Raw genomic sequence first — 576,716 nt, 5'->3', positions numbered from 1 at the left:
TAACATTATTTTTCTTATTGCAAACATGCCTTTGATTATAAAGGTGACTTCTTAGTTGCCATAAATGCCAAATGGCTCATCAATGTCTAGAATGAACTAATCCATACACGGACATGTGTGAATCAAATACACAATTTAGGATTATTTTGAAGGAGGATCATTAAAAATTCTAGATACCTTAGATGTTATAACATGGATTTTCTCCTTTTTTGAATGAGCAGGTGTTGGGAATTGATACACAATGGAAGGGGAGGCTTAGGAAGCCTCCATTACTAGCTCCACTTGATTAGCTTTGGAATCATTTGTCTAAAAACATTGCTCCAACATTCTAGAGTTTTTTCTATGTTGTGTAATAATTTACTACTATGTACCTCAAGATAGATTGAAACCAACTGGATGTGTAGTACATGTGGGATAGCATCATCACCCTATTGATAAATGCAACATCCACTCTAAAGAAATTTAAGTGAGCTAGACTAAATGCAAACACAACATGCAAAAAGATTGAATTTTCTTCACTTAATACACTAAGTGAATATGAGTTAAGTGATATTAATGTTATTGACTTTAAATTAGCTAAGAACATATTTGGATGTAAGCAAATATATAATTTTGTTTTCAATATGATGAAACTTTTTCATTTTAGTTAATATGATCCTTTGCAGTGTAGTGGTATTATTGTAACAATGATACAATCCCATATTTTCAGATGGCACTTGGGGTTTTTTTGGTTTCCATAACCACATATCAATGAGCTGATATTATTGTATGACTTCCAAGTTTAAAGCATTTTTAGGATAAAATTCCTTAAAGGTGGGGAAACATATTAACTTTTGAGGAAACAACTGAAATTTTAAGGGATAACATATTGTTATTACAAAAACATGGGATTTGTTAGTCTTTCATTAGTTTAGCTCACTCGCTTTTTCTGCCCATTAGTTTCTCTTGCTATCTTTTTGTTAATCCTTTGTGGCCTTGACCTTTGAGATATGTTACATTTTGTATTAATGTTTCTTGGCGGGCCAAGATGTATAGTACTACATTATCCACTCTCTTTCTATTTGGTCTGCCAACTTTACACATGATAGTGTCCAAGAGTGGTTTGATTTTTACCTTCATAGCATGGACATTGATGTCCCTTTTTCCTAGCTTGTTTTTCACCCAATGTGACCTTAATGTAGTGAAGAAACAAGCTCCCTTGTTTGGAATTTCAAGTGCCCCAATCGATGGGCCACCAACAAAGTTTACTAGCTGGTGTTGGGATTGGATTCATATTTTTCTTTAGTACTATCTTTTGGTTCATCCTTGTTGAGATTTATTTCTTGAGTTGCTCTTTATGCTAATGAATTCCTTCTCCATTAGGACCTCATTTGTTGGGTTTGCTTCTTGTTTGCTTGATATGAGTAATTTTGTCTTCACTAGAGGTTTTGTCTTCACTAGAGGTTATTTTAAACGTGTACAATTATACCAATTTCTCATTGAAAGACTTGGAGATATCGATCAAAGTATTTCTTGAGATCTCACTTAGTGGAATTGGTGATGTCAAATAAAAGAGGGTTGCTAGAAACCTATGTTTATCATATAGAACCCACGTATCAGGTTGCAAATGCCTATGTGGAGTTATGCTTGTCTTTGCATCCATTAGTCTTGGTTGCTCGAATAGCTTAGATCTGAATGAGTCTGACTTAAAGTGCTAGATACCAATGTACTAGGGAATCTCAATGAAAGGTTCATAAGATAGTAAAGGGCCAAATTTAAGTCAGGTAAAGTTACTGACATTGCACATTGACAACCAAGTCAAAAAGTTAAAGTTAGGAAAATAGAAAGTGTGCTGCTTGGGGGTACACATTTTCCTATTCACATGAGGAGAAGAAGAATCATAGTGGAGGGTAAAGTTACTCACATTGCACATTGACAACCAAGTCAAAAAGTTAAAGGTAGGAAAACAAAAAGTGTGCTAATTAGGGGTACACCTTTTCCTATTCACATGAGGAGGAGAAGAAATCGTAGTGGAGCTATTAATTATGTCTAATGATGTTCCAAAAGACTTATTTGATGAACCACCCTCAAAGTAGAAGAGCTAGCACATTTGATGAATAAAGGAACAAAAGGTCAATGAATAAAGAACTGACATAGTTGCCAAATAAAGGAGCGAATAAGGCTTGGATAAGGATTGCACCAACAACAAATTTCTTCCTTCCATAAATCATGACCTACAAATGTAGTGAGCTTAAATAGCAGGGAGTTTAGGTTAGCCTTCCATAAATTGCCTACTCACTATTAGCTCACTGCCTATTAAAATCATGATGTCTTCTTCATCATGGGATTCCCTCCATGGGATCATGGGATTTTCATGAGTCCAACTTTTAAAGAACCTTGACCAATTGTTGCCTTCTATTTCCATGATCACATCGATTCATGCTCTTAATGTTGATTTGACATTAAAGTGCTAGTTGCCAATTGTGTTCATTCAATTGATTATCATGGTTCAGATGTTGTCAAGTCCTGTCAGCACAAAATCCTCTACAAGATAGTGTACTTCCTACAATCTCTTGTAATTCTCATGTGACCTTGGTTGGTACTACCAAATGCAAAGGTGAAAGTGGTCAAGAAACCAAAGTATGCTTCCATACCATTTGTTATCCACAATAAGTATTTGCAAAAGGATCATTTCATTGTCTTCCTCAAGGTCTATTGATTCATTATTCAAACCGAAAGAACCACCCATGACAAAAAGTAAAATCATATTTTTGCAAGACTACTAGCCATTTTTGCTAGTTCTTTGGAAAAAGGGAGCTTTTCCTTGGAAACTTCATTCGATTCTTTCCATTAATCCATTTTAGAAGTTTTAAATGACTACAACTGACATGCTTTAGGGCATTCTCGATGTTTGCATGTCGTTAAGTATGGTGGAAGAAGGAAGTTCAAAATCTAAATCTAGCTACTTCTTATAGCATATTGCATTGTAATTCTGCCCCCATGAAATTTTTTGCTTCCTGCCTCTTGGTTTTCAAAAGGATACAATACATGTATTACAAGCCTAAATGACTATACATTTTTTCCTCCTGCCTCTTGGTTTTCAATACAATACATGTGGTACAAGCCTAAATGACCATACAAACATAGGATTGGCAAGATGTCAAAAGTTGCCTTAGTTCCTTAAGTTCAATTAGAAGAGATAAAATTTAGCAAGATGTGTTTATTGCATGGAAGTTAAAGAGCACCCATTACAATTATCATAGAGGGCATGCTTTACAATGATGGATCCATTAAAAACTTGAATTTTTACAACTTGGTAAACACAACTAGTGCAATAATTGGGTTGTGATTATGAGATGACTCTTCTTTGAAAGAGGTGGCCAAATTTTCATAAAGATGAGGGGTACAACATTGGACTGGTGATGAAAAAGCCCATTATGACAAGGCATTGGATTTGAACGTACACAAAAATATAGAGAGAAATACTAATGAAACACTAGAAGAAGAAGACACAACCAGGAAAGGTTGCTTTTGCTATCATGAAATTGAGAGGTACCTTATGACTTCGATTGTATGAAGTACCAAACATTACTACTAAAACAAAATGTTATACCTCCTCCAAAATTCCAAAAAAATACCAAATCGAGACAGGCTCATTATGTTAGTGTATCCAATTTCAAATGGAAGGATAAAATTTAAAACAAGATAATAATTCAAATGACATTCTCAAGAAAAACACATAAGGGCGGGCCCATTTTGTCAGATTATAATTCTTTGGGTAAGGAAGCATACCAAGAGCATATCACCTTCTTCACCACACTATTTATGGTTATAATAATTGTGTTACATATTATTATAGAAATATATTGAATTGCTTTTTCTAAAGAAATGTGTGAAACTTTGTCCTAAACTCTTACAACATTGACTTTTGTGTCTTGAGGTGCTTCTACAATACACTTTAACAAGCATACCTTTTACTGCCTTGCTCTCCAACTTGCTATTACTACTATCATTGACACTTCATAACTAGTATTTTGCTAGGTATTTTACCTTTTCCTCCAACTTTCTTCTTAACAATAGAAATTTAAAAACTAAAAGAAAGGACCATTCACTCAAATTACATTTGTTATGAAGCATATACCAACTATGCTATTTTATTTTTACCCTCAATTTATATTGCCTGATTCTAAAACTAGAAAACAATTACTCTCTCGTGTTGTGATAGATTGAGATACTACATTTATGTTTCATACGAGCTACCTACCCAGTCTAGCTAGTCCTACCTCAACTACTCTTCCTCATTCAAGTAAGCCCAGAGTGGGTTCTACCACCTTGTTTCAACATGATAGCAAAACCACTATGGTGGTTTTGATTTAATGAAAGGAAGAGTAGTTGAGGTAGTACTAAAGAAATAATCAAAACCTAGAGAAAGAATCGAATCCTATATACAAATAGCAATCAAGTGCCGATGATATGAGGTCTAGCAATAAAAAACTACTGCTATAGGCCTCATATCACGCTCCATCCCCCTCCTTGTCTCCTCATCCCCTTCCTTTCTTCTGCTCCCCGTCATGCCTTCCCTTTCTCACAATCCCTCTTCCATTGCCCCCTCCCTCGCACTCCCTCCTTGGATTTCTTTGGCTCCTCCCTTTGTCTCTCTCCCTCTCCTACTGCTTCTCTTCTCCCCCCCTTAGATTGTCAGAAACCTGGCCCCAAGATCTTTGCCTCTGTCATCGAAGTAGGCAGGCTCACCATTAGCCAGGAAGGTGAATCGATTATCCTTTTTGAGCTTCATTTTGCAAATGCAGGCTTTGCATCCTCAATGACTCTCTTGCATGAATGGCAATGACACACCCAATGGACTAGATATGAGCATGATATGAGGTCTATAGTAGTAGTTTTTTTATGTGCTATAGACCTCAGTGGTTTTGATTTTGCCATGGTGCACCAAGAATCAAAACCTATATACAAATAGCAATCAAGTGTCGATGATAGACATAGGATTTACGAGGCTTGATGAAGTAATGTAGGATGCCAATAGTCAACTAGTGACTTTACAAGGTAGCATGTGAGTGCAAAGGTGCAACTATCATGAATCGATAAACCAAAGTGCCAAGTGACTCAACAAAAGTGAATCTACCCTTTGTCAAAGAATAGAGCAAGTCTCAATATGTGTGATATGAATACCAATGATAGGTTTCACAAGGACTGGGAACTAATCAAGAATTTTTGGGCATGGCTTTAGTTGGATTATTTTGGAGCTCTCTCCTCTATGGTAGCTAGTCCTATAACTAGTTTACACATCGATCGATATAAAGAAAGCGACAATATAGATTTTATTCTAATTTGGTTTGTGCTGGGTTCAAAGAGGATGCAGTCTGATCAGGAGGGGTGCCGATGAAGAGGTTTTTGCAAATACTACAAAGGAGAAATACCAAATGTGAAATTTGATGTGACAAGTGCAAGCCGATGAGCTATTTTTCCTTTTGGAGCATCACCAAATTCCACCTCTATAAAAGGATATGACCTGCAAAAAATTTTGACTTCAAGAGTGCCCAAAAGTGCATTGCTGTTGAGGTGGCACTACCATGTGTTAGGTGAGGTGGCTGACTAGACTTGATGATGTGGCAAGGTTTAGTCAAATTTAACCATAGTTAGTTAAATCATGGTTAAAGGAATTCATGGTCAAAGGTAACCAAGGTGATGTTAAACTAACCATGGTTGGGTGACTAATGGTGACACAGAAGATAACTGGATCGAGTTGCCACATGTGGCCAAAAATTGACCACTCCTCAAATCAAAGTGAGCTGGACCTTAGCTTATCTGCCATGTGGCAAAGACATAAGGTAGAGAGAGATTCTAGAGAGGGAATAGAGATTCTAGAAGTGTCAGTGATACATCAAAATTCTTTTCCTGCAGAGTTAGATAGTATGTAGTCCACACTGACCACTCATAGTAAAGGCAAAGAGAAGGTAGATGTTCATGCAGATAAGAAGCCCATAGGATGCAAATGGGTCTACAGAGTCAAAATCAACTCAAATGGAGAGGTTGATAGGATACAAGTCTAGGTTGGTAGCCAATGGCTATGCCTAAGAGCATGGTATAGATTATGAGGAGACATTTGCATCAGTTGCAAATATGACTACCGTCAGAGAGCCATAGCTCTTGCAGCTCACCTTCATTGTCCCATCCAGTAGAGATGGACATGAAGAATGCCTTGCTCAATATTTTTCTACATGAGAAATTCTACATGGTATAGCCTCCAGGATATGCTATTAGGGGGATGTAACAAAGGGTTTGCAAGTTGCAAAAATCACTTTATGGTTTGACACAGGATCCTTGTGCATGGAATGCAAGGATTCATCGTCACTTTCTGACATCTAGTTTTCAGCCATCGAATTCAGATCCATTTCTTTACATAAAAAAGACTATAGAATACATCCTTCTTGTATTGCAAGGATTCATCGTCACTTTTTGACATCTAGTTTTTGGCCATCGAATTCAATTCCATTTCTTTACATAAAAAAGGCTACATAATACATCCTTCTTGTATTGCTTTATGTTCATGACTTGATCATCACCGGCTCCAATGGACATCTCATCTCAGAAACAAAGAGTCAGCTCACCTCAGAGTTTGACATAAGGGATATGGGAGAACTCCATGAATTTCTTCCTATAGAAATATGGAGAGATGACACAGAGATCACACTTTCTTAGGGAAAGTACACTCAAAAAGTATTTAAGCCATTTTACCTAAATGGCTACAAGCCACTCCCTACTTCTATATGCAATATCAAGTTGTCACTACTTGACACTTCTCTAGCTTCAGATCTTCTACAATACAAATAGCTCATTGGCAGCTTGAACGGTCAACTGGGGGTCGGTCTCGAAATAGGCACCGACCATATTATGATAGAACCGGTGTGCAAAATAGAGCAACAAACCTATGGTTACCGTTCGGCCCAGTGCCATCCGGGATCATCTGAGGCTCCAAACGGGCCCTGCAACCCGAGAGTGGGCTACCCCAGGAAATGCTCCATCTACCCTCGATGCGGTCATTCAAGGGATGCCTTCCTACACTTGCATGTAGCCTAGTTGGTGGTGTGCCAACTCTATCTGAAGCCGTCCAGCCATCAGGCCACACATGGCCCCCATCTGGTGTCCAAACTAGGACCTACCGGATAACCGAGCTACTCAAATGCCTTCTCCTCATATGGGGGGCTTACAAGTAGAGTTAGCTGGTTCCTGCATAGTTACACGAGAGTGGAGCATTAATATCTAACATCCCCCCTCAATGTCCACTTGCAAGTGAACTTACTTTTTCGGCCCAATGCCAAGTCGATGAAGATGCCTCTCTAGCAAGTCTCTTCCAAGAGCCTTCGTGAAGATGTCTGCAGCATTCTCTGTAGTCAGACAGTACACCAAGTTGACCTCTCCATCCATGATGAACTCGCATACAAAGTGATATTGAATCTCAATGTGTTTTGTGCGAGCGTGGAACACCGGGTTCTTTGCAATCACCATGCAACTTTGATTGTCACATGATAATTGCGTAGGCTTGTTTTGCACTGCACCCATGTCCCCCAAAGTCCTCCTCAACCACATTGCCTCGCAAGAAGCAAAGCATGCAGATTTGTACTCGGCCTCGGTAGAAGAAAGAGCAATTGTGGGTTGCTTCTTGTTGACCCATGACACAACTCCAGATCCAAGTGAGAAATAGTATCCTGTCACTGATCTCCTGCTGTCCACGTCTCCTACCCAATCGAAGTCACAGAATCCGGTCAAGATGTTGCCCTTGGTATAGGTGATGCCATAATCAAGTGTGCCTTTGATGTATTTCAACACCCACATCCCTACCTTCTAATGGTACTCTCGGGGCTTATTGGAAAACCTGCTTAGTACACCAGTCGCAAAACTGATGTTCGGCCGTGTGTTGCACAAGTAAATCAAGATGCTCACAAGCCTTATGTACTTTGCTTCGTCCACCAGTGGTGATGAATCCTCATTTGAGAGCTTTATGTCAACCTCCATAGGGTACCAACTGTCTTGCACTCAGCCATGCCAAATGCCTTCAGTATCTCTCTAGCATACTTCAGCTGTGAAATGAAGATCTGTTTCAGCTCCTGCCAAACTTCAATCCCCAAACAAAAATGCATCAGTCCTGTCATTTCAAACTCTCTTCCTAGCAAATGCTTCGTCTGTGAGATCTTCTCTTCATGGTTCCCTGTTATGACAAGGTCATCCACATAAAAGACCACGATCATACACCTGCCTCCTTCTCTGAAGATATACAAATTTTCATCAGATGGGCTCCTCCCAAACCCGTTTTGTAGAAAGTAGGCATCAATTCATTGGTACCACACTCGTGGGGCCTATTTCAGCCCTAAAGTGCCTTCTTCAGTTTGTAGACTTTACCTTCTGAACTAGGGATCTTAAAACCTGGTGATTGTTTCATGTATACCTCCTCCTTGAGATCTCCATTTAGAAAGGCGGATTTCACATCCATCTGAAACACGAGCCAACTTCCCTGGGTGGCTAAAGCCAAAACACTATGAATTGTGGTTAGTCGAGCTATGGGAGCAAAAGTATCTTGATAATCAAAATTCTCAGTTTGTTGTTCGCCGTTGTGATCCAAGTTTCTCCTCAAGGTAAACATACTTTTGAAGATAGGGATGTGGATATTAAGATGTGGCCCATGGATCTAGGTGATCCCGATGGATCTAGGGAAGAAGATGAAGGTCACGATATTGGCCAAGAAAAAAGTGCATATGATGAAATCATAATGGAGGAAGGTGGAGATCATGACATTGGAAAAGAAGATGGGGATCATGACATTGGAAAAGAATATGGGTATCATGTATCACTTGATCATATTATTGAAGAAGATGAATTAGTGGATTAAGTCTTAGGTAGAGGTACAATAGACGATGATGATATAGGTGATCAATTGACTATACATCCCCTATACATTTAGAGGTTGACTTATTTGGCGTGCTAGACTTGGATAAAGATGAAGCCATTGATGAAGATTCCCTTTTACCATATCGAGATGGACTTTTATCTTTGCCCCTTTCACTCTTATAGTGGCATTATGTATGTTTGTTTATTGAATTCACCATGAATACATTAGTATTTTGATCACAAACTTGGTGTACGTACTCTTATATTTTTTATCTTTCAAATGATTATACTTGTACCAAAAAATTGTTTCAAGTCTTATTGTAAACAGCGGTCTATAATTCTGTGTTGGTATGGAAAATTTGTACTAGTGTTGATCTATACCAACATTGTTAAAACTTCCTCTAAAAGTTTTGGTATATACCAACACAAGTTAGTGCCGGTATATGTTAGTGGAAATGAAAGAGGGAGAGATAGGAGTGCACACAATATTACTACCAATACTCTAAGTTGTATTCCATGAAAACTCAGAATATATGGATGGACACCTTAGGATTAGGGATAGGGTTTGTCCCATAATCCTTATGGTGCAATATATGCACCATTCTCAACAACCCCTCTTAAATTGTATTGCATAAGAGGAGGGTGCTTTACCAAACACAATTCTTGGATTTTATGAATGTTGCATAATGGCAACAGAAATAAAGATAAGAAAAGATGCACAAGAGTGCAAAAAGAGCACAATGGAGAAAGTATGTATAAAGGTGTACAACTTAGCCTTCAGTTCCCCCTCTTAAGTTGCAATTGGCAAAGACCAAGCTGATGTCAAAAGTGTGCGTAGCAAGGGAAAGTGGCTTGGTGAAGATATATGCAACCTATTCTTGTGTCAAAAAATGTACTAAGTCAATGTCCTCACTAAAAACTTTCTCATGGATGAAGTGATAATGCACTTCAATGTGTTTTGTTCTGGCATGAAACATTGGGATCTTTGCTAGTTGAATGCTACTCATATTATCTAAATAGAGCACAATAGGGTCTCCAAAAAGTATCTCAATCTCTAAAAGAATCCTTCTGAACCAAATTGTTTCACATGAAAAAGCTATCGAGCCAAGACTAAAGTAGTATCCACTAGTGGATCTTCTATCATTTACACTTCTTGCCCAATCAGCATGCCCAATCAGCATCTATGTATCCACAGAAGTGTAAATTGGATGACCTGGCATATTGTAGTCCATGGTCCCATGGACCAAGAAGGTATCTTAGTAGTCTCTTCGCTACAAGTAGCTGAGTCTTCTTGGGATTCTACATCAACTGACTGAGCATACCAACTGCATATGAGATGTCTGGTCTAGTGATAGTCAAGTAGATCAAGCTGCCAATGAGCTGTTTGTATTGTAGAAGATCTAAAGCTGGAGAAGTGTCAAGTAGTGACAACTTGATATTGCATTCTATAGGAGTAGGGAGTGGCTTGCAATCATCTAGGTAAAATGGCTTAAATACTTTTTAAGTGTACTTTCCCTGAGAAAGTGTAATCTCTGTGTCATCTCTCCATATTTCTATATGAAGAAATTCATGGAGTTCTCCCATATCCCTTATGTCAAACTTTGAGGTGAGCTAACTCTTTGTTTCTGAGATGAGATGTTCGTTGGAGATGGTGATGATAAAGTTATGAACATAAAGTAATACAAGAAGGATGTATTCTATAGTCTTTTTTATGTAAAGAGATGGATCTGAATTCGATGGTTGAAAAGTAGATGTCAGAAAGTGACAATGAATCCTTGCATTCCATGCATGAGGAGCTTGTGTCAAACCATGAAGTGATTTTTGCAACTTGCAAGCCCTTTGTTACATTCCCTTAATAGCATATCTTGGAGGCTATATGATGTAGATTTCCTCATGTAGAAAACCATTGAACAAGGCATTCTTTGTGTCCATCTGCTGTTGGATGGGCCAATCAAGGTGAGCTGCAAGAGCTATGGCTCTCTAATAGTAGTCATATTTGCAACTGGTGCAAAGGTCCCCTCATAATCTATACCATGCTCTTAGGCATATCCATTTGCTAGCAACCTGGACTTGTATTTATCAACCTCTCCATTTGAGTTGATTTTGACTCTATAAACCCATTTGCATCCTATGGGCTTCTTATCTGTAGGAAGATCTGTCAAGGTCCAAGTCTGGTTTTTGAGAAGAGCATTGTACTCTTCATCCATTGCATGCTGCTAGTGAGGGACTTACACTACATCTTTGAAGGAGGTGGGCTCATCAAATTCCATCACTTTGGCCATGAATGCATACTTTCTCTTGTAGGTCCACCTCTTAGGTGTCTTTCGATCATGAGCAGATTATTTGAGACTGGAAGTTGAACTTTCAAGAATCTCAATGATGACCGTGGTAGTTGTTGTATCCAATATTTCAAGGACCTTCTCTTTGCCTTTACTCTGACTAGTTAGTGTGGACTACATACTATTTGACTCTGCACTGAAAGAAATTTGATGTATCACTAGCACTTCTAGAATCTCTAATCCCTTTCTAGAATCTCTCTCTACCTTATGTCTTTGCCACATGGCACTAAGGTCTGGCTCACTTTGAGTTTGAGGAGTGGTCAATTTTTGGCCACGTGGCAACCTAATCCAGTTATCTTCCATGTCACCACTGGTCACCCAACCATGGTTAGTCTCACATCACCCTGGTTACCTTTGACCATGAATGCCTTTAAAGGGCCTTTAACCATGATTTAATTAATTATAATTAAATTTTACTAAACCATGCCACATCCTTAGGTCTAGTCAACCACCTCACCTGGCACCATGGTAGTGCCACCTCAACATCAGTGCTTCATACGCACACTGTGCTTCAGTGCATGCACACACTGTCCAGATCATCAGTGCACTTTAGGGCACTCATCAAGTCAAATTCTTCTATAGGTCATATCTTTTTATCCAAGTGGAATTTGGCAATTCTCCAAAAGGAAAAATTGCTCACCGACTTGCACTTGTCACATCAAATTTCACATTTGGTATTTCTCCTTTGTAGTATTTGTAGAAACCTCTTCACTGGCATCCCTCTTGATCAAACTGCATCCTCTTCGAACCCAGCATAAAACCAAATCAGAATAAAATCTATTTTGTTGATTTCTTTTTATCAATCAATGTGTAAACTAGTTATAGGACTATTCTTTGAAAAAAAAAACTAGTCATAGGACTAGCTACCATAAAGGAGAGAACTCCAAAATAATTCAACTAAAGCCATGCCCAAAATTTCCTGATTAGTTCTAAGTCCTTGTGGAACCTATCATTGGTATTCATATCACACATATTGACACCTGCACCATTCTTTAACAAAGGGCAAATTCACTTTTGTTGAGTCACTTGGCACTTTGGTTTACTGATTCAGGACAGTTGCACCTTTGCACTCACATACCTTGTAAAGTCACTAGTTGACTATTTGGCATCCTGCACTATGCCTTGTAAAGCCTTTGGCTACCATCGGCACTTGATTGCTATTTGTATATAGGTTTTGATTCTTGGTGCACCATGGCAAAATCACATGATGATGTCATATTTCTTAATTAGAGTAGCAAGCTCGATGATAATAACCATGGCAATCAGAAGTTCAAAATGCTGAACATTTTTCAGCTAAAGAACTTGTGGGACATTGTCACGAAAGATGAAAAGAGACACGATCCTACGTCGACAACTCTTACCATCGCAAATCAACAACTAGAGCTCACAAAGTAATAGAAAGAGTGGGATACCAAGGATCAACTTGCCTTGAATATCACCAACTTCAATGTGAAATATATGATGATCCATCTTCTTTGTGGGCAAACCTCAGTTGTACTTGCTTGTTGGAAGACTCTGGAAAGAAGGTATAATGCCAACAACATGTCACATATTCTCTTGTTGGAGAATCAGCTGATGAACAAGAATCCAATGCTTCCAAATGAATCAGGTCCTAACTTCTTATTCAGATTGAAGGACCTTGGTGATCAGTTCACATCACTTGGACACAAGATCAAACAAGAGAGACTAGTTCAACTGGCTATCAATGGACTTGGGCACAGTTTGTGATTGCATTAGATGCACCACCAACATTTCAACAAATGTCAGACATGCTCATGCAGGAGCAATTGAGACATGGTCTCAAAACAATTTCGAAGAATCATGACACTACCTTCAATAAGAGGAGGTGCAAGAGGGTCATTCAGAGGAATAAGCTAGAATTTTGGACGCTCTAGAAATCAAGGTAGAGGTCAGTACCAGGGCAGAAAGTCTCAATCTTCATCAACTAAGAGTCATGGTCCTCTCGCTCAAAGGGGGACATGGAATCCCAAAGGTAGAGGTATCTCTACTGGAAGAAGAGAAAATCAGAGAAGTACTCCTAGATGCGAGGGAAATCAGAAGTACTCCTAGATGCCAGGTAAATAGCAACTATTGTGGCATCCCAGGCCATTGGGAACCAGAATGCAAAAAGAAATAAAAGGATTTAGGAAATGCAGGCTAGTCAAAGAGGTCTACAAACCCTCATCAAGGCACCATCATTAACGGCAATCTTCCCACTATGCTTATGATGAAGACAACTCTCAGGACTATCAACAAAAAGCTTTCATATCATAGTCTACATCTCAGACATAGAAGGATGAGGACACATGGTCATTTAACTCTGGTGCAAGCAACCACATGACATCTAATAAAGAATGGCTCTCTGATCTAACCCAAGAGAGAACATCGTGATGAGGGATGACAGACCCCACAAAATCGAAGGGATCAGTAGCATACCCTTGCATAGTAATGCAGGCCCCGCAAGGAGCATTGGAGATGTGTTATATGTCCTCACAATGGCATAGAACCTTCTCTCTATTGGACAGATGATGATGACTGAGAGTGATATGGAAGTCATCTTCAACAAGTATGGATGCATTATGAGAGAGCTCAAGAGTCTTGAATCCATCATTGCTCAAGGTGTCAAGATTGGAAGAATGTTCAAGCTTTCTTATGCAATTCTGATACAAAGAGCCCTAGCAGCTCATCTCATCAGCGCTTATTTGAGTACATTGTGGCACAAGAGGTATGGCCACCTCAACTTGAGAAGCCTTGTATCCCTCAAAAAGACAAACATGGTACAAGGGCTTCCACAGTTGAGGACCAATAGTTGAGGACCAATCGGCAATCTGAGTCCCAGAGCACTCCCTCAGGATCAATCAGGATGTCGCCTGATGTACTTGTAGATGAATTACAACCCAAGGAGGAAATTAGTACTTAGTAGAACTCTCAAGAGCCAATAGTAGTGGCTACTACCCTGCCTTCTTGATCATCTAAGAAGCGCATGCCAACTCCAGCACATGGAGAATACAAAGTCATCAGGACACTGGCACACTCTCTGCTTGGCAAATCCTGGCTCTAGCAACTTTCAAAAAGATGTATGTGAGGATTACACAGACAACCCTTTTCAACATCTTCGACTCAAAGTATTGACATCCTTTAGATCATGCATTTAGATCTATGGCATCCAACTACTATACCATCTCTTGGCAAGGCTTTGTACTTCATGACCTTCATCAATGATTACTCATGGAAGAGATACATAATCATGTATAAAAAGCATATATCTAACAACATGATCAGTACATTATCATATATAAAATGAAGATACTATGATGGGGGTTAGCATGAAGCCACATGTTGGGCGATGCATGATAGTCAGCTTGAAGCTGCATGTTGGGCCATGCATGAGGGTTGTAACCACGTTGACATCATAAGCAATTGCATGATGAATAAAGAGAGAAAACCACGACTCAAGGTCATCTGGGATTCTAAGCATTTCACATCCAAATTGGTGGAGACAGCGGCATAATGTCATTCCCCCCTTCTCTTGATCAATCTCGCGCTTACCAATAGCTACCCGAACAACACGTGGCCGAAATGTTTACGCACTCATGGCTCAGCTATCGCACACAAACCATACGCTCATGTCACTCTTCATTTCTTATCATGCTTTGTCTTCCACGGCCAACAGATGGATAACAAAGTCCGACCAAAGGCCTTTAATGGTTTGCCAATGAAAGACGTAATGGTTTGGATTGATCATTATGAGAACATTGCTGACTATCATTCCAAGTTAGACAAGGAATGAGAACATTGCTAACTATCATTCCTAGTCAGATGAGTGGGAAGCTTTGGAACTTCAGACAGTGATGGAGGGAATCGCTGCTACATGGTTTGTGCAATAGGATGAATCCATTAAGCAACATTGGCCCAGTTTTTGTAGGCTCACCTCCTACCTCTCTCTCTCTCTCTCTATACTCTCTCTCTTCTCTCTGTACTCTCTCTCTCTTTGCTCTCTCTCTCTCTCTCTCTCACTCTCTCTCTCACCTCTCAGTCTCTGTCCTCTCACTCTCTCTCTCTCTCTCTCTCTCTCTCTCTCTCTCTCTCTCTCTCTTTATCTATCTATCTATCTATCTCTCTGCTCCCTCTCTCGTGCTTCTCTCTCCCCCCCTCTCTCTCTCTCTCTCTCTCTCTCTCTCTCTCTCTCTCTCTCTCCCCCCTTGCTTATCTCTTGCTCTCATTGTCTGTCTCTTCTCTCTCTCCCTCTCTCCCCTCCTTGCTTATGTCTCTCTTGTTAGAGTTAGCTCAAATGTCCACCTCTCATGTAACCCACCAATATTCTGTGTACCCAATGTTGTAAGGCCCCCATATGAGGAGAAGCCATGATGGGTATCAGATATTGGGAGGGATCCCCAGTTTAGACACTGGAAGGGGTCTTAGAGTAGACCAGATGGTTATGAGACGGCTTAGGAGCCAAGAGTAGATACCCGTCTGCACAAAGGGGGGGTTCGGGGGGGCGATAGCCCCCCCGATAGCAGGGGGTCCGGGGGGCGCAGGCCCCCGGTGGGGGTCTGGGGGCAAAGCCCCCAGCGGCAGGGTCCGGGGGCTGCCGGTAGCCCCAGGCCCGACGGTATGACCTATGCGCGATCCTTCATCTGCCCGACGGCATGTTTTCTGAAGGGTCGGTTGGTCTTCCAGGCCGACTGTCTATTAGGCCGACTGCCTATTACAGGGCCGACCACCAACCACTTACACTATATAAGTGGCCACCCCCTATCATCAGATCACCAGTTCTTCACGCTCATAGTCCTCCGTCCAGCATCTGTCTAGATCACCATCGAAGCTCTGTCTGTAGAGCGCACGGGTGGACAGCCAACCATCAGTTGTATCAGCAGTTTGGTATATCAGAATTTTTGTATTCTCTCCAGCTTTCCATCGTGTACTTGCGTTTTGTTGTTATCTTCCGCTGCGTACTATTTTCTTACATGGTATCAGAGCTCAGGCTATCTGAGTAACGACTTTATTGCAAGTTCAACGAGCTTTGTTAGCAAAGGCTACTAGGAGTGATGGCTGCACCAACCCCGTTGCGAATTCGTCCACCTGCCTTCAATGAAGGCAAGCTCGATGGGACGAATTATACTTTGTGGAAATTCAAGATCAGCGCGATCTTGGATTCATATGAGCTTCTGGATACTGTTCTGGGATTGGATCCAGAACCGGTTGGATCACCGAATCCAAACAACCCCAACGTCATAACACCACCGAATGCAGATCTTCTTCGGGCATGGAAATGAAGGAACGCAGATGCACTCTGCGCTCTTGTTACCAGTTCAAGTGATTCTGTTTTGACTCTGATTCAGCACACAGACAAGGCAAGTGAGGCTTGGAACATACTGAAAGGTCAGTATGAAACGCGGAATCAGACCAGAATTCAAAATCTGGAGAATATGCTTGCTGCAGAGAGGTGCTCTGATGGAGAATCAGCTGAGACATTCATCACACGGATCAAGAATCTACGTGATCAGATGGCGGCGGTTGGGATTACAAAGACCAGCGAAGAGTTGGCCAGAAGGTGCATTCGGATCCTTCCACAAAAATACGATGCGTTGGTCACGACACTCAACACGCAGGTAAGAAATCCACCCCTCACTTTTGAAGAGTTCAGCGCGATGCTTCTAGAGGAGGAGATGCGAATGAAGACCCGCGATGGCGGAAGTGATGCAGCATTCTCAACCACATCCAAAGGGAAGGGTGGAGAGAAGAAGAATGGTAAGAAGAAGAAGTTTTTAGGTAAGTGCCACTACTGCAACAAAAGCGGTCACATGATCAAGGATTGCAGAAAGAAGCAGCAGGACGAAAAGAATGGCACTACACAGTCTTCTTCGAAAGGCAAGGAATCTGCCAACACAGTTGAAACTGAGTTGGAGCTATGGGTTGCAATTGAAGAAATATGCTCCTCAACAGAAGTTTCAACAACGAATGATTCGTGGCTCCTTGATAGTGGAGCGTCCCGTCACATGACCAGAAAGAAGGACTGGTATAGCTCTTTCAAGCCTCTACAAGAGCCCATGAACGTGACGGTTGGTAATAATGCAAAATGCCCTGTGGAAGGTACAGGTACTATCTCTCTTTCCATTCAAGAGGGTGAAACTAAAGAGCTTTCTGATGTATTACTAGTTCCTCAGCTAAAGAAGAACTTGCTTTCGGTTGCTGCGATAACTGATCGCAACTTGGAGGTGCGTTTCAAGAGGACCGGAGCAGAAATCCTTAATGCAGCGGGCAAGGTGGTCGGCAAGGCAGTAAGGAAGAACAATCTCTATGAGCTGACGGCACTAACAGTCTCTTCAGGAGTGGGCATCAGTAAGGTATGGCATGAAAGATTTGGTCATCTTAGTTATCCTATTCTTTTGGAAATGCAGAAAATAGGGATGGTTGCACACTTGCCTGCACTCTCAAAGGTGCAGGAACCTTGTGAAACTTGTATGATGGGCAAGCAACAAAGGAAGGCTTTTCCACATGAGAGCGGCTATCGGGCAAAGGCTCCTCTAGAATTGGTTCATGCTGATCTCAGTGGGAAAGCTCCGACTCAAGCTTTGGGGGGATGTAACTACTATATGCTTATCGTCGATGACTACAGTAGATACATGTGGGTGTATTTTTTACGAGATAAGGCTGAAGCTCTTGGAAAATTCAAACAGTGGCAAAAGATGGTGGAAAACGAAAGCGGGCTGAAGGTAAAGAAGCTTCGCACGGATCGAGGAGGAGAGTTCCTATCAAAAGAGTTCGACACATACTTGCACGAGAATGGCATTAAGCGCCAACTCACGACTGCACATACTCCGCAACAAAATGGTGTTGTAGAGCGTCGCAATCGTACTGCCATGGAGATGGCACGATGCATGGCACTAGGTAAAGGATTGCCTAAGTCTTTTTGGGCTGAGGCAGTCAATACAGCAGTCAACATCCTCAATCGAAGCTTCACAAAGGCCTTGACGGGCAAAACACCTTTGGAGGCTTACTCAGGTAAAAAGCCTTCCGCTTCTCATTTCAGAACATTTGGATGTGAGTGTTTTGTTCATGTTCCAGATAGCACCAGAAAGAAATTAGATCCAAAGAGCAGAAAGTGTATCTTCATGGGCTATAGCCAGGAGTCAAAGGCGTACCGGCTATATGATCCAGAGGCAAAGAAGATCATGGTCAGTCGTGATGTGGTGTTTTGGGAACAGCCACATACAGTGGAGGAGGAGGTATGCCCTTCCACTTTATCATCAGCCGTAAAAGTAACTCACCTTGTGCCCGTATCTAAAGCAGAGTTGCAGAATGAGGAGGAGTACTTCGAGGAACAGACTCCACCAACACCACAACATGCCTTGGCTCCACAAGGTAAGCCACTTCCAAAGTGGGCAAGGCAGCTCTTTGATGAGAAGAATCCGGTTCCAGACTTGGCGGAGTCATCTGCAGATGGACTTCGACGATCAAAGAGGATAGAGGAGCAGAAAAGGGCTTCTGAACACATAGTCAATATGGCCTTGATGGCTGAGATTATGAAAGTTCAAGAGCCTACGAATTTGGATGAGGCAATGGCGGATCCAAATTGGAAAGCTGCCATGCAAGAGGAGTATGACAGCATCATGAAGAATCAGACTTGGGACTTGGTTGATCGTCCAGAAAAAAGGAAGATCATTGGTACCAAATGGGTATGGAAGGCCAAGTACAAATCTGATGGATCTTTGGAAAAGTACAAGGCTAGGCTTGTTGCACAAGGATACTCTCAAGTTGAAGGCTTTGATTTTGAGGATTCCTTTGCTCCTACAGCAAGGATGACAACTATTCGGGTGGTACTTGCCTTGGCTGCTCATAAGCAGTGGCCGGTGTTTCAAATGGACGTGAAATCTGCGTTCTTGAATGGACATCTCAAGGAGGAGGTATATGTGTTCCAGCCACCAGGATTTGAGGTGCCCAATTCAGAGAACAAGGTTTGCAAACTAAAGAAGGCATTGTACGGGCTGAAACAGGCCCCAAGGGCATGGTACCAACGGATTGATAGCTTTCTCATATCTATTGGTTTCTCAAAAAGTGCTTCTGATGCTAACCTGTATGTTTGTAAGCAGGATGGCAAGTATGTGGTAATAGTCCTTTACGTGGATGACTTGATCATCACAGGAGATCATGAGAAGATGCTGCAAAAGTTGAGGGAGTCGTTGAGTTCCGAGTTTGAGATGACAGATTTGGGGCTCATGCACTTTTGCCTCGGCATTGAGGTTTGGCAAAAACCTGGCAGGATTTTCATCTCTCAGCAGAGATATGCTCGTGAGATCTTGAAGGCATTCGATATGACCGAGTGTAAGGACGTGGTCTCTCCCATGGAGGTGAATGGTAAGCTCTCAGTGGAGGATGCATCACCACTTGTCGACATCAAGGAGTATAGGAAACTTGTGGGGAGTCTCATTTTTCTGTGCAACACTAGACCTGATATCAGCTTTGCAGTTGGTGTACTTAGTAGGTTCTCAAATCAACCTCGAGAGAACCATTGGAAAGCAGGGATGTGTGTGCTAAAGTACGTGAAAGGTACACTGGAGTATGGCATTACCTACAGAGCAGGGAAGACCTTGGCGGGTTACTGTGACTCAGATTGGGCGAGAGATTGTGATTCTAGAAAGTCAGTTTCTGGATATTGTTTCTCACTTGGTTCAGGAGTGTTCTCTTGGATTAGCAAGAAGCAACCAACAGTGGCACTATCTTCGACGGAAGCTGAGTACAAGGCAGCATGCATTGCTGCTTGTGAAGCAGTTTGGCTAAGGAGGATCCTGCAAGACATAGGAGTTCCAATCGAAGATGCGACGGTTCTGAAATGCGACAATCAGAGTTGCATGGCCATTGCAAAGAATCCTGTGTTCCATGCTCGTACAAAGCACATAGAGATCCAGTATCACTACGTACGAGAGCTCATCGAGGATGGAGTCATAGAGCTGGAGTATTGTCCCACAGAGGATAATTGCGCAGACATCTTCACGAAGGCTCTTGGGAGTGATTTATTGTTGCGGCATCTACATCGACTCGGCATTGGTCCGATCACATAGTTCATCTTCGGGTGAACATTGAGGGGGGGTGTTAGAGTTAGCTCAAATGTCCACCTCTCATGTAACCCACCAATATTCTGTGTACCCAATGTTGTAAGGCCCCCATATGAGGAGAAGCCATGATGGGTATCAGATATTGGGAGGGATCCCCAGTTTAGACACTGGAAGGGGTCTTAGAGTAGACCAGATGGTTATGAGACAGCTTAGGAGCCAAGAGTAGATACCCGTCTGCACAAAGGGGGGGTTCGAGGGGGCGATAGCCCCCCCGATAGCAGGGGGTCCGGGGGGCGCAGGCCCCCGGTGGGGGTCTGGGGGCAAAGCCCCCAGCGGCAGGGTCCGGGGGCTGCCGGTAGCCCCAGGCCCGACGGTATGACCTATGCGCGATCCTTCATCTGCCCGACGGCATGTTTTCTGAAGGGTCGGTTGGTCTTCCAGGCCGACTGTCTATTAGGCCGACTGCCTATTACAGGGCCGACCACCAACCACTTACACTATATAAGTGGCCACCCCCTATCATCAGATCACCAGTTCTTCACGCTCATAGTCCTCCGTCCAGCATCTGTCTAGATCACCATCGAAGCTCTGTCTGTAGAGCGCACGGGTGGACAGCCAACCATCAGTTGTATCAGCAGTTTGGTATATCAGAATTTTTGTATTCTCTCCAGCTTTCCATCGTGTACTTGCGTTTTGTTGTTATCTTCCGCTGCGTACTATTTTCTTACATCTCTCTCTCCCCTCTCTCTCTCCCTCTCTCTCTTCTCTCTTCTCTCTCTCTCTCTCTCTCTCTCTCTCTCTCTTTTGCTCTATCTCTTGCTCTCTTCCTCTACCATCTCTCTCTCTCTCTTCTCTCTCTCTCTTTCTCTCTTCTCCCTCTCTCTCTCTCTCGTATCTCCCCCTCTCTTTCTTATCTAGCTTTGTCTTCCTCCTCTCTCTTTAGTGGGACAATTGTCTTATAAATAAAATATATATATATATATATATATATATATATATGATTAGATATGGATAAGATAATATATATAATACATTACTTATATTATATAAAATATAAAATAAATCATATATTTATAACATATAATATATGATAATATATATATATATTCCCTCTTAGTGTCTGTCTCCCGCAGACCCACGGGCCATGCGCTCCACCATTTGTTTGGACTCTGCTCCTCTCTGTGCCACATGACACATTCTACCTCGTGTCACATGCTGCGTGGCTACTCTCCGTATTTAGTGCAGTCTGGCCATAGGATCTACTTCCTGAAAAGAAGTCTAATGCATTCAACACTTTTAAATACTTCAAAGCCTTGGTAGAAAAGCAAACTGGCAAAGTATGTAAAGATCCTCCATTGTGACGATGGAGGTGAATACAAGTCCATAGAGTTCAATGCCTTTTGCTAACATCATGGCTTCACACGTCAATTCACATGTGGATATACCCCTCAGAAAAACTATTTGGTGAACTAAAGAACATGGTGATTGTAGAGTCATCTAGATGCATTCTCGATGAGAAGAATATTCCAAGACACTATTGGGCCAAGGCATGTGACACAACTGTGTACTTGATGAATAGGAGTCCCACTGCTTCATTGCCAAACATGACACCGAAAGAGGCATTCACAGGAACTAAGCTCTCTATTGGTCACTTGAGACTATTTGTCTCTCTTTCTTATGCTCATGTTCTCGATGCACTTAGGACTAATCTTGATGTCAAATCAATCAAGTGTGCTTTTCTTATATAGGTTGTTGAGTCAAAGGGACTCTATGATCTAGTCAAGAAGAAGTTGATTCTATCTAGGGATTTATCATTGATGAGGATTCATCAAACTTTGATAGTCCAACTATAGTTTCTACTCTGCCTTAGCTAGTAGTAGTGCCATTGATACATCAGATTTCTTTGCCTGTAGAGTTAGATAGTGACCACTTAGAGTAAAGGCAAAGAGAATGTCCTTGCAATCCATAGTGACCACTTAGAGTAAAGGCAAAGAGAATGTCCTTGCAGTTCTTTGCTTTGTGGCCAAGCGTAGGAGGTTGGCTGGTTGACATTGTAGGAGCCTTGGTTGCTTTTGAGTCATGGTTTTCAATAGATGAAGTTGATGCTCTATGAAGAAGAACCTTACCAAAGGATCAACCTTACAAAGTTATGAAATCTCTATCATTAGAGAATCTCAGCACCTTTCAAGATTGATAACATGAAGTGAGAGAACAAAGTAAACATAGTAAATGTTTCTCATAGGACACTCAAGCAAGAACCTCATTATAAAAATGAACATATCTAAAGTTCCGAATGTCAGAATCAGATGCTTTCTACCTTAAAACAAAAATGAAGATGAGCTCTACATGGAGAGATGAAGAAATGAAGAAGGTGCCTCACAATTAGGGCTTATGCCTTGGCAGAAATAGGTCTTGGACTCGCTCTCAATGGAAATTCTCTCTTAAAGATGAACCTCACGAATCTCGCTCGGATGCCTCACAAAAGGAGGGCTTGGTTCCTTGACAAGATGCAAGGGCTTGGGAGCACCTAGAGCTCTGATACCATGTTAGTAGAAATGAAAGAGGGAGGGAGAGGAGTGCACACAAGGCTACTAACTATACACTAGGTTCCATGAAAAGTGAGAATATATGCATGGACCCCTCAGGGTTAGGGTTAGGGTTTGTTCCATAACCCTTATGGTGCAATTTACACACCATTCTCAATTGTATATATCGATACCGTCTATTACTATCAATACATATCATCACTCTTTACTGTCGGTATATACCAACACCAATACCAATAGAAAACCCACTCGCATACCATACCAATAGTTTTCATGCCCACAGGTGCTAAACGTCGAGAGGTAAGCATCAAAATAGAATGAAGGTGTAGTAGTGATGATTGCAACTACTGAGGGTGCAACAACAAAGTTGATGTATGGTGATTCAAAAATTATTAAGGCTTTGGTATCCACCGATGCAACTTGAAAAGGGACAGGGTGGACATACATGATGAAAACATTAAATACGATCTTTTAGAGGACAAAAATACAAAAGTGATTTCTTGAAATCTGTGTTTGTGCAATGTGTAGTCAATACACTTGTGTTTCTCCAAACAAGAAGGATGTATGTAGAAAGAGGATCAGATTATGCAAATATGAAAAGCATGCCCTGCATTTGTTGAAGGTGGCTGAGTTATGTTGTTTTTTGTTCTTTTCTTGAGTGCATTACTATGCATTGTACATAGTGTTTATGCAATATTATTTTAAACAATACTAATATATACATAATATGCATTGTACATATTGTTTACTCAGTAGTACTATTACTCTACAAAGAACTGTATACATAGTTTGATTTTTTAGATTTAATGGTTAAGTAAGTACATACTATGTGCTTAGTGCTAATAGTGCTCTGAACTGTACTATATATATAGCTAGATTGGACAAGTCCATCCTGTGCATACCACCACATACTAAAAACTTGGTATCAATAGTAATACCTACTTTAGTATATATCCATTTAGGTTTGCTAAATACATACTATGTATTTACTACTAGTAATAGTATAAACAATACTATATACATAGATTGATTTGGTACAATTAATAGTTACATAAGTATATGCTATATATTATGTACTAATAGTACTCTAGATAGTATTATTAGTAGGGACCCTTATGATTTTTCAATAAAGAAACAACTCAAAAGACGCTATGGTTGCTGAAGTACATTCTAAAGAGAAATTTTGAACATTCCAAAGACCTTATTGTTGCTAGAGTACCAATAAAATAGTATCAGAGAATAGATATGTACAAAAAAAAGGATGCATGGCTTTGTTTATGTTTAAATTGTAAGCCAATTATCAAATACCCAATCAATTTAAGGAATGTAAAGGAATGTTTATATTTAAATTGCAAGCCAATAATCCAATACCTAAAATTAATAAACTAGATTAATAAAATTATAGACAAAGTAATGAAACAATTCATGCAGAATGTCACTGATATAAAGAACCCCAAACATTAGCCAATAAAAGGTAGAGAAAATATGAAGCCAAAATAACTAGCTTATCTTAAAAACTCGACATGAAGGACAAACAACATTAGCCAACAAAAACTAGTTTATTTTTAAAGGTCTAAATGAAGGGTAAAGGAAAGCATTGCAAATCGAAAGGGAATATCCTCATTGGTAGATACACAACCAGTAAATCTAACTATAGAATCAATAACTCAAGGAATATGAGATCTAAAAGAAAGAGAGCAATGAAAGGTCATAGATTTTCAACGTCATGTATGGGCCATTAGGTGAAGTAAGATCTCGATTGTCATCCATTAGGCAATAAAACTTAACCAAAGGTAAAGTGAGGTCAAGATAATTTTTCATTAGACAACAACACTGGAAAAACTCGAATAAGTGAGAGAGGTTTATATATATGTATATATATATAAGTACCAACAAGCAAGGTAAGAAGTTACGACTGGAACCCATAGAGGGCGAAGGTGGCAGAAGCACAATAACCAAAAGGAGGCAAGAGACCTAGTACATGAGCTCAGTGAGTCAAGGTAGCCACTTCATAGAATGAGTAGTCACTAGTTAAATGAAATGTGAGCTCAGTGAAAGGGTAGTCCCGTACTTCTCTCATTTTTCAATGCATGCATGGTGGTCACTAGTGGAAGTAGAAAAAACCATTAACGGTTGAAAATAGAGACAAGCTTCAACTACTGTGGCAAACATTGAACCATAGCTAAGATGAGGTTGCCAATCGAACATGTAGCAAGGAGAGAAGGAGCCATGCTAATAGAAGGATACAACTCCATAGAAGACTGTGTGAAAAGGGAAAGAGGTGGCGGCTCAACTGCCCATAAGCAAGGGCTCGAGTGTTGAAGCAGCTATGAGACAATACCACAAAGCAGTCAATGGCAAAAAAATCCACGATGAGTAGAAGTAAGGTGCTAAGAAGATAGGTTGAGAGAGAGGTATATCCTACACCAGAGAGCATGACAAAGGAGAAGCAAGGGACCAAAGACTTTCTCTACATAAACAACCACCATTCAGATACATAACTGAATGTGAGGAGAGAAGAACAATGTAATGAATGGAGATAAAACTTGACGCATCAAGAGAAAATAGAAAGATTGGAGGGGTGGCTAGGAGCACTCACAAACTGAGGAAAGTGAGCAGTGATCATCAAAGGAGACACTCATTGAGGAATGCAACACGGAAAGTGAAGGCAAGAGGCATCACAACACATCATCTACTTCAGTATCTAGAGTGTGCAAAGGTTGGAGGGAGTAAAGGTTTCCAAGGTCATTGTGCTTGAGTAGGACTCAAAGATAGTAGAGTAAGGAGGGTTCAGAATTAAGATAAACCAAAGAAGGCATGCCCAAGAAAAGTTAGGGAGGTTGGCAGCAAGGTGGTGACCAAAGAAGAAGAAATGTTACATGCCAAAAGTTTGTAGGTAGTAGGCAAAAAGGGAAATAGATACAATGTGATGAAGCACACCTGAGAGTTCATCGTAACATAGCAAGCTTGCTAGGGAGCTGAGGGTAATGAGGAGCAAGACGAGAAATCACGACCTAGCAAGAACGAAAGAGGTAAGGAGGCGAAATGCAAGCCTGCTATATAAATGGTTTGTAAACATTATAAAGAACAAGAAAGCCATACAAGGGAGGGCGTTAGGAGGTGGTTGTGTGGTGGAAATACTTTACAATGGCAGTGGGAAAAAATAAGGGAGGAAGGAATGTGCTTGGGGGTGTTGAGGGCTCATTAAATGTGAGTTAATAAAGGGGTTAGAGCCCAAGAAGAGGCAGGGGAGGGGGTTTAGTTAAAGAAAAGGCAAGGGGAGGGGTTTGTTTTAATGGGGACCAAGAGGTGGCAAAGCAACAAGAAACATTAGGACAAGCACAACATGAAGAAGGGCAAGAACCTGAGCTTGAGGATGGGCAAAAAGCCATGCATTAAGAACATGGGCTGTGGCACTAGAGGGAGCTTTAGGGTTCACAAAGGAAGGTGTTAGGGTTCACTTAGGAAGGTTGTAATGCATTTAGGGGGCTTGTTTGAAAGAGCTTAGGAGGGCTTTTGATGACACAAATAAAAAGTAAGTGTAAGGTTGTTAAGTGAAATTAAATTAATTTAAAAGAACAATTGCCATTTATTTACTGATTAAAAAATAACTTAAATGGCCACCATTAAAAGAAAAAAGCCAACCAATTAAGAGAAATTTTAATATTAAAAAGCAAATCCAATCATTAAGGAGGTTACAAAAGTAAAAATATATATCATTCTTCAAAAATTAAACAATATCATTACAAAAATTGAATGGTAGTCCCATATCTAGGGGGATAGTTGGGTTGTACAAATTATTAACGAAAATGAAAAAAAGGGGCCAAGACGAGGAGGGGGACTATTGAAAGAAGGAAAAAAGGACTTGTAAACAAATTAAAGGACTTGTAAATTACAATCTCAACATTAATTAAAGTTATAAAAGAAATGCCATTATGTTAGAAAATTCAACGTGTTTCTATAACTATGTTCATACTAGTCTTATACAAAGTGGAAGCATGTTTGTGTGTGTGTGTGTGTGTTTAAAAAATAAAACATTTTAACAACATGGCATATGAAGCTCAAATAAGGGTGGATAAAACATTGTATTAATATAGGGTGTACATAAAATAAAAGTTGCTACAAAAGTGTTGAATCTGTTAGGTAGTCTAGGCTTCGAGGTTAGGGTCCACTTGCCTATCACCATCCACAAAAAACCATTTGTTGGAACAAATTTGGCATCATGTGGGAAGACAGGTAATGCTTGTGTTCCCCCAACTTGTTATCGCTTATACCAAAGAGACTTAGAACTAAAGACAAATTCTCAATGTATACCAAAACAGGACCCACATGCCATAAGTAATATATCATTTCTTGCATTTTGCTTTTCGAGAAAAGAATGTTCTAGTTCTATTCTCTTGTCCATTTATTTCCATTTCCCTACATAAATCCTCCATATTTTGAAAAATAATGGCCATTTTGGTAGGGTTTGTGATTGTAGTAGACATCCTAGCAATCCTATGGAACTTGCATGAGTTTATCACCAAAATTTCATATCAAATTCAATTAGCAAGAAAATCAGATATGGTTTAATGACGAGAGGTTGCATAACTAGATTTCATTCAAAAGAGGGGGGTAGTCCACACCCTTGTGAGAAAAATGCTACAATTAGAAAAATTCCCCTTGAGCCTAGGTGAAGGAGTCGAAGTGAAGCCAACATCTTGGGGGGGTATTCCGCACCGTTGTATGAATAGTTAACATGAAACAAACATAGAGGGGTAGTCCACACCCTTGTTTGAGATTTTTTTTGGAAATGGGGGGTATTCCACACCCAAGCTTTTTGACAAAGAATTTAACTCATATCAATGAGCAAAGAAAAAAGCTTGCTCATTAATATAGGAAAAAACAAAAGATTACATTTGACCATAAAGCTTACTTGTTGAAAAATGTAAAACCAATTTTTAGAGAGGAAAGTATTGATTTTTTTGAAACTCAAGCTACCATGAACTATTGATCCATAGCTAGTAAAAGAATTCATGACAAGCAAATTATTTTTAGAAAAAAGAGATCTATTTTATGAAAAAGAAAAGTTTAACGAGACTAACATAATGTTATAAGTTTTGGATATGTTTATTAGCATACAGCATGGGGGTACACCATGTTGAGTGGGGTACCAAAACATATAGATGAAAATTAATAAAAAGATAAGGGGAGAAAGGGGGGAATATAAACATAGAACAAAGAGGCAAGACTAGATTACACTGCCCTTTTTAAGTTTGAATCATTCATTATTGCCTACTCATATTATGCATAACTGCTTCTCCTTCAAAGTCAAACAAGCTTCATTAATGAAATAGTGGGATTAGCATGTGAGAAAAAAGACTAATAAATTAGCCCTCAATCAAAAAATTTAGAAGAATTATATACCTACATATATAAGTATATATAACTACAAAATGAAATAAATTGAATTAAAAAGAGAAATTAAAACATTTGAAGAATTTATACCATAATATTGGCAAACAACTATGAGTAAGAATATATATGTATATACAAAGTGTAAACACATGTAGATATCAACAAATAAATAGATAATAAGAAGTATATAAGCAAATAACTAAGAGTATATATGAGAAATAAATTAAAGAGATGTATGAGAAAAGTACTAGAAAAACCAAATTAAATGGAGGAAAAAAGCTATAATTTAATTAAAAAAATAAGGGCCTAAAAAAAAACCCAAGGTCTAAGAAATTAAAAGGGGTTGCTTATTCACACACACACACACACACACACACACACACTTTTTTTTAAAGGTGAAACCACTGTATTTATATTAAAAAGCTTTTTACAATGAGAATAGTCTACAAAATAGACTATTCAAAAAAATCAAAGGCTATGGGAAAACACCTCTAAACAAGGTACATCCAAGTCCTCCATGGCCATAATCATCCTCCATACACTCCATATTAGTAAATGTACTATACATCACTTTGGAACATAGCGTAATAGGTATGACATGCCACCGCCTATTATTATCCACCATTGTTTGATAGACAACCTAATTCAAACACAAATACAATTATGTTATTTTCCTTGCATCGAAGGTATCAAATATTTAAAAGTGAGTATTTTTATGTGTGTGTACAAAACCTGTTCACATTGTTGCGGTAGTCCTAGTGTGTCTTTCTTACTTTGCCAAAACTTTGTGGAGTCAATAATTACAAAGCCACTTGCATGGCATTTGATTGTTGCATTAGGGCCTCTTTCCACCACCTCCTTAAACCACTTTACATCCAAAACATACACAAAGAAGCGTCAAAAGTCAAGCTTAATAATATCTTAAATTATGCCAAAATAATCATCCATGGCTCCATTGGCTCCCTCAAAGCTAGCAATGATACCACAATCTTGTGTGTTTCTCTTATCATCAATCCATTGTGTTAAAAAATGCTTGCCCTCACACCATATAGCATTGAACATAGTACACTACACCAAGACAAAATCAATTAAATAAGCAATCTAAATTGTTGAAAGCTCCTAACTTATGCATAACATTCTATATACCGACCTTGCTCATCCATCCCTTAGCATACTCCCATTCTTCCATTGTGATATGGATCCCCTCGTCTCTCTCAGCTCTCTCCATTTAGTCAAGTAGCCAATTCACATGAATATCGTTTGGAAGTGCTCTTAGATGCTAAGGGTATGGCACACGAGATCTGTGGTGTGTACAAAAGAGGGCCCTTTCTCCTTGTCTTCTTGCCTTTGCATCCTCATATCTTGTCACCCATCTTTTCATCACATCACTATTAAGCATGCAATAAAGGTTGATATTATTAAGCAACTCCGTGTCAGATATTAATTTGCTTCGTCCTTTCCCTTGATGCACAATAGAGGTCATCCTTAGGTCTTCATCATCTCTCCATAGTTGTGGGAGAGAGTTATCCACATCAATAAGAAACTCAAAAATATATACAAGTGACTCTTGTACCGACCAATCCTCGGCCATGCTACATTTGGGTCTTGCATTTTGTCTCACGAAACCCTTCAAGGTCTTCATGAAGCACTTAAGGAAACCATCATGCATGTACAGTACCACATATAGCAATCTCATCTACCAAATGCACTATGAGATGTAGTTGGCTTGTGAGAATAGAACGTGGAAATATCTCCTCCACTAAACAAACCACCTCCATTGACGTAACTCGAGCATTCTGAAGCATGGTGGGATCTATTTCCTTTGAGCTCACATACGAAGAAAGGAAAAAGTATGCCATATTAGCAATATGAACACCTTGCATGGAGCATTGATACCCTTCACATTTTATATCCTATAAAGTACCTCACAAGCTCACCCATCTTGTAAATATAATCCTTCACATCCTTCAATGCACTACAAGAGGTGCTAGTAGGTAGTATGAATTGAACACACAAGGAATAGTTGATTAGTTGCTTCTAATTCACTCACAAATTTGGAAGGAAAAAGATATTATGCACATAAAATACTTACTTGGAGCATCTTGTGCCAATCATGAGATTTTAAGCCATATTTAATTGCTCTACATCTCTTTTCTTGCTCTTTGTGAAGGCCCCCTTCAAACACCTCATGCATCCAGTGGGAGTACAAATTGTACTGATAGCTTGCTTCACCGCCACCATCTCTAACTTTGATAACCTCCACGGTGCACAAGGTAAAAAGACATGCCCATTTGGCCTCTTTTGTGGCCAAGCTTCACGCATCCTCCCTGTGGTGCGTAGATCCTCCCTTATGCCTACGGAATCTCTTGTCCCATTCAAATGTTCCCAAATGGTAGATGCCACATTCTTGAAAATATGCATGAGATCAAGCAGGTGATTGATCTTGTATGGTAAACGATAAAAGATGGAGTATTTAAACAAAAGTTGGTGTTAGCGGGCAATCTTTATTTCCATTCAATATAGCACATAATAGTTACAAACCCTTTCCAGCTCAGGCCATATCTAGGATCATTAGGTGGAAGAAATCGATGGTGATTCTCATAGATAACCTTATTCAATGCGTTTGCCCGTGAGGCAGCTAGTAGCGAAGGACCACAAATAGGACATGCATCGTAACCCAATGTAGTGAGACCAGAACAATAGATGCAATTAAGAGTTGAAGGTTGGTTTAGGGTGTCACATCGATTGTCTACTCATAATTAAAAGTTCAATGCTTACTTGAACACTCGCCATAGACTGGGAAGTCATGCATCGTCCACATCAAGACTGCTTTACAGTTGATGTCTCATGACGAGGGAGGACTACTCACATCATGCACCTCGATACCTCTCCAAAGTATCTCTAGCTCATTAATCAAAGGCTCCAAATAAACATCAGGATTTTTTACTTTAAGTTTCCTTGGAATTAGAAGGGATAACATAACATGTCCTTTCTTAATCTCGCCATAGAGGGTGGAAGATTATAATTCACCAATATCACTGGTCATACACTGTAAGAGGTGCTTTTGAGACCAAATGGGTTCACACCATCCATACCCAATCCAAGTCCCAAGCTCCTAGGTTCTTCCTTGAATCTTGGCCATGTGTCTTCAATATGCTTCCACGCGGGAGTGTCTGCTGGAGTTCTCCACTTGCCATCAGTTGATTGATGGGAGGAATGCCATGACATGAGCTCTGCAATGGATTTGCACTTGAACATATGTTGGATGCGAGGGATTATGGAAAAATGTCGCAGAACCTTATGAGGCACATCCAAAGTTTTGAGATCTGCTCTATATCTTGCCTCTCCACAAGTAGGACACTCTCTTGCATCCTTATGTGGTCCACAACACAGAACGCAATCATTAACGCATGCATGGATGCGCTTGTAATCTAATCCTCCAAGAGAGGTCACATGTTGCCTTGCCATATCTCTTGAGGTCGGTAATTTATTCTCCCTTGGAAGCATTTTACACAATAGCTTGCACATGAAGACCAATGAGAAAAAGCATTCGAGCAATTGACCCACTAGCATAATTCACCATGTTTGCAAAATAGACATTAAAGCTTACTTGAGCAATGCATTCAAACTTGCATTGCTCCATCCATAGATGGTCTACAAGTTTAGTAATTCAAGGGAGGCATGTAGAACAGAGAATATGCACCCCTCAAATAGTGGAGTCGATGCTGCGATAAAAAGATCATCCTGCTCCATGCTATCATCCCTACCTAAGGATTGATGGACATATAAATCCTGCACCATATCATCAAACACCTCCTCCTCCATGGCCTCATGAGGTAATGCTGAGGGCTACTATCACCATCACTCCATGCATCCATAATGGTCCCTCCCAAAGATCCCATCTCATATTGCCGACGCTTCGCCTCCTCACGATGAGCATAGGGCAACATATGCGGGTGTGGCATTGCATCTTGTATCAAATTAAAACGGGATCATAACTCAAACACATGAACACCCATAGGTATCTCAATGAACCTCAACTCTTTAACACTTACCATGTTTACGGTTGCATCCCATTATCCATACTGAGACTTGATTGAGTGTAATTCTGTGTGCATGATACATGTTTCCTCGACATCGATCACACATACATTTGATTTTTTGCTCCAACCATATTTCGCGATGGTAGATATGGAGGGATTCATCCTCACTAGAGCTACTTGTTGAAGATGAAGATATCCTATAGATAAACAACCAAGAAAATGTGTTCTTGCATGAGTTGTAAATGTCAAAACTCTGTGGATCGTCTAAAAGCGCGTCTAACACCGCGTCTATACTATGAAATGCATCTATAGGTGCATCTAAGACGCACTGATAGACACGCATTTAGATGCACTTATAGACGCTCTTTTAGACGTGCAGACTGTGAGCTAATTTTTAAACCTACTTTTAGCACGCTTGCTTTCCTTCACATACTTTTAGCATCACGTGGCTTGCTTTCCTATTAATAGACACAGCTCCGGGCATCCACACTTATCTCCAAGCACCCACACTCATCTCCAGGCTTACACAATCATCCCCAATCACACAAGAGAAGAGGGTGAAGAAGGAGAAGTAGCTTTGAAGAAGGACAAGAAGCTTCCATACCTCTATCCAAGGTAAGTCTCTTGGCGGTTGACCTTCTTTGGAAGTTGCTCTCTTTGGATTCGTTCTTTGTCGTATGCCTTCGTATGCCTGGAAGGCATGTTTTTGGTACTAGTGTTGTTCTTTTTGGGGTCGAGCACATGTCCTTTTCAGTTTCTTTCAAAAAGGAGTATGTCGGAGTGCGTCTATAGATGCATCTAATAGCACATCTGACTTTTGGAAAAACAGATAGCCGTGCCTATAGACGCGCTATTAGACGCATCTATAGATGCGCTACGATAGTTTTTCTTGTGTGTTCTTCCCTTTTTCCTTCCCCTTTCCCTTCATTTTCCTTCTCTTTTCCTTCCCCTTCCCCTTCCCCTTCCAAGAAATGGATTGCATGAATGATGGAAAGGGATTGCATGAATGAAGAAAAGGATTGCATTCGTGAGGAAATAAGGGATTGCATTCTCTTTTTCTCTACTTTCTCCTCTCTTTTCTTCTCTTTTCTCCTCTCTTTTTCTCTCTTATCTCCTTTCTTTTTTCTCCTCTCTTTTCCTCTCCTCATCTCTTTCCTTCTCTTGTTTTCTCTCTTTTTCTCCTCTCTTTCCTTCTCTCTTTTTTTGTCTTTTATCCTCACTTTTTCTCTCTTTTTCCTTCTCTCTTTTATCCTCTCTTTTCGTCTCTTTTCGTCTCTCTTTTTGTCTCTTATCTCCTCTTTTTTTCTCTCTTTTTTCTCCTCTCTTTTCCTCTATTTTCCTCCCTTTTCTCCTCTCTTTCCTTCTCGCTTTTTCTCTCTTTTATCCTCACTTTTTCTCTCTTTTTCCTTCTCTCTTTTATCCTCTCTTTCCTTCTCTCTTTTCATCTCTTTTCCTCTCTTTTTCTCTCTTATCTCCTCTCTTTTCCTCTCTTTTTCCTCCTCTCTTTTCTCCTCTCTTTCCTTCTCTCTTTTTCTCTCTTTTATCCTCACTTTTTCCTTCTCTCTTTTATCCTCTCTTTTCGTCTCTTTTCCTCTCTTTTCTGCTCTTTGTTTCTCTTTTATCTCCTCTCTTTTTCTCTCTTTTTTCTCCTCTCTTTTCTCCTCTTTCCTTCTCTCTTTTTCTCTCTTTTATCCTCACTTTTTCTCTCTTTTTCCTTCTCTCTTTTATCCTCTCTTTTCATCTCTCTTTTTCTCTCTTATCTCCTCTCTTTTTCTCTCATTTTTCTCCTCTCTTTTCGTCTATTTTCCTCTCTTTTCTCCCCTCTTTCCTTCTCTCTTTTTCTCTCTTTTATCCCCACTTTTTCACTTTTCACTCTCTCTTTTTCTCTTTTATCTCCTCTCTTTTTCTCTCTTATCTCCTCTCTTTTTCTCTAAGTTTTCTCCTCTCTTTTCTCCTTTTTCTCCTCTCTTTTCCTCTCTTTTTCTCCTCTCTTTTCCTCTCTTTTCTCCTCTCTTTCCTTCTCTCTTTTTCCCCATGTGAAGCTTCAATATCCTGACATTGAGCAAGTAGATACAGACTTCTGTCACTCTAATTCAAAGAATGCATGAGTCTATAAATGCTTGCTCAATGTCAGGCTGTCACTTTATTTTTTCTTTTGCATCTCATGATGAGGGCATGCTCGATGTAATCTTCTTCTTTTCTTTTCTTCAATTCATCATGTGGCCAAGAAGCTCTTCAGCCTCACTTGATCTTCAGGATGCCATCTTTTAGGAGTTATATAACATTTTGGGGCACCCTCCCACTCCTGGGGAGTTATACACATACATGACGGGTACTCCAAACCCCCCCCAAGAGTCGAGAGTATAGACTCCAAACCACCCCAATCCCACACCAGTTGAGATTACCCCAATGGAGTCGAGACAGCCTAGCCGGCTATAGAGCTGAGCTCCTTCTCCCCCCCTGCGGGTTAGGACGCCCTTCTATCTTGCAGAGCTATCGGTGTACTCCCATGCAGTTGAGAGTCACTTCTCCAACTACAATCGGCGAGCATACTCCTGTGCAGTCGAGAGTCACTTCTCTAGCTATGAGTGGCTAGCGTACTAGCTTGACATGATAGGGGAGTAGGCATAGTAGTAGGGAGAGCGATGGGGGATGCATGGCATAGTGCTTTGGGGGGGTAATGGTGGGGGCGAGCATGATTTAGATGATGCAGACGTGCTAGAGGGTGATGGTACGATCTTTTATGACATCACTCAAACAGGAGGCATCTTGATAGATGCACAGGGGAAGGACATCATGGCCTTCATGCACTCTATAATTGCTAACAACTATAGAGATTGCTTTATTCACTACAAAGACCATCCAAAAAAGTTGGTTGATGAGACCCTCGCTATTATTCTCTCTAGGTATCCCAATCCCCCTAATGTTCAGTTCATAGATAAATGGACCAAGTCAAAGATTGTTAGGATACTTGGCAATAAAAGATCTTCGCTTAAGAGGCAGGTACTAACCAAGATTACTAGGAGAGAGGGAGGTCAACCACCAAGGGGCAGTCCCACACCACTCACAAGCATGAGTGGAAGAAAGCAATGAAGGTAGTGAAGGTAGACCCCAGTCTGCAGCACGTGGTGGCACGAAGGATCCAATGGAGATTGTTTATGTGGTTTATTAGGAGGTTGTTTCTTTGTACTAACCCCTCCGCAAATTGTGTCATCTTGTAGCTTGATATCGTGGGCAAGTACCCTACTCCTGTCGAGATAGCCTACCACCACTGGTCACCATCGTAGAGGAGATGCATGGAGGCACTTTCTATGATGACGGGTTGATTACTAAGGAGTAGTATATCTGGGCTACTAGAGTGCCCCCTAGGTATTTAAAAGTAATTAAATAATGTCAATATTGTAAATAAAGATTTGATTTTTTATACATCGATACATGTTGTCCCTCATTTATAGGCCAAGAGGAAGAAGATGAGAAAGAAGGGAGCAAAGAAGGGAGCGACGCGGAGAACTTAGATTAGTTAGTGAAGTAGTGCTAGCTACTCTTTTTTGTACTTGAAGCCATTGGCTTGGCTTCTTGTGCCTCTCTTGTATATACACTCGACTTTTTTTTTGTACTTGAAGCCACAGGACGTGGCTTGGCTTTATGCTATATGTACATACAAGCACTTTTTGAGCTATGAATTAATATACACTCCTTTTATTTTTTTGTCTTTCAATTTCCTTGGGCAACGTCCTATCAATGAATGCCTTGTGAACTAAACATTTTGGAGTTGTAATGTTTTATTCAGAATTGTAATCATCAACTATAGATGTGCTGGCAATCGTGCTAATTAAAATGCGGTTGGCTATAAGAATTGAATTGCACAATGTGGAAATGGGATTCTTGTAACTACATAGCATTGTGAACATGAAGTTGGGGGTAATAAACTTCACGCACCTCTTCACTTCCTGCTACTTTTGAACTGACTGACAAAGATATTTATCATTGAGAATGGGACATTAGAAAGAAGCTTCTATGCCAAGATACCACACCATACTTTCCTCCCTCAGATGAGAATGAAGATGGTAAAATCCCAAGTGATGTTGTAATCAAGCATATGGAGAAGGAAAGGATCAGCAGAGGCCATAATCTCAGCGAGCCGGTCTACGCCAAAGAGAAGAGCAATACGTTGTTGAAAGAAGATCTTGTGGCTCAACATGACATGAACTGATATATATCAAGGAGTTTGAAGGGGCTGATTAGGTCGGATGGGTAGATTCTGAGGAAGCATTGCACCTCCTTCATAGACACCTTTATACTTAGCTCAAAACACTCTACAAACTGTCATTAGACATAGAGGCCTATAACTTTCAATAGAGACAAATGGCTTCTATTCCATAGACTAGTTGGAATGGTGTAAACCCAATAGCTAGCTTGTGTGTGGTTCTGTAAGCCCATAAAACTTCTGCCAAGTGCCTATCCCAATGCCTTTTCTTGGTTTCAACAAGCTTTCCCATTGAATTGCACAACAATCCATTTGTTTTCTCAACCAAGCCATTACATTAGGGATAGTATGGCGTGGACATGCTATGATTTATCTTTAGCTTATGCACCACATCTTCAATTAGTCCATTTCTAAAAGAGGTTCCTCCATCAGTGAGAATTTCCAAAAGACAACCAAAGCATGAACAAATTTGATCAAAGAGAAATTTTGCAACTGTGCTTGCCTTGCTATTGACTGTGGCCTTGGCCTCTGCCCACTGAGTCGCATAATCTATGGCCACCAATAAATAATGCTTACCTTGAGATGAGCGAGGGAGTGGTCCCACAAAGTCCAACCCCCACCTCTCAAATGGTCCATATGCTGGAATAGGCTTTAAGGGCCCAGGAATCAACTGTCGCCTTCCAAAATTTTGGCATACTTTACAACTTCGACACCATTCATATACATCCTTATGGAGGTGTGGCCAAAAGTATCCTGCATTAAGAATTCTCCTACCTGTGCTTGCTGAAGCAAAATGACCAGAGCATTCATGACACATTTCTAGGATTCTGGGATGGACCACTCGATGGAGCACCTTATCTTTTCCCAATTTATAAAGAATGTCATCAACAATAGTATAGGGACAAGCCTTCCTTACCAATCTTTGCTTCTGTTGTGGAGTTAACCCTCAAGGAAACATGCCTTCTTCCACATATTGCTGAACATCTTGCATTTTTGGCCATCCAGTGTCTACCAAAGAAACCACCCCCCGGTCTTGTACTACAATGGCTTGAGTAGGTAACTCATCTGCCCTTTGATTTTCTTTTCTGTTTATATGAACAAACTTGCAAAAATCAAACTGACTACATAGTGCCATAGCCTTTTGATTAAATTCCTTTAAATGAGGACTTCTTGCCTTGTAATGCCCTTGCATTTGCTTTACAATAAGCTGAGAATCTCCTCTTACTTCCAATTCTTTAACTTGACTTTGAAGACAATCCTCCAAAATTATACTCAGCTACATTGTTAGTTGTGATAGCTGGAAACTCTTGTCCTCTTGCCCATACCTCTTGACCTTCAGATTCATCAAGACTACCCCCCGGCTCCTTGTTGGCATGAAGGACTAAAAGCCCCATCAAAATACAAAACAAAAGCTGTTGGTAGTGTATCCCTTTCATCTTTAATGTTCTCCTTACATTTCTTTTCTTCTCCTAGATCCTCCCGCCCTGTGAGCAAATCTGCCATAGTGGACCTAGTGGTATTTTCAGTGACAAAAGAGAAAGAGAACTCTTGAAGCTCTGACAACCATTTTGCAAATCTCCCCCCAGGATTAGGCTTGCGAACTAGATATGCTAATACAGACTGAGAGGTAAGGAAGAAAAATGGTCAAGGTAATCAATAGGAGCGAAACTTTCTGACGAAAAACACCAAAGAGAGAGCTTACTGCTCCATTTCTTCATACCTTGTTTCCACATCTGTAAGCTATCGGCTGGCATAATAGATGGGTTGCATTCTACCTGCCTCTCCTTTTTGTAGCAATATAGCACCAATTGAATGCAAAGATACACTTGGATTTACATAAAAGTCTTGAGACCAATCAGGGGGCTTCAATATTGGGCCCTTACTCATGGCCTCCTTAAGTTGCTGGAAAGACTCTTGTTGCTCCACACCCCATTGGAAAGAAACTCCTTTTCTTATCAACAAGTTCATGGGATGCACTATCTCTGTGAAATCATCACAAAAGCGTTGATAATACTTGCTCTTTCCTAGAATTCTGTGAATACTAGTGACACTCTCAGGACTTGGCAATGCCATGATTGCTTGAACCTTGTTAGGATCCATTTGCAGGCCTTCTTCAAACACAATATGCCCCAACAAGACTACTTTCATTTGAGCCAAATGACACTTGCTAGGATTTAGACACCCTTTTGCTTCATTAATCCTAGCTAAGGCCATCTTTAACTTCTCCATGTGATCTATGCACCGAGAATAAATGCAAAAATCATCCAAAAACACCCTTATAAACTTTCCCAAGTAAGGCTCCAAGACTTGACTCATGAACCTTTGAAATGTAGCTGGTGCATTGGTCAACCCAAAAGGCATCACTCTATAAGCAAAAACTCCCCAAGGTGTGACAAATGATGTTTTCTTTTGATCTTCCTCCCAAATACGAATTTGAAAGTACCCAGAATACCCATCACATACAGAATACATCTCATGCCCTGCTACTTGGTCTAGTATTTCATCTTGGAATGACAAAGGAAAATGATCCCTCTTAGTGCATGCATTCAAAGGATGAAAGTCCACACAAACTCACCGATTATTTCCTTTCTTTGGTGTGACAACTATAGGAGATATCCATTCTGAATCATCAACAGGAAAGATGAATCCCACCTCAAGTCGTTGCTTTAGTGCCTCAGCTTGGATCACCCCCAATCGCCTTAAGCGTTACACAACTGGCTTGCTTTCTGGCTTTAACTCAATCTTGTACTCCACAAGAGAGACTGGTCGAACCTGTGAATAGCTTGTTGCAAAGAGACATGGAAAATCATCTAGCATATCCAAGTACTGGAGCTTCTTACTACCTAATAGAGAATCACCAAGAAGCTCTTCATTGCATTAGCATCGTTTAGTGTGCTCCACATCCTCCACATGAAGTGTCTCTACAGGATCTTCTTGCACCACCACCTTGTTCCTTCCTGACTCATCCCGCGATCAGCACCAAGACAAAGACCAAAGGCCACTCCTTCCACCTCACCCTCTGAGTTGGATTCCTTGGAGCTACACGCTGTCTCTTCTTCTTCATCGGTTATGAACTCTTTGATGTTGAAGACTCCTCCTTGACAACTTCCTTTTTGCAGCTTCTGATGTTGTAGCGCACCTTCTTATCATTTCCCTGCAAAATCAATTCTCTAGTATCCCACTTTTGAATAGCCTTCACCTTGCGTAGCCAAGGCCTTCCCAAAATTAATGGATAGGCACATGCATTTGGCTTGGTAGGGATCACCTGAAAAGTAGTCGGCATAGAAATTCCACATACATCCACTTCTAGATTCTTCACAACTCCCAAGGTCTTAACCCTAGTGTTGTCAGCCAATTTGATGCAATAAGGAGAGGTAGTACTAGAGTATTTTAAATCAGTATCTATCATGGTCTTCTCACTCATGACATAAATCGATGCACCTCCATCAATGTACACATTAGAAATCACTTGACCATCAATGATCACATCAACCACAGGTACATCATCACCAACATCTATATCTACCTTTTGAACAACAAGAATGGCACTTTTCTTTTTTTTCTTCTTTGACACTCTTATGCTTGCTAGTTTTCCCCATTCCTTCCGTAGTTTTGGAGACAAAGCAAGTAATTGACCAAAGGTGATATGAGCTTCCTTTTCTTTAAGATCGGACAACAAGTCATAGCTTCCAATTCCTTGTCCTGAAGGAAAGTCTGATTGGCTAATTCTCCTTCTAGATGCCTTCTTTTTCTTACTAGGGTGTTCCTCTTCCTGATGTTTCTCATCTACTTCTTCCTTGCTTTCTTCTTCTTCTTTTGCTTTACCACGCCCCTGTTTAGCCATCATTACCTCTCTTTCCTCATCCCCTGAAGAAGCTTCTAACAAGGATACTTGTTTTTCTTCTTTCTTTCTCAATCTAGGACACTCGGGGTGATAGTGACCTTTTTCATTACATTCATAGCAAGTGACCCCACTCCTATCTTGAGGCCTATCTTCACTCTTTGGTGCTCTAGGTTGTCGTGCATTAACCAAATGCAATTTCAAATCAGCAAACTCTGCCATCAATTGGGAGATATTATGATCTAACTCAGAGGACTTTGGTACCTGAGGAGTGCCCATTACCTCCACCTTACAAGTTGAAGCTGTTGAAGACACAAAAGAGAATTCGATCTTTAGAGAAGCTTCTTTCTTGGTCACAAAGTGAAGCGCCTCCACATATGTTGTTGGATCTTTACTCATTACTTTTGAGCGAAGATGAGGCTCCAAAGCCATAACAAATTTGCTCATCTTTAAGTGCTCCATCCCTGAGAGACTTTGAGGGGCCGATGATGCCGATGCCACAGCTTGCAAAGTTGCCCTTTCATACTTTGTCCATAAAGTTTCATATCGGATTGCCAACGCAGAGACCAACTCACCCTCTCCTTGATACAACCGGTCCAACTGCAACATCAAAGCATTTGGCGACTCCACTACCCCAAATCTCTGCTTCATTGCTACCACCACTTGGTTCCAGTCCTCCTTGGTAGAGTCCAGCAAGGTCTCATGCCATCTCAAGGCTATACCTTCAAGAAAATCAGACAAAGTCTCTACCCGATCCTTCATGGACCATCTAGAAAGCCGGCATCCTCAAACAAAATCCCGAAGATAAGACTCTGGGTCTTCCCCTTGGGTCCCTCGAAATACTGGAATCTTCACCATGATGAAACACAAAAAGGAAACACCAAGATCCAAATAATATCCCAAACAAGATCTGAACAAGATCCCACAGAGCTTTAGTATACCAAGACCAACTTATTATGCATAACCACTTGTTGAAAACCCTCCACAATGTGATCCTTAACAAAATCTTCAAAAATAAGTGACCAACCAGCACCATGAAAACATTGTGTATACATGCATTCTAGAATCACCCTTCTCACAATAGGAAGTGCACATAAAAGCTTCAAGATATTGTACTCTTCATCATTTGCATAGCAAAAGAAGTTGAAAGCATTAAGAATCACCACTCCACTGCTATAGTCGAAAACTACCCAAAGACTCAACTCTTCTTCACACCAAGTAGCCAGTGCATGGAACAATCCCCAATCTATCATTGTGCCTATTGCCGGTGTTGTCGATTCACCAACATATTCAACAGTGAAAACATAAAGGATATGATCATGGTGACTATGCGAATAGCTTGAGCATCACCTTCACAATCTTCAAGTTCTCTTAAACAGGCTACAATCTCTTCTAATGGAGTTCTTCCAGGCATTTTCTTTATCTCATCAGAAACACATGCTTTTCTAGGCATAACATGCAATCAAGTACACCCGAGACCGTTTAGTAAGGTGGGATGAATCCAATACCAAACGTACCCGGCGTCTCCACCAAAAGATGTGAACATGAAGTTGGGGGTAATAAACTTCACGCACCTCTTCACTTCCTGCTACTTTCGAACTGACCGACAAAGATATTTATCATTGAGAATGGGACATTAGAAAGAAGATTTTATGCCAAGATACCACAGGTCCATACTTTCCTCCCTCAGATGAGAATGAAGATGGTAACATCCCAAGTGATGTTGTAATCAAGCATAGGGAGAAGGAAAGGATCAGCAGAGGCCATAATCTTAGTGAGCCGGTCTGTGCCAAAGAGAAGAGTGATACATTATTGAAAAAAGATCTTGTGGCTCAACATGAGATGAACTAATATATATCGAGGAGTTTGAAGGGGCTGATTAGGTCGGATGGGTAGATTCCGAGGAAACATTGCACCTCTTTCATAGACACCTTTATACTTAGCTCAAAACACTCTACAAACTGTCATTAGACACAGAGGCCTATAACTTTTAGTAGAGACATGATATTAGAGATTCAATCACAAAGAGATGCGCCTTGAAATGGGCTTCATGTTGATATAAGTTTCATTGAAAACACACAGACGGTTGAAGAGATATGGATAGTTTACTGGAAGGGGGTAAAAACTATCATGAAAACAAACTGTCAGACACAAAGAATCATAACTTTTTGCAGCAGTATCTGATTCAAGATCTAAGCACCTACAGACATGCGCCTTAAAGAGAGCTTCATGCTGATATATGTTTCATAAGAAACAGAGAAGCGACCAAAAAGTTATGGATAGTTTACTAGACGGGGGTAAAAACTATCATGAAAACTGACTATCAGACATAGAGAATCATAACTTTTTGCAGCAGTATCTGATTCAAGATCTAATCACATACAACATGCGTCTTAAAGAGAGCTTTGTGCTGATATAAATTTCATTACAATCAGACTATCGAGCAGAAAGTTATGAGCAAAACACTAACAGGGGGTCAAACTGTCATGAAAACTGCCCTCCACCTAGGTTAATTTCGCCTGAGCAGGATGCTCCCTTAAGGCTCTACCTTCGTCAACAATCTACCCCTCATGGATTTTGCCTAGAAGAGGGTAAGAAACTTGCATGGTGGCTCGGGAAACAGATGGACCATGTGTGCATAGTGAGCAACCGAATAGAAAGAACTTTTAAGGCTTTGAAAGAAAGAAAAGGGAAGAGACACTCAAGAGAGAGAGAGAAACTGAAGTGACCTTCGTTACAAATAGAGTGAGAATCCACTCCAACACTACAAACACAAGGGAGAAGAAGAGGTTTCATACATACAAGAGGGAGCGAGAGCTCCAAGACTACTCATAGAGAGATAATAAACTAGAGAGAGATGGACTCAAGAGTCTACATAAGAGAATATTTACAAGAGGGAGAGAAGGCTCATGAAAGAGGCTTGGGGAGACTAGAGCTACAGCAATGTGAGGCCTAATGGTGGAAGAGATTGATGAACAAGGGAGAGGACGGCTCCTTTTATAGAGATTTTGTTACCCTCCTTCACCCATTTACAATTGTTGCATGTAGATTCTTTTCCCCATCAATCACATAAGCATGTATGTCACCATCCATGTCCTTTTTGGCTACTCTTGCCATGTGTCCCATCACAAGATGCTCAAGACTCTTAAAATATTGGAGAAATATTGAGAAAGTCAAGAGTCTCCTCACATGGAGCCCATAGGGACCCTCTCTTTTCCACAGGTCCACATCCTCCTTATTCCACATAGGAGTTTTAGACGTATTCTTCTTGACTTCACACCCCTCCACATGCCTTCCACATGCTTGGCATGTGGCCTCTCTTATATTATTAGAACACATGGACATGAGCCCACCTCTTTATATGACTCACTCTTCCTATTTTCTAAAAAACTCCATAATATCCCATACACAAATAACTCTCACCCCATACTAAAGTATTTATAATTCATACCTATGGTATTTACAATGAGCCATTCCACTCATCCTCTCCATCCCATACAATATCATAGAAAGTAGAAATAAGTGAGAGCTGCTAGGCTATCACTTGATACTCAAACTCTTATCAAACATAGAGAAAAACAATATCAATGCCAAATTAAAAATATTAATTTTTGGCATCACAGCATACATAACATACATAGCATTCTGTTCAACTACACAAAATTTTACTTTTATTAAAAAAAAAGTTTTTGTAGAATGTCTATAAACGTGTCTATGCACATGTCTTTCTACAGTGTCTAAAAGCGCATCTATAGGCGCATCTTTCTATTATATAGACGTGCCTATAGACTCGAGTTTATAGACGCACAAATAGGCGCACCCGTAAGTCTTTTTTTAAGTTAAGGAACGCGTTTGTGTGCATGTCTGTGGGTGCTTTGACTTGTTGTGTATGGGACAAACCCTAACGCTGATCCTAAGGGGTCCATGCATATATTCTCAATTTTCATGGAATACAACTTAGAGTACTGCTAGTAATATTGTGTGCACTCCTCTCTCTCCCTTTTTCATTTCCTCTTTCATTTTATCAGATTATAATTCTTTGGGTAAGGAAGCATACCGAGAGCATATCACCTTCTTTGCCACACTATTTATGGTAATTATAATAATTGTGTTACGTATTATTATAGAAATATATTTAATTGCTTGTTCTCAAGAAATGTGTGAAACTTTGTCCTAAACTCTTACAACATTGACTTTTGTGTCTTGAGGTGCTTCTACAATACAATTTAACAAGCATACTTTTTACTATTTCTTTCTCTCCAACTTGCTATTACTACTATCATTGACACTTCAACATGATGGCAAAACCATTATCGTGGCTTTGCTTTAATGAAAGAAAGAGTAGTTTAGGTAGTACTAAAGAAAGGTTATCTTTAATGCCCATAACAACTAACACAAAGTTAAATGTAACCTAATTTCTAACACGATAAGATTGACCAAAACAAAGTAAAATCGGACCATTGATCGAGAATAGCGAAAAACTCCAAGGCTTTCCATAGGTACATTAGTAGGGCCAACAAGGTGGCAAAACCACGATGGCTCTGCTTTAATGAAAGCAAGAGTAGCTCTTGAGGTAGTACTAAAGAAAGGAAACCTTTACGCCGATTGACCACTAACACAAAACTAAACACTAACCTGATTTCTAACACAGTAAAGCGTGATAAAGAACGAAGGAAATTCAAAAACCTAAGGAAATGGGACATTTGATCCACATTGGAAAAAAAAACCCGAGACCCTTGAGTAGAAATGGTGCCTCTCATGAAAATCAAGAAGGCTTACAACTTTAAGAAGGCATTTTTAAATATGGCAAATTTAATAAGGGAATAAAAAATAAGTAAAACGGGAAGAATCGCATCCACACGACATGATTGAATGTCAATTCTCAATATGTGCTGTCGTATGACAGCAACAAATCAAAGTAATCGATCTATAAGCCGAGCAGACCCGAGCAGACACTTTCATGTTATCGATCCTCACCGAGGAAGTCTGAACATTGACGTTAACGCTGTAAGTCTCTTAGCTGTTTCGGGCCGATTCGGCCTATACGATTTGATTGGCCAGCTTTCCATAAAAGTCATTAGCAAGCAGCTTGTTAGCGGCTTGTGTCGGATGGAACTCATCCCAAAAGACATAGTCTTGTCTATCGGGACATGGCTTGACAACTGGTAGGCACAGTAGCTGCCCGTTGAATCTTCCAGCACCGCAGCAAGCGTTTGCACCAAACTTGAAACCTGTTCAGTCAGCCAGAACAACTTCGGCGTTCAGATCAATAGGTGGAGGGGGAAAGGGAGAAGGGAGGGGACGCGAGGAGAGATGGCTTACCGTATTGTGCTGGGTTGCTACGGTATGCAAAAACAGGGGTGAAACTATCCACGTATACGTATTTAGATCCTGGCAGCTGTGCAGCCAACTGTGGTAGGAGAGCTTGCAGGCCCTCGTTGAAATTCGAAGCTAAATCGTTGACAAAGGCAGAGCACTCTCCATTGACACTCCGCTTGGCGAGTTGCGAAGGAATGCAGCCTATAGGACCAATGCCGGTCACTGCAATTTGTCTGGCTCCCAATTTGTACAATTGCTGGCAGAACAGAAAAGAGCATATTAAGAGGAAATTAGGGAACCAAAGCTTCACCAGAAAACTTTTTAAAAAAAGGGTTGCACTGGAATCAGGAGATGCTCTATCGGTCGTACAACACTTACTGTTAGCTGAGAAGAAAACTTGTCTAGCAGAAGTTGTTGGTACTGCTCTGTTGTGTACTGCGCCGACACCGGAGAGCCCTTCAACAGGTAATTGTTGACATAATCGTTGGCCCCTATCGTAGTGGTCACGAGCGACTTCGCAATAAGGTTTTGCGCAGCTGATGCGCCCAATAGCTGCTGCAGCTCTTGGATATTGTTAGCGAACCAGGTGAGCTGCGTGTCTAGATCAACTCGCCCGATCTGCGAAACCGCAATTCAATACATATAACTCTAGAGAGATAAAAGTTAAAATGGGAAGCGCGCGTCGTACATTTCCGAGTGGCATTAAGGAATGTGGCCAATGAGAGGGCAATACTCACAAAGTTGTATCCTGTGCTTCGAATTATTCCGCCCGCTGCCGATGCATAGTTCACTCCTTGCAACAGAGCTTTTCCTCTGGTCGTCGGGGCGAGATACGGTGGTGGGAAAGGAAGATTAATGATTTCACCTGGATTCATCGCATCCTACATTGTTAGAGCAGCCCGGAGGATGGGTACATTGCAAACAGCGATGGCAGTTTCCAGGCTTGCTGGTGCAATAGATAGAAAAGCTGACGGGATGCTGCTGGGAGAGAGGATTACAGAGAAAATCGGTGACGACCTTGCCGTTGCAGAATCTACCGGTAGGGCCGGTGGGGAAGTCGATGCCGAAGGGAAGGCTATTAGCGCGGGCGATGGTGGTGATGTAGTTATTGTTGCCGACATCTACGAGGGAGTCACCGAAGATGAAGAAGGCAGGGAAGGGTTGGGAGGAGGAGGAGGAGGAGGGGGAGGACTGCTGGGAGAGCGAGAGGGTGGGGAGGAGAAGAAATGCTATGAGGGTGAGAAGGGAGGCTGGGAACGCCATAGCTTGCAAGGTTGAGATTGAAGCGAAGGAGATGAAAGGAGCATGCAAGAGAGAGAGACACGTAGGTTTAAAATCAATCAAATATAACACAACTTTGAGGCGTGCATGGGAGCCCTTTGCTTGCTTATCGCATGTATATATCTCATGGCAGCTTGGACTGTGCCAAGTGTCATAAAGAAGGAGCTTTGGATGGTTTGGAGGAAACAGAGAGGCATTTACGGGCAAGGAAGAGATAGAAGGTCAATGCAATGGCGGAGATGGAAGGTCAGCTTTGAAAGGTTAATGGAATGAAAAGGAAGGTATAGCATGGGTTAATACTTACCCAAAATTTAAGAATGACAGATTTAGCCAAAATTTAAGAATCAAAGATACACCTTCATATGTGCAAAATATAGGGATTCAGTACTCTATATATATATATATTATCCAGATCTCGATCTCTCTCGCCATCAATCTTCAATCAGCTCCTCCTTAAAAAAAGAGCCTTGGGGCCGGAGGAGAGAGTTAGAGCTCGTCTCCAAAGCATCTTGGGGGAGATGTCTTCTGTTTGACATTTTTGTAGGGATCTGTTTTTTTCTGAAGTAATATATAAGCTTACCTGGGGAGATGTCTTTTGCTTTGTAAGATCTGTTTTTCTGAAGTAATATATACGCTTACCTCTTACTTAGGAATTGTCATTCGTTGCGCCCCTCCATCTACGTCGTCTTCTCAACAACCAGCTCCTCCTCAAAAAAAAAAACCTTAGGAATTGTCATTCGTTGCGCCCCTCCCTCTACGTCGTCTTCTCACCAACCACAGGAACCGACAGGCTAACGTACACGATCGAGGCTTACGATTGCATGCATATTTGTCTCGCTCTTTCTCTCGCACACGCGAGTTCCTGAATCCTCCGATTCCTCCCTCCCTCACATGCGCCCACAGACACGGGGCTCAATCCATCCGCTATAATGGCTAATCCTTTACCACCAACGAAGGTGTGGGAGTGCAGCAGAGACGGACAAATGGGTTTAAGTTGTTCCATGGCGACGAGAGTTGTGTGAAGAGTGAGTGAATCAGAGAGAGAGAGCGCACTGTCAATGCTCTCAGAGCACGTCAGGCTAATCCTTCTCAGAGCACATCACGCACGCACTCATTGTCAGTCCACCATTCAGCAGTTCAATCTTTTATAGAGAAAAGCATGGGAATAGCGCTCGTGCTTGCTCTCTCGAACTCAATTCCTAGAGAGAGCGCTTTTAATTACTACACATCATAATCCAAATTAGAGGATTCTTCTTACCGCCTAGACTGGAGGCCTTTCTAAGCTTACGACTTGACATTCCATTTATCAGCTGGCTGCTGGTAAACTGCAGAAGGACTTTCTTGTGGGTCCTCACCTGCTCCTCTGTAGAGAGCAGCAGGACACTCCTCACCTGCTTCTTCCCCTCTACTTCGCTCTTTCTCTCTCTCAAAGTCTTTAATTGTCTGACAAGCGCTACTCGTCTCAGTCCTTCCACATATCCACATGCGAACCTTTTCCAGCTGTTTTTAGCCCCATTTTTCCATCTGTACACCCCCTCGTCGGTTCATTTCGTGGTCGTGCGACCGTGCAACGTAGGCTCCTCCAGGAAGTCCACGTAGCGGCAAATCGCTCGCCGCCAGGACAAGCTAACACGTTCATTGGGGACGAAAAGCTGGAGCGATTACCTGTACTCTTTAACAGGGTGCTCATTTGGACTACCAGGAGTGAAGGCATAAGACATACGATGTTGTCTGCTCTTTTGTCTTACTTTGGCTTGCTGTTAGAGGCAATTCATGAAGTCCATGAACTTTGCAGCGCTCGCATGAAGAGGATGGCACGCCCTTGTGTGCAAAATCGCATCCCGCATGTACCGGGCATGCCGAACTTTTATTACCAGGCACAAAACTGGGTGTCCCTCGGGTTGGTCACTATGTAAGAAAGTGTAGAACAAGTTCAAGCAAGCGCACATTTGAAATACTCATATAGTTAAAATTTTACTTTTTTTGTTTTTTGTGTTCACTTACGTACATTTAATTGAATTTCTAGCATGTACATACCATATATAAAGTAGTTTTCTAGCCTCCTGCCCCATAAGTCCCCCAAATTTAAAATTCCCTTCATGAAAGAGCCTAGTACCTTACATGTTTAGAAGGTGACTTGTTGCCCAGGGAACAACTCCCAGAGTGCCAGTTCAGAGAGCTACAAGCACAGAGGGTAGGTCTAGAATAAGTGCATTCGGTGACAATGCAAGACCACATCGATGGCAAATTAAGAAAAACGTGCACGCCTTCTACTCCTCCGTCTAGTTCCTATTGTGCAAACCATCTACATAAAAATGATCTCATGTGCACAACCCCTTAATACTAGGATAGATGTCACCAAAAAAGCGACTTATATCAAGTACAATGCATGAAAACTATTCTAGTAGATTCCCCAAATTCCTTCTAATCAATAAGAGATGAAAAGGAGGTACTTAAATCCCTAAGGGTGGTGATCTATAACTATCCCCCCATGCAAGCTAGGGAGGGTAAGGCCCCAACCCTCTAGAATGAAGGATTAAGCTAAACTAAGAGCGGCAGAAAAAGTTGGAGAATGAATCTAGTCGCCCCCCCAAACACACACACACTAACCCCCTCCACGCCCCTCCCCTCATTCTTTCCACAATAACCCTATTAAGGAGAAACCTCAAATAATGGTTCTCAAATTTAGCATAATAACAGACTAGATATCCTTGCTGCGGGAACATGGAGTCTCAATTCGAGCTCAATTCTAAAGGTAACCTAGGCAATCATAACCACTCTCATCCCTTCACATTGAACACTACTCTAGTAAGCTCCCTTTCAATTTCATTCATGCCATATTTGCACACGTGATCGATAGTAAGTGCACTTCTCGTGCACTTCATATCATTAGTTAGTTGAGCTTACCATAAAATGCAAGGAGAATAAATCTTAAAAAATAGGGCAAAAAAGCAAGGTAATATATTATATACCTTGTAGTAAAAATCCCATTGCTCATTGTTGAATAGTCATTTCCTAAACAACTTGCACAAAGATCAACTGCCAGGCACAAACAATTGACATAACACATCCACATCAACATTAAGACTCCCAATTACTATAAATTTTGGAAATTGAGGCTACTAACTTATTGGCTATTTACTCTTTTGAATATTTTATTTTTCCTATTTGATTGGATTGGCAAAAGGAAGATCTTTTATTTAAACCATGATAGAAAAGTCTAAATTCAATTTAAGTCCAAATATTTTGCTATCTTCCTAGGGATCGCCTCCATGGTACATTCATGTGCAACTACTGAGTGAAGTTGCATGAACCAAAGGAAGATATTTTATGTAAAACATGATAGAATAGTCTAAGTGAAAATTATCAAGTCCAAATATTATGCTATTTTACTAGGGATCACCTCCTTGTACATAAATTTGCACCTACTGAGTGAACTTCACAAACCATAGGCTAGGTTATCCTACTAGTTGGCGTATCAACATTCATACGCATGAGAAATTAAACTAATATAGCTAATACTCATTGTGCTGAATGAATAAGTAACCAATGTGTCAAAAACGAAAGCTTAAATTATTTGATTGTATACTACATATATTAATAGCATACATGTATTCCACATGCATGACATGATCTCTAATGGTGAGATTACAGTCTACAATGATTTGCACACTCTTTGCACATTGCATCATTCAATATGAGAATTATAATTACATTATGTGTAATGAATTTTACACATGATTTATTAGTGTATGTGTATATCTCTATTGAAGGTGCTAGCCTTCTCACCTCTCATAACCATGAAAAAGGAACAAACAAGACATGGGATATTAATAATTTAAACATGTTTCATTGAGAATTTTAAGTCCCTTTATAATAATGGCGTTCTTGGAATGGTTTTCAATAAGTATTCTATAGTTGTATATTTGAAAAGACATTATCTATTTCGAATAATGAGAATTAGGTTTATGTTATCTTGTACATGCTAAGGGGGATTTCTCAAAAAGGGATTTTTTTTGGCTCAGATAGGCTAGAATTTAATATCTATTATAATGCAAATTCTTAGGAGTTTCACATTTTTTCATTTGCTAAATATCTAATTTGTTAGACTTGTTTAAAATATGATATTATCTAGTCACAAGTATAAGGTATTCTCTCTTAAGAAAAGTTCATGAATTTTACTTCTTCAAACCAAGTTCATCACCTCCAATGTCCATTGCCACTTTTTGCATAGGGAAATCATTAATTCACATTCATGAGAAGCAAACTTTGTACTAGGAAACATCATTGAAGAATTGTAAGCAGCTCAAGTTTTTAATTACCTCTTGAGCAACATGGTGGTTTTGGGTATTTTTATATAGCAACATATCCATTATCTTATAAGGACATGTAGCATATTCTTGGTTTTATTATATGATTGTCTTTTTCCACATGTACATGCATATACATGAAAGCATTGAATTTTGTCAACACATCATTGCCACTAACAAGGACTTGTTGTATTCTTGACCATGTAATATGTAGTCAATCTATGATGATGTACAAGTTGGTAGTTGTACTCATCTTCCCTATAAAACATTGATAGGGCCACAGAGTAATTGGCACCCATGTGCCAATACGTTAGAAATTTGTATAGGTGCTATATGTCATAAAAGTGGGAAGATGGGAAGGGATACAAGAGTATTATGTGTCTACCATAGGCGAGATATGTCATCAATGGGGAAGATACAGGGTGGGTGGATGTGAAGGTGGACCACTTTTTTAATTTGAGTAGCATAGTACAGTAATAGCTCACATTATTGACCATGAATATTAACCTTCAATTGTCAATTTGCAAAAATAAAATATAAATGTTGGACTGATTAAATATGTTATTCCTAAAAATCATAGTCATTTGTGCCAACTTGTGTTGTAGCTATAGTGGTATGTTTGGGACACCACCGTCAACACCAAATCATACACATCCACCTTCGCCCTTGGGGGGTAGAGAAGTACCCTCATAGAATGCCTATGTGTGTAACATTTTAGTGCACTATGGAATGCGGGCCAAGCCCTTTGCCAAATTTGATTCTTCTTTATTAAATTTATTACATATTATCATTTCATATAGCAACAAGTTTTCATATTTATATGTTTCATTTATCTCATAAATTAATGATTTGTGTTATGTATTATCTTCATTATAGATAAATATACTAGGTTCCCCCACTTGGGAAAAAAATTTATTTCCATTATCTCTCTCTCTCTCTCTCTCTCTCTCTCTCTCTCTCTCTCAAATGCTTCCAATCCCATTTGCCAAACTAGCTTCTCCTCTAATGGGTATATTATATGTTATCATCTTATAACACACCAAGTATAAGTTTTTCATACTTCTATATGTACTTTGTACTCTCATCTTTCCACCAACCAGGCAAATGATATCCTCCTATTAGCTCAAGGGGGACCTCCAAAAATCATGGACCTCAAAAAGTTTGGAGAGTGCCGCTAAAACATACAATATTTTTGGCAACTCCACATTTCCTGATTCCAAAGCCATTCCACATTGTAGAGGGCTGCTAAAACATACAATATTTTTGGCAACTCCACATTGCCTGATTCTAAAGCAAGTTACTCGAAAAATCACTACACATTGCCTTTTATTCTTCTTTCAAAAAATTATAACAAACAGTTAAGACAACTATACTTTGCCAAGTTATAATGTATTTAGAGGAAACTCTACATTTCCTAGATTGTATTATTCTAAATTTCTTGATTCCTTTTTGCTCCTCCATAGGAGCTTGTTAGAAATATTTATATTTCCTAAGGCAGTGGCCAATGTTACATAATAAGGGGCTAGGGGCACTTTTTCCCTTTATTAAGGTTTTTTGCCCCCTAACCTCAGTTAGAGGTTGAGTTTGTGGGTGAGTTAGTCACCACATATCTTTTAACCATAGTTAGGGTTCATTCAAGGGTTTCATCTGTATGACTACACTCGCTCTGTAGTTCATTGTTGTTGCTACAATTTCATTCCAACTTGCTTCAGCTCCATTCTCTCGCTTCCATTCTCTTGCTTCCATTTCCAACATTTGGTATTAGAGCAAGTTCCCCTTCACTCCCACACCTCTCCTCGCACCTCCCACGCCTCTAGCTTCGATTCTCTCTCAAAAAACTTCACTTTTGTTGCAAAGAACTTGGCCAAAACAGTTCATTTTTGCTGGCAGCCACCTCCTATATGGTCCTCTTGCTTGGGCCACTTTTGGAGAGGTTCTAGCACTATTCCGGATCTGGGTGACTACTTTTTGAAGGTCTTTTGGCGGATTTCGAGCTGGTTTAAGGGCATGATTGTCCGATTTCTTTTTCCCACTTGTAAGAAGTCCCTTCTCACCTTATTGCTACTTCTTGCTCACTTCTTGTGCCTAGGACTTTCTTTTTCCCTCTTGTAAGAAGCTACTTCTCACCTAATTGCTACTTCTTGTGCCTTTTATAGGATTTCTTGGGCTAAATTTGTTGAGACTTTATGTACCTTAATTAGAGCACCATCACCTGAATCCATCCTAGGGTGCTATTCTCACCACTTTTCAAGATTTCCTTTCTCTTGCTTCCCTTGTCATCAATGGCTTCCTTGTCATGAGCTTTCATTTCTACCTTTTTACCACAATATTCCTTTTTATGCATTTAGTTTGTTCTAATCTCATCATCAAACACTCAATCCAAAGTGTCCTCACCTTTCTTGCCATCATTCTTGCCACCCTCCATTGATACTTTTATGTTTGTCTGAATTTCACCATGGGACCCCATCCCTGGCGATTAGTCCTATAATGGTGTATTAGTTTTACATAAGGCATTTGACTTCTCATCCGGCCTTATAGGAGTTTGGTAGATTTTTGTAAATTCACCGTGAGTGCCAATGTTAACTAAGGTTGTATGCACAGTTAGGAGCTGACCATGGGAATAGAGGCATGGGATTAAGCACATAGGAGTGGTGTCTTGATATTTATGAAAGGCAAGTGAACATTGAGGTATACATTGGAGATTCTCCACCTATATCATCTATGGGCTTTCTCCCTTCCAGGTCCTTACACATGCCCCCTTTTGGACAATCCTTATGCATGGTCTTTCGGAGTCTCTCTCTCTCTCTCTCTCTCTCTCTCTCTCTCTCATTGAATTGTACTATATGTAGTTTTAGAAGCACTCTATTGGGGGTATGCTTAGCCCCCAACACTTTGTTAATGTGAGTATTTTTTCATTAACAATGGTTGGCATCTGTAGTGCGATCTTTGCCATACCAACATTGAAAATATTCTTGCTAGGGCATATGCATAGTAAGGTGGACTAAAAAAGTGTGTCTGGGACATTGCTTTTGGGGGCTTTGAAAGTGACTCTCCTATTTGTATTTTAAGAAACATTCTTGAGTCCACGTGCATAGTTTGGTGCCTTGCAATATTTTAGTCCAAAAAGTACATGGCGTGTGCACATGCTAGAGTGCATATGTCAAGACTTTTATTCCATTTTTTGGTTTTTGTCGTATGTACAGAAGCTGGCATGTTGGATTTCATGTTTCTCCTTATGTTAACCCCCACTTTTTTGTTTTGAATTCTCAAATGGCGATCTTGAAACTATGCACCAAGACTAATACAGATAACACTTAGCCGACATATGCAACCAACTGCAATGCATTTACAACAACCATAGGCAATGATGCTCTATAGTAGCTTTAAAAACTAAGAATAGAGAGTTGGAACAAGCGACATAGGCCAAGCTCAAAAAAGAGAGCGATTCAATGCTAGAGCAAGCAATAAGAATTCAAGAGCACATGACATGCATGACATTGTGATGACAAACTACAGAGCTAACTTGTTTCTTCAAAAGTGAATATGTTGCTTCTTTCAAAGATTGAAATTAAAAAGAGTCTTACAGGCCTCTTGTGTATACCTTTTTTAAATTTTGTGAATCTTCAAGAGTGTGGTTTTTCATGGATTTAAACTAATAACTCAAGGGATTTTTTAATTTAAGAATATGATTCTTAAAAATAAGAAATACAAAATTAAGCTTTAATAGTAGTTTGTGCATTATTAGTGCAACATTGTAGAGAGATGTTCTAAAATGTATTATGTGGAAATGATAGTGCTAGAAAGTAAACTTTTGATTCTCGAATGACATTTTCATAAAGTAAACTTTTCATTTGGGAAGTATTTTAAGGATTAGTCCAAATGTAGACATATGAGTCTAAAATTAATGAAATAAGTGTTTCAAGAAGAAAACTTCACAACCTTGCATAATTGAAAGTAGGAAGTGGAGGGTGCAAGCATCGAGTATAAGTAACAAGGTAAAATTGCTTAAAGCGTTTGCTATTTGCAATGTGGCTGTGATAAATCTTCATATGTTCACTCTTATTTATGGATCCGGCTTATAGGAAAGTTTTGGAGCCCCAAAAGGAAAATGTTGATCCAAACACTCTTCCCATAAGACAAAGGAAAGGTATTTTTCCAACGACTATTGCGAAAGGGATGATTGAGGAAAAGAAGTTTGAAACCATCAAACACAATGTTGTGCAATTGTTTGTGAAAGAAATAAAGTTGATGCAAACTTAATTCAAGAGGCTCTTTCATGAGAGTGGAGTTAGTAGGAAAGGTTATTCTTCCATTTTCAAAGCAGTGTCATCAACTTTTTAAGATCGAAGGATCAAACATGTGCTTCTTTCAAATCCTGTGAAAGTTTGGAATTTAAGAGCTTCGCTCAATGAACAAATAGATTATTTTATTGGTCAGTGGTTGCATATTAAGGATGTATTTGAAGGTAGTAAGGGGACCATTGTGTATAATCCTTGGAATAATATTTTTTTTTATCTTGAACAAATTACAAAAAAGAATGGTTAAATTCTATGGAATCACATTTGAAGTCAGGGACGACTTATATTTGTCATAAAGTTGGATGAATGTCAAATTGTTAAAGAGAAAAAGATTGAAAGAGTGACCATCACACTTATGAACAGGGCACTTGATACATCAATCACAAAGGAAAACTCAAAGCATTTCAATGTACAATCACAGAAGCACATTTGGTGGTTGGGAGCATTTGAGGTAAGCGTGAACTTTCTTTTCAAATATATTGCTGTTTGATTTCGTTTATTTGATTTAGATGCTTCAATAGAGTTTCTTCTTAATGGCAGGTAAAGACAGAGGACTGCCAAACCTTATTTTGGGTGTTTTACCATACAAAAATACCAAAAGTCATCAAAAACCAGGTTCAAGGAGGGCAACTTCATGTTGAAGGCAACGGTAATTTCCAAGTTGATTGGCATATGGAAGGGGACCTCAAAACCCTCAAATGCATGTTCAGCATAAGCAAAGGAGGTAATTCAAAATCTCCATGCCTTTACTACAAGGAGACAGCCCATGTCATGGATCCTAAGTGGTGGAGAAGAGCTCCTAATAGGGACAAGATTGATCCTGAATTCAAAGCAGTTCTTGATATTCCTTTGTCCAATGTACATATATGCACATTACATGTTTTATATAGAATTTGTAAGAAAACAATACAACGTTTGTGCTCAAGAGATAATAGGATCTCATATGTAAGAGAGAAAAGCAGATAGTATGGAGAATCAAAAATTTGATTACTGTAAAACTGATACAATGGATGGCGCTGGCCTCCCAGCCATGTGCTCCTATGTGAGAAGCTTTGATGGCATGCTAGAAACAATAGAGGACAGAGGCTAGATGCTAAGGAATTAGGGTTGCTGTAGCCAGTGATGATTATGGGCTTCACGGGCTTGGTCTTATATAGCCACCAGCCATATTCAGTTAGACTCAATTGGGAGACCGATCCAGTTGGCCCAAAATGGCCGACGGGAGGTTGGTCCTGAAATAGGCCACCGACCACATGTTAGAACCATCCGGGATCATCTGGGGCTCCAAACGGGCCCCGCAACTTGAGAGTGGGCTACCCCAGGAAATGCTCCATCTACCCTCTGTGCAGTCAGTCATGGGATGCCTTCCTGCACTTGCATGTAGCCTAGCTGGTAGTGTGCCAACTCTATCTGAAGCCATCCAGCCATTAGGCCACACATGGCCCCCATCTGGTGTACAAACCAAGACCTACCGGATAACCGAGCTACTCAAATGCCTTCTCCTCATATGGGGGGGCTTATAAGTAGAGTTAGCTGGTTCCTGCGTAGTTACATGAGAGTGAAGCATTGATATCTAATAGAATCATCAAAAAGTTGGTCTTTTTATATATTAGATTTGCTTCGAAGGTTTGATCAGAAAAGCATAGGAAAAAAGAAATTGTTGTATTAGAAAAAGTATTATCGAACATGGCTCTCCATGGAGTAGATGTTCATATCATAACAGACATTAAGAAGTCCTCAAATGGAAAGGATGTTCCTACCAAACCATCAATTGGTGGAGTCAAAGCAAGAAGATTTTTATCAGAACCACAAAGAGAAGGGAAGCTTGGTAAACGATCAAGATATGTTTCTAGGGTGAGATACAGGGCCTTTGGAAGCATGTGTATAATGCAATTAAAGATGATATTATGGTAGATGGAGTGTGTACAAAAGAAAGCGATATGGAGGGTTGGAAATTTTCCAACATACCATATTGCTTTCTTTTGTACAATCTCTCCATCTCCCTCTCTTTCACCTCTCTCTCTCTCTCTCTCTCTCTCTCTCTCTCTCTCTCTCTCTCTCTAGGTGTGTGGGTGTGTGTGTAAACAATAGAGCGTGTATAAAGGAAAGTGATATGGAGGGTTGGAAAATTCCCAACCCTCCATATCGCTTTCTTTGTACAATCTAAATCTTTGTCTCTCCCTCTCCCTCTCCTTCACCTCTCTCTCCCTCTCTCTTTCTCTCTCTCTCTCTTTCTCTCTCTCTCTATCTCTCTCCCTCTCTCAAGCTCAGTCACCCCTCTCTCTCTGTCTCCCTCTCTCCAGCTCGATGCCCCCCTCTCTCTCCAGCTTGATCCCCCCGCCCACCCCCCCCCCCTCTCTCTCTCTCTCTCTGTCTTGGAAAACTACTTGTCCTTAATAAAAGTAGTTAGTTTTGATGTAACAAAGGCTCTAGTGCAGAGTGTATCACCTCCATCATCAGAACAAGGCGAGAACAAGGCTTGTCCTTAAATTATTGAAGCATACACCTCTGTGTGTGTGTGTGTGTGTCCCTCTCCCCCCTGCTCTCTCTCTCTCTCTCTCTCTCTCTCTCTCTATCTATCTATCTATCTCTCTTTGTCCATCTCCTTTTCCCACCCTCTCTCTCTCTCTCTCTCTCTATGTGTGTGTGTGTGAAAAGAAAGTGATATGGAGGGCTGGGAATTTCCAAACCCTCTATATTGCATTCTTTTGTACACTCTCTCCCTCTCCCTTTGCCTCACCCTATCCCTCCCCCTCCCCGTCTCCCTCTCCCTTTCCTTCATGACTATCTTAGATTGTAAGAAACTTGTACACAAGAATGTGAGAGAGAGAGAGAGTAGCATGACACACACACACACATAGATAACTTTCTGTTCCATTGTGGCACTAGCGTGGAAACTTGTGAAGTTCATGAAGGGCTCGACAATGGCACTGGCATGACAGCCGTGATGGTCTCAGAAAAGCAAACAAGAAAGATGAGGACCGTTGGGAGGAGAGAGTAATATGACTACCTTTGGCACTACTTTCGAGACGTATTTATATCACACGTGCGATTATTAATCAAAATCTAATTCATGCAAAAACTAAGGAGAAGTTACTTTTTATATCGAACAACTCCCTGATTAGCATAAACACTACAAGGCATAATTTTTTGACGAAAATACTGACGCTTTTTACATTAAATTTTTTTCCTTCATGGGTGCAAACGTCGCTATAAAAGTCGCTAAAAGCGTCAGAAAAGAACCGTCGCTATAAAGTGTCGCTATATAGCGACACTGTTAATCGTCGCTATATAGCGACACTGGTAAACGTTGCTATATAGCGATGATTAACATAACTAAAAAATTAAAGGATTAGTGGGGCTAAACAGGGCTTGCTATGGCCCAATTTAGCCCCACTAATCCTTTTTTTTTTGGGTAATTACAAAACAAAGTGTTTTTATTACAAAATTTCCCTTGCGGTAAGGGTGATACAAAATCGCTCAAAATGAAATGATCGAGCAACAAAAGCATATACATGTCGAACATATACAACATTGTTTGTTACAAAATTACCCTTTTGAAAGGGCGATACAAAATTTCTCAAACGAGCGGATATACAAAATGACATATAGGGCGAAGAAAATTCTACTACCACTACTACTACTACTACTCATCCGAATCCGAATCGTCCTCTTCTTGTTGGCCTGTTTCTTGGTCCTCGTGAGCTGCGTCTTCTCCCTGATCCTCGTCACATGCGTCTGATCCTTGGCCCTGTTGATTGCTTGCCCCTGATGATGGGACGCTTGAGCGTTGACCTTAAGAGTGAACCATATAAATAAAAAATTAGATTGGAACTTAAAGAATAAAACAATTTAAAAAGTGAGATTACAAGTAGGAGTAAACTTATACCGTGCGAGCAGCCACCTCAGCCCAATCGACCATCGCTCCCATTGCTTCTTGCTCAATAAACCACGGCTTTGTTCCTATCCAAAATGCGTGTCGCGTCTCTGCATCTGTAGGAAGACGACCCATCGCAGCTTGCTATGGATCCAATTTACGAGAGTTAGAGTTAGCTAAAGTGCATGTAATATGTAGTAAAACAAATAGAACAATACATTAAATGAGAAGAAGTAGACTTACCATGGTTGCCTCGAACGCCAACCATCTACCTGCACCAAAGTGCGAAGTACGTACAACGTCCAGCCGTCTCTTCGCAGCCCTCCTCTGACCCTCGAACAATTCAGGATGGTCCCTATTTTGCTTCTTGAAGAACTTCCAATCAGCTTTGTCTGCCCAGCTAGGTTTAGCCAACCTCTTTGTTATGGAAGTATGCAAGGTTGATCTACGATGCTTCAAGACCAAACCCATGCGCTCTCGCATATAATCCTCATTAAACTCCCAATTTGGCGGGTTAGGGTATTTTTGTTTTAACTCATCGATGACCGCCTACTTCTTTTGGCCATCTTGATACCGCCAATCGGTAGTAATGCCGCTCTTGAATTGATGGCTCATCAACCGCCTCATGGTGGCCATCACTGCTTTGCCCTTTTTATCTTCTATTATCTCTCCGGCAGTTGTGATTTGATAGGAGAGATCCCCTGATGAGTAAGGAGGATTGATGGTAGCAGAGTTAGAAGGAGTGGAAGCTGCACGAGCGCTTTCGGAGCAAGGAGTAGCAGTGGGAGTAGGAGAGGGAAAGGGACCTGACTGATACTGTGTCTCTGGACCAAGTGGAGACCTGTAGGAATGTGAGTGTGCTGACTCGTCTACATCTCCTGAGTCAACACAACATAAGCTGCCCTTCCTACTCTTCCTTCTTTTACGAGAGGCATGTGCAGGTGATGACCCCTTGGTCGAAGGGGCACGAGGGGATGGCTAGGCAGTACATCCAACCATTAGTGTAGGGGAGGGAATTGCTGAGGTCCTCTGAGATAGCAGAGAGAAGAATCTCGCTGCCTCCTCACCACTCATCTATGCTACAAACTCGTCGGGACTCCCGATAAAGCCATGCGTGGCTAGCAAAGGAGTTTCCCGAAGGGTAGTCGCAATGCTACGTGGAAGAGGAGTCGGACCAGGGGTAGTCATAGTGCTAGGTCCGAGAGGAGTCGAACCAGCGGTAGTCCTTGGGGTAGTCGCCTGAGAGGAATCAAAGTCCTCTGGAGCATAGAGATTGTGAGCTCTCCTCCTGCGAGGCTGTCCATACTTGTCGGATGAGCGACGTGATCCCATGTCTAACATAGACACAAACACGAAAACAAAAAACAAAAAAACAAACATAAGCATAGGCATAGGCATAGGCATAGGCAAAGAGGGAGAGAAGAGGAAGAAGAGGAAGAGGAAGAGGAAGAAGAGGAAGAGGAATCTGAAGAAGAGGGAGAGAAGAGGGAAAAGAGGAGGGGGAGGAGAAGAGGAAGAAGAGGGAAAGGAAAGAGGGAAAGAAGAGGAGAGAAGAGGGAAAGGAAGAGGAAGAAGAGGAAGAAGAGGAAGACGAGGGAGAGAAGAGGAAGAAGAGAGAAAGAAGAGAGAAAGAAGAGGGAAAGGAGAGGGGAAGAGAGGAGAAGAGAGAAGAAGAGGAAGAAGAGAGAAAGAAGAGAGAATAAGAGAAGGGGGAAAGAGAGAATAAGAGAAGGGGGAAAAAAGAGACATATGCTCATGCGAATGCATGAGCATATGTCTACTTCTCTTATGCTCATGCATAAGCATAAGCATTCTTATGGGCAAAGAGGGAGAGAAGAGGAAGAAGAGGAAGAGGAAGAGGAAGAAGAGGAAGAGGAATCTGAAGAAGAGGGAGAGAAGAGGGAAAAGAGAAGGGGGAGGAGAAGAGGAAGAAGAGGGAAAGGAAAGAGGGAAAGAAGAGGAGAGAAGAGGGAAAGGAACAGGAAGAAGAGGAAGAAGAGGGAGAGAAGAGGAATAAGAGAGAAAGAAGAGAGAAAGAAGAGGGAAAGGAGAGGGGAAGAGAGGAGAAGAGAGAAGAAGAGGAAGAAGAGAGAAAGAAGAGAGAATAAGAGAAGGGGGAAAAAAGAGACATATACTCATGCGAATGCATGAGCATATGTCTACTTCTCTTATGCTCATGCATAAGCATAAGCATTCTTATGCTCATGCTTATGTTTATGCATGAGCATAAGAGAAGGGGGAAAGAGAGAAGAAGAGGAAGAGAAGAGGGAAATGAGAGGGAAGAGAAGAAGAGGAATTTGAAGAAGAGGGAAGAGAAGAGGGAAATGAGAGAAGAGCATAAGAGAAGAGGAATCTCTTATGCTCATGCATAAGCATAAGCATTCTTATGCTCATGCTTATGTTTATGTATGAGCATAAGAGAAGGGGGAAAGAGAGAAGAAGAGGGAAAGGAAAGAGGGAAAAAGAGGGAAAGAAAGAGAGAAGAAGAGGGAAAGGAATGAGAGATTGGAAAAGAGGAAAGATAGAGTCAAATACTTCGAGCTTTGTCAAACCCATTGGAAGGTGCATTTCAGTGATTGTGTCACCGTAGAATCACCACACTTTATTGAAGAAGATGATCAAATACTTTTAGGTGAACGTACGATGCTAGAGTACGATGATAATATAGGAGATCAACTCGGTATAGAGTTGGAGATAGACTTGTTTGGCACCTTAGACTTGGCTCAAGATGAAACAGTTGATGTAAATGCTCTTAGTTGATTTTTCTCATCTCAAACTTGGACATGAATATATGAGCTTCAAAGGCTTGATGTACATGCTCTCATTTTTTCATTCTCTATGAGATCAAACATGTATGAAAATTTAAAAGAATTTGTCATTAGAAAAAACTAACTTTTAAGGCCTATATGGAAAAAAAAACCTCTCTGGAAAATGTCGATATAAAATAGTATATCAGTGTCGCTATATAGCGACACTTAAAAGTCGCTATATAGCGACTTTTATAAAGGTCACTATATAGCGACTTTTAGAAAGAGTCGCTATATAGCGACGCTTTATGAAACCCGCTTTTCATACCAACGATTAACGCTAAGCGAGCGCTAAACGTCGATACGTAAACGTCGCAATAGGATCCGTGTGTAGTAGTGAAACAACTATATAATTCACAAAATCTGCCTCCCAATATTCGTTCACACAAGGATCTCCATCTGTCATGATATCTGTTCACCGCCTACGCCGCTCCCATCCATCATTCATGATTTTTGTTTGCTTTCGTTCTCTCTCTCTCTCTCTCTCTCCCTCTATCTCTATCTCTCTCTCTCCATCTCCTTTTGCCATCCTCTCTCTCTCTCTCATGTGTATGTGTGTGTACACAATAAAGAGATATGAAGGGCTAGGAATTTCCCAACCCTCCATATCGCTTTCTTCTATACACTCTCTCCCTCTCTCTCTCTCTCCCTCACTGTATCCCTCCCCTCTCCCTCTCTCCCTCTCCCTCTCTGTCTCTCTCTGTCTCTCTCTCTTCTTGTGGATTTTTTGTGCACAAAAGAAAGTGATTTGAGGGTTTAAGAGTTTCCCAAACCTCCAAATCGCATTGTTATGGGTAGGTATGCAATGAGAGATAGAGGGAGAAGGAGAGGGGGAGGGGTAGGGGGAGAGAGAGCAACTACTTGTAAAATTTTATCCCTAATTAGCATAAACAGCTACATAACTCACAAAATCTGCCTTTCGATATCCGTTCAATGCAAGGAGTTCCATCTATCACGATATTCTTTTTGTGCCTACATCGCTCCTGTCCATCATTCATGATTTTCATTTTCTTCTACTCTCTCTCTCTCTCTCTCTCTCTCTTCCACCCTATGTCATGCTACTCTCTCTCTCTCTCTCTCTCTCTCTCTCTTTCTCTCTCTCTCTCTCTCTCTCTTCTGCCCTATGTCATGCTACTCTCTCTCTCTCTCTCTCTCTCTCTCTCTCTCTTTCTCTCCTTGTGGATGCACAAAAGAAAGCGATTTGGGGGTTGGGGAGTTTCCCAAACCTCTAAATCACGTTCTTTTGGGTAGGTATGCAATGAGAGATAGAGAGAGGAGGAGAGGGGGAAGGGTAGGGGGACCGAGAGCAACTCCCCAACCCCCAAATCATGCTCTTTTGTGTAGGTATGCAATGAGAGATAGAGAGAGAAGGAGAGGGGGAAGGGTAGGGGGACCGAAAGTAGCTTACTTGTAAAGTTTTATCGTGAATCCTAGAGCCTTGCAAGATTGTGATCATCTTGAGAGACAGAGAGAGAGGTAGAGAGATAGGATATAGATACAGAGACAGAGATAGAGACAGAAAGACAAAAAGAGAGACAAAGAGAGAATGAGAGAGTGAGAGAGAGTGACATTTGTACAAAAGAAAGAGATTAGGAGGGATGGGAAATTCCCAACCCTCCATATCACTTTCTTTTGTACACTCTATAAGGTGTGGAGAGAGAGAGAGAGAGAGAGAGAGAGAGAGAGAGAGAGAGAGAGAGAGAGAGAGAGAGAGAGAGAGAGGACTTGAGACTTATTTTTTATGATCTCAATGTGCAATTTAGCATTAGTTACACTCAGACCTACTGTAAGGATAAGTTTTGCAGATGCGGAGTTAATAAGAGAGTTCACCCTAACCGAAGATTGTCTCAAATCAATAAAAAATCGAGCCAGACAAGTTACTGACACAATTATCCTTGCACGACTCAAGTAGGTTTTTATTTTTATATATCTATTTAAACAACCACTTATTTTGAACACTATTCTGAATTCCTCTGTTGATTTGCAGCTTACTTACAAAAAAGTTACGTGAGGAGATTCAAGGTATGGTACATATCGTGGACCCAGGTATCTCCTTCAAAATGAGGGATCCCAGGGAGTCGGTGGACCAGCTTGCGAAGTGGTTCACATATTGCAATTTGGAATCTATGTCCCTAATTGTCATCCCTTACCATTTAGAGTAAGTGATTAGTAAGTAAATTGCATAAGGAGCTAAATTATTGTTTTAATTCCACAAATTCTAATCTTTACAACAATTGTCAAATGAAGATGACATTGGAGTTTAGCTATAATACATCTGCCATCACAAGTGCTTCTGCTTCAATTCACTTACGCAAACTCATTGAGAGATCGATCTATAAGTGAACTTGCATTGCCTTAAATAAGTATCGCAATTTTTTGAAATAACAATTGATTTATTTTGTAGAAAGCTACACACACTCATATATGCAACTCATAGTGGTCTGAAAAGACTATCTTTTACAATCAATTTCTGTGAAAAATCCCATCTAAGTTGGGTGCAATTGAACCGCTACACTTGGATGTAAGACATAAAATACTTTGGCCTCTCAATACTTTTTAAAAATTAATTAAAATATTTTTAGGCTTACAAGCGACTGGATGGTTCATAGACACCACAACAATGCGATGCCTTCTTGTTGATGGAGGGTCCTTATAAACACCAAGTACATTTTCAAGGCTTATTTGTTAGAGGATACATCAAGTCTCGTAAGTACCATTATTGATACATTTGAAATTTATACATAACATTAATCTTAACATTGAACTTGAAACTAAAGTTTTGTTTGTGTTTCTATAGAAAACAGAAGAAAGCTATGATGATCAATATGTGTTAAACTTTAGAGCTAGGATGATCGTAGATCTCTTCAATATGCCTCCTAGTTACCACAAGAGAAAAGCAAGGAGGAGGAAAGCTCTAAGAAATTAGATCGGGGACAAAGCTCAAAATTGATGGAGGACCTCACTCAAGAGCAGGATGAGGACTCTTTCACAAGACTTAAGGACCCTGAGGCCCAACCTGAGATGCCTCCACCATATGTGGAAACATGATGAAGAGAGTGCTCATGACATGTATCTCAAGTCAATTAGGTTCCAAGATAGATTAGCTTGGACTCATGAAGAGAATCTTGAGATAGTGCAAAGTGCTTGATTGATATTACTTCAAATGAACCTCTTTTTTATAGGTGAGGGTACTTACATGTGGGATATCTCCTCCATGCCATGTGGCAGCTTTCCCTTTACTCATACCTTTGCTCTACATGTGCTTATGGCACCACAACTCTCAACACCTCTCCTTGGTGCCATGATCCTTTGGCTATCGCAAGGTGGTCAGATGTGAGTTACAAGATCAAATCCTCCCCTGGGTGCCTACATGGCTACTCTCAGGTGGTCAGGCTTGATTTACAAAATATAGGCAAGGTTGGCAAAGTTTTTGCTTGTCGATGGTGTTCGCTTCTTCTCTTGATGTAGCTTGATGCATGATGCTTTGTTCTTCCATGTGCCTTGATGCTTTATGTGTGGATGCCATGCTTCATGCTATGGTCATCTCATGCACTCGTGCTTTTGGCATACTTATGTGCATACATGCTTTGCTTTTCCATTTGTTGCAAAGGTCTTACCAATTGATTTCATTCAATATTGGCAGTGTCTAATTGCATACAATGATTCTCTTGATAGGTGCATAGAGCTCGAAAAGACAATCACTTTTCCTTTTTGAAGCATGTGCAAATTCTTCTTGGATTGCAAGTTAAGCCTTGTTGAAGGTTTTGTGAGGAGAGGGCCTTTGATGATGCATATTTTGCTAAAAATTATGGATGCCCTACAATATGATCCACACAAATAATGGGAAAGTCTCATTACACAACAAGAAATGCTTTTTTTCAATAGATACAGCATTTTGGAGGAGCACATAAGGCAAATAGTCTCAAAGAAGTATTTCAATGGTATTTTAGAGGCAGACCTCAAAGGTTGAAAATCCAAAAAAAAGTTTCATTGTCAAAAGTTAAACTTGCCTTTAATATGGCACAAAAGAAAAGATGAAGGCAAATTTCTTGGGGCGCCAACTCAATATGTAATATGTTACTACCATCGTCCAAAATCTAGGGTATGGAGGGACAAGGTCCATATATAATATTCATGGATTTCCCTAACAAATTATAAATATGCAAGGGAAAAATATGAAAATTTCATGTCCCCCCACCCTCAAAGTATAAGGTATATACCTTGAAAAATATGCAAGATTTTGAGATTTGTACATATTTTTCATAATTTGTGAGGCCCAAGGGGGGGTAAAACAAAAAATACACTAAAATATGAAAGCCCATCTCCTTTCAAATTAATGTGGCTTTTTCATGTAATACACAAATTTCAAGGTGTAAAGATATATTTGAAGCTCTTTTAGTGTAGAACACAATCATGTTAATTTGGATAATTTCTCCTCATGGCATATTGTTAAATTTATCTCATACTCAAGATTTTGATGGGTTTTCTTACTAAAGGGAGTTGGCACCCCAAGGTAGATCCTTGATAATTCAATAGCTACAAAAAAACACATAGAGTGGAGGCAGTCAAAGGTCTTTGTGAATCACAAGTGGATTAATAGAGTTGGAAACCTTATGGAGATTTATAAAAATGAAGCAAAGACTTTGTAATATTTTCCAAAAAAATTCAGTACAATTCTGAGTTGACTATCTTTTCTTGTAGGACTTTGTATCATTTGTAACTTTTAACAATACAATATACTTGAGTTTACTCTTGTACTTCTTTCACATTGAGCTACTCTCCTTTGATCTGTTTAGCCTCAGAATCTAGTAGAAGCAGCTCTCTAAACCCTCTCTAAACCTAATCAAATGATGATTTCCATAACCATCTAATTGGCTAGGATCTTTGATTCCAAGTGCTAAAGCGTAAGCAGTGTATGTCAAAAAGTACCTTGCCCTTGAGCACTGTTTGCCTGGGCCATACCCAAAAATATCAAAAGCAGATAATTTCTCAATTAATATAACTTTGTCATTCTGCCAATTACCTGGTACGCACCAAGAAACTTTGACAAACACTTAAAAAAGTAGGCAACTATCTCTCCATCTCGTTACTTAATTATATGTGGTATATCAGAATCTTGGCAGACGACATCTTGTTCATGTATTATGCAAGGGAAGACAACTATCCAAGTCCCCTTCCTTGGCCATAGGACCTTCTCAAAAAATTGTCATCTTCAATATAGAGCTATAGTATCAAAAAAGAAATAATGAGAAATATATACAAGTCATGATAAAAAAGATATAGCAGAGAAAATAGTAAGATAGTATAAAAAAAGAAGCAATGAGAAATATATACGAGTCATGATAAAAAATATCTAGCAGATAAAATAGTGAGATGGCATACCCTCATATTCTCATCATCCTCCAAAAATATTAGTGCTTCTTTTCATGCTACTTTGTGTTTTCCTTTGCTCCTTCACCTTTGGCTAAATATTCTTTTGCTCCTCCAACTTTTGCGTTTTGATCTTGTTAAAGGTCTCATCATCCATATCCTCCTCATCCACAGTTTTCTTAAAGCACATTGAGAGTGCCTCCTTGGGATCAAATGTATCTTCTAGTACCATTAATTCATCATATTCAATTCCAACGTCCTTATCTATGCTATATATTTGAGAAATTAAGGCCAAAGCATAATCTTCTCTGAGGTCAAGGATGATGCGTATATGTGAGAGCATATAATACTCTCGACCTTGAATAGTGAAGGAAGGAAGGATAGATATATGAGCAATTAAGGCCAAGGCATAATCTTCTTTGAGGTCAAAGATGATGCATATATCTTAGAGCACATAATACTCTCGACCTTGAATAGTGAAGGAAGGAAGGATACGTATATCTAGACTACATGTCTCAAAATCTAGTCCTTCAGTAGACATAGCTCCATTTACTATTTGTGACTTTATGGCTGCAGCCTCCTTGCTCTCTTCCTCAGGATTAATATCCTCCTCATCTAGTTCTTGTGCCTCTTTATATTTTTGTCTTTGTCTTCAATATCAGGTTCTTCCCTAGGATCTTCCATGACCTCTTTTGGCATGTCTTTTGTACCTTCATGACAAAGATTTAAAAACACAGCAAAAGCAAGGCTTACCTCCAATAGCCTGCATCCTTCACTATGAATATTACAAACCGCTTTGTATTTTTTTGGAAAGCTATCAAACCTCCTATTGATGGGAATCTAAAGCTTTTTGTCTGTAATCAAATCCTTGGCATGGACATACGACTTCCTAGATATGGTCACTTTTTGTTTCTCTAAAATTCTACTAGCTCATCTCCTAAAAAATCTTTGTGGCTCTCCAAAATTGCAGCATAATCAAGCTCTTTATTCACATCTAATTAAACAAATGGTAATCTTGTTGAGCATCACACTTCTCAAGGATATCAAAAAGTAACAAATCTGCATGCTTTTAGATGCTTTTGTGCTTCTTTTAATGTCTTCCCCTTCAACGGGAATGTTGTTTTTACAAAAGACATCCCTGGAACACATGATACTCGATTTTATCATTTCTCTCCTTCTTGCTTGAACTTCCCCCTCCCTGAAAGGGAAAGATTGTCCCTACAACCTCCTTTTCATCAACATAATTGGCGATTGTTCCGGGAGCCCTTGTAATTTCAATAAGTTATACAAAATCAAGTTATAAAAAGCAATTTATTGTCTCTCTCCCCAATCTAAATGAAGCACCGTTCAATAAAGTTATACAATCCAAGTTATAAAAAGCAATTTATTGTCTCTCTCCACAATCTAAATGAAGAACCTTTCAATAAAGTTATACAATCCAAGTTATAAAAAGCAATTTACTATCTCTCTCCACAATCTAAATGAAGCACCAACAATAAAATTATGATTTCCATATCCACGAGAAGAAAAGCTAAGTTCAACGCATATCACACAAAATATAATGATGCATAGTCCATTAAAATATTTACCACATTGTTGGAAGTTAATTTTATGAAAAGCATAAAGAAGTATTACTGGCTACATGCTTGTAGATGTCAATTATTTATGGTAAACAGTGGCCTTTGTCTTAAGCCATTTGAGTCTCAAAACCCAAATGTGGTGAGGTTGATGTTGAGCCATTTATGGCTCAAAACTGATATGGCTTGTAACTGTGCTCCATGCCTGTGTGGTTGTTATTACCACTGGGTAGTAATTACCACAAAAGTAAATCATGAAGCCTAATCACTCTAATCACTCATTACCCTACATTCTAGTACTCTACTAAGCATGCAAGCTATGGTTGTGGCTGTTAACATGTCCCCCTTCCTGTTGTTGAGCTGCCCTCGGATCAGCCGCGCTAGAGGAGGTGGGTGGAGAGGACCATCTGTAGGATTGCGTAGCAGTCTAATTGGCAAGGGGTAATCCAGGTGAAGTACGATTGAAATCCAAAAGTGGGTGGCATGCATGTCCTTGAAGGTGTGAATGTGATGGCCATGGAGGTTGCAGACTCAAAGTTAGAGGCGGAGGTCCTGGAACTAAGAGGGGCCGATGTCGAGGTTGAAGACTGTGTTGCCTACATCACTTATCATCCTATGAGTTATGTCATTACTGGCATCCTCAATGCTATCCTCCATGAGATCCGGAGTCCGCCGAATATGGGTGGGGAGATCATGGAGGAGCAAGAGGATGAGGCAGTTGAAGTGGGCCATTGCCATGACCATGGGGTCGAGAATAGAGCCATAGGTGTTGCTGAATGATTGGAGGCAGAAATTACACTTCGAGATGTTGTACAGAATATTGGGGTCCTTTTGTTGGAGTCATCATCACGAAAGTGGGCCCAGGTCCAGCTGCATTCCATGGGCATGTAAAGGGGGTGGATCCATTGATCGACATGTGCACTACGATAGTAGCACCAAAATTGCTCCTTCTTCAAAAAGGGAATGTGCGAATGAGGTTAAAGGCCAGTGTCGGAGTTGGTGAGGGGGATAGGCACATCAAGAGCAAGGTGGTACCCTCCCCGTGTGCACTTCACATGGGTCCATTGCTAGTCGTTGAAGGATCGGGTAATAAACTGGGTAAGGGGGCAAACTTTCATAATTTTGTAGAGGTGGAGGCAAGAGCCTTCGAGCTGCGTCTTCTAGTCATGTATTGGGGTGCTGTCGAGCAAATCTTAGAAGGACTATAGATCAGGTCGCCATTGGACATCTTCCAACAGGGAGGAGGGGGGTGCTGGAGGGATCGTCGTCATCCATAGGCATGGGTTCCTCTTTAGTAGTCCCTACGGGCGATAGATTGATGGGCATACATCAAAAATTTGCCAGCTTGAGGAGCGTGTTGAGTGCCTCCTTTGGAAGGTCAATAGGAGCATTGGAGGAGATGGACTTGGAGGTCGCATGTTGTGCAAAGCTTGTGTTGGAGGCATTGGAGGAGTACTCAGGGAGGTTTGTACCAGGGGGTGGGTGTGGGACGGGATTGGTGGGTTATTGGGGGGGTTGGGCGGGATCAGTAGGAGACGGTTGTGGGATTTTGGTGTGGGGGCGATGGAGTTGAAGATTGCTATGGCTTCCTTCCCGTCCTTCTTAGTGAATGCTACATGAACTATTTCAAAATTGCTAACCAAGGACTTGAGAGAGTCTTGGAGAGCTTGTAGCACCTGGCTATATAGAATTATTATGCCGAGGGGATGGTAGGCAGTGGAGGGAGGTAGCAAGCTAAGGGTGTCCACTTCCGGACCACTTTCGGGTGAGTGTGACACCCGCTCGAGTGAAAATACAAATGTTTTGCTTCGGTCTCCAATACCTCGATCGAGGTATAAGCTCCAATGAAAATCACACACGAGCACAACCGAGCGTAGCCAATACCTCGATCGAGGTACGTAGCTTTTTCACCGGACCGAGCCTCTACCTCGATCGAGGCTTGCTGGCAAGCCAGCTATACATGCCACATCTACCTCGTTCGAGGTATTGTGGCAATCCAGCTCAACCTCGATCGAGGTCAGGTGGCATGTTCAGCATACCTCGATCGAGGTATGTGCCATCCGACAGGGCAGCCAACAGGGCGGATGACATACCTCGATCGAGGTATGCTGGACACATGACTTGGCATCCGGCTTCTGCCAACACACCACGATCGAGGTATCGTGGCATGTCAAAACCTCCATCGACGTGGATGTACCGAGATGTATGGGCATGTCACAATACCTCGATCGAGGTATCGTGGCATGCCAATACCTCGATCGAGGTATATGTGCCGAGATGTATGGTCATGTCAAGAATACCTCGATCGAGGTAACGTGGCATGCCAATGAGATGTATGGTCATGTCAAGAATACCTCGATCGAGGTATGGTGGCATGCCAACGAGATGTATGGTTATGTCAAGAATACCTCGATCGAGGTATCGTGGCATGCCAATACCTCGATCGAGGTATATGTGCCGAGATGTATGGGCATGGAAAGAATACCTCGATCGAGGTAGTTAAACCCTAATTTTTCTTATAAAAGGAGAGCGACCGCCTTCATTCCGCATACCTCGATCGAGCTCTGCCTCATCCACCGATTTTGGAATTGTCGGACTTCGACGGAAAAGCGCGAGCGACGGAGAGCCACGAACGGACATCGACGGAGATGGACGGAGCAGGAGCGGGAGAGTCCAGGTAGGGTTTTTTTTTATGTAGCATTTTCTTTTATGTAGCATTTTCTTTTATGTAGAATTTGATTAAATTTTAGTTTAAAAGAAAAATTATAAAATGCATTTTAATGTTTTTCTGAAATTTATGAATTACGGGATTTTTTATTTAAAATGTGAAAATTAAAAATTTTTTTAAATAGAGCTTTTTTTAGTAAATAAAAAAAAGTTCATATTATTAATTATAAAATATTTATAAATTTGAAATGTATTTGTAAATTTTTTTTTAATTTTTAAATTACGACATTTATAATTTAAAATGTGAAAATTTTAATTTAAAAAAACGTAATTTAAAATTTTAGTTTATAAGAAAAATTATAAAATGCATTTTAATGTTTTTCTTAAATTTATGAATTACGAGATTTTTTATTTAAAATGTGAAATTTGAAATGCATTTGTAAATTTTTTTTTTAATTTTTAAATTACGACATTTATAATTTAAAATGTAAAAATTTTAAATTTGAAAAACGTTTAATGAGGCATTTTTTATTAAAAATGTGAAAATGTTAAATATTTCTGTTTTTTTTATGTAGCATTTTCTTTTTGGTAGAATTTAAAAGAGAAATAATAAAAAATTTTAGGTTAAAAGAGAAATAATAAAAATTTTCTAAATTTGAAATGCAATATAATGTTTTTTTGAAATTTATGAATTATGACATTTTTTATTTAAAATGTGAAAATGAAATTTTATTTTCAAAATAGAGCTTTTTTAGTAAATAAAAAAACGTTCATATTAATAATTATAAAATATTTATAAATTTGAAATGCATTTGTAAATTTTTTTAAAATTTTTGAATTAGGACATTTATAATTTAAAATGTGAAATTTTTAAATTTAAAAAACGTTTAATGAGGCATTTTTTATTCTAAATGTGAAGATGTTCTATATTTCTGTTTTTTTTATGTAGCATTTTCTTTTTGGTAGAATTTAATTAAATTTTAGTTTATAAGGAAAATTATAAAAAATTTCTAAATTTATAATGCATTTTAATGTTTTTTTAAAATTTATAAATTACGACATTTTTTATTTAAAATGTGAAAATGAGATTTTTTTTGTTAAATAGAGCTAATTTTATTAAATAAAAAAACGTTCATAGGAATAATTATAAAGTATTTATAAATTTGAAATGCATTTGTAAATTTTTTTTTTATTTTTGAATTACGATATTTAAAATTTAAAATGTGAAAATTTTAAATTTAAAAAACGTTTAATGAGGCACAAGACTCGCTTGACTTATCAAATTAATAAGACATTTTGTATAAGACTCGCTCGACTTATCGAATTAATACACAAACATAAACCTACTAGTCAACTATTGAAGTTGGACATTAAAGATTGACTAGTGACATGGTTGGTGACCAAAGCTTGAAGTTGACTAGACACTTTGGGACAAGCAAGTTCTTTAGAAGGAAACTAGGTTTAAGCTTGGGTAATCATCCCTAATATATTGGGAAATTACTAATGATAAATCATCCTTTAACTATTTGGCAATTAGTAAGGATCGATTCTACTAGGAAATATGTTGAAGGCATATGTCCCCTATTAGTCAATAGATTGATTAGACTAAGCATGCATGATAAGGCTATAGCTTGGAAATGCCTAGATAGTGGCTTAGTCCAAATCTTCAATATCCCTTAAGAAGACATGAAATAGTGGCTTAGACCTTAAGAAGACATGGAATAGTTTGCAAATGTCTAATTCTTCTAAGTTATGCATAGACTCTAGCATAACTGAAAAAAGAATATTACAAGATTGAGAATATTTGGATGGGTCTTCAAGAACTCGAATATTATGGTCTGTGCCTATAAACTGTTTGAGATTCTTATGCTATCACTATGGCATGCTTTAGATCTAGCACTTTGATCATGTTTGTTGTCTAGTTCCATTATTCATCTACTTCTCTTATATGTATAAGAAGAAAGAAATACGCCATAGAGAAACTGAAAGTTTAACTAGAATACCTAACATTCATTGCACATGGGACTCTAGTGGATCTATATTCATTCCACATTCATGCTAATATATGCAAGTGTTTTGATCAACTATAGACCTAAGTTCAAATAGAGCCTGTTAATGACTGAATCTCTCCTAATCATCCCTTAATGATCATAGATAAGAGACTTAAGAGAGAGAGAACTCCATAACCTTCAAGAGTCGACATTTGAAGCATCCCATTCCATGTTGTTTGCTACATGGCAGCTCGCCATGTGGCACACATACATCCCTTTTTGCACCGTAGGGAAACCTATGACTAATGTCAATAACATTTATCTTGTCTTTTACAAATGACTAAGATGTTTTCCCAAAAAGACTTTGTATCAATAATCACGTGAACCACCTCATAACCAAAATAGTGCGGATGCTACATATCTCCTTTCCCTCGTTGAAACTATGTCACACATGGAATGTCAACCACATGCTCAAGGAATTATATGCTAGTTTCATTGTAAGCAAGGGTGGTCTCTTTCTTGCTAGTCCAACCATAGGCAACGGTGACGCTTATTACTTGAGCTCAACCAAAATTAACATTAGTTATCGTATGCAACCCTTCCCATTGCATAGGGACATCCAAGGATTTAATTTTCAAAGTTTTTGAATCCTCTTCTAGGGATCTTGTGCCCTTTGTTGTTGCTACGTATGTAGTGTGAACCCACTCTCTTTTTTAATGTGTAGTCCGAGAAATACTAGATGCGCCTTGCTTGTGTATCGTTCAAAGTAATGTATTAGGTATCCTTCTATCTCCTCCATATCTATTGCAAACCCAAGGCAGTAAAGCATTCAAAGAAGGTCTTATTAACCAAACCTCTCCACTATCTGTCCTTAGTATAGGGGCCATTAGTGGACAATGTGGTCCTTACACCACATGTGGAAAAGTTTCATATTGGATAAAAAGTGAAAAAAGGGAAACATATAAGGAGAAAATATTTGAGACATCTAAGTTTTAAAATGCAACGACTAGAGTGAAAAAATTCTAATCAAAATTAAGAATTATTAATAATATTGATTAATATTAAGCCACACATTTGGCCCATCTACCGGTAGGTGCATAGGATCTACCTCATCAAGGAGTACGTACAAATAGTTTTCATTACGTAAATAGATTATAAGTCATATTGAATAGAATATTATTTTCATTACCCAAATAGAATATTAATTTCCATGTGTTTTTTTTGTGCATGCGCCAGCCAGCGCACAGGTTCTAGCACCACTATTCGTATGCAGATAGAGATGCTGAGAGCTGAGATGAGGGCACTGCAGGATGCTAGGGCACCCCCTCACTTGGTTGCGAGCCTGGATTCAGTTATTGAGGCTCTGAGTCGATTGGAGACAGTTGAGGACGTTGTGGATAGCTTTCAGGCACAGGCCGAGGCGGAGATCACTGGTGGTGGCTTGGATTGGAGAGCGATTCGACAGTTGTTTGAGCGGGAGTCACATCACAGGGAGGCCTTGGACGACATGTTTTGGGATGGTCACACCGAGGGCCAGCGACCACGATCAGGGCTCCCCTTGCATATTTTACGGTGTAGGCACCCCATCATAGCAGCACACATTTATCCGAGATATCTTGCTGCGAATGGTGGTCGGTTGCCTCACAACTGCCAGATAGCCAGATCGTTTGCCATGCAGCTTTATGCTGAGTTTGTCCTTGGTCATCGGGTGGACTACCTCAGTACCCGTCCAGGATCAGGAGCGGGACGTGGTAGGATGGGGCGTCAGGAGCGTCAGATCGGCGTCGACGCGAGGGACCAGAGTTGCACACCATCCCTGCACCGGCATTGCGAGTGGTGGGAGGACAGATTAGGGGGATGTTCATTCAGTGGCATCATCCTTGCAGCACATGGTCTCGGCCCTATCGAGATCTATTGCGATTCCACCTCCCCCACCTCGATCATCGATGGAGCATCCCACATCTACACCACCTCCCACATCTACGGCGCCTCAGCACGAGTTGGAGGCTCGAGACAGACGGATTGCAGAGTTGGAGGCTGTGTTGGCCGAGTCTAGGGACGAGGTTAGTTATTTTGATTATGTTAGTTTATTTTTTTGTAGCATGTTTTGAACTGAAGTTTTTTGGTTAATTCTCACCATGTACGCGACATGTTTGCATTGTAGGCACATCTATTGCGTCAGGAGATGGAGTCTCGCGTATGACTGTTGCAGACAGATTTGCAGGAGCAGAGGATTCGGACACGCATAGCATACCATCGCGCAGAGCACTATATTTTGCAGTTGAGGCATATTAGTCGTGATCTGTCGCGCCATAGGATTGACCCTAGTGTGGCCCTATACCCTGCTCCTCCTGTAGATGTGCCGACTAGGACACCGATAGATGCAGCAGTCGTAGCGAGGCTTCCTACTGCCACTTGTGTCCTCTGCCACGAGGACTTTGACACCGTAGGGTGGTTTGGACTAGGGTGCGGCCACATCGCACATCTCCACTGCATGACCCGCCACATGGTGGCACGTTCAGTGTGCCCTGTATGCTTTGCCGACATTGATGTGGCGACATACAGAGGATTGGGCATGGATGATCTATATCTTGGTCATCGTCAGGCTGTTGATCCATTCGCCTGTGGTCTTGACAGAGCACTACAGGGAGGAGGCACAGAGAGCATTGCTGATGCAGGAGGGTGCGGATACATCGGTGGTTGCATCATGCGTTCCACGACGCTTTTCGTACGGTGATTTCATGCCAGGTGACGAGGCACGAGCGAAGGAGGCACGCCGGATTGAGCGAGAGGCAGAGCTGTAGACATCATTGCAGCAGTGGGTGGAGCAGCAGCTAGGGCGGGGCCGAGACCAGCGTATTTCACATGTAGAGACGATTACTCGCGCTGGATTTGAGGCACGAGTATTCGCAGATGCACGGCTATGGGAGCTGAGATGCGCGTACATAGAGGAGGCGAGGGAGGCAGAGATGGCAGCAGTGGCGCGTGCAGCATGCCCTCCTCTTCATCAGGATGAGGCTGGCCCATCTCATGCAGGTGATGAGGCTGGCCCATTTGAGCCGGCATTGCCTGAGGGCACACAGCGGACGGTTGGGCAGCGAGTCATACAGGAGCCACGTCAGCGTTCCACTAGAGGATCATATGTAGAGTTATCAGATTCAGATTCAGATTGATTGTTTAGGCTTCACACGTTTCTTGTATAGGGATGCACTTTTGCAGCATGATGATGATGATGTATAGATTCATTTTGGTACTTTCATGATATTGTTCCCACTTTTATGATGTATGAGCATTTTCGTACTTTCATGATGTTCTTCACACTTTGTTTATCTCAGTTTATCTCAGTTTATAGTTTGTTTAATACATAAGTTATTTAAAAAAGAATGCCATGTGAAGTAATTGTAAACATAAAACATTAATTGCAAACATTAAACATTAAACATATCAAAATTCATCTTTTTTTGGATGAAAATTTAATTTTGCTGATAAAAGTTTTTCATTTTTTAAACAAAAATTTTATTCTATTCATGTTTGTCAATAAAGTGTGTTTCAAAATCCAAATTTTCATCCATTTTTCAAAAAGACAACTATTGTCATATTCATGCTTCCAAATCTAGCCTTCCGATCTTAATATCAAAATATGTTGAAATTCAACCATTTGATAAACTAATTTGTATAAAAAGAAAATTACTTTTTTTAGACAATGCCATAGCCCAATGTAAAATTGTTTCATCAAATGAAATTAGATATTAAAGTAACATCAATTTTACCAACTTTCAATTTATGCTATTTACAAAAAGTATTCTAGAAATGTATATTGGTACAAAACTTATCCATGACTCCGAGGGCAATGTTGTTACCTATGTGTAAATCAATTGATAAAAAATTCTTTCAACACCAATGAACTTGAGGGAATGTGTGATCTAGAGATACTTAAAGAACATGACAAAAGGAAAAAATTCGAGAAATCACCAATGTGTGGACATGCTTAGTTTGTAGGGTGTAGAAATTCTTTTATATGGATTTGATATGGGCACTTGCATAGAAAACGATTGGTATTTCAAAGAAAAAGCTCTAGCAACTCTCTTAGTTGAATGAAGCAGTTTCTTCTCCTTTGCAATTTGTCATGTTTTTTAAATTAAACCCTACAATTTTTAAAAAATATAAATTTTTTGGGGAGTTTTTTCAAAAATGGAGTTAGACTTGTCCTTTGCATGATTTTGCTATTATTTATTATGACTCAGTGTTTAATTTGTCTCTTATTGTTAACAATACTTGTGCTAATTAGTGATCAAAGAAAACAAGACCTAATTATTTGTCATATTCGAACCACAATCACATGTGCCTTCCAAATCACAATCGCATATGCCTTCCAAGTTTCTAAGGACTATTTCAATTTCCTTAATATGACATTTGCCAATGCACCAATCTAATTATTATGCATGTATAAAAGATAATGAACATAAAGAAGAGAAATCAACACAATTGGCAATTAATGCATGTATACGGGAATACAAGGAAGGTGTAGCATGCTAGCCCACCATTTTGTTTCACTATTTTCTTTTGCATTTAGTGGTTTATGTACAAGAGAAATGATTGGCGGTTGGTATAAGGAAAAGTGTTGGTATTTGGTTTATGTAAAAAGAAAGGGTTGTTGTGGCTATGCACCAAAAAAATATACACATATTAACAATCCCACTTCGCCCTTTTAAACTCCACTCATGTATGGGAGTACAAGGAAGGTGTGACATGTTAGGCCACAATTTAATTTTACTATTTTCTTTTGACTTTGGTGGTACGCTAACATTTAGTCGTGCTAGTAGGGATTGCTTCTACGTCGCGCAAACCAAATCAGTTGGAGACCAAATCTTGCGTGGATGTACGTCTAGGGTAGCCTAAGAGGCATGTGAAGTTTGGTCCCCAACAGGGTTTAGGATTTAGGGTCCAGGGTTTAGGGTTTAGGGTTTAGGGTTTAGCCGTGCTAGTAGGGATTGCTTCTACGTGGCGCAAACCAAATCAGTTGGAGACCAAATCTTGCGTGGATGTATGTCTAGGGTAGCCTAAGAGGCGTGTGAAGTTTGGTCCCCAACAGGGTTTAGGATTTAGGGTCCAGGGTTTAGGGTTTAGGGTTTAGGGTTTAGCCGTGCTAGTAGGGATTGCTTCTACGTGGTGCAAACCAAATCAGTTGGAGACCAAATCTTGCGTGGATGTACGTCTAGGGTAGCCTAAGAGGCGTGTGAAGTTTCATCCCCAACAGGGTTTAGGATTTAGGGTCCAGGGTTTAGGGTTTAGGGTTTAGGGTTTAGCCGTGCTAGTAGGGATTGCTTCTACGTGGCGCAAACCAAATTAGTTGGAGACCAAATCTTGCCTGGATGTACATCAAGGGTAGCCTAAGAGGCGTGTGAAGTTTCGTCCCCAACAGGGTTTAGGATTTAGGGTCCAGGGTTTGGGGTTTAGGGTTTAGGGTTTAGCCGTGCTAGTAGGGATTGCTTCTACATGGTGCAAACAAAATCAGTTGGAGACCAAATCTTGCGTGGATGTACGTCTAGGGTAGCCTAAGAGGCGTGTGAAGTTTCGTGCCCAACAGGGTTTAGGATTTAGGGTCCAGGGTTTAGGGTTTAGGGTTTAGTCGTGCTAGTAGAAATTGTAAAAATGTATGCATTTGTCCTTCCACGTGGCGCATACCAAATCAGTTGGAGACCAAATCTTGCGTGGATGTACGTCTAGGGTAGCCTAAGAGGCGTGTGAAGTTTCGTGCCCAACAGGGTTTAGGATTTAGGGTCCAGGGTTTAGGGTTTAGGGTTTAGTCGTGCTAGTAGAAATTGTAAAAATGTATGCATATGTCCTTCCACGTGGCGCATACCAAATCAGTTGGAGACCAAATCTTGCGTGGATGTACGTCTAGGGTAGCTTAAGAGGCGTGTGAAGTTTCGTCCCCAACAGATAAGTCCACGTGCGTATTTCATTAGTACGTGCGCCATTTTTCATACGTAGTCACGAGTGCTAGTAGGGATTGTAAAAATGTACGCAACTGTCCTTCCATGTGGCGCATACCAAATCAGTTGGGCACCAAATCTTGCATGGATGTACGTCTACGGTAGCCTAAGAGTCGTGCGAAGTTTCATTTCCAACAGATAAGTCCACACGCGTATTTCGTTAGTACATGCGCCATAGCTCATACGTAGTCGTGCTAGTAGGGATTGCAAAAATGTATGCATTGTACCTTCCACGTGGCGCATACCAAATCAGTTGGGCACCAAATCTTACGTGGATGTACGTCTACGGTAACCTAAGAGCCGTGCAAAGTTTAATCTCCAACAGATAAGTCCACATGCATATTTGGTTAGTACGTGCGCCATTTCTCACACGTAGTCGTGCTAGTAGGGATTGTAAAAATGTACGCATTATACCTTCCATGTGGCGCATACCAAATAAGTTGGAGACCAAATCTTGCATGGATGTATGTCTAGGGTGGCCTAAGAGTCGTGCGAAGTTTCATTCCCAATAGATAAGTCCACACGCGCATTTCGTTAGTACATGCGCCATAGCTCATACGTAGTCACGAGTGCTAGTAGGGATTGTAAAAATGTACACATTGTACCTTCCACGTGGCGCACACCAAATCAATTCAGACCAAATCTTGCGTGGATGTATGTCTAGGGTGGCCTAAGAGTCGTGCGAAGTTTCATCCCCAACAAGCAAGTCCACACGCGTATTTCGTTAGTACGTGCGCGAATTTTCTTAGTCACGTTTTTAAAATGTCCTAATGCACAAAACAAATTACAACATTACTACTAATAAACAATTTTTTGTATTACAAACACAACAAATCCCATTGAGAAGACATCGGACATCATGTTAAAAATAGAATCTAATACAATGATGTGTATGAACGTGTATACAGCCATCATAGTGAAATACAAAATATGTGTCCATGAAAATTACAATGGTACGGTCACACAGTGAGCCTATACATATCGAATACAAAAAAGTGTAATCAACTAGTGATACCCAATAAAAATCAATCTGATCAACTGATGATCCCAAAAAATATGATATGTAATGTGCTACTCCTCAGGATCAGCTCTCATGCCAATAGTTGCAAGTATGCTCTCGTGATCCGCCACTGCAAGGCGCCATCGTGGAGTGGACGTCGCCTTGCGAGTGCGAACACGACTCAAAGTAATCTTGATCCCAACAACAAGATGAGAATACATGTATGCCTCCCGATCCGCCATGTACTCCCGGAACTCAATATAGCGACCACGCCTCTATATCTGCTGAAAATAGTGGCCACCGACGATCATGCTATGAGCATTGAAGTGCATCCCATGCCCATCCACTGTATCCTCATTCAGCACACTCTTCAGCATAGAGCATCGCAACAAGTAATAATCCACACCCTCCTCATTGCCCTCCGAAGCAATAACCGCGAAGATATCACCAATACGCAAAATATCTGTAAGCTGGTCATAATCTCTAGAGGAACTGAATCCCGCATCCTGATCATCATGTATCTCCTCCCAAGGCTGGAAGGGAGAAAGCACTCGCCGTACCCATGGATCGGCCCATGGTATCATGGAGCACCCTCCCTAATCATCATCAATGCATGCAGAGCAAAAACATGCAAACCGTCGAGAAAAGATCGCGGGGTGAGACTCACCTACGCTCCTGATGGAATGGAAATCAAGAGTGCCAGGCACAGAATGACAATCAAAAGGCCTCGACCGATCAAGACTCCCAATGTCCACGCACCAAAAATACCGGCTCACCACCCTATCGTCACGCGACTGAAACGAGGACGTAGCACTAGTGGATAAGTGCTGGCTGCACCACCGCACCACATCATGTGCATCCTTGAAGCGATCGGCACTGTGACGCAACTGGTATCGACGCAAAGCACGCTTCACGCAAGCACCTGCACCATCGTGCTCTCCCTTACCGTGCCCTGTCTCGAAGTAGCTCCATGTGATCGGAATGCCTGTCTCACGGTGCCATCTGCAGAACCAATAAAACTGTCTAGCGGATTTGAACTGACCACCGCAACCGTCTGACCAGAATCCAGCGCCGCTGCCATGTGACACCATGATCCCTCAAGAAACTATCATGCAAAGTGAAGCAATGCTGCACAAAATGGGCATCATGCGATCGATCATCACTAATGTAGAAGTGATACTCTCGCACAATGATGCGTGAGTCCATAGTGCTATCAATGCCATCCACATGAGCCTGTGCATGACGATAGCTAATGTGCACAAATATAGCAACCTGCAATATGGCATTGAAAAAAAAATATGACTATTGAAATAATTCAATATAATGAGGCGGGGAAAAAATCAATACTCAATCACACGTCACCTGTTCGGAGAAATAATACTCTGATTGGATCTCATGCTGTGGTGCAAAGGTGTAATTCTCCGCAAAGTCCACCACTGAGACAACCACCCCTATAGGAAATGTCCTCAAACATGCACGAAACTGACGATCCTCCCATTTCGCAGTGTGCGAGTGGCGTATGTAGCGGTACAGCTTCCCTCGAAAACAGTCAATGAATACAACACGTGGTGTCTCCTTCCCCACAAGCTGCAACCTCCACGACTGTGCACCACCATCTAATGTCAAGGTACAGTACTCATACTGCTGCCAACGAACCATCTGCACATCACAAGTATCTAGTGCAACTCGTGGCACTCTGGCAAAGTCACCACACAAAGTACACGTGCCTTCCACACAATCAAGGGAGTGGAATAAAGCATCACCATCTCGTGTACACAATATGGAATGAATGAAGTCGCGAGGGCTAGTAGGAACCACTCCCCTATGACCATCAAGGGAACGGAATACGTCATACATCAATCCAAAATACACATGGTAGCGACAACAGCATGTGTCACGCTCCTGAGAGCATCGCACAAACCATGGCCTGCATCACTCAAATGACCTCTGCCCAATCTTGAACTCCGGGTGCGCCTCTACAAACTGAGTGTACAACTCAGTCTGGGTACACTCCAAAAGACATGCACCATGCTCAATGTACACACCGCGTGACACCCTCTTCCGCAATGCCTTCTTGAACACCGGGGATGCTCTGCAATGCTCCTCCCAAAACTGTTGTATGAAGGACCTAGTGGAATCATCCAACAATCGATCGCTGCGAGGTGCACGACCACTCGAAGCCCAAAGAGCATCAGTCTCACTATGCTCTAGACTCTGCCTCCTAATGATGCCTGCTCGCAATGCCTGCTCGCAATGTGCGCGGTGCAATCTGAAGAAGACGTGAAGCGGTATGCACATGGCCTATCATATGAGGTCTCCTAATGGCAGCCACAATAGCACGACGTGCTGCCAAGGCATCACTGGAGTTCCTATGCTTAATAGAAGCATAGGAACGTCGAACACTGCTAAGGACCTCGCTAGATACAACCCTATCTCTACGTGCACCAAGACCAGCAAGCCTCCTACACTCTACCAAGTCAGGGTGATCAATCAGGGACGTAAGAAGAGAAGACTGCGAAGCTGGCGTGAGGTCACAAAAAAAAGACTGCACAATCTTGCTAGTACGACGACGGATAGTGGACTTTGGCAAGTCACGTCGTGAAGCAACACTGCTGCTGCAAGGTGGGGCAACGGGATCAATGGGAGATGGTAGGGTGGACGGGGGAAGGGAGGCGCCAAGCGGAGCGGGGGGAGGGGGAGGGGGAGGGGGAGGGGGGAGGGTGGAGGGGGAAGAGGTAGAGGTGGAGGCCAAAATGTAGGTGGCTAGGGGAAGGGCGGAGGCTAGAGGTAGGGGAGCGGATGAGCATGGGGGGACAATGGAGGTGGGGGTGGGGGTGGAGGTGGGATGTAGAGGTAGAGCTGGAGGTGGATCAGTGGTGGCAGCACGACCTCGAGCTCTAGAGGCTCTCTTGCGCTCACGAGCCTTTCGCTTGCGCTCCTCGTCAATGAGATTTGGGGGGGGGTTCCTACATCTTTCACGTCTACTAGCTCTACGGCTTTGAGAACCCATTCTCAATGAAAGTAGGATGGAAGGTGTGACAAAGTGATGAGGAGGCAAGAATGGCTAAGAATGGGTGAAATGAACCAAAACGTGGTGTCTTATAGAGAGCCTCAACTCATCCACTAGATTGCTTTTAGATTGCTCTTCATTATTATTGGTGGAGAGGTGCTAAGATTGATACTAATTGGCTTAGTTTTGGTGGAGAGGTCTGCTATGCCCAGAGCCGCGATCAGACCTTATACCTCGATCGAGGTATTTAGTGCATTGCACATGCATGTATGTATGAACCTCGATCGAGGTATCTCTATGTGTCCTCGGTCACATACCTCGAACGAGGTAATGTATGCCTCACCCATCATATGTACCTCGATCGAGGTATTGTATGCATCGCACATCGTCATGTGTATACATCTGGCTGATGTGGCACCATGCATGGTCATGATGTGGTAATATAGTCTCTTCCTGCATGGTCATGATGTGGTACTGGGCATGATGTGGCATGATGAGTTGGCATTCATGAGGTGGTAGATGACATGGCAAATTGAGGAGGAGGGATTGGTGACGTGGCCAGGAGAGGAGGTATGCCAAGGTGGCATTGTGTGATCACATGGTTGATGATGTGGAATGATGAGGTGGCACATGTGGCAGCACGTGTGGCAGCACGTGTGGCAATGTAAGGTGACATGGCAAGGAGTGATGTCACATCTGCTTGATGAGATGGCACCACGTGGTCTAACAACGTGGCATGGTTTTGATGACTCAGCCTTCCACATGGGCAGCATGCAGACTCCAAAGGCTTGCCACTAGGATCGGTGATGCTCCTAGCCTACCTCACCAAGCCTAATACCAAGCCTACCTTGTCTTGGTATTAGGCTTGGGTGGCCCTTTTTCACCCACAAAAGGGAGATTTCACTCTTGGAGGCCATATCGTATGTTTCCCTTGCTCAAATTTAACCAAAATTTTTTCCTCTTATTCATCATGCAGAGGACTAAAAATATTGACATTTTTGAAATGTTTGGTTATGTTTGAGAATTACTAGATTTATTTTTAATATTCTTTGTTGATCCTCTAAGGAGTAAAAGTAAAAATTAAACTTCAATCTTCCTAAATCTAACCGTTGGATTTGGGATTTGATGATTCAACCACACACCCTTATGTGCCTACTAACCTTCCACCGAATTGGATTTGCTTAATTATTCAAAATACTAAAAAAATGTGGTGTGCTACTAAAATGCATGTATTTTATGACTTTATTTATTATAAATAATTATTTATAATTAGATAAATCATTCAAAAAATTACCAATAAATCAAGTTAAGCTCTACATAATGCAAAGAGACCACTTACAAAGTTTCAATAACATTTAATCTAAAATGAGTGAGAAATTTAGAATTTTATATGACACTCTTTGTTCGTGACAAACGTGTGACCACCCTGGAACCACCATGCCGTGTGACACAAAGAAATTTTTTGTGTGTGCATCGAATTTTCGATCAGACTATACGATTGTGTGCACAATAGTAAGTGTGATGTTGTGTCAGAAGACTTCAAAGACTAGATCCATAGGGAAGTAGGTGAGATTTGCATTTTTGTGTGCTAAAAAGCTTGTTTTTCCACCTCCTTAGGATTGGGGAGTGAACAAAAAGTGGACACCCTTAGCTTGCTACCACCCTGGAGCGGTACACAACTAGTTGCCCTTGCGTTTGGACAACTGAATACTACTATGGCTTCCTACCCTTCCTGCTCAGTGACCTCTTTGGGGTATGCTACGTGGATTATTTCAAAATTGTTAACCAAGGACTTGAGAGAGTCTTGGAGAGCTTGTAGCACCTGGTTATATAGAATGATTATGTCGAGGGGATGGTAGGCAATGGAGTAGTATGCAACTAGTTTCCCTTGCATTTGGACAACTAAAGCCTGGCGCTAGGTCTGCATCTAGTTGATATCATCTTGGAGGCCATAGGGAGTGCAGACCCATGGGCTAAGCTCATCGGGCTTAGCTAGTTGCATTAACATCATCGTCTTGTGGATAATTGGACTCTGTGTGGGTCGCGAGTGTATGTGGTGAGTTGTGCGGAGACCTCTCAGTACATCTGGAACTCATGTTGCTCCCTATCATCCAATGCGGATTCCTCTAGGCAGCCAGGAGTACGCAGGTGCTCATTTTCTATTTGCATGGTTATAGTGAGGGCACACTCCTTGCCAAGAGATCCTGGAGGGTTTGGATCTACCTATCGGATCCCTCCTTGAATGTGGCTTACTACTCCTTAACTTGTGCCCTACGTTCTTCTATGGTGCGAAGGCTGGATTTTGCCTCATCCAACTAGTCCATGAGGGTTTGCATACTGGTAGAAAGCTCATCCTTGAGCTTGGTGACAAAGACTTCCAGCTCTTTAGCCTTGGTTTGATACTCCTTCACTCTATCGAGGGTGGTTTGCCCTATAGCTTGGGTGGCGACCATTAGCATATGCCTGTCATGCACACTGCGTTTTGTCTAGAGGAGAGTGGAGGAGAGCTGGGAGGCATGCTCTTGCCTCCTTTGCAAAATCGTCTGCACCACCTGCGGGAGCTAGGCCATCGCATCCAGAGTTGGAGCTCCATCTGATCGGTGTGGGAGAGCTGCTCGACTGACATGGTGTTGTAGCTACCCTTGGTCTGATACTGGGGTGTGCTACAAAATTGAAGGGCTTCTATGAGTCTTGCCCACAAGGATGAGGAGGAGCTGGTGATGAAGGAGGAGGTCTCCTAAGGGTGGGTGGAAGTTGAGGCTGAGACTTGGGGCACAAAGGGGGTGGCTTGAGTGCCTTGGGCTCCGAGGTGGAGGCCAATGTGAATAGTGTCGTCCCCAAGAAGTTCATCGATGTTGATGGGGTCCTGGTTTGCGGCCTTGCCCTTGGAGCGTGGTTTGGAGTGCTCAATTCGATGCTGCCTGCATAAGAATTCCTACACCTATCTATCAATATTCATATTGGGTGCATAGCTGGTTGTCAAGGGGTAGCTGAGTGGGGCGACTGGCAGGGGTGGCACTTGGTTTGTCCTTTGTCGCTTTGGTACAGCCACTGTCTCTTTCTCATCAGCTGGCATGGATCTTGTGGCTACTTTGTCAGCCAACCCATATCCGATTGGTAGTTGCTGCTGCAGCATATGGTAGAGTACTGGCATGTAAAGCATGGGGTTACTGAGAACTTTGTCATGCATCTTAAGTTCCACCCACATCTGGGTGCAGAAGTAGTCCACCCAATTGGTAACCTATGGGGCTACCAATCTTTCCAAGATGTTGTGGGCATGATGGATTGGTGGTGATCCGTATGGTTGACTTGAGCCAGCGACCATTGTGGAGTGTGCATGCCAATCTCTCCAACTCTAACTTGGTGATCTCAGAGAAGTGGATGCGACCCTTGCTCTTCTTCCAGTCATATTTTCAAACCTAGCCGAGCCCCTCATGCATCTTTTTCTTTTGGGAGTACTTGTCTGCAATGATGGGAAGGCTGAAGGCAGCATGCACCACATCCACATTGAGGTGGTAGAAGTGAGGGATGCCTGTTGCATTGCATAGGATGCCGATGTTGGTGTTGGAGTTGTAGGCCTAGAGGAATTCTCATAGTAGCTTCATGTGCACGGATGAATTTTTTCCTATTAGTTTTGTTAAGAAGAGAAACTTTTATATTGGTGTCGAAAGTTTGCATGCCTTGATAAAAATAAAGGTTTGACAAATTTGCCTAGATTTGAAACTTTTATGAGAAAAATTTTTAAGTTTTGCCAGGATTTACAACTTTTTCTTTAAAATTCAAAAGAAAATATCTAAAAGTTTAATATGTTATACAAATATTGTGAAACTAAAAAAACTAGCTCAATAGACTTTCGCCAATATTTTATATTAATATATAAGTATAGCTTCGATAAAAACATCCCTGTTCATGTCTAGGTGGAAGGGGAGGCGATCCACCATGGATCCAAGACCTGTCAGTACTAGGGAGTCTTGAACCTATGGCTTCTTGAGGACTTCATGCACGGCCGTGTTGTTTAGTGGTGGAGGGTTTAGTCATGTCCAGTCATGTCCCTCGTAGGCATATTAGGAGTGGATGGTGCATCCATTGAGTTCTTGGGGGGGTCACTATGTATAAACCCTCTATATCACGTGCGTTCAAGGCCTATTTCTAAAATAACTTATCTGTAAAGTTTTCATTAATAAAATGTACCCCTTTTCTATACAAATCTGTAAATTTTTTTCAGAACTATTTTAAATAGTCCCTTATGTATATTTATTTCTGTAAATTTTAGAAATAAAAAATATCCTTCTGTTGAACTCACGTGATATAGTTACATATGATGAGTGATCCCCCCGAGATTGAGTTGCTTCCAAGCAGCAAGTGCATCCAGGATCGCACAATCTTATACTCCCCTTGCGTTGGGGTGGGAGTGCACTTTTTGGATGTCTTAGAGGGAGTAGTTATAGCTGTTGTTTGCGGTTGGTGGATCTTGAGTGGCCTACTGCATTGAGATCTCTTCCTCCATTCATAGGTCCTCTGTTGTGCTGAATGGAATATCAGAGGGCAATCGGAATGTCTCTACGGGTGTACTTTGGGATTCGCAAGGTTTGGTGTGGGCTATGGATTTGGGGGTGGAGGCCGAGCTTTGGCTTGAATTTGAAGAATTCATTCTCAGGGTCCATGGGAAAAAGGAGGGTAGTTGCATGAGAAGAGAGTTGGTGGAGAAGGAGGAGGTTGAGGACATTCAATGGGGACTCGAATGCAGGCTGAAAGAGGGCAGAGGGTTGGCGAAGGGTTGGCATAAATTTGGCTGAGTTTTGCTACTTTTTCTAAGGCGATGACCCGAGGGGATAGGGCGTCTTTTATAGTGGATACCCTATCCCTATGGCCGGTGGGATAGCATAAGGCGATGGGTCATGCAAATTGTGCCTGGATGTGTAAGCTCGGACCCTGGAAATTGTAATTGGACATTCAAGATGGATCTCCCATTAGTTCATCAAGCAGTCCTGTATGTTCGAGTGTTGCCTTAAGCAAGGCCATTTGCTTATGTTGTTTGATCTTGGCATTACATGCCTTGGCTTCTTTGATGGCCTGATGTTTTATTTGGGCCACCTCGGCCTTAAGTTCCTTTTCCCTATGGATTGCTTGGAGGGTCTTTAGGGTGAGAAGGCCATAGTATCTTTTCAATTTACTCCCATTGAGGTAGCCATCCATTTCTACTCCATCCAGGTAGCTATTTGGCATGCCCCTTAACGTGGTAATTTCCACCATGTGATAGGGACCCATGCCTCTATATTTGATCTTAAGTTTTGTGTTGTAGACACTATAGAGGAGTGCGAGATCTCCTTCCTCAAGGTCCTTATTTTTTATGTTGCGATCGAACCATTTTTTGCACCGTCCCTTCTCCACCCGAAGGCAATAGGCTACACACAATCTTGTCTCATCTAGCCATTAGAAATTGATTAAGCGCTCCGCCAAGGCATTTTTGGTGAGCCTTTCCTTGACTATAATGCAATGGCTGGGCATTACATATTCCATTGGCATAATTTCTTCCACCCCAAAGGCTAGGCAGAAGGGGGTGCAATTTGTGGCCACTTTATAAGATGTTTGGTAGGCCCATAAGGTTGCGATGAGCTTGTGCTCCCAGTCGGTACAACTGGCTTCAACAGTGCAAGTTATAATCTTGCAGCACGTTTTGTTCGAGCTCTCAACCAAACCGTTTGCCCTGGGGTAGTATGGCATCAGCTTTCTATGTATGATCATGAATTCACTATTCAGGATCGCTATAGTTTCATTGAGAAAATGAGTTCCTCAGTCACTGACCAATTCTAATGGACACCCAAACCATGCGATGACTTGCTCATATAAAAACTTAGCTATGGATCGTGCATCAGCTTTTCTTGTGACTCTCCCTTCCACCCATTTGGTGAAATAATTTGTTGGCCATTATAATGTATCTGGCCCCTCTTCCTTTAGCTGTTGGGCTTATCTGTCCAATGAATTCTATGCCCCATTTCTCCAAGGGCTGATCAGTTTATATTCCCATTAGGGGCATCATATCCGCTTTATGTGGGATTTGCACTCTTTGGCAAGGGTTGCATCACTTGATAAACTCAACTGCATCTCCAAAGAGGTTCGACCACCAAAGGCCAGCCTCTAGCACTCTACATGTCGTAACATCAGTGGGTGGCAAAGTGACCACCTACTATCCTGGAATGTGCTTCTTTGAGCACATTGATGTATTCATGCTTGCACATGCATCTGCACATGATGACATCCTTGCCCATGCGGTATAGTTGGCCTGTGATTAGTTGATATGGTGCTACATCCTTGATGAGCTTGTGGGCTCTGTTCTTGTTGAGGGCTTTATCTGAAGGCAACCCATTTGCCAAGTAGTGGCCTATTTTGGCTACCCATTCAAGAATTATGTCAATGAGGAATAGGGGAGCATTTGGGAGATCATACTCGACTGCCGTCAGAGCTTCCCCAGAGGTGGTCAGCTAGGACATGGGTCTTTCCCTCACACATTACGACTATGAAGTCAAACTCCAGAAGGATTAGCATCCACCTTATGATGCATCCCATCATGTAGGGGGCTTGTTAACCATACCATGTGAAAGATACAATAAATGACTGCCACTAAGCATAGTGCAACAATGATAAGTGTACAAGCTAAGGGGAATAAAACCACACAAGAAACTCCATAAGAGAGATAGGCACACTCAACTCAATGTATTCCAAATGCCCTTTTCAATAATACAAGAGAGGATTCTTATATAGAGAGAGCCTTTAGAATACTCAACCCATATGGTATCCTCTGATCCACATCTCTCCTAGTGGTAGCCCTTGCTCTACATCATCTTCTCATGTAGTCTAGATTCTTGGGTGGCTACTTTAATTCACACAATAGAGGAAAAGAGAGGAGAAAAAAGAGAAAAATAGAGAGGAGATAAGAGAGAAAAAGAGAGACGAAAAGAGACGAAAAGAGAGGATAAAAGAGAGAAGGAAAAAGAGAGAAAAAGTGAGGATAAAAGAGAGAAAAAGAGAGAAGGAAAGAGTTGAGAAAAGAGAGGAGAAAAAGAGAGAAAAAGAGAGAAGGAAAGAGATGAGAAAAGAGAGGAATAGCATGGTGGTTGGTTGCACACTGATATGAACTACCACTAGCGTGGTGGTTTTCTTCTATTATTACTAGTACTATTCTACTAGCACATTATCTTTGCGTATCTTTGCTAGAGTTCCAACACACTGACACTCGACAGAGAATACTACCCACCTTAGTCGAATGATGAGAGGTGGACATGCCAAGTTGTATGAAAGGAGAACAAGAAGGCAGGGCTCAATGAACTCTCTCCCTATTTAAGTGTAGTGCAAACACAATTGAGATCTTATTGTGGAATCGTTCATTGCTTGCTTGGGTGTAGCCATTTTTGGTGACGTTCAGGGACTTTTTTGTATATAGGTATCTTGCATGACCCATAACTTATGCATTGCCCAATGGATTTCAGAAAACTTTGTCTTTAAGTTGTAGTACACATTCCAAACTTGAACATGAGAGAGGAGAAAAAAGAAAGGAGATAAGCGAGAAAAAGAGAGGAGAAAGGAGAGAAAAAGAGAATGCAATCCCTTATTTCCTCACGAATGCAATCCCTTTCTTCATTCATGCAATCCCTTTCCATCATTCATGCAATCCCTTTCTTTATTCATGCAATCCACTCAAGGTATCAGACTCTTCCATTTTCAACTTATAAAACTTTCCAAACATGTTTCGATTCAAAAATTTCCCCAGGCGCCTGTTTTACAAAAAATTATATGCCTACTATATAAGTGCACATTCTTGGGACCTAAAATGCATGATTTCATGCACTAATGGCACCTAGAACAGGCTCTACATAGAGTCTACGCTAGATCAAATGTAGCTTGGATAGATTTATGTGGAAGGATGCCATATGCCCAATATGCACGAGAGTTTGCGGGCTGAGTGGCACATTGATGTTGCCTTGTCGAATCAGCACCATGCCTATGTGGGCCTACCATTTGAGGTCATTAGAACTATTTTGCATCGTGTAGCACTTTAGTGAGTTATGATGATCTCTTCATGAGAATTGCAAAGGATGAAGGTGTAGAAGTAGCTGAGAGTAAGCAAGGGCCATCGGGTAAATGTACTTAAAATACAGACAAGCCTTTGATATATTTTTTCCCTAATACAAGGACATATACTTTGTTCACATAAATGGGCCATCGGCTAAATGTACTTAATATATTGATGGGCTCATAACACATGTATTAATACTTACATTGTTAGATCTTTTCTATTGCTTTCGTAGGAAGAGCAGGGTTCTCTCAGTATGCAGGGTTCTGAGGCTTTTTGTCATCTATAGATATATAGGGGTTGTCATTTGTAGTATACATGTAGCTTAGGACCTCGAGTTGTGTTCCGGGCATTTTTAAAAAAACTTTGGAGTTGGTGATTTTGTTATCAAATATATTCTCGAGGCATGCCCAAATCTCCTTAGCCTTGGACTTGAAGTCAAGATGATGAATAAATGAATCATCTAGGCAAAGCCCGATGATTGCAATGGCCCTCAAGTTGTGTTGCTTCCAAATCTTGCATGTTTGAGGCTCCGTTGATGCCTCAAGTCCTTCATCGTCTTCGATGGCATCCCAAACATTCTCTTTCATGAGAAGGAGTTGCACTTTTGTTTGCCATGTGGGGAATCCATCCCCCTTCAATTTGTCCACAAGTAGAGAGTTTATGGAAATCAAACTCATAGTGAATGAATTTGATAGAGCTAGCAGCTAGGAGAGATAGCGGGATAAGGAGACTGATGGAAGGAATGGAGCAGCTGTAGATGGCGGGCACAATGGATGGCAATAGTAGAGGAAGAGTAGCTATAGATGGCGGGTAGAGAATAGTGGCAGGCAGAGAACAATGGCAGGAAGAACTGTAGACAGGCTACGGGCAAAACTGTAGGCGAAAAAAACTGATTGAGCTAAATGTCGAGTAGATCCCAAGGAGTTGAATCCTATGAATTGAAGCATGCGCTGAAGCCACAAGTAAATGCTTGATGATCCACAAAAAAGATGAACTTGTTGGCTAACAAGTAATGACTGAACTTCTTAACTGTGTAGACCATGGCTAGATCTTCCCTGTCTATTGTCGTGTTATTAACCTCGGCATTGTTTAATTTTGCAGCTAGCTAAGTACATCGAGTAGTTCAAGTTATACTCCCCTAGTTGGGCTAACACACACCCGATAGCAAAATTGGAGGCATCTATATACGTGGAATATTAGATTCATCTTCATGGTCCGTAATACCGATGCTATGGCTAGAGGTAGCTTGAGGATTTCAAAGGAGTTTTGACATTCCTTGGTCCACTCAATGACTACTAATAGCCTGTACAAGCTATGTCTATGTAAAATAGAATGAGCCTTCAATGGAAGCCTATATGGCCTATAAACCACTGCACGCCCTTGGCATTTGTGGGGGGAGGTAATTCTAGAATGAGCTGCATCCTGTTGTACATAATCCGTGGAGATACCATTCTTGGACACTCTATGGCCAAGAATCAAGCCGTGTTTGATCCAAAATTGGCACTAGAGGGGATTCAGGGATATACAATACAACCTGCACCTCTCTACGACAAGTTTCAGGTATCTCAGGTGATCATCCCATGTCGAGTTCATACACACATCCAAGAAGACTTCCACGAAGTCCCTTAGGCACTCCTTAAAGACAGTGATCATCAACCGTTGGAATGTGGTGGGTGCATTGGTAAGCCCAAATATCATTACTTTGGTTGCATACACACCCCACTCGGTTGCGAAGGTAGTTTTATGTTGATCCTATGGGGCGAAGGACACCTGATTGTATCCCAAGAATCCATCTAGGAAGCTATATGCTTCCTTTCTAGCTACTCTATTCTAGAACATGTTTTGTGAAAGGAAAGGGATATTGGCTGTTCCTAGTGGCAGCATTGACTTTTTTTAGATCCATGCATACTCGAATCTTTCCATTCTTCTTTAGGGCTATCGTGATGGGTGATACCTAGTCTATATGCTCTATATCTCATAGATGAATCCCGCATCTTTGAGTTTTTGGATCTCCTCTCTCACTGTGAATGCATATTTGGGATTCATTGGATAGGGACACTGACGCACTGGACTGACATCATTTAGCATTGGGTATCATGTGCTGCATGACTTTAGAAGACATACCCTTCATATCTATGTATTTCCAAGCCATGCATTCCTTATAGTCTCAAAGGAGGGCACTTAAATCATTCTCCTCGTTGGGGGTGAGGTCATCTGAGGCAATGGATACTAGTTGGGGGTCCTCCCCTTCCTGCACCAGGTTTATCTCCTTAACCTTAGCTGGGTTATCGTATCCTTGGAAGCACCCTTCTTCCTGAGTTCTCTTGGCCTACTCATATAAGGATTTGCATTCCTCAATCGTGTAGGCCTTGTAATGGGCAGGTACCTATCATAGATCCTCCTTCTCTTCGTCTTCCTCCTCTACTGTAACAAAGAGTCCTGAGGTGCCAACTCCCTTTAGTAAGAAAAGCCATCAAAATCTTGAGTGTGACATGAATTTAACAATATGCCATGAGTAGAAAGTATTCAAATTAACATCGTTGGGTTCCACACTAAAAGAGCTTCAAATGTGTCTTTACACCTTAAAATTTGGGTAATACATGAAACCGTTACATTAATTTGAAAGGGAAATGGGTTTCATATTTTCACCTTGTATAGCTCCAGTCAATCAAGTGTTGGTGGAGGAACTACCCAATGATTGGGAGGAGCCAAAACAAGACCACGGTCTTCTTGACTATTACCCTTGTGAGAAGGAAAGTGGCATCATAAGTCACTACCTCCTACATGAGGATCAACATGTCCTAGTGTTCCAGACAGCTCTTGCGGCTGCAAGGGCAAGAGACATGAACTCTGTAACACAAAGGCCCCCGATCCAATGTTATACTTGCCAAGATCCACACAAGGCAAGTGAATGCTTGTATAAGGGCTTAGGGAACCCTCCAGTGTCATGTTTTAAATGCCAAGGGCCACATTTTTTAATGGACTGCCCCTATAGGGAGCTTACCCCAATGGTTACACCCACAACATGCCCTGTGCATGTATTGACTATAGAGTAGAGCATTTATTCAAGGATTTCCCCCTAAGGAGACCAACAACCCCAGCCACCCCGCCCAAGACTACTAAAATCAATTTGTTAAGTATTGAATAGGTTCATGTAGTGGCAGTAGCCTTGAACATCATCCAAGGATGCAGGCCCAAGCTATAAGCAAGGCAATGAAGAAGAGGCAAGGAAGGACAAACCACCTGTATCGCAAAACCCCGAGGTGCCCCAACCCCCACAAACTAGGTCCAAGAAGGCCACCCAGGTGGTGAAGTATGAACCAAGTGCTCATCCAAGATGGTTTAGATGAGGAGAAAACCACCCTTGCCACCTCCTCTACCTGGACAAGCCTCTCCCAAGATGACCCGAGTATGCCTCCATACTAAGATGTAGACAAGCCAGTGCAGGCCCAAGGCCTCACATCCCCACCTCCATATAAGGGAACCTATCCAGATCTAGCCTTGGAAAAACAACACTTAATGGATGCTCAGAACTTGGTACAGGAATGCCAGGAGAAATTTGAGCACAGGCTCAAGGCTAGCAAAGGGTCGGATACCATCCACCTGGACCACCTAACCACTCGTAGAGGGGCAAAGACACTTAGGGTGCCAGAGAGGGTGAAAGAAGAGGAACAATTCAACTCTGGTAAATCAGAGGCTCCAAACACAACACAAAGAACCTATAGACGCGCTTGGTAGACACGCAGAATAGCGGGCGCATCTATAGGCATTGCTTTAGTAGAGGAATTATGGGCGCATCTAAAAGCACATCTAAAAGCTCGTCTATTTGCCCGTAAATTGACGCGTCTACTTGCGCGTCTAAATTGAGAAAATACGGGCCCGTCTAACATCGCATTTATCAGCACGTCTATATGCACGTGTATTAGCGTGTTTATTTGCGCGTTTACACTGAGAATCAGATGTGCATTTAGACACGTAGATAGATGCAAACCAGAGAATATAGAAAGTGAGATTTTGGTGTACATCATTGCTTTCCAAACATTGCCCATGATTACCAAAGCACATAATTTTTTGCAAGCCCACATATACAAGAATTTAGTGAGATGAGGAGAATGAGATAATATGTAAAACAGTTTTGCCAATATCAATTATGGGGCTATGGTTCAATCTCATCCTCAATGAGATCAACCCTTGCCACACTATCTACTTCAAAATCCAAACAAGTGTTTAGATCTACAAATACATTCAACCCACTACTACTTGTGCCACTCATGTGCTCATCGAAATCAACATCTCGAATGGTAGGCTTGTCCTCATGGGTAATGGACTCAATATCTGTATCTCCTATCTCATGATCATCCTCCTCTCTCATATCACGGTCATCATCATGTCCATGGCCATGATCATCCTCCATACGCTCCATATTAGTAAATGTACTATACATCACTTTGGAACGTGGCATAATAGGTATGACATGCCACCATCTATTATTATCCACCATTGGTTGATAGACAACCTAATTCAAACACAAATACAATCATGTTATTTTTCTTGCATCAAATATTTAAAAGCGAGTATTTTTATATGTGTGCATAGTAACTGTTCACATTGTTGCAATAGTACTAGTGTGTCCTTCCTACTTTGCCAAAACTTTGTGGAGTCAATAGTTACAAAGCCACTTGCATGGCATTTGATTGTTGCATTAGGGCCTCTTTCCACCACGTCCTTAAACCACTTTACATCCAAAACATACACAAAGAAGCGTCGAAAGTCAAGCATAATAATATCTTGGATTATGCCACAATAATCATCCATGGCTCCATTGGCTCCCTCAAAGCTAGCAATGACGCCGCAATCTTGTGTGTTTCTCTTATCATCAATCCGTTGTGTTCGAAAATGCTTGCGCTCACACCATATAGCATTGAACATAGTGTACTACACCAAGAAAAAATCAATTAAATAAGCAATCTAAATTATTGAAAGCTCCTAACTTATGCATAACATTCTATATACCGACCTTCCTCATGCATCCCCTAGCATACTCCCATTCTTCCATTGTGATATGCATCCCCTCGTCTTTCTCTGCTTTCTCCATTTCATCAAGTAGCCAATCCACATGAATATCCTTTGGAAGTGCTCTTAGATTCTGAGGGTATGGCACATGAGATCTGTGGTGTGTACAAAAGAGGGCCCTTTCTTCTTGTCTTCTTGCCTTTGCATCCTCGTATCTTGTCACCCATCTTTTCATCACATCACTATTAAGCATGCAAAAGAGGTTGATACTATTATGCAACTCCGTGTCTATTACTTTGTTGCGTCCTTTCCCTTGAGGCACAATAGAGGTCATCCTTAGATCTTCATCATCTCTCCATAGTCGTGGGAGAGAGCTATCCACATCAACAAGAAACTCAGAAATATATACAAGTGACTCTTGTACCAACCAACCCTCGGCCATGCTACCTTCGGGTCTTGCATTTTGTCTCACGAAGCCCTTCAAGGTCTTCATGAAGTGCTCCAGGAAGAACAACCATCGTGCATGTATAGTACCGCATATAGCAATCTCATCCACCAAATGCACTATGAGATGTAGTTGGCTTGTGAGAATAGAACGTGGAAATGTCTCCTCCACTAAACAAACCGCCTCCACTGACATAAGTCGAGCATTCTCAAGCGTGGTGGGATCTATTTCCTTTGAGCTCACATACCTAGAAATAAAAAAGTAGAGCATATTAGCAATATGCATTCAAACTTGCACGAAGCATTGATACGCATCATATTTTGTATCATGTAAAGTACCTCACATGCTTGCCCATCTTGTAAATACAATCTTTCACGTCCTTCAATGCACTACGTGAAATGCTAGTAGGTAGTATGAACTGAATCCACGAGGAGGTGGTTGATTCGTTGCTTATAACTATTCACTCACAAATTTGAAAGGAAAAAGATATTATGCACATAAAATACTTACTTGGAGCATCTTGTGCCAATCATGAGATTTCAAGCCATATAATTTCTCTACACCTCTTTTCTTGCTCTTTGTAAAGGCTCCCTTCAAACACCTCATGCATCCAGTGGGAGTACGAATTGTAGTAATAGCGCGCTTCACCGTCGCCATCTCTAGCTTTGATAACATCCACAGTGCACGAGGTAAAAAAACACGCCCATTTGGTCTCTCTTGAGGCCAAGCTTCATGCATCCTCCCTGTGGTACGTAGATCCTTCCTTATGCCTGCCGAATCTCGTGTCCCATTCAAATGCTCCCAAATGGTAGATGCCACATTCTTGAAGATATGCATGGGATCAAGCAGGTGATTGATCTTAAGGTGGGACCAATATGGTAAACGATAAAAGATGGAGTATCTAAACAAAATAAAGTGTTAGCGGGCAATCTTTACTTTCATCCAATATAGCCAATCTTTACTTCCAGCCAATAGTTACAAACCCTTACCGGCTCATGCCAAGTGGTGGAGGAGTCGTGGAACCATCCCAAATTCTCATCCAATGTCCCACAGTGAGTGATTGTGGGAGGACTTCATTCCAAGGGGCAACATATCTAGGATGATTAGGTGGGAGAAATCGATGGTGATTCTCATAGATGACCTTATTCAATGCGTCTACCCGTGAGGCAACTAGCGAAGGACCACAAACAGGACATGCATGGTAACTCGATTTAGTGAGACCTGAACAATAGACGCAATTAAAAGTGGAAGGTGGGTTTAGAGTGCCACATCCTTTGCCTATTCATAATTAGAAATGCAATGCTTACCTAAACACTCGCCATAGCCTGGGAAGTCATGCCTCTCCACAAGTCCAAGGTTTTGAGATTTGCTCTATATCTTGCCTCTCCACAAGTAGGACACTCTCTTGCATCCTTATGTAGTCCACGAAACAAAACGCAATCGTTGACACATGCATGGATGCGCTTGTAATCTAATCCTCCAAGAGAGGTCACATGTTGCCTTGCCATATCTCTTGAGGTCGGTAGTTTATTCTCCCTTGGAAGCATTTTACACAATAGCCTGCACGTGAAGACCATAAATGAGGAAAAGCATTCGAGTAATTGACCCACTAACATAATTCACCATGTTTGCAAAATAGACTTTAAAGCTTACTTGAGTAATGCATTCAAACTTGCATTGCTCCATCCATAGATGGTTTGCAAGTTTAGTAACTCAAGGGAGGCACGTAGAATAGAGAATTGCACCCCTCAAACAGTGGAGTCGATGTTGTAGTAAAAAGATAATCCTGCTCCATGCTATCATCCCTCCCTTGATGGACATATAAATCATGCACCATATCATCAAACACCTCCTCCTCCATGGCTTCATGAGGTAATGGCAGAGGGCTACTATCACCATCACTCCATGCATCCGTAACGGTCCCTCCTGAAGATCCCACCTCATATCGCCGATGCTTCGCCTCCTCACGGCGAGCATAGGGCAACATATGCAGGTGTGGCACTGCATCCTGTATCAAATTAAAACGGGATCATAACTCAAACATATGAACACCCATAGGTATCTCAATCAACCTTAACTTACAAACTCTTACCCTGTTTACGGTCACATTCCATTCTCCATACTTTGAGATATGATTGAGTGTAATCCTGCGTGCACGATACATGTTTCCTCGACATCGATCACACAAACATTTGACTTTTTGCTCTAACCACATTTTGCGATGGTGGATATGGAGGGTTTCATCCTGACTGGAGCTACTTGTTGAAGATGAAGACATCCTACAAACAAACAACCCACCAAATTTTCTTTCTCCAAATGTTTAATTTAAACTCTGTGGCACGTCTAAAGGCGCGTCTAAAAGCACGTCTACAATTGCATCTAAAGGCGCGTCTAAAGGCGCGTCTACTCTATGTATTTAGACGCACCTATAGATGTGCCATTAGATGCGATTATAGATGCGGCTTTTAAACCTGCTTTTAGCGTGCTCGCTTTGCTTTTCTTCACATTACTTATACTTCGCGCGACTTGTGTCCTTCCTTATTAGCAGATCCACAGTTTTGATGCTTAAGAGGAAGGCTCCCATACTTACTTCCAAGCTTACACTTAAGAGGAAGGCACCCACACTTACTTCTAAGCTTAAAGGAGAGGAGGACGAACAAGGAGGAGAAGCAACTTTGAAAAAGAAGAAGAACCTTCCATACCTCTATCCAAGTAAGTCCTTTTGCAGTTGATCTTGTTTAGAAGTTTGCTCTCTTTAGATTTGTACTTTCTCGTATCCAAGAAGCGCATGATCTGGATATCAGTGTCACGTTTGTGTGTCGGGCGCAATGTCCTTTTCTACTTTTTAGAAATCTCGTTTGTCAGAGTGCGTGTATAGGTGCGTCTCAAAGCGCGTCTAAAAGCGCGTCTATACGCGTGTCTAAATGTGCATCTAGCCTGTTTGCAGACATAGACAGACGCTCTGTTAGATGCTCTAACACTTTGTTAGATGCTCTGTTAGATGCGTCTATAGACGCGCTAGTCAAACGCATCTATAGACGCGATCCGACAATAAGCCTTTTTTCCCTTCCCCTTTCTTCTCAGCTCATCAGTAATAGATTTTTTTCCTTTTTTCTAGTTCAACATGTGGCTAGGAAGTGCTTCCAGCTCACCTGATCCCCAGGAATCTATTTGGAAGGACTTATATAACCTTTTAGGGCACTCTCCTAGTCCTGTGGAGTTATACGGGTATATGACGGGTACTCTAAATACTCCCCAAGAGTCGGCACTACAGACTCCAAACCACCCCACACCGCCTGAGATCACCCTAGCAGAGTCAGCACAGCCGTCATGCCCCTTCTTATGCCCCTTCCCCCATACCGTCTTATATTGCCCCTTCCCCCATGCCGTCTTATGTCCCTTCTGCCATCTCGTCTTATGCCCCTTCCCCCATGCCGTCAGGAGGTCCTTCTGTCTCGTAGAGCCGTTGACATACTCCTGTGCTGTCGAGACTCGGTTCTCTAGCTACGAGTGGTCAGCGTAGTCCCGTGCAGTCTCCAGCTACGAGTGGCCAACATAGGAGCTCGACACGACACGGTAGTAGGCGTAGTAGCAGGGAGAGCGGTGGGGGATGCATGGCACAGTGCTTTGGGAGGGGTGGCGGTGGGGACGATGATGATTCAGATGATTTAGACATGCCTCTGGGTGATGGTACGATTTATTATGACATCACTCAGACAGGAGGCATCTTGATGGATGCACGGGGGAAGGACATCATGGCCTTCATGTGCTCTGTAATTGCTAATAATTACAGAGATTGCTTTATCCACTACAAAGACCAGCCAAAGAGGTTGGCTGATGAGATCCTCGCTGTTGTTCACTCTAGGTATCCTAACCCCCCCAATCGCCAGTGCACAGATAAATGGGCCAAGTCAAAGATTGTTACGATACTTGGCAATAAAATATCTTCGCTTAAGAGGCAGGCACTAGCGGAGCTTGCCAAGTTTGAAGGAGGTCAACCACCAAGGGGCCCGCCCCACACTGCTCACAAGTGTGAGTGGAAGAAAGCAATGAAGTCAGCGAGGGAGGACCCCAGTCTGCAGCACATGGAGGCATGGAGGATCCAGATGGAGGAATATGGAAGCGCGCATTTTGGAGCAGGGGGTGTTGAATCATGGGAGGCCCGATTTGTAAGTATCGATCTCAAATTATATTGCTTATGTAGTTTATTAGGAGGTTGTTTCTTTGTACTAATCCCTCCGCAAAGTGTGTTGTCATGCAGCTTGAGACTGTGGGCAGATACCCTACTCCTGTGGAGATAGCCTACCACCGCCACCATCGCAGAGGAGATACATGGAGGCACTTCTATGATGACGGGTTGATTACTGAGGAGCAGTATACCCGGGCTACTGGAGCGGCCCCCGAGGTATTTGAAAGTAATTAAATAATGCCAAAATGATAAGTAAAGATTTGATTTTTCATACATTGATATATGTTGTCCCTTGTTTACAGCCCCGTGCACAAGACGATGAGGAAGACGAGGAAGGAGGTGCAGAAGGGAGTGCATAAGGAAGCGTGGAAGGGAGCGAGGACATGGAGAACATAGATTAGTCGTAGAAGTAGTGCTAGCTACTTCTTTTTGTACTTAAAGCCACTGGCTTGGCTTCATGCCTCTTGTATATACACTCCTCTTGTTTTTTGTACTTGAAGCCACATGACATGGCTTAGCTTCCTTAATTTTTGTACTTGAAGCCACATGACGTGGCTTAGCTTCATGCTATATGTATATACAAGCACTTTTTGAGCTTTCAATTTTATTGTGTTTTGGAGTTGTAATGTTTTATTTGGAATTGTAATTAAAATGCGGTTGGCTGTAAGAATTGAATTGAACAATGTGGATATGGGATTCTTATAACTATATAGCATACACAACATACACAGCATTCTATAAATTAAAAAAATAAATAAATAAAGCGCGTCTATCAGTGCGTTTATAAATGCATCTATATACGCGTCTGTCTATTCGACAAGCGTCTATATTTGCATCTATAAATGCGTTGATAAGCACGTCTATTTAAGCATCTAAGTGCGCGTCTATACGTGCGTGTGTCTGATATATAGACGCGTTGATAGACGCAGGTCTCCAGACGCAAAAATAGACGCGCCCGTAAGTTTTTTTTTTAGTTTAGTAAACGCGTCTGTGTGCATGTCTATGGGTGCTTTGTCTTGATGCAGCGAATATTCCAAGAGGACCCAGTACTACAGAACCTATGAGAGGAAGAAGATATTTTCGGTCTTGAGGATCTGCTATCAGTAGGTAGGGAGACCTCACGAGAACCATGCGATAGCATCAGGTTAGCAACCTTCCTCTCCACAATGCCAATCACATCCTTGTTAAGAGGGAATCCTACCCTCTGGCAAGACCTCTCAAACTGGATGAACGGGCAATTCTTGCCTTCAAAACCTACCAGCCCCGAAGTTGACCGATCATAGGAGGAAAGCCAGAACCTACCCAAGGTCCCCACCAATAAGGCCAATACTTTGAAAGCGATGATACTAATGCAGCTATCCCCATAACCTACTAAAACCAAAAGGTTGACACCATCCTCGAGTGTGAGTATCTGCACCAAGGAATGCTGGGAGAGGTGGGAAAAACCTTCTCTTGAGCAAACCCACCTGGTACTGAAACTAGTTGACGGTGAAACTGTTGAACTGTGGGAGTCCTCATGGGTATTAACATTAAGGTATTTGGCTCCATGTACCCCGTTAGATTTGTAGTCATGGACTTTACCCAGTAGCCGGGATATGAAGCCATCCTAGGAAGGCCCTTCTTGCGAATGTTTGGACTTGTTCATGATTGGCACACCGATAACATCTATTTACGGCATGAGGAGCAAATTGTGTGAGTAGACTTGCATACATATAAGGCCCACCCACTAGTAAGACAATTGTTTGCCATGGAATCTGACACAACCGACAGGACCGCATTCCTAAACCTGTTCCAAACCTATGTGGGAAAGAAGAGGACGGAGGCCGATGAATTTTGGTATGCCCCTCTCCCCGAGCCAGAGTTCTCTCATAATTGGATGCACATATTGGCAAACATTAACGTCCCAAAGAGAATAGGGTTCTAATTAACAACCCCCAAGCATGAAGGGTTGAGCATGGAGTAGTGCCCCTTAGAATGTTAAACATGCTCAAACCCCACAAGGTGAGTTAGGGGACAGCCAGGCTCAAATCCGACCTCCACTGGCTAACATATGAGGGTGCCACTACCACTCACCATGAGTTCTTGGCGTCTTGCCCTAATGCCATCCTAGCCACAATGGTTTGCCTCATCGATGCCATTTATGCCCTCAAGAACCAACAAAATCTATTGAACACCTAGTCCATCCTATTAGAAAATTGTGACTCGTTGTCTCCATTCAATTATTACCACCTAAGTCTTCGAATAGTGTAAAGAGCCATCTGGAGTGAGGCCTAAATCGGCCTCAAAAGTGGTACTCCCTAGGGTCTGCAATATGCTTGCTCACAAGGTGTAGTACGTTGACTTCATCCAAGCATACGTCTTCAATTTTCCCTTCCTCTTGAAATCAAGCAGGTGATAGACTAGCATGAAGTAAACAAAGTCAACATCGCAGGGTCCTCTTTTGCCTTCGACAACTACCTGCTCAATGCTGTAGAAAGAGCCTTAGTTGCGGGCTTTGCCACCATGCTAGATAAGAAACAAATATTACAGAAGGCGCGATGGGCTTTTTTGTCCTTAAAGGATTGGCACCTGCATCTATAGTAACAACCACGATTGGCTATGATCTCTTTACATTGGCTCTTTAAATTTGAACTTGGGCTTGGTGTGGATTTCAATTTCCACCAACAAGATTGATCTCATTGTCTTTGCATTGTTTAGCTTGTTCTTGACAATATTTAATTTCAAGTCATGTGACAATAGGAAAACTATGTAGATTCGAACAACAACATATTAGGTGGCAATCACAAGAAATCCCCTATTGTTGAAAGGTGTTGTTGTGATGGACTTAGGGTGTGGAACATGCATATTAAGGTGTGAAATGTTTGGCCCTTTCATCATGTTCCCTTGGTACTCTGAACAAGTGAAGATTGGGAGAGTTGGCCCTAAGCTACTTCCTCACCTTGATGGTTCTAGCTTGTTTGCAGTAAAAGCTAGAGCAAAGAAAGCAGGTAATATGCTAGCATCTTGTCCATTCGCGAGACTTATTCTCGATGCTAATATTCTTGATATTTATCTTTGCAGCATTATCTCGGTACCCACGGAAGGGTCCGTTCCCTCGAATTATAACTCTTTGGGAAAGGAAGTGTGCCGCCTCCCTGTCCACACACTGTGTGGTTAAAATAATTATATATTATATATTATCATACAAATATTTTTCAATTGCTTGTTTTTAACCTAAATTCTTACAACATTCCTCTCTTTTAATGCATGTTATCGATGTGAGCGAGTAAGGTTATCCAAGCTGGATGCAACATCAAAATATATCGACACCTTTATTCATATGATTGTTGTCCATGTGATAATATTGTATCCACTTCAAGGAGGATCACTTATTGAATTACCTTATTCATATATTTGTTGGAGTTCACCTTCCAAAATATGGACATCGAGTCAAAGTTCATGTTTGTATTTCTCTTATTGGCTTTGATCTCATCGTCACAAAGTAGTTTTATGAGACGTCTTTTGAGAATGTTGAGGCCAGTTTGGTATCCATCTTCCATGGATCATTAAGCTGAGGCAATATGGAGTGCGCCAAAACCTTAACTTGCTGGTTTTCGTTGCTAATTAACAACATGCACCCCTACTAGTGTGAAATTATGTGCTAGAGATGTTGGACTTTGTTACTGTCTCTGGTATTCACAAGGCCAAATCGGCAAGCACTTGATAAAATTGATTAGCAAGCTGTCTGTTAGCGGCTTCCGTTGGATGGAACGCATCCCAGAACACATAGTCCTCTCGATCGGGACAAGGACTCACAATGGGCAGGCAAAGTACCTGGCCTTTGAACCTTCCAGCACCGCAGCAAGCCTCAGCACCAAATTTGAAACCTGCTTCATTACGCACACCGACTGTCATCGGCATTCAGAGTAGTGTTCAGCAAGCTAGCATAAAGAGAGACACAGCAAGGGACCAGAGAAGGACCGTAGCTTGGGGGGTCGTTTCTGTAGGCCAGCACGGGAGAGAACGTGTCGACGTAAATAAATTTAGCTCCTGGTAGCCGGTTATTTAGCCGCTGCAACAACGCTGCCAGACCCTGGTTGAAGTTCGAAGCCAAACTGTTCACGAAGCTCGAGCATTCCCCGTTAAGGCTCCGTTGGGCAAGCTGCGAAGGTATGCATCCGATGGGACCAATGTTGGATACGACGACATTTCTACCTCCCAATCTGTACAATTGCTGGCAAAACAAGAGCTTGGTTGTGAGCGAATGAAAACGTGGACAAAAGAATTCGAGATGCAAAACATACGAATATCATCAAATCGTCGCGTCGCTCGCGTTGGCACCGTTAGCTGAGAGGAGAATTTGTCCAGGAGGACTCGCTGGTATTCCTGCGGAGTGTACTTGAGCGAGACTGGAGAGAGAGGCAGCAAAAGATTGTTGATGTAATCGTTGGCCCCTATGATCGTAGAATAGAGAGAATTTGCAAGGAGGTGTTGCGTAGCTGAAACACCCAGAAGCTGTTGGAGTTCTTGGATGTTGTTGGCAAACCACGTTAGCTGGGTGTCTGTACCGACTCGCCCGATCTGCAGTAATTGTAAGGCCAAACATCAGATTAGTGTCCTGTCCTTCCTTCAAATCATATGGACTGGCAATGTTGTCGTTCCAGTGACATTAACATTTCGCACTCGGTGTTTTCGCCGAGTGTCATCGTTGCATATGCGTTCAAAGTGCGAACTCACAGAATTGTATCCTGTGCTCCGCAATATACCAGCTGCGGCCGACGCATAATTTACTCCTTGCAAGAGAGCGTTGCCTCTGGTGGTAGGGGCGAGATAAGGCGGTGGGAAAGGAAGAGAAATTAGTTCACCTGAAGAGATGGATGCGTCACAGTTAGCGGGACGAAATCCCTACGACAATGACAGAAAGGCGCGAATAAAATAAGTTTGGGGGGTAGAATTACAGAGAAAATCGGGGACAATTTTGCCGTTGCAGAATCTACCAGTAGGACCAGAGGGGAAGTCGATGCCGAAAGGCAAATTGTTAGCGCGGGCGAGGGTGAAAATGAAGTTATTGTTGCCGACATCGACGAGGGAGTCACCGAAGATGAAGAAGGCGGGGAAGGGCGGGGGGGAGGGGGGCGAGGGAGGTACGTGAGAGGAGGACGAGGAGCAGAAGAAGCAGCAAAGCGTTTCCGAGGGAGGTGCATGAGAAGCAAGCCATCAATAAGGACGAGAGTTGCGTGCACACTACAAAGACTGTGCTCCAATATGCATGGAGATTAATTATACAGAACAGAGCTTCAATATCTAGCCTATTTGTTTGCAAGGTGATCTTCGTGATCCTCACCACCGCCATACAACGTGATCTCACGCGTCCACCGCTCTCTATTATTCACCGTCTCCACTGTTCACACACAACCCCGATCCTATATACAATCAACCTCCACCTCACGGACAACCACTAAACTATATACAATGACCCTCCAACATTTTCATTTTCAAGCAAGTCTCTCCTCATTGCCACAAAAACCTCCAACATTTTCACTTTCACCATTACTATGGCACCCTAATCTAATCCATGGTGGAAATGATCTTAATAGAGTCTAATTTAAATTCAAAGCTATCTTGATCATCATGTAGTAGTAGGGAGCTAACGTTTATTTTTTAAATTTTCGGAAAACTTGTGGAACATATAAAACTATGAGAGCTAAGGCTTAGTAAGGTGAGGGCTACTACTAAGACAAGTTGTTCATCTAGAAGATGTTAAATCAGACCTTGACAACCAAATTTGTGTATCTTATTACCTATTCGTTGTACCAAAAGATGACAGATCACACTTACTCCTTATTGGTGGGTTGTTGACATTTTATAAGGACTTGTCTTTTTATGGTGCCTTTATCCTAAAAAGACCTCATATCCATGCATGAGTTCGCATGGAAATTCATCTACCGAGTTTCCACGCATAGGTTGGCATGGCAATTCATCAGTATAAGTTGGCATGCCATTTCATGCACCACCACTCCACGTATGCATCATTCATCCAATGTTTTTAGCCCTCTAGCTCTTGCCCTCTTTCTTTACACACGAAGGGAATACCAGTCGAGTGAGATCAACCATGGGTGCAATCTCCATGGGCTTAGGTGTGTGGTGAACTTCGAATCCATTCTCCACTTCAACATTAATGTGGATGGGAGCCTCCAATTTCTCTCGCTTGTGAGTTTGCAAAGAAGGGATCCTTTTTATCATATCAATCTATGATGAAATTTCAAGTGCAAAAGAGAGGTAGTAAAGATACCAACCACGACACATGTTGAAACCAAAGGAAAATGCTCTCTTATCTGTGAATATGTAGCATCTACCCTCCATGTGATCTAAAGGAAACTTGAGTCAAAGAAGCACTTTGCCTTTAGATGCCCCATGTATTATGAGATATGAGGCCATGTGAATAAAGCCAACGTGAGTGATTTCAAAACATTCATGCCTTATGGTTTATAGATAAGGGTTTTGATAATACCACTTGAATGCATGTGATATATAGGGTTTCAAAGTAGTGATCCCTCACTATTTAGGCTATATCGTTACTTTTTATTCTTTGCAATTTTATTTTATGTCTTTTTCTCATTCATGGCTACCTATATTTAGATTTGACATGCCCTTACTTTGCCTTCTTATTTCTATTGGGCTTCTATTTTAGCTAAACAACCAAATCATTAATTTTGAAACAATATTTATTACATTTTTCATAACCCATTTTCTTTTGTATTTGTGACATTATGGGTGGTATACAATTGAATAATCAACTTGGACGCTATGACATCTCTTTCTATGGGTTATGATAATTTTTGGTTTCCCTATTTGTGTTTTATCATAGAGGGAAACAAGGGTTTAGGATTGCTTGAATGATGGGAACTAGTACGTCTTGATATGGAGCATATTCTTCAAATGAGAGAGGAAGTCACTCCAAGATATTGGCTAGCTTTTGATGCATATTTTTATGACAAATTAATAAAATTGTTGGTAAGGCCATCGGTATCAACATTAGGTCTCGACGGCATTTGACAGTATTTCACATCATTGGTATGGTTGTCAAGCCTTGATGTTATTTTTTTCAAAAAAGGTGTGGAGAAGAATGGGGCTTGTTTTAGTCCCATTCTGGACCACTATATTTCTTTTATTACAAGGACCTAATACCAAAGTGAATACATGCCATCTGAGCTACAGAATTGCAAAACTACTTGAAACTCTCACATCATGTATTATTACAAAAGTTCCCTCCCAAATATGGTAGTACAAAAATGAATGAGAGGTACAAAATGGCAAAATGTTGAAGTGTTGGCTAAATGTAACCTATACTACTGAGTATCCTCCTCATCCTTGTCCGTCAAATCTCTAGTATCACCTCCTCCCTTGCCTACAAAACCTCTAGTCTTGTCTCCTCCTTCTATGTCCTTGCCTACTTCCTTAAGTCAATCGTGCCCTAACAATGGTGCATGAAACAATTTAGAAATAACATAAACAAAGCGTGATTGTAATAATGATAAGGTCAAGCATGTTTGAGACCAAGGAGGATGAAAGACTTACATGGCAACTTGCCACTACCATCTGATCGATGAGTACTCCCTCATGCTCTAACTTCTTGAAGAGAGCTCAATAACCATGCTCATATGCATATCTATACTCCTCCTTTGTATATATATGCAAACTTGTGGCCAGTCCTAGAATACTTACGAACCCTAATCAAAAATATTACATGAAGTGCTATGAGCAAAACAATGTATTCAAAAATATTAGATGAAGTGCTATGAGTGAAACAATGTATTCAAACCAAACTAAGAACTACAAAAGAAGTAAGTGGCACACATATATATACTTACCACCCATGCCTCGATTCTTTTTGTGCCACCACTCTTGAGATGTGAAGCACCTCTGATCCACATATGTAGTCATGATGCCTTCCATTGGCTATCCCACTTCTCTAGCTCTACCTTGTCCTTCTTCCAATCTAATCTATTCATGCGAGGAGGCCTCTACATACTTTCCCTCACTACATCATGGATCTCTAATCGATAATGTTTCAGTAAATTTCCCATGCATCTGAGCATGTACACTACTACACATGGATCCTATTGCAATGTTTAAGTATCGATGTTTAGCGTGTGTGGGATGCTAATCATTTGTATTGGAAGCACGTCTCGAAAAGCGTCGCTATATAGCGACTTTAGACAAATGTCGCTATATAGCGACCATTTCTAAAGTCACTATATAGCGACGTTTATCAGAATTAAAGTGTTGCTATATAGCAACACTGAGATACTATTTTATAGCAACGTTTTATAGAGAGCTTTTTTTCTCATATAGACCTTAAAAGTTAGTTTTTTCCAATGACAATTTTTTTAAATTTTTCATACATGTTTGATCTTTTGAGAGAATAAAAGTATGAGAGCATGTACATCAAGCCTTTGAAGCTCATATATTCATGTCCAAGTTTGAGATGAAAAAAATTTAATGAAGAGCATTTACATCAACAGTTTCAACTTGAGCCAAGTTTAACGCACCAAACAAGTCTATCTCTGACTCTATACCGAGTTGATCTCCCATATCATCATCGTACTCTAGCATCGTATGTTCACCTAAAAGTACTTGATCATCTTCTTCAATAAAGTGTGGTGATTCTTGATGATCGTTGTCTTTTTCCTCAATATCGTGATCTCCATCTTCCTTCCATGCGATGTCATTATGCGCATCTTCCTCTTGGCTCATATTGTGATCTTCATCTTCTTCGCTAGATTCATCGGGATCAATTAGATCTGGCATTGGTAGTGGCATCTCCATATCCACATCTCTATCTTCATAAATTTGCTTACTTCGTGGTGCAACTTGGATCATGTATCACCATCTTGGATCAGAACCATCCGGATGAAAAACCACCTATATTGAAGATGGGTGCCAAATGTCGTCAATTATATATATGAAATTATGCTTAAGTACATGTATCAATGGATCTTAAAAAATGAAAGCTTTAATTAATTAAATCATTAGTATGCACCTCCTCACAGTGCTCGAGAAGAACAAAAGTATCACTTTCATCGGTCCAATGTTTGGTGGAGTCTATTGCAAAGAAACCGCTACTATCTTTTCTCACTGTCACATGGGGACCGTTGTGAATAGTTCTAAACCATTTTACATTAAGAATGAAAATACTAAATCGTCTGAAATTAACTTCATAGATTTCGCATATGGTTCCACAATAATCCAACTATGAGGAGACAAGATTGGTATCCGAAGCACTTGCTTGGCTATCTTGTGTGAAGTTAGCCATGACTCCATAATCATACGTGACTCTCTTTGTATCGATGCATTCCACGTGAAAATGCCGTCCATATGACCATAATGCACTATACTTTTTGTACTATAAAAGAGCATCATTAAAACAATGAAGATGCATCTATTTTATAGTGTATATTGCCACAAATAATTACTTAATTACATCAAGAGGTAAGAAACTTACATGCATCATACATCCAGATGATAACTCTCGCTCGCGCTCGTTTATTGTCTCTCCATTGCATTCGGCTTTACGTAGAGCTAGTTGTAGCCAATCAAGTGACATGTGAGTGGGGAGAAGAGCCAGATCCCGTGGATATAGTTGCGATCGCCTGCACATTACTCTGAATCTCGTCCTTGCATTTATTCTTTTCGCTTTGGCTACTTCATATCTCTCAATCCACTTCTGCATCTCAGGGCTATTAAGGATACAAAACTTATTGAATTTCTCCATTTGCTCTTCGCTCATCTTTCTTTCAATTCCTTTTCCTTGGGGAACCTTGCCAACGATGTGATCATCATCCTTGTTATGCCAAGCTTGCAGCATATCGAGATCCATGGATGCAAGAAACTCCGTGATATATACTAATTACTCTTGCACAAGCCATCCCTCTACCATGCTTGCTTCTGGTCTTGCTCTTTGTCTTACAAATCCCTTCAAAGTTTTCATAAACCGCTCGAGAAAAAACATCCACCGATTATGAACGGTACCTGCAATAGCCACCTCGTCAACTATGTGCACAAGCAAGTGGACTTGAGTTATCATAATGCTCGAGGTAGCGAAGAAAGTTGAAAACAGCTTTAAAAGTGGCCCAGAATGAAGGTGTCCAGGTCTTGGAAGCATGCCAAGGGGAGGAGAACTGTTGCAAAGAAAGCACGATATCTTTTTGAGATATCCACATATTTCACATGCCCATGTAAGATATTTTCATAATCAGTCTACAGATTATTTAGCTTAAATTGTAGAAAATGCAATCAATGCGATTTGATAGTAAGCATACCTCACAATACCACTGATCTTGAATATAGCATTTCTAACATCTTCTTGTAAGCACCCTTTTATTGTAATTGGGAGGATGAACTATCAAAGCAACAAAGAAGTCATGTCAACAATATAACATAATCATAATTCTGCTAATGCATCACGATTATCGGTACACTAATTTTACAGCTTAGAATACCTGTAAGACCTTGTGCCAATCATGGGACTTGAGTCCACTAAGCTTATTGTCCTTTGAAAATGCTCCTTTCAAGCAACGCATGTATCCTAGTGTCGGTGTTTGAAAAGAGCCAATGTCTACCTTGACCGCTGCCTCCTCCCTCATAGAGAGGATCCACGTTGCTTTCGGGAGGACAACTTTTCCCGAAGCATGCACTTGGGGCCACAAACAAGACACCCTATTCATAGCACGCAAGTCTTCTCGCACTCCTCTCGAGTCTTTGGAACCAACCAAGTGTGCCCAAATAGTAGCCCCCACATTCTTGAAGATATGCATGGGATCCAAGAGATGATTGATTTGTAACTGACTCCAATAAGGAAGCTCGTGAAAGATAAATAGTCTCTTCATACCAAGAGGAGGTTCCTCTCCATTCATCCTCCAAGCTTGAATCCAGTCACTTGCCTTCAAATATGATGGTGGTGGATCAAGCTAACCTCCATGTGCGAGATGGTCCAGCGGAAGGTATCGAGCATGACCTTCATAAACATTTTTCCTCATATGTTTGGAGTATCGTGCAAGTGATTTCAAACCCGATCCACAAATAGGACAAGCATGGTACCCACTTGTAACAAGTCCTGCATGCGTGCATGAATGTGTCAGTATAAGACATGCATACGAAAGAGAGCAAGCATAATCCTATATTATACATGTAGAGACACAACCACATACTTGCGCACTCTCCATATCTTGGGTAGTCATGCATAGTCCACATCAAGATACCCCTGACCAAAATATCATTGGTATGTCTAGGAGCTGTGGAAATATCAAAGACTGGCACTCCTCTCCATAATATCTGTAACTCCTCTATCAAAGGTGCCATGTACACATCCATATTTTTTGCCTTGTACTTCCCTGGCACAAGTAGTGCAAGCATGAGGTGTCCCTTTTTTATTGTTAGCCATGGTGGGATATTGTAATTCACCATGACTATGGGCCATGTCGACCAAGATGTCAAGCGTAACCCGAAAGGATTCACGCCGTCCATGGTGAGCCCAAGACTTAAGTTGCATGGCTCCCTCGCAAAGTCTAGTCACTGATTGTCTATGTGCTTCCAACCTACACAATCTGCGGGAATTCTCAATGTGTCATCAGTGGACCGATGAGATGCATGCCATGCCATCAACTCCGCTATGGATTTGCATCAGAACATGTGTTGTATTCTTGCAATGATGGGAAAGTGTCTCAAGACCTTTACCGATATCTGCTCACCATGCAAGTCATCTCTATATCATTGTTCCCCACATTTCGGACAACTAGCCAAATCTCCATGCTCATGGCGAAAGAGAATATAGTCATTACGACAAGCATGGATGGTATCATAATCCATACCCACCGTTGTTAGCATCTTTTTCGCGCCATCTCTTGATGCGGGCATGGTATTTGGTATAGCAACATCTTCTGGAGCAACCTATCACAATTCAAACATACATAAGCTTCGAATAATGATGATTCGGTACACTAACCCATACATGATGATTCTCAAAACAAATAATATCCAAATAATGAGTCAAATTAATGCAAGAGTCAACCTCATTAAGGCTGAGACACTTGTATCCGACCACCCATACTTTACTTGCAGGCTTTAAGAAGCAAAATAGGGACCATCCCAAAATGTTCGATGGTCAGAGGAGGGCTGTGAGGAGATGACTGGACGCCATAGGTACTTCGCACTTTGGTGCAGGCGGACGGTTGGCGTTTGAGGCAACCGTGGTAAGTCTACTTCTTCTCATTTAATGTATTGTTCTATTTGTTTTACTACATATTACATGCACTTTATCTAACTCTCGTAAATTCACTACTACGCAGAATCCTATTGTGATGTTTACATATCGACGTTTAGCATCGCTTAGCGTTAATCATCAGTATGAAAAGTGGGTTTCGTAAAGCGTCTCTATATAGCGACTCTTGATAAAAGTCGCTATATAGCAACTATTATAAAGGTCACTATATAGCGACTTTTAAGTGTCACTATATAGCAACACTGATATACTATTTTATAGCGATGTTTTCCAGAGAGGTTTTTTTTTAATATAGGACTTAAAAGTTAGGCTTTTCCAATGACAAATTTTTTTAAATTTTCATACATGTTTGATCTTATAGAGAAAAAAAAATGAGAGCATGTACATCAAGCCTTTGAAGCTCATATATTCATGTCCAAGTTTGAGATGAGAAAAATCAATTAAGAGCACTTACATCAACTGTTTCATCTTAAGCCAAGTCTAAGGTGCCAAACAAGTCTATCTCCAACTCTATACCGAGTTGATCTCCTATATCATCATCGTACTCTAGCATCGTACGTTCACCCACAACAACACAAAGCAACTATAGATGCGCTTGGTAGACGCACAAAATAGCGGGTGTGTCTATAGGTGTTGCTTTAGTAGAGGAATTACGGGCGTGTCTAAAAGCACGTCTAAAAGCTCGTCTATTTGCATGTAAATTGACGCGTCTACTTGTGCGTCTAAACTAAGAAAATATGGGCCTGTCTAACATCGCGTTTAGATGCAAACCAGAGAATACAAAAAGTGAGATTTTGGTGTACATCATTGCTTTCCAAACATTGCCCATGATTTTGATTACCAAAGCACATAATTTTTTGCAAGCCCACATATACAAGAATTAAGTGAGATGAGGAGAATGAGACAATATGTAAAATAGTTTTGCCAATATCAATTATGGGGCTACGGTTGAATCTCATCCTCAATGAGATCAACCCTTGCCAATCTATCTACTTCAAAATCCAAACAAGTGTTTAGATCTACAAATACATTCAACCCACTACTACTTGTGCCACTCATGTGCTCATCAAAATCAGCATCTTGAATGGTAGGCTCGTCCTCACGGGTAATGGCCTCAATATCTGTATCTCCTATCTCATGATCATCCTCCTCTCTCGTATCACGGTCATCATCACGTCCATGGCCATGATCATCCTCCATACGCTCCATATTAGTAAATGTACTATACATCACTTTGGAACGTGGCATAATAGGTATGACATGCCACCATCTATTATTATCCACCATTGGTTGATAGACAACCTAATTCAAAAACAAATACAATCATGTTATTTGTCTTGCATCAAATATTTAAAAGCGAGTATTTTTATATGTGTGCACAATACCTGTTCACATTGTTGCGGTAGTACTAGTGTGTGTGAAGATAAAGATAGTGGGAGAGAGGGAAGGAGTCTCACTTGCAGCTTTCTCACATGCACAATGGGGGAATACACACAAAGGTGGAGGCTGAAAACAATTTTCCTCTTCTTAGTTGTGAAAGCCAAAAGAACTCTAGTACAAAGAAATAGAAGAACCCTATATGTGGGTCTCAAAACCAAACTCAACTAACTAAGGTGGCATACTAACTGAGCCACGAACTAGTGTAGATAAGGATAGCTGTCATCCAGCTATTATTCGTGGGCGGTGTACCAACCGCATCTGTAGCCAACAAGTCGGTGACATAAATGCACAACGGTCACCCTGGCATATCGCGAGTGGAGCTCGATATCTCAACACTCCCCCTCGAGCTCAATCCCAATTCCTGCACACCAAGCAAGCCTTCGTGAATATGTCAGCTACCTGATCCTCTGTGCTGACATAAACTAGATCAATAAGACCTAGTAAAACTTTCTCCCACACATAGTGATAATGCACCTCAATGTGCTTTGTTCTAGCATGAAAGACTGGGTTCTTTGCCAAGTGTATACTGCTCATGTTGTCACAATAAATGACAACTGGCCCACTGATGCATATCATAGAGTAGCTTATGCAACCAAGCTACCTCACATGTAGCCATTGCTACACCCCTGTACTCAGCCTCTGTGCTTGACAAGGCAACTGTAGGCTATTTCTTGCTGCTCCAAGTGATTGCAGCACTCCCAAAAGAGAACACATATCCACTGGTAGATCGTCAATCAGAAATACTACCAGCCCAATTAGCATAGTGTATCCATGCAACTGTATCTGAACCCCAGCCTCATAAAATAGTCCATATTGCAATGTGGACTTCACATACCTGAGTATGCGTCTAGCCACATCCAAATGCGGTTTCCTTGGAGCTTGCATAAACTGACTTACCAACCCAATAGCATAGCTCAAATCTGGCCTGGCAATAGTCATGTAAATCAAACTTCCTACTATGCGTCTGTACATAGTAGGGTCTTCCAGAAGCTCACTTGCATCTGCGCTCAGCTTCACATTCTGCTCCAAAGGAACTGAAATAGGCTTACAGCCTGTCATCCCATATTTGGATAGCATGTCTAGTCCATACTGCCTCTGCAAGAGCTGTATCCCACTTGGTGATCTAATCACCTCAATGCCCAAGAAATAACGCAGCTCTCCCAAATCCTTCATCTCAAACTTCTGCGTCAATAGCATTTTCACATGAAGGATATCTTCATCACTATCACCTGTGATGATCAAATCATCAACATAAATGACAAGTAGCATAATACCCTTCTCTATTTTTCTCACATAGAGTGAGAAATCTGCCTTGGAAATCTAAAAACCAATAGTGACAAGATACTATCCTATCTTGTCAGACCATGCTCTAGGTGCTTGCTTCAAGCCATACAAGGCTTTCTTCAACTTGCAAACAAACTCAGGATGAATAGCATGAACATAACCTGCTGGCTGCTCCATAAAGACTCTTCTTGCAAATCACCATGCAAGAAGGCATTCTTTACATCCATCTGATGTAAAGACCATCCCTTTGATGCAACCATAGCAATGGCTGCTCTTACGGTTGCCATCCTTGCAACCGGGATGAAAGTTTCTTCATAATCAATGCCATATGTCTGTGCATACCCCTTGACAACTAATCTTGCCTTGTATCTATTCACAGAACCATCTGCATTGTGCTTGATCTTATAAACCCACTTAAAGCCAATTGCATTCTTGTCTTTAGGCAAAGGCACCAATTCCCATGTAGCATTTGCATCTAAGGCATCCATTTCTTCATCCATGGCTTTCTCCCATTTTTCATTTCCCATGGCTTGCTCAAAAGAAGTGGGTTCTGGTTCCTGTATCACTTTGATCATATAGGCATAGTGAATGGCTGTAAATCCATCATATTTCAGCCTATCCACAGGATACCTAACCCTGGTAGACCTGCGCAAAATAGGCTCACTTCCAGGTGCTCTCAAAACATCCCTGGTCTTCCTTACTCTAGGTGTAACAACAGAAGGAATACCCAACTCATCATCAATGCTCTGCTCTGAGCCACTGGATTCACCATCCACATAAGAGTGACCTGCATTCACATCAAACATGGGCTGATCTACCTTCTCTTTTCCTTTTCGTGATACCTGCATACCACTATCTGCATTGCTTTAAGGATCTCAATCTACCTGTCCATGGCGAAGTATGTGAACCACTGCTAGAGGACACTACAGGTCCACTGATATTTTGTGATTGTTGCTGTGAATTTTGTGCAGCATTACCATTTTGTACATCTACATCAATCATCACATTTACTAGTTTATACCAGCTGCTCATCTCTTTGTGAACTTACGTGTAGAAGGGTTATAGCATCTATACCCTTTCTGCTGCAGAGAATAACCAATAAAGATGCACTTCTTAGCCTTTGGATCCAACTTGGACCTCAACTCATCTGGCACATGAACATAGGCAATGCAACCAAAAATTTTCAAATGAGAAATGTCTGGTTTCCTACCAGTATACACCTCCTCTGGCGTCATGCCATGTATTGCTGCAGTGGGAGTCCTGTTCATTATATAAACTGTTGTAGCTGAGAGTGCTCTCAACGGAAGCAAGAATGGAAGAAGGAGAGAGAGAGACAGAGAGCAACACAAGTTTTGGTGGGTGCAAAACCACCCTAATCTTCTTTTTCATTCATTTATATATGTGTTTGAGTATTGTACATAATTGGGGTTAAGGCACAGTGACCTTTAACCCCCACAACCTCCCACTTAAAGGACAATGTGCCTTTAAGGGAGAACAACCAGTGAGCATACTATCCAATGCCCATCAATATACGACAATACTCAAACTGCTGACTAGATAGACTCTTCGTCAGCATATCTGTAGGGTTATCATCTGTATGAACCTTAACAAGCTCTATGCGCTTGCCCTCAAGTACCTCCCTGATGAAATGGTACCTGACCTCAATGTGTTTGGTCTTTGCATGAAAGACCGGATTCCGTGCTAGCTGAATAGCACTCATGGAATCACTATGCAATGTCGGTACACCTGTATGAATCCCCAAATCTCCCACTAGCTGATCAAGCCATATAGCCTCCTTGCAACCCTCTGTGGCTGCAACATACTCAGCCTCTGTGGTAGACAAAGCCACGCACTTCTGTGCACGAGACATCCACGACACTGCACCACCTGCAAAGGTGAACACATAACCAGAAGTGGATCTCCTACTATCCACATGCCCTGCATAGTCTGAATCTGTGTACCCAAGTACACGCATGTCTCCTTTACCAAAGCAAATGCACATCTCCTTGGTACCCTTCATGTACCTCATGATGCACTTAACTGCCTCCCAATGCCTCTTTCCTGGATTAGCCATATACCGGCTAACAACTCCCACTGCAAATGCAATGTCTGGTCTAGTAGCTATCATAGCATACATAAGACTCCCAACTACTGATGCATAAGGAACCTTGGCCATCATGGCCCTCTCCTCATCTGATTTGGGACTATCTGTATGACTCAATTTCACATATGGAGGCAATGGAGTACTCACTGCCTTCCCCCCCTCCATATTGAAACGCTGTAATACTTTTGTAACATACTCTTTTTGTGAAAGCCAAAGGAGTTTCCTACTCCGATCACGCGTGATGCGCATACCAAGAATATGACCTGCAAGTCCCAAATCCTTCATATCAAAGGCCTCATGCAACTTGGCCTTTAATGCATCTAGCTCATAAGTATTCTTGCTAGCCAATAGCATATCATCCACATATAGTGCCAGGATTATCAGGCTACTATCCATAGCTCTTTTAGTGTAGAGGCAGTGATCAATTTCACTCCTCCTAAAACCCTGGGACCGAATGAAAGCATCAAACTTCTGATACCATTCTCTAGGTGCTTGTTTAAGACCATAGAGACTCTTTTTCAGCTTGCAAACTAAATGCTCTTTGCCCTTTTCTTCAAAGCCTTCCGGCTGCACCATGTAAATGTCCTCATGCAAATCCCCATGCAAGAAAGCTGTCTTGACATCCATTTGCATAAGCTCCATATCCTCTACTGCCACTAGTCCAAGCATGCATCTAAGTGTGGTCATCTTCACAACCGGAGAGAATATCTCATCAAAGTCCACACCCTTCTCTTGCTTGAACCCTTTAGCAACCAAACGGGCCTTGTACTTAGGCACATCATCACCTTTGACCTTCATTTTGTAGACCCATTTACATGGCAATGCTTTCTTTCCATGTGGCAAAGAAACCAAGTCCCAAGTCTTATTCTTCATAAGTGAACTCATCTCTGATTGCATAGCATACTCCCACTTGCGTTGATCCTCATGCATCATAGCCTCTCTGTAGCAAGAAGGCTCCCCGCAATCAGTAAGCATCACATAGTCTACCCCTGGAACAAACCTATCAGGCGGTCTAGACACTCTAGATGATCTTCTCAAGGGCATTTCAGCTTGCTGTCCCACTTGCATATCAGCCACATTTGGCTCATCATTTCCACCAATAGATGATCCATCATCTACCCTTGATTGTATACCTGTGGGAGTACTTGGTTGTACCATTTCTTGCACATTTGGTGCATGGACAGCTTGCTGCCTATCAACATATGCAGGTGGATTCACATCCTCGAAAGTGATTCTCCTCATTTCCACATCCCTCATGGGTGCCTTATGCATCTTCTTCTCATTGAAGACCACATCATGGCTGCGTATGATCTTCTTTGCTTCTGGATCCCAGAGACGATAGCCCATCTCTCCACTTTCACCATAACCTAGAAAGATGCATTTCCTAGACTTAGGATCTAGCTTCTTTCGAAGCTCTTTTGGCACATGTGCATATGCCTCACACCCAAATATACGCAAATGAGAGTAAGAGGGCTTCTTGCCACTCCATGCCTCTTCAGGAATACCACCATCCAAACTCTTACTAGGTGATCTATTGATCACATGCACTGCAGTCTTCATTGCCTCAACCCAAAAACCACCAGAAAGACTTGCATTGGAAAGCATGCATTGCAACCTTTCTTGAATGGTACGGTTCATCTTTTCTGCAACTGGATTTTGCTCTGGAGTACGAGGGGATGTAAGCTCCCTCTTAATCCCACGAGTATCACAGAAATGCTGAAAGTCATGAGAGAGATACTCTCCACCATTGTCAGTCCGTAGGCATTTAAGCGTTCTACCTGACAGATTCTCAACCAAGGCCAGCCATTTCTGAAATACCTGGAACACATCACTCTTCCGAGCTATAGCATAAGCCCACACTTTCCTAGTTGCATCATCAATGAATGTCACATAGTATTCAGCCCCGCCTAATGACCGTGTAGGCATGGGACCACATACGTCTGAATGCACCAAATCAAGCATTTCAAACTCTTTCTTTCCCCTTCTTTTATGGGCTGATTTAGTCTGCTTCCCATAGAGACAGTGCTCACAAAATTCAAAATCAGAGAAACTCAAATGTGGTACATAACCCAAATGGCATAAGAGTTTCATTCCATTCTGGCTCATGTGCCCCAACCTGCAATGCCACAAAGAAGTGCTTGGCTGCTCGGTTATTGCAACAACATGATCAAATACCCCTGATACATGTAAGGGATACAAAGTCCCACACTTGGCACCCCTAGCCAAAAGCATAGAGCCCTTTTGAATTTTCCAACTTTGAAAGCCAAAAGTGGTGTGAAAACCAGCATCATCTAGCTGACCCACTGAAATAAGACTCTTGGTCAACTTAGGCACATGTCTCACATGTTTCAAAACAAATGCAGACCCATTTGCAAAAGAAAACTTTATGTCACCTGCTCCCACTATGTCACATGCATAGTCATTTCCAAGATGCACACAACCTGTCTTTCCACTATCATAAGTGGAGAACCATTCCCTATGGGGAGTAACATGGAATGAAGCATCAGAATCCAAAATCCAATCCTGGGAATATGCATCATCTGAAGTGGTAAGCAACTCTGCAGATAAACTAGACATGAAGAGAACATCATTGTCACTATCACGTGTGACTGCATTGATCTCCTCGATCTTCACTTTTCCTTTGTCCTCCCTTGGACTCTCTTCCTTTTGATTTGCACCCCAATTTGCATTCTTTTTCTTATCCTTTTGCTCTCTTTTCAGCTTGTAGCAATCCTTTTTCATATGGCCCTTCTTGCCACAATGGTAACACTCAATGTTACGTGCCCTGGATTTGCTACGAGACTTCCCTCTTTCTTGGGACTTCCCCCTGAACTGTGATCTACCCCTTTGCACATTTAAGGCTGCATCCTGCTTGTTGCCATCCATAGACTTTCGTCTAATCTCCTCGGCCAACAAGCTACCCACAACATCATCAAATTTCAGTACTCCACCAGGTGCAGAGTTACTGACAGCTGTACGGAAGGTATCCCATGAGGATGGCAATGAACATAAGAGAAATATTGCCTTAGTCTCCGCATCAAAATTCATTTTCTGAGCCTGAAGCTGGCTGAAAATAATATTGAATTCATTCAAGTGAGAAGCAATGGAGACCCCTTCCTTCATTTGCAGCTCAAACAACCTCTTCATGAGGTAAACTTTATTAGAGGCAGTTTCCTTTTCATAAGTGGCACACAGTTTCTTCCACAAATCTTCCGTAGTCTGCTCATTTACTACTGTGAAATAAACTGACTCTGCAAGATGAAGTCTAATAGTAGACTTTGCTAATGCATCCAACTCATTCCAATCATCCTCAGACATATTTGCAGGCTTAGCTTCAATCCCTGCCAAGGGTTTAATCTGCTTCTTTTGAATAAGCACATCCCTTATCTGTTCTTTCCACAAACAAAAGTTTGTCCCATCAAACTTTCTAATGCTGAAAAACTCCTTTTCAGACGTGGAAGAGGATGCCATGATGCAAATAAAGCAAAATCCCAAATGCTAGTACCTGCAAGAGAGAATCACACCAAATACTAGGTGCACCAAATGTGTATGCCACAATAGACTGAAATATCACCAAAGCTCAAAGCTCAAAGCATCAAAAGATGCATCTGACTCATGTGCATATACTATGCATCCATATGAGCAAATCTGGCCCAAAAGAAAATGCCAATAAGTGCCAAATGACTCAAGCATAAACACTGTCCACTGGCATATGCATCAATAATGTCTCATCCAAGAGAGCGTAGCACTATCAGTGCATCACCTGCAATGTGTCAAAGCTGTCCCTCAGCTTAAAATAGCATCCATGTGCAAAGCGTCCATAAAAAATAGCATCCCACAAGGCAATTTGGGCCTATCAGCGCATCCAACAAGGACCGCAATGCATCCAAATGGCCTATAAATCATCCACTGCAACCCAATGCATACCACGAATGAGCGCACACTGCAACCAGAGTGATCTGCATAAGGTATGCTCAAGAAATCATAGTCCCACGGTTATGAGCGCTACTGAAAATAGAACCTGAGATGCTTCAAAACATGGGCGCCATTGCATAATTGGACTCAGCAAGAAAATCTGCAAGTATCTCTCTTCTGCCAGAACTCCAAAATCCCAACCGATAAGTGAGAAATGGGAGTCAACACTTATCCACTGCCATGTGGCATAAATCTAAGGTTTCAAAACCTTAGCATGAAAAATGCATGACAGAGAGACGAAATCGAATACACAGAGATTTATAACTCTGAAAATCCTCCACTGAATCACGCAAGAACTGATAGGTAGGGGTTTTTGGGCGTCCGGAACGCAATGGGACAGACGGTTTTGGAAACCGTGGCCTCAATCACTGGGTCCAACACACGGAATGAAAAACGTTTTTGGAAACAGAGCTATCTGTAAACTCCACCGGAGTGCGAATGATGAGCAACATAGAAGTTTTAGGACCTCCTGAGTCCACCGGAACTGACAGATCTGCAAATGGTTGCTCCAAACTTGAGTTCCAACACCCGGGCAAAAAACGCAGGAATTGACACAGTGAGTCAGAAATCCACTGAAATGATCTCAGATTCAAGAATGAAGGTGTTTCCAAGCTCCTGAAGTAATGTGGACACCAAAAGCAAGCAATAGTTGCCTCCACAAGTCAATACGGAGTCTCTGTCATCGAACGGAACAGGGAAAAGCTCAAAAAACGACTTTTTCTTTGAAAGCTCTTAACAGGCTCTCAAAACCACTTTGCAAAGCCAAAGTGACTTTTCCAAAGGTTCCTCCAAGGTCTCTGCACACTCGGATGCAAGTAAAGTCACCCACAAAGCTTCCCACAGAGCTTCTCCTTCCTCCCACAGAGCTGCTGAGCTTCCAAGCATTCACGCACGCTCAGCTAGATCACCCGAGCTCTGATACTAGTTGAGAGTGCTCTCAACGGAAGCAAGAATGGAAGAAGGAGAGAGAGAGACAGAGAGCAACACAAGTTTTGGTGGGTGCAGAACCACCCTAATCTTCTTTTTCATTCATTTATATATGTGTTTGAGTATTGTACATAACTGGGGTTAAGGCACAGTGACCTTTAACCCCCACAGTAGCAACTGCTTCAGCCCAATAATAATCTGGTAGATCTTTTTCATTTAGCATGGCCCGAGATACCTCTCCAATATGCCTGTTTTTCCTTTCTGCAATTCCATTTTGCTGTGGGGTATGACTGCATGAATATTGCTGCTTTATGCCATGCTCCTGCAGGAACCTTGCAAACTCATTTGAGAGGTACTCTCCCCCTCCATCTGACCTTAGGCATTTTATTTGCAGGCCTGTTTCTTTTTCAACCATAGCTTCAAAAGCTTTGAAGTGCCCAAACACTTCACTTTTCTTTTTCATAAAATACACCCAAAGTTTTCTACTGAAGTCATCAATAAATGTGACAAAATAGTGACAGCCTCCAATAGATGTAGCTTTAGTAGTCCACACATCAGAGTGGATTAATTCCAATGGCCTTTTACTCTCTTGAACATGCCTAGGAAAAGGTTTCCTTGCCTATTTCCCAAATTGACAGGCTTCACAATCCTTGTGCATTTCTGCAACCTTGAATTTACGCAATCCTGCAACAATATTTTGGGCTTGCATTGATTTAAGTCACTGTATATTAACATGACCAATGCGTTTGTGCCAGATATCAATATCTGCAACTACACCAGTCCCATGTGCAAACATTGCTGCACTCAATTCAGGCATGTCCGCATCCAGCGTAAACATCCTGCCCTTCTTCTTTCCTTTTGCTATCAAGCGACCATTATTTTTCATATCCTCAACAAAGCATCCATGAGGATTGAATCTGACCTGTAAGCCCTGCTCAACCATTTGACCAACAGAAACCAGGTTCTTGGTGATGTTTGGGACATGAAATACATCAGACAAGTATTTCTTTTTCCCATCCTACATAGACAAAGGAATTTTGCCAATCTGCACAGTAGGATGTGCAGTATCATCACCAGTCTCCGCAAATCCTAGTTTTTCCATTTTCCTTGCATCCTGCATCCATTCAGCATGACCTATCATGTGGTTTGACACACCTGAGTCAACATACCACACATCATTGCTTTCTTCTGCACTTGTCACAGAATTTGTCATATGCTGTACCATAAACAAATGCTCATTTCTGTCATCACCCTGTCTACTAGAGGATGCATAATTGCCTTGCTGCAGTTTTCCATTCATAATGTCATTCTGCTTTTTATAGCAATCCTTAGCCATATGGCCCATTTTGCCACAATAGTAGCATTCAACATTGCTGTTTGCATTTTGGCCTCTCTGCCATCCACCACGGCCTCTTTGGCTCCCCCTGCCTCTAGAGTTCCCACGTCCTCCTGCATAGGACTGGTTTTCTTGCGTTTGCTACATATTCTGATTTCTACCATGGCCTGCAGATCGGCCTCCTCTACCTCTGCCTCTACCTCTGCCAGCATTTGAGTAGAAGACAGTTTCTTTTGAAGTTCCCGCTGAAGAAGATGCACCCCCATTTCTCTGCTCTTCAGAAATTAGAAGAGCAATCAACTCCTCAAAATCAGGAAATTTTTCATGAACGGCAATGGATGTCCGAAACTGTGCATAATCCTTTCCTAGACCATTCAAGGTCACAGAAACTAAATCGTAATCATCCACTGGCGACCCAATGGAAGCAAGTGCATCCGCAATTTTCTTCACCTTCATGTGGTAGTCATTGGTGCTAATATTTTCTCTCTGCACATTGTGCAGCTCCTGCTTGAGCTGCATTTTCCTGGCCTGCGTATTTGTGCTGTACATTTTAGCCAAAGTATCCCATGCCACCTTTGGCGTACTTGCATCTTGAATATGCACAATCATTGAATCTGAAATACTGATAGACAGCCAGTACATAACTTTTCTGGCTCTCTCATGCCATCCTTTAAATGCCTGCATTTCCTATTGATTGGGAACATTAGGAAGAATTGGTTCTTCTTCATTTCCTGTAATGAACTCCCAGTAGCCTTTTCCCATCAAGAAATTCGTCATTCTAAACTTCCATGCCTGGAAGTTGTTCTTGTCAAGATTTTCAGTGACAATCTGTGAAAGAGAATCAAATGCCATTACGGAACACTGCAAAATATTCTGTCACGGCAAAAACATAGCTTTTGCCTCACATGGGCAGAGCACGGGCAGATCTGCAAAACTGACGAAAGTGGTATTTCACCACACAGTTACTTCCTAGTGACGATTTTGCATCAACAGGCAACAAGCATGAATTTGCAACTCCCAATATCTCTGCACACAGGCATGCGATGCAAATTCTGCGGCAACTTTTCACCGACTAGCCGAGCAGTGGTCGCACAGCAAAAACAGCGCCTTTTTCTGAGTGCCTGCGGAGAACTTCCACCTCCTAAACGGGCCTCGAAATGACCTCGAATCAGAAAAATAAAGTCCTCTCGCCACACCACGAAGGGCGTCTCAATCTGAGACAGTGCACTCTTGCACTTCCGGCTGTGCTACTTGCAGAGATTTGCTCCCAAACTCGAAAAAGGAAAGCAACACTTGTCCTCTTACTAGGACGCTGCGAACTTGGTTTGCTTTCTTGAGCTCCTTACCACGAACAAGGCTCTGATACCATGTGAAGATAGTGGGAGAGAGGGAAGGAGTCTCACTTGCGGCTTTCTCACATGCACAATGGGGGAATACACACAAAGGTGGAGGCTAAAAATAGTTTTCCTCTTCTTAGTTGTGAAAGCCGAAAGAACTCTAGTATAAAGAAATAGAAGAACCCTATATGTGGGTCTCAAAACCAAACTCAACTAACTAAGGTGGCATACTAACTGAGCCACGAACTAGTGTAGATAAGGATAGCTGTCATCCAGCTATTATTCGTGGGCGGTGTACCAACCGCATTTGTAGCTAACAAGTCGGTGACATAAATGCACAACGGTCACCCTGGCATATCGCGAGTGGAGCTCAATATCTCAACATTGAGTCCTTCCTACTTTGCCAAAACTTTGTGGAGTCAATAGTTACAAAGCCACTTGCATGGCGTTTGATTGTTGCATTAGGGCCCCTTTCCACCACGTCCTTAAACCACTTTACATCCAAAACATACACAAAGAAGCGTCGAAAGTCAAGCATAATAATATCTTAGATTATGCCACAATAATCATCCATGGCTCCATTGGCTCCCTCAAAGCTAGCAATGATGCTGCAATCTTGTGTGTTTCTCTTATCATCAATCCGTTGTGTTCGAAAATGCTTGCCCTCACACCATATAGCATTGAACATAGTGCACTACACCAAGAAAAAATCAATTAAATAAGCAATCTAAATTATGGAAAGCTCCTAACTTATGCATAACATTCTATATACCGACCTTGCTCATGCATCCCCTAGCATACTCCCATTCTTCCATTGTGATATGCATCCCCTCATCTTTCTCTGCTTTCTCCATTTCATCAAGTAGCCAATCCACATGAATATCCTTTGGAAGTGCTCTTAGATACTGAGGGTATGGCACACGAGATCCATGGTGTGTATGAAAGAGGGCCCTTTCTTCTTGTCTTCTTGCCTTTACATCCTCGTATCTTGTCACCCATCTTTTCATCACGTCACTATTAAGCATGCAAAAGAGGTTGATACTATTATGCAACTCCGTGTCTATTACTTTATTACATCCTTTCACTTGAGGCATAATAGAGGTCATCCTTAGGTCTTCATAATCTCTCCGTAGTCATGGGAGAGAGCTATCCACATCAACAAGAAACTCAGAAATATATACAAGTGACTCTTGTACCAACCAACCCTCGGCCATGCTACCTTGGGATCTTGCATTTTGTCTCACGAAGCCCTTCAAGGTCTTCATGAAGCGCTCCAGGAAGAACAACCATCGTGCATGTATAGTACTACATATAGCAATCTCATCCACCAAATGCACTATGAGATGTAGTTGGCTTGTGAGAATAAAACGTGGAAATGTCTCCTCCACTAAACAAACCGCCTCCATTGACATAACTCGAGCATTCTCAAGCGTGGTGGGATCTATTTCCTTTGAGCTCACATACCTAGAAATGAAAAAGTACAGCATATTAGCAATATGCATTCAAACTCGCACGGAGCATTAATACGCATCATTCAAGGTCTTCATGAAGCGCTCCAGGAAGAACAACCATCGTGCATGTATAGTACTGCATATAGCAATCTCATCCACCAAATGCACTATGAGATGTAGTTGGCTTGTGAGAATAAAACGTGGAAATGTCTCCTCCACTAAACAAACCGCCTCCATTGACATAACTCGAGCATTCTCAAGCGTGGTGGGATCTATTTCCTTTGAGCTCACATACCTAGAAATGAAAAAGTACAGCATATTAGCAATATGCATTCAAACTCGCACGGAGCATTAATACGCATCATATTTTGTATCATGTAAAGTACCTCACAAGCTCGCCCATCTTGTAAATACAATCTTTCATGTCCTTCGATGCACTATGTGAAATGCTAGTAGGTACTATGAACTGAATCCACGAGGAGGTGGTTGATTAGTTGCTTATAACTATTCACTCACAAATTTGAAAGGAAAAAGATATTATGCACATAAAATACTTACTTGGAGCATCTTGTGCCAATCATGAGATTTCAAGCCATATAATTGCTCTCTACACCTCTTTTTATGCTCTTTGTAAAGGCTCCCTTCAAACACCTCATGCATCCAGTGGGAGTACGAATTGTAGTAATAGCGCGCTTCACCGTCGCCATCTCTAGCTTTGATAACATGCACGGTGCACAAGGTAAAAAAACACGCCCATTTGGTCTCTCTTGTGGCCAAGCTTCATGCATCCTCCCTGTGGTACGTAAATCCTCCCTTATGCCTGCGGAATCTCGTGTCCCATTCAAATGCTCCCAAATGGTAGATGCCACATTCTTAAAGATATGCATGGGATCAAGCAGGTGATTGATCTTGAGGTGGGACCAATATGGTAAACGATAAAAGATGGAGTATCTAAACAAAATAAAGTGTTAGTGGGCAATCTTTATTTCCAGCCAATATAGCACACAATAGTTACAAACCCTTACCGGCTCAAGTGGTGGAGGAGTCATGGAACCGTCCCAAATTCTCATCCAATCTTCTGTGGTGAGTGATTGTGGGAGGAATTCATTCCAAGGGGCAACATATCTAGGATGATCAGGTGGGAGAAATCGATGGTGATTCTCATAGATGACCTTATTCAATGCATCTGCCCGTGAGGCAACTAGTGAAGGACCACAAACAGGACATGCATGGTAACCCGATGTAGTGAGACCTGAACAATAGACGCAATTAAGAGTGGAAGGTGGGTTTAGGGTGCCACATCCTTTGCCTATTCATAATTAGAAATGCAATGCTTACCTGAACACTCGCCATAGCCTGGGAAGTCATGCATCGTCCACATCAAGACTGCTTTGCAGTTGAAGTCTGATGACGAGGGAGGCTTGCTCACATCACGCACCTCGATACCTCTCCAAAGTATCTCTAGCTCGTCAATCAAAGGCTCCAAATAAACATCAGGGTTTTTGACTTTATGTTTCCCTGGAATTAGAAGGGATAGCATAACATGTCCTTTCTTAATAGCCATAGAGGGTGGAAGATTGTAATTCACCAATACCATTGGCCATACACTGTAAGACGTGCTTTTGAGACCAAATGGGTTCACACCTCCATACCTAATCCAAGTCTCAAGCTCCTAAGTTCTTCCTTGAAGCTTGGCCATGTGTCTTCAATATGCTTCCACGCAGGAGAGTCCGCGGGAGTTCTCCACTTGCCATCGGTTGATCGATGGGAGGAATGCCATGACATGAGCTCTGCAATAGATTTGCACTTGAACATATGTTGGATGCGAGGGATTATGGGAAAATGTCGCAATACCTTACGAGGCACGTCCAAGGTTTTGAGATCTGCTCTATATCTTGCCTCTCCACAAGTAGGAGACTCTCTTGCATCCTTATGTAGTCCACGAAACAAAACGCAATCGTTGACACATGCATGGATGTGCTTGTAATCTAATCCTCCAAGAGAGGTCACATGTTGCCTTGCCATATCTCTTGAGGTCGGTAGTTTATTCTCCCTTGGAAGCATTTTACACAATAGCTTACATGTGAAGACCATAAATAAGGAAAAGCATCCGAGTAATTGACCCACTAGCATAATTCACCATGTTTGCAAAATAGACTTTAAAGCTTACTTGAGTAATGCATTCAAACTTGCATTGCTCTATCCATAGATGGTTTGCAAGTTTAGTAACTCAAGGGAGGCACGTAGAACAGAGAATGTGCACCCCTCAAACAGTGGAGTCGATGCTGCAGTAAAAAGATCATCCTGCTCCATGCTATCATCCCTCCCTTGATGGACATATAAATCCCGCACCATATCATCAAACACCTCCTCCTCCACGGCTTCATGAGGTAATGGTGGAGGGCTACTATCACCATCACTCCATGCATCCGTAATGGTCCCTCCCGAAGATCCCACCTCATATCGCCGACGCTTCGCCTCCTCACAGCGAGCATAGGGCAACATATGCAGGTGTGGCACTGCATCCTGTATCAAATTAAAACGGGATCATAACTCAAGCATATGAACACCCATAGATATCTCAATCAACCTTAACTTACAAACCCTTACCCTGTTTATGGTCACATCCCATTCTCCATACTTTGAGATATGATTGAGTGTAATCCTACGTGCATGATACATGTTTCCTTGACATCGATCACACAAACATTTTATTTTTTGCTCCAACCACATTTCACGATGGTGGATATGGAGGGTTTCATCCTGACTGGAGCTACTTGTTGAAGATGAAGACATCCTATAAACAAACAACCCACCAAATTTGCTTTCTTGAAATGGTTAATTTAAACTTTGTGGCATGTCTAAAGGTGCGTCTACAATCACGTCTAAAGGCGCATCTACTCTGTGTATTTAGACGCGCCTATAGACGTGCCATTAGACGCGATTATAGACGTGGCTTTTAAACCTGCTTTTAGCGTGCTCGCTTTGCTTTTCTTCACATTACTTATACTTCGCGCGACTTGCTTCCTTCCATATTAGCAGATCCATAATTTCGACGCTTAAGAGGAAGGCTCCCATACTTACTTCCAAGCTTACACTTAAGAGGAAGGCACCCACACTTACTTCTAAGCTTAAAGGAGAGGAGGAAGAACAAGGAGGAGAAGCAACTTTGAAAAGGAAGAAGAACCTTCCATACCTCTATCCAAGTAAGTCCTTTTGCAGTTGATCTTTTTTTGAAGTTTATTCTCTTTAGATTTATACTTTCTCGTATCTAAGAAGTGCATGATTTGGGCATCAGTGTCACATTTGTGTGTCGGGCGCAATGTCCTTTTCTACTTTTTAGAAATCTCGTCTGTCGGAGCGCGTGTATAGGCGCATCTCAGAGCGCATCTAAAAACGCATCTACAGGTGCGTCTAAACGTGCATCTAGCTTGTTTGCAGACATAGATAGACGCTCTGTTAGATGCTTTGTTAGACGCTCTATTAGACGCTCTGTTAGACGCTCTATTAGACGCTCTGTTAGACGCGTCTATAGATGTGCTAGTTAGATGCGTCTATAGACACGATTCGACAGTAACTTCTCAGCTCATCAGTAATAGATTTTTTTCCTTTTTTCCACTTCAACATGTGGCTAGGAAGTGCTTCCAGCTCACCTGATCCCCGGGAATCTATTTGGAAGGACTTATATAACCTTTGAGGGCACCCTCCTGGTCCTGTGGAGTTATACGGGTATATGACGGGTACTCTAAACACTCCCCAGGAGTTGGCACTACAGACTCCAAACCAACCCACACTGCCTGAGATCACCCCAGTGGAGTCAGCACAGCCGTCTTATGCCCCTTCTTATGCTCCTTCCCCCATACCATCTTATGCCCCTTTCCCCATGCCGTCTTATGTCCCTTCTGCCATCCCGTCTTATGCCCCTTCCCCCATGCCATCAGGAGGTCCTTCTATCTCACAGAGCCATCGACGTAGTCCTATGCCGTTGAGACTCGGTTCTCCAGCTACGAGTGGTCAGCGTAGTCCTATGCGGTCTCTAGCTGCGAGTGGCCAGCGTACGAGCTCGACACGACACGGTAGCAAGCGTAGTAGCAGGGAGAGTGGTGGGGGATGCATGGCACAATGCTTTGGGAGGGGTGGCAGTGGGAACGATGATGATTTAGATGATTTAGATGTGCCTTCGGGTGATGGTATGATTTATTATGACATCACTCAGACAGGAGACATCTTGATGGATGCGCAGGGGAAGGACATCACGGCCTTCATGCGCTCTATAATTGCTAACAATTATAGAGATTGCTTTATCCACTACAAAGACTAGCCAAAGAGGTTGGCTGATGAGACCCTCGCTGCCATTCGCTCTAGGTATCCTAACCCCCCCAATCGCCAGTTCACAGATAAATTGTTACGATACTTGGCAATAAAAGATCTTCGCTTAAGAGGCAGGCACTAGCGGAGCTTGCCAGGCAGGTCAACCACCAAGGGGCCCACCCCACACCGCTCACAAGTGTGAGTGGAAGAAAGCAGTGAAGTCAACGAGGGAGGACCCCAGTCTATAGCACGTGGAGGCACAGAGGATCCAGATGGAGGAATATGGAAGCGTGCATTTTGGAGCAGGGGGTGTTGAATCATGGGAGGCCCAACTTGTAAGTATCGATCTCAAATTATATTGCTTATGTAGTTTATTAGGAGGTTGTTTCTTTGTACCCTCCGCAAAGTGTGTCATCATGCAGATTGAGATCATGGGTAGATACCCTACTCCTGTGGAGATAGCCTGCCACTGCCACCATCGTAGAGGAGATACATGGAGGCACTTCTATGATGACGGGTTGAGTGACTAAGGAGCAGTATACCTAGGCTACTGGAGTGGCCCCCCAGGTATTTGAAAGTAATTAAATAATGCCAAAATTATAAGTAAAGATTTGATTTTTCATACATTGATATATGTTGTCCCTTGTTTACAGCCGTATGCACAAGACGATGAGGAAGACGAGGAAGGAGGCATAGAAGGGAGCGCAGAAGGGAGCGTGGAAGGGAGCGAGAACATGGAGAACATAGATTAGTCATAGAAGTAGTGCTAGCTACTCTTTTTTGTATTAAAGCCACTGGCTTGGCTTCATGCCTCTTGTATATACACTCCTCTTATTTTTTGTACTTGAAGCCACATGACGTGGCTTAGCTTCATGCTATATGTATATACAAGCACTTTTTGAGCTTTCAATTTTATTGCGTTTTGGAGTTGTAATGTTTTATTTGGAATTGTAATTAAAATGCGGTTGGCTGTAAGAATTGAATTACACAATGTGGATATGGGATTCTTGTAACTATATAGCATACACAACATACACATCATTCTGTAAATTTTTTTTTTAAAAATAAAGCGCATCTATTAGTGCGTTTATAAACGCGTCTATATACGCGTCTGTCTGTTCGACAAGCGTCTATATTTGCATCTATAAACGTGTTTATAAGCACGTCTATTTAAGCGTTTAAGTGCGTGTTTATACGCGTGTGTGTTTCATATATAGATGCACTGATAGACGTGGGTCTCCAGACGCAAAAATAGACGTGCAAATAGACGTGCCCGTAAGTTTTTTATTTAGTTCAGTAAACGCGTTTGTGTGCGCGTCTATGGGTGCTTTGTCTTATTGTGACCTAAAAGTGTTTGATCATCTTCTTCAATAAAGTGTGGTGATTCTTGATGATCGTTGTCTTCTTCCTCAATATCATGATCTCCATTTTCCTCTCGTGCGATGTCATTATGCGCATCTTCCTCTTGGCTCATATGGTGATCTACATCTTCTTCGCTAGATTCATCAATTGGATCTAGCATTGGTAGTGGCATCTCCATATCCACATCTCTATCTTCAAAAATTTGCTTACTTCATGGTGCAACTTGGATCATGTACCACCATCTTGGATCAAAACGATCCAGATGAAAAACCACCTATATTGAAGATGTTAAGAAACTAAATGAGACCGCCACTAAGCCTAGGGCTACATGAGATTAGTGTAACAATCATGGAGTATTGAACCATACAAGAAAATCCATTATGGGAGATACAACAATGTAGGCAACACTCAATCGATTTATTCCAACGCTTGATAAACAATACAATGATAGACCTCTTATATAGAGAGTCTCAAGGCATAAGCCTACTGTGTGGCATCCTCTGATCCACATCCAACTTGCGGTGACCAATGTCCCACATCCATTCATGTAGTCCACATCCTCTTGTGTGGCTACCATAATTCCCACAAACATACCCCTCTAGGGTACCAACACAATATCCCATCAATTGGACATTGCACATTTCAACACCCCTCCTCAATGTACAATCATATGTGACCATCTCACCTCTCACCCCCAATGATTTGGCATTGCCAAACTCACTCTCTCAACACTCCCCCTCAATGACAAATTTGGAGTGTACAACCACGTGCGTGTGCATGTGTCTACCAATCTAGACACCTAACATCCACTTTACACACCATGCTGTGCGGGCAGGACACCCAAGTGCTTTTTAGACACCCCATGTGTCAGGGAGAAGGAACCAACCCAAGTAGTGCATCATCAATGTACATTACTCCTGCACACCACAATCAAATATCTTTTTGAGCACCCGTGGGCTCGGGTAGAGGACCCTCATAAACATGGGTGAGAGAAAATTACATCCATTTTATGCCAATGCAAGGGCAGGGCACCCACAGTAATCTCAGTCATAGTACAACATATCCATGATTTGCCATACACGCCGATGTTGTGCCAATTTTTCAAGGCGTAAGAAAAAATTTCTTGTACAAAAGGGGTTTTCAAGGTGCATAAAATAAGGATAATGTGCATGTGGCTAAAATAGGTAGGGTTCCAACCCTAAGGACTTTGGCTCCATGTTTGTAATCGTCTACCATCAAACTTTTTCCTGCTGCAGCTGCTCTCGTGCCGTCATGTCGAGTTCTCCTTCAATCTGCGGTTATGCTCTTCTTTAGCGAGCCTTCTTCAGTGCCTTTCTCATAGCTTACACTTCTCTTTACTTCTTTCTTGCAAGATTTGCACGAGGAGCTCCCTCCTGCAATGTAGAAGGGCGCCTGCATTTCCCCATCCATGGCTCCTCGGTAGCTCCTCGACAGTAGCTGGTGGGATACTATCAACAACTCTACCTCCCTGCAAGATGGTGTCTATTTCGCTCTTTGCTCGGCTTATGCTTTGGTCGGTGCTGCTGCCTTCGTTCCTCTTTTCTACAGATCGTCACTTGTTCTTGTGATGTTGAATGTCGTTCAGCTCCTCTCCCTGGGCTTCTATGGCATTGAATTCTTCAAATCGTTAAAACGATTCCCATGTTCAAAAAACAAATCAGCTCTCCATTGGCTATTTGTTTCGTTTGTCTATTGCATACATCAGACGTCTACTCTAGGTAGCAACTTGGTTGATTGACTTCAACAATACATCCGAATCAATGTCACACTATTTCTCTTTCTTCTTTTGCTATTGTTGCAAGTCTTCTTTCACACTTCCAAGACATCGATTTGTACTGAAGGTGCTCTTCTCTTGCACAAGTGGCCCTTCACTGGCTCCTTTTGGGTCCGATTGATTGCTCCTATCTCTCAACCGATTCATTGATTCGTTCTTTGCCAGCGGAGCATCCCATGATGCCGTCATTGCTGCTTCGACATTTCTTCTGCAGTCAAGCTGCCAGATTTTGTTTTCTCAAACTCAACCAAACGTTTCTTTAAAGTTGCCTCACATACATGTACAACACTCACCACATCTATTTTTGTACATTCAAAACCATGAATATGAGATGATATAAACAATGCTGCGCCATAGATCCCACTTGGCTGCCTTCCTGTCTGCAGCCAGCAGTCCCGCTTCAGGCTTGCCACAAGCCGAAGAGTAGTGTTTGCAATTGAATGAAATTTCTTCCCGTGACCAGTGGACTTTCCAACTAGTCGGTCAGTAAAACGATGGATGAACAAACTAGGATCAACCGGTTTCTACATGATAGGATACTGCTCCAAACTTAAAAGCCTCTATAGCAGAAACTGCATTCTTTGGACCAATCTTGTATTCTTTACACCAACATCAGTGAAGCAACAATCTTTACGGCCTTCAGCAATCTTCATCCTCCCAACAAACAGTGTTCTTTTCTTTGTAGCAGCAATATCTCCTCACAGCAATAGGTCCTTTGCAGCAGCGGTATGTCTTCCACAACATCTTCTTCTCTTCGACAGCATCTTCCATAGCAATAGCTTGCTTCTTTTCTGCAGCAACAAGTCTCTGGCTTTCTTGAGAAGTAACTGAGCAGCCACAACATCACAACAACCATCCTCTTGAGCAGCAACTTGAACTCTTTCTCAGGCAGCAGCTTGATTCTCTGTTCTTGCACAAGGTCTCACATAATCTCTCCGAAATCAAATGATAAAGAGTGTTGCCATATTTTTATCTATACAAAAGACATGAAAGAAAACACACTAATCTACCTAAGCTTGTGGACTACCAGCTCTGATACCATGTTAAGAAACTGAATGAGACCGCCACTAAGCCTAGGGCTACATGAGATTAGTGTAACAATCATGGAGGATTGAACCATACAAGAAAATCCATTACGGGAGATACAACAATGTAGGCAACACTCAATCAATCTATTCCAATGCTTGATAAACAATACAATGATAGACCTCTTATATAGAGAGTCTCAAGGCATAAGCCTACTGTGTGGCATCCTCTGATCCACATCCAACTTGTGGTGACCAATGCCCCACATCCATTCATGTAGTCCACATCCTCTTGTGTGGCTACCATAATTCCCACAAGCATACCCCTCTAGGGTACCAACACAATATCCCATCAATTGGACATTGCACATTTCAACAGAAGATGGGTGCCAAATGTCGTCAATTATATATATGAAATTATGCTCAAGTACATGTATCAATGGACTTTAAAAACAAAAGCTTCGATTAATTAAATCATTAGTATGCACCTGCTTACAGTGCTCGAGAAGAACAAAAGTATCACTTTCATCGGTCCAATGTTTGGTGGAGTCTCGGTGGAGTCTATTGCAAAGAGACCGCTACTATCTTTTCTCACTGTCGCATGGGGACCGTTGTAAATAGTTCTAAACCATTTTACATCGAGTGAAAATACTACATCATCTGAAATCAACTTCATAGATGTCGCGTATGGTTCCACAATAATCCAACTGTGAGGAGAGAAGATTGGTATCCGAAGCACTTGCTCGGCTATCTTGTGTGAAGTTAGCCATGACTCCACAATCATACATGACTCTCTTTGAATCGATGCGTTCAATGCAAAAATGTCGTCCATATGACCATAATGCACTGTACTTTTTATACTATAAAAGAGCATCATTAAAACAATGAAGATGCACCTATTTTGTAGCATATATTGCCACAAATAATTACTTAATTACGTCAAGAGGTAAGAAACTTACATGCACCATACATCCAAATGATAACTCTCACTCGCACTCGTTTATTGTCTCTCCATCATGTTCAGTTTTACGTAGAGCTAGTTGTAGCCAATCAAGTGACATCTGAGTAGGGAGAAGAGCCAGATCCCGTGGATATGGTTGCGATCGCCTGTACATTACTCTGAATCTCGTCCTTGCATTTATTATTTCTGCTTTGGCCACTTCATATCTCTCAATCCACTTCTGCATCTCACGGCTATTGAGAATATGAAACTTATTGAATTTCTCCATTTGCTCTTCACTCATCTTTCTTTCAATCCCTTTTCCTTAGGGAACCTCGCCAGCGATGCGATCATCATCCTTGTTATGCCAAGCTTGCAGCATATCGGGATCCGTGGATGCAAGAAACTCTGTGATATATACTAATGACTCTTGCACAAGCCATCCCTCTGCCATGCTTGCTTCTGGTCTTGCTCTTTGTCTTACAAATCCCTTTAAAGTTTTCATAAACTGCTCGAGAAAAAACATCCATCGACTATGAACGCTATCTGCTATAGCCACCTCATCAACTATGTGCACAAGCAAGTGGACTTGAGTTGTCATAATGCACAAGGGAAAGTGCTTCTCAAGCAAGCATATGGCTTCAATGGATTCTACCCTAGCCTTCTCGATGCTCGATATGGAGATCTCTTTTTGAGATATCCACCTATTTGACATGTCCATGAAAGATATTATCATCATCAGTCTACAGATTAATCAGCTTAAATTGAAGAAAATACATTCAATGCGATTTGATAGTAAGCATACCTCACAATACCACAGATCTTGAATATAGCATTTCTAACATCATCTTTTAAGCACCCTTTTATTGTAATTAGGAGGATGAACTATCAAAGTAACAATGAAGTCATGTCAACAATATAACATAATAATAATTACGCTAACGCATCACGATTATCGGTACACTAATTCTACTTAGAATACCTATAAGACCTTGTGCCAATCATGGAACTTGAGCCCACTAAGCTTATTGTCCTTTGAAAATGCTCCTCTCAAGCAACACATGTACCCTCTCGGTGTTTGAAAGCAGGCAATGTCTACCTCAGTGACCGCTGCCTCCTCCCTCGTAGAGAGGATCCACGTTGCTTTCGGGAGGATAACATTTCCCAAAGCATGCACTTGGGGCCACAAACGAGACATCCTATTCATAGCATCTTCTTACACTCCTCTCGAGTCCTTGGAACCAACCAAGTGTGCCCAAATAGTAGCCCCCACATTCTTGAAGATATGCATGGGATCCAAGAGATGATTGATTTGTAACTGACCCCAATAAGGAAGCTCGTGAAAGATCGATAGCCTCTTTATACCAAGAGGAGGTTCCTCTCCATTTGCCCTCCAAGCTTGAATCCAATCACTTGCCTTCAAATATGATGGTGGTGGATCAAGCTGACCTCCACGTGCAAGATGGTCGAGCAGAAGGTATCAACCATGACCTTCATAAACATTTTTCCTCATATGTTTGGAGTAGCGTGCAAGTGATTTCAGAGCCGGTCTACAAACAGGACAAGCATGGTACCCACTTGTAACAAGTCCTACACGCGTGCATGAATGTGTTAGTACAAGACATGCATGCGAAAGAGAGTCAAAAAAGCATAATCCCTCATTGTACATGTAAAGACACAACCACATACCTGCACACTCTCCATATCCTGGGTAGTCATGCATGGTCCACATCAAGATACCCCTGACCAAAATATCATTGGTATGTCTAGGAGCTCTGGAAATATCAAAGACCTGCACTCCTCTCCATAATATCTGTAACTCCTCTATCAAAGGTGCCATGTACACGTCCATATTTTTTGATAAGCATGAGCTTATTCTTATGCTTATGCTTAAGCATAAGCATGAGCATAAGAAAATGAGATATATGCTCATGCTTATGCTTATGCATGAGCATAAGCGAAGTAGACATATGCTCATGCATAAGCATGAGCATATGTTTCTTTTTTCCCCCTTCTCTTATTCTCTCTTTTCCCCTTCTCTCTTTCCTTTCCCTCTTTCCTTTCCCTCTTATTCTCTATTTCCCCCTTCTCTTATGCTCATGCATAAGCATAAGCATGAGCTTATGCTTATGCTTATGCTTAAGCATAAGCATGAGCATAAGAAAATGAGACATATGTTGGTAAACTGAAAGGAAAGCAAAGAATGGATACAAAATCAGAATACTTGCATTACTTGCATTATGGAATGAAGAAGAGTGAGGTCCTTAAGTAGGCACCTCATACATGCTCACTGACATCACTGATGACTTCAAAGCTCCACAATCATCTCCTCAATCTGCTCCTAGATTCTCTCAATCATCCTATGTGGCTTTCCACCACCTAACTGTGCTTGTGGGCACCTAACTGTGCCTCTAGCACTCACACATAGAAACCAAGGTGTGCCTGAGGCATACACCTTGAGATATCCCATCAAACCCCCCTCAAGGGAATGCCTCAGGCTATGTCAAGGATACATCTAGTCTCATAGTTTCTCATGCCATCTCATGGTGGTCAAGGATAAATCTATGGCTAGGTTCTCATGCTAGCAAGGGTTCCCTTGGGTGTAAGGTAAACAAAAGGGATACAAAAAGACCTTACAATGGTTATCTCCCCTGCATGTACATGCACACAATGTCTGCAGGAGGTACCATGGAGCAAAACATACACATGACCTACATCATAAGGTGACCAGAGGTGTTTACAAAACACACAAAAACACAATAGTTTATTTCATTCATTTTGGAGGACTATCCAGGCTGAGTACCTTGACATAAAAAGAGAGATCTGGAGCATACATAGAGATGATTTTAAAATGCATAATCTTCATGGGATGCCTCATCTTGTGGAGGCAGAATATCCATGTTAAGGTAAGGTCTTACCACATGGGCAGTGTCTAGTGCCTTATAAGATGGTACTATGATAGAACAAGTGGATTTGAAAATCATATCCTTCAAGAGAACAATTATCTTGTCATCTCCATAGTTGTGTAGAGAAGCATATCTTAGGTATCTGACCTTCATCTTTTTCTTGTACTTGGAGTCAAATAAAAGTGCCATGAGAGGGTAGATCTCTGGCTTTGTAGTTACTTCCTTTTTGGCAACCATTTTTTTGGCAATCTTCAACAAGGAAGTCAGATTGACATTTTCATCCTTTGTAGCATAACAAGACATTGCTTTATGTTTTGGCTTTTCATATATTTTGCATAAGCAAGCCATGAGAGGGTCTAACCCAGGTATTGGGCAGTGTCTTCTCTCTTACAGGGCTTAGAATAACAACTGAAATGCTTCAAAATATAAGCATTTAATGTAGCAAAGTCTTGTGACCAAATTTCAAACAATGATGCTTCTTCTTACATGCTTCATAGAAGTGGCTAAAATGAATACTTTCCAATCAAAACCAGGTCTAAAAATTCAAAACAAAACTGAAGCCACACTTGTACTGAAGTTATTGAAAGTTTCAAAAAATCAGAAATGCTAGAATAGCATCTTATGTAGCATCTTCTTCAAAAACTTGTCCAAAACTGTCAAAACCAAAAGGCTAAACTTGGAGGGCTTGTAGCTCACTCTTCAAAGCAAGGAAAAGAGGGATTTCTGAAGCAAAAGAAAGCTCATATACCAGAGAGGGTCCAGCACAGAGGTTGGACGAAATGGTGTGCACTTTTGCCCGAGAGAGTTGCTATAGGCTGAACCTGAGTTTTGACGATTTCTCCTTCGTTACTAAACCAAATGACCTGAAAAATGGCTCAAAATCTTTGTCTTGAGGTCGCCCATCCACTCCTAAGAGGGCTCAAGCAATGGCAAAGCAGGCAAGGAGTATTGAGCAATAGAAGAAATTCGCTATTTGGAGAATGGCAGCCAACAGAGACATTTTTGTCTCAATTGCTTGCAGGTGGAAGTTCGCCCATACTAGAGGCGTTTACAACTCAGAGGGTTTGGGCAATGGTTGTTTGTAGGCGGAGAACCAAGCTCTCAAAGATTTTGGGAAGAAGGAGGAAAATGGGAAAGAAGAAGATGAAGAAGAAGAAGATGATGTGGCAGAAATGGGCTCAAGGGGGATCAAAGGGCTCTGATACCATGTTGGTAAATTGAAAGGAAAGCAAAGAATGGATACAAACTCAGAATACTTGCATTACTTGCATTATGGAATGAAGAAGAGTGAGGTCCTTAAGTAGGCACCTCATACATGCTCACTGACATCACTAATGACTTCAGAGCTCCACAATCATCTCCTCAATCTGCTCCTAGATTCTCTCAATCATCCTATGTGGCTTTCCACCACCTAACTGTGCTTGTGGGCACCTAACTGTGCCTCTAGCACTCACACATAGAAACCAAGGTGTGCCTGAGGCATACACCTTGAGATATCCTATCAACATATGCTCATGCTTATGCTTGTACATGAGCATAAGAGAAGTAGACATATGCTCATGCATAAGCATGAGCATATGTCTCTTTTTTCCCCCTTCTCTTATTCTCTCTTTCCCCTGTCCCTCTTTCCTTTCCCTCTTATTCTCCATTTCCTCCTTCTCTTATGCTCATGCATAAGCATAAGCATGAGCTTATGCTTATGCTTGTGCTTAAGCATAAGCATGAGCATAAGAAAATGAGACATATGCTCATGCTTATGCTTATGCATGAGCATAAGCGAAGTAGACATATGCTCATGCATAAGCATGAGCATATGTCTCTTTTTTCCCCCTTCTCTTATTCTCTCTTTCCCCCTTCTCTCTTTCCTTTCCCTCTTATTCTCTATTTCCCCCTTCTCTTATGCTCATCATGCATAAGCATAAGCATGAGCTTATGCTTATGCTTATGCTCAAGCATAAGCATGAGCATAAGAAAATGAGACATATGCTCATGCTTATGCTTATGCATGAGCATAAGCGAAGTAGACATATGCTCATGCATGAGCATAACAGCATATGTCTCTTTTTTCCCCCTTCTCTTATTCTCTTATTCTCCCTTCTCTCTTTCTCTCCCTCTTTTTTCCCCCTTCTCTTATGCTCTTCTCTCATTTCCCTCTTCTCTTATGCTCTTCTCTTATGCTCTTTTTTCCCCCTTCTCTTATGCTCTTCTCTCTCATTTCCCTCTTCACTTATGCTCTTCTCTCATTTCCCTCTTCTCTTCCCTCTTCTTCAGATTCCTCTTCTCTTCCTCTTCTTCTCTCTTTCCCCCTTCTCTTATTCTCATGCATAAACATAAGCATGAGCATAAGAATGCTTATGCTTATGCATGAGCATAAGAGATTCCTCTTCTCTATTTCCCCCTTCTCTCTTCCTCTTCTTCTCTTCCTCTTCTTCTCTCTTTCCCCCTTCTCTTATGCTCATGCACAAACATAAGCATGAGCATAAGAATGCTTATGCTTATGAATGAGCATAAGAGATTCCTCTTGTCTTATGCTCTTCTCTATTTCCCCCTTCTCTCTTCCTCTTCTTCTCTTCCTCTTCTTCTCTCTTTCCCCCTTCTCTTATGCTCATGCATAAACATAAGCATGAGCATAAGAATGCTTATGCTTATGCATGAGCATAAGAGATTCCTCTTCTCTTATGCTCTTCTCTCATTTCCCTCTTCTCTTGCCTCTTCTCTTCCCTCTTCTTCAGATTCCTCTTCTCTTCCTCTTCTTCTCTTCCTCTTCTTCTCTCTTTCCCCCTTCTCTTATGCTCATGCATAAACATAAGCATGAGCATAAGAATGCTTATGTAAGAGATTCCTCTTCTCTTATGCTCTTCTCTATTTCCCCCTTCTCTCTTCCTCTTCTTGTCTCTTTCCCCCTTCTCTTATGCTCATGCATAAACATAAGCATGAGCATAAGAATGCTTATGCTTATGCATGGGCATAAGAGATTCCTCTTCTCTTATGCTCTTTTCTCTTCTCCTCTCTTCCCCTCTCCTTTCCCTCTTCTTTCTCTCTTCTTTCTCTCTTCTTCCTCTTCTTTCTCTTCCTTTCCCTCCTCTCCTCTTCTTCCCTCTTTCCTTTCCCTCTTCTTCCTCTTCTCCTCCCCCTTCTCTTTTCCCTCTTCTCTCCCTCTTCTTCAGATTCCTCTTCCTCTTCTTCCTCTTCCTCTTCCTCTTCTTCCTCTTCTCTCCCTCTTTACCTATGCCGATGCTTATGTTTGTTTTTTTGTTTTTTGTTTTCGTGTTTGTGTCTATGTTAGACATGGGATCACGTCACTCATCGGACGAGTACGGACAGCCTCGCAGGAGAAGAGCTCATGATCTTTATGCTCCAGAGGACATTGATTCCTCTCAGGCGACTACCCCGAGGACTATGACTACCCCTGGTCTGACTCCTCTTCCATGTAGCACTGCGACTACCCCTCGGAAAACTCCTTTGCTAGCTGTGCATGGCTTTGTTGGGAGTCCCAGCGAGTTTGTAGCGCAGATGAGCGATGAAGAGGTAGTGAGATTCTTCTCTCTTCTATCTCAGAGGACCTCAGCAATTCCCTCCCCTACACCGACGGCTAGACGTACTGCCCAGCTATCCCCTCGTGCCCCTTCGATTGAGGGGTCATCACCTGCGCATGCCTCTCGTAAGGGAAGGAAGAGTAGGAAGGGCAGCTTATGTTGTGCTGACTCAAGAGATGTAGACGAGTCAGCACACTCACATTCCTACAAGTCTCCACTTGGTCCGGAGACAATATATCAGTCAGGTCCCTTTCCCTCTCCTACTCCCACTGCTACTCCTCGCTCCGGAAGTGCTCGCGTAGCTTCCACTCCTTCTGACTCTACTACCGTCAGCTCTCCTTACTCATCAGGGGATCTCTCCTATCAAATCACAGCTACCGGAGAGATAATAGAAGATAGAAAGGGCAAAGCAGTGATGGCCACCATGAGGAGGGGTTGATGAGCCATCACTTCAAGTGCGGCATTGCTACCGATTGGCGGTATCAAGATGGCCAAAAGAAGCAGGCGGTCATCGATGAGTTAAAACAAAAATACCCTAACCCGCCAAATTGGAAGTTTAATGAGGATTATATGCGAGATCGCATGGGTTTGGTCTTGAAGCATCGTAAATCAACCTTGCATACTCCCATCACAAAGGGGTTGGCTAAACCCAGGGCAGATAAAGCTGATTGGAAGTTCTTCAAGAAGCAAAATAGGGACCATCCCGAATTGTTCGAGGGTCAGAGGAGGGCTGCAAAGAGACAGCTGGACGTCGCAGGTACTTCACACTTTGATATAGGCGGACGGTTGGCGTTCGAGGCAACCGTGGTAAGTCTACTTCTCATTTAATGTATTGTTCTATTTGTTTTACTACATATTACATGCACTTTAGCTAACTCTAACTCTCCTAAATTGGATCCACAGCAAGCTGCGATGGGTCATCTTCCTACAGATACAGAGACGTGACGTGCATGATACAGAGACGTGACGTGCATTTCGGATAGGAACAAAGCCGTGGTTTATTGAGCAAGAGACAATGAGAGCGACGGTCGATTGGGCTGAGGTGGCTGCTCGCACGATATAAGTTTACTCATACTTGTAATCTCACTTTTTAAATTGTTTTATTCTTTAAGTTCCAATCTAATTTTTGATTTATATGGTTCACTCTTAGGGTCAAAGCTCAAGCATCCCATCATCGGAGGCGAGCGATCAACAGGGCCAGGGATCAGACGCATGTGACGAGGATGAGGGAGAAGACACAGCTGATGAGGACCAAGGAATAGGCCAACAAGATGAGGACGATTCGGATTCGGATGAGTAGTAGTAGTAGTAGTGGTAGTAGCATTTTCTTCACCCTGTATGTCATTTTGTATATCTGCTCGTTTAAGCAATTTTGTATCGCCCTTTCGAAAGGGTAATTTTGTTACAAACAATGTTGTATATGTTCGACATGTATATGCTTTTGTTGCTCGATCATTTCATTTGAGCGATTTTATATCACCCTTTTCGCGAGGAAAATTTTATTATTAAAAAACTTTGTTTTGTAATTACCAAAAAAAAAAGGATTAGTGGGGCTAAATAGGGCCATAGCAAGCCTTGTTTAGCCCCACTAACCCTTTTTTTATAGTTCTGTTAATCGTCGCTATATAGCGACGTTTACCAGTGTCGCTATATAGCGATGATTAAGAGTGTCGCTATATAGCGACGTTTGTCATCGTCGCTATATAGCGACGGTTCTTTTCCGATGCTTTTAGCGACTCTTATAGCGACGTTTGCGCTCATGAAAAAAAAAATTAATGTGAAAAGTGTCGATTTTTTCGTTAGAAAATGGCCTATGCCTTGTAGTGATTGGATCCACAGCAAGCTGCGAAGGGTCGTCTTCCTACAGATGCAGAGATGCGACATGCGTTTCACATAGGAACAAAGCCGTGGTTTATTGAGCAGGAGGCAATGGGAGTGACAGTTGATTGGGCTGAGGTGCCTGCTCGCACGATATAAGTCTACGCCTACTTGTAGTCTCACTTTTTAAATTGTTTTATTCTTTAAGTTCCAATCTAATTTTCAATTTATATGGTTTCACTCTTAGGGTCAAAGCTCGAGCGTCCCATCACCGGAGGCGAGCAATCACGAGAGCCAGGGATCAAATGCACCTGACGAGGGTCACGGAGTAGACGCAACTCACGAGGACCAAGGATCAGGCCAATAAGACAAGGACGAGGACGATGACGGCGACGACGATTCGAATGAGTAGTAGTAGTAGCAGTTTGCATATACTTCGCCATGTATGTCATTTTGTATATCGGCTCATTTGAGCAATTTTGTATCACCCTTTTCGAAAGGGTAATTTTCTAACAAACAATGTTGTATATGTTCGACATGTATATGCTTTTGTTGCTCAATCATTTCATTTGAGCAATTTTGTATCACCCTTTTCGCAAGGGAAATTTTGTAATAAAAAACTTTATTTTGTAATTACAAAACAAAAACATTAGTAAGGCAAAACAAGGCTTGGTATGGCCCTATTTAGCCCCACTAATGCTTTTTTTTAAGTTCTGTTAAGCATCACTTTATAGCGACGTTTACTAGCATCGCTATATAGCGATGTTTACTAGCGTCGCTATATAGCGACTATTATCAGTGTCGCTATATAACAACGTTTACCAACGTCGCTATATAGCGACTATTATCAATGTCGCTATATAACGATGTTTACCAGCGTCACTATATAGCAACGCGTTATAGTGACCATTCTTTTTCAACACTTTTAACGACGTTTGCGCCATTGACTCTTTTGACTACTAGATTTTTGTTGCTTTGATTTCTTATTCTAGAAAGAAGATAACAACACAAAGTACACTAAAAAATAATTACATCAATTAATAAGATGCCTAACCTAGAAAGGCAAACATTGTAACATGCTTACATGCATACATGATGAATCTTGTGGGACCATGTCATTTCTATCCATACCTTGAAGAAGTTAAAAAAATGACTCGGATAGTGTGCCATTTTCTACACTCTTGTAATAATCATCCTACAAATGAATTACAAAAGGTATAAATTAATGATTATAATAATCTCTTTTAACACAACCTTGGAAAGATGAAAATATGCAATGAAAATACACATTCAAAATTGCTCAAAATTTGAACATGCAAAAACATAATTAAATTTTAAAAACTCTTGGATTTAACATGACATAAGTTACTAAGTACCTCATTCACAAAAGATCCATCCACGTCACTCTTGTGATCCATATGGATAAGTGTCTCATCATCCTTCAAAAATTTATGTCCATCCAACTCAAAATAACAAAACTCTAATCCTTTAAAATCATCATGTAAACTGAAATGGATGTGTTAAGAAATTAAATGACTATGAGCTTTATCCTATTAAACTAGAAGCAAATATAAGATTATATTTTTCTTTGCCACTTTTTTATTCACACCATAAGACTACATGGCAATACCTTATCCATGTAAAAAGAGTCCATAACTCTAATTTTGTCATGATCCTCCATGTGAATTGATTCATTATGCACCTCCTTCACAAAGATAAATACAAATATGATGAGTAAATAAATAAGAGTCAACACAACAGAATCTCAAAAACTCAAGGATTCAAAATGATAAAAGCTACTAGGTAGCACATATATGACGAATGCAAAATTTCAACACCAAACATTAAAGATATCTTACATACTATAACACTTCAAAAAATTATAATAGATTATATACTACATGCATACTAGTAGGTAGCACATATATGAAGAATGTAAAAGTTCAACACCAAACATTGAAGATATTTTGCATACTAGAACACTTCCAAAATTTATAATAGATTATATACTACATGCATTGGAATAAAACTAAGCATGTTTGATAACTAAATCATGCTTATTACAAAACCATAGGATATGAAAAGCACAATCATTAAGGCTAATGGAAGACATGATGCAATGGAGATATTGAAGACATCTTATACACTAAAACAATTCTGAAGATGATAATCAATTATATGATCCATATAGTGGAATAAAACTAATCATATTTAATAAAGAACTAATTGTCACAAGCATTCAACGCCACATAATGAAGACATCATATGCACATTAAATCATGCTTATTAGAAAACCATAGGATATGAAAAGCACAATCAAGGCTAATGGAAGACATGATGCAACAAAGATATTGAAGAGATCTTATACACTAGAACACTTCCGAAGATGATAATCAATCATACAATCCATATAGTGGAATAAACTGAGCATATTTAATAAAAAATTAATTGCCACAAACATTAAACACCAAACATTGAAGACATTGTATGCACATTAAATCATGCTTTTTACAAAACCATAGGATATGAAGAGCACAACCAAGACTAATGGAAGACATGATGAAATGGAGAGATTGAAGACATCTTATACACTAGAACACTTCCGAAGATGATAATCAATCATACAATCCATGTAGTGGAATAAAACTGAGCGTTGATAAAAATTTAATTGCCACAAACATATTTCAACACCAAACATTGAAGACATCATATGCACATGAAATCACAGTTATTACAAAACTAGGATACGAAAATCAAAACCAAGGATAATGGAAGGCATGATGCAATGGAGAGATTCAAGACATCTTATGTACTAGAACACCTCCAAAGATGATAATCAATCATACAATCCATGTAGTGGAATAAAACTAAGCATAGCTGATAAAAATTTAACTGCCACAAACATTCAACACCAAACATTGAAGTCATTGTATGCACATTAAATCATGCTTAGTACAAAACCATATAATATGAAGATCACAACCAAGGCTAATGGAAGACATGATGCAATGGAGAGATTGAAGACATCTTATACACTAGAACACTTCTGAAGATGATAATCAATCATACAATCCATGTAGTGGAATAAAACGGAGCATATTTGATAAAAAAATAATTTCCACAAACACTCAACACCAAACATTAAAGACATCGTATGTACATCAAATCATGCTTATTACAAAACCACAAGATATGAAAAGCACAATCAAGGCTAATGGAAGACATGATGCAATGGAGACATTAAAGATATCTACTAGAACACTTCCAAAGATGATAATCAATCGTACAATCCATATAAAGAAATAAAACTAAGCATATTTGACAAAAAGTTAATTGCCAAAAACATTCAATACCAAACATTTTTGACATCGTATGCACTAGAAAACTTCTCAAAATGATAGTCAATTGTATAATACATGTAATGAAATGAAACTAAGCATTATTGATAAAAAATTTAATTACCACAAAAGCTTCAAGCTGTGTCACAAATTAATTTCTATGCCACTTTTGTATTCACAACATAGATGACTAGATAGTACCTTCTCCATGTGAGAAGACTCGACAACTATGTGGTCATGATCTTGCATGTGCGTAGATTCATGAAGCATCTCCTTCATGTTGGAAGGCTCGGTAACTCTTATGATGTCATGACCCTGCATGTGCATAGATTCACGAAGCATCTCCTTCAAATAGATAAATACAAATATCATCTTAAATAAGTTTAAGTAAACACAATATCATCTTAAATAATTTTGAGTATATTTGTTGATACATGCAATAAAGGTACGTCAGGAATTAGGTAACTTAAAAATCTCTAGTAACCTAGTGTTGGTGCTAGCCCAAGATGACAAATCCCAAAAGCCCTCTATAGTAGAATGTGATGACCTATTTCATGAGGATGCCTAGCTACAAGGTTACATCATGACCAAATACTTGAAATTGTCCAAGGTTTTCAGCTCAATTTGTTTATATGGGAAATAGAAGTATTTGGTCATCATGTAATCTTGAAGCTAGGCATCCTCGTGAAATAGGTCATCACAATCTACTATAGAGGGCTTTTGGGATTTGTCATCTTAGGCTAGCACCAACACTTGGCTACTAGAGATTTTTGAGTTATCTAATTGCTAAAGTACCTTAATTGCATGTATCAACAAAAATACATATTTATATATTTGCAAGATTTGACCATACTATCTTTCCTTAAGGTAGAGTGACAATTGAGGATGCAATCCTTTGTTATACCACACATTATCTCATAAAATGATAAAGTGTCAACTACGTGTGTTGAATAAAATACTTTGAATAGAGTGTAAATCTTTCATGCAACTCATAACAACTTTTGACTCAACAACACACTACCTAACAAACCCTATCTTTCCTTAAGATATAGTGCCAAGTTTTAACCTCCCATGCAATTAATCACAACTCCTAGTTTTGTTACACACTACCTAGGAACCTATCTTTCCTTAAGATAGAGTGTCAAAACTTCGTCCAACTAATCACAACTTCCATATTTGTAGCACATAATAGGATAGAGTGCAAGCATGAGACTATACATAACACAATCTAAGCTAGCACACTATCCAAGATATAGTAGAATGCCCATTTAACATCACAAACGATCCTAAATTAAAAATAATGGAGAGTGCCATCTTTATAGTGTGCACGACACAAACATAGGTTAAGCAACACAAGATCGCAAAGCTACCACGCATTATCCAAAATAGGACTGGTGTCAATTGACACACAAGCAGGTAACCCTTCCACATAGACATGCAACAAGAGTAGGAGCATCTTTAGCTGCTTTTGGCACTGAGGAGCAGCAGAACTTAGATTGTCTATCCGGAGTGCACCTTGGGTCAGCTTTGTACTATGAGCAGTTCCACATTGTTGAGCATGCCATACCCATTCTTTCGGCTGCCTACTTTGCCATGTATTTCTCTAGACTTGTTTGCACATGTTTGTGAGGGAGATCTAAGAGTACTGCAATCCATGGGAAATGGTTTAGCTACAGCAAGCACCCCCTCCAATCTAGACCAATTGGTCCATGCAAACTTGTGGCTCATGCCTACTTGAGCTTCCCAAAGGTCGACAAAGCACCTTAACTTAAGTAGCGTTCCCTGGCAATGGCCAGAATATGAGTAAATACATCAGAGGCATTGAATGGACATCACATTGAGGTATTTATTCCTGTAAACTTTTAGCGAATAAAGGTTTGATGACATTGAAATTCACTTTCTGTAATTTTTCAAATAATCTAGCAAAAACTAGTACTCACAGAATCAGATCACTGCTGAATGTAGTCTAATAGTTTTCATTTCAGCAATCATGCCAAAACTTTTGAATATAGCTCTTTCTTTTTTAAAATTGCAACCATGCCATTCACTTTCAGATCAGTTTATAAGACTAGAACATATCCAATCGTACAAATTCAACTTTTTGTTCACACCTTGTCTTGGTGAACAGTAGACCATTCAGTCGCACAAAACGAATGAAAAATCTATTTATCAGTTCATCCAGCAGCTCTTGAGTACCATTCCTCTTCGCAAGTTTAGGAATTCTAGTACCCATAATTTTGACCGCTTGTGCAGCCTTGCGAGGTTTTAACTTTGATGACTGCAACGTTGCCTCAATCCTAGGAGGAAGCTGGAGATACTTCACCCGGTTCTGTATAGGTCAAGGACAAGTTAGCCACATTAGAGGGTGATGTGTCCTGAGCAAACTAAGGACCTCAGCCAGATCTTATACATCAAGCTTGAGAACGCAAATAATTTTAGATGATGATCGGAATCTGGAATCCAAGGCAAAGAGTACAGAGCACCTTTTCAAAAATCATAGTCATATTTTCCTTTGTTGTTGGGAAGGGGTTCTTGACTGCCAAACTCCAGAAGTAGTGGTACACTGCGAGCAGATCATCTCCACTATATACAGCCAAAACTGCCAGCTGCATGTGCAGAAACAAGAATCTGAGGGATCAGAGGAAGGAGAATATGAAAGCTTTTAATAATCCTAGATTATGGAAAAACTTTTCAAGAAAGCTCAATCTATTTCCAAGGTTAAAAGTAAGTTGATCCTCATTTCTCAGACTTCTACTATAAGCATAATGGCAAATCCTGCAGATAGACCTGATTGTGAGATTGGTGAATGGATGGCAAGTGTGTTATTGCCTTTTGATAAAAGTCTGCTACAATTGAAACATTGAAATTGCAAGGATCGCTCCCAAGAAGATGTTCTTTATAGCGAGCAAAATCCCCCAGGTGAACCAAGCACTTATGGCACCATAGTTAACGTCTCCTCAAATCTAAAGTTTTGCTTTCATCATGGCTTGTGATTGGAATCCCATCAGCTAAATAAGTGGAAGCCCATACTTGGCCCTAAGCTTCGAGATCAGCTCATGATAGAAGCCAGACGATTCTAAAAGAAAACTTTTGAACACTGCCTGCACTGGCTCTCTCTGATCAGAATCCCATCAGCTAAATAAGTGGAAGCCCATAATTGGCCCTAAGCTTCGAGATCAGCTCATGATAGAAGCCAGACGATTCTACAAGGAAACTTTTGAACACTGCCTGCACTGGCTCTCTCTGTAGTAGTATTTTCTGCCCACTCTTGGAATTAGATGTGCTTGATAGTACTTGAGACTTGTTTCCACCGTCTGAACCTTCACAGCACATCCCCAAATTTCCTTTTTCCTGAATACAAGAATCCAAAGCACCTGCGCATTGCACAGAGTCACTGCCCTCCATGTGTACTATTGTCTCACCTCCAAAATCTGCTCGAGTCTTGGTCAGCTGAGATCCTCGTGAGGCATTCCCAGGGACCTTCCCAACCGCTGTCGTGGACTCCCCATACATCCGAGAGCTATCGTCTCTCTGTTGAGATCCCTTTTCGTGTTGACCTTCATCAGCTAAATCCTCCTCACCCTAGACAAGACCACCCTGTAAACCTTCGTTGTCCCCACGATGAACAGTTGATGGCTTAATTTCAAATATCCCTACAGTTGTACTCTTCTCATCTCAATTTCTGAAAGATGCCCTCAAAGTTTCTTCTGTCTTTACTAGAAAATCAATAGCTTCGGCACATTGCCAAAAATTGCTGCCAGGCTGATGCACCACCTTCTCCTTGTTGACTTCCAAGTTAGCACTCACAAAGCTATCCTTCTGTGCGGGTTCAGGCCCCTCTATGTCTCCACGTTCATTACCTGATCCCCCCTTGTCGTGAACAAGATCCCCCTCCACACTACACGAATCATCCATCACCTCTAGAATACCTTCAGCCGCAACATCCAAAGCTGAGGCCCCATGCTGCTTATCTGACTAGGCTCCCTGCTTGTGGTCTGCATCCAAATCGAGGTAAGCCACTGTAACTTCATTACAATATTTGAATTCTGACTGTTTGCGGATAATATTGGTAACACGCGAGTTGTACAAGGATGCTATGGCGAAATCTTCAGCTTCAAGTCGATCTTCTACCGCACCAGCAGGAAACGCTGAATTTATAACCTTATCCTGCTTCAAAAAACCTTGAACCCTGTTTCTCCTTGAAATTACAGAAAGACAAGCGCCTCCAACAGCTGTATCCAGCGGAACGTTGCCTTCATTCCCTGTTGAGGAATCTTCAACCCCCGTGGTGTTCGTCTATGGGCTACCACCATCTGCGTGCTTTGCTCCACGCAATGAAACTTCGGTGTGTTGAGGGAAAGTCTCTGTCCTCCGCTCTTCTAGCTTTTTGTTCGTCCATAGAGAAAGAGAAGCTGCGTGCGCCCAAGGGGTTTGGTGAGACTCCTCGCACAGAAACGTGAAGCGCAGCAAACTAGAGACAGCAAAAGGATGCAAGAAGGGCAAAAAATAAGAATCCTCCCCTTCACCACTTGCCTCCAAATACACAAAGAGTAAAAACAAAGCAACTGCAACAACATAGGGAACACAAAGGGGAAGGCTTACCTGAGCAGTTCGATGAAGCGGTGAGGTTCTGCGAGAAAAATACACTTCAACGGGCGGTTGAAGGGGGAAATTGGGCAGAGGCAGCTGCCATGAGAGAGGGGGAGAGTAGGGAGATTGCAAGGGACAGGGATGGAAGATGGGGTTTGAGCACAAGAAAGGTGGAATTGTGCGGGAACTGGGTGCAATTTGGGGAGGGGAAGGCCAAGAGAAGGTGGGAAGAGGAGGGGATGAATAGCTTTTGCAGCCATAGCCAGCATCAGAGAAGAGCCCTCATGAAAGGTGTTGATGAAGAGGTTCCAAAATCTGAGGTAGCCTGATGTTTTTCTAGTGTGAGGGGGAAAAAGTTGTTTGGGAAGAAGATAGACAGGGTAGTAAAATGTTTCTGTAGCAAGACTGAAAGAAACATTGACGAGAGTGTTAGAGGAATACAGGGTCTGATGATCACCGAATAAAACTTGGACTTCTGGGAAAACAGAGTAGTTGTGAAAGTTTGGGGCTTGTGTCAATGAGAACATGAGACCCAGAAATTGCAGCTATCACACACACTTGGCGATTGTGGGCTGTATAGGCGCAAGTTGCAGCTGCCGCTGGATTGCCTTGAAAGCGAACCGCTCAAACGTTTTCACGAACAGCAGCCAAGGAGGTAGCGTCAGCAACTTGAATGTGCTGAACACCAGAGAAAGAAGGAGGAGCCCTGGGACTAGGGCAATGCTTTGCAACATGGCCATATCTATTGCAATTGAAACAACGGGGCCTTCCTTTGTCATCCTGATCACGCAATCGGTTAGGATAAGGAGGCCGGTTATTCGTTTGTACATTCTAAGCATCCACGTCCATCGGCACTGGTGTATCTGTGACAACACGCCTTCTCTCAAGAGGGGGATTGGGAAAAACTAGGGCACTTCATTCACCAACAATACAGGACTCGATCCGTTGAGCTATTTGGGCAGCCTCGTAAACTGCACCCTGTGGTTTAGACATATGTTGCTCGGTCGGCTATTGGAAAACGTGAGGATGATCGGGAGAATTGAGGAAAGACATCTCGATGTCTCCACCAAGTGTGTGTGGAATGCTCTGGATCTGAGAACAACTCTAACCAAGAAGATCGCCCTCCCTTCATTTATTCATGGACAATGCCCTTCATTTATTCATTGACACATGGACTGACACATGGACTGACACGTGGTCATACACGTGGACACTACCACAGAATTTTAAAAATAAAAAAAACTAGGAATAATCACAAAACTCCCCTCAACTCAGTCCTAAAGCACTGTCTCTAGGAGAGCCAGTGCTAACAAAACATAGCATAGCTATATCCTAACATAACATACGTGCATCACATAACTTCATATACACACACAACATACATGCATCACTTAACTTCATATACACACACAACCGGTGTTTGATGACAAACAAACCCTATTCTCGTCTAGTTCCTTAGCACACGTTTCCTTTTCCTTGCTGAATCAAACTTTTTATCACGATGTTTATTCACTTCCTAAACAATTGTTTGCCTTAACCTTAGGTTGTGATTGGCTTGAGAAAAATCATGCTGTCCTAGATTTTCAAAATCATACTGTAGTGGTAAGTGGTAATGTGTCCATTCCATGGCAAAGTTGGGGAACATTTGAATATGTTGTGTGCTCTCAATTAGCCGAAGTTGTGTCTGTATCAACCCGTGTCCAGAAAATACGTAACCTTCTAGCCCACTTTCCTAATGTTGTGGCTAACCCATCAATTCCCTCCTGAACAACTGCTCCTGTATACCATTCAATCCGAATAGAGGCTGCTTTTCCAATCAAGATGGCTCGTCATCGACGTCATCACCAAAGCAAATTGAGTGCATTAATAAAGCTATTCAAGAGATGCTCTAGAAGAAGGTAACTAGTCCATCTTTCAGTCCTTGGGCAGCTGAGCCTCATCTTACATAGACATAGGCATACATAGATAGAAAAGAGCAAATGGAGTGGGTTGTTGGTTGTGTGCGTAAGCTATATATATATGTTCTAGCTTTAGAGTTACAACAAAGAGAAAATGATGAATCATATATAGAAAGAACCATATATGTATATATGAGATACACAAAAGATATATATGATACATATATAGAATTATATAGTGTCTCTCGAACCTATTAAACAATTTGAGTCTTCTTTATTAAACATAGTTGATAGTAGATACAAGGAATGTTTTGGTATTTAACTCACAAATTATAATTTAAGCTTTATAGATGAGAGATGCAATGCTTTTGAGTTACAACAAAGAGCAATATCCTAATATAACCATTCAAAATCAATTCCACTCAATTTTCAACCAACCGTACATTTCATCTACTACCTATCATTGATGAGTTCATGTTAGTGGCTTGTGTGTGATGCAAAGAGCGGGATCATTTGATAAGTTCATGTTAGTGGTTTGTGTGCATTGTCGGATCGGCACCAAATTTTTCTTGGGTCTTAAAACAAGTTGTCTTAATGTCCTTGAAAAGTGTAAGGTGCATCGGATGTTGAATGTGACACCGGGGAACAAGAATGCCCATATTTGCATGTGGATGCTATGTATGTGAAGGAAAAATGCACAATGGACATCCACATTCGTATATCCCACTGTCGAATTAGCACCATACTTTGCAAGGGTCTTAGAAAATTTGGTTTTAATGTCCTTCCAAAGTATCAGGTGGATCAGATGCCATTTGTGCCAACAGGAGCAAGAATGCACATATTTGCACGTAAATGCTACGCGATATGAAGGAAAAATGTGCAACGAACACCGACATTCGTATATCCCACCGTCGGATCAGCACCAAACTTTGCAAGGGTCTTAAAACAAGTTGTTGTAATGTCCTTGCAAAGTGTAAGGTGCATCGGATGCTGGATGTGCCACCGGGGAACATGAATGCTCATATTCGCATGTGGATGCTATGTATATGAAGGAAACAAGCGCAATGGACACCGAGATCCGTTGTTTTAATGTCCTTACAAAGTGTAAGGAGCATTGAATGCCAGATGTGACACCGGGAACAAGAATGCCCATATTTGCATGTGGATGCTATGTATGTGAAGGAAAAATGCACAATGGACATCCACATCCGTATATCCCACCGTCAGATCAATACCAAACTTTTCAAGGGTCTTTATTTTTTTTTTTGCAAAGTGTAAGGTGCATCGGATGCTGGATGTGCCACCAAGGAACATTTCCTTGCAGAGTGTAAGGTGCATTGGATACCGGATGTGACACCCGGGAACAAGAATGCCCATATTTACATTTGGATGATATGTATGTGAAGGAAAAATGCACAATGGACAACTGCATCCGTATATCCCACCATCGGATTAGGTCCAAACTTTGCAAGGGTCTTAAAAAAATTGGTTTTAATTTCCTTCCAAAGTATCACGTGGATCGGATGCCGTATGTGCCACCGGGGAGCAAGAATGCACATATTTGCACGTGGATGCTACAAGAAAAAATGTGCAACGAACACCAAGATCCGTATACCACACCGTCGGATCAGCACCAAACTTTTCAAGGGTCTTAAAACAAGTTGTTTTAATGTCCTTGCAAAGTATAAGGTGCATTGGATGCTGGATGTGACATCGGAGAACAAGAATGCCCATATTTGCATGTGGATGCTATGTATGTGAAGGACAAATGCACAATGGACATCCGCATCCGTATATCCCACCGTCGGATCAGCACCAAACTTTGCAAGGGTCTTGGAAAATTTGATTTTAATGTCCTTCCAAAGTATGAGCTGGATCAGATGCTATATGTGACACCGTGGAACAAGAATGCACATATTCGCACGTGGATGGTATGCGATATGAAGGAAAAATGTGCAACCGACACCAACATCCATACATTCCACCATCAGATAAGCACCAAACTTTGCAAGGGTCTTTAAAAAAGTATTTTTAATGTCCTTGCAAAGTGTAAGGTGCATTGGATGCTAGATGTGCCACCGGGGAACAAGAATGCTCATATTCGCATGTGGATACTATGTATATGAAGGAAACAAAGCGCAACGGACACCGACAACCATATACCACACCGTTAGATCAGCACCAAACTTTGCAAGGGTCTTAAAACAAGTTTTTTTAATGTCCTTGAAAAGTGTAAGGTGCATTGGATGTCGGATGTGACACCGGGGAATTAGAATGCCCATATTTGCATGTGGATGCTATGTATGTGAAGGAAAAATGCACAATGGACATCCACATACTTATATCCCACTATCGGATCAGCTCCAAACTTTGCAAGGATCTTGTTTTTTTTTTAAATGTCCTTCCAAAGTATCAAGTGGATCGGATGCCGTATGTGTCACTAGGGAGCAAGAATGCACATATACGCAGGTGGATGCTATGCGATATGAAGGAAAAATGTGCAACGAACCCTGACATCTGTATATCCCACCGTCAGATCAACACCAAACTTTTCAAGGGTCTTAAAACATGTTGTTTTAATTTCCTTGCAAAGTTTAAGATGCATCGGATGTTGGATGTGGCACCGAGGAACAAGAATGCCCATATTTGGATGTGGATGCTATGTATGTGAAAGAAAAATGCACAACGGACATTTGCATCCGTATATCCCACTGTCGAATCAGAACCAAAATTTGTAAGGGTCTTGAAAATTTTGGTTTTAATGTCCTTCCAAAGTATCAGTTCAATCAAATGCCATATGTGCCTTTGGGGAACAAGAAGGCAGATATTCGCACGTGGATGCTATGCGATATGTGCAACGGACATAGATATCCATATACCCCACCGTTGGATCAGCACCAAACTTTGCAAGGGTCTTAAAACAAGTTGTTTTAATGCCCTTGCAAAGTGTAAGGTGCATTGGATGCCAAATGTGACAACGGGGAGCAAGAATGCCCATATTTGCATGTGGATGCTATGCATGTGAAGGAAGAATGCGCAATGGAAATCCGCATCCGAATACCCCACCGTCAAATAAGCACCAAACTTTGCAAGGGTCTTAAAACAAGTGGTTTTAATGTCATTGCAAAGGATTAGGTGCATGTGGTACTATATGTGCTACTAGGAAGGCAGTTTGTCCACATCCACATGCAGATCATACGTATGTCAAGGAAAAGTACACAATAGACAAGGAGATCCATATGTCTCACCATCAGATCGGCACTGAAATTTGCACAATTCTCAAACTAAATTTTTTTAATGTCCTTGCAAACTCTCAAGTTCATTGGATGCCGGATATGCCACCGAGGAATAAAAATTCCCATGTGCCATGTCATCTAATTAATCTCTTACATAAAAGAACTTTTCCTTATATATATATATAGGAATAATGTAACACACTTTCCTAGATAGAGGTATCGATTTCCTACACAAAAATATCTATTTCCTATATAGAAATGTAACACACTCATCTAATTTTCTAAATGACAACCTCTTTTCCTAGATAGAGGTATGCATTTTATCTTTTTCCTAGATAGAGGTATCAACTTCCTATATAGAAATGTAACACACTCATCTAATTTCCTAGGTGACAACCTCTTTTCCTAGATAGAGGTATGCATTTATCTAGGGAAGGAGTTTTCCTAGATATACATACCAAAATGCCTAGTTATACCTAGGAAATTTCCTCCTTTTTCCTAGTTTGTGAGGTTTTCCCTATATAGTGAATGGCTAGAAGTTCCTTGTGCAAGTACCTTGCTTGACGGGAGATATTGTTCAACGAACGGATGATTAGATTCCCGTTCATATAAGAGGACCATATGTCGACATTGTTCTTTCCTTGGGTATTCCTTTTGTAGAATTATACAATCAAGACCTCATGATGGCTTAGGAAAAGCTTAGGACCTCCAATCCTAGTGGTAGCTTCACAGTGAATAGTTCTGGATATGTAATTGCTTTTGAAGCAAATGCATAATGTAATTATGTCACTTGTGATCATTTATGCTTAATGAGATTGCCTTGTTTTATGTCCTTCTAGACTTTAACGTATGTTGGTTCACATAATATTTTTAGCACACGATGATGAATGCAATGGGAATAGAAGAAGTACTTCACAAAAAACAATTGTTGCGAAATGAAGAATTCATGATAAAAAATCCTCTCAATGTAAACACACTTATTTGTCTTCTAGAGTTCTTCCCCAACATAACGCACCAATAGTTGCTGAGCCTCCTATTCAATAACATAGTTTCTACATTTGAGACAACAAACAATCCATGGCATACTTTTGCAATGATTGCAAAAACAACAATAGTGTCTATAGACACAATCCAAAAATTAGTGCAATATTCTTCTACTTCTCGAGCATTGGTAGTAGGCATACTCTAACGTTTGCATGCCATTTTCAAGTCTTCCTTTGTTTTGCTAATCTTCAATGAGAGCAAAGTGTTTACAAAGATAACAATAGGCAATAAGAAACAAAATGATGTTAAGCAGTTATTGCTTGATGAATCATCTTCTCCTACCACAATTACTCCATTGAAACAATCACAAAGTAAGCGTGCTTATAACATATGGAATAAAGATGATGACTTATGTTTGCAAAATCTCATTAAGCAATTTCCAAGTTCACCTGCAAAAGAAATAGCTTCCCTTTTTCTTCAGCATTCTTCTCAAACAAATTGTACATTGCAAAATACACTAAACAAAATATACAAGATGAGAAGAGTAATACTTCAACAAAATCTTGAACTTGAACTAGATAACAGAACAATAGAACCTACCCAAGAACAATGTCAACACTTGAAGAGAAAAGAACAATAATATCTCATGTTCAAAAGTATGAAAAGAAGGTCCTCGACACTCCTGGTTTTCCATGCATTTGTTGTGGAATGTTAACATTTCGTGCAAAGCTAAAAAAAGTAAAAGAGGACATGACTATTTTCCTTGTTGCCAATGGAATACACTCATCAACATCTGAATCCAATAAATGTTTTCTATGTACTCTATGCTACAAAGACATCAAGAACAACAAAATACCCTTGCTCTCTATGAAAAATATGAAAATGGTAGATGTCAAGACTTACACTAAAAAACTAAATGATATTGAAGCACACTTGGTTGCAATTAGGATTCCATTTGCCCAAATTAGAGAATTAACATACGAAGGGCAATTTGGTCTTTATGGAAGTGTCGTGAATGTTTTTGCTGATGTAGGCAAAGCGCAACAAGTTCTCCCATGCTTCCTAGACAAAAATGACACAGTTGCTATGGCAATCAAACAAAAATTGTCATACCAACATAGCTACATGAGTGGCATTGTTCATCTAACATTTGCAATGCTTGCCCTAAGAGAATTTTAGGATACACCACTATATAAACAATACAATGTTTCTATAAACAATCTTTGGGAAGAACATGTAAGATATATTCAAAGAGTACAAGCACTCAATGATGAAATAGAAGTCAATCCCAACAATATTGTAGAGGATGAACTTCTAATAGACAATTTAGTCCACGGCATATACAATAGTCAACAAGTGGTTGACTATGAAAACCAAACAATTGTTGTTGCTCCATCTGAAGGCTTTTCACCACTAGGGATCTCCAAAGACAAATTTTGTGAAGAACTCTCGTATCCAAAACTCTTCTTTGGTATAGCTCGAGCATACAATGTTCCTGAGCGTACATCCTACCAAACCATAGCGAAGTGGGAACTAATGAACATAGACAGACACTTTTCTCTATCAATAGGTAACATTTTCTTCAAGACAATGAAAATTCTTGTAAGACAAATACTTTATTCATCTTGGGTACACATGCGAAAATGCCAACCACAAGGGAGGTCACTCCAAGCAAAAGATGCAATATTAGATACTAACATAGAGAAAATATTGCAATCAAATATAAGTTTTTGTGACTTTGCACACCTCAAACATCAGCAGACTACAAACACTACCTCAAAAAAAATCTTTTTGCAATGGTAAGGCAATTAGGGACCCCAACTTTTTTCATCACATTGTCATCTGCAGAGAAACTTTGGAAACCACTAATTGATTTCCTTCGAAAACTAAACCCAAATTATAATGCCCCAAAACTTGCAAATTCAAACAACGACGTTAGAAACCTCATTCATTCAGACCCAGTTTCCACAGCAAGATATTATGTTCATAAATTTCAAGCTCTTAAAATGTTGCTTCGCAATGATCCATCCATTCCTAGAAAAATAAATGACAATTCTTCTTTGTGACTGAATTCCAAAATGGAGGAAGCCAACACGACCAGGGACTCCTCTGGATCAACAATGCACCAATCTATGGAATTTCACCTGATGAAGAAAGAAGCTTTTGTGGATAATAACATAAGTGCAAACATCTCCTTATTTCCATTTGCACATAAGGATATTCAAGTACACAAACATCATAAAACTTGCCACAAAAGAAAAAAACAATGTAGATCTGGTTTTCCAAGACCTCCAATGAGCACAACAAAAATTCTAACTCCATTAGAAGTTAATTCAAATAATAAGACTCTACAAAACAACATGAAGACAATTAACTCAATCCTACAAGAAGACACAACTTTGTTACTAGACTATACTTCCTTCTTGGCAACTATAAAACTATCACATCACGAATACATTCAAAGCCTACGCTCATCTATTTCACAACCCACAATATTCTTGAGAAGAGATCCTAGAGACATGTACACAAATAACTATAATCCAACATTATCTAAATTATGGGGAGCAAACACTGATGTGCAATTCATACTAAATCCACATGGGGCTACTACATATTATACATCGTACATGACAAAAATAGATAAAGAGACTACTGAAGCAGTTAAAGCAACTATGTCACATAGCATGGCAACAATTGCCCAACCCAATGAACGTATTAGAAGAATTGGGAATGCAATTTTAAATACTCAACAGATAAGTTCCCAACAAGCGGTGTACCTATCTTTGTCATTTCCTCTTTCAACATCATCTAGGCACTTTCAATACATCAACACAAGTCCACTAGAGAAACGTACATTGCTATTAAAGTGACGACAACAACTAGAACAATTGGACCCAAGTAGTACAAATATTTTCTTCGATGATATCATTACTAAATATTTGAAGCACCCCATGGATCTACACAATCTTTGCCTAGCAAGCTTTGCAAGTCAATACACCCTCTCAAAAACAAGCTACAGAAAAAGAAAAAAGGAAAGAGTTATATGGTACAACAACTACAGCCTTGACAATGATCCGAAAAACCATTATAGAGAACTATACACTTTGTTTCTACCATACCACCATTTCGAACCTACTCTTGATGGCTTACATACTACATGGGATGATAAATACAACGATAAAAAAGAAATAATAGACAAAAATAAGGAACATTTTAACAAGATTAATAAATTACTAACACACAATTATACAAACATGTCCAATACTACAACAACCTCAAACCAATCCCATGTACACAGTTTGAATATGTATGACATTGCTGTTGATATGCCAAAAATGAAAAAGACAAACTTTACTCCAAAAACATTTCTCTTAACATATAGACTACTACCCCAAAATGAACATTACACCACATTGAGACAACTAAATGAAGAAAAATGACTAATTGTTACTGACATCTTGCTAAAAAAAAGATTGGAACCACAAAACACAATACATTTGTTCTTAACCAGAAACGTTGGCACAAGAAAAACATTCACATTACTAGCCAATATCCAAGAACTTCTAAGATATTACTCACATAAACATACAACAAACATAGATTTGCCAAAAGTTTTGTTGCTTGCTTACACTAGGAAGGCAGCCTTTAACATCAGAGGAACAACAATTCACGCGGCTCTCCATTTACCTCTTATGGCATCGCACTACACAAGCCTCTCAGTAGAGAAGCTCCAAGAACTATCACAACTTTACAAAGACCTTCAATTGGTGGTATTCGATGAAGTGTCCCTAATGGGCTATAGGACACTTATCGCTGCAGATATGCGCCTTAGGGAAATAAAGCACAACCACATGCAACCATTTGGGGGACTAAACATATTGTTGTGTGGAGACCTATAGCCCCACAAAAGATTCATGGATTTTTATGGAAAAAATGACAAACAATTCAAAAGTTTCTAACTACTATGAAGAAAATGTGCTCCTCTATGAGTTAACCACACCTATGCATCAAACAAACCAAATATATATTGAAGTGCTCAACAGAATAAGAGTGGGACAACACACTTTGAATGACATAGCATACATAAATAGAAATTACTTTCACAAGCCATTGAAAAAACAAGACATACCTCACCTTTTCTACACAAATGTAGCAAAAGACATTCATAACAAAGAAGTATTTGAATTGCTAACAACAAGTCCATACGTCATTCATACAACCAACAAAAAACACAAAACTTGCACGAAAAAAATAGCAATACCTAATGACCCAAAGACCACAGGTGGACTACACAAGTTATTGCACTTGAAGCCGGGAATGATAGTCGAAATATGCTCAGGAAATTTGGACATTTTAGATGGCTTGGTTAATGGCACAAATGGAATATTCAAAGACTCAAGTGAAAATCAAGACCCGCATGTCCTTTGGGTCCTATTCAATAGCAAGAACATCGGGAAAATGGCACGTCTCAACAATAAACATATCTACAACGACAAAATCCCGTCAACTTGGACACCAATACATCCAATAACTCACGAATTTCAAATTGGGAAAAACCACTTGAATACAATCACTCGAACACAATTTTCGATACAACCTGCAGCTGCAAGAACAATCCACCATTCTCAAGCACTATCCATGGACTCCCTAGCATTTGATCCCTCTTCAATCAAATCCCATGGCCTTGCATACACAACACTCTCTCGCATATGCAACCCCAAAAACTTGTTTATCATCAATCCAATAGAAAACAAGCACATCAAAGTAGATCCCAATGTTCTCAAAGAAATTTACCGCTTGAAAAAACACATATAGAGCAAATAGACTTCTCCAACATTAATTATAAACACATAACATTGCAATCACTAAATACTAGAGCTCTAAAATCACACTGTGTGGATCTAGGGGAGTCACATGTGTGTGTGTGCGTGTAGTAGAAGAACTCCTAGTGCTATGAGGTGTCAAACCATGACACGGGTGATGATGTTCCCCCCACATGGGAGGTTCCTTTGATTTAGGCAATTCCTATGATGTAGGGTCTGATTGCCACTAATGTAGGGGAGGTGCCTATGATCTAGGACACCTTCCTCTCCACTCTATATAAGGGAGGTTCTCCCTTCATTTCAATACACATGCTTTTAGCTTCACTTGTGCTCTTCCTTTGTGTCATCATGAATCTCTTCTATCCCACCCATCTCTTCATTTGGTATTAGAGCCCCTAGGTTCTAGAGAATCCACCTTGAAAGTGCCACCTCATCATCTTCTCCACCACCTCCATTTTGAAGCTCCCTCTTCCCCTCTTCTCCAAATTTTTTGCAAGAGCTTGTTCTCCCTTTGTAGTGAACCATTTCTAGAGCACTCTTAAATAAAGTTTCCTCCCCTGGGGCACACCTTTGGCTCAAAGCATTTCTTGACATTTTGCCTCTGTCGCCTGTGTCGACATTTTCTGTTCTCTATGACTTTTGATGAAATTGCACCTCTACATAACAAATTTGAATCTGCCCTTCAAGCACAAGTTAGGCAATGCTAAGAGCTTGCTCTTGATGAAATCTGAGCTTAAATGCTTGCTGGAGTGTGGAGAAACAAGCAAAAGACCAGTCGTATTTGGCAACACTCCCAAAGACAATGTTGCGTGAAAATGCACCTCTGCTTCATGCTGGACACTCTCCATAGTAAGGGCTTCCATTCCATCAGAAAGCCCTTTGTTTTCTGCTCTTGAAGTCTTCAATTAAGGCCTCCAACTTCAAACTATTCAATTTGGGGGTAACAGTGATCTTTGCTTCTACTGTGAACCATTGAACATGGTTAAGTGCTAGAAAGTTTCATTATTATGTCAGTAATCTTTGGGTTTTTGGATGCTTGCTCATTTGAAGTGATCTAAAGAATTTTTCAGCTTCACCTTTAGAGCATTGTCCTGAATTTGACAGTTTTTGGAAAGCTCATGATGCATTTATAATATATTTGTGAAGTTAATATGCCTTCATCTTGTTGTTCTTCAAATGAAGCTCATGTGAAGAAAGACATGCCCAAGAAGAAGTCAAAGCTTCTAGTCAAGAAGACTCCAGTTAAGAGGCATTGGGAAAAGCCGACTGGTTATACTTATGCTAAACAACCAGGCTTTTTTGAGTTTTTCTCTAACAATCTACATTTATATGGTGAGGGAGATTTCTTTGTTCAGCAAGATTAGTCATTTTGTAAGAGAGTAGACACTACTTGATAGAGGTAAGACCCTCTCATGGCTACCTTTAAGATAGACAAGTTCAATGGCCAAGGTTTTCACACTTGGCAAATGAAAATCAAATTTGTGCTTATGAAAGAGAATTTGTGGGACTTGGTCAAGTGAGGGAATGAATCATCTCAAGAAGGTGAATCCACCACAACCAAAGGTAAAGGGAAGGCAAGTGACTCTTCTTCAACTACACCTGTAGATGCTAGAAGGATAGAGAAAGCTTATGCAATAATTGCATTAGGTTTGGGAGATGATTATGTGCATCATATTTTAGATTTGGAATCCCCTTTTGAGGACTTGCATAAGTTAGATGTGTTATTTGGTGCTAGCTCTCATACTTCTAAGTTGAATTTGAAAATTAAGTTCTTTGAACTTAAGATGGATGGAGACAATGTTGCAGCTCATGTTAATACTTTGAGGAGTCTTATGACACAATTGGCCTCAATCAACTCTCCAGTTACTAAAGATGATGCTATGGATGTGCTCTTGAAGAGTATGCCTCAAGACTATGATTATGTTGTGACTACCTTGAAGAATCTTCCCCAACCCACACTGGAGGGCATCATCAGTGCTTTACAAGAGGAAGAGAGAAAGAACACTTCAAGAATGGGTGAAGTGCACACACAAGCACTTGCAGCAAATTTTTCATCAAAGAGCAAGTACAAGGCATGCAAGCATTGTGCTGGAAAGACCAATCATCTTGAAAAAGATTGCTACAAGATCCATCCTTGCACTTATTGTGGCAAGAACAATCATTCAGAGAAGTTTTGCAATGAGAAGAAGAAAAACATGACAAATCTGGTTGAAGAGAGAACTCTGGACATCAACAAATGAAGAATCAAACTTTGTGGTAGAAGATAAAGACTATGCCTTTTGAGCACTTTTGAACTTTATTTATCATCACTTGGTCAATTTTTGAGGTTCTCTACCTAGAATAGTACTCCAAAAAGAATGTTATGTGTTTCGTCTTTTGTAAATCACCTCTGGTCACCATATGATGTAGGCCATGTGATATGTGTTTGGTTTATCCCATTTTTGTAAACCTTGACCCTTGGGCACCTTTTCTAGCATGAGATCCTAGCCATAGATTTATCCTTGACCACCATGAGATGGCATGAGAAACTATGAAGCTAGATGTATCCTTGACATAGCATGAGGCAAACCCTTGAGGGGGGGTATGTTGGGATAAATGTGATCAAGGGCTTGCTCTAAGGTGCATGTGTGCATCTAGGGGAGTCACATGTGTGTGTGTGTGTGTGTAGTAGAAGCACACCTAGTGCTATGAGGTGTCAGACCATGACACAGGTGATGATGTTCCCCCCACATGGGAGGTTCGTTTGATTTAGGCAATTCCTATGATGTAGGGGCTGATTGCCACTGATGTAGGGGAGAAGCCGATGATCTAGGACACCTTCCTCTCCACTCTATATAAGGGAGGTTCTCCCTTCATTTCAATACACATGCTTTTGGTTTCACTTGTGCTCTTCCTTTGTGTCATCATGAATCTCTTCTATCCCACACATCTCTTCAGGTTCCCCAGCTGAGGTGGGTATGGGATTGCTTTGACAAATACTCGATATAGACATTGGTGGGGGTCTTGTGGTCCTTCAGCCACTCAGTTTTTCTTGGTGAAGGGATTGACTAGGTCGACAAGTCGAGTCGTCCCTTGAGATTAGAAAGTAATTCCCTAAAACACAAAGTGGAAGGAATGGGGGATTGGGGTCTTATGGAATTGGAGTTAGGAGCCATGAAGGCCCCAGGATACAGGTTCAAGTTTTCCCCCATTTCAGCTTTGAAGCTCATAGCGTCCTCCGAACTTAAGTTGTATGTTACTATTGCATAATATGTTTGTGTGATGCAGTCTGAGTTGTATGTTCCTACTACGTAATATGTTTGCATGTTTAGATAGGCTTGCAACTCAGTGTGGCATTCATCTCTCTAATGAGAGTTGTGTGATGCACTCTGAGTCTTATGTATAGATATAGTTTTTATCTTAGTTTGGCACTCATAATCTCTCTGATGAGAGTAGTGTGATGCACTCTTAGCTGGCACTCAACTCTCTATTGAGAGTTGTATGTCTGGAACTCATTCTCTCTCAAGAGTCATGTGATGCAGTCTAAGTTTATGGTTATTTGCCTAAGCGTTTAGCTTGACACTCAGAGACACGTGATGCAATCTAAGTTTATGATATAGAGATATTTGCACAAACTTCTAGTGTTGGTTCGCTCAATATTTGTGCACTATAGTACTAGTTTATTGTTTGTTGCTTGTGTTGTATACACTGAATCCGATTATAGGACTAATTTACTAATTTTTGCTTATGTTTGTATACAATGTTTAATTGCTGGCACTGAATTTGATTTTGAATTCTATGATGTAGCTTGCATGGTATATTTCAAGTTCTATCATGAGTGCAGAGAAGGGCATTGCACACATGAATCAGGAGCCCTCTAGGACATGCCCATGGGTTTTGTGCCTTAAGAGGTAGACTTGGATGACCAATTAAATCATGAAGAGGCACAAGTAATCCTCATTGAGGAGAGAGATATTCATAGATATGAGTCTCTTGAATAGTTCATGGCCGGTGGACCCATGGATGATGATGCCATGATAGGGGACCCACTTAGCCTTCACGGCATGGCCCTTCTTTGCCCATGATCTGAGTTCGTAAGAAAAACATTGTTTCTTTGATTCGGAAATGCATGCAGTTGGTACACATAACTGAAGCTTGCAGACTTGAGACACAAAATCCTTGCTCAGATTCTACTGCAACAATTTATTGAGGTAGAAGGGAAATTACCCAACAATTAGCAAATTCCTTTACGCTTCATTGAACACGTGTACTTCCATGACATATTGTGTCGACATGTTGATTGGATGGATAAACACCATCTATCAGATTACACAAAAGGGGCAACCAATTGAGAGAAAGAGGGCAAGATGTAAGAATAGAGAGACAGTGTCATAAAGACATCATGTGCTAACTCCACAAGCACACGATGATCCGATTGACTAGCCATAGATGGCCTACATATCTGCCAATAGGGAATCATCTTTGAAGATCTATAGACTCAGATTATAGACCAAGACAAAGAGATAGATACCTTATGAGTGGACTTCTAGAGATTGAAACCTAAGCTTTCTAGATATAGAGATGTTTATATAGACACAAATGAGGCATTTGACTTGTTCAATGTTGCTTTATTGATTAATTAGAGAGTCAAGATGCACAAGCTAGCACCCAAGGAGTTGTAGATAGCCAAGATGCAATGCCAAGCATAGATGCACCTTGAGAAGCATGTTATTTGGGAAACATGTGCTGAGATCTTCAACCATTGTATTGACTTTTTGGCTGCAATGCAAATATCATATTAATATAAAGCTCTTTCAAACAGATGGAACGTGACATTTACAACCTTCATGGCATTCTTTGAAATCTCAAATTCTCTGTGCGAACATGAAACTGCAACGTTATATTTTAAGTTTCAAATGTGTAAACTTTAGGTTTTAAATTTTATACTTTCTCTAATTGTATGTCTCTCGATCATGCATGATGCAATGAGAAATTGTCAATCTCCAACTCTTGTAAAATGGCATAACATAACCATAGTATATAATATGAGATAAAAAGGCATTGCAATACAAGGTACGTGGAGTGACAAGATAAATAAGAGCATATGAATTATCAGTCACACAACATATTCTCATATCCATCCCCTCATATGCAACAAATACTCTTTAGTTTGTCATATTTGTGTGCACGGTAACACATTTCAAGATGGATATGAGCATATGCACACTTTATTTACTTAACATATTCTCGTATCCATTCCATTGCATGCATCAAAACATGAGCATGAGCATATTCTCATGCCCATCACCTCATATGTACCAAAATTATTGAATCCAATCCTTTGCATGTACATGGGCATTGTATTTATGCAAATGTGGTACTAAAGCTAGCATTCTAAATAAGCATCCTTCCTTGATTTCTTTTCCTACTAGCTAATATCCTCTAGACTTATGTATGATTGTGCATTCATCCCCATTGAAGATGTCTCTGTAGTTGTGTTCTGTCATTTGCCCAACTGACAAGAGGTTCTTACTGAGCTTTGCAGCATAGATTTCATCTTTCACCAATCCTTTTGTAGCAATGAAATTGTTCATAGGGACAATGCCTTTCCCTTGAATTGGAATGATGTGTTATCTATCATGTAGATAAAATTCTTTTGTCCTTATAATGGTTTCATCTCTATGAACCATTCTTGATGCTTTGTCATGTGAGATGATGCACCACTATTGATGTACCAAGGATCTTGATCTGCTTGATCAACTTAATAACTGCATCCCCCTTTGGAATTACAATCAATGTCAAGATACATTGTATCAATATTCTGCATATCCTCACTTTCAAGATACATATTATGAGGTTCATTGGCATAATGAGTGTGACTTGAATGTCCACCACAGTGATTTCCCCTTTCGCAAAAATTTCGTCGCTTGTCGCTAGATTGACCTCCTTGGTTGTACTACTTTCTACAAAAATCTATTTCATAGTGCCCAAACTTATGACAGTGTGCACTGAATGTTTGACATGTTGATGGATGCATTCCCTCTTCCTTGAAATCTTCCTCTGTTGGAAGCACTTGGAGTCCTATCTGGGTTTGATGTTGAGACAAGTGTCAAAGATCCCAGGGTTTTAGGTTTCAAAGACTAGACTATGGAAGAGTTTCTTTTGAGAACATTGGTTTCAATGAGGGATGAAAACCTGTCCATATATGATGCACAACCCTCTCATGCAGAAGCTTCCACCTCCAAGACAGGTTGGGAGAAAGTGTTCACCTCCCAAATGGAACATCACACAGCACTTGGTTCCATCAATATTGCAAATGAGGAATGGATAGAAGCCAATGACGCTATAGTGGTAAGTTCGAACAATACTTTTTATTTTGATATTCTTTTGGTATAATTTGTTTTGTAGGACTTCTAATGTTTGTTGAATTGTTGCAGGACACGTTTGAGCTTGATGAACTCTCATCTCGATAGGGTAATGTTTGTAGTGCATTTGAGCGAGATCATTCTTTAGCCCATTACCATCGGCAAAGTCACAGAGCACCTCGTGGTCTTCCACATCAAATTTTTTGGCTTGTATTGGACATTTTGCACCTGCTAATGTTAGCTCTATACAAAGTTGAGATGGAGTCATCGAGCCACCTCTTCTTCTAGTAGCAGAGCAAGATGTTGAAGTTGAAGAGAATCTCAATCTTGTTGCACATGCTGCCCTTGCTCTAGAGTGGCCCAGTGCAACATTGGACAAGGAAAAGCACACAACAAAAGAGGAGCACATGGCAGAGGTGGTTGCGGTGCCCAAACAAGCAAGCGGAACATCATCCATGGGACATCTAGAAGAAGAAGAGGAAGAAGAGGAGGAAGTTATGATGGATGAGGTTTTGATGCACACCCTTCCATATGTTTTGATTCATAATAGACAATATTTGTTTTTGATTGGCATACAATACATTAAAAAGTTGAGAGAAGATGTACTAGGAGCACTCTATTTGGGCTTGCCAGGGGGATCACTCATAAATATGTAAGCATAGCATGTAGGCTCAATATAAGGGGTTTTTTAAATCCTTTTTTTGTACACTATTTACATACAAAAGTGTACCTTTTAAAGCATCTATTCACAAAATTGAAAAGGAAAATGGTGGGTGGAAGCATGTATAGTGGCACCAAATAGTAAGGTTTGGGATGTCCATTACTATTTTAAACTTGTAATAGTTGAAAACCACTAAAACTTAGAAATATTTAAAATATTAAAGAATGTGCCCCCACTAATTGTCTTTGCCAGCTTCTCTCTCTCTCTCTCTCTCTCTCGACCTCTTGACCTCTCTATCTCTTGCTTAGTAGAGGCTTGTGTTTTTCTTATGATAGAGACAAAGACACTAAGGCTCGTACATGTGTCAAATGTGACGACCCCATTTTAGGTGAAGTGCGAAGATTTATGAAGCGTACTTCACATTCGGTTCTTGGATATATTTTTAGTGGTCTCTTTTGGTAGTGTTTTTTCACAAGGTATTGTAATCTCACCCTCCGATTGATGATCCTCTCTAGAAAGTTTCTATGGACTTTGGATTTTGGTTACTACTTGGGCCAAACGGCCTCTAGCATCTCAGTCACTAAAGAGCCTTTGCATTGAGTACCAAATAACTTTTGGAAGAAAAATACTCTTAAGGAATTGATCTTATATGGTACCTATACTACAACCCACCTTGTCAGTTTTGTAATCATCTTTTTCACTTAAAAATTAGAGCTTCAAGACTCTTGTTTGTCACTTTTACTAATGGTCCTAGTGGCTTGCTCTGTAAGACAAATGGCTTACTATAAGACATTAGTATTTCAGAGCCTGTCATGTTGAGTTGGTCAGTACTTTTGTTAAGAATATTGTATTCAAGGGGGTTAGTCCAAGAAAGACCAAGGAAACCATGAACAAAGTAGAAAGTATCGAGAGACAAACCACTATGAAGGATAGATCCAGTGCTTCTTGAAGGTGAAGACTCAACCCATAAACCATGGACAAGAGATCAATTTTTGTAGATGTTTGGTCCCATCATCCTCATATTGTTTGTCATGTGCAAGATTGAATCAAATCACTATAAAGGAGTACGAGGCCAGGAGGAAAAGAAAGCAATGCAAGATAGCCAAATTGAAGGATTCAATTATGCAGCCACCAAATGGGCAAGTTAACAATCAACAATGACAATAGATAAATAATAACGTGGCAAGATATTTTTTAACGAAGACATCCAAGATGAATAGTCTTACTATAAAGGGCATATTTCATTGTTTGTGCTCTCATCCATCACTTAGACATTTACAAGAGAAAAAAGGGAAATCTAAAGCTCGAGTTCATTAAGCAATTGTGTGTAGAGTTCAAAATAGCTTGAGCATGGTGAAACAACAAAAGTTTAGGCTTACTCAATTTGCAAACAATTCATTGCCTTTAGATAGATGTCAAAGGAAGGGCCAGATCATCTCAATCATAACTAATGCTCAACAGCTCGTATTTTCTTTTTGGGCTGCCCAATCTCCTGTCTCACCAAATGAAAAGGAGGTCTACCAAAAGTGGATAAGGTTAGAACCACATCCAGGACATCTTCTTGAAATACATTAGGCTATTTCTTCATGCCTATCATCTTGGCTATCCACTATTTGAAGTTTAAATTCTATTATTTGTAGTCTAGATACTAGCTTGCTTCATAGTACTTAGGTGGATTCATGCTATGCATTGCATAATAGGTAGCTGACTGCAAAGTCCTCATATTGACTAGATACTAACTAGCTTTGTGAGAGCTTTGTTGAAACTAGGTTGTTGCATTGTAGTATACAAGTTAGGTCTTTGCAAAGTAGGTTGCTCTAAACTACAAACTAGGTAGTTGCAAACTAGCTATCCATAATCTAGCAGTTGCAACCTAGCTATCTACAAACTAGATTTCTCTTGCATAAGTCTTTGTAATTTAGGTTGCTAATAGCTAGTTATGTACAACCTGGCTAGCTGCAAACTAGCCAACTACAAATTAGGTATCTCCAAACTAGCTACATGCTAACTAGATATCTCTGAACTAGCTACATGAAAACTAGATAACATGCAAATACAAAGTAGCTATTTGCAAACTATGTTCGTCCAACTAGCTAGATACAAACTATGTAGTTTCAAAATAGCTAGCTACAAACTACCTATTGGGGCACTAGCTAACTACAAACTAAGTCCGAACTAGTATGCTATTAGCTAGCTCCAAAGTAGGTAGCTCCCAAGTACCTATCTGCAAACTAGGTAGCTCCAAACTACGTATATGGGCACTAGCTAGTTGAAAAGTAGTATGTCATTAACTATATCTACAAAGTAGCTAGCTCTTAACTACCTATCCGGGCACTACCTACTAACTACAAACTAGGTCTAAAGTAGCTAGCTACTTGCAAACTAGTTAGCTTCAAACAAGCTAGCTAGAAACTAGTGAATTAACACTGTATTCAAAAAATTTGGACTTGTGTAAAGCAAGGATTGCATATTCATGTAATCACGTGAATTTTCTTGTGATTAAGAGTCGTGATGATGTATTTCACGCATTCACAGTTACAATCATGGCTTTACGCTATCAAGTGGCCTTGACTTGGAAACCAGATACATACTGATGATGGTAACAGTAATATTACCGGTGGTATCTATGTACTAGTGGTAGTGCTAATAGTAACGCTGGTAAACTAACACATTATTACCGACGGTAATAGGGACCGTATTGCCGGTACTTTTATTACTACCGATAGTTTAAGTATAATCGCTGGTAGTAGTATTACAACCGGCGATATTAATCTTTTTACCGGTGGTAGTACTACTGCTACTGACAGTTATACTTGAACTACCGGCAGTAGTACTACCGCCCAAAAATATATGCCAACCGCCGGTGGCATTGTCCACTAACAGTGGATTGAGAAGAGGTAAAAATCCTCCTCTCTCCATGTCTTGGCCGAGGGGCTTGGTCCTGGAAATGGTTCCTAGTCCCGCATCCTGAATAGGATGGGGGGCTAGTTGGGACCATGACCTGGAACTAGGTTTCTTTGGCCCTCCACTTAAAGGGGGGGGGGGGGTATTCAATTTTTTTACAAAATTATCTTGCATTTCTTGCATGCATGCATTAAAATCAAATTTTTTACAAAATTATCTTGCATTTCTTGCATGCATGCATTAAAATCAAATGTTTTACGAAATTATCTTGCATTTCATGCATGCATGCATTGAAAGAATCATTTCTTGCATGCATGCATTTCATGTAATTAAAAAATTTGCATTGAAATCATTTGCATTTGCATTTCATGCATGCATAGGGTGGGAGTTATTGTCAGATGCCTGCCTGCTCACTATTGTGTGGCAACTGCAGTTGTTTGCTAGTGTCAAGCGAGAAAGCTTTCCGCACACACACAACAAGATCTAATCGCAAGCACGCCTCAACCACCTGCACTAAGCAAAAAGTAGGGGAAGAGATAAGTAAGGGCAAGTGCAAGAGAGTGATGAGAAGCATTCGGGATGCCTTTTTTATTAGGGTGTGCAACATGAAGGAGAGTGAGATGGAATGAACCGTATCTAGATAAGAGGGAGTTAGCACTATAAAGAGGAGGATTCTTGGTGATGCTAAGACCATTTTGCAGTCTGAAGATCTTATCCAACCCTAAACCGCAAGGCTCTTAAGTCACATGCCTCCATCACATGCAATCCTAAAGTCATGTCTCTCTCTCTCACACACAATTAAAACTTATCCTTAAAGTCATTAAAGAAAAGTGTTACCAAAGACAAGAAATTAAACTTTGCACATGCTTCTTCCTCATGTCATTGCATAGGATTCTATTGCATATAAGACAGAGTGGTATTCCAGTTGCCGTGCTCTTGATCAATTGAACTTGGTCAAGAGCGCAACAATTGGCATTACAACCCAGAAACTATGCGATGGTGACAAGGAAGAATAAATGCCCAAACCCTAAACACAAGATATTTACAATGCACAACAAGACAATTCTTATCCAACCCTAAACTGCAACCTGCAATTAAAAAACAAGAACACATTTAGAATACAATGAGACATTCAAAACCCTATTGCCATCATTGCCACAATTTAAGAGTCACTATCCTCATCATGTTCGTCATCAATGTCCTCATCTTCAGACCCATATGGAAGGCGAATATTATTTCCTTCATCTTCATCAGATTCATCTTCCTCATCGCAAGTCTTCCTCGGATGTTGCACCATCAGTCCCAGTTTCATCCTCTTCTTAGGGTTCTGGAATCTGCAACGATGGGACTGCTTCAGGTTGTATAGCATCTGGCAGGATATTGTAGGTCCATTTTGGAACTTACTCCTCATATCCCACATCTCCTAATGTTTCTAGGACTTTATGATTGGCATAGATGTACACTGACTTTTCAACCCAATCCTCTAGAAGTCTATTTCGTAAAGTACTATGAATGTACTTGTAATGACTCCAGTTTCTTTCTTAGCCCGAGTTTGAGCATGTCTGAGAAAGAACTGTCATTGCAATCGGGCGTAGAAGCTCACACGTGCCACCATTCATCATCCACCATAGTTCAATGCAATTCCATGCAGCTCTCAATCATCCTTATTGACCATACTCAGTGGATATCCTCATCGCAAGTACATACTATGCATTCTCCAAGTCTTGAACCCGGATGCTCTCAACTATCATGGGTTGCCTCAAGTTATGAGTAGCAGTTACCGATCTAGCTTCACGAGCAATAGGTGGCAATCTATCTTGCATGCTAGTGTCCACACAAGGAGTTCTGGCATGGGAGCCTGCAACACTAGTACTTCCGTCATCGTGTATACTTACAGACTCTACTCCACTTATACCTTGACTTTCCCAAATTGATCTTCTTCATATTTTTCTAGAAGCTTGCAACTTCTCTGTCAAGGTGCGAGCTGCTACAGCAGCTCCTGGGGCTGCACAACGTTGAATGCTCTTGCTTGAGTCACCAAGAAAGTGGCCCCTTATGCGAGTTGCTCCCCCAGATCTTTGTATTCCACAATACTTGCATTTCCACTCAACGTAGTTACGAACATTAATAGCAAAGTCCCACTCTAGACCATGTGACTTATGTTTTTCCCCCTGTGCATGTGGAACAACTCTTTGAGAGGATTGTGACACCCACATAAATCCTCTCCCCGTATCTTGGTTAACAACCTCATAGGGTGGATCAAGCATTGGGGTAGTGCCCATTTCGGTAATGAGATCCTCTTCTGCAACTCCTTCTTCAACCCCAGGAACATTTTTAGGCATATGAATATGGGCATGGGCATGACTCGATGCATCCATAGTTTTCCTAGTCACAACTCGTCTTGAAGATTGTGGACGAGCATTTCTAATTTCAAGCATTTCCGATTGTGCATTTGTAGTCACAACACATGCCCTATTTCTACTCAAGTCATTGCCATCTTGTCTCCCCCTTCTCTCCAACCCTAAGGCCCTTAGCTTAAGAGTCAAGACTGCTCACTAACAATCGCATTCATTGGCACTCATGATCGTGGTCTACAAGTTCCCCAAAATGCAAGGAGTTGGAGTATAAACCACCCTCAAGAACACACAACAAACACTCGCATCCACTAGCCCTCGTGTTTGTGGTCTATAGTTTTCCCAAGACACAAGGAATCAAAGGAGCAAACCACACCCACATGTATAATGAATGCTGACTCACTCTAACCCACTTAGCCTTACAACTATTTAGATCCAAATCATGGTTCACTTTCTTTCCCAACTTACCAAAGGGTTTATCGGGATATGGACCACAATCGGCGGATCGAATGACGAGCCTCTATCGCCATTTCCACCGCTATATAGCCTCGGGGCATGTGGGAAATTAGGAATCTGCACCCCACAGCAGCCAAGACACTACCGACGGTAATACTCATATTACCGGTAGTAATATTAATTATACTGGTAGTGTATATTACCATCGGTATTTACACCATCGGGATAATTAATATTACCGCCGGTAATATGAGTACTACTATTGGTAGTGTCTTGTGTACCGGCAGTGCTTTTATCCAGTTTACCGGTGATTTTTCCTAGTAACCTACGTGATCATGTTCTTTTCACGCTACTTGGAAAAGTAATTAACGAATGCTATTAACCCATTAATGCAAACATGAAAACATGAACGTAATCCTTGGTGTAAAGTCTAGTTTCAGAACTAGACTATTTAAGAAAAGTCCAAAAATCCCGAATGCACTCCTAATGCAGTTTTTAAAGCTAAGTTTTAAAAACCAAAGTTTAATGAAAATACCAACTACTTGATGAGATTAACAAAATACTTTACTATTATGAATATTGTGCTAGTGATGCATAGTTTACTAATGCAATTTTAAAGCTTGATTATCTACATATTTCTATAGTTTTTTAAGATTGCACAAATTATGCTACAGGGCCAAAAACAAACTATATTAGAAATTCTAATATGATCTGCTCACCCCACCGAGCTTGTTATAGAGAATACAAAATAAGATTATCAACTATACTATTACACGCCACACAAGCCAAGACCACAAAAATCTAGATATAATGCCACACAAGCCGAGACCACATAGGTCGAGATATGCCACACAAGCCGAGACCACAAAGGTCGAGATATAATTCCACACAGGTTGAGACCACACAGGTCATGATGGACTATATAAAATAATAGGCTCATCACATAGATGAGCTATGAGTTTCTAAGATGAAGCTGCGACACACACAATTGATACAAGAAGATCTATCAAGAGATGGCGACACACTCCTTCTATACAATAGCATGTCACGAGCCAGTCGATATCTTATGATGACTTTTTTTTTCCCAAAGAAAGGAACCTTCTATTAATGATTGAAAGATTTCATACAAAACAGCAGCCCTGAAGGTGCTGAGTATGGAAAACCCAAAAAAGGATGAAAGAAAAGGCCACCGGCCTATTCCAGAGAAACCCAGCTCACTGCTTAGGGGATCTCTGGTATTGGGGCTAATAGCCAGGTGGGGGGGCTATACAATGAGCGAATCCCTTGCGGAGTGAAGATGTAGAAAACTCCTACAGGCCAAGCCTTGCAGAATCGAGCATGCCTCTCGATAGTCGCCCTAGAGCTTGGGGTCCCACAGTCCCAGGTGGAGCATAGGGTTTAGATGATATCCTGCCAGATGGTGACCAAGGTAGCCAAGGGTGGAACCAGATGTTCACCTTATGATTTGCCCCCTGATAGCATTCGATATTGGATGATTACATGAAATTCTGACACATATGGTCTCCTTCTAGCACATAAGTGCAAAGAACATGATATGGTAGGGGTGTTTTATAGGAAAGCAAGCAAGACACCCACCATATCATCATCTATCTTAGATCCAAGGCCACACCCAACACATGCACCTATTGTGATGAAAAGTAGGAACCTTGGGGACAATCAAGATGAAGGCTAAATGTTTCTTGATTTCTACAAAACACAGCGTGCATGATGTAAAGTCAACCTCCAGTTGAATCTTTTGCATCAGTTTGTCCTATGACTTCTACAATTCCTGTGAATTCAAACACATATTAAGGACTACAATAGAAATGAACTTTATAAAAAATTCGAATTGAGATTTGTAATTTTTCCTGTGCATCAACAAATTTTTTGTCAAGATCCTCAGAAACATCATCATCGTCGAGCATGTTACTACAAACACTCTCCAACATTCCAATGCCATCTTGTAACTTTTTTTCATTGCTTCATCAACAGTAATTTCATGGATTTTTTGAAGGGATGCAATCTTTAAATTCAGGCGATCAATAACCATGAACATGCCCTCCCTTTGATGGAGCATACATTTTGTCGCCTCCATTTGCACAGTTGTTGCCTTTTTGGATTCTTCTTATTGTTAGCAAGTAGCAACTTTGCATTCTTTATGTTTTTAGGTGCTAATTCATTGGATTCTTCTTATTGCCCTTTTGGATTGTTCTTATTGTTAGCAAGTATCAACTCTGCATTCTTTATATTTTTAGGTGCTAATTCATTGCCCCTAGAATATGGCTCAAAAATCTACCCCACTATTGTGCTAAATGCTAGTTGTTTCCTGTGAAGTCAAATTTGTCCCTTCGAACACTCCCTACTAGTCAGGACCATCTCCATCCTTGGAGAATCTGTTCACAATATGCCACCTCCATAATTTGTTATCCGAATCCTTTTTCTTATTTGATTTTTTGATTAACAACTCCAAAAAATCTGCCTATGCCATAGGGAGCAATGATTTCACTACTATGGGCATCTCAATCGCCATGCTCATAGAGGCAAATCTCCTTGCAAATAGGAGACACACCACTACTGGTGGGCCTCTCTTAATACACTTTGTAGTGGAGTGAGAGCATGTCTTTGTACTATCTTTGCACACCATTCTACATTTAATTGGCCATGTCATCTTTTGGACCTTCTTGAAAACAAAGAGCCATAGCTCATCCGAGACATCTGAGGATGATAAGTCACAAGGGTTGACACCACTCAAGCTGAGGCCATACTCAGCATTAAATTCCTGCTTTTTTTAAAAAAATTACTTCTGTTGAGGATTTTAAAAATTTAGTGTATGGAACTTGGACATAGATATCAGTGAGCTCAAAACTTCAACTTTAAGTGAGCTGAATAATAGATAAGAAGGTGGGGAACAAAATATAAAGGCAACAAGCCAAAAACCTTGTGCTAGAAACACTAAAAACTTCAATGTACAATCTAACATAGCCCTAAAAACATATGTAAGCTATGAGAAGTGGTTGCCAACCTGACCCAACAAGGAGAATGCTTACGGGAGTATTGAGCAGCGAGAAAGTGCACCAGATATTCAACATTGGAGAGTTGAAGAAATCAAATCCAGATGTGGGAGAAATAGAAACTTGGCATTCACAAAGAGGAAGCTCTCATGAGAGTAGGCATGAAGTCATGTCTTACATGCACACCCATGCAGTTCAATTCATAATTGCATGACTTTTAGCTATGATTTTAAATTTTTTTCCCAAGTTCTGAACTTTACTTACAAGTGCCAACCACAAGCTAACATGCACTAGAAAGTTTTCCACCTTAACGTGCATAAACCCGGGTACATTTTATTCATAAAAATTTCATAGATAAGGGACTTTTAAATTAGGCCTTAAATGCATGTGATACAAAGGATTTACATATAGTGAACCCCCCCAGCATTTGAGATGTCTTTGCATCAAATTGTGCTTTCTCTTCTTTATAGTAGCTACTAACATGTTGTCTTAATTAGTGGTGTGAATTACAAAGCAAAAACATTGAATTAAAATCAATACTCAAGGTTTACCTTCTTGTTTTTGAAAACATCGAATGAAAATCCTTTTGAAACACTACCCTCTGTTTCCTTATGAATGTCATGGTGCAATTGGGAAATTGTACATCATTGTTTGAGTGATATAACACTCAACAGGTGTCCATTCTCATTAATCGTAATGTCAAGTGGTTCATTCTCAAAGCAAAAGAGTTAAGGTCTCGATCCATTAAAACTAGTTTCTTCCCAATCAGTCTACTGTGTTTTTAGTTAAAAGAAAATACAAAATTATGAGTCACAATCATGTACTTAAGTTTAATCGAGATTTTTGACAATTCTAGTAGTAATGCCTCTATATTTCTTTGTTACATGGTGTTCCATGTTGGGAGATTTTGTTTTTTCAACACACCTTGCATATTACCCTTGTCTAGTAATTGGTAAAAATGATCATAAAACATAATACCTAATCGAAGCAGGTCAATGAGGTAAAGATCTCACATCAATATCTTGGTCGTCAACATTTTGATCAACACAACTTTTTGCACAAGTACAATCACGGTTTCATGGCGCCATAGAGAACTTAGAGAAGATAATCCTATCTAGAACTTGAACACCTGAAAATTCAAAGAAACAAGTTGGCAAAACGTTGGTATCATGGTCCTTGGCATTTGGATCAACACAACGTTTTGAACAATGCATGGTCATGTTCCATTGGAAACTAATCCAATCTAAAATGTAAACATATGAAACCGCAAAGAAAGAAATGGACAAAGAAAAGAGCTTAAGTTTATATTTTGGTCCTTAGCATTAGCAAACTCCATAGATGATATGTAAGCTATAGGTCAATGGGAAACAACTCTCATCTCTATTTCAAGGTCTTTTGCCTTATGAGTTACACTCCATTTCAAATTGGGATGCCTTGGGTTGCCTATCATTATGGATGATTCAACAAAGAGAAATGACCTTGGAAATGGGTAAAAGACAAGCAGAAGAATGAGCTTAGGAGGGAAAGTGAGAGAATCCTTGACTTGTGAAAGAGAGCCAATAGACATGTTAATAGGTGAAATGCGAGCGAGAAAACCAATTTAGGAGAGAAAGCACATCTGATTCGTCAACGACAACTAGACATGCCAATGGGTAAAATGCAAGTGGGAAAATTAGTTTAGGAGGGAAACCACATTTACATCCTTGATCTTTTTCAAAGATGACATTGTTAGATTTAAGATCTAAAAAGGGTCATTTCATTTATTATTTGTAGTTTTATATCTGCAAAGTATTGTCATTTTCTCTTATTTTATGGAATTATGCTAGTTTTTTTTTACATTTACTATTGTTACGTTGGCCCTCTTGTGATTGGTGGAGAGGGATTTTTCATTTTGGCTAAAAGGCCCTAAAACTTAGTTCCCTTTTTTCCTAATGTCTCTCTGATTAGGCATCACTATCCGGTTCATGTTGAGGTGGTGAATTTCTCTCAAAAGTGTTGCAAAAAATTGTAGCCTCTTTAGGCAAGGTGGTGTGTCCACCCAGGCAAAATGGGAACTCCAATAGGCTTTGCATTCTATGGTACCCTTGTGGTACATAGATGTCCCCATGCCAGACTCATATTCAGTCTTAGAATAAATAATGTGGCAATGGGAAGTGCATTCTACAAGGTCAAATGGGGCCTTTTTGCAAGACCTTGTTTTCAATGCAAGATATTTAGACATATGGCTTCACAATGTCCTCTACCCTTACGTAAGAGGCCTATGAGGCTATGCCTATGCTAGTATAAAACAAGGATGCCCCTAGGACTTATAGCATTAAAAGAAAAATTAATAAGCCTCTTTCTATTGCTCAAGATAAGGGAACAGCTAAGGTTACTCCTGCTAAAAATGAAAATTCGCAAACATTCCCCATGGCTCAAGTAAATGCAAAGGCAAAGTCTTAAAATGATGGTTGACAATTAGCAAGAAAATTTGTTTTGGCACAAAGGCCACTTCCCCCTCATACATGGTTGCCTGGGGGGTGCACTAATACAACGTGCGTTCAATGGATATTTAAAAAACCCCTTACCTATGAATTTTGGTTGGATAAAAATATCCCTTTTTCTATACAAACTTAGTGCTTTTTTTCAAAGTTCAAATTTGAAAACCCACATGTCAATACATTTGTATAAATTCACCTAAAATTTTTGAATTAAAAAACCCCTCCATTTGAATCCACGTTGTATACTTACATATTTTGGGTGAACCCCTCGAGCATGGTTTGGTGTTGAAATTTCTAGAATGGGTATCACTTGGGCTGCTATAACTGCAAGTCATACTATATTCCTAGAAGATGAGGTTTCTCTTTCATCCCCTGCCTCTCAAGATCATGCTTTGGATGTTAAAGAAGACATGTAGCCTTGATCGCTATCCGGTGGCATGGAGATATATACATACATGTAAATCTGTAAATATGTTACCAAAACTATAGTGCCTAACATATAATGTAAAGGGTTTATTCGATCAAGAAAATTGCAAGATAATCGCTTGGGATTATATGAATAGACTGCAACTTTATATAGTGCCCTTGCAAGAGCATTTAACTAGCATGGCTATGTTGGCTGGATAGGGCATTTTGCTGGCTATGATATCCATGCAGGGGATAACTCCTATTCTTAAGTGGTACTTCTGTGTGAAACATGCCCGTCAGTGAGTGCTGGATTTTAACAACTAGAATGGTCATTCGACAATGCTTTCTGCAGGGAGAGATTTTTATCGGCATAGAGCTTTGATTTAGCAAGATATAATATCCCTGGAGGAAAATTTCCTTTCTTTGTGGAGATGTGCCACAACTAGGAGATAATACCTCTTGTCATACACATATGCTAGCCTTACAGAGATTGCAATGGACTCAATTGCTCTCTCAATTTGGCATGCTTGATCTCTAGAAAGCAATAAGGGCTTTCCTTCCTAGTTTTACTTTTCCACACAATGTGGAGTCCTCATGCCTTTATTGATGGTATATGTTTAATGTGCATTAGTATGCAAATCTCCTTTTATGGATTGCAACATGACATATTTCCATGAGGCATATCAAAATTTTGTTAAAGATGTCATTGCTCCTCTTTGGGCACAATGTCACATTGATGCTGATTTTCTTGGACATCTTTTGTGACTCTCATGCAACATTTCACTCCAGACTATGGAAAGAACTATATGCATAATCTCAAGGACGGTGTTTTCGAATCTAAAAAGACGTGTAGGATGTTCTCTTATTAGAGGTGGATTTTACAAAAGCCTTTGATATTATACAATGGGATTGCATCTTGCAAACTATGAAGACTCTGGGATTTGGGGAAATTTTATACAAAGAGGGATGTTTCATGCCTCATGCGTGCTTTATCTTTAGATGCCCTAGCTGTTGGTCTCCATGTAAATTCTTCTCCTTATCCATGAGAAAGCTTGGCATCATATTTAATGGCCGGGGGAAATAGTTTTACATGCGTACCTAGTACGCCATCTTGGCTACTCGTTAGGATGGACAATCATTGTCATTAGTAGATGGAATTGGTCCTTGATACACTTAAAAAGAAGCTGGAATATTGGAAGTTGGCCACTTGGCCTTTACGTGTATGCTATCAAATTGTTCAACCCGTACTAGTGGCATTTATCCAATTTTATTTGCCTTTGATGATCTTTACCAAAGACATTGCTTCCTTTATGTCCAATGTTATAGAGATTTTCTCGCAGTCATGCTTTCATCGCAAATCCCTCAGGTTGCTTTCATCTTTGCTCTCCTAAAATGCATGGGGGACTGAATATCCTCAATATTCACATGCATATCCTGGCTCACAAAGGCAAACTTATACTACAATTTATGCATGCAGATCAACCATGGATTAATATGATACGACATTTACTCTCATGCTTATCTTCTTTTTGCTTTGGTCACTGGCAACCTACTCAATGGACTTTCTATTTGGCCATCTTGAAGGTAGAGTAAAGGGTTTCTTGCTTGTTACGTGCTTACTTTCTGAATGAAAGCACATACTTTCCCACCATAAATGGAATGGTAGGGATTATCTTGTAGGGAACTCCTTGTGGGTTGAGAGCCTTCATAAGTTGAAGGTGTTCTCTCCCCTTGTGGCTTTGCTAGAACACTATCATTCGTATTTTCTTTGTTTTAAAGGAATTTCCCATACGACTGATGTGGTTGAACCTACTGGGTATGGTCATCTCTTTTCTAGTAGGAGTGAGACAGTATGCTTTGGGACAACACTACATGCCATTATTCAATTTACTATCATAGATGCTGATGATTTTCAGCAAATTCCTCCTCTTGATATTGGTGATGATCGCCTCTCAAAGACTGATTTCTTCATTTAGATAATCATGTTTGTCATGGGCTATTGATAGCTGACATCACAATTACATCATTGTACAAAGTTTTGCTGCCTCCTCCTTATGTTTCCCTTCATGCTAATCATATATGGTCCATGCATGCACCTCTTGATGGTGGCAGAAAATATTATAGCATGTATGGGATTCAAAACTCTCGCTTTGGCAAAAGTTCTTATGGGGAGTTTTGATTAGGGTTCTTCCTTTTGGGTAGCTATTTACTCATCGTCACATTGCACCAGCCACTTGTAGACGATGTTTGTACTTGAGGGAATCTATGCTTCATATTTTTTGGCATTGCCTTGAGTCACGGGATTTCTTTCTTCTACCACAACAATGGCATGAGAATGGCATCAAGCTTGCTTCCCTGAAAAGCATTTGTGGCTGTTTGGATTCCATCCTACCATGCAAGGTTTTGATCTCCTTTTTTAGTGGGTTCGTTATTGGGCTTTATGGATCCTTTCGAAGGATGGTAACCATCGGGTCTTACATGTACGAGATTTAGATTATCCCGCTTTCTAGTCATATAATGAAATCTTTTGATGCTTGTAATTGGAGGTCTCTAGTTTTGGGGTTGATTCTTCTAATATCATCTATTTCATCCAAAAACAAAAGTGTGTGCACTTTAGTGCACACCTACACATGTATGCATGCTTATGTGTGACATAAAACACTAACGTATGTATATATGAATCCTATGCATTGTCCATATTTATTAGTACTGCTTGCTTAGGGGGAGTGCTGTAGTGAAGGATTGTGATTCCCACATGTAATTTAAAAACTCAATTAAACTATGTGTTTCAAATCGCCATTTATAGAGAGCATCTTACAAAAATTGCTTTTGATAGCCCACTGCCCTTCAAAAAATTGGTTGCTCTCTCTTTTTACATCCAAAAGCGCTTGATTAAACACTATGCTAGGAGGCAGTGCCTACGCACACTTGTGCACTCTTGTTTATTCGTGTGCATGGATGCATGCATGTGTGTGTACACACACACACATATACAAGAGAGGGAGAGAGAGAGAGGTACTTGTGAGTGTGTAAACACACATAGATATGTACTCATGGAGTTCCATAGCATTCCATCAAACAATTACAATGACATCTAAATCCGTTAAATAGGTAGGGGGTCATGCTTAGTTGGAATTGAAATAGGCCCTTATTCTATATACATAATGTGACATATAAGAAACTTACATGTAAGGAGCTTCTCGTATAAACATATAAATAGCAAGACAGAGACTTTGGCGTCCTCCGCTACAGCTACTGGACTAGATTGGACGACACCTCTTGATACAAGGCATTACCAAGCAGCCTGTTAGCAGATTCCGTCGGATGGAAGGCATCCCAGAAGACGTAATCTGGTCTGTCTGGACAAGGCTTGACGATTGGCAAGCAAAGCAGTGCACCATTGAATCTTCCACCACCGCAGCAAGCCCTCGCACCAAACTTGAAACCTGTTGAATCACTCAGAACCGCAAATTGTGGATTGGCGTTCAAAGCAGTGATAAACTAACAGGCAGAGAGAGAGAGAGAGAGAGAAAGAGAGAGAGAGAGAGAGAGGCTAACACACCGTATGCTGGTGGATTACTACGGAAGGCAAACACAGAAGTGAAAGCGTCGATGTAAAGAAATTGTGCGCCTGGCAGCTGGGCATTGAGTTGTGATAAGAGGGGTTGGAGGCCCTGGTTGAAGTTAATAGCTAGATTATTTACGAAAGCCGAGCACTCTCCATTCACACTCCGTTGAGCAAGTTGCGAAGGTATGCATCCAATGGGACCGATGTTAGATACAGCCACCTTTCTTGCTCCCAACTTGTATAATTGCTGAAAAGGAAAAGACGTGAACCAAAACTTACACAAATGAGAATAAGTCAAAGTAGAAACTGGAGTCCCAAGACGTGGAGATCACTGGATGCTCGCCACGAGGCTCACCGTGAGCTGTGTTGTAAATTTATCGAGGAGGACTTGTTGGTATTGCTGCGGTGTGTACTGCTTTGAGACTGGAGAGCCCGGCAAGAGATAATTGTTGACATAATCGTTGGCCCCGGTTACTATGTAGTAGAGAGAATTGGCAAGGAGCTTCTGCGTAGCTGACACGCCCAGCAGCTTTTGCAGCTCTTGTATGTTGTTGGCGAACCACGTGAGCTGAGTGTCCGTATCGACTCGGCCGATCTGCACAAGAGAGAAGATCAGATCACTGCAGTCTTACTAGTTCCAAATGGTCAAGTCCCGTGAGCAATGCTTAGTTTTTATAATTATATCACTCACAAAATCGTATCCTGTGCTGCGGAGAATACCAGCTGCCGCCGATGCATAGCTCACCCCTTGCAAAAGAGCGTTACCTCTGGTTGTGGGGGCCAGATACGGAGGGGGGAAAGGAAGGGAGATAAGTTCACCTGGAGAGGTTGTGATACATCCAAGGAATAATAATTATTAGAGATGCATCCAAGTAATAACTAGAGAAGGCATGATGATGGATGGCAAAATTAAGGATGCGAGAGAGTTACAGAGGAAGTCGGGGACGATTTTGCCGTTGCAGAATCGGCCAGTAGGACCTGTGGGGAAGTCGATGCCGAAGGGGAGGCTGTTAGCTCTGGCAACGGTGACAATGTAGTTGTTGTTGCCCACATCAACGAGGGAGTCACCGAAGATGAAGAAGGCAGGGAAGGGGCGGGAGGGGGAGGGCTGAGCGAGGCCAAAGGGAAGAAAGAGGAGGAGGAGTGTGGTAAAGAAGCGAGGAAGAGCCGCCATGAGATTAATGCGAGTGCAACAAAGGTGAGGGAGCTTGCAGGACTGATCAGAGCTGCTTCGCCACCTCGGAAGTTTTAAAGGAGGTTGTACAATTCGAAGGAGTGATCAGAGGAAAGATAGATTGATAGATAGAAGGTAGATACTCACGAGAGAACTGGTTTGCAATGAAGGTGCTTGCAGCCTTGCAGGTTGCTTATGTAGACGAATTTGCAGCTTGCTTATGTAGACGAAAGAGAGAAGCCTACGTCCATCTTTGCTGAATTTGCTCCCATCATCGCTATTGCCACCACTGCTTCCCTCTCAATCATCCTCTTCTCTCCCCATCAATCACCCATCAGCCACTCGAGGCCTTTTGCACTTTCTTAACTTCGCGCTTGCAAATCCCAGCGGCTCTCATCACTCCAACCGCCCTTCTGCTTCAACGACTCACATGTCGCCCCTCCCCGCCGATCGACTCCTCTCGCCATTCCTAACTAGTCGTGAGTTTTGTCACACTCCCATTCAACGTTCCCTCTGCTTCCTGTTTAATTCCTAGTAAGTTGCTTCACTCTCCCCACGGGAACTTGCTTGACCACTTCCACGTTCTGTAAGGCCTGGCTCTCAACAACCATGCAGTCCCGACCGTGTCCTGGGACACGTTCGGTTGTATTCGAGGCATCATCCTAGCTTTCCACCGTTCGCCAGTTGGATCAGTACGTACGTAAGCAAATGCCACTAGCCCGTCTTTATTGTGGTGATGTTGAATCTGCGCTGCCATCTCTACCCTGTGTCAATGCAATGCAACCTGTGTTTTAGTATACTTGGAGGATGTCTGTTTTTTTTTCCTCAGTGGTTCCTTTACCCCAAAAAGAAAAGTTTTTTCACTGTTTCACTAAGGGCCTTAGCACATGGATGGGGCTAGCATGGGTTTAGGATGGGAATCTTTTTGTCATCATTACTCCCATCCTACAACAAGTGGTCTAGGATGGATTTAGAATAGGAGTAGCCACTTTTTCTCCCATCCTGGACCATGGCCTCTAGACCCTGGCAGCTAGAATGGGTTCCCCTTTTTTAGGGATTCAAAAACATGGAAGGATGACATGTATCCTTGTCCCTACATCGTCCCCACCTCCTAAACACATGAAATGATGCTATGTGTCCTCTTCCTCCTAAACCCATCCCTAGTTCTTTTTTTGTTAGCACATGGTGGGATGGGAATAGGATAGAAATATGCATGGGAACACTTGGGACCACCTTTTCCCATTCCCATCCTATTTCTTCCCATGTGCTAAGCCCCTAAGTGTGGATGCACGTGTCTCAAAGAGAGAGAGAGAGAGATGTATGGATATACAGAGTCTTAGTCTAAAGATCCATGTTAAGCAAAAAAAATTAAGGTCCATGAAAAAGACAAAGCCCTACCCACACCAAGAGAAACTATGAAAACGTGGGGGGCTAGGGACGAGTGGTAGAGCAAGGGAAGCTAAAGAGAGAGAGAACGAGAGAGACTAGTGGTGGAGTGAGGGAAGCTAAGAGAGAGAATGGGGAGGCGAAGGGTGCGTGGGCTAGGGACGAGTGGTGGAGTGAGGGAAGTTGAGAGAGAGAGAGAGAGAGAGAGAGAGAGAGAGAGAGAGAGAGAAACCCAAAGTCATTAGTTGTGCATAATTGCCCCATTTATTGGGTTGACAGCTTTAACAAAGGCCAATGAGAAAAATCTAGAATTTATGAAATTTAAAAACTCCCCTATTTTAGCTTTGCCAAAGTAGAACCATTGCTAAGGCTACCCTGTAAGGGCAGCCCAAAAACAAGAGACACAAGTGCCGAGAGCACTACCCCTTTAAAAAGATCCTATCTTGAAATGACACAATCTACAACATTAATCGCATTTGTAGGTACCCGCATTCCTTTTCTTTTGAAGCGCCATCTTGCTACTTTCAAACCCATTACTTAGAATCCCCTTCCATTGCTAGCAAAAGTAATAGATCTTAGTCTGCTTCATCTTTTCACAAGTTGATCCACTATGTTTCCTTCAAGAAGTGCATTCCTCAATTGGCGGGTTTTTTGTCATTTTTATAAGAGAAACCATGGAGCCTTTTGTGATTATCAAAGAAATCTTTGTCTAGTCAATCTAAGTCAATTGTTGAGCATTCTCTACCTCCCTTTGCTTTATCCTTCAGTCTTCTATATCACAGACTTGTAAGGAAAGATTCTAAAAGTAGTAAACAAAACCACGACTACACTCTTGTTCTTGGATTATGCCATTTCAAATCACCTCTCGGCATGCACAATAATAATTAAAGTGCAGGCCCCTTATAACAAATGCTAGGTTCTTGGATCATGCCATTTCAAATCCCCATATTAGTGTGCACAACAATAATTAAAGCATAGACCCCTTATAACAAATCTTGGGTTGCACTAGCTCTATGTAGCCTTAAAGAAGACGATCTGTAAATAAGGATTGTGATGCAAGTGTCTACAAAAGGCAAAAAGGATGGCGACATAAGAGACTACACATATGTTTTAGCATTTGAGCAAAAGGGAAACAATCAAAATTGAATACACATATGTTTTGGCAGTTGAGCAAAAGGGAAACAATCAAAATTGAATACTCCATTCTTTTTGAGTTTCCAACCCGCCGACGCTCTATCATGGGATAAAGGTCACGTAGGGGATGTTGAAGTAGGTTCTAAAATGGGTTTAGGTGGCTTCAATGACTTTGTGTTGCAAGCATCGCTTAAAGCAAGCCAAGAAAGAGCTCCCATAATAGGTTTTGGTTCGTCCACCGTGCGGGCTTGGAGACCTTCGCACAGTGTTCTTTGGTGCAACGACTTGGGGGTGGTGTTGGATTCCACTGTAAAAACGTCATCTGATCCATTAAGCATATCAATCAGCATTTTCAAACCTTGAGGAGGCAAATTGCCAACCTATTGTGACTCTGATGGCTTTGATAAGCAGGCGACATTCGATTGTGCTACGGATGCAAAAGTTGGGTCTGTGATGTAGGGAAGCTGGGGGCTATCGGCCTTAGCAGAAAGTAGCAGTTGTTGCTGCTGCTAGCTGCTCCTCCTCCTCGTGACATTGTGATGGTTAATTTTCACCGATGTGTTACTTGTGCTTTGTCCAACTTCATTCTTCGGTTCGAAAGATGGGTTTGCACAAAAATTTTCTCTATCTAGGTCTAATCCCATAAGAAAAGGATGAAAAGAATACCCCATAGGTAATAGATGAGCAACATTTTCAACTTGTTGCCGCCCTCCAATGCTAAGCATGCATGCATTTCCACCATCATCGCATCAATAACATACCCCAATCAATCTCAGGGGGGTCTATGCTTTGATTGTAGGACGTGCTAGACTCTATCTAAAACTCATGCAAGATGGTAAGAGGTCTATGCCCCTTATAACAAATTTACAGATTTGTATAGAAAAGGGGTACATTTTATTAATGAAATTTTCTACAGATAAGGGACTTTAAATATAGGCCTTGAACGCACGTGATATAGAGGGTTTATACATAGTGACCCCCCCGAGCCAATCAATGCAGGACGTGCTAGACTCTATCTAAAACTCATGCAAGATGGTAAGCATTGTCTAGTTTCAATCCTTGCAATTCCAAACTTTGCGGATAACGACGAAGGCAATAGATGTGCAGGCAACTATAGCAGACACGATAGCAATCCCAACTATGATTTTTGCCATTATCTAGAATTTAGATGAGGTGAGGCCGTGCCAAGGATGAAATTGGAGGTAGGAATATGTCTATCGAAGAGGAGGGAAGAAATGGGGGTGGCAAATGAGGGGGAAAGGCCCAAATTAAAGGTAAGTTGGGGGGTGGAGAAGGCTCAAATGGGGAGAGAGAGGGCAAGGCAAGGGATCCAGGGGAGAGGGAGCTAGAGAGATGCCATAACTAGGGAGGGAAGGAGGAAGGGGAGGGTAAGGGGAGTGGCATTTCAAGGAAGGAAGAAGAAGAAAGGCTTGCACAAACACAAAGGCTAGGAAAGACATAGAGAAATATAGAGTGGAGTTGTGGCAGTGAAAGGCAAGAAAGAAGAAAGCTATTGGAGGAGATGGGTGCCACGTAACTCCAAAAGACTCAATCAAAACCACCACCATGTGGTTGCCACTTGTTGACCAACCCGAATTCAAAGCACAAACTAAATCATTGCTATAGCCTGCCCTTTTTGGGGCAGTGCTAACAAAGCAAAAACAAAAATAGATACCTATCCCAATGTCGAAGCACTAGAAAGCTTTGAGGTAATGCATGAAAAGGGAACAAGCACAATTTTAATGCATACAAATAACATAGATAGAGGCCGGAGGATGCATGCTCCTACTTAATTAATGGGTGATGGATCTCCAAATACCACAGCCCCAATTGGAAGCAACTGCCTTGGCCAGTTTAATCAACTGTCCAACCATGATCACGACGGGAACCTTCCTACCTAAGAAATTGCCACATAATGTGGGAAAGTTTCAAAGGATGGATTAAATGTTTCCCACAACCGACACAGATTTGGGATAGAATTAAAATGAGCGTTTCAAACTAGCAAATTAAAACATTTTAAACATTTTTTGGATCCCCCTAGAGCGATTTAAAGTGGGCTCGCCATGTTTTTTTACCGAGACTGACAACCCATTACCGCTGTTGTGGGAAACATTTGATCCTATATATTTGATCACAACAATCACAAGCACAATAGTTTCCCACAACAATCACAAGCACACACTGCGACATGGCCAAGGTGGAAGCCAAGGGTTAGGAAGGCCAACATTCGGATGATGGTTAGGCAGCAATGGACGTGGTGTAAGGCATCAGTCACTAGTATAGACATGTGCAAGAGGTTAAGAAGATGTGGTGGCAACTACAGATGAGATCAATAAGCCACACATCCTTGAGATTACGATGCAGGAAGGGATAAACGCTAGGGCTAGAGCTAAATTCTAAATGAGAACAAGAGTTAGAGTGTTTCCATTAGGTGTATTTCACGTTATCGTGCCATTGAGTAGTGTATGGACATCACCACCACACCAAGGCTTTGGCTATTTGTAACTAAGCCTCCTGCCGTTTTTCAATTTAAGCCTATATTTCCATAGGTATGAGGTTTGCTATTATGCACTCTTCATTCCATGTGACTTAATAGGCTTTCATTCATTTACAATGAGCTTACAACCAAACTTAGCTTAATGACGCTCAAATTCCCTTACAACCCAATGCATCGAGTGGCAACACACATTAGGCTAGCTACATAGGACTACAAGAGAGGGCCACTTAGCGAGTAATAGGAAGCAAACATATGAGTATTACTCAACTAAGGAGTAAGGTAAAAAGACCGTCAACATTTAGTGATCACAGTGGGACCAACCGTAAAAGAAATTGGATACGTTCGAGTGGAATGAGCATTAGAAGACGTAGCCATGAGAGCAAAGTTACTGAGCGCACAAGGGCTTTGGTTCACCAGGAACATGTTGTAACAGTTGCTTGGAGTGATAAACTACTATAATGAGTGCTATGAGTACCAATAGAAGATTGGTAGCCTCTCAACAATTGTGCATCTACAAGTGTCTCGATAGAATAGTGTGTACAAGCACTAATACCATTAGCTCCTTTTACGATGCTTTTTTTCAATGCATATTACTTAGTTTTGTGGCAAGAAGCGTTCCATAGATATTACAACCAAAAAGTCACAACATCCATTTTTCTTTCAATATTAGTGTTATCTACTAGAGGTAGCATCAATATTCCAGTTGCAAAGCCTGTGAAAAAATACACACCGTCGAAAAAAGCATCGATACTCATCCTTTATAAACCTTCCAAAATTCAAATCAAATTGAAATGTTTTCACATTGCAACATATATTAGATCAATCTTGTTCTCCATTTCTTAATCAATTGAAGCATCATTGGAATCTTCATTGTGACATTGATGCTCATCCTCTGGATCGAGTCTGGATCATCCGTGGCCAAGTCTCGCACATCCTCATCATGTAGATCGAGGTCTCCCAAATCAGTTTCTGAGAAGCTCTCTGAGGAGCTCAAACTATCTTCACTTTCCAAAACTCTAGTAGAAGGGGTACTTGAAGTGCTAGCTTCCAACCCATTTATTTCTTTCTCTTCCATTTCATTCTCTACTTCCACATCTTGAAATACATGTCAAATTCTAGGTGCAACTTGAATCACAAACCACCACTACATTCAATCAGAACACTTATTTCATTAATTTTGGACTTGTCAATGTACAAATTCATTTTTACATATACTTTTGGACTAGTTTTTGGATAAAATTTAAGAAAAACCCAATCTTCAAAGCACATATAAAAACATAAAAACAAGCATTTTTTTATATATTTTTAAAGGAGATGAAACTAAAATTATAAAATTTAACGCAGCCTAGATAAGTCACACGAAAAAATAAGATTCAGCAGTTGTAAACTCTCTTAATATTTAATGGTGTTAATAGACACCTTCAAAAGTTACATTATTAAGGAAACTCTCACCATATTTATAAAGATGTTGACAAACACCAAAAGTTACAATAAGCCTGAGATAAGTTACACAAAAAAATAAGATTTAGCAATTGTAAACTCTCTTAATATTTATAATAGTGTTTAGGAAACACTTTCAAAAGTTACAAGTGGAAGTAGGAAACTCTCACAATATTTATAAAGGTGTTGAAAAACACCAAAAGTTACAATAAGCCTCTCACTGGAAGGCATATCTATTTTCTCTCTCTATCCTAAATTCAACCCATTCAAGAGCTGAGCTCATCTCATCCTCATGGATGTAGTTAAAATTACAGAAGAGAAGTAAGGATTGATTAATTTTCTCCTGCATAACACTTTGTTTGTTCCGAATGGGTTGCACTTCCTGGGGTGGAAATCTTCCATAATGAGCCACACGTGAAGATATCTCACTTTGAAAGTCTGTCAGCTCTCCCCTATATGACTGCAATTCATCTATTTCACTAGTAGCCATACTTATTTTTCTTTTCTCCTCCTTCTCTAAGGGCCCTTCTGACAAGCAAATGCATCCTTCTCGTACTGGGTTAACAGAGCTGGATTTTGTTTTCTCTCCTCTCTCTTTCCTTGGTTCTTGACAATCCATAGTTTGGTGCTGCTAGTGGCTTGCTCGACGGAATCGATTACTTTAGAAAGATCCATATAAACGAGAGGAGGAAGGTCACGAGAGCAAGGAAGGTAACTAGAGGAGGTAAGGCAAGATGGAAGGAGTATGCTTGAGGAGAGGAGGTAAGGCTGCGGACAAGATGGAAGAAGTAAGCTGGAGGAGAGGAGTAAGGTAAGAAGCGCAAAGTGGAAGAAGTGTTTGCTGTGGGCGAGATATAGAAGACCAACAACTACTAAGGGATTTATAAAACTGCACACTCATAATGTGAGATGAAAGATTTAGAATAAAGAATTGGTAGAGGCTAAGATGACTAGATTGTTTGAAGTAACAGATGCAAGACCATAATGCGAGACATGTGAGACATGTAAGACAGTGAGTACATTGAAATCTATAAAATAAAATGATGGGATGCAAGACCGTAATGCGAGACATGTGAGACATGTAAGACAGTGAGTACATTGAAATCTATAAAATAAAATGATGGAACACAAGAAGATATAATTATTAGAATCTCATCATGAGATATTTTTTTAATATAATAAGTTAGACTTGCTGATGCAAGACCGTAATGCGAGACATGTGAGATGATAGATTTTGAGTACATTGAAATCTATAAAATAAAGTGATGGAACACAAGAATGATATAATTATTAGATTCTCATCATAAGATATTTATTGTATATAATAAGTTAGACTTCGGAAAAAGTAAAACCGATTTAATAAATTTAGAGAGGTGACTTGCCATTGAGTGAAGTAAAAAATGAAAGACCGTAAATGTGAGACACATGAGATGATAGATTTTGAATCGGTTTAAATCTATGAAATAAAGTAATTGAACACAGGAATAATATAATTAGACTCCCTTCATCCTAGTCCTTCTACAAGAACATTCTTCATTTATCACTCTTAATTTATCATCTCCCCACCCACCATGGATGTCCTTGGCATCGTCGAAGACGTGGAGTCTGGAATCGATAGTCTCAAACAATGGGTTGTTGACCAAGGAGCAAGAAGAGACACAAGCATTCGACAAGGCTCTCCATTGACACGGATGGAGAGAGAGGAATTTGATGCACAGAGGAAGACAGAGAGGGAGTAGACTTAGAAGATAGCAGAGAGCGAAATACTTTTACAATGTATTATAAAAGCACGACAAGATCTCTTGGACTTCTTAAGCAACCTACGTTATCGAAGCACTCGGTATGCCTTTTTTGATTGGGATGCTGAAAGAACAATAAAGGCCTCCCAATGAGATTATAAAGAGACAATCTGTGACTGCTTGAATTTCTTCCTTCATTGTAATTATGTTGAGGATACGGAAGTGGAGCCCATGGAAGATTGGATTGTTGAGAAGATAAGAGATACTAATGATGAGATCTTCTAGTGTGATCTCAACCTCTGTGGCCTATCCATCATGACTGCTTGAATTTCTTCCTTCATTGTAATTATGTTGAGGATACGGACATGGAGTATGTGGAAGATTGGATTGTTGAGAAGATAAGAGATACTAATGATGAGATCTTCTAGTGGATCTTGGCCTCTGTGGCTTGTAATAGTTTTGTATTCTCTGCAACAAGCCTAGTAGGGCTGAGCAAATCATATTAGAATTGCTAATACAATTTATTTTTTTGGAATTGCTAATACAATAATAATACAAATTGAATAAATATCATAAGTAAATATCCTAATGTATTGTAACATTTAACATAAGTTATAAAAAAACACTATCACTACTCAACACAAACAAGATAAAAATATTCAAGGACTCATGTTTTTTTCTACATGCTTTACAATTGAATAGAGTCTGATGAGTCCTCTTGAGGCTGTGATGCTCTAAGAGTACATTGAGTCTCTACTTCTTGTGTGGATGGTGTACATTGAGTTTCTACTTCTGGTGCAATCGGGATAGACTCAATCTCTTCCTCCTTTGCAAGATGTGATGTTGTAGATGCACATTGAGTCTCTACTTCTTGTGTAGGAAGAATGCATTGAGTCTCTAATTCAAGTGGAGACTATAATGCTTCTGCTTGAGGTTGTGATGCAGAAAGAGACTGAATTGTCTCTTGTTTTTCTTTGGCTACCTCAGGTTCTTCATTGAGTCCACCATGTTGTTTCCCATCGACTCATGTTTTTTTCTACATGCTTTACAATTGAATAGAGTCTGATGAGTCCTCTTGAGGCTGTGATGCTCTAAGAGTACATTGAGTCTCTACTTCTTGTGTGGATGATGGTGTACATTGAGTTTCTACTTCTGGTGCAATCGGGATAGACTCAATCTCTTCCTCCTTTGCAAGATGTGATGTTGTAGATGCACATTGAGTCTCTACTTCTTGTGTAGGAAGAATGCATTGAGTCTCTAATTCAAGTGGAGACTATAATGCTTCTGCTTGAGGTTGTGATGCAGAAAGAGACTGAATTGTCTCTTGTTTTTCTTTGGCTACCTCAGGTTCTTCATTGAGTCCACCATGTTGTTTCCCAATGGTATCAGTTAGGTAGTGAACAGTCTTAGCCATAAAATCTTGTAGCTCGAGTTTTGTATATGCTTCTATTGAGACATGTTCAAAAATTTCATTGAGGAACAACATGAAGCTGTAGGCAACTCTCCACCCACTACTAAACTTGTCTTTCTGCTCCACTGCGAGGCATGTCTGGAAATTTGGTTGGTCTTGATGCTCCCTGATTTTCATAATTGCAGATACTAGTTGTTTCAAGACCTATCCATCATGACATATGACAAAGTGAATTTGTGTAGTAGATAGTAAGATGCATGTTCATAATGATATGATAAAAGAACACTTACTTGAACACCGCGTGAAAGCCTATAAATGAATTGACAAACCAACAATGGTTGTCATCAAGATCCCATACTATCAGGCTCCAATGTGAGCTACATCACCAATAAAGAGTGATGAGATTTATCACAATATTAAGTATTAATTGACACAATATTACAAATAAACGAGTAAAAGAAAGATTGAGATGATACTTACTTCTCATAATATGGCATAAAGATGACTACCATGCCATCCAAGTCTAAAGGTTGTAGCATTGAACAAACATCATCTACCGTCTTCTTGGTATCACTAAGTACAACTGAAAGGAGAGAATTGAGCATATACACGTGATTCTGTACTAATCTAGGAAAGTGAGATATAGCCGTACTGCAGCAATAAATAAACAAATGTTAGAAGCAAATTGAATCAAATGATTGAAGTAGCAAGCCAAGAGATGTTCATATCAAACCTGAGGATGGCCATCATGACTTTATCATTAGCCTCTTTCAAAGGGTCAAAGAGGATTGTAACTTCCTCGCTACCAAATGTCAGAACATGAGGTTGCTTGCTAATGATAACCCTAACCTCAAAAGAGCTCCCCATTTCGTCCAATATAGCAGTTACATTAGGACAACTTATGGGCATAGCAACCAATGTTTCCTCTGGATGCTCCACCACGTTATTAATAAATGCCTTTAAATGCATGTAGATGCAAGTCAGTATATGTCGACAATGAGGTTTTGATAGCCGCTCAAATTAAAAATTTGAGCAAGGAGCAAAAAGCAGTTATATCTGACTCTCCACCCACAACTGTGGTCATCATTTTGCTTCGCTGCAGGGCATGTTACATACTCTATTTGATCTTCTAAGTCACCTTCCATTTGCATAAGTGCATCTATAGCACCTACCAACTTCCGAGCCAATCTACACATCAAAATAGATAACATAAATGAATGTGCGCATTGCATAGGATGCATCTCGTTGACGTAATTGTGACACAAGTAGGTTATACTTACTCTAACACACTGCCATGGATAGATGCTATTGAATTGACAAAGAAACATTGCTTGGCTAAGATGTCCACAGTCACCAAGATCCAATGCGAGCTGCATTATCAATTAAGAATAATTATTATTTGATATAATCCTCCACAATGTAAGAGATAAGCTAAGTAGGAATTGATACTCACTCCTCGTGATATGCAGTAAAGATAACTCGTGCCACAGTCAAATCAATAGGTTGCAACCACTTAAAAACATCATCTAAGGTCTTTTGCTTATTGCTAAGTACATTAGAAACAAGAGGATCAACCATATATGCACATCTCTATATATATGGGGGAAGTTGTTGTAAAACCATACTACAATAAAAAGAAAAGAATATTAGTTCATTTGATCCAATGGAAATACAAAGGCATAAAGTCAAGAAAAAGTTTGTGTCAAAAACCTGAGGATGGCTATTATGACCTTGTCATTAACCTCTTTCTTGAAGTTTAAAAGGATTAAAATGTCCTCTTCATCGAATAGAAAAGTAAGAGTTTGTTCTCAAACTTGAAACCTAACTTGAAATCACTTCTCCATCTGCTACAAGGTATGATTATTTTCTAGACTCATCCAATGGATAGCCAAAGCAGCTTTGCTTTCTTAAAATGAGCTTCCTATATTCTCTACTCTAGCTATGTCCTCCTCATCCTCCTCCTTTTCCTCCTCCTATAAAAGGATAAAATAATTATGAGATTCAAATATTTAAATTAATTAAATGCTTTTAAATAAATAAAGAAAAATAAAGATAAGTTTTCATACCTCTAGATATCTTCGTGGTCTTTTTATGTAACCTTCTGAGGCAAGGTCAGTGTCATATCCATCTCCTTCAGCTTCCTTACTATCGCTGGTGTCCTCACTATCATATCTAGAGCTTTCAATATTTTCATCATCTTTCTTGCTCTCATCGTACATGGCCATCTCTATGTCAACATCCTCTTCATGTGAGATCGGACCTTTCTTATCATACTTTATTGTGAGAGAAGCCATAGTATCAAGGTATTCCAAGCAAGTAGGGCTCTCAATAATATTTACATGGTGTCCTTTTCTGATAAGAGCTTCAAACAAATGCCCCATTTGACACAATGTGACTTCCCATCTGGATGACAGCAAAAATTCCATCATACTAATTAAAAGATTAGCACTTTTTGCTGGCCTTTCATAGTGATTTGCATTGCGATGGAGGGGACTTGGAGCTTCATGCTCTTCCAGCACTAGTTGCAATCACTTTGCATTCCCTCTTATGTTGTTCTGTAAGGAGTGATCATTGTAAGGGCTCTTCATGCATAAGAAAAAGGTTTCAAGACTCTATATCTTGAGACCACATTCTCTCTTGTCCCTCTTTCTTGAGTATATACCATTGTAAATCTTAAGCTCATTGCCATATTGTTTTTCTAGGGTAGTGTTGCGGAATGTCACTTGCCATAGAAGGAGTAATTTTAGATCCATCATCTTCTACCTTTACCCATTTATGCATCCAAGCCTTCTGTTTAGCCGACGGTAAAGCTGATGCCATCTACCTCACAATGGTATGATCAATTTTACATTGGCTAATTGGAATATTTTCTTCTACCAACAAATATCAATTGCACTCTTTATTGCATCACGCTTGACCTATTGGATGATGCAATCCTCCATGCAATGATCTTTAACCTTTTTGCCAAAAAACCATTCTTTGGACATTAATTTCTCTGCAGCAAGACTTGCGTATTTGTCTGGCAAGTTTCTTAGAGGCCTCCACATCCGAGCCGTCATCTCTTTTTTCTCAATCTTCTTTGCCTTGTCTTTAATCAATGATGGAGCCTCATATGTGACATCTCCCTTCTCACATGCAAGACACATGTCTTTTATCTGATGAAAAACTTCATCACTATGGAAAAGTATGCTTGTGTAGTCTTGATACCTGTCTCTTACTATCTTAAAGCTTGTAATCACCTCTGTTCTTTCCTACTTTTCCCTTGGTACAATGGCACTCAAGCATGTGTAGAAGTCAACAAGATTATCCGCTTCCACTTTAGTTGTAGTTCTTTTGAGAGTGGTCACAGGAGAATGAAAAGTTCTCCATATAGTCCTAGCTTTGAGCAACATCTCTGAAGTGGAGGTGATCTTTCGTAGTGCATGAATGTCATGATTAAGTCTTTCTGACTCAATCAAATATTTTTTCTTGTTCTTGAAGATATAAATGCATGCACAATAGTAGTGGAATTGAGGAACACTCACGAATGTTTGATAAGTAATTTCTCCTTTGTTGTATGCCTCTCTAGAATGCTCATTACAAGCATAGGCATGGTGCTGACCATCTATTGCCTCAAATGTGCAATGAGCTAAGAAATTTCTCTTGGCATCCTTTATATATCATTCTGGATCATTCACTGAACTCTATCCTTCTTGAAGTGAGGGAACTTGTTTTCCGAGGAACTTAGTGAATTGCATCTCAAAATCTATAGGCTGAAAGAAATTGATGGATTGACTAGAATCTCCTTTGACTGGCCAAAATGCCCTTGGATGGAGTACCAAATTAGAAACAATTGGTTTTTTTAAATCAATCAAAGCTTGAAAAATCTTTTCAGTGTAGACAATATCTAAGGTCCTGCTATTGGTGAAGACGCTTGCTTTGACCACTGTTGAAGCATGTATAACTTGAGTCTTATAGCCCCATATATATCCTGGATCCTCATCTGTCATAACCTCATTCAAGCGAAGATTTAGGTTCTTCATTGATAACATTTATGCTTCTGAATCTGACTCCATTTCAAGACCCTCCACATCCTCTTCATGTTCTTCCTCTTCTCTTCTTTGCCCTTTCTTTGTATATGAACGACCTCTTTTTCAAGTTATAGGACTTGGAACTATAGCTCATGAAGTACTCGCCTTTTGCATTTGACGTCGGGGTTTATTTTTTAGGGGCTCTATGTGAATTGCTTTAGATTCCCCTACTTCTTTTTCTATTGCCTCAACTTCCAAGTATACTCAAGGGCTACACTTGTTATGTTATTCCATCAACTTCATGAGTTACACCATCTAAGTGAGTAATACCATGAACGAGAGATGCATGTACATGTCATGTCACATCTGATGCATGTCATCTCTCAGCCAATTCAATTCCTATCTGAGATGCATGTGCATGTCCTGTATCATCTGGATGCATGTCGTGTCTTAACCAATTCAATTCCTGTCTCAGATGTAGATCCCTTGTAAGCATCCATGTGTACAAGACCCTCATCCAACACTACAATGTGTTTTGTCTCATCCACTCTAGTTCCTCTCTCATTTGTATTACCATGAACTAGGTCTACATGGTGTGTCTCATCACTTCCTTTCTCATGTGTGGATTCTTGCACCTTAGGTCCCTCCAATGAAGTTGAACCTTGTTCAATGACACCCTGAAAGTATTCAAGGATTATCTTTGACTGCATTTTTCTTGCTTTCTCAATGGGAAATTTCTCCCACACATGTTGGAAGATCTCCAATGTAGGAACCAATTCAAAAAATCTAGATGCTTTTGGCGGCGGCATCACAAAGTGCATTGCATCTTTCTTTGAAAGAAGAAACAATCTGTTGCTCATTCTTGACTTTGTGTAAATCATCATTGTATTGCTATCTTTTTTAATTTTTATTCCTAGTAAGGTGCCCCCTTGAATCAAATAGCTCTTTGAGAAAGATACATCTAATGCCCACTCATCTTTCTCCAACTCTCTCTTTGTCATCACTAGAATGAGATTTCCTTTGCTTAGTACCAAGAACCATGCTTTCTTTGTTGTGTCAACAACGGTCCAGTTTGTGAAGTCCTTTGGGGCATAAATTCTTCCATTGTATTTCAGTGTCATACCATTGACAAATGCTGTAGCCTCAAGATCCATCCTATATTAAAGTACAACAAAAATTTTAGGTACAAAAAATATAATACTTTTGCATGAAAACTACAATTACTTTGAATATAAATCAAAAGTACAATGAGTCCCATTGATACACCTCAGGTTTTCATTCTTCCCAATCGTATAAGTGTCAATTTCGTGCTTTGGGAGTAGCCTAAAAGGCTTTACAAGGCTTAGATACATGCATAAATGTGAAAAAAAAAAAGGATTTACAATGAACTCATGGATAGTGTAAAATGAAATAAAGTACAATCGAATACAAATCCGAAGTTTCTCTGATATAAATACAATATGCTCTGTCAACTCCCACAATTGGTATAAATATAATCTGCTCTCTCCAGTCCCATAACTGATTCAACTGTAATCTATCATGTCCACTGATACAACTTCCAATCATCTTGAAAGTTTTAAAACCTTGATTGTTGCTTAAGTGGTAGGGTCGTTGTGAGTGTGAACGAATGGATTGTGACTTTGATTAGGAACTAGTCGGGAAATTTTGAGCATGGCTTTGATTGGTTTTTTTGGAGTTCTCTCGTCTAAGGACAAACTAATCTATGCTAATCTAGACTACATCAACCGTCGAAGCGAAGAAAAGCAAGAAATAATTTCTTTTCCATTGTTCTTTTTAATATGCTTAGGTTGCGAGTTAAAAGCAAGAAATAATATATTTTCCATTGTTCTTTTTAATGTACTTAGGTTGCGAGTTTAAAAAAGATAAAAAATTTATTTACAAAAACTAATTTACTTACAACTCATAAGAATTTAACATTCACATTAATAAGAAGTTAAAATCTTAATAAATTTAAATTTGACTTTCTGAAAATAATAAAAACTAAAATTTTAAATTGACTCTAAACCCTAACCCCTAACCCCCAAACCCTCAAATCCTAAAACCTAACCCCCACACCCTAAACCCTAAACCCAAACCCCTAAACCCTAAACCCTAAACCCTAAACTCCAAACCCTAAATCCTAAACCCAAACTCCTAAACCCTAAACCCTAATCCCCAAACCCTAAACCCAAACCCTAAAACCCTAAAACCTAACCCCTAAACCCTAAACCCTAAACCCAAACCTCAAAACCCTAAACCCTAAACCCAAAACCCAAATCCCCAAACCCTAAACCCTAAACCCAAACTCCCAAACCCTAAACCCTAACCCCCAAACCCTCAAACTCCTGAACCCAAACCCTCAAATTCCAAAAATTTTAATCGAGAAATTAAACTACTAAATTGAAAATGAAAGTGAAACTCATTTTAAAATTTAAAAAAAAAAGAAAATTTTAAAATTCAAGTTTCCACAAGTTTTCCTCTCTCTCTCTCTCTCTCTCTCTCTCTCTCTCTCTCTCACGTGTGTGCCTCTCTCTCTCTCTCTCTCTCTCTCTCTCTCTCTCTCTCTCTCTCTCCCCCCCACTCTCTCTCCTCTCTCTCTCTCTCTCTCTCTCTCTCTCTCTCTCTCTCTCTCCTCTCTTTCTTTCTTTCTCTCGCACGTTGCCATGATAGCGTGCCTCTCTCTCTCTCTCTCTCTCTCTTTCTCTCTCTCTCTCTCTCTCTCTCTCCCCTCCCCACTCTCTCCTCTCTTTCTCTCTCTCTCTCGCACACTACCACGGCAGCGCGCCTCTCTCTCTCTCTCTCTCTCCCTCCCTCCCATTGTCTCCTCTCTTTCTCTCTCTCTCTCTCTCTCCCGTGCGCCTCTCTTTCTCTCCTCTCTCTCTCTCTCTCTCGCTGCCGCGATAGTGTGCCCCTTGGGGATTCACAAGGGGTAGCTTATTATATCACGTGAGTGTACAATAGGGGGGTTTTTTGAGATGGGGTTTAAGCTTATACATTAGGAGTAGAGGTCCCTTCTTCTTTTTCCCAATCTTAAATTTAAGCTAGGGGGACTGCATGCCATTTGCGGGGGCAGGGGAGGGACACGATTAGAGGGAACTGCTAATTTTTACCCTAAACATAAGAGGAACAAGAAACAACACACACATACACATTTGGCTAGTTACAATCGGTCAGGAACCAAGCATATGCATGAACTAAGCCTGAACTATGGCTAGTTTTAGGCCATGGTGGGAAAAACAGTAATCGCAAATATTTAGCTATAGTCTAATATATATCGATGAGATGCTATTAGATTTAAGGCAAGGGGGGGCATAGTAGACTTTTGGTAGTATCCTTATAAGCTTGAATAGGGGTGCTTTATCATCCGACATGGACCATATATAGGGGCTTTTCTTGAAGCTCATGCACACAGGTGACGCCCACATTTCATTAACGGTGTATCCCTCGGGAGCGCGCCTCTCTTTCTCTTTTATCTCATCTCTCTCTCTCTCTTTCTCTCTCTCTCTCTCTCTCTCTCTCTCTCTCTCTCTCTCTCTCCCCCCCTCTCTCTTTCTCTCCTCTCTTTCTCTCTCTCTCTCGTGCGCTGCCGTGGTAGCGCGCCTCTCTTTCTCTCCTCTCTCTCTCTCTCTCCCACTCTCTCTCTCTCTCTCTCACCTCTCTTTCTCTCCTTTCTCTCTCTTTTCTCTTTCCTCTCTCTCTCTTTTCTCTCCTCTCTCCTCTCTCTCTCTCTCTCTCTCTCTCTCTCTCTCTCTCTCTCTCTCTCTCTCTCTCACCTCTCTTTCTCTCCTCTCTCTCTGTTTTCTCTTCTCTCTCATTCTCGCGTGCGCTAGCGCGGTAGCGCGCCTCTCTTTCTCTCCTCTCTCTCTCTCTCTCTCTCTCTCTCTCTCTCTCACTCTCGTGCATGTGCTATCGTGGTAGTGCGCCTCTCTCTCTCTCTCTCTCTCCCTCTCCCTCTCTCGCGCACTGCCACGGCAGTGCATCTCTCTCTCTCTCTCCCACAGTAGCGTGCCTCTCTTTCTCTCCTGTCTCTCTCTCTCTCTCATGCATGCCTCTCTTTCTCTCCTCTCTCTCTCTCTCTCTCTCTCTCTCTCTCTCTCAGGCGTGCACTACCACGATAGTGCACCTCTCTCTTTCCTCTCTCTCTCTCTCTCTCTCTCGTGCGTGCACTACCGTAGCAGTGCGCCTCTCTTTCTCTCCTCTCTCTCTCTCTCTCTCGTGCGTTGTACCTCCCTGATGCTCTCTCTCCCTTGCTCTCTCGTGCTCTCTCTCTCTCCCTTGCTCTCTCGTGCTCTCTCTCTCTCCCTTGCTCTCTCACGTGGCCCTCTCTCTCTCTCGCCTCTGTCTCCCTCTCTCTCTCTCTCACCTCTCACGCGGCCCTCTCTCTCTCTTTCACCTCTCATGTAGCCCTGTCCCTCTCTCTCTCTATCTCCTCTCATGCGGCCCTCTCTCTCTCTCTCTCCTATCGTGTGGCCCTCTCTCTCTCTCACCCCCTCTCTCTCCCCCTCCCTTGCATGGCCCTCCCCCCCCTCTCTCTCTCTCTCACACACACACACTCTCTCTCTCTTTTACCTCTCACTCTCCCTCTCTCACTCTCTATCTCCCGCTCTCCCTCTCTCTCTCTCCCTCTCTCTCTCTCGCTGCCTCAAAGACTCTCTTTTCTTTCTCTCTCTATAATAAAATTTCAAAGAATACAAATTTAAAAAAAGTACCTGGAAGAAAGTTGAGATGTATGCTTGTGCTTACTTTTGCTCTTGCTCCTCCTTGTGCTTCTCCTCTTGCTCTTCCTTGTTGAAATGAGAGAAAAAATGAGAGGAGGAGAGTATATATAAGAAAAACTAGGGTTTTAAGTGCTTCTCTCTCATTGGTCCTTCTATATCATTATCTCCTCTTCCATTGGCCTCTCCATCACATTATCTTCTCTCCCTCTCCCACCCACTCCTACTCCCATTCCCATCCTCCCATCTCCACCTCTCACTCCCACTCCCATCCTCCCACTCCCACTCCCATCCTCCCACCCCCACCTCCCCCATTCCCACTCCCTCTCCCACTCCCACTCCCATTCTCCCACCCCCACCTCCCCCATTTCCACTCCCTCTCCCACTCCCATGCCCATCCTCCCACCCCACCCCTCCCACTCCCTCTCCCACTCCCACTCCCATCCTCCCACCCCCACCCCACCCCCACCTCCCCCATTCCCACTCCCTCTCCCACTCCCATTCTCCCACCCCCACCTCCCCCATTCCCACTCCCTCTCCCACTCCCACGCCTATCCTCTGACCCCACCCCTCCCACTTCCTCTCCCACTCCCACGCCCATCCTCCCACCCCCACCCCTACCCCCACCTCCCCCATTCCCACTCCCTCTCCCACTCCCACTCCCATCCTCCCACCCCCACCTCCCCCAATCCCACTCCCTCTCCAACTCCCACGCTGACCTCCCCTCCTACTCCCACTCCCACTTCCACACTCCCACTCTCCCTTTCTCCCACTCCCAGCCTCCAACCTTCCACTCCCATTCCCACATTCCTACTATCAATTCCACTCCTACTTATGAATCCTAATTGAAACTATTACTTAAATAAATGATATTACTGAAAACACTCATAGGATTTAAGGTTTAGGAATTGGTGGTTTGGGTTCATGGTTTGGGGGTTAGGCTTTAGGGTTTAGGGTTTGGGGTCTGGGGGTTAGGGTTTAGGGTTTACGAGTTGGGGTTTAGGGATTAGGGTTTAGGGTTTGGGGGGTTAGGGTTCAGGGTTTAGGGTTTGGGAGTTAGGGTTTAGGGTTTAGGGTTTACCGATTAGGGATTAGTTTTTACTGGTTAGGGTTTAGGGTTTAGAGGGTCAAGATTAACATTTATAGTTTAGGGGGAAGGGGTTAGGGTTTAGGGATTAGAGTTTTGGATTTTGGGTTTTGGGTTTAGAGGTTTAAGATTTAGGGATTAGGGATTAGGATGTAGCGGTTAGGGGTTTGGGTTTGGGAATTAGGGTTTTAGATTTGAGGTGTAGGATTTAGGGTTTAAGGTTTAGGGGTTAGAGGTCTAGGATTAGGATTGAGGGTTTAAAAATTAGGGGTTAGGGTTTAGGTTTAGGGTTTTGAGGTTAGGGTTTAGGGGTTAGAGGTCTAGGATTAGGATTGAGGGTTTAGGAATTAGGGGTTAGGGTTTAGGTTTAGGGTTTTGAGATTAGGGATTAGGGGTTAGGGTTTATGAATTAGGATTTAGGGGTTTAGGATTTAGGTTTAGGTCTTAGGGTTTAGAGTTTAAGGGTTAGGGTTTAGAAATTAGGGTTTTAGGATTAGGGATTAGGGGTTAGGGTTTACGAATTAGGATTTAGGTTTAGGAATTAGGGTTTAGGATTTAGGGCTTAGGGTTTATGGGTTAGGGTTTAGGAATTAGGGGTTAGGGTTTAGCAATTAGGGATTAGGGTATAGAATCTAGGGTTTTACGGGCTAGGATTAGGATTTAGGGTTGAAAATTAGGGGTTAGGGTTTAAGATTTAGGGTTTAGGGTTTAGGGATTAGGGTTTATGGTTTCAAGGGCTTGAATTAGGGTTTAAGGTTTGGGGATTGGGGGTAAGGGTTTAGGGTTTAAGGTTTAATTAAATTTTTAAACAAGATGTAGATTTCTAAATAATTAATAAAGTAGATTATTGAGAAGACACTAATGTTCTTTATAATGGTTGTTACAGCTTATTTGCAAAGGAAACTCACAAAGGAGATGGCTACAAAATTTAGAGGTGATCCCATGTTGAAGAAAAGAAGTAGTTGTATTTGCTACAATCCATGAAAGTGATCCAAATTCTATTTGTCACTTTAGAAGACTTGGTGAAGATAAGGTGTCGGTTATCGTATCAAGGATTCTTAGTGCACATGTTGAGGTAAAGCATAAGTGTGGGGATATGGAAATCCTTGGAGATGTTATGCCCTATAATACTTCCAACAAAGCATTTATTGCATGGGACAGAGATGAGACTTATCCAACACATGTCATCAGGAATACAAAGTGCATATCTTTGGATTTTAGAGTGGCAGATATTTTACAAATGTTATCATTTGCAAATAAGAATGTAGCAGAAGGTCAAGTCTTGAGATTTGAACAAGTGGAACACTGGACATTTGCGCAGATGAGAATTCAAAAAGTTACTGATGATGGTATGGATGATAACTCAATCTCATTGGATGGTCCCTACTATGAGGTAGGCAAGGATTTGAGATGGAGCATGCAATTTTTAAAGATTGGAAAGACTCGACATGTGGTTTTTAATGATAAACATAATGTATACTACAACATCAAAGAATTGAAAGAATATGCCAATGTACCAAGCTCTATTTTTTCAGAGATGGATGATTCCAATGCACTCAACTATAGCACTGATGTCTTATCAGGAGTCGATGAGTTCACTGGTACTGAGAAAGAAAAAGATTTCACAAGTGATGCCTTATCCAGGGTGGATGAGTTCATGCACATTGAGAACTTGGGCAAAGATGTCAAAAGTGATATCTTTTCAAGCATGGATGGCTTCATGGATACTGACAAAGTTCTTGGAGTCAAACCAAGTAACTATGGAATTATGGAAATCATGCACGATGATATAATGAGTAAAGTTCTCTCTGGAGTAGAGGAGTTTCAAGACTATGGAGTTATGAAATCCATAGAAAGTGCATCAATGAGTGATGTTCTCTCAGGAATAGATGCATTTGAAGATCATTCTGGACACTCTATCACCACTGACTATGGAGTTATGAAATCCATAGAAAGTGCATTAATGAGTGATGTTATCTCAGGAATAGATGAGTTTGAAGATCATTCTGGACGCTCTAATGCCACTGTAACAAGTGGTTCTACGACTGTATTAAAAGTAGGGATGAGATCAACAAAGGACTATTCGGTATTTGACTTTGATTGTGAAATAGTTAATGTTACAAATGGTTTGACGAATGTATCAAAAGCAAGGATGACATCAACAAAGGACTATTCAATATTTGACTGTCAGAGTGATATGATCAAGGATTGAACATCCCATGAAAACAACGTGACAAATAAATCTTACAAGGAGAATTGCACAAATCCGAATGAGAATGTACAGAAGGTCCCAAAATGGAGATACAAATGTATGAAACGACAACGAATCCAGACAGATCCAGAAAAGCAGCCAAATAGAATAAGACTAATGAATGAAGATATTATGCTAAAAGCAATGCGATCTACATCCTGTAAGCATAGATGTATGCAATCCATTAACTTACATGACATCAAGGGCTGTAGAGAACATGTCTGGCAAAGGAAAGGAAAACTTGATTGCTATCATGTAGATGCAAGGAATCAATCCATATGTTTGCAAAAAACTTAAATCCATGCACTAACACTCCACATAGATGTGTCTTTAAAAAGTATTTTCCTTGTAGCTTAGGTGGAGTGTTAACGAATCAAGGTAATGTTGTTGTATTTTGATCCATACCATCTACAATAACACACATGTACTCATTTGGGTGAGAAATAGCTTTCTCCTTCCAAAATGCATATTTTATTCTAGAATGTTGAACAAGTCCATGATGAAATTCTCTCTTTTTTTTGTAAGCTTCTTTTTGTTCTGGAGATGTTGCACTCTCAAGTGCTTGCTTTACATCATCACAGTCATTGCACTTTGACATTTTTTTCCTCTTTGGGATTTTAACATGTCCAAATCTTTTTTTCCAAAGAGTATACAGAGTATGAAAAGATGCCGGTGCATTCCCTCTTTGCCTCTGTTTCTCCAATAGAGTTAAATACTTCTTTTTTAGTCAAACCTATCAAAAGATGCATTTTTGTTATGAAGGCAATTCACAATGTACATGTAGAAAAAGTCACCTACCAGCAACTTTGAGAGTACAAGCAAACAATTGCGGATGAGAGAATAAGAATGTACTCTTCTTTGCATTTTGCTCAATGCTAATCGCTCATAGAATCTTCAATGAGATTGAAGTTGGGTTTTTGTTGGTTGGGCACACACATGAGGATATCGATCAGGTATTTAGCACGGTTTCAAAAGAACTAAAACACAAGGACATGGAGACAATGGATGACTTGATAAGCAAATGTGGGAGGCAAGTTGGTGGCCATAAGGAAGGAATAGTATGCTCAATGGTTGAGAGGATGTATGATTGAAAGAGCTTTATTCTACCTTTCATAAAAAAAGGTGGTGATGCCCTGATAGGTCATAGCGCTCCACACTATTTTTGCTTTTTCTTAAGGGATGAAAAACTAGTGATGCAGTGGCAACACTATTCTCTTGATACAAAATGGGAATCTGAAGAACCTTACTCTCTTTTAACTTCAATCTTGAGCAAAGAAATGCATCTAACATGGGCTCCTATAAAAGAATTCAGCGAGAAATCCAAAGGTAAAATAGAAGGCTTAAAAGCTTTTATTACATACAAAGAGGAAATGCTCCGGAGATTTCCTGATTGGAAGCCCTCTTGGAAGGAACACACTACTGTTGTAATTAGCAAGACCTACCAATTGATAAAGGACCTTGCAAAAATGCAAGAAGATGATATTAAGGCAGAACAGCCTTTATTTTGGCCAAATGTTGGTAATGACTTGTGCCTAGCATGTGGTCTCTTTGAAAATGAGTTTGAATTGCTACTCCCACATCCATATTATGGACCCAAGAAGAGAGAGTTTATGCCACAAATAGACATAGACGTCCATTGTTTTGTTGTAGTTCGACCATCGGATGATGAACATGAGAACGTGAAGTTTTGGGTTGCGAAAGTAGTTGATGTGAGCATGGATGACCGGGGGAGAGCTACAACATTTACACCGGTATGGTATGAGCCAAGGGGTAGGAAGGAGAACTAGGATAATAATACATTGTATAGTAGTTCTCTGAAAAAGGGAATCTGTCCCAAACCATGATGCAATTTCAAGACTTTCCACAAAGACAGTCATAGTATCTTGGAAATCAAGGTCAAAGAAAACAAAGAAGCACATGGGGTATGATGTAGAAGACAAAATAAAATTACTGCAACCAATTATTTCACACATTACAGAGTTCATAAAGATGCTCGCCCAGGAGGAAGTAGAAGGAGATAGTGCAAATGAAGGATGCCCATGATAACACCATTCAAATATCGAGAAAGAGTGAAGGTGGTGGTGGTGGTCAGATGAGAGTGAATGAAGATGGCACCCAAGCAACAAGTGACAACAGAAAGGACATTCTGAACAAGCAAATGTTTGGATAGCTCATTTTTGTGATGATAGAAAAGGACATTCAAACAAGCAAATGTTTGGATCACCCATTTGTACTAAACTCACTGTAAAGGAAAAAATACATTATTGAAAAGGCCACAGGAGATCCTTTGTACAAAGACTCATCCAAAGAAATATTTCTTGTAAAACTTATGATAATGTAAAATTGCAAGCATAACTATTGCTATTTTTTGGAGTACAAAAGAGGCTTCCATCATGTCTCATGTCTATATAAATCTTTTAATTTCTTGAATATTCAAGAGTGTTATAGTTTTCTACATTGAAAGTAAAAAGAGTCTTGCAGGTCTCTTGTGTATACATTTTTAAAATTTTGTGAATCCTCAATAGCATGGGTTTTCATAGATTTAAACTAATAACTCGGATTTTTTAATTTAAGAATACGATTCTTATAAACAAGAAATACAAATTTAGGATTTAATAGTAGTTTTTGCATTATTAGTGTAACATTGTAGAGAGATATTTTGAAATGTATTATGTGGAAATGACAGTGCCAGAAAGTAAACTTTTGATTCTCGAATGACATTTTCATAAAGTAAACTTTCATTTGGGAAGGATTTTAAGGAATAGTCCAAAAGTAGACATATGACTCCAAAATTAATGAAATAAGTGTTTCGGGTTGAAAGATCACCTAAAACAAAAATCCATGATATGTTCATACAATCTTTGATGAAGTTCAACAATAAATGATATCCATACAAAAAATGCTTACTTGCTCACAGTGCATGGGTAGGTCAAATGTGTCACTAAGGTCATCTCAGATTTTTGTTGAGTCAATGGCCAAAAATCCACAAACCATTTCACATGAAATATAAATACTTGGAATTTCCTAAAGTTCACTTGCAAAACATATTGTATCGTTTTGACATAATCAATATCTCCTATGATGAGATTTGTATTCGTTATACTAGCTCTAGAAAAATTGGCCATCATTCCTCGATCAAATATGTTGTGCCTTATATCAATTTTCTCTACTTGGCAATGATTATTATATGCCCACATTGCATTGAACAAACGAAATTACAAAGGTAATGGATTCTTGTTAGCTTATACAAAAAGGCCATAGACAAATGTAAATAAAAGCAAAATTACTACATACCTTTGACAACCTCGTGCAAATTCCTCCTCCCTATCTATCATAATCTCCCTTCTTCGCTCCTTCTTTGACTAGTAGCTTCAAGAGCGTCTTCCAACCAATCAATGGTGCATTTAGTTGGCATGTCTAATAACTATTATGCCCTTTGCCAAGCTTTTCTATCCTTCTCTCCTTTAGCTCTTTCTTCTTTATATTGTTTGTGCCATTTCTCCATTTCTCCACAATTGTAAAGACAAAAGGTGTTCACTTCTTGTTGCAAGGTGATACTCATTTTCTCTGCTTTCCCTTCCCTTGTCCGATCTCCAGCAACATGTGGGTCATCGCTATCATCCCAAAGTCACGGTATGTCTAGCATGAGTTGTACAAGAAACTCCATAATGTAAAGCACTGACTCTTCACCATCCAACCTTCTACCATGCTTCCCTTTTGTCTTGATTTTTGTCTTACATACCCTTTCAACACCTTCATAAACCATTCCAAGAAAAACATCCATCGGCTATGCAAAGTGCCTGCATATGCCACTTCATCTGCCAAGTGCACAAGCAAATGCAATTGGATGTACATGATAATCATTGTAAATGCCTTTTCAATCAAACATACGGATTCCACTATGAGAAATCTCATTTGCATAATGAATGATTTCTTTATCTCTTTTGATGATACCCACCTGCATTTACATGTCGGTGAGCAATGGAACTTGCTTTTGCAATGAGCACGAAAATTAGGCATACTTTTTTATAGCCTCTAACATACCTTATGAGTACATTGAGCTTGTTGATGGCCTTTCAAGAATCTTTAGTACTACATCTTCACAAAGAAATTGGAAGTACGTACTATAGAAACAATGCCGTGTTAGTCAAATTCAAACAAGAGGTAAAAAATGGATCGAATTGAAGTGGAAGCAATCTTACCCAAATAATTTTGTTCCAATCATTCGACTTTAGACCACTTATTTTTCTAGAGGAACTAAGGGCACCCTTAAAGTTATGCATGTATCCGATTGGGATTTGCATATTTGATTGGGATTGCTCTACACCTAGGTCTCATCTTCTTTTGTCAAAACTTAGGGTTCCTTTGGTAAAACCACCTTGCTGGCACAGTTTCCTCTTTTTCAGAAGGCTCTTTTGGTTGTCTCTAGTAAGGAAGAGTATAAAATATGGAGATACATTGAATAGCACAGTTTCCTCTTTTTCAGAAGGCTCTTTTGGTTGTCTCTAGTAAGGAAGAGTATAAAATATGGAGATACATTGAATGCCAAGTGGAGGTGTTTGGAGTTCTGGATCATGCCAAAGTCGCTCCCAATCTTTGGACCTCATGACTGGAGGAATAGGAGCTAATTCTAGCTCCCCAAAGGATGGATCTACATGATACAGATGGTCCATAGGAAGAAACCGCCTGTGCTTCTCATATACCACCTTGTTTAGGTCTTTTGAGTGTCGACTTCATAAACTATCTCCACAATTTGGACACGCAAAGTATTTGGACACTTGGAGACCTATTAAAATCCAGGGACACACGTTACATCTTGTAGAAGTGAAAGCCACCAAGGAAAAGAGCATTGCAAGAAGTTACATCTTGCAATTTTAATAGGAAAAAGAGAATTGAGAGGATACAGATTCGGTACTTGAGAAATCATGCAACCCAAGATAATTATGCATGGTCCACATTAGAATTCCTTTCTCTCAAAAATAACATTGACCCAAAGGCTTTGAATTGCATGCTATTCCATAATATTTGCAAATCGTCCACCACAGGAGATCGATACACATCCTTGTTTTTCACCTTCTTCTTGCCCGGAATAATGAGTGCCAACATCAAATGCCCCTTCTTTATGGTCATCCAAGGAGGAATATTGTATATTGTGACTACTACTAGCCACATGGACCAAGATGTGGAATGATGTCCAAAGGGATTAACATCGTCCATAGCCATCCCAAGATGAAAATGTGGAGGCTCAAGCCCAAACTCTAGCCACTTCTTCTCTACATGTCTCCAATCCTTTTCATCTGCAAGATCCTAGATATTCCATCTATCGAGTGGCTACAAGAATGCCAATCCATAAGTCCAGCTAATATCCCCAATGAAACAAGTGCACGATTTGTGTTAGGATTAGCATGTGTCACAATACCTGAATTTTGTCTCCTTATGTCTTGTTGGTATCAAGATGCACCACATTGTGGACAGCTAATAGAGTGTCGTATGTTCCTCTGTAAAGGATGCTATCATTGGAACCTACATGAATTGACTTGTAATCCATTCCTAATGATGCTTGCATATTCTTTGCACCCGTTCTTGGGTTGGGCATTGCATTTCCTTTTGGAAGTAGTGTTTGGAGTAACCTAGTACATTGACCCATTCAATGACTTTGAAGCAAGAATTTGGAAGGACATGAATGAAACTATAGTTTAGACTACATCAAAACTCTTACCAAAGGAGGGACATAATAGTACTATTTGACCTTCGATAAGTTGCTTGTAAATTGAAGATTAGAAGAATGGACACAAGATGAGAATGGATTTCCCCTTCATACAACATGGTGCTTGCTTCACGTCACAAGCTCACGGATAGTACTACCTCGGGAAGAAGTGACCCTCCTCTAATAAGTACTACCTCGGGTAGTAGACAGAGAAGACTCACAAATTACTCATGAAGCTATATCCCAATATTAGGGAAAGAGTCCTAGCAAGTGAGGCAAGGAGAGACAGCGAGTGTCAGGCCATCGGCCTCTGTAGAGATCTCCCAGTGCACCACTGAAGGGGGACCTAGGGGGGAGAGAGAGAGAGAGATAGAACCATCGTTACTGTAGATAATTGAGCTCTGGTATAAGCAGTGCCATTGGTGGGAGTCAAGCCAACTCCCAAACTTCCACCACCCTCCCCTATGAGGTTAATAGGGACTATAAAAAGATAATGGATTCCAGAGGTGCCCGGGCTATAAACCAAATGCATGGTCTTGTATCCTCTGAATTCAAGAGGGTGGTGATGGATTTCTACAAGCAGCCCTTAATACATTAAAGGTGGAGTTCCCTATGCCATCTAAGGACCTCACGCTTGACAACCATTGGATGCTGAGTAAAATGGCCCAGGTGCTGAAGTCACGGAAGGATCAAATTCGCAGGATGGCTTAGGCCAAGGAATCCAAGCCTACTTGGGTCCAGGTGTGAGATTGGAAAATTGTTAAAAAGGAGTTAAAGGACCCACAAAACTACATTCAACAAAAGAAGGCGGCAATGATGAGGAAGAGTAAAGTGGGCCAACCCCATTTAGGCTCCGACAGTAGGGATGCCTTTGAAAATGTTTTTGTAAGTACCTCTTCTTTCACTCTTTTACTGTATAATTTTAGGTAGCATGTTAATCAATAAAACCAACATGTATTCTTATGATGTTAGTTTATGAAAATGGGCCAAGAATGTATGGATGAGGAGTACAGGTATGCATACAAAAACGACACTAGGATAGTTTAAAAGGTGGTGAACATGTCATCTTAAGTAGTCGAAAAACTCCTATTTAGATGTAAGATTATGTTGTATCATATATACTAGAGGAAGATAGTTGTGTGTCTACTACGAAGATATAGAATGTTGTGAGACTATTTGGAGACTAAGTAGTGAGTCTAAGTCAGTTCATGGGCTCAAGAGCTTCTAGGCCAGTCCAGGCATAGGGAAGGTGAGACCAAATTGATATTTGAGTGGAATTGTTGTGAAGTACATAGCCACAAGTTATTGTAAACACTTATTTCATTAATTTTGGACTCATATGTCTACTTTTGGACTATTCCTTAAAATCCTTCCCAAATGAAAAGTTTACTTTATGAAAATGTCATTCGAGAATCAAAAGTTTACTTTCTGGCACTGTCATTTCCACATAATACATTTCAAAATATCTCTCTACAATGTTGTACTAATAATGCAAAAACTACTATTAAATCCTAAATTTGTATTTCTTGTTTATAAGAATCGTATTCTTAAATTAAAAAATCCGAGTTATTAGATTAAATCTATGAAAAACCATGCTATTGAGGATTCACAACATTTTAAAAATGTATACATAAGAGACCTGCAAGACTCTTTTTACTTTCAATGCAGAAAACTATAACACTCTTGAATATTCAAGAAATTAAAAGGTTTATATAGACATGAGACATGATGGAAGCCTCTTTTGTACTCCAAAAAATAGCAATAGCTATGCTTGCAATTTTACATTATCATATCATAAGTTTTACAACAAATATTGCTATGGATGAGTCTTTGTACAAAGGATCTCCTGTGGCCTTTCAATAATTTATTTTTTCCTTTACAGTGAGTTTAGTACAAATGGGTGATCCAAACATTTGCTTGTTTGAATGTCCTTTTCTATCATCACAGAAATGAGCGATCCAAACATTTGCTTGTTCAGAATGTCCTTTCTGTCATCACTTGTCGCTTGGGTGCCATCTTCATTCACTCTCATTTGACTACCACCACCACCTTCACTCTTTCTCGATATTTGAATGGTGTTATCATGGGCATTCTTCATTTGCGCTATCTCCTTCTACTTCCTCCTGGGCGAGCATCTTTATGAACTCTGTAATGTGTGAAATAATTGGTTGCAGTAATTTTATTTTGTCTTCTACATCATACCCCATGTGCTTCTTTGTTTTCTTTGACCTTGATTTCCAAGATACTATGACTGTCTCTATGGAAAGTCTTGAAATTGCATCATGGTTTGGGACCCATTCCTTTTTCAGACAACTACTATACAATGTACTATTATCTTGGTTCTCCTTCCTACCCCTTGGCTCATACCATACCACTCCCTGTGGCCATTTTTCCCATGGTTTTACAAAGGAGGCCATTGGTCTGCTCCGTTTGACCCATGGATGCTGGATAATAGATGCTAGAAGTGTGATGATCAATACCCATGCAATCCATGAGTAACTCCACTGCTTCATTTAAGAATGGACTCCCATGGTCGGAGACTATTTCCATGGGTGTCCCAAACCTTGTGCAGATATGTTCAAATATTAAATTTGAAACTGCCTTACCATTTGTAGCAGGGAGGGCGATAGCTTCAGCCCACTTAGTGACATACTGAGTGGCTACCAAAAGATACTTCTTTTTGCGGGCAGTCATGGGCAAGGGCCCGCCGACAAAATCTATTACCCACTTCTGAAACGGATGGATGGACATCACTAGGTGATGTTGCCCAGGATGCAAATCCCTCCTACCAAAGAATTGGCATGGTTCATAGGCTTTGCAATACAAAGTGACATCCTTGAACAAGGTCGGCCAATAGTATCCAGCATGTAAAATCTTCTTAGCTGTATAGTCAGTGGCATAGTGGCCTCCACAAAATCCATCCTGATAATGCTTTAATACCTTAGGTACTTCATTTGCATCAATGGCCCGTCTTAGTATCCCATCCATGCCTTGATAGTACAACACCCCATCAAAGAGGGTGTAGCGCCTACTATCTTTGTGGATCTTCTTTCTCTCATAGCTAGTACTTTCTGGAGGAAAGGAGAAAGCAGTAAGAAACCTGTAGATACCGCCATACCATGGATCCCCCACTTTTATGGCTGCTACAAGGGTTACATCAAGACACTCCTCTAAATCAATCAAAGCATTCTTCAAGTTGGAACAACCCCCTTTTACAAATTTGAAAGAAAAATCATATTCTTGTAGAACTGCCAATCATTTGGCCAACCAGCCCATGGGATTTGGTGATTGAAGAACCTGATTTGCAAGACCATTGTTAGAGATTATAATGAAGGACTTTCCAGCCACTTAATGCTTAAATTTCTCAATGCATAAAACCAAAGACAAGGCATGCTTGTCAGCCTTTGAGTAGCATCATTCGGTGTCGAGCAATTGTCGAGAAGCAAATCGAACGGGATACATGAACCGATCCTCCCCTTGCTGGAGAAGAATTCCTGCCAGAGTGTGCTCACCAAACCCAGGATTGATATAGAAAGTCTTTGACCAAGTTGGATTGCATAGAATGGGTTCTGAAGCCAAAGCATTCTTGATTTGTGCAACCCCATGATCACAATCCTCATCCCAAGAGAAATCAACCCCATCTTTTAATAGCATAGTCATGGGTCATGTCAAAGCAGCATATTGATCAATGAAGCGGTGATAGTATCCTGCTAGATTAACAAATGAGCATACTTGATGTTTGGTTGTTGATGGGGAGAGCTTGAGGATGGCTTCTACCTTCTCAGGGTCAGAGGCTTGACACCCTCGAATGAGACAATATGTCCTAGTCACCTCCCTTGAGTGGCTCCAATGGTGCATTTCTCTGGGTTGAGACTGCCATTTGCATCATTGACCCTTTGGAAGGCCAACCTAACCTTCATGACGTGCTCCTTACGTGACAAGAATATACAAAAATCATCTAAAAATTCCTCCAAGAAATCCCCCAAATAAGGAGCAAACACCATCTGGATAAATCTTTGAAAGGTAGCAGGAGCATTGGTGAGGCCAAATGGCATTACTTTGAATGCAAATGTCCCCCAAATGTGGTTTTAAGCACATCTTCTTCGGCAATTCTGATTTGATAAAACCCAGAGTAACCATCACAGAAAGTATACATCTCATGACCACTTACCTTCTCAAGAATGAGGTCTTGAAAGGGAAGAGGATGATGGTCCCTCTTGGTGGCTGCATTGAGTTTCTTATAGTCGATGCAGACCCGCCACTTAATGTTTTTCTTTGGGGTGACTACCATTGGTGAAACCCATTCAGTATTGTGAACCGGAACAATAAACCCAGCTTCTACAAGCTTCTACAACTTCGAGCACAAAGCATCGGTCTGTAGGGGCCCTAATCTCTGATACTTCTGAGCCAGAGGCTTCGCATCAGGCTTCAGCTCTATCTTGTGCTCTATGGCAGTCACATGGTGAAGGTGGTGGTAGCTAGTTGCAAAGAGGTCAGGGAAATCTTTGAACATTTCTAGGAACTCATCTTTCTCACTTGGAGTGAGGTCTAGGGAAAGCATAGATTCAAGTTGTTGAGGACTAGCTGTTACCTTTTCTGCAGGTGGTGGGGTTGGAGACACCCCCATCATGTAAACTTCCTCCTCTGAGAACTCCTCCCCCCCATCTGATTCTTCCATTGATTCAGACACTGAGGATGAGAGAGTATCACTATCTTGCTCTTCTTCTTCTTCTGGTTCCATGGCACCTGGTTGCATTGGGATCTTCTCCTTAGAAGCACCAAAAAACATGTGTCCTGTCTTCCAATAGCTGACTGCATCACTCTTTCTCAACCATGGTCTCCCTAGTATGGCTGGGTAACTCCTACCTGTATCTTCAATGTCCACTACATAGAAATTGATGATGGTGGTCAACCCATTGACAGTGATGGGCAAATCCTCAATGACTCCCAGGGTGGCGAGTTGTCGACCATCTGCTACCTTGATTCGAGTGGAGGAACGCCTTGTACATTTCAAATTCAATTTCTTCATGATTCGGGGCACTATGATATTACATGCAGGTCCCTCATCAACACACACATTTTTGACACGGCAATTATCTATGATGACATCGACTGTATGTGGGTGCCGATCAATTTCTTCAGAGATAGAAGATACCTCTCTTACCTTTCCCTTTTTCTTGTTCCTCCTTGTTGAGAGCCCTTGCTGTAGCTCACATCTCACCTTAGGGCTTAATGCTATTAGTTGAGGGAGCGTGATGCTCAAAGAACGATGAGCAAGGTCTTGAACGACTGAATAGTCTTCTTGCCCCGAGCCGATGGGAAAATCCGAGGGCTACCACTTACTCTTGCGAGATCTTTTAGTCTTTTCTATTAGTGGGTCTACCATCTCAGCATCTGAGGGCTCTGAGAAGGACACCTTCTTCCTGGGGCAGCCTGGTTGGAGAGGGGTCCGAGGTGGTACGACTTCTTTTCCCGAGGTCAAGGATCTCTACATCAGAATCCTCAGTGCCAGATTCACTTAGAAGATTCACCCTTGGAATATTGGGACATTCCGTGCGATAATGACCTTTCTGGTGGCACTCGTAGCATACAACATTAGCTCGGTCTCTTGGAGGGTAGTTGGCTTGATTTTTTATGCCCACCATCTCCAGCTGAAGATCATTCAGGGCCTTGGCTAGGTCATTGACTCCGGGTTCTTGTCTGCTTACCTTTGCGGTGCCGGTACTTACTTGCCTGCTTGCAGTGCCGCCTCTTCTTGCCTGTTTGCTTGCTGTTGGTGCAGGAGGGGCCTCTTTAACTCGAGGGGTCAAGGGATTAGAAAGGAGGGGGGCTCGTGGGCGAGGTTGGGGAAATCTTCGAGGCAGAGGGTGAGAATAAACACCTTGTTGAGGGTAAGCATCTAAGGGAGGGCCATACATTTGAGGTGGAGGCGGTGGATACATCCCTGATGAGGGGTGGGGGTATGCCCCTGAGTTAGACCCCCCAGGTTGTTGTTGCAAGAATTGAGGGGGTTGCGGAGGGACAATCGTCTGCTTTGAAGTGGGATCAAACTGAACTTTATCAAACTTTTGAACAATCTCATTTGCTAGCACCATAGTTTCTAGATTCTCCCATTTAAGCTTGAGGTGGAATTCGTCACTTGCTCCTACTACAAGGAAGCCCAGCACATGTTGAGTCATTCCAACTCGAAATCCGGCATTGTCCTCATGTGTGGCAATTAAACGGTCCAAGAGCACGGCCGCTCGATCCACATATTGACGCACCATCTCACCTTCTGACTACTTCAAGTTTGCCACCTGCAGGTACACATTCTCTGGCTCCTCTTCTTTGTCGAAATACTCAATCATCACTCTTGTCAACCTTGGCCAGCTTTGGCGAACGTCTTCAGCCTGCTTCTCATACCACACTTGAGCCAAACCCTCTAGAAATGTGGGAAGAACCAACAGCCATCTGTCTTCAGTAAGAAAGTTGAGAGAAACACAACGGTGCTTGAAGGCCACAAGATACTCATTTGGATTTTCTTCAACCCATCCACAAAACACGGGAATGTCAGCCATGCTTGGAAAATGGAAAAGAGAGAGACGAAATGAGGCTTATCTATGGGCAAACAATGGAAAGAGGTAGCTTGAACTAAAAATCAGGTGAAGATACATCCACAAAGCACACATAGGCAGGGTAGGGTGTGACTGGTGTATTGTGAAATACTACACGAGAATAATTTTCAGTATAGAATAGCTCTAGACAATCTTAAAAGGACCAACCCTCATGATATCGTAGCCATCTTTACAAGCAAGGGTTAGAGATGCGGCACTGCATGAGGTTGTTCATCAAGGCAAACAAGAATGCCATGACAAATGTCAACAGTTGGAGAGCTTGCACATCACGTTCAGCTTCTTCTAGTTCTTGTAGTCATCATGCTATTTCTTCAAGGGGTGTGCGGTCTGGCATCCTTCTTTTGAGCAATGTCCTTGAGGACCTTTTTGATAATCTTCCAAAGTCGGTAACTCGTATCAAGTATGCCCAACACTTAGTTTCATGATGACCACAACCTTTGCATTCCTTACAAATGATCACCCTCCTTCATGACTTGCAGCTTTGTTGGGGTGGTGCTTCCACTCGCATCATGCATGATTGAAGTACAAGCTTCTCGTGCCAAGAAATCAGCAACTATATTTTGAGCTCGAGGGATATGCTGAATTTTTACCTCTTCAAATTGTTGGCATAGTTCCAATGCTTGTTGATGTCGTGGAACCAAGCCTTTGCTCTGCAACTTCCACCTTCCACTAACTTGTTCACACACTAGTTGAGAATCTCCTTGCACCTCAAGTTGCTTGATGCGATGCTCTTGTGCCTTTTGTAGCCCAAAAATGAGTGCCGAGTACTCAGCTTGGTTGCATGTACTTGCAGGTGCAGACTTGCTATAACAATACTCCTCACCACCTGGTGAAGTGAGCTTCACACCCATGCCAGCAGCCTCCATCGAAGGTTTGTAAGCTCCATCAAATTGAAGGATCCAAGATGTCATCACACCAAGACTAAAATCCGGACATCCCAAGTTTCTCAGTAGTCCAAGATAGGTAGAACATTCAATACTTGAGCCAAATGTTCAGCACCAAGTAACTGGCAATCCTTTGTTGATAGTTTATCTTTAAACCAAAAAGAATTACAACTTGAAGCTCAAAATGAGGCACAAAGGGTTGATTAGGTACAAATGGATTCCTTGGTCGAAACATTACCAACCATAGCCAAGGCCTAGAAACCTTTGTAGTGAGATTGAGAATAAACCATTCAAGACGAGCTTATCCACAGGAATTAATAAGCAGATGTGCCAAATCTCCCCCCAAGCTTAGGGAGCATCCCACCCTTCAAAGAAGGACACCCTTTTAATTACCTCTGAAGCAGCAAGTAGCTCGATCACCGTACAATGAGTAGAATTGAAATCAAAGTTCTCCCAGCGTATCAGTAGTTCTTCACCTTGAATCATCCATGGTGTATTATCCCACCCATCATCTCCTTGAGCAATGCACTGTACAATCAATTGTTGCAGATCGACATGAAGATCAAGAAAGAGATCTCGCCCATTGGTAGCCATAAGGCACGGAGGACCAGGCACCAAATCCTTGAACTCGTCGAGAAGTGACATAAATATCCACCCTCTTCGTGTGGTGTGCGTCCGTGAAGTGAACTTGAAAAAGTTCAGAATCTGTGAGTAGGAGATATGAGTAGAGCACGTGAAGTGAAGTACTTTTTCTTTTTTATAGCATGTGAAAACTCCCTACAGTTAGAGAGTTACAGTTTTCGAGATTTCAATATATAAGCAAGAATCATTACATTTTCATCACTTCTTATCTGCTGGCCCAATGGTAAGTCTCCCTTTTGTGAAGGGGGAGGTCTTGGGTTCAAATCCCACTCTTTAATAAAAAGAGAGGAGAGGAGAGGAGAAGGAGAAGAGAAAGAGAAAGAGAAGAGAGGGGGGGCGCAGGATCTGTTACAGTTTTGCGGAAACCCAAAAAAACAAGTCCACGACTAGAAGACACAAGAGCCCAGAAAAACGTCACGTCTACTCACGATGCGTGCAGTGTACACAGTGGATGCGCAAATGCACACGCGAGAGCACAGATGTTGCAGTTATGCAGCTGCGATTGGTATGAGCAAAAGATTCGCCAGCCAAAATACACGTGGGAACCATAAGCAGAAAGCATGCCGACTGGAAGCGCAGAAGCAAGGCAGTTTTGCAGCCGTAGAGATAGGGAAGGCATGCAGTTTAGAGGCCCAAAAGAAGAGAACTGCGCACGGAAGAGGCCATAGTGCCGCACCCAATCGTAGAAGTAATAGATTTTATACCACTAGCCATGGAGATTTTGATCCCAGCAGCCACACCATTTCTATTAGCTGGAAAAGAAATCAGGACCGGAGGCTAGAGGCTAAGCATGGCGACACTCGAGGGCCATAGAGGAAAGGAGAACGTGAGGGTGAAACGTTATCATGGGAGGGGAAAAGGAATTAGAAGGGGAGGGAATGAAGAGGGAGACTATGACACAAGGGGAAAGGGAGAGGGGGAAGGGAAGCATGTACATAATGGGAGGAGGAATGTAAAGATGGAGACATTAAGGGAAGAGGACCATGCTTTATTTTGAAAGAAAGGGAAGGGAGAAATCAAAGTACTAGCTAGGTGGCTTTACAAGAATGAGCGTGTCTCATCAAGGAATAGCCCCCTCCTTTTATAGCCAAGAGAGAGGGTCTCTCCTAATAAATGCATCCTCCCACATGCATGGTGTGTGTGGAAGAGTCTCCCATGTGGGCTAGGCAATTACGCACTCTCAATTGTGTGCGATAAGGCTTGGCCACATTTTTCCACATATATCAACTCCCATATCCCAAGTCTATAATACTCCCTTGGTCTCTTCCCAATTTTATAATACGTTCAAACATCTAGGAGGACAAGTGAAGGGTTGGCACAAGGAATCTTGCCACCTCCCCCACATGGCCCTATCCTATATGGAGGGAATAACCCAATATAATATCCATCTCCACATATTTTATATTACTTCTCCCATGGACTTTGAGCCATATCTCACTAAATGTAGCCTAGGTGGAGGGGTGGCACATGGAGGAGCCATGCCACCTTACATTTTATAATATTACTACCATGGATCACACCTTATGGGTCCTCTTACGTGGAAGGGTGGCACATGATCATGCCCTGCCACCTCAACCCTGGGCCCTATGCACACCATATTTTATTATAGTATTGCCACACATACAAACACACACACATATTAATGCCTTTTTCCTTAGACAAATTTATCCATAACAGTGCCTAGTGAACCTGCCTAGTGAACCATTGTACACCCTTTGCATTAGTGGGTGGGGGTAATCCTAGGATGAGTTTAATCTTATTATAATCCATGGAAATTCCATTTTTGGACATTACATGACCAAGTATAGCCCGGTGTTTCACCCAAATCTAGCACTTCAAAGGGTTGAGGGATATTTGATAGAGATGGCATCTCTCAAATACGAGACTCAGATACTTGAAATGACCCTCCCATTTGGAATGAGTCATCTAGAAAAACCTCTAGAAAAGCTCTTAGGTATTCTTTGAAGGCCATGGCCATTAACCTTTGGAATGTCACAAGAGTGTTAGTGACTCTGAAGAGCTTTACCTTTGATGCATAGACTCCCCATTCCATGGCAAATGTAGTTTTATGTTGATCCTATGGTTCTATAGACACCTAGTTGTATTTTGAGAAACCATCTAAGAAACTATGAGCCTCTTTGCCTATGCCTCTCTCCAAGACATGCTCTATAAAGGGTAGCAGCAGGTAGTGGTATTTGTGAGACATGGTGTTCAGTTTCTTGAGAACAACGCATACTCTAACCTTTCTAGTTTTTTCAACACTATGACAAGGGGGATACCCAGTCTCTATGCTCAATTGCATAAATGAACCCTGTGATGATGATCTACTTCTATGTCTCTTCTTGGACAATCATTGCATAATTTGGTTCATTAGGTAGGGTTGTTCCCACACCGTTCTAATAACTTCCATCATAGGGATGGTATGCTGTAAAACTTATGGTGGCATGCCCTTCATATCCATATATTTCTAGGTCAAAAAGTCTTGAAATTTATGCAACAGAGAGGGAAAGGCCTATTCTTGCTCCGAGGTCATATCATCAGTTATATAGACCAATTTAGAGTCTTTGCATTATTAGGAAGGTCCACTTCCTTGACCTTGGCTAGACCATCATAACCATATTGGTATCCTTGCTTAGATGATTGTTTAGCCTTCTCCAAGAGTATCTTGCGGTCCTATACCATGTAATCCTTGAAATTCCTAGAGACTTGTTGCATATAAATTTACTCTTCCTCCTCCTCCTCTATGGCTTTTGGGGCAGGTTGTTTCTCCTTGGAAGAAGTCTTAGTATCCTTGGCTCCCAAGGCCTTGTTTTTTTGGGTGGTTTCTTGTTCCACAGGAGGCTTAACCTCAACAAGAGTTGCTTCCTCTTTAAGAGATCAAGGTGTCCAATCTAGCTCCTCAATTGGGTGAAAACTCATGGTGTGTTGTAACAACACCCACATATCTCAACTAGTGAAGATCCACGTCTTCACCATTCACACTCCTTGTTCATCCACTGGCACCCTCAAGGCATTTATCAAATTTAGGGGAGCTATAGTTTCTGGCACCTTGGGATCATAAGTCACCACTTTGGTTGCTGTCTTCTTTATTGTGTCTATGGTCACTAGGACATGCATCCAATTTTGATAGAATTCAGGTTTTGATAGCAGAGCATACCAGTGTTCTCGTCTCAGTCCTCTCCCATGTCCTTCTTATTATAGGCTTGGAACACATTAATGGGTGCAGTTCTTTGAGTGGTGTTTGACTCAGCTGCAAATAAATTTATAGCGGGATTCTAGGTTTTTAGGTCGACCCTCACAATCTGCTCATCCTTGCATAGATAAATTCTATTAGAGGCCCAGTCATGTATTAGACTTGTAGTGTGCATGGGTCTTCCTAGGATGACATAATAGCCATTTGGTTGCCCATGAAAGCCACATCCCAAGGCTGTCCAACCAATGCTCGGCCTTTAGACTATGATTCTTCAAACCTACAAAAGGACACAGGTTCCTCTTCTACAATTTCATGCAAAGTAGGATCCTCTTCGAACAGCTTATGATGCAAGAGAGACTTTCCTGACAATGTGGTATTTGAGACTATCTCATCCACCTTATCCAAGGTAGGCAGGGGCGTGATGGTTGGGATGGATGGTGCCCATGCTCTTGATAGTCATGAGCTGTTGCTTGAATCATTCTTGACATTCATGAACTAACTATTGTTCTTCTCAAGGCATTGTTTGTTAGTGATTGGCCCACTGGGCTTACATTCTATCCATGTGGTTGTACTTCACTTACCCTGCCCTCTCCTCAAGACATGTTGAAGTAGGATCTATGGTCGATCGAGCATGTCCCAATGATATTGAGGTGGAGACCATTGCTGTCTCTTCATTCAAGCCACTCCAGATGATGACTTGATTTGAGCCCTTTCCCACCTTAACCACAGTTGTGTGGCCTTTACCCTTAGAATGAGAGGTGGATCTTCTTTCTTCTTCCAAAAGAGACCCAATTACCCTTAGAATGAGAGGTGGATCTTCTTCTCTTCTTCCAAAAGAGACCCAATTATGTCCTTTCTCTATTAGCCTATTTACGAAGCTCCTTACTTATGGAGTTATCTTGGGCCCTCGTGATCACATTTAATGATATTGAGGACACTTGGCCTCTCTAAATACTTAGCAACTTAATGATGGCTTTAGGGTCATAAACCATTCTAGGAGTTCTCCTCATGGAACAATTCTTGTATAGATCATCCACCCCATAGCCAGAACATAAGGGGGTGTTTAAAGTGGTTACCGTTTGGTCATACTTATATGGATATTCCTTAAGAAAGTGAGGTCCTTGGAATTTATAGAAGGCTATGTCCTGATTGGAACCTGCCTTATAAGAACACTCACTTTCGCAGTGTGGATCTTGGTAAGTGTAGCATTGGATAGCCGGTCCAAAATTCACGGCATTCAAGACTTTCAAGAGGAGAGGAATCAAGTGCTCATAGGTCATAGTCAAGGTCCTGCACTCACTTGGTGGGTCTTCAATGATAACTTGGTCTATGGGAGTAATCCTTGGAGTGGGTGGTGGGAATTGTGGACCTAGGACCAATAGTGGCAATGGGAGGTTTTGACCCCGTAGTGGCCCTTGGTTGGTCAGATAGGCTCCTTATATATCTATATGGCCTTTATAATATTGATTTGGTGGTGTTGGTAGAGACAATGGTTGCCTTTGTTGGTACATGGGTGGGGGAATTGACTTGGGGTATCGACATTGTGAAGTCTCATGGTCTCCCCATTTAGCTCAATGAGAACAATATAACACTGGCCTTGCCCATAGGTGAGAGCACTCATTTCTAGTATGGTTTCCCATGCATATTCCACACCACACATTGTCTCATCTTCAAAATAAGTGCAGATTGCTACGACCTTCTCTGCCCAGCTAACCCTTGAGCTATTGGTACTTGAAGAAAACTGGTGTGACATGAAGTTGGGGGTAATGAAACTTCACGCACCTCTTAGCTTCTTGCTCTTCCCAATCTTAATAATAGAGACCCCTATCACTTGCAAAGAGAGATGAAGAAAATATTTTCATGCAAAGAAAACCACAACATATCTTTCTCCTTGCTTCCCTTAGAGGAGAATGAATATGGTAACATCCCAAGTGATGTTGTAGTCTAGCATCGGGAGAAGAAAAGGATCCGCAGAGGCCATTATCTCACCAAGCCGATCGGTGACAAAGAGAAGAGTGATGCATTGTTGGAAGATGATCTTTTGGCTCAACATGACATGAACTAATATATATCTAGGGGCTTGAAGGGGCTGATTTGGCTGGATGGGAAACATGGCACCTCCTTCACAGAAGCCTCTAGAAATGGCTCAAAATCATTCTACAAACTGCTAGAAAACACAAAGGTCTATTATTTCCACCAAAAAACTGATATCAGAAACTAAAGTATATATAGGGATGTGCCTTGAAGGAGCTTTGTACTGATATAAGTTTCGTTGAAAACAGATAACTGGTTGAAGAGATATGGATAGTTTACTGAAAGGGGGTAAAAACTACCATAGAAATAAATTGTCATACGCAAAGACTCATAACTTCTTGTCCTAAAACCAATGCAAAAAAAAAAACCATGCTAGGGAGAGTCTTAAAGAGAGCTTCACGTTGATATAAGTTTCATTGAAAATAGATAACTAGTTGAAGAGATATGGACAGTTTATTGAAAGGGGGTAAAAACTATCATGAAAATAGACTGTCAAACATAGAGTCTCATAACTTTTTACAATTGTATCTGATTTAATATCTAATCAAAAGAAACATGTGCCTTGAAGAGAGCTTCACGCTGATATAAGTTTCATTGAAAACAGATAACCGGTTGAAGAGATATGGACAGTTTACCAAAAGGGGGTAAAAACTGTCATGAAAACAGACTGTTAGACACAGAGACTCATAACTTTTTACAGAAGTATCTGATTCAATATTTAATTACAGATATAAGGTTATCAAAATAGAACTACCGAATAGAAAGTTATGAGCAAAACACTAACAAGGGGGTCAAACTGTCATAAAACTGCCCTCCACCCATGCTAATTTTGAGTGAGCAAACTACTCCCTCAAGGCTCACAATTATCAACGATCCAATATCCCTAGATTCGCCTAAAAGAGAGAAAGAAGCTTGCATGGTGGCTCGTGAAACGGATGGATCATGTGTGTACTGTGAGCGACCGAACAAGAACTACTTTAGAGACTTGAATAGAGAGAGAAAAGAACATAGGAATGGAGAAAAGGAATGGAGACTCAAGGAAAATGATAAGAAGTGACTTTCATTGCCATGAGAGTGAGACTCCACTCAAATACACTCAAAATACTACAAACACAAGGGAGAAGAAGAGGTTTCATACATACAAGAGGGAGCACAAGCTCCAAGACTACTCATAGAGAGAGAATAAACTAGAGAGAGAGATGGACTCAAGAGTCTACATAAGAGAATATCGACAAGAGGGAGAGAAGGCTCATGGAAGAGGCTTGAGGAGACTAGAGCTACAGCAACATGAGGCCTAATGGTGGAAGAGATGATGAACAAGGGAGAGGAGGGTTCCTTTTATAGAGATTTTGTCACCCTCCTTCACCCATTTACAATTGTTGCCTGTAGATTCCTTTCCCCATCAATCACATGCCATATGTCACCATCCATGTCCTTTTTGGCTACTCTTGCCATGTGTCCCATCAAAAGATGCTCAAAAATCTTAAAATATTGAGAAAGTCAAGAGTCTCCCCACATGGAGCCCATAGGGACCCTCTCTTTTCCATATGTCCACATCCTCCTTATTCCACGTAGGAATTCTAGAAGGATTCCTCTTGAATTCACACTCCTCCACATGCCTTCACACACTTGGCATGTGGCCTCTCTGATATTATTGGAACACATGGACATGAGCCCACCTCTTTATATGACTCACTCTTCCTATTTTCTAAAAACCCCATAATATCCCATACACAAATAACTCTCATCCCATACCAAGGTATTTATAATTCATACCTATGGTATTTACAATGATCCATTCCACTCATCCTCTTAATCCCATACAATATCTTAGAAAATAGAAATAAGTGAGAGCTGCTAGGCTATCACTTGATACGCAAACTCTTATCAAACATAGAAAAAAACAATACCAATGCCAAATTAAAAATATCAAATTTTGGTGTCACATCTTTTCCCCCCCCAATAGATCCTCTCTAGTGATAGAGAGGGTTTGCTGGCCCTCATGGTGGTCGAGCATAGAAGAATTTAAGGTGATACTCATTGGTGCATCCGGGTATCACCATGCCATCAACATCCTCAAGCTGATAGGTTCCATTGGTGACATTCATATACATCCTTATGGAGTTGTGGCCAAAAGTAACCAATCTCTGCATTTGTTGTGGAGTTAACCCTCGAGGAAACATGCCTTCTTCCACATATTGCTGAACATCTTGTAGTTTTGGCCATCCAGCGTCTACCAAAGAAACCACCCCCTAATCTTGTACTACAATGGCTTGAGTAGCCAACTCATCTGCCCTTTGATTTTATTTTCTATTTATATGAACAAACTTGCAAAAATCAAACTGACTACATAGTGCGATAGCCTTTTGATTAAGCTCCTTCAAATGAGGACTTCTTGTCTTGTAATGCCCTTGCATTTGCTTTATAATAAGCTGAGAATCTCCTCTTACTTCCAATTCTTTAATTTGACTTTGAAGACAACCCTCCAAACCAAGAATCAAAGCATTATACTCAGCTGCATTGTTAGTTGTGGTAACTGGAAGCTCTTGTCCTCTTGCCCATACTTCTTGACCGTTAGAATTCATCAAGACCATACCCCTGGCTCCTTGTTGGCATGAAGGACTAAAAGCCCCATAAAAATACAAAACAAAAGCTGTGGTGGTGTATCCCTTTCATCTTTAATGTTCTCCTTACATTTCTTTTCTTCTCCTAGATCCTCCCGTCCTGTGAGCAAATCTGCGATAGTGGACCTAGTGGTATTTTCAGTGACAAAAGAGAAAGAGAACTCTTGAAGCTCTGACAACCATTTTGCAAATCTCCCCCTAGGATTAGGCTTGCGAACTAGATATGTTGATACAAACTGAGAGGTAAGGAAGAAAAATGGTTGAGGTAATAAATAGGAGCGAAACTTTTTGACTGAAAACACCAAAGAGAGAGCTTGCTGCTCCATTTCTTCATACCTTGTTTCCATAGCCCCTCCTCCATTCACATTTCAAATCAAAGTTTTATGTCTATCCTGTTCCCCCCCCCCCCACCTCCCGCTCCCCCTCCCCCTCCCCCTCCTTCCCTCTCCACTCCCCCCACACCCCTCCCCCTAAACACCCCCCCTTCCCCCTCGTTCACCCTCCTCCCCCCCCCCTTCCAGCCCCTCTCCAACCCCCCCCTCCCCCCCCCCCTCTCCACCCTCCCCCCCCTTCGACCCCCCTCCCTCTCCACCACCCCCCCTCACCCCCCCCACCCTGCTCTACTCGCCACCCTCCCCCTCCTCTCCACTCAAGGCCAAGGCCCTTGGACCAAAGCCTTAATAGGCCACCATCTCCTGGCAGTGACAGAGAGCCGTCCACCCACCCACCAATCGGCGGTGCACCGACTAAGGCCAAAACCCATAGCAAAGGGCAGCGGCGCTCGCCCCTCCCTGCCTCCCTCTCCTATGCCAGCCCGTGGTGCCTCTTTCGTGCCACCATTGACTCCTCCTCCATGCCCTACCTCCCCCTCTGTGCCCCTCCCCCCTTTCAATCCCCTCCACCTCCTCACACCCTCCCCCTCCTTATGCCCTCCTTGTGCCTTCCCCCCTTTCAGTCCCCTCCACCTCCCCTCTTACCACCCTCGCCTCCCCCTCGTCACGCCCTCCCCCCTTTCATTCCCCTCCACCTCCCCTCTTACCATCCTCACCTCCCACCCCCACACACCCTCTCCTCCACCCTTCCGGTGATCGCCGCTCCCCCCCCCCCACCAAAAAAAAAAAAAAAACTAACTGGACTTCTGACCTAGTGTAGTTAGATTAGGTTAGTTCAATTGTGGTTAGGTTAAATTATTAGGGTTAGGTTAAAATAGCATTAGTTAGGTTTGTGTTAACTAGGCTAGGTTCAGCTTACTAGAGTTAGGCTCAATTAATTGTGGTTAAGTTTAGTTAGCTGGACTTAGGTCTAGCTAACTATACATTGGGTAAATTAACCTTGATTTAGTTAGTTAGGTAAGTTGTAGTTAAGTTAGGTTAGGTGGACTAACTGTTCTAATTAGGCTAACTGAATTGACTAAGTTCAACTAACCATTAGTTACTCTAACTAGCAGTTTCATCAACTCCTAGTTCAAACTCAAGTTCCATTCACACTAAGACCTAAAGACCAAAGGAGCCATAAATCCCCCTAGCTTTAAAGGTCCATAACTCGCTCATTTGGTGCCCAAACTAAACCTGATTTGAGCCATGGTTTCACACATGGAAACATCATGTTACGAGACATTTTTCCAACCTATTGCACACCATTTTGGTATCCCTAGCACTCATTAATTTGCACCCTCATGCGGGCACCTTTTTGCACTAATTCGCTCATAAATTTTCGTTGTGACCTCTGATTGACGATCCTTCTACATCGGCACATTTCCTACTCACATGGGACAATCCTAGGCACATTATTAACATGATGGTCCCTACTACACTAACGCATCTCTAACCCCCTAACACACCTACTTTAACACCTGCACTTGTGATAGAGGCCCCCGTTCCACCTCTCGCCAAATCTGCATGCAACTATGCTCTGACACCTCCGACAATGCTCTGTCCCAAATTCCCCCCCTGAAATTTAGCCAATTCCTTTGACTTCTCCACAATACGACATGGTAGACCGCCGTCGTGATGATGGTGACCTTGAACATGAAGCGTAGGGGAACAATTTCTTTAATAACCCTCGCAACAATTTTGGCCACAATAATAACAATCAAGGCAGGGACCGACAAGGCACTCAATAGAGCGAGTGAGAAAAAGCAAGCAAGACCAAAAAAGTGAGCAACAATTAGTTGAAGTGATTGGAAAATCAAGCAAGCAAAGAAAGAATCTAAGTTTTTTACAAAATAATTGCTTGAAGTATAAAGTATTCAAAAGAGTGGTTTATGTGTCACATTTCTTGAAATTGAGTAGTCTAAAGTTAAGGACTATTGTAACATTACCCCATTTGGGTTTGGCAATTATCCTGGGGGGTCACTCATAAACATGTAACATACCACTTTTGTGCATTGAGGGGTATTTTTTGAGTCTTTGCTGATTTGAAATTGCATTTGGTTAATGCACGACAACCTAGAGCACCAAAGAGTGAAGATAGGCCTCAAGATAAGAGTGGGGTCACTTGCTATGAATGTAATGAAAAAGTTCACTATCGCCCCGAGTGTCCTAGATTGAGAAAGAAAGAAGAAAAACAAGTATCCTTGTAAGAAGCTTCTTCAGGGGATGAGGAAAGAGAGTAAATGATGGCTAAATGGGGGCGTGGTAAAGCAAAAGAAGAAGAAGAAAGCAAGGAAGAAGTAGATGAGGAACATCAGGAAGAGGAACACCGTAGTAAGAAAAAGAAGGCATCTAGAAGGAGAATTAGCTAGTCAGACTTTCCTTTAGGACAAGGCATTGGAAGCTATGACTTGTTGTCCGACCTTAAAGAAAAGGAAGCTCATATCACCTTTGGTCAATTACTTGCTTTGTCTCCAAAACTACGGAAAGAATGGGGAAAGCTAGCAAGCACAAGAGTGTCAAAGAAGAAAAAGAAGAAAAAGGTAGATATAGATATTGGTGATGATGTACCTGTGGTTGATGTGATCATTGATGGTCAAGTGATTTCTAATGTGTACATTGATGGACGTGCATCGATTAATGTCATGAGTGAGAAGACCATGATAGATGCTGATTTAAAATACTCTAGTAATACCTCTCCTTATTGCATCAAATTGGCTGCAACACTAGGGTAAAGACCTTGGGAGTTATGAAGAATCTAGAAGTGGATGTATGTGGAATTTCTATGCTGACTTCTTTTTAGGTGATCCCTACCAAGCCAGATGCACATGCCTATCCATTGATTTTGGGAAGGCCTTGGCTACGCAAGGTGAAGGTTGTTCAAAAGTGGGATACTGGAGAATTGATTCTGTAGGGAAATGATAAGAAGATGCGCTACAACATCAGAAGCCGCAAAAAGAAAGTTGTCAAGGAGGAGTCTTCAACATAAGAGAGTTCGAGCTCTGACTTAACCGATGAAGAAGAAGAGATAGGGTGTAGCTATGAGGAGCCCAGCTCAGGGGGTGAGGTGGAAGGATTGGCATTTGGTCTTTGTCTTGGTGCTGATCAGGATAAGTCAGGAAGGAACAAGGTGGTGGTGCAAGAACATCCTGTAGAGACACTTCATGTGGAGGATGTGGAGCACACTAAACGACACCAATGCAATGAAGAGCTTCTTGGTGATTCTCTATCAAATAGTGAGAAGCTCTAGTACTTGGATATGTTAGATGATTTTCCATGTCTCTTTGCAACAAGCTATTCACAGGTTCGACCAGTCTCTCTTGTGGAGCACAAGATTGAGTTGAAGCCAGAAAGTAAGCTAGTTGTGCAACGCTTAAGGCGATTGGGGGTGATCCAAGCTGAGGCACTAAAGAAAGAGGTAACACAACTATTTGAGGTAGGATTCATCTTTCCTATTGATGATTTAGAATGGATATCTCCTATAGTTGTCACAGCAAAGAAAGGAAATAAGTGGCAGGTTTGTGTGGACTTTCGTCCTTTGAATGCATGCACTAAGAGGGATCATTTTCCTTTGCCATTCCAAGATGAAATACTAGACCAAGTAGTAGGGCATGAGATGTATTCTGTACGTGATGGGTATTCTAGGTACTTTCAAATTCGTATTCGAGAGGAAGATCAAAAGAAAACATTATTTGTCACACCTTGGGGAGTTTTTGCTTACAAAGTGATGCCTTTTGGGTTGACCAGTGCACCAGCTACATTTCAAAGGTTCATGAGTACGTGCTTGAGGAAAGTTCATAAGGGTGTTTTCGGATGATTTTTGCATTTATTCTCGGTGCATGGATCACATGGAGAAGTTAAAGATGGCCTTAGCTAGGATTGATGAAGCAAAAGGGTGTCTAAATCCTAGCAAGTGTCATTTGGCTCAAACAAAAATAGTCTTGTTGGGGCATATTGTGTCTAAAGAAGGCCTACAAATGGATCCTGACAAGGTTCAAGCATTCATGGCATTGCCAACAAGTCCTGAGACGTGTCATTGATGTTCGCAGAATTCTAGGAAAAAGCAAGTATTATCAACGCTTTTGTGATGATTTCATAGAGATAGTGCATCTCATGAACTTGTTGACAAGAAAAGGAGTTTCTTTCCAATGGGGTGTGAAGCAACAGGAGTCTTTTCAGCAACTTGAGGAGGCCATGAGTAAGGGCCCAATATTGAAGCCCCTGATTGGTCTCAAGACTTTTATGCAAATCCAAGTGTATCTTTGCATTCAGTTGGAGTTGAATTGCTACAAAAAGGAGAGGCAGGTAGAATGCAATGCGTCTATTATACCAGCCGACAACTAACAGATGTCTTTCTTGATGTAACATCATTGTTGAAGGTGAATGGACAGTGGATGGATGGCTAGGTTATCGCTACGAAAAGGGATCGAAAGAACTCATTGATGAGGATGGGAGTAGGGTGGTGGTTGATGTAGAGGGAGGAGGGTCTTGCAGGCTCAGAATGGGTAAGGGGATGGAGGCTAGATGTGGAAGAAGAAGAATGAGGGGGTGGAGTGGGTTTTTGTTGGAATGGGTGTAGGGTTAGGGTCAACCCTAAACTCTTCCCGGGCCATAACTTCTCATGGTGGTTAGCTTGGATTGTTCTTCTGTAGTTGAAATTGCAAGCTCTATGCATTGGTGTCCATTACATAGCCTGATTTTTTCTTCAAGTGGCTTACTTTTAAGAAATAAAGAAAATTTAATAAGGTAGTAACCCAATTTTATGATGCTTGGGTTTGATATGTTTGTCTAGAGTTATGGAAACAAAAATTACTCTCCTTGCCCTTGAGTGCTATGTTCGTGAAAGTTCATGGTAGTTTATTTTTCACACATACTTGCATATGTTTACTCATTACTTGAGATGCTAGTAATGTTGGCTCTTTCCCATGGCTTTCGCAATAGGAAGAGTAGGGTCTTCTTAGTATGTAGGGTTTTGAGGCTTTTTGTCACCTACAAATATATCGGTGTCGTTGTTTGTAGTATAAGCATTGGATTAAATGTGGTAAGCAAACATAGTGCATGCATGTGTGAAAGGAACGTGCATCATGATGGGTGGGGTAATGAAGGATTTTGCATTCATTGGGGGTTGAAGGGTTTAGGAGGAGTTTAAGGGTTAGAGGGAGGCTCAGGGTTTAGGAGGTTCCAAGTTTCATAAAGAGGTTCCAGAGTTTAGAAGAGGTTCCAAGGTTCAGAAGGGGTTTAAGGGTTAGAAGGACAATCCAAGGTTCAGGGTAGAGTACATAGTGGAGAACTTATCTCCCTCATAGATCATGGAGGTCAAGGGTTGAGGGACTAAGGGTTTAGGGGGAGCATAGGAGTGGGAGAGGAAGAAGGTGTAAGAGCATGGGGGGGAAGGAGAGAGAGGAGAAGGGAGGAGAAGAGGGAGGAGGAGGGAGGAGGAGGGAGGAGAAGAAGGGAGGAGAACAGAGGAGGAGAGGGAGGAGGAGAGAGAAGGGAGGAGGAGAGGGAGGAGAGGGGAGGAGAAGGGAGGAGGAGTTGGGAGGAAGGAGAGGGAGGAGAAAGGAGGATAAGGGAGGAGGAGGGAGGAGGAGTTGGGAGGAAGGAGAGGGAGGAGAAGGGAGGAGGAGAGGAGGAGTTGGGAGGAGGAGAGGGAGAGGGGGGTTTGCAAGGTTGGAGGAGAGGGGAGGAGGAGCTGCAAGGTTAGGACATGCTTTTGGATGTGAGTGCAAGAAAGCATGGACATTTGGATACAATTGCTTGGAATACCAAAGTAGAACTCAACACAATGCCCCAAAGAGTGTGGGCTTCATTCCATTATGGGGTATTTATACAAGTTGGAGAGTTTCTCTCTCTGCATGTAGGAATTGTAAGACATTCTCTCTCTATATGTAGAACTTGCATCTAGAAGTTGCATGTAGGAGTTGCAAGTTGCATGTTTTAGAGTTGCATGTTGCATGTAGAACTCGCATGTAGGAATCGCATGTAGGACTTGCAAAGAAGGTCTAGGCATTTGAGGTAAACCATGTAACAATGAGAAGTGGTGCGACAAGTGTTCTAGAGGTGGACATGTGGAAGAGGAATGCAATACTAAGTATCACAATACTTGTACCAAGTTTGGCCATGATGACTCAAACTATTGGTTTAATGGAAAAAATATACAAGTGTCACTAAACCAGGTCATAGCTGATAAACCTCTAGGTCCTGAGAAAAAGGACAAAGGGAAGAATGGTAAAGAGAAGAGTGATTTGTCTAAAATTAAATGTTTCTATTGTGGTGCAGAATATCATTTACATTTTGATTGTAGAATCTAAGAAAAAAATTTAAAATTCTTAGAGAAAAATATTGAAAGGAAAGAGGTATATCCAGTATGCCGAGTAGTTGTAGCTGAATTGCCAAAAATAGTTGATGCTCAAGTAATTACTCGGTTAAAAGGGGTAGTGACAACTGTCAAAGATACTAACACTTTGGGTAAGGACATCAATTGGAAGGCATAGAAGGAGTTGGTAGCAAAGATTGCAAGGGAGTTGAAAGGAAAAGAGCTAGCAATTGAAATGCCCAAGTAGCTCCAACACTCTATTATCAACTAAGGGGATTCCTCAAGATCTAGCTCTAACAAATTAGAATCCATTATGCCGTAGGAAACTAGCGTAGAGCTAGCCCGAGCATAAGAAGTGTTCACAAATATGCAAGTCAGTCTAACTTTTGCTGAGCTGATGCAAATAGCTCTATACTGTCATGAATTCTTTGCTCAGTAGATCAAGGAATCCACTGAGCAACCCAAGGAAATGCAAACCTTAGCAACCATGCTTGTAATTGATACACCTATCACCAATTGTGGACAAAGAAGTTAAGAAGAAAACTATACCAAGTGTAATAGTGGATGGAGGATCAAGAGTGAACATTATTTCTAAAGAAATTTCCCAAAGACTCAAGCTCAAGTCATGTAAATCATCACCATTCCGATTGCGAATGGCAGATGAATTACATTTAACCCTAAGGGTATGCTACAAGATGTGGTCATTTCAATAGGTAGCATTTATTATACAGTTAGTTTTATTGTGATCCCTATGGAGCAGCATGCCTACCCAATTTTATTAGGGAGACCTTGGTTGAAAGTGCAAAAGTACTCCATGATTGGGGTACATAGGAAATGACCATTAAGAAAGACGGTAAATATGTGTGTGTGTGTGTGTGTATACCAACCAAGCCTCAAAAAGTTTCAAGCTATTGTCCTCCCAAGAATCTAGAAGTTAAAGATCCATTCCCACAAGACATTGAATCTCAATTAATGGAGCTGCATATCCTTCCTATGGGTGAGATTGACATTTTTCAAGTAGCTACTACTGACATCAAGTAGAAATTGCACGATGAACAGATTGCTAAACAGAAGGATCTTTTTTTGAGAAACTTTATACAGGATATTGAGTGAGAAAGAGAGATTGCTGAAGTACCAGTAATAATCATGCATCTCAAAAGTGAATAGTTAGTTCTAGAACCTACACAAGAGTTGAATCTAGGAACATAAGAGCATCCACCCATGGTAGTGGTAAGTGCCAACCTATCTACCGAGCAACTTGGACTGATAAGGGATCTATTTGTAAGGTATAAGGTATAAGAAAACAATACAACACCTGTGATCAACAGATAAAGGATCTCGTATACAAGAGAGAAAAGCTGATAGTATGGAGAATCAAAAAATTGATTATCGTAAAATTGATACAATAGATGGCGCTGCCTCCCGGCCGTGCGCTCCTGTTTGAGAAGCTTCGATGGTGTGCTAGAAACAATAGAGGATGGAGGCTGAATGCTAAGGAATCAGGGTTGCTATAGCTAGTGATGATAATGGGCTTCACGAGCTTGCTCTCATATAGCCACCAGTCATAGTCGCCGTAGACCCAATTGGGAGACCGACTCAATCGACCCAAAACAGCCGATTGGAGCAACTAACCTATGGCTACTGTTCGGCCTAGAGCCATTCGAAATCATCTGGGGCTCCAAATGGGCCCTGCAACTCATTAGTGGGCTGCCTCGGGAAATGCTCCGTCTACCCTCAGTGCGGTCAGTCATGAGATGCCTTCCCGCACTTGCATGTAGCCTAGTTGGTAGTGTGCCAACTCTATTTGAAGCCGTCCAGCCATTAGGCCACTCTTGGCCCCCATCTGATGTCCAAACCAAGACCTACCAGATAACCTAGCTACTCAAATTCCTTCTCCTCATATGGGGGGCTCACAAGTAGAGTTAGCTGGTTCTTGCATAGTTACACGAGAGTGGATCATTGATATCTAACACCCCCCCTCAATGTCCACCTGGAAGTGAACTACTTTTTTGGCCCAATGCCAAGTTGATGAAGATGCCTCTCTAGCAAGTCTCTTCCAAGAGCCTTCGTGAAGATGTCTGCAGCATTCTCTGTAGTTGGATAGTACACCAAGTCAACCTCTCCATCCATGATGAGCTTGCGTACAAAGTGATATTGAATCTCAATGTGTTTTGTGTGAGCGTGGTGGTACACAGGGTTCTTGGCAATTGATAACTGCATAGGCTCGCACTGGACCCATGTCCCCTAAAATCCTCCTCAACCACACTACCTCACAAGAAGCAAAACATGCTGATTTGTACTCAGCCTCAGCCCAAGAAAATACATTTCCGACTCTTTGGTTCCCATTTGGTCGTGTTAGCATCAAGGACATTCACAAAATAGTCACAGCCAAAAACTAGCTGAAGGTTTCTTACCAGAAAAGTGGAGTCATCCCATTCACAGCCTTTGTGTAGCTACGATTCACATTGTAAAATGTCGTGTTACATGCTTTAGCCCAGAAAGACTTTGGCAAATCTTTCCCTTTCATCATACTCCTGCCCATTTCACAGATGACGTGCATCTTGTGCTCTACTACTCCATTTTGCTGTGATGTATGTGGCAGGGGTTTTTGCCTCTTGATCCTGTGACTTTTGCAGTAACTTTTGAATTCACTTGATGTGAACTCACCACCTCTGTTTGATCTCAACTTCTTCACCTTCCTCCCCTTCTTTCTCAACCATTACATGCCATTCTTTGAACTTACTAAAAGCCTCATCTTTAGTCTTCAAGAAGTATATCCATATCCTTCTACTGTAGTCGTCAATTAGCATCATGAAGTAGTAGGAACCACCCAAAGCTTCCGTCTCCATCTTTCCACAAAGGTCCGTGTGAACAAGCTCTAGAGGAGCCTTTGCCTTGCTGGCCTCTTTAGGAAAGGGCTGCCGATGCTGCTTGCCCATCATGCAAGCTTCACATACATCGGGTAGATCTGTAATTTCTAGTAGGTCTATAATCATTCCACTTTTATGCATCTCCTTTAAAGAACTAAGGTTTAGATGACCAAACCTCTCATGCCATAGCTTACTGTTGCTCACATCAGCTTGAGCACTAAAAGCTGAGAGTTCATAGATGTTGTTGTGCCATGTACCTTTACCAATGACCTTCACTTGAAGATCCAAAATCTGTGTGCCATTCTTATCGAAGTGAACTTTGAGGTCCTGATCCGTGATCCGAGAAATGGACAACAAGTTCCTCTTGATGTCTGGAACATAATAAACATCGGACAACTGCTTTACAACTCCATTTGACTTGAGAGCAATCATACCTTTTTCTTTTGTTGGACATTTTGCATCATTGCTGACTACTACCAGGATGTCATTCCCTACCAGATGTAGAGAGGTATACCAAACCTTATGACTGGTCATGTGGCATGATGGACCACTGTCAATAATCCAAGGTTCATCTATAGGTACATGAACTGCCTCCATGCAAATCTCCTCAATCGTCATGAACAGCTCTACTGGTATTGCCTGCGCGCTATTGCTGGACTCTTTCTTTACTCCATTCTTCTCATCTACAATCTTCTTTTGGCACTCATTCTGCTTGTGCCCTGCCTTGTTGCAATAGAAGCACTTGATCTTCTTCTTTCTATTTTTATCCTCAAAAGAAGATGGGTTACCAGAGTCCTTACCCTTACCTTTCTTTGATCCAGTCGAGAAAGCTAAATCATCTCCAGTCCTCGTCTTTTGACGCATCTCCTCCTCTAGAAGCATCGCGCTAAAATCCTCAAAGTTGAGGGGTGGATTTCTATTCTGTGTATTCAGTGCCATAACAAGACCGTCGTACTTTGGTGAGAGAATCTGTATGCACCTTCATGCTAGATTCTTGCTGGTGATGGTGATGCCAATCACAGTCATCTGATCGTGCAGATTCTTCACCCTGGTGATGAACTTCTCTGCTGTTTCAAACTCAGATAGTTTCTCGTTCACAAGTTGTGTCTCCAGATTCTGAATTTGCATCTAATTCATAGTCTCGTACTTATTTTTCAAGACCGTGCATGCCTCCTCCGCTATGGTGACATGTTGAATTAACGCCATGAAAGAATCACTTACACTATAGACAATAAAACACAGCGCATCTGCATTTCTTCTTGTCCACGTGAGAATCTGATCCGTAGTTGGTACTATTTGTTGTCCTGCATCCGGCCTTGTAACCAGCTTCACGTCCACCTCAATAACAGTATCCCAAAGCTCGTATGCGCTTAGGATGGGTCTTCATCTTGAACTTCCAGAGTGGATAGTTAGTGCCGTCCAGCTTTTTGCTTTTGCTGAATGGTGGGATTCGCAGTCTTGCGGGCTGGGCCATCTCTCACGATCTGCTCGCAAACAGAAACACACTACCAAATCTTCTTGCTAGAGCCCAAGCTCTGATACCATGTAAGAAAACAATACAACGTATGTGCTCAACAGATAACATGATCTCGTATGCAAGAGAGAAAAGCTGATAGTATGGAGAATCAAAAAATTGATTACTGTAAAACTAATACAATAGATGGTGCTGCCTCCCAGCCATGCGCTCCTGTGTGAGAAGCTTCAATGGCATGCTGGAAATAGTAGAGGACGGAGGCTGGATGCTAAGGAATCAGGGTTGCTATAGCCAGTGATGATAATGGGCTTCATGGGCTTGCTCTTTATCTGAAGCCATCTAGCCATCAGGCCACACTTGGCCCCCATCTAGTGTCCAAACCGGGACCTACCGGATAACCTAGCTACTCAAATGCCTTCTCCTCATATGGGGGGCTCAGAAGTAGAGTTAGCTGGTTCCCTGTAGTTACACGAGAGTGGAGAATTGATATCTAACATAAGGATGTGTTTGCATGGAGTTACAGAGACCTTCGAGGAGCTCCTCCTAAAGTAGGTCTGTACAAGATACCTTTAGTCCCAAATGCTAAGCCAATTCATCAACAAATGTATAGGATGAATCCCAATTATGCCAAGAAATTCAAGGCTGAGTTGGATCAACTTCTACAAGATGGATTTATAGATGCCATAGACCAAAGTGATTGGCTTTTTCCTATTGTAGTTGTGCCAAAGAAAAATGGCAAACATGAGTCTATTTGGATTATCAAAAATTAAATGCTCATATAGAGTTTCGGATCCATTTCCCATACCTTTTACTGATGGAATTTTAGATCAGGTTGCAAGCCATGAGATGTACTCATATATGGATGGCTATAGTGGGTGTAATTAGATTACCATGGCTCCTGAAGATCAATAAAAGACTTATTTTATATCAAAATGGGGTGCTTATGCTACCAAAGTGATGTTGTTTATGTTGAGGAATGCCCCATCCACTTTTCAAAAGTTTATGGTGGAAACCTTTAGAGATTACCTCACTGAATTCATTGCAATTTACTAAGATGATTTTTGCATGTATTCCTTGGATATTGATCACCTGGGATATCTTGAGAAGGTTTTCCAAAGATGTAGGAAATCAGGAATCTCTTTAAACCCTAATAAGAGTTTGTTCTATGTCCTAGTTGGTAGTCTACTCGGTCATGTTATTTCTAAGGATGGAATCAGATCTGCTAAGCTAGGTAAAATCAACGCCATCTGGCAGATGCCTAAACTTCATATTTAAAATCAATTACATTCTTTTGTGGGGTTTATCGGTTTCTATCGTAGGTTTATCAGGGACATTGCTAAGATTGTAGTGCCCTTGTATGAATTGACAAAAAGGATACTAAGTTTGAGTGGAATGCCAAGTTGACCATAGTTCTCAATGATCTAAAAAATTGAGCAATGGCTACTCCAATCCTCAGAAAACCAAGATGGGATGTCATATTCCATGTGCATGTGGATGCTTCTAGTTATGCATTGGGTATTCACGTAATGCAGCTAGATGGTTGGTTGGACTATCCAATATCTTATGCTAGCAGGTTACTTACACCTACAGAATCAAACTATAGCACCACGAAGCGAGAATTTAAGGCATTATTTACTTGGAAATCCTTTTATGTTCTATGTGGATCATCATGCCCTACTTTATCTCATCAACAAAACTATCATTCAAGGATGTCTAGTTCATTGGATGCTACTACTCCTAGGACTTCAACTTCAAGATTTTTCATAAACCAAGTAAGACCCATGTGGGCACTGATTGTTTTTCCAGGTTACCAGTACCCAAGCAAACTCAAAGAGTTGACAGATAAGTTTGCAATTAATGATTGTGAGAATAAGTATGCTAAGTTGGTCAATTACTTATCTCAAGGCACATTCCTTGAAACTATGCCTTGAGATAAGTGCAAGAAATTAGCTCTTAAGCTTGGAAATATGCTTTGATTGGTGGACAGCTATATCGATAGTGTGCAGATGGGATTCTTTGCCGATGGTTGCTACCTCATGAACATGCAGTTGTAAGAAAATAATACAACGTCTGTGCTCAACAGATAACAAGATCTCGTACGCAAGAGAGAAAACTAGATAGTATGGAGAATCAAAAATTTGATTACTGTAGAACTGATACAATAGATGGTGCTGCCTCCCAGCCGTGCGCTCCTGTGAGAAGCTTCGATGGCGAGCTGGAAACAGTAGAGGACGGAGGCTGGATGCTAAGGAAGCAGGGTGCTGTAGCCAGTGATGAAATGGGCTTCACGGGCTTGCTCTTATATAGCCACCAGTCGTAGTCGGTTGGGCTCAATTGGGTGACCCCGACCCACCAGTCTGCCCAAAATGGACGACTGGGGGTCGGTCTCGAAATAGGCCACCGACCACACGATAGAACCAGTGCACAAAATAGAGCAACTGACCTACAGACACCGTTCGGCCCACAACCATCTGGGATCATCTGGGTCTCCAAACGGGCCCCGCAACTCGAGAGTGGGCTACCCCAGGAAATGCTCCATCTACCCTCAATGCGGTCAGTCATGGGATGCCTTCCCACACTTGCATGTAGCCTAGTTGGCAGTGTGCCAACTCCGTCCAGCCATCAGGCCACACATGGCCCCCATCTCTGGTGTCCAAACCAGGACCTACTGGATAACCGAGCTACTCAAATGCCTTCTCCTCATATGGGGGGCTTACAAGTAGAGTTAGCTGGTTCCCGTGTAGTTACATGAGAGTGGAGCATTGATATCTAACACCCCCCCTCATAAAAACTCCATTCTTGAATTTGGGATCATTTCATTGGATTTATGACTCACTATCTCTACTTCAACGTTTTACTTATGTTTTCAGTCCAATGCCAAGTCGATGAAGATGCCTCTCCAGCAAGTCTCTTCCAAGAGCCTTTGTGAAGATGTCCGCAGCATTCTCTGTAGTCGGACGGTACACCAAGTTGACCTCTCCATCCATGATGAGCTCACGTACAAAGTGATATTGAATCTCAATGTGTTTTATGCGAGCGTGGAACACAGGGTTCTTTGCAATCGCCATGCAACTCTACATGATAACTGCGTAGGCTTGTTCTGCACTGCACCCATGTGTTGAGATATCGAGCTCCACTCATGATATGCCAGGGTGACCGTTGTGCATTTATGTCACCAACTTGTTAGCTGCAGAGAGTTCTTTTGGCTTTCACAACTAAGAAGAGGAAAACTGTTTTCAGCCTCCACCTTTGTGTGTATTCCCCCATTGTGTATGTGAGAAAGCCACAAGTGAGACTCCTTCCTTCTCTCCCACTATCTTCACATGGTATCAGAGCCTGGTTCATGGTAAGGAGCTCAAGAAGGCAAACCAAGTTCGTGGTGTTTTGGTAAGAGGACCAGTGTTGCTTTCCTTTTTGGAGTTTGGGAGTAAATCTCTACAAGTAGCACAGCGAGAAAGTGCAAGAGTGCATTGTCTCAGATTGAGACGCCCTTCGTGGTGTGGCGAGAGGGCAGTATATGCTGCAGGGCCCATTTTGGAGGCAAAAGTTCTCTGCAAGCATTGAGAAAAAGGCTCTGTTTTTGCTGTGCGACCACTGTTCTGTAGGTCGGTGAAAAGTTACCGCAAAAATTGCATCGTATGCCTGTGTGCAGAGATATTGGGAGTTACAGAATCATCCTTATTTCCTGATGCAAAATCGTCACTAGGAAGTGACTGTGTGGTCAAATACCACTTTCGTCAGTTTTGCAGATTTGCCCTTGTGAGGCAAAAGCTATGTTTTTTGCAGTGACAGAATATTTTGCAGTGTTCTATAATGGCATCTGATTCTCTTTCACAGATTGTCACCGAAAAGCTTAACAAGAACAACGTCCAAGCATGGAAGTTTAGAATGACGAATTCCCTTATGGGAAAAGGCTATTGGGAGTTCATTACAGGAAATGAAGAAGAACCAATTCTTCTTAATGTTCCCAATCAACAGGAAATGCAGGCATTTAAAGGATGGCATGAGAGAGCCTGAAAAGTTATGTATTGGCTGTCTATCAGTATTTCAAATTCTATGATTGTGCATATTCAGGATGCAAGTATGCCAAAGGAGGCATGGGATACTTTGGCAAAAATGTATAGCACAAATACGCAAGCCAGGAAAATGCAGCTCAAGCAGGAGTTGCACAATGTGCAGAGAGAAAATATGAGCATCAATGACTACCACATGAAGGTGAAGAAAATTGCAGATGCACTTGCTTCCATTGGGTCGCCAGTGGAAGATGATGATTTAGTTTCTGTAACCTTGAATGATCTAGGAAAGGATTATCCACAGTTCCGGACATCCATTGCTGTTCGTGAAAAATTTCTTGATTTTGAGGAGTTGTTTGCTCTTCTAATTTCTGAAGAGCAGAGAAATGGTGGTGCATCTTCTTCAGGAGGAACTTTAAAAGAAACTATCTTCTACTCAAATGCAGGAAGAGCTAGAGGCAGAGGTAGAGCAGGCCGATTTGGAGGCCGTGGTAGAAATCAGAATATGCAGCAAACTCAAGAAAACCAGTCCTATGGAGGAGGACGTGGTAACTCTAGAGGCAGGGGGAGCCAAAGAGGTTGTGGTGGATGGCAGAGAGGCCAAATGCAAATAGCAATGTTGAATGCTACTACTGTGGTAAAATGGGTCATATGGCTAAAGACTACTACAAAAAACAGAATGACATTATGAATGAAAAATTGCAGCAAGGCAATTATGCATCCTCTAGTAGATAGGGTGATGACAGAAATGAGCATTTGTTTATGGTGCAACACATGACCAATTCTGTGACAAGTGCAGAAGAAAGTAATGATGTGTGGTATGTTGACTCAGGTGCATCAAACCACATGACAGGTCATGCAGAATGGATGCAGGATGCAAGGAAAATGGAAAGACTAGGATTTGTGGAGACTAGTGATGATATTGCACATCCTATTGTGCAAATTGGTAAAATTCCTTTGTCTATGTAGGATGGGAAAAAGAAATACCTATCTGATGTATTTCATGTCCCGAATATCACCAAGAACCTAGTTTCTATTGGTCAAATGGTTGAGTAGGGCTTGCAGGTCAGATTTAATCCTCATGGATGCTTTGTTGAGGATATGAAAAATAACAGTCGCTTGATAGCAAAAGGAAAGAAGAAGGGTAGGATGTTTACGTTGAATGCGGACATGCCTGAATTGAGTGCAGCGATGTTGCACATGGAACTGGTGTAGTTGCAGATATTGATATCTGGCATAAAGGCATTGGTCATGTTAATGTACAGTGACTTAAATCAATGCAGGCCAAAAATATTGTTGCAAGATTGCCTAAATTCAAGGTTTTAGAAATGCATAAGGTATGTGAAGCCTGTCAATTTGGAAAACAGGCAAGGAAATCATTTCCTAGAGATGTTCAAGAGAGTAAGAAGCCATTGGAATTAATCCACTCTGATGTCTGGACTACTAAAGCTGCATCTATTGGAGGCTGTCATTATTTTGTCACTTTTATTGACGACTACATCAGAAAAGTTTGGGTGTATCTTATGAAAAAGAAAAGTGAAGTGTGGGGTTAAAGGTCACTGTGCCTTAACCCTAGTTATGTACAATACTCAAACACATATATAAATGAATGAAAAAGAAGATTAGGGTGGTTCTGCACCCACCAAAACTTGTGTGGCTCTCTGTCTCTCTCTCTCGCTCTCTCTCCCTCTTCCGTTCTTGCTTCCGTTGAGAGCACTCTCAACTGGTATCAGAGCTCGGGTGATCTAGCTGAGCGTGCGTGAATGCTTGGAAGCTCAGCAGCTCTGTGGGAGGAAGGAGAAGCTTTGTGGGAAGCTTTGTGGGTGACTTTACTTGCATCTGAGTGTGCAGAGACCTTGGAGGAACCTTTGGAAAAGTCACTTTGGCTTTGCGAAGTGGTTTTGAGAGCCTGTTAAGAGCTTTCAAAGAAAAAGTCGTTTTTTGAGCTTTTCCCTGTTCCGTTCGATGACAGAGACTCCGTATTGACTTGTAGAGGCAACTATTGCTTGCTTTTGGTGTCCACATTACTTCAGGAGCCTGGAAACACCTTCATTCCTGAATCTGGGATCATTTCATTGGATTTCTGAGTCACTGTGTCAGTTCTTGCGTTTTTTGCCCGGGTGTTGGAACTCAAGTTTGGAGCAACCATTTGCAGATCTGTCAGTTCCGGTGGACTCAGGAGGTCCTAAAACTTCTATGTTGCTCATCATTCGCACTCCGGTGGAGTTTACAGATAGCTCTGTTTCCAAAAACGTTTTTCAGTCCGTGTGTTGGACCCAGTGATTGAGGCCACGGTTTCCAAAACCGTCTGTCCCATTGCGTTCCGGACGCCCAAAAACCCCTACCTATCAGTTCTTGCGCGATTCGGTGGAGGATTTTCAGAGTTATAAATCTCTGTGTATTCGATTTCGTCTCTCTGTTATGCATTTTTCATACTAAGGTTTTGAAACCTTAGATTTATGCCACATGGCAGTGGATAAGTGTTGACTCCCATTTCTCACTCATCGGTTGGGATTTTGGAGTTCTGGCAGAAGAGAGATATTTGCAGATTTTCTTGCTGAGTCCGATTATGCAATGGCGCCCATGTTTTGAAGCATCTCAGGTTCTATTTTCAGTAGCGCTCATTACCGTGGGACTATGATTTCTTGAGCATACCTTATGCAGATCACTCTGGTTGCAGTTTGAGCAGTGTGCGCTCATTCGTGGTATGCATTGGGTTGCAATGGATGATTTATAGGCCATTTGGATGCATTGCGGTCCTTGTTGGATCCGCTGATAGGCCTAAATTGCCTTGTGGGATGCTATTTTTTTATGGACGCTTTGCACATGGATGCTATTTTATGCTAAGGGACAGCTTTGAAACATTGTAGGTGATGCACTGATAGTGCTATGCTCTCTTGGATGAGATATTATTGATGCATATGCCAGTGGACGGTGTTTATGCTTGAGTCATTTGGCACTTATTGGCATTTTCTTTTGGGCCAGATTTGCTCATATGGATGCATAGTATATGCACATGAGTCAGATGCATCTTTTGATGCTTTGAGCTTTGAGTTTTGGTGATATTTCACTTTATTGTGGCATACACATTTGGGTGCACTTGGTATTTGGTGTGATTCTCTCTTGCAGGCACTAGCATTTGGGATTTTGCTTTATTTGCATCATGGCATCCTCTTCCATGCCTGAAAAGGAGTTTTTCAGCATTAAAAAGTTTGATGGGACAAACTTTTCTTTGTGGAAAGAATAGATAAGGGATGTGCTTATTCAAAAGAAGCAGATTAAACCCTTGGCAGGGATTGAAGCTAAGCCTGCAAATATGTCTGAGGATGATTGGAATGAGTTGGATGCATTAGCAAAGTCTACTATTAGACTTCATCTTGCAGAGTCAGTTTATTTCACAGTAGTAAATGAGCAGACTACGGAAGATTTGTGGAAGAAACTGTGTGCCACTTATGAGAAGGAAACTGCCTCTAATAAAGTTTACCTCATGAAGAGGTTGTTTGAGCTGCAGATGAAGGAAGGGGTCTCCATTGCTTCTCATTTGAATGAATTCAATATTATTTTCAGCCAGCTTCAGGCTCAGAAAATGAATTTTGATGCGGAGACTAAGGCAATATTTCTCTTATGTTCATTGCCATCCTCATGGGATACCTTCCGCACAGCTGTCAGTAACTCTGCACCTGGTGGAGTACTGAAATTTGATGATGTTGTGGGTAGCTTGTTGGCCGAGGAGATTAGACGGAAGTCTATGGATGGCAACAAGCAGGATGCAGCCTTAAATGTGCAAAGGGGCAGATCACAATTCAGGGGGAAGTCCCAAGAAAGAGGGAAGTCTCGTAGCAAATCCAAGGCACGGAACATTGAGTGTTACCATTGTGGCAAGAAGGGCCATATGAAAAAGGATTGCTACAAGCTGAAAAGAGAGCAAAAGGATAAGAAAAAGAATGCAAATTGGGGTGGAAATCAAAAGGAAGAGAGTCCAAGGGAGGACAAAGGAAAAGTGAAGATCGAGGAGATCAATGCAGTCACACATGATAGTGACAATGACGTTCTCTTCATGTCTAGTTTATCTGCAGAGTTGCTTGCCACTTCAGATGATGCATATTCCCAGGATTGGATTTTGGATTCTGGTGCTTCATTCCATGTTACTCCCCATAGGGAATGGTTCTCCACTTATGACAGTGGAAAGACAGGTTGTGTGCATCTTGGAAATGACTATGCATGTGACATAGTGGGAGCAGGTGACATAAAGTTTTCTTTTGCAAATGGGTCTGCATTTGTTTTGAAACATGTGAGACATGTGCCTAAGCTGACCAAGAGTCTTATTTCAGTGGGTCAGCTAGATGATGCTGGTTTTCACACCACTTTTGGCTTTCAGAGTTGGAAAATTCAGAAGGGCTCTATGCTTTTGGCTAGGGGTGCCAAGTGTGGGACTTTGTATCCCTTATATGTATCAGGGGTATTTGATCATGTTGTTGCAATAACCGAGCAGCCAAGCACTTCTTTGTGGCATTGCAGGTTGGGGCACATGAGCCAGAATGGAATGAAACTCTTATGCCGTTTGGGTTATGTACCACATTTGAGTTTCTCTGATTTTGAATTTTGTGAGCATTGTCTCTATGGGAAGCAGACTAAATCAGCCCATAAAAGAAGGGGAAAGAAAGAGTTTGAAATGCTTGATTTGGTGCATTCAGACGTATGTGGTCCCATGCCTACACGGTCATTAGGCGGGGCTGAATACTATGTGACATTCATTGATGATGCAACTAGGAAAGTGTGGGCTTATGCTATAGCTCGGAAGAGTGATGTGTTCCAGGTATTTCAGAAATGGCTGGCCTTGGTTGAGAATCAGTCAGGTAGAACGCTTAAATGCCTACGGACTGACAATGGTAGAGAGTATCTCTCTCATGACTTTCAGCATTTCTGTGATACTCGTGGGATTAAGAGGGAGCTTACATCCCCTCGTACTCCAGAGCAAAATCCAGTTGCAGAAAAGATGAACCGTACCATTCAAGAAAGGTTGCAATGCATGCTTTCCAATGCAAGTCTTTCTGGTGGTTTTTGGGCTGAGGCAATGAAGACTGCAGTGCATGTGATCAATAGATCACCTAGTAAGAGTTTGGATGGTGGTATTCCTGAAGAGGCATGGAGTGGAAAGAAGCCCTCTTACTCTCATTTGCGTATATTTGGGTGTGAGGCATATGCACATGTGCCAAAAGAGCTTCGAAAGAAGCTAGATCCTAAGTCTAGGAAATGCATTTTTTTGGGTTATGGTGAAAGTGGAGAGATGGGCTATCGTCTCTGGGATCCAGAAGCAAAGAAGATCATACGCAGCCATGATGTGGTCTTCAATGAGAAAAAGATGCATAAGGCACCCATGAGGGATGTGGAAATGAGAAAAATAACTTTCCAGGATGTGAATCCACCTACACATGTTGATAGACAGCAAGCTGTCCATGCACCAAGTGTGCAAGAAATGGTACCACCAAGTACTCCCACAGGTACACAATCAAGGGTAGATGATGGATCATCTATTGGTGGAAATGATGAGCCAAATGTGGCTGATATGCAAATGGGACAGCAAGCTGAAATGCCCTTGAGAAGATCATCTAGAGTGTCTAGACCGCCTGATAGGTTTGTTCCAGGGGTAGACTATGTGATGCTTACTGATTGCGGGGAGCCTTCTTGTTACAGAGAGGCTATGATGCGTGAGGATCAATGCAAGTGGGAGTATGCTATGCAATCAAAGATGAGTTCACTTATGAAGAATAAGACTTGGGACTTGGTTTCTTTGCCACATGGAAAGAAAGCATTGCCATGTAAATGGGTCTACAAAATGAAGGTCACAGGTGATGATGTGCCTAGGTACAAGGCCCGTTTGGTTGCTAAAGGGTTCAAGCAAGAGAAGGGTGTGGACTTTGATGAGATATTCTCTCCGGTTGTGAAGATGACCACACTTAGATGCATGCTTGGACTAGTGGCAGTAGAGGATATGGAGCTTATGCAAATGGATGTCAAGACAGCTTTCTTGCATGGGGATTTGCATGAGGAAATTTACATGGTGCAGCCGGAAGGCTTTGAAGAAAAGGGCAAAGAGCATTTAGTTTGCAAGCTGAAAAAGAGTCTCTATGGTCTTAAGCAAGCACCTAGAGAATGGTATCAAAAGTTTGATGCTTTCATTCGGTCCCAAGGTTTTCGAAGGAGTGAAATTGATCACTGCCTCTACACTAAAAGGGCTAAGGATAATAGCCTGATAATCTTGGCACTATATGTGGATGATATGCTATTGGCTAGCAAGAATACTTATGAGCTAGATGCATTAAAGGCCAAGTTGCATGAGGCCTTTGATATGAAGGATTTGGGACTTGCAGGTCATATTCTTGGTATGCGCATCACGCGTGATCGGAGTAGGAAACTCCTTTGGCTTTCACAAAAAGAGTATGTTACAAAAGTATTGCAGCGTTTCAATATGGAGGGGGGGAAGGCAGTGAGTACTCCATTGCCTCCATATGTGAAACTGAGTCATACAGATAGTCCCAAATCGGATGAGGAAAAGGCCATGATGGCCAAGGTTCCTTATGCATCAGCAGTTGGGAGTCTTATGTATGCTATGATAGCTACTAGACCAGACATTGCATTTGCAGTGGGAGTTGTTAGCCGGTATATGGCTAATCCAGGAAAGAGGCATTGGGAGGCAGTTAAGTGCATCATGAGGTACATGAAGGGTACCAAGGAGATGTGCATCTGCTTTGGTAAAGGAGACATGCGTGTACTTGGGTACACAGATTCAGACTATGCAGGGCATGTGGATAGTAGGAGATCCACTTCTGGTTATGTGTTCACCTTTGCAGGTGGTGCAGTGTCGTGGATGTCTCGCGCACAGAAGTGCATTGCTTTGTCTACCACAGAGGCTGAGTATGTTGCAGCCACAGAGGGTTGCAAGGAGGCTATATGGCTTGATCGGCTAGTGGGAGATTTGGGGATTCATACAGGTGTACCGACATTGCATAGTGATTCCATGAGTGCTATTCAGCTAGCACGGAATCCGGTCTTTCATGCAAAGACCAAACACATTGAGGTCAGGTACCATTTCATCAGGGAGGTACTTGAGGACAAGCGCATAGAGCTTGTCAAGGTTCATACAGATGATAACCCTGCAGATATGCTGACGAAGAGTCTACCTAGTCAGCGGTTTGAGTATTGTCGTGTATTGATGGGCATTGGATAGTATGCTCACTGGTTGTTCTCCCTTAAAGGCACATTGTCCTTTGAGTGGGAGGTTGTGGGGTTAAAGGTCACTGTGCCTTAACCCTAGTTATGTACAATACTCAAACACATATATAAATGAATGAAAAAGAAGATTAGGGTGGTTCTGCACCCACCAAAACTTGTGTGGCTCTCTGTCTCTCTCTCTCGCTCTCTCTCCCTCTTCCGTTCTTGCTTCCGTTGAGAGCACTCTCATGAAGTGTTTGGGCATTTCAAAGCTTTTAAAGCTATGGTTGAAAAAGAAACAGACCTGCAAATAAAATGCCTAAGGTCAGATGGAGGGGGAGAGTACCTCTTAAATGAGTTTGCAATGTTCCTGCAGGAGCATGGCATAAAGTAGCAATTTTCATGCAGTCATACCTCATAGCAAAATGGACTTGCAGAAAGGAAAAACAGGCATATTGGAGAGGTATCTCGGGCCATGCTAAATGAAAAAGACCTACCAGATTATTATTGGGCTGAAGCAGTTGCTATAGCAGTTTACATAATGAATAGGACTCCCACTACAGCAATACATGGCATGATGCCAGAGGAGATGTACACTGGTACAAAACCAGGTATTTCTCATTTGAAAATTTTTGGTTGCATTACCTATGTTCATGTGCCAGATGAGTTGAGGTCCAAGTTGGATCCAAAAGCTGAGAAGTGCATCTTTATTGGTTATTCTGTACAGCAGAAAGGGTATGGATGCTATAACCCTTCTACTCGTAAGTTTACAGTGAGCAGAGATGTTTTTGATGAGATGAGCAGCTGGTATAAACCAGTAAATGTGATTGATGATGTAGATGCACAAAATGATGTAGATGTGGACCTGCAGTGTCCTCTAGCAGTGGTTCACATACTTCGCCATGGACAGGCAGATTGGGATCAGGAGAATCTCCTCAAAGCAATGTAGATAGTGGTATGCAGGTATCACGAAAAGGAAAAGAGAAGGTAGATCAGCCCATGTTTGATGTAAATGCAAGTTACTCTTATGTGGATGGTGAATCCAGTGGCTCAGAACAGAGCATTGATGATGAGTTGGGTATTCCTTCTATTGTTACACCTAGGGTAAAGAAGACCAGGGATGTTTTGAGAGCACCTGGAAGTGAGCCTATTTTGCACAAGTCTTCCAGAGCTAGGTATCCTGTGGATAGGCTGAAATATGGTGGATTTATAGCCATTCACTATGCCTATATGGTCAAAGTGATACAGGAACCAGAACCCACTTCTTTTGAGCAAGCCATGGGAAAAGAAAAATGGGAGAAAGCCATGGATGAAGAAATGGATGCCTTGGAAGCAAATGCTACATGGGAATTGGTGCCTTTGCCTAAAGACAAGAATGCAATTGGCTGTAAGTGGGTTTATAAGGTGAAGCACAATGCAGATGGTTCTGTGAACAGATATAAGGCAAGATTAGGTGTCAAGGGGTATGCACAAACATATGGCATTGATTATGAAGAAACATTCAGTCCGGTTGCAAGGATGGCAACTGTAAGAGCAGTCATTGCTATGGCTGCATCAAAGGGATGGTCTTTACATCAGATGGATGTAAAGAATGCCTTCTTGCATGGTGATTTGCAAGAAGAGGTCTTTATGGAGCAGCCACCAGGTTATGTTCATGCTGTTCATTGTTTGCAGGTTGAAGAAAGCCTTGTATGGCTTGAAGCAAGCACCTAGAGCATGGTCTGACAAGATAGGACAGTATCTTGTCACTATTGGCTTTCAGATTTCCAAGGTAGATTTCTCACTTTATGTGAGAAAAATAGAGAAAGGTATTATGCTGCTTGTCATTTATGTTGATGATTTGATCATCACAGGTGATAGTGATTAAGATATCCATGTGAAAATGCTATTGAAGCAGAAGTTTGAGATGAAGGATTTGGGAGAGCTGCGTTATTTCTTGGGCATTGAGGTGATTAGATCACCAAGTGGGATACGGCTCTTGCAGAGGTAGTATGGATTGGACATGCTATCCAAATATGGGATGACAGGCTGTAAGCCTATTTCAGTTTCTTTGGAGCAGAATGTGAAGCTAAGTGCAGATGCAGGTGAGCTTCTGGAAGACCCTAGGAAGTTTGATTTGTATGACTATTACTAGGCCAAATTTGAGCTATGCTGTTGGATTGGTAAGTCAGTTTATGCAGGCTCCAAGGAAACCACATTTGGTTGTGGCTAGATGCATCCTCAGGTATGTGAAGTCCACATTGTAGTATGGACTATTTTATGAGACTGGGGTTCAGATACAGTTGCATGGATACACTGATGCTGATTGGGCTGGTAGTATTTCTGATAGATGATCTACCAGTGGATATATGTTCTCTTTTGGGAGTGCTGCAGTCACTTGGAGCAGCAAGAAACAGCCTATATTTGCCTTGTCGAGCATAGAGGCTGAGTACATAGGTGCAACAATGGCTGCATGTGAGGTAGCTTGGTTTCATAAGCTACTTTATGATATGCATCAGTCTACAGATGGGCCAATTGTCATTTATTGTGACAACACGAGCAGTATACACTTGGCAAATAACCCAGTTTATCATGCTAGAACAAAGCACATTGAGGTGCATTATCACTATGTGCGGATGATGGTTTTACTAGGTCTTATTGATCTAGTTTATGTCAGCACAGAGGATCAGGTAGCTGACATATTCACAAAGACATTGGGCACAGAGAAGATGTACAAGTTCAGAGACCTGCTTGGTGTGCAGGAATTGGGATTGAGCTAGAGGGGGAGTGTTGAGATATCGAGCTCCACTCATGATATGCCAGGGTGACCGTTGTGCATTTATGTCACCGGCTTGTTAGCTGCAGAGAGTTCTTTTGGCTTTCACAACTAAGAAGAGGAAAATTATTTTCAGCCTCCACCTTTGTGTATATTCCCCCATTGTGTATGTGAGAAAGCTGCAAGTGAGACTCCTTCCTTCTCTCCCACTATCTTCACACCATGTCCCCTAGAATCCTTTTCAACCACACTGCCTCACAAGAAGCAAAGCATGCTGATTTGTACTCAGCCTCGATAGAAGAAAGAGCAACTGTGGGTTGCTTCTTGCTAACCCATGACACAGCTCCAGATCCAAGTGAGAAACAGTAACTTGTCACTGATCTCCTGCTGTCCACATCTCCTGCCCAATCTGAGTCATAGAATCCAGTCAAGATGTTGCCCTTGGTATAGGTGATGCCATAATCAAGTGTGCCTTTGATGTATTTCAGCACCCGCATCCTTGCCCTCCAATGGTTCTCCCAGGGCTTATTGGAAAACTTGCTTAGTACACCAGTCGCAAAGCTGATGTCCGACTGTGTGTTGCACAAGTAAATCAAACTGCCCACAAGCCTTCTGTACTTCACTTCGTCCACCAGTGGTGATGAATCCTCATTTGAGAGCTTCACGTCAACCTCCATAGGGGTACCAACTGTCTTGCACTCAGCCATGCCAAATGCCTTCAGTATCTCTCCAGCAGCATACTTCAACTATGAAATGAAGATCTATTTTGGCTCTTGCCAAACTTCAATCCCCAAACAGAAATGCATCAGTGTCATTTCAAACTCTCTTCCTAGCAAATGCTTTGTCTGCGAGATCTTCTCTTTATGGTTCCCTGTTATGACAAGGTCGTCCACATAAAGCACCACGATCATACACCTGCCTCCTTCTCTGAAGATATACAAATTTGCATCTGATGGGCTCCTCCTGAAACCGTTTCACAGAAAGTAGCACCTTGTGGGGCCTATTTCAGCCCGTAAAAGGCCTTCTTTAGTTTATAGACTTTACCTTCTGAACCGGGGATCACAAAACTTGGTGGTTGTTCCACATATACCTCCTCCTTGAGATCCCCATTCAGAAAGGCAGATTTTACATCCATCTGAAGCACAGACCAACTTCCCTGGGTAGCTAAAGCCAAAACACTGCGAATTGTGGTTAGTCGAGTTGTGGGAGCAAAAGTATCCTGATAATCAAAACCATGTACCTGTGCAAATCCTTTTGCCATGAGCTGAGCCTTGTACTTATCCAACATGCCGTCGAACTTGTACTTGGTCGGTCTTGTACACCCACTTGGTGCTAATTACCTTGCGTTTTGGTGGATGATCCACAAGGTCCCAAGTGTTGTTCTTCATTATGGAGCCATACTCCGACTGCATAGCCTCCATCCACCTATCATCACCCTGTGCCTCTTCAAGACACTTGGGTTCATCAGCACAGATCACTTCTGTCATCAAAGCATAGTTGACCAAGTGTTCCTGCACTCTTCTTTGCTCCTCTAATCTCTTGGACTGGCGGTGTTTGGATGGTTCCTCCTCAATGGCTGGAGGTTCTCTGCCATCCAAAAGCTACTTTACCCACTTTGGGAATGGCTTTTGTCGTTGTGGTTTTGCAAGCTCTTCTTCATCTTCTTTATCTTGAATCCTCCCAAGCACCATTGGGGGAGTTTGGTCTGCTATTGGTGGTGTTACTGGATGGATATCCTGGTCCTGGTTGTCTAGGAAGGAAGCATCCTCCTCCAATTGATGCGGCTGTTCTGAGAAGACCACATCACGACTTACTATTACCTTCTTGGTAATAGGGTTATAGAGATGGTAACCCTTCTCCTCTTCACTGTAGCCCAAGAAAATACACTGTCGGCTCTTCGGTTCCCATTTGGTTTTGTTAGCATTAGGGACATGCACAAAACAGTCACATCCAAAAGCTCTGAAATGTGCAGCTGAAGGTTTCTTACCAGAAAAAGCCTGCAGTGGAGTCATCCCGTTCACAGCTTTTGTGTAGCTACGATTCAGAATGTAAACTGCAGTGTTACATGCTTCAGCCCAGAAAGTCTTTGGCAAATCTTTCCCTTTCATCATACTCCTACCCATTTCACAGATGATGCGCATCTTGTGTTCTGCTAATCCATTTTGCTGTGATGTATGTGGCGGGGGTTTCTGCCTCTTGATCCCGTGACTTTTGTAGTAACTCTCGAATTCAGTTATGTGAACTCTCCACCTCTATCTGATCTCAATTTCTTCACCTTCTTCCCCGTTTCTTTCTCGACCATTACATGCCATTCCTTGAACTTACTAAAAGCCTCGTCTTTAGTCTTCAGGAAGTATAGCCATATCCTTCTACTGTAGTCGTCGATCAGCATCATGAAGTAGTAGGAACCACCCAAAGCTTCCGTCTCCATCTTTTCGCAAAGGTCCATGTGAACGAGCTCTAGAGGAGCCTTTGCCCTACTGGCCTCTTTAGGAAAGGGCTACCGATGCTGCTTGCCCATCATGCAAGCTTCATATACATCGGGCAGATCTGAAATTTCTGGTAGGTCTGCAATCATTCCACTTTTATGCATCTCCTTCAAAGAACTAAGGTTTAGATGACCAAACCTCTCATGCCACAGCTTAGTGTTCTTCACATCTGCTCGAGCACTGAAAGCTGAGAGTTCATAGATGTTGTTGCATCGTGTACCTTTACCAACGACCTTTCCTTGAAGATCCAGGATCTATGCACCATTCTTATCGAATTGAACTTTGAGGTCCCGATCCGTGATCGCAAAAACGGACAACAAGTTCCTCTTGATATCTGGTACATAAAGAACATCGGACAACTATTTTACAACTCCATCTGACTTGAGAGCAATCGTACCTTTTCCTTTTGCTGGACATTTTGCATCATTGCCGACTACTACCAGGATGTCATTCCCTACCGCTTACAGGGAGGTATACCAATCCTTCCAACTGGTCATGTGGCACGATGCACCACTGTCAATGATCCAAGGTTCATCCGCAGGTACATGAACTGCCTCCATGCAAATCTCCTCAATTGCTATGAACAGCTCTACTGGTGCTGCCTGCGTGCTATTGCTAGACTCTTTCTTTACTCCATTCTTCTCATATGCAATCTTCTTCTGGCACTCATTCTGCTTGTGCCCTGCCTTGTTGCAATAGAAGCACTTGATCTTCTTCTTTCTCTTTTTATCATCAAAAGAAGATGGGTTACCAGAGTCCTTACCCTTACCTTTTTTTGATCCAGTGTAGAAAGCCGAATCTTCTCCAGTCCTCGTCTTTTGACGCATCTCCTCCTCCAGAAGCATCGCGCTGAAATCCTCAAAGTTGAGGGGCAAATTTTTGTTCTGTGTATTCTGCGTCGTAACAAGACCGTCGTACTTTGGTGGGAGAATCCGTATGCACCTTCGTGCTAGATTCTCGCTGGTGATGGTGATGCCAATTGCAGTCATCTGCTGATCGCACAGATTCTTCACCCTGGTGATGAACTTCTCTTCCGCTTCAGACTCAGACAATTTCTCATTCGTGAGTTGAGTCTCCAGATTTTGAATCCGCGTCTGATTCGTGGTCTTGTACTGATTTTTCAAGACCGCCCATGCCTCCTCCGCTATGGTGACATGTTGAATTAATGCCATGACGGAATCACTTACACTACAGACAATAGAACACAGTGCATCTACATTTCTTCTTGTCCACGCGAGAATCTCATCCGCAATTGGTAATATCTGTTGTCCTGCATTGGCTGGATCCAGTCTCACAACCGGCCTCACGTCCACCCCAGTAGCAGTGTCCCAAAGCTCATATGCGCTTAGGATGGTCTTCATCTTGAACTTCTAGAGTGGATAGTTAGCACCATCCAACTTTCCGCTTTCGCCGAACGGTGGGATTCACAGTCTTGTGGGCTGGGCCATCTCTCACAATCTGCTTGCAAACAGAAACACACTACCAAATCTTCTTGCTAGAGTCCAGGCTCTGATACCATGTAAGAAAATAATAATACGTCTGTGCTCAATAGATAACAGGATCTCGTATGCAAGAGAGAAAACCAGATAGTATGGAGAATCAAAAATTTGATTACTGTAGAACTGATACAATAGATGGCACTGCCTCCCAGCCATGCGCTCCTGTGAGAGAAGCTTCGATGGTGAGCTGGAAACAATAGAGGACGGAGGCTGGATGCTAAGGAATTAGGGTTGCTATAGCTAGTGATGAAATGGGCTTCATGGGCTTGCTCTTATATAGCCACCAGTGGTAGTTGGTTGGGTTCAATTGGGTAACCAACCCAGTCCACCCAAAACGGTTGACTGGGGGTCGAAATAGGCCACCGACCACATGATAGAACCGGTGTGCAAAATAGAGCAACTGACCTACGGACATCGTTCGGCCCACAACCATATGGGATCATCTGGGTCTCCAAACGGGCCCCACAACTTGAGAGTGGGCTGCCCCGAGAAATGCTCCATCTACCCTCAATGCGGTCAGTCATGGGATGCCTTCCCGCACTTGCATGTAGCCTACTTGGTAGTGTACTAACTCCATCTAGCCATCAGGCCACACATGGCCCCCATTTGGTGTCCAAACCAGAACCTACTGGATAATCAAGCTACTCAAATGCCTTCTCCTCATATGGGGGGCTTACAAGTAGAGTTAGCTGGTTCCCATGTAGTTACATGAGAGTGGAGCATTGATATCTAACAATTGTGTTGTAGGAGTCTCACTCAGGTTCATCAGGAGGGCACTTTCAAGGCGAGTTAACTGTACAAAAAGTTTTACAACCAGGTTTGTGGTGGGATATATGCTCAAACCAAATGTACATAGCATGATATGTGCCAACACATTGATCTAGGGGGCTAAATAATCTATGCCTTTATAGCCCACCAAGCCCTGGGAAGCCTTTCAATGTTGGGGTTTGGATTTTGTTGGGGCGTTTAAACCCACAAAGTTCACTCAAAACAAGTATATACTCATTTCAATTGACTATGCTATGAAGTGGGCATAAGCTAAGGCACTCTAAGATAATTGAGCTCGGAGCACAGCTAAATTTGTGTATGCAGATATTATATGCTGATATGGATGTCCTCTTCAGCTTGTCAATGATCAAGGAGTACATTTTCTCAATCATGTGAGCAAGGGTACTGTAGAGAGAGGAGAGAGGAGAGAGTAGGGCAAGGAGAGAGAGTGGAGGAGAGAGAGAAAAGAAAGAGATAGATAGAGAGTGTGAGGAGAGAGAAGAGAGGGGGTGGAGAGGAGAGAGAGAGAAAGGGTGAGTAGGGAGAGGAGAGATAATGGAGAAAAACGAGCAAAGAGAGTGGGAGGAGTGAGGAGAGAGAAGAGAGGGGAGAGGGCGGGGAATGGGAGCAGATTTTTTTTTTCAAAAAAGAAGCAAACTCGAAGTAGAAAATTATGAGGAAACCATTTTACACACCAAGTTGAATGGGGCTGTCAGTGAGGCGAGGTGGTCTTCATAAGCCATAGCTATGGAGATTTGCATGCCAACAGCCACACTACTTTTTTGTTACATAGAAAATAGACCACCACACACCATCAGGTGCAAAGCATGGCAATGCTCTAGAGCCATGGGGGAGAGACAGAGAGAGAGAGAGAGAGAGAGAGAGCATGGGTGAGGAAATGGAAAGACAAGGGGTGGAGATGTAGGGGGCTATGGCATAAGAGGGAATGGAAAGGGTGATGAGAAGGCTCGGGGGGTGCACTACTTAGAAAATTATGTATCACATGCGTTCAAGGGGTATTTTAAAAACCCCTCAACTAAAATTTTCCCCCCAATTAAAACACCCCTCTTTACTTAGGAACTAAGTGATTTTTTTCTAAAATTGAATTAAAAAACCCCTCTTGTTATTGTAAACCTGATGAAATTTTCCAAAAAGTTAAATTAAAATATCCCTCCTTTTGAATGCACGTGGTACACTAAAATTTTATAAGGTGAACCCCCCGAGTGAGAAGCATACACTTGGCTAGAGGGAATGAGGAGATGGAGACATCAAGGATGGAGGGACAAACTTTATTGAAAGGGAGGAGGAAAGGGAAATCAAAGTACAAGAGTGGAGGCTATACAAGAGTGAGCATGTCACATCAAGAAATAGCCCCTCCTTTTATAACCAAAGGGTCCCACATGCATGGTGTGTGTGGATGCATCTCCCATGTGATCTTGGTGGTACACATTCTCAATAGCATGCAACAATTCCTTTTCTTAAAAATCAAACCTTTTTATCCTAAGTCTAAGATGCCCCATGGCTCCTTCTGATATATTATAATACCTAGAAGGACAAGTGGAGGGTTGGCATAAATATGCTTGGCACTTCATCCTACTCTTCCCTTATAGAAATATTATTTCTTGGACTATATACAACCACCCCTCATGGGACCAACCCACATGGATGAGTAAGTCCAAGATTCCTGACCACCTCCACCAATTTTATACTATATATCCCATTGACATTGGCCATCTCTCACTTAATGCTTGCATGGGACTACCTAGGCGGAGGGGTGGCACATGGGGATACCCTACCAAATCACCATACTATATTATTTTTGCCATGGACTATGTACAACACACCTATGGGTCCTTTACATGGAAGGGTGGCACATGGACTCTCCCTGCAACCTCAACCTTGGGCCCTTTACACCTATGTACAACACCCTTATGGGTCCTTTACATGGAAGGGTGGCACATGGGCTTGCCCAATAACCTCAACTTTGGCTGTTTGCACATTATGTTTTATCCTACTAATGCCACATGCATTCACACACACATTTATTTATACCATTTTCTTTGGTAAATGTTTTGCCAATAACAACACATGGACTCGTGCCCTAAAGTTCCCTTGTAGATCTTGAGAGCTTGCATGTAATTTGCATCGAAGAAGATTATTATTTCTTGCAAAGATATATTAACGTATAATTTCAAGAGTAGATTTTCTATTTTTTGAAATAAGAAAGTCTTCCAAGTTCCCTCTCTATAATGTGAGTTTATATATATTGTGAAGTGCCATTGTGGTATAGGAAAAGTTTAGATGCTTCGAGGCCCTCCATCAATGTGTGTTATAGGTAGCCCTCCATAATGGGATCTTTTAACAAACCTACATTATTTAATATTATTGGGGAAGAAAAAGAAAAATCTACAACTATGGATGTGTGGTCGATAATCCATAACAAATAAAAGAATTGTTCTGTAGGATTGCTATTTATATCCTTTATTTAAATTATTACATGCACACACATTATTTACTTATTTATTTATACTTATATTTACATATACATTTATTTATTGTTTGTTCTTTTATGTACGAAATATAGAGTATGGTACAAAAAAGTTTCCTAGTTTTCATTAATACTACAAAACCATAATGTTAGCAAATTAACTTTTCATTTTGGGAAGGAATTTCGAGCTCTTTTCAAAATAATGAAAAGTACAAAATTAATGAAATGGGTGTTTCTAAGAAAATACTTTTGGAATGATGAGTATGTTAAATGTTATCAATGGTCGATTGTCATCTGTCAAGATGATCCAACCTTTGTTGAAATCTTGAACAAAGTTTGAACAAACACATAAGAAATAAACACTATTAATTCCATGTGCTATGGACCTAAACCACATGACTTGATACTATCGCACTTGTTTTGCACAAACAAATTGACCAGTAAGAACAATCAACATGTACTTTTAGATTCTCATGCCAAAGACCAAATTCATAACAACTTCTCTAAATCAGCCTCCTTGTCAAATGACCCTGATAAGACCAAATTCATAGAAACTTCGCTAAACCAATCTCCTTATCAAATAACCTTGGTAAAACTATTAGACTCCATACACAAATAAAATCAAGAAAATAAATGCTCCTTGAGTTGTGTGTAGATAATTATAGCACAGCTAATGGCATTGCAAATGGATAGATGGAACACTTTAAGCCACAACAAAGTTTGGTTCAATGACCATCCTCTTGGTATACTTCTCTAGCAATATGGCAAGAACTCATAGTGTCAGCAACAATTGACACATTTATTAAAGAAGATAACAATCCATATTGGATAGAAATAATTCTTATTATAAAATAAATACAAATCGAAAAAAATAGCAATTGTACCATCACACAAGCACAATAGCCAATAAAACCAATGGTAATAAGAACATTCCATTGTGCACAAAGACTAACCCTAGAAAGGCTATCTTTTGTTGCAACTGGCTAACCATGATAGAGAAACATATATGCAACACTTTCACTAAACCAATAAATAATATGACTTTCAACAAATGGGCGCATTTATTAAACATGAAATGGAAAGGCTCCTCACCTTAGCATCTTGGCAATTGAATATACCATGCCTAGAAAGTTGGGCTGAGTATTATACAAACCCTATACATACAATCATTACCACCCCACCATCTTGAAATTAAATAATTCCTACAATCTTCAAGCATCATATATACTTTGCCTTAGTGAAACAAGAATTCGAGACCCTACCATCTAGAGTAACACACAAAAACATTCTACAATATTAGCCTTTGAACCTTTTCCCAACCTCCCAAAGTACAATAGCCACAAATGGGATTGAATTAAGCATAGCACATATCCAACCAGACTCAAACGTAGTCTTTATTATAGCAATATACTGTAATATGGAAACATGCAAATTCAACACACTTAAAATATATAAAAGAGATATTAGAACAAGAACCTACTTATTATCATCATTGGGGATGTAAATATTAACATGTTGCGAGATCCACCCAGAAATTTAACTTGGAAAAACAAATGTACTAAAGCCAACTACATCTTGCAAACACAACTCCTACAACAATATACAATTCCCAAAATCGATGACGTTTAAATAAACAAACCCATATAAAATAGTACATAGGCAAAACCTAGGCCTACTAGACTAATCACATTCTCATATAAACTTATCAATTACCATTATAGTTTCCATATATGAAATCACTCAACATGTAATATTCTTATCACTTACCATCATAGTTTCCATATTTGAAAACTCCCAATAGGTAATATTCTAACAACATATACAAATACATTTCGTGTATGTCTCAATGAACTAGGAGGGAGTGAGCACGAATATTCGTGCTCTCTTGTTATTGCACTTCATTGCTTTCAATTTACATTGTGTCGTGTTTTATGGATGCTCAATGTTATAATATGATTCCACAAGCAACACATATTTAAGCTTTGGGACAGGTGCAAAAGTATAAAGTTGCAAATTCTTGGGGGGGGGGAGGTATAAAGCTGTAAGTGCAATGCCATTGGTCGAAGTGCTTTTCTCTTGCATTCATTGCGTTGACAAGGAAGAGATTCGCCTGGTAACAAGGCTAGCGAGACATGCTAAGAGGAGCTTCCCGCGTCTCGCTAGACATGGGGACGCTACTGGGCTAGCGGTAGGCTTTGGGAGCCAAATGACGTCCCCCCGTGTCTACGGCTGAGTATTCCATCCCGATTGCACCGTCTGCAACAACCGGCTCAAACTGCCTCTGCATGCGCGCCACTGGTGAGACAGGATGTCGAGACTTGGGGTGGTATCAGTTTCTCCAAGCCATCAACCGGCTGCACCAGTCCAGCATTATAATGCTGGGCTGGAATCCGCATTTTTCAGCCTGCTCGGTTGGCAGTCCACTGCCAGGGGAAGGGGGAAGCTCAGCATTAAGGCATCGTGGAGATATCAAACTGCCATGCCAGTAGGGCTGGTCCAGCCCTACTAGCCTGCGCGGAGAGCTCCTCTAATAAGGCTACTAGGCTAGTGTAGACGGTAGACGCATGTTCTCAACAGAGTCCCCCCTTTCAACTTTCCGAGAATTACTCTTGTAATGATGACGATTGGCCTGCCTGTGGTATTCTTGAATGCAGTAGATTCATTTACAGCCAGAAGAGTGTGTGGACTCTTCTACATCGGTGTGTGGACTCTTCTAGTCTAGGTAAGCGGATAGATACAAAGCGTTTGTCGGCTACGGGGCGTGACGAACTGCTTTTGCGATATCCATAATCCAACTGACATGTTTGTTAGACGCGAGCAATCATCTCTTGCTGCCGAAGCCGCCATCACCTTCAATGGAAGGCTCTTCTCTGTGTTGAATTCACCTAGCTTGCATTCGGACCCATGGCAGTGGACACTACGTTGTTAATGATAAATGAGCCGCCTACTCTCGAAGACTCTTTACTTGCGTGCATAACTGTCTGCCTCTTCGACTGGCTGCCTCATCCCCACGATTGTACACGGGAGGATGAATTGTTTGTGTTTTGGCGGTGGTTCCGTGTTTGCGGATGCGCGTCCATTACTAATCGTCAGGGTACCTCATTCCTAAAGAGTAGTGAATACGGTGGTTTGGAAGAGTGGTCCACGTATCCATGTCCATGTGCATGTAAAGAGAACTCCTACTGGACCTAGGACGCATTCAAGAAGCAATGGAGATGTGATGTCCCTCGAACCAATAATGCATCTCTCACAATTATATATGGACTTCACGTTTACATTGTCACCTTTTGCTAACCGTAGTTAGGTTGTCAAATCTTACAATGCTTGCATATATAAAGGTTTCGGTAAGCTCTAAACACGTAAGCTTCTCATCCTCATCCTCATCCTCCTTCTTAGACTCACTGTGTGAGAGAGAGAGAGAGCGAGAGAGATTATATTTCCCATGGTTGGCACCCAAAAAATAAGCAACATTGAGGATCTACCTATGAAGCTCATAACACGTACATGTGTGAGGGAGGAGAGGGGTTGCTCAATTAGTCAAAAAAGCTAGGACTAAAATGTTTTATAAGAAAAAAGGAAATGTTGTCACACTCTTCAATACATATAGTCCTAGCTAGATTCTAGAGTCATGAGCAGCTTGCATCATGAACCCCTTAAGAAAGAAGGTGGACAAAGTGTGTTGTTATTATCGCTTCAACGTATATTCTCGTAGCTAGAAGTTTAAGAGGCATGAAACCCTTGCATCACAAATGTTTGAGTTCTGTACGTTGCACTTTCCTTTTACCTAGCGGTAATGCCATTAGTGTAGGAGCCTATGGACCTATTCCATTCACAATATGATCTCCTTGTTTTTTCTTTGACATGATGATAATGCTCAGCCCTTAAACCATCATATTCCATCTTACATGAACAAACTATGTTCTTTGTGAACTTGCTCAATCGCAGTAACAAAGGCAGGAAATGAATTATGCCCTATAGTTGGACTTTCAATCTTGTTTTAGACATCTAAATGTCTTGCCTAACATGTTGGGAAATTTTTTAAAATTTTAATTTATTTGCCATGCACCAAACTAGGGTTTTAAATTTTGTATATAGGCCGAAAAACTGTCCCAAATCCCAAAAGTGATGTTAGTTTGAGCCACTTATATCCATGAAATTATTCACATAGATACACAAAACAAGTACAACACAATGGGAAAATCCTTTCGGTGAGCTTTTTGTCATGAGCTTTTGTGGCAGTCGAAGTTATTTGGTGAGCTTTATTCACTAGAATCAGTCGCATGTACGCCCACAAAAAGGTGGTGGTTGTCATTGCCACCCAAAAATGCATGTATTGCAAAGCCTCTGGATCTTGTTGTCGGTACACTCTCACCGCCAACGACGACGACTCCAAGAGGGTGTCAACGCATGAGGCAAGTGATGATGAGGACAATTGGCACTAGAAATATGAATGTCTTGGGGGGAGGTAATAAGTGATGATGAGGACTGGCGCCTGAAATGCGAATCCCTTTCTCCAATTTTTGCGGTGAATACCAGTATACAGTGAATGTCGGCACCTCCAGATGCAGAAACATTGCACAAGAAATGCGAATCCAAGGCCCCATATTTTGCACTGAATGCTAGTACAAGCACCTCTGCACGCGAAAACATTATGGAACTGAAACTATGACAAGTGTCAGCACCTCCACATGCAGAAACACTGTACAAGAAATGTGAATCCAAGGCCCCAGATTTTGTGTTGAATGCTAGTACAAGCACCTCCGCACGTGGAAACATTGTGAAACCGAAATGAGTAGGCTTCCTTTAATGAACTGTCTAGCTATTTAAACAAAGGAGATGTTTCCCTCCCTATGCTGAACCTAAATGACATGTGGAATGGGAACAACTTTTCGGCTGGAACGCGAGATGAATGTTCCACAACACCCGGGAGATGTCTGCAGCATTCGTATGGTTGGCTCTTGGAGGTTCTTGTGGAGGTGTGTTTTTAATGAAGGAACCCGGTCTACAGGTCCGGCGAGCCTCCGACTAAAAATGCACCCCCAAAGGAATGATATCCCCTGGCCTGCATATTGCTCTACTATGGCCAATTCTTCCCTTTGAACATCATTCATGAGTATCAACCTGTATCTTCAGCTGGCAGACTATCCACAGTAATGAAATTCCCTAGCATGAAGATTGCTCGATAGCCTGCGAGCAAGCTCCTCCCTGCGGCTCAGCTCACCGTCCAGACCTGTGTCTTTCTATTCCCTTTGATTCATTTCGTCGGATTTACATGAAGCAGATACTCCGTGCAAGTCATTGCATATTTGCCAAAGGAATGATATTCCCCGACCTGCAAATTGCTCGACTGCGTCCAATTGCTCCCTTCAGCTCTTCCATCGTACCTCGTGCATTGAATAATTCCTCATGTCTCGGGTTGTCCATCTCGTTGCTACCTCCACCACCTTCGACAGGAGAAGGCATCATTCGAGTGGTATATCTGTGTATGGTGACCAAAGGGTTGGTTCTTGGAAGTTCCTTTCCAAGGCCTTCTTATCGAGTGGGACATCATTTTATCGGATCTATCTGAGTAGATCAGGAGTCCTGCCAACAGGTTGCTGCTTCAGTTGCAGTAAAGGCTTCAAGCAAGTCATTGCATACTTTGCTGAAGGACATGATGCAGTCATTTGGGGTCTCGGCCTTGACTTCATGCCCAAAATTGACGTAATTTAAAATATCTCCCTCTTTTTAGACTCTTCCATGTTGGAAATGAGGCAAACTTAAGTTGGGTTACTGGTTAGCGGAGTTGGTGAGTAGGTTTCCACTTGTCTAGTTTGCATGGCGAGGCATACAAAGCACTAAGGGAGGTTGATTGTATTTTGGATATCTTGTTGTGATTATCGGATGGTCTTGCCATGATCTTGCATGGCAGTCTCTTCCATCTTGCCGTGATGAGCATGGCAACATTTGCAGCTGATTCTTTATCCATGGCTCATTGTCAAGGTCTCAGTGCAGAGGGTGTGTGAAGTTTGTAGTGTGTGTGTGTGACAATTCTGATGTAATACTCCAACAAGCTCCATAGAGCTAAGGAGGTTGTTATGTTGCAGTTTGAATAAAATTCATTCATGCTTTCTAGTTCATTTCCCATTCTCTCATGTTGATAATGCTCTGATAACTATTGGACCTTACGTGCATGCAATAGTTATGTATGATCCTAGGGCTATCAATGATATCAGAGCAAAGGTTGAGAAGATGGAGAGCAATTTTGAACATGCAGTGAAGCTAGTTACATACAACGGTATCAACTTTCCCATATGGCAGCTCACACTTCAGTTGTATATGATGGAGAAGGGATTTTGGTCAATTATTTCAGGCACAGAGAAGAAGATGACCGGTAAAAAGTCTCATGATTCTCTTGAATTAGTAGACCAATGGGAGGAAAGTAACAACAAGGCTCTTGGAATCCCTGGAAGAGCGCTCGGTGGAAGGTATAATCATCATCTCAACTTCTCCAAGATGGCATGCTCGGCGGGTCAAGGCTTCAAAATTCAAAGGTACTACTCTAGCAACAATTCTTTGGCTTGAAGATGACAGAGGATCAAACACTTGGAGAACACCTGAATTAAATGCACTCGATTCTTCGACAACTCACTGATCTTGGTGTACGTATGGAAGACGATGACATTAAAGCAATACTTCTCTGTAGTCTTACACCAGCATATGATGATCTTGTTAAAATTCTACGTGTCAATAATGATGCCAGTATTTCAGAGATGATCTCCATGCTACTAGATGAAGAGAGGCAAAAAGACTATCTCTTGATCAAGAACGTTCATTTGTAAGAAAAGTGTCAAAAGGAAAACACAAAGATGGACAGAAGTGTGACTACTGTGGCAAGCTTGGACATCGTGTAGAATATTACTTTAAAAGATGGGATGATGTCACTCAAAAGTGTAGTTTTTGAAGTAATCGGGAACTTTCCATAGGCCTTCATGGCACTTTGAGGTGCTTGCTTGGCTGCTAGCTCGACTGGATGTGGTAGAAGATGTTTGGTCCAATTCAGCTATGTTCCCTTGCTCTTCTTTTTTGTTAGTATTCACCATTTCATTCTTCATTCTCAAATTGGGTTTGAACTTTCTAAGTTTTTTTCTTTGTACTCTGTGTCTCTCAGTTCTCTCTCTCTCTCTCTCTCTCAATTCTACATGTGCAAGTTTGAAGCTCTCTATGGGCAAGTCGAAGAAGATCTGCAGGGTCCTCTAGGGGCGAGCTCATGTAGAATAAGTCTAGAGCCAATCAAGGTAGAAAAGGGGCATATAAAAGGGATGGATAGACCAAAAGCTGGCCCAAAAGGTCCTTACAATTGGCCGTTCTAAGCCACTCTTATGCAACAAGCATTCTAAGAAGGTAGAACATACAATTGACAAAATATGAAGAGGGAAGAGGAGAAGATTGGAGATGAGGAGACAGGGCACAGCTAGAGATCACACCACAAATGACTAACTGCACACTAGATTTAGTTGAAAATGTAGAATATATACAAACCCATTTAGGGTTAGGGTTAGAGCATCTAACCCTTTCCTTTATAGCACTCTGTTCGGTTAGTGCTATGCACATATAATCACATGATGTCGAGCGTGATCTCTCAACACCTTCCCTCAAGATCAACATCATGAAGTAGGCCTTCCCTCAAGATGATGATTCAGGGGAATCGAAGAAGGACTGAGCATTACATTCCATCACACCCCTTTAATGGGAATGTCCTTCCTTTGCGTCAAACCAAGATCTTGTCGGTCTTTCTTGAAAAGCTCTTTACTGAGTGGTTTGGTAAAGATGTCTGCAACATTCTCTTTGCTATCACAATGTTGCAGTGTCATGTTACCAAGTAACACTTTTTCTCTGATGAAATGCTCTCTAACATCAATGTGCTTTTTGTCTTGGAGTGATATATTGGATTCTTGGCCAATGCTTGAGCCAATTGATTATCACAGTATATTGTTGTTTTCTTTGACTCATCAAAGTAATATGTTTCTGACAATAGTCTTCTAGCCATATAGCCTCACATGCACCTATAGTGAGTGCTCTATATTCTGCTTCAGCCGAAGACAAACAAACATTTGGCTATTTGATTGACAACCATGATATAGCACCTTGACCAAGGAAAAATGCATATCCCTATGTGGATCTCCTGGTCTCATGATCTCCGGCATAGTCACTATCAGAGTATCCATGCAACCATGGATCCTTTCCTCTGAATTCTATTGCAAATCATCTTGTACCTTTGATGTGTCTCAAGACTCTTTTGGCTGAATTCTAGTGAGACTGTTTTGGATTTTCCATAAACTGTGCAAGTGAATTAATAGCATAACAAATATATGGCCGTGTGATAGTCAGATATATAAGAGATCCGATGAGATGCCTGTAGTACCTATCATTGACTGTAGGCTTTTTTGAATCTTTAGTAAGTTTCAAACTCTGTTCCATGGGAGTGGCTGTAATCTTGCAATCTGCCATATGAAACTTCTTCAGGAGACTGTCAACATACTTGAGCTAACTCATGAAGGTGCTATCTGAATCTCTCCAGAACTCAATTCCAAGAAAATAGGGCATAATTTCAAGATCTTTCATGTCAAACTCTGCAGATAAGTCTTATTTCAATTTCTTGATGAAGCTATCCTTGCTTCTGGTCACAATCTGATCATCTACATATAAAAGTGCAATAGTAATATCTTACCCTTGAACTTTGTAGTGGAGAGTATGATCTGCATTGGATTTCATGTATCCCAAATCAGCAAAATATTTGTCGATTTTGATGTACCAACTTTTGGATGCTTGCTTTAAGCCATAAAGACTCTTCTTTAGATGGCAAACCTTATTCTCCTTTCGTGGTTCAACATAACTTGTTGGTTGTTGCATGTAGACTTCCTCGTCTAGATAACCATTGAGAAATGCATTCTTGACATCAAGTTGGTACACATTCCATCTGTTGAGTGTTGCTAGTGATATCAAGAACCATATGGAATCCATCTTTGCTACTGGAGCATAAGTCTCGTCATAATCTTGACCATATTGTTGTGCAAGTCCTTTTGCAACTAGTCTGGCTTTGTATCTTTGAATACTTCCATCTGGATTGTACTTCACTTTGTATACCCATTTGTTTGCTATGGCCTTCTTTTCTAGTGGAAGGTTGCATAATTCCCAATTGTTACTCTTATACAAAGCATCAATTTCTTCATTCATAGAATTTTGCCATTCCGGCGTGTCTACTGCATCTTTGAAGTACACTGGCTCTTCTGTGGCCATGATGGTAGTTATAAGAGCATAGCTGGTGGTTTCAACCTGAATTGCTTTGCCTTTCTGAGCATATGTCAAGCTGGCTGGAGGTCTACTTTCCCTATTAGACCATCTGAGCTGTTGTGGTTCTACTTGGGGTGTTTCTGGCAATTCTTGCTCTTCATCATCAACCATTTCTGTAAATGACTATGAAATCGGTGTGTCTATCTCTGTGTATTTGAGGTTTTCCATTCTGATTCCTCATTGAAGATAACATCTTTGGAGATAATGACCTTGCGGTTGATGGGACCATACAACTTGTATGCTTTGCTTTCCTCACTATAGCCAACCACAATGCATTTGCGTGACTTCGCATCCAATTTCCTGCAATGATCATCATGTATGTGGGCATATCTGTTGTAGTCATCGATGAAACTCAAGTAGTAAAGTGAACCATTGATGTTGTGGGTTTGGGCATAACCCCATACATCTGTATGTATTAAATCAAGAATACTTCTTACTCAAGAGGTGCTTCTACCGAAGTTGGTTTGCTTTTGTTTGCCAAAGCAGCATGCTTCACAAACTTCTCCAAGAAACTGTAGCTTAGGAATCTCGATTGCCATATTCTGATTCCTGAGATCTAGCAAGATCTTGAAATTAACATGACCATATCTCTTGTGCAATTTTGTGGATAGTGGCATTTGTTGCAGTTGAGCTGACATGGCATGCTTATATGGTACTATAGCTAGCATTCTGTACCAACGTCCTTCCTTGACACCTTTTCCTACTAGCTCAAATCTTCTAGATTTGTCTCTGATAGTGCATTCATCTCCATCAAAGATGACTCGGTAGTTGTGTTCTATCATTTGTCATACTAACAAGAGGTTCTTGCTGATCTTTGGAATGTAGAGTACATATTTCACCAATCCTTTCGTACCAGTAAAATTGTTCATTGGGATAATGTCGGTCCCTTGAACTAGATTAAGTGTATTATCTACTGTGTAAATGACACTTTTCTAACCTTCTAATGGTTTCAACTCTGTGAACCATTCCTGATGATTTGTCATGTGAGATGATGCACCGCTGTTAATGTACCAAGAATCTTGATCTGCTTGGTTGACTTCATAGTTGAAATCCTCTTTTGGATTGCAATCAGTGTCTAGGTACACTGTATCAAACTTCTGCATTTCCTCATTTGCAAGAAAGATATTCCCATATTCATTTGCAAAATGACTATTACTAGAATGTCCACCACAATGATTTCCTCTTCTAATGGAAATTCCGTTGATTGATGTTGGATTGACCACCTTAGTCATACTGCTTCTTGCAGCAATCTCTTTCATAGTGTCCAAACTTATGACAGTAGTTGCATTGGATGTTTGCCACATTGGTGGATGCATTCCCGCATCCTTGGAATCTTCCTCGATTGGAATGATTTCCACTGTGCTAATGCTGATGTTGCTGACGATGATGCTGAAACTAATTCTTACTTTGTTGATGATTTTTTTGCTGATGATGACCACTTCTTTGGAATGATCTACCTCTACCTCTACCTCTGCCTCTGCTTCTATCTGAAGCTATGAATGCCTGATCATTAGAATGACCTTTGCATGCGTGAATGGCCTGAGTTCTAAGTTCTTCACCAAGTAAGACTAACTCAAGTTCTTCCACTGTTGGAATTTTCTATTGAATGGAAATACTCTGGACTAGATTCTCGTATCCCTCTGCTAGTCCATTCAGGATGACTTGAACCATTTCTGTTGGATTCATGGTCTCTCCTGCTGCTGCAAGTTGATTGTGGTAGTCTTTGATCCTCAGTACATAAGCATGACTGGTTTTGCTGTTGTTGTGGAAACTCTGGTTGATTTGGTTTCTAAGTGTGAGAATCCTGGAAGTGTTCTTGGACTCGTAGAGAGCTGGAAACATATCCCATGCTTCTTTTGATGTCTTGATAGTGTTGAGTTGTCCTAGCATGACATCTTGCACATTCTGCTTAATCAGATGATATGAGCACTTATATTTCTTATCCTGTTTTGCCTGTGCTCGGGCAATGGCAAGATCTGCTATGGGTGCAAAAAATACTGGTGTAGCTGGAGATCCTGCTACTAGTGCTATGACAATAGGTGGAGTAGAGCTACTGTTGGCTGGATCATCCAATGGTCTAGGTGTAGATCCATCGACATACTACCATTTGTGCTGAAGTATAAGAATGGTCTCCATTTGGTATTTCCATCTGCTGTAGTTGGAGTTGTTAGCTTAGTAGATGCCTCCAGATTGAGGTTGCTAGTCATAGACATGATGCAAGAAATGTACTCAAAGTGGTGTGAAAAATCACTGTCTCAATCAACTACAAAACACTAACTGTAGCAAGTGAAATATGAACTATCGGTGAAGGTAGAACTACAATATATAATCCGATCTGAATTACAAGGCTTGTGATAAATGATGCCAGGAATAGCCAAGAGGCTTTACAAGGTTGAAATAAAGTGCACAATGCTGTGAAATAGCCGAATAGGCTTTACAATGATGGCATGTGTGTGTGAAATCAAATCATGTGCTATCTGCCCATTGAGCAATGAGCAATGCCTCTGAACACTCTGAAGTCTACTCATTGAACTGATGAACGTCAGGTTTCAGGTAATGTGATGATGTGAAACTGTATGTAAGCATAGGGACTGACTCCGAGTAGGAACTAGTCGGGAATTTCAGGCATGGCTTAGATTGGCAACTTGGAGAAATTCAAAGTGTCTCCTCTATGGCGATCTAGTCTACTCTGATCTAGATCTATACCAACCATTGATCGATGAAATAATAGCAAATGATTTCTTTTCTTTGGTTATTTTTATGTGCTAGGTCAGATGCATCGATGTAGAGGCTGATGTGCATGTAGGAAGTGGATTTGTTTGGCAAGGCTCAAAAGTGTGTGTAACTTGCACCAAAATGTATGCATGATGTGACAAGCATGTAGAGCACAAAAAATCAATCGTTTCACCTTTACCCTCAAATTCTTCCTTGATCAAGAGATACGGCTTGATCTAGGTGGAGGGGCAAAAAATAGTGAAAATATACAATGATGATGTGGCAAGTGGAGTCACATACAGTGATGATGTGGCACTGTGCTTACCAAGAGGTGTGCCAGTGGAGCACTATGGTGATGTGGCACCTATGTTCACATGCAGTGGACTATGTCTGCTTGCTAAGGGGTAAGAGTGTCTGTCAGAGGACTGCCATGTGGTAGTTTCATTGGTCAAAGGATGATTGGGCACTTTGACTTTGACTTGCTGACCTAGTAGTTGACTAGTCAAATTTGGCCTATCTCACTGAGCTAGATGATGTGGTAGATGATGTGGCATGGTGACATGGCTTGGTGATGTGTCACTGATGACATGCCAGATAAGCTTGTACAAGTCGCAGAGGATAAGGCTAGGTGATATGGCAGGCTCACGGGGCTATTGATGTGGCAAGTGGATAAGGATTCCACATGGGAGCCTATGGTCCAAGCCCTTGATAGGCCGGAATCTTCACAGATTTTGATAAAATTTGGAAGATTTTACGTGCCGGACGCCGTTGCAGATTTGGTCATCAGTCGTCGATGGTGCTTGGAGCAGTGAAGACTAATCGTCATTTGGTTCTGCTTTGGTTCTGCTACGTAGGAGCTGGGAGCATCCAGCTAGCCTGTGTTGTTAATGGAGGTTGCTGGAGTAGTGCAGCGCTGTGGGCTGATGGCATTTGTTATAGAGCCGCCGTTTGGAGGGTGACGTTCAGAGGCTAAGCTTACCTTGGAGGGGAGCCAACCGAGAGCTTTGTTCCATCTGTTACTTAGAGGTGTCGCTGCTAGCCTGCATGCACAGAGGATCTGAGTTGGTCAGTGATGTAGACCGAGCCCATGGGCTTAGTGTTGTGATCGGTGAGGCAGTGATTAGGAGAAGCTATGGCAAGGTTGACTATTCAGCCATCTAGAGAGCCACTTTGGTGCTACTGGTCGTTGATGGAGGCAACCATCTGGAGAGCCACTTTTGGTGCTACTGGTCGTTGATGGAATCAAAGGTCTGCTTTGTTGAAGGTGCTCCTATTATCAACTATCTGTCTACTTAAGGCACTGTGTGATCAGTGAGCTTTGTAGAGAGCTACAGCCATGGTTGTAGATGCGCCACCCGAGACCAAGACCACAAGGTTTGTCTGTGAGTCGATGGAGTGGTGGTGGCTGTGAGTAGTAGCCTATGGCACATAAGGTCATTGGGGCAGCTCATAAGGTCATTAGGGTTGTAAGTCATCATACCGATGAGCAGCTCGTAACGCCATTGAGGCTAATTTGCATAGGGATTGGCACTGCTATAGGCTCGCCTTGAGGGTTGTAGGAGTAGCTAGTTGGGTAGCTACTGTGGGAGCAAGTTGTGAAGGTCTTAGCTGCTCTAGCTTCTCATCCAAGGTTGCTCGTTTGGAGAGGTTGCTTGCTGGAGATGGGTGTAGGTAGAGCTTCGGGCTCTCTCTCCCTCTCCAAAGATTTTCTCTCAAATCTCTCTCAAACAATAGAGCAAACTCAAGGATCTCTCAGCAAATCTCAATAAGGCTTTTCTCACAATCTCTCGCAAAGGGAAACTCACTCTCTCTTTCACACAATCTCTCAATGGAAGAGATGTCTCTCAGATCTCTCTCTCTCTCTCGATGAACTAAGAAATATACAAAGCTCTCTTTCTCTCTCATACACAAAGAACAATGAATCAAATGGAAGGAGATTAACGAAAATCTCTCAAACTTTCATGGATAGAATTCTCTCACTAATGGATGGAATTTTCTCTATCTCTCAACGGAAGTGATAGAACACTCAATCTCTCGATCTCTCAATCATTCAATCTCTCTCACAAGGATGGCACCTCAGCAGAAGGCAAAACCATGCTCTGATACCATGACAAAATATGAAGAGGGGGGGGGAGAAGAGTGGAGATGAGGAGAGAGGGCACAGCTAGAGAGCACATAACAAACTATCTGTACACTATATTTAGTTAAAAATGTAGAATATATACAAACCCATTTAGGATAAGGATTAAGGCATCTAACCCTTTCCTTTATAGCACTCTATTGGGTTAGTGTTATGCACATATGATCACATGATGTTAGGCATGATCTCTTAACAACAATCCCCCCCCCTCCTCTCTCTCTCTCTCTCTCTCTCTCTCTCTCTCTCCATCATCACCTTGAAACTTGACAAAAAGAAGTTATACTCAATTATGCATTGGCCCAAAACACATACAATCTATCAAGTGACTGATAATAGGTATGCACAGCCAAGATTCTTGTCTATCTCTCAGTTCTCTGTCTGTCTCTCAGTTCTCTCTATCTATCTATCTATCTATCTATCTATCTGTGTGTCTGTGTCTCTGTGTGTGTGTGCGTGCGTGTGTGTGTGTGTGTTTTTGTGTGTGTGTGTGTGTGTGTATGTGTGTGTGTGTGTGTGTGTGTGTGTGTGTGTGTGTGTGTGTGTGTGTGTGTGTGTGTGTGTGTGTGTGTGTGTGTGTGTGTGTGTGTGTGTGTGTGTGTGTGTGTGTGTGTGTGAGTTCTCTAACTGTTTGTCTGGCTATCAATTTGTCTGCCAAGATTCCCATCTGTCTCTCACTTCTTTGTCTGTCTCTCAGTTCTCTCTTTGTGTGTGTGTGTGTGTGTGTGTGTGTTAGTTTGTTGTCTGTTTGTCTGTCTCTCTCTCTCTCTCTATGTTTGTCTCTCACTTCTCTCCCTCTCAATTCTCCCTCTCTCACTTCTCTCTCTCCCAGTTCTATCTGTTTGTCTCTCTCTCTCTCTCTCAGCTCACCCTCTCTCACTTCTCTGTTTGTTTGTCACTTCTCTATCTGTTTGTTTGTCTGTGTGTCTCTCTTTGTCTCCCTCTCACTTCTCTCCCTCTCAGTTCTCCCTCCCTCACTTCTCTATATCTCTCACTTCTCTCTCTCCCAGTTCTCCCCCCCCCTCTCTCTCTCTCTCTCTCTCTCTCTCTCTCTCTCTCTCTCTCTATCTCTCTGTTAGTTCTCTGTCCGTTTGTTTGTCTGTCTCTCTCTCTCTCTCTATGTCTATCCCTCACTTCTCTCCCTCTCAGTTCTCCTGCTCTCACTTCTCTCTCTCCCAATTCTATCAGTTTCTCTCTCTCTCTCTCTCTCTCTCTCTCCCCCCCTCTCAGTTCACCCTCTCTCACTTCTCTATCTGTCTATTACTTCTCTGTTTGTTTGTCTATCTGTCTCTCTCTCTTTGTCTCTCTCTCACTTCTCTCCCTCTCAATTCTCCCTCCCTCACTTCTCTATCTATCTCTCACTTCTCTCTCTCCCAGTTCTCCCCCCCTCTCTGTCTGTCTGTCTGTCTGTCTCTCTCTCTCAGCTCTCTTTCCCCCCCTCTCTCTCTCTACAGTGTACAAAAGAAAGCAATATGGAGCCTGTTGGGAAATTTCCAACCCTCCTAATCACTTTCTTTTGTACATCTCTATGTATGTGTGGTTCTCTCTCTCTGTCTATCTCTCTCTCTCTCTCTCTCCCTCTCTGTCTCTCTCTCTCTCTCTCGCTCGCTCGCTCGCTCGCTCTCTCATGGTGTGTGTGTCAACTCTCTCTCCCTCTCTCTCACTCTAACTCTCTGTGTGTTTCTATGTGTTCTGTATCATGCTACTCTCTCTCTATCTATCTATCTATCTATCTATCTCGTTCTTGTGTATAGGTTTCGTTCAATATAAGATAGGTTTCATTCTCATTTCATTCAATATAAGACAATCATGAAGGAGAGAGAGAGTTAGATGTGGAGGGAGAGCGAGAGGGATAGTAGGAAAGGAAGCGATGTGGAGGGTTGGGAAATTCCCAACCCTCCTCATCACTTTCTTTTATACACACTCTGTGTACACACACACACACACACACATAGTCCTCTCTCATGGGAGGGTGGGAAAAGGAGATGGATAGAGAGAGATAGAAATAGAGGGAGAGAGAGGGGGGGGGAGAGGGAGAGGGAGAGGTAGAGGGAGAGGGAGGGAGTGTACAAACACTCTCTCCTCCCTCTCCCTCTCCCTTCTCCCCTCTCTTTTCTCCCTTCTCCCCCTTCCCCTTTCTCTCATGGAAACACATTGCAACAACGATTGCAACAACGATCTGGGAGCCACTTGAGTGATACATGCGGATGGCTCGTGCTATGCATTGCTCTCACAAGGAGTAGCTTGGAGTGTGGCTCCATCGGCATTTTTTCAAGATCCCCACGACACATGAGTCACCATTGAGACTACACAAATGGGAGCGAGGCATGGAAGAGGAAATGGACTCTGTGCTACAAAACTAGACTTGGGATTTGGCTCGCTTGCCTATGGGGAAAAAAACATTGTGGAATAAATGGGTTCATAGGGTGATGGAAGAAGATGGAGGAAAAAGGAGTTACAAGGAAAAGCTTGTTTGTAAAGGGATTTCTCTGAAGAAAGGTATATACTTTGATGAAAAATTATCTCCTATTGTTAAAATAATTTCAATTAGAACTATTCTAAGTCTTGTGGCTATAGAAGACTTGCATCTTGAACAATTAGATGTGAAGACAACTTTTCTTCATGGGATTTAGAGGAAGAGATTTATATGTAGCAGGGGATATGAGGCCAAAGAAAAGGAGGGATTGGTATACAGGTTGATTCAAAAAAGTTTGTATGGTTTAAAGCAAGCTCCAACACAGTAGTATTTGAAGTTTGATAGGTTTATGGCAGAACAAGGCTTTAGTAGATGTCATTTAGACCACTATGTTTATTTTTAGAAACTAGATGATGGCAGATACATGATCTTATTATTATATGTAGATGACATGCTTATTGTTGGATCTAATAGGTAGGATATAAATGTGCTCAAGAGAAAGTTGGCAAATACTTTTGCAATGAAGCATTTGTTGGGGTAAAGGGCAGTGTGCCCACCCACTTGTACAGTGCCCATGTATACTCATATATATACGATAGAGGAATAAGCTGGAGTAGCTTTTGATCCAGTGTCTCCTTATCCCTTTGTGTGTGCTCTCCTCTCCCACAACTGGTATCAGAGCAAGAGTGGTTCGCGGAGGTCTTCTCTTTGTGGAACAGGAATGGTTCTTGGAGGGATTAGTAGGCATTTGTTTGAGCAATAGAAGCTCCAACTAGAAGCGGTATGCAGGATTAGAGCTCTGCTATTTAGTTTATAGAGTTGTAGGAAGCTCTTGGTCTAGCTATGGCGGACTTCTGCACAGCTATGGCGCTTTTGCAATCGTTCATGGGTGATGGTGCCTACCACCTCTGCTACAAGCTGAGTATTGCACCTGTCTACTTGAGAAAAGCTTGAATGGCAGTGGTGGCTGAGGTAGCATGAGCTACAAAAAGATCCACAGAGAAAGATACGTTGGATGGAAAAAAGCAGTAGAGCCTTATCCGCCTTCACAGCCACCCTCATCCATGTTTAAAACAACTGAACAACACTATCAAAAGGCAAAAGGCATTCATTCAACATCCTAGCCTCTGCACACCTCTATATACAACTCATACTCTGGCCACAACCACTATTTCCCCATAGTTCATCAACAACACTAGAAATGATGCAACCCACCTTTCTTGCTCATCTCTGCCTTCAAGCTATATGAGGTAGAGCTACCTCATAGCTATTCTCCTACTCATGGTTCTCTTCTTCAATCAAGATGCCCTTCTATGAGCTCACGCACCTTGGTCTCGGTTGCTATCCACTCGCCTCCAAGCTCATATCGAGCCAAGCTCACCTTTCATAGCCTTCCTGTGTTCTCTTTTGGGATCTTCACCCTCCAAACTCCTTGACCTCTGCTCCTCATATGCAATCTTCGACCTCCAGCCTGAGTCCTCTGATATCTTGTTGCCCACCCTCTTCTCAGCCTCTAGAAAATGATACCACCACCCTGCCTGTGAACTCTTGCTTGATCATTTTTTGTTACTGTGTGTCGGCCAGCCAGCTCATATCCTCACTGCACTCCCCCTATCGCTTGTCTCCTCCATATCTCGTAGCCTCCTTGCTCTCCGAAGCTCCTCTAAGGGATCCCTCTCCGTCGTGTACCCCCAGCCCCTGTAATAGTGACGCCCATCTGCAACCAGCTACTGTCGACCTCTCCAGCAACTCACGGCCTCCTTTACAAGAAGCTCACACCAGCTTCCCCTTGCATTGAGCTCTCCCATCTATTCATCTGTCTCCTGGCAACTCTCCTTCTTGAAACTCCCTCGACCACCCATTTTACCTCTTCTCCTTGCGTGATCTTTTACCTCCTCCGTAGCTTCTGATGTAGGCCTTCCCCGCTCCATAATAGTAGCAGCCAACTCAGGGCTTCCCCCTGCTGTCCGAGAGCCTCCAGCTCCTATAGTCACGCCACCCCTGTAGTCCAAGCTCCTTTTGAGCTCCGCTCTTATCTCTACAGCTCGCCCTTCATCTCCAGCTACGTATTGCAATCCTCCACTAGGCCACCTTCAAGCTTACGGTTCTCCTCGTCTCCACTATGAGCCTCTCCTGCTCACCATGTCTCATCTTCTCGTCCCCTCTCCACCCGCTCCTCCACTCTACCATAAGCAGTGCTCCCCTTCTTCTAGAGCTCATGAAGCTCCCCGGTATCTTCTCTCCCCCTGCAATCTTGCCACCTTGCCATCTAGAAGCCCCTCGCCTCGTCCTCACGTAGCCACCTTTGCATGCCTTTTTGATAAGTGCCACGTCACCTTTGCCTTTTACCACTCTCCAAGGATTCCCACAATTTCATACACCAAGGCACTTAAGCACATATTCCAACCTTAGTCTCAAAGCACACCCTTTCACATAACCTTCTAGCAAAGGCTAAAGCTTGATTGCCACATATAACCACACATCCATGACGCCCACACTGAGTCAATGAGTGCTCCCATGACTTTACCACAATACGGAACCTCACTCATGTACACATGTACAAGTTGAGTTTGGGGTTTTCAAAAATCTTCACACAACGTGAGATGGGCTCATTCCACTTGTCTCGAAATGCGACCTGCGCGGGTTGTTTTCTTTCATTTTGTCCAACCTAGCTCTCTCAAAGGAGGAGCTTTTGCAATTGACCAGAACAAGCTCAGCGAAGGAGGCTTGAGAATTTAGTTCATTGCCTGGAAATCGAGTCTCAATGCGTTAGCTCGAGCAATGCATTGTACTAAGCATCTTCTGTTCAGGAAGAGGAGGCAATGTAAGACGACAATTGCATAGAGAAGGCAGCAGTCTATCCTCGTTTGGAAACTTGAGGTGGAACTCAAGCATATAGTTGATGCTATGGTATTGCTTAGTAGCGGTCTATTGTGCACAATTTCTATTGTCATTATATGGTCGACCTTGCTTGTCGTTCTACTCCAGACTGACCATTTAAAAGTCCCAAAGTGCGACAAATGATGGGAGCCAGATTTGCCCGTCCAGGATATCCTCTAAAGGGCTCCTGGGGGGCTAGTTGCAAGGGAAACCATTGATGGTGTTTGGATGCCTAAGTTTTGGAGGGGAAATAGGAGGTTGAGCGACAACGCAATACAGTACACCGTTTGCATACTAGTGCTGGTACTACTGGAACTATGCCTGCCATGGGGCAATAGATACGTCTTGTGAAACAGATGCTTTGACAACCATGTCTAAGTATCTTGACCGTTTGGAGCAGGCGCAAGATGAAGCCATTGCTAATGTCTTCCAGCTATTTGGAAAAATGTGGCATGAAGGCATAATGCTAGATAGGTTCACATTGTTACGCGGTCTCATTCCCTTGTCATAGAGCTCGGCTCTCTCTTTCTAATCAGTGGGTTGCATATCTTTCTTGCAGGTACATCACTTTGGCAGTGGCAGTGACACATGCTTTGACAGTGGTACATGCCTGGTTGAGATGCATTGACAGTTTGTTGGATGCATGGTTATTTGCCTATGTTGGATACATACGGTGGTACAGTGATGTATTGAGATCCTGTCAGATTAGCATTGTTTGGAACTGTTTCAAGGTTGGTTTGTCAGTATTTTGGGGCTGATTTGTTACCGTATTCGGGGCTGATTTTATGGCATTGTGTTTGCCGTTGGTCAGGACATTACAATTGCTGCTATTGCTATTTTTTATGACAAAATAGTCATTTTCAGGACTGAATATCTCTTTCTTGGTGTGGAATTGCACTTTGTGCCAAACTGGAAAGTTGTAGTTCACATAACATACTACAACTTTGCTTTTGAAAGCAAGTTGATCCGGTATACGCGGTAGGAGATACAGCTTCTGCAAAACCACAAAAAGTTGCAATCTACTGTCTATTTGTGACCAATGTGTAGGAAGGTATTTTTCAGGTGAGAATATATGAGAATCCACAAGGATTTGGCTCTTGAAGTCAACTGACAAGTTGTAGATCTTTTTGCAAGCTACAACTTTGCTGTTTATAGCTTTGGCATCCGGTCTTTCGGTGAGAAGATATTGTTGTTCAAAAACAGGGACAGTGTGTTATCTTGCCCAAAGTGGCTGAGGTATTGTTGTAGGAATTTCTCTTGCACAACAGTGAATTGGGAACTCACAATAAATTACAGAAAGTGATTTGGATCTCAGTTCAGTCCAAGGGCATTATTGGCATTTCTGCAAGTCACTTTGGCACATTCAGCAAGTGGTGAATGCTTGATTTTGATGCCAAAGGATTGCACACTTAAGGTGATGCATTGGTGATGAAGTAAATGCCATTTCGATGCATTATAAATTTGCATTGGTGGATGTCGCACTGATATTTATGGATAGTTGAGCTAGGCTCCTACTACCGTTGGTTGAGCAGGCGTTGCTCATTTGGTTCAGTGCATTGCTTACTTGGATTGCCAGGCATTAGCAGGTTACTGGGCTGCATATATTCTTGTTTATGCCTCTTTATGGCTGAGTGCTTTTGAGCATTGGATCAGTCAGTTTATTTGGAGACTTGATTGGTCTGGACAACACTTATTTTTTGGTCATTTGGGTTGCCTATTGCACTATATTGCTCTTTGGTTGTGAGCTATTGTGCCACATATATGGCATCTACAGTTGATAGTGCCCTCTTTGATATTGAGAGGTTGGATGGATCAAACTTTCAGTATTGGAAAGAGTAGATTTATGATGTGTTAGTGCAGAAGAGGTAGCATAAGCCCATACAATGCAAAGGTGTCAAGCCTAATAGCATTAAACAGAGTGATTGGGATGGCATGGATGAGCAAGCACGCTCTATCATTCAGTCATCACTCTCGAAGTTAGTCTACTTGCAGGTAGAGGATGGTGTACAAGGTGTACATTGCCATGCATATGAGTTCTATACTCGTATATGCCGGATGTATGACCATGATAGTATTATGTTACAGCATGATGGGTTGAAATGCCCTGATGGGCTGAAATACAGCCTTGATATGCACTCCAGAGGTAGATCAATTGGTAGAAGCAGGTCATGTTCAAGGGGGAATTCCAAGAGCAAGTCTAGCTCTCGGACTTGTGTTAGATGTTTCTATTGTGGAAAGTATGGCCACATGAAAAAGTATTGCTGGAAATGGCTAAGAAAATGCAAGAAGAAGAGCAAGGTTAAGAATGACAGGAAGAAGGAGAAGAAGCATGTTGAGCTTCAAGGCGTGGATGCCAAGGTCTCCACTAATAGTAGCAGTGATGAAGGCATTCTTTTGTCTATGTCTAACACCTCCTTCTTGGCCACTGATGTACCCATTCTCGGTGTTTGGATGTTAGATCCATGTGCTTCATGTCATATGACCCCTCATAGGTCATGGTTCAGTGCATATCATGAATGCATTGTGGAGAGTGGTTTGATGGGCATTGATCATTCTATGGATGCCTATGGTTATGGGGATATCCACCTTGTTATGCCTAGTGGCTCTATTCTTGTTTTGCAGAGGGTTAGACATATACTAGGACTTGCTATGAGCAAGATCAGTACTGGACAGTTGGTTGAGGCAGGCTATCATGTCTCTCTGGGTGATCATGCATGGAAGATTACTAGAGGCAATTTGGTTATGGCTAGGGGATCACGGGTTGGATTCTCTTATGCATTGAATGTATCAGGTGTCCAAGATCAGATGCTTATGATTAGTAAGTAGCCATCAGTTAGTTTATGGTATGCCAGACTTGTGCTATTGGGCTGAGGCATGTAAGACAGCTGCATACTTGCTTAACAGGTCACGCAAGAGATCTCTGAATGGTAGAGTGCCATTTGACTTCTTGACAGGCAGGGCACCATGTTATGAGCATTTTACATGTGTTTGGCTGCGAGGCTTATGCTCATGGTTCCCGATTGAGGAGGTGTATCTTCCTTGGATACAATGAGTTCAGTAGGGACTGCAAGTTATGGGATTCTTCATCTAGAGAGCTAATACGCAGCCATAATGTCTATTTCAAAGAGGATGCTATGTTTAGATAGCCAGGACTGTGGATAGTAAGAGAGTGGTGTTCTAGGAGGGTGTAAGTGCACTGATACCTCCGAATTCTTTGCAGGGGCAGCCCATATCCCTTGGAGTGGAGGTTTTTCCCATAGTGAGCAGGTTATAAAGTTGGGACAGCCACGATTATTCCTAATTTTGGTCAGAGACAGTCAGATGTCTTGAGTATTCCACAGGTTTATACTCCTATGGAGATTGTTGATGCATCTTCTATGGACAGTTACAGTTTACTCCTAGGATGCGGAGTGCCTCTTGTAGATGAGGATGAGGCTATGCATGGTGAGGAGGATACCTTGGCTAATGATGCTTGGTATGATCCATTGGCTAGTTATGCCATGACAGATGTGGTTTCTGTAGTTATTGACTCGGGTCATATTGTGCATGGGCAGGAATCATTGATATGTTTGCTTCGTAAGTGCCTCCATGGCCAGAAGCAATCCCCTCGAGTTTGGCTTCATAGGTTTGATACCGTTATGAGAGCTCAGGATGTGATGCGTAGTGAGACAGGTTATGGTCTCAGTATTCAGGAGGTTGCTATCCTTCTGAGGTTACTTGCCATATGGTCCCTTATGGACAGGGATGCTTTGCAGTGGGAGCTGCATGGTCTTGATGATGTTTGTCAGATACTTGGTTGTTTCAGTATGGAGAGGGGGAAGTTACTGAGTACTCCATTGCCTGTATTGGCTCCATACTTAAAACACAGCAGGTTTGACAGGTTTGATGATCACATATCAGTTGAGTAGCAGGTTATGGTTGATATGGCAGCCATAGTACTTCATGCATCCATGACTGGGTTGAGACTTGGTTCTCACATGTTTGCCATTGGGGCTACACTTCTGATTCTTGCTTCTATTGCAGTGGGAGTTGGTAGCATGATTATGGCAAATTTTGGTAGTAGGGAAGCGGTTGTGGACATCAGGTCCTTATGCTTCTAGGAGCAGCATGGAGGTGATGCAGGTTGGGTAGACCAGCAGAGGTCTATTGTAGGGCATGTGCTTATGGTCACAGGTGGTACAAAGACATTTTCTTTGCACAATGACCGTTCCGGTGCTATGGACTTAGCATAGGAGCATGTGGTGGTGAGAGTTCACTCTCCCAGTGAGATCTAGCATGAGATCTTGGTTGACAGGCATCTACAGCTTGTCATTTTCTATCCTGCAAACCTGATGTCTACTAGCAGCTTATCCTCTATGCACTTTGCACATTGTAAAGTGCCGATGGGCATAGGATGACGGTCTGGTCATCTTGTTTTTTAGCCTAAGGTATTGGAAAGGTTTGAAATGCAAAATACAAAACCTGTTTCAATGTCTTTGGCTAATGATTTCAGATTATGCAAGGATATGTGTCCCAAGACATAGGAGGAGTTTGACTATATGTCAAGCATTCCAATATGCATAATCAATTGGTAGCTTAATGTATGCAATGGTATGCACAAGGCCATAGATTGCACATGCAATGGGAGTTGTGAGAATATTTATGAATAATTCTAGTAAAGAACATTGGATGTCTATAAAGTGGATTCTCTAATATTTGAGAGGTACAACTACCCATGAATTATGTTTTAAAGGTTCAAACATTTCTCTACAAGGATATGTTGATTTAGATACAGATGGAAGAAGGAACACCATCGGGTATGTTTTCAATGTAGGTGGAATAGCAATAAGCTAGGTTTCAAAGTTGCAAAAGGTTGTTGCACTTTCTACAATAAAAGTAGAATATGTTGCAGTTACAGAGGCTAGTAAAAAGATGATTTGGTTGGAGAGGTTTGTGGAGGAGCTTGTGAAGAAGCAAGAAAATTGCAGCTTGTATAGTGATAGCGAGAGTGCTATTCATCTCTTAAATAATTCATCCTTCCATTCAAGAACCAAACAGCTCAGATATCATTTCATCCAATTTGTTTTGGAGGATGGATAGTTGAAGTTGGAAAAGTACACACTAGCCAAAATCCTTCAGATATGTTGACTAAGGTGGTAACCAAGGATAAGTTGAGCTCTTGATCAATTTCAATTGGTCTTCAAGAATGAGGAACAACTAAATGCAAAAACTTTCAGTGAGTGTAGTAATAGTGGAGTTACTATGATTAGTCTCCAAGTGGGAGATTGTTGTATGTGGAGTCTCATCTTTTTTTCAGAGATTATTTTTTGGCCATGCTTTGGACCCAGGTGTGCTTATACCCATTCCATGAAGGGGGGGTTAGGGGGTTGGGGAGGGAATGCCCCCCCTAGGACATCATCAATGGGTTCCAAGGGGGGTTGACGACATGGATTAGACCCCCCTCGGTGCAAGTTTTGGGGCAGCACCCCCGAAGCCAACATACGTGAAGATTGGTGCATGAGTTTCTTATCAATTGTGTGGTTGAAATTGTAAGATAAGGGTGTGGCTCACATAGCAAGAAAGTAGTGGATATATTGCTTTGTATCTTGTATCTTCTCGCTTGCTAGATAAGATAGACATAGAACTAGTTGCTTCTCCATGGACGTATACCAAAATGAGGATTACCAAAAGGCGAGCGACAAAAAGCGAGCGAGCCAAAAAAAGCGAGCAATAAAAAATAATAAAATATTTATAAATCCCCCATTTCAGTAGCAAAAAATAATAACTTATTCAAAAGTCCATATGTTTCCTCAATGCTAGAACGTTAAATATGCATATAGCTTTCTGAGCCAGTAACACTAATTTCACATCATCCATGAGATAGTTTGTATGCTCAATTTCCAATTCATTGTTTGTATTAAAGACAAACCCTACAATAACTGCAATCAATTTCTCTCTTTCCACTAGAGTAACCTTCCACACAGGTGGGGTGTTTCCAAGGACTCCTTGCATGGATTAGTCTAGATTCCATGCATATGTAAATGCTTAGCTTTTTTAACTCTGTTCATTCTTGGAATGAAACCTATGTTTCTTTGTTACTGGAAAAATATCATTCCCTAATGATTTATTCTTAGCTTCCACTAATCTAACTAATGCAACAAATTAACCACAAATTCATATTTTGGTGCATTAAATTTTACTAGATGGTGCACAAAGACATGATAATCATCTAAAGTATGCCTTGCCATTTGATTTGATATGTAACATGACCCTGTTTGGGACTTGTAAATCAAAAGATACAAGGATGTGAAAATGTCCTCTTTTGGGCCAAAACAGGGAGTGCGTTAACGCGCTCCCTGTTTTGGCCCAAAAGAGGGCATTTTCACATCCCTATATTTTTGCAAGATGTCAACATATGATTTTTTTGGCCCAAAAGATGAGTTTTTAACATCCCTACATCTTTTTATTGTCAAATATAAATGGCATAATGTTACATATCAAATCAAATGACAAGGCATGATTTAGATCAATATCATGCCTTTTTGCACCATCTAAAAAAATTGTGTGTATCAGAATAGAATTTTGTGAGATTCTGTCCAATTTTTTGCACCAAGTTTAAAGCAAGGTTTCCCATAATGGGGAGCGAGAAGACACTGTCTATTTTGGCCCAAAAAAAACCAAATTTTAACATCCTCTACCTTTTAATTGCACTCTGGGGATCACTCTTCATAAAACCATAAAGCATGTGCAAGCAAGCATGTATTAAAAATTACCCCTATTCTTGCAATTTACATTTTGTCATGTAAATGGTTGAACCCATGTATGTGTTTACATTTTAAAATATCTACATATATAAATTACATTAAGTTGCTATTTTATAAATCCCCTCATGCATACTAGACATTCATGTGTGAATGGTATCAGCCCAAATACTGGCCAAGGTGTGTGAGGGATGGCAGACCTTAGATCCATATAAGGCCTCTGCGCATTTGGCCCTCCAAATCTGCCAAGCAGTGATGCTAGCTAGTATCTCCCAAGCGGCATCCTCATCAACATGTACTGGTCTATAGTGGGAGATATGCACATCCTCTAGAAATTAAGTCTCAACCAGGTGATGTTGAATCGATATGGCCCAAGAATATTTGAGGCCCTCACATGGAGAGCCAAGCTAGTAATCCCTAGTTGATCCCCAGTTTGTGAAGAACCAAGAAGGAGAAAAAGTATTGAGGACTCTGACAATGTTCTTTATGTACTAGGCATCCACAAAAACTTCATATCCATTTTAGCCACTTGTGGATATCAATTTCTCTTTGATGGTGTTAGGTGTGCATGTTGAGATATTGAGCTCCACTTGTGATATGCCAGGGTGACCGTTGTGCATTTACGTCACCGACTTGTTAGCTGCAGATGCGGTTGGTACACCGCCCAAGAATAATAGCTGGATGACAGCTATCTTTATGTACTCTAGTTAGTGGCTCAGTTAGTGTGCCACCTTAGTTAGCTGAGTTTGGTTTGAGACTCACATATAAGGTTCACCTATTCCTTGGTACTTAGAGTTCTTTTGGCTCTCACAACTAAGAAGAGGAAAACTATTTTCAACCTCCACCTTTGTGTGTATTCCCCCATTGTGTATGTGAGAAAGCCGCAAATGAGACTCCTTCCTTCTCTCCCACTCTCTTCACATGGTATCAGAGCTTGGTTCATGGTAAGGAGCTCAAGAAAGCAAACCAAGTTCACGGTGTCCTGGTAAGAGGATCAGTGTTGCTTTCCTTTTTCGAGTTTCGGAGCAAATCTCTACAGGTAGCACAACCAGAAAGTGCAAGAGCGCATTGTCTCAGATTGGGACGCCTCTCACGGTGTGGCAAGAGGGGCCATTTTGGGGCCTGTTTTGGTGGTGGAAGTTTTTCGTAGGCTCTCATAAAAGTGCCCTTTTTTTGCTGTGCGACCACTGTTCTACAGGTCGGAGAAAAGTTGTCACAGAAATTGCATCGTATGTATGTGCGCAAAGATATTAGGAGTGACAGAACCATTCTTATTTCCTGTTGATGCAAAATCGTCACTAGGAAGTGACTGTGGGGTCAAATCCACTTTCATCAATTTTGTAGATTTGCCCTTGTGAGGCAGAAGTTGTGTTTTTTGCAGTGACAAAATATTTTTGCAGTGTTCTGTAATGGCGTCTGATGCTCTTTCACAGATTGTCACTGAAGAGCTTAACAAGAACAACTTCCAAGCATGGAAGTTTAGAATGACGAATTTCCTTATGGGAAAAGGCTATTGGGAGTTCATTACTGGAGCTGAAGAAGAACCAGTTCTTCTTAATGTTCCCAATCAACAAGAAATGCAGGCATTTAAAGGCTGGCATGAGAGAGCTAGAAAAATTATGTGCTGGCTGTCTATCAGTATTTCAGATTCTATGGTTGTGCATATTCAGGATGCAAGCATGCCGAAGGAGGTGTGGGATACTTTGACAAAAATGTATAGCACAAAAACGCAAGCCAAGAAAATGCTGCTCAAGCAGGAGTTGCATAATGTGTAGAGAGAAAATATGAGCATCAATGACTACCACATGAAGATGAAGAAGATTACAGATGCACTTGCTTCCATTGGATCGCTAGTGGAAGATGATGATTTAGTTTCTATGACCTTGAATGGTCTAGGAAAGGATTATGCACAGTTTCAGACATCCATTGCTGTCCGTGAGAATTTTCCTGATTTTGGGGAGTTGATTGCTCTTCTAATTTCTGAAGAGCAAAGAAATGGTGGTGCATCTTCTTCAGGAGAAACTTTAAAAGAAACTGTCTTCTACTCAAATGCTGGAAGAGGTAGAGGCAGAGGTAGAGCAGGCCGGTGGAGGCCGTGGCAGAAATCAGAATATGCATCAAATTCAAGAAAACCAGTCTTATGGAGGAGGACGTGGTAACTTTAGAGGCAGGGGGAGCCAAAGAGGTCATGGTGGATGGCAGAGAGGCTAAAATGCAAACAGCAATGTTGAATGCTACTACTATGGTAAAATGGGTCATATGGTTAAAGACTGCTATAAAAAGCAGAATGACATCATGACTGGAAAATTGCAATAAGGCAATTATGCATCCTCTAGTAGACAGGGTGATGACAGAAATGAGCATCTGTTTATGGTGCAGGACATGACCAATTCTATGACAAGTGCAGAAGAAAGCAATGATGTGTGGTATGTTGACTCAGGTGCGTCAAACCACACGACGATAGGTCATGCAGAATGGATGCAGGATGCAAGGAAAATGGAAAGACCAGGATTTGTGGAGACTGGTGATGATACTGCACATCCTATTGTGCAGATTGGTAAAATTCCTTTGTCTATGCAGGATGGGAAAAAGAAATACCTGTCTGATGTATTTCATGTCCCGAATATCACCAAGAACCTGGTTTTTTTTGGTCAAATGGTTCAGCAGGGCTTGCAGGTTAGATTTAATCCTCATGGATGCTTTGTTGAGGATATGAAAAATAAAGGTTGCTTGATAGCAAAAGGAAAGAAGAAGGGCAAGATGTTTATGTTGGATGCGAACATGCCTGAATTAAGTGCAGCAATGTTTGCACACGGGACTGGTGTAGTTGTAGATATTGATATCTAGCATAAACGCATTGGTCATGCTAATGTACAGTGACTTAAATTAATGCAGGCCCAAAATATTGTGGCAGGATTTCCTAAGTTCAAGGTTGCAGAAATGTATAAGGTATGTGAAGCCTGTCAATTTGGAAAACAGGCAAGAAAACCATTTCCTAGACATGTTCAAGAGAGTAAGAGGCCATTAGAATTAATCTACTCTGATGTGTGGACTACTAAAGCTACATCTATTGGAGGCTATCATTATTTTGTCACTTTTATTGATGACTACAACAAAAAAGTTTGGGTGTATTTTATGAAAAAGAAAAGTGAAGTGTTTGGTCATTTCAAAGCTTTTAAAGCTATGGTTGAAAAAGAAACAGGCCTGCAAATAAAATGCCTAAGGTTAGATGGAGGGGGAGAGTACCTCTCAAATGAGTTTGCAAGTTTCTTGCTGGAGCATGGCATAAAGTAGCAATATTCATGCAGTCATACCCCATAGCAAAATGAACTTGCAAAAAGGAAAAACAGGCATATTGGAGAGGTATCTCGTGCCATGCTCAATGAAAAAGACCTGCCAGATTATTATTGGGCAGTCTACATAATGAACAGGACTCCCACTGTAGCAATGTATGGCATGACGCTAGAGGAGAGGTATACTGGTAGGAAACCAGATATTTCTCATTTGAAAGTTTTTGGTTGCATTGCCTATGTTCATGTGCTAGATGAGTTGAGATCCAAGTTAGATCCAAAAGCTGAGAAGTGCATCCTTATTGGTTATTCTCTGCAATAGAAAGGGTATAGATGCTATAACCCTTCTAGTTGTAAGTTTACAGTGAGTAGAGATGTTGTTTTTTATGAGATGAGCAGCTAGTAAATGTGATTGATGGTGTAGATGCACAAAATGATAATGCAGCACAGAATTCACAGCAGCAATCACAAAATATTAATGGACCTATAATGTCCTCTAGCAGTGGTTCACATACTTCGCAATGGACATGCACATTGAGATCAAGAGGATCTCCTCAAAGCAATGCAGATAGTGGTATGCATGTATCACGAAAAGGAGAAGAGAAAGTAGATCAACCCATGGTTGATGTGAATGCAAGTCACTCTTATGTGGATGGTGAATCCGGTGGCTCAGAATAGAGCCTTGATGATAAGTTGGGTATTCCTTCTCTTGTTACACGTGGAGTAAGGAAGACCGGTAGTGAGCCTATTTTGCACAGGTCTACCAGAGCTAGGTATCCTGTGGATAGGCTGAAATATGATGGATTTATAGCCATTCACTATGCCTATATGGTCAAAGTGATACTGGAACCAAAACCCACTTCTTTTGAGCAAGCCATGGGAAAAGAAAAATGGGAGAAAGCCATGGATGAAGAAATGGATGCCTTGGAAGCAAATGCTACAAGGGAATTGGTGCCTTTGCCTGAAGACAAGAATGCAATTGGCTGCAAGTGGGTTTATAAGGTGAAGCACAATGTAGATGGTTCTGTGAACAGATACAAGACAAGATTAGTTGTCGAGGGGTATGCACAGACATATGGCATTGATTATGAAGAAACATTCAGTCCGGTTGCAAGGATGGCAACCGTAAGAGCAATCATTGCTATGGATGCATCAAAGGGATGGTCTTTACATCAGATGGATGTAAAGAATGCCTTCTTGCATGGTGATTTGCAAGAAGAGGTCTATATGGAGCAGCCACCAGGTTATGTTTATGATGTATCCTGAGTTTGTTTGCAAGTTGAAGAAAGCCTTGTATGGCTTGAAGCAAGCACCCAAAGCATGGTTTAACAAGATAGGACAGTATCTTGTCACTTGGTTTTCAGATTTCCAAGGCAAATTTCTCACTTTATGTGAGAAAAATAGAGAAAGGTATTATGCTGCTTGTCATTTATGTTGATGATTTGATCATCACAGGTGATAGTGATGAAGATATCCTTCATGTGAAAATGCTATTGAAGTAGAAGTTTGAGATGAAGGACTTGGGAGAGCTGCGTTACTTCTTGGGCATTGAGGTGATTAGATCCACAAGTGGGATATGGTTCTTGCAGAGGCAGTATGGATTAGACATGTTGTCCAAATATGGGATGACAGGGTGTAAGCCTATTTTAGTTCCTTTGGAGCAGAATGTGAAGTTGAGCGCAGATGCAAGTGAGCTTCTGGAAGACCCTACTATGTACAGACGCATAGTAGGAAGTTTGATTTATATGACTATTACCAGGCCAGATTTGAGCTATGTTGTTGGATTGGTAAGTCAGTTTATGCAAGCTCCAAGGAAACTGCATTTGGATGCAGCTAGATGCATACTGAGGTATGTGAAGTCCACATTGCAATATGGACTATTTTATGAGACTGGGGTGGTTCAAATACAGTTGCATGGATACACTGATGCTGATTACGCTGGTAGTATTTCTGATAGACGATCTACCAGTGGATATATGTTCTCTTTTGGGAGTGCTGTAGTCACTTGGAGTAGTAAGAAATAGCCTACTGTAGTTGCCTTGTCGAGCACAGAGGCTGAGTACAGGGGTGCAGCAATAGCTGCATGTGAGGTAGCTTGGTTGCATAAGCTACTTTATGATATGCATCAGTCTACAGATGGGCCAGTTGTCATTTATTGTGACAACATGAGTAGTATACACTTGGAAAATAACCCAATCTATCATGCTAGAACAAAGCACATTGAGGTGCATTATCACTATGTGCGGGAGAAGGTTCTAGTAGGTTTTATTGATCTAGTTTATGTCAGCAGAGAGGATCAGGTAGCTAACATATTCATGAAGGCATTGGGCACAGAGAAGCTGCACAAGTTCAGAGACCTACTTGGTGTGCAGGAATTGGGATTGAGCTCAAGAGGGAGTGTTGAGATATCGAGCTCCACTCATGATATGCCAAGGTGACCGTTGTACATTTATGTCACCGACTTGTTAGCTGCAGATGCAGTTGGTATACCGCCCATGAATAATAGCTAGATGACAACTATCTTTATGTACTCTAGTTAGTGGCTCAGTTAGTATGCCACCTTAGTTAGCTGAGTTTGGTTTGATACCCACATATAAGATTCACCTATTCCTTTGTACTTAGAGTTCTTTTGGCAACATTTTGAATAGATGTCCCACAAAGGCTTTGAAAACCATTACACCTTATGAGGCTTGGATAGGTCATTACGTTAGGATTTCTCACATGAGGACTTTTAGTTGATTGGCATATGCACATGTGCCTTTTCAAGCATGAACGAAGTTGGATGATAAAGCTATCAAATCCATTTTTATTGGGAACATCTCAGAAATAAAGGGCTACAAGCTCTACCAGCCCCGCATGGGCAAGGTCTTGTTAGTAGGGATGTTGTTTTTAATGAATCTTCATTTATGCCTTTGTTGGACTGTAAAAAAAACCCCACTGTTGATGCCATAGATACCTTTGAAAGATCAATGCACTACAAGACATGCGTCTCTTTCCGACACTATCTACTGATGCCTCATGGGCATGGGCACAAAGATCATCAGTACAGTTGGTGGGCATGGAAGGTGTCAGTGTAGAAGTCACAATATCAGTTGGTATGGTAGTCGATATATATGTAGGTACAAGGGTTGGTATATACCAACCCCTATATTGACATACATACTGACATACATATCGACTACTACCAACCCTTCCACTGACTTCTGGGTATAATTTTCCATATCAATGTTTTTACATAACGTCATTTCCAAGGGTCCCAAAATAATTTTGGACCACAAGTTTGTTCATTTGAAAGATAAAAAATATAAGAATATGTACATCAAAATTGAGATCAAAGCACTCATATATTGATAGTGAACTTAACATACAAATTAATGTACAAAATGTCACTATAAAAATGTGAGGCCAAATTACACATAGGAAGTCTTGTTGATGTCAAAATTATGAATCAGTAGCATTTACATCGATGGCCAAGTCTTGCACTCCAAAAATGTCTGTCTCAAGGTTTATATACAATTGATCATGTACATCATCATCCCCTATTGTATGTCTACCTAAGACTTGATCCTCTAGTTCATTGGCCTCTAATTCTCCCTCTTCTTCCCCAAAATCATGATCTCCACCTTCCTCCATTATAGTGTCATTATTGTCACCTTCTTCATGGACCATAGCTTCATCTTCATCCTCTTCCCTAGATCCATCGGCATGATTATTTGGATCTTCTGCCGGCATCTTTGTATCCACATTTCCTATCTTCCAAAATATGTTTGCTTTGAGGAGCAACATGGACCATGTACCACCACCATCTTGGATCCAAACGATCCTAATGAAAGACCACCTATGTTGAAGATAGAAATCAGGTGCTAGTAATTATATTCGCTTATGCTTAAGTATAAAAATGTATATATATCTGAACATCTACCAACATTTGTTTGAAAATGAATATATTAGCTTTTAATCAATTCATTAGTATGTACCTATTCAAAATGCTCTAGAAGAACAAAAGTATCACTTTCATTGGTTTGGTGGGAGTCAATGGAAAAGAAACCACAATTGTCTCTCCTAATTGTAGCATTGGGACCATTGTAGATAGTTCTAAACCATTTGACATCAAGAATGAAAATACTAAATCGTCTAAAATCAACTTCATAGATGTCACATATGGCTCCAAAATAATCTAACTGCAAGGAGAGAAGATTGGTATCAGAATCACTTGCTCGGCTATTGTGTAAAAAGTTAGCCACGACTCCACAATCATATGTGACTATGCTTGAATCGATGCATTCCACATGAAAATGCTGTCCATGTGACCACAATGTACTGTATTTTTTGTACTACAAAAGAGCATGATTAAAACAATGTGGAGGCATTTTGTAGAGATTGTGATAATAAATATCCAAATTAAGTAGAAAGGTAAAAAACTTACATGTGGCATACATCCACTGCAAGCTCCCACTCTCAATCGGCGGTTATGTCCTCTCCATCATCTTTGGCTTCACGGTCGAAGAGCTTGTTAATACCAATCACAGGACATGTGTCTGGGGAGAAGAGCAAGGTAAGGTGGAAATGGCACCCTCCGCCTGTGCGTGACTCTAAATCTCATTCTCATTTATTCTTTTTGTTTTGGCCTCTTTATATCTTTCCACCCATCTTTGCATCTCGGGACTATGGAGGACACAAACTTGTTGAATTTCTCTCTTTGCTCTTCGCTCATATTTTTTTCAATCCTTTACCTTGGGGAACCTCCACAATGACACGATCATCGTCCTTGATGTTCCAAGCATGTGGCATATAGGGATCTAGGGATGCAAGAGACTCTGTGATGTATACTAATGACTCTTGCACAAGCCATCCCTCTGCCATGCTCACTTCGGGTCTAGCTCTTTGCCTTACAAATCCCTTCAAGTTTTTCATAAACCATTCAAGGAAAAACATCCAAGGACTATGAACGGTTCCTGAAAGGGAAACCTCATCAACTACATGTACAAACAAGTGCATCTGAGTCATCATAATGCTTGAGGGAAAGTGCTTCTCAAGCAAGCACACAACTTCATTTGAGTCCACCTTAGCTCTCTCGATGCTCGATACAAAGATCCCTTTTTGTGAGATCCACCTATTCCCCATGTACTTGTAAGATTCAATATTGTATACCCATAATTTAAAATTTTATGAAATAGAATGAAGGTGATATGATAGTAAGCATATCTGAAAATGCCATTGATCTTGTAGATAGAGGTTCTAACATCTTTTGATAAGCATCCTCTCACTGTAATTGGGAGGATAAATTACCCAAGCAACAAAGGAGTTATAACAATGCGTCACAATCATATAAGTTACATGAAAGCATCACAATCTTAGTTCTACTCTTCTTTTAAGCTAACATGTAGAATACCTATAAGACCTTGTGGCAACCATGGGACTTGAGGCCACTAAGCTTATTTTCCTTTGTACATGCTCCCATCAAGCAATGCATGTGTCCTATGGGTGTCTAAAAAGATGCAATATCCACCTTGACCCTTTCCTCCTCTACCTTGGAAAGGATCCATGATGTCTTTGGGAGAACAATTCTAGAAGGACACTCTTGGGTTCTTGAACCACCCTCCTGAGGTGTAGAACCATGCTCTTGAGCTCTATGCACATGCTCTTCGGGCCACAAGTGAGGCATCCTACCCACCTCGTGCAAGTCTTCTCGCACTCCCCTTGTGGCTTTGTCACCAACCAAGTGTGCCCAAATAGAAGTCTCCCACATTCTTAAAGATATGCATGGGATCCAAGAGGTGATTGATTTGTAGCTCACCCCAATATGGAAGCTCGTGAAAGATAGAAAGCCGGTCCATACCAAGAGGAAGCTCCTTACTATTAGCTCTCCGTTCCTGAATCTAGTCACTTCGGACCGATGGTGGATCAAGTTGACCTTCATGTGCAGAATGATCAAGCAGAAGATATTGAGCATGAACTTCATAAACCATCTTCCTCATGTTTGTAGTGTCGAACATTCAAACTAGGGCCACAAATAGGACAAGCATGGTACCCTTGTGTTTTAAGTCCTACATATATGCATACACAAATAGGTCATTAATTAGACATGCATAGATCACACCACAATAAAGCATAAAAGTATCAATAGGCATGGAAAATCACGTACCTATGCACTCCCCATATCCTTGATAGTCATGCATGGTCTACATCAAAATTCCCCTGATGCACATGTCTACGGCCTGCGCTTGAGGCTCTAGAAATATCAAAGACACATATGCCCCTCCATAGGGTCTACAGCTCCTCGATCAAGCGTGCCATGTACATGTACATATTTTTGGCCTTGTACTTCCCCAACACAAGTAGGGCAAGCATGAGGTGTCCCTTCTTTATTGTTAGCCATGGTGGGATATTGTGGTTCACTAAGACTATGGGCCGTGTCGACCAAAATGTAGAGTGTAACCAAAGGGGTTCACGCCATCCATTGCGAGCCCGAGATGTAAATTGTGTGGCTCTATGTGCTTCCAAGAAGCACAATCTGTAGGGATCCTCAAAGTGTCATCGGTGGACCGGTGTATAGCATGCCACATCATTAGTTGTGCAATGGACTTGCATCTAAACATGTGATGTATTTTGGGGAGGATGGGGAAAGGTCTCAACACATTCACTTGGATCGTCTCCCCTAGCAAGTCCTATCTATAGCACTATGCTCCACACTCCGAGACTTTAACCAAATTGCCATACTCATGATGAAACAAAATACAATCATTAGGGAAAGCATGGATGGTGTCATAATCCATCCCAACCATTAGCTCAACACCGTCAAGACATCAAAAGAAGCATGGGATATGTTTGCAGCTCTCTATGAGTCCAAGAACACTTCTAGGATTCTCACACTGAGAAACCAAATCAACCAGAGTTTTCGCAACAGCAGCGAAACTGGTCATGCTTACGTACTCATGATCAAAGATTATAACAATCAACTCGCATCAGCAGTAGAAGAGACCATGAATCCAGCAGAAATGGTTTAAGTCATCCTCAATGGACTAGGAGAGGGATACAATAATCTAGTTTAGAGTGTTGCCATCCAATGACAAATACAGACACTAGAAGAACTTCAGTTAGTTTTACTTGGTGAAGAACTCAGGACTCAGGCCATTCATGCACGCAAAGGTCATTCTAATGATCAAGCATTCATAGCTTCAGATAGAAGCACAGGAAGAGGTAGATCATTCCAGTGAAGTGGTCATCATCAACATCAAAAATAGAATCAACATCAAAATCATCCTCAACAACATCAGCATCATAACAGTGGAAATCATTCCAATCGAGGAAGATTCCAAGGATGCGGGAATGCATCCACCAACGTGTCAAACATCCAGTGCAACTACTGTCATAAGTTTGGACACTACAAAATATATTGTTGCAAGAAGTAGTACAACCAAGGTGGTCATTCCAGTAGCAATTGAGGAAATTTCCGTGGAAGAGGAAATCATCAAGGTGGACATTCTAGTCACAGTCATTATGCAAATGAACATGGGAATATGTTTCTTACAAAAATGAGGAAAAGCAAAAGACTGATACAATGTATCTAGACACTGATTGAAATTCAAAAGAGGATTTTAGTTATAAAGTTGACCAAGCAGATTAGGATCCTTGGTACATCAAGAACAGTGCATCATCTCATATGACAAATCATCAGAAATGGTTCACAGAGATGAAACAATTAGAAGGTCAAAAGAATGTCATCTACACAAAAGATAATACACCGAATCTAGTTCAAGCGACAGGCATTACCCCTATGAACAATTTCATTGGTACGAAAGGATTGGTGAAAGATGTACTCTATGTTTTGAAGCTCAAAAAGAACCTCTTGTCAGTAGGTCAAATGACAGAACACAACTACCGAGTCATCTTCGACGAAGATAAATGCACTATCAGAAACAAATCCAGAGTATTTTAGCTACTAGTAGGAAAAGGAGTCAAGGAAGGACACTTGTTCCGAATGCTAGCTACAGTAACAAGATTTGCATGCCATGTCAACTCAACTGCAACAGATGCCACTATTAGCAAAATGGCACAAGAGATATGGTCATGTCAATTTCAAGAGCTTGCTAGATCTTAGGAATCAGAATATGGCAATTGGGATTCCTAAGCTACACTTTCTTGGAAAAGTTTGTGAAGCATGCTGCTTCGGAAAACAAAAGCGAACCAACTTTGGTAGAAGCACCTCTCGAGCAAGAGGTATTCTTGATTTGATACACACAGATGTATGGGGTTATTCCCTTACACGCAACATCAATGGTTCACTTTATTACTTGACTTTCTCATCGATGACTACAATAGATATTGTTGGGTCTACTTTCTGAAAGAGAAATCTAAAGTCTTTTCTAGATTTCAAGAATTCAAAGCCATGGTAGAAAACCAGACAGGCAGAAAGATCAAAGTCATGAGATCAGACAGAGGACGAGAATACATGTCTTTAGCATTCATGAACTTTTGCAGAAGTCATGGAGTTTGAAGACAATTCATTTGTGTGAATACTCCTTAGCAGAATGTAAGAGTTAAAAGGAAGAATGGTGCTTTAACAGATAGTGCTAGAGCAATGCTTAGTGAGAAGCATCTTCTGAATCAGTATTGGGCAGAAGTAATAGCCACTGTAGCAAACTACTTGCTTAATCGGCTTCCAACCAAACCGATTCTAGGTATGACACCTTATGAAGCATTCACTGGACATAAGCCATGCATTGGGCATCTTTTCATATTTGGTTGCATAGCATATGCCCACATACATGACAACCATCGTAGATGTGAAGTCACGCAAATGCATCATGGTTCGCTACAATGAAGAAAGAAAAGCATACAAGTTGTATGATCCCATCAATCAAAAGGTCATTATCTACAGAGATGTAATCTTTGATGAGGAATCCGAATGGAAAACCTCAAATACACAGGAGATAGATGCATTGATTTCATAGTCATCTACAAAAAAGGTTGATGACAAAGAGCAAGAATTGCCAGAAGAACCTCGAGATGAACCATAGCAACTCAAACGGTCTTTTAGGAAAAGCCAACCTCCAGCCAGATTGACATATGCTCAGAAAGGCAAAGCAATTCAGGTTGAAACCACCAACTATGCTCTTATGACTACCATCATTGCTATAGAAGAGCTAGTGTACTTCGAAGACACAATTGACAAGCCAAAATGGCAAACTGCTATGAATGAAGAAATGGATGCTTTGTACAAGAACAATACTTGGGAATTATGCAACCTTCCACTATGAAAGAAGGCCATAGCAAACAAATGGGTATATAAAGTGAAGTACAATCTAGATGGAAGCATTCAAAGATACAAAGCCATACTAGTTGCAAAAGGATTTGCATAGCAATATGGTCAAGATTATGATGAGACTTATGCTGCAGTAACAAACATGGATTCCAAATGGTTCTTGATATCACTAGCGACACTCAGTAGATGGAATGTGTACCAACTCGATGTCAAGGATGCTTTTCTCAATGGTTATCTAGACGAGGAAGTCTACATGCAACAACCAGCAGGATATGTTGAACCAAGAAAGGAGAATTAGGATTGACATCTCAAGAAAAGTCTCTATGGCTTAAAGTGAGCACCTAGAAGTTGGTAGAGTAGAATCAACAAGTATTTTGCTGATCTGGGATACATGAAATCCAATGCAGATCAGACCCTGTCTCTAAAAAAGTTCAAGGGGAAGACATTACTATTGCACTTTTGACCTAGATGATATGATTGTGACTAGAAGCAAGGATAGATTCATCAAGAAATTGAAACAAGACTTATCTGCAGAGTTCAACATGAAAGATCTTGGACTTTTGCACTATTGCCTTGGTATTGAGTTCTAGAGGGATTCAGATAGCACCTTTATGAGTTAGCTCAAATATGTTGACAGCCTCCTGAAGAAGTTTCATATGGTAGATTGCAAGGTTGCAACCACTCCCATGGAACAGAATTTGAAACTTACAAAAGATTCAGAAAAGCCTACAATCAATGATAGGCACTACATGCAGCTCATTGGATCTCTTATATATCTGACTATCACACGGCCAGATAGTTGTTATGCAGAAATAGATTACTTAGATGAATCAAAGCCAACAACAATATACTGTGATAACCAATCGGCTCAAGCATTGGCCAAGAATCCAATATATCACTTTAGGACAAAGCACATTGATGTTAGAGAGCACTTCATCAGAGAAAGAGTGTTACTTGGTGACATCATACTCCAGCATTGTGATAGCAAAGAGAATATTGTAGACATTCTCATCGGATCTCTTATATATCTGACTATCACACGGCCAAATATTTGTTATGCAGAAACAAATTACTTTGAATCAAAGCCAACAACAATATACTGTGATAACCAATTGGCTTAAGCATTGGCCAAGAATCTAGTATATCACTCCAGGACAAAGCACATTGATGTCAGACAGCACTTCATCAAGGAAAGAGTGTTGCTTGGTGACAACAAAGAGAATGTTGCAGGAGTGCACTCCTTAGTCATTTCTCCTCCTCCTTGCTAAGATTTTCTATCTCTCTAAATTCTTATTAATCGAAACTCTAAATTCTCATTAGTTTTAAGTGAAATTAATTTGAATTAAAAAAGGGTTTAGGGTTTAGGGGTTAGGTTTTAGGATTTAGGATTTGGGGATTAGGGTTTAGGGTTTAGGGGTTTGGGGTTTAGGGTTTATGGTTTAGGTTTAGGGTTTAAGACTTTTAGGGTTTGGGTTTAGGGTTAGGATTTGGGGGTTAGGGTTTTGGGTTTAGAAGGCTAAGATTAGGGTTTAGGGTTTAGGGATTAGGGTTTAGGGTTTAGGGTTTAGGATTTAGGGTTTAGGGATTAGGGGTGAGGGTTTAGGGTTTAAGGTTTAGGATTTGGGGGTTTAGGGTTTGGGGGTTAGGGTTTAGGGTTTAGGGTTTGGGGGTTTTGGTTTAGGGTTTAGGGTTTAGGGTATTGCTGCTCTGCCTACCACATTTAGGAAAATTCTTGGGTTTTGATGGGCAAGCTCACCAAAATGTGGGGGAGGGGAAAAAATCTCACCACCCAAAGCTCACCCAAAAATCACACCCCAACACAATCATCATTAGGGTATTTTAGGTGACATCATGAGCAGTCCATAGTCCAATCTGTAACTCAAAGCTCCATTTCTATGAGGTAGGGCTTCATTAGTGCACAAAATTCAAAGATTGCAATGGTCTTGTAGTGCAAAGTTTGTAAAATTTTGACTCTAGTGAAGCCTTGTTGCAATTGAAAATCATAATTAGAATTTATGTCAATGCTAATAGCATTTCTTATGTTTTGTTATTTTTTAATGGTTGATTTTCAATCTTACATCCTTTTTTTTTCACATTAAGTGACAAGAATGATGGATGGGGTGATTTATACTTGCCTTAAAGTAGGAACCTTGTTGATAAGACTTGTTCTTTCTTAAACACTCATGGAGGTCTTACCTTGTTGCTTCTTTCATTACAAGCTCTTCTTGCTCTTTATTATGTCGGCACATGTAGATTGTTCATGGGCATGGGACCTTATCATGCTTAGGTGACAATAAAAGTATAGTCCAAGACAATGTGCTTTTAGCAAGTTTTCTTAGCACAACCAAATGTGAGTAATATTTCAATATCCACAATATTTTGAAAGGCATTTACAACCTTATCCTTTTCACTCTCCTACCAAATTCACTAACTTAATTATTTTTGGTGCATGGAGGCTTAATTAAGATATGTTTATGTATGGCTTAATTTATTTATATTGTAATTAACCTATGTTTTTCTATGGATTAATTTATTCATGCATCTCTACACACCTTGATCATACCTACACAAGTAGGGGGTCTTAACATCATATATCTTAATCTACAATGCAAGGACTCATTAATTAACCTATGTCTCTCCATAGCTTGAATTATTTTATGCATAGACTATGTCCAAGGGGGGCTTTCCCAAACATTCAAGAGCCCCAAATCAACATCAATTAACCTATGTCCCTCCATAGCGTAAAGAAGAAAAATAAAATTACAAATAAAGGAAAAAGGCAGCTATTCCAGCTGAGACTACAATATAGCATCCAAGGGCCTTGAAAGCCACCCTACAATTGTCATACTTATAGCAAAGTACTAATGAAATCAACTGTCATTTTGATAAGGCTCTAAGGCTTGGTTCACACTAAGCACCAAGGCAAACTCTCACTAAAGGGATTCCCGTTGCCCTCGTATGTTCACAATGAGTTGATGTTTGAGTCAAAGTGATTGGTGCAGGCTTGAAACAAAACACCCTGATTTGGTCTTGAGGGGGGGGGGGGGGCGAACCCTACATCCGTCGTCCAAGTTTTGTTGAAATGGAAGTCTCCCAGGTCATCCAATGCGCGTGTCAAACCGTGGGCTCTTAGAGCCAGTTCATGCGAAGGGAGGGGTTACAAACCGAAAATTTGAATTTGGGTTCACGTAGAGGGAAAACCTGGTTTTTTTTTGCTGGTCGCTGCTACTCAAGAGGAGGGGCTAAAGCAGCAACCAGTTATTATTACTGATAGGACAACCTTCTAGGTGTAAGGTATGAACTAAAAGGAAGGAGAGGTTAGGGTAAGGTTAAAGGCGAACGAGGGTAGGGGGTTAGGTGAAGGTGAGGATGTATATAATGGGATTGAGGCTGAACACATAAGTTCTCTCTACGAAGGATTTTAGGGTTTCCTGCTGGCATTTCGACTGAGCTTCAGCCATGGTAAGATCTTCTCCTCCCCTTGTTTCTCTTTGCAATTCCTTCTCTTTTCTTCCCCTACCTCTCACTTCTTGCCTTTTCCAGCCGAAGCAAATCAGTGAAATCAAGGACTTTCTCCTCACCGCTCGTCGGAAGGATGCCCGCTCCATTAAGATTAAGCGTAGTAAGGATGTCGTCAAATTCAAGGTTCGTTGCAAGAAGTATCTCTACACCTTGTGCGTCTTCGACTCTGAAAAAGCTGACAAGTTGAAGCAGTCCCTTCCTCCAGGTTTGCGTCTCCATTCTTGTTAGCATTTTTTAAGGCTAGGGCTGCTATGTGTGTAACTACTGTGTTGGTATCCGCATAGGTTTCTGATTTCCCAAGCTTTATCCGTCGGGCTGGCAGGTAGCATTCCTGACGTTGCGGCGGCTATAGCCGGTCAAAAGTTTGATACACCTTGTGATATTTGAGCGTATTGCTTATTCCTTCGTGGTTTTCGGGGATTGTGCCAAACGAAGGCTGTTCTGTAGGCCAGTGTAGTAATGGCCTTGTTTTCTGTTGTAGAAGGCCGTTTGATAGGCTAGGACTTGTTCTGTTCCGGGTATGGAGTTTGACACACGGTGTTCTAACTCTTAAGCTAGCTTATCTGTAGCTTTTGGTTACCATCTATTCAGTTGCTAGGTTTTTGTAATTTCTGATTTCTTTGTTGTGACTTGAATTCTGTTTTGTTTATAGCTCCTTTACTTCACGATCTTGGTATAACCATCGTCTGCCTGCTGCTCTGCTATTTGTAACAGAGCTTTCCTAAGGTCTGAAGTGGTTTATTGTAGATCAGGCTAAGTCCCGCACTCACAGAGTTTCATCGTCTCAATGAAAGTTTGGGAGGTACTATTATCATGTTAGGTTTTAAAGTGAGTTCCTATTATGCTACCTCACCAGGTTCTGGACATACATGACCATGTATGTCAGCGTCAATCTGAATTGAATTTTTCTATAAGCTTTCAACTTACTGTTAGCTCCTTATTCTCTAAAATTTCCCCAGAATAAGTTACCTTTTAACCGGCTTAAATATCATAAAAAAATCAGCGTCCCATGAGGTGCTTATATGAATTGTTGCAGAGAAAACATCCTTACGATGATTGTTTGTTATTAGGTGTTGTTTTGAATGCTCATCTTCTTTGAATTTCTGTTCTCGTCACTCATATTTGTTTCAGCTGCAGCCATGTGCAATGAAAGAATGCTGATGCTTTGTTTGGGATTATGTGATGCAGGTTTGAGTGTGCAAGATGTGTAGGCTCAGGAACAGTGAATCCTCAATGTCTTTATGATAGTTCGAAGCGCAATTCAAATGAAGGAGTAATTTTTGCCAACTTTAGTCAGTCAAAACTTTCGCATTCAAATGTAATTGTCGTTGTATTCAATCTCCCAGCCTTTTTGGGAAGAGGGCTGAGACTGTTAAGTCTCAGTGGATAACTCGGTAATCAGAAGCTATTTTCTAAAAGCTGTCTGGATAATATTACTGCATTGTGGTGGTTGCCTACGGGCTCCTAGTGTTAATGCTTTTTTAAATTGTAACTGTATGTGGCTTTGTCTGAAATATTTTTTGGAGGTCTGTTGTGTTGACAGTTTTGCTTACACAGGCTCAATCCGTTGTCTTTATTGCTGTTATTTTCTTTGTAACAAGTTGCTCTTTCCTGAGAGCTGTTTCTAGCCTCTTAGGACCACAATAAAAAACTCATGAACATGGGTCTTCCTAAAAAATTCTGGGGAGTGGGCTGAAGAACAGGCATACATATGAAGTCTACCTATTGTATTGATTGGGGTGGACATCTTTATGCTTGGCCTGTTGTAGTATGCATGATTAGCATGTATTTCTCACAATAATAGATGAAAAGGACAGGCAATCTTCTCACATTGTGACTGACTCCCTTGTTTTAATTGACGTTGGTTTTCACTTCTCTTACAAACAATGTGGAACCTTGTTTGGCACTCCAAGGGTTTGTGGGATTTTTTTCATAAATGTTGAGTGTTGTTAAAGTCATACTGTTGTGATTTTATTTTAGCTTCTTAACTACGTTTATAGATGGTCTAGTTCATACTGTTTTTAGCCCCTGGTTATATTTGAGCTGGTTGACAAATAGCCCACAGGCAAGGCATTAAAAGTAATGTGCCACGGGTGGTACAAATAATTTAAGTTTTGCAGAATGTGTAGAGCTAGTTCAAATTACGATCTTAGGTCACAAAATTGATTGGAAAATTTTCAATGTACTCAAAATTTTTTATTTCTGTTGCCTCTTGTGGACTGAGTTTCTATGGTGTTTAGTGAGGTAGAACTCTCTATGCGACCCTTACATTGCCATATCAATGCCTTTTGGATGTTTCTCTGTTCTCTTAGGTCATGTTCCAAGATGGGCATTGGTTGATGTTGGTAGAGCCCTTGCAAAGGGTATATATGTTGAAAGATTGCAATCTTAGAAACGTAGAAAGGGTATGTGTTGCAATTGGAAATAGAACTAAGAACAATTCTCCGACGAGGTCTAGGATTGAAACCTTATCTAGCAAGATAAGGGAAAGACTAGGCCTGAGTTGGGTCAATCATTGCCATAGTAATGAATAACTAGATCCGGGCAGGTAGTCGGATTGACAGAGAATGTTATATTTAAGTTTTGTAATTTTAGCGTATAACCACACATTTTGTTTTTAGAGGATTGAATTAGCACATAGCACTTTGCATTCAACACATAGCACTTTAGTATTTAGCCCATGATCACATATTTGTGTGGGGGAAGATTTGCCACTTCCTCTCCTAAATTATAGGACCAAGAATGTGGCCTTCTTTGTGCTCATTTCAATTTGCATTTTTTACAAAGCAATTTGATTTTGCACATAGCAATATGAATTTGGCATATATCACTTTGCATTTGGCTTAGTACTTTGCATTTAGCACATATGTGTGGGAGGAGAGTTGGTACACTTTCTCTCCAAAAATTACAACACCAAGGAATGTGCCCTTACTTGGGTTCATATCTATTTGTATCTAGCACATAGCAATTTGCATTTCAATTTGTATTTTTCACAAAGGAATTTGAATTTTGAACATAGCAATTTGAGAGAGAGAGAGAGGAGAGCTAAACAGTGCTTGCTTGCATTGTAAGAGTTTCTTGGCTTTTCATCCAGTGGCTCTTGCTCCACGAGGTGTGGTTTCACTTCTCACACCATCCTGGTACACAGGTCCATCTTTGGTAACACCTCATGGCACCACCACCTTCAATCATGTTCTCGCCTTCAAACTCGAGCAATCCAACCGTCACGATCTTCTAGTTGTCCCCCTCATAATGAGTGAACAACCTGGAGTCTTCCACGCACCATGCTCTGAGGGTCTGTTTCAACCCGTAATTGGACCATGAACTCTCATTGAGCTCTCAAGTAGGTACTCTTCTGGCTTCAGTAAACCTTGTCCATCACCTTCTAGCAATCTACGTTTGAGATTTGAAGAAGCACGCACACTTCCCCCAATTCGTTCCAATCTCGCATAACTTGAGACAGATGAAGAGCAGATTCTTTCCACAGCATGCTATAGAGGCTAAAATGAAGAACATTAAGTACATACCAGATCGTCGTACTGTCTATGTGCTTGCTCTGAAAGCAAACCATGCACCTCATCGAGGCACATACCAATAGTCGATGTAATCCTGTACTGTCCCCTTCTATAGTACAACATCCATCTGAATATGAAACCCCAAGGTACTCAAGAAAATCTACCCTCATGTCACTATCAACAGCCACACACCTGGAAGATACCAAGCACTCCATGCTATCCTTCACCTTCACAAAGGTATCTGACTCCTCGTCGACTCGTATCTCAATGTAGACATCATCACTGTGGTTTCTAGGTCGGCATATCTGACCTCATTAACACATAGAGATGTCACCAAGAACAACTCTTCGATTACCACATTTGCTTTGGCTTTTGTGTCACCCTCTGAATCTGAGTCGACGGACGACTTCTTTTTGTTTTTCTGATCTGCCTTCTTCTTTCTGCAGTCCTTCGCAAAATGGCCTGGCATGTCACAATAGAAGCACTTCCTCTTCAGCTTCCTCTTGGAAGTGTCCTCGTCATCAGAGTCGTCTTTCTTGGACTTACCATCGTTAGGCTTGCCCTTTCATTTGCCAGCGTAATACTTTGCCAGCAGCACCTTGTCATCGTTGTCATCGTTGTAGAGCTTCTCCCTAGCTTCTACCTAAAGGAGTAATGGACCCAACTCCTCTAAAGTCAGAGGTTTGGTCCTCTGTCCTGCTATCATAGTCATCGTAACAAAGCTTTTGAAACTCCGAGGCAGCCTCCTCAGTACCATCAAGGCCAAATGGCACGAGTCCACCTTCTGACCAACTGATGCCAGTTGATCTCTCACTACCTTGACCTTCGTCAAGTGGTCATGTACCGAATCTCCCTCATCCATATCAAGGTTGTAGAGCTGATGATGAAGAAGCAAGATTCGGGATGTGTTGTCTGTCTCATACAGATCCTTCAGAATGGTCCACGCCTCTACTAATGTCTCGGCCATCTGGATGTGAGGAAGCACCGAGTCCGTCGTAGTCCCTATGATTAATGCCAAGGCATGGGCATCTCTGTCTTCCCAAGCTTCAAGCTCCTCTTCGTCTATTGCCATGAGTATCTTCCCTTGTCAATAGACAATGAACCAGCCAAATATAGAAGATACCAAAATAATATGCTTCCATCCAAAGCTATGGACACAATACAAAAAAGAAAGATCTAGAGTCCCACCAATGGTGTGGTCGTTTGATCTTACCACAAGGTCCTTCTCATATGTGCCGGTTATCTCTAGACTCGAGCCCGCGTACTCCACCTCGAGCTTCTATAGACTTTCTGTTCAGATCCTTGGGGTAAAGGTGGGTACACACACCCACCCACCCACCCACACACACACACACACACACACACACACACACAAAACAATAAGGTACTATGGCTGGCACACAAGTTAGCTCAACAAGTACTCACCATTTACTTTCACTAGTAGATGTAAGGGATCACCATTAGTTAATAGTGATCGCCATTCCCATAGATCCTGAGGGGTCTCACATGGGATCTAATAGAATCCTATCATATCATCTCTCTCTCTCTCTCTCTCTCTCTCTCTCTCTCTCCCCCCCCTTCTCCTTGTAGAATCATCATAGTAGAAGTCATAATGTTTACACTCTCCCCTTCTCTCTCTCTCTCTCTCCTTTTGCCTCTCCTTGTCCCTTTTAATACCTCTTGTTCTTGCTTTTTGTAGCTTTGCCCCCTCTTCCCTATTTTGAGAGATACTTGTAAGCTCCCTCCCCACCCTTGAACATGCACATATTCTTAAGAAACACGACATTTTGCTATTGAAATGCAACAACATAACAAAATATATCAAAAGAGGAAATAACTCATGCTATAATGTACTTCTTTGCGACTATTGTCAAGATTGAGTAAGCGTGTCACTCTAATGTATAGCAACACCTTGATCGTTTGATGCTAAACGTTTGATGCTAAAGGCATTAAATCTTCATTTTTGTTATCGCTTTTTTTGGTCTTATTCATATATTTTGCATTGGTATCCATGAAGGATTCCAAGTTTAATTGACATCCATTTTCCTTGTTGTAGACATCACTTGTGGGTAGCTCATCCACACGAAGTTTACAAAAATAACATCATAACCTCATTCAAATGCGTATAGTGCAAAAAAATTGAACACCAAACAAGGGTAACAAAACTAAAATTCAAAATTAATTCAAATTCATGATGCAAATTTGAGTCAACATTGAAATTGATGCTGGTGGTCCTATCTCAACTATGATCTATCTTATGTGCTCTCATATGCCTAATTTCCTACACTTCATGTACTATTTATTGCTTGAAAGAAGCTTTTGATCTAGATCTTGCTTGCACTTCATTTGCATCCAATGGATGTCAAACTCCCATTTTTAGATGGAGACTTACAAGAAGACGTGTAAATGCAAGAAGGGACTAAGAGTATGGAAACTCAATAGAGCTTTGCACGATCTCAAGAAGAAAAACTTGATTGATGGCTAGCTTAGAACTTTGGATTGATAGCTATTTCAAACCTTTAGTCTCATTGCGAGTTTCATTGTCCACTTTGGCAATTCTCTAGATGTAGAGGCTTTGTTATCATATTGACCATGATATGCACCTAGATTTGGAACATAGACTCTCTTATTTCGCCTACTTCTTTGAGTTGAAGTATGTGATAAGTCATCTAAGCACATTTTGTGGATATCTTCTCCTCATATCTTGTAGTAAGCTGCATCTATTGCAATGTTCTCAATTGATTACCTTTCTTTCCAACCACGTGGCAAAAAGTCTGGCTTACTTGCTTATCAAACAACACATCTCACAAAACAAACACCTTTTGGGCGACTAATATGCTTTATGCTCTTATGCATAACTAGCCATAATGCATATCTTGCTTGTGGTGGCATCAAACTTTTCTTTTTTGTCTTTTGATGCGACTATAAACCCTTGAGCAAAGGCTAGACAATTAGCTTGTGTCTTGTCCAACTTCATGTCCCTTAAGGCAACAATAGGTGATCTACCAATCCATTAAAGTACTAAGGATATTTCTTCTTCTAAAGAAAATTTTATATCATTTTTCGTCATTAGATTTATTGCACAATAAACTATCGTCTAGTTCTTCTAATATTGGTTCATTATTGAGTCTTAGAATAGGAAATTTCTTCATACACACTCCATTATTTGCCAAACTTAGTAAATTTGTTTTGGATGTATTTTCATAAGGCATCTATTGATTCAACAATTTTATTGAAGTACTACTATTGGATTTTTGAAAACATTTAAGAACGTTTGTCATTAAGTAGACATAGATTTGGTGAGTGGCATTATTTACAGAAGCGACAGTAATTACTACCTGCTGAAGGTAGACATAAATTTTGTGAGTGGCATTATTTACAGAAGTGACAAAGTAACTACTACCTGCCGAAGGCACCTTCCAATCCAACGAGTGTTTTGAGCTAACTACTCTTTAGTTCTTGAAAACTTTCAAGGAAATTCACTCCATTTTGTCATGAAGTAACATAAATTTTGCAAGTGGCATCATTTGTAGGGAAGAAAAAGTATTTAGTATATCCACTCTCTAATATTTTAAAGATATATTCTCCTAAATGTCAGGTCAACTGGGGAGGAGCTTGCAATAGCAATACTCGCACAGACCGAACACAAGATACTATAAAGAAAGTGCAGCAACAAAGAGAAAGCACTGCAACAAACAAATCTTGCAAGCACACATAGCTGAGATGGAAATGGTGGGAGGCTATGTGAAGACGTGCTTGGAGTAAAAAGCAGATGGGCGAGCAGCAAGGAGTTTGATGGAGGCGTGTAGAAACTGAGCGAAGAGGCAGTTTGGGTGCTCTAGGATAAGAAGAAGCATCTAGCAGAGAAGGAGACCAAGGGTGAATAGAAAGAAGCTTGAAAGAGAGAAGAAACCTGGGTAAAATGGTGAAAGAGATAGAAACCTAGATCTCCTAGCATGCAAGTTCTTTGGGCTGAACAGATTCATTCGCTTTGAGGTTTCCCTCCCCCCAAGATTATGAATCCTCTCCATATTTGGGTACAACGTCAAAGCATTAATCCCCAATAGGTATCCTAAGCATTAACTTGGAGACTTATCCCATTAACTTCTTTGGGTTAATCATGGCCATGGTGGTCCAACCTAAACTATACCACATGGATCCCTTCCTAGAAGGGGCATGGTGGTCCACCAATAAGATAAATCTACAAAGTACCAATAACATAAATCCACAAGGGAGCCCGAGGGGAGGAGGGGGGAGAGAGAGAGAGAGAGAGAGAGAGAGAGAGAGAGAGAGAGAGAGATATTAATGTCTGTAGAAGAACTCACGGGTCTATGAGACAAAGTACAAAACAACATAAAAGTGTAGTAACCGAGAATCAAGGGAGTGCACAAAGCCAGCTCCTCATAGGGCATAGCTACCTTCCAATACTACTATCAGGTGGCCTTTATAACATTAGTTTAAGATTGAGTGTCTTTGGGTTTGGATTTAAAATCTCTAATCAATGCTTGCCCATCTCGATAAATTGCCCATTTTCCTGGTTTGCGTGCTTCATTGGCCTTGGTGAGTTCATTATTTCTTTTTTTGAGCTAGATCGGGGTGAGCTCCTCAAATATCCAAATCTTTGTTCCCTTTACTTTATGTGTTTGCCTAAGGATCTTAACTCTTGCTGCCCTCCCTCTGAATTAGGCCTATGCTTGTGTGCCATTTTGATTGACGTTGCATATATCATTTACATCCCATTTAACTTGCAGAACTTCGTGCTTATGGGCATACAATTGTATCATCTATGTCTTTTTCCTCATCATCATGAAGGCAACCATCTTTCAAGACCCCAATGCGTAAGATCGTTCTATTTTTCTTGCTCTTTTACTTCCATATAAATACCATCTTTATTTACTTAGTCTCAATCACGGGTCAATAATCATCTCTTCTTTGATAGAACTTGATTAGTGATCATCTCCTTAACCTTGGAGACCAATTGTACTGTTGGAGGAGATACATTGCATTTGTATAGTACTTCTGCTAGAATTTCTTATTTTCCATTGCTCTCCATGTCCTATATCTTCCTTCCAAGAGAAACAAGTTGGACTTGGAGTTTTGGCATTTCCTGGTGCAGGGTTTGAAATGATCCTCCGAGAGAGAGAGAGAGAGAGAGAGAGAGAGAGAGAGAGAGAGGATGTAACTTGAGGGCTATCATCATCTATTAGCAAATACAAGGGTGGTGGTTGTAGTTTGGGTCTTACTTGGTATCAATGGGAGGGATAACAACTTCTTTTGTAAATTCTTTTGGCATGCAGAAGATGGCAAATGATTTTTTATTGCAAAACTGGATTAGTTTATGTGGTAGGGTGGCAAGCAATGGCTAGTATGGGTCATTATTATATAGACCTTGTCATTTGAATATTTGTAGACAACTTTTAAGCATGTGGAGGGGTTTGAGGAAAAAGTCTTGACAATTGGAGAACTTGAAGGTGAACAAGTTTATGTTAGAATTGGAGACCAAATTAATATAGTGAGTCTTGGTAAAGAGTTATTGGCCTTCATAGGATGCATATGATGTTGTAATGAGAAAGGAAGCATTAGCCAAGGTGCATTTGGAGGCTGGGCAACTAGAGTCATCACCACAAGGACAAAGACAGAAGGAAGATGTGGGGCAAATATTGATAGGTTGTCTTAGAGTCTTTAGATTTGAGGCTTCAGATGAGCGGGACTAGGGAGCTCGTCCTACTATAGGTGGGTTAAGGGAGTTTCACTGACAAGAGGGGAAGGATTACCGAAAGGAGAAGCCATTGATCATCAAATTCAAGCATGCCAAAGGCGATTTGGAGAATGTGTATTGTTTTTATGTCAAGAGAGGGGACATGCAAGGCAAAATTATCCTTGTTTGTGGCAAAGAACAAATTAGGAGGAAAAATAAAAAGTAGCTACACTTCTAAACCATGTAGTGCATGTGTGAGAAGATGAAAAATGGAGCATTAATGGTAAGAGGACAAGGAAGGCAAAGGAAAATGTAGAAGCTACTTCACTGACGATAAGGGAATCGAAGATAGAATAAAGAACAAAGACAAGTTTAAAGAAGATAAAGAGGAAGATCTTGCACATGGAATTTGCCTTGGGATAAATAAGGCATGCCTGCTTATGATCTTATCAATGATCTAAAGTTAAGGAAAACCAACATCAAATCTAGGTGGCTTATTGCTTTGTCTCCAAACTTGGACATGGAATCGTACTAAGGCAGTAAACACACATGTAGATAAGATAAAATAAAAGTATGTTAAGGTTGGGGTTGTGATGACGTGCCAAGGGTGGCTGTGATTATCATTAAGAGGATGCTTTTGAATGCATCTATGGATGGAGGTGCATTTGTCGATGTGATAAGCAAGCATGTAGTAAAGGTGGGCTTGGATAGTAGGATGGTTCCCTCTCCCTACTTGATCAAGCTGGCTAATAATACAATGTGAAATCTCTGTGAAGGATCAAGAACTTAGAGGTTGGCATCTATGATATTATTATGTCTCCACTTTCCAGCTGATTCCTGGCAAGGCTTATCAGAAGGGATATCCTATTGTACTTAGTTGGGGAGAGTAGGAACAATCTAGAATTGGAAGACATAATATAATCTAGGAAGGACAAGAAGATGTTGGAATATGAAGCCAAAGTGAGTCTAAAATGAGTGTTCTAGGTGTGGTTTTATAGTCTAGTGAGTCCTAGACATGCCATGTGTCATATTGGGAGATATCCCATAGACATTGTGACTTTCTAGAGTATAGTGGCACACTATATAGTGTTATACTTGTCTATTGTCTATCAGATCAGTCAACATCAAGCTTTATATCATATCATTGCCTAGCACTTGTTCTTTCATTCTCCCTTCGATTTTGCCTTTCATTATGCTTTCCATATTTCCATTGTTCCTAGCTAGCTACTAGGTCTCTTCATATGGTATCAGAGCTAGCTTTCCTCAAGGAATGAGGAGGCCTTGAAGCCCATCTCAAACCTATGAAGAGGCTAGCTCCTTCCACTCTAGTTCTCCTCCTCTCCTCCTCTCCTTCCTTGAGCACTCCCTCTTCTTCCTTTGCCTCTCCACCTTGAGCTCCTCTCCTCCTACCCATGCCTCACCATCGGGCGCCCTTTTAGCCTCAGCATCAGCTGTACAGCCAACCGTACAGTCGTACGGACTGGTGTGCTATACAACAGCCCGTACCAACCGTTGCATCTGCCCATATAGCCAATAACTACCCGTACGATCTGTCGTACAACCTGACTACCGTGCCGTACCAGCCTGCCCGTATACCTACTACTCATGCTCCCACACCATTTTCCCTCGGGACTGCCACCAACAGAGCCTTGAAATGTGTGTCCAACAGTAGCTTCTTCTGTCGTCTCGAAATCCACGCCATCTCAACTCTCTTTTGCCCTCTACAAGGTTGCCTCAACAAGTAAAGATGCTCTGAACTTGATGTGAGCTCCAAACACTTCTCAACCTTTTCAATTACCACCCCGATTATCCTTGGTGCCTGAGCTCCACTTTTGTCCGACTCTCTGCTCGTGACACCTCCGACCTCTACTTCGACATCGGTGACTCTCACTTAGCCATTTTGAGAGTCACTATGTGAGTGCTCCATTTAGCTACCCCATGGACTTCACCAACACATCTTTTGGGGCATTCCTGCCTAGCGCTTCATCGACATCGTCATCGACTTGCAAGGATGTGCACACATGTGCATTAGCTACTTGGAGGACATCTCTTACTTCTAAGAGATCTATTTTTATTATTCCTATAGCTTGATGTATTTTGGGGTCCTCTGCCCTGAGAAGTCCCCCTAAAATGATATGTATTGAGTGTTTGGTTTCCATTGAGTCTAAAGGTCCTCTGCCTTGGATAGTCCTCCTAAAAAGATGTATTGGTTTTCATATTTTGGTGTGTGGCTTCCTAACATGTCCTGTTATGAAGCCAAGGGGGGATGTAATGTGGGAGCCATATGTATTGGCTTTGATAGGTCTATTTGTTTATCAGGCCTGGCGTGAGAGTTCCAGGATGTTGGTGCATTGGTCTCCTAGACCTCTTAGTTGGTCATGCATTCATGCATGTTGGGCCTTTGAGCCATGCTAGATGAGTCTCTGAGTCTGTTGTACCATGCTCACTAGCCTCTGAGCCATGCTCACTTACCTCTAAGATTGTGTGGGAACCATGTCTAGTTCTAGATCGGCATGCACAGTTTTGATGATCATCATTGTCATGTTCTGTTCTTGGTTCCATTCCAGTAGTCTCTCACCTTGCCTTCATGGGGGGTGTTGGAATATGAAGCCAAAGTGAGTCTAAAATGAGTGTTCTAGGTGGTCTAGGTGTGGTTTTATAGTCTAGTGAGTCCTAGACATGCCATGTGTCATATTGGGAGATATCCCATAGACATTGTGACTTTCTAGAGTCTGGTGGCACACTATATAGTGTTATACTTTTCCTTTCCATTTTTCCTTTCATTATGCTTTCCATATTTCCATTTTGTTCCTAGCTAGCTACTAGGCCTCTTTAGAAGATTGTGTAATGCAACATTATGCAGCAAAAGAATCTTGGAGGGGTGAGATCTTTAGAGGATTCAACAAATAGTGAGGTGAGATTTGATGAAGAGGGTTTATAGGTGGAAGAGGATATGGAAGCATTAGCCTCTAGTGTGAAGTATGGTCTGGCCAAAATCGTGAAGTATGGTCTGGGAGAGCATGCAGGGATCCTCCAGAGCAGCTACTACTGCCAGGAAAGGTACTTTTTTCATAGTTTGGAAAGGATCTCCTTTCTTCTCCGAGTCTCCTTTAGGGTTGAGGTGGCACTTTCAACCTCCATCTAGGATTTTTGTTAGCTCATTTTGAGCTGGTTTTTTTCTCATGCATGGCATGATGTCCTCCCGCATTTAAGCTTGCTCTTGCAATTTTCATTCATACTTAATGAAGTAACCTTTTTGAAAAATTAAAATAAAATCATGAAGCCTCGAGATTAGATGAAATAGGAATGCCATAGAAGAGGAAAGATAAAAGTTTCTAAATATGCTAGACAAAACACTACATGGACATGAGGATAGTCACATTGATGAAGCACAAGATGATCTTGAGCCAGAAGTATGCCAATAGCTCATAATTCAAGGAGATTGGGCGGAAACATCAAGGTAGAGGCATTGAAGAAGAAGTTTGCTAATTTGTTGCTAGTAGGCTTCATCTATGCCACTGGAGAATTTTGAGTGGGTTTACCCAATCGTAGTCACCCAAAAGAAGGGTAACAAATGAAGCATTTATGTGGATTTCAAGGCCTTGAACAAGTGCACCAAGAACAGCCACTCCTTTCAAGGATGAGATACTAAACCAAGTAGCTAGTGACAAGATGTATTGAGTTCGTGAGGGGTATGTATGCTACTTCTGGGTATGGATACATGAGGAAGATCACCCTCAAGATGCCCTTCATTATACTTGGAGGTGATCTTATCAGGAGAAATTTTGGTGTCAAAAAAGGTATGGCAACATTCCAAAGATGTTTGAACCTTATCTAAGGGAACTTTATAAGAGTCTTTTGGAAGAAGTGTCTACCTTTTCCTCTAGGAGTGATCATTATGATAGGATGGCTTTGACTTAGGAGGGCGTGGATGCTAATGGGAGTTTAAACCCATGTGAGTATCATTTAGGAGTGGAAAATGTGATATTATTGCAACATGTGAGAGGGTTGAAAATAGATTCTATGAATGTGGAAGCTATTTTTGCCTTGCTAGAGCCATTTCAATGCAAAAGGTTAAAGAAAGCAATAGGGAAGACGAAGTACTATTTGAGATTCGTAAAAGATTCTAATGAAGTAACCTATCTAATCAATTCTTTATTTAGGGGTTCCATTAGGGAAGAGAGAATCAAGATTTTGAAGGAGATGATGAGCAAAGAGCTAGTCCTTAAAGATCCAACTTTGAATGTTCTTTCTTAGCATCAGTGCGACAAGCCATGCTCTTGGTGCCATCCTCCTACAAAAGGGGAAGGTACGTTCTTGTTTCCTAACTATTATAGAGAGTGAGCAAAATACAAGCCGATGGAACATCAAGGATTGCCTTTATTTTATACTATAAGGAACTTTAGATCATATCTTTTATCCTTCCATGTTTGTCATTAAGCACGTGGTGCATTAGTATTAAGTATGAATGCCTAACCCTGTTAGAAGAGTAGTGGCAGGGATTGGGTAGTTGCAAGAATATTCCTTAGCTAAGTTGTTGAGTAGTGGAGGAGAGGACTAATTGCATAGGATCATGAAGCTCATCCAAGGAGGTGTGACAAGGAGTTAAAGATCGCTTGTGAGGACATCATGTGAAGTTTCCACATAGGATATAGTTCATTTCAACTCGTATATGGGATGGAGGCCATGTTGCCAATTGAACTATGAGGACGAGTTTGTAGAGGGAAGAGGATGAGGAAACTAGCCTTGTGTGACAAGTTTTTGCAATTGAAGAGGATGCAAGACACTAGAAGGATGCAATGCAGAAGTTGAGGGCTCTTCATCAACAAAGGCAAGCATGGTTACGAAGGCACAACAAGAGAAAGGAAGAGATCAAAGAAGGGTACTTCGTAATGAGGTTTGATGTTTTGGTCTCAAGTGGATTGACAACAAGTTCATTTTAAGGCGGGAAGCAACATACGAGATAGTGAAGAGGTCAACACTTATCAATTGAAGGATCTTTGTCGAGGAATTCTTGCTACTAAGAGTTTTAGTGTGTAATATCTCAACTCCTAGGGAGGAAAGGACGTGATGAATTTTTTTGCATTGGTCATATCATTGTTCTAGTGTGCACATAATGTATGATCAAGTATATGCTGTTGATAGGCATGATGTTTTGAACCGTCTTGATCTTGAATTAGCATAGCTGTTGTTGACAATCATGGTTATAATTGGATTTTTTCTCATATGTAATGCCTTACTTAAAAAATGCCATATGATATGAATTACCTACTATTGGGAAGAGAAGCCATCCTGTAGTAACGTTACGATTGGGACCCCTTGAGATTGCTGCATGAGAGGAGCAACTCCTATATTTGGCTCTCATTTTGAGGAAAGAACACAACACCACTGCGATTGCATAGAATCCTACGGTGATGTCATGATTGGAGCCTCCTGGGACTGAAGCAAGAGATGAGATCCTCCAATCGTTGTGTAGTGGTCAACTCTAATCTTATAGGAGATCGTGCCTCTATAAAAGGCATACGTCTCTAACATCTCTGTATCCTAGCTCGATGGTCTCACTACAAACTGACCAAACAACCTCTCGTGGCCCCAATGGCTCAATAATTATTGTTTTTTGCTATGGGTTGCGGAGGTCGTGGAGGCTCAAAGGTATAGGAGCTGTAGGTGGAAGAGGAGGCTGAGGAGGCTCAACAAGCACAAGCAAGGGTGTGGACATATGAATGTTAGGGTGCCAGTAGAAGTAGCCTCTTGTTTCTGCCTGTCATGGGTGGGAGGGCATCGACCTAGACAACAATGAAGTGCCTCTTTCTGATAGAAAAGACACTGGTCTAGAAGGCCCTTATAAATAGCCCTCTCCTATTCCATGAGGAGCATCTAGCAAGACTCACCTGTGAGTTTATCAATTTCGCCACATTCCCAGAATACCTATTCTAGTTAGAGGCCTTATGCACACATAGTCTCACACTTTCTTGATAGGTTGGATGCTTGCGAGTCACTTGCAATAGAGATGGTAGGAGACAATTAAAACCCACAGCTTCCTTCCATTATTGACATCCCAATGCTTTCCCCAGAGATGCAATGATGATTACTTTCCAAATAAATACAAAAGCTAAAAGTGCCAAATCCAACTACTTGTTATTTCTATTCAAGGACATGACCAATGGCATGTAATCCAAAGATGATATCACAATTAAAGTAGCCTAGACGTTGACATGTTATTTTTATCATAACAAAAGTAGCCACAAATTTCCTCCTTCCATTCATGTTGCAGTCCTATGGTTCCCATCCCAACATAGAAACATTCTATCAATAATTGCATCCAATCAAGGATCGACTTCAATAGTTCCCCAAATGAATCATTTTTTAGACCCAGATTGGATCCCATGTGGATTTCATTTTGTCTATCACAAAATTTGGACTTCCCCCCCCCCCTTCCCTCACAATGTCTTTATTGCAATAGAAATCTCTTTGTACAAGACTCACGAGGGAGCAGTGAATGCCACCTATTCCCCTCATTTTACTGAAGGCAACTCCACCATATTGGTCACCTCCACTAATTCATGAATGTGTAACGAGGGCCCAAGAGAGAAGATCCCCTTTATTGTTGGGGGCATAAAGGTTGACAAGACCAACCTTATGTCCCCCAATCAGAAGAATAACGCACTATGCTCTAGCGGGTGTTATACCATGTCCCACGACTAGGGAAAGAAAAGAATCTAAAACTGAAATGCAAGTTCCTCCCCTAGTGCCAAAAGCCGAAGACCAAAAAATACAAACCTTGTGTCCCCCAATCTAAAGACTAACCCATTGTGCTCTAGTGGGTGTTATACCATGTCCCACGACTAGGGAAAGAAAAGAAATGCAAGTTCCTCCCCTAGTGCCCAAAGCCGAAGACCAAAAAGTACGACTAGATAGCAATTTGCAATAATCTCTAACATTCTTGAATAAAAAGAATATTGATGAGTCCCCCAATAACACCTAGATAAAGATTTTACAATCAACTACTGACAAGGAGATACAACACCAAGGCCCTGTATGTTCCAGCTGTTAGATATGCTCAATGCCCCTCTCCTAGTAACCACCAGTGGTCCAAGGTGCTCAAGTTGTAAGGCCCCCATATGAGGAGAAGCCATGTGTGAGCCCGGACACTGGATGGATCTTGACTTGCATATATCAATGAGACCGTTGATGGTAGAAAGGTGATTGTGTGGGAGTCCCTTGCTCTTGCTGGGGTCTGGGGGCCAGCTGACCCCCCTAGTGGGGATTCGGGGACGAGAGCCCCCGAGGCGACAGTATAGGGAATATTCCTTGAATATTTCCATGGACGACTAGTCGGTTCCACTGACTAGGTTGACTGGTCGGCTTCATCGACTAGGTTGATTGGTCGGTTCCACCGACTACGTTGATCCGACTATCGCCCTCATAGCTATAAAGAGGCGACCTCTCCAGTCCATTGCACCGGATCAGATCTTCCAACAGAGATCTTCCAGCTAGTAGCTCTTCATCTAGTATCTGTCTAGATCGCCATCTAAGCTCCACTGTGGGAGCGCACGGGTGGACGGAGCGATCATTTACATCAGTATTGAAGGAAAATTTTGTTCATCTCCAGTTTGCTGTGTACTCTCTATTCTTTGTTCAATTTCTGTTCCGCTACGCCATGTAATTTAACACCAGCTACCAATCCTCATCAACCGAAGACTGTAAGGAAGAGGAACATCTTAGCCAACCTAGTGGCAGAAAAAACTCCCTCCTAAGTAAAAGATCTCTTGGAATAATTTAGAGGGAAATCCACTAGAGAAAGAACCCCAACACCTATGAAAGAAGACACCCTATTGATAGGAATACTAAAAAACGCATCACCAAAAAAGTAGGGGGTACAAACTCCATCCCTCCAAGATCAGCCAAGGGAGAGAGTTCTTTTGAGCTAAGAAGTGCCTAAAACCCCTAAGGTGAAGAAGAGGCAGGAGCCACACCCCTCCCTTGAAAAATAAAAGGATACTAAAGAGCTGAGGTGGAAGCGGGCTGCTCGGACAAAGGACCACGAGAATCTGAAGGAATTGCATCAATGGGCTCTTCCAAGTAGGTTCGGGCCGTGATTGTGGGCATCACTAGCCACGACCAAAATTGGGATATCAGTAGCCCCAATTGGTGTAGAGTCTTAGACAAGAGAAGTACCATCCTAATCAGCAGGTGGAGGAGCAACCACTCTAATTGCCACCCAATGCAGGGCGGCTTGTGCGGGACGAGCAGCTGGTGTGGGGCCACACGAGATTTTTGCAATCTCTAGCAAAATGCCCAAAGATCCTACAAATCTCACATTGGTCCAACCTACCCACGATCTCGACTGTCTGTCTAAACAGAGATCCATCAGGGCGTTGGAGCATGATGAGGGTCTGAAAGAATGACCCTAACTCTAGGAATCCTATCCAATCTGATCGCATCAGCATGGAGGGGGGGATCTCAGTGACTAGCTCCAATCCTGGCTAGCAGTCAATGGTGCTCCTCTACATGATAGAAGCCTAAAGAGAGGCTTGAAGAAAATCTTCTAGAACCAAGCAGTAAGGGGCCAGCCTTAAGCACTGTATTCGCAGCTCTAGGAGAGTCAAAGGAGAAACCTCATCCTAAAAGTCGAATATCAAAAAGATGCGTGGTGAGGTCTGAAGGGAAAGCCACAAGCATCGCATCCCTCTAGTCTGTGATTTGGAAGGGCGGGACCCATGAATGCATGAGAAGAGGGTCGTGGAGCTCTTCCTTGCCGCCGGTGAAGTAGAGGAGGATTCACTGGATGGATGCTTCCTTACAAAGAGGTGCAAAATATTCACATCAACAGACTTTCTTGAAGTAGATATTTCGTAGCATCGCTTGAATGAAAACATTAGAAAAGAGAAGTACATAAATGTTTATCTCAGCACACTTGAATCCTTTTCTTATGATTTGTCTTTGCAGGAACCTTGTTTACTTGTTGATCAGTGAGGCAGATAAGTCACCAATTTATGCAACTTTCAAGACATTAGCCACATAAGCAACGCGTCCGTTCTGTAGGAAAAAGTGGAATTGTGATGGAAACATTTTTCAAAAATCTGTGGCAGAATCTGCTAGACACATGGTAAAAATTTGATTCCTGTGCTTACATACTTTCCCTTACCCAATGCAGAGATGTATAGAACACTGATAAATGCGTCTGGGCAAAAACATATGATGTTAGTGAGATATTCACCATACATAACAAGATGACAGAAATCACATCCAGATGGCAGAATCATATAATGCTATTGAGAGATCCCACCTTACATAGCCAGATGGCAGAAATCATATCCAAGGCTGCCATCCTAGCCAAATCCTGCCAAGAAGATTAGGATCCATTGCCTGGTCAATTAAACAATCAACCTGTTCCTGTACAGATTCACATGTACTACCATGAATACGTGCACGTATATTGCGACTTGGATCTCCTCGAACGATTTCCTTCAGGTGCTGCATATATGGCTTGCTTGTATGAACTGATGACTGAAGCTCAGCTACAGTGATTTCTGCAGGATTCCACAGATCAAGCTTACGATGGGCATACTCAATTTTCAGTGCTACATGCTGCTGCTCATAGTCCGCTTGTGGATCTCCTTCTAGCACTGCTGTTGTTGCTCCCAGATTCTTCTGAGGAGCTCCATTGTTACGCCAACTAGATGTTCTCATAGCTTCTGTCTTCCAATCTACCAAAGGTTCCTTAACAAATACATCCATGACAGCAGAGATGATGTCTTTGCTGTTATGTAGTGCTATCATCACGTGTATCATATCATTCCGGAGCAACCCAACAGCATCTTGAGGGAGTAAGACATTAGTGAGCTGATGCGTCATCCTAAAAGGGATGAGCTCAGGAACTGGCAACAGAATCACCCCTGTTCCAAAGCTGTAGCCGAAATCTATGGGAACAAGAGAGCCACCTTTTATGTCCACCAAAATGTTGGACAGATGTCTGTCCCCCACTCCCGCAACATAGCCACAAATGCTTAGCACAGCCAGACTGCGCTGATACTGTGAACGCAATGCTATAAATGATTCTGGACTCGTTGTCAACCTGAATAAACCATTTCTGAGAGAATCCCATGGCATTCCAGAAATCAGACTATTCATCTTGTCTGAGATTTCATTAAATTTAACCCTTGCATACATGTTTTTGTAGCAGTCAGTCAAATTAGGTGTGCTTCCCCTTTTCTCCAGCCATTCGTGATATTTCATTTTCAGATCAGAAAGTACCTCAGTGGGTGCAGTCTTTCCAGGCAGTCCCAGTGAGGGCAGAGTGTACGCCAGTCCATCTTTGATCACATCATCCAGTGCACGTGTATTTTCAACAAACTGAAGCACCCCACACTGCCTCGATACAGGAATGACTGCATAGGTACGCACAAGGAGTTTTCTCTTTGAGCAGCTTGGATTTCTACTCAGAATGCTGTTCATGACATCAAATAGCTGTTCTATTCTCTGATCAAGCCGCAAATCTTCACCACCCTTTACAACAAATTTGTATTCTAACTCATCTGACCCTCTCAATTTTAAGACTTTGGGCCGTTGTTTGGAGCTCAAAGAAATTATGGTCTGATCAAAACTGACAAGTTTGACATGTGCATTTGGGTCAGGCTCCTGGAAGCTATTATAGCTTCCAAACATGTCAATCATGCCAGTGGCTGGTCCAGAATTTGTAGCAGGCAAGATGTCTTCCTGTGCAGACCATTTGTCCCGCGATTGGTCGTAGTCAGCCATCCATTTTGAAAACGAGTTTAGGCTCAGGTTACCAGCTTGAAGGGTTTTCAGGGCTTTCTGTAAGTTGGCCATTATACCACTGGTGGCATGTGTGAACTGTTTCTCATCCATGGAAAGTAACTTCAAACCCTTTTGTCCAACAGCATCAATTACTCGGTTAGAGTATTCTCGAGCAAACTTTAAATTATATTCTCCAGAACGACGATTTTCCTTCACCATTGATTCTACATCAAGACAGTCTTCAAATACATTCTGGAACAGTTCTTTGGCTTTTTCCTGATTACCACTTTCCAAGAAATTCTTCACCCGAGCCAGCCCATCTCGAAGGCGTTGTTCAGGAAAAGTTAAATCTTCTAAACCCCTCACCAACCCTTCTAGAATAGGGTTGCTAAGGATGGTGTCTAAGTGCTTACTTCTGTCATAACCGACAGGACCAAAATCTAGTTTGCTCACATTATACGCAAAGTAAATTGCTTGTGGATACAAACTGGCAATATCTTCCAGAATATCTACAAAAATGCCGCCTTCATCATTGTCCATAACAGCAAGCATTTGTGGGATCCAGGGAATAAAGAGCCACCTGGCCACATCTTTGGCAGCAGTGGTGAATTGTTCGCGCGTGTCACTGTGCTGTCCTGCAAGTGTCAGCACTCTTGCAATTCCATGATGTGCTTGGATAGTGCTATCCAATTGCACTGCTTTCATGATGTGCTTCACGATCAGGTTGGGGTAGGCAGATGCTGCTGGTAAACCATTAGAAGAGCCACCCTTCTGAAATGCCTCTTGAATTTGAGATCCCCATTTGGAGGACTCGGCAGATTTGAGTAGTTCATCACAAAAGAAAGCGAACTTGAATGAAGACTTTGCCACTGTACGAGATGAAAATTCTACCCCATGGTAGCCCATGATTTCATTAAGTCCACAGCAGAACGCTTCAAATGAAGATCCTAGTAATTTCAAGCATGTGTTGATGGCTTCTACATCTGCACAAGGTCGAGGAGTAAGTTTCACGGTAAGCCATCCAATCTGGGCATAGGTTTGTCCTTCCAGAAGTTTTAGCCCATTCCGCCATTCAAATTGCTTTTGGTGATGATCTTTCTGTGCCGTGCTCCCAATATAACTTAAAACCTGAAAATGAAAACAACAGAAGATCTGGGTTATACCAATGTCTTCCCCCATCTCCTCTTCTTAACCCCCCTCCCTTCAAGCTGAAATTGCAGCATTACAACCTAAACTACATGATCTAGAAGGCAATGGAAAAACAGAAAAGCTATTACAGTAGACCCTCCTCTAAATTACCATTATATACTATAATTCACAGTTTTATTGCCCCAAAGGGCATGCATGGTTTAATGTGGCATTATTCTCCTCTCACAGGCACTTTTCTATTTTTTTTTGGAATAGCTTAGGTTGCTATGGCCAAATTTCTGCAAGCAAGGTAGGAGTTTCTTTCATGGTGTTGGAAAGCTTGAGATAGGCTGGTGTCTTTAAGCCAGTTTTGTGAAAGAATTTTTAACTTCTGATGAGGAGAATCAATATCACAGAAAAAGAAAAGGAGAAGATCAGAAGAGAACCTGCTGGAGCCATTGAATAGATTTATTTGCATCCGTACTGGAGATGCGATGTGCTTGAAGACAGCGGAGTTTCACAATATTTGTGTATGATTTGAAGTCTAGCTTCTCCTTCCTTGACTCACGCAATGCCAAAAACTGATTCATGAGAACCTGACCCAAAAAAACCCATTTTACAATGTAACTGGGGGATGATAGAAATACTTCTTAAATGAAAGAAAGAAAGAAAGAAGAACTACAAATGGCCACTGCAAATAATAAACAAAAATGTGTGATGATATCTGAAGGCTGGCTCATCATTAACAGCAAAGCAAAGCACACAATACATGGAAGTCTGATATAAGTTGTAACTCCGAAATATCTTGCTCAATTGGACTCAAATTGAACCTAGGTTTCAAGCACAAACCTGGTGGCGTTCATTGTCATTAAATCTTGTAAGCCCTCATCTTTATCATATATATTTCATAGCAGAACTTTAGGACAGTCCATGACTAAGAGGAATGAAAGAAGTAAATGACATGAAACATAGCATCTCTGCAACTCTTCAAAGTTATTTCTAAAGAAGAGGGAGTAGAGATATCAGGCGTCAAACTACAATGCTTGGAAAAGAAATCGTCAGCAAAGACAGAGGACCTGCTTGTGGGTACGAGGACATTCAGGGGAGCTTACCCTTCATATTGGTAGGGCAGGAGTTGACCTTCATCCATACTCCGGACTTCAGGGAGACAGTGTGGACACCTAGCCATTGTCATACATGGGACCTGTTAACGAGCATCATTCCCTAGAGCTAGGTCTAGGCAGGCCATACAGCAGCAGACCACATCAGCCTTGGCAAGCATTTGGCTAGATATCATTCATACTCTCAAAGGGAAATGAGCTAGACTCCAGGGAGATTCAGATCGTGCTAGGCATAGGAGGGAGGCTTTAATCAGTATACGGGAGGAAGGCCCTTTCCTTCATTTCATAGATGGTGGCATAATATGGCATTATAAACCACCAGAGTGGCTACTTGTTCAGCCCTTTGTATGAGGTAAACCCTCCCTAGAGCAGCCAGCTAGGGGGATATCCTTGTATTTTTATATTGTACACTTCATTGGGGAGTTCTCTTTTCCTTGGTGTCCATGTCACTAAGGAGTTTATTAATAGAATGTTCTTTTCTCTGGGAACGAAAAAACCAATAGTCATAATATCATTCTTGTAGCCTTGTATCACATGTCCTCAAAGATTTTGAGTCAATGTTCCTTAAGATTAAAGATTTCCACGTTCCAATTTCATATATTGAAACATAGGACTGGAGAGTTAAGTGTTTTTCCCCCCATTAAAAGAAACTTGTATTAAGTATGAAAAAAACTCCAAGAGCCCAAAAGCACATCATGCATACATGAGGAAACCGGGAGAGGGTCAAGACCTACTTGACAAAAACGCCTCATAAAAATCTAGGGCTGAGGCTGAAATTGCCACCTCAAACTCGTAGTGACCTCCGAGAAGAAGGGACAACCTATGAAACGGGCTGTAACATGGAACGGACGGCGTGTAATGCACAGCAAGGCCTTCTTTAAACCTTTGTGCAAGGCATACACATATGCACCATGAGAGAGAGAGAGAGAGAGAGAGAGAGAGAGAGAGAGAGAGAGAGAGAGAGAGTGTAGACGAGATTGGGTCCCTGTACCCACTAAGGGCCCCCCTCCCCAACTGGGAAGAAATTTGCTTTATATCTTGGAGAACTGCAAAAGACTACAACTAACACTCCTTCAGAGAGATGGAGAGACAACTCTGAGGATGACCCTTTGATACGGAGAGCTGACCCACAAACGCTCGAGAAGCAACCCAAATCTCGACCCAAACCACGCTGCCCACACAAAAGATGTGGACCACTGTGCAAGGCTATTGAAGAGGCTTGTGCTGTCCCCGGGCATGCAGCGGAGCTGCGTGAGTGTGAGAGATGAAGGGAAGACGGAAAGCTGAGAGTACTAGAAGCTAAAAGAGAGCTGAGATGTGAACTGAGAGCTGAGTGATAAGAGCTGAGAAAACTGTAAAAGAACCAGTAGAAAGAACTGCTGAAACAGGAACCCCAAACCTCACCTCCGAGCCGAGCTATGGTGCTGTGTAAACTCCTTCCTGGATCACACTTAGGGACTGCTGAATGTTTGCTGTCTTGCAGGGGACTGTGGAAGGCTGAGGGCTGCACCGGGCTGGAGGAAAAGGAGGCTTTTTGCTGGGGGATGGTGGCAGCATAGGGGGCTGTAGGGCTGGTAGGGAGTGAGCCAACCAGCCTTAAACAGGCCGACCAGCCAGTCAGCTGGTTGGCGAGCTGGTTGGGGCTCACTTCTCTAGCCCTAGCTGCCTAGGGAGGGGCACAGGGCAGCCTATAAAGGCAGCCCTTGCCCCAGCCCATCCTCCCTTGATGGGAGGTCATTGTCTCAGCCCTGAACCTACCTAGAACCCTAAGACGGGAACACTAACCTACTGTTCTCTAGTGGGTACTAGTGAACAAGGACTGACTTTCTGACTTGACCTAAGGCTGAGAGACTGACCTACATAGCTCGTGCCCGACTATCCCTGGACAAGGGCTCACAATGGGGTCACGGCATACGACCAAAAAATCCTATCATAGGACCTATTTGCACTTTGTCGATGAAACCACTTGTCACCTTGCACCCAAGTGCACGGGTGCATGTGACATTCCCTCCTCAACTTGGAGGTAGGTGCATGGCCTCCCAGTAGTCCGCCAATATCTGCAGGAATTCTTGGAAGAAACTTTCGTCTAACCACACCGCTTCATGGGTTCCTCAATCTCGAAACTTCGTGTAGAATTTGCGGATCCGGCATCCTAACCCATGCTTCCATTTGTGGAGAATCTGCTCTGGCTAAATGACTTCGAGCCTCGTCGATCACCTTGGGCTGCTGCTCATCGGAGATATTGCTAAGTGCTGGCCCATTCTATGGCTTCAACCATGCCACGTGAAAGACATTATGCATCGTCCAACTTTTAGGTAACCGCAACTTCATAGAGACATCGTTAATCTTCTTAATGATGGGGAATGGTCCAAAACTTTTGAAGGACAACTTTGGGCATCAATTGCCCACTTGTTTTAGCCTTTGCTTTATAATCCTCAGATAAACCAAATCACCCTCTTTATAGTTGACATCTTGTCGGGACTTATTGGCTTGGTACGTGTATGTTGCTTGAGCTTTGGTGAGGCGGTCTTTAACTGATTCTGTGATCTCAGCCATGGATTCTGTAGTTTTGTTGGCCTCGAGGGACGGTGATATCATCCTATAGAAGCGAGCTACGTCCTCTACACTGGCTGTTTGCTTGGACGGAATAAGCATACAAAATTTACTAAACCGATCAACAATGGTTAGATATTGAGTATTTCGCATACCTACAGATGCGGGAAGGGGTCCCACAAAATCCATCGTGATGTCCTGACAAGGACCTTCGGGGATTGGTAAGGGCTGAAGCAATCCTGCCGTCTTCTGATGGGACACGTTTACCTTTTGGCAGATTTGGCATCTCTGCACATAGCTGTATACATCCTTACGCATTTTAGGCCAGTAAAAATATCGCTCTAGTTTCTCCAATGTACTATTGATGCCTCTATGGCTGCCTGTGAGGGCGTCATGGAGTAGAGCCTCCCACTTGTCTTTGAGCACACAAAGTCTTTGCTTATAGAATAACCATCTATCTTGAATTGAATAAAGGCCGGGCGCTAGAGTCTGGGCAAATTGATATTGAGTGCCAAACTCTGCGGAGTGTGTGCATTGTGTTTTCCTAGAGTCAAGGTCCTTCCCTTTAATCTCTAGTACAATGGCCTTTTCTATGGTCTAAATCGAGGCTTTCTTGTTGAGAGCGTCGTTGATGGGGTTGTTCTTGCCAAGGACATACTCAATCATGCCCCCGAACAGCTGGAAGATCTGACTCCATCGGGATTGCCGATCGCTCCAATGGGAGCTGGGCATTGTCTGCAACCACTTTAAAGCGTGGTGGTATGTCTTGATTGTGAAGGCCCGTCCGTAGAGGACCGGCTTCCAGTGTTTCAATGCTTGGATAACGCTCTTTTGTAGACGGACTAATTCTTTTTGACACGGTTAAGCTTTATGTTGTAGCATGTCACGGGTCTTTCTTCTTGTTGCAAGACTAGCCTGATGGCTACATTGTTGGCATCGGTGATAACCAAGAATGGATCATCCCATGATGCTATTTTCATTACTGGAGCTGTTGTGGCCAACTGCTGTAGGTCATGAAAGGCCTGCAAAGCTGCGCCGATTTTATTGATATCTTCTACCGGCAAGTCTTCACCCCTTTCAATAAGTCGGTCAAGGGGACTACGGTGGTGGAGAATCTTGGCATATGTGAGCTATAGGCCTGGCAAAGCCCTACGAAAGATCGGATCTCCTAGGCCGTGTCAATGGGACTGCCTAGCTGGTGATAGCTTGAACCTTTTCAGGATCCAAGCGAATGCCATTGGCACTAATGATGTAACCGAAGTAATGGATTTCCATCAGGACGAACTCACTTTTTTGGCATTTCGATATAATTGATTATCGCACAAAGCTGTATAGCTTTCCACACATCCCATATATGCTTCTCCGCTGTGGCTGAGAAGATTAAGATGCCATCTAGAAAAATGAGCAGGCACACTCCTATATGCTCAGCAAACACCCGCGACATCATCTTGTTGAATGTTGGTGGTGCATTTTTGAGACCGAATGGCATGACTATGAACTTGTAATAATGAGCTCGCTCTGTCCTGAACGCTGTGTTTGGAATGTCAGTGTCAAAGATGCGGACCTAGTGATAACTACTCTTAAGGTCTATCTTGGAAGAATACTTAGCACTGTTTAAGCGTTCTAAGATATACTCTATCCGGGACATGGAAAATTTACTATTGATGGTGATTTTGTTGAGTGCCCTATAGTCGACACATAGTCGTGCAGACTTATCCTTTTTTTGGACAAATAGAATTGGAGCCGCAAAAGGTGATGAGGATGGCCGGATAAACCCAGTGTGTAAAAGCTGCATGAGCTATTGTTCTAACTGTACCTCCATACTCTTAGATAATCTATAAGGAAACTTACTAGGAGGCGTTGAGTCTCAGACTAATATCCGATGGTCCTCGGGTCTATGAGGCAGAAGTTGTGGTGGAAGATCATTCCAGAGCGGATTAGACCGGCCATGGCCTACCCCAAAGAAGGAGCTCGCTGCATTGAATTGAGCTGACATTGGACATACACCAATGCGCATACGGCGCCTTTGCGAACAGCACGAGCTGCTTGGATGTGGGAGATCAGTGGGATACCAAGAATGCTTCTGTCTCCGTAAATGATGGCCGGCTTAGATAGTCCTTCTAGGATGGTGAAGAAATCCTGCCGCCAATCGGGCACAGGTGAATATTCTCGGAACCACTGAATACCCAGTATCATGTCTGCAACCTAAAAGAGATGTGAGTGGAAAGAGGCCTTTTGAACTGAGAAAGAAAAAATTTCGGCCTTGTGTGTGATCTGAGTGCGTAGCCCGGATGTGAACCCGTCCAACGCTAGCTCATGAGACACTAAAGTGCACCCCATCTTTTTGGCGAGTTGAGGGGAGATAACGACTTTTGAGCTCCCCATGTCAAATAAGACAACAAAGCGTTGTCCGTTAGGTGTGCAAAAGGCTGATGAAGGCTTTATTTTGCTCGTCAAGCATGCCCCCCTCCTTACCTTCAAAGCCCACCGAGGGTACGGCGTTCAGAGGAAGTAGCACTGCGTTTGTAGTTGTGGTAGGCGGAGCTAGGAGTGCCAAAGCAGTGACGACGGTAGAAGTTGGTGCTTTCGCAACCTTCTCGGCCAACCATTTGGGGCAATCCTTCTTTCCATCATAGTTACCAAGAAATGGCGTTCCGACATCCGGAACGTCTCAAATGTCGTTCCAAGAAGCAAGCCAGAACGGAAAGGCCCGAGAACATCTCCCAATTCTTTTTTATTTTTATTTATTTTGCTCTTTGAAAGTTTCGAATGGGTATTTTAGAGCTTATATAGAAAGTTTAAAGCAGTAAAATGTTAGTTTCTTTCATTTTCTAGCCTAGTTTAATGTCATATGATGATGTGCTGTGTATGACGTGACATTCCAGTTTCCCGTTCCCCCTTCTCGAAACGTTCCCATTCCCTGGTATGTATATATATATGTATGTATGTATGTTTTATATATATGTTATATATATATGTGTGTGTGTGTGTGTGTGTGTGTGTGTGTGTGTGTAAAGTGATGTGGTGACAATGGCCTTAGCTTTTTTATATGGAGTCATCTTGGGCTTGACTCCTTTTTCTAACCAGCTGATTGCTAGTTGTCCTTTTGAAAGCTATTGTCCTCTGACTGAGGGCCTTTGCCCGCTGGGTTGTTGGACTGCTGCGGGGCATTGGCTACTGGTTGGACTTGTTTAGTCCCACTCCACTCTCCCTATCAGAAAGTCCACCCTCTGTCTGGCCCGACTTGTCTTCAGAGAATTCAACCATGTTGAAATCTCCTCCAACAATCCAGGTGTCTACCTGAGTCCCAAAATGCACGTCTACGGGCTGGATCCGTGGGAGCGTACAAATTGAGAACACCAACTGCTGTGCTCTCAATCTGAAGAATAACATAGCATGCCCTGCTCTCCACTAGTGTACCCTCTTGGGTGATCTCTGGGGCCCACCTTGCTGAAACTGAAATGCAGACTCCTCCCCTCGTACCATCCGCTGGGCTCCAATATGTCCGGCTCTGTCCTCTGAGTAAGGATCTGCATCTGTCAATCCTGTCCTGGGAGAGCTTATGCTCCTGGATAAGCACAATGTCTGGAGGGGACCCTGAGGAAATAAAACGAAGGGAGTCCCTAAGCAACTGCAATCTAGGAACTCCCTATCTACGACCATCTGCATCTGAAATAAATCTGCGGCCGTTCAATCCTCTCACATTCCAAGAAATGATGGACAACCTAGACATCGGATGGAAGTGAGGGGATGCCAGTGGCAGCGGCACAAATGACTCTCTCTCACGTTGCAATCCAAAGTCGGTCTTTGATCAAGCTCCAAATCTGCCCCAACTCATGTAAAATGGCTCCATCCAAGGGAATAATACTCTCGCGCGAACTGAGGAGCTGAAAGTCAAACCAACCAGCACTCCTGGGCAAATCAAAGTCTCCCTGAACCTCAAAGAACAGAAACAAAAAGGCCCTACCACCGAAGCCAGGTCGAAGAGTCCTCGGGCAAGAATGAATCAGCGAGCCGACAATACGGTGAACCGATGAAAATTGAGTCATGCTCAAAAGCTGTCTATCAATCTCGCTGTCAAGTAGCTCAGTTGACCAGCTTTTGCTCCCCCGAGAACGAAAGCTGCCTGCGGAGAAACGAAGAATGTGCCCCTCTCTGGATAGAGTAACAGATCCCAGGTACTCCTCTACCTCCTCTGACCGTCGACAAAATACCAAGAGAAGTTCCAATCTAGTGAGGGAGTCTGTGGAAACCCCTCGAGCCAAAAAGCACCAAAACTCAACGGGTAGATCTCTGTCAACCATCCTGGGGTCAGGTCTAGGAGTCAGAAGAGCTGAAAAAGGCTGAGCCGTCCTAACTCTACACCTGGAATAGGTGAGAGGGAGAGGAAGAATTTGCGACGAGGTGCCTGTACGCATGGGTGACTGAAAATCTCGCTCAATCTCATCTGCTAGGATCTTCCAACCCTCACGCGTGTCTAGGTACTGAGCGAAATCTGTGACTGCACTTGCAAAAGATCTAGATAAACCAGGAGTGAAAAGCTGCGAGGACGAGGCTGTACTGGGAGGGGTGTCTGAGAGGACGCTCCGCATAGCAACAAAAGAAGGTACTGCGCGATAGGGAAGAGAAAGAGGTCTCGAGGGAACCTCATACAGGCGCATGAGATCCTGGGACGGGCTCTGACTCTGACCTGTGTCGTGAAATACCTCTCTCTCACTGGACTGCTGTGAAGAGGCATCCATCACCGTGTCCGCAGCCTGAGCAGTCTCCTGCTGGATAACTGTCTCAGAAACCAATATATAAACCTCCGGGGTAGAAGTGTCAAGAGTCATCAAATCCTGAGCTACTGTCTCCTACACAGTGTAAGGCCCTGCCTGTGGATGGTCCTCTGCATCTCCCCTTTCCGGGGTCTCCTGCACGTGTGTCTCAACTCCCTGAGCTACCATCTCCTGCACAGTGTCAAGACCTGTCTACGGATGGTCCTCTGTATCTCCCCTTTTCGGGGTCTCTTGCACATGTGTCTCAACTCTCTGCCAACTGTGAGCTCGTACCTGGGGCTACTCGTACTGCTGACTCTCCCTCTGTCTCCGTCTCCTCAGAGCTCTCCGTGAAAACTGTACCACTGGAGGCACCTCCAAGTCCTCTGAGTTCACTGAAGGCTCCCCCAAAAAAGTCTCCTCTCGCTCTGTTGAATGAGTTGAAGCAGGCTCAGAGACCCCTGGAGGCTGCTCGTACTACTGACTCTCCCTTTGTCTCCGTCTCCTCCGAGCTCTCCGTGAAATCTGTTCCGCTGAAGGCACCTCCAAGTCCTCTGAGTTCACTGGAGGCTCCCCCAGAGGAATCTCTCCTCGCTCTACTGTTTGAGTCGAAGCAGGCTCAGAGACCCCTGGAGACTGAGCTGTAGGTTTTTGGTCACTCGGAGGATGAGATGTATCCGGAGTCTCTGATCGATGCCGACGACTGGGGCAATCCCTAATAAAGTGACCTCTCTTCCGACAGAAAAGATACTGATCAGGAAGACCCTCGTACAAAATCCTCTGCTGCATCTGGACCCCATCTCCAGTGGAGTACGAAATCAAAGTAGGCAAAGGTCGAGGAGGGGGGAAATCTGAAATGAGTCTAACCCTCGTAACACCTGTACCAGTAAGTGACTGAGCATAGGAAAGTCTAGCACCTGAAGGGATGACTGTACCTGCCACACTAGCCATATGCTCCACAGCTCTGCGACAAGAGCTGACCTCATCAGGAAGTCCAAGGAAAAGGATCCAAAAGGAGACCTGTCGCAGTCCAGGGGAAGTAGAACTGAAGTGCTTCTGCCAAGGCCACAAATGGATGACTCTGCTCTGAAACTGAATCGGTGAGCTCATAAGTACTCTTTGAGCCTGCTCTGCAGACTGAAGGCCAAAAGAAAAGTACCCTCTGCCAAGCAATCGGAAAACCGTAACTAAGACACCCAAAGAGGCCATGCTGGTGTACACCCAATCACGTAACTGTTGGCCTCTACCGGGTAGAAAGCCAATGATGTGTGTCGAATGAAAACCCTCCTCTCCTACCTCAATCATCTGCACAATGTCGGGAGGAAAAGAAACTGTGACTTCAATCTCCTCAGGTTCGGCGACGGGAGTGGCATTAGTGTCCTCCATTGTCTCAGCTTACGCTGTCCTGAGGGGAGGAGCTACCTCTGCTGAAAATACCCACCAAGAACTCGCAACCAACCACAAGTAAATCCCCAAAAGAAACCTGTATAAAGAATGCTCCGATCTTCAGCCTGCGTGGGATGCAAACAGGTCACTCAGTGCTGAAGCAGACAGCTCCGACAATGCCTGGAAACAGCCCAGGATCTCAGCTCCCCGGAACACGAGTCGAATAGTCCTGGAGAGGGCCTGAAATTGCCTAACCTGAAGCAAGGGAGGGGCGGGCAAACAGCAAGGGAGAGGGCCTGAAAGGCGGCCTGGCGCGGCCAGGACAGCAGGCTGAAGGGGGGGCGCGAAAATCAGGCTGAAGCAGGGGGCGACTTCAGCAGGACACTGCCTAGGGTGCCTGCACGGCCAAGGCAGCAGGGCTGGGCACTGCCAAGGGGCCTGCGCGGCTGAGGCAGCAGGGCGCAAGGCCACTTGTGAGCTGGGCGCTGCCAAGGGGCCTGCTCGGCCAAGGCAGCTAGGGAGCGAAGAGCTGCCAAGGGGCCTGCGCGGCCAAGGCAGCTAGGGAGCGGGGGCTGGGTGATGGCGATAGCTGGTGGCGGGCAGCAGCAGACGGGGAGCTCCTCCAACAATCCCTCGCTTCAGCAAGCGGGATCTTCTATTTTACCGGAGCCATGTGTTTTTGGCTTTGATAGGTCTATTTGTTGGTGCCTTTGACACAATACCTCGAGCTCGTCTCATCACACGCCTACAGACACTAGAATTTGATAAGGAGATCATCTGGGCAGTCATGGCACTGTATGAGAGTCTCAGGCCGAGTTCCGACAGGCGCAAGTTGGACAGATGAGATCTTGAGTACCATAGGGGTCAAACATGGTTGTCCCTTATCACCGACCCTGTTTGGCCTCTACATCGATGAGCTTGAGACTTTCATGGGGGCGTTCGGAGGGACCAGTTGCTCACTTGCCGGGATCATCATCAGGATTCTTCTTTATGAAGATGACGTGGCACTCTTGTCGTCCACACGCGAGAGGCTCCAACGACACCTGGATGCACTGCAGGCTTTTTGTTTATCCCATGATTTGGTGGTCAACCTTGGCAAGACCAAGGTCATGATCTTTAACACCTGTCGAGCAAACATGCAACGGAAGCAGTTTACTTTTACTTTCGGTGGGTCACCAGTTGAGATCGTATCCTCATACACTTACTTGGGGGTCATCTTCTCCGGCCCGATCTTCACGATCAGACTAGCGATGCAGGCCAGAATGAGCAAGGGATACGCCTCACTGGCTCGACTAGAGAGACAATGCTTCCACTCCCACTTCCAGGACCCTCAAACCAAGGCTCTTCTCTTCGACTCCTTGGTCCGACCAGCCGGTATGTATGGCAGCCCTTGTTGGGGGCCTGACATGTCAGAGATAGAGTGGACACGGGTGGAGCGCCTGCAGATCCTCATGCTCTCACGGATGATCCGAGGGAAACCGTACCACATCACATCATTCAGGACGAGTTTGGTGCTTCTCCACTCCAGCTAGATGCAGCCTTTCAGACCATTATATATCTACACCGGGTTAGATCATATAGGAACTGCACATCAGGGAGACAGAGGTTGCCATGGTTGGCTCTCGATTCCTCCATGAGGTTGGCAGTAGAGGGAGACGAGCGATGCTGGTATGCACAGACTCACAGATGGTTTGTGAGACTAGGGTTCCACATCGATAGGATACCTCCTTTTCAGTACAGTTTAGATGCCCCTCCGGTACTCCCACCCACCATCCCGATTGGGCCACACACCAACCAGGTCATTCGAGCGGATCTCCTGCAGCTACACACCTTTAGGACCTGGTTGAAGCCGAGGGAGCTTCCAGTGAAGCTGAGTTTCTACAGAGATTACTGTCTTCGTATTTCAGAGGAGGGATTCATCACACCACCGGGGTACACTGAGCTTCATATGCCTCACTCACTACGGATCTCCATCGGATAGTTTCGGGTATCATCACACCGCCTCCGCATAGAGAGCAGCATAGCAGAGGTGATTCCTAGGGAGCATCACTTATGCATATTGTGCGACTATCAGGAGGTCGAGTCGAAGGAGCATTTTATTTTCAGGTGCCCAGTGTACTACGAGATCCGAGGTCTCTACCACTGCCTCTTCAGAGAGCTCTCCGGGCTTCTTTCTAGATTCCTCGCCTACCCAGATCAGAGATGCCTCGTGGCCTTCATTCACGAGGGGGTCCGACACAGAGAGTACTTACTCAGGCGACGGGGCTTGGCCACATCATCAGACACCTCTTAGAGCAAGATCACAGAGTTCTTCCCATCGAGTGACATTGTTCGTCCAGTCTCTAGCTGTAGACATGACAGAGACCCCGACCCAACGATTGCAACACGACACACGAGACATCGCGGGGACCCAGATCACTCTAGGGGACCTCTCGTCATTGTTTAGACTCGGGATACGTCCCATGGGAGTCACAGTGGCTCTGGTTTTGCGTCGAGCCTCGTCCAAGAGACCGAGACGCATAGCACCCCTTGACGGGCACCAGCGTCCCATCACCAACTATGCACCAGCTAGGGCGACATGACATATGGAGGATTTCGCTCCGCTCCAGTCCTTTTCTTTTCATTGTTACATCTAGATGTATTTGATTATGTATGATCAGACTTAGGATTCAGCACGGGTGATGATGCTCGTTTCAGTAGCTCCACTCTTATTGTGATTTGTATCAGGTTTTCTTTCAGTCTCATAGACCCATCGGTCTTCCAAAGACACTAATAAAATTTCTTTCTTTCTTTCTTTCTCCTAGACCTCTGAGTTGATCATGCATCCATGCATGATGAGCCTCTGAGCCATGCTAGATGAGATTTCTATGTTATGCTAACTAGCATCTGAGCCATGCTCACTTGCCTCTGAGATTGTGTGGGAGCCATGTCTAGTTCTAGACCGGCATGCACAGTTTTGATGACCGTCATTGTCATGTTCTGTTCTTGGTTCCATTCCAATAGTCCCTCAACTTTCCTCCATAAAGGGTGTTAGCAAACGGAGTCAATTTGAGTGAATTCTAGTGTGTTTTCTACAGTAGTACTATACTACTTTATATCCTAGAGTGCCACGTGTCACTACGAGACTTATCCCATATACATTTGACACTTGGAGTGTGTGCGCCTATCCTATAAAGGCATTGTACTTTCTCATGTCAAATCAATCAAGCCTCAAGCCTTTCTTGATCATGTAAGTACTTTGCTTGGTTGTACATTCTTTCTAGCATTCTTTCATTTCCATTATGTTTGCCAGTCTTGCTTTTCTACTTTCCTTTCCATTCCATGTCTTGCATCTTCAGAAGGCGGCGACGGTTCGGGCTTCCGTGCTCAATGACGGACTCGACGACGAGCTCCTGCTGGTGGCCACCTCCTAGAGCTCGACGGCGACCTGCTTGATGTGAACGTGAACGAGGAACGACGACTGGATGAGCTCAGGCACCAGGCACGGCTGATGGGTTGAACGACGGCTGTACGGGCTGAGAGAGCCAACCAGCCTTAAACAGGCCGACCAGCCAATTGGCTGGTTGCGGCTCACTCCCCTAGCCCTAGCTGCCTAGGGAGGGGCACAGGGAAGCCTATAAAGGCAGCCCTTCCCCCAGTCCATCTCCCTTGATGGGAGGTCATTGTCTCAGACTTGAGGGGGCCCTTCTGGGCTCCTATCCTAGGCTGAGACCTAAACCTACCTAGAACCCTAAGACAGAAACAATAACCTACTGTTGTCCTTGGACACCCGGAATCAACGGTTTGGAGATGAGCTTGCCAACCCCCCATATAACGGTCTTCCTAACCTGTGATTGTCTGCAGGTCTTGGCAATAGATTACAACCAAAATAACACCCAGGATTGGGCCTAGCTTACCGTCCCCTTGGGTGCCTGTGTCACATGCACCCCTCTTGGGTGCAAGGTGACAACTGGCTTCATCGACAAAGTGCAAATAGTTCCTATGATAGGAATTTTTGGTCGTATGCCGTGACCCCATTGTGAGCCCTTGTCCAGGGACAGTCAGGCTCTCAGCCTTAGGTCAAGTCAGAAAGTCAGTCCTTATTCACTGGTACTGAATTTTGACCAGAAGGGGAGTTCGGGGCTAAAATTCCATATCCTCACGCTTCTGGGATAATTTCATGGATGTGGAAAGTGTTGCAGGTTCACCTCTCTAAGGACATTATCAGGACTCTTTCCTCACATATCTATGGAGCACACTCACAAATTTAATCTTGGGAATGGGATGTATGAAGATTATAGAGTGTAATATTGTCCGCTTGCAACTGAGCAATAAATATAACGTGAGAAACTGTTTATGACAGACATCAACATATCAACTTCAGTCCTTAGAACGTTAACACAAACCGAGGGATTGTGCAACGATTTAAAACCTGTGCGGCAGCATAACTTCCTTGCTTCATTAATCCTCTGGAAGCTTCGTAATAGACATAAGCACGTTCTTCATCAAGCTGCATTGCAAACTTTCCCCCCTCTTCTTCATTTCCTTTCTCCAAACCTTTGTTGAAAGCACTTTGCAGCTTTTGGAAAAATAATAGCCTGTTGTATACAATATCATCCCAACTTTCAACATCATCCATGGTGGTAGAGGGCCAGCGAGTTCTCCATTCTGACATCAACCTGCAAGAATCTTGATCAGCATGCTATACATAAAATATGTAGACCAGCTTTTTTTAAGGGTAGAAGTTAAATACCTTGGCCAGTCTGTAGACTGATTTCTGGAAGTGAGGTCAACAAATTCATTCAATTCCAATGTTTTCTGAAGCTGCCTTACTTGAAGATGTCTAGAACTGGTTGCTAAAGGATGAATTTGAGTCCAATGCTTTGTGAAGCTTTTGTGACTCTCGTGAAGATAGAAACGTGCAAGGTCAAGCTGGTCATTTGACACTGCTAAAGTTGCCATTTGTGTACCAAATTCGTTCAAAATCAGATATTTCTTTGACAGGTCCTCTGATACGGCTTGGAAAAATTCGGCAAGCATTACATGGTGTGTAGGCGTCTTGATAGCTGCCCTTATGAATAAGCTTAAATAATCATCTTGATATCTTGGTTCCCACAACCTTTGCAAATTAGATTCACCAACTTGAAAGAGGATTTCATTCATAACACCACGCCAGTCCAACACATCAGCCATACAATGAAGTCTCCGAGTCCACCATAGATATTGCTCAACACTACTGGGGTTAACATCTGCAACTCATTGAAAAGAACAGTCAGCTTTTAGAAATGTATTATGCCCTAGAACTCAACAGACTGTTTAGAAAATGTCACCAGTCCAAAGTTCTTGTACCAGATGCTTCATCTGCTTCATCAAACTGATCGATTGCCTTGTCATACAACTGCAATGCTCTTGCTGAATCACCTTCAAGCTCAGCTTCCAGTGCATGGTGTGTTACATGAACTTTGGTGAGATGCTTTTGATATATCGAAAGAACAATATCATTTTCTCCAATTGATCTGTAAAGACTTGCAAGTTCAACCCAGGCTTGCTCTAGAGTCCCTGGCTCCATTGTTACCTGTCCGTGGACACCTTTATGTCGTTTTCTAGAATTTCCAATGTACTGCCATGGCACGTTATCGTGCAGAATTGCATTTTCCAGAAGCAGTATACCTGATTGAAAGTTCGTAGATTTGATACTAGCAGAACCTACCACCTTTGGCTTAATCCATGCTTCCTTATCTTCTAAGCAAAGAGACAAGGCAGAGCTTACAAAGGATATGTCGTTAACAGTTGTCTCTAAGGCTTTCTCAATACCTTTGGTGACTGAAGCCTTGAGATCCTGTTCAGGACCAAGACAACCATTCACAGGAAGAGCATAAACAGCACGGCACAAAATAGTGAGCAATATTCGTGAGAAAGTGGAATCTCGTTCTCCCAGTGCAACAAGAGGACCTATGATCTCCTCATGCTTGATTTCAATGTCTGGTAAGTCTCCTGCAAAACCATCCAGTTAGCAAGTAAGCAGATGCAAGCATATGAGGAAGCACAAGAATACCACTTCAAATGAAGATTATGATATTTTCTGGCATCAGAAAATGTCCCAATCCTTGCTGATCTATTTAAGCAGAAACATGAGCTAAATATCTTCAAAAGGAAATTTGACTTCACCAACCTATGCGGTACCGTCTCATTATTTGCACTCTGTTGCCACGTTCCAAGGCTTGCTGTGCAGTTCGAGCTTCTCTTCTTTTCATTGCATTAAACACACTCCTCAATATCTGTGGCCGAGAAGCACTAGGATGGATGAGTCTTCTCTTCATTAGTGGGGGCATGTCAACCACAGGCTGAGACCCTTGCATGGTGTTCCCTAAACTGCTTCTACCTGACCTGTGCGACATTGCAAATAAGGAACTTTCCCCATCTCCTAGTGTATATGTAGATGGAAAACTTTGTCCTTGAGAGAGTTCAGCTGTCTGTGACGCTGCCATTGTTGCTCTTATCAATCCAAGACGTCTGCTAACAGGTCCATCACCTTCTTCGCCAGCTTGTGTTTGACTTCGGACCACAGTTGTTTGTGTGTCTAAGAACATTGGCGTCATTGGCAACGTTCCACTCAGCAATGATGTGTCCATAGTATATTCTTTGAACTCACAATCAGACAGAGGTGCATTGAAGATGGGCCTTTTAAAATCAACAGCATCCTCACAAAGCTGGACAGAATTTAATGGGCGTTCACACTTCAGTTTTCAACAAATCCAATTCCAGATAAAATCTAACTGAAGATATTCACGAAACCAATAAATGAGCAACCTATGTCTCTGCTTGGAGACAGAAGAACAGAAATGAATCACCACTGAAGGCAAGGATGGGATATAGTACACACATTGTGCATTGTGTTTTTCATTTATGAGGTGTAGAGTTCTTTGATATAAATAGAAATAACAAGATTATTCAAAACACCCACGCACCTTCAACATGAGAAAATTTACTGTGGGAGCCCAGTGGTCCTCAATGAGTGGGTCGTAGACCTGCGTAACCATTTGCAGGAATCGCTTGCGGGGATCTTTATTAAGCTGTGCATTCCAGAAATTTTGCAGGATCTCCCTTATGACAGCAGAACTATCACGAAGGCCCAAAAGCAGGCTACGTGTCAATGGTCCATCTTCATCCATTTTCCTTGTGTGTAGGTCAATAAGAATTTGATAGTACTGTTTCCGACATTCAACACTCTCATGAGTGCAAAATGTTTGACATAACATAGGTAAAACCTGCTCACTGATCGTTTGCTTTGTTGCATCCTTGACAATTTCAGCAACTAGTTGGAGTGATTTAATCTGAGCAATTTCATCACGGTGAGTTAATAATTTTGATAAGAAAGGTAATACTATGGTAGCCAAGTTTGGGATAGCACTGGGGCATCTGAGAATGATGCTCAGAGAGAGAATTCTAAAGACACCATGTACGCGTGGAAGTAAATCGAAAACCATAGCAGAATACCCTTCAAGAAATAATGGAAAGTGCAGTGTTATTTTCTCCATAACACTCAAATATTGGCCCACATCCCCCTCTTTAAAAAGCCCAACAAGGATTTGCTTTAATGGACTTTCCAGGTGCTCCTCATGTTGAAGTTCTTTGTGCTGTTGTAAAAGCATTCCTAACAACTCAGCAGATGCTTCATAAACACTTTTCACTTTGTAGCTTATGTTAGAAAGCAAAGCCTTAACCAGATCTGTCTCTGAAAACTTTGAATCATATGCATTGTCATGAAGTGGTAACCCTGCAGAAGACATTGCACCCAACAACTGCAGGCCAACAGTCCTATGCATGATTATTACTTTGTCTGCAGAACTTGGATTCTTCCCTCCTGCAGTTAGGAATGCTGCAACAATAGTCATGTCAAGGGCCACAGAATCCTTCCAACTAGCTAGAAAATGGCGTATAATCTCAAGATTGGCTCGCAGCACCTGATTTGATCCATGAGGTGTCACTTTGAGCAAATAATTGATAAACCTAGACGCCAGAATTGTATCTGGAGGGGTTGACAGGCCCCATTCCAAGATAGTGAAGCATATATCCCTGAGCATATAGTGAAAGCTTCTTCCCCCAGAATTTTCAGGGTCCCTGAGAAACACTTGCATAATAGGATGAACCCAATGATTTGCAAATGGTGCAAAGATTTTCCTGGCCTTGGTGACCACTTTGAAAATAAAGAGACAAACATTTATAGGTGTACCAACATTAGAAAGAGTTGCATGGAGTGCCTTCATCCACTCTGGCATTTCGGTGGTTGTCAACTGAGGAGCCTTTTTGGATTTGGAATGCAAATGTAAAACCAATTTCAGTACTACGGGTAAACAAGGGTGTTGGTCAAAATCATCTTGATCAATTATGTCCATCTCAACGAGTTCCAACCCGCCATCTTCAGAATCAGGCTGATCTGTCATTGCTTCATTGTATTCCAAAGATTCCTGTTCCTTTCGAAGTTCACCACCAATAAAACTGCTTATTAGAGCTGGCTCTTGGCTTAGGGTTGCACCAATGGTGTGCTGCAATGACAAAGGCAGAACACCCCTGTCCAATTTTTTCTGGGATTTCCTTTCTGACCGCAAAGCTCCAATCACTACACGTAGTGACCCCAGTTGGGATATCTCAACTGGAAAGCTAGTATACGCCTTGTTACAGTCAATCAAGTGTTGCCAAAGGGGCTTTCCTGCAAAATCTTTGAATAGAATTGTAAAGATCTTTTCCTGCTCTTGAGTGCACATTACAATGGCAGCAAGACAATTATAAGCACAGACATGCATGTCCTGCCAGAGCGCAATATTCTCTGGAAATGGGTATACTTCTGGGTCATTTTTTGCACGGGAATCACTTGTTGCTGTTTGCATCAGTTGTTGGTTGGATACAATAGGAGTAATCGTGTCCTTGATCAACACAGCATCCACGTTGCTAAACAGGCAAGAAATCATCAGGTAGTGACAGCTTTTGACAACCAGATAGTCTTCTTCCTGCTCAGCATTCTGCTGAGCTGAATCAGCTTTTTGGGCAATATCAGCCATGAACTGTTTAATGTGCTCTCCATACCATGCCACAACAAAATCAGGTGGTGCTGCATCAATAATTGGAATGAAAACAAGGTCTATCACAGCTCGTTTTAATGTAGGGACTTTAGTGCTATCTCGAAGGAGGTCCAGGCACATATCACAAACTGACCTTCTATGGTCCCCTATATTTTGAGCATACTTATCAAGGGCTTTCACAATCCTCTTTTTTGCTAGCGATGAGCAGTTCTGGAGAATTGGAAAAAGCACTTCCAAAAGCTCCAAACTATCAGTAGATGAAACAGCTTCTAAAAGCCTATCGAGCATTTGGATGTAAGTAGCTCGCTGATTTGAACCAACTGGAAGATCAGCCTCTCGTACTAATAAATGGCTTGTTACAATTTTTGTTAAGGCACCTGCCAATTGGTGAGCAAGATTCTGTCTACGAGCTGCCTTGATAAAATATGGAATCAGAACAAATGCACTACTCTGTACCACAAGGTTTGCGTTTTTGTTTGTAGTGTCCTGGGATGCAGAATTTTCAATGTCATTCAAAAAAGTAAAATAGCTATCCACTATAAATTTGAAAGAAGGCTGAGTGGGAGACAGCACAGTTTCAAGGTCAGAATCCAGCATGAAAATCTTTTGCAGAACCTCAAGAAAGAACAACTTGTCATTATAAGGAGCCTCAACTGCGCAGCAAGGCCTGAGATATAAGAGATGATGGAGAAATTCATTTAGAAAGCTTCTCATTGTTATAATATTGCCTTCTCTTCTGGAACATATATAGTCATCCAATACTGCACTCACTAAAAGCCGAGCTGTCGGGTTTTGAGGGGCTTTTTTCAGCAGCAGTGAAAGGCTTCCCTTATAGGAGAATTTAATTTGCTGAATGATAACCTTGTGGAAATTCAGGTAAAACACAGCACCAGCAGTCACCCCTGAAGAAGACTGTGATACAGGTGTCTGATCAAACACCTGCTCCAGTAAGTTCTGTTCTTTCACACCTAAAGAAAGAGAGAGAGACAATATCTCTACAGCAAAAGGCTGTAGCACAGGTGGGCAGTCTCTTTTGATTGAAAAGACCATCTTTAGCAGCCTCTCTCCAAGCAAACGAGATCTCTCCTTACCCAGCACAGGTATTAATATTCCTGCAAGCAACAGTTGCTGGTACCCTCTGAGAAGGCGCCTAGCATCTTCCATGCTTAAAGGCCCAGAAGGCTCTGAGCCATCATATGTAATACTGAAATTACCCAGATCCAACTCAGGTTTATCTCCAACCAGTAAATTTTGCAAAAAGTGTATTATCTTCTGTTTAAAGGTTGCAGAGAGAAATGCCAGCAACTTGATGACTTTCATTGTCAGTCTCGCCAAATGTTCACATTTATGAGACTGAATATGAGCAAAACTGACTTCCCGAGGTACTAACAGAAGCAAACAGAGAAACTGAACAAAGGTAGGATCTTTGATTGGAAGAATTTTTGATACAGTGCTATGTGTCTCTAAATGATCTGGTTTATGTTGTGTACGGGGCATGATTTCTTCTTCCTTTATTCCAAACTCTGCACAAAGAATCTCCTTTGTGAAATTTAAGAGATACACGACTGTCTTGTACCTGAGAGCTACATGTCCCTCTAGCCCTGTAGGAGTAACAAATCTAGCAATATCAAAACTCCATGTGCTCAGCAAGCTTCTGATCAAGTCCTCAATAGAAGAAGCCAGGTAGAATGAGCTTCTGGTGTCCAAAGCAATATCCTCTGGTGTAATCAAGACTGTTTTCAGAGCCCACTCAAACCAATGCAGAGAACGACTAAGATGTTTCATTGACAATTCCATCTCTTCAACTGAAGCTCTTCCCTCTCCTTGCATTGGGAATGTCAATTTGGTGTTAAGGAGAGTGAAAGTATGCTCAAACTCTCCGGACTGCCTGAATAATTTGAACCAACCAGCTGGTGAACCCACTGTACACAAACAGGCCGTTTGCAAGGTTAGGCAAAGTAAACGAGTAACAGTCCTAATGTACCATGCAAAATTGAGAAAAATGACATGGCAGGAAATTAAACTGCATCTTGTAATACCCGCTATGATATCTTATAGGCTCTGCAACAGTGTAGTAGCCCATTAAATATTAAAGCTACATGGCCATATATAACTTCAATCACAGCAGCATGTTTCTGACTACAGACATTAAACCACCAAGTGTAATGAAACCTTAAATGATTGCGCAATTCCTGGATGTCTACTTCTTCAAACCTCTCTGAACTTACCTGGTGAAATCGCACATATCAAGCTGAACAGCCACATGCATTTGCTACGACAGTTTTCCTGAATTTTTAATGTTTGTTTGAACAGCCACTCAAGGAATTCGTATATTCCCACAAACATTGACCTGTCCTTTCTTTTCAATATCAGACTAGAAATATTGCGCTTCACTAGCTTTTGATATTCATCCAAGACTTTACTCAGCTGCTTGATTGTACCTAGAACAGAGACACAGTAAAACATGTAGGAGTGGAATAGATCAATGCTGCTGAATGAAGCCTGAAAGCTAAAAATCTTACCAATCTCTTCACGGTCTACTTCTGCGATTCGCAGACTTTTAATGCAGAAGAAAATCATTTCTAGGATGTATCGATCCACAATAGGCTTATTTTCTCGTAGAACACGATATAACCGGCTACTAGCCATGGCAGCACCTAGTCGATGATATGGGTTTGGATGATCCAGCCGATTATATAATCGGCAAAGCATTGATGTAACATTCTTAAAATTGTCAGCCTGTGGAAGAAACAGTGAGGCATGAAATCGAACTTTTTCTTTTTGTACAAGACGATAGACTTTACTGCATATCTTTGCTTGCATAATGTTTCTAAACAAAGAAATTTACACACAACATTTCCATTTGTCAAGTTCAGCCCATTTTGCCTGTAGATTAAGACTTAATCCAGTTACGGTAATTCTTTTTTTTTTCAAAAAAGAGACTTCTATTAAGTATGAAAAAAACTCGCGAGAGCTAGCATCACACATGGAACAAAAAAACTCAGTACAAATTGGAAAGAAACCAAGGAAGAGGCCAAAAATGCCACCTCAGTCCTACTAAAGACTCTGAGAAGAAGGGAGAGCCCCTCGATCCCTAAGAAAAATATCTCTCCTGGCAGAGGAGGAACCCTGCATAGTCGCCCAACTGGCCATCAAAGTATGTATGGTATCTGGCCATGGTGTGAGAGGGATGGACCTAAGCTCCATCCACTACCTCTGTGCATCTGGCTCTCCAGATATGCCATGCTGCAATACTCACCAATATCTCCCACGAGGTATCCATAGAAGCATGTATAGGTCTGAAGTGGATAAGGGAACATCATCCAGAGAGCAGTACTCAACTAAGTGTCGTCAAACCGAGATAGCCCAAGAAGAGTCTTGCCTCTCATAGAATACCTGAGGCCCTCAAAGAGAAAGGCAAGCCATTGAACCGTAGGTCATATAGAGATAAGAAGTAGCAAAAGTACTGAAGATCCTAGCAATCCCCTTTCAAATAACCCTGGCTTGTCTGCAATCCCAAGCAATGGTGAATGGACTCCTCAACAGACCTTTAGCGAGGACAAGTCGACTCCACCTTGAACCTGGACCTCCACACGTAGTGCAATCCCTCCATGAATAGACAACCAAAAGAATAGAGTGATTTTTCTATTCCTGAGGGATTTCCAAAGTCTCCTCCAAAAGACTCTCTGCAAATCAATAGAAATATGAAAGTCTCCCAGTGAGGGGCTCTGAAGACTCCAACATCTAGAACTGATTTGAAACTTCCTGGCATTACTTACAATATAACAAAAGAAGGGGAAAATATTATGGTGGTTCCCTTCATCAATCCATTCCCACTCTTCAGGATCCCACTGCAGGAATTGGATGGGGGACTTCTCCGTATAGCCAAATCCTTCAAGAACCTAAGAGACTAAGACATGGATTTCGATCCAGGTGCCACTGAGAATCCTTTCCATGCTCCACACCCCCTATGATCATGACAAGCTGAAACGGAATGTCCAAGAGAATATCTTCTGCAGATCTGGACAGCCTGCCATCTGACTGAACATCACAGACCAAGACATCCCATGTGCTCCTTGAAGGGCTATGACCTGAAGTGGAATGTATGTCCTTGAGAAAGCCGGCCTATCATCTGTACCACCCAATCGTTGGGTAAGGCTGCATCTGTCTGCAGAATCCTCCCTGCACTTCCTCTAAAGTGGCCAACAATTTGGTGTTTACGATCCGCTCTCCCATCTAGGACACTACATGTAATGGGACTGGTCAAGTGGTCCGCCGTGCTCATCAAGTATGCTATAATTCCACATGACAGGCTGCTTGTCAATCTCTTCTAGAGAAGTTGGGGGAACTCTTCGAAGAGCATTTCTGAAGCTGTTCCAAGCTTTCAGAATAGCAGCCATAAGAGCAGCGGAAGGAGACCTGAGGGGGGCTGAAGTAAATATCCACCTGGTGCTATCTACCCAGTCTCCTCTTGAAGAAGGGGTACATGCATGTATGCATCCAATAAAGAAGTACTTCCAAGACTCTTGCACGGGCATAAGTCCCCTTAGCACAAACCCTACACTGGGCCTATGATTTTGAGACCCCTTCCCGGTCTCAGGGGAGGTGCGCACAGTGCGACCGCCTCCTTGCAGTATCGCGGTGCTGTTGGAGGTCAGTTGCATTTTACCATAGGTTCACCACCCAAAAAGGGAGGGGAGGGAGGGGGGGGGGGGGGGGAAGGTGGTTTGTTGGGGTATTTCGAAGCTTGTAGTGTGAGCATGGCTCTGGTCTCATTATGAGTATGAGAGGGGTTGTGGTTTGGCTTTTGTATGTTTGAAGATTCTTCCTTAGTCGTTTCTTGGCGACCTTAGGCACAAGTGAGACCTCGCAATCCCCAGATGCACATGGCCGTTTGACCCCATCTCGTTCCCAAGTCGTCACTTGGACATTCCTCCTAGCTAGGACACGCCCGCCTTCAACTCTCATAGGTCGCCTTCGCATTCTAGCTCAAACAGACCTTGGCACCTCTTGGATTCGGACTGTCATTTCACCTCCAAGCCATAACACGTCTTCCCCTTATTTGTTCACGAATCCTTGGATTCCCACACCCACTTGTGGGTGACTTCCAAACTATGCCCTCCCGAGCATGTTTTCCAGCCCGAACATTTCTAGCTGCTTCGCAATGCAGCCTGGGCGGAACCCCTTTGTGCATATAGGCTCACGGGCCCTGCACACAACACCAAGCCATCCTTGGACATGTTCCGGATTTGCAATTCACCTTGGAACGCCCACCGTCAAAGTTCCAACCTCAACCCAACTTGGTCTTGGTGTTAGCGGCCTTTAGTGCAATGTTGGCATGCTTGACCCCTCGGGCTCCCTCCCCAGAGTCCTGGCTCAGCCCAAACAATTCACAAGGTTCGCACAATGTAGAATGTGGTGTGGCAGCTCCTCCTCTCTCAGGAGCCCTTCTTCCCTATGCTCACCCAATTCGGTGGTCACAACTCAAGTACCCGCTCATACCTAGCACCAATCCTCTGTGCTCTCAAGCCTAGCCAACGGTATACGTTTTCAATGAGTGCACATACTCACAAACACATGGAAGACTAGGAGAGTTCACATCCAAAACGGCACCTAGTATTGCATACGAGCGATACAAGAACGTCAAGGCTTTGTTCTCAGGTCAGAGAGCTTGAGCAAGCATGAGAGTTTAACAAGATTGACTTGAATGGGTGGCCACACAACACACTCAAAAGCCTAACCCCGATTCAAGAACGCCCTGAATGTCCTCGACTTCAAAATTTGCCTTCTCCTCATATGGGGGGGCTTACAATGACGAGCGCATAAGTCAAGGATATGAATTCTTGTTACACACAAATAAATATTTACAATGGAAATCGTAAATGCCTAAGCGCAAATACATCTTTGAAAAAAATATTGAGAAACGCTTTTGAGCAGAAAACTTGTGTTGAATAGAAGCACAAGTCCATGCTCGCATAGATCATTCTTTGAAACGTGTGTTCAGATGGGGGAATTTAAAATCAATACACAACCAAAAGAGTGTCTCCTGGCCAAAACTTCCACCCCACGTGAAGTGTTAGATCAATACAAGCTACGGCGACCCATAGCATAATGTCCGTTTGCTGTTACGCTCTAGCCGAGGTAGCATGACCTCGGAAGAATCAGTCGACATTTCCCCTAAAGGATCTATAATTGTAATATATTTGTTTTGCGCTTCATGTAAATGATCGAGAGGGAATTAATGTCAAGGTCCTAGGTGAGGGTTGATAGCACCAGACTAGGTGGATCTAAGGCTAAGGGCCTAATGCAAGAAATGTGCCTAGGGGCAAAGGAATTAACGCATCCCAGGAGAGGGGTGAAATGTTGCATTAGGAAGGCCCTATATGGATGACATGTGGCATCTAGATCCATCTAGGGAGATGGGGCTTGCTGAAGTTAGTGAGAGAAGGAGATGGTGTTCACGTATGTTTTGGTTTTTTTGAATTCTCTGATGAGTTCTCACGCTTCAGCAGGGTTTGGCTAGGTGGAATAACTCGGTGCTTCTCCCGTGATCTTCAGTAGGAATTAGAGTAGTTGTATAACAATTGGTATCAGAGCTCAAGGCTTGGAATTAGAGAAGAGAACTTAGGAGAGCGTTACAGAGTATGTCTGCCAGACCTTCTCAAGAAGAGAACGGAAAGGCTCCAATGGAACTGGAGTCTAGTGTCCATACGGTCGAGCCTAGGAAGGCTAAAGTGCCAAATATTGCCAATTACAGACCGTAAAAGTATTCTGGTCGGATGAACGACCGTAGCTCCGATGTCATTGAGACCTGGTTACACAAATGGGACGAGGCGTTCGCCATTTGTGAGATCAGAAATGACATCAAAAAGATCCGCGAGGCCACCCATATGTTTAGTGAGGCAGCAGATCGGTGGTGGATCAAACAACAAAAAGATGGCATAGCATCCACTACCTGGGAGGGGTTTAAAAGAGAGTTCAGGAAACACTTCTTACCTCCTGACGAAGCATCCCGAGCTTGGGATCAATATAGGAACCTTCGTCAGAGAAATTTATTAGTGGCAGAATACACTGATAAGTTTCGAGAGAGTGTAATGAAGGTTGATGAACCCCTGCCTCAATCAATCCAAGTGAAAGATTTCATATTTGGATTGAATGATCGAATAAAAATGGAAGTTCGGGCTAAGTACGCGAACACGCTAGATGATGCAATAGCTATAGCCCTGAACTACGAGGATGCCAAGGGCAGCAAGCCAAGTGGGTTTGCACAGGTCGGAACCCAGTATGGGTATCCGAAGAAATCTGGGTTTAAGAAGAAGTGGGCTAGTAGAGGGAGTGGTTCGCAGCCGAGTGGTCAAGCCAAGCAGGCGAGACCGGCTGAAACTCCTAAACCAAGTACCACCATTGGAGTGAAGAGGAAAGTAACCCCAATGGCAGCCCGGGCTTGGTCTAAGTCTCCCTTGAACCCAGAACAAAGGGAAAAAGCGAGGAGAGAAGGCTTGTGCTTTGGTTGCCTTCAACCTCATCAGTGGAGGGATTGTCCACGTAATAAAGATCGTCGGATGGCTGAGATGGTGATCTCAGAGTGCGACGTGGAGATGCAGGGAAGTCCCAGAGCGGAAGAGATGCAGATTCAGCTAGCGGGATCTTCTCAGAGGTTAGTACCTTGTTTGTTATGTGTATCTGTTGCTAAGTTAGTGACGAGTGCACCTGATAACATCCTATCTAAGCCCGCAGCAATGGGGTATACAGCCTTCAATGATACGGAGTTAATTAAAATGAAAGGGCAAGTGGCCAGTCATGATGTCATTGTGTTGTTTGACTCAGCGTCAACTCACAATGTGATTAACTCTAAGCTCGTGAAGAGGCTGAAATTAAAGACAAGTCCATCTGACTATGCGTATACAGTTAGGATGGCAGATGGAAGTTCAACTGAAGTATGGGACCAAAGGGTTACCCAGTTGGAACTTCGTATTCAGGACTATGCTGAGAAGCTTGATTTTGAAATGACCAAGCTTGCTCATGCGGATATAGCCCTGGGTATGGCGTGGCATTCTAGGAAGAATCCAGCCATTGATTGGAAAAAGCACGTATATCAATTCAAGATGAATGATGTGCTTTATGTCTTGCGAGGTGAAAAAGATATACCTCAGGGACCGTTGGTTTCCGTGATGGAAATCAGAAAGGCTCAAGTAGAGTTTTTATTCCTTTGCACAGCATTGGTAGAGCCGGTGGATGAGTCTTCGGCTAGCACTGATGTTACGCAAAGTGGTGAGATGGCCAAGCTGGCTAATCTTATAACAGAGGAGTTCTCTGAATGTTTTAGGGATGAACTACCTTATGGGTTACCTCCAAAGCGGAAAGTTCAACATAAGATTAAACTAATCCCGGGGGCAGAACCTGTAAATAGACCTCCCTATAGAATGAGTTTTACTGAAGAAGCGGAGGTGCGTAGGCAACTGGAAGAATACCTCAAGTTGGGGCAGATTCAACCAAGTTTCTCACCTTTTGCTTCACCAGTGATATTAAAGAGGAAAAAGGATGATACGTTTCGCCTCTGTATAGATTACAGAGCATTGAATAATATCACTGTTAAGCACAGGTATCCGATGGCTCGGATTGATGATTTGCTAGATGCATTACATGGAGCCGTGATTTTCAGCAAGATAGATCTTATTTGCGGCTATCATCAGATCCGGATTAGAGCCGAGGATGTGCATAAAACCGCTTTCAGGAGCAGGTTTGGTCATTATGAGTTTTTGGTAATGCCCTTCGGACTTACCAATGCTCCAGCGACCTTCGTCATGCTTATGAACGATTTACTACGTCCGTATATCGGAAAGTTCGTAGTACATTTTATTGACGATATCTTGATATTCAGTAAAAGTGTTACTTAGCATCATGAACACTTAAGAATAGTGTTCAATACTTTGAGGAAAGCCAGTCTCTATATGAATAAGAAGAAAACTATACTGTGTATGGTTAGGCTTGAGTATTTAGGGTTCATAATTACTCCACAGGGGGTAGAAATGGATCCGAAGAAAGTGGCTGCGATACTAACTTGGCCAATCCCTCAGAGTCTGACCGCGTGAGTCTGACCGCGTGTTGCGATCATTCTTGGGATTTGTCCAGTTTTATAGAAGGCATATCAAAGGATATTCCGGAATAGTATCGCCATTGACTGATCTGACCTCAGATAAAGTACCTTTTATTTGGGGACAGAATCAACAGGAAAGTTTTAACACCATAAAACAAGCTGTGGTCTCAGGACCGGTGTTAAAAATAGTTGATCCCCAGAAACCGTTGTTCCTAGAAACCGATGCAAGTGGCATTGCGGTAGGAGCAGTCCTCCTTCAAGAGGGAAGGCCAGTAGCCTTTGAAAGCAAGAAGCTTTCTCCCTCTCAAAGGAATTGGCCAACTCATGAATTGGAGTTGTATGCTGTTATCCATGCTTTGAAAACATGGAGGCATTATTTGTATGGTTCAGAGTTTTATGTGGATGTAGATCATGATACTCTGAAACATTTTTGTAAACAGCCTGACTTGAGGGGCCGCCAAGCTAGGTGGGCAAAGCTCATGCAGGAGTTTAATCTAACGATTCGGTACCGAAGAGGAAAAGACAATAAGGTTGCTGATGCGTTGTCTCGCATTATGCACAACTTGAGTTTCACGGTATTAGAGAGTGCTCTAATGACCGAGATCAGAGAAACTCAAAAGGTGGACGAGTTTGTCCAGAGCTTATGGCCTAAGGCTCATGTGTTAAAACCCGGGAAAAGTGAAAAGGATGACCTGGCATCCAGAAAAAGCCAAACTTATGCAAGATATACCATAAGGGATGGTATGCTAGTTAGAAATGGCAAGGTTGTAGTACCTGGTCAGAATGATCTCAAGCAGAGAGTCATTCGACAATGCCATGATAGCCCGTGTGCGGGACATCCAGGTGTCGAGAAGACATATGATCTCGTGAGGCGAGATTTCTTTGGCCAAAGATGAAAAAGCATATTCATGAATATGTGACACGGTGTTTCTCGTGTCAGGTAAGTAAGGCCGAGCGGGTGAAGTCACCCGGACTTTTACAGCCCTTGGAAATACCACTAAGTAAGTGGGAGAGCATTTCCATGGATTTTATTGTAGGGCTACCTGCAACACAAGGGGGATACAATTCTATCCTTGTGGTGGTTGATCGTCTAACCAAGATGGCTCACTTCATTCCGACTAGAGAGTCTGTTAGTGCCCCGCAAGTGGCGGATTTGTTTATTAGACATATATTTCGTCTGCATGGATTGCCTAGATCCATAGTGTCAGACCGAGATGTCAGATTTACCGGTCATTTCTGGACAGCGGTATTCGAGACACTAAGGACTGAGTTGGGAATGAGTAGTGGGGATCATCCTGAGACGGATGGTCAGACGGAGAGAGTCAACCAGACTTTAGAGGATATGCTGAGAGCATATGTGTCATTGAGGCAACATACATGGTACAAGTGGTTGCCATTGTTGGAGTTTGCCTACAATGATAGGAAGCATTCATCTACCGGGTTCAGTCCGTTTGAACTGAACTATGGTTATAGACCAGCCAATCCGACTATAGTTGGAGTACCTCAGAAAGTGCCTAGTGCCGCGAACTTTATAGTTCAGATGCGGGAGATGCTAGCACTTGCGAGAGCTAATATCCGACAGGCTATGGATAGAGCCAAGGTGTATGTGGATGAAAATCGGTCTATAAGAGTATTTGAAGAAGGAGAAAAAGTTTTTCTCAGAATTCCTTCGCACTCGAAGTCATTGACTTCAGGAGAGTGTGCTAAGTTATCACCTCGATACTGTGGGCCGTGGTTAATTCTTAAAGAAATTTTTACATACAGGTGACTCACTAATCGAAGGTGTGGTTTTGTTTCAGGAGATAGAGGATATTGCAAGGCGCAAACCAACAAGAATCCTGGACCGAGGAACAATGCAAATACGAAATCGGAAGATACCCACGGTGTTGGTTGCATGGCATGGCCAGCCTCTATCCGAAGCTACCTGGGAATCCGTGTATCAGTTGCGGAGATTGTTCCCAGACTTTATCATCGAGGACGCTGATGTCTAAAGAGGGAAGGAATGTTACGCTCTAGCCGAGGTAGCATGACCTCGGAAGAATCAGTCGACATTTCCCCTAAAGGATCTATAATTGTAATATATTTGTTTTGCGCTTCATGTAAATGATCGAGAGGGAATTAATGTCAAGGTCCTAGGTGAGGGTTGATAGCACCAGACTAGGTGGATCTAAGGCTAAGGGCCTAATGCAAGAAATGTGCCTAGGGGCAAAGGAATTAACGCATCCCAGGAGAGGGGTGAAATGTTGCATTAGGAAGGCCCTATATGGATGACATGTGGCATCTAGATCCATCTAGGGAGATGGGGCTTGCTGAAGTTAGTGAGAGAAGGAGATGGTGTTCACGTATGTTTTGGTTTTTTTGAATTCTCTGATGAGTTCTCACGCTTCAGCAGGGTTTGGCTGGGTGGAATAACTCGGTGCTTCTCCCGTGATCTTCAGTAGGAATTAGAGTGGTTGTATAACATTTGCCCTCTCGGGAAGATCACAACCTTGAAGCTCTGTTTTCCCTTCATGTTCGGTGTTAGCAAGAAGTAGTCTGGAGGTTCACACTTCGGACCCACCCTCGAATCCTTGAACGGTACATGCTTCTTGAGTCCTTTCTTCTTGGACCCATCTTGGCACCTACTCGTGCTGTGTCACTATGTTCTATCCCCTAGCTGTCACTCCGGCTCATCACCGATTGTCTCTGTGTCCTCTTGGACCCGCTCATCACCAGCCCCACGACTTCTTCACGTTCTTGGACTGCAGCTCTGGATCTCACTCTTGAACTTTGAAACCATCTCCATTGACACATGCTCGCGGTCCTTGGCCTGCTTTCTGGACCCTCCCTTCGATCCACCTAAACGTTGCATGTCGCACCTTTTCTTGACCATGCCTACACCCAACGCACCGCTCCATCTCACGCTTTTCACCTGTTCCTCTTTCCCTTGAGATATCTCTTCGCAGTGTATCCTTTGAGCCTCACGGTGGGCTCATCTTTCACATTACGGCCTCCGGCCACATAGCATGTTCTGCACTGTCACTTGTTCCTCTTGGGACTTCTGTGCCCAGGTCTTGGTTTGCTGCCTATTTCCCTAGTCGTGACCCGAATGGCCACCTTCTCAACATGGCATCTCAGAGTTCTGCTTCTTTCCTCATCTTAGCTGCCAGCCGTCACCCTGGCAGCCCCAGCTACATCCTCTTCATCATATGAATCATCTTCTATGCCGGTTCCTCGACTTGAGCACAGCATCAACGTAGCGGCACATCAACTCATTGGCATCATCAGTGAGGAATGTGTGTGGGGAAGAAAAGGCATCCTCTGCCTATAAAATGAGTCTTGCAAGCTGCTATCAACATCAATCAACTTTCAGCCTGAGCCTCAACATTGTCTTTAATCTTTCGACTCTCACTCTCTCTCTTCATTGCCATCAATGTTAGCTTCGTTGTTCACGCCAGCATCTGCTTCATCGCTCAGGTCGCCCGTCAGGCTCGTCGTTCACGTTAGCTTCGTCACTCAGGTCGCCAGTCAGGCTCGTCGTTCAGGTCACATGTCGCTCAAGTCGCCTAGGTTCGTCGCTCATAGCCCAAGACGCCGTTCAGCAGGTCGTTTAGCAAGTCATCAGAAAGCTCATACCCTAGCTGACGTTAGGGTTGCACAAAGCTTCAGCAAAAGAGAAAAAAGTGGAGCATAGCTCCAGGGCTTGGGCTGAGCCCCCAACCCAACCTTGGGGGTTAGTCACAACAAGGGGGATGACAACACCTCCACCAAGGTCAAGACTTTTACATCTACCTCGACAAAAGCCTCATTCTCCTGAGGTCATCAATTTGTGGGAGACTATGAAGAACAAATTGATGTAATGGGGTGTACCAAGGGGTACAAGGGTTGTGTGTTGGTTAGTGTGACCAAGTTTGGTGGTAGAAGGTTCTATTAGGTGTCATTGAGAGATTCATGGGGCTGATTGAGAAATCAATGGAGTGATTTGTGGATCTGGAGATGCTCTCCTTTGGGGCACATGCATTGTATCAGTTGCCCTTATAAGGGCCTCTCTACTCTTGAATAAACAACTATATTTTGCTTCACTTGTTGATCAGGGAACATGTGGCTCACACCACATGTTTGGGGGGGTTGAGGGGGGGGCACATGTATCTCAAGCCACATGTTTATAGGCCCGTGAGGCCTCCCAAGGACGTTAATATAACTTTCTTTCTTTCTTTTCTCCCCCTCTTTCCCTGGTACCTTTTCATGCATGGAGATCCATGCACCTTTGATAGGTTACCGGTAGAGACCATTGCATCTTACACATCCGAGAGTGCTTTTCTCTAGCCTAATCTTCACGATAAGACCAATGATGCAAGGCCAATTACGTTGATGGTGCGTTGCGCGTGTCAGGCTTGAGTATCAGTTCTTTCAAACTAATTTCCAGGATCCTCAGACCAAGTCTCTTCTCTTTGATTCTTTGGTCCGTCCAACCGGTGTGTATCATAACCCATGCTGGGGACCTGATCTATTAGAAGTGGACCAGGGCATGGTTGGAGAGGCTCCAGGTTCTTTTCCTGGCGTGGATGATCCACAGTAAGCATGACTCCCGCACCACATCATCTTGGCTAAGTTCGGGGTCCCTACTCTAGCTTCAAGAACATTCCAAGAGATCACATATCTCCCAAACCAACCTGAGGATTGGTCAGAAGAGGAGTCAAAATCCTTTGTGAAGGTGATGGACAGTGATGAGTGCCTAGAGACATCTAGGTGCTTGGCTGGTGTTACTAAAGCAGAGGGGCATTTTTCGACACGGCATGAGGACTCAAGGTCAGATGGTGGCTAGGACTTAGAGGGAGAAAACAATACTAAACCACTGTTATCCACATCCAAGACATTATCAGCTGAGGATGTTGGTATGCCCGTAGATGCAGATAGTTTTGGACTGCCTCCTCTTCAGTATAGCCTTGAGGCCCCTCTATTCCGCTCACTTATCACAGGTAATCTGGGAGGATCTCCGTACAACTACACACATATAGAACATGGTTAGTAGGTAGTGAGCTTCCTCTGAAGCTCAAAGATCACTCCCTATAGATATCAAAGAAGAGTTTTATCGACCATCCAGACTTCCACCTCCCCCATGACCTAAAGATGTCGATCAGGAAGTTTCCACCAAGTACGTCTTGAGACTGGACGGGCTGAGGGCAAACCCAAAGAAGACCACATCTGCACTCTATGCAATCGAGAGGAGGTTGAGTCAAAGGAGCACTTCACTTTAAGATATCATGTGTACTATGAGATTTGCGACCGCCACCAATCTTTGCAAAGGGACCCCTCTTAAGTCTCTTGGTTCATCCACAAGGCTCACGGCATAGAGACCAACTGCTTAGCACATAAAGATGAGATCGGGAGGCTCAGCCAGACTCCACTCACAGGATGATCACCGATTTTTCCCATCAAATAGCACAAACCAATAGTCCCTAGGGAGTTCCCACCATGTTTGGCAGATGAGGGACACAAATGATGGGGTGACAGTGGCACTTGTACGATGGAGCTATTACAGGAGACAACATCAGACCACACTGGTTGACCAAAATGATCTATCTATCACGAGAGTTTATGGGAGCTGTTCTTCTTGAGTCCGCTCCAATTGCCAATCTTGCTACCTGTTGTTGAGAGTGCACTCGCATGCACTTCTGGAACTGAGAGCACGTACAGGAGGGGGCCGGGCAGAGCTAGGAGGCCATCCCAAGGGGCGTAGGGTAACTACACTTACTACACATGCACGAGGGCCCGTGGTGAGGTAACTTCGGAACACCATAACTTGTGTCGAGACTTGGATTGAGGCGATTCTTGAACCATTGTGATGGCCTCATTGAGCTCTTCAAGCTGGGATAGTCAACTGCCCCTTGTTGGCTTACATTGGGAAGTTATTTAGCCCAGAGGAACATCATGGGCTAAGAGCTAGGATATTTCTCTAAGTGTGGCCCGTTCACGTGAAACCCCTTGCAGCATTAACCCCTACCAGAGCCTCTATGTGCAGAGACCCTCCTATCCATTTTAGACCACAGTGGACCACGCACGTTGACCGACATCAATTCTCTATCATGGTTGTAATCCCTTGGCAGCAACGATCCCCGCGGGAGCCTCTGTTTGCAGAGACCCTCCTATCCATTCGCTCAATGGATGTGGTTCCTCAAACAATATCAAAGAACCGTCACAATGATACCACATTGCAAATTATCTTTCTCCCCATGGGATATCTTTCTTTCGATGACTTTAACAAACTTCCTTTTTTTTTCTCTTTCATTCTCGCAACTTCAAATCTCGTTTTCTCTTCCCAACTACTCACTCCACTTTCAATCCTTCCCCCATTTCTCACATAACCTACTTCAACAACATAATCTAAAACCAGACTGAAAATCTCATAGAATCCTAAAACATTTGAAATCCATTGGAAGGACTTACACTTGAAACCAAGGTATTGATGAAATGGTATGAGAACTCTTTCAAATGTAGCTACTTTTTGTAAGCTTGTGTGTACAACTAAAAACCCTTTGTAACCACCTCCCCCTTCCCCGTCGTTATATGGCTATTATTGTGCACACAACATTTTTAATGATGCAAATTCTTCATACCGGATTAACGGATGATCTCATCCAAATCCATGATAAATGTCTCTCTTCTCCTTCTAGACTATTTCTATGACGACCTTGCATTGTGCCTACTGAATTTTCCCCATAGTCATCTCACAAAGAGCCCTCAAGCAAAGAAACAGTAGTGGTTAGAGAGCCAAGATAAAAAAGAAGAACGTTCACTTGAGCAATGTGGAACATCACAACCATACGATGTTTCCAAAACATAGATTGATCTTTATTAAAGTTTGAAGGTCCACTCAAATTGACAATGACCTACTAATTTGGAGATTTTGAAAGGCTCTTCTAGCTGCATAAACTAAACAATTGTTGCTCGATCCAAACCCAAGACCTCATCATGGATTATGTCGTGCCTTAATTCAAGGTGTCTAGCAATGTGTAAAATCTTAGACCTAGTAAGCACAAATATTATTCAAGATGACTACTCTCTATAAAGTTAAACAATGAATTAGCAACTACATAATTGCCACAACAAGTAGCATTATAGAAGGCCATCAATAACCTTCATAGGAAAAGAGATCCAAAAATACCTCTGGAGGGGTGTGCCGTATAGACCAACGCATAAACTCCTCAAAACATTCCGCACAAAATTCCCTGTGATCAAAAGAAACCGCTCAGAACTTTAAGTACAAATTTTATTAAAGTCTCTAAGACAAGGCGCCCTAAAGAGAAACTCAAAAGGGGAGAAGGACATAGTAGCTAAAATACAAACAAGAAAGATACACAAAGGCAATGAAATAAAGCTACAATAGGCAAAATCACCAACATGCATCAATACTTGATGGGTATCTTTAGGGTTTCACACCTAGCCATAGGCATCTCAATTAGAGGTTGACGTAGAGGGTTAGGGCCCGCCTATTTAAACGGCTACAAAAGCAGAGAGAGAGAGAGTGAGAGAGTTTATTAAAGTCTGCTAAAGACCGATGGGTCTATGAGACTGAAGAAAGCCATGATACAATGAACAAAAGGGTGGAGCTAGGGGTGAAGAGGCTTTTAGAAGATAAACAAAAGAGAAGACTAAAGTATGCATATCATCACCTTTACATAAAATGTTGAGACACTACCTATAGTCCATCACAACCAAACACATGGGGGATTGCTCCCATACCACATAGCACACACCTCAACAATTTAAAAACAATCAAATGAACCTACACTCGTATACAATTTCTGCAACCAAACCCCCTTCATGTACCAAATATACAAATGAACATAAAACATTCACCTATAATCACCTAAAAATGAGCCACTTTCTCTGCTCACAAACACAGATTACTGGTCTTTATCTGAGAGTTTGGGGCTCCATGTAAACTGATTACCACCCTTTCAGTATAACCTTAAGGCCCCTTCTATTTTGCTCACTTACCATGAGGCTGACTGGGTTATCCGGGAGGATCTCTTATAGCTATGGTGCTCCCGCTCCCGGCTGAACGCTAACACTAAGATTTGCACCCGCACCCCAAGAGAAATGGGGGACAAAGCCAAGAAAGACGAAAATAACAACAACAACAACAACAACAACAAAAAAGCAAACGACACAATTGAATTTGGAGGATGTGAACACACGTTACAACCGAAGTGGACTCGGGGTAGACAGCAAGGCAAAGGTAGGACCCGCCTCAGCTTCTTCAGCGTCTATCTCTACCTCAATCTCAACCTGAACTCCCGCTACAGTGTCAGTTTCGTTTTCAGCTCCAACCTCAGCTCCCTCTATCTCTGTCTCTACTTCGACTTCAGTCCCCGCTTCAGGCCCAGCTCTAGTTCCAGTCTCAGCTCCCATCTACATCTACGATCAGTGACATACTCATGCCCATGGCGCCGGTTGTTGTTCCCTTTTCCTCTTCTCCTGTTATAGCTCTCGCACAGCTTATGACCCCTACTTCGGAGGTGTCATACACTGTGCCGCATTACGCTTCACTCTCCCCTCTCCCTCTCAGTCAGCCCACCCTCCCACACCCCGTTGGGACTGCCTCATCCATTCCACTGTCATCTCCGTTCCTCACTCAGCCACCATCCAGTTTTCGGACTCAGTCCCACTCTTTCATGCCACAGTCACCACAGTTTCAGCATGGACATGGGTGGACTGATACACCAGAGGCCCGTGAGACCCTACTCACGGAGATACATAGTTTCCGTGAGTGTGAGATGGAGCTGGCTCGCTTCGCATGGGAGCAGGTCCGCTTTAACCAGGAGCAGAGCCGCATCAGGAGCAGGCGAGGGCCATTCGGGAGCAAGCGGGTCTTATTCAGGGACTCAGACAGGATATCATGCAACTCCGACAAGAGGTCACAGCCATACACACTGCCCCAGGGAGTACCCCAGTGGTCGAGGCACAGATTGCGAGCATGCAATCTGCTATTGAGGAGACTTGCAAATGGGTTGACGTGGCCAAACGGGAACCCGCAAGGGTCACCGTTTCGGCTACCCTCATGGAGCAGCAGCAGAGAGCCAATAAGGCTCTCAACATCAGAGTACGCGGGATCCCACGCACTGAGGCTACACCGATGGTAGATGCGACTGCGTTCGTGACCGCTACCTTGGGTGTGGCTGAGCACAGGATAAAGAGGGCATGGCGGGTGGGGAGAGATCCCAACCGAGAGCAACCCCTGATCATATGATTTCATGACACTCAGGCATGACTTTCAGCTCTACGATGCAGGTCAGTCCTTCGAGATCAGCCAGCGATCTCTATGGATGAGGACCTCACACCTCTACAGGTTGAGGAGAGGCGCTCTTTGCTGCAGCAGCGGGATCAGGCCCGGAAGGAGGGAAAGTGGGCAGTGGTACAAGAGGGACGACTTCTTACAGGCCCCCGTAGGACACCTACCCCCTCCCCTACATAGGGAAGCATGGCCTATGAGACTCAGATATCCGAGACCCTGTCCTGCACCATTTGGAATTGTAATGGTACCTTATGGTTAGAACCAGGGAACTTCTCGGAATCCTATACAGGCCACGACATAGTCTTCTATACAAAGACACATCAGAGTCCAGAGCGCCCTCTTCCAATAGTCAATGGATATACATGGAAGTCTGCCTACAGCGATGAGACGAGGGGTATAGGAGGAGTTCGAGGTTCAGGTGGAGTTGCAGTCCTTTTCAAATCCACACTTCGGGGGATCATTTCAGTAGAGCAGAGAGATACACATTCCCGATTTCTTTGGATCCGAATACGACACATGGACAGCCAGGATCGGTTTGTCGCAGTTTGCTACTTGCCCCCGGAGACCTCCCACTTTGCCAGAGATATTCGAGGTGATGATGAGACATCCCCATTTGCTGCCCTTTATCAGCCCATCGTTGACTTTTCTAGCCGCGGAGAAGTCCTTCTACTAGTGGGGGACTTCAACGCGAGGACAAGGGCCTGTCAGGTACCACTTCTTCATTTCAGAGATGATTCCACTCTACTGGCAGATGTTGACCTTGAGAAGGCAGGTATGCTACGGGTTTCGGCTGACAGGCGAGGTCCATTCTCATCCTATGCGCAGGCCCCATTAGACCTAGGGAGGATACATGATCTCATTATCTATAATGGTCTTGACAGATGGCCTGCTTCAGGTGGTTTCACATGCTTTCCACATGGGGGGGGCTCCAGTGTTATTGATTACATCATGGGATCCCCCGTCTTCACATCTCGCATTACTGACTTCACTGTGGCACCTCTCCCCCTAGGGGCTGATCATACATACCTTTTCTTTCGCATCTCCACCTCCCTTCGCACAACACCTTCCATCCCACTCAGTGCTCACTCCACCTACCACGATATACGCTTTGATCGGGATCACTCACCTTCTTACTCTGGTTGTCTATACATACTTCTCGCTTATATTGACTTCATACCCCTTTTAGAGGATCGTGCTGCCCTTGTCACCCGCTCAGTACTACACGAGGCTGCCATTCACGCTTTTCCCCACACCACCCGCCCACCACCCCCTGGAACCGTACCCTGTAATAGTTGGTACGATGATGAGTGTAAGGCCTTACGTCGTCAACTCAGATTCGAAACCAAAAACAGTCTTCCGAGCGCACCAGATACGCTACGTGAATACCGTAGACTGGTACGGAGGAAGAAACTAGACTTCGTTCGTCGAAACGAGGAGGAGCTACTGAACATTTTGTTTAGTAACAAATCTAAACACTTCTGGCGGAGATTTCTAGAAGGACGGTCCCCTCCGCCACTCACTGACACCCAGATCTGGTTTGATTATGCACACACACTTTATGACATCCCAAATCAGCCAGTCCCTAGCCTCTCACACATGCCTCGTCCCACATCCTGCACCCTCTTCACTAGAGGAGGCGTAAAGGATCCTGTAATGAAACTTCATAATGGCCGAGCGAAGGATCATGGGGGACTATGCACTGAGTTCATTGCATATGGGATTAACCTCCTAGCCCCTATCTTAGCAAAGCATTTTAATGAAGCGATTTGTTTGGGATTTCCACACACTTGGACCATTAACACTATCTCACCCATCCACAAGGCAGGGGATCCCATGAGTACGGAGAACTACAGGACCATTATGATTGGACATGTCATGTCCAAGATTTATGCATCAGTACTTGACTCCGAGGTTAGTAGACTTGCAGAGTCTCGAGGACTCAGAGCAGCAGGACAGGCCGGGTGATCATGGAACCATGGACCACATTCTGACGCTCAAATGTATCATCGAGGAGACGAGGTCACGGAAGCAGAGGGTTTATTGTTGCTTTGTGGATTTTCGCAAGGCATTTGACACGGTCCCGAGAGCCCGCCTCATACGGCACCTACAGGACTTGGGTTATGACCAGGAGATCATTTGGGCTGTCATGGCACTTTACGAGAGAGTTTCTGGGAGAGTTCGAGCAGGATCCGGGTGGACAGACGAGATCATGAGTACCATCGGGGTCAAACAAGGGTGTCCTTTGTCGCCTACCTTGTTTGGCCTCTACATTAACGAGCTTGAGACTGTGATGCAGACACAGGGGGGTGTAGGTTGCTCTCTTGCGGGCACGCTGATCCAGATTTTGCTCTATGCAAATGACGTGGCTCTCTTGTCTTCCTCAGCAGAGGGGCTTCAGAGACACCTAGACGCACCACAGTCCTTTTGTGAGTCTCATGATTTGAAGGTCAACCTGGGTAAAACCAAGGTCATGATCTTCAATACATCTCGAGCCATCATGCGTCAGGAGCAGTTCACATTTGCGGGGTCATCTATTGAGATAGTGTCATCATACACTTATCTTGGGGTTATCTTCTCCGGACCGAGCTTCACTATGAGACCCGCGATGCAGGCACGCTTGAGTAGAGGGTATGCCTCATTGGCCAAGCTAGAGAGGCAGTGCTTCCACTCACACTTTCAGGATCCACGGACCAAGGGGTTGCTTTTTGAGTCCTTGGCTCGCCCAACGAGGATGTACGACAGCCCTTGTTGGGGACCAAACTTGTCGGATACAGAGTGGGCCTGTGTGGAGCGGCTACAGGTTCTCATGCTATCACAGATGATTCGTGGTAAGTCATCCGTTCCTCACCAAATCATTCAGAATGAGTTTGGGTCACCCCCTTTACAGCTAGATGCTGCATTTCAGGTCATCACATATCTGTATCGAGTTAGGGAATATGGGGATTATACCTCAGGGCGTAGCAGGCTACCATGGATAGCTCTATCCTCTTCTATGGCACTTGCAGCAGGAGGAGATCAGAGGTGCTGGTATGCACGTATAGAGAGATGGTTTGAGCGACTGGGACTCCACATGGATAGACTACCTCCCTTCCAGTATAGCATGGATGCTCCGTTCTCTCCCCTCTTATCACACGAGGTCAACTAGGTTATCCGTGAGGATCTACTACAGCTACACACTTTTCGGACTTGGTTGGAACCGAGCGAACTCCCAGTGAAGCTTAGCTTCTACAGAGATCACTTCTTACATATCACAGCGGAGGGTTTCATTGACCCACCTAGATACACACAGATTCACCTACCCCACTCGATGAGGATCTCTCTTGGGCAGTTCCGGGTCTCTTCACACAGACTTCGCATCGAGAGCGGCAGAGCAGAGCGACTACCCAGGGAGCGGCGCATATGCACACTATGTGACATACAGGAGGTTGAGACAGAGGAGCATTTCATCTTCATGTGTCTTGTGTACTATGAGATCCGAACACGTTTCCCCCTCTTCAGAGATAGTTATGGGATTTTAGCCCATTTCCTCTCCTACCTAGACCAGCGATGTTTGGCAGGTTTCATTCATGAGGCACTTGGACACCGCGAGAGGATACTCCAAGCACAGAGACAGGAGCAGACTTCTTCCTCGGTTGATCCCTCTCAAAGCTCTATCACGGAGTTCTTTCAGCTAGATCACATGGACCCCAACGAGACGAGGCCTCGACATGACCGTGACCCAGAGCCTGTGACCCGACAGCCCAGACAGAGGGTCGACACATAGATCACACTTGGAGACATCCCCTCCTTGTTTAGAGTCGGAGCCCGACCGACGGGGGTCACAGTAGCCCTGGTTAGACGCAGAGCTACGACCAAGAGACGTGCCAGGACGGCACCTCTGAGTGGCCGACAACACTCTATTGCCGACTTCATGCCTCCACTGCCTCATCCATCCTGATATCTTGCTGTTGCTGGGGATGATGATGATATTGATGATGATGCTGAGATTGATATATAGTCGACCATCGACATGACTATGTTGTACTTAGGACTTAGTACTGCCATTCTGCATTTTTGAATTTTTTGCATTTTGCATTTTGCATTGATATGGACGCTCGTTTAGTAGCTCCACTACCACAGCTCGTTGTATCAGGATTTTCACAGTCTCATAGACCCATCGTTCTTTCGAAGACTTTAATAAACTTTCTTTCTTTCTAGGTCTCTTGGAACAATGCTAAATACCTGAACAATATCATCATGCGTATGTCGGAAACGTAGTCCAATATCAATGAAGATTCAACGCACTTAACACTAGAAGAGAACATGAAAGCATTCTTGCTTTTTTCTCCAACAATTATATGCTTGTATTTCAAAATTGATGGAGATGATCCTTTGTAGAACACATAGGATGGATGCCTTGCATCATGAAGTCACCATGTGATTGCTATCATGGTGTAAAGAGTCAATAGATACATCTGCATAAAATTGATACCACGCACCAATACCTTCTAATCAAGGGGCAAAACTATACAATAGTCAAAGAACAAGCAATCTCTCTAATCAAAGGGAAAAATGAGACAACAATCACAGGACAAATAGCCAAGTCATGTGCTTCACGCTCTATCTTCATGTGCTTTGCAGTTTACTGTGCTTCAAGTTTGGCCTTCAAGATTTGCATTTCGAGCTCTCATATCTTGTGAGTGCTTGCTTTTTGCTAATTGCTTTGCCTTGGAGGAGAGCATTCCAAGGTAAGACCTATCTACCCACCATACTATCAAGCCCGATCATAGTACATTATAATTTTTAAAAATGCCATCTATGAGTAGAGGTCTCATTGCAAAATTTGTAAACATGATATCATGTGGAGTGCATTGCTTAACCTGGAATGACTTATAGCGTTTGAAGGGCGAGACTACACAAAGAGAGCAATCTTTGGAAGCGGCAACCAAACAATAAAAAATGTGTTCTTGTATGTGCCATGAGATACATTGGAGGGCCTTCAATTTCCTTGCTTATTCTTTGATAGAACTAATGCATGTTGTGCTGTAATGTATGATATGTAAATATTTCTCCTCCATTCATCAGTAGCTCACTCTATGATTATCACATATGTATTCTGCTGAGCGCCTTTGCTCTTTCCATCACACTAGAGATGCATCTTATTCTAGCTGTGTCCCCAAAAGAAACAAAGGAAAGGACAATCAAACTGTCTATAAAATAGTTTGCAGCAATTCAGATTCCACCAAATGATGAGTTCTTCCATCTCACAAAGATATTTATGCAACTATTAATTGAATAGATTTGGAAAACAGTCCAATATGACACTATACACAAAATCTCAAATAATCAAACTTCTCATGCTCTTAGAAAGCATAGTAAAATAGACTTTAGAAAAGGTCTATAACTACTATACCTCAATGAACTGCTCTCACAATCTACCAGTCCGTCTAGAATGGAATCCAAGAGAGCCATTGTATCGGGATTCTCCTTTTGCACATTGGAAGTAAACCAATGGATAACTTGCATCACTAATCGACTAAACAGTTCGCGGGTGACCTGCACTTGCAAGAGCTTAATCAAAACATACCGAACTTGCACCCCAAGAACCCCTTTTTCAACACTTTAATGATTCACACACACTTTTTTTTTGGTAATACTTAATATTACTGCGTGGGAAGATTCAAATACACACTTTTTTTTTTAAATGAAATTTCTTTGGCATTAGAGACACTATCCCAAAAAAAAGGGAAGGGCCTAAATACATAAAGAAAATATCTCAATATATCACACACACGTGCACACTCACACACACAAAGATATGTGGGTGTGTGTACATACATACGTATATACATGTGTGAGTGTGTGTGTGTGTGTGTGTGTGAGAGAGAGAGAGAGAGAGAAGTAGAAGTAGAATTCATTATCGTCCTCGGGGGCCCAAAAATGACCCATGGGACCTAATCATCAATACAAAATTCTCCTCCGATGTGGAGGGGTCAAAAATTTTCAAGTTCTTGACTATACAAAAAAAGACGGGTGACAAAAAAACCCAACGTTGCCGGAGGGGCAATGGTGAGAACTGAAGCTGAGTGGTGTCTACCAGTATCTGCTGGTGGTCGTCCCTGATATGTGTATATCGGGGGCATTGTAGGGCTACATGTGCCTCTATCTCGACTGTCTGTGAATCACATAATATGCAAACTCTAGCATGTTGTGGCAAATTCAGACAAGCTCCTTTCTCTATTGCCAAGGTGTCTAATCGTGTGCGAAATCTGGCAATATTCTTGCGATAGAGAGAGACAAAGACACAGAGAGAGAGAGAGAGAGAGAGAGAGAGAGAGAGAGAGAAGAAAGAAAGAAAGTTTATTAAAGTCTTCGGAAGACTGATGGGTCTATGAGACTGCGAAAAAAACCTGAATACAATGAGCTGTGGTAGTGGAGCTACTAAACGAGCATCCACACCAATGCAAAATGGCAGTACTAAGTCCTAAGTACAACATAGTCATATCCCGACTATATATATATCAATCTCAGCATCATCGTCGACATCAACATAACCATCATCGTCAGCATCGTCAACAACAAGACATCAGGAAGGATGAGGCTGTGGAATCAGAGGCATGAGGTCAGCAATAGAACGATGTCGCCCCCTCAAGGGAAAGCAGTCCTGGTACGTCTCCTGGTCGTACCTCTGCGTCTAACCAAGGCCAATGTGACCCTCGTCGATCGGGCTCCGACCCTAAACAAGGAGGGGATGTCCCCAAGTGTGATCTGTGAGTCAACCCTCTGTCTGAGCTATCGGGTCAAAGGCTCTAGGTCATGATCATGTTGAGGTCTCGCCTTGTGGGGGTCTATGTGATCTAGCTCAAAGAACTCCGTGATAGAGCTCTGAGAGGTATCAGTTGAGGGAGAAGTCTGCTCCTGTCTCCGTGCTCGGAGTATCCTATCGCGGTGTCTAAGCATCTCATGAATAAAACCAGCCCAACATTGATGGTCTGGGTAAGAGAGGACACGGGCCAACATCCCATAACTATCTCTGAAGAGGCAGTAGAAACGCCCTTGGATCTCATAGTAAACAGGACACTTGAAGATGAAATGCCCCTCTGTCTCAACCTCGTGTATGTCACAGAGTGTGCATATGCGCCTCTCCCTGGGTAACCGTTCTGCTCGGCCGCTCTCGATACGAAGTCTGTGTGAAGAGACCCGGAACTGCCTAAGGGAGATCCTCAGCGAGTGGGGTAGGCGAATCTGCGTGTATCCTAGTGGATCAATGAAACCTTCCGCTGTGATATGTACGAAGTGATCTCTGTAGAAGCCTAGCTTCACTGGAAGATCACTCGGGCCCAACCAAGTCCAGAATGTGTGTAGCTATAGTAGATCCTCACGGATAACCTGGTTGACCTCGTGTGATCGTAGGCTAGAGAGATAGTGCTTCCGCTCTCATTTTCAGCATCCACGGACCAAAGGGTTGCTTTTTGACTCTTTGGTCCGCCCTGCAGGGATGTATGGCAGCCCATGCTGGGGGCCAGATTTGTCAGATATAGAGTGGGCCATGGTGGAGCGGCTACAGGTTCTCATGTTATCATGGATGATTCATGGTAAGCCCTCTGTCCCTCACGAGATCATTCGGGCGGAGTTTGGGTCACCCTCATTACAGCTAGATGCTGCATTTCAGGTCATTACATATTTGTACCGAGTCAGGGAGTATGGGGATTACACATCCGGGCGTAGCAGGATATCATGGCTAGCATTTTCCTCTTCTATGGCACTTGCAGCAGGGGGAGATCAGAGGTGTTGGTATGCATGCATAGAGAGATGGTTTGCAGAACTAGGGATCCACATGGACAGACTACCCCCTTTCCAGTACAACATGGATGCTCCATTCATGAAGCATATCCTCTGCTCAGGCGCGCCTGCATCGCGGGTCTCATGGTGAAGGTGGGTCCGGAAAAGATGACCCGAAGATAAGTGTATGATGAAACTACCTCAATATGGGACCCATCAAATGTGAAATGCTCATTGCGCATGATGACTCGAGATGTATTAAAGATCATAACCTTGGTTTTACCCAAGTTGACCTTCAAATCATGAGACTCACAAAAGGACTGTAGTGCATCAAGGTGTCTCTGGAGCCCCTCTGCTGAGGAAGATAAGAGAGCCACATCATCCGCATAAAGTAATATCCGGATCAGCATGCCCACGAGAGAGCAACCTACCCCACCCTATGCCTACATCATTGTCTCAAGCTCGTCTATGTAGAGGCCAAACAAGGTAGGTGATAATGGGCACCCTTGCTTGACCCCGATAGTGCTCATGATCTCGTCTGTCCATCCAGATCCTGTCTAGAGCCTGAAACTCGCTCATAAAGTGCCATGACAGCCCAAATGATCTCCTGGTCGTAACTCAGATCCTGTAGGGCATCGTATGAGGCGGGCTCTCGGAACAGTGTCAAATGCCTTGCAGAAGTCCACAAAGCAACAGTAAACCCTCTGCTTCCGTGCCCTCGTCTCCTCGATGATACATCTGAGCGCGAGAATGTGGTCCATGGTCCCATGATCCCTCTTGAAACCGGCCTATCCCGCTGCTCTGAGTCCTTAGCACTCCGCAAATCGGCTGACCTCACAATCAAGTACTGATGCATAAATCTTGGACATGACATGTCCAATCATAATGGTCCTGTAGTTCTCCGGATTCATGGGATCCCCTGCCTTGTGGATGGGTGAGATAGTGTCGATGGTCCAGGTGCGTGGAAACCCCAAGCAAACGGCTTCATTAAATAGCTTGGCTAAGATCGGGGCTAGGAGGTTAATCCCATATGCAATGAACTCAGTGCATAGTCCCTCATGATCCTTTGCTCGGCCATGATGCAGGATGTGGGTGAAGAGGGTGCAGGATGTGGGGCATGGCATATGTGATAGGTTAGGGGTTGGCTGATTTGGGATATCATAGAACATGCATGCATAATCAGACCACACTTGAGTGTCAGTGAGTGGTAGGGGGGACTGTCCCTCTAGAAATCTCTACCAGAAGTCCTTAGAGTTGTTACTAAACAGAATGTTCAGTAGCTCCTCCTCGTTCCGACGCACGGAGTCAAGTTTCTTCCTGCGTACCAGACGGCGGTACTCGCGTAGCATCTCTGCTTTGCTCCAAAGGCTGTTTTTTGTTTCGAATTTGAGCTGACGGCATAAAGCCTTACACTCATCATCGTACCAGCTATTACAAGGTACAGTCCCAGGAGGTGGTGGGCGGGTGGAGCGGGTGGTGTGGGGAAAGGCATGAAGAGCAGCCTTGTGTAGTGAGTGAGTGACTATGGCAGCACGGTCTTCTAGTAAGGGTATAAAGTCAATGTATGCGAGAAGAATATACAGACGACCAGAGTAAGTAGGTGAGTGATCGCGATCAAAGCGTATATCATGGTATGTGGAGTAAGAGCTCAATGGGGTAGAAAGTGCTGTGCGGCGGGGGGTAGAAATGGTAAAGAAAAGATAGGTATGGTCAGCCCCTAGAGGGAGAGGTGCTACGGTAAAGTCAGTGATGTGAGATGTGAAGGCAGGGGATCCCATGATGTAGTCCACCACACTGAAGCCTTCGCCATGTGGAAAGCAAGTGAAGCCACCTGATGCGGGCCATCTGTCAAGACCATTATAGATAATGAGATCATGCATCCTGCCGAGGCCTAATAGGGCCTGCCCATAGGATGTGAGCGGTCCTCGTCTATCAGCCGAAACTCATAGCATACCTGCCTCCTCAAGGTCAATGTCTAGCAGTATAGTGGAATCATCCCTGAAGTCGAGGAGTGGTGCTTGACGAGCGCCTGTTCTCGCGTTGAAGTCCCCAACTAGGAGGACTTCCCCACGGCTAGAGAAGTCAACGATGGACTGATAAAGAGCAGCAAATGGAGATGTCTCATCCTCCCCTCGACTATCTCTGGCAAAGCGGGAGGTCTCGGGGGGAACTAGCAAACTGCGATAAACAAATCCCGGCTATCCATGTGTCGGATCCAAATCCAGAGAAACCTGGAGTGTGGATCTCTCTGCTCCACTGAGATGGTCCCCAAAAGTGTGGATCTGTAAAGGACTGCGACTCCTCCTGATCCTCGAACCACTGAGAGAAAGAGAATGATGCCAATGGTGTATAATTGCGCATATCACGTTTCTCGTACCGTGCGTTACACCCTACCCAGTATGGTTTCGTGCCCCAAAGATAGATTATGGATGATATTGCAAATGCTTACTTGCAATTGAAAATGCCAAATACACAAATCACACAGCTTCACTTACGGAGGGGAGCCGGTTAGAGAGAGAGAGAGAGAGTTTATTATAGTCTATGGAAGACCGAAGGGTCTACGAGACTGGTAGAAAACCTGATACAACAAAGCAGAAAGAGTGGGGCTACTAAAAAAGCACCATCACCCATGCTGAATGCTTGAGAGTTTCTTGTGATTGTGTATAACACTCACTCACAAAGTTATTATAGGTTACCTACGGTCTACTATAAAAGATAATCGGCCTGCATTACATCAGTTTAAGAGTGAGAGTCCTTAGGTTTGGATTTGAAATCTCTGATTTGTGCTTTTCCATCTCTGTAGACAGCCCATTTTCCTTCTTTTCGAGCATCCTCCACTTAGTCAATTCAGTGGCCTTCAGTTTGAGCTGATTTGGGGTGAGCTACTCTGCCATCCATATTTTGGTACCTTTCAACTTATTGGTTTGCTTGAGAATCTTGCTTCTTTTCATCTTGTTTTAGAAGCATACTTTGGCTTGTGTCCCCTCCTGCAATACAGCTATTACATCTTCAGCTTCCCACTCTATTTGTGGGATTCTTTGCCAACATTTCTTTTTGACTTCCTTCAAACCACCCCTCTTGTAACGTATGAATCGTGCATTAACCACTCTCCTTTCTTGTTCTTGTACTTCTTCATACACATCTGATGTGTTGACTTTACTGTCCAATGTTGCTGTAATTTCTTGTTTCATTGATTGGAGTTGAGTTGTAACCAAGTCTTGGACTGTAGTCGCCATCTATGGTGTGGGTGCTGCTGTGTTGTGTTTCTGCAATACTTCATGGATGATTTCTTGCTTCCCTTGTCCTTCCCAAGCACTTGTTTTCCTCTCTAGAGCTGAAAGTCTGAGCTTGAGCTCACGGGTTTCCTGCTGTAGATAATAGATATGTTCTTGTGGGTCTATCATGCTCACCATTCTCATATGCTGTAGATGATTCTTGGCAAATGGGGAAGGTGTCTTTGCAAACACGTAAGGGGGGGGTGAAGGGAGAGCTGCAATGGAGGAGCATGAGGAGGTAAAAATCTTGACCTTGGGGAAGGCTGTGAGAGAGAGAGAGAGAGAGAGAGAGAGAGAGAAATATGTATTAACGTTTGCAGAAGGCCCTCACGGGCGTATGAGACAAATGCAAAGCCAAAAGGTAACTCATACAAGCCACTAAGGGCTGAAGCGAAGGGGTCACTAAGGCCCTTGTTGAAAGCTAAAGTGCTAAGCTAGTGAACAAAGTAGTAGGAGTAGCAAAATATCAAGAGTGTCAGGTGCTCAGAGCTAATGCTCCCAGTACATGCCCAGGTTCCATATATCCAGTGGCTCTATGAAGAAATGTGAGAAGCTCTCGTATCTGTGTCTGTCGAGTTGTCTCTCGATCGGTCACCCTTGAGGAGGGTTGAGATGGACCGGGACCTTGATCGTGTGTGGCCCTCTCTGTGTCACATGTGGAGCACGTGTCTCTCATTTGGCAGCATCGTGGTGGAGTCTCCCATTGCTAGTCCATGATGCTCTCATCTCATCAAGCTCCTCTCCCTCAACGTTGGGTTTAAGCATGTTCCTATATAGGCATATAATCATCAGAATCTATTCCTCCTCAATCTAAGATTCTCTCACAGCACATTGTAGATCGTGCAGTCATACACCGATCTAGGAGAAGTCTTCGCGGGGCCAGTTTTCACAATGACTCATGATCCCACAGCTCGACTCACACAAGGGCAAGGAGCTCTGGCTCGACTAAAGCGACAATGCTTTCAGGCACACTTCCAAGTGCCCTTCTGGGGGAGTGACCTATAGGCAACCGACTGGCGGAGCTTCGAGAGGCCAGGATGATTTGTGAGTAAGCCCTCGGTCCCACAACAGATCATACAAGCTAAGTTCACTATGACACCACTTCAGCTTGATGCCATCTTCTAGACAGTGACATATCTTCATAGGGTATGGGCCTTGCCTACTTGGAGGCTACCGAGGTTGGCATAATAGTCATCCAGACAACTAGCCAATGAGTGGGGTTAGCACAGCCTAGTACACACGCATATCTAGATGGTTTGACAGTTAGGGTATTTAGATGGACCGCCTTCCCCCCTTTCAGTGTAACTTGAATGCCCCATCCCTCCAAATCCCGCAAGATGAGATCAATTGTATTGGATCTACTCCAACTCTATACGGCACATACTTGGGAGGGGAGACAGGAGTTCGCCACAAAGATCCAATTCTACCATGCTCACTTCTTGGAGTAGTAGAGGATGGAGTGATTATCAGACCCCAGTATCTGGAGGATAGAAGAGTCTCACATGCACAGAGGATTACCATAGGACAAATGCAAGTCTCATCCCATCAGCTGAGAATCGAGGCAAGGGTGCCCAGCAACAGATTTGCAAGTCATGCACATGGATAGAGGTGGAGACAAAGGAGCACTTCCTATGTACCACTGTCTTTTTCAAGAGAGGCATAGGTTCAAGCCACTCTCCACTTTCATGACCAGGTCTATGTTTGAATAGGAGGTGACAATGCCAGATCGAGCACAATGACACGTCACCAACTTCTATGCCTTCGAGTCAGCCCTAGGACACAGTGGGGCAAAAGAGGAGATAGCGACATGAGGGCACCACAGCACGGAGCCGCAGAGCCACCATGCATGATGCAGAGGATGACCAAAGCACGCATGATAGAGGTCCAGCCCATCACTACTCTACTCGCAAGAGACCACCATCCGAGCCGAGGTGTCACTCGTGATATGGCCCATCGGATACACAGATCACGAAGACCACGCCCCCTGCCACAGCAAGAGTATGGCTCAACAGACGGAGATATGAGACATTTTTGTGTTCCATCGGAGAGCCACCATGGCACCCAGACATGTATTTGGAGCACTAGCTTTGCATGGCTGAGTTTTGAGTTTTGAGATTATTAGCTCAACACTCAGCAAGGGCTTTCGTGAGCCCTTTGCTTCAGCTCACAGTGCCTTGTATGAGTAACTTTCTTGATTGTGCTTGGTCTCATAGGCCTGCAAGGCCTTCCGAAGATGTAAGAACCTTGCTGTTCTGCTGCTGCAACAGGCCATCAGGCCTCCAAGGCTCCAGCGCCAACACCCGCTCCACCTGCGCCACCCCTGCCACCTACTGTGCCACTTTCACAAGCTACAAGGGCCCCAAGGCCCCCCATAACCTGCAAACAGGGCCCCAAGGTCCCCCGCGATCTGCAAATAAAGACCCAAGGCCCCCGAGCTGTTTGTGATTTGTGCCAGGGCACTATGCCCTCTGTGAGCTCTCTGTGCGATCGAATCCAGGGCTCTTAGTCCCCGTGAGCTCATCGTGAGCTGCTGTAACCTACGCCAAGGCGTTCAGCCCCCCCTCTCATGAGTTGCTGCTGTGTTCTTGGCAGCTCAAGGGTTGCTATGGGCAGCCCTTAGGTGGCGGGCAGTCCAACCAAGAAGGGCCTGCAAAAAAAGAGCAGAAAAATCAGTAAAATCAGAAAAAGGGGCCATGGAAAGCTCACCCGATCAGAAAACCAGAGGGGACAAAGACAGGAAATACAGCATAATTTGGACCAAAGGACAAAAAGTAGAGGATGGGAGTGCCAAAGCATGTCTATCCACTATCAAAGAGGTATGTACGCTACAAGATGCTGAAATTGAATGCTTACAAAAGAAACTGGAAGAATACAAGAATGATCAGTTTTCAAACCTACGTGCTCAAATGAAGGACGACATAAAGGGATGGCGAAAAGAAATGTATGCAAAATGGGCAAAACAAATTGGTAAAATGCAAATGGATATGATGCAAGATATGGACATGAAAAACAGTCTTCTTACATCCCAGATAGAGAGCCTGGAAGCTCACGTGATTAGTCTCCAAGGAAAGAATGTAAAACTGAAGGCAAATACACACGGAGATGAAGGGGAGCTTCAGCCATCCCTCCACAAGGGGCTACGTCATTAGGGAACAAATGAAGCAGCTCAAGGAGGCAAAGGGAACTTCAGAAGAAGGATGCAAGATCATAGATGAGCTGAAATCTGAGAATGAAAAACTCAGAAAAGACTTGCCATTTTTGCAAGACACTATGAAGGGTAAACATGCTGAATTCACCCAGAAGAGCGAGAAAAGAGAGGCTGCAATCTTGGAATGGAGAGATGTGGTCAAGAAAGGTAGTGCTGTCCCCAAGAAAGAGGTTATTTCAGATGCTCTAGAGGAGGATAAAAGGAGAAACGGTAAAGCCCTAAATGTTTTAGTCTGAGGTCTCACAGTAGGAGATACTCCTATGGCAGATGCAAATGCTTTGTTCACCAAAATGGGTGTGAACCTGACATGTGAGACAGCTTGAAGAGTTGGCAAGCCCGAGGCACCCACAAGGCCACTTGTGATGAAGCTCCGAACAGCCATGGATAGGAAGACCCTCATGAGCATGACGGTGACCTTGAAAGGAACCCGGATCTACCTAGACGATGACCTCACCCTCCTACAGCAGGAACACCAGAGGGAAGGTATGGTACACGTCATGGCAGCGAGAGAAGCAGGGAAATGGGCTGCATACAGGGATGGTAGGGTGATCATCCGAGGGAGAGGAGATCAAGACTAGGGGAGAAGGAAGAAAAGGAAGAGAAAGAAGAGGGTGAACTATGACAGTGTCGGGCCAATGGGACACAAAGTGGACTGAGAATTGCAGTGTGGAATTGCAATGGCACACTCTGGTCTGATCCAGTTGGTTTCTCGGAGACATACACTGACAAAGACATGGTCTTCTATACTGAGACACATGAGAGCCCCGAGAGAGGACTGCCCACTGTGACAAGATATACATGGGAGTCATCTCGCTACCAGACGCATGACCGATTCTCATAGCGGTGTGTTATTTCCCCCCAGATACTTCATCCTATGCACGTGCGGTCACCACAGAGGGGCACAGCCTGTATGAGTCGATTCAAGATTATATCACTGAATTCTCCAGGCAGGGGGACATTCTCCTTCTTGGTGACTTCAATGCACGCACAGGGAACAGGCAAGTGGGCCTACTGGACTTTGCATCGGATTCCCTCAGTACCGGAACTAGATGCAGCTGAGCTCGGGATAGTGAGACACTCTGCACATGCACCACAGGTGAAAGAGTATGGACGACATCCACTTGAGCTAGGGGCTGGGCTGGTCCATGATTTGATCATTTATAATGGTCTACAGAGATGGCCATTATCTGGTGGTCTCACTTGTTTCCCGCATGGCGGGGGGACAAGCACAGTGGACTACCTATTGGGTCCCTTGGCCTTTACCTCACGGACATACGACTTTATTGTGCCCCCTCCCCCACTTCATGCTGATCACTCGTACTTAGCCTTTTGTATCTCTACCACTATGCCAGTCACAGGGAGAGTCCCCCCCACTCCCACTCAGGTACAGGTTCACTTTGATCGTGCCCTTGACCCCATCTATGTGAGCAACCTGGCGAAAGGGCTTCCAGCCCTACTACTTGGAGATGATGTAGACCTCGCCCATGCCTCAAACACCTCACACGTGAGTGAGCCCTTGGCCACTTGACATCACCCGAGGCACAACGGATCTCACGGCGACTGACACTCCGTAAGCGGCAGGCCTTCCTCACCCACAGAATGGAGGAGGTGATCAGTTCATTTCGAGGGGGGGATCCCACCATTGGCTGGGGTCACAAGGGAAGCCACCTATACCCATCACAGACCCAGGTGTTTGGCACACTTATGGATGCTCTCTTTATGATGTCCCAATGTAGGCACCTGACACCCAGCACTCCTGAAACCCCTGATCTGCAAAACAACCACTCACAACATCAGAACTGAGCAGGCTGCTCACCACCCAACCATGACATCTACGGGATGTGATCCCGAATCAGAAGATGTCCCCTCCGAGCCACGAGCTGAGCTACTGGCACGAACTCCCAATCAGATCCAAACCAACCTGGTGTCCCATACCACCAGGTGGCGCTGTGAAGCCCTGGATCTGTCACTGGGCCTTGGGCTACGCTAAGATGCACGCGCGCGTCCGCGACACAATCCAGGATCAGACCCGGCACCTGGGAACGAGACTTGCTCCCAACTGCACACTGAGAACTGAACCCCCTGGACCTCTTTTATAGACTCGGGCCCCGACGCCAAAAATAGCGAAGACCTATAAATAGTTCGTACCCTTGCCACTCAACCCGAGAATCAAGCCTGCCTAGCTCTAAGCCTCCCCAGGCTAACCTGAGCTAGTTCTGTGTACCTAGTACACGTCAGATACCAATCCGTGCACATGACATACTCCCCCTCCTCTAAGAACTCACTCCTGAGTTCGCTAAGAAATCTGGAAATGTTCTTTGGAGGTTTTGTAATGTCTCCCATGTTGCATCCTCCTCAACAGGATCCTTCCACTTAATCTTGTATTCCGTGATAGTACGATTTCGAATCTGTCTTTCACGAAATTCAAGAATAGATTCAGGTTCGTGAGGAATAAAAGTTAAATCTGTAACTTCTATAATCTCATGAGGAGAAACAAGTTGATCTTCTACACCCAAGACTTCTTTCAGTCTACTGACATGAAAGACTGGATGTACTTTAACATCAGGAGGCAATTCTAGTCGATATGCAACTGGTCCAATTCTTTTAATGACCTTGAATGGGCCACAGTATCTGGGGGATAATTTCGGAACCAAACCAGTACTTAGGCTCTTGGATTCCTTAGGAATTCTCAAATATACCATCGTTCCTTCAGAAATCTCTCTGGGTGAACGATGTCTATTAGCATAAAATCTGTCCCGATCTTGGGCACTTCTAATAGACTCCTTGGCAAACTGCAACATTTCCTGCATATCTAGCAAGAAGTTCTTAGCAGCATCATTTTGAATCCCTTTTAATCCAACCATAACTGGTGACTTAGGTTGAAACCCGTACATAAGCATAAAAGGACTATAACCTGTACTAGAATGCTTTGCACTGTTGTAAGCAAATTCAATCATAGGTAGATAATCTTCCCATGAAGACTGTCTCTTAGATACATATGCCCGAAGCATGTCTTCAACCAACTGGTTGACCTTTTCTGTACTGCCATCAGATTGTGCATGATCCGAGGAACTCATACTTAGAGTAGTTTCCAACTTCTCAAATACAAGTGTCCAAAAGTTACTTGTAAACTTTGAGTCCCTGTCACTGACTATGTCAGATGGCAAACCATACAGCTTGAACAAGTGGTCCACAAACTCGTGAGCCAACTGAACAGCTGAAATAGTTGTTCTTGTAGGTAAGAATCTAGCCATTTTTGTCAAACGGTCGACTATGACCCAAATAGAGTCATGACCCTTGCGCGTTCGAGGTAAACCAGTAATAAAATCCATGGAAATACTTTCCCATTTATTACCTGGAATCTGTAAAGGCTGTAATAAGCCCGCGCTTCTAAGGCGTTCAGCCTTAGTAACCTGACAAACTCGGCAACCTACTACGTAGTTCTCTATAAATGCACGCATCTTAGGCCAATAAAAGGTATGCTTCACAAGAGACAGAGTCCTATGTATACCTGGATGTCCCGCACTAGGAGCATCATGACACTCCCAGAGAATCTTGGATTTAAGGTCCAGAACATCAGGCACACAAATCTTTTCATTCCGGAACAGCAAGCCATTCCTAATCATCCACTGACCTCCCGCCGCCTGTATCCTAGGTGGCACAATCCCTGAGTCCTGGTCAACCATGGAGCTCCCATCCTGGACTCTCTGCCAATAAGAACTGAATTGACTATCAGTTGCGTATAGCCCTCTCAAGGATTGAAATAGGTCTGAGGATATTTCCGTAAATGACAAAGCATTTACAAACTTAACTCGACTTAAGGCATCCGCCACACTATTCAACGAACCCTTACGATAACGTATTTCGAAATCAAAATCCTGCATTAGCTCTGCCCATCTAGCTTTCCTTCCTCTCAATTCTGATCCATCACACACATACTTAATTGACTGGTGATCAGTCAATACAAGGAACTTTGAACCATACAAGTAGTGTCTCCAAACCTTGAGAGCATACACTACTGCATAAAGTTCCTTCTCAAGTGTGGGCCAACGATACTGGGTGTCGTCTAGCTTCTTACTCTCAAAAGCTACAGGTCTGCCCTCTTGGAATAGAGCTGCCCAATGGCATAATCACTTTCATCGGCCTCTAAAACATAAGGCCGGGTAGGATCGGGTAATGCAAGAACGGGTGCTTCCTTGATAGAAAACTTCAAGGTTTCAAAATCCTTGTTCATTGCATCATTCCAAGGGATCGGCTGAGTAGACCTGCGTCCACGACCTTTCAATATGTTGGTCAAGGGTGCCGTGATATGTGAATAATCACGCACTGACTTCCGAAGAAATACCGTAAATCCTAGGAAAGAACGAAGTTGTTTCACAGTCTGAGGGATAGGCCATTCTAAAACCTTCTGGATACGATCCAGATCAATGCTAATACCTTCAGAAGAAATCTTGTGTCCTAAGTAAATGATCTCCTTCATAAAGAAGTCACATTTACTCATCTTGGCATAAAGCTTATGCTGTCTTAGAACAAGTAAGACAACCCGGAGGTGTCCTATATGATCCTCAAGCGTTTTACTATATACCAAGATATCATCTAAGAACACAACAACAAATTTGCCCAGAAAATCCCTGAACAAATCGTTCATCATCTGCTGAAAAGTAGCAGGAGCATTGGTCAAACCAAAAGGTAATACGAGGAACTCGTAATGACCATACCTAGTCCGGAATGCGGTCCTATCTATGTGTTTAGCATAGATACGGATTTGATGATAACCCGTACGCAAATCAATCTTAGTGAAATACTTCGCTCCGGCCAAACGGTCTATCAAATCATCAGAACGAGGTAAAGGATAGCGGTTCTTAATTGTGACTTTATTTAATCGTTTATAATCTATACACATTCTCCAGGAAGAATCTTTCTTCTTTCTTAAGAGGACAGGTGCACCCCAAGGTGATTTACTTGGGCGGATATAGCCCATATTCAGGTAATCCTGAAGCTGGATAGCTAACTCATCCTCCTCTACCTGGCTCATCCTATAAGGTGGTACACTGATAGGTTGAGCCCCTGGGACTAAGTCTATGCGATGATCTACTGCCCGTTCTGGAGGTAAACCTTCCGGCAGTTGAGCTGGGAATACGTCCTTAAAATTATCTAACAACATTCTCAATTCCCGGTGTTCAAACACACTTAATTCATTCTTGTTAATTACCGAAACAACAAATGAAGAAAGTGGAATCAAAACACACTGATAGACATCATAATGAGAATTGTTTAATATATTCCGAAGCTGCATCGCAGATACAATAGGCCCCTGAGAAGGGGGGATTTGATCACACTGAATACAAAATTGGGTGTCCTTATCTACAAAAGAAAGCGTATGCTCCGTCCATCCGATCTGAATATTGTGGGTTTTAAACCACTCTATCCCGATCAACAAGTCTACATGCTCTAGATGCATAACATAACATGTGAGAGCTCAAGTGTAGGCCTGAATCCGGATAGGAAGCGCTTCAACCTTGCGATCCCAAAACTGCTTCCCAGCTGGAAGCTGCACCTCGTAGGTGTGGTCGCTAGGCACTGTGGACAGCCCCATCTTCTGCACAAATTTGTAATTAACAAAATTGTGAGAGCTGCCCGGATCAAAGAGAATGTGAACCTGTTGGTCCCTAACTTCTCCATAAACTCGGAAAAGATCATGGGAACCAAACAACGAAGTATTAAAGGTACAATTACAAGAAAGGAGGCAGGTAATGACATTTACTGAAATACCTGTCATCGTGACTTGGTTGGCTCCCTTGGCTGCGGTACGTGGACCCGCCTGGAGCTTCGGTCCTAGCACCAATTTTTGGTTCTTCCGCTTAGGACACTCATTCTTTGTGTGGCCCCGCTCCTCGCAATAAAAACATCGGCCTTCTTTCTTGAGCCTGAGAGTGCGAAGGAAACGGGCCTTACCATTCTTTGCTAGAGTTAAGCTTTTCCTGGAGGCGTTGTCCGTAGACTTCATCTCCCCAATACCAGTCGCATGCTGAAAGAACTTGCGTTTGTTCTTTCCACTCGTTTCGGTAACTGTGGTTGCCTTGGTACCGGCCATGGTATCATCATATATGCGCGCATATGTCATGGCCTCCTGCAATGTTGTGCACTTGTTGTTCTTGATCTGCAACTTATAGGAGTCTGGCAAACCATCCACGAAGAAACCTAACAAGGTTACTGGATCCATTTTAGTGGCCCTGGTTTGCAGATCCCTAAATCTTTGAAGATAAACTTCAAAGGTCAAATTCAATTTTGACATATCGAGGGCCTTGAGCTTGCCGACGATATCGTAGTCATCTTCCTTCTTCAGGAACTCCTTCCTGAAGATGCCCTCAAAATCTGTCCAAGTATCAGGCTTAGGCTGGAGTTCTTTCCACCATAGCAAGGCTTTACCTGACATAAACCCTGCTGCAAGCTGAATCTTTTTCTCATCTGGATAGGGGTGGAATTGGAAGTGTACCTGCCACTTGTGCAACCAAGTGTCAACTACCTCCTTTGTTCTTGATTTTTGGTCACCTGGAAAAGGATCCGGAGTTATATTCGGGCCTAGCACTGAAGCCATGGCATCCACATGCGTGAGTGCCTGTACAGTGCTAGCCAGAAGAGTGAGAGTTGCTTGTATCCCCTGGAGTTGGTGTGTCAACCCCGATTGATTAGCATTGACCTGCTCGAATTTGCCATCAAGAGCAGTCGTAAATTCACTGAAGGCTTTTTTGGTTATCAGGTCGTCATAGAGACCCTAATCCTCCTCTCCCACAGGAGTGTAATCCAAGTCCTGCTCTCCCATGGTGAACTCGGGATTTGGAGCATCAGACATGGCTGAAATCTGATTTGAATACGAACTGAGAGAAATAACTGACTAAAATGAAGCACAGAGGAGGATGGAGCAGAAGAAAACCGTCCCGAATGAAGCTGACGGAAGGAGATGCTGAAATCTGGCGAATCGAAAGACCGCGAGTCACGGAGCCTCCCCCAACCCGCAAGCCGGATGCGCGTGCTGCTGTAGTAGCTGTACGGTCTGCTGATGCAGGCCGTACGGTCGCTGACGTGGCCTGTACGGCTACTGACGCAGGCCGTACAAGGGCTGACGGAGGCCGTACAGTGCTGACGTAACTGTACGGCATCCGTACAGTTCTGCAGGTACAAGGCGCAGTCGCAAATCGGTGCAGCAGCAGGTGCAGGGCTGGCGAAAACAGTCCGTACAGGCTGTACGACTGTTGCAGGGCCTCCGGAGGCTGTGCAGGCTGGCGCAAGCAGAGATCGGATGCAGGGGTCTGCGCGAAGCAAGGCGATGCTGACGCAGGCAGCGTACGGACAAGGCTGGCACAGGAATCGAGGTAGAGGCTCGAAGCTTGAGGCTGGTTGTGGGTAGCCTAGCACCCTGCCCCCACCTATATAGGGTGCAGGGCTGCCTTATTTGGAAGCTGAGCTTCCAAAAAAAGGCCAAGCCCCTCCAGCTTTGGAGGGGTGCTTTTTCGAAAAAAGCACCTCCCCCCTGCGCAGGCTGCACGCAGCCCTAGGCGCAGGCTGTTCGCAGCCTGTTGCGCAGGCTGTGGACAGCCTGTTGCACAGGCTGTCAAGCCTCTACTAGCCCCGTCTACTCCGCCCCTTCCTAAACACTGCATCACCGCCTCCCTTGCTGTCTTTTTTCTGCACATCTCTCCTACTTTTCTGCTGTATTTCTCCACCCTCTAAACTTCTCTCAGAAGCCTTCAGAAATTTCGACTCTCCCTCTCTCCTATTCTTCTTTCTTTTCCAGATATCTCTTCACCCCTTCTACCCCAGGTAGCCAGCAAAAACGCAGCAGGAAATTTCGAAATTTAGGGCATACCTGAAAGAGAAATCCGTCAAAATTCTCGCATCAGAAGTTCCTACCTCAGGAGTTGGCTCTGATACCAACTGACACATCCCAGCACTCCTGAAACCCCTGATCTACAAAACAACCACTCACAACATCAGAACTGAGCAGGCTGCTCACCACCCAACCTTGACATCTACGGGATGTGATCCCGAATCAGAAGATGTCCCCTCCGAGCCACGAGCTGAGCTACTGGCACGAACTCCCAATCAGATCCAAACCAGCCTGGTGTCCCATACCACCAGGTGGCGCTGTGAAGCCCTGGATCTGTCACTGGGCCTTGGGCTACGCTAAGATGCAGGCGCGCGTCCGCGACACAATCCAGGATCAGACCCGACACCTGGGAATGAGACTTGCTCCCAACTGCACACTGAGAACTGAACCCCCTGGGCCTCTTTTATAGACTCGGGCCCCGGCGCCAAAAATAGCGAAGACCTATAAATAGTTCGTACCCTTGCCACTCAACCCGAGAATCAAGCCTGCCTAGCTCTAAGCCTCCCCAGGCTAACCTGAGCTAGTTCTGTGTACCTAGTACATGTCAGATACCAATCCGTGCACATGACAGCACCACCTGATATGTCCACTATGCCCAAGCCCACCACTTGCAGAATGTGTGGGCTGGCTTCATAAGTGAAGAGCAGAGGACGATGAGGGGTACAAACTGAGCATTTTGATCATGGACAGGAGGTTCTGCTCCGGCCCTAGCCGCCATATGTCACGGCTTTCGACCCTCATGGAGTACCACCACCATAGTACTGATACACAAGGCAAGTGACCCCATCGATACTGGGAACTATCACACTCTCATGATTGGCCACACACTAGCCAAGATCTATGGATCGATACTGGAGAGGGAGATCACTAGAGCCATACAAAGGACATGGGCAGTATGCTCTAGGGTATGCACGTTTTCGAAGACAACACTCCACACTAGACCACATCTTCATCCTGAGGACTATCATTGAGGAGGCGAGGTCGAGACGCTGGAAAGTCTATGCTTGTTTTGTAGACTTTCAGAAGGTCTTCGACACTGTCCTGCCATCCCACATGATTAGGAGACTATAGGATATGCAGATTCCAAAGGTTCTGATCTGGGGAGTAGTGAGCTTATATGAGCCCATCAGAGGAGAGTTCGTGTCCCAAGAGGCCTATCAGACTGGGTTAAGAGCCCAATCGGGGTAAAGCAAGGATGCCCTCTCTCACCGACTCTCTTTGGGCTCTACATTGATGAGATTACATCTTTCATAGACCATCTAGGAGGCGAGGGAGGACCACTAGCAGACTTGATGATACAGATTCTACTATACGCGGATACTTGGGTGCAGTTTTCACGATGACCCACGCAGCCAGAGCATGACTCACCCGAGGGCACGGTACTTTTGCCGACTAGAGCGACAGTGCTTTCAGGCGCACTTCCAAGATCCACCGAGGAAGTGTTGGCTTTTCGACACTCTAGTGAGGCCGACTGCCATGTATGCAGCACCTTTTTGGAAGTGTGATCTTTCAGCAGCAGAATGGAGGAGATTTGAGTAGCTATAGGTGATTATGGGCTCTAGGATGATTCAGAGTAAGCCCTCGGTCCCCCATCAGATAGTACAGGCAGAGTTTGCCATGACCCCTCTCCAAGTTGATGCCATTTTTCAGACAGTGACTTTCCTGCAAAGAGTTTGGGACCTACCTCGCGATAGACTTCCGAGGCTGGCACTAGAGTCCTCCATACCACTAGCAAAGAGTGAGGTAGGTATAGCATGGTTTGCACGCATCACCGCATGGTTTGCCAATCATGGCATTCACATGGATCCGCTTCCCCCATCTCAGTATAGCATTGATGCACCGCCTGAGTTGATCCCACGGGATGAGATTAACGGCCTCATACGGTTAGATCTCCTCCAGCTCCACACATCTTGCACTTGGGGGGGGGACCAGGAGTTCCCCACCAAGACCCAGCTCTACTATGACCATTTTCTGAGAGTATCAAAGGATGGGCTCATCATCAGACCTCAGTATCAGAGGAGTCTCACACACGCTGAGGATTGCCATTGGACAGATGCGGGTCTCATCCCATCAACTGAGGCTCGAGGTAGGGAGAGTTGTAGGCATACCTAGAGAGCAGCGGACTTGCAGGTTGTGCACGATGGGGGTGGTCGAGAAAGAGGAGCACTTTCCATGTGTCTACCCAACCTACTATGAGATTTGAGGGCGCTACCACTGCCTTTTTAAGAAGGGACACGGCTTTGGCCCACTCTCACGACTGATCCAGTTCTAGGACCAGGTCTGTATTGGGCTCTACCTGATGGAGATGCAACAAGACAGGGAGACGCTACTACGACATATCAGAGAGCAACAGGATGGGACCACCGCACCAAAGGGTACCGAGGTAGACCGAGCGCAGAGGTCACGGATTTCTATGCATTTGACTCAGCTCCAGGGCACTCTGGGGTAGAGGAGGAGGAGCTAGCTGACATGAGAGATATATGGATCGGTGGAGAGAGCCGACACAACATTGCTAGACGAGGGACACAGAGACCGTACACGACGCGACAAGCGACTAGAGCACACAAGATCGTGGTTCAACCTATTTCAGCTCTCCTCAGGGGAGATCGATCGAGATGAGGCGTCACCCTTGACATAGCCGATCGGATCTAGAGATCAAGGAGACCACGCCCTCCACCACCACGGAAGACAACCCGACAGAGGCAGATACGTGAGCTCTTTGCATCTCATCAGAGAGCCACCATGGAGCCCGGATATGTGGAAGCGGTTGATGCACTTCGGACTCTAGCTCTGAGCACTTGATATTCTCATGCCACCCTCATGCTATTTTGCTACCTTTTTGCTATTTTGTACTAGTATAGCATTTTAGTACTCAGCAAGGGTCTTAGCCAGCCCTTTTGCCCCAACCCACAGTGGTCTGTAGGAGTTACTTGATTCTGTACTTTGTCCCATAGGCCCGCGAGGCCTCCTACGGACGTTAATCTCTCTCTGTCTCTCTCTCTCTCTCTCTCTCTCTCTCTCTCTCTACATACATACATGCATGCCTGCATGCCTGCATGCATGCACGTACGCACGCACTCACACACACATATATATAAAATCTCTCTATGTGTGCGTAGGCTTGTTTTCCTAGGATTATGTTTGGCAGGTAGATCTGCTTGTTTGGTCGATCTGCCTCTAGGCCAGACTATGCTCACTTCTTTTCTTGGTGTCGCGTTTTGGGCACTGTGGTCATTATATCATGCCTGTAACATTCGACTATCGGGCATCTTGGGTGGACATTTATCATTTCTTTCGTTCATGCTTGAATTGCTCTCTCCACCAAGATGCACATTCTCTTGGAGACCTTCCTCTGGTGCAGTTAGAAGTGTTTTATCAGTGTTTCCAGTTTATGAGTAGTAGCTGTTTCCCTTTGGGACAGCTATGAATGTACAGTTCTCTTAATGAAATAATTTCTGTTATTTTTAAAGCATTTACACTTGACTAAAAAGAAAAATGTGTGTACACACACACATGTATGTATATACATACATGTATTTATATACATACATATTGTGTGTGTGCATGTGTGTGTGTGTGCTGATGATTCTTTCTTTACCCCGAAAAATACGCCCCATGATCTTGGTGCCTTGATGCAAGCCCTCTCTATTTATGGTTTGGCAGCTGGTCTTCATGTTAATTTTCAGAAGTCTAAGCTGCTCTCTTTGCATTCCAAAGACTGGCAAAGTCTATTATGGCCCGGGGATATCATTCCACCCACTCAGTTTGTTCGTCATCTTGGTTACCCTTTGGGGTGGGAACTCACTCGCCGACAACAAACTGATTGGGTTTTGGCTAAGCTTCGGAAAAAGCTTGAGTATTGGAAACTGGCAACCTGGCCTTTGCACGTTCAGCAGAAATTATTGAACAATTGAAAGATGGATAACCATTATACTAGGCCAGATCCTTGAAACCTCGTTAAACCATAATAGTTGACACACTAAAGGTTCAGTTTCAAAGTGGCCATGATTTTACCTGTTCTACATCGGCTGCTAGTCGGATTACTGCAGGAAATACTTTCCTGTAAATATTCTCATCATGCACCTGAGAGCAACATAAGACATTGTGACTGCAATAGAAAACCCACAAGAAGCTCAAAAAAAAGGAAAACATGTTTGGAGAAAACCTAGCTAGCTTAAAATTGCAGCATATCAACCAGAACTTAAAAAGAAAGGAATCCATCATGGAGAAACCGAGTTTCAGAGCATACGCTAGGGCTTTCTCCACTTTGTCTGCGAGCCGGACCTTTGGCAGCATTTCCCATCATCAGTAGACACATGGCATGCAGGAGCTCACAAGCAACCACTTTTGTACTCCGATCATTTGCAGAAAGTGCAAGGTCCACAATTCTTGGAAGTAACGAATCTGAACATCACAATTCAATCAGGAATTCCAATACAGATTTCAGGTTTGCAATGGCAAGCAGAGAAAGTAAGTAGCATTTTGTGAGCTTTTCATAAGCATGTTTCATATTGGCAATGTGTGGAAGGCACAAATAACAGATGATTTTGTATGCATATGTTGGTCGTTTTAGTCACAGAAGAGAACATCCAGTGTAGAAAATAATGACTTCTATTAAAAACGACCAAGAGCAAAGTGTGTTTATCTTTCTTACCATAATTATGCTTGATGGACAGAAATGTCAAATTGAACCATCATTTATCTTCCACCATAATTAGTGGGAGGAGGAGCTGGAATCACAAGGGGAGACAACCAGGAGGAAAGAAAAGAGGAACAGAAGGAGGAGGTGCAAGGGCAGAGAAGATTAATAGAATCCTGTTCGTTCTTGGTGTGAAGGCTCTTAGCGGGTAAGGTGGCGAAGTGGTGAAGGAAGGGGGCAGAGGACAAAAGGTACATTAAAGAAGCCAGAGATGGGGCTGCTGAAAATTAGGACCCGTATGGAGCAACTAAACACCCTTAGGATCCTTTGGGGTATTTTCACCATAAGTGGCTCGCTTCTTTTTTGACTTTCTTAAAATTTAGATCAAGTCAGTCACTTTTAACAAATCTGTAAATGATTATCTACAAGCAGCACTCTTAGCCAAACTCCTCAGCAAAATAATGACACAGAATCTTGGCAGGAGAAACATATTGAGCTAGTATAAGAAATGCCATCCCAACATAGCACAACAAAACAGAAATGGAATCCTTGCACATGATGACTACTCAACCGAATTTAAGGACATGCACTTTTGACTGGTGTGCACCTCACCTAGCCAGATGTCAGATTTATCGTCCCTGAATGGAAGTGTAAACTTAACTTGGTCTGTTGTATCCCAAGCTAAGCCGCCAGTCCCAACAACTTGAAGGAGATTCACATCTGGGACAAGAAGATGAGCATGCCTCCCGATACGACCTAAAAACTTCTGTATCCGTATTTGTGAGCGCTTGACAGCATCTGGCTGCAATATAGTAATAATTGTGATTAAGTAAAAAGAAAATGTTTTGCAGCTTTAAGAATTATAGATACCACCAAACTTCTTTTCATATAAGTTCTATGCCATTTCCAAACATCTATTTCGAGAAAATCTGGAGTGGAAAACGAAGCGCGATCAAGCAAGGGATACTTGCCTTGGCTGACACATGAGCAATCTACAAATCCTGAATAACAATTGCTATGCCATGATGTTGAGTGAGCCAATATGGAAGAACATCTTAGTCTGCTGGACGAACTGCTAGTGAGCGCACATCATCTTTTTAGTGCTCTATTGTGTACTGTCTGTAGAATCCACCAATGCCCATCTCCATCCTGCTCAGTCCCAAGGAAGCCAAGAAAGGGCAATCCCATCAAAGAGCAAGAGCCACTAATCAGGGCAAAACTGAGAGATCTATGAAAGCTTGCCCAAGGAGGGACCAATGACAGCAAGCTGGAAGTACGTCTTTCTGTCCAAGTCAATACTTGGAGGAAAGGCTGGGTGGGATTGCTGGCCACCTTGATGCCGGCCATGTTCTTGGAGAGCAAGCAGAGATGCTTGCAAGTTATGGCTGGCTTGTGCGTAACAAGTGGAGTTGAGGTGACTCACCTCAACTTCTTGCAGGCACTTCCCTCAAGACCTCTCTTGTGAACAAGTGTGAGAGAATCACCATGCACAATTGCACAATATGAACTCAAGATTAGTTCACACACATGAAGAACATGAAAATGAACGAAGGAGACCACATATAGACGTTGCCTCAAACAGGCAGAGAAACCCCAACAGACTTTCCAGGTAGCCATGCACTCCTACTAAAGAAAGTCGGTCGACTTTCCGATGCTACTCCAAGTGATGGAAAGAGTTGAAAACACCAAACGACAATTTGATGATAGAAAGCCCGTGCAACCCCACCATTCAATTGGGCGGCCAAACCTACCAGCAAATGCCACTTGTTAGCTGACTACCACATCAACCAATTGTGCCATGACCTGTCTGCCAGTGAACCAAAAAAGAAAGAAATTAGGCAGTCCATCAAGCAACACATCATCAACCTGGATGCCACATCATCAGCCAGTGAACCAAAAAAGGACAAATTAGGCAGTCCATCCTTGCTTAAATATGTTCGACGATCATGAAAGACAACCTCTCTCGCTGCTAGTGAAGAGCATAGTGTATATGATTTCTCTCATGCCTGTTTCTGCCACACATCGATGCTATCCATCACTCAAGCTTCAGGATCCCCACTTTAGCACCTCAAACCCTCCTCCAGGCAGGCTAGCACTCTACCAAGAATGATATCTTGCATGCCTCCATGATCAGGGCTCAAGATGCATAACTTGCCTTTCTCAGACATGGACAGCACCGTGGACATAAGGACTTCCCACAAACTCCAGAATCAATTGAGGATGGCCAAGCTAGTAAAATGTTTTTAATTCAGGTGTTAGGGAAACAACTGTATCTATCTCATGCTGGAATTCCCCTAGCATGAGATCAGCAATATGCTTTCTAGAACTCCACAAATGAGGCGGGTGATAATCCTCATCTCTATGTACTACTTTCATGTGATTTCTTTCGGAGATTAACTATGGATCAACATAGTCGTGGACTTTTGAGAAAATATTTATTCCTCTTCATCAAGTGCACTTATTGACGTTGCACTCAGCTCTTCGTGAATCTAGGTCCAAAGAAGTTGAAGATGGTAGGGTGGATATCTTTCTAAAGCAAACTTATCAAAGAGAGCAAAGCTTGCCTCAACCCGCATATTACCAAAGAACATCATGCCTACTGTCATTGCTCCCCCTCGCTTACACTCTCTCCCTACATCTCAATCATCTCTCCTGTGTGGTTATTTTCCAGCTGGGGCACATCTCTTTTGATTTCTTTTCCCTTAGATTTCATGCAAGTATTTGGCTGAGAGCTGTGCACCCAAAGGGAGGTCCTTCCTTTTGCAAGTTTTTTTTCCAGAGGAAAGAACATTCTATTTTAATAAACGCCTCAGGGACACGGACGACAAGGAAATACAACTCCCCAGTGAAGTGTACAATATAAAAATACAAGGATATCCCCTTGGCTGGCCGCTCTATGGGGGATCACCAAACAAATGGCTGATTAAACTGTGAAATGAAGGAAAGGGCCTGGCGCACATATACTGATCCATGCTTTCCTCCTTTTCGAGTTGTAGAACCTTTGGAATGGCCCCAGCTGTTGCAGGCATATTCACTTTTGACACTTTCTGAATTACTTTTTGGGGAACAGTGTTTCCATGAGCATAATGTGGTATTTTAGAGGTTTCCCAAAGGTTTGATCTTACCTCATTGGAATGTGCATGTGTGTACGCCTGTGTATGTGGGTGGGTCTGTATGTGCGTGGAAACAAGACCATGTTTGAACCATGTAACCTTAACAAAACCATCCTGGAAATAGCTTTCTCCACTGAAAACTTCCTTATCAGAATGAACTATATCCAGTCAAAGAATCCTCTTATCAGAAAGCTCAGATAAATATATAATGCTTCTGTAAAATTTTATGTAATATAACAGTAGAAGAAAGAATCTACCTGGGCAACCTCTATTCGTTCCCTCCTGGTCCGCCTCATCTGGGAAAGGGATAAGTTCTGACTATTTGAACCCATTCCGAAAACCGGATAAGGAGATTCGTGATTGCCTTCTGCAATGTCACTTGTCATTGTACTGTAAAGGTAGTTATCAAAATAGGGTACAATTTGAGGCAAGTACGGTTCCAGTTCAATTTTGCAGAATGCTATCCATCTCTCCAAAGCATCCATAGCAATGTCCACCAATGGATTATATGTAAAATCTGTCAAGAAATCCATAGTTTCTTCAAACTAAAAATACGAACAATTTTCTTAGTTTCCTAATGTCGATTCCATATAGACCACCCAATCTTCCTGGCACTTCTTTGAATTTTCCCTTTTATAATAAGCCCTACTAGAAGTAAAATTAAATTTATACAGCCAGGACCAAAATGAAAACAAGGATGGATATCTCAGGCCCATTTTCAAAGAAATCTTGATGGGCTCCACCAAAGAACCTATGCCTATCAAGGCAGGAGGAGCTGATAAGCAGAGACGCAAGCAAGATGCCAACAGCTCCAATTTGTAGCGCCTGCTGGCAATGAGAACCTCTTGTAAATAACTGCGAAGCAGATCCTGACAAAGAGTGTGTTCTTCTTCTGGAAGTTTGGTTCGTTCCTTGTGAAATTTTATCTTGGAGGCAGTTTGTTCCTGTATTATAACATAGAGCTTATTTCAGACACCACTACATCACATTTACTTGAGATAGCAATTGAGCATTTTCAATCTAGTTACTGTCCAAGCTCATAATTGCATATATACACCGTTTCTTTGTGCACATTGAAGCAGATAGCTGGTACAGTTTCATGTCCATCCTTGAAGTAGCCTTGATCATCTGCTACTTTTATGGTTACAGCAAGAAGCTTATAGAATCCACTTAACAGTGGGTAACTGCTCGAGAGCTCAACCAGGCACCGCCCAAATGGATAAATCCACTTTTGAAAATAACAAAGAACGCGACTGCAAAACACATCACCAGCTAAAGTCAAGAATAATCCATGATATGTATCATATGTATGCACGAGAACACGTGCGTGTGTGCGTGCGTGTGTGCGTGCGTGTGTGTGTGTGTGTGTGTGTGTTGCTCTACAAATCCAGTAGGCTTCCAAGCTATTTCAAAGATCCTAGTTGAAGTTCGGTTCAGTTTTCTTTGTACTTGAGTTTGATAATGGAACCACTTATATAAGCTTTCCCATATAATGTGTGTGTGCACACTTTGTCAGGGAAGATAGCCAAAGAGAGACCTAGATTCTCTAGAGCAGCGTTATGCATGTGGCAACATCAGACACTATTGTTTTGGTATGGTAGCTGAATTATTGATGGAGATGTACTCATGATCACTTGTATCTTTCGCATGAGGAGGACCTTTGGTTGGAGACATGTATCTTTTCATGATGCTAGCTATGCCCAGCAATGTCATGTGTCTATGCTATATACAGGGATGCGTGTTCCCTCACCTTCATTGTGGTCACTCCTCCACGGTTCCCCTGCCACTAAACAGTTGACCATTTTCAATCTTTCGAGCTATGCTTTGGCGGTGGGAGGTAACTTCAGGGACGTGGCCTACTTGAGTGTGATTCTAGTAGCTGAAGTTCTGCTCTAAGCTTGGAAAGGGCTTGTAGGCCTATGCCCATCCTTTCTTTCTCTTATTATATTTTTTTAAAAAGTTATAGAATTGCCATAGAGATTTACAAATACACGAGTATGTCCCCCTCTTCAACAAAAAATGACTATTCCATTAATTCACTTATGAATGCCTGGAATCTCTTTATTGATACAAATAAAATCACGGCTAAGTTACCAATCGACTTTTATGAGGATAGAAGAAGAGTTTATAGTAGTCAAATCGTCATGGTTGAAGAGACACGAACTCATGGTTGTCCTCACGTAGCATCAGCCTTCACATGCATACAATGGCGATGCTTTTGGGATTCCTTAAATTCATAACTTTTAGAATACTTGCATAGCTAATGTTTTTGCAAGATTCAAACACCAATATCTTTAATTTTGATGAATACAAACTAAGAAGGTGACGGAACATGCTTTGGTTGAAGACATGTATCTTTTCATGATGCTAGATTGGGGGCATGCCCTTTAACGTGTCTATGCTATGTTACATTGTAATAGGACCTCGGGCACGCATCGTTAGGTATCTCACCTACATTCTTGAGAGATATTTCTATTGGCCATCATCATGTTCTATTTGTCAAAAGGCCAAAGGTTGGCAATCAGGTTATGTATGTCAAGCTTGCCTTGTCGTATTACGAACTGTTTTAGATTTCACAAAAAGATAATGAGGTATCCTTTCGATTACATCTTTCTCCCCATTGGAAGATCCAAAACGCTTTTCATGTCAGCCTCCTTAAGCGTTATGAGGCATCAATACCATCCAGCTTGTTGTACCTGAGCAGCTCCTTTATCATCAGGAGAAACGTACACACGCTATGAACGTAAATATTTGCAGAAATTTCTGCATTCGGGTGGATCATCATTATTCCACTGAGTATCCTCATCTCATTCAGCTTTATGAGGAGGATCTACATATGTAACACAAAGAAATCCCAATGCTGGTCTTGTGCAAAATTAGTGGACTCATGTCAATCTTCTGCACTAGAAGAGCCAGATACTACAAGACCAGACTCTTTCTTCTTTTCAGATGCAATGCGCTTCCTGCATTCAGAAATATGATGCCCAAGTTTCCTGCAATAGTTACATCTCTTCTTCTTTTTATTATCCCCTGAAGAAGAGACACCATGTGAATGATCAGCATGGGAATGAGGGGGTTTACTAGCTGAAACCTTGCCTTTGCCTTTGTGTTTGTGATGGGCAGCAAAGGCTTGATCACTAACCATAGAAGCATTGCGATTCACACGACTTTGCTCCTCCTGAAGAAGAAGAGCAACCAGCTGGTCAAATGAGAAATGATTGGCATTACCCCCTGCAACCAACCTCAATGTAGTAGCAAAGCCTTGATAAGAATCAGGCAACCTATCAAGGGTATTAGAAACAAGTTGAGAATCAGGCATAATCTGATCAATGTTGGCCAATTGCTCTTTCAAATCCTTCACATTAGTGCGATAGGCATCCATGTTACCACCCTCATCAAGCTTCAAATCTTTCAACTGCTTGTAGAGATAGGAAACCCTCACCTCATTCCACACCTGATACAAAGATGCAAGCCGATCCCATGCTTGCTTAGCTGTCTTGCAAGACCGGATGTGAGAAATAATATGAAAGAGCAATCAAGGCATGTGCTTTGGAATCATGACCATCCCACTAAATCAGCTCCTGTATAGGAGGCAAAGCACCTGTAACAGTAACTGCAGGGGTTCTAGAAGTAGCATTAGAACCATCACCTAAAGACCCACCACCTAAAGAAGAACCCGAGGTAGTAGGTGCAGCACCAGAAGCGGCATTACGTGTAGGCTTGACCTCAGAACCTGAAACAATATGCCATAGATTCTTGGCAACCAAAACATGTCCCATCATGTATGACCACATGGGATAATTAGTGCCATCAAGCTTATCATCAGCCCCAAGCATCCCAAACAAATCATCCTTGTCGCTAGTCATGGTGCTGAAATTCAAGACAAATGCACCAACTGGCAAAGCAAATGAGAGAAATGAAACTTCTCAAAATCAAGTGACAAAATTCTGCTCAAGCTTCAAAGCTTATCCCTGCAACAGACTCTATTGTCCCAAGGTGTACCTGTTGCAAGAAAAATCCCCAAAAGGCAACACGAGGCCTTCCAAGGCAACACCGGGCCTTTCCAAAATGCAAATGAAGCAAAAATTGGAAAATACCAATGCAACAACGGCTTACCTAATGATGTAGCCCAAAAGGACAGCAATGAAAGGCTCTGAATCCGAGCAGAGAGATTCACCCTTGAAGGAGATGTGAAAATGAGAGCAAATGAGGGCTGGAAATGAGAATTACAGCAAGAGAAAGTGCTCCCACGAGGAGGAGAGCACTTAGAAATTAAAAGAGAGATCCAATGGAGGGGTACTCGCAACCTGAGGCAAAGGTAAGCCAAATGAGAAGGGAAGGGCTCAAGGAGAATTCTCCGGATCAATTCAACATACTCCAAATATCTTCGGGCACTAGCACACACCATGAGAAAGCACGAAAAAGCCTTCGAAATGCTGGCACGAGCTTGGAGGTAGATCAAGAAGGTAATAAATGTACCAAACCTGCTTGGAAATGTCTGTATAGGTAGTACGAAAATCCGTCGAGGTCGTACCCTCAATAAATGAGCCTGTACAGCATTAAATTCCCGTACATCCTCCAAAGATGCATTAAATACTGGCGCAGAAATCCGTACACTCCAGAACTGCTTTAAATGCACTCGTTGTGTTCCGTACAGCTCGTACAGGCAATAAAAGCTTCCGTACTGGTCAGAACTGCAATAAACGCACGTGCAGGTGTCCGTATAGATTGTACGGAACCACACGTGTGAGGCGGCTCAGCAATAAATGCAGTAAAAAGGCTGAAATTCTGCACCACTTCACGATTCTCTGCAAAAGACACTCAAAAATGCTGATTTCCCGCACCAGAAGTGGAGTTCCCGCGATGGAAATGCTCGGAGAAGCCCTGCATGCTCACACGTGTGGAAGGAACCTGAGAAATGAACCAACCAGCAGGGGAACGGGCTGCCAAACGGATCCCAATGGCTCCAGGTGGCTGGAAATGGCTAGAGGGTGGATCCCTAACCTGGCTCTGATACCATTGTTGGCTATGGCAAGCAATGGAAGCTAAAAATGGAAGAGACAAGGAGAAAAACGAGATGCTGTAATAGATTGCTGCAAAACTGAAAGTGGAGGCTCAAGAGGGAGCCAACATAACAAAACCCTAGGGCTAACTACCCTAACTGGACTAAGTATCCTAACTGACCTAGGTGGTACATGTACTAACTGTACCAATAGTCCTAACTGAAAATAACTAGGCCCACAAGGCACATACCAAGGAATTAGTGGCACCTATGAGAAGAAGCTACGGCATCCCCTCTTTGCCTTTGCTTTTCTGCAATAGAGTCAAATACTTCGAGCTTTGTCCTACAAACCCCCCTCCATGGTATGGGCTGAAGTATCCTGGACATGATATTTCTAAATGCAAGCAGCGCATTGCATCTGAAAAGAAGAAGAAAGAGTCTGGTCTTGCAGTATCTGGTTCTTCTAGTGCAGAAGATCGACATGAGTCCACTAATTTTGCACAAGACCAGCATTGGGCTTTCTTGGTTACATGTTAATATAATCCTGATGTTCATGATGCTTGCATGGCGGTTTCAGATGTTCATGATGCCTGGTTCTTTGATAGTGGTGCTAGCAAGCACATCACTTCCTGCCGGAAGTTATTCAGCTCATTAGAGCATACATCTCACGGAGGCAGTGTCACATGTGCCAATAATGCATCATATATCGTGAAAGGTATTGGGCAAGTTGCTCTTACTTCTGCCTCTGGTGATGTTGTTACTCTAGAGAATGTGCTTTATGTTCCAAGCATTCGCAAGAACCTCATCTCTATTTCAGCCATAGCTACATGTGGCTTTCACATTCTTTTTTATGGTGTTAGGTGTGCAGTGTATGATGCTACACATGCCTTTACCATGGTCTTGACTAACACATTGACTAGAGGTATTTCTAGACTTGATGCTTATGACAAATGTTTGGATGATGATGTTGCACTTGCAGATGCACATGCCTTTGCTCTTAATTCTACCATGGCAGATACCCATTTGTGGCATGAGAGGTTTGGACACCTCAATTTTGGAGCCTTGGTGAAGTTATATAAGGATAGCATGGTTATTGATCTTCCCAAAATGCATATGCCTTCAAAGCATGTTTGTGAACCATGCTTGCTTGGTAAGATGCACCGTGCTGCGTTTCCCAAGGATGAGAGAGTTGGTGCTTCACGCAAGCTTTATCTGGTTCATAGTGATGTTTGTGGACCCATGAGGGTTGCAGATCTTGGGGGCTTCTATTATTTTGTCACTTTTATTGACGACTTCACCAGGTACAGTTGGATTTTCGCATTGAAATCCAAATCTGAAGTTTCTTCATGCTTCAAGCACTTTATTGCCTTGGCTGAGAATGAGAATAAGCTGCACATTGCTCACCTTAATAGAGACAGGGGGGGTGAATACATGTCAAAGGAGTTTGCTGCTTTTTTGGCTTCCCATGGCATACATCATCGATGCACGATGCGTTATACTCCTCAACAGAATCCTATGGCTGAGCAAAAAAACAGGTCAGTGATGGAGATGGCCAAGTGCATGTTGAAAGGCAAACATTTGCCTAACAAGTTGTGGTTGGATACGGTTAAGTGTGCTAATTACATCTTGAACAGATGTCCCACAAAGGCATTGCAGACTATCACACCTTCTGAGGCTTGGACGGGTCGTAAGCCTCGCATTTCTCACATGAGGACTTTTGGATGCTTAGCTTATGCTCATGTGCCTTCACAGACACGCACTAAGTTGGATGATAAAGCTGTCAAGTGCATTTTTATTGGGTATAGCTCAAAGAGCAAGGGCTATAAGCTATATTAACCCCGCACCGGCAAGTGTTTTGTCAGTCGGGATGTTGTGTTTGATAAATCTTCTACTATGCCTTTGCTGGACTGTCAAAAACAGCCCATTGTTGATGCCCCATATATTTTTGACAGCCTAGTTTATTTGCATGGTGGCAGGTAAGTGGACGCCGACCTCGGAACCTGTACTACCTGAGGATTCGACATCTTTTTTTAATATTATATTTGTCAAACTCAATATTATTTAAAATTCGTAATTTTGATCAAAATTTTTGCAAACTCTAGTTGCATTTTTCAACTTAGATGTCTCAAACATTTTTGCCTTATATGTTTCTCTTTTTTTACTTTTTATCCAATTGATGGAACTAATTGTATGGCTCAATTATTGATGGGACTTTTTAATCTAAACACACACTTTGATTTCCCAACTAGCCTTTGGTCGGGCTAGTGCCATGCAATTAATTCACATCCATTGGATAATTCTTTAGCATGGATAATCCCTAGTCATGTTGTGATTCACCTTATTTTTTACTAACTTTTATATCTATTTTACAGAAGTGGTTTACGCATGTACTATTGGCATTATTTTTTCATTTTGACACTTATCATACAGATCCACTTTTATTCACTATCCGATGCTCGGGATGATGTTCCATCTGAGGTTGTACCTCCTCCATCTGTTGGTCATTTGCAGCCACATGTGCAGCCAGCTATTCAGCCTAATATGCCTCTCATTGATCAAGACCATTTGCACAGGGCTCTTGACCAGAAAAGAGCTGAAATTTATAAGCCCAAAAAGGTACCCCGTTGGCTCCTTGACACATTAAAAGACAGCAAACACGATACTCCTCTGCCAGCCCGTACTAGAGCAGCTGTCCGGAAAGAGCATGCTAGTTTTGTTGCTTATGCTTTGGTTGCTACAGCATGCAATGAAGAGACATTATGTCATCAAGATGCCTTTCAGAATGATTGTTGGTTGAAGGCTATGCAAGCTGAATTGGATTCTATCCATCAGAATAACACTTGGGAGTTGTGTGATTTGCCTCCTGGCAAGAATGCCATTGAAACTAAGTGGGTTTACAAAATCAAACGGAAAGCTGATGGTTCAGTGGACCGTTACAAAGCCCGTCTTGTTGCTAAGGGCTATGCTCAGCAACACGGCATTGACTTTGAGGAGACTTTTGCTCCCACTTCCATTGTTATTGCCTTTGCTGCCTACTTTCATTGGCAAGTACATCAGCTTGATATCAAGACAGCTTTCCTTCATGGACATTTGCAAGAAGAGGTCTATATTTCCCAACCTCCTGGCTTTGAGGTTGAAGGTTCTGAAAGCAAGGTATGCGCTTGAAAAAAGCCCTATATGGATTGAAGCAGGCACCTCGGGCTTGGTATTCCAAGATTCATACTCATTTGCTGACACGTGGCTTTCCGCACAGCCCTACAGATGCTACCCTTTACATCCGCAAGCATGGGACAGATTTGCTGATTTTAATCCTTTATGTGGATGACAAGCTTGTGACTGGGACACATGCTCAGCAAATTGCAGATTTTAAACTTGATTTGCAAAAAACATTTGCTATGTCTGATCTAGGCATCAAATTTGCTAGCAGTGACAAGGGCATTTTGATGTCACAATCCAAGTACATTGGACAGTGTTTTGCACTACTATCTAGGCATCAAATTTGCTAGCAGTGACAAGGGCATTTTGATGTCACAATCCAAGTACATTGGACAGTGTTTTCAGTTTGAGGATTGCAAGCCAATATCCACACCATTAGAGTCTGGTTTTCACTTCTCTTCTGAGGATGGCAATGGTACATGTGATGTCACTCTCTATCAGCAGGCAGTTGGTTGTTTGATTTATCCATGCCATATGAGACCTGATCTATAGTATGTTGTCTCACAGTTGAGCAAATATATGCACAGCCCATCTATGCACCAGTGGCATGCTGTGAAGTGTGTTTTCAGATATCTCAAGGGCACACAGCATTTAGGCCTTCTTTATGGGGCTGATACTTCACTTGTCATGCATGGATTCACTGATAGTGATTGGGCTGGTTGTTCAGACATCACATAGTGGCAACTGTTTTATGCTTGGTACTTCATGTGTTTCTTGGTTCAGCAAGAAGTAGAGTACAGTTTCTACTTCTAGCTGTGAAGCTGAGTACAGAGTAGCTTTAACAGCTACGGTGGAGTGTGTTTGGCTTCGGAAGCTACTTGCAGATCTTTATGCATGTCAGACTGCTCCTACCGTCATCTTCACTGATAGTCAGAGTGCTTTGGCTATTGCACGGAATCCTGTTTTCCATGCTCACACAAAGCATATGGAGGTTGACTATCACTATGTCAAAGAGCGATTATCAGCAAGTGATATTCAGTTGTCTTATGTTCCCATTGAAGACAACTTGGCAGATCTTTTCACGAAGGCTCTACCTCGACCTAAGTTTGAGGCTTTTCAAACTTAGTACCTTTTGTAACTTGATCTGTTGTACTCTGTACAATCATAGATTGCTATATCCCTATAGGACGAACATGTGCAACCATGACATTAGATATTCAGGTATCTTGAGCCATGTCCAGGATACTTCAGCCCATAGCATGGAGGGGGGGTTGTAGGCCATTCTATGGGCTATCCATAGGTGCCACTTATTCCTTGGTATGCGCCTTGTAGGCCTAGTTATAGTCAATTAGAACTATCGGTACAGTTAGTACATGTACCACCTAGGTCAGTTAGGACACTTAGTCCAGTTAGGACAGTTAGCCCTAGGGTTTTCTTATGTTGGCTCCCTCTTGAGCCTCCACTTTCAGTTTTATAGCAATCTATTACAGCATCTCGTTTTTCTCCTTCTCTCCTCCATTTTTTAGCTTCCATTGCTTGCCATAGCCAACATGATCACCATATATGTTGTCTTAAGTATAGCTTTTGTCACCTTCAATGTCACCACATTATTTACATTGCTAGCATATAACACCTTCAGTGTGTCCATGTCCACTTTCAATGTGACTCTTTAGCCTTCAGAGAGTGTTAGAAATTAGGGCATCTCATGAGTGAGGGCTTCTACATGGGTGTGTCCACCTTGGACAGAGTAGAGAAGGAATCAATTCTCCTATCTCAGGGTAAGCTGAGGATCAGTCCGGATAGTGGTTCTTGGACGTGATGTGCTCACCAAGGGGTATTGGGCGTGGTCTGTTCCACAGCTCATCATTCCTAACTTAGAATTCACTGCACATTGGCATGGGAAATCAAAGAAATGCAGATCTCTTTACTATTCGCAGTGGCATTCTACTTCAAGGGTATCCGGTGCTCACATCAAGGTGTTTCCAATATTTGCGGTGTGGAAGGGTCCATGGTTCTGTCTTCATCAACTTTCTTCTGTGACATATGTGCTCACTATGAGCTGTAGAGAGGATGTTAAAAATTAGGGCATCTCATGAGTGAAGGCTTCTATGTGGGTGTGCGCTCCCTCGACAGGAATACATCATCTCTAGGTTAGGAAATTGTTTGCAACCAAATCTAGAACTAATTGCAGCCAAATCTAGGGATGTTTTCCAACGCCTGGGGATAGGGATAAATGGTGAAACAAGCTGCCACCCTGGTCAGGTCAACCGACCTAGCCCAGATCGGTGGACTGGCCCTAGGTCGGCTGGTACAGCTCCTTGAGTTGACTCATTAGCTCCCCTATATAGGGTCCTTCTTCCCTAATAATGGTACCCAGTTTCACTCACCCACATACACAGTTTGTGCATAGTTCCTATGCAATATACCAAGGCACCAACTGGGGTGACTGTCGCCCTCGTTAGACGTAGAGCTGTTACCAGGAGATAGCGTAGGATTGTATCCATAGGGAGTCAGCAACACTCTATATCTAACTTCATGCTACTGCTCCCTCACTCTTGACGAGGGGGGTCCACAGTTGCCTTGGAGCACACCTCACTTTGTATTATGATGTCAGCCGCACTCATGAGGATGTTGATGATAGTGATGTTGTAGATGACTACAATTTTGATATGACCATGTAGGATTTAATCTTGCTTTTGTAAGGGTGTGGATGCTCGATTAGTAGCTCCACCCTTTCTGCTGGGTTTCTCACAGTCTCATAGACCCTTCGGTCTTTTGAAGACTTTAATGAACTTTCTTTCTTTCCTTCTTCTCTCTCTTGTTGTCTTGTCGGCATGTGCAGCGTTTGATAGAGGGATCTATCATATTCAATGTGATTTGTCATCTTCAGTATGGTTTACTTTTATCGTCTTCAGAACGGTCTTGTTTACACATCTATAGCATGGTGATGGATCTTCAGCATTCATGATAGTCACATCTAGTGACAGGATGTGAGACCTTGCACCATATAATTACTGCAAATATTCTCTCATATGCTCTCTCTCTCACTCCCTCTCTCTACAGATGCACTAGGGCCCAAGACAAAACGTCGGGCTGGACCCCCCCGAAGGTTTTTATTCATGAAGAGAGAAAGTTGTTACAAGAGTTCAGCGTAGAGCTACTTGATACAAAAATCCAACGTGAATCCATATTACAAGAGCTTCAAGCTCATTTCAAAATTGGCAACATGCCACTTGTCTAAAATCTAGACTAAGTCCTATTACATGCCACTAAGGGCAACTCTGGAGTCTTTGAAGCACTTGGTCACACGAACCGCCTCCTAGATGCTTGTTAGGCTCCCGTAGCGCTTAGGAAAATAACTCTTCCTAGTACCTGCAACAATTAATTAAAGCGCACCACCATGGCACCCATTAATTGTTAGCGCTTTGCATGCAAATAACACACTGTGGACTAATTCTACTCACGGTGGGCGTCCCCACTGAACACATGTACACACATACAAATATAAAAATATATATTTATTCTCTGGTTGACCGAAGTCAATGCTCTTGATCATAATTAAGGGGCTTTGACCAAGGGTCGAGGCACCTTAATTATAGTCAAGTCTCTCCAACCGAAGTTGGCACATCTTAAATAACCATAGTTAACCCTCTTGGCACATGCCAAGTCTCGTTGACCGAAGTCAACACTCTCTGACCGTAGTCAACTCTGTGGTTCTCTGGTTAACCGCAGTTAACCCTCTTGGTAATAAACCAAGTCTCCCTCTCAGGCTGACTTGACCAGAGTCAAGTATCTTTGACCGTAGTCAATTCTTTCACCATTAAAAGAACTCTTTGACCATAATTAACACATGAAAACTCTTTAATTATGATTAGATAAATGGTACCATTCTTGCGTCTGAGCTCCTGCGAATGCTCCCAACTCCCCCCGCTCCCGTCTACCTCCCTCGCGCCGCGCGGCCAGCCTCCCCCCTTCCTATCCTTCCCCTCCTCCGCCTCGCGGCCACCCTCCCTCCTCCTCTCCTTCCTTCTCCTCCTCTGCCTCGCGCCGCACTGCCACCATCCCTCCTCCCTTTCTTCCCCTTCTCCGCCTTCGCGCCGCGCTGCCACCCCACCCCTCCCTCCCTCCTCCCTTCCTTCCCCTCCTTCGCCTCTTCTCTCCCTCCCCGCTGCCGTCTCTTTTCCCCTCGCCTCCTCCTACGCCACCCTCCCTCCTTCTTTCCTTCCCCTCCTCCGCCATCGTTTCTCCCTCCCTCCCCTTTGCCGCTTCTTTTTTCCCCCGCCCTTCTTCTGCGCGCCCCCCCCTTCCCCCTCCTTTCGGCCTCCTCTTCACCCCGTCCCTTTTTTTCCTTTTTTCCGCCTCCCCTTTCTTGGAGCTTTGCAGTTTGTCGGTGCGATATGGCGGCCTTAAGCCCGGAATCGGTGGCCCAGACGGACCCCCCCCTCCTTCAGCCTATCACGTAACACTGACAGAGCATCAGGTCTCCTTGGCAAAGCAGGCTGCCAATGACTTTTCCCAGACTTCCGTATATGGACGAGTCATTGGCTACGCCCCTTCACGAGCAGACATTAGGGACTGGCTGCAGTCCACCCTATACCTTGAGGACAACCACATTGAGGAGGTCGCACTCATGGGACGTGGTATCTTCTGGCTCAAGCTCTCCTCGACGCAGGCTGCGAGCGATATGGTCAAACGGTCCCCTACCTCTGTGGGTGGAAAGATCATCCTTATGGTCCCGTGGTATAGGAGTTTCAGTGTAGCGGACTTCGATGCCTGCTTCCGCATCCCCCGCCATCCAGTCACCCTCATCTTCCCAAGCTTTGCAACAGAGCTTCGCCCGATCATCAAGGACTTGGGGGCGACTTTGGCTGGCTCATGCAGGACACCTTCGTTGATGCGGTGGCAGCCCAAGGGGTGCCACGGGTCAAAGTGGCAGTCTTAGATCCGCAAAGTATTACCTCGGAGTTTGAGATTGAGACGGATGCAGGTGTGGTGACGCAGCGCATTATGGTCACTGGTCGCCCAGATCAGTGTCTGAGATGCCACGGCTTCGGGCACCAGGCGCGCTCTTGTCCTCGCTTCACGAGGACAGAACCCCCGATGGCCCCCAACCAGGTAGCTCAGGGTCCCCCCCGTCAGGAGTCGACACCCCCTCCAGAGGAGGAAGGTTAGACTGAGGTCAAAAGGAAAAGGAAAGGAAACAAAACAATAACAAAAAAGCCCCCTCTCCAGCAGGAGACCCTTGAGGTCACCAGTCAGCAGCAGCCCGGTAAGGGGAAGGAGAAAGGGAAGGAGAAGGTCAGCCAGACTCCTCCTCACCTTTCACCCCACCCCCCCCTCCTCCTCCCTCCTCCTCGGTTCCCCTACCTCCCCCCCCCTCTGGGACCCCCCCTGCCACCTTTGGTTTCAGCCCCCCCCTCCCTCGAGCATGATCCCACCGTGACCCCCCCTCCTCCTGCGGCCCCGAAGCTAGCACAGACCTTCTCCACGCCTACCCCCCTAGCCCGTTGGAGGAGAGAGGCCCTCCCCCTCAGACGGCCAGCACCACTCCAGCTCGTCCGGCGGCCAGCACCCCTCTTTCTGGTTCTGACTCCTCATCTTCGTCCCCCCACCCAAGGGCAGCTCCTAGAGCTCTACCCTTGCTGTTCTATCGAGCAGGACCTTGGGACTACTTGGATGCAGCTGGTATTGGCTCCTTCCCTACATGCCTAGACATCAGCATCTTCTTCCTCCGTAAGGGGGCAGAGGGTAAGGTGTCCATCCTCGCCCCCCATGATGGTCCCAGCTATTCCTTCACTATCACTAGTGACGGGAATGAGCATTGGACGAATGAAATGTTTGGGAGATGATTCGTGATCATTCCCAGGAGCAGGTACAAGACTGGATTGGTAGCAGGGCAGCGGAGCTTCTCCAGCAGAAGTGGAAGGAGGGAGACGTTCGTCTGAGATGGCACCGCAGTGCCAAACGGTTCCGTCTTTTGGTCATCATTCGACCGCCTTTGGAGTGGATCTACGCGGAAGGGCTCCACCCTTGGAGGACCTTAGAGGTAGCGGGCTTCTACAGTATCTCTCTGGTGGAGGCTTCAAGTTGATTAGAGAGAGCTTACCACCATGGGACGAAGGGCCTTTCCCCCCTGCTGAAGGTTTTAGAGGATTGGTCCGATGATCCAGCCTCACCCTCGAAACCCTCACAGAAGCGCCTTCGTCTGCACACAGAGCATCCTCCGACCACCTCGACATCGACCGCAAGCAGACAGCTGTTTGCGGCCCATCTCTCCTCTTCATGAGTATACACATTATTTCTTGGAACGTCAATGGGTTCCACTCATCTGGAACCCGCAGCCCTAGGAAGATGGTGCTCAGACAGGAGCTCCAGCCAGCTTTGGTGGGAAGGGTAGATGTGCTCCTATTACAGGAACACAAGCTTTCGGCTTCTTAGACCAATAAGTGTGGGAAGGTCCTCACAGGGCGCTCCCACACCTACTGGGAACCGTCGATTGGCGAGCAGGGGAGGAGCGGAGGTGTATGTACCTCCATCGATGCTTCTCTTGTACAGCATGTGTGCGGTTTTGGCACCCTGATCCCTGGACAAGCGCTTTGGGTGGGCCTAAATATTGAGGGATCCCGCATCGGCATCCTCAATATCTATGCCCCGACCGACTTGAGACGGAGAGCTGCTTTCTGGAGCTCCCTGACAGACTTATTGCCAGAGATGGATTCTTGGATTGTAGGCGGGGATTTCAACAACCTTGAGGCTCTAGAGCATCAGCAGGGACAGGGCCCAGAGTTCCTCAGTATAGCTCAGGCGGAGCAGTCGGGATGGGACTCCTTGTTCGCCGTGGGAGGTCGGGACAGTTGGAGAGAGCCCTCCTTTTGCAGGTGGCCAGAGAGCTTGGACTTCTCTTGGGGTTACAGGAGGGAGGGAGGCAGACTTCTGGAGCGGTTGGACCGTTTCTATGTCAGTGATTGGGCGATAGGCAGAGGTGGAGAGTCAGGGGTGGTTCCAGGGGCGACCCTTTCTGACCATGCCCCAGTCATCCTAGTCCTAGACTCAGCCTCTCACTCCTTACCTCCCCGCACTTGCCAGATCCCAGATTCCATCATCTACCCTAGAGCAAAGGTTCACAGTAGGATAGTGGACCTGTGGGAGCGGGATTGGGACCCCTTGGAGGATATGGCAGCTCAGGTAGCTCAGGTTCTTGCCGAGTCTAGTCTCATCTGTCAGCTGGAGGCGATTCGGATCAAGCAGCAGTGGTGGGCGAAGGAGAGGGGCCTCAGACGAGACCTTGCCTCGATACAACGGATGCAGCAGTCTTCTCCAGGCTCCGAGTAGCTCAGACGACAGGAGGTTAGAGCCCGAGCCATGTTAGAGGAGATCACCCAAAGACGTTCAGAGTTCTCGTTCCACGCTTCCAAGTCCTTTTGGGCTAGGAAAGGCGACAGGATGTGCAAAGAGTTCTTCAAGACTCATGGCCAGAGGTCAGCAGGGGAGCAGATCCGCTCTCTTAGGGCGCAGGATGGTAGTGTCAGAACAGATCCTGACGAGGTCAGGGACTTGGCGACATATTTCTATAGATCCCTATTCCAGCAGGAGCCCCCAAACCCTCGTGCCCGCCGTTGCAAGGAGGTATACGCCAACACTCGTGCAGCCTAGCATGAGTGAGGCCCTTCTCGCCCCGTTCACCGTTTCAGAGATGCAGGATGCTATGGGAGATATTGATGGGCAGAAATACCCAGGTGAGGATGGGCTCTCTAGAGCTTTCTTCACCACCTTTTGGGAGCAGATCCACCAGCCCCTGCTCGCAGCCTTCCAGCATATCTTTTCCAGCGGACAGATGCCAGAGAGCCTTGCGACAGGCTTGATTTGCCTCATCCCCAAAGGGGGGGACCATCAGGAGATCAGACATTGGCGCCCTATCACCCTCCTTCCGACTGCCTATAAAATCCTCGCCAAGATGATCAGTAGCCGCATCCGCCCCCTGCTACATGACTTGATCCACGACACCCAGACTAGTTTTGTCCAGGATCGCAGCATTTTGGACAACATCTTCACATTCTCAGAGGCGACAGAGTGGGCCCAGCATAGTGGCCAGCACCTAGCCATACTCCTCCTTGACTTTGAGAAGGCGTATAACAGGGTAGACTACACTTTCTCGGTTTGGTTTCCCGGACGAGTGGATTAGAGGTATTGCTAGCCTCTACAGATCGGCCTCCATCATCAGTGGCAGGATGGGGGAGAGATTCACCCTCGAGCGCTCGGTACGCCAGGGCTGCCTGCTTGCGCCCTACCTGTTCCTCTTTTTTGCGGAGGCCATGGCTCACTTCCTACGAGCCCGTACCACTGTATCAGGGATGATGCATAACTTCTGGACTCCAAGTATACAAACGACACGGCCCTGTATGTGCAGGATGATATTGAGTCACTGGAGCGAGTGAGACTGTCTCTAGACGTTTTCTGCCTAGCCGCTGGGGCGAAAATCAACTAGCATAAGTCAGTTGGTTTTCTTACGGATCCGGGAGCCAGCTCACAGTGGGGTATTTTCCTGGGGTTTCGCTGGATCCCTAGAGGACAGGCGACACGCTACCTGGGCTTCCAGGTAGGGCTGGATACCACGCCGGCTCAGCAGTTCCTACTGGTCCTAGCTTCCATACGACGGAAGCTAGCATTCTGGAGCACGGCTCGGCTATCTTTGACAGGCAGGGCCCTTGTGGTCAATCAGGTCCTTCTAGCCACCGCTTAGTATGTGGCCTCCTGCTGGTGCTTCTCGAGATCGTGCGTAGCCCAGCTGAGGAGACTGGTGCGAAACTTTCTGTGGTCTGGCTCAGACGGTTCCAGCACCACCAGAGCCCGGGTCGCCTGGCAGACGGTCATTGTCCCCCAAACAGAGGGCGGTCTTGGCATCATAGATCCAGAACTTCAGAGTCAGGCACTACTTGGCAAGTTAGTCGTCCGCGGTCTGACCCTAGGAGCGCAGACGTGGAAGCTCTTGCTTCAGCAGGGTCTCAGCGCTTGTACCCCCCAGAGGGGGTGATTGGCAGCCTTCTATCCGGTGGATTTTCACTTCAGCCCCGCTGACTCAGCCCCGCTCCCCCTTCCTCCGCAGTCTTCTCTCGGTCTGGAGGAAGCTGCGGCACAGCCTCTCCCAGGTCCCCCCCAGCTGCCAAGAGGAGATGGACAGACAGCCCCTGATTTGGAGCAGCCAGGTGACAGATGATACAAGTCGCCAGCTTGAAGAGAGGTCCCATATCCCATGGGCGCTTTGGGCGTGTGGGCCTGCGCACTCGCTCCGGGTTTGGAGGGACGTCTATAGCCAGTTGGGCCCAGACGAGCTGGCAGCAGCAGTAGGTACGGCACGAGGGATCCAGGCTCGGCGAGCGGAGATTGATGCTGCCATTCCTGCAGGTTGGAGGACTCCCACAGTCACCAGACAGTTTCTCCCAGGTGATGAGAGGTGGCTAGGGCAGTTCACGCCTCGCGGCATTCCTTTGGTGGTTGCAGGCCTTTTCTCGGACTCCTCGATTCATTTCTTCTCCGTCACCGATGGTAGCCGCCTGCAGAGCAATGAGGCTGTGATCGACTCCTAGCTTCCCTGGCAGCGCCTTCGCATTATAGGGCTGCAAGGGAAAGCGTGGCATATGGACCCCCTCGTTGTGCAGGCCCAAGACTGGAGACTCTGGATTTGGGAGGGCCGTTCCTTGACAGAGGTGGAGTGGGACCCAGGGGAGTGGCGTTGGCCACCACTGGAGGCTTCAGAGAACCCTACCCCCTTCTTCTCATATAGCGCGTGTACAAGTAGGTGTGCTCTTGGGGCTCTTCAACGCAGGAGGCTACCCACCCAGGCACATAGCTGGTATGCCCAAGGGATATCTCTGGTCTTTCTTTGTACATTCTGGAAGACGCTATGGGCAAGTTGGCGGCCGAGGAAGATCTCTTACTTTCTTTGGATGGTGGTCCATAAGGGGCTACCAGTTGGGAGCTGGCTGAGGCACATGGAGCAGGAGGGGCACTGCCAGATGTGTTGTCAGGAGGAGGAATCCTTGAAGCACTGCCTTTGGAGCTGTTCGCATGCTCAGACAGTGTGGAAGGGAGCCATGGGGATCTTAGCAAGGGCGGCACCCGAGCTAGGACCGGTCACTTGGGGAGCTTTTTGTTGGTGCAGCACCGAGTTGAGACATCACCTGGCTTACGAGTTCTCTCGGCAGGATCCAGTTTTCTTCATCACGCAGGCCACCTGGGCATACATGGAAAGCTTCCCTTGGCATCTGACAGAGACAGATGCAGGAGCAATGACCCAGCACCCAGTTTGGGAGATCATCGGCGGGAGTATTGTAGGCTGGCATATCTGGACCTCCAGATGCGCGCAGACGCTAGGAGATCAGGCTTCTTCCGCTACCCAGACCCTAGCGGACATCTGGAGCACGATCATTCACACGCTCAAGGGTCAGTGGGATCAGAGTCAGGGGGACTCCCGGGCAGGGAAAGAGAACAGACGGTGCTTCCTTCGCGACTGGGACCATCAGGAGCTTTTCTTCCAGCACTCTGCTCAGAGTCTTCAGTGGCATTACTCGCCCCCACTGTGGCTGTTTGTCCACACTCAAATGATTATGCCCTGAGAGGCTTGTAATTATTTTTGTTTACCCCGGGCTGTATCCGTTTTGTGATTACAGCCCACTGGCCTTTAGGCCTTCTTGTACTCTCGTTTTTCAAGTAATATAACTAGCACTACTTTTTGCGAAAAAAAAAGATAAATGGTCAACTGTACTTTGACTTAGGATATTTACATTGTGGTGGCATCCCCTCGGCTTCTATTCAATTGACCTCAACTGAAAAGCTTCCTTGTAAACATCCAAAAGCTATGGATGATCGGACAACATGTCTTCATCCATCCACTTGGCATCCAATGCCGTACGATTCTTGAATTTTACAAGATACCTGTAAAACTCCTTGCCTTTAGGGCCTTTGCGTACAGTTCTGTTCTGGCTGAAGGACCTCCTCCAGCTCATCCACTTCTGGTGGATCCTCTGATATTGGCTTTGTAGGCTCTGGCCCCTGGAATTTCTTTAGAAGACTCACATGGAATGCATTGTGAATCCTCCAATGCTCTGACAATGCCAACCTGTATGCAACTTCATTTATTCTTTCTATAACCGCTCTGATACCACATGAAGGAACATCTGGCAAGCTATCTCTAGGAAAGGAAAGGAAAGATTGCAAGCATAATGGAAATGAACTCAAATGGAAGTAGACAATAGCAGTGAAGGAACATGTGGCAAGCTATCTCTAGGAACGGAAAGGAAAGGAAAGGAAAGGAAAGGAAAGGAAAGATTGCAAGCATAATAGAAATGAACTCAAATGGAAGTAGGCAATAGCAATGAACCAAAATACTCACATGTAGATAGCTTGATGTTGATTGATATGAAAAGACTCAAGACAAGTACAACGCTATATAGTGTGAGTCTCTAGACTCTAGAAAGTCACAATGCATATGGGATAATCTCCCATATGACGCGTGGCACTCTCTAGGACTCACTAGACTATAAAATAAGTCCTAGGGACCTAGGACACACAAATACACTCACTTTGACTTCATATTCCAACATCCCCCCATGAAGGAAAGGTGAGGGACTACTGGAATGAAGCCAAGAACAGAACATGACAATGATGGAGTCTACTACTCTGTGCACCCCAGGTAGCTCAGAGGCTCAAATGAAGCATGGCTACCTGACCAACACATCGGTCTAGGGAATGCCCCAACATCCTGGAACTTGGCCAGGCCTGATAGAGAGACCCATCAAAGCTAATAGAAAGGCTCCTACAATACAGCTCCCCTTGGCTTCATAACAGGACTTGGTAGGAAGCCACACACCACTCATAAAGGAAATAAAACATCATTTGAGGAGGACTATCCAAGGCTGAGAACCATTATTGACTCAAGGACACAAGACTCATTATTACAAGCATTTTTGGGGGACTACCAAGGCAGAGTACCCAAGCACACATAGAATAGATCAGAAACAAAAGCCCCAATCATCAGGTACATAGACCTCTGAATGGAGGGAGAGATCTCTGATGTCGGTAGTGAGAGCATGAGTCAGTGTTGAAGTATCATCTTCTTCTTCGTCTTCACTTGTTGCAGCCCCAACCAAGTTGGCATGATCCTTGTTTTGTTGCTTGGCAAGCTTCTGGAAGCAGCAATCCTCGGTGTGACCAAGCTTCCCACAATGATTGCATTTGAAAGGCTTCAATTTGCCTTTGGCCTTGGAGTACAGTGCGCTGGAGTCCAGAGTGCCTACATACCATCTTTCATGATCAATGAGCATAGCAACCATAGGCTCATAACCCATTTGTGTCACACGCAATGCTGGTATGATCTCCCCGTACTTTGAAATTTCCTCAATGCTCGAGAGGAGCACAGCAACTTGATCATCTTCCCCTACAGGGGCCTTCAAACTAGCAAGCTGAGTGACAAGGGATTCCATATGATCCTTCACATGTTCCTTCACTCTGCCAAGAGGACCATATTCCTTAGGGATTGGAGTGGCTTCCCTTTTGTCTCGGAGTGCACCATAGGTTTGAGGTGGCATTTTCAGCCTCAACCTTGATCACTCAGGGTATTTTGTTTTTCATGCTATACTTTTGCCATTAGCCTTGCTCTTCGGGCTTTTTCATTTCATTGGAAAAAAAAAATCGGCGGTTTTTTATGGCTCTAGTCATCCTATAACTACATTGGATGTGTATAAATGGGCTGTGAAAGTTGCCAATCAAATGCTAGATATACTCCGATTCGCCTTTACTTGAACTATAGAGGCATAAGAAATAAATATTGTAATGCTTCTGTATGCAGTTGCATGTGTTTTTAACTGAAACTTCTAAACTAGATCATTTGTAACCAGGTTCGTTGGTTTGGATAATGTTTAATGGTTGATGGAGCTGCATATGAAAGGGAGACACAATTACTAGGGTCATCTATGAAATCCTTGAGTTCAATTTTTGAAAGTTTAGAGCTAAAGATGTTTTTTTCCACAGGATTTCCTGTTTCCATATATTTTGGTTGTACTTATTAGAAGTTCTCTTTTTTAATCTTCTCTATTGGTCTTTCGTTTGGGAGGGGAAGATCAAACTAAGCATATTATAACCAAAAATAAATGAAACATGGAGACCTAAGGTTACATCATGTATAATGGGGTGACTAGGGCTTGCACCTAAGAGCAACATTGTATGGCTGTAAGTTAGCTAAGCCAACTTCTTGATGATAAGCTGTAATCGGGCTTGGAGGGGGTGTACTAAAGTGAGGAAACAGTCTTCCCCAACGTGTAAGTAGGGGTTCAGGTAGACTGATTGCTTGGGAGATAAAGTTATTGAAAGAGTTTCTTGTCTTGGAAATATTTCACAAGTGTCAAACAAAGAGCTGGAAGTTTCTTCAAACGAGGCCTTTCTTAGGTACATTCCCAAGTAAGAGCTCTACCTTTCCAGTTCAAATCTGAAACCAATCCCAGAAGCTTGGGAGACACTGATTCTCCCCACACAACAAGGACTCCTTGATATCATTGATCTAGACTTGGTAGTATAGGGCTTTGCAAGCTGGTGCTCAAGGACCTATGCCAATTTAAGAGCCTTGAAAATATTTCTTTACTCGATGCATTGGGTCATGTACCCTTTCTCAAGTGAGGATTGGATGGACAGCACTAGGTGGATTTTTACTTCTACACACCTCAGGATGCGTTCCTCCAAAAAGCGTGTGGAATGATTTGGCTTTCAATGACCATGGAAGACACGTAGTGCTTTAGCGACCTATCACGTGGAATGATTTGGCTTTGGATGAGCATGGAAGACCCGTAGTGCTTTTGGTTACATGCAGTGGTCCACGTAAGGGAGAGGCCTCCTTCCTCTCTAGACTCTCCTAATGAATCCAGCATTGTTGCCGTTAGTCACCTCAAAGGAAACAGAAGAAGCATTGAACAAATTGTTACATCCTTACCCTTGGACTGGGTCTCTACTGATGAGAGACGACACTACCCTCGTAGTTGGATGGGGGCTTTTTCGAGGACAGATATCCCTATCAAGACATAGGTAATGTAGACTCTCTGTCCAGAGTGTTTCTCTCTACCTTACTGCCTGTAGATCAGCCTAGGTAGGCAGCACTCACTAGCTCAGTCTGCAGCTCTCTGTAGGTCTCCTTCACCTCCTGGGAGTAGGCCCAAGAAAGCCCTAACTGCTGCTCCTGTCTGCTATAGGTTTGCTGCTCCAGAGGATGTGAAATGAGGCCAAGGGGCCTCTGCTTTTATAGGGCACAAGGCCCTTGAACCAACTGACCTGGTAGGGAATATGGGTCGACCAGACTGCCCCTCCCTAGCCGACTTTGTAGTCTGTAAACCAACCTCCAGGCAGCCCTTGATTGGCCGACCTGGGGCGGCTCTCTTGGGCTGCTGCCAGGCCCTAAGGGCAGCCCATATAGGGACCTCCTTCTAGGGCTGGATGGCTGCAACTGTCCCACCACCAACAGGCTCTTCTTGCAGGCGCCCTTGCCCTGCCATGCTGCACCATGTGCTCCTGCCCTCTACCGGCACCATGTCCTGCCCATACACCTTCCGTACACTGCCCTTACTGATCCGTACAGTGGCTGACATCATCGTGCCTTTGTTCCTGGCTGGAGATACTGCGCAGATCTGCTCTGCTCTGTCCTTGACAGTCCCCTGGCCATTCTCTGCCAGATTTTCCCTCGAGGCAAGCCTCCTTCTGCCAGGTACTCTCCTCTCTCTGCGTGAGGTGCTGCCCATGTGGCAGCCCCCTCCCTTTCTCTTTTCTTTTGGGGGCTTACAGATGGGGAGGTGACCTTTCCAACAGCAATAGTTTTTGGCTTCTGACTAGTATTTAGACCCTCCACTGGAGGACATGCCTTTGGGCTCCTGGTTGATTTGGCTTTATGAGCTGTCCAAGAAATGGGAGTGGATGAGTCTCATGTTCTTAAAGTACAATGTTCGTAACACCAAGAGATTCCAGCTTAGTGTTAGGGGTTGGAAGCTCTCCAGAGCCTCTCACTAGGAGGAGTTCAATGTTTCTATAGGTTTGCAGAAATGTTTTTGGAGAAGGCTCTAGAGATCTCTTACAAGTTGAAAATAAATTTATATTCACAGAGGGACTGCAGTAGATTAGTGGAGGTCCAAATTCGGGGCTTCCTCCTACCCACGTTGCCTCTCTGTTTAGGAATCCATTCAGTGTTGCCTTTGGGAGGCAAGGATTTCCTAGAATGGAATTGCAGAGCTCTTGTGCAGATCTTTTCCCTTTCCCTTCTTCTAGGGCTATGTGATTTGGCTCTTCTTGACTAGCCTCAAGTGCTTTATGAGACGCTTAGCTCCTTGGGCTTTCTCGATTTGACATCATTTGGTTGAGATACGCTGTCCTGACTCGATCCCCTACTCACCCTACAGACTTGCACATGCCTCAGTGGACATATTGTTGGGAGATCATAGCGAGCATTTTTGCCTGGCATATTTGGAGATCCAAATGCACATAGGCACTTGATGGCTCCTAGGTTCACCCCTCTCTTACCATGGCCAATATATGAACAGACGTTGTACACTCTTTGATGGTCACCTGGTCGAGTATGCAAGTTCTTCCAGAGCTGCTCCTACCAGGAGGAATTTCTTCCACAATGAATGGAGAGGCTGTCCCTTCTTCTCTGAGAGTTATATAGTGTAATCTGATATAGTTTGAGTGAGTAGCCCGTGTGGCAGACGTTTGTGTGATTAGTATTTTTATGCCTAGCTTTAAATTTTGTCTTCAAGCATTAAATGAGGGCCCACAAGAGTCTTGGATGCTGAGGCAAAGGTTTACTGCAAAAATTGACTGTTCTAGAAATAAAATGGCAGATAAATGGACATCCATCAGCACTAAGATGGAAGCTGGGGCAAAAACCACTCATGGAAAGTGATGAAGTAGCCAAGAATTTTAATTAGCAAGCAGATCTAACTACTCTAAACAAATAAACAAATACCAAAGGACGAATATAAGCCAAAGTATCATTACATCTAGGTCAAAATGTGAATAGAATTAAAAGAATACTTAATCTGCAAAATGACGACATTTTTTATTCTGTATATATCATGTTCTCTTTGGGAAACAGGGGAATAATTCTGATCTTACCTTAGCAACAACTCCTGAATAAATTCCACCTGTTTTCAGACAAAGGAATTTTCGCGTAAGAATTATCTAGAAAGTATCATACTAAATACAAGTTTACTTGAACCTAACATATGCTGATTTTACTTCAAACCATGGACTTGAGATGCACCACAAATTGGAAATATCATAATAATGATTTAACGCATATGCTAGCATCATAAAAGTAAAAACAGGCAATGTTCATGACAAGCAATTTTTGCCCACCCCTCCCCCCCCCCCCCGCGCGCGCCCCCCTCCTTTAAAAGAGAAGTAAAAAAGAATGTAAACAATTGAAAGAACGATTTAGTTTGGATATTCTTTACCAAATTGAGGAATTTCTTCATATGTATATCATCCAATGGCTCAATCGGATCTTTGTCACTATCTGGTTCTAACACAGAAACTTCAGCATCTGCTTCCAAACAACTAATGGTAAATGTTAGGACACCAATTTGAGCTCACTTAGTCCATCTCATTCCAAAAATATATGTGGACGAATCTAAGAACATACTCAAAGTACCACCCTAAAACATAATGGAAAGAACAGTTTTGAAGCTCATCATAGTCTCCCATAAAATTACAAACCATCAATCCTGTTATGCATGGCAAGGACTTGCTCTACAGTAACGGTAAATAATAGAGTGCATATATGCATGCGTCTCCAAATAATAATTTGTAATTAACTCAATAGTGAGTTTTGAGACCACCTGAATGAGCTATCTAGGTAGTGTCATATAATCCCCTTAACTGTAAGTAATCGAGTACATATATGCATGCTTGTCCATTCTATCATTTGTAACTAACAGAATGAACTATCTGGGTAGTGTCACATACCCCCCCCCCCCCCTGCAAGAACCACCAATCCAGAGAGTAGATGTCACATGCACCCCTGCACCACTTGGGTGCAATGTGACACACTGGCTACATCGACAAGTTCGTAATAGGTCCCTAATAGGAGATTTTGTTGTATGTTGTGACCCCTTTGTGAGCCCTTGTCCAACAGTCAGGCACAAAATAAGTCAGTCAGTCTCTAAGCCTTAGGTCAAGTCAGACGGTCAGTCTTGTTCACTAGTACCCACTGGAGAACAGTAGGTAGTTAGTGTTTCCATCTTAGGTTAGGTTAGGTAACACGACCCCAACACTCTTGAAACCTCTGACCTACAAGCAAACACAAGAACACACCAAACGTGAGGAATCTGAGCAAGCTGCTCACCACCCAACCATGACACCTACGGGATGCGATCCTGAATCAGGAGATATCCCATGAGCTGAGCTACTGGCACGAACTCCCAACCAAATCTTGACCAGCCTGGTGTCCCATACCACCAGGTGGCGCCTAGAGGCCTTGGATCTGCTGCTGGGCCTTGGGCTACGCTAAGATGCACGCGCACGTCCGCGACTCAACTAGCACCTGGGAACGAGACTTGCTCCCATCGGCTCTTGGAGAACTGAACCTCTGGGCCCCTTATATAGACTCGGGCCCAATGCGCCAAAAATAGCGAAGACCTCTAACTGGTTCGTACCCTTGCCACTCAACCCGAGAATCAAGCCTGCCTCGCCCTAAGCCTCCCCAAGCTACCTGAGCTAACTTGTGAACCCTAGTACACCAATCCGTGCACATGACATACTTCCCCTCCTCGAAGAACTCACTCCTAAGTTCGCTAGAAAACTCGAGAATGTCCTCTGGAGGTTAGGTGATGTCTCCCATGTTGCATCCTCCTTAACACGATCCTTCCACTTAATCTTGTATTCCGTGATAGTTCCTTTTTTTTTTTTGGCAAAAAAGAGACTTCTATTAAGAAAGAAAGAAACTCGCTAGAGCAAGCTGTGTGCGGAAATACAACATGCTAAGCATGTAATAAAAAACACCTCAGAAGAATGAGGTAGAAAGAAACCAACGCTGAGGCTGAAAATGCCAACTCAACCCTGTAGAAGTCTCAGCAAAGAAGGGAAAGTCTCTCCAATCCTTGAGAAAGGTAACTCGCCTGGAGGAGGCTGCTCGAGAGGATCCCTGCATGGTCGCCCATATGGCCATCACAGTGTTTACCGTATCTGTCCAAGTACTGGCCAAGGCCTAAGAAGGGTGAACCTGAGAACCCTCCATAGCCTCAGTGCATCTGGCTCTCCAAATGTGCCATGCTGCAATGCTAGCTAAAACCTCCCATGGAAAGTCAACCGAGGAATGAGCAGCCCTGAAGAGAGTGGCTGGAACATCCTCTAGAGAGCTCGTACGACTCCACAAGGTGTCGTCGGATGTGAAGAGCCCAAGAGGAGTCATGTCTCTCAAAGAAAACCTGGGGCCCTGAAAAAGTGAGCCAAGCCACTGATCCCTAGGTCATATAGAAGGGGAGCCGAACAAAAGTGCTGAAAAGTCTTGCAATCCCCTTCCATATGATTCTCGCCTGTCTGCAATCCCAAAGGTAGTGTTGTAATGTCTCCGAAGCAGAAAGGCAACGAGGGCAAGTAGGGTCAGCCCCGAACCTGGATCTCCATTGGTTCACTGCTATCCCACCATGAATAGAAAGCCAAAAGAAGAGAGTGATTTTTCTATTCCGGTGGGATTTCAAGAGCCTCTGCCAAAAAATTTTCTGCAAGTCTAGACCACTCCATAAAAAGTTTCGTACGGGCCTCTTAAGTTGAGTGATACAATCCCTAGAGTGGCACCAACAAGAGCATACAAACCATGCTGTGGCTAGAAGAACCTGGTTAACCACCACCACTCTGGATGCCAAGTCAAGTTTGGCTGAGCTCCAGAAAAGAAGCTTTCTGATGCTCTCCAACATCGAAGCAAACTGTTGTGAAGGAGAGATGCCCACCTGTTGTACTCAAAGTTTATGGCGACCCACCAAGAGTCACACTTGGGTCACGTCATGGTCACCTCAGCAACATGCCAAGTTGTTAGACCTTGGTCATACCTAGTCGCAGCGTGTTCACATGTGTTCACATCTTGGACTTGACATGGACATGACTTGGACATGACATGGACTTGACATGGACATGACGGAAGCAATACATGACTGAAGAGTGCCAAACCTCAACCTCGACTCACCATGGTCAAAGTCAATCAGAGGGAAGTATTGGCGCAATGGTACGCGGGATACACCTGTTGGTGCACATGGGAAGCAGTCCATCAGTTAAGAGGCATAGGTGGTGCACCAACCCTCTCAACCAACTAGTGTCAGGAGCGCAGGAGAACACATGGAGCACGGGATTCACTGACCCAGGACAGGCTGGAGTGTTGCGGAAGCCATCAAGGACAGAGGGCCCACAAACGGTGGAATGGCTCAGGATGGCCAAGGGTGCAAGAAGGCAACCAATAGGAAGAAGGTGTGGAGATTGGTAGCGGGGGGTGGAGCAGAGGAGGAGAAGGTGAAGAGGGGGAAAGGGGAAAGGAGAGGGACATTCTGGCAAGCGGGGAGTGTATCAGTCATCTTGCTCTCTAATGAGTTATGCTACTTTCCATCTCTGCTCGCTACTCTAAAATCTCTTTTCGTTGTGTTCTCCTCCCCTCCTCTCCCTTCACCTGGTACAACGGACCTGTGTCATGTGGTTGAAGTTCCTTGCTGTTCATGTCGAGGGATGGCTTTCATGATGTTGTTCCGCTTTGGTCTTCTTCTTGCTCACATCACTTCAGCACTTGTACCGCTTGCACATAGTTGACACCATCTACCGCTTGCACATAGTTGACACCATCGACAAGCACTCACCTACGTACCATCAGTGACACTTATGGCACGTCTTACTCGCTTCTCGCACCAGTGGCCCTAGGCCTCCGGTAATACTTCCGGAAGTGTTAAGAAACCCCCCCCCTCAGACAGTTTATGGCGATCACGGTGGGACACTGCTGGTGTTGAGTAGCACGAGTGAAGTGGTGATCTAGGGTCCTAGAGAGAGGTCTTATGCCGAGTAGTTCTGAAACATTTGAAGGAGCTAGTGAGAGAACTAGGAGGTACTTGAGGAGAGTGGAGAAAAGACTTCCGGCAGACCAAACTAGGTACAAGAAGCATTACGTGCGACGAAAGTTTGCGAAGTCCTCAACTCGAGCACAAAGTGAGCCCATTGGAGCAGTAGCCAGAGCAAGTAACTTCATCGACACTCTCATTGACTTGGACCAACAAGAACCCTGGTGGTCAGATCCGGACTCCGGAGAAGAAGAAGTGCAAAGCGGAGAACAGGTGAAAGAAGAGGGTACTAAGGACGAGGACTCCTCAGGGACTCATCAAGGTCAAGGCAGCCCCTCTCCTCCTCCTGCAACGATGTCTTCATCAACCACCTCTTCTACCGGAGTGGTGACTCCATCTGCTCCCACCTCAACCTCTTGTGGACAAGCTGCTACCTCATCTGTTACGCATAGCTCCGGGCTCCTAGCTAATCCCTCTTCTATATCTATTCCATTGGGGGGTACTTTTGCTCCGGCCATGCCTTTACCTGCCATGATGGTTTCATCTCCCTTTCCATCCACACCGGTGTTGCCTTTTCCATCACCTTCTTCCTTCCCTTCTGCTTACTCATCCATGACTTCAACTCCGTCCCTCTCTTTCCCAAATGCTCTCCCATCCTCTTTCACCCCCACATCTTCCATGTTCTCACCCTTTCCCTCTGCAACACCGAGACCCCCCACTTACGCCCTACCAGCTGGGTACACTTCCTCTATGACTACATCAGTAGTGACTTCTCCATTGTGGTCCTCCACAGGAGGGGTTGTCGGGGTGGTCTCCTCCTCGGGAGCACCAACACTCATTACAGCCCCATCGGGACTCCCTCCAACTCTTGCATCCTCTCCAACCTCTCGGGTGGGGATGGCCCCCTCTCCAACCTCTCGGGTGGGGACGGCCGTTCTCAGTCCTCCAGACAGAGCGAGACTTCTCGAGCTACTCAACAAGGTCCACGTGAAGACTCAAAAGTTCAAAGGCCACCTCCATGAAGATGCGGAAGCTCATGTGAGGAAGTTCCTCACAGCATGTAGAGCTAAAGGTGTGGAGAATGAGCATGCGTTCCTTCACATCTTTCCCTCGTCATTGGAGGATGCTGCGGATGTATGGTACAGTCAATTTCCTCCGGACCACTTCCAGACGTGGACAGACCTAAGGGAGGAATTCTTACGCACTTTCAAGTTGGAAAAATTCGAACACATGATTGTCCTAGAGTTATCCACTGACACCATGAAGCCTGGAGAGAGCATCTCTGAGATGTACACAAGGATGAGGGTCTTGGCGGCAAAGATGTCGGTGCCACCCAATGACGCCGTCATGAAGGGGTGGTTTTTGAAGGCTTTACCCTCCACTATTGCTATAAGGCTGGTTGACAAACTTCCTGAGCATGCCTCACTACAAGAATTTCTGAGGGAAGCGGTGAAGATGGAACGGTCCCAGTTAAGTTTCGCCTCAACACCCGCTCAGACCGCCCAACTTCCGAGAGAAGAGGGCTCACAAGGAATTAGAAGAAATCAAAGAAGGTCTGAAAGACAGAACAAAAGTGGATGGACCGTCACCCTTTGAAGCTCAGATAAGAAGTGGTCTCTAGTGCACGGACTGCAAGGGTTCTGGCCATGGCTACTGGGAATGTCCATCGAAGCGTAAGGTACCCACCCCAACCTCCTTTTGCACATTTTGTGAAATTCACGGACATGATGCCTCCGAGTGCAGGTATCTTAAGGGGTTGAGGAAGCTTCTGCCGGAGTATCCAATTGGGGAGCCACTGGTGGCTACAATCAACAAAGCTGCACCGACCACTTCAGGGCCAGTACCCCTAGCTTCAGCCCCTGTGAAGGCACCTGAACCACCCACCCACCCTATCATTCCACCTCCACTACTTCCTAATCCTCCTAATCCTCCTTTGCTCCAAGCTCCTACTCCTAGTGAATTTGGGGCTCCATACTTCTACCCTCCGCCCTACTATGCACAGTATCAACCACCTATGTCAGGGGGTGGATATGGACCCCCTTATGTTCGCGGTCGACGGGGTGGGTTCCGAGGTGGACGTGGAGGCAGAGGTACCAACTTTCGCAGGCCCATCATGTGCTATAGATGTGGCGAGTATGGCCACTACCAAGATGATTGTACACAACCATTTGGGGGACCCTCTTGTACACAGTGCAACACAAATGACCACTACACCAGAGATTGTCCCAATGGCAGAAGGGAATTAACATCGCAAGTCAACATGGTTGATGTAGTAGTGGCGGGGGAGGGTGACAAACCCCATTTGATTGGTGCAATGTTGGGAGCTGTGACTAGGTCACAAATGAAGGGTGACAGTAGTAAGGATGATTCAACATCAATATCGGAGGCCTCATCACCAACTAACACCAGCTCAGTCACTAGAAGAGCATCCCCACCTCCTTCCTCCAAGGTGGACAGTGGGCACAAGACTACATCGCCCTTGTCCTCTCCTGTAACTGGATTAGAGAGGACCCGAGGGGCCCCACAGCCATCAAGTCCTATCAATAGCTCTAAAACTACCTCAGCTCCAAGTGAGCAATCTATGCCTTCAAGGTATCAGGAGGTGATCAGGAGTGTCACCAAAGATCTTCAATCTAGTTCTGAAGATGAAGGAGTCACACCTCAGTTTCCTTCTCGCAAGTCCAAAATAGTGAGGTTTGCAACAGAAGTGACAACTTCAGGGCAAAAACGTGAAGAGTCGCAGGCAGGCCCATCCACCTTCCACTCAGGAAGCACAATGAAGCAAGAGAAGGAAAAAGGGGTGAAGCCTAGTAGTGCCAAAGAAAAGGGGAAATGGGTGATGGGAGAGTGAGAATCCAGAGGCACCTCCTCTCCCTCGCGTAAGCTTCGACCCTCGGCCAGAAGCTCGGCGGATGAAGGCACAAAAGATTGCTGCTACTGTCCAGCCCTATTCTTTGATGGATGACTTGATGGATTTTAGGCCCAACATCACCTTACGACAACTCTGTCAATTGTCTCCACATATCAAGCATCAGACTATTGCATTTGTGAATCGCATGCCAGGAGGGCGCCAAAGGGGATCTGTTCAGGGCGGACCCACACCAGAGACAGTAACAGTTCAAGATGGAGTAACACTAGACAATTGCTCAGCCTATGCTGCCCTCACATGTGAACAAAGTCCCAAGCTCGCAGTGGAGATCAATGGGGTGGAGCTGAAAGATGTTTTCTTGGATGGTGGGGCAGCAGTAAACATCATGCCGAGAGGCACTCTTCAACAACTGGGTTTGAAATTGACAACTGACGTACATTTCCAAGTACGCATGGCGGATCAACGCAAGGTGAAGCCTATGGGGGCTGTAAAAGGTGTTCACATGAAGATTGGGGGAGTTACATTCCTGTCCAATTTTGTTGTACTTAATATGACAGAGGGTGAGCAGACTTATCCTCTACTTCTTGGTAGACCATGGTTACGCTCAGCAAAGGCTATTCAAGATTGGTCAAGTGATGAAGTTCGACTACCTTTGGGATCCACATCCTTAGAAATAGACATGGTTAGTGGAAGGGCCCGCCACCGACCTGTGGAACTTGGGGAAGAGGATTTTGAAGAAGAAGAAGGGGTGGAAGAGGAGCGATGGGCACTTGGGGATTGGCCCCTCCAGGAAGAAGAGTTGGCCTATGTGGAGGACTCACCCTTCCAAGGTGAAACCGATGTAACAGCGGCACGAGATGTTGGTGAGAGCTTGACGTACTTGTTGGAACATGCTAGACCAGATGAGGAAGAAGCTATCATCTTGGATTGGATGGGGGCCCTGGGATCCTTAGCCATCAACATGGTGGAGTTGTGTCCAGAAGAGGATCCTGAAGCCCATTTTGGTACTTCACGGAATGAGCAAGAGGTGAGCCAGGAAGCCTCTTCCCCACCTGGTTTGGCTGATCTCATGTATGAACGGATGCCTTTTGGCCTTCTTAATAATCCCCACATGTATCAGCGAATGATGTCCGCAAGTACCAGACCAAGTGGTAAGGAGGCCACCAGGGTGACTCAAAGACAAGACCATGAAGCAGCAATGGAAGCAATGGATGCACACGACATGGATGCCTCACACCAAGAAAATGACCATGGGGTCACAACAGAGGAGGAAGAGGATCCTATGCAAGAAGATGATGAGCGAGCGGAGCATAACGATGGACCTGAAGAGAACACTTATGAATCTATGGAAGAAGACGATGACCACATAGATCATAGGCTGGCTGAGCACAATGATGGTATTGGCGAATACACTCATGGATCTGCAGAAGAAGAGGATGATCACCTACTTACTGATGTCACTCAAAGGCAGGAGGTACCGGAAATGACTCTTGGAAGGGTTATTGAATCCATTATGCAATCTGACCAACCTAGGAGGGGTCAAGAGGCCGGACAATTTGAAGGAGCCGTCCACATTCACACTGGAGTCTGGAACTTCAGACCTTCAAGGCAAGCCCACAGCATACAGGGAGAAGAAGATGTCGCGGACCTTGTTCTACTCGACTTATATATGTCAGAAGCTGACTCCCCAACGACACAGGAGGTTCATGACACTACATACGAGGTGGTTGGACTACCATATAGAGGAATGCTCAAGCAAGCACAAAAAGGAAAGAAGAGAATGGGCCCAACTGTTGCCTCTACATTTCAACCATTTCCAGAACACACCCAACCGTCCTATCCGAGCTCTTGGATGGAAGAAGTAGTGGGGAATTTTTCTCTAGATGATTCTCCTGCGCACCCAGCAGTGGGAGTAGAAGAACCGAACAACTCCGCATCAGGAAGCATACCTCAGGTTGACCATGCCAGGGATTTTGGAGGTATCTGAACATAGGGATAGAAGACCAACCGCGACATCTTAAGGTAGCCAGTTGGGTCTGGGAACATGACTATCTCCTTGCTGCATTGTCTGATTTTTTTCAAGAGTATGTTGATGTCTTTGCCTGGTCATATAAGGATTTAAAGGGAGTACCCACTGAGTTCATGGAACATCGCATCGATCTATATCCGGAAGCAGAGCCGGTGATCAGGGGACCATATCGCATGAATCCTAACTATGGCAAGGCTGTCCATGCTGATATTCAAAAGATGGAGCAAGTAGGGTTGATCTACCCTGTTGACTACTCCGAATGGCTTAGTGGCATCGTAGTGGTACCCAAAAGAGAGACTGGAAAACTCCGAGTTTGTGTCGACTATAGGAGTTTGAATACCGCCACACGTCGGGATAGGTTTCCTCTCCCCTTCACTGACAGGGTGCTTGAAACCGTAGCTGGTCATGCTCTCTACTCCTTCATGGATGGATACAGTGGGTATAACCAGGTTCGGGTGCGAGAGCAAGATCAGTTAAAGACTACCTTCGTCACCCAATGGGGAACTTATGCTTACCGGATGATGCCTTTTGGTCTAAGCAATGCACCGGCCACGTTTCAACGTCTTGTCACCAAACTCTTCCAAGAGAACATCGGAAAGTTCCTTGAGGTATTCTTGGATGACTTCTCTGTGTTCAATGGTAAGAATGCTTCTCACCTCGAACCTGCTATTCAGACTGATCATATGAGTAAGTTGAGGTGGGTTTTTGATAAGTGCAGAGAAGCTAGGTTGTGCTTGAATCCGGACAAATGCTTCTTCCTCGCCTTGAGAGGGGTCCTCCTTGGCCACATCGTCTCAGCTAAGGGAATGACCACAGACCCAGCAAAGGTGGAAGTGATATTGACCTTGCCTATTCCTCGCACACCCAGAGAAGTCAAGTCTTTTTTGGGACATGTGGGTTATTATAGAAGATTCATCAGGTCCTATGCCGACATAGCGGTGGCGTTGACGGAACTCCTTCGGCAGGAGCAGTCCTTCAACTGGTCGGCACCTCAACAACTGGCGTTTGACAACCTCAAGGATCGTCTAGTAAAGGCACCCATCTTGCGGCAACCTCAATGGGATATCATTTTTCATGTGCATGTAGATGCAAGTGGGCTGGCCATTGGGGCGATATTGGCCCAACCAGATGAAGAGCACAAACTCGACCTGCCTGTGTACTTTGCAAGCAGACAACTCAATGGAGCAGAAAGAAACTATAGCACCACTGAACGCGAAGGCTTGGGCATGGTCTATGCCATGACAAAGTATCGGCACTATCTCTTGGGCAGTAAATTTATCATCATTACTGATCATCAAGCTCTCAAGTACTTACTGAACAAACCAACGCTTGGGGGGAGAGTGAGTAGGTGGATTCTTCTATTTCAAGAGTTTGACTTTGACATCCTAGTGAGAGCAGGCCGATTACATCAACCAGCAGACCACTTGTCAAGGATCTCTTCAGGTGAAGCAGCCATAGGAGTTGATGATGACCTTCCAGATGCGGGCCTCTTCCGTGTCGATGCCACAGTACCAAAAGATGACTGCTTGTTTGCTGTGGATAGCTTTCCCCCATGGTATGCAAACATTGTACAATTGTTGTCTACAGGGGAGTTCTCCAAAGGGTTAACTCCAGCACAAAAGCGGAGGCAGATTCTTCAGGCTGCTCCTTTCAAACTGATCGCGGGTCAGCTGTACAAGTTGGGGAAGGACCACATATTGAGGAGGTGTGTGCTCCCTCATGAAACACAAGACATCCTTCAGGAGGCTCACTCAGGAATGGGGGGAGGTCATATGGCACCAGAGGCCACTGCTAGAAAGATAATGCGCTCTGGGTTGTGGTGGCCAAAGCTATTCCAAGACTGCTATGCTTATGTGCGCCGCTGTGACTCATGTCAAAGAGGGGGGCCGAAGCCTACCCGACGGGAGTACCTTCCCCTTCAGCCATCCAGCCCTGTACCCCCCTTCTATAGATGGGGATTGGATTTTGTTGGACCCATCTCTCCTGCAACTCGAAGAGGGAACAAGTATGCTCTGATTGCTACTGATTATGGCACTAAATGGGTGGAGGCTAAGGCCGCGAAGACCTGCACTGCTCAAGTTGTGGCCTCATTCTTGTATGATCAAATCATTTCTAGGTTTGGATGTCCTGTGGAATTGATGAGTGACAGAGGTACCCACTTTCTCAATGACGTCATCGCTGACCTCATCACCCAACTGCAAATTGTTCACAAGACCTCTAGTTCATACTACCCTCGAGCCAATGGTTTGGCCGAGAGCTCCAATCGGACCATGTCTCATATTGTGGCTCGGTTATGCCTTCATTCCTTGGCAGATTGGGATATTCTACTACCAGCTGCTCTTTTTGCTTACAGAACCGCATACAAGGCTAGCACTGGATATTCACCCTTCCAGCTAGTTTACGGCTTGGAGGCGGTTATGCCCTATGAGTTCCACATGAAGACCACTAGGGTCATGGCAGAGATGGATGATGACTTGGAGGCATGCACACTTGAGAGATTATGGGATCTTGAAGCCTTGGATGAACATCGTCGTGAAGCGATCCTGGCTCAGGAAGTCTGGCAAAGAAGGCAGAAGGCATGGCATGACAGAAATCTCAGGAAGAGGGAATTCCAAGTTGGCAGCTTAGTCTTGTTATATTCCAGTAAGTTCCTGAAACATAAACCCAAATTTGTCAGTGGTTGGACAAGGCCCTTCTTTATCACAAGGATTATTCCTAGTGGAGGGGTTTATTTGGCCACCTTGGAGGGCAAGAAGTTACCAGCACCTGTAAATGGCTCACGGGTAAAGAAGTATCATCCACATTGACTCTCTCTTTGGATAAGGATTTCCATTCCTATTAGTTGAATTTCTATTTATTCACCCCTGTTCACTCCTATGTCAACTCCCCATGTTCACCTCTCTGTCACCCATGTTCACTCCTAGGTCACCCCTGTTCACCTCCAGGTCACCCCTATTCACTCCTATGTCAACTCCCCATGTTCACCTCTCTGTCACCCATGTTCACTCCTAGGTCACCCCTGTTCACTCCTATGTCAATTCCCCATGTTCACCTCTCTGTCACCCATGTTCACCTCCAGGTCACCCCTGTTCACCTCTAGGTCACCCCTGTTCACCTCTAGGTCACCCCTGTTCACTCCTATGTCAACTCCCCATGTTCACCTCTCTGTCACCCATGTTCACTCCTAGGTCACCCCTGTTCACCTCCAGGTCACCCCTGTTCACTCCTATGTCAATTCCCCATGTTCACCTCTCTGTCACCCATGTTCACCTCCAGGTCACCCCTGTTCACCTCTAGGTCACCCCTGTTCACCTCTAGGTCACCCCTGTTCACTCCTATGTCAACTCCCCATGTTCACCTCTCTGTCACCCATGTTCACTCCTAGGTCACCCCTGTTCACCTCCAGGTCACCCCTGTTCACTCCTATGTCAATTCCCCATGTTCACCTCTCTGTCACCCATGTTCACTCCTAGGTCACCCATGTTCACTCCTAGGTCACCCCTGTTCACCTCTAGGTCACCCCTGTTCACTCCTATGTCAATTCCCCATGTTCACCTTTTTGTCACCCATGTTCACTCCTAGGTCACCCCTGTTCACCTCCAGGTCACCCCTGTTCACTCCTATGTCAACTCCCCATGTTCACCTCTCTGTCACCCATGTTCACTCCTAGGTCACCCCTGTTCACCTCCAGGTCACCCCTGTTCACTCCTATGTCAATTCCCCATGTTCACCTCTCTGTCACCCATGTTCACTCCTAGGTCACCCATGTTCACTCCTAGGTCACCCCTGTTCACCTCTAGGTCACCCCTGTTCACTCCTATGTCAACTCCCCATGTTCACCTCTCTGTCACCCATGTTCACTCCTAGGTCACCCCTGTTCACCTCCAGGTCACCCCTGTTCACTCCTATGTCAATTCCCCATGTTCACCTCTCTGTCACCCATGTTCACCTCTCTGTCACCCATGTTCACTCCTAGGTCACCCCTGTTCACTCCTATGTCAACTCCCCATGTTCACCTCTTTGTCACCCATGTTCACTCCTAGGTCACCCCTGTTCACCTCTAGGTCACCTCTGTTCACTCCTATGTCAACTCCCCATGTTCACCTCTCTGTCACCCATGTTCACTCCTAGGTCACCCCTGTTCACCTCCAGGTCACCCCTTTTCACTCCTATGTCAATTCCCCATGTTCACCTCTCTGTCACCCATGTTCACTCCTAGGTCACCCATGTTCACTCCTAGGTCACCCCTGTTCACCTCTAGGTCACCCCTGTTCACTCCTATGTCAATTCCCCATGTTCACCTTTTTGTCACCCATGTTCACTCCTAGGTCACCCCTGTTCACCTCCAGGTCACCCCTGTTCACTCCTATGTCAATTCCCCATGTTCACCTTTTTGTCACCCATGTTCACTCCCAGGTCACCCCTGTTCACCTCCAGGTCACCCCTGTTCACTCCTATGTCAACTCCCCATGTTCACCTTTTTGTCACCCATGTTCACTCCTAGGTCACCCCTGTTCACCTCCAGGTCACCCCTGTTCACTCCTATGTCAATTCCCATGTTCACCTCTCTGTCACCCATGTTCACTCCTAGGTCACCCCTGTTCACCTCTCTGTCACCCATGTTCACTCCTAGGTCACCCCTTGTTCATCCTTGGTTCACCCTTGGTTCATCCCTCCTTCAGCCTCATTCAGCCTCATTCACCTCTATAACACCCTGATCCAATATCCTATACAAGAGAGAGAGTAAAATTCAAACTCCAATTTTCCCACCGTGTTCATTCAAATATTTCCTCTTGCCCACACCGCTTTTTCTCTCACCTACCCCCTCCCACCAAGGCTATATTTAGCCACCAAATTCAGCGTCTGTCCTTTATCTCCCAATTCCAACCAGTGCTATATTTAGCATCTGGCTAAGCTCTCCCAATTCCAACCAGTGCTATATTTAGCATCTGGCTAAACTCTCCTAATTCCAACCACTGCTATATTTAGCATCTGGCTAAACTCAGCGTGGATCCTTGGGATCAGCTCATCCACCTCCTCCACCGCATCTTGCAGCCCACTCATGCTAATTTTGGCTTACTTTTCTAAAGTTGGATCTCTTCGTTATATATTTATGGCTGTTTCCCCCCCCCTCCAGACAACGAAATCATACGCAGCCTCCCCTCCCTCCTTCTCCTGCAGCCTACGAAATCATACGCAGCCTCCCCTCCCTCCTCCTCCTGCCGCCTCCCTCCTTCTCCTGCAGCCTCCCTCCTTCTCCCTCCAGCGCTTTCTCCTGCAGCCTCCCTCCTTCTCCCTCCATCGCATATTTCCTGCAGTCTCCTGCAGCCTCCCTCCTTCTCCCTCCAGCGCTTTCTCCTGCAGCCTCCCTCCTTCCCCCTCCATCGCATATCTCCTACAGCATCGACCCTCCTGCTGCAGCCTCCTCCTCCTCCTGCAGCCTCCCTCCAACGCTTCTCCTGCAGCCTCCCTCCTTCCCCCTCCATCGCATATCTCCTACAGCATCGACCCTCCTGCTGCAGCCTCCTCCTCCTCCTGCAGCCTCCCTCCAACGCTTCTCCTGCAGCCTCCCTCCTTCCCCCTCCATCGCATATCTCCTACAGCATCGACCCTCCTGCTGCAGCCTCCTCCTCCTCCTGCAGCCTCCCTCCAACGCTTCTCCTGCAGCCTCCCTCCTTCCCCCTCCATCGCATATCTCCTACAGCATCGACCCTCCTGCTGCAGCCTCCTCCTTCTCCTGCAGCCTCCCTCCAACGCTTCTCCTGCAGCCTCCCTCCTTCCCCCTCCATCGCATATCTCCTACAGCATCGTCCCTCCTGCTGCAGCCTCCTCCTTCTCCTGCAGCCTCCCTCCAACGCTTTCTCCTGCAGCCTCCCTCCTTCTCCCTCCATCGCATATCTCCTGTAGACTGTCATCGCAACAGCCTCCCCTCCCTCCTTCTCCTGCCGCCTCCCTCCTTCTCCTGCAGCCTCCCTCCTTCTCCCTCCAGTGCAGTCTCCTGCAGCCTCCCTCCTTCTCCCTCCATCGCATATTTCCTGCAGTCTCCTGCAGCCTCCCTCCTTCTCCCTCCCTCGCATATTTCCTGCAGACTATCATCGCAACCCTCCTGCTGCAGCCTGCAGCCTCCCCTCCAACACCTTCTCCTGCATCCCTCCTTCTCCTGCAGGCTCTCCCTCCATCGCCACCCTACGGCTCTCCCTCCATCGCCACCCTACAACTCTCCCTCCATCGCCACCTTACAGCTCTCCCTCCATCGCCATCTTGCAAAACCCTGCAGCCTTCCCTCCAACGCCTTCTCTGCAGCCCTACCTTCATCGCAATTCTCCTTCCCCCTTCTTGTTATCACCTGGCCAGCTCCCCTTCTCACTAGCACCTCGCCAGCTTCCTCTCTGGACCTCGTCATCAACTCCCCTTCCCGTTATCACCTGGCCAGCTCCCCTCCTCACTAGCACCTCGCAAGCTTCCTCTCTAGACCTCCTCATCGACTCCCCTTCTCGATTATCATCTGGCCAGCTTCCTTCTTGCCTCGTCATTCACGCCCCTTCCTTTCCTGCTTCCTTTCTAACTTTCGTGCTTCTCCATCAGCTTCCCTTCTCATCACCATCAGCTCCCCCTCTTGTCACCACCTACCCCACTCTCTCGTTCTATCTCAGTGGGCTTGCCAACGCCTCGACAATAGCCCCCCTACCTCGTCACCAGCTCCCCTTCCCTTCCTGCTTCAAGCCCTCGACAGCAGCTCCCCTACCTCGTCACCAGCCCCCCTTCCCTTCCTGCTTCCTTTCTTGCCTTGTCATCACTCACCTTCCTGCTTCGTCATCAGCTTCCTCTCCTGCTTCGTCATTAGCTTACACTTTACCTCTTATTCTTCTTCATGCTCGAGAAGAAGTCTAAGTATAAGCCAAGGTTGCCCAGAGATAAGCTCTTCATTCCTTTCTATACCGCCATGACGTCTCAAGCAGCCTCTGCAGTGCACATGACCTCACCCCTGCCTACAGCCTCAGCAGGGCTGACTACATCAGCTAGGCCGACTTCATCAGCAGAGCCACTTTCATCAGCAAGGCCAACTTCATCGGTAGGGCCGACTTCATCAGCAGGACCGACTTCATCAGCGATACATTCCCATCTTGGTCCGGAGATCACTATCATCTCGGATGGTGAGCCACCGCAATCAAGACAGCAGCGGGGGGTTCTTTTCCACTCCCAGAGCTCCAGTGCCTCCTCTTCTGACCATGGGGGCTCAGATTACACCCCCTCTGCACGGAGACCACATTCAGAAGGGTCGGGTGGGCCAACGGCGATACAGAGCCCTTCGGTAACCACCCCTCCCCTCTCCCACGTTCGGGTTATGTTTAAACCTCTTCTGGATCCGAACCTCAAACTATCCTCCGTATTGTCATCTTCCGAGATCCAGACCCTCAGTCTAACTGAGTTCGACAAGGTCATCTTCCCTCCGGTGGATGTGGAACTGTGTACAGGATTCATCAGATCTTACGACTATGTCACAGACACTTTTGAGTTCATGGGCTCCAGGAAGCTTCTCACACCCAATTTGGTCTCACAGTACATGGGGCTCCCTGCTCTCCCTATTCAGCCTCCTTCCGACGATTCACCACATCTCCTGTCATTCCTTTCACAGTGCAAACCCAACAGGAGGGGATATGATTGCAAAAAGGTTTTGGAAGGTGGAAGCAGAGAAGCAGTGATCACACGCTACTTCTTCACTCGCTTCTATTCAGCACCCGGGCATTACTACATCACGAAAGGTATCCGTCCTGCTCTTAATGCTCTCTTCACCATCACTCAGTATGATTTTGCATCCCTCTTTTATTCAACATTCCGGGCCACTGTTCGAAATCGCACACGCCGAAGCACACACACATGTACTTGTGGACCTCACCTCACCTACCTCTTGCACCAGTGGCGGGCTGCAACGCCTGCACTTTTTCCTCCACCTTCACATACTTCATCCTCTCCTCACCGCCCACCCTCCGCTCCTATGATCCCCCACTTGAGATCATCTCCACTGGCCCTTCGTGCGGCCCCAGCATCCTCGGCCTCTGCAGCACCAGTCTCTGTCCTCTCTTCCTCTCCAGTCCCCGTTCCCACTCTTGCTCCCCCCACATCTGCATCTCCAGTCCCCATTCCCACTCTTGCTCCCTCCACATCTGCATCTCCAGTCTCCATTCCCACTCTTGCTCCACCCACATCTGTAGCACAGGTTTCTGAGCCATTCCCTCTTGGGCCAGCCTCTGGAGCTTTGCCATCAGTTGCTCATGCAGGAGTCGCCTCTCCATCCATCCCCTTCGAGGCAGATTGTGATTTCCCTGATGATGTTCTTCCGGTCACTCCCCTGCCCTCCTCAGGTCTCACCCACCATGGCAGGACATTACCACTTACCTCACCCGCAGTCATGACCATTTCCCCTCCGATCATCTCATCAGGGTCAGTAGGGTGCAAAGATATGCACATTAATCCCCCAACTCAGGGGGATCCCTCCACAGAAGGTACGGCAGCAGGCACCGTTACGGCAGCAGGCACCTCTGCCCTGGAATCTCTTGATGGAGAGGCATCAGAACGACACAGGTTATTGAACTTGAATCTTACTTTGGGAGCCACTGGTGATGCGAAGACCCCACCCCGGGTGTCTCGACGACTGACCCCTGAACCAAGTATGGAGGCTGCTGGACAGGACTTACTGGAAACTCGACCTGGCGAGGTTATTTTTGCTGGGGGTAAGATACCTTTTCCAGCGGATTGTCCTCCACTTCCTCAAAATGATATGTTGGATACCTACTTCGCAACCTCCTCGGGAGATCTATTCACCCATGAGGCCCAGATAGAGGAACAGAGCCAGGAACACAAACGGCTGCTGTATGCATTAAAGCGGAAGCGGTCTCCTGTTTGCATGGAGGAGGAGGACTTGGACCAAATTTTCACACTTCCCTTGCAAGAGACAATCGCTTCCAACAAGAAGGTATCCCAAGCTCCAAGCTGTTACCTAGACATCAACACACTGGCTCCAGTGGCAGCTCTCGAGGACCTAGAGCAAGAGGGGATGAAAGCGGCCTTCGAGGAATATGGCGAACTTATTGACATGGCTGACCGCATGACCTATCGGGACAGGTATGCATGGGTTAAAAGGTCCCTTCATATGGCTCAACGCATTATAGATGACAGCTTCATTCAGATGGGTGCCTCCCTCTTTAATACTACGGGTCAGGTTTGCAAGCTTCTGTCACAGAAGCAACACCTCCGCTTGGAACATGAGAAGCAGGTAGCCAGCATGCATAAAGAATGGGATACAACATTGCAAATGAAAAAAACGGAGTGGGGAGCAATTCTACAGGCAAGGGAAGCTGGGTGGAAAACTCAGCACGACGAGTTTCAGCAAAGTCTTGTAGCAAAGGAGGCAGAGTGGACAGCCACCAAGAAAGTTTTGGAGGACCACCATTCAGCCCAACAGGCTCAAATTCAGCGGGAGCTTGCCGCCCTACAGGACAGATACACCTCACTGGCTGCCGATAAGCATACTGTGGATCAACAGGTGGACGTGGTGCGGAGTCAAATGAAGCAGATTCGCGAGGCAAAAGACCATCTCCAAGTTTCACATTCCAAGTTGCAGGACAACTTCCATGGGCTGCAAGATGAAAATGCTGCTCTCAAATCTCGATGTGAACATTACAGGTCTGGCTACCACAGGTATAAATCCAAATATGAGGACATCCACAACCTCATGGACACAGTCGAGGAAGAGGCAAGGACCAGCCCCGGAACCTCAGCACACCCACCACACCCACCCCCTCCCCCTCCCTGACTTTCATCCAGCAAGCAGTAGCTCCTGGATCTTTTAGTTCGGCATATCTTTTTGCGAACTCTGTACATTTGGATTCTCATGTAAATAAGGAGTTTGGAGTTGTATGGTCATGAGCCAGTTTCTTTTTTCAGTTTTACAGTTGTATGGCCATGAGCCAGTTTCTTTTTTCAGTTTTACAGTTGTAAGGCCATGCGCCCTTCCTTTTCAGTTTTGGGATGTCAACCCCAAGGTCACTTTCTTATTTGTAATTTACACCTAACTTTCTCTCACAAGATCCTAGGTCATTCACCGGGACGGTGAATGATAGTGGCGGGGGATCTGTTGTACTCAAAGTTTATGGCGACCCACCAAGAGTCACACTTGGGTCACGTCATGGTCACCTCAGCAACATGCCAAGTTGTTAGACCTTGGTCATACCTAGTCGCAGCGTGTTCACATGTGTTCACATCTTGGACTTGACATGGACATGACTTGGACATGACATGGACTTGACATGGACATGACGGAAGCAATACATGACTGAAGAGTGCCAAACCTCAACCTCGACTCACCATGGTCAAAGTCAATCAGAGGGAAGTATTGGCGCAATGGTACGCGGGATACACCTGTTGGTGCACATGGGAAGCAGTCCATCAGTTAAGAGGCATAGGTGGTGCACCAACCCTCTCAACCAACTAGTGTCAGGAGCGCAGGAGAACACATGGAGCACGGGATTCACTGACCCAGGACAGGCTGGAGTGTTGCGGAAGCCATCAAGGACAGAGGGCCCACAAACGGTGGAATGGCTAAGGATGGCCAAGGGTGCAAGAAGGCAACCAATAGGAAGAAGGTGTGGAGATTGGTGGCGGGGGGTGGAGCAGAGGAGGAGAAGGTGAAGAGGGGGAAAGGGGAAAGGAGAGGGACATTCTGGCAGGGACAAGAGGCGGGAGTGAAGGAGTGAGAGGCTAGAGTCAAGAGCTCGCCTCGTGTGTATCTTCGGGGAGTGTATCAGTCATCTTGCTCTCTAATGAGTTATGCTACTTCCCATCTCTGCTCGCTACTCTAAAATCTCTTTTCGTTGTGTTCTCCTCCCCTCCTCTCCCTTCACCTGGTACAACGGACCTGTGTCATGTGGTTGAAGTTCCTTGCTGTTCATGTCGAGGGATGGCTTTCATGATGTTGTTCCGCTTTGGTCTTCTTCTTGCTCACATCACTTCAGCACTTGTACCGCTTGCACATAGTTGACACCATCTACCGCTTGCACATAGTTGACACCATCGACAAGCACTCACCTACGTACCATCAGTGACACTTATGGCACGTCTTACTCGCTTCTCGCACCAGTGGCCCTAGGCCTCCGGTAATACTTCCGGAAGTGTTAAGAAACCCCCCCCCTCAGACACCACCCCAACCTGGCAACCCAAATATCTGACGGAGACACCCCTCTGTACCCAAGTGAAACCAATATCATTACCCCAATCCGGGGTGTCATCATTGCAAATCCAAAAACCATTGGATTTATGCTAATTAATGTGTGCACCTGCAGCCGTGCAAAATAAATCCAAGGCTGTCCGGAAGGAAGTGAGGGTCCTAGGGGAGGCATCCAAAAAAACAGCCGTGTTATCTGCCAACTCACATCCAGGAGCTCTTCTTCCTAGCGGAGAGGAAGCCTCAGCCCATAAATATCAGCTTGAGATCTAAGGTAGATACTCATAGCTTCCGCCACAAACAGAAAAAGAAAAGGGGCAAGAGGACAACCTTGGTGGACTGATCTAGAGATCTGAAACATGTCCCCTCTTACCCCCCCAATAAGCACATGGCTATGGGCTGATCTGTAGAGAGAGGATACTCCTCTAATCCAATGGCCAACCTCTGGCGGCTCTGCATGGCCCCCATTCTGAGGCCTCCCAAAATGAGAAAATATTATCGAAAATACTTCTGCCATGCACAAACCCTGTCTGCGTGTCATGAATCAAATCTGGAAGAAAAACCTGTAGCCGTAGACTAATCGCTTTCGGCAGATCTTGTAAAAAGTGCCCAATAGAGTGATGGGTCTCCATTGTGACACTAGATTCCTATTACCCCCCTTTGGGATGAGATGAATGAGACCATTTGTAAGTCAGTCAGGCATCTCACCAGAGTCCCACACGCCCTGTAGGGCTGATGTAATGTGATCACCAATCTGCTCCCAAAAAGTAATAAAAAAAGAAGGGGTAAGTCCATCCGAACCTGGGCACTTGCCCTTGTGAAGGGCAAGTAATGCACTCCTGAATTCTGCATTGGTGAAAGGTGCATCAAGAAAAACATACATCTCATCCTTTACCAATACAGGGATACACTGCCAAATAACCTCTCTGGCATCATCTATGGCCTGTGTGCCCGGATCTGTAGCAAGAAGGGATGCAAAAAATTCTGAAGCTACACGCATGACGGCATCAGGATCTGACTGTAACACCCCGTCTGAGCTGCGAGACACCAACTTGACTATGTCTGGGCCCATGAGTAGAGAAAACGTGTTTGTTGACCCTGCCACCCATCTGAATCCAAAAGGATTCCCGTGCATGAAAGGCATACTCTGCTCTCTGATCCAACAATGTCTGTATATGAGCCCTTGCTGCAGCAAGACGCTCCTGAATCCAAGCATTTGTGGGCCTCTTCTACTCTTCCCTCTGAAGGGACGCTAATTGCTGGTGTATACCAATCTCACGTTTGAGAATCTCATGTCTCCTAGAATCAACGGCTGTATGATAATAGTCACTAATTCCGAATAAGGCTGCAGCTACCTGAGATGGGCGGGCAACTCCACCCTGTATGTGAGAAACCCAAATCTATAAAATATCCTCCGTGAGGCTCTTCTCTGCATAAAAAGCATCCGGAATCCTGACACTGGCAGAGCGTCCTCTTCGATGAGACTCAAGAATCTGCAACACCACTGGAAAATGATCTGAGGTGGAAACCCCAGTAGAAATGCATACGGATCCGCCTCTGTCAAGTGCCCAATCGTCTACATAAAATCTGTCAATACATGCATGGATGGGCATGTGTACTCTCCTATTCGACCAAGAGTACAGGAGTGATTGTGGCCTAACATGAAAGGCATCATCAAACCAAGTGTCCCTGCCACTGTACTGAAAGAGAAAGGCATCCCAGGCTGCCCTCTCCAAAGAATGAATTCCACCCTGTCTGCCTCCCTTTTTGTCTGATGGCAACTCAACCATGTTGAAATCACCACCAATGATCCAAGAATCTGCAATGGAGGCCCAAGAGAGTAACTCCTTCCAAAAGGAGACCCGCTCCCCTCTGTTTTTGGGAGCATAAAGATTGAGAAGACCAATCTTACACCCTCCAATCAAAATAATGATCCATTGAGCTCTAGAGGGGGAGATAATACCATGACCAGCAACCAAGGGGAGAATAGAAAGAGAGCCCGAAATGCAAGTACCTCCCCTTGTGCCCATAGCAGGTGACCCAAAAGTATGTCCTGAAAGCAGTTTGCCAGACTTAGAGCAATCACTGGCATCCAACTTGTGTTTCTGGATAAAAAGGATATCAATAGCACCTCCAGTGACACCTGGATGAAGCTGATTCCGAATCCACTGCCTATGGCGATGGTGTGGAACTCCGCCTAGGCCCTGTATGTTCCAGCTAACTATCCTCATCGACAGGAGGATGCTAGATGGAAAGTCGACCTAGTAGAGGAGACCAGCTTCCCCTGTGCCGAAACACTCCTGCTAAGGGCAGGAAACTCAACAGGTGAAAGGATCCCCACACCTGCTGAGGGGGAGGCCCTATCAAAAGGAATCCCAATGACCGGGACCCCTAAGGTGGAGGGCACAAACTCATCATCTATGAAAGTCGCCGAATCTGCCAGTGCCAAAAAAGAGTTCCTGAGAAGCAAATCTGGCCGAGGAGTGCGAAGAAGACCTGCACTCATGGAAGATGGAGGAGAAGGACCTGCCAGGCCTCTATCAACAGAACTAGAGCTGGGGGCTAAGGAGGCCTGTGGCTGTGGCTGGAACAGCAAGCCGTTCTTAATCATCCACTGACCTCCCGCCGCATGTATCGTAGGGGACACAATCCCTGAGTCCTAGTCATCCATACAGCTCCCATCCTGGACCTTTTGCCTGAAGAGATCTAGTAGATAGCTAGGAACGGAATGGAAATGTGGAAAGCATAATGAAAAGCAAAATGGAAAGGAAAATGAAAGAACAAATGCTAGGCAATGATAATCAAAATACTCACATGTAGATAGCTTGATGTTGACTGATATCAAAAGACTCAAGACAAATACAACACTATATAGTGTGACACTAGACTCTAGAAAGCCATAGTGTATATGGGATAACTCCCAATATGACATATGGCATGTCTAGGACTCACTAGACTATAAAACACCCCCTAGACACCTAGTACACTCATTTTTTACTCACTTTGGCTTCATATTCCAACACCCCCCCATGAAGGCAAGGTGAGAGACTACTGGAACGGAACCAAGAACAAAACATGACAATGACGGTCATCAAAACTGTGCATGCCAATCTAGAACTAGACATGGTTCCCATACAATCTCAGAGGCAAGTGAGCATGGCTCAGAGGCTAGTGAGCATAACATAGAAATCTCATCTAGCATGGCTCAGAGGCTCATCATGCATGGATGCATGACCAACTCAGAGGTCTAGGAGACCAATGCACCAACATCTTGGAACTCTCAAGCTAGGCCTGATAAACAAATAGACCTATCAAAGCCAATACATATGGCTCCCACAGTACATCCCCCCTTGGCTTCATAACAGGACATGTTAGGAAGCCACACACCAAAAAAATAGGAAAACCAATACATCTTTTTAGGAGGACTATCCAAGGCAGAGGATCTTTAGACTCAATGAAAATCAAACACTCAATACATATCATTTTAGGGGGACTACCCAGGGCAGAGGACCCCAAAATACATCAAGCGTGTAGTAATAAATAAAAATCTCTCTTTGTGAAAGACATGTCCTCCAAGTAGCTAATGCACATGTGTGCACATCCCTGCGAGTCGATGACGATGTCAATGAAGCGCTAGGCAGGATTGCCCCAAAATATGTGTTGGTGAAGTCCATGGGTAGCTACATGGAGCAATTACATGATGACTCTCAAAATGCAGGAAGGAGAGTCACCAATGTCGAAGTAGAAGCCTCAGGTACCACGACCAATCGGAAAGTCAATCAATGTGAAGTACCTCACGCACCGATCGAATAAGCAATGTTGAAGAAGTCACTTGTTGATGTAGAGTGGTCTACATTAAGCTCGATGTAATATACTAATTAGAGAGATCACTGTAGTGGAGTGTGTCGAAGTAGTATCGGAGAACTCACATTTAGCTCAGGAAGTCTTCACCAAAGTTTGGAGTAGTCACGTGAAGAAGTCACCGCAATGTAATGTCAAGAGCTCACATCAAGTAACGGGCAGAGAAGGTAGAGGCAACGTGGACAGCAGCTCCAAGAGAATGACGGGCAGAATGCGGTCACGAACTTGCAGGCAGCAGCTCCAAGAGAATGTCGGGCAGAAGGAGCAAATGGCGGGCTGGAGCAGAGATCAACGATGAAGAGGATGGACAACTCCACGTTGAGCTGGTTGCATCATGCTTGGGCTGTCAAATCATTGAGCTCCATAACAAAATTCGCACGCAGAAATAAATTTCGTCACTTCTTGCGAGGGCTGTAACTTTTCACAGAAAACTCGGATCGCAATGATGTAAAAACGAAATTTATAGTACTCAAGGTCCTCTACAACTTTGCTGAAGACACAAATCCGTGATTCTGCTTCTAGCTCCGGATAGAAGCGTCACATCGTCCGCAGGTCACATAAAGATGTAGCTGAAGGAAGGAGAAGAGAGGTGGCAGATCATGGCGTGGAGAAGAGAGCTCAAGGAAGGAGAGAAGAGGACAGCCTTCCAAGGAGGAGCAGTTAGAGTAGCTTCATTGGCCTCCCTCACCTCAACCTCTTGGAAGGGAAAGGGAAAGAGAGAGCAGGGCTAGGAACATGGCTCTGATACCATATGAAGAGATCTAGTAGATAACTAGGAACGGAATGGAAATGTGGAAAGCATAATGAAAAGCAAAATGGAAAGAAAAATAAAAGAACAAATGCTAGGCAATGATAACCAAAATACTCACATGTAGATACCTTGATGTTGACTGATATCAAAAGACTCAAGACAAATACAACACTATATAGTGTCATACTAAACTCTAGAAAGCCATAGTGTATATGGGATAACTCCCAACATGACACGTGGCATGTCTAGGACTCACTAGACTATAAAACACCCCCTAGACACCTAGTACACTCATTTTTGACTCACTTTGGCTTCATATTCCAACATTGCCAATAAGAACTGAAATGACCATCCGTTGCGCAAAGCTCTCTCAAGGAGTTCTGAGGATATTTCCGTAAATGACATAGCATTTACAAACTTGACTCGACTTAAGGCATCCGCCACACTATTTATCGAACCCTTTCGATAACATATTTTCAAATCCAAATCATGCCTTAACTCTGCCCATCTAGCCTTTCTTCCCCTCAATTCTAACCCATCACATACATACTTGATTGACTGATGATCTGTCGATACAAGAAACTAGGAACCATACAAATAGTGTCTCCAAACCTTTAGAGCATACACAACTGCATATAGTTCTTTTTCTAGTGTGGGCCAACGATATTGGGTGTCAAAAGCTACAGGTCTGCCCTCTTGGAATAAAGCTGCCCCAATCGCAAAATCACTCGCATCGGCCTCTAAAACATAAGGCCGGGTAGGATCGGGTAATGCAAGAATAGGAGCTTCCTTGATAGTTAGCTTCAAGGTTTCAAAAGCCTTGTGCAATGCATCATTCCAAGAGATCAGCGGGGTAGCCCTGCGTCCACGACCTTTCAATATGTTGGTCAAGGGGTCCGTGATGTGCAAATAATCACGCACAGACTTCTGTAGAAAGACCGTAAATCCTAAGAAAGAACGAAGTTGTTTCACTATCTAAGGGATGGGTCATTCCAAAACCTTCTGGATACGATCTAAATCAATGCTAATACCTTGAGAAGAAATCTCGTGTCCTAAGTAAATGATCTCCTTCGTAAAGAAGTCACATTTACTCATCTTGGCATAGAGCTTATGCTGTCTGAAAATAACTAAGACAATCCGGAGGTGTCCAAGCACATGACAACGGATTTTTTCAAATAATCTAAACAAATCCTTCATCATTTGTTGGAAGGTAGCAGGAGCATTGGTCAAACCAAAAGGTAATACGGAAACTCGTAGTGGCCATACCTAGTTCGAAAAGCGGTTCCATCTATGTGTTAAGCATAGATAGGATTTGGTGATAACCCGTAAGCAAATCAATCTTAGTGAAGTACTTCGCTCCAGCCAAATGGTCTATCAAATCATCTGAACAAGGAAGAGGGTATTGATTCTTAATTGTCACTTTATTCAATCGTTTATAATCTACACACATTCTCCACGAACCATCTTTCTTCTTTCTTAAGAGAACAGGTGCACCCCAGGGTGATTTACTTGGGCGAATATAACCCATATTCAGATAATCTTGTAGCTATGAAGCTAACTCGTCCTCCTCGAGTTGGCTCATCCTATAAGGTGGAATATTAATACGTTGAGCCCCAAGTACTAAATCTATGCGATAATCTACTACCCGTTCTGAAGGTCAATCTTCCAGCAGTTGAGCAAGTAATACATCCATGAAATCATCTCTAATAACATTCTCAATTCATAGTGTTCAAACATGCTTAAATCATTTTTGTTATTAACAGAGACAACAAATGAAGAAAACAGAATCAAAACACACTGATACACATCTTAATGAGAAGTGTTTATTATATTCCAAAGCTACATCGCAGATACAATAGGGTCCCTAAGAAGAGGGAATATTATCACATTGAATACAACATTGGGTGTCCTTGTCCAAAAAAGAGAGTGTATGATCTTTTCATCCAATCCAAATATCCTGGGTTTTAAACCACTCTATTCTGATTAACAAGTCCACATGTTCCAAGTGCATGACATAGCACGTAAGAGCAGCTGTGTAGTCTTGAATCCGGGTAGAAAGTTCGTCGACCTTACAATCCCAAAACTGCTTCCCAACTGGAAGCTGCACCTCGTAGGTGTGATCGCTAGGTGTCGTGGACAGCCCCATCCTCTGCACAAGTTTGTAGTTCACAAAATTGTGAGAGCTGCCCCGGTCAAAGAGAATGTGAACTCTTACTTCTCCATAAGCTCGGACAAGGTCATGGGGGCCAAATAACGAATTATTAAAAATGCAATTACAAGAAAGTGAGTAGGTAATGACATTTACAAAAATACCTATCATCGATGCTTGGTTAGCTCCCTTAGCTTTGGTGCCTTGTCCCGCATGGAGCTTTGGTCCCGGTGCTTGCATCTGGTTCTTGCGCTCATGACAATCATTATGAGTGTGGCCCCGCTCCTCGCAAATAAAACAACGTCCTTCTTTCTTGAGCTTAAGGGTGCGGAGGAAACGGGACCATTCTTCGTCTGAGTCGAGTTCTTCTTAGAGGCATTGTCAACTGACTTCGACTCCCCGGTACCCGTTGTTGACTGGAAGAACTTCCTCTTGTTCTTCCCACTCGTATCGGCAATATTGGTTTCCTTTGCATTGGCCATAGTATCATCGTAGATGCGCGCATAGTTCATGGCCTCTTGCAAAGTGGTACACTTGTTGTTCTTGATTTGAAGCTTGTACGAGTCACGCAAACCATCCACAAAGAAACCTAACAAGGTTACAAGATCCATCTTTGTAGCTCTGGTCTGCAAATCACGAAACTTCTGAAGATAGACTTCAAAAGTCAAATTCAGCTTGGACACATCGAGAGCCTTAAGCTTGCCTACGATATCATAATCCTCCTCCTTCAGAAACTCTTTCTGGAAGACCTCTTCAAATTCGATCCATGTGGCACGCTTAAGTCGGAGTTCCTTCCACCACAATAAAGCCTTCACTAATAAATACCCTGTTGCAAGTTACATCTTCTTTTCATCGGGATAAGGGTCAAACTAAAATTGTACTTGCCAATTGTGCAACCAAGTGTCAACCACCTCCTTGGTTATGGATTTCTGATCTCCGGGATAGGGGTCTAGTGTAATGTCCGGACCCAACACTGAAGCCAAAGCATCCACATGCCTGAGTGCTTGAACAGTGCAAGTACTTGCCAATTGTGCAACCAAGTGTCAACCACCTCCTTGGTTATGGATTTCTGATCTCCGGGATAGGGGTCTAGTGTAATGTCTGGACCCAACACTGAAGCCAAAGCATCCACATGCCTGAGTGCTTGAACAGTGCAAGTCAAAAGCGTGATCGAAGCCTAAATTCCTTGGAGTTGTTGCATAAACCCCGTTTGATTTGCATTAACTAGCTCAAACTTTTCGTCAAGAGCGGTGGTGAATTCACTAAAGGCAGTCTTGGTAATCAAATCATCGTAGAGGCCCTGATCCCCCATGGTAATACATATCTTGATCACCCTCTTAAGATCTGGGTTCAACTGAATCGGCCATAACCGGAACTGGATTTGCTGAAGAGAGCAGTCTAGAGAAGATAAGTAATAGGTGGCCTCGGAGCTAGGAGACTGAAACAGAGTGAAAGCTGGCCACAAGGATAGGAGATAACAAAGGAAGAGCAAGGTTTGGCTGAGGAGAAGAGGGGCTGATCCCGAATGACGATCAGTCGAGCTGACGAACAACAGAACCCCCCTTGCCCCCCAACCCTGGCGGATGAAGCTCAACGGTGATGGTGTTGTTCCATACAGTCCTCTGCAACAGGCCGTACCAAGTCAAGTAACGAGATCCGAATAGGATGGCATGGAGGAGCTTCACATATGCGCAGTCCATGGGCTGGAGTAGCGAGGGCAAACCGGCCTAGTTATAAAGTCGGTAAGCCAAGCTTTTAGAAAGCCCACCCTCCTATTGTGGAAGAGATGGTGTTTTTCTTAGCCTCCAAGCCCCCCGAATACAACTCGGCCCACATCGCGACCTGGCTCCAGTCTATAGGGCACCTCTCCACGCTCTCCTTCGCGCCCTCTCGTCTCTTCTACGCAACCAGTCCCGTGCATGGAGTCTCTTGGGTTTCGCCTCAGCACTGCGCCTACCTAGTAGCTCCTCTCACACCTCCTCCGACGCTAAGGTCCTCACCGATCCCTCCTAACTATACCTCTCTCTCTCTCTCTTAGACCTTCACATCTAGCAGCAAATTCACTCTTCTCTCACTCTCGCTTTCCTTCTATCCCACTCCAGGCAACCAACAACCTTAAACGATGAACCAACAAGCACTTACAGGGCATCACCATGAATTTCGAATTTGAGACATACCTAGAGGAAATCTCATCCAATTTCACTCGTAACAGAGATTCATACCTCAGGAGTTGGCTCTGATATCAAGTGACACTACCCCAGCACTCCTGAAACCTCTAACCTACAAGCAAACACAAGAACACACCAAACGTGAGGAATCTAAGCAAGCTGCTCACCACCCAACCATGACACCTACGGGATGCAATCCCAAATCAGGAGATGTCCCCTCCGAGCCACGAGCTAAGCTACTGGCACAAACTCCCAACCAGATCCTGACTAGCCTGGTGTCCCATACCACCATGTGGCGCCTAGAGGCCTTGGATCTGCTACTGGGCCTTGGGCTATGCTAAGATGCAGACGCGCGTCCGCGACTCAATCCAAGATCAGACCTAGCACCTGGGAACGATACTTTCCCATCGGCTCTTCGAGAACTGAACCTCTGGGCCACTTATATAGACTCGGGCCCAATGCGCCAAAAATAGCGAAGACCTCTAACTAGTTCGTACCCTTGCCACTCAACCTGAGAATCAAGCCTACCTAGCCCTAAGCCTCCCCAGGCTACCTGAGCTAGGCTTGTGTACCCCGGTACACATCAAATACCAATCCATGCACATGACATTAGGTCTAGGTCATAGCCTAGGATAGGAGCCCCAGAGGAGCCCCAAAGGCTGATTAGTGGACCAGAGGTAAGCAAACAAGGCAGCCTGCAAAGGCTGCCCACAAAGCTCTCTGGCAAATGAGCCAGGGAAGGGCTTTTATAGGCCAAGGGGCCAGCAACCAGTCGGCTCAGCCAGGCTGATTGGCTGGCTCCCCATCCCCTATAAATAGGGCCCTTGCTTCCCTCTCATTTCTCATCCAGCCCTCCTACCTTCAGCACTCCTACAGCTCCATTCCAGCCTCCCGTGAGCAGCCTGACACTTCCAGAAGTTGGCCTCTAACCAGCCTCAGCTCTTTGCCTCAGTTCAGTCCTCCTGCAAGCGCATTGCATAAGTCGCGGATTCGGATCAGCAAACGGAGTAAGGTTTGGGGTACTGTTTCAACAACTCTTTTCAGTTATCTTTTACAGTTTGCACAGCTCACTTCTCAGCTCTATATTTCAGTCATCTCTCAGCTCTCTTTTAGAATCTGTTACTCCTAGCTTTCACTCTCTCACTCACACAGTAACCCTGCATTCTAGTGGACAACACAAGCCTCTTCCTTGCCTTGCAGAAGTGCCCTACATTGTCAGTGTGGACAGCATCAAGGTCTCGGTATTGGTCGACATTGCCTCTCAGGTCTTTGGGTCTGCCATACGTGTGCACAGTGTACTCTTCAGAAGCACATTTCCATGCTCTCTCAAACAAGGACCCAATCGGTTGTCGACTCCATTCTCTCTCTACCCTTATCTCCTTTCTCTCTCTATGGTGCATAGCACCAATTCCTCGCTAAAGGTTTAAAGAAGGTCTTGATGTGATTACACGATCAGATTACTATTGCATGTTACAATAGAATCCCATGAAGGCAACCAATCCAGAGAGGCTAAAGCATGGTCCCAATTTCTCATGAAACCTGCATTCCTGGCCATTGTGGCATGTGAGAAAGCATGAGAGTGTGTACAATATCTTGCCAAATCATTAAGAATGACTAAGAGGCATAGGTCCGATATGCATCTAGATCTCCAAATCTACCATGCAATAAGGTTGACAATAATCTCCCAAGACGAGTCTACAGAAGGAGAATGAGGTCTATGGATAGATCCTAATACTACATCTAGGGTGATAAACTGAAGAGCTCCTCTGTGGATTAAAATGGCCATGTGCAAATTTCGTGCCTTGTATAAAGGCCCAAGTGAACACTAAGGATATCAAAGATATTTCAGATCTTATGCATTCAGCTAATGTGGCTAGTCTTGTGTATATGCAACATCCTACTACTGTGCCTTCAATACAAGCAGGAATACCAGGGGATAAAAAGCCAGCAACCCCCAAGTCCAAGACGAGAGAGTTTCCCAAGGCTAAGAAGAGGGGATTTCAGCCTCAGAAGCCGAGGGGAAACCAAGTACCAAAGACCTATAAGGGAAGACCACAGTTTAGCCCTAAACAGATTGAAACTTTCAAAAAAGAGGGTAAATGCTTCAGATGCAGCAAAGACATGTGGCTGCATAGTGCCTAGAAAAGCCTTCAACTCCAAAGGGAAAAGAGGCAGAGAAGCCACACGGACCGCACAAACCAATAGCGGGAGGAATTCCTGATGTACTGGGTCATGTTTCAAACCTAGAGGAACGAGAATTGCAGCTTCAGAGACCAACAAGCGCTGATTTATTTGATCCCAGGGCTACAGATAACTTTATATAAGAGGATTTAGCCCTAAGGCTGGGAATAAAGACTGAGGAGTTGGGCAGGGCTTTGGATGCTGACCAGATGTTATGTGGGAACCCTGTGCCAGTCACTCCCTTGATAGGGAAGCTCCATCTTCAGGTACAGAGTTATGTGGATCAGGAAGACTTTTTCATCTCTTCACTGAAACATCACGATGTGGTTTTGGGTATGCCTTGGTTCCATCGATAAATTTCAGTTTCTTGAAAATTTTGAAGATTGCTTTTCTTGCACTTTGTCAAGGGAGTTACCCCCTGAGAGACCTGAAGATCGTGGCATAGAACTCATTCCTAGTAGTGAGCCACCTAATAGGCCCCCATACAGAGTTAGCGCAACTCAGCAAGAAGAAATTATGGCCCAGGTGCAAGACTTGCTGTCCAAGGGCTGATTCAGCCCAGTTATCCTTTTTGCTCCCCTATACTACTGGTACAGAAGAAAGATGGTTCATTCCGTATGTGCGTCGATTGCCTTGCACTAAACAAAATGACCATCAAGAATAGATTCCCTATTCTGCGCATTGATGATGTGCTGGATCAGTTAAATGGGCCTTCAGTTTTCAGCAGGATAGGCTTAAAGAGTGGTTATCACCAAGTGAGCATAAGACAACGTTCCCACTACTTTTGGGTTGTATGAGTATCTGGTGATGCCTTTTGGATTGACTAATGCCCCAGCTACTTTCAAAAGAATGCTGGATTATATCTTCCGACCCTATAGACAGTTCACGAGTACCTTCTTCAATGACATTATTGTCTTTTCTAAGTCCGAAGAAGAGCACAAGGAACATCTTTCTATAGTTTTCCAAGAGCTGCGAAATAACTAGCTCTATGCAAACAACAAGAAGAGTGAATTCTTCCTGGGAGAGATACATTACTTGGGGCATATAATATCCAAAGATGGGATACAAATGGATCCGGCAAAGATCCAGGCCATTCAAGAATGGCCAGAGCTGAAGACTGTGCATGAAGTCCGTAGTTTCGTAGGCATGTGTTCTTACTACAGAAGATTTATCAGGCATTTTGCGGACTTAGCCGCTCCACTTCACGACCTCACCAATAAAATTGTAGCCTTCAGATGGGGAATCCTACAGAAGAAAGCATTCACCACACTCAAAGAGAAGCTGACCACAGAGCCAATTCTGATAGTTCCAGATTTGTATCAGCCATTTGATGTGGATTGTGATGCTTGTGGGGAATGTGTTGGGGCTGCATTGCATCAGAATGGTCATGTAGTGGCCTATGAGCGCAGGAGACTCCAAGATGCAGAGAGATATCTGGGAATCTATGAGAAAGAGTTACTGGCTGTAATTCATGCCATCCATACATGGAAGCACTATCTTTTGGGTGCAGATTTTACTGTTAAAACAGATCACCAAAGTCTGAGATATTTTCTAACTCAAACAAAACTTTCTGAGAAGCATATGAAATGGGCAAATATGCTGTCAATGTATCATTTTCAGATCGTCCATAGGAATTCGGAACAAAGTGGCAGATGCCTTGTCCCGAAGACCCCCGGTGAATAATGTGACTATTGCTTATCATAGGGATCTGGAAGACATGAGGGAACAATATGCTGATGATGCAGATTTTGATGAGATTTTACAGCAAGTGCAAGAGGGGCAGTCCACCGGTCACTATTCCCTGAAAGATGGGTATCTAATGATAGATGACTGCCTATGCATCACCCAGGAGATGAGGAAAAAGATTTTGGAGGAATGCCATGCACCTCCCTATGCTGGGCATAGAGGAATTACAGCAACAACTCAAGCACTAGAGAGGTATTTCTTTTGGCCAGGGATGCGGAAAGATATACACCAGTTTGTCACACAATGCCTTATCTGTCAAAACGTCAAATATGACAAACGGACGGCACCTGGCCTACTTATGCCTCTTCCTATGCCTCAGGCACCGTGGGAAAGTATTGCAAATGGACTTCATTTTTTTATTTTCCAAGATCAAAGTCAGGGAATGATGGGATTTGGACTATCATTGATAAATTCAGCAAGCAAGCTCATTTCATTCCGGTTCGCAAAACTATTAAGCCAGATCATATGGCTAAGCTTTTCCTGGCACAAATCGTTAAGCACCATGGTATGCCTAAGTCCATTGTCAGTGATCGAGATCCTAGAATGACCAGTCTATTCTGGAGAGATTTATTTGATAATATGGGATGAATTTTCCTTCTTCTTTCCATCCCCAGACACATGGTCAAAGTGAGGCAACGAATTCTACAGTATTGGATATGCTGAAATGCTACGTGGGTGACCAAGGTTCAGATTGGGAAAAGCACCTACCATTGGTGGAGTTTCCTTACAATAATACAATTCACAGCTCCACAGGGAAAGCCCCTTTGAGGTCATCTATCGGAAGGTGATTATGCCACCTATTTTGAGGACCAAAGATGAAATATTTGCAGCTGATCAGTTTGTCAGAGACCTCCAGATAGCTTTCATGCAAGTTTGGACAGCAATTGAAAGGTCTCAAGAAAAGCATAAAAGAGCTGCAGATAAGCATAAGAGACGGTTAGATCTCAAGGAAGGGGATTGGGTGAAGTTCGAAACAGCTAGGCTCCGCAAGCTAAAGGGCACACAAAAAGTGTATGCAAAGTTATCTCCAAGATACCTTTCAGGGTTACAAAAGATATTAATGAGGTTGCATGCAGGTTGGCACTGCCAGAGCATTGGAGAATTCACAATGCCTTTCATGTCAGTCTTCTAAAGAAATTTCAGGGGCCAGAGCCTACAGAGCCAGTAACAAAGGATCCACCAGAAGTGGATGAACTAGAGGAGGTCCTTCAACCAGAGTAGATTGTGTACCATACTATACACAAAGGCCCTCAGGGCAAGGAATTTTACAGGTACCTTGTAAAATTCACGAATTACTTAGCATTGGATGCCAAGTGGATGATTGAAGACATGTCGTCTGATCATCCACTTGGCATCCACAGCTTGTGGATATTTATAAGGAAGCTTTTCAGTTGAGGTCAATTGAATAGAAGCAGAGGGGATGTCACCAAGCTCCAAAGTCAAAGTTCAAGTTGACCATCTATTGATCATAATTATTGAGCTCTTCATTTATTTAATTATGTTCAAAGAGTTATATTTATTTGGTCAAAGTATTGACTTTGGTCAATGATACTTAACCTCGGTTAGGTAAGCCTAACCCGATTAGGAAGATCTGGCTTCGGCCAAGATGGTCAACCACGGTTAATCAAAGAACCAAAGCGCTGACTTCGGTCAAAGAGTGTTGACTTCGGTCAACAAGACTTGGCTTACGCCAAGAGGATTAACTTCGGTTAACCAAGATGCACCAACCTCAGTTGGAGAGACTTGGTCATAATTAAGGCGCTTTGACTGATGGTCAAGCCCCTTAATTACAACCAAGAGGGTTGACCTCGGTCGACAAAAAAATGTTTTCTGTGTTATGTACACATCTTTGCTTGGTAAGGACGCCCACGGTGACTAGGATTAGTCCACAGATTATTATTTGCATGCAAAGCTCTAACCATTAACGGGTGTCATGGTTGTGCGCTTTAGTTAATTATTGCAAGTACCAAGCAATTTGATAGTGGATGAGCCAATCGTTTTAACTTGATAATGACAATGACTTTCAAATGTTACAAATAATTAAATTTTAAAAAGGCCCAATCTATATCACATTTTGGGCTTGTTAAGCCCACATTCAATTGTTCTCTAGTAAGAAATTTTTGTTTTAAAATTTGTATATCCATCATTTTAAGAAATTGTGAAAAAATGTCTTAACACTAAAACCTTCGTAAACCGAATAATTTTGTATTGAAATGTTAGTTTTACACAACCATTTCTCTATTCAATAAAGTAAAACTTTGTTCATTTAAAATTTTACAATAATGAATTATCTAAAATAAACAACCACGATAGTGTTATCAAGCATGAAAAGGGCTCCTTTCTCAAGCATGCAACATGCTCCCACCATAGCATCCGTTTGACGTGCCATGAGAGTGATATGTTAGGAGGGTTTTAACATAATCAAACTCTGAGCTACCATTATAGGAAGGTGCATGGGTTGAGAACCCAAGCGCTATGGAGCTCTACACTCAACTAAGGGCTACAAAGACACTAGAACTTTGCCCTTTGTGGCATGTAACTATTATTTAGTTAGTGGTTTTGACAAGTGGCATGTTGCCAAATGAATGAGCTTTGAGCTCCCTTGTAAAATCCTTCACGTTGGAATTTCTTGTAACACAGCTCTACCCTGAACTCTTGTACGGTTGATTTTCTTCTCTCAATTAATAAAGACCTTCGGTCCCGACAATTTGTCCTAGGCCCTAGTGCTGTGTGTGAGTGAATGAGAGAGAGAGAGAGAGAGAGAGAGAGAGAGAAGAGAGAAAGAAAGATATATTAACATCCACGGGAGGCCTCGCGGGCCTATGGGACAAAGTACGGAATCAAGTAACTCATACAGACCACTGTGGGCCGGGGCAAAGGGCTCACTAAGGCCCTTGCTGAGTACTAAAATGCTATACTAGTACCAAATAGCAAAAAAATAGCAAAATAGCATGAGACTGGCATGAAGATATCAAGTGCTTAAAGCTAAAGTCCCAAGTGCATGAACCGGCTCCACGTATCCACGCTCCATGACGGCTCTCTGATGAGATGCAAACAGCTCACGTATCTGCATCTGTCAGGATGTCTCCCGTGGTGGTGGAGGACATGGTCTCCTCGATCTCTGGATCCGATGGGCTATGTCAAGGGTGATGCCTCACCTTGGTCGATCCCCCCTAAGGAGAGCTGAAATAGATCGAACCTCAATCGTGTGTGCTCTGGTCACCTGTCGCGCCATGTACGGTCTCTGTGCCCCTCGTCTGACAGTGCTGTGTCGGCTCCCTCCACTGATCCATATATCTCTCATGTCGGCTAGCTCCTCCTCCTCTATCCCAAAGTGCCCTATGACATGTCTCTGCGCTCGGTCTACCTCAGTACCCTGTGGTGCGGTGGTCCCATCCTCCTGCTCTCTAATATGTCATAGTAGTATCTCCCTGTGTCATCGCATCTCCATCAGGTAGAGCCCAATACAGACCTGGTCTTGGAAGTGGATCAGTCTTGAGAGTGGGCCAAAGCCGTACCCCTCCTGAAAAAGGTAGTGGTAGCGCCCTGGGATCTCATAGTAGGCTGGGCAAAAAGTGCTCCTTTGTCTCGACCGCCCCCATTGTGCACGACTTGCACGTCCGCTACTCTCTGGGTATGCGTGCAACTCTCCTTGTCTCGATCCTCAGCTGATTACAAGACCCGCTTCTGTCCGATGGCAATCCTCAATGCATGTGAGACTCCTCTGTCCTCGAGATACTGAGGTATGATGATGAGCCCATCTTCTGATACTCTCAGAAAGTGGTCATAGTAGAGCTGGGTCTTGGTGGGGAACTCCTGGTCACCCCCCCCCCCCAAGTGCGAGATGTGTGGAGTTGGAGGAGATATAAACGTATGATGCGGTTAATCTCATCTCGTGGGATCAACTCGGGCGGTGCATCCATGCTATACTGAAACGGGGGAAGCCGATCCATCTGAATGCCGTGACTGGCAAACCATGTGGTGATGCATGCAAACCATGTTGTACCTACCCCACTCTCAGATAGTCGTATGGAGGACTCTAGTGCTAGCCTCGGAAGTCTCTCGCAAGGTAGGTCCCAAACTTTGTGGAGGAAAGTCACTGTCTGAAAAATGGTATCAACCTGGAGAGGGGTCATGGCAAACTCTGCCTGTACTATCTGATAGGGGACCGATGGCTTACTCCGAATCATCCTGGAGCCCATAATCACCTGTAGCCGCTCGAATCTCTTCCATTCTGCTGCTGAAATATCACCCCCCCAAAAAGGTGCCGCATACATGGCGGCCGGCCTCACTAGAGTGTCGAAAAGCCAACACTTTGTCAGTGGATCTTGGAAGCGCGCCTGGAAGCCGACTCTATGAAACCCTCCTTTCTCTTTGCTTTTTGGGACCCTCTTTTCTCTTTGCTTTTTGGGACAACATGATTGGGGACCATATCCCCTCCGCCCTGCATAGCTTGGCATTCGAGACTCTAGTACTATGCCTGATTCACTTACAGAGGGTCTCATTCATCTTAACCCATTATAAGATTTTGGCCAAAGCTATCAGTTTACGCTTGTAGGCCATCCTTCAAGGTCTCATTCATGATAAGCCTGAAGTTTTAATAGATTGCATCATGTGGGGAAAATGCAAAAATATTTTGAGGTGCAAACGGCTTTGTGCTTGGATGAAGTATTTTTTTTAATTCTTTTCATTTTGGGAGGCTTCAAAATGGGCCATGCAGAGTGGCCAGAGGCTAGCCATTCTACTCTTGGATTTTTAGAAAGCTTATGACAGAGTAGATTGGGGTTTTCTGGGGGCTACCCTTCTACGTTTTGGGACACGTTCCCCTCTATTATTTGGGGCGTAAAGGCTGAGAAGACCAACCTTATGTAAACTGTGCTCTGCAGGGAGTGATGCAACCACTAGTGCAAGAAAGGAATCTTCAACTCATATGGAAGTTTCCCTAGTGCCAAGAGCAGGAGACCAAAAGTATGACCCAAAAGCAATCTCCCTGACTTTTTGCAATCTCCACCATCCAACTTGTGTTACTGGGTAAGAAGAGTGTGAATGTGACCCCCAGTGACACCTGTATGAAGCTGATTACAAATCAACTATACGACGGCGATGAGGAGCCCCACCAAGGCGCTATATGTTCCAGCTAAGAAGAACGTAGCATGCAAGGGCTTCCCAACCTAGTGGTGGAGCAACGCCCTAGAGTAGAATTGAGAAGCAAGGGGAGGAAACTCCATCGGGGACAAGATCCCCAAAGCGATGTTTTGTCAATTGAAAGAGTAGTGTTGACAATGGAAGAGGGCATAAACACTTCTAAGTCCCCATAATCAGCTAAAAAATAGAAGACATTACCGAGCCTGTTAGGAGGAGCTCCAAGGGGGATCTACCATGCATGAGGTCACCCAAGGTCCTCCACCAAGAGGGAGAACATGTTGAGCTAAGGGAGAGAGGGGTTGCTCGGTGCTGGATGGAGGGCCTAGATCCGGGGGAGAAATCTCCTGATCTGCATGAACTGAGTGTGAAAGATACCCATCTCTACTTAGGGGCAGCAGGAACCTTTGGACCAGCCTGTCGTTGAGAATTGAAAGCCATGCACCGTCCTATAAGCTCCACATCTTGTTGTAGCTGCTTTACCTTGTCTTGCAGGTTCGTGAAGAAGAAGAGGATCGACCAAAGGCATCTTCAATCACGCTAGGTGAAAAACCTTCTGGATCACACTTATAGACATACGTCCTTTACACACCAACTTGCTACATCAAACTAAAAGAGAGGACCAGGCCAGCTAAGATGAAGGCTAGCACTTGAGAGCAAAGCCAATCAAATGCAAATCTCACAATCTGATTACATAATACATTTCCATTGCTCTAGCATGGCAACTAATAATATACAAAAAATAAGAGCTCATTAAGAAAACTGGTGGAAAAAGCTTTACAACACGATAATACATGTCTGACAAGTGGTGGAAAGTACCTTCAATTGGATCTATAATGATCTTGTCTGCTGAACTCACCGATTTCACTCTATATTTTAGGTTAAGCTCCCTCAATGCTTTCATGACACAATTGATCCAAGCATCAAAGATAGTTTCTTCTAATTCTGCTACTCCAGAGATGCCATTGCTATCCTCTTGACCATCTTCTCTGTCCTCTCTCTTGTAGCCTTTGTAATGTACAGTGTCTGAGAAATCCAGAAGTTTTGACCAAAGTTCGGCATAACTTTTCCATAACTCTGTTCCTGCCTCTCTTTGATCCACCTTCACCGGTTCCATGGCTCTTTCAAGTGATGACCACACTATGAAAAGTAACAGCATAAGGGTGGTCAAAAAATAGATATTAAGTCTATATTGTGTTTTCCTTCTACCATTCTATGTGCACAAAAAACCAGGAAAAGCAGAAATATGGCAGTAGGCAAATCAGCAGACAGGGGGCATTGTGTTTATACTGTAACAAAGACGCGACTCGCGAGTCTCTTTCAGAACAAATTGACAATAGATAACAACAACGATATATAGGAAAATTGAGACTGGAAAATAAAATAAAATCTGTATTCTGTTTGTTGAGTAGGGCTTGACCTCTCCAGACTAAGCATAATGATAAAAGCTTCATTCATGGTGGATATCATGTATGAAAATTCAAGACAATACAATAACCAGACACATTTTTGGCGGTTCAGAAACTTAACACAGTATCGTTTCTACAGAGTGGCTAAGAGATGAAAGGCAACAGGAAGGGTTTACCTAGTATAGACTGAAAGGAGTTATCCAATCTGTGAAAGAACAATCCGTATTGAAAAAAAAAGGCTAACTGTTCAAGCTTGTATCCTCCCGTACTGCCCTTGTAGTAGGGGACCTCTTGCAAGATGGACATGGTCAGAGGACGAGGAGGCATGAAGGGGGGGATGGTGTGTTCTTCCACCAGTTTTACTCTCGTACTCCATCCTATGGACATCTAATATCATCAAAACTCACCATGCTCGAAGCCAAAGCACTTGGATCTCCTCTTGGATTGAGTTTTTATCCACCTTAACCTGCACCATTGGGACTGTCTGCACCTTGGCCAGAACTACTTAGCTCCTCTGCTCGAGAGAGAACTATAACTAAAAAGTGTTCCCCTAGCTACGTTGGGGTGGTATTTCTTTCTGGGGGGCCATAATATGCCAACAAGAGGTACAGCATAAACACAGCAATAGAGATCTTGCTCCTGGTGAGGAGAATCTGTACCAAGTGCCCAGTTAGATGGCAAACTCGAGTGGGGGGGTGACGATTTGGTCTATTTACAATATTGCCCAAATCTCCAACTCAATGGCTGGTCACAAGTTGCATTTGTAAGCACAAAAAATATGTCATAACAATTTCTGTCACCATGAGAGTAAGATGTAAGATAATGCTAAGGCAAGAAAGGAGAACAGAAAGCTGGGAATGGACGAATTGGGAGACGGAAGGATGATGGGACTGATGCAGGCAAATTGTATCAAGGACATAAAGCCTCCAAATCAATCACAGTCCCCTGTCCCAAATTGTGATCGGTTCAGGATGCTCTGGATCCCAAGTGTCAATTAAAGGGCTCAAGTCTAGCTGGGGTCATTGATAGCCTTCCAAGAATGGATGGCTGACCCCAATCATGTGAAGGTGGGAAGTTGGGTTTGAAGCATAATATCCTTCAAGCTACGATCTTTGATGTCTTCCAAGGAGTCACTGCTGATATCATGAGCTTGCATCGATTTGTACCCTAACTCGGATCCGGTGATGGGACGAATTGGGAGACGGAAGGATGATGGGACTGATGCAGGCAAATTGTATCAAGGACATAAAGCCTCCAAATCAATCACAGTCCCCTGTCCCAAATTGTGATCGGTTCAGGATGCTCTGGATCCCAAGTGTCAATTAAAGGGCTCAAGTCTAGCTGGGGTCATTGATAGCCTTCCAAGAATGGATGGCTGACCCCAATCATGTGAAGGTGGGAAGTTGGGTTTGAAGCATAATATCCTTCAAGCTACGATCTTTGATGTCTTCCAAGGAGTCACTGCTGATATCATGAGCTTGCATCGATTTGTACCCTAACTCGGATCCGGTGGTCGAAAGGCCATACTGAATTACTCCTAACTATCGTAAGGCAGACTGACAAACCAAAACCAAGAAGAAATGGAGACAGCAAGATTAATTTATTGATGGATTACTTTGACTGGGTAAGTGGTATTGTCCTCATGCCTAAAAGGGAGATAGGCAAGCTTTGTGTTTTTTTGGACCACAGAAGTTGGAATGTTGCCACTCATTGAGATAGATTTCCTCTTTCATTCACAGATAGGATGCTGGAGACTGTAACATAACATGCCCTCTATTCTTCATGGAAAGTTATAGTTGTACAAGGTGAAGCTCAGGGAAGCAGATCATTTTAGGACTGTCAATTGATCTTTGTGGCTCCGATGTCACCTTGTCTTTGTTGAGGACATCTTAACATGTCATCTGCGAGCCTCAATTTCTTCTTGAAGGATGAAACTAACACAATCGTTTTTGCATAGCCTCTAAAACCTCAAACAAGAACTACCTGTGAAACACAATAATATTCATCACAAACTTAAAACCAAGAACTACAGTGTCTGCAAAAGTTTGAGATTACCTATATTATTCAAAAAGACAGAAAATATCGTCCCCTTCTGATGCAAAGCCTTAAAGAGATCTTGCATAGTAGCATAAATTGGTGGTTTTTGTTTTGGAAACAGGAAGGGGAAGCCATAAAAGATGTTGCCGACAGCCTGCCATACAAAATTAGCAACAGAATCAGATGACTCAAAACACCAGCATAAGAAATTCCTAGCTGGAGAAAAGAAACTTCTTTCAATAAAGCATTTGAAGAAAGGCTTGTGACGAAAGATACCTCTGCAACAACAGTAACCATATAATTATCAACATCATCCAGATTGACAATCATGTCTGCAAAAGCCCCAACAAGTGTCACCGAGAACCCCAATGACTCTTCTTGGATCTCACTTACTCTGTGAATTCCCAAAGTGATTTCATTCAGTACAGACAACCAATAAAAGTATTCAAAATCAAGACAAATACAGCAACTCAAAATTTATGTTCGTATCACATGAAACCCAAAGCTACACTACACGATGCAAGAAAGAAAGGCAAAGAGAATGCTGCAAATGAGAATAAGCATTACTCAATCAGTTTCAATGACAAGAGAGGAACATTTTAGTTCTTTGTCAACATTTATGTTGTTTGCTATGTCTAGAAAGATAGCTAAGAATAATATGTGAAATCCAAATGTTGCTTCTCTATAAATGCGATAGAGTTTTCCTAGCTGACACTTACTAGAACGTTAAAGAGAGGACATACGATGCTTGAGAAGTGCTCATGGTATTTTCCGTATGGCTCTTAAGACTTTCCACACAGCATCGGGTGGTACTAGAAGCGCTCACTTCATTGATCCTGGCATTTAGAAAAACTTGATGCCAATCTCCAAGCAAGGCATTTCAAGCTTTTCGTTATCAAACAATGTTCAAACACAGATGAACTCCCTTCCACTTTTTCACATCATTCAGCCACAGACTTACCCCTTCAGTGTAACAACTTATTCAAAGCATATCCAATGAATATTGCATTTGAAACCTGACACGGGCGCTTGTATATAGAAGTTGATTGCTGCCGCTCTCCATTGCAGCACTAGGTTCACTCCATTTACATTGGCTACAAGAGAAGAAGTCATTACCCCTAGGGCCTTGTACAAGTGATCATAAGCCAAAGGTTGAAAATCAGGATGCAAAACAGTCCCTTAACAAAGATGGGAGTCCAAGACAGAAGCCACAAACCAAAGGGGGAGGTGATGGCCACAAAAGGGGGTGTGAAGAATCTCACTTGCACCATGCACATAGGGCTGGACATGAGGAACCTTTGAGAAACATGTCTTTTGCTACTGGACTCCAATATGGGCGATTCTTGAGCCACTGCAAAGGGCACAATGTGCTCTTCGAGACAGGATCATAAGTTACCAACGAGAAGCTATAGTGACAAAACCTGCATCCCTTAATCTTGTGAAGGGATGACTTAGAGACTTGGAGCCTTTTGGTATAGTGGAGGATTGAAACTCCTTTGTGAATTTCCTCATGTATTTTTTAAAAAATTAATTAACTTGTGTCTTTCAAACTACCATTTCTAGAGATCATCCTACAAAAATTGCCTTTCACACCTTTTTAAAAATGATTTGCTTTCCCTTTTGACTACACAAGAAGGCAGTACCCACAAGCACTTGTGCACTCTGTTTCAATTGATATAACCTCTACAGAGAAAATTGTTGAAGCTATCCAATCCACAAATAAGTCAATCCATAGGTTTGTGAAGGATCCTGACCAATCACAAGGAAGATCCTATGCTATTGTAGGATTACTCATTTTACTTCTTTTTGTGAGTATGAAAATTATTTTGCCTGGAAAGTTTGTCAAAATTTTTCTATGAGAAACAATAGGAAACCGAGATACACAGAGCAAAACAAAAAATAAGTAAAAGAGGAGGGAAAAAAAGTGACAAAAGGAAAATCCATAGAACGGATGAATACAATGCAATAAGCCACTAATGTTCAAGCGCACACATACGGCAATGAGAGCACAGACAGAGAGAGAATTGAGAACAAATACAAGGTATAGAGAAAAACAAGCTGAGGATATGGGTTAGGTAAACCAAACACCAATCATAGCACTATGGTGCTAATGAGAATAGAGTGAAAGAAAGAGAAACACGGAAATAAAGCAATCAAAGTAGAAAGTAAGAGAAGAGAAAAGATTTGATGGTTTGTCAAAGAGGTGCGAAGCAAGTTCTTTACCTATTCTTTCTCCCACAACTTAAAAACAAAAAGTAGCTGCAAAAACAAATAGACATGAACAGGTAGCGAGGAGAAACTACAAGGGAAAAGAAAAGTGAAATAGCAGAGAATTAAGAAAATTCGTTTTGAATTAGAAATGTGAAAAGACAGAACTAGAAAGAAAGAAAGAAAGAGTCTATTAACGTCCACAGAAGATCAAGAAGTCTATGGGACAACATGAAAACCAATTAGTACATCAGCTTAGGGAGGGTAGGTCCCAGGGAGTGCATAAAGGCAGAATCATTGAGGAGAAGAAAGCTTGCCTCTTATTATTTGAGTTTCATCCACTTGTAGATTGGCACCAACAAGAGCAAGCAAACCAGGCTGTAGCCAACAATACCTGGTTTACAACCACCACTCTGGATGCAAGGTCAAGTCTGGCCGAACTCCAAAATAGGAGTTTCCTCCTGATGCTCTCCAACACGGGAGTGAACTGCTATGCTGAAGAAATGCCCACCCCAACCTGGCATCCAAGATACCTGACGAAGACACCCCTCTGAATCCAAGTAAAGCCAATATCAACACCCCAATCTGGAGTGTCCTCATCACTAATCCAGAAACCATTGGATTTGTTCCAGTTAATGTGAGCCCCTGCTGCAATGCAAAACAAATCCAAGGCTGTCCTGAAAGAGGTGAGTGTCTGTGGAGTGGCATCCAAAAAAATAGCCGTGTCATCTGCCAACTCACTATCCAGCAACTCCTCTTCATGTCTCAACGGAAGTCTCAGCCCAAAAATATCAGCTTGAGCTCTAATATAGAGGCTCATAGCTTCAGCCACAAATAAGAATAGAAAGGGGGCTAGAGGACATCCCTATCGGACTGATCTGGATATCTGAAACATGTCTCTCCTGACTCCATCAATAAGTACCTGGCTATGGGCTGACCTATAAAGAGCAGAAACCCCTCTAATCCACAAATCTGAAAATCCAAATCGAAGAAGGGTTCCCTCTAGAAAACCCCAATCTACCCTGTCATATGCTTTTTCGAAATCTAGGAGTAGAATTGCCAATCTATGGGCATAGCCCACTCAGAAGTCTCCCAAAAGGAGAATATGTTATCAAAAATGCTTCTGCCATGGACAAAAACTGTCTGCGTGTCATGTATGAGATCTGGCAGGATAGGCTGCAATCGCAGGCTGATGGCTTTTGCCAAGATCTTATACAAAGTGCCCAGTAAGGTGATTGGTCTCCACTGAGACACTAAATTTCTGCAACCTCCTTTTGGGATAAGATGAATGAGGCCTCCGAGAGTGAGTCCGACATCTCCCCCGAGTCCCAAACGCCCTGCAGGGCTGAGATGATGTAATCCCCAATCTGATCCCAAAAATTAATAAAAAGGGAAGGTGTAAGTCCCTCTGACCCTGGACTACTACCCTTATGAAGGGCAGTAAGAGCAGTCCTGAACTCTATGTTGGTGAAGCGTGCATCAAGTGAGGCTCTCATACCTCGATCCACCAACATAGGAATATGCTGCCAAATAACCTGTCTAGCATCATCTCTGGCCTATGAATTAGGATCTGTTGTCAGAAGGGAGGCATAGTAATCTGAAGCAATCTGCATGATGGCATCTGGATGTGTTTGAAGTACCCCAACTGAGTCAACAAGCTGCAAAACACTCTCTCTACTATGTCTAGGGCCAAGAGTAGAGAAGAACTGCTTGTTGACTCTACCTCCGATCTGCGTCCAGAAAGACTAATGTCAATGAGGGCTGCAGCCACATCTGACGGGGACGACTGCCCACCCTGCAGGTGAGAAACCCAAATCCGTAGCACTGCCTCTGTGAGGCCCTCCTCTGCATAGAAGGCATCTGGAATCCTGATACTAACAGAGCGCCTAAGAGTTGATATTGAGGAGAATCCTCAATAGTGGGGGTATGCAGCAAGACTTTCAATACATCAATTAAGACTCTCCTCAATTTTGATCTCAAAACCTTTATGCACCTCGCATACACCTAAGAGTTGACTGAAGACTAAGTCTAGATGCAGTCAAGAATAAAGACCCCAAGTCTATGTTGACTTAGTCAAATCTTCCAAAGTAAAAAAACTGTCAAAAACAGCAGCAGCCTGGAGCCCAAAATTCAAACTGATGCAAGCAGCTTTCATAGGGCTTTCGGCACAGAAAGAAAGCTCTATTACTAGATAACAGCCCCTAGCAAGGAAATGCGCAATGCCGCGTCAGGTGGTCTGGGAGAAATGCGCCATTGTCAACTAGTTTTTTTGTGATTTCTCCTCGTATTGTAGAGCATTGGTGCTCAAACTTCATCAGCATCCTCCCCATGACATCGCCCAACTGCAGCTTGAACCATTTTGTGAATGGTGACTCCTACAGAGAGAATTGCGTGAATTTTCGGCGACCAACGGGAGTGAAAGCAAGGGCAGATGGCGGAGTTTTTCTCTAATTCCTCTGGACCAAAGATTCGCCCAATCACGAGGAATCTTCAGCTCAAAGGGCTCGTGGAATGACGCATCAGAGGTGGAGAACAAGCTTAAGCAAAACATGGTCAAAGAGGAAGAAGAGATGGACAAGAAGAAGAGAGGTGGGGAAGATGATGACGTGGCTCAAGGAGGGTAACCAAGCTCTGATACCACATGTTGGAGCAGCAATGGAAACATGGTGATGAAGAAAAGTGGGTATTATTCATGAGAGATATGCCCAATATATAGGCACAAGTTACATCCAAGAGTGACATCATATGTGAGCTCAAGAGAGCATCTCCAGATAGACAATTATCTCTAAATCACACCTACTAACTGACACATCATCAGTCACACCTAACTTCGGCACACTTACACACGCACTTGTTTTCACACACTCACTCATGTGATCACACTCACAAGCATAGACCTTGCAACCTTTGGTATGATCCCATTACATCAATTTGTCCCAACACGTTTTAGAAAACCCCATAAAGACAAGGTTGGCTAAGGCAAACAAGTTTACAAGGCAGGACAAGAATTTTCAAGAATCTGCAAACGTATGCAGAGCTCTCGTAGGACAAGCCTATGCTTCTGTATACAATGCTGACTAATGATTGCAATTGTATTTAATTCAAATATATAACCAATGACCTTCTCCAAGAGAAAATATGATCAAAAGAAAAAAAAATCCATTGTAGTTTCTATGTTTATTAATATATGTAGCCCAACCTCTGTGAGTGCGATCCAAAAGAGACTAATCTTTGAAAAGCCTGTTGCAGATCATCTTTGCTTGAGAACTTCAGGATAACAGGTGATAACTTTCCCACCATACGTATTGCAAGAGAAATCATCTTTGAGCTTCTCTCTCGGCCATCCAGAATTCCTAGAGCGTGTGCAGCTAATTTCTGCATCAAAAGGAAATTGTCTTTAGTTTTTTCACTTTTAAACTTTCAATACTTGTTCTCTATGTGCTTAACATGCCAAGAAAGCCCCTTCACTCTTTTCAGAGTCTATATTTACCTTATACACCTCTTGAGCATTTTTTATTCGATGATCCTCAGAAGCTAAGCAAGTTGCTACCTGCCATTACAACAAAAACCTTTCACAGTATTAGCCAGTTCAAAACGCATAAAATAGTTTTAAAAAATAGAGTGAAAACATTATTCTTTGGTGTGAAGAAATCTCTCGAAAACCCGCAAGTGGAATACCAGAAAGTCATAACCATAATCGAGTTGAATTCAGAGAATTGTATGTCATGATGTCCTATACAATTTAGCATGTAGCATGTTGAACACTGCATTGCCTTAGTCACCCTATCACTCCAGCTCCTACTTTGGCTAAAAACCTGCCCATGTTTTATCTTGCAATTATACAACATGCTTTTCTGCTTGTTTTGAAAATTGAGTGTTGTCAACTTCTTTTCTTAGTTCTCGAGCTTTTTCTTACAGATGCAGGTCCCTTTTTCTCTTCTTTACTCTGAATCGCCGGCCCAACTCAGGGGTCAGCTTTAGCGGAGGCACCTAGATAATTGCAGGTCACCATGAAGTACCTAAGCTGAAGACGTTTTGCTGTTGCTATTACTTTGAGCCTCACCAACGAGCTTTGCTACTCAGCCATGGCAGCTGCCCCGACACCCCCCCCCCCCCCTATGCAAAGACATATAAAAGACAGAAGATCATTTGAGACCCTCAGGGGAAAGTAGGAAGTTATCAAAGAGGTACTATGTTATGCATCTCCACTTCTACGCTTCAGGAAATGATCACGACTCAGGTGAGGTCAATGAAACAAGAGATGATTAGTGATGTCAATAATAAAGTGAGCACAGCTGACTTAAAAGGTATCTGGCTTGTTTTTAAAGCAAGCAACTGTACAGGGGGGATCCAATGGTATGTTTTTTTTTTTTTTTTGCAAAAAGAGACTTCTATTAAGTATTAAAGAAAACCGTTAGAGCAAGCTCCATACGGGATACATCATGCAATGCATGAAAAGCTCAAGAGCCAAAAAGAAAGGATTGAGGCTGATAGTGCCATCTCAATCTGGTAGAAACCTCCGAGAAAAAGGGAGAACCCCTCAACTCGAAGAAATATAGTCCTTCTAGAAGAGGCTGCCCATGAAGGGCCCTGCATGCTAGCCCATATGGCTATCAAAGTGTGAACCGTGTCAGTCCAAATACCCGTGAACACCTGTGATGGGTGTATCTGGGTGCCATCCAAGGCCTCTGTACATCTGGCTCTCCAAATGTGCCAAGAGGAAATGCTAGGCAAAATCTCCCAAGAGGTGTCCACTGAAGCATGAGAAGCTCTGAAGGGAGTAAGTGGTACATCCTGAAGAGAGCAGGGCTCTATCACCTGCCGGCGGACCGAGAGTGCCCAAGAAGAAGGCTCACCCTCATAAAACACCCGGGGCCCAGTAGGGGATAACCATGCGACCGAGCCCCAAGTCATGAAGAAAGGGGAAGTATGAAAGATGCTGAGTATCCGAGCAACCCCTTTCCAAACAGTCCTCGCCTGACTGCAGTCCCAAAGGCAATGTCGCACTGACTCCTCTGCAGAATGACAGCGAGGACAAGTGGGATCAGCCCCAAATCGTGATCTCCACAGATTCATTGCAATCCCTCCATGAATAGAAAACCAAAAGAAAAGAGTGATCTTTCTATTTCTGAGGGATTTCCAAGGCCTCCTCCAGAAATTCCTACGCAAATCTGCGGTGATGAAGAAGCTTTCCCAATGGGGGGCTCTGGAGGGAATCCAACCCTTACTATTCAGCTGAAATCCTGGCATTACCAACCGTGAAACGAAAGAAGGGAATCCCCCTCTCTCGATGCCCATGATCTATCCACTCCCACTCTCCTGGGTCCCACTGCAAGCACTTGATAGGTGCACCTCCATATAACCACAACCTCCAGGATCCCAAGGCCAAGAGCAGAGGGTCGGGGTCTAAGTACCACTGCAAGCCCACTCCATGGTCCACAAAACCAACAATCCTGACAGGCTGAAAGGCAACCTCTAGAAGAATATGTAGAGAGTATACCTCCATCCCCAACGTCAAAGACCAGTGCATCTTCCCCGAGACCTCGAAAAGCGATCACCTGTAAAGGAACTGCTGTCCTCGAAAAAGCTCCCATCCAAGTGGTAGAAGTAATAGGTAACTCAACTGTCCATTCCATCGGGATGGCTGCATCTATCTGCTGAATCCTGCGTGCTACCCCTCTGAGGTGACTCACGGATTGCAGTCTCTGATCCTCAAGCAGCCTAATAAAAGCCTTCCAAGTGCCTACTGTGTAGGCGGGGCCTCTCTCCCATTTAGACCACTGCATGTAATGGGAAGTGCCCAGTGGTCTGCCATGCTCATCAAGTATACTATCATTCCAAATGATCGGCTGCCTATCAATCTCTTCGAGGGTAGAAGGTGGAATCCTTCGAAGAGTGTTTCTGAAGCTCCCCCAAGCTTTTAGAATGGCAGTCATGAGAGGAGAGGCAGGAGATCTGAGAGGGGCAGAAGTAAAAATCCAGCGAGGGCTGTCCACCCAATCATCTCCCAAGGTTGGTGTGCAAGCCTAAATGCGTCCAAAAAAGAAATCCTTCCAAGGTTCCTGCCCAAGCATGAGTTCCCTCACCACCACCTTACAAAGCAATGCCCTGCACTGCAAGTCCGCGTCAATGATATTAAGGCCCCCTTCACATGTAGGGAGAATAATGGTCTCCCAGGCCACCCTCGCTGCAACATCTGCTGTGCCATCAAGTCCACTCCATAAAAAATTCCTGACTGGTCTAATAAGCTGAGTGATGCAATCCCTAGACCGGCACCAGCAAGAACACACAAACCAGGCAGTGGCCAAGAGAACCTGGTTCACTACCACAACTCTAGATGCCAGGTCGAGTTTGGCAGAGCTCTAGAAAAGAAGCTTTTTCCTTATACTTTCTAGTACTGGAGCAAACTGCTGTGCTGGAGAGATGCCCAATCCTACCTGGCATCCCAAATACCTGATAGGAACACCCCTCTGAATCCAGAAAAAGCCAATGTCAACTCCCCAGCCTGGAGTGTCCTCATCACTGATCCAAAAGCCAAAGGATTTATGCCAGTTAATGCGTGCCCCTGCAGCTGAGCAAAGAATATCCACGGCTGTCCGGAAAGAATCAAGTGACTGCGAAGAGGCCTCAATAAAAATAGCAGTGTCATCAGCCAACTCACAGTCAAGAAGCTCCTGCTCCTGTCTCAAGGGAAATCTCAACCCAAAAAGCTCAGCCTGAGATCTAAGGAAGATACTCATAGCTTCTGCCACAAAAAGAAAGAGGAAGGGGGCTAAAGGGCATCCCTGACGAACTGATCTGGAAATCTGAAACCTGTCACCGCTTACCCCTCCAATCAAAACCTGGCTGTGGGCTGATCTGTAAAGGGAGGCCATCCCTCTAATCCAAGCATCTGAAAATCCAAACCGTAGAAGAGTGCCCTCAAGACAACCCCAATCTACTCTGTCATAGGCTTTCTCGAAGTCTAGGAGTAGAACTGCCAGCCTCTGCCCCCTCTGCATAGCCCACTCTGTGGCTTCCCAAAAGGAAAAGATATTATAAAAAATGCTCCTGCCATGCACAAAGCGTGTCTGAGTATCATGGATGAGGTCTGGAAGAAGGGGCTGTAATCGGATGCTGATCGCATTGGCAAGGATTTTGTAAAGAGTGCCCAAAAGAGTGATGGGTCTCCAATGGGATACAAAATTCCTGTTGCCACCTTTCGGGATAAGGTGAATGAGTCCCTCGGTCAGTGAGTCAGGCATCTCACCCGAGTCCCAAATGCCCTGCAGGGCTGAAGTAATTGTTGGAATTATATCTGTAATTCAGCAGTGACCAATGTAATATAATAAGTTAGTTAGGGGCACTTTTCCCTCTTTTAGAGGTTTTTCCCCCTAACTGCAGTTAGTTCACTAACTATGGTTAGTGACTACTAAGGTTTTGTCACTATGACAAAACCTTATCTACACTACTTTGTGTTGTACTCTTTTACACACTCTATTGAGCAACTACAGTCTTCAAGCTTACGTCTCTCTCACTCTCTCTTGCTCTCACACTCTCTATCTATCTCCATTCCTTCATTTGGTATCAGAGCAGGTCCAAGAGCCTGGTGCTCCTTGCTCCCTCAAGCTTCAACCATTGCCTCGACTTTCAGCCTCAGCAAATCTGCCCGTACAGTCCGTACGACTGTACGGATTTCTAAAACTGCCGTTCGATTTCGCCGTACAGCTCCGAGTTTCCGTACCTGCAGCCGTACCTCGCCATACGCCGTACAGCTCCGAGTTTTCGTACCTGCAGCAGTACCTCGCCGTACGCCGTACAGCTCCGAGCTCCCGCACATCGCCGTACACCGTACCTGTCGACGCAGCGCCGTACACCGTGGACAGATACCGTACGGTATCTGTCGTGGTAACCGTACTTGTCGACGCAGTACTTCCCGTACGGTGCCGTACAAACTGTACGGCATTTCCGTACAGTATTCAGTACAATCTGTACTGAATCTCAGTACAGCAGCAATTCTTCTTGGTTTTGGACAAGACATTTGCAGGTGTTTCTTGGCAGGTCATCTTTGATTTGGCAGGTGATTTTTGGCAGGCTAAGTTTGCAGACAGCCATTGTTTGGCTAAGGATTCTGCAAGAAAATTTGGGGCATTTTCCAGATTGAAGCCATTGCAATCATTGGGCAAATTTGAAGCTATCACAAGAGCAAAATTGCAGATTTTTCTGAAATTTGGGACTTTTGTATTAAAATTGCAGATTTGGGGCTTTTGGCATTTTTACCCCTTTCTGGCTGCAATTTCTAGCCACAAATTGGGGCTTTTGTGTTTGGAGAGCATTTTTTGGAGTATTCAGTATATACTGCCTTTATTGGAGTGCTTGGAACACTTTTGGCAGATTTTGGAGAGTGTTCTATGCTTGGACAGATTTCTGACAGCTCAAGTGCAGAAATCTAAGTTGCTTATACAGCCCGTGCTTGGGTGTAGTTTTTGGGAGTTGTGCATTTTATTCCCAGTAAGGGAATTCAGCTTTGTATCTGCTTCAATTCCTTTTTCAGATATGGCCCATCAAAATCAGAATGATTTTCAGTTCGGTGGTCTTTCTCAGGAAGACAAATTGGATGGTACCAACTACTCCCTCTGGAGTTTCATGGTACGTAATATTCTGATTTCTCGCAATTTATGGGATTATGTCAATGGGGATGAAATCCGACCAGCAGATATTGCACCTGCTACCCCTCCTCACCAAGGAGGTGGAAGAGGTCGTGCACAAGGTGCAGCTGCAGGACAAGTTGTTGGTGCAGCTACAGTTAATACTCCTGAACAAAAGAGATGGGATTCACGAGATGCCTTAGCCTTGTCTTGCATCTCTCTTTCAGTGAAAAGATCAATCATTCCGCATATCCGGTCGTGTAAGACCTCCAGGGCAGCGTGGGATATTTTGGAAAGCATGTATGCAGCACGGAATGATGCCAGGGTATCTTTTTTAAAAAGAGAGTTGACCAATACACATATGGAGGAGGGTGACTCCATGTCAGCCCACCTCACTAAGCTACAGGATCTCAGAGAGCAGTTGTTAAATATAGATGAAATTATTCCTGATTCAGAGATGATTACAACCACTCTGAATTCTCTTCCTGAGTCTTATCTCAGCTTTCATACTTCGCTGAATTTATCATTGAGGGGGGGTGCAAATCCTCTTTCTTTTCATGAGCTGATAGGACTTCTGCTTCAGGAAGAGCAGACCAGGAAAAATTTGGCTTCACGTGCAGGTGAACAAGCCATGCTCTCAAAATTCAAATCAAAAACAAAGGGACAGGCAAAAACAACAGCAAATCAGCCTTCCAGTGGGTCAGGACAGCCTTCACAAAAGGCTAAAAGTGATGCAAGCAAGCCCAAAAAGAAGGGTTTCTGTCACTACTGCAAAAAGCCAGGTCATCACATAGCAGAATGCAAGAAAAGGATTGCAAAGGAAAAGAAAAACAGCTCAGGAATGGCTGTTTCAGATTCAGCCCCTTGTGCATCTGACAGTGGGGATGCTGCAGCCAACTTTGTTGGTCAAGATTATGCCTTTTTATCTTGCATTTCTGATTCTAAGTTGGCTGTTCCAGATGCTCGGGATAGTACAGCTTCAAGCAGTGATGACACATATGCATTTTTGACTTGCAGTTTTGACTCTCCTTCCGATGCATCTGCTTTCAGTGTTGATGAAACACTGAACACATGGTATTTTGACAGCGGTGCATCCAAGCACATCACTTCGAGGAAGTGTCTCTTTACTTCTTTGAATCCACCCCCTGTTGGTAAGAAAGTCACTTGTGCCAACAACTCCTCATATTCAGTACGTGGCACAGGAGAAGTTGAGCTCACTGCAATTGATGGCTCTATTTTCAGACTTTCTGATGTTTTATATGTGCCTGGCATAACCAAAAATCTCCTTTCAGTGTCCACTCTTAACAGAGATGGATTTCAGGTCATCTTTGAGGATGACAAATGTGCTGTCCGGGACAGGGAAGCTAACTATGCCTTAATGTTATCTGGTACTCTGCTGCGTGGGCTTTTTCAGCTTGATATTTTTCAGAAAAGAGCAGCTCATGCTTTGGCAATTTCTTCCCCTACAGTTGCCATGCAAAATGCAGAATTATGGCATGCCAGATATGGCCACATGCATTACAACAGCTTGATGACACTTCAAAAATTTTCAATGGTTGATGCATTGCCCCCTCTTCAGATACCTCCTCCACATGCCTGTGAAGGGTGCATTTTAGGTAAAATGCATAGATTTCCCTTCAAGAAGGATGGTTCAGTTAAAGCTGTTCGCAAATTGCAGCTTATACACAGTGATGTCTGTGGTCCCATGAGGACTCCTTCATTGGGTGGTCATCTCTACTTTGTCACATTTATTGATGACTACTCCAATTTTACTTGGGTTTATGGGCTGAAAAAGAAATATGAAGTGTTCACAGTGTTTAAACACTTTTCAGCCATGGTTGAAAATGAAACCGGGCTCAAGATACAGATATTACGCACGGATAGAGGTGGGGAATACCTATCTGCAGAATTTGATGCTTTCCTCAAACAAAAGGGTATTGTGCATCAGCTCACAGTCAGGCTGACCCCTCAGCAAAATGGCAAAGCTGAGAGGAAAAATAGAACCCTCATGGAGATGGACAGATGTATGCTGAAAAGCAAACACATGCCTCATAAATTCTGGTTAGAGGGTTTGATGTGTGCCAATTACATTTTGAACAGGGCTCCCACTAAGGCTTTAAAAACAAAAACTCCTTTTGAGGTCTGGAATGACAGGAAGCCTTCAGTGGATCACTTCCGAGTCTTTGGATGCCTTGCCTATGCACATGTGCCAGTTGAATTTAGGCACAAATTGTCAGATAAAGCCATCAAATGCATATTTGTTGGATACAGTGCAGAAAGCAAGGGGTATCGTCTCTACAATCCTGCTACACGCAAAGTCATTGTAAGTAGAGATGTAATATTTTCTGAAAATTCAGCTTACACTCAGGCTGATTTTCAAATGCCTTCACCTTCAGAAGATGTATTTCAAGGGTTGCTACCCATTGCTTTGGGTTCCCCAGCTGATTTTTCTGATCCAAATCAGAATTTACAGCAACCTTCACATGCTTCAGTTCCGCCACGGGATGTCATGCCTCCTCCACAGGAAGTGGAACAAGTGGTACAGCAAGAAATTGCAGACATACATGCAGCAAAAACAGTCCCAAACTGGCTGTTACAGACTCTCCGGGAGAGTAAACTTGATGCTCCGTTACCTGGCAGGACTCGCAGTGCAGCAAGGCACATGGAAGGTGCTAATTCAGTGGAATCAGCATATGCAGGTACTCTCCTTGATGAAGAGGAGCCTGCCACATTTGAAGAGGCACAAGGTAATGTGCATTGGATGAATGCCATGCACGATGAATTGCAGTCCATTGCCAAAAATCAGACTTGGGATGTTGTGGACTTGCCACCGGGTAAACATGCTATTGGCACACGATGGGTATTTAAAGTCAAACGGAAGCCAGATGGCTCCATTGACAGATATAAAGCCAGGCTGGTTGCTAAAGGCTATGCTCAGAAAAAGGGCATAGATTATGAGGAGACTTTTGCTCCTACATCCCGGATGACCACCATCCGCTCAGTAATTGCAATGGCTGCACATTTTGAGTGGAATGTTCATCAGTTGGACATCAAAACAGCCTTCTTAAATGGGGACTTGCTGGAAGAGGTGTATGTCAAACCACCTCCGGGTTTTGAAATTACAGCAAATGCACTTCAAGTCTGCAAGCTTAATAAAGCTTTATATGGGCTGAAACAGGCCCCTCGTGCATGGTATGCCAAGATCCATGCCTTTTTGACCAGCAAGGGGCTGCACAATAGTCCTACTGAGAGCACCCTCTACATCAAGATGGATGGGGGGGAAATATTAGTCATCCTTCTTTATGTTGATGACTTACTGCTCACAGGGTCCAATGACGACAAAATTGCAGATTTCAAAACTGATTTGCAGACCCACTTTGATATGTCAGATTTGGGGCTGCTTCATTTTTATTTGGGAATCCAGTTCTCTCATGAGAAACGTGGCACTGTTATGTCTCAGTCCAAGTATGTTCAGAAACTTTTGGACAGATTTAACATGCAAGAGTGTAAGCCCATATCTACTCCTATGGAATCGGGGCTGAAACTCACAATGCATGATGCAGGAGAATCAGTTGATGCCACACTTTACAGTCAAGCTGTTGGATGCCTCATATATCTCTGCAATACTAGGCCTGATATTCAGTTTGCAGTATCTCAGGTGAGCAGGTATATGCACAGCCCCAAAACTATGCATTGGCAGGCAGTTAAGCGCATCTTCCGTTATTTGCAAGGCACCAAGTCCTTTGGCTTACTATTTCCCAGGGGGGGTGACTTGCAGATGCATGCCTACAGTGATTCAGATTGGGCTGGTGATTATGACACTAGGCAGTCCACTAGTGGCAATTGTTTCTTTTTGGGAAAATCTTGCATTTCATGGCTAAGCAAGAAACAATCTACAGTGGCTACCTCATCATGTGAAGCTGAGTACAGGGCAGCTTTCACAGCAACAGTGGAATGTGTCTGGCTGAGACGTTTATTTGCTGATCTTTATCTGTCTTTGGAGGGTCCTTCTCCAATTCTCACTGATAGTCAGAGTGCCATTGCAGTGGCAAAGAATCCAGTGTTTCATGCTCGCACGAAGCACATTGAGGTTCACTATCATTACGTCAGAGAGAAGTTACATGCAGGAGAGATCAGTATGATCTTTGTGTCCACACATGACAACGTTGCAGATATCTTCACCAAAGCACTACCACGTGAGAAGTTCGAGGCATTTCGCAGTGCCCTGAACTTATATCCGTTTGGTGATTGATCAGCCTTGTACATGACATTGGCACTGCAGGGGGGTGTTGGAATTATATCTGTAATTCAGCAGTGACCAATGTAATATAATAAGTTAGTTAGGGGCACTTTTCCCTCTTTTAGAGGTTTTTCCCCCTAACTGCAGTTAGTTCACTAACTATGGTTAGTGACTACTAAGGTTTTGTCACTATGACAAAACCTTATCTACACTACTTTGTGTTGTACTCTTTTACACACTCTATTGAGCAACTACAGTCTTCAAGCTTACGTCTCTCTCACTCTCTCTTGCTCTCACACTCTCTATCTATCTCCATTCCTTCAGTAATATGATCACCTATCATATCCCAAAAGGCTATAAAAAAAGGAGTAAGACCATCGGAACCATGGCATTTGCCCTTATGAAGGGCAGAGAGAGCAATCTTGAATTCTGTGTTGGTAAAGCGTGCATCAAGTGAGCATAACATCTCTGGGGTGACCAACACAAGTAAACTCTACCAAACTTCATCTCTAGCCACATCTCTGGCCTGTGTGTTAGGATCTACAGAAAGTAGGGAGGCATAGAAAGCTGTCGCTAAGTGCATGACGGTCTCCGGATGGGACTGCAAAACGCCGTCAGAGTCAATAAGCTGCCTGACACTCTCTCTACTATGTCTGGGACCAAGTGTAGAGAAAAAGTGTTTATTGACTCTCCCTCCCATCTGTATCCAAAAGGACTCCCGTGCATGGAAGGCATACTCTGCTCTCTGATCAAGCAAAGTCTGCAAGTGAGCCCTTGCCGCAGCAAGGCGCTCCTGTATCCAAGCATCTGATGGTCATCTCTGCTCCTCCCTCTATAAGGCTGCCAACTGCCAGTGGATACCAATCTCCCGCCTGAGTACCTCACCTCGCCGAGCACTAGCAACGGAGTGATAAAAGTCGCTAATACTGGCAAGTGCTGTGGCCACATGTGAAGGACCGGCCACCCCCCCTGCATGTGAGAAACCCAGATCTCCAACACTGCCTCTGTGAGAGTCTCATCCGTGTATAAGGCGTCGGGGATCCTGATACTGTGAGACCATCCTCTCAGATGAGGCTCTGAGATGGACAAAACTACCGGAAAATGGTCTGAAGTGGAGACACCAGGTGCAATGCAAACTATCCCCCCTCTATCAAGAGCCCAGTCACCCACATAGAATCTGTCAATCCGAGCATGGATAGGCATGTGCACCCTATGGTTCAACCTAGAAAATAAAAGTGACTAAGACTGAATATGAAATGCATCATCTGACCAAACATCTCTGCCACTGAACCTGAACAAGAAGCCATCCCAAGCTGCTCTCTCGAGGGAGTGGATACCACCTTCTCTGCCCCCTTTCTTATCAGGAGGTGCCTCAACCATGTTAAAGTCACCTCCAATAATCCACGAATCCACAACGTCAGCCCACGAGAGCAACTCTTTCCAAAACAGAACATGGTCCCCTCTGTTGTTCGGAGCATAGAGGTTGAGGAAACCAACCTTACGTCCGTCAATCAGAAGTAAAACCACTGGGCCCTGGAGGGGGTTATGGTACCGTGTCCAATGACCAGAGGGAGAATAGAATCTGAAACTGAAATGCATGTACCTCCTCTGGTTCCCAAGGCAGGAAGCCAAAAAGTCCGACCTGAGAGCAGCTTACCTGACTTGGAGCAATCTCTGACATCCAGTTTGTGTTCCTGAAGAAAAAGAATGTCTAGCGAACCACCTGAAACACCTGGATGGAGCTGATTCCTGATCAGCTGTCTGCAACGGCGATGAGGGATGCCGCCCAATCCCTGTATATTCCAACTGGCTATCCTCATCGGCGGGAGGAAGTGGATTGGAATACCTTACCCAACCTGGTGGCGGAAAAAGAAACCTCTACCGGAGCTGACCTCCTGTCATACAGACAAGGTCCAAGGGGAGGAAAGTCCATAGGTGAGAGAGAGAAAGATCTCTCAAAAGGGATGCCGATAACTGACTCTCCAAAAGTGGAGGGTACAAAATCATCATCTAGGAGGTTAGAGAGGTCCTCCAGAGCGGAAAGGAGTTCTGCTGAGCCAGTCCTGGGGAGGGGGTACGAAGGATTCCTATCGAAGCACGAAGAGAATGTAAGACCCCCTTCCCTCTGTCCAAAGAGGGAGGCACCTGTACTGGATCCTGATCAAGAAGTGCTGCGGACGAGATGCCAACAACCTGGGCTGTTGAGGAAGGTATAGCCAAATCCAAGGGTGGAGTCGAACAAGGCTCCTGAACACTAGTCTCCTCCCGAGGCTCCAAGGGGGTAGCCTCCGAAGAGGTGGATGTGTGAACTGAAGTAGAGGGCCTAACCGCAACTGGAACCCACCGTGGGCCAGAGGTGGTGCGGACTGTAGAAGGGATTCGAGTAGCCCTAGGAGGGGAGGGAGCCCGTGTCTGAGGCGGTGCCTGTGGAGCGGTAGGTCTTGGTCCTGCTCTCTGTCGTAAGCTAGTACGAGCTGGTTGCTTTTTCTGGGCCTCTTTTTCTTCTTTGGGCAATTTCTGGCGAAGTGCCCCGAGGATCTGCAAATCCTGCACACTGATCCTGCCGACCTGCAACCTCAAATCTCTAGCGGAAGAAAGACCCATCGGGTCGCTGTAGCATGATGTGGTCATCTGAAATATTAGGGTCCTAGACAATGACCCTAACCCTGGGTACCCCATCCATCCTGACCGCCTCAGCAACCGAAGAGGGCTCGCCAAGAAGAGGGGGGATCTCTGCTACCACACCAAACCTCTCACCAATAACTGAAAGAAGCCGGTGATAAACTGAGGGGAGACCAGGGAACCTGATGAAAACAGAAACTCCCTGCTTGTCCTCTTCAACTAGGTCAAATCCCAGTTGAAAAGGAAACAAAAAAATCCTCCTGTAGCCTAGAAGTAGAAACCCAGCTTGTAGCAGGTCTCTCGTGACGTCCGGGGAATCTAGGCACACCTGAAAGAAACCTCGTCCCAACAAACGAACATCCTTAAGGTGGGGGGCGAGAGCTCCTGAGGAAGCGCCGCAAGCATCCAATCTCTAGCTTGTGACCTGGAGGGGTTGGAGCCATGAATGCGTGCGAAGAGAGTCGTGGAACACTCATGCTCCAAATCCTTTTGCAACTGCTGCAGCTCGTCTTTTGAGAAAGTGATAGTTCTCGCGGCCGGTGTGAGCGGAGACGGATTGACTGAATGGGAAACCATTCGTCAATCGAGGTGTGTCAGCCGATTCAAACACAAAAAATAAATAACTCCGTCTGCTTTCCTGAAACCTAGGAGACCCCTATAAGAGAATAGGGGTACTCCAGATGAAGGAGAGGGTGAAGGAAGAAGGGAGAGAGAAGAAGAAGCCAGGAAGGAGGAGTCAGCAAGGGGGCAGCAAGGAGGAGGAAGGGAGAGGAGGGGAGGATAGAGGAGAGGAGGAGTGGAGGAGAGGGGGAGGAGAGGAGGAGTAGAGGAGAGGGGAAGGAGGAGAGGAGGAGTGGAGGAGAGGAAGGGGGAGGAGAGGGGAGGAGAGGGGGCCGGGAAGGGGAGGCAAAGAGAGAGGGGGGGGGAGCAAGGAAGAGCAGGGGGGGAGGGGAGGGGGCGGGGGGGTTGTGCAGGCAGCAGCGCGGGGGGGGCCGTGCAGGGAGGCAGCAGCACGCGGGGGGGAGTAGGCTGCAGCGGGGGGGAGCAGCAGCAGGCGCGGGGGGGAGCAGGCTGCAGCAGGTAGGGAGGGAGGGGCAGCGCGCAGGGGAGAGGGCAGTGCACGGGGGAAGAAGGGGAGAAAGAAAGAAAGAAAGAAAGTGTATTATTGTCCACTAGAGGCCAAAATGGGCCCATGGGACATCAAGAACTCTGCATACAAGATAGCACAAAATCAACGTGCCCCAAAGAAGAGGCATCGTCGAATATCATCTAAGTGCTACGCAATATAATGCAAGTGAAAGTACATAATGTCAAATCTGAGCCTAAATACAGAGTAAACTAGATGCAAGGAAACCGCCCCCGGGTGCAAAATGGGGGGGATGAGCACAATATGCCAATGCAAAGATACAAGTCCAGGTGTCACGGAGTCTGAGAACCAAAATAATACTGGAAATCCTGTCCATCGAGGGGGGGAGAGGAGGGGGCAGCGAGGAGGGAAGGGAGGGGGCAGCGAGGAGGGGAGCAGGAGGAGCGGGGAGAAGCAGCAGTTCCCAGTTCTTTCATGGTATGTATATTCTTTGTGCATACATTCATACTTCAATAGTTTGTCTTGGGCAAAGTGTTTGCCTTGTGTTTCTCAGGTTTTGAGAAAATAGAAGATGAATCAGACAAAGGGGGAAGTCTTTGTTGTAGGAGCCATTAATGCTTGCTACATGACTTCTGTCAAGGACAGTGGTGATTGCTTTGAGGAGTGTGGTAAGCAAAGGTGAACTTGTTGAAGCCTTCAAGGAGGGGAACTAGACGCATTACAACAATCACTTGTTCAATGATTCTTTGACTGGTACATGGATCCCTTAAGAATGAGCTCACAAGTCAAAGGGGGTCTACACGTGAAGGGCCCGTGCAAAGAATCCAAGACACTAAAGAATATGAAGTTGAAAATTTGAGTAGAATACATTTATAGAATAGCCACCTGGCTATGAATGTGAGGATTACCGCTCCAAAAAACAAACATGTTTGGACTTCAAATTTAGGAAAAACAATGTTTGGCAGTTTTAGGCCTAGAAGAACATACTTGAAAAATAAATTCATTGAAGGCTGGAAGCGCAGCATCCCGCAACTGAGCATTCACATGAGTACTACAAAAAATATAAGCTTCCAAGGATGAGTCCTATATGGGAGTTGAGATATTAAGGAAAAAAGTACAATTAAAAACTTCCAGAGATAGCTAATATGAGCATATCAAGGTTGCAATTAAATTGAAGTCAATGACACCATAAGAAATGTATCCAAAAAGCAATGACATACCAGTAGGCCTCAAGCCACTTCAGAATAATAACTGAGTCTGCTAAAAGACGGAGACGAAACAGGCAAGCATGTCGTGACAGAAGCCTCAATCCAGCTACACAACAAACAAAAGCATGTTATACAGCATATTATTTTCCATTTCTTGACCGATTAATCATGTAAGTGTTTTAACTTTCTAGTGCAAACAATGGAGAAGACAAGCCTAGTAATATTAATATTAGTCTAGAATCTTTTCATAAACTAATATTTAGAAAACACCGTCCTTGTCAAAGTTAAGAACAAAGTTACCACCTACCATTAATGTCAAAATACCTTCCTTGTCTAAATACAAGGGTCCTCTCTGCATCAATTTCCCTACACAGAACTTTGCCTTTTCTCATTGCAAAGAACACAGTAATAAGTTCTACCCTCTTTTTCATCAGCTTTTGGGGTTTTGACTGGCTCCCAATGAAAAGATATCCGTCTAGGTTGCATCGGGCTTCACTTCTGGAGTTTTATCTTGACTGGAATTTGCAATATTCTGCCTACTTCAGCATAGCTTTCCAGTGGCAAGGCTTGCATTTTAGGGCGTGCCAGAAGACTCATCCTTCCAAGCTAATATCTCCTGGCATTTGGTGGGTGCTTACTATTTAAGAAGCCATTCTATAGGAGATCATTGACTTCTTAAGTCTTAGTAGGAGAAAGGGTTTCCGTAAGGCAATCTTTTCATTAGTCAAATGGAGCTTTGCTGTAGTACTGAGAACGTTACTTGTAGGTGGCAATGAGAGTTATCATAAGAGAGTCTCTTAACATTCAGATGGAGCTAAATATGCATGGTCTGCTAAGATTGGTATGTATCTAGCAACCATTTCTTACTGTGTGTGCATGGGAAGGAGTTATAAGTTGGACCTAGTGGATGCACTTGGAATTGAACTCTAGGGACTTGTAGGAAGTTGGCACTTCCTGTAGGCCAGGCCCTCACGGCCAAACTGTCTATGGGTTCAGTTGACACACAGAAATTAACTTCCCCGTGACAATAGACACGATACACACCTTAAACGGAGTCATCAGCTATAGTTGTATTTCTCTTTGAAGACCTGACCTTCCATGTATGATTTTGGAGTGTGGATTCCATCTTCACCTTTATGGCTTCCTCCCAGTTTGGGTCTCAGATTCTTGCAGGGTTTGGGAACTAGAAGCACATTAGTAAGTAGCTTGGTCTCACCTTTTTCTGTGATGGGCAGAACACTATCTATCTCCTCCACATAACCAATAACAGGGAGTGGTCCAGTTCACTCAAACTTGTGGATCCTAGATCATTAGTCACAATGGGCGACATATCAAAGTGTCTAGTTGGGTGGCACCATTGTCAACATACCATACATCTTTTGGTTTTGATACCATTTTGGTTATCATGGGTATATGATGGGATGTGTCCCTTGGTGAAAGAGGTATGTCTCTTCATTAAGGTTGCGTGGATTTGGTAGAGAGGGCGTCTAGTGAGTCTGTACAACCCAAACACACAAACTGGCATAAGTTTGGTTTTGCCCATTCACATCAATTGGTAGAAAATGTCGTGCCTTCTCCATCTCATCCTCAATGATGAGGAATAATTTGTCAAGGATGACATTGTGGTTGCTCCTGATCTCCCCCCTTGTTGGCTGCTTTCTTTCCACATTCCTTAGCACAATGCCTCATCTTGATATAGTAGAGCACTTGAACTTCCTTCCCTTTTCGGAATCTGAGATCCATTCTCTTGCCTGTCCTTTTTTTTAATTCTTGCTTCCCTTTGCCTTTGAGAGCTTTGCCAATTTTGTGTCATCATTTGGAGCTTTTCCTCAAGGATTCATCATTTGGAGCTTTTCCTCAAGGATCATGGCCCCAAGCTCCTCAAAGATAGTTGGACTGCTCCTTTGCCCCACTGTTAGTGGCATAACGAAGCCTTGGTAGCTCCGACATAGCTTGCTCAATACAAGCCTAATGAGATTCTTGGTATTCAGGTTCTCACCTACGGAGGCTGATTGGTCCCGAACCACCTTGATTTTGTTGAGGAAATCCCACCTTCTCCTAGCTTGCTGAGATCCATTCTCTTCCCTGTCCTTTTTTTTTTAATTCTTGCTTCCATTTGCTTTTGAAAGCTTTGCCAATTTTTGTGTAGGCAAGGAAACACAAACCCCTCAAGCCACGAAGATGAAGAGGTAGCAACTAACATCAAACGTTCCAAAGAACATGCTATCATCACTCTCAAGTCACGTAAACTACGAACCAAGATTCTCTGCCAATCACATAAGCTGAAAGGGACAAAGGTATGGATAGCTGAGGAGCTCACATGAGCTCGACTGAAGAACAAAGCGACTGAATTGGCCAAGGTTAGAGCTGCAAGGAAGGATGGAAAATGGGCAGTCTACCGTGAAGGCATTGTTGGAATGGTCACCTCCCCATCTGTAAGCCCCCATATTAGGAGAGCATGGGGGAGGTGGACCTAGGGGTGTATAGACTGCCACATGGGCAGAGAATGGGGCTGCCACATGGGCAGCACATGAGCTGTCATGTGGACAGCACAAGAGGCCTTGTGCAGGAGAGATGGCGGGGGCATGTAGCCCTGGATCTGACCTGGCAAAAAAGAACCTTAGAGCAGGCGTACGGCCTGCAACAGGGCCCTGTGAAGGGTGCATTGACATCAGCAGAGTACGGCCCCACTGTAAGGGGCTGTACGGAGGCCTACTGGATGGAGGACAGGGCTGATGGTGTCCTGGCTGAAGGCGGGATCTGCAGTGGCCAAAGGCGCCTTCATGGCAGGGCCTTTGGGCCTTGGAGCTTTTCCTCAAGGATCATGGCCCTAAGCTCGTCAAAGATAATTGGACTGCTCCTTTGCCCCTCTGTTAGTGGCATAACGAAGCCTTGGTAGCTCCAACGTAGCTTGCTCAATACAAGCCTAATGAGATTCTTGGTATTCAGGTTCTCATCTACAGAGGCTAATTGGTCCCGAACCACCTTGATTTTGTTGAGGAAATCCTCCACTTCTTCACCTTCTCCTAGCTTGCTGCACGCAAATTCACAGCCAGTCCTAATATCCTCTCCATTGACATATAGTAACTCCAAGAGACACCTGGTTCAAGACTAGTTTCTCAGCAACCATAGAAGGTTCAACATCCTCGTAGATCCGCCTGTCTCATATTGATTCTTTAGAATATCCCGCACAGTAGGGCATTAATTGGTTGCCAGATATATCAATGGAATCGCATTGTCCTTCATGGGATGAATTAGCACTGCAAATGCGTCTCCATCCTGCCCTTTCGTGCCACGGCTGTAGCACCTGTCCCCATTGCCTGTGGTTTGGAAAGGACCCATCTGTCGCCTTCCACAGCCTACAAGAGGTGAGGAGATTCTTGACCTTGAGCTTCCAGAGAGGTAGTTAGGTCCATCAAGGTTTCCCTCCCTAAAGTTTTTTTTTTTTTTTCCCAAGAAAAAGACTTCTATTAAGTAAGAGAAAAACTCCGCGAGAGCAAGCTCAAAGCAGAATACATCATGAAATCATAAGGATAAATAAAAAACCCCCTCAGAGTGAGGTGGAAAACAACCAAGGCTGAGGCTGAAAGTGCCACCTCAACCCTGTAGTAGTCTCAGAGAAGAAAGGAGAATCCTTCCATTCCCTAAAGAAAGAAGCCCTCCTAGCTGAGGCTGCATGGGAGTCTCCCTGCATACCCGTCCATACGGCCATCAAAGCATGTACGGTGTCTATCCAGATACTAGCCAATGTGTGCGAGGGATGAACTTGAGTACCCTCCAAAGCCTCTGTGCATCTGGCTCTCCAGATATGCCAGGATGCTATGCTCACTAGAATCTCCCAAGAAGTATCCACAGAGGCATGTACAGCTGTAACAGGAAGGTGTGGTACCACATCCAACGAACAGGACTCAATCCGATGACGTCGAACCGAAATGGCCCAAGAGGAGTCAACTCTCTCATAGAAAACCTGAGGTCCTGTAAGAGAAAGCCAAGCCACTGAGCCCCATGTCATAAAAAATGGGAAGTAGGCAAAGTGACTGAAAATCCTGGCTACCCCCATCCAAATCATCCTCGCCTGTCTGCAATCCCATAAGCAATGCTGAATAGTCTCCGAAGCAGAAAGGCATCGAGGGCATGTAGGGTCGGCTCCGAACCTGGACCTCCAAAGGTTCACTGCAATCCCACCATGGATAGAAAGCCAAAAGAAGATAGTGATCTTTCTATTCCTGTGGGATTTCCAAAGTCTCCTCCAGAAGCACCTCTGCATATCCGCAGTGATATCAAAAGTCTCCCAATGAGGAACTCTGGAAGGTCTCCAACCTCTACTACTGAGCTGATATCTCCTGGCATTACTGACCATGTAATGAAAGAAGGGGATGCTCTTCTCTCGATGCCCTGCGTCAATCCACTCCCACTCTCCGGGGTCCCACTGCAAATACCTGATGGGAACTCCCCCATAGAGCCAGAGCCTCCAAGACCCGGTGGAGAGTAGCCGGGGGTTTGGGTCTAGGAACCACTCTGAATCTGATCCCTGCACCAAAAGACCTACAACCCTGATAGGCTGAAAAGCAGACTCAAGCAAGATGTCCTCTGTGGACCTGAGCAATCTGCCACCATCCTGGACACTAAAAACCAAAGCATCCTCCTATGCATCTCAAAAGGCCAAAACCTGAAGCGGAACACCGCCTCTCGAAAAAGTACCTGCCCAAGTGGAGGAAGTGATTGGCATATCATCTGTGTCCTCCTGAAGTTTTTGATGGGAAGGTTGAAGAAATTCTTGCTCTTTTGTGTCCTCAGCCCGTGGCATGCTGGACTGCCACGTTAGCAGGCAACCACATCAGCAGTCCACGCAAGCAGCCTGGTCAGCAAATGCAGGTCCACGTGGACTACCACGCAGGTGGCCACGTCAGCCTGCCCTGTCAGCAGAACAGCCTGCGCAGTCAACAGAACAAGCGTCATGTCAGCAGTGTCACGTGGCAGTCAGCAGCCACATTGGAGTCGGGGGACCCACCAGCAGGCTGGTCTGTGGGATATACAACCTGGTTGGCCAGATTTAGAGTCCGAGGGAGCTTATAACCCCTTGGCCCTCATTTACTATCCAATTCTAGGGCAGTTTGGGCTTCAGTCCTCAGCAGCCTTCACAGGGATCAGCAGCTGTACAGGCCCAGGATAGTCAATAGCAGATCTGCCATCTACAAGTTCCATCTACAGGCCCGGTTCAGTCCGGACAGCAGCAACAGCTAGGGTTCTGCATCATAGCAGTCCCTTTTCTCCTTCAGCTCGCAGTTCAACAGTGAGGTTTTGGTCCCTCTATACAATAGCTCCATTCCTCTTTTGTAGTGAGGGTTCATCCTCCCCATACAGTACTTAGTCCTTTCAATTCTTTGCAGTTGTATTCAGCCCTCTGAGCCAGACATCGTTTCCCTCTTCAAGGCGCACTATATTTCATCCCTTTGATTCTCACACTTACTCCACTGTTCCACTTGTCTTTTGAGTGCATTATTCTATCAATTTAGATAGTAGTGATCAGGCGAGAGAGTGAGTTAGGCTATGTCCTTGTTGCATTAGTATCATAGCTCTAGATTTTCTTTCCTGAGATAGAGAGGGTCAGTTCAGGGACAGCCCCATTGTTTTATGGTACCGATAGGGGGCCTATAAAAGGCGCCCCCCTAGACCCTCATTTACCATCCACTTCCGAGGCTGTTTGGGCTTCAATCCTCAGCAGCCTTCACAGGGATCAGCAGCAGTACAGACAGGCCGAGGATAGTCAGCAACAGATCTTCCCCCCTCTTGGGCATCTACAGGTTCCATCTACAGGCCCAGTTCATCCGGACAACAACAGCAGTTAGGTTTCTGCATCAGAGCAGTCTCTTTCTTCCTCCAGCACTCAGTTCAGCAGTGAGGGTTTGGTCCCTCTATAAAGTAGCTCCATTCCTCTTTTCTAGCAAGGATTCATCCCGTCCATACAGTACTTAGTCCTTTCCGTTCTTTACAATTGTGTTCAGCCTTTTGGACCAGAGTTATTAATTCCCTTTTCCGAGGCCCACTGTATTTCCTCCCTCTGATTCTCTCACTCACTCCACCTGTCCACTTGTATCAGTTCAGATAGTAGTGAGCAGGAGAGTGAGTGAGTTAGGCTATCTCCCTATTACATTCTACTTGCTAACCGTAAAGAAACAACAGGCTGGAAACTTGCTGTCCAAAAAACACAGCAAACTGAGAGACCTTACTTCTTCAAATGGACAACTGGATCTAATTCTTGCTGCCCTGCTCTTCTGCAAATGCTTATCCGGGCTTGCTGATTATATCTTGAGGGATCTACACCTCCTTAAACTTGAAGTTCTCCTTGGCTGGATCAGCTCCTTCAGATGCATGAAGAGGCATGAAGGTAGGCAGACAGAACTATTCGTCTTCTTCAAGTTGTCTTCTCAAAAGAGTCAACTTGGCTTTGATACCATGTGACAGATTTCACATGCATGTAATGCACATCTGCGGAAGCAACCTTTAATCATGAATAGTTCACACAAGAGAAAGAGATAGGCAAGACAATACAAATCTGAAGTGGCATTGTAGATCTGAATACACACAGCCCAAACTGTCTGAAAACTGAAGGTCCGTCGCTGGTACAATATTGGAAACCACACTCTCCCCTACTGGACATTAGCAACCTCGCTTGCACAACTCCTAAGACACGAGGCGAAGGAACAATGCACCACACTTCCTGATCAATGTTGCTTTCCTTGAGTGATGAAGAGGTGAATAATCACTTGTGAATGTGATGGGAGTGTGAAGATGCAACCTCGACTTACATAACCCATGCTAGAGCTAGGCTGGGCTGACCAAATAGGGCCACTTACCCTAAATATAGGCTAACCAGCTGACCTGTAGCTGATTAGAAAGAAAGAAAGAAAGTTTATTAAAGTCTTCGGAACACCGATGGGTCTATGAGACTGTGAAAAACCTGATACAATGAACTGTGGTAGTGGAGCTACTAAACGAGCATCCACACCAATGCAGAATGCAAAAAATGCAAAATGGCAGTACTAATCCCTAAGTACAACATAGTCATGTCAATAGTCGACTATATAAATCAATCTCAGCAGCATCATCATAATCATCATCATCATCAGCAGCAACAGCAGGACATCAGGATGGATCAGGCAGTGGAAGTGGAGGCATGAGGTCAACTATAGAGCGTTGTCGCCCCCCCAAGGGTGCAGTCCTGGTACGTCTCGTAGTCGAGCTCTGCGTCTAACCAGGGCCACTGTGACCCCCGTCGGTCGGGCTCCGACCCTAAACAAGTAGGGGATGTCCCCAAGTATGATCTGTGAGTCAACGCTCTATCTGAGCTGTCGGGTCACAGGCCCTAGGTCATCGTCATGTCGAAGTCTCCTCCCATGGGGGTCTATGTGATCTGGCTGAAAGAACTCCGTGATAGAGCTCTGAGAGGTATCACTCGAGGAAGAAGTTTGCTCCTGTCTCCGTGCTCGGAGTATCCTCTCGCGGTGTCTGAGTACCTCATGAATGAAACCAGCCAAACATCGCTGGTCAGGGTAGGAGAGGAAAGGGCCAAAACCCCATAACTATCTCTCAAGAGGCAATAGAAACGCCCTCGGATCTCATAGTAAACTAGACACCTGAAGATGAAATGCTCCTCTGTCTCAACCTCATGCATGTCACAAAGTGTGCATATGCGCCTCTCCCTAGGTAACCGCTCTGCTTTGCCGCTCTCAATACGAAGTCTCTGTGAAGAGACCTGGAACACCCCAAGAGAGATCTTCACTAAGTGGGATAGGTGATTCTGCGTGTATCCTGGTGGATCAATGAAACCCTCCGCTGTGATACCTAAGAAGTGATCTTTGTAGAAGCCCAGCTTCACTGGAAACCCACTCGGGCCCAACCAAGTCCGGAATGTGTGTAGCTGTAGCAGATCCTCACGGATAACCTGGTTGACCTCATGTAATAGGAGGGGAGAGAAAGGAGCATCCATGCTGTACTGGAATGGAGGTAGTCTGTCCATGTCAAGCCCTAGTCCCGCAAACCATCTCTCTGTGCGTGTATACCAGCACCTCTGGTCTCCCCCTGCTGCAAGTGCCATAGAAGAAGAGAGTGCTAGCCATGGTATCCTGCTACGCCCGGATGTGTAATCCCCACGTAAAGACCTGAAATGCAGCATCTAGCTGTAATGGGGGTGACCCAAACTCCACTCGAACGATCTGGTGAGGAACGGATGGCTTACCGCGGATCATCCATGATAACATGAGAACCTGTAGCCGCTCCACCCTGGCCCACTCTGTATCCGACAAGTCTGGCCCCCAGCATGGACTGCCATACATCCCTGCTGAGCCGACCAAGGAGTCAAAAAGCAACCCTTTGGTCTGTGGATCCTGAAAGTGAGCGCGGAAGCACTGCCTCTCTAGTCTAGCCAATGAAGCATATCCTCTACTCATGCGTGCATGCATCGCGGGTCTCATCGTGAAGATGGGTCCGAAAAAGACGACCCCAAGATAAGTGTATGATGAAACTACCTCAACAGGGGACCCATCAAATGCGAACTGCTCCTCGCGCATGACAGCTCGAGATGTGTTGAAGATCATAACCTTGGTTTTACCCAAGTTGACCTTAAAATGATGAGACTCACAAAAGGACTGTACTGCGTCAAGGTGTCTTTGGAGCCCCTGTGCTGAGGAAGACAAGAGAGACACGTCATCTGTGTAAAGCAATATCCGGATCAGCATGCCCGCGAGAGAGCAACCTACTCCCCCTGTGTCTGCAGCACTGCCTCGAGCTCATCTATGTAGAGGCCAAACAAGGTAGGTGATAATGGACACCCTTGCTTGACCCCGATAATGCTCATGATCTCGTCTGTCCACCCAGATCCTGTCCGAACTCTGCCTGAAACTCGCTCATTAAGTGCCATGACAGCCCAAATGATCTGTTGGTTGTAACCCAAGTCCAGTAGGCGTCGTATGAGGCAGGCTCTTGGAATGGTGTTAAATGCCTTGCGAAAATCCACAAAGCAACAGTAAACCCTCTGCTTCCGTGCCCTCGCCTCCTCGATGATACATCTGAGCGTGAGAATATGGTCCATGGTCCCATGATCTCGCCTCAAACTGGCCTGTCCCGCTACTCTAAGTCCTCGACACTCCGCAAATCTGCTGACCTCATAATCAGTACTGATGCATAAATCTTGGGCATGACATGTCCAATCATAATAGTCCTATAGTTCTCCGTGCTCATGGGATCCCCTGCCTTGTGGATGGGTGAGATAGTGTTAATCTTCCAGGTGCGTGGAAACCTCAAGCAAACAACTTCATTAATAGCTTGGCTAAGATTAGGGCTAGGAGGTTAATCCCATATGCAATGAACTCACTGCATAGTCCCTCATGATCCTTCGCTCAGCCATTATGAACTTTCATTACGACATCCTTTACGCCCCCCCTAGTGAAGAGGGTGCAGGATGTGGGGCGTGGCATATGTGATAGGTTAGGGGCTGGCTAATTTCGGATATCATAGAGCGTGTGTGCATAATCAGACCACACCTGAGTGTCAGTGAGTGGTGAGGGGGACCTTTCCTCTAGAAATCTCTGCCAGAAGTCCTTAGAGTTGTTACTGAATTGAATGTTCAGTAGCTCCTCCTCCTTCCAGCGCACAAAGTCAAGTTTCTTCCCACTTACCAGTCGACGGTACTCGCATAGCATCTCTGGTTCGCTCGAAAGGCTGTTTTTTGTTTCGAATCTGAGCTGACGGTGTAAAGCCTTACACTCATCATCGTACCAGCTATTGCAGGGTATGGTCCTAGGTGGTGGTGGGCGGGTGGAGTGGGTGGTGTGGGGGAAGGCGTCAAGAGCAGCCTCGTGTAGTGAGCGAGTGACTAGGGCAGCACGATCCTCTAATAGGGGTATAAAGTCAATGTATGCAAGAAGTATGTACAAACGGCCAGAGTAAGTAGGTGAGTGATCTCAATCAAAGCGTATATCATGGTAGGTGGAGTAAGAACTCAACGGGGTAGAAAGTGCTGTGCGGCGGGGGGTAGAAATGCTAAAGAAAAGATAGGTATGATCAGCCCCTGGAGGGAGACGTGCTACGGTAAAGTCATGATGTGGGATGTGAAGGCAGGGAATCCCATGATGTAGTTGACATGTGGAAAGCACGTGAAGCCACTTGATGCGAGCCATCTGTCAAGACCATTATAGATAATGAGATCATGCATCCTGCCGAGGTCTAATAGGGCCTGCCCATAAAATGTGAACGGTCCTCATCTGTCAGCTGAAACTCGTAGCATACCTGTCTATGCCACATGGACGTGAACCCACATTGGCCACTGCCACATCACCTTCAGCCTCGTTTCATGCAAACAGGTTGAAATGGATGCCATGCGGCCCCTGTGCCACATCACCATCTCGGATTAAGTATATGAGGCAGTGTGCATCATCATCTTCCCCATGGGCAGCAAAGAACTTGGATGTGAGGCTGATAATTGATGCCTCTGCATCCCTTCTTCATCTATGCTAACGTGCTCTTGGCTTCCTTATACCGAGGCCTTATAGATAAGCAACTAAGATATGGGGAAGGATGACAAAGTCCAAAAAGTCATTAGACAGCGGTCATAGGGATTTGTGGAGCCAATGAGGACAGCTCTTCTTCCTCAGCCTGTTACACACCCTATGGCTAATTTTTTTAAATAAAAAACCATGAAAATGAGTTCTATTAAGTATGAAAATAACCCACAAGAGCTAGCTCAAGGCGGAAATACATCATGCATGGCATAAAGTCACCCAGAATTAGTCAACTAGTACATCAACTATCAACTAGTACAAACCGGCAGGGAAGAGGCTGAAAGTGCCACCTCAGTCCTGCTATAGACTCTGAGAAGAAGGGAGAGCCTCTCCATTCTCTGAGAAAAATATTCCTCCTGGCAGAGGCTGCCCAGGAAGAACCTTGCATGGTCACCGAACTGGCCATCAAAGATCAGTCCAAATACTAGCCTATGGTTAAAAGTCAATATGCTAGGTACATAAGACCTCACAGATCTTGTGATCCTTGTAGTGCTGTTTTTAAATAAAAGTGATATATTCCATTCAAAACGAATCATACAACAGGTGGGAGAGAAAGTACTCTATCCCTAGCCTCAACAATGTGGCAAAAAAGCCATGGTGATGGTCTAAAATGCCACGACATCCCAAAAGGGGTCAAATGAAAAAATAATGAGCAGTCCCATGTCCTCATGAAGGATAAAAGTCTCCCACGAGCTGCCAAAGAGGTGCCTGTACACCGCTCCCACTGACTCCTAAGAGTGAAGATAATCTCCGCCCAAATGGAAGCAAGAGTGTCAGCCTCCGTGCATAAATGGCCCCCAAGGACAAAAGAACATCGCGAACACCATATCCACCATAGGGTAATGCTAGAAATCACCTCCCAGGCTGACCCTGCAGGTGAAGTAGGCCTGGAATCCTGAGCTGGTACTGGTACCAAAAGTAAGTCCTACGGCTCCATGATGCTAGCATCTGTGGGACCCCGTCTCTGGCGACACTGCATGAAGAAACCGTGGTCTCCTGGCTCTAACTCATAGAGGGCAAAGGCTCCAGATCCTCTCCCCCAAAGGGCAGCGCCCCATGTCATCAGAAAGGACTCGGATGTAACATATGAGAACATCCTGAAGATACCTGTCCAAACCACTCTAGAGCTGGGGCAGCTCCATAAACAATGCTTACTAGATTCCTCTGTAAGCTGACAAAGCATACACAAGGAGGGTCTACCCATCTGCTGAAGCCAAGTACCCACAGGTATACCAGGAGACTTTCCTGGCTCTACTGATGCCCCAAAAGTGAGTCCAGCAGCTCAGCAAGAGCTCTGCAGTAAGTCCCTGTGCGTGCCAATGCTGTGAGGCAAATGGTAGGTGATGAGAGTCTCTCTGCTGAAGCCTGTAACCTGCCCTCGTCGAGTACTGGAAAAAAGAAAGAGGACGAGCGCCTGCCACCGGAGCAGGCCACGCCCACTCACCTGGGTCCCAGTCGAGCTCCGCAAGAGGTCGACCCTGAAAGATCCAAAGTCTCCATCTAGGATCCTCTGCAATGGTCAACCTGGAAGGATCTGTGGCCCATTCCTTACCCAGGCAACCAATGACCCTGACTCTCTACCAAAGGAGCTCCTGTCGATCCAGGGGCTGAGTGGGATACAATCTGTGAGAAGAGTCCGTCTCAAAATAAGTAAACGGTGCCGGTCCTAAACGAACTCCAATGCATAGCCCAGCCTCACTAAAACAACCTGACCAAGTAGAGATGGGATGAACATAGGCTAGATCTGTAAGCATATCCCTCCACCCCTGAGGAATAGCTCTCATGATCAATAATCTGGCGGCAGCAATCTGTCCAAGTGGCCCATGTCTATCTCTGATCTCCTCCTCCGACATCTCCACACCTCCCCTGAACTAATCTCCGACTGTCACAACCCCCTGAGCATGCCATCTGGCCAAGGGAGTCCTAAGTTCTGTACCAGGGGAAGATCCCTGATACCGAACCAGGGGGTTATGATATAGTGGCTGTCGGGCAATTTCCTCTCAGGAGGAGAGAACTGCTCTGATGAAGTGTTGTCGAAAAAGATCCCATATCTGAAGAAGCCTTTTCACAAGTGGTGAGGAAGGCTGACAATGCTGGTCCGTCAGGAAGATCCAACTGACTCTACCTGCACACTGGCCTGCTGCTCTGGGGGTGCACTGGTGAATCCCATGTAGTAGGAACTGCTTCCACGACTGATCTCCTGGAGTCAAACCTCTAACAAGAAGTTTGACTAAAAGGGCTCTGCTCTGCATCTCAGGATCAAGAACTCCAAGTCCTCCCTGCGAGGCGGGTAAAGTGATAGTATCCCATGAAACCCTGGCCCTAGTGTCCTCAAAACCATCACCACCACTCCACAGGAAGTTCCGGAGCAATCTCCTCACCTGACGGATCGAGTCAGCATGAAAGCACCAACATGACGCAACTTACCACATAGTCGCTAGTAGAACCTCTTTGAGTACCAGCGCTCTTCCGGCCAAAGAAAGTCTAGCCGTGCTCCAGTAGGCTAGCTTTCTCCGGATGCTCTCAAGAACTGGGGCAAACTGTTGCGTCGGGGACACCTCAATGCCAACCTGAAAGCCTAGATATCTCGTGGAGGTGCCTCTAGGAATCCATACAAAGCCTCTGTCTCCTCCCCATGCTGGGGTATCCTGCTGAGCTCCTGTCCAGATGCCTTTTGATTTGTTCCAATTGACAAGTCCTCCTGAGGCTAGGCAGAACTTGTCAATTGAATCCGCAGCAGTAGCAAGACTATATGCATCTCCTCTGACTGTCAGTGCCGTGTCGTCAGCAAACTCAGTGTCCAGAAGCTCCTGCTCCTGCCGGATAGGCAGATGGAGGCCCAAAGTGCCATGACTGGTAGCCTGCATAAAGTATCCCATAGCCTCCGCTACGAAAAGGAAAAGGTAAGGTGCAAGCGGGCATCCCTGTCATACCGATCTGGATAGCTGAAAAGCCGGTCCTCTGCCTCCACAGACCACCATCATGCTAGAAGAGTGGGAGTAAAGTGAGGAGACCCAAGAAATCCATCTATCACTGAAGCCTAGCCTCCTCATAGTGCCCTCCAAGAAACCCCAGTCCACCCTATCATAAGCCTTCTCAAAATCGAGGAGAAGAACTGCAATCTCTTGCTGACTCTCCTTCGCCCAGTGAGTGGCCTCCCAAAAAGTGAAGATGTTATCCAAGATACTCCGATCTTGGACAAATCCTGTCTGAGTAGCTCTGATGATATCTGGCAGCATAGGCTTTAGGCGAAGAGCCAAGGTCTTCGCTACGATCTTGTAGGCTGTCCCTAGAAGTGTAATGGGTCTCCAATTACGTAGGATTGTCTTGTCTCCCCCTTTCGGACGAGACAAATCATACCTGTGCATAATGTCTCGCCCAAAGATCCTATATCAAGAGCCTCTGAAAAGACAGAGAGTAGATGAGGCCCAATCGTATCCCAAAGAGCTCTAAAAAGAAGTGGCGACAAACCGTCCTCCCCCGGGCATCTGTCTCTGGGCAGCTCATGTAACGCATCCGTGATCTCCAAGAGTGATAGTGGGCTATCCAAAACATGACTCATCCTGTCTGAGACCATCAGGGGGACATGGCTCCAAATCTCCTCTCTGGCTCTGATCATCTCCTCGGTGACTGGATCGGCGGTGTAAAGAGTGGAATAGAAAACAGAAGTGATCTCAACGAGACGGTGAGGGTCCGTCTGAAGAGACCCGGCCTCATCCACAAGTCTACGAAGACTGTCCGAAGAGTATCTCTGACCCACTGCCCTGAAGAATTCTCTAGAGCATCTATCCCCCTTCTGAATCCAGAAAGTCTACTGAGAGTAAAACCTGAACTCGGCCATCCTGCCCTGAATCTCCTCTAGTCTCTCCTGAGCCTCCGAAAGCTGCCCTCTGATGAAAAGAGAATGAGGAAAACTCTGAATCAATCTCTGAAGTCTGGATACCTCTGCTCTTGCATTCCGATCTCTGACTCTGAGCTTTTCCTTCTCCTCTTTTGCCCTCAACTGGCAGGCCATGCTGACTCTAGCCAAAGCCCCCTCTACCCACAACAACCAGCCCTGATCCACAGGAGTGTCCGCTGACAACCAAGTCTCTCTCAACCGTTCCACGAACTCTGTATCCTGAAAAACAAAGTCCAGAACTCTGACAGAGCCTGTGCTCTCCAATCGAGAGGTAGGAAGAATCTGTAATAGGACTGGAGCATGGTCAGGGAGCATGGTCAGATAAAACATACCCCGGGCGGATCCCAATCTATCCTCCTCTGGCTTGACCCCAATGGCCAATATAAAACCTGTTAAGTCTGACCAAAGAAAGAGAGCCATGGAAAACCCCTGACCAAGAGAACTGAAGACTATCTGCCAATTGACGAAACTCGTCCAATCGAGCAGCATCATGAAGTCCAGCATGCAAAACAAAACTATCCCACTCCACTCTCTCCCTAAAGGCCACCCTCTGTCTGACCCGACTTGTCTTCAGCAAATTCAACCATGTTGAAATCACCTCCAACAATCCAGGTGTCTGCCTGAGGAAGGGACTCTCTAAGCTGTCTCCAAAAGGCACGTCTGTGAGCTGGATCCGTGGGAGCATACACATTGAGAACACCAACTGCTGTGTTCTCAATATGAAGAATAACATAGCATGCTCTGCTCTCCACTAGTGTACCCTCTTGGGTGATCTCTGAGGCCCACCTAGCTGAAACTGAAATGCAAACTCCTCCCCTCGTGCCATCCGCTGGGCTCCAATAAGTCCGACTCAATCCTCTGAGTAAGGATCTGCATCTGTCAATCCTGTCCTGGGAGAGCTTATGCTCCTGGATAAGCACAATGTCTGGAGGGGACCCTGAGGAAATAAACCAAAGGGAGTCCCTAAAAGCAACTACAATCTAGGAACTCCCAATCTACGACCATCTGCATCTGAGGTAAATTTGCGGCCGTTCAGTCCTCTCACATTCCAAGAAATGATGGACAACCTAGACATCGGATGGAAGTGAGGGTGTGCCAGTGGCAACGGCACAAAACTCTCTCTCTGACGGCGCAATCCAAAGTCGGTCTCTAAACAAACTCCAAATCTGCCCCAACTCATGTAAAATGGCTCCATCCAAGGGAATAGTACTCTGGCGTGAACCAAGGAGCTAAAAGTCAAACCAACCAGCACTCCTGGGCAAATCAAAGTCTCCCTGAATCTCAAAGAACAGAAACAGAAAGGCCTTGCCACCGAAGCCAGGTCGAAGAGTCCTAGGGCAAGAATGAATCTGCGAGCCGACAAAACGGTGAACCGATGAAAACTGAGTCATGCTCATAAGCTGTCTAACAATCTCGCTGTCAAGTAACTCAGCTGACCAGCTTTCGCTCCCCCGAGATCGAAAGCTACCTGCGGAGAAACGAAGAACATGCCCCTCTCTAGAGAGAGTAGCTGATCCCAAGTACTCCTCTACCTCCTCTGACTGTCGGCAAAACACCGGTAGAAGTTCCAATCGAGTGAGGGAGTCTGTGATAACCCCTCGAGCCAAAAAGGGCCAAAACTCAACGGGCAGATCTCTGTTAACCATCCTGGAGTCAGGTCTAGGAGTCAGAAGAGCTGAAAAGGGATGAGCCGTGCTGACTCTGCTCCTGGAATAGGTGAGAGGGAGAGGAAGAATCTGCGACGAGGTGCCTGTCCGCACGAGTGACTGAAACTCTCGCTCGATCTCATCTGCTAGGATCTCCCAATCCTCACGCCTGTCTGGGTGCCTGTCTGGGTACTGAGCAAAATCTCTAACCGCACTCGCAAAAGATCTGGATAAACCAGGAGTGAAAAGCTGCGAGGACGAGGCTGTGCTGGGAGGGGTGTCCAAAAGGACGCTCCGCATAGCAACAAAGGAAGGTACTGTGCGACGGGGCTGTGAAAGGGGTCTCGAGGGAACCTCGTACAGGGGCATGAGATCCTGGGACGGGGGCTCTGACTCTGACCTGTGTCGTAAAATACCACTCTGTCAACGGGATGTTGGGGAGAGGCATCCATCGCCGTAACTGCAGCCTGAGCAGTCTCCTGCTGAATAACTGTCTCCGTAACCAATATCTGAACCTCCGGGGTAGTGGTGTCTAAAGTCATCAAATCCCGAGCTACTGTCTCCTGCTCAGTGAGAAGACCTGCCTATGGATGGTCCTCTGCATCTCCCCTTTCCGGGGTCTCTTGCACATGTATCTCGACTCCCTGAGCTACCGCCTCCTGCACAGTGTCAAGACCTGCCTGCGGATGGTCCTCTACAACTCCCCTTTCTAGGGTCGTCTGCACACGTGACTCGACTCCCTGAGCAACCGTCTCCTGCACCGTGTCAAGACCTGCCTGCGGATGGTCCTCTGCATCTCCCCTTTCCGGGGTCTCCTGCACATAAGTCTCAACTCTCTGCCATCTGTGAGCTCGTACCTGGGGCTGCTCGTACTGTTGGCTCTCCCTCTGTCTCCGTCTCCTCCGAGCTCTCCGTGAAAGCTGTTCCACTGGAGGCACCTCCAGGTCCTCTGATTCCATTGGAGGCTCCCCCAGAGGAGTCTCCTCTCGTTCTGCTGAATGAGTCGAAGAAGGCTCAGAGACCCCTGGAGGCTGAACTGAAGGCTCTGGGTCTCTCGTAGGATGAGAAGGATCCGGAGTCTTGATCGAGGCCGACGACTGGGGCAATCCCTAATAAAGTGACCTCTCTTCCGACAAAAAAGACACTGATCAGGAAGCCCCTCGTACAAAACCCTCTGCTGCATCTGGACCCCATCTCCTGTGGAGTACGAAATCAAAGTAGGCAAAGGTCGAGGAGGGGGGAACTCTGAAGTGAGCTGACCCTCGTAACACCTGTACCAGCAAGTGACTGAGCATAGGAAAGTCTAGCACCTAATGGGATGACTGTACCTGCCACGCTAGCCATATGCTCCACAGCTTTGCGACAAGAGCTAACCTCATCAGGAAGTCTAGGGAAAAGCATCCAAAAAGAGACCTGACGCGGTCCCGAGGACGTAGTACTGAAGTGCTTCCGCCAAGGCCACAAATGGATGACTCTGCTCTGAAACTGAATCGAAGAGCTCATAAGTACTCTTTGAGCCTGCTCTGCAGACTGAAGGCCAAAAGAAAAGTACCCTCTGCCAAGCAATCGAAAAACTGTAACTGAGACACCCAATGAGGCCATGCTGGTGTACACCCAATCACATAACTGTTGGCCTCTACCGGGGAGAAAGCCAATGATGTGCGTCAAACGAAAACCCTCCTCTGCTACCTCAATCATCTGCACAATGTCAGGAGGAAAAGAAACTGTGACTTTGATCTCCTCAGGTTCGGCGACGGGAGTGGCATTAGTGTCCTCCATTGTCTCAGCTTGCGCTGTCCTGAGGGGAGGAGCTACCTCTGCTGAAAATACCCACCAAGAACTCGCAACCAACCACTAGAATCCCCAAAAAAACCCCTGGTTAAAGAATGCTCCCAACTTCAGCCTGCGTGGAATGACAACAGACCGCTCAATGCAGAAGCAGAAAGCTCTGCCAATGCCTGGAAGCAGCCCAGGAACACAGCTCCCCGGAACACACGCAGAACAGTCCCGGAAGAGGGCCCTGAAGCCCAACCTGAAGTGCAAGGGAGGGGCAGACGGCAGCTACTGGCGGCCTGAAGGGCGGCCTAGATGGCAGCCTGAAGGGGCGACCTGAAGGGGCAAGGGGAGCTCGACCAGCAGGGCGCGACCTGCAACAGCCAGTCGGGCTGAAGGGGGGGGCGCAGCGCGAACAGGCTAAAGGGGGGGGCTCGACCACCAGGGCGCACCTGCAGCAGCCAAACGAGCTGAAGGGAGGCGCAACGCGAGCGGGCAAGGGGGGGCGACCTGAGCAGGGGGCGCTGCCAAGGGAAGCCTGCGCGGCCTAGGCAGCAGGGCGCTGCCAAGGGAGCAGGTCGCGGCCAAGGGGCAGGGCGCTGCCAGGGGTGGCTGATGGCGACGGACGATGGCGGGGGGCAGCAGCAGACGGAGCTCCTCCAAGATATTGCTCAACCTTCGTGAATGCATTTAGCCGCACTGTCAATTTCTGTAGTGCTGTTTTTCTTCATCTTTGGTCTGCAATTTACTTCACTTAGATCGATATTGAGGTTGTTTCATTCAAGGGTGCTACCGTCCAAGGGCTAGACTAAGGCATTAAAGAGTGGTCTAAATGTTGGGCCCATGGGCAACCAACATTGTCACTGGTAGGGTGGGTTAGAGCATTAATGAGGGGGCCACGTGGCAGCCCCTCATGCACCACCTACCACCATCTCCCTCTCTCTCCCTTCAAACATTACGGGCTAGATATTGGACGTTTTGCAAGGTGAAGGTTTTGACATGCATTCCAAAGTGGCTCTCCCGCACATTTTTCCTATTTTTACGCAATTCAAGGGGCCATCACGCATCTTTAAGCAACTGTACAGACTGGCTGATTCACATTTATTACCCCCATACAATCCTTACAGATCTGTTAGCTGCTGTACGGAAGAGTTTCATGCATTTCAAAGCTCCACTTTTACTTTGGATTTGCAGGCACACATTCCAACGCGTCATTTTCTAGCTATACGGCATGTTTCTACAATTGTACAAAGTGTTTTTCCAGCTGTATGGCTGCTGCTGCTGCTGTCGGCACGCATCCCAAAGAGTCAATTGCTGCTGTGCGGACAGCTCATGCCGATTGTACGGACGACCTAGCTGCTGTACGGCCCTATTGGCACGCGTTTGGAGGCCTTGTAGCAAATGGACTAGCCTTGTCCTCACCTGTTTTGGCCTCTTCACCCCTCAGCCTTGCTCTTCTCTCCCTTCTCAGCTCCCAGTTTCTTCATTTCTCTCTCTTTTCCTGCCTGGAAGCCATATGTGCACTGCTGGAGGCCTGGACAGAGGATAGGTTCAAGGGCAGAGCTTGCCCCTCTTCCACGAACAACGGGTATGGTAGTTTGGTTTCCTTTTTGGCTTAGATTTGCTATTTGTGCATTTTGTTGTTTGGAGTTCTTTCTGGGCCCTACAGGCTGTAATCAAACACCCAGTCACAGAGGGTGTGCCTAGTTAGTGCCAAAGGGACAGTTTGGTTGCAGTTTTATGCCTTGAGGCCTTTAAGCACAATCTTGCACTTGCTTTTGATGCCTTGCCACTTTCAGTGGAGCATAGTCAGTGTGGAATGCCATAGCCTTGCCTAGTAGTTGGGTACTAGTGTGTGCACTTGGCAATTGCATGCAGGTTGAGGCCAAGCATTGGCTCTGTCAAAGAAATTGCAAGAAGCATAGTACAGGGGTGAGCCCTTGTTGCAAAAGTAGATTCCTTTTTCCAAAGAATTAAATAAATACCGAAAGAGGCGCCAAAGCATTTGGGACCAATGGGTGTCTCGTACCTGATTTCATTGAGCAGGGGCATTCTAGCCTCCATCTGGTATTTCTGCAAGTTCATTTTCTAAGCAGTTTCACTATAATTAAGTGGCCGGAAGTTATGGGATATGGCTGTAAATGATGTAGTTATCAGTTTAGTTATGGTACACTGCCCTTTAGTTAGCTGAAGGCCGGTTTCTCACTATCCAAACACTAGCCAATGTGTGCCGGATTGGACCTAGGAATCATCTAAAGCGTCTGTGCATCTGGATGTCCAAATATGCCATGCTGCTATGCGCACCGGAATCTCCCAAGAAGTGTCTACAGAGGCATGCAATCCTCTGTAGAGATAGCCAAGAATGTCATCCAGTGAGCATGACTCAACCAAATGAAGAACTATAATAGCCCAAGAAGCATCATGTCTCTCATAAAACACCCGAGTTCCGGACAGAGAGAGACAAGCTACCGGGAAGCTACCGAGCCCTAGGAGAATGCATAGAAGTGCTCAATAGTATAGTGATCCCTTTCCAATAACCCTCACCTATCTGTAGTCCCATAAGCAATGCTGAATAGACTCTTCAGCAGAAAGGCAACGAATATGGAATCTGTCCCAACCTAGATCTCCACTGATGTACTCCAATCCCTCCGTGAATAGAAAGCCAAAAGCAAAGAGTGGTTTTCCCATTCCTGAGGGATTTCAAGAGTCTGTTCCAAAATGACTTCTACAAATCAGCAGGAATCTAAAAATCCTCCCAATGAGAAGCTCTGGTGGGCCTCCAGCCACACTAAGGGCTAAGCTGAAACTTCCTTGCATTACTGACCGTGTATGGAAAGAAGGGGAGGCTCTTCTCTTTGTGCCCTGCAGGCTAAAATGAAAAATGCACAAGAATATTTTTTAGTATATCTCAACAACCGCCCCCCCGGGATGGACATCAAAAACTAAGGCATCCCTGTCTAATTCTCAAAATCCTATGACCTGAAGTGGTATCCCCGAGAAGGAGGCCAATCACGCAGAAGAACCCAATCCAAGGGTATGGCTGCATCAATCTGCTGGATTATTGTTGCACTCCCTCTGCGGTACCTTACTGCTAAAGCTGCGAAGTCTTTCGAAGATCTTCCAAGAACCCACCGGGGAGGCAAGACCTCTCCCCAATCTAGACTATTGCATAAGTGAAGTACGAAGTGGTCTGCCATGGTCATCAAGTATACTATCATCCCACATGACACGCTGTCTATCAATCTCTTCCTGAGAGGTAGAGGATCCCTCCAAAGAGTAATCGTGAAGCTAACCCAAGCTTTTAAAAGAGCAGCCATGAAAGGGGAGGGGGAGCGCTGAGGAAAGAGAACATGACTATTCAATCTCCACCTAAGGAAGGAGAACATGACTATATATATCGAATGAAGAAACATTTTCATGGTTCATGTCCTAGCAAAAGTCGTCTAACAACCACCTTACATAATAATGCTCTACTCTACATGTTTGGGTCTATTATGTTGAGGACGCCTTCTTCATGGGGAGAATCAAAGTCTCCCAAGCCACCCTCACACTGATGTGATCCCTAGAATGGCACCAACAGCAACAAACAAACCCAGCCATCCCCCGCATGACCTAGTTGACCACCACCTTGGAAGCAAGGTCAAGTTTGGTTGAGCTCTAAAAAAGGAGTTTCCTCCTAATACTCTACAACACTGGGGCAAATTGCTACAAAGGAGAGATTTCCACACTGACCTAGCAGCCCCGATACTTGATAGATACACCCCCCTGGATCCCAGTGAAATGAACCCAAGCTGGGTGTCCTCATCACTCATCCAAAAGTCATTGGATTTGTTCCAACTGATGTGTGCGCCTGCTGCAATACAAAACAAATCCAACACTGCCCTAAAAGATGTGAGATTCTATGTAGTGGCATCCAAGAAAACAATAGTATCATTAGCTAGCTCACTATCCAAGAGTTCCTCACCCTATCTGAGGGAAAGTCCCAGCCCAATGATATCCGCATGGGATCTCAAATACTTGCTCATTGCTTCAGCCACAAATAAGTACAAGAAAGGGCGAGAGGGCATCCTTGACAAGCTGATCTGGAAATCTAAAATCTCTCCCCTTTTTCCTTTGATAAGCACCTGGCTATGGGCTGATTTGTATAAGGATGAAACCCCTCTAATCCATGCATCTTAAAATCCAAAGCATGTAAGAGTAGAATGGCAAGGTGTTGGCCACTTTGCATAGCCCAAGTTGAAGCTTCCCAAAAGAGAAAGTATTATTAAAAACGCTTCACTCATGCACGAAGCCCGTTTGCTTATGGTAAATAAGATCTGGAAGAATGGGCTGCAAACACAGACTGATAGCCTTGGCAATCTTGTAAACAAAGTGATGAGTCTCCAATGGGACATGAAATTTAAACAACCTCTCTTTGGGATAAGATGAATGAGACCCTCCGTAAGTGAATCAAGCATAATACCAGAGTTCCAAATGCCCTGCAGGGCTGAAGTACCTAGTCCCAAGTCATATCCCAAAAAGCAATAAAAAAGGAAGGTGTCATCCCATCCGAGCTCAAGTATTTTCCCTTGTGAAGAGCAGGAAGTGTAGTCCTGAATTCCAGATTGGTGAAAGGTGCATCAGGAAAATCTTCCATATGTGGTTTCACTAATACTGGAACGCTCTACCAAACCCTATGTATGGCATCATCTTTCGCAAGTGAGTCAAGATTTGCTGAAATCAGGGAAGCATAAAAGTCTGAGCAATCCACACTAGCCAACTTAAAAGGACTCACGAGAATCACTAGTCGTGACGACGAGAAACAAAACAGGATCCGGGGTGGGTTTGGGCACCTAGTGTGGGGCTGTAGGAACGAATTGTGCGGCTGGTGCTGGATGAGATAGCATGTCAAAGATACACTTTGTCGAATACAAAAGGGGCCGCACTCAAAACTTTCTTATAACTTCTCTTCTTCTTTGGACAATCTCTAGCAAAATGACCAAAGATCCTGCATATCCACAACACTGGTCCTCCCTGCCCGCAATCTCGACTCTCCATTGAAAAGGAGAGCCATCTTGGCACTAAAGCATGATGTGGTAGAGATAATGAACCCAACTCTAGAAATCCATCGCCTCTGCCACCGAGGAGGGAAAACTAGGGAGGGCGAGGATCTCGTTTAAAGGCAGCTCGACTTGTGGCAAGGAGCTTATGGTTGAATCTTGACCTTGGGAAAACCTATGAATCTAATGAAAAGAGAGGTCGTCTGCATTTCCTCCTCATTTGGGTGAAATCCAAGAGGAAAGGGCTTGAGGCAACATCTTCTTGGAACCGAGGTTAGCCTTGAGCATTATGCTCGCAGTTCCAGGGGTATCAAATGCCACTTGAAAGAAACCTTGTCCCCAAAGCCGAATATCAGTGAGGTGCTGGGTTAGGTCTGAAGGTAAGGCCGCTGTCGACAATTTTATCTATCCACGATTCTATCTGTAACCTGAACCTCTTTACGTCGTTGAAACAGTCCCGGGCGATGGCTATCTGTTATTCCACCCAGCCTTTCTCAAAGGATAGTAAATCGTCAAAATCCATACGTTATTTCATTCATACCTATCCATGAGACCCTCAATTCCCTAGATAGTTTTCCTTGCCAAATGTCATCAATTTAGCCTCTCCACTTGGTGCACCTTTTTACCCCTCTCTTGGGGCACATTAAAAACCACTTGCCCCTTGGCATTATTGCACATTTAGGTGCACCTAGGCCTTAGCACTCAGAACTATCTAGTCAATGCCATTCCGCCCTCACCTAGGACCTTGGCAGTTACTTCTCTTGACCATTTCAATTACGCACATTAACTATTACAAAAGTTGGTCATCTAAGAGAAAATGCCCACCGATCTATCCGAGGTCATGCTATCCCGGCTAGAGCATAACATTCCTTCCCTCTTCAAGCATCAGCGTCCTCGATGATGAAATCTGGGAAAGCTCTCCGTAACTGGTATACGGATTCCCAGGTAGCTTCCGATAGAGGCTGACCATGCCATGCAACCAACACCGTGGGTATCTTCCGATTTCGTATCTGCATTGTTCCTCGGTCCAGGATTCTTGTTGGTTGGCGCTTTGCAATATCCTCTATCTCCTGAAACAAAACCACACCTTCGATTAGTGAGTCACCTCTATGCAAAAATTTCTTTAAGCGCGAAACATGAAAAACCGGGTGCACCTTACACCCCTGTGGCAATTCTAATTTATAGGCTACACTGCCTATTCTCTTTAGAATTAACCACGGTCCACAGTACCGAGGTGATAACTTAGCACACTCTCCTGAAGTCAACGACTTCGAGTGCGAAGGAATTCTGAGAAAAACTTTTTCTCCTTCTTCAAATACTCTTATAGACCGATTTTCATCCGCATACACCTTGGCTCTATCCATAGCCTGACGGATATTAGCTCTCGCAAGTGCTAGCATCTCCCGCATCTGAACTACAAAGTTCGCGGCACTAGGCACTTTCTGAGGTACTCCAACTATAGTCGGATTGGCTAGTCTATAACCATAGTTCAGCTCAAACGGACTGAACCCAGTAGATGAATGTTTTCTATCATTGTAGGCAAACTCCAACAATGGCAACCACTTGTCCCATGTATGTTGCCTCAATGACACATATGCCCTCAGCATATCCTCTAAAGTTTGGTTGACTCTCTCCGTCTGACCATCTGTCTCAGGATGATCCCCACTACTCATTCCCAACTCAGTCCTTAGTGTCTCAAATACCGCTGTCCAAAAATGACCGGTAAATCTAACATCTCTGTCTGACACTATGGATCTAGGCAATCCATGCAGACGAAATATATGTCTAATAAACAAATCCGCCACTTGCGGGCCACTAACAGACTCTCTAGTCGGAATGAAGTGAGCCATCTTGGTTAGACGATCAACCACCACAAGGATAGAATTATATCCTCCTTGTGTTGTAGGTAGCCCTACAATAAAGTCCATGGAAATGCTCTCCCACTTACTTAGTGGTACTTCCAAGGGCTGTAAAAGTCCGGGTGGCTTCACCCGCTCGGCCTCGCTTACCTGACACGAGAAACACTGTGTCACATAGTCATGAATATGCTTTTTCATCTTTGGCCAAAAGAAATCTCGTTTCACGAGATCATATGTCTTCTCGACACCTGGATGTCCTGCACACGGGCTATCATGGCACTGTCGGATGACTCTCTGCCTGAGATCATTCTGACCAGGTACTACAACCTTGCCATTTCTAACTAGCATACCATCCCTTATGGTATATCTTGCATAAGTTTGGCCTTTTCTGGATGCCAGGTCATCCTTCGGGTTTTAACACATGAGCTTTAGGCCATAAGCTCTGGACAAACTCGTCCACCTTTTCAGTTTCTCTTATCTCGGTTATTAGAGCACTCTCTAATACCGTGAAACTCAGGTTGTGCATAATGCGAGACAACGCGTCAGCCACCTTATTGTCTTTTCCTCTTCGGTACCGAATCGTTAGATTAAACTCCTGCATGAGCTCTGCCCACCTAGCTTGGCGGCCCCTCAAGTCAGGCTGTTTACAAAAATGTTTCAGAGTATCATGATCTACATCCACATAAAACTCTGAACCATACAAATAATGCCTCCATGTTTTCAAAGCATGGATAACAGCATACAACTCTAATTCATGAGTTGGCCAATTCCTTTGAGAGGAAGAAAGCTTCTTGCTTTCAAAGGCTACTGGCCTTCCCTCTTGAAGGAGGACTGCTCCTACCGCAATGCCACTTGCATCGGTTTCTAGGAACAACGGTTTCTGGGGATCAACTATTTTTAACACCGGTCCTGAGACCACAGCTTGTTTTATGGTGTTAAAACTTTCTTGTTGATTCTGTCCCCAAATAAAAGGTACTTTATCTGAGGTCAGATCAGTCAATGGCGATACTATTCCGGAATATCCTTTGATATGCCTTCTATAAAACTGAACAAATCCCAAGAATGATCGCAACGCGGTCAGACTCTGGGGGATTGGCCAAGTTAGTATCGCAGCCACTTTCTTCGGATCCATTTCTACCCCCTGTGGAGTAATTATGAACCCTAAGTACTCAAGCCTAACCATACACAGTATAGTTTTCTTCTTATTCACATAAAGACTGGCTTTCCTCAAAGTACTGAACACTATCCTCAAGTGTTCACGATGCTCAGTAACACTTTTACTGAATATCAAGATATCGTCAATAAAATGTACTACGAACTTTCCGATATACGGACGTAGTAAATCGTTCATAAGCATGACGAAGGTCGCTGGAGCATTGGTAAGTCCGAAGGGCATTACCAAAAACTCATAATGACCAAACCTGCTCCTGAAAGCGGTTTTGTACACATCCTCGGCTCTAATCCGAATCTGATGGTAGCCGCACTTAAGATCTATCTTGCTGAAAATCACGGCTCCATGTAATGCATCTAGCAAATCATCAATCCGAGCCATCGGATACCTGTGCTTAACAGTGATATTATTCAATGCTCTGTAATCTATACAGAGGCGAAACGTATCATCCTTTTTCCTCTTTAATATCACTGGCGAAGCAAAAGGTGAGAAACTTGGTTGAATCTGCCCCAACTTGAGGTATTCTTCCAGTTGTCTAGGCACCTCCGCTTCTTCAGCAAAACTCATTCTATAGGGGGGTCTATTTACAGGTTCTGCCCCCGGGATCAGTTCAATCTTATGTTGAACTTTCCGCTCTGGAGGTAAACCATAAGGTAGTTCATCCCTAAAGCATTCAGAGAACTCCTCTGTTATAAGATTAGCCAGCTTGGCCATCTCACCACTTTGCGTAACATCAGTGCTAGCTGAAGAATCATCCACCGACTCTACCGATGCTGTGCAAAGGTATAAAAACTCGACTTGAGCCTTTCTGATTTCCATCACGGAAACCAACGGTCCCTGAGGTATATCTTTTTCACCTTGTAAGACATAAAGCACATCATTCATCTTGAATTGATATACGTGCTTTTTCCAATCAATGGCTGGATTCTTCCTAGAATGCCACGCCATTCCCACGGCTATATCTGCATGAGCAAGCTTGGTCATTTCAAAATCAAGCTTCTCAGCATAGTCCTGAATCCGAAGCTCCAACTGGGTAACCCTTTGGTCCCATACTTCAGTTGAACTTTCATCTGCCATCCTAACTGTATACGCATAGTCAGATGGACTTGTCTTTAATTCCAGCCTCTTCACGAGCTTGGAGTTAATCACATTGTGAGTTGACGCTGAGTCAAACAACACAATAACATCATGACTGGCCACTTGCCCTTTCATTTTAATTAACTCTGTATCATTAAAGGCCGTATACCCCGTTGCTGCAGGCTAAGATAGGATGTTATCAGGTGCACTCGTCACTAACTTAGCAACAGATACACATAACAAACAAGGTACTAACCTCTGAGAAGGTCCCGCCAGTTGCATCTGCATATTGGGACTCTCCTGCATTTCTACGTCGCATTCAGATATTATCATATTAGCCGTACGACGGTCTTTATTCAGTGGACAATCCTTCCACTGATGTCGCTGAAGGTAGCCGAAGCACAATCCTTCTTTTCTAGCTTTCTCTTTTTGTTCAGGGGTCAACGAGGACTTTGACCAAGCCCGGGCTGCCATTGGAGTTATTTCCCTTTTCACCCCAACGGTGGTACTTGTTTTTACTGGTCCCTCAACCGGCTTCACCTGCTTGGTTTGGCCACTTGGCTGAGAGACACTTGTCTTTGAAATCCATTTCCTCTGAAATCCCCCTTTTCTCGGGTGCTCATACTGAGTCCCTGCCTGCACAAATCCACCAGATCTGCCTCTGGCATCCTCATAGTTCAGGGCTACTGCTATAGATTCATCTAGTGTAGTCACATATTTAGCCCGAACCTCCATTTTGATCTTGTCGTTCAGTCCATAGATATAGTCCTTTAACTGAACCGACATAGGGAGAGGGTCTGTTATTTTCATGACACATTCCCTGAATTTGTCAATGCTCTGCCACTGACAGACTCCTCTGACGAAGGTTTCTATAAGCATCCCAGGCTCGGGATTCTTCATCAGGTGGGAGAAAGTGTTTCTTGAATTCAGCTTTAAACCCTTCCCAGGTGGTTGGAGCAACTTGATCCTTCTGTTGCTTTATCCACCATCTGTCCGCTGCCTCAATAAACAGGTGTGTGGCCTCGCGGATTTTCTTTAGATCGGATCTAATCTCACAAATGGCGAAGGCTTCTTCCCACTTGTGTAACCAAACCTCGATCACATCAGAGCTGTGCTCGGTCATCTGACCAGCGTACTTCTCCGGTCTATAATTAGCGATATTGGGCACTTTGACCCTTGCGCGCTCTAAGGAATGTATACTGGGCTCTGGCTCTGCTGGAGCTTTGCCCTTATCAATTCTAGACGGTCTAGCCGACAAGGCTTGCACCATCTCCCTGATCTCATTTTGACCAGCATTCACTTGAAGCTGCTGGTTCATAATCTGCTGTAAAGCATCATCTAATATCGAAATCCTACCAATCAATGTAGGTGCTGCATGATGTGACATCTGTTGTGTAGACTGCACTCTAGACTGACTAGGATTCGCCCTTGAATTCTGCCCTTCTGCTTCCATAGGTTCACAGTGGAAGATGGGTTTTTTTTTTTTTTTAATAAATAAACCCAAATAACCAATATATATACACCCTTCACTTCTGTTATGCTTTCCTGTTTTTTTTTTTTCTCTTCTACAGTGCAGAAATCACAGGACCATATGAGAACAAAAAAAACTGCATGGAAAGAAAGAGCTCCCTGATCTTTGTGACGACTCCGGCTGCTCTTTCTCAGACGTAGAGTTTCCCTTCAAAGTCCATTCCAAATAGACTGTGCAGAGGCCTTAAAATGCCTCACCGGCGGTGCTTCTGCAGGACAGCAAGCAAGATGCGACCAAACGTATCTGACAATTTCACGATAATGTAATCGACGTGACGCCTTCACGTTGCGTAGATTATCATCCCGCTCCAAAATTCGATTAGAAAAACCTGTCTGACTACCGAACCGCTACGTTGCCCCATCCTTCTGTAGACCCTACGCTCCTCTTGGCGCAGATCATCTATTTCTTGTTACAACGTCGATCGCCCAGGATCACGTCACGTACAACCTTCGTAGGCCACGGTGGCCATTTTCTCATTCAGGACGTCAACTTCCCGTCGATCTCCTCGTAGCCTCCCGGGCTTCCATAGATTCGCTTGTATAGACCCACGTCACGGACAGCCAACGATCCTCCCCTCACCTTCCGGGAACCTTGCGCTCCATCGCTTCATCTCTTCACAAATCCCCCTTCCATCCTCTAGCCTTGCTCTGATACCAAAATGTCAACAATTTTATCTATCCACGATTCTATCTGTAACCTGAACCTCTTTACGTCGTTGAAACAGTCCCGGGCGGTGGCTATCTCTGTTATTCCACCCAGCCTTTCTCAAAGGATAGTAAATCGTCAAAATCCATACGTTATTTCATTCATACCTATCCATGAGACCCTCAATTCCCTAGATAGTTCTCCTTGCCAAATGTCATCAATTTAGCCTCTCCACTTGGTGCACCTTTTTACCCCTCTCTTGGGGCACATTAAAAACCACTTGTCCCTTGGCATTATTGCACATTTAGGTGCACCTAGGCCTTAGCACTCAGAACTATCTAGTCAATGCCATTCCGCCCTCACCTAGGACCTTGGCAGTTACTTCTCTTGACCATTTCAATTACGCACATTAACTATTACAAAAGTTGGTCATCTAAGAGAAAATGCCCACCGATCTATCCGAGGTCATGCTATCCCGGCTAGAGCATAACAGCCGCAAGTATCCAGTCCCATGGATGCGTGTGAAAGAGGTGGTGGACTCCGCATCAGCTCGTCTTTTGAGAAAATGCATGTTCTCATGGTAGTGAGGCTTGACTGAATGGGTCGCAAAGAGGGGAGAGGGGCTGATGGCCTTGATCTACAGAGAGGGGCTGATAGTTTGATGCTGTGTGTGGAGAATTTCGACAGCAAATGGCAGATCCTGACCTAGACTCAAAATGTAGCTCTTCAGCTTCGAAATCACGAGAATGTAACTGTTGGTCTGAAGCTCAAACCTGAAACTACTTGCTGAAGCTGTTTTTCGCCAAGTTGCAGCAGAAAATGAGCTCAAGCTTGCATCTGAGCTTGGTCGTGAATAGGTGGAAATGAAGCTTGAAAGGCAGCAGCTGAAGGCGCACTTTCCAGGTGTTGAAGTACCTCAGGTGTTGACACACATTTCAAGCTCTGAAGGCAGCTAGTTGAAGACGTTTTGGAGCAGACAAATGGCGCCCTCAGAGTCTGTTTGCTGTCAGACTTTTTGAAGCTCTGAATGCAGACAGTTTTGTTTCCAGCTTTTTGGGCGCCCTTCCTAGAGAAAAACCAATTCAGCCAGCTTTTCCTGGCTGAAAGATCTTTTTTATGGCATAGTCAAAAAGCATGGCTGCCCCCTAGTTTGTAAATTGTTGAGCTTCCAAGCTCTTTGGAAGAGAACTCGAGTTGTATCAGATTCATGCTCCCCTGCAAGCCATCTTGTAAACAGTTTTCTTTTGCAACAAAGACCTTCGGGAGGGGCCAGCCCTTATTTCTGGCCCCTAGTGAGGTGTGCTCTTCTTTCTCCTTCTTTCTCCTTCACTTGCAAATATTTTGCTAAGTAAATCGCTGCTGTTCATCATCAAAGTTCGAGTTTCATCATGAGTGCCTAACCTAGGACCTAAGGTCTACCTACCACTCTTTTGCTCATAACTAACTTTCCACCAAGCCCCTATGTGAGATCTATATGACCAGATATATCAGGACAGCCCCATGTGCAGTTGATCCCATGTGGACCCCCTTGCCCAATTTACCTTTATGGCCTATCCTGACATGTCACATGACTGGGCATTTTACAGGCAGAAGTGGAGCATTGGACCCCCTCAATATCCAAACTACATGGACCATCACTATGACAAATAGAGGGTACTCATGCTATCTCTCTCGACGTACCTTTGGGTTCACCAAGATAGTGCAAAAGCCTAGCTCGATGTCCTTTCCTTGTTAATGAAGTGGATTTTGATGGCCTTTTTGTTTGCTCCCATGTCCTCCAAAATTCGTCTCAGTCAAAATGCCTCCCATAGCTCTGCACAAGTAGCCACGTACTACACCTCGATGGATGGAAGTGCTACTATAACATAATAACCAGCAGCTTGATTCGGGAACCTTGCATCTGGATAACCAGCCTACCATGAGTTACAGAAACCACTAAGTATGTGTATGTGAGTCTACATGCCTCAAAGAATCCCCCTTCGATGTGTAGAGGACAAACTCAAAATTCCCTCACAAAATCCCCCTTCAATGTGTAGAGGACAAACTCAAAATTCAAACTGTCTAGCTGATATTGACTGCTCCCAAGTCAAGAGACTCCTGCACCTTTCAGAGTTCACATAAAATAACAAAGCATTTGTTAGACATCATCCTGAGATGCCATGATCTCAAAACCCTTATAAGTCAAATTAAAAGTGCTCTTACTAAATCTGGACTCCTGATATCTCACTAAAAAGAGGGTGAAATGGATGGAAACCATTATAACTTTTGTACACCCACAAAAGAACATCAGCCCTTAAAGCATTTTTAACTATGCAAAACAGCCTTTAGGTCTAAATCTCACAAATATCATGAGACACTGGCATACGGATAGATTACAGAGTCAAACACCTTCTTACCTTTAACCATTTCATATCGTTTCAGATCCTCTCGAAAATAAATGACTTGCTCAAGATATGCATATACCCTCCGTGCATTTTCCACCGAACCTGGACAAAAGAAACAACTGTAGTACCTTTGTGTCTACCTGCTTTGCATGGAAGTATACTCCAAAAATTTTGTGATCCCTCTAAAAGTCTCACTTTCCAAGTCAGTGTTGTTGCTGTCTAAGGCTCTCTAAGCTGATCCAAACCAAAATTTGGCAACTACATAGACACTTTGCTATCTTGATTTGTTTGCTAGTTAGTATAAAACTAATAAAAAATGTGATAGGAAAAATACCTCCTGCTGGTATTGCTGGATCAAACCATGTAAGAAGCCCATCCAAGCATTTCATCACTCCTGCAACCAAGACATAGAGAGGATCCTTCCCTTTCTGGTGTAGTTGTTCATCCAAACTATCAAGGCATTGATTCAAGATTGCAATCACATTCTCTTCGTCGAAAGACGAAGGAAAGCATTCCACCATAGAACCCAGCACGATCAAGATGTTTGACCTCACTACAATAGAATGGCCATACAAAGCGCTTTAGTTGTTAAGTACTCATGAATCTGAAGGTCACAAGGCAAGGTAGAATCAAGAGAAACATCATGCAAGGGAAGGCAACAAACATGTTCCAGAAGACTTCGCTTTTCGATATTCAAGCAGGAAAATCTTAGCTGTAGTCCAGTCTAGACAGAGGTCAAACGAAACATTCCCTTGCATGAGCAACTCGAGGAGAGAAGTAAGAGGAAGCAAAGCAGCTGCCTGTACTGACTTTGATTCCTCCCTTTGAAATATATTGATGCATCGTTCCTGCATGTCAACGACGTAGGACATCAAATCAACTGGACTAGGAACTGTAATACTAGAGTCTACACAATGTTACTAGAAAGATCTCAGAAAAATGGTTTCATTCAACTATTTGCCTAGAAAAACAATCTCTCTCTCTCTCTCTCTCTCTCTCTCTCTCTCTCTCTCTCTCTCAGTGAATGCAGAAATACCTCGGGGAAGACAAATCAATATTTAAAAGGCATCTAATCTGCAAAATCAGAAAGACATATCAATATTTAAAAGGCATCTAATCTGCTCCACTAGGGAGGTAGAAAATGAGTCGCAGTACTCCTAAGACTAAAGCCTATACAGAAGTCTATGGGGACAGCAGAAATAATATGAAAAATCTGCTGGAGCAGCCAGCCAAAAAGCTAGTAAGCTACGTGAAAGAGATTTTGGAAGACTGCCACAAGGTATTGGAACTAGCACACAAGCTAGCCCAACAAGTACTCACTACATAATAAGTTGGTAATAGTTCTCTCACTGGATGTAAGGGATCACTATAGTTGATAGTGATTGCCAGCCCCATAGATCCTGAAAGGTCTCACGCTACAAGTGACTATGGGGTCTAGGATGATTCGAAGCAAGCCCTCAGTCCCCCTTGAGAGAGTACAGGCAGAGTTCGCCGTGACACCACTACAGATTGACTAGCTAAGAGTGGGACGGGCACATAGTATGCAAGGCTCCCTCCCTTTCAGTATAGCATGGATGCACCCCCTGAGTCGATCCCGCGAGATGAGATTAACCGTATCATATGGGTAGACCTCCAAACATCTCGGGAGGGATTCATCATCAGAGCCCAGTATCTCGAGGACAGAGGAGTCTCACACGCGCTGGGGATCGCCATTGGGCAGATGCAGGATGCATCCCATCAATTGAGGATTGAGACAAGGAGAGCAACACATATACCCAGAGAGCAGTTGATCTGTATATGCACACTAGGAGAGATTGAGACAGAGGACCACTTTCTATGCACCTGCCCAACCCACTACAAGATCCGGGGGCGATATCATTGACTCTATCAGGATGGGAGTGGGTTCGGCCCATTGTCACGACTGATCCACTTCCATGACCAAGTCTGCATTGGGCTCTATTTGCTTGAGATGCGTCGACACAGGGAGACCCTGCTACGACAGACCAAGGAGGAGCAGGAGGTGACCAGACCACAGGATACAAAGGCCAACCAGACACAGCGCCATGTCACAGATTTCTATGCATTTGAGTCCGCTCCAAGGCCCAGTGGGGTGGAGGAAGAGGAGCTAGCTGATATGCAGGCAGTATGGATTGCCAAGGGAGGATTGCAGAGGCTATCCGTGACACAGAGAGCGACCAGAGCACACTCGATTGAGGTCCGGAGGAGACCGACCGAGACCAGGGGTCACTCTAAACATAGCTCACTGGATTCAGAGATCGAGGAGCGTGAGACAGCCAGACAAATGCAGATCCGAGACATTTTCGCCGCTCAAAGACGAGCCACCAAAGTGCTGGGTTACAAATTCTGAGTTTCAGTTCCAGTTCCAGCTCTCATCCTATTTCAGATAGTACATGATATGAAATAATACAAAAGGTTTAATACTTGTTTTTGCTCGAGCTATTGAGCTCTTTATTTCAGCATAGTACTCAGCAAGGGCCTTAGCACGCCCTTTGCTCCAGCCCTTTGTGGCTTGTATGAGTTTTTCCCCTTTTGGTGTATTCTGTACTTTGTCCCATAGGCCCGTGAGGCCTCCCGCAAAAGTTAATCTCTCTCTCTCTCTCTCTCTCTCTCTCTCTCTCTCTCTCTCTCATTCCTAGAATACAGTCTCTTAGTGTTGTGCGCACCTCTTTCTTCTCCTGCTTGGCATCCTCTCTCTCTCTCTCTCTCTCTCTCTCTCTCTCTCTCTCTCTCTCTCTCGTAGCCCCTCCCCCCCCTCGCAGCTCCCCCCCCTCGCAGCTCCTCGCCCCCCCCTCACAGCTCCTCCCCCCCCCCCCTCACAGCTCCTCCCCCTCGCAGCGGCTCACCCCGCTCAGACCCTCCCCCTCGCAGCTCAGCCGCTCAGGCCCCCCACCCCGCTCACCCGCTCATCGCGCATTGGCAGCGCTCGCCATCTCCTGCTTCTCAATGCCGCCGGTTTCCCGTTTCCCGTAATTAAACATGGCCGACATCGTCGAGCATATTACAGAAGGAGCAACAGCAGCAACATCAATGGCCTCCACGACCGACATGCTGCACTATAGTAGAAGAGGACTTGCATCCTCTTCAAAGGACAGAGCAGTACCCGCACTTGCCGCACTCCCAGTCGCAGGTACACCGGTTTCAGCTCCACTATCTCATCTTCCGCCCAGCGCAGTGCCCGCACTTGCCGCACTCCCAGTCACAGGTACACCGGTTTCAGCCCCATTATCTCATCTTCCACCCATAGCCACCTTGTACCCGCAGTTTTTTTCACCCCTCCCCTCTCAGGTCCCTTCTTCTCCTACCCCTTCTCCAACTTTAGCCTTCCCCTCCTCTCCATCCTCGGTACCCGCTTTCTCTCCCCCTCTCCAGCCTTCTCCCTCATCCCCGCTACCCACCTTACCGGTTTCCCCCCTTTCCCCCCTTTCCCCCCTTTCTCCCTCTCTTTCTCCTTCCATGCCTTGCACTGTTTGTCCTTGCCAACACATCCTACCAGAGCTTCAGCACTTTCAGACCCATCTCCGAGATGCCCTTCAGATGCTTCACAGGAAGGACGAGACCATTGCTCTACTTACAGCTCAGGTTGCATCTCTTACTGATCGAGTGACACAGCAGGACCGGGAGATCTTGTCTATTAGAACAGATCTTCAGGTCTTACAGGCGACTCATAGGACTCTTGCTGGAGAGATTCATGGACACACAGAGCGAGTGCAACAGATCGAGACTCGCGTTCAGCACATAGACACATCTCCCACTACAGCAGTAGCAGCGGTTGAGGAGCGTTTGACCTCCCTTCAGACAGAGGTCCAGAGAGCCACAGAGTGGGTGGATGTCGTCCGCCGTCAGCCATCACAGCCTCAGAGATCGACTGTATCAGCTACATTAGCCGAGTCACAGTAGAGGGCCACAAAGGCCCTCAACATTCGCATTCGTGGTATCTTGCCCTCGGAGACAGAGTCCACGATGACACAGGCTGTGACCTTTGTCTCTCAGACATTGGGGGTACAGGATCATGGCATAGTAGGAGTATATAGAGTCGGGAGAGATCGTACTAGAGAGCAGCCCCTCATTATCAGATTCAGAGATGCCCAGGCACGTCTAGCTGCCCTCAGGAGGAGAGGGACACTCAGAGACCACCCACAGATTTCCATGGACGAGGATCTGACTCAGATACAGGTTGAGGAGCGCAAGGCGCTCATGCCTCAGAGAGACGCAGCCCGAGCTCAGGGCAAGTGGGCAGTGATCAGGGATGGCAGACTCATCACAGGCACCTTGAGGCGTGCTCCCACAGTGCCTAGGGATGACAGACCAGCAGATATGGCCCCACCTCCACCTCCTGCTCCGACCGCCTGACGGGACAGGGCTCATGGGACACACCACCTGTCAGATAGTCTACGCATCGCTGTATGGAACTGCAATGGTTCTTTTACAGCACAGCCAGGCAATCTACGGGGGGCTTTCTTTGGGAGAGATATCATCTTTTTCACAGAGACACACGAGAGTCCAGAGAGACCTTTGCCACGAGTGACAGGATATACATGGAGATCTGCCTTCAGACAGCACACTCGAACATTTGGAGTGAGAGGATCTGGAGGAGTAGCCATTTTGTACAGAGAGCATCTCGATCGGATCATCACAGTGGAGAGAGCGGATTCACATGCCCGATTCTTGTGGGTACGCATCCACTGCAGAGCCTCTCAGCGAGATCTCTTTATTGCAGTTTGCTACTTCCCCCCGGCGCAGTCGTTTTACTCTTCCACTGGACCAGGCCAGTCCATATTTGAGGATCTCTCAGCGGACATTGCAGATTTTTCACATCGCGGAGAAGTCATCCTCTTAGGAGACTTCAACGCGAGGACCTCAAACAGACAGGCCCTCACTTATGACTTCATGGAGGATCCGGTCATACTTCCGGCATCTCACAATGATAGCCTCTGTCGGACTTCATCAGACTGCACAGTACAGCCCACAGATCAGGGACGTCAGTTACTGGAGCTCCTCACCTCGCACAGTATGGTCATTTATAACGGCTTGTCCAGGTGGCCACAGTCTTCCATGCCTACATTCTCTTCTGCTTCTGGGCGTGGCACTAGCGTGATCGACTACATCATAGGTCCCCCGACTCTAGTCCCTTCCATCCATAGCCTTACTGTTAGCCCCTTCATGCCCTCTGCCGACCATGCACTCATCCACTTTACTTTGACTCATGTCTCCCATGACCCACCCCCCCCTCGTCATCACGACCGCCAATCCTATTATGAGGTTCATTTCGACCACCAGTTCGATGATGCATATAGCCAGAACCTCAGCCGCCTACTCCGTCCCCATCTATTAGATGCTCTACCATCCACGCAGGACAGGTGGGAACTTCTACATTCTTCACTCGTTTCTGCCGCTCACATGTCCTTCCCTGCCACGTGTCATTCGTCTAGTCCCCCACCGGTTGGTCTTGTTCCTTGCAACGGTTGGTATGACGAGGAGTGTAAGGAACTCCGCAGGAAACTTCACCTTGAGACCAAGGAGAAGTCCTCCCTCCTTACCGAAACCAAGAGAGACTACAAGTGGTTGGTTAGGCGCAAGAAACGCCAATTTCTAGCCCAGAATGAGGAGGAGCTGAGAAGCTTGCTTTTCAGCTGTGACTCCAAGGAATTCTGGAGAAAATTCCTCCGCTCGAAGTCTCAGAGCCCCCTTACAGATCCACATGTCTGGTCTGCATATACTTCAGCTCTATACGATGTTCCAGATCAGCCAGCCATCGATTTATCCCATTCCCCTAGGCCAGCCTCATCTATTCTTTTCACACCAGAGAGTGTCCGTGCAGCAGTCCACCGATTGAAGAACGGGAGAGCTAAGGATCATGATGGATTGCAAGCGGAGTATGTAATCCATGGGATTGATGCCTTAGATTTTGTTCTTTCCCGTCTCTTCAATGAGTCTGTTTGTACAGGCCTACCACAGTCCTGGTTAGGCAATACCATAGTACCTATCCACAAGTCGGGGGACCCTATGGAGCCGTCGAATTACAGGACCATCATGATCGGCCACGTTATGGCCAAGATCTTTGCATCAGTTTTGGAAAGCCGTATAAATGACCATGCCGAGACGACAGGACTCAGAGCCAGAGGGCAGGCTGGATTTCGTAGGGATCATTCGACACTTGACCACATCCTCACACTTAGGGCACTGGTGGAGGAGGCGAAGTCACGAAGGCAACGGCTTTATTGTTGCTTCGTGGACTTCAGGAAGGCATTTGACACAGTTCCGCGATTCAGATTGTTTCAGAGGATTCGCCAGATGGGCTTTAGTGGAGAGATACAGTGGGCTATCATGGCTTTGTATGAGAGGGTCACTGGTCGGGCTCGGACACGTGAGGGGCTCTCAGAGGAGGTATGCAGCACGATTGGGGTGAAGCAGGGCTGCCCGCTCTCTCCCACTCTCTTTGGATTATATATTGATGAGCTAGAGATGTTCGTACAGATGACAGGTGGTGTGGGCTCTACTCTCTCAGGATCCTCCATTCCTATCCTCCTGTATGCGGACGATGTGGTTCTCATTTCCTCTACTGCTCAGGGCCTCCAGGCACATATTGAGGCACTCCACAGGTTTTGCCAGGACAGGGGGTTGACCGTAAACCTTGGCAAGACCAAGGTTATGGTTTTCAACACCTCTGATCGTATTTACAGCATGGATGAGTTTTACTTCACTTATGACGGACAGCCCATTGAGCTTGTTAGAGAGTACACTTATTTGGGGGCAGTTTTCAGGGGACCGGTCTTCACCATGACATATGCAGCACGGGATAGGATTAGTAAAGGGTATGCTTCGTTGGCTCATCTTGAGCGTCAGTGTTTTCAGTCCCACTTTCAGCATCCCGATACGAAATCCTTGCTTTTTGATACATTGGTGAGACCAGCTGCGATGTATGCAGCTCCTTTCTGGGCAGGAGACCTCGGCGCTGCAGATTGGAGACGAGTAGAGAGGTTACAGATCATCATGTTCTCTCGGCTCATTAGGGCCAAGGCTACAGTTCCGCACGAGATCATGCTAGCAGAGTTTGGAGCTACTCCCCTTGCATTGGATGCAGCGTTTCAGTCGGTCATGTATCTGCACAGGGTCAGGGAGTTTGGAGACTCAGCAGCAGGCAGAGCTCGGTTGCCATGGTTAGCACTTGCATCTTCTATGGAGTTGGCACGATCAGGGACCCGATACTGCTGGTACTTCAGACTCACTAGATGGCTCACATCCCTTGGTCTAGACATGGATAGACTGCCTCCGTTCCGATACAGCATAGATGCCCCTCATCTCGAGTTGACTCGCCACGAGCTTAGCCAGGTCACGAGAGCAGACTTGCTGCAACTTCATACGTATCGCACTTGGATTTATCCCACGCAGCTTCCGGTGAAGATGGCCACATATCGTGACCACTTCCTTCGGATCTCAGAGAATGGATTTGTCATCCCACCAGGCTATACAGGTACCCACATGTCCCACTCACTGAGGATTGCCCTCGGCCAGCTTAGAGTCTCTTCGCATCAGCTCGAGATAGAGGCTGGTAGGATGCGACGCATGGAGGATGGACGGCGACCAGGCCGAGAGACCAGGATCTGCCCTTGTTGCACCATGGGAGAGGTGGAGTCAGAGGAGCACTTCATTTGCAGATGCCCGCTATATTATGAGATCAGAGGTAGATTCCACTGTCTCTTCACGGATGGCTTTGGACCTCTCTCACGAGTGATGGACTACGAGGATCAGCATTGCCTAGCCCTTTATGTCAGGGAGGCCACTATGCTTCGGCGAGACTACCTCAGAGAGCACAGACCGGAGCGTGATAGAGCCCAGCCTCATAGAGCTCAGGCACACGCCATACCAGGGGACAGAGACCAGGAGGAGCACGAGGATGGCAGAGCCCACACAGGACACATGCCTCCACCATGTGGATGTACATATGAGATGGTTTGTAGACGCCGCAGGATCTTGTTACATAGGGGACGTACTCGCCGCTTCATCTCCAGACGATCGAGGATGATGGCAGCATTTCGGAGGAGACTCACTCATGGAGATCTCGCCCCACCAGCCGCTCACCTCACCTTTGCCCAGATTTGTACTCTCATAGCAGGAGGCAGAGTCGATGGACAGGATTTCCAGTATTATTTTGGTTCTCAGACTCCGTGACACCTGGACTTGTATCTTTGCATTGGCATATTGTGCTCATCCCCCCCATTTTGCACCCGGGGGCGGTTTCCTTGCATCTAGTTTACTCAGATTTGACATTATGTACTTTCACTTGCATTATATTGCGTAGCACTTAGATGATATTCGACGATGCCTCTTCTTTGGGGCACGTTGATTTTGTGCTATCTTGTATGCAGAGTTCTTGATGTCCCATGGGCCCATTTTGGCCTCTAGTGGACAATAATACACTTTCTTTCTTTCTTTCTTTCTCTCTCTCTCTCCGGGTTACACACAGCTTCATCTACCACATGCGCTCCGGATCTCCCTCGGTCAGTTTAGGGTCTCGTCACACCGATTACGGATCGAGAGCGGACGCGCAGAGGGTATCCCACGAGAGGACCGCCTTTGCCCACTTTGCGACTTGCAGGAGATCGAGTCGGAGGAGCACTTTGCTTTCAGATGTCCTATCTATTATGCCATTCGAAGCCGATACCACTGCCTCTTCCGCAACGGATTCGGCTCCCTCCCACACATGCTGCAGTTCCCGGATCAGCGATGCCTAGCCGCTTTCTTACATGAGATGACTCGCCACCGAGATACCTCTCTCCGAGCACGGCGACACGAGCAGCACACATAGCGTGAGGACACCCAGCGGCCTATCACTGACTTCTTTCAGTCACAGGATACCTCTTCTCAGTCTAGCCGACGACGCGGACGTGAGCAAGAGCCAGAGCCACGACAGCTGCGTCAGCGGACAGACTCACACATCCAGGTCCATGACATCTCGTCTCTGCTCTCTGCCCGCCCAACCGGGGTTACCGTTGCCCTCATCCACAGGGCCACCCGCCGCCCCCGACGACCGAGCTCGACTAGGCCGCGTGACGTCAGAGGCCAATCATCTATCGCAGGGTTTTTTCCGACCTCCCATTTGACGGCTCCTCTATGATTGGTCTCTGACGATCACCACCTGCACTATCTCCCCCCTCTGCCCCATTTTTGGTGCCCCCCCTTCTTCTTTGTATCATCTGGAGGTAGACACATATTTTTTGTATCAGGACTAGACACACGGTCCTTCATAACCTCTTTTTTGTAGAAACGGTTGGTTGGCCCGTTTTGAGACCACCACCGTTATGCTCATTGTATCAGTTCTCTTTAGTCTCATAGACCTTCACGGTCTCCCAAAGACTTTAATAAACTTTCTTTCTTTCTTTCTCTCTCTCTCTCTCTCTCTCAGCATCATCGTCGGCATCATCATAACCATCATCATCATCATCACCAGCAGCAGGACATCAAGGGATATGACTATGTTGTGCTTAGGACTTAGTACTGCCATTTTTGCTTTTTTTTGCATTCTGCATTGGTGTGGATGCTCATTTAGTAACTCCACTACCACAGCTCATTGTATCAGGTTTTTCACAATCTCATAGACCCATCGGTCTTCCGAAGACTTTAATAAACTTTCTTTCTTTCTTTCTTTCTCCCCCCCCCCAAACAAGAGATGGCCACTGTGGCCAACAACAAAATCGACAAAGAAGACCTTTATATAGAAGTAAATGAGTAGGAAGCCAGAGTGCATAATAAGAAAATACTACGCATTGGAGGCTGTCATGAAGGATATAATGAAGAGGAGAGAATCACATGCCTAAAGAAGGAGATAACACAAGTTGAATGGGATGCAAATGATATTAGTCGTTTCACTAATAAGGGAAAACAGCTACAAGTTTCTTTCAATGAGAGGGCAGAAAGATTAAAGATTCTCCACCAAACAAACAAGCTGAAGGGTACACAGGTATGGATATCTGAGGAACTCACTCCAACTCAACTCAAACAAAGGAATATCGAACTTACTAAAGTGAAGGATGCACACAAATATGGAAAATGGGCAGTATACAGAGATAAATTGGCATTAATTAGAGATTTCAAATCTAAACCTAAAGACTCAGTCTTAAATTGATGTACTAGAGGGTTTCTTGCTGTCCCATAGATCTTTTGGTCTCCAGTGGACGTTAATAGACTCTCTCTCTCTCTCTCTCTCTCACGCACAAAACCATTGCCTTTTTTAGCAGGAACACAATTTTGGGCCACTCTCTGAGCTGATCCATTTTCATGACCAACTCTACATTGGTCTCTATCTGATTGAGATGCATAGAGAGAGCCTATACAGACACATAGTCAACTAGATCATACAAAGTGGAATGTCACAAATTTCTACACATTCGAGCCAGCTCCAAGACACAATATCATGGAGGAGGAAGAGCTAGCCGCTATGAGGGCAAAGTGGATCAGCGGGAAGAGACAATGTGAAGTTGTGGAGCTAGAGACACAGAGATGTAGAGCTTGACCAAAGGACACACGATGGAGGTTCAGCCTATCTCAGAGTTGTCATGTGCCCTCCCTATGAACATATACTAGATGGGTTTTTTTTGTTCACATAGACCTATTGGTCTCCCATGGACATTGATGGACTTTCTTTCTTTGTAACTCAAAGGGGCTTTCCAGAGTCGAGCCATTACTCTCGATATGCCCTAGCGAGCCCTCTGCCTTAGCCCATGAACCCGGGGGTTAGGTTCAACTAGGGGGTTCTACAGAAATAGCCAATATGGAATGGCCTACCCTCTCCTCCAAATCCCCCTCAATTCCATCAACCTCAACTATCAGGACTTGGTACTCTTCAGTTGCACCATGACACCCTCTCTGTATGCACGCAATTACCAACAAGAAGGGTCCAAACGACCCATCCTTGGGCAACATGAACAGATTTATTATTTGTAGCAAGCAGTCAGAGAGTTAAGGCTTGAGCTGGCAGAAGTGGAAGCCCGACTTCAAGTTCTAGAGGGACCTGGCAAGCAAGCAGTAATTCCTCAAGTTGTGAACTCATGTAAGGATTCTCCTCCTACTCCTCCTCAACTAGTCTCTACAGTCAAAGATATGGTTCATACTAAAGTACAATCAATCAAGAAAGAGGTGATTGAGGAGTTCGACACAAAGGCAAACAAGACTGAAATCCAAGAAGAACACGAAGCCAGACGCGATAATGCATTGAAGATTAGAGTGGGAAGGCTCCCAGAAGGATGGTTCAAAGATGATGACTCTTTCACTGAGACTTTAGCACATGTCAAAGCAACCATGCCTAATATTGAATGGAAGGTTGATGATGATGATGACAATGGAGTAACTAATATCCGGCACTCCAGAGGACATGTATCCTTACACTTAAGTCACGAGATTTGCGGATCAAGCTTCTTCGACAATCTTACAAGTTGAAAGGGACCAAGATATGGATAGCTGAGTAACTCACACAAGCTCAACTGAAGAATAAGGCAACGGAATTAGCTAAAGTCAGGGCTGCTAGGAAGGATGAAAAATGGGCAGTTTACCATGAATGCATAGCACTAATCAAAGAGTTTAAATCCAAACCAAAAGACTCTGCTTTTGCAGGTGCCAAAGGAGTCACATTCAATTTTGAAGTGGTTCTTTGACCAAACCAATATCCCAAGTGTGATCAACGGTCATAACAATGGTGAGCTGCTTAAAGTTGAGGGCTATGGATCCTACAGTATAGAATGGCATCTAGCTACTGACCTCAAGACTATTGCATGTATGTTTAATGTGGCACATGGAGCAAATACAAGATGTCCTTGTCCGTTGTGCATGTATGGCTGATTACTCTTTCAAATTATTATGTAGGTAGAGTCTATTAATGTCCACGGGAGACCAACATGTCTATGGGACAGCCAAAAAAACATCTAGTACATCTGCTTTAGGGAGGGCACATGGCAGATCCCAGGGAGTGCAAAAGCAACCCCAATTAGTTAGAGTCTCTCTCTCTCTCTCTCTCTCATAGCAGGAGGCAGAGTCGATGGACAGGATTTCCAGTATTATTTTGGTTCTCAGACTCCGTGACACCTGGACTTGTATCTTTGCATTGGCATATTGTACTCATCCCCCCATTTTGCACCCAGGGGCGGTTTCCTTGCATCTAGTTTACTTTGTATTTAGGCTCAGATTTGACATTATGTACTTTCACTTGCATTGTATTGCGTAGCACTTAGATGATATTCGACGATGCCTCTTCTTTGTGGCACGTTGATTTTGTGCTATCTTGTATGCAGAGTTCTTGATGTCCCATGGGCCCATTTTGGCCTTTAGTGGACAATAATACACTTTCTTTCTTTCTTTCTCTCTCTCTCTCTCTCTCTCTCTCTCGTGTACAGGTTCACTTTGATCGTGCCCTGGACCCCATCTATGTGAGCCTCTCCGCCTAGCCTAGCCTCTCCGCTCTGCTCAGCCTCTCCGCTCTGCTCTGCTCAGCCTCTCCGCTCAGCCTCTCTCGGCCTAGCCTAGCCTCTCTGCTCAGCCCGTCGCCAGCCTCTCCAACCTGCTCTACGAACCCCCGCTAGCCTACGCTAGCCTACTCCCTCACCCCCTCTATGGGCTGCCTCCTCACCCGTGGCATGCCTCACCCCCGTGGCCTGTTCCCAGTACCCGCCTACCTGCCCCCGTGGCCTACTCTTCACTCGCTGCCCGACTCTGCTGCTGCAATGGCACCTTTGCTAGCACTGCGGGCCTCTCCTAGGCCCCGTGAAATGAGCCACGCCTATTGTGTGGCTGCTAAGTGGGACACGTGACTGCTATGAGCAGTCACTAGCTTGGCGTGGCCAAGCAAGGCTGCTCAGCGCAGCCCCTACAGCCTTAGGCATTGCCTAGGCCCCATCAAGTCTCCACGAAACAGCGCGCAAAAGGCGCACTACCCTACACACACCCTCGACCTGCTCTAGGCTCCAAGGCTCCACACACTTCCAATTCTCGGTCCTGCAAAAAACAGTGGAGCAGAGGGTCAGTTTTTACACAATTGACAGCTCATGACCAGAAAACAAGAGGTAAGAAAGAAAGAAAACACAGTGGTGAGCCAGTTGAGACAGAGGACCACGCCTACAAGAGTGGGAGTAGAAGACACATGGGGCAAACTACCTTTGGAGCAGCCATGGCAGCCCTCTCTACAGGGACAGCTCACAAAGACACTACAGAAGTACTCACATGCCTCAACAAAATCTGCCTTGTGTTGATAGAGAAAATAGACAACTTGGAGGCCACCAATGTGGCCCTATTGGCTGAAAAAGCACGTGGACAAAACACTGGCTGAGATTCGGAAACAAGGTGGGAAGGTACAAGAGGAATGGAGAAAGGAGAAAGCCAAGAAAGAAGAATGGGAGAAGGAGAGAATAGAATGGTAAAATGAGAAGACAAAGCTACAAGACCAATTATACACATTGGGGACTGAGTTACAACAAATGAAGGGCAAACAAACAACATCAGATGGTGGCTGCAAAGTTATAGATGAGCTCAAAGCAGAAAATGCAGCTCTTAAGAAAGAGATGGAGGCCATGCAAACTACCATGAATGGTAAGCATGCTGAATTTGCACAACAGCTCAACGAGGGTAAAGAAGTGATGCTTGAATGGACAGAAGTTTAAAAAAGGGATCAGCAGCTCCCAAAAAAGAACTCATTTCTGAGACACTAGAGGAAGAGAAGAGGCGGGCCAGTAAAGCAATGAATGTTCTAGTTAGAGGTTTCATAGTGGGAGACACCCCAATGGCAGATGCTCAAGAACTTTTTGCAAAGATGGGAGTCAACCTCACATGTGAGGCAGCTTGGAGGGTCGGGAAGACGGAGATACAAACAAGACCGTTAGTGTTGAAACTTTGGACTGCAATTGATAGGTCCAACCTTATGAGCATGCGAGCATCCTTGGAGGGAACCAAAATCTACTTGGATGATGACCTCACCCTTCTACAGTAGGAACATAGAAGGGGAGGCATGAAACGGGTCATGGCAGCAAGGGAAGCAGGGAAATGGGCTGCCTACAGGGATGGCAAAGTGATTATTCGAGAAAGAGCTGACAGAGGGGACAAGGGAGAAGGGGAGAAGGAAGAGGGTGAACTATGACAGTGTCAGAGCCAGGAGAGGAGTGCACATAACAAGCTGAGTATGGCTGTATGGAGCTGTAATGGTACACTTGGTCCGACCTAGGTGGCTTCTCGGAGACATACATAGGCAGAGACATCATCTTCTACATTGAGACACATGAGAGCCCAGAGAGAGGGCTGCCCACAGTGACAGGGTACATTTGGGAGTCTGCTCATAGGAGAGATATGAGGAGAGATAGTGGAGTACGAGGCTCTGGAGGTGTAGCCGTCCTTTTCAAAACACACCTGAGACCACTCATATCTGTGGTACGGAGAGAGGAACATGCACATCACATGTGGATACGAGTGCAGCTACTAGATGCCCGACCAATCTTCATTGCAATATGCTATTTCCCTCCACACACGTCATCATATACCCATGATGTCACTACAGAGGGGCACAGTCCTTATGAGACGATACATGATGATATCATAGAGTTCTCCAGACAAGGAGATACCCTCCTTCTGGGGGATTTCAATGCAAGGACGAGGGATAGGCAAGTGGGCTTACTTGACTTCACATATGAGAGAGACCCCCACATCATGCCAGAGTTAGATGCAGCAGAACTTGGGATTCGGAGACTCTCTGCAGATACTTCACATGTGACAGCATACAGGCGACACCTGCTTGAGTTGGGAGCTGTCCACGACCTCATCATCTACAATGGCCTTCAGAGATGGCCATCATCTAAGGGATTCACATGTTTCCCACATGGAGGCAGAACTAGCACAATGGACTACCTACTGGGCCCATTGGCTTTTGTCTCACGGATACATGACCTCACCAAATCCCCCCCCCCCCACTTGGAGCCGACCACTCATATCTGGCCTTCGATGTTCTTGCTACTACACCAAGTACAGGGAGAGTTCCTACCGCTACCCGTACCTAGATCCACTTTGACCGTGCCCTTGATCCAGTGTATGTGTGTCACTTAGCCAAAGAGCTTCCAGCCTTATTGGAGGCTGATTTAGACCTCGCCCACGCCTCAGCCACCCTTGTCACAGTGATACACGATGCTGCCACCAGATCCTTTCCTACGACCCGATCTTCACGGGAACGAGATGGGAAGATGCCTCAAACCCCCTGGTTTGATGATGAGTACAGAGAGATGCGAGCCCACCTCACATGGGAGCGAGCCTTGGGTCAGTTGACGTCACATGGGACACACAGGATCTTTCAGCTATTGACACGCCGCAAGAGATGAGCCTCCCTCACACATAGGATGGATGAGATTATCAGATCATTTCACGGAGGAGACCCAACCACTGGGTGGGAATTCCTCTCAGAGGGGAAGCCACCCATCCCCATCACTGATCCGGGCGTGTGGCACACTTATGCATGGTCCTTATATGATGTCCCCAGGCAGACACCACCAGACATGTCCTCTATGCCCAGGCCCACTACCTGTCATCTATTCACTACGCAGAATGTGCGGGCTGCACTTCGCCAACTTCACAACCAGAAAGCACAGGATCACGAAGGCCTTCGGATAGAGCACTTCGCACATGGACAGGAGGTCCTAGCATTGATCCTTGCACATATGTTTAACCTTGCAGTTTGTCACGGCTTCCCACCAGCATGGAGCACCACTACTATCGTACCGATACACAAGGCAGGAGACCTCATGGACACCGGGAACTATCGCACCCTCATGATTGGCCACACATTGGCCAAGATCTATGGATCAGTACCAGAGAGAGAGATCAACAGTCATACAGAGGCACGAGGGCAGTGAGCACTAGGGCAGGCAGGATTCAGGAGGCAGCACTCTACTCTAGACCACATTTTCACTCTGAGGGCTATCATTGAGGAGGCAAGGTCCAGACATCAGAGAGTCTACACATGCTTCATAGACTTTCGAAAGGTCTTCGACACTGTTCCACGATCCCGCATGATCAGGAGACTACAGGAGATGCAGATCCCACAGATGCTGATTTGGGGTGTGATGAGCTTATATGAGTCAGTCTAAGGTAGGGTCCGTGCCCCAGGCGGTCTATCGGATTGGGTCGAGAGCACCATTGGGGTGAAGCAGGGATGCTCTCTCTCACCGACTCTCTTTGGACTCTACATTGATGAGATCACATCTTTCATAGATCGTCTAGGTGGCAAGGGCTCACTACTAGGGGATCTCCTCATACAAATATTGTTATATGCTGATGATATAGTCCTTATATCCTCTTCAGCGGAGGGGCTGCAGAGAAATCTAGAGGCATTAGAGGTGTTTTGGAGAGAGAGAGAGATCTAACGGTCAACCTTGGAAAAACTAAGGTTATGATCTTCAACACCTCACGAGCAGTGACTTACCGACTTAGTTTCACCTATCGGGGTTGAGCCAGTGGAGATAGTGCAGTCATACACATATTTGGGAGCAATCTTCACAAGACCCATCTTCACAATCAAACATGCAGCCCAGGCATGGCTCACACGAGGGCGTAGTGCTTTGGCTAGACTAGAACGGCAGTGTTTCCAGGCGCACTTACAGGATCCACCGACAAAGGGTTGGCTTTTCGACACACTAGTGCAGCCGACTGTCATGTATGCAGCACCTTTCTGGGGGTGGGATCTTCCCAGGATAGACTGGAGGAGCTTTGAGCGGCTACAGGTGACGATGGGATCGAGGATGAGATCCGATGTAAGCCCTCAGTTCCACATGAGATAGTACAGGCAGAGTTCGCCATGAAACCTCTCCAGGTTGATGCCATCTTTCAGATAGTGACTTTCATTCACAGACTCTGGGACTTACCCTATTGGAGACTTCCAAGGTTGGCCCTAGAGTCATCCAAACAACTCGCAAAGAGTAGGGCAGACACATGGTATGCACGCATATCTACATGGCTTTCCAGGCACGGTATCCAAATGGACAAGCTTCCCCCCTTTCAGTATAGCATGGATGCACCTCCTAAGTCGATCCCACAAGATGAGATCAACCGTATCATACGGCTAGACCTCCTCCAGCTTCACACATCTCGAACTGGGGGGGGGGGGGGACCAGGAGCTCCCCACCAAGACCTAGTTTTATCGCGACCACTTCCTGAGAGTATCAAAGGAGGGATTCATTATCAGACCCCAGCATCTCAAGGATAGAGGAGTCTCTCATGCATTGAGGATTGCCATTGGTCAGATGCGGGTTTCCTCCCATCAGCTGAGGATCGAGGCAGGGAGAGCAACGGGTCTCCATGCTATGTACGCTCGGGGCGGTTGAGACAGAGGAGCCTTTTCTTTGTGTTTGCCCAGCCTACTACGAGATTCGGGTACACTACCACTGTCTCTACCTAGAGGGGAATGGCTTCGGTCCTTTGTCACGACTCATCCATTTCCATGACTAGGTATGTATCGGGCTTTATCTGATGGAGATGCGGCGACACAGGGAGACACTTCTACGACAAATCAGAGAGCAGCAGGGGATGGTCAAACCACTACAGGACATAGAGGGTCATCGGGCACAGCGGCACGTCATAGACTTCTATACATTTGAGTCAGCCCCCTCGCACAGTGGAGTGGAGGAAGAGGAGCTAGCCGATATGAGGGCACCTGGATGAGCAGCCGGCACAGGACCACCAAGAGAGGGGCGCAAAGGCCACATGTGCGACAGAGAGCACCCAAAGTACACTCTATTGAGGTCTGACCTATCACAACTTTCCTCAGGGGAGACCGACAGAGACGAGGGGTCACTCTAGACATAGCCCAGAGAGTCCAGAGAGCGAGGAGACCACGTCCCCCACCGCAGCGCGACACAGCTCGACAGACGCAGATATGAGACACCTCGACAACACGAGAGAGCTCAACAGACGCAAATACGAGACATCTTTGCAGCCCACCAGAGAGCCATCACTATACCAAGCTTCGGTTTCGTCCTAGCGCTTGGATAGATTGATTGATATGGCCGACTCTGCAGCCGTAGTTGACTTTTTTTTTCTATGATTATGATTATGATTATGATTCTGTTAGCATAGACTAGTATGGGTCCTAGCGTCTCAGCAAGGGCTGAAGCTTGTATGAGTTCGCTTTTCTGCGCACTTTGTCCCATATGCCCGTGAGGTCTCCCATGGACGTTAATATATATATATATATATATATATATATCTCTCCCATTGGGACTGCCTCACCCATTCCATTGTCATCTCCGTTCCTCACTCAGCCACCGTCCAGTTTTCGGACTCGATCCCACTCTTTCATGCCACAGTCACCACAGTTTCAGCATGGACATGGGTGGACTGACACACCAGAGGTCCGTGAGACCCTACTCACGGAGATAGATAATTTTCGTGAGCGTGAGATGGAGCTGGCTCGCTTCGCACGGCCATACACACTGTCCCAGGGAGTACCCCGGTGGTCGAGGCACAGATTGCGAGCATGCAATCTGCTATTGAGGAGACTTCCAGATGGGTTGACGTGGCCAAACGGGAACCCGCAAGGGTCACTGTTTCGGCTACCCTCATGGAGCAGCAGCAGAGAGCCAGTAAGGCTCTCAACATCAGAGTACGCGGGATCCCATGCACTGAGGCTACACCGATGGTAGATGCGACTGCGTTCGTGACCGCTACCCTGGGTGTGGCTGAGCACAGGATAGAGAGGGCATGGCGGGTGGGGAGAGATCCCAACCGAGAGCAACCCCTAATCATATGATTTCATGACACTCAGGCATGACTTTCAGCTCTACGACGCAGGTCAGTCCTTCGAGATCAGCCAGCGATCTCTATGGATGAGGACCTCACACCTCTACAGGTTGAGGAGAGGCGCTCTTTGCTACAGCAGCGGGATCAGGCCCGAAAGGAGGGGAAGTGGGCAGTGGTACGAGAGGGACGACTTCTTACAGGCCCCCGTAGGACACCTGTCCCCTCCCCTACATAGGGAAGCATGGCCTATGAGACTCAGATATCCGAGACCCTGTCCTGCACCATTTGGAACTGTAATGGTACCTTATGGTCAGAACCAGGGAACTTCTCGGAATCCTATACAGGCCACGACATAGTCTTCTATACAGAGACACATCAGAGTCCAGAGCGCCCTCTCCCAATATTCAGCGGATATACATGGGAGTCTGCCTACAGAGATGAGACAAGGGGTACAGGAGGAGTTCAAGGTTCAGGTGGAGTTGCAGTCCTTTTCAGATCCACACTTCGAGGGATAATTTCAGTAGAGCAAAGAGATACACATTCCAGATTTCTTTGGATCCGGATACGACACATGGATAGCCAGGATCTATTTGTCGCAGTTTGCTACTTCCCCCCGGAGACCTCCCACTTTGCCAGAGATATTCGAGGTGATGATGAGACATCCCCATTTGCTGCCCTTTATCAATCCATCGTTGACTTTTCTAGCCGCGGAGAAGTCCTTCTAGTGGGGGACTTCAACGCGAGGACAAGGACCCATCAGGTACCACTTCTTGATTTCAGAGATGATTCCACTCTAGTGGCAGATGTTGACCTTGAGGAGGCAGGTATGCTACGGGTTTCGGCTGGCAGGCGAGGTCCACTTTCATCCTATGGGAAGGCCCTATTAGACCTGGGCAGATACATGATCTCATTATCTATAATGGTCTTGATAGATGGCCCGCTTCAGGTGGTTTCACATGCTTTCCACATGGAGGGGGCTCCAGTGTTGTTGATTACATCATGGGATCCCCTGTCTTCACATCTCGCATTACTGACTTCACTGTAGCACCTCTCCCCCCAGGGGCTGATCACACATACCTTTTCTTTCGCATCGCCACCTCCGTTCGCACAGCACCTTCCACCCCACTCAGTGCTTACTCCACCTACCACGATATACGCTTTGATCGAGATCACTCACCTTCTTACTCTGGCCGTCTGTACATACTTCTCGCTTATATTGACTTCATACCCCTTTTAGAGGATCGTGCTGCCCTTGTCACCCGCTCACTACACGAGGCTGCCATTCACGCCTTTCCCCACACCACCCGCTCCACCCGCCCACCACCCCCTGGAACCGTACCCTGTAATAGTTGGTACGATGATGAGTGTAAGGCCTTACGTCGTCAACTCAGATTCGAACCAAAAACAGTCTTCCGAGCGCACCAGATACGCTACATGAATACCGTAGACTGGTATGAAGGAAGAAACTAGACTTTGTTCATCGAAACGAGGAGGAGCTACTGAACATTTTGTTTAGTAACAACTCCAAACACTTCTGGCGGAGATTTCTAGAAGGACGGTCCCCTCCGCCACTCACTGACACCCAGATCTGGTTTGATTATGCACGCACACTTTATGACATCCCAAATCAGCCAGTCCCTAGCCTCTCACACATGCCTCGTCCCACATCCTGCACCCTCTTCACTAGAGGAGGGGTAAAGGATGCTGTAATGAAACTTCATAATGGCCGAGCGAAGGATCATGAGGGACTATGTACTGAGTTCATTGCATATGGGATTAACCTCCTAGCCCCGATCTTAGCAAAGCTTTTTAATGAAGCGATTTGTTTGGGAATTCCACACACTTGGACCATTAACACTATCTCACCCATCCACAAGGCAGGGGATCCCATGAGCCCGGAGAACTACAGGACCATTATGATTGGACATGTCATGTCCAAGATTTATGCATCAGTACTTGACTCCGAGGCTAGCAGACTTGCAGAGTGTCGAGGACTCAGAGCAGCAGGACAGGCCGGATTCCGACGTGATCATGGAACCATGGACCACATTCTGACGCTCAATCGTATCATCGAGGAGGCGAGATCACGGAAGCAGAGGGTTTATTGTTGCTTTGTGGATTTTCGCAAGGCATTTGACACGGTCCCGAGAGCCCGCCTCATACGGCGCCTACAGGACTTGGGTTATGACCAGGAGATCATTTGGGCTGTCATGGCACTTTACGAGAGAGTTTCTGGCAGAGTTCGGGTAGGATCCGGGTGGACAGACGAGATCATGAGTACCATCGGGGTCAAACAAGGGTGTCCTTTGTCGCCTACCTTGTTTGGCCTCTACATTGACGAGCTTGAGACAGTGATGCAGACACAGGGGGGTGTAGGTTGCTCTCTTGCCAAAAATGCAGAATGGCATTTTGCATTTTGCATTGGTATGGACGCTCGTTTAGTAGCTCCACTACCACAGCTCGTTGTATCACGATTTTCACAGTCTCATAGACCCATCGGTCTTCCGAAGACTTTAATAAACTTTCTTTCTTTCTTTCTCTCTCTCTCTCTCTCTCTCGTACAAGTTCACTTTGATCGTGCCCTAGATCCCATCTATGTGAGCAACCTGGCGCAAGGGCTTCCAGTCCTACTACTTGGAGATGATGTAGACCTCGCCCACGCCTCAAACACCCTTGCCACAGTGGTCATGGACGCAACCATCAGGTCTTTCCCCCCGACTCGATCTGCACGTGCCTCACTAGGGAAGATGCCACAGAATCCTTGGTATGATGATGAGTGCAGAGAGACGGGAGCTCACCTCACACGTGAGCGAGCCCTTGGCCACTTGACACCACCCGAGGCACAGCTAGGGGGTTCTATAGAAATAGCCAATATGGAATAGAGATGTAGGGAGCGTAAAGCCTTGGAAGTGGTTCTCGCATGAGGTCAAGTGAAGATGAGTAATGTTCAATGTAGGTGATGGAGGTTAAGGTTGTACGCTTTAGGAAATGTTGTAGAATATAGAAGAGGAATAGGGTTGAGAGAGTGGAGAGCTAGTCTTGAGTACGAGGATAAATTTGAGAAGTCTAATCTAGGAGTTTGAGGGTTGCAAGAGTAGATTGGGAGTGGGAGAGAAGGATTGTGTTCAAGTGTAATGGAATATGGAGTTTAGAGGGAGAGAGACATGAGAAATGTAGAGTAAGAGAGTATGCAAGAGATGAAGGGAATGAGAGTAGCAGTGGGGAGAGTGCAAGGTTAAAGCATACTATCACATGTTGATACTATTGATGGAGTTTTATACATGGCTCCGTGTTTCTAAAACCGTTGTATCTACCCTCTCCTCCAAATCCTCCTCAACTCCATCAACCTCAACTATCAGGACTCGGTACTCTTCAGTTGCACCATGACACCCTCTCCGTATGCACGCAATTACCAACAAGGAGGGTCCAAACGACCCATCCTTGGGCAACATGAACAGATTTATTATTTGCAGCAAGCAGTCAGAGAGTTAAGGCTTGAGCTGGCAGAAGTGGAAGCCCGACTTCAAGTTCTAGAGGGACCTGGCAAGCAGGCAGTAATTCCTCAGGTTGTGAACTCATGTAAGAATTCTCCTCCTACTCCTCAACTAGTCTCTACACTCAAAGATATGGTTCATACTGAAGTACAATCAATCAAAAAAGAAGTGATTCAGGAGTTCGACACAAAGGCAAACAAGACTGAAATCCAAGAAGAACACGAAGCCAGATGCGATAATGCATTGAAGATTAGAGTGGGGGGGCTCCTAGAAGGATGGTTCAAAGATGATGAATCTTTCACTGAGACTTTAGCACATGTCAAAGCAGCCATGCCTAATATTGAATGGAAGGTTGATGATGATAATGATGATGATGATGATGATGACGACGGAGTAACTAATATCCGGCACTCTAGAGGACATGTATCCTTACACTAAAGTCACGAGATTTGCGGATCAAGCTTCTTCGACAATCTTACAAGTTGAAAGGGACCAAGATATGGATAGCTGAGGAAATTACACAAGCTCAATTGAAGAATAAGGCAACGGAATTAGCTAAAGTCAGGGCTGCTAGGAAGGATGGAAAATGGGCAATTTACCATGAATGCATAGCACTAATCAAAGAGTTTAAATCCAAACCAAAAGACTCTGCTTTTGCAGGTGCCAAAGGAGTCACATTCAATTTTGAAGTGGTTCTTTGACCAAACCAATATCCCAAGTGTGATCAAAGGTCATAACAATGGTGAGCTGCTTGAAGTTGAGGGCTATGGATCCTAGAGTATAGAATGGCATCTAGCTACTGACCTCAAGACTATTGCATGTATGTTTGATGTGGCACATGGAGCAAGTACAAGACGTCCTTGTCCGTTGTGCATGTATGGCTGATTACTCTTTCAAATTATTATGTAGGTAGAGTCTATTAATGTCCACGGGAGACCACCATGTCTATGGGACAACAAAAAAAACATCTAGTACATCTGCTTTAGGGAGGGCACATGGCAGATCCCAAGGAGTGTAAAAGAAACCCCAATTATTTAGTCTCTCTCTCTCTCTCTCTCTCGTACAAGTTCACTTTGATCGTGCCCTAGACCCCATCTATGTGAGCAGCCTGACGCAAGGGCTTCCAGTCCTACTACTTGGAGATGATATAGACCTCGCCCATGCCTCAAACACCCTTGCCACAGTGGTCATGGACGCAGCCATCAGGTCTTTCCCCACGACTCGATCTGCACATGCCTCACTAGGGAAGATGCCACAAAATCCTTGGTATGAGGATGAGTGTAGAGAGATAAGAGCTCACCTCACACGTGAGCGAGCTCTTGGCCACTTCACACCACCCGAGGCACAATGGATCTCACGACGATTGACAAGCCGTAAGCGGCGGGCCTTCCTCACCCATAGAATGGACGAGGTGATCAGCTCATTTCGAGGGGGGGATCCCACCATTGGCTGGGGGCTTCTATCGGAGGGGAAGCCACCTATCCCCATCACAAACCAGGTGTTTGGCACACTTATGCATGCTCTCTTTATGATGTCCCGATGCAAACACCACCTGATATGTCCACTATGCCCAGGCCCACCACTTGCCACTTGTTCACTGCACAAAATGTGTGGGCTTCACTCAGCCGGCTTCATAACCGGAGAGCACAGGACCATGAGGGGCTACGAACCGAGCATTTCGATCATGGACAGGAGGTTTTGGCTATGCACTCCTGTGGATTGGAGATGGTCTCCATTGGGTGGTATGTCTTTGTGCTAGCAGTAGGGGCAAAAGCTGCAACAGTTGAGTAAGAGATCCTCCTAGTCCAGATCGAGGTCGAGGTCGAGGTAGCAAATGACTCCATGCTGGCCTGTATAAAACTGCCTATCCCAATGCTGGTCCTAACCTCCAGGTTGGGCCAGGGGTTTAGGCCAACCTGGTTCAGTTTGAGTTTGAGTTTGAGTATTTCTTGACCCAGTTCAGTTTCGACTCGGTCCATTACTGCTGGCCTGAGCCGAACTCAACCGAACTGCTGTGAACTGAAAGATAAATCAGACTGTGGTGACTTGTAGAGGAACCTTAGGACCCAAAACCTTGGAGCAGGCTTGGCGGCGAGACGAGTTGTGGTGGCGAGTCGGTGCTGTGGTAGCGAGACAGGCTGAGGAATCGATACTGTGCTAGGGCTACCACCGGTCCTAGCGCAGATGTTCAACCACACCATATGTCACGGCTTCCCACCCTCATGGAGTACCACCACCATTGTACCGATACAAGGCAGGTGACCCCATGGATACTGGGAACTATCGCACTCTCATGATTGGCCATACGCTGGCCAAGATCTATGGATCGATACTGGAGAGGGGGATCAGTAGCCATACAGAGGCACATGGGCAGCGTCCTCTAGGGCAGGCAAGTTTCCAGAGACAGCACTCCATACTAGACCACATCTTCACCTTGAGGACTATCATTCAGGAGGCGAGGTCGAGACGCCAAAAAGTCTATGCTTGTTTTGAAGACTTTTGGAAGGCCTTCGAAACTGTCCCGCGATCCCGTATGATTAGGAGACTACAGGATATGCAGATTCCAGAGGGGTTCTAATTTGGGGAGTGGTGAGCCTATACGAGTCCGTCAAAGGGAGAGTTCATGTCCCAAGAGGCCTATCAGACTGGGTTGAGAGCCCGATTGGGGTAAAGCAGGGATGCCCTCTTTCACCGACTTTCTTCAGGCTCTACATTGATGAGATTACATCTTTCATAGACCGTCTAGGAGGCAAGGGAGCACTATACGTGGATGACATAGTCCTCCTGTCATCTTCGGCAAAGGGACTACAGAGACATCTAGATGCCCTAGATGCTAAAATTTCTCAGCGAATTACGACTTTCTAGTGCAGCAATAAAAGTTCATATGGAGAAGAATACAGGGAAAAGGTAGATTCAACTTCATAGTGGTGCACAATCTTTACATACCCTATCATATTTGTCTAGTATGCTTGCAGCTAGCAAGTTTCTTCATGATCCACAAGTATCAAACCTGGCTCAAGTATCATGTAGCTTACTTGTGTAAACTCTTGAAGCAATCACCCCCTCAATATACTAGAAGCTGCTACACTTTGATTGATTGCCAAATTGCCAGAAGACAAACTCTTTCAGGATTACACAAACGATACCACCATAGAGAAAGCTGCAACCTTCTTCTACGCTGGTCATATTCAAATCTTGGGAATTCCCACGCCCGAACTCCACCCGAGTTGATCCCACGGGATGAGATTCGCCGCATCATACGGTTAGATCTCCTCCAACTCCACACATCTCCCACTTGGAGGGGGGGGGGCAGGAGTTCCCCACCAAGACCCAGCTCTACTATGACCATTTTCGGAGAAAATCGGAGGATGGGCTCATCATCAAACCTCAATATCTCGAGGACTCACACGCGCTGAGGATTGCCATCGGACAGATGCGGGTATCGTCCCATCAGCTAAGGATCGAGGCAAGGAGAGCTACAGGCATACCCAGAGAGCAATGGACTTGCAAGTTGTGCACGATGGGGCGGTCGAGACATAGGAGCACTTCACCTGTGTATGCCCCGCCTACTATGAGACCTGAGGGCGCTACCACTGCCTTTTTTAGGAGGGGCACGGCTTTGGCCCACTCTCACGTGAAACCTCTTCCTCGTAAAAAGACAGCAGAAACCTCTACGAAATGTTACTCGCAAAGGACAGCAAAGTCACTCTCTTTTCTCTCCCTCTCTCCCTCTCTCCCTCTCTCAACAAAGACACTAGGGCCTAGGACAATCGTCGGGCTGGACCCCCCCAAAGGTTTTTATTCATCAGAGAGAAATCGAGTACAAGAGTTCAGCGGGGAAGCTGTACATACAAAAATCCAACGTGAATAATTCATTACATGAGCTCTCAGGCTCCCTTTCTTGGCAACAAGCCACTTGTCAAATTTCTACACTACTTTCCCAATTACATGCCACTAAGGGCAACTCTGGAGTCTTTGAAGTACTTGGTCACGCGAACCGCCTCCTAGACTCTGATTAGGCTCCCGTATCGCTTAGGAAAATAACTCTTCCTAGTACCTGCAACAATTAATTAAAGCGCACCACCATGGCACCCATTAATTGTTAGCGCTTTGCATGCAAATAACACATTGTGGACTAATTCTAGTCACGGTGGGCATCCCCACTGAACACATGTGCACACATAACAAATATAAAATATATTTATTTATTCTCTGGTTGACCGAAGTCAACCCTCTTGATCATAATTAAGGGCTTTGACCAATGAGGCGCCTTAATTATAGTCAAGTCTCTCCAACCGGAGTTGGCACAACTCTCCAACCAAAGTTAGCACATCTTGGTTAACCGTAGTTAACCCTCTTGGCGTATGCCAAGTCTCGTTGACCGAAGTCAACACTCTCTGACCGTAGTCAGCTCTATAGTTCTCTGGTTAACCGCAGTTAACCCTCTTGGTAATAAACCAAGTCTCCCCGACCGAAGTCAGGCTTACTTGACCAGAGTCAAGTATCTTTAACCGTAGTCAATTCTTTGACCATTAAAAGAACTCTTTGACCATAATTAACACATATAAAACTCTTTAATTATGATCAAATAAATGGTCAATTGTACTTTGACTTAGGATATTTACATTGTGGTGGCATCCCCTCGGCTTCTATTCAGTTGACCTCAACTGAAAAGCTTCCTTATAAACATCCAAAAGCTGTGGATGATCAGACAACATGTCTTCATCCATCCACTTGGCATCTAATGCCGTATAATTCTTGAATTTTACAAGATACCTGTAAAACTCCTTGCCCTGAGGGCCTTTGTGTACAATATGGTACACAATCTGCTCTGGCTGAAGAATCTCCTCCAGCTCATCCACTTCAGGTGGATCTTCTGATACTGGCTCTACTGGCTCTGGCCCCTGGAATTTCTTTAGAAGACTCACATGGAATGCATTGTGAATCCTCCAATGCTCTGGCAATGCTAACCTGTATGCAACCTCATTTATTCTTTCTGTAACCCTAAAAGGGCCATAGTATCTGGGAGATAACTTTGCATACACTTTCTGTTTGTCTTTAAACTTGCAGAACCTAGCTTTCTCGAACTTTAAAAGTACCCAATCCCCTTCCTTGAGATCTAATTCTCTTCTATGCTTATCTGCAGCTCTTTTATGCTTCTCTTGAGACCTTTCGATTGCTGTCCGGACTTCGCTATAAGCTGTCTAGAGGTCTCTCACAAATTGATCAACTGCAAATATTTCATCCTTGGTCCTCAAGATAGGTGGCATAGTCACCTTTCCATAGATGACCTCAAAGGGGGCTTTCCCTGTAGAGCTGTGTACTGTATTATTGTAAGCAAACTCTACCAATGGTAGGTACTTTTCCCAGTCTAAACCTTGGTCACCCACGTAGCATTTCAGCATATCCAATGCTGTAGAATTTGCTACTTCACTTTGACCATCTGTCTGGGGATGGAAAGAAGAAGAAAAATTCAGATTCAACCCCATATTATTAAATAAAGCTCTCCAGAATAGACTGGTCATTCTGGGATCTCGATCACTGACAATGGACTTAGGCATACCATGGTGCTTAAAGATATGTGCCATGAAAAGCTTAGCCATATGATCTGCCTTTATGGTTTTGCGAACCGGAATGAAATGAGCTTGCTTGCTGAATCTATCAATGATAGTCCAAATCCCATCATTCCCTGACTTTGATCTTGGCAAATCAAAAATGAAGTCCATTGTAATACTTTCCCACGGTGCCTGAGGCACGGGAAGAGGCATAAGTAGGCCAGGTGCCTTCCGTCTATCATACTTCACTTTCTGACACGTAAGGCATTCAGTAACAAACTGATGTATATCTTTTCGCATTCCTGGCCAAAAGAAATACCTCTCTAGTGCTAGAGTTGTTGCTGTAATTGCTCTATGTCCAACATAAGGAGGCTTTTTCCTCATCTCTTGGGTGATGCATAGGCAGTCATCTTTCATTAGATACCCATCTTTCAGGGAATAGTGACTGGTCGACTGCCCCTCTTGCATTTGTTGTAAAATCTCGCCAAAATCTGCATCATTAGCATATTGTTCCCTCATGCCTTCCAGGTCCTGATGATAGGCAATAGTCACATTATTGACCTGGGGTCTTCGGGACAAGGCATCTGCCACTCTGTTCCGAATTCCTGGGATATGGACAATCTGAAAATGATACATTGACAGCATATTTGCCCATTTCATATGCTTCTCAGAAAGTTTTGTCTGAGTTCGAAAATATCTTAGACTTTGGTGATCTGTTTTAACAGTAAAATCTGCACCCAAAAGATAGTGCTTCCATGTATGGATGGCATGAATTACAGCCACTAACTCTTTCTCATAGATTCCCGAATATCTCTCTACATCCCGGAGTCCCCTGCTCTCATAGGCCACTACATGACCATTCTGATGCAATGCAGCCCCAACACATTCCCCACAAGCATCACAATCCACATCAAATGGCTGATACAAATCTGGAACTATTAAGATTGGCTCTGTGGTCAGCCTCTCTTTGAGTGTGATGAATGCTGTCTTTTGAGGAATTCCCCATCTGAAAGCTGCATTTTTCTTAGTAAGATCGTGTAGTGGAGCGACTATATCCACAAAATGCCTGATAAATCTTCTGTAGTAAGAACACAGGCCTAGGAAACTTTGAGCTTCATGGACAGTTTTCAGCTCTGGCCATTCGTGAATGGCACGGATCTTTGCCGGATCCATCCATATCCCATCTTTGGATATTATATGCCCCAAGTAATGGATTTCTTCCAAGAAGAATTCACTTTTCTTGCTGTTTGCATAGAGCTGATGATTTCTCAATTCTTGAAACACTATAGCAAGATGTTCCTTGTGCTCTTCTTCGAACTTAGAAAAGACAATTATGTCATCGAAGAAGGTACCAGTGAATTGTCTGTAGGGTCGGAAGATACAATCCATCATCCTATTGAAAGTAGCTGGGCATTTGTGATGGAATGTAATGCTCAGTCCTTCTTCGATTCCCCAGAATCATCATCTTGAGGGAAAGCCTACTTCATGATGTTGATCTTGAGGGAAGGTGTTGAGAGTTCATGCTCAACATCATGTGATCATGTGTGCATAGCACCATCATGTGATCATATGTGCATAGCACTAACCCAATAGAGTGCTATAAAGGAAAGGGTTAGATGCCCTAACCCTAACCCTAAATGGGTTTGTATATATTCTACATTTTCAACTAAATCTAGTATACATTTGGTCATTTGTGGTATACTCTCTAGCTGTGCCCTCTCTCCTCATCTCCACTCTTCTCCTCTCCCCTCTTCATATTTTGTCAATAACGACAGAAGTTCATGAGCCTCTTCTGTAGGCTGTGGCTCTGACTCCTCAAAGATCACGTCCTTGCTGATAAAGATATGCTTCTTTACCGGTTCGAAAAGACGATAGGCCTTGGATTCTTCACTGTATCCCACAAAGATACATTTTTGGCTATGGAAATCAAGCTTCGTCTGCTCATCTTTATGCACATGAACAAATGCATTAGAACCAAAAATCCGTAAATGAGATATTGTTGGCTTCTTACCATAGTAAGCTTCATATGGAGTCTTATCATCAACAGCCTTGGTCTTGGTTCTGTTAAAATGTAAACGGCAGTGTTCACGGCTTCACCCTAGTAAGCTTTCGAAAGATTTCTCCCTCGCAGTCTCTGTGACAGCCCTGTGCTTCCACTCAACAACTCCATTCTGCTGAGATGTGCGAGCTGTAGTGAGCTGTCTCTTGATCCCATGTTTCTTGCAAAATCCATTGAACTCAGTAGAAGTGAACTCCCCCCCTCTGTCTGTGCGGAAGGCTTTGATTACCTCCCCACTCTCCTTCTCTACCTGGGCCTTCCAGTCTTTGAATTTCTCATAAGCTTGAGACTTTTTGGCCAAGCAGAATACCCAATTCATGCGACTGAAATCATCCACAAATAAAAGAAAATATCGCGAACCTGCGAATGAATTTGTTGACATTGGGCCGCAGATGTCGGAATGAACCAACTCGAGTGGCCTCTTGGCCCGTGATGAGGGCTCCTGTGGGAACTTGTCCCTATGTTGCTTGCCCTCCAAGCAAGCCCTACGAACACGATCATTGCCTGCAATCGGTGGAAGTCCATCCACCATCTTTGACTTTTGCATTTCCGCGAGAGTGCCATAATTGACATGACTAAACAGCTCATGCCCCAATTTGGATCTACCATGGTCCCCATGCACCAACAGAGCGTTGAGCCGATATAGCCCATGCTCCTCGACTCCTTGAGCCACCACCTTTCCATTTGCCTTGGATGTGGCAGTGACTTTGCCGTTGTCGAATAAGACCGACTTGTTGTGCTTGTCCATCTGACTAATAGACAAAAGGTTCTTACACAAATTCAGTACATACAGTACATCGAAAATCAGCTCCTCGTTTCTTGGAGTCGTGATGAATGGAATACTACCAACATCCTTCACAGGGCATGTCCAGTTATCCCCCACAATGACCTTGGAATCGGGATGCGTACCTTCCATGGATTTGAACCACTCCTTGTTGGACATGTGTTTTGAAGCTCCATTGTCCACGTACTAGCCTTCCTTTCCTTCATTGACTGCATAGATTGAGCAATACTCAGTAATGATAAAGAGAGCGCTGGTCGTGACGTTTGCCGATTCGGTCTTTGGCTCCTCCTTGGATTTGGACTCCTTCCTTCGCTTGAGGTCCGCCTTCTTCTTGCGGCATTCCTTAGCGGAATGACCAAGCTTTTCACAGTAGAAGCACTTCATCTGCCTCTTTTTCACTGCATCCTCGATCTTGTTGTTCTTGGGGTCTTTGAACTTACCCTTGCCGGGCTTGTCCCTTGCCACGAGAGCCCTCTCGTCCGATTGAGTAAATAGCTTTTCCCGAGCCTCTTCTTGCAATAGTAAAGGGCCAAGCTCTTCGAAGGTGAGAGGCTTGGTCCTCTTAGCTGCAGTAGCCGTAGTCACGAAACTCTTGAAACTACGAGGTAGCTTGTGTAGCGTCAGCAACGCTAGATGACTTGAGTCTACCTTCTAACCAACTACTGCAAGCTGGTTCCTTACCACCTTGAATTTTGTCAGATGGTCGTCATGAACATTGTCCCCCTCATTCATATCCAGATTGTATAGTTGATGTTGAAGAAGCAAGATACGAGATGTGTTGTCTGTTTCGTACAGATCCTTCAGAATAGCCCACGCCTCTACAGACGTCTCGGCCATCTGGATGTGCGAAAGAACAGAGTCCACTAATTTAAGAAGGTAGAAGTCTTGATGTTGGTGGAAAATGGAGGAGGAGTAGGGCAAATCAATTTAGCGTCCTCAAGGTAAGGGTTTTCAAGTGATGGAAAAAAGTTAGGTAGTATTGGATGGTAGGAGTTAGATACTTGGATTAGGAGATAGTGTTGAGAGGCATGGCAAGGAATATGGGTTACCATGGGTTTTTGGAAAGGTACGGAGGATGTTACTGGAGTTAGGGAGGAATGTGAGAAAATAAAAAAGAGAGTGGCAAGATAGGGGAGATTAAATTAAAGATAGACCACATATTCCTCTGGCAGATCTTTGTTGCTTTCAGTAGGCATTGTCAGCTTTGATATAGGATTTGTCTGGGAAGTTGATGGTGATTATTGTAGTAAGGGTAGAGTCTAGCTACTACCTGAAGACGAGGACTTCCCATCAAGCACTCATATAGTCATCGTATCAGGCTTTAACCATATGAGACTTGCATGCAGTGAGAGATAGAACATGTTGCTCTTGTCCTCATCCATCTGCTGGCATAGATTCCGGAGAGTCTTTGTGCTCACTAGCCTAGTCCAATCGAGACCGGATACTGCATGTAGCATCTTGAGTTGCAAGTGTTTCCACTGAATGCATATTCTTCCTTCAAGGTGATCCTCTTGCTAGAGGACTACAACTAGATCTTGGTATAATGCAGTGATGTCCTGTAGCAACAGATCTTTTGCTGACTCCTCCGCCTCGTCATCGGATTGACTCAGGAGTTGAAGCCCCAACTTGGAAATTATTGTCTTTCGATTTTGCAGCTCTATGCACTTTTCTTTGTGGTTACCCAGTGTTGAGGTGTATGCAAGCTTTAGACTATTGAATTGTTGAGCTGCTTTTGGCTGCCCTGGCAATTGATCATTAAGCACGCGGAGTTGAAGTATCTCTTGTTCTTGAGCATCCAGTTTTGCTTTGGCAGTAGTTCCTATGATTAATGCCAGGGAGTGGGCATCTCTATCTTCCCAACCTTCAAGCTCCTCTCCATCTACTGGAATGAGAATCTTAGTTCGAAGTAGTGTGTTGTTTTGCACATACCTACGTATGTTTACTCACTACTTGAGATGCTAGTCTCCCCGACAGTGGCGCCAAATGTTGGCTCTTTCCTACTGCTTTCGTAGGAAGAGCTGGGTATTCTATGTTTGCAAGGTTTCGAGGCTTTTTGTCACCTACAGATATATTGGGATTGTCGGTTGTAGTATATGTGTAGCTTAGGACCTCGAGTCATGTTCCGGTGAGAGACGTAGGCTTAAGTGTGGTAAGCAAACAAAGTGCATGCATGTGTAAAAGGAACATAAATCATCTTTGTTGAGGTAATGAAGGCTTTCGCCTTCATTGGGGTTGTAGGGTTTGGGAGGAGTTTAAGGGTTAGAAGGAGGTTCTAGGGTTCAGAGGGAGGTTCCAAGGTTCAGAAGGAGGTTCCACGGTTCAGAAGGAGGTTCCAGGATTCAGAAGGAGGTTCCAAGGTTCAGAAGGAGGTTCCAGGGTTTAGAAGGACACATCTTCCGGCTTTGCCTCCACTCCCATTGTCAGCTTCCACAGCTTCCAAGCCACTAAATGACTCCGGATCTTCACCTCCCAGATCGGGTAGTTTGACCCATCTAGTTTCCCTGACTCTCCAAAGTTAGGGATGGTAAAAGAGAGAAATCTGGGGGAGGAGGAAGGAAGAGAAGGGGCTGAAGAGGCAACAAATGAATCCTTGTCCTCCATCCTTGCTGTAATAGCAAACGGCAAACTGAAAATGAACTTGCACTAGATAACTTGACCACACGACAAACCTGAGTGTCAATTGGAGTCACCTTCTTGCTGAGGAACTCCGTTCAAGAACTGGAAACCCTGCTCTAATACCGTGTTGGAAAGTAGAGGATAGAATCACTCACTCCTCTCACTCCCGATCGCAGCTCATACAACACTGAAAGAGAGATAGAGAGATAGAGACAAAACTCAGATGTATTCTTCCACTAACAGTGGGCTGACAAAAGCTCAAGAGGTGAGCAGAAAACAGCAAAGAGATGCTGATACAAAAGATCTGAATGTTCTCCTCTCCCTGCACACTTGCCCGGGTGCAAGGCTGTCAGTGCTGGTGATGAGGAATGAGGGGGAGATGGTGAGCTTTATATAGGAGGGCCTGGAGCCCTCAAACTGGCCGACTAGGGAGTCGGCTCCCTGTCCAAGGTACCGACCAAGCCTGGGCCCCCTAACCGGCCTGTTTTGGTCGGTTATTTAGGGCTGCAGGTGGCCGACCAGACCATGCTGGTCTGGCCTATAAATAGGCCCCTTTGTGGGCCTTTTGGGCTGCTGATGCCAGGCCCAGATGTCCACCATATGCTGCTCCATCCCCCCCGTGTCTGCTGGCACGTTTTCCACGCAGGGTACTGCCTCCATAAAGCCAGGTATGTTCATCCCTTCCCCCTATTGTCTTCTTCCCCCTTGTCCCCTCAAATCGGGAGCTCACAGGTGGGGCAGTGACATTCTAACATCCCAAACATGTGGTATCAGAGTGATCACCTCTTCCTTGCTATGAGCGATGGTTTTGCCGAAGATGGGATTGACGGTTTTACTGAAGACGGGATTGACGTCGCTGCTCTTGGCTGAGGCTGGAGTTCACATCGTAAGCATCTGTGGCCGGCCTTGATAGAGGAAGATCACATCGTGTTTCGCTGTGGCTGGATGATACGGAGGATTCTTGGAAATAGGCTGGTCGGCGGTTTTTTTGGGCTCAAGATGGAGCTACCGAAGCAGATACGGAACTACGAATTCTTCCTTGTTGCTGGTGACCAGATTGACTGAATTCTTGTGCCTTTACGGGAGAGGATCTTCATCAGAAACAAAGATTTATTTGATGGCTCTACTCCACGTCGACCTGCATTGCTCTCTTCTCACCTGTCTTGCCATTTGACATCACTCGTCAGGTTATCATTGCAAGAGCCTAGGCTATCAAATCTAGACGTCGCTCAAGAGATGCCGTATGACAATCTATGAAGCTTGCATGCAATTCTGAAATCGACACCATCTCCTAAAGCTGTTATAAAAATCCCGTGTGCTAAATCTTCTCATGCTAGAATCAACTACCATCATTCTCGGGAGCAGCAAAAGCACTGATGGAATTAGCACCATACAACTGATCGACATATTTACTTACTATCTTGTTCTCGAACACAAAAGGAGGATCATAATTGAGACGGAAATAACATTCAATCTGACGCTCAATCTCTATCTTTGTGTGCCACCATGATAACTGCCACTATTGGGTAATGAAATTTCTTTGGCCATTCTTGGTCACGTCAAATGCTTGTTTCTTTGGAGGTACAGACCTGATCAGCTCAAGTAGCCACTTACTCACAAAATTTTGGGGCTTTTCCCATTTTTCCTTTATCTGAATTGAAGCTCCAACCATGTAAGCTTTTGGGGCTCATTGACCGGTTTTAAGGCCATCTACTCGACATTTGTAACTCCCCGCCCAACATTCAGAGAGTCATGTTGTGATTGCCTCGCGCAGTTGCTCCTATGGACTTCACCGACACATCATCTGAGGACATCGTGCCGAGTGCTTCATCAACATTCGGATGCAGGATGCGCATACATTTGTATGCAGCAACTATGCAGAGGACATCTCTCATTTCGAGAGATCTGCATTTTTTACATTTACTTTGTGTGAATGGGTCCTCTGCCTTGAGTAGTCCCTCTAAAATGAATGTTTGAAGATTCAATAAGGTTCTCTGCCCTGGGATGTCCCCCTCAAATACTTGTTAGTGTTATGCGAGTTTTTAACTTGTCAGACCTATGGGGACTTCCCATGCATAGTCATTGTCCATTCTCCCAGTTGTAAACCAAGAGACATAACCAGAGTAAGTCACACGTTGGGGTCATGAGTGTTGCTACTAGAGGTAAGCAAGCCATGAAGCTTCCCAATGTACTACTGCTGGAGTGAGGTCATCAATTTGTGGGGGGGTATGTTGGGACAAATTGATGTAATGGATCATACCAAGGGTTACAAGGTCTATGGTTGTGAGTGTGATCACATGAGTGAGTGTGTGAACACGTGTCTGTGTAGGTGTGCCTGGTTAAGTGTGACTGATGAGGTGTCAATCAGTAGGTCTGATTGAGTGAATCTAGGAGTTCATGGAGATGGTGGTATGATTATAGGATCTTGGTGGTTTCTACTATGACATCATCTATGATGTTCATTGGATGTATCTTGGTGCCTATATATTGGCCTTCTACTCATGAATAAACAATCATTATCGTGCCTCATTGTCTATCTTGTGATCTCGCATTCTTTACTTCATCATGCTTCCATGCTCTCCCCAACATCCTCCAGCAGCTCTATCAGCCTTCGCCCAATTAAAAGAGGCAATTACCCATTGGAACAATGAAATCAACCCTTCGATGTACGGACCGATGCCAACAATTATGCCATTGGAGCAGTTCTAGAGCAGAATGGTCACCTAGTCGCATCTGAGGGATGCAAGTTGATTCCCAGAGACCAAATACTCAGTATACGACAAGGAGTTATGTGTTGTCATCCATGCCCTCAACATGGAAACGTATCACCACAATGTAAATATCCTAAGTCAAACTACAGTTGACCATTTATCTGATCATAATTAAAGAGTTTTCATGTGTTAATTATGGTCAAAGAGTTCTTTTAATGGTCAAAGATACTTGACTCTGGTCAAGTAAACCTGACTTTGGTCGGGGAGACTTGATTTATCACCAAGAGGGTTAACTGCGGTTAACCAGAGAACCAAAGAGCTGACTACGGTCAGAGAGTGTTGACTTTGGTCAACGAGACTTGGCATGCGCCAAGAGGGTTAGCTACGGTTAACCAAGATGTGCCAACTTCGGTTGAAGAGACTTGACTATATTTAAGGTGCCTCGACCCTTGGTCAAAGCCCCTTAATTATGATCAAGAGCGCTGACTTCGGTCAACCAAAGAATAAATATATATGTTTATAGTTGTTATGTGTGCACATTTGTTCAGTGGGGATGCCCACCGTGACTAGAATTAGTCCACATTGTGTTATTTGCATGCAAAGCGCTAAAAATGAATGGGTACCATGGTGGTGCGCTTTAATTAATTGTTGCAGGTACTAGGAAGAGTGATTTTCCTAAGCGCAATGAGCCTAACAAGAGTCTAGGAGGTGGTTCGCGTGACCAAGTGCTTCGAAGACTCCAAAGTTGCCCTTAGTGGCATGTAATTAGGAAAGTAATGTAGAAATTGACAAGTGGCTTGTTGCCAAGAAGGGGAGCTTGAGAGCTCATGTAGTTTGAATTCACGTTTGGATTTTGTGTAAACAGCTTCCACGCTGAACTCATGTACTGCATTTTCTCTCTGATGAATAAAAACATTCGGGGGGGTCCAGCCCGACGATTGTCCTGGGCCCTAGTGTATCTATTGAGAGAGAGAGAGAGGGAGAGAAAATGAGAGTGTCTTTGCTGTCTTTTACGAAGTGGGATTTCAAAGCGTTTTTTATATGGTCAACATTTCACAGTCTGCACAAATCATCAAGCCTTGCAGTGGCTTCAAACCACGCCCGCTGCTCAGTGGTCAAACCAGATGGAGCCAACAGTTTGGCGGCTTGATCACATATCAGCCAAGATCAGAGAATGTTGTGGCAGATGCTCTTAGTAGACAAGGAATGGTCACCTCTATCTCCATAGTGCAAGAGTCCTCTCTAGCAGAGATGCGCCACCATACCATACAAATCCATATTTCCAGACGCATTGGTACAAAGTCATGTTGGACGCACAAGCCAACGACTATGCTATACATGATGGATGGTTGTTCTTCAAAGGACGCCTGTGTGTTGCCCCCATACCATGCTACCATACTCTATGATATGCGTGATTCTCCAGCTATTCGCAGACACAAAGGGATTGCAAGCGCTCTTGAGAAGATCGAGCGCATTTTTTTCTAGCCACATTTACCCAATGATGTTCATCAATCTGTATCTCATAGCCACCTGTGCCAACAAGTGAAGGTATCCAATGGGAAGCTACTAGGATTACTCCAACCCCTTGAGTGCAGATTAGCATGGACTTTGTTACGAGCCATCAGTACTAGGAACACCATGTGCCTGACCATTGTGGACAGGTTTAGCTTATTCCATGCAAAGGCACCATCGACGCACACGACACAGCTCGTCTTTTTCTCAAATGGTGGTATCCCATTTGTGGCATGCCCTATATCATTGTATCCGACAAGGATTCCAAATTCACTAGTGAGAGCCCTGTTCAACAACTTTGGTACCAGCAGCTTTCATCCACAATCTGATGGTGAGTCAGGAGTCTACAACCAGCTATCGTTTGAAACTCTGAAGTGCCGATGCTCAGTCCCGCTGGGAGAAGTACTTAGCACTAGTTCAAGGGAACTTGAACGACACCTATTCTTCCGTTGTGGGTCAGACTCCCTATGAAGCAGCTTTCGGCAACAAATTCAAGTCCCTTCTCACTAGGACATCCGAGAAGGTATACAAGGCCGATCATATCACAGAGACCTATGAACAGATCATGGAGTCAGTGAAGGACCGCATTGCCAAAGCCCTAGAGACCTACCGAACACAAGCCAACAAGCACAAGCATGACGTGAGTTACAAGGAAGGGCAGTAGGTCAATCTTCAGATCATGAAGAAACGCTTGCCCATCGAAGCTTTGGCCCCTTTCCAGCAGTCAAAGTAGTGAATCATGTGGCCATGAAGTTGCAGTTACCTTCGACATGGACCATGCATCCCGTTTTTCATGTGTCGTGGCTTAAGCTGTATGTGGATCAAGCGGAGTAGCCTGAAATTATCGATGAAGCAAACCTCACTTCATCGGTTCAAAAGAGGTACTAGCAATCGACAATGCTAGTATGCAGTCAAGTTCAAGCACAGAGGCTCCCACAAGGCACGAAGATGATTTTTTCACAAATTATCCAAACCTCCTCGCAGCATACAAGGCGGCCTTTTCCATACCCTAGTTCGAGTCTCAGCAAAAGGGGATGTCAAGCATCTGCAGCCCGTGGACATCCTAGACTACACAGGTAGCCAGTGCAACAGTCACGTCAGCAGCCACGCAGGCAGCCATGCAGGACTGCCACATAAACGGATGTTAGACAAGCCAGGTCAGCAGGTGACGTCCATAAGCAAACACCACGTCAACGATGAGAGCACTCTCCTTCTTCCGTTCTTGCTTCCGTTGAGAGCACTCTCAACTGGTATCAGAGCCCGGGTGATCTAGCTGAGCGTGCATGAATGCTTGGAAGCTCAGTAGCTCTGTGGGAGGAAGGAGAAGCTTTGTGGGAAGCTTTGTGGGTGACTTTACTTGCATCCGAGTGTGCAGAGACCTTGGAGGAACCTTTGGAAAAGTCACTTTGGTTTTGCGAAGTGGTTTTGAGAGCCTGTTAAGAGCTTTCAAAGAAAAAGTCGTTTTTTGAGCTTTTCCCTGTTCCGTTCGATGACAGAGACTCTGTATTGACTTGTAAAGGCAACTATTGCTTGCTTTTGGTGTCCACATTACTTCAGGAGCTTGGAAACACCTTCATTCTTGAATCTGGGATCATTTCAGTGGATTTCTGACTCACTGTGTCAGTTCCTGCGTTTTTTGCCTGGGTGTTGGAACTCAAGTTTGGAGCAACCATTTGCAGATCTGTCAATTCCGGTGGACTCAGGAGGTCCTAAAACTTCTATGTTGCTCATCATTCGCACTCCGGTGAAGTTTACAGATAGCTCTGTTTCCAAAAACGTTTTTCAGTCCGTGTGTTGGACCCAGTGATTGAGACCACGGTTTCCAAAACCGTCTGTCCCATTGCGTTCCGGACGCCCAAAAACCCCTACCTATCAGTTCTTGCACGATTCGGTGGAGGATTTTCAGAGTTATAGATCTCTGTGTATTCGATTCCGTCTCTCTGTTATGCATTTTTTCATACTAAGGTTTTGAAACCTTAGATTTATACCACATGGCAGTGGATAAGTATTGACTCCCATTTCTCACTCATCGGTTGGGATTTTGAAGTTCTGGCAGAAGAGAGATATTTGCAGATTTTCTTGTTGAGTCCGATTATGCAATGGCGCCCATGTTTTGAGGCATCTCAGGTTCTATTTTCAGTAGCGCTCATTACCGTGGGACTATGATTTCTTGAGCATACCTTATGCAGATCACTCTGGTTGCAGTTTGAGCAGTGTGCGCTCATTCGTGATATGCATTGGGTTGCAGTGGATGATTTATAGGCCATTTGGATGCATTGCGGTCCTTGTTGGATGCGCTGATAGGCCCAAATTGCCTTGTGGGATGCTATTTTTTATGGACGCTTTGCACATGGATGCTATTTTAAGTTGAGGGACAGCTTTGACACATTGCAGGTGATGCACTGATAGTGCTATGCTCTCTTGGATGAGATATTATTGATGCATATGCCAGTGGACAGTGTTTATGCTTGAGTCATCTGGCACTTATTGGCATTTTCTTTTGGGTCAGATTTGCTCATATGGATGCATAGTATATGCACATGAGTCAGATGCATCTTTTGATGCTTTGAGCTTTGAGTTTTGGTGATATTTCACTCTATTGGTGTGATTCTCTCTTGCAGGCACTAGCATTTGGGATTTTGTTTCATTTGCATCATGGCATCCTCTTCCATGTCTGAAAAGGAGTTTTTCAGCATTAAAAAGTTTGATGGGACAAACTTTTCTTTGTGGAAAGAACAAATAAGGGATGTGCTTATTCAAAAGAAGCAGATTAAACCCTTGGCAGGTATTGAAGCTAAGCCTGCGGATATGTCTGAGGATGATTGGAATGAGTTGGATGCATTAGCAAAGTCTACTATTAGACTTCATCTTGCAGAGTCAGTTTATTTCACAGTAGTATAAATGAGCAGACTACGGAAGATTTGTGGAAGAAACTGTGTGCCACTTATGAGAAGGAAACTGCCTCTAATAAAGTTTACCTCATGAAGAGGTTGTTTGAGCTGCAGATGAAGGAAGGGGTCTCCATTGCTTCTCACTTGAATGAATTCAATATTATTTTCAGCCAGCTTCAGGCTCAGAAAATGAATTTTGATGCGGAGACTAAGGCAATATTTCTCTTATGTTCATTGCCATCCTCATGGGATACCTTCCGTACAGCTGTCAGTAACTCTGCACCTGGTGGAGTACTGAAATTTGATGATGTTGTGGGTAGCTTGTTGGCCGAGGAGATTAGACGGAAGTCTATGGATGGCAACAAGCAGGATGCAGCCTTAAATGTGCAAAGGGGCAGATCACAGTTCAAGGGGAAGTCCCAAGAAAGAGTGAAGTCACGTAGCAAATCCAGGGCACGGAACATTGAGTGTTACCACTGTGGCAAGAAGGGCCATATGAAAAAGGATTGCTACAAGCTGAAAAGAGAGCAAAAGGATAAGAAAAAGAATGCAAATTGGGGTGCAAATCAAAAGGAAGAGAGTCCAAGGGAGGACAAAGGAAAAGTGAAGATCGAGGAGATCAATGCAGTCACACATGATAGTGACAATGATGTTCTCTTCATGTCTACTTTATCTGCAGAGTTGCTTACCACTTCAGATGATGCATATTCCCAGGATTGGATTTTGGATTCTGGTGCTTCATTCCATGTTACTCCCCATAGGGAATGGTTCTCCACTTATGATAGTGGAAAGACAGGTTGTGTGCATCTTGGAAATGACTATGCATGTGACATAGTGGGAGCAGGTGACATAAAGTTTTCTTTTGCAAATGGGTCTGCATTTGTTTTGAAACATGTGAGACATGTGCCTAAGCTGACCAAGAGTCTTATTTCAGTGGATCAGCTAGATGATGCTGGTTTTCACATCACTTTTGGCTTTCAAAGTTGGAAAATTCAGAAGGGCTCTATGCTTTTGGCCAGGGGTGCCAAGTGTGGGACTTTGTATCCCTTACATGTATCAGGGGTATTTGATCATGTTGTTGCAATAACCGAGCAGCCAAGCACTTCTTTGTGGCATTGCAGATTGGGGCACATGAGCCAGAATGGAATGAAACTCTTATGCCGTTTGGGTTATGTACCGCATTTGAGTTTCTCTGATTTTGAATTTTGTGAGCACTGTCTCTATGGGAAGCAGACTAAATCAGCCCATAAAAGAAGGGGAAAGAAAGAGTTTGAAAAGCTTGATTTGGTGCCTTCAGATGTATGCGGTCCCATGCCTACACGGTCATTAGGCGGGGCTGAATACTATGTGACATTCATTGATGATGCAACTAGGAAAGTGTGGGCTTATGCTATAGCTCGGAAGAGTGATGTATTCCAGGTATTTCAGAAATGGCTGGCCTTGGTTGAGAATCAGTCAGGTAGAACGCTTAAATGCCTACGGACTGACAATGGTGGAGAGTATCTCTCTCATGACTTTCAGCATTTCTGTGATACACGTGGGATTAAGAGGGAGCTCACATCCCCTCGTACTCCAGAGCAAAATCCTGTTGCAGAAAAGATGAACTGTACCATTCAAGAAAGGTTGCAATGCATGCTTTCCAATGCAAGTCTTTCTGGTGGTTTTTGGGCTGAGGCAATGAAGACTGCAGTGCATGTGATCAATAGATCACCTAGTAAGAGTTTGGATGGTGGTATTCCTGAAGAGGCATGGAGTGGCAAGAAGCCCTCTTACTCTCATTTGCGTATATTTGGGTGTGAGGCATATGCACATGTGCCAAAAGAGCTTCGAAAGAAGCTAGATCCTAAGTCTAGGAAATGCATCTTTCTGGGTTATGGTGAAAGTGGAGAGATGGGCTATCGTCTCTGGGATCCAGAAGCAAAGAAGATCATACGCAGCCATGATGTGGTCTTCAATGAGAAGAAGATGCATAAGGCACCCATGAGGGATGTGGAAATGAGGAGAATCACTTTCCAGGATGTGAATCCACCTGCATATGTTGATAGACAGCAAGCTGTCCATGCACCAAATGTGCAAGAAATGGTACAACCAAGTACTCCCACAGGTATACAATCAAGGGTAGATGATGGATCATCTATTGGTGGAAATGATGAGCCAAATGTGGCTGATATGCAAGTGGGACAGCAAGCTGAAATGCCCTTGAGAAGATCATCTAGAGTGTCTAGACCGCCTGATAGGTTTGTTCCAGGGGTAGACTATGTGATGCTTACTGATTGCGGGGAGCCTTCTTGCTACAAAGAGGCTATGATGCGTGAGGATCAACGCAAGTGGGAGTATGCTATGCAATCAGAGATGAGTTCACTTATGAAGAATAAGACTTGGGACTTGGTTTCTTTGCCACATGGAAAGAAAGCATTGCCATGTAAATGGGTCTACAAAATGAAGGTCACAGGTGATGATGTGCCTAGGTACAAGGCCCGTTTGGTTGCTAAAGGGTTCAAGCAAGAGAAGGGTGTGGACTTTGATGAGATATTCTCTCCAGTTGTGAAGATGACCACACTTAGATGCATGCTTGGACTAGTGGCAGCAGAGGATATGGAGCTTATGCAGATGGATGTCAAGACAGCTTTCTTGCATGGGGATTTGCATGAGGAAATTTACATGGTGCAGCCGGAGGCTTTGAAGAAAAGGGCAAAGAGCATTTAGTTTGCAAGCTGAAGAAGAGTCTCTATGGTCTTAAGCAAGCGCCTAGAGAATGGTATCAGAAGTTTGATGCTTTCATTCGGTCCCAGGGTTTTAGAAGGAGTGAAATTGATCACTGCCTCTACACTAAAAGGGCTAAGGATAGTAGCCTGATAATCCTGGCACTATATGTGGATGATATGCTATTGGCTAGCAAGAATACTTATGAGCTAGATGCATTAAAGGCCAAGTTGCATGAGGCCTTTGATATGAAGGATTTGGGATTTGCAGGTCATATTCTTGGTATGCGCATCACGCGTGATCGGAGTAGGAAACTCCTTTGGCTTTCACAAAAAGAGTATGTTACAAAAGTATTGCAGCGTTTCAATATGGAGAGGGGGAAGGCAGTGAGTACTCCATTGCCTCCATATGTGAAACTGAGTCATACAGATAGTCCCAAATCAGATGAGGAGAGGGCCATGATGGCCAAGGTTCCTTATGCATCAGCGGTTGGGAGTCTTATGTATGCTATGATAGCTACTAGACCAGACATTGCATTTGCAGTGGGAGTTGTTAGCAGGTATATGGCTAATCCAGGAAAGAGGCATTGGGAGGCAGTTAAGTGCATCATGAGGTACATGAAGGGTACCAAGGAGATGTGCATTTGCTTTGGTAAAGGAGACATGCGTGTACTTGGGTACACAGATTCAGACTATGCAGGGCATGTGGATAGTAGGAGACCCACTTCTGGTTATGTGTTCACCTTTGCAGGTGGTGCAGTGTCGTGGATGTCTCGTGCACGGAAGTGCATTGCTTTGTCTACCACAGAGGCTGAGTATGTTGCAGCCACAGAGGGTTGCAAGGAGGCTATATGGCTTGATCGGCTAGTGGGAGATTTGGGGATTCATACAGGTGTACCGACATTGCATAGTGATTCTATGAGTGCTATTCAGCTAGCACGGAATCCGGTCTTTCATGCAAAGACCAAACACATTGAGGTCAGGTACCATTTCATCAGGGAGGTACTTGAGGACAAGCGCATAGAGCTTGTCAAGGTTCATACAGATGATAACCCTGCAGATATGCTGACGAAGAGTCTACCTAGTCAGCGGTTTGAGTATTGTCGTGTATTAATGGGCATTGGATAGTATGCTCACTGGTTGTTCTCCCTTAAAGGCACATTGTCCTTTAAGTGGGAGGTTGTGGGGGTTAAAGGTCACTGTGCCTTTACCCCAGTTATGTACAATACTCAAACACATATATAAATGAATGAAAAAGAAGATTAGGGTGATTCTGCACCCACCAAAATTTGTGTGGCTCTCTGTCTCCCTCTCCCTCTCTCTCTCTCTCTCCTTCCGTTCTTGCTTTCGTTGAGAGCACTCTCACAGGGCAGCAGAAGACTGCAGCAGACCAGCAGCCCCTCCAGCCCTTCAATTAATCTACAGTAAAATGCAATGAAAAAAGAGGTGTGAAGGGCTGAAAGTGCAGTCCTGAACTCTGTGTTGGTGAAAGGTGCATCAAGCAAGACCTTCATATCCGATTTCACCAACAAAGGGATGCTCTGCCAAATAACCTATCTAGCATCCTCTCTATCCCGTGTCTCAGGATCAGCAGTAAGAAGGGCGGCATAAAAATCTGAAGCTATGCACAAGACAACATCAGGATCTGTCTGTAAAACCCCATGTGAGTCAATAAGCTGGGATACACTCTCTCTACTATGTCTACGGCCAATGTCTACGGCCAAGAGTAGAGAAAAAGTGTTTATTGACTTTGCCACCCATCTGAATCCAGAAGGACTCCCGTGCATGAAAGGCATACTCTACTCTCTGATCAAGCAATACCTGCTGATGAGCCCTTGCTGCAGCAAGGCGCTCCTGAATCCAAGCATTTAAAGGTTGTTTCTGCTCTTCCCTTTGCAAAGCTGCCAACTGCTAGCAAACACCAATCTCACGTCTGAGAATATCTCGTCTCCTGGTACAAGCAATTGAGAGATAGAAGTCACTAATACTAGAAAGGGCAGCAGCAACCTGTGATGGCAAGGGCTGCCCACCCTGGACATGAGAAACCCATATCTGCAGGGCTGCCTCTGTAAGGTCCTCCTCTGTGTACAAGGCATTTGGAATCCTGATGCTGGCAGATCGGCCTCTCAAGTGAGGCTCTGAGATAGCCACCACAACATGAAAGTGGCCTGAAGTGGAAACCCCATCAGCAATGCATACCGATCCACCTCTGTCAAGTGCCCAATCATCTACATAGAATCTGTCAATACGTGCATGAATAGGCATCTGCTGCCTCCTGTTCGACCACCAAGAGAACAGGAGGGATTGTGGCTGAATAAGAAAGGCATCGTCCAACCAAGTATCTCTGCCACAGTAGTGAAAAAGGAAGGCATCCCAAGCTGCTCTCTCGAAAGAGTGAAGTCCTCCTTCTCTACCCCCTTTTTTGTCTGACGGTAACTCAACCATGTTAAAGTCACCTCCAATCACCCATGAATCCGCAATGGGGGCCCAGGAGAGCAAATCCTTCCACATAATGACATGTTCCCCTCTAATGTTGGAGGCATACAGGTTGAGGAAACCAACCTTACACCCCCCAATCAAGAGAATAATCCACTAAGCTCTAGAGGGAATAATGACTCCGTGTCCAACAACCAAGGGGAGAACCAACTGCGAAACTGAAATAGAAGTGCCCCCCCTGGTCCCCAAGGCAGGCGACCAAAAAGTGTGGCCAGAAAGCAGTTTGCCAGACTTAGAGCAATCACATGCATCCAACTTGTGTTCCTGGATAAGAAGGATATCAATAGCACCTCTAGTGACACCTGGATGAAGCTGATTCCGGATCAGCTACCTACGGCGACGGTGTGGAACTCCGCCTAGGCCCTGTATGTTCCAGCTAACTATCCTCATCGATAGGAGGATGCTGGATGGAAAGGCTTACCCGACCTAGTAGAGGAGACCAGCTTCCCCTGGGCCGAAACACTCCTGCTGAGGGCAGGAAGCTCAACAGGTGAAAGGATCCCTACACTTGCTGAGGAGGAGGTCCTGTCAAAAGGAATCCCAATGACTGGGACCCCTAAGGTGGAGGGCACAAACTCCTCATCATCCATGAAAGTCGCCGAATCGGCCAATGTCGAAAAAGAGTTCCTGAGAAGCAAGTCTGGCCGAGGAGTGCGAAGAATACCTGCACTCGTGGAGAAAGGAGGAGAAGGACCTGCATATGTAAGGGAAATATTCCTTTATCTATACACATCATTTTTTGCTCTTGTCTATAGCGGCCCATCAGTATGATGATGGCCGTCGACTACTCTTGATGGCTGGAAGAGCTGATCGTTTATAGTGGCCCTCCGAAGAGGGAAAATGAATAATGAACAATGTCTGGCGCAGAGGGCTGAATACAACTGTAGAATAGACAAGTAATGTATGGAGGGAAATCTCACTACAAAAGAGAACTTGATACTGGGATATGATTGGAGATTATATTACTTCAGCCCTGCAGGGCATTTGGGACTCTGGTGAGATGCCCGGGTCGCTTACAGAGGATCTCATCCACCTTATCCCGAAAGGGGGTTGCAGAAATCTTGTCCCAGTGGAGGCCTATCACACTTCTAGGGACTTGTTACAAGATTCTCGCCAAGGCAATCAGCCTCCGATTGCAGCCCCTTCTCCCAGATCTCATTCATGACACTCAGACGGGATTTGTGCATGGCAGAAGCATTTTTTATAACATTTTCTCTTTTTGGAAAGCCTCAGAGCGGGCCATGCAGAACGACCAAAATCTAGCCATTCTACTTTTGGATTTTGAGAAAGCTTATGACAGAGTAGATTGGGGTTTTTTGGAGGGCACCCTTCTACGTTTTGGCTTTACTGATGCTTGGATCAAAGGTGTTTCCTCTTTGTACAGATCAGCCCACAGCCAAGTACTTATTGGTGGGGTAAGGGGTCAGAGATTTCAGATTTTCAGATCAGTCCGTCAAGGATGCCCCCTTGCTCCTTTCCTTTTTGTGTTCGTGGCCGAAGCTATGAGTATCTATGTTAGATCTCAAGCTGACATCTTTGGGCTGAGACTTCCCCTTAGAAGGGAAGAGGAGTTACTTGACAGTGAGTTGGCAGATGACACAGCAGTTTACTTGGATGCCACTCCACAAGCGCTCACTTCTTTCAGGACAGCATTGGATTTATTTTGCTTGGCGGCGGGGGCGCAAATAAATTGGCATAAATCCAATGGCTTTTGGATCAGTGATGAGGACACTCCAGTTTGGGGGCTTGACATAGGATTCACTTGGGTTCAGAGGGGTGTGCCTGTCAGGTATTTGGGCTGCCAGGTCGGCTTGGATATTTCTTCCACGCATCAGTTTGCTCCCGTGTTGGAGAGCATCAGGAGGAAGCTACTTTTTTGGAGCTCAGCCAAGCTGGATCTTGCTTCTAGAGTTGTGGTAGTCAACCAGGTCCTCTTGGCCACGGCCTGGTTTGTTTGTTCTTGCTGGTGTTGTTCTAGGGACTGCATCACTCAGCTCAGGAGACCGATCAGAAATTTTCTTTGGAGTGGGCTTGATGGCATAGGAGATGCCTTAGCCAGGGTGGCTTGGGAGACCCTCATCCTCCCTACACAGGAAGGGGGTCTTAATATTATTGATCCAGATTTATAGTGCAGAGCTTTACTTTGCAAGTTGGTGGTGCGGGGACTTATGCCAAGGCAAGAACCGTGAAAGGCCTTTCTTATTAGCAGCATACACAGGTGGACACCCTCTTCAGGAGGAGACTAGATGAGCAGGTGGATCTTCACCACAGCACACCTCAGATCACCTTCGTCCCCTCTCGTGGTTGCCATTCTGAAAGCATGGGCCAGTTTCAAGAGCACTCTTCGGAGGATTCCTCCTTCCTCTCATGAAGAGATTGATAGGCAACCCATCATGTGGAATGACAGTATTTTAGATGATCATGGCAGACCACTTGGGGCCTCACTCTACATGCAATGGTCCAGGTGGGAGAGGGGACCTGCATCATCTTTGGGGTCTTGGAAAGCTTTCCGCAGGCTTCTAGAGGAGACCAAATCTCAGTTGACAGGACATCTCAGAGGGAGTGCAAGAAGGATCTTGCAGATTGAGGCAGCCCTTCCAGATGATTGGGTAGACAGATGATATGCCACTCACTTGCTCCACTTGGGCAGGTACTTTTACGAGAGGCGGTTTTCCGCTTCAAGTGTTGGCCTTTCAAGATGCACAGGAGGATGCTTTAGTTTTTAGTGTGTAGGATGGTGGCAGATTGCTCAGATCTACAGAGGACATCTTGCTTGAGTCTGCTTTTCAGCCTATCAGGGTTGTAGGTCTTTTGGTGCAGGGATCAGATTCAAAGTGGTTCCTTGACCCAGACCCGGCTACTCTCCACCGGATCTTGGAGGCTTTGGCTCTACGGGGAAGTTCCCATTAGGTATTTGCAGTGGGACCCTGGAGAGTGGGAGTGGATTGATGCAGGGCATCGATAGAAGACCATCCCCTTCTTTTGTTACACGGTCAGTAATGCCAAGAGATTTCAGCTCAGTAGTAGAGGTTGGAGACCTTCCAGAGTTCCTCATTGGGAGACATTTAATATCACTGCAGATCTACAGAGGTGCTTCTGGAGGAGACTCTGGAAATCCCACAGAAATAGGAAGATCACTCTCTTCTTTTGGCTCTCTATCCATGGTGGAATTGCAGTGAACCTTTGGAGATCCAGGTTCGGAGCCGACCCTACTTGCCCTCGTTACCTCTCTGCTTCGGAGAGTATTCAGCATTGTTTATGGGATTGCAGACAGGCGAGGATGATTTGGATGGAGGTATCCAAGATTTTCAATCACTTTGCCCACTCCCCATTCTTTATGACATGGGGCTCAGTGGCTTGGCTTTCTCTTACAGGGCCTCAGGTATTCTATGAGACTTGACTCCTCTCGGGCCATTTTGGTTCGACGTCATCAGATTGAGTCGTGTTCGTTGGATGTGGTACCACACCTTCCTTTTACAGATGTACATGCCTCTGTGGATACTTCTTGGGAGATTTTAGCGAGCATAGCATCATGGCATATCTGGAGAGCCAGATGCACAGAGGCTATGGAGGGTACTCAGAGTCATCCCTCGCACACTTTGGCTAGTATCTGGACAGACACCGTACATACTTTGATGGCCATATGGATGAGTATGCAGGGAGACTCCCGTGCAGCCTCAACTAGAAGGGCTTCTTTCTTCAGGGAATGGAAGGATTCTCCTTTCTTCTCTGAGACTCCTAGAGGGTTGAGGTGTCACTTTCAGCCTCGACCTTGGTTGTTTTCCACCTCACTTTGAGGGGGTTTTATTTATCCTCATGATTTCATGATGTATTCCGCTTTGAGCTTGCTCTCGCGGGTTTTTTCTCTTACTTAATAGAAGTCTATTTCTTGGGAAAAAAAAAACGAGTCGAAAACAGGCTGCAAGGCTCAAAAAGCTCTGGCTTGCCATGCCAAACAAAGACATGCATGTAACAGCATAACTCGATGGCAGGTGAATTTTCAAGCTGGTGAACAACACGCAAGACCTTACATGTTCACTACTCAGAGGTCGTGACAAATAGTAGCAAGGGCAGGAGAACTTTATGGTGGGAGGCCCAGTCTAAGTGGAAGGAGTGCCAGCTTGCTCAAAATATCTTAAAAATTGCAGAACTTATGATTACCGCTTTTAGAACATCCATCTCCAATAATATGACTAAGGTGAAGATGTCCGCCAAAGTGTCGCAAAAAACGTGCTTACCTTAACAAAAGAAGCATACGGTGCAGCCCGTGCGCCAGTTTTTCTTAAGAACTCTGCAACAAATATCAAAGAACTTTCTCGCCCCTTTTGTGCGCTTCTATCGCGACTGAACAGCAATCTTTCCACCGTATTGAAAACACCCGTCGCAGGATCAAAAACGGCAGATAATGCAAGTGAAATATCCTGATCTGTGACCAAGTCTTCACAAAATCGTGATATGTCATTTATGACCTCAGCAACTTCAGCTGAGGCACCTCTTTGAGCAGCTTCTGTCTCCTCTTTAAGTGATGAAAAGTACTGTGAAAGCTTTTGATCCATTGAAAATTTCCCAATTCCTATGTAGATTGCTCACAGCGTCAAAAATGCTCGCAATGGACCGTCATCTTAATCTCAATCCTGTATGGCCCTTGTTAGACAATACCGATTAATCAGATGTCATTCCTCGCTCTGGATTTTCAAACAGAATTTCGTAAAGGCCATTCTCTGATGAAGGCAGTGAGATTTCCGGGAGCAGTGATATTCATAATTAGACGTGAAGGAGGTTCAGATGATGATCGGACTCCATTTTGGATGTCCTTGAGTAATCTAAAGCTGATTCTGCAGAGCAAACAAGGTACAGAAATTGATTAAGTCGATTGTTGAAGTGAAAACACCAACATGAAGCAGGGATATGATGAATAGACGCATCAACGCCCCAATCGACTGTAGTCTGCGATCAAAGCGAAAGCCAAAATTACGTAGCTCAGTGGGAGCAAGCGCTATTTATAGGAAAACGTCCCGCCAAAGCTTCAGCTTACGTGGCTTGCTTGCGTGGCTCGGTCTTTGCCAAGGTGCGGGTAGCCTTAGCAGCGACGTGAATTTTGGAAAGGAGAAAATTATTGTTTTATGGAAAAAAAAAATTTTCGTTTTTCGTGATTGGCCTGCAGGTTCTTGACGGCGGTTGCATGGTAGGTGTAGCATGCATGCTCCACGTGTTCAGTGGCTGCAAAAGGAGAATTCATGATCACGATATTCGTGTAGTTTACTTCGTCAATTCATGCACCGTCTCCGTTAATCCCTCTCTTGCTCTCTTCGTCAGCGCCATCAATTGGCGTATTCATCATTCGCTGCTGTTATCGTTGAATGAAGGAGCTTCCGGAGAGAGGCTACGATTCGAGGAGAAATCGGTATTCTTGCAACTTGCGAGGTCTCAAGCAATAGGTAATTTGCAAGGATCCGATCATGGAATTGTGGATTCTGCAACAGGTACTCTGCATGCACCCGAAGGTCAATTATATGTCGACTCCTGCTCTTTTCTCGATTTGCATGAATAATTCTGACTACGCACGAACTTACAAGCAAGGGTCTGAGAGGTGAAGCGTTCGGAATAGTGAATTGCGGAGTTGTCGTCGTCAATTGTTGTAGGACCCCATACTCGCTAAACCACTCTGCTCAGCCACCTGATGCGCCGTCATGATTTATTGTTATTGATTAAGCCTGTTAATTTCATTTTCAACGAAGCTTGGACTGCATTAGTAAATAGCTCTGTTGATTGGATTGTGAAAATCCTTCGAAGGTGTCGTTATTATATGCCTTGTTCCTCTATAAATTGCGACTCTAATGGAGTTGTTGCTCACAAGCTTTCATACTTTGAGAAGAAGCTTCTTCGCAAGCAATGGAAGGGTCGAGTGACATGATGGAGACAAATAGCTGCGCCTTCAAGAAGGGCGGATATGCATTTCTTTTTTGGCTTCGTTTTACTTCCAACGTCCTTCCTTACTTCCAATTCTAAATAGTTACACCTTTTCTGCAAGACTAGCCAAAGCTTGCCCCGACCTCGTACCACCTCCTCACACGCCAAAGCCAGAGAAAGTTTTGGACTCGGAAGCTGGAGACGACGCGTTCAAAAAGATCAAGGAAGGTCATGGTAAAAAAGCTCATACTGTATGCAAAATTATCTACTTACTTATTCTCCTTCGACTATTTGCATGAACGCGATGAATAACTTGGGTTGACGCTTTGCTCTCTAGGTTCTTCAAGGAGAACAATTTTGGTGCCACGCATACAAACCTCCTCCTTCTACTCTACCTTTCCTCTGAATTCTGTTGCATAGATCCCTCCTTTGATCTCCTCTGCTATCTCGACCAATCCCACCTCTTTTATCCTCCATAGTATTCTGTATTTCTAGCTCCGAACTCCTGAGTCATGTAATCCTCCTCTAGATCCATAGATTATTCGCCTCCTCTCCTCTACTGTTGAATGATGGGTGAGCTCCTTTCTTGCATCCGCTGATGCGTGCCCAATCGACCCACGAATCCTCTCCTCCGTCTACTGTAAACCTATGGATTTGCTGTCACCTCGCTTACCTCCCAGTTCTAGAGCTGGCAGATTTTTTCTTGCGTAGATACCTCCTATGATCTCCTCTGCTATCTCAACCATTCCCTCCTCTTTTCTCCTTCACAGTATTCCGCCGAACTCTTGACTCACATAATCCTCCTGCTGTTCCGTAGATTATTTGCCTCCTCTCCTCTACTGTTCAATGATGGGTGGCCTCTTTTCTTGCATCCGCTGATGCATGCGCACTAGACCCACATATCCTCTCCTCCGTCTACTGTACATCTCTAGATTCGCGTATCTCCTCACTTAGCTTTTAGCTTCTAGAGTTGGCAGAATCGTCGTTGCTGCTCAATCCTCTCACTGTTTGCTGCGTAACTTTAACCAAGCCACTTCGAATTCGTTGGACTAGTCTCAACTCCTAACTCACGTAATCCTCCTGCTGTTCCGTAGATTACTCGCCTCCTCTCCTCCACTAGTCAATGTGGGTGGCCTCTTTTCTTGCATCCGCTGATGCGTGTGCACTAGACCCACGCATCCTCTCCTCCGTCTACTGTACATCTCTGGATTTGCGTATCTCCTCACTTACCTCCCAGCTTCTAGAGTTGGCAGAATTATCGTTGCTGTTCAATCCTCTCACTGTTTGATGCGTAACTTTAACTGCACCACTTCGAATTCGTTGGACTAGTCTTGTACTCTCGTGTAACACAATATATTGGTCTGTTGTAATAAAATTAAAATTCAATACCATATTTCTTCTAATTCTGACCTCATATATCTGACTTGTTCTTTTGTAATTTTGATTTCACTTTCATCTCTGTATTCCAACTGCTGTACAGCATCCACAGGTTTTGTTGGTGTTGTATTTACTATAAACATTGCATAATTAGTTGGACTGATAGTTTGTTAGTGTTTTTGCTTGGGTTTCTTTTGTTTCAAATATTTATACTTGTATTTTATATTTTTTCTTCCCAATTTTGTACAATAGACGTTGTTGTAGGGGTGCCTACGCTTTCAGCATCTTCTTTTATGGGGAAAAGCGCATCCCCTGCAACCCCCAAGTCAACTCCATTCATCTTTGCATCTCCAAGCAAGCCCCCTAAGGAGAATTTATTTAAAAATTCTCCTATCAAGAAAAGTCCGCGTCGCTCTTTGAAGACTTCATTTCACGAGGTCGCATAAGAGGCATATGCACAAGGTTAGTTTTTGAAATAGTGTTTTATGTTTTGCAAAAAAGTATCTTTGAAATCACCTTATTTGTAAGTTTTTTTTGTTTTCTCAGTGAAGAGGCTTGTATCAGAGAATCCAAAGTATGTTAGTATTAAATCGACAATCACTTCGTACGTGCAACGCAAAAAAGTCAAACATGCGAGGCACTTGAGGGAGACAGTAGATAGTCCTAAAAATGATGTCAAGAACATTATAAACATTGACTCTGATTGAGTCAAACCTATGTTTTTGTATTTCTTTTGAATTCTATGCTTTGTTATAGCATGAACTTCTAATGTTTTCCATTGGGGATTCCAATAAAAAACCAAGAACCTTATGAGCATATATGATATGCAAAATATAACTCCTTTGTTTGTCTCATATGTCTAAACATAATTATGCATGTTAATTTTATTCTTTCTTAAAACATATGATATTAACAAATAGATTGAATGTAGCGTGGGAGAGGCTAAAGAATTGTCTTATGATTAATGTATAACTTCTAATGAGAGATTTACTATGTTTGCATTTCTTTTTTTATGTTTAATTTGTTGCAAATAATTTCTTATACTTTTCAATATTTGTACTTGTAGCAAGCAAACAACTAATTTGCAAAGATGAAAATGATGAGGTCAATTCATACAATGTATCTAAGGATCCTTCACAATTTCTACCCATGCCCCACAATGTTGCAATTGCCAAAGCTATCATTCCTTCAAAAGAGAATTTTGTAGGGGGGGGGGGGGGGGGGGGGGGAATTCATTGATTTCATTAAGTATCACACAATTGTCTGCTTGTGCACCTCATAGGTTTGTCTTCAAGGGTAAGCTACTTTCTAAGTATGGTACTTACAAGGTCTTAAATCCAAAATATCCCATTTTCTTGAAAGGGGATTTCACAGATAGATATTGCTCCCACACAATAACTTTGCTCATACCAAATGCTTACATCCCACCAATTTGTAAACTTCTTACAAATTGGAGACTTTTATAGAATTGAGGGGGCAAGTTTCTACCAAGAGGTATAACTGATGGTGGGACATCTAAATTCTCCTTGCTAGTTGATGCTACTACTTGCATTGTTAGAGGGGAGTCATTTGAAGGCAACCTTCGTTTGTTACGTGATCACCCATTATGTTCATATGTACCTTGGGCATCTAAGATGGTCAATCTCCACAATTACTCGGTTGCAAATGTTATGGGCACAATTGCTATAGTCATAATCAAAATTGCAAGTGAGGATGCAATGGGGGATCAAATCATTGTAGCAGATGGACCTCGTGATCAAGATAGAGTAGCAGTAAGTTCACTTTAAAATACTTTCTTATTTTCAATATGATAATACAATGATGTATTCTTCATGAGCATCACAAATTCCTTTATTGCAGCTATCATTTGTGAATGAAAGAAAAGCTACTCTCACCCAACTTGTGCAAGAGTTCAATGAGGAAGGCGTTGTAATGTACATTTTGAAGAATGTATCATTCTTGAAGGCAAAAGGTACCATTTGTGTCTTTGACTTTACCATTCTTGCGGATGTTCCTGATGAGTCTACAAAGGAAGATTTGAAGGCTGCTTTTAAGAGCCAATTCTCTTGATTAGGCTATGGAACAAAGGTAAATCCTCAACATATTGAATTGCAACTATTAAGGTTTTTTGCGATTGCTAATCCATTGCTTTGTGTTCCAGGTCTTTGGCATTTTACACTTCACAAATGTTAACGCTGACTTGATCGACTACATTTGCGAGGCTTGTGGAGGTGTTCATGTGGGTAGGGATCCTCTTCGTCCATATTGCTATTCTTGCAAGAGCCCACAAACAATTGAGCAAGTTCCTTCTCTTATAGGTGACATTGTTCAACGTGGAGGTGAACAAGTGCTTGTTCGCATCAAAGGACCATATGTTGACATTGTTCTTGGGTTATCTTCTCCATTTCTCCACCTCTACGAGCTTGACTTGATGTTGGCTAGGAGTAAACTCAAGACTACAAAACCTAGTGGGAGCTTTACTATAAATAGCTTTGGGTTTGTTATTGCGTTTGACCCAAATGCATGATGTACTACACTACTACTTTGAATTTATGAAAATTGGTTCTTCTATCTTTCTTAAGTTTTTGTTTCATGTGTCAAACATACAACCTTATAGTCTTTACATCAAATTTCCTCCCAAACTAAAGTTGCACTTCCGATAATTATCGGAAATAAAAACATGGATGTAAGCATACTGCTTCATGAAAAACATCTTGTGGAGGACCATAGCTTCATTACATCGCACCCAATGAATACAAATGTTCTCATATGCCTGCTTCATTTCTTTCCAAATCTTTCATATGAACAATTACTTAAGATTCTTTTTGCAAACATTGTATGTGAATACGAAACAACACATACACCATGGCACACCTTCGCTTCAATCCATGGAAAACATCCAATCACAATCGAAATATTGGATTTGTGCTCACTTAAGTCAGCATCATCTCGTGCATTAGTTGTGGACATTCTTGAACGCTTTCACATCATGTTTGGTTTTTCTTTTGCATTATTAATATTTAATGGTATAAAAGTCTCTAAAAAACATATTATAGGCAAAAAAAAAGAAAACAATGCATGCACCTTGCTAGTAAATGAAGCAAATGATTGTACAATTACTCCATTAACAAAATTACAAAGTAAACGTACTTACACTAAATGGTCTTCAAGTGATGACTTGCTTTTGAAAAATCTTATTGAACAAAACCCAATGTTGCTAGCAAAAGAAGTACTTACTTTATTCACAATAAATTCATCCACTCTTACTCACAAAAAACAAGCAATTATGAGTAGAATCTACAAATTTTGAGCTATTTTTTTGCAACCTCTTGCCTAACTATAATAACAAAACAAACAATAGACACATCCACAAGTCAAGTACAAGTTCTTGGGCAAAAAAGAAAAAGGAAACATCTATCATACGAAGAACAATATTACCAAAAAATTTTGGACACTCCATCTTTCCCATGTATTTGTTGTGGGTCCTTGAAATTTTGCAGAAAAATGATTAAAGTGAAGCCAAACATTTTGATATTCCTCCAAGCTAATGAAATAGATGTGTCAACCACACAATTAAATATGAACCTATCATGTACACTATGCTACAAAGACCTTAAGAATGGAAAATTACCTTCACTTTCTTTGAAAAACATGATAATGGCTAAAAAAACAATATTCACAAAAAATCTAAATGAGATTGAAGCACGCTTAGTATCAATAAGAATACCATTTGCATAGATTCAAGAACTATCATATGAAGGTCAATATGGATTGCATGGTAGTGTTGTTAATGTTTTTGCCGATGTCGATAGAGCACAAAAAGTATTACCTAGATTCTTAAACAGTTCAAACACAATTGCTGTAGCTTTGAAAAGAAAATTTTCCTTCAAACATAATTATGAGCGGAGTCGTACGTCCAACTTATACTATGCTTGCATTGAAGGAATTACTTTCAAGTCCTTTATATCAAGAAAACAATGTTCATATAAACGATCTTTGGGAAAAACACGTGCATATCATTCAAAGTACTCAAGAGACAAATGAAAAAATAGAAGAGCAAATTGATGATACAATTGAGGAACAACTTCTGACAGATACTTTAGTCCACGGAATCTACACAAGTCAACAAGTTGTAGACTTTGAAGGACAAACAATTGAAATTGCACCGTGAGAAGCATTCTCACCATTAAGCATTTTTAAAGATAAATTTTGCAAAGAACTATCATTTCCCAAGCTCTTCTTTGGAAACAAACACATTATAACATTCCAAAACATATTTCATACCAAGATATCGCCAGGTGGGAATTAATGACTATCAATCGTCGCTTTGCTTTGCGTGTAGAAAACCTCTTCTTTAAAACAATGAAAATCCTTGTCAAACAAGTACTATCATCATCTTGGGTTCGAATGTGAAAAGCACAAACAAGAGGAATCGCACTACAAGCAAAGGATGCCCTGCTAGATACTAACATTGAAAAAATATTGCAATCAAACATAGGATATCATGACTTCTCACACCTATGAACCTCTGCAGACTACAAACACAATCTTTAAAAAAACCTTTTTTCAATGTTAAGGCAACTAGGGCCCCCAACCTTCTTCGTCACACTATCAGTGGTCGAAAAATTATGGGAACCATTAATTGAAGCCATCCTTAAACTAAGTGAAAATTCAACAATAGAATACTCAAATATACAAGCAAAAGTACGACACTTGCTTCGATCAAATCCCATCACAATAGCTCAATACTATGTTCACAAATTCCAAGCACTAAAACATCTTATAAGAAAGGATGAAAACATTTTTGGAAAGTTAAATGACTTCTACTTTGTAACAGAATTCCAAAATAGAGGAAGTCAACATGATCATGGACTTTTGTGGATTGACAATGCACCTTCCTTTGGAATATCTTCCAATCATGACATTGAAACTTTTGTTGACAAATACATATCAACAAACATATCTCTTTTCCCATGTCACCAAAAAGACATCCAATCACACAAACATCGTAAGACATGCTTCAAGAAAAAGAATAAATGTCGATTTGGTTATCCTAGGCCACCAATGTCTTCTACTAAAGTTTTGCTTCCATTAGAACATGAGTTAAGAACAAATACTTTAAAAAAAATTTAATCTTATTAATTTGACTTTACAAAATCAAGATACACAATCATTAGATTATTATGCATTTCTATCGTCTTTAAACATGACAGAAGAGGAGTACATTCTTGTTCTACAATCATCTATTTCACAACCAACTATATTCTTGAAAAGACATCCAAAAGGCATGTACACTAATAACTTTAATCCTAATCTTTCAAGACTATGGGGTGCAAACACTGACATCCGATTCATACTTAATCCTCATGGCGCGGCAACTTATTGTACATCTTACATGACAAAAGTGGGCAAAGAAACAACTCTTGCAGGTAGGCAGGCTCTATCACAATGCATAGACTCTAACTCCCCACCTAATGAACGAATAAGAAGAGTAGGTAATGCAATCTTAAATACTCAACATATAAGTTCACAACAAATAGTATATCTCACACTATTATTGCCACTATCAACATCATCAAGAGAATTTCAATATATTAACACAAATACTTCCGAAAGAAGAACATTATTGCTCAAGCGTAGAGAACAACTTCAAAAATTAGAACATGAAAGTACAAATATTTTCTTCGATGACATTATTACAAAGTACTTGAAATGCCCTACACATTTGCAACACCTTTGTTTAGCTTCTTACGTTAGCAATTACATGATTTCATCAAACTAAACAAAAAAAAGAAAAAAAGGAAAAATCATTAGATTCAACAACTACAACCAAATAAAAAACCCTGAAGATTACTATAGAGAACTATGTCTTCTATACCTCCCATACCATCACATAGAGCCAATCTTGACAACATAAATTCAACATGGCATGATATGTATCACGACAACAAACATATTATAGACTTTAACAAAGAACAATTCAACAAACTCATTCCAAGAAATCCATTAAATTCTGTAAGTACAACTACAACATCATCAAATAATTTACAGACAGGTAGAAATATTGAAACTTATGATATTGGAATGGACATGCCCAACCATCGAAAGACAAATCAATTATTCAAAAGCAATTTCTTTACATACAAAGTACAATCCAATGCCGACTATTACTTAAACTTCAGAAAGCTCAACACTGAACAACGGCTTATTGTTGAAGACATAATGCTGAAGAAAAGACATTGCCCAAACAAATCATTTCACTTGTTCTTAGCAGGAAATGCAGGAACTGGGAAAACTTATACTCTACTAGCTATTGTCCAAGCCTTGCTTTGCAACTACTCACACAAACAAACACATAATGTAGAAAATCCAAAAATCCTACTTTTGGCATACATAGGTAAAGCTGCATTCAACATTGGTGGAACAACTATCCATGCAGCACTACACCTTCCGCTGATGGCATCTCACTACATAAGCCTATCAGCAAAAAAATTGCAAGAACTATCACAATTCTATCAAGATCTTGAGCTAGTTGTCTTCGACGAGGTTTCATTGATTGGCCATAGTACATTGGTTGCAGCTGACCTTCGTTTAAGAGAAATCAAACACAACCACAATCAACCATTTGGAGGACTTGATGTTTTATTATGTGGTGACTTATGCCAAGCTAGCCCCACTAAAGATGCATGGATCTTCAATGATCAATCAACACAAACATCTATGCAATCTTCATTCTGGAAAGACAATGTTTTACAATATGAATTAACAACGCCAATGCATCAAAACAACATGCAATTTTTGGAAATATTAAATAGAATACGAATAGGTAAGCACACTACAAGACATCGTCTACCTTAACACCAACTATATAAGACAACCATTATTGAAACAAAACATTCCACACTTCTTCTATACCAACGCTTCGAAGGATATTCACAACCAAGAAGTCTTTCATTTGCTACAACAAAATCCTCATATTCTAGAAGCTAGAGACAAGAGGCACAAGACATGTAGCAAGACCATTACAATCCCTTTGAACCCCAACCAAACAGCAGACCTACACAAAATTCTTCATTTGAAACCTGGAATGATAGTAGAGATATGTTCACGAAATCTTGACATTGCAGATGGATTGGTAAATGGAGCAAATGGAATATTCAAAGACTCAAAAATAACAAATGAGCAACAACATGTTTGGATACTCTTCAACAACCCAAACATAGGAAAAAGCTTGCATTAAAAACTCATCTCTTTACAACATTGGCATTCCCACAACGTGGACACCAATACAACCAATCACAAAAGAGTTCCAAGTAGGTAAAAACAACTTAAACTCTATTTCACGATGACAATTTTCAATACAAGCAGTAGCTGCTGGAACAATCCACTGTTTACAGGGACTAACAATGGAATGCCTAGCTTTTGATCCATCCCTCATTAAATCACATGGTCTAACATACACAGCACTATCACGTATACGAAACCCAGAAAACCTTTACCTCATCAAACCAATAAAACCTAAGCACATCAAGGTCGATACAAATGTCTTAAAAGAAATGGAACGCCTCAAATCCGAAAGAAAATGGATTCTCCAACAAATAAACTTCTCATTAGTCGATAATAGTAACATCAACTTGCAATCACTCAACACATGTGCATTCTACTCCCATTCCTTAGACATTCTCAATAACAAAAAGTCTCCAAGCTGCCACAATTTTATGCCTTCAAGAAGTTCATCTCAACAAATCAACACAATTAACATTGCCTGGATTTACATGCTTACAAAAAACAAGTGGTGTAGGTATAGCAACATGTTACCAAAACAACATCCAATTGCTTGAGCAACATTACATTGAAGAGAAGGCATCACAATATTTACTCACTACTTTCCAACAAAAATACTAGCATCTATTGCCATCATAAATGTATACAACTCACCATTGTCAACTATTACAACACTACTAACATCACTAGAAAAACTACTTCAAAACATAAGAAGAGATACACCAACAACAATCATAGGAGATTTCAACATTAACTTAAATCAAGCAAACAAAAATAAGACCAAACTTGAAAATTTCATGGAAAATAAAAACTTTACACAATTGATTCTTCAACCAACAACAGTTCATGGTTCAACTATAGACCACATTTGGACAAACAAACCAGACAAGCACAGTCTAAATGGTTCAAACTATATTTATTGGTCAGACCACTCGCTCCTTTACACAAACATTGATTTACCTTGACAAAAAAATTAATTATACTTGTTGCAAACTGTCCAATGAATTGAAGGTAGGCCTACTGAATGTAATTCACCTTGTTTCTCCCATTTTTTGGCTTGCCCTTTAGGGAAGTTCTTCCTTTGGTTCATTTTGAAAGCTAACATTATTTTGTGGGATTTTAGGGCCGTTACCCACTCAAACTCCAGCCACCCAAGACGTATTACACTTGGTGCTTGCGAGCAATGTAGTGTACACATAGCCGTAGCTTGGCGGACAAGGCTTCCACATGTGTACCACAAGTCGAGTGTTCAAATCTCACCGTGGGCCCTTGCAATAATTTTTTTGGAGAAGAAATGCCTAGCCCAATCGCTTGGGATGGGGACTCTTGCCCGCCCAAAACTAGTAGAGCGCGAGTTTCGTGGGTCCAATGATGCCTTGCCATGCAGTAATGCTCATTCATTTTTTAGGCTGGTTGGGCGAGCACGGCCCCAAGTGTGTAACTAGCCTTATTTCGTCCATCCATTGTGATAAACTAAAATAGTTTTAAATGTTTGTGACTTTAGGGGCTTCCTTTAAAAATGTTTCTACACTCTATAGGACAAGCCTCATGAATGATGTTCATCTTTTTCCCTTGTTCCCCAACTTCACAGAGGCTTCACAAGTACACCATCATGTTGCCAAACACATGGTGCACTACTCCTCCAAGGCCAATGCACAATGTAAACCGTGACCTTCACAAGCATGATTACACACCCTTCAAACTTGCTGTGGTTGATTCTGATGGCTCGCTATTTATGAAAAATCAAAGCCCACATTATCTGCACCCATAGATTGAGCACCATCCTTCATCTTGGCCATTTCAACGAGCTGGTTTTGTTGTGTGAGGCACTTACACCCACCGGATATCTCATGGAGAACTCTTTCACCCCCGCCTTATGTATTCAGCACCACCTCACAATTGTAAGATCCAAGCAAGGGTTGAGAGAGAGAGAGAGAGAGAGAGAGAGAGAGAGAGGCTGTTCTAAAAGTAAATTGAGAGAATTAAGAAAGATATAATATGACATCCTAGCAAAGATGGTTGAAGCCAAGCAATTTTATTTGTTATTTTATTTTATTGAGAAACATGCGGCTTGTACTACTAAAGGGGGGGCAACCCCAAAAACACCCTTACAAAAAAATGGCCAACAAAGTTGATCTTACAAAGCATAAAGAGAATATGGAGATCTATATTGAACTCTTCATAGATGACTCAAAGATCATGACCTTACCATAGGCCATTACATTCCTAAAAAGAGTTGGCCAATAGTAGCCCACATGAAGAATTTTTTTGAAGGCATAGCTCACTGCATGAAATCCTCTCTACAAACCCCATCATGGCAATGCATCATGGCCTGATGAACTTTGTCAGCTCAATTTCTCACCTCAATATGCAATAAAATCTAGCGATAGTGTCAGAGATTTGACTTGTCACCCATTACTATCCCTCAACTCTGGGACTCTCCAAGCTTGCATATAGCATCTTCTATATTTTTGTATCTTCTTGTGGCTCAAGCTAAGAGGGAAATCGAAAGTTGCTAGAATCTAGCCATACGAATGATTATCCAAAGTTATGGTAGATAAGAGATTCACCTCAATGCTTTCCTCCAAATCAATCAAGGCATTCTTCAAGTTAGCACGCCCCCCTTTTAGAATTTGAAAAGTGAAAACAAATTCCTACAAGATGGCCAACAACTTGGCCAATCATCCCTTGGTTTGGAAGACTGAAGCACTTGCTTTGCATGGTCATGTCATTGGTAATGAGTACAAAGGCATTGCATAATGTTTAAATTTCTCAATGCAAATTACAAGGGGGAGAGAGGGCTTTGCTTAAAGCCACAATCACAATCTCCATCCCATAAGAATTATTTATCATCCTTTAGTAAGGCTCCTTTAATAAGGTTGTCATTGGGCTTGACATTACAACATATTGATCAATGAAATGATGATAGTGCTTGATAAGATTAACAAAAGAGTCTACTAGCATCAAGAGTATACCGTCAAGATCCCCTCGACCTTCTTTCGATCAAGCTGAATACCTTCCACAAAAACTATATGTCCAAGAAGATGACCTTGCCAACAGTACACGTCTTCAATTTGATACTTCCTTGCACATCATCAATTCTTGAGAAAGATAACCAAACATCTGCCACTTGGGGAAACACTTAAAGCATAAGGTTCAATTAACATTTGCATGGATCTCAAAAAAGTGGTTGAAGCATTTGTGAGGCTCAATGGCATAATCTTAAAGCAAAAGTACCCCAAGGTGTCGTGAAGGTTATTTCCATGATATCTTCATAAGTATTTGAATATGATAGAAGCCTAAATAAATATATACATCTCATGTTCACTGACCTTTTCAAGAATGATGTCTTGAAAAGGAACCAGGAAGCAATCCCTCTTGGTATTGTCATTTAAGTTCTCTTCTTCTTCTTCTTTGAAGTGACTACCATTAGAGACACCCATTCAAAAATTGTGGATTGGAATAACAAAGCTTGTATTGACCAAGTTCATCACCTCTACTTACAAGATGTCAGCTTGTATGGGAGCAAGTAGTTTGTAGCACTGCATTAGTAGCTTAGCATCAACCTTTAGCTCGATAATACGTTCAAATAAAGTCACTTGTCTCAAATGATGGTAAGCAGTGGCATACAAGTATAGAAGCTCTTTGAAAATTTCTTGAAACTCAAATATTTTAGTCAATGTGAGATTGAAGAATTTGAGCTCTTTGGGGATGAGGAAGTTGTTGTTGTGTTAGAAGTGGACTCTTGGTCTCTTCAAATAAAGAATATCTATATTGCACTAGGATCTCCCCTTTCGAGGTTCCAAAATACATATGCTTGGACCTCTAGTAGCTAATGGTGACACTTTTCCTAAGTCAAGGGTAGCCTAGAATCATTGGGTCCTCCCTATGTCTTCAATATCCACCACACAAAAGTTCATAAAGGTGGTAGTTCCATTTACCACCTTAATAAGTTCCTAGATGTGGTAATTCCCTTTGTAGTAATCAACAAATCTTCGATCACGCCAAGAGTGAGCATTAATCACCTTGATGCAAATCACTAACCTCATGTGGCATGCCAAGTTTGATTTCATTGTGATGCACGACACCATGATATTACATGTAGTGCCACCATCTATGCAAACACATTTACATAGCAATAGTGGCTAATTCTAATGCCAATCTTACATGGGTGTCAATCTATATCTTTAGACATGGAGGAGATCTCATGTATCTTCCCCTTCTTAGTTGACTTTTGGGTGGAAACCTACTACACTTCTTAGCACACCCATTGACAAGTGTTGAGAAAGGGTGATGTTGAGCGATGGATGAGGTGGAGATCTTCCACAACAAAAGAGTTACCTTGCCATGATCCATCAAGAATCCCATGAGTCTTGGCCTCTTCTTTGAGACCTACGTGCTTCTTCCTTCTCTCTCATTGCCTCAATCATTGTTGCATGTGGTGGTAGGGGATTTGGAAATTTTTGTTTTCTTCTAGAGCCTTCTTGGTAGGTTCAGCATCTCTTCTCTTTGTTGAGGTTTAGAATCTCCACATCAAAGTCATTGATTTCAAAGGAGGTTCAATTGTGAGGTGCTATGAAATTCATTTTAGTGGTGAATATTTTCTTAGCAACCATGGCATGTCTTCTTGACGAAGGCATTGTTTGTTAAATGGTGGTGGAGTTTGAGGATTGAGTGTGGAGATTCAAAGGTAAGAGAGAGATTGGAGATCTTTTAAAAAATGAGTTTCAAAGGAAAGAAACACATCTGAGTGGATATGTTGATTATTCATTATCAATCCATCACATGATTAACAATGCGAGAGAAATCTATCACAACTCCTTACAAAGGCAATTACCTTGGCAACCACCACAACCATCCCCAAAGCAAGGTGAAGTTTGGCTAAACTCCAAAAAAGGAGTTTCCCTCTGATATCTACAACACAGAAGCAAATTGCCATGAAAGAGAGATACCTATATAGATCTGGCAACGTAAGTATCTGATAGAAATGCCCCTATGAATCCGAGTAAAACCAAAATAAACCCCCAATCTAGAGTGTTCTCATCACTAATCCAAAAGCTATTGGATTTATTCTAGTTAATGTGCACACCTACTATAGAACAAAATAAATCTTGAAAGAGAGAACCACTCGAATCCAAGCATCTAAAAATCTAAAGCCTAAAATGATACCCTCCAAAAAACCCAAATCTACTTTGTCTCTTACAAAATCCAAGAGTAGAATGGCACGCATCTTGCCACTCTACATATCCCAATGTGAAGCCTCCCAAAATGAGAAGGTATTATAAAAAATGATTTTATTATGCACAATGCCCATCTGTGTAAGATTTGGAAGAATGGGTTGCAAACATAGACTGATAGATTTGGCTAAAAGGTTCCCAAAAGAGTGTTGGGCTCCATTTGGAAATTAATTTTCTACAACCTCCCTTTGGATAAGATGAATGAGACCCTCTATAACTGACTCGACC

General features: G+C 43.5%; 5 protein-coding genes, 2 long non-coding RNA genes and 2 pseudogenes across 8 annotated transcripts; 2 read left to right on the top strand and 7 right to left on the bottom strand.

The window, feature by feature from the left end:
* Window positions 1–45,303: 45,303 nt before the first annotated feature.
* Window positions 45,304–46,891, bottom strand: LOC147881508 (GDSL esterase/lipase At1g71250-like). The gene is made up of 5 exons (XM_087402405.1): window positions 46,627–46,891; window positions 46,366–46,493; window positions 46,007–46,246; window positions 45,632–45,884; window positions 45,304–45,540 (listed from the first exon to the last, which is right to left on the bottom strand). The coding sequence occupies exons 1-5, from the start codon at window positions 46,889–46,891 to the stop codon at window positions 45,350–45,352; spliced, it is 1,077 nt and encodes a 358-aa protein (XP_087258531.1). The 3' UTR covers window positions 45,304–45,349.
* Window positions 46,892–104,140: 57,249 nt separating this feature from the next.
* LOC147881507 (GDSL esterase/lipase At1g71250-like) lies at window positions 104,141–106,672 on the bottom strand (the record flags this gene model as incomplete). Its single annotated transcript, XM_087402404.1, has 6 exons — window positions 104,141–104,304; window positions 105,247–105,399; window positions 105,494–105,746; window positions 105,854–106,093; window positions 106,250–106,377; window positions 106,471–106,672. Coding segments are annotated over 6 exons (1,140 nt in total), but the record flags the coding sequence as incomplete, so codon positions are not given.
* Window positions 106,673–146,715: 40,043 nt separating this feature from the next.
* Window positions 146,716–148,996, bottom strand: LOC147881506 (uncharacterized). The gene is made up of 3 exons (XR_015544002.1): window positions 148,879–148,996; window positions 146,970–147,044; window positions 146,716–146,778 (listed from the first exon to the last, which is right to left on the bottom strand). It is a non-coding gene; the product is annotated as an uncharacterized LOC147881506 (long non-coding RNA).
* Window positions 148,997–150,576: 1,580 nt separating this feature from the next.
* Window positions 150,577–153,709, bottom strand: LOC147881505 (uncharacterized). 2 transcript variants are annotated; one of them, XR_015540492.1, is made up of 4 exons: window positions 153,280–153,709; window positions 151,465–153,148; window positions 151,161–151,283; window positions 150,577–151,006 (listed from the first exon to the last, which is right to left on the bottom strand). It is a non-coding gene; the product is annotated as an uncharacterized LOC147881505 (long non-coding RNA). The 2 variants fall into 2 exon arrangements; XR_015540493.1 differs by having other exon boundaries at window positions 150,591–151,006; window positions 151,465–153,089.
* A 32,225-nt stretch (window positions 153,710–185,934) lies between these two features.
* On the bottom strand, window positions 185,935–187,766 carry LOC147881504 (GDSL esterase/lipase At1g71250-like). The gene is made up of 5 exons (XM_087369902.1): window positions 187,325–187,766; window positions 187,086–187,213; window positions 186,750–186,989; window positions 186,389–186,641; window positions 185,935–186,272 (listed from the first exon to the last, which is right to left on the bottom strand). Exons 1-5 carry the CDS (start codon window positions 187,566–187,568, stop codon window positions 186,079–186,081), a joined length of 1,059 nt encoding a protein of 352 aa, XP_087226028.1. The 5' UTR covers window positions 187,569–187,766; the 3' UTR covers window positions 185,935–186,078.
* Window positions 187,767–305,338: 117,572 nt separating this feature from the next.
* On the top strand, window positions 305,339–306,907 carry LOC147881503 (large ribosomal subunit protein eL38z/eL38y). Its single transcript, XM_087369728.1, has 3 exons — window positions 305,339–305,429; window positions 305,511–305,694; window positions 306,678–306,907. Exons 1-3 carry the CDS (start codon window positions 305,427–305,429, stop codon window positions 306,698–306,700), a joined length of 210 nt encoding a protein of 69 aa, XP_087225854.1. The 5' UTR covers window positions 305,339–305,426; the 3' UTR covers window positions 306,701–306,907.
* A 16,747-nt stretch (window positions 306,908–323,654) lies between these two features.
* Window positions 323,655–561,603, bottom strand: LOC147881500 (uncharacterized). Its single transcript, XM_087402306.1, has 30 exons — window positions 560,919–561,603; window positions 511,751–511,934; window positions 511,421–511,639; window positions 511,099–511,188; window positions 479,514–479,607; window positions 479,281–479,344; window positions 465,208–465,267; window positions 464,917–465,092; window positions 459,786–459,903; window positions 459,528–459,663; window positions 456,883–457,203; window positions 418,368–418,456; window positions 418,027–418,055; window positions 394,783–394,978; window positions 394,438–394,669; window positions 393,983–394,242; window positions 391,225–391,414; window positions 390,223–390,377; window positions 389,988–390,056; window positions 369,234–369,376; window positions 361,709–361,772; window positions 347,990–348,206; window positions 347,696–347,908; window positions 343,356–347,389; window positions 342,560–343,097; window positions 341,737–342,381; window positions 341,141–341,636; window positions 340,820–341,066; window positions 327,038–327,187; window positions 323,655–326,591 (listed from the first exon to the last, which is right to left on the bottom strand). The coding sequence occupies exons 1-30, from the start codon at window positions 561,234–561,236 to the stop codon at window positions 324,015–324,017; spliced, it is 12,324 nt and encodes a 4,107-aa protein (XP_087258432.1). The 5' UTR covers window positions 561,237–561,603; the 3' UTR covers window positions 323,655–324,014.
* On the bottom strand, window positions 329,725–340,425 carry LOC147881502 (uncharacterized; annotated as a pseudogene).
* On the top strand, window positions 408,595–409,252 carry LOC147881501 (uncharacterized; annotated as a pseudogene).
* Window positions 561,604–576,716: the final 15,113 nt, after the last annotated feature.

This window comes from Dipteris shenzhenensis, chromosome 31, assembly GCF_047967505.1.
Source record: "Dipteris shenzhenensis isolate YYH24624 ecotype China chromosome 31, Dip_SZ_1.0, whole genome shotgun sequence".
Classification (NCBI taxonomy): Eukaryota; Viridiplantae; Streptophyta; class Polypodiopsida; order Gleicheniales; family Dipteridaceae; genus Dipteris; species Dipteris shenzhenensis.
The sequence above is the reverse complement of the archived record's forward strand: the minus strand, read 5'-3'. Positions and strand labels throughout refer to the sequence as shown.

What these genes read in the sequence shown, in the direction of transcription:
- LOC147881508 (XM_087402405.1), bottom strand. Translation starts at nt 46,891, where the DNA reads ATGGCGTTCCCAGCCTCCCTTCTCACCCTCATAGCATTTCTTCTCCTC. An exon ending in GAAGCACAGGATACAACTTT is followed by an intron (nt 46,247 to 46,365) that starts GTGAGTATTGCC and finishes GCGGTTTCGCAG; the next exon opens with ATCGGGCGAGTTGATCTAGA. An exon ending in TAGCAACCCAGCACAATACG is followed by an intron (nt 45,541 to 45,631) that starts GTAAGCCATCTC and finishes CTGACTGAACAG; the next exon opens with GTTTCAAGTTTGGTGCAAAC.
- LOC147881504 (XM_087369902.1), bottom strand. Translation starts at nt 187,568, where the DNA reads ATGGCGGCTCTTCCTCGCTTCTTTACCACACTCCTCCTCCTCTTTCTT. An exon ending in GCAGCACAGGATACGATTTT is followed by an intron (nt 186,990 to 187,085) that starts GTGAGTGATATA and finishes TCTCTTGTGCAG; the next exon opens with ATCGGCCGAGTCGATACGGA. An exon ending in TAGTAATCCACCAGCATACG is followed by an intron (nt 186,273 to 186,388) that starts GTGTGTTAGCCT and finishes GTGATTCAACAG; the next exon opens with GTTTCAAGTTTGGTGCGAGG.
- LOC147881503 (XM_087369728.1), top strand. An exon ending in GAAGCAGTCCCTTCCTCCAG is followed by an intron (nt 305,695 to 306,677) that starts GTTTGCGTCTCC and finishes TATGTGATGCAG; the next exon opens with GTTTGAGTGTGCAAGATGTG.
- LOC147881500 (XM_087402306.1), bottom strand. Translation starts at nt 561,236, where the DNA reads ATGGATCAAAAGCTTTCACAGTACTTTTCATCACTTAAAGAGGAGACA. An exon ending in ACGATATGAAATGGTTAAAG is followed by an intron (nt 479,608 to 511,098) that starts GTAAGAAGGTGT and finishes TTTGTTGTGTAG; the next exon opens with CTGGATTGAGGCTTCTGTCA. An exon ending in TGAAGCAGATGAAGCATCTG is followed by an intron (nt 341,637 to 341,736) that starts GTACAAGAACTT and finishes AATGAGTTGCAG; the next exon opens with ATGTTAACCCCAGTAGTGTT.